Source organism: Catharus ustulatus, chromosome 2 (genome assembly GCF_009819885.2).
Source record: "Catharus ustulatus isolate bCatUst1 chromosome 2, bCatUst1.pri.v2, whole genome shotgun sequence".
Lineage (NCBI taxonomy): Eukaryota > Metazoa > Chordata > Aves > Passeriformes > Turdidae > Catharus > Catharus ustulatus.
In genome coordinates, this window is record NC_046222.1 from 49,575,903 (window position 1) to 50,111,956 (window position 536,054).

General features: G+C 40.4%; 7 protein-coding genes and 1 long non-coding RNA gene across 12 annotated transcripts; 2 read left to right on the forward strand and 6 right to left on the reverse strand.

Moving 5' to 3' along the window:
* Positions 1–46,414: 46,414 nt before the first annotated feature.
* On the forward strand, positions 46,415–104,076 carry LOC116992888 (tumor necrosis factor receptor superfamily member 19-like). 4 transcript variants are annotated; one of them, XM_033052988.2, is made up of 11 exons: positions 46,415–46,668; positions 46,820–46,905; positions 59,150–59,234; positions 59,777–59,887; positions 69,076–69,254; positions 71,903–71,988; positions 95,343–95,507; positions 96,762–96,887; positions 97,643–97,745; positions 99,658–100,058; positions 101,830–104,076. In XM_033052988.2, exons 3-10 carry the CDS (start codon positions 59,169–59,171, stop codon positions 100,049–100,051), a joined length of 1,230 nt encoding a protein of 409 aa, XP_032908879.1. In that variant the 5' UTR covers positions 46,415–46,668; positions 46,820–46,905; positions 59,150–59,168; the 3' UTR covers positions 100,052–100,058; positions 101,830–104,076. The 4 variants fall into 4 exon arrangements, with proteins under 4 accessions (XP_032908879.1, XP_032908880.1, XP_032908883.1 ...); XM_033052992.2 differs by lacking the exons at positions 46,415–46,668; positions 46,820–46,905 and adding exons at positions 51,890–52,056; positions 54,552–54,636; XM_033052989.2 differs by lacking the exons at positions 46,415–46,668; positions 46,820–46,905 and adding an exon at positions 51,516–51,575.
* A 16,618-nt stretch (positions 104,077–120,694) lies between these two features.
* On the reverse strand, positions 120,695–189,666 carry LOC116992958 (mitochondrial intermediate peptidase-like). The gene is made up of 19 exons (XM_033053124.2): positions 189,490–189,666; positions 186,363–186,536; positions 184,482–184,570; positions 182,396–182,482; positions 181,353–181,416; positions 179,513–179,695; positions 176,839–176,995; positions 176,384–176,432; positions 175,854–175,914; positions 174,286–174,338; positions 159,511–159,664; positions 158,548–158,625; positions 157,489–157,693; positions 154,825–154,934; positions 149,042–149,116; positions 142,429–142,548; positions 128,524–128,645; positions 127,664–127,737; positions 120,695–120,922 (listed from the first exon to the last, which is right to left on the reverse strand). Exons 1-19 carry the CDS (start codon positions 189,664–189,666, stop codon positions 120,828–120,830), a joined length of 2,127 nt encoding a protein of 708 aa, XP_032909015.1. The 3' UTR covers positions 120,695–120,827.
* Positions 189,667–191,759: 2,093 nt separating this feature from the next.
* On the reverse strand, positions 191,760–195,553 carry LOC116992797 (complement C1q and tumor necrosis factor-related protein 9A-like). Its single transcript, XM_033052765.1, has 3 exons — positions 195,388–195,553; positions 193,467–193,529; positions 191,760–192,565 (listed from the first exon to the last, which is right to left on the reverse strand). The coding sequence occupies exons 1-3, from the start codon at positions 195,551–195,553 to the stop codon at positions 191,760–191,762; spliced, it is 1,035 nt and encodes a 344-aa protein (XP_032908656.1).
* Positions 195,554–203,623: 8,070 nt separating this feature from the next.
* On the reverse strand, positions 203,624–433,563 carry LOC116992882. The gene is given in 16 exon segments (XM_033052980.2): positions 203,624–204,809; positions 206,011–206,085; positions 209,849–210,221; positions 210,783–210,912; positions 213,298–213,530; positions 214,165–214,344; positions 216,397–216,582; positions 217,620–217,799; positions 218,376–218,512; positions 227,142–227,286; positions 230,456–230,818; positions 245,337–246,908; positions 246,910–247,131; positions 382,531–382,710; positions 383,595–383,648; positions 433,426–433,563. Coding segments are annotated over 16 exon segments (4,350 nt in total). The 3' UTR covers positions 203,624–204,627.
* Positions 421,668–426,028, reverse strand: LOC116992884. Its single transcript, XR_004417128.1, has 3 exons — positions 423,785–426,028; positions 423,356–423,492; positions 421,668–423,272 (listed from the first exon to the last, which is right to left on the reverse strand). It is a non-coding gene; the product is annotated as an uncharacterized LOC116992884 (long non-coding RNA).
* Positions 433,564–433,614: 51 nt separating the features above from the next.
* Positions 433,615–438,302, reverse strand: AMER2 (APC membrane recruitment protein 2). The gene is made up of 2 exons (XM_033052981.2): positions 437,408–438,302; positions 433,615–437,233 (listed from the first exon to the last, which is right to left on the reverse strand). Exons 1-2 carry the CDS (start codon positions 438,210–438,212, stop codon positions 436,356–436,358), a joined length of 1,683 nt encoding a protein of 560 aa, XP_032908872.1. The 5' UTR covers positions 438,213–438,302; the 3' UTR covers positions 433,615–436,355.
* A 30,279-nt stretch (positions 438,303–468,581) lies between these two features.
* On the reverse strand, positions 468,582–497,533 carry MTMR6 (myotubularin related protein 6). Its single transcript, XM_033051594.1, has 14 exons — positions 497,458–497,533; positions 493,535–493,651; positions 491,513–491,675; positions 490,452–490,609; positions 489,607–489,735; positions 488,428–488,562; positions 487,167–487,299; positions 480,451–480,560; positions 479,255–479,380; positions 478,012–478,061; positions 477,019–477,219; positions 476,334–476,468; positions 476,121–476,247; positions 468,582–474,307 (listed from the first exon to the last, which is right to left on the reverse strand). The coding sequence occupies exons 1-14, from the start codon at positions 497,479–497,481 to the stop codon at positions 474,047–474,049; spliced, it is 1,869 nt and encodes a 622-aa protein (XP_032907485.1). The 5' UTR covers positions 497,482–497,533; the 3' UTR covers positions 468,582–474,046.
* A 1,616-nt stretch (positions 497,534–499,149) lies between these two features.
* On the forward strand, positions 499,150–535,726 carry NUP58 (nucleoporin 58). Of its 2 annotated transcripts, none has more exons than XM_033052121.2 (16): positions 499,150–499,358; positions 502,921–503,060; positions 504,385–504,420; positions 505,842–505,994; positions 507,017–507,151; positions 507,679–507,789; positions 510,471–510,495; positions 510,941–511,006; positions 511,774–511,948; positions 514,122–514,201; positions 514,837–514,955; positions 517,058–517,140; positions 519,926–520,127; positions 525,987–526,085; positions 528,880–528,975; positions 533,745–535,726. In XM_033052121.2, the coding sequence occupies exons 1-16, from the start codon at positions 499,252–499,254 to the stop codon at positions 533,912–533,914; spliced, it is 1,797 nt and encodes a 598-aa protein (XP_032908012.1). In that variant the 5' UTR covers positions 499,150–499,251; the 3' UTR covers positions 533,915–535,726. The 2 variants fall into 2 exon arrangements, with proteins under 2 accessions (XP_032908012.1, XP_032908011.1); XM_033052120.1 differs by having other exon boundaries at positions 499,151–499,358; positions 504,382–504,420.
* The last annotated feature ends 328 nt before the right edge of the window (positions 535,727–536,054 follow it).

A 536,054-nucleotide genomic window follows, 5' to 3' on the forward strand; every position in this document is an offset into this window, starting at 1 on the left:
GCCTGACTGACCCCATTTGCCCAGGGCAGTGGATGCATTAACCACTGCAGTGCAGTGCAGCCCTCTCTGCATCTCAAGCTGGGTGCAGAACATGTGGGTGGGTCCCTGGGGAGAGTTGTCTTTGACACCAAGTGTTCAAATTCAGGAGATTGGTTTTTCTGTGATAAATACTGGCAACACCAATAAGGGGCAAAATTCAACATTAAGGGCAAAAATGTCATGGCAGAGACCTTGGCTTAGGCTGCCAGGAAAAGTGGGGCCATGAAGAACCACCTTTGTGGAAGCAGATACCTACAGAAGGCTGAAGCCGTGTCACGGTAGATTGTTGGGCTGTAGCACTCAGACCATCAGTGTTCAACTCAGAATTGCACCTACACTGCATCTTAGGATCTGTGTGGCATTTGTATATATGTATATCTATATGCACACTCTGTACTCTCTATATAATCATATATGCACATCGACCATTTACTACAACTTTTAATTTTGTATTATTTAATCAACTCTCCAGATATCCATGCAGTCTTATTCTGTGACCACTCTGAAAGCCTAAAAAAACCTTCATCAGTGGATTCAAATGCCTTAGGAACTCTAGGTAGACAGGATTTCCTGTAACCCCTTATGCTGTTCCTCTCAGTTTAAGTGGGTAGTGAGGTGTGATTTGCCCTCACAAAATTCATGTTGACTTTCTCACAGAGTCATAGTTATCCATGTACCCTCTAATTTTATTCTTTATTTTAAATCTTGTGGAAGTGTCCTGTATGAACATAACAGTCTGTCGTTCCTCAGATCCCTGTTGGAACCCTTTTTGAAAAATGGTCCTATCAATTGTTTTCCAGTGCTGTGAGAGCCAAAGGGTTTTGAAGGGGAAGTTGCAAGCATGGACAACCATTCAAGTATTTCCTTTAAGAGTTGTTAAATGAGCTGATTTTTGAAAGTGTCTAGGTCCTAGCAATTTGTTATTCTTCATTTTCTCTACTGTTCTATGTATGTTTCAGTCCAAGGCAGCAACTCTGCGTAGCTTCCGTCTGGAAGGATGCCAGCGTGGAGATTGTCCTGTGTTTTATTGTGGTGAACAAAGATACAAATAACTGAATCAGCTTTTTCTGTGATGGGCTTATTTGTTTTGTTTACCATGGAAGAGTTTGAAAAACTAGGTAGAATTACTTTTGCACTTTTGCAGGCTGTTCATCAGCAATCAGCTCAGAGCTGTGTCACTTCCAGTCTCGGTTTATTTATTAATTCACCTCTCCTACATGAGATGTTTCACCTAAGCACTGGTAGCTAGTACCTTCTTCAACATGATGTCACAGGGAGTGTAAGGTTGGCATGAGCTAGCAGGAACCACTGTGTTGAACAGCCAGGCAAAGCTATTCTTAACATATTATTTTCCACAATTCAAATTTACCAAAGAAATTTACTCAAGAGAGGAAGATGAAGACCCATACATAACCATTTGCAGACCCCCAATGAAAAAGCTTTGGAAAATGTTTTAGGCATCTCTCATCTTTCTCTCTTGTACCTGCTCACCAGACATCATGACAGGACAGAAAAGCAGGCTGTGTGAAATGAGAGGTATCATGAGTCAGATTGCAGTATCAACACCCTGCACCCTGCCTCCATTCAGCAGACAGAGAAAATATTGCTAATTATAGCAGTAAATAATAGTAAAATTACTATACAAAATTGTCCTAGTTTGGAGGACAGGCGTCTGCTAAGAAAGGCAGGAGCTTCTCTTTGAAATGGAGAATGTAAACCCCCTCCCTCCAAAGTATAATTTTGAAATCAAACAGTTCTCAGGCAAAGATATGGGAATTAGGAATAACAGTTCTTTACTAGGGAAATTAAAATAGAAATACAGTACTACAAAGAAACAAACTCCAAACCCTGACAAAGTCAGAGTACAACCTGACACCCCGTCAGGCAGGGTGTTGGTAGCAGTCCCATTCCATGGTGGCTGCATTCTCCTGCAGTGTCAGATGTGGTTCAGTTGGAGCAGTGCTCCTGCAGAAGGTGCAGTTTCCCTCTAAAGGTCCAGTGGTGTTGTAGAGAAATCCGGTTTTCCTCTGGAGTCCAGTGGAGAAAGGGGTTCCCTTAGTGTCCCAAAACCTCTGTTTTTATTTTGGTAAGAAATGTTGGGCTCTTCCCCCTGGCTGGAGCAACTTCCAATGGGATGAAGTAATTTAATCAGTCACACAGTGGACTCAATGGGCCATTAGCAGAAAATGACTCGCTGGAGGAAGGATGGGTTGTGAAAAGATAAAGAACAATGCCCTGCCTGGTTTCAATGGATGGCCCATTAGCAGAATATCTGCTGTTGAGATAAGGATCACTGCCCCCACCCTCAACAGATGGCAATAGAATAGACCTTTTATCACACTCTGTATTGTAACCCAAGACAAAAATACAGATGTCTTATATTTTTAGTGTATATTCAATAGATAAATACAATGGAATTTAATGTATTTATTTATAAATAAGTTTCTTTCCAAAAACTACAAACCAATTTGATAATCTTAATAATTATTATAAAAGTGTTGATAACTATTATCTGCTGGCATAGTGCAGCCATGACAAAGGAAAGTGTGATCTACAGGGGACAAAAAAAGGTAAGTTTCTATGAATGAGAGCTAATTACAAGATTCTATCAGATTCTGATTTAGTCACAGTTAAGAAGGATGACAAGAAGACATTGAGAGCAGGTTCAGGGAAGCCCTAGCAATGCAGTTAGAGAACCAATATTCACCTTAAAGAGATTAAACCTGCTTAATTTGTTTATCAAAAGAAGGTGAAAAAAATATGACTAATCACCAGCAAAAGTCATCGATAGCCAGGAAGCAGAATGTGTTTTGATGTTTTGAACCTACTGGACAGTATTAATTTCTTATGCACAAATTCTCTTATTGTCTCCTCATTTTTTCATACTTTTTTTCCTCTTTTTTTTTTTTTTTTTGTGTGGCTGTTCCACATTTCACAGTTATAAGCAAAACTTTAGATTAGATAATGGGAAGAAATTCTTTGCTGTGGCAGTGGTGAGACACTGGAACAGGTTGCCCAGAGAAGTTGTGGATGTCCTGCCCTCGGAAGTGTTCTTCAAGAAGCGTTAGATAAGGGCTTGTGAGCAAGGTGATCCTGCCCACAGCACAAGTGTTGGAACTGAATGATCTTTAAGGTCCCTTCCAACCCAAACCATTCTGCGATTCTATGAGAATTGTTCCAGTGAGTCATACCAAGCTCATGAGCCCCTGTCAGTGCAGGGACATTTGGTCAGAGCCCTAGGTTACATTCCTGGCTCTCTCAGGCACAGGTCCCAAAACACTTGGCACCTCCATGATGAGCCTAGAGAAAACAGATCCTCTGCACCATTCAGTGTAGTGGCACCAAGTGTCTGCTGGCAAGAGAAACTGAGCTGCTGTTAACAGTGTTGATACTCACAAGGCTTTTAGTTACCTGCAAGAAGAAAGTCTTGAGTCCCGAAAATCAAGAAACCTGCTTACAACAGCAGCACAATAGTTCAGATTTCTTTTTTTTTTTTGTCTCTGTCAAAACAAATTTCATTTGCCTTTTTGTGCTTTCTGAAGGAATTGTTTGACAGTGACAGCTGGCTAGCAGGTCTTTAAATGGTGCATAGGATCTTAGGGGGCAAAACTGGAGAGTATAGCAAATGAACCACATCACTGCATCAATCAATTCAGAATCTGCATGGTAGAGTAATGGCTTCTGAGAATTCAGGACACTAAAATAGAGCAAATACCGACTATTTAGCTGTGATTAGCATAATCTTGATCCCAAGATATTACACTCTGCTGAAAGGCAATGTATATTATCTTAGGATGGATGCCACATAAACACTTGGAGCAGGAAAAGAGTGAGCAGATGCTGGTCTACAAAAAATGGTGTAATCATATCGTTTGCCTGCATGCATGGACCTACTTCTAATCAAATTTTGCAGATGACACCAATTTGGGGGTAAATTAGTGAATGCACTTGAGTACAGGCCATTCAGAAGGATGGAAGAATGGTTCAACCTTGTGAAATTCGAGGACAAATGCAAAGTCTTGCTTCTGGAAAGGAGGAGCCTCTGGCACCTATGCAGGCAGATCCTGCCTGGCTAGTGACAGCTCTGTGGAGAAGCAAGTGAGCAGCAAGATGTGTGAGCCAGCAGTGCCCTGGCACCAGAGAAGGCTAACAGATACTGTGCTGGGGCAGAGCCAGAGATCAAAGGAAGAGATTATTCCCCTGCACTCTGCAGTTATTATATTACTGCCAGACCCCAAATACAGGAGAAGCATTGGCTGTAACTGGATCAAGTTCATCAGAGGCACCGCTTTGGTGGGGGCTGAAGCCCTGGTCCCATAAGGAAATTCTGGAGGAGTGGGATTGCTCAGCCTGAGCCAAGACGGCTTCAGGAGATCTAACAGCTACTGGAGGCAACAGGAAAGTCACTGAGGGGGAGCCGGATTCTTCACAGCAAAAGACAGGAAGATGGGAACCAGTAGGTATAATTTGAAATAATAAAAGTTTAAAATGTTGGGCTGGTTTGGCCTGGAATAGAGTTAATTTTCTTCACAGTAGTTGGTAGGGGCTGTGTTTTGGACTTGTGCTGGAAACAGTGTTGATAGCACAGAGATGTTCTCCTTACTGCTGAGCAGGGCTTGCACAGGGTCAGTCTTTTCTTCCTCTCACCACACCCCACCATCATGGAGGCAGAGGGTGCACAAGGAGTTGGGAAGGGACACAGCGAGAATATCTGACTTCAACAGGCCAAAGGAATATTCCAGACCATAGAGCATCATGCTCAGCAATAAAACTGTGAATGGAGGTTGGCAGGGAGGCAGCTGCTCAGGGACTTGACTGTGCATTGCTCGATGAATGATGAGCAACTGTTTTCATTTTCATACATAATTTTGTGTGTGTGAGCGCTTTATTTTGTTCTTGGTGTTTGGGGTTTTTTTTCCCTTACAATTAAAAAAGCAAAACAACTTTTGAAATATTGAACAGGTTTTATCTCAATACCTTAGCTTCTTTCCCACCTTTACCCTTCAGATTCTTTCCCCCATCCCACTGCAGGGGAGGGAGCAAGCAAATGTGCAGTGCTTTATTGCTGGCTGGGGTTAAACCACAGCAACTGGATAGAAGTTTGTCCCTGTGAGGACATCCAAGCAGAGGCACGGGTTGTCCAGAGAGGTGATGCACTCTCCATCTTTGAGGGTTTTCAAGCCCTGACTGAATGAAGCCCTTTTCAGCCTGGTCTGACCTTAGAGCTGACTGCTGGGAGAGAAAGTTGGACCAGAGGCCTCCTGTGGTACCCACTGCTTTTACTGCAATCCTATGATCCCATGATCCTTTGAATCCATCCTCTTGAAAATGTGTCCCTCCAGTCCATTAAAATTCTGGGCAGACATCACAGCAACAGCTCCACTTCTATCCTGGAAGCAAGTGCACAGCCACCTCTTGCTGTACCTTACCTTATACTTGCCTGAGGTCTGATCTCAGCAGTGCAGCTGCACTTCGGCAAGTTGGCTGAGACAGATTTCTTAGGACACGGAGTGGGAGAAGCTTATTCATCCTTCCTTACAGTAGTTCTTGGTTTTAAAAATCCTGAACAAATAAAGAAAAAAACAAAACACTGCACCTTTATCTTACTTTCATATATGCAAACAGGAAAAAATGATTGATGAGAGCCCCCTTATCTCTCCGTTAAGAAGCTTAAATGGGAGTCTGGGCTATCTGCCTTGAAGACACTCATGTGGGTTCATTTCCATTAGATGCTCCAGAAGGTAATAAAAAACTCACTTGTGAGCAGTATGTGAGTTTACATTTGTATCTGATTCTGTTCTCAGTTTGTCTCATGCATAGTTCAGGTCATGGCTAAAGAGTTTTATTCCCAGACCAAATGCATTGTTCATAATTTTTTATGAAACTAGAACATTCAAATTTCTTCAAATTCATAGTTTAGGTATTTTTGATTGAAAAAAATCCAAAATGCATTAAAAAACCAAGAAATACTGGATTATATAAATTGTACACTGACATTTCTTTAGCTCCACAAAACTAATCCTGCTGGAATAGATAAAAAATTGCAATGTTAGTGCCAGAGGAAGGATGAAACCGTGTCCCTCAAACTGGGATAAAAAAACTCTTGTGTTGACACTGTAATTGAAACTTACATCTGCACAATGAATATAGGCACTAATTACTCAGAAAACTGTGGATTTTCATGCTGTATGTTTTTAAAATATAGGTAGATGCTCATGTTTACACCAGCACTGGCACTGAGTAATAGTCCTAAGATCATATACACAGAATCATAGTCATAGAAAGTCAATCTTACCCTGGGCTGCATCAGAAGAAGTGTGGTAGCAGATTAAGGGAGATGATTCTGCCTCTACTCCTCTCTCATAAGATCTCACCTTAAGTGCTGTGTCCAGGCCTGTGACTCTTAATATGAAAAGGATGTAGACCACTTGGAGTAAGGAGGGCCAGAAGATGATTAAAGGGCTGGAGCACCTCTCTTGTGAAGACAGGCTGAGAGAGTTGGGTTTGTTCAGTCTAGTTGCTCTGGTTGCTCTTAGAGCAAACCTCAAGTACCTAAAGGGAGCCTACAGGGAAGTCAGGGTGGGACTGCTTATTGGGGAGTGTAGTGATAGAATAAATTGAGCGGTTTTAAACCAAAAAAGAGTTTATCTAGATTAGAATTAGGGAGAAATTCTTCTACTGGTGAGGCAAAGAAGTTGTTACCCATCCCTAGAAATGTTCAAGGCTATGTTGGATGAGGCTTTGACCAGCCTATCTTTCCTCATGACAGAGGGTTTGGAATTAAATGGACATTAAGGTATCTTCCAACCCAAAGTATTCTATGGTTCTATGAAAATCATAAAATCATGAAATTGCTAGATTGGAAAAGATCATTATGTCCAAACTTCAGCCAAGTCCACTAGAAAAGAAATTCCTAAGTGCAACATCCACAAATTTTTTGAACACTTCTGGGGAAAGTGATTTCACCATATCTCTGGCCAGCCTCTTCCAATGCATGACCATCCTTTCTGTAATGAAATTTTTCCTAATATCCAAGCTAAACCTTCCCTGATGCAACTTGAGGCCATTTCCTCTCATCCTGTCACTTGTTACTTCGGGGAAGAGATCAACTTCCACATGGCTACAACCTCCTTTCAGGCAATTGCAGAAAGAAGGCCAATGCAATTGCATGGTCCTTTCTCCAGGCTGAGGAACCCAGCTCCATCAGCTGCTCCCCATGGGAGCTGTGCTCCAGACACTGCACACTCCAACCCCTCAGTGTCTTGCTGTCACAGCGCTGTTTAATTCCTTCTTGTCAATTTGCACTTGCATTCCCTTTTTCGCTTCCAGTCGGCTTCCCTGGGGAGCGCAGCTTTGCCGTGGGTGTCCGGGAGCAGAGGAACCAGGGCTGCTCCCTGCGTTGCCACCACGAGAGGTCCCCCCAGCCCCGCCAGCCGGGAATGCTCTGCGGGATGCGCCTGGAGCCCGGCGGCGTCTTGAGAAACGCACTCAGTCAGACTTGGGCGCCTGAAGTGAAGCACCTGGATACGACATTTACTTATGGGGTTTTTTCCTCCCCCACAATGGATGTATCTGTATTGGGAATAAGAACAGGAAAGCAAGATGCAGCAGAGAGCAGTCTGCTCATAGCTTATCCACCCAAGTGTGCGATGGTGTTTGTGGTTCTTTTACCTAAGAATGTATTTTAAATAATGGTATTTGCAAATTCCTGCCTCGTAGCCTCACCTTTGCACTTATATGTGATTGAAAGGCTGCAGTTACATGTGGCGCTCTTTTAATACAGTAAGTTAGAAAAAAAAGAACAAAACAAAATAATAAAAGTAGAGCTAGGAGGTGAAAAAAAACATTGACTAAATATTCTGAATAATTTAGAGAAATATTCTGTCGCTGGTAAGCCCTCAAATAAACCCAATTATTTTCTCTTCTCTCCAAAGTTACTTTGCAAGTTGTAATGGGTGTGCAAACATTTTGCTGCCAAGTATGGGCCCCTAGTGAATGGATGCGCATTAAAATTTTCATACAGCACTTGTCACTGAATCCTATTTGGAGCTGCATTTTGGTAGGCATCGAGATGACTTCAGGCAGGGGTGTGCTCCAGCTGAATTATGAATGTGAATAAAGGTCTGTGGTAGCGAAAGTGACACATACCTCTGCAATATTCATCAACATGAAAGGCAGGTGCAGACAGCAGCAAATTAGCCATCCTGTTAGGTTTGGTCAAGCTGCATCTCAATGGTTGTCACTCTTTTTTTTTTTTTAATTAATTTAAAATCGTGTGAGAGACCAATTCGTTGCAAATTAATTGTGATTGCAAAAGGTAATGGGCGAGGAACAGACTGACCTAGTTGTACAATTAGAACCAGGGGCTAAATTTGGTGAGATTGTGCCCTAGCCTTAATCCAACAAAGCATGCATTTAAGTTTGTAAACAATTCATGATTATTCTCATGTTCGAAACTATGCACCTGTAAAAATGCCACGCAGGATTGGACCTCTCCCTTCAATACTTCAGAGTGTTCACACAATAGTGCTCTTTGTAGTGTCTGAAAATCTGGTTCCTCAGCTTCCTTTGCCTGCAGTGATACTGCCTCATCAGAGAAACAGGTCATTTTGGGCCCAGTCCTGCCATGAGCTCCCCTTAGGCAGATGTCAAAATCACTAAGAGTTTCTATAGCCCAAACCTCTTAAAACCTGTTCGCACTAACTGCAGTGATGAATCCAGGTGCCTGTTGCATTCTTGCTCCATCAAACTGAGTTTGGAAATATGGCAAAAGGACTTGAGGTAATTCAAGATCGTTGCTGCATCAGGGGAACTGCATTAGCTTGCGTAAAAATTAGGCAGTGCCTTGTCTTGGCAAAACACCCTGTTCACTTACAGCCTCAAAATTCTGTAAGTGACTTATGATTAGGACACTGTAAGAATACAGTCCAGTGGACTTAAATGTTTGTTTACCTAAGCTGCCTAAAATTCTTGCTTAATTCCCAGATAAAAATGTTCAGTAAGTATACAGCACTGTTACCAAGTAAAACTGGGGAATGAGGCTGTGCAGGGATGTGTGGTGCCTCTGTAACAAGTCTCAGAGGTACTGCACCACTCAAAGCACAAAACACAAAACACACGTGTGTGTTTGCATGCACTAGCCAGAAACACTTCAGCTTTAGCACTGGATGAGACAGGGGAAAATGAAGTAACCTTGTAAGGGGCTGATTAGAAGGGGAAAATGTAGTCCTGTCATTAAAGAGTGAAGAGAGGAATAAATTTCCAATCTGAAGACATGAGCTGAAAGAATTTGAATTCCTCTCTGATGCTAAGTATATCAGGCATTTGGACAGTGGCCATCACTGCAAAACTCCTGTGTGGTGAGCCAGGAGTCAAGTTCACCACGGAGCTGTCACCATGGAGGAGTGGGTGAGGGGTGCCCTTCCCAAAAGGCACTGGCACACCGGCATGGGTTTGTGTTGGAACTCGGTCATGCAGCGAGTTAAGAAGTGCCTTACAGTAGTGCCTTCAGCCACGGCACCAGCTTTTTGTTTGGATATCAGAGACAGGGAAAATATTTGTGTGCATCTGTATTCCTACAGGCATTATATTCCTCTCAGAGAAAATAGAACCTGACCCTTTAAAGGGGCTGCTGCAGAGATTAGAGCAGCAATTTTCAGAAGCAGTTGCCTTCAGTCTGCCAGCTTTGTACTTTAACAATTTAAGGTTCTGAAATTTGTGTTTAGTGAATATTTCTAACTTGAATGGAAAGTGCAAGAGAGGGCTTATATCCAAACACAGACTGGGGTTCTGAAGCCAACTGTCTTCTAAAAATCTTAGCAATTGTGTAGAAAGAACTTGAACAAACCCATATGTTTCCACCAGCTTTGAAGAAAGCATATGAAAAGCTTCTTCTTAGGGCACACATTTCTATGTGCTATTAAACTATGATCACATGTATTTGTATATAAGGGCTTTTTCCTTTTTTTTTTTTCATACACTTTATGGTGGTTGGTACCAGAATTACTACACAAATGGGGAAACTATATCATATAAAGTGTATATATCAGCAAAAATTCATGCATGGAAGCACATGAAATATGTAAATAGGTATAGAGGGTATGAGTAAAGTCTCAGTAGAAGAGTGCGTGTTACACAGTTATCACCACTGCAGATGCTCCTGGGTGTCATGTTTTTCCCCAGCACTTCATTTCCTCTTTCTATTTTTTTTTTTAATTTTTTCTTCTCTTACATAACATGGAAACAGTGGTTCCAGGATGCAGTTGTTGCCATGGAGTGCAGAAAGTGCATTCTGTCCTTTCTCTTCACCTTCTGCACAACTTCGACTTTACATTAGGGCGTGACCCTCCTGCTGCTTTATGAGCTGAAGCATAGGAGTGATTTCTCCAAAACAAGTTTCTAGAAATGCCCTATTATCTGCACAAACCCCAAGTCCCTGAATATGTTTCTTCATGTCTTGATATTAATTCAAATCTCATCACTGCAGTACAAATTACAGCTGAATTTGGCCTTTGCTGGCTTTAAAGCAATAAGGGAAAACATGTGTGTAATCATTAACATCTGTGAATTTGCACATTTTGAAGTTGGTTTTTAAATTAAAGGAATGTGCTCTCTGAAGGTCTTATTAGTTGAGCAGGCATAAATCCTACAGCTATATTGAAGTCTGAGGTGCAAATAACAGTAAAGCTTTGTCTTCAAATGCTCACAAGACTTTTCATTAAATATTCTACATTGGGCAGTAGCTTTATCATAAAAACTTTCAGAAAAAACTCAGACCATTGTGCTGGAAGTAGGACAGATCAGAAATAAACACATAAAGACAGTGTTTTTAGGAAAAGGTAATAAAGACCATATTTGGATAATATAGACCATAATACCTCTATTCATATTCTTCATCTTGCTTATGTCCTTAAATGGTCACTGCTACTGTAGCACTAGACGCTGCCCAGAGGCAGGATTCTGAGTTTGAAGTGCCCCTTCATTTTTTTTTCTTTAATACATTCAAAAAGTTTTAACATATCTAGGAGTTCACCAGTAACCCACCTGTGATGTAGCAGATATTTTATTTTTAAATAATCATCACACATTTGAAATTGCCTAATCAATCTGCTCTGTGCTGCTGCTCATTGAAAATGTGACTGCACAGAAGTGTTGTTCCCAGAATCCAGCAAATGGCTCCACACAATAGTGGAAATATTCCCACCATTTCCCCATCACCCCATCATTAAAACTGTACCCACACACAGAGAACCATATAAACATTTTAATCCTGTTGAATGTTTGGGCCCATAGAGGAAAAATTTGCACCTAAGTACTGAAGTTACCTTTGTAAAGTTTGGAGGGGTTTATTTTTATTTTTTGTGGCTCTGCCTGAAGCACAACTAGTTGCCAATGTGCTCCACCATCTGCATCCAGCTCCCTGACTGACCAGGCATCTCTTGGAGTTCACTGTAGCTTTAGCCTGGCTAGGACATCCCCAGATGTCCCTCCTATGAAAACCAGGTATTTGAGGTGGGATGGCTGGCATGCACATGGGTTTACCTCGAAATGTGATCCAGACATGGCCTTTGTTCACATTCTGGGTCAGAAACTCAGATGTTTCCTGGGTTATGGTGTCTAGACATAGGCTTAATGCTTCTGGGACAATAATTTCCATTTTCCTGCACATAGGTTTCTCATCTGCATAGTGGAGGTAAAATGGTGCTGTCCATGTTGCTTGCTGTTGGGGATAAGAACAGTCTCCTGAGCTCTTTGTTGAGAGTTAAGACATGCACACTCTAATTTCTGTTTATGTCTCTAGCTAGTGCTATAATTAACACATGCCAAATAACTTGTTGCAAAGTGTTATAGCATCTATATAGAGCTTATCATACTTCATACTATGAGAAATCGAAAGGGCAGATTCAACTGAAGTTTGATCTCTCAAGGATATGTAATGTGTGCTTCTCTGCTGCAGTCTGACTGTGGAGATGCCACATACCACATAAATGCAGAATGCTTATAGAAAAAAGTATGTCACACCACCTGTTCTCATCCAGCTTTTCTTTTTTTAACTAAAGCAACTGCAAGTGAAACGCAGACTTTCAGGCCAAAGAAACACTTCAGCCAGCATCCAATTTCAAAGGGTTCATATTAAAATTGTATGAAGAGAAATCCAACAGGAATAACTCTGGGAATTCAAAAGCACAAAAACTGGCAGTTTCAAATTCCATTCTGGAAGATGACCTATTTTTAGAGACAAATGAAAAGTTCTGCTTCACTTTAAAACTGTTCTATTTCTGGAACTCCAGCCAGCTGCCTTCTCAATAAAAACGAGTAATAATAATAACTACAACACATGAACATTGGCCTTCTCACAAGGGCTTGCAACTTTGAAAAGAAGCATTGCTGACAGTCACTGCAGCGATTGCATCCATGGCCACACTCACCATAAATGAAGGTAACTGCAAACTTTTGGCAGCAAATTTTGTCAGGAATTATTCTTGGTAAATAAATGCAATGCAAGCTGTCAGGAAAAGTGTGCATCTGGACACCTGTTTTTCATTTATAACATTGGATAAAGTTCATCTCATCCTGGAGTCAGGAAAAGCATCATCTGAATTCATCTGTGAGAAACTGAGTAAATGATAACTTATGCAAGAATGCAGAAATTCCCTTTCAACTAGAAGTTAACAAAATGGGTCAGTGGTAATTAAATTATTGATTAACTTGGCCTACCACCCATTCCACAATGTTAACTGATTTTTATGCGTTTAGACAACACATCTCAGCACACTTTTGAGCATAGGAGCCCTGACTATTTAAACAGGTAGTTACCTCCCAGTTAATATATGAATATTGTTTTTAAAGCTCAGTACTTTCCAGAAGGAAAAAGAACAAAAAATGGTGAGTTTTATTTGTGTAAACAGAGGGACCCTGTGTCTATCTAAAGTCTTTTCTACCAGTAAATTTTCTAACCCAACTCCTTTGGCTCCACATTCAGAAGGGCTTTATTGCAGCTGTATCAGTGATACACACAAAAAACAAGATCCAAGTGTGGAGGCCAGGCTGCTACATACACGTGTGACAATTTCTCATCCTTCTCTATATATGAATATGCCATGGCTGTTGCCTTCAGCTAGCATGCATGATGTTCCTAATTTGTGGCTGATGAATGTGCCTTCAAACAGTGAGTTTGTCAAAATAAGTAAATACACATATAAATACAGTAATTTCACGACTATAAGGTGCACCCTTTTGACTAAAATTTTTCCCAGAACCCGGAAGTGCACCTTATAGTTCGGTGCGCCTTATCTGATGGACAAAGTTCGGAAATTTGCGAACCCGGAAGTGAGAGCTGCGAGCCGCGAGGGGAGCCGGCAGGCCCACGGCTGCCAGGTGGAGGCAGGGCTGCGCCCCAGCAGGCATAGCCCAGCCCTGTGGAGGCGGCACGGAGGGGCAGCAGCCACAGCCCGGCCCCGTGGAGGCGGCATGGAGCAATGTCGGGCATGCCCTGGCCCTGCCAGGTGGAGGCAGGCCCGGTGGCCAATGGTTGCCGGGTTGAGGCAGGGCCTCTGCTAGAAACTGCGTGGGGGGAGCTGGGGGCAGAGCCTCGCTGCAAAAAAAAGTGCGCCTTATAGTCCATTGCGCCTTATCTGATCTACAAAGTTGCAAATTTTGCCGACTCCCAGGGCGTGCGCCTTATAGGCCGGTGCGCCTTATGGTCATGAAATTACTGTAATTCCAAATTAGAATCAGTTTTGCCCAGAAGTTAATAAATTACATTCTTGCAACAGTGAAGAAATAGAATATCACAATTGCTGCATCATTTGAATGATTTTTTCAGCAAATGGTTACAACTCTCAAGTGAAAAGTCATTGTTGTGAAAGATTACACAATTGTCTCAAAAAAAAAAAAAAGGCCAATCCAGATTTTTGCAATTAAATATGTATTTTCTTAAAAGTTGCACTTGTGAAGAAGACATTCATTCTTGTTGCAGACGGAAATAGTCTCAAATAAACAAAAAGGATTGATTCCCAAATTAACTCTATCTCAGCCAAAATCAGGACAGCCTCTGTTTCAGTGTGTTTGCACCTAAACTAGTCCTTTTTTCCCTCACTAGTTCCTGTATTGTTAGTTGCCAGTACAGCAACTCATTTTCATTGCAGAAATCTAAACTGTGAAACAAGAGCAATATAATAGTTAATCGAATACTATACAAATAGAAGCATTTGTATCATGGCCTTAAGGGCATTGGCTGATTTTAGATTCGAGTTTTATCTTGCACATCATATCATCTAGTGTAAAATTTGAATATAAATATGAGTGAAGATATTTAGGCAAGCAATACCAAAAGCAACTTCAGCAGCATCTCCAGTGTCTTGATTTTGCAAAACAGCTGCGTGTAAGACTACTTTTTTCTTTCTTTCTTTATTCATTATACCCTAATGTTACCTAGGCTTACCCATTTTGAGGGGCTTGTTCCAATTCCTTTTTAGGGAACATATCAAGGTGAGAAGCCAAATACAGCTTCTGACAAGAATAATTCAGCAAGACTGTTGTCAGACAGAGACCCTTAGATAGGTTCATTATTTCATCCTAAGCAAAATTTGCAGCTGTTACTTGCTGACTGAAGACCTTCCAAATTTTTCCTTTTTGTTGTGGATCTTTAGATATCATTAGTTTTGTATATGTCTGCCCAACATGTCTTGACAGCTACTTGATCTCTTATTATCTGATAAGAAAATGTAGAATAATTTACTGTTATTAATTATAAACTCTCTTAAGTGCTACTTTGCAAACGCAGAAGCAAAGCGTACTCACATAAAATGAGCAACATGTGAGTATGCCCTGACAAGTTTTGCCTTTATTCCCAGCAAAACCTCTTTTCCTTATGACTTCACTCAGCTGGTTCTGGGGAAGGAAAGATGAAAGGGTGCTGGGCTTTGCTGCACATGCTCTGCTCAGCCATAGGCAACGCTCTGAGCTCCCTCAAGCCATGCAGGCAGCCCAGCTGTCGAGATGCTGAAGGCATTCTCTGCCTCTTGGTGTCATGCTTCCCAGCACCCACAGGGCTGGGAGCATCCTGGTCTAGGAATACAGCTGCAATAATGAAAGGGTTGGAATAAAATTTAAAATAAAAGTATCTGTGTAAAAATCAGAAGAAATCCAAGTTTGCCACTCTTTCTACAGCTGCACAGAGGCTTGTGAGCATGTCTCTATACTTTGCTACCAATGGTTGCACACCTGCCAAACCCATCTCCCAAGCCTGGCAGACCTTCAAGGCATCTGTATTAACGGAGTCCTGAGTTTAAGGGAATGAGTTTTTCTGAGAAGTAATAAGTATCTCATACTACACTAGTGTGTTTGCATGGATGTCTGTCCTGAGCTGGTCCTTGTCTGGCAGGTTCAAAATGCAAGCGCCCACGCCTGCCCATACAGACAAAGGGTCTGTATTTTTCTGCTCTCCATATATATTTTTTCTGCTCTCCATATGTATACATATCTACATATGCAGATAAATTCCTTCCCAGTCCCTCAGAATTATTTTTTCCAATGAATTTAACATCACTAGCTCTAAGATAAAGCCTTCACTTTTTTCTTTTTCATTAAACCAAATTCTCTCATGATGAATATGGATATAAACCTGCAAACCATTATTTCTTTCTCTAGTCTTTATGAATGAAATTCAGCTCTGGCACAGATGGCTGTATATATCATCTTGTCCTAGATGAAAAGATTGCAGAAAAAGGGACTGCAGGATTTTCTATCCAAAGTAGCTCAAACTCTTAGGAGAAAGGTCTCAGCTCCACTGCTTAGGTTACTGCATGGTGCTACAGCCTCCAGCAGCGACTTTGGGAGTGTGTTGCTGTGAAGTTCCACAGCTATGCAGTTTGCCTGGCAGTAAGACATGAAGGTCTAAGTCTGCAAATGCTAAACCACAGGCTGCTCTCTCTTAAGCTCTCTGTTCTGTACTTCTATTACTGCTGCAGGAATATTTGTGATCTATCCGTTCCTGGCACATTGTTCCTTAGCCTTCGGTAACAGGGCTCACAGAAGCCTGTACAAAACAAAAAAAATCTAGTTGTCAAGAGCTTTTATGATATAATATTCCAATCTCTTAATGGATTGAGCTAACTAAATGGAAATAAAAAGTGGTTTTGCTGCAATGCCAGTTCAGCTATGAGGTACCTGCAATTCAGCATGAAGGGGGTTTATCAAATCTCCTCTTGATACAGTACAGTACTGAGTCCCAAACTAAGACTGATGGAATGAAATAGCTTTTGATTATGAAGCAGACTTTCAAATGAAGCCATAAGTGCCTAATTCTTTGCCTTGAGATTATATCTGAACATTTTTTTACAGATTGCAATCCCTCTGAACTTTAAAACTTTACAATAGCATAATTGATTTTAATCTTTCCTAAGCACTTATCTGATATATAAAACTAGATACTTTATATTGTGATTCAGCCCCAAGCTTTAAAATTTGTAGATACAGTTACTATGAAAAATAAAATGTAAAATCAAAAATTATATCTCTAATGACAGTGTTAGATTTCTCAGTTTATGGTTTTAATACTGTGATTAACATGCAGCCCCTGTGCTTGACGTAAAAGGAGCCCATAGTTGTGAGATCTTTTGTCCAGTGTAGAACAAACCATTATTAATAATTGACTTCACAGAAACGTATTGTCAAGGACACTAGCTCAGCTATGCAGGAGTGTTTAGAATACAGGATTAACAAGATAATATTTAGGATCTTCAGCACTTCTGCCATGACTGTGTCATTTTAATGCCCAGCAATGTCGAACTCCACAGACAAGTTAAATGCTTGGAGCACTGCAGTGGAGTGAGGCACGTGAACATCTAGGTGATGGGGCAAAAATCAAATTCATAAGCAAAATTAGATATTGAAGTGTCCACACTACCTGGCAGAGTCTGAAACATCTACAAATGGGATATTTATGGGAGAGCACACTGACTGGGTAGCCAAACACATGAAAGTAGAAAATGGGGAGAGAAGGGTAGATCCCAGTGTCTTTCTGTGGGCCTGAGGGTGCAGCACCTTGCTGCCAGATCTGGCTTGCAGCCACTCCTACCAATAATGTGTATGGATGCCTTTTGACTAAAAAATAGTTGTTAGGATTGCATAAGAATTTTGGATTAGATTATCCCATCTTTCAAACAGACAGATTACATGATGTAATGGTTATATTCAGACAGACTCAGTTTCATCTACCATCAGTGAAGCAGAGCAGGACCCTTTGGGAAACTACTTGCAGCATTTGGATTGTCTACGTAAATTTAGCCTACTTAGACTTGCCCTCACGAGAGAACAACCATCACTCATGAGATCCTCTACAATGTCAGGGATGGCTATGAGGAGGGCAGAAGTGGGATGGAAAGCAAGAGACTTAACCCTTTCATCAGTCTTTATACAGTGGAGGAATATTAAGGAGTTTTCACCAAATACAGCTGCTCCACTCATGCAGGAATTGCGAATGCAGTTGGGGTAGTCAGGTGAATCCCTCCAGGGTTCCCTTGGCCAATGCTGGCACAAGTAGATGTAATTTTGATCTCACAGGTCAGCAGAGGAGAAGTGGTGAATGGGTGTCTCTCCTGCTTTTAGGGCAGGAAAATCATAAATTATAAACTGAATGTAATGTCTACAAAAAGCTAGCTCAGGTATCTTCATGAAGTGGGGCCTGCCCGCCTCAACCCTGAGATGGTGTTGGCAAAGTGGTTAAAGAAATAATAAAGGAACAGGAATGACTAAAGTTATTATAACTGGAAGTTTTAATACAAGGAGAAAAAAAAGGGGGTGCACAAGGGCGCAACACAAAACATAACCCGAGATGCCAGCTCACAGCTACCTCTGAGAAGCAAAGTCCTTGCTCCCTAGAAGTACGATGTTCACAGGTCTGTGTAGCTTCTTTAGAAATGAGCCCCTGCTATGGGGTTCAGCTCACACTTATATAGACCATGGGGGAATGTTCTAGAAAGCTTCCAGCCAATCACAGACTGTTGTATAATCCCTATTTGCATGGTCCCTCCCAGTCATTCCCATAATCTTTTTCTTCTCCTTTACTTCTCACCGTAGCTTCACTGGATGATATGTATCTTGGCTTCTCAGTGTCCAGGCTCCAGTGTTGTTACCTGCTGTGTGGTTGGTTCACAGCCTGTCCCTTCCAGGATGGACTGCTACATCTTCACATAATTTGCATATTTCAGACCTTAAAATTGTGCTTTAATGCTGATTGAAAGTGGACATGATTCATGCTTCATCAGAAAGCAATGGGAGCCAAACCTAGAAAATACATCAAAACATTTATTTGTTTTCTCCATGTTTTTCTTTTTTCCTAAATTACTCACTTTATGGCAACACCGCCAGGTGCCAGTCCAGAGTGGGATAAAAGGATACAAAAATAAAGCTGCAGGTGCATTTGAGAACCCAGGTGCCTCCCTAACATGAGGGGTTGTACTTTGACTACAAAGCATCTCACAGGGTTTAGGACACAGAAAATAAACAGGACCAAGCACAAACACTACAAAGACTAATTTTAGCCGTTAGTCTCTTATTTCACTGTCTTGAACTGGAACAGAAGCTGCAGAAAAAGAATTCCTGAGAGCTAAATCTCCATCTTGGATACATGGATATTTCTCTATGTTATATGACACTCTCCAACCTGTCATGTTCTGCTAGGACTCAAAACCATTCATAACTTGTTAACAAGGTGGTGAAAGGGAGCTGGATATTTTTCCAGAATGGTATTTACACATTTTAATAAAGATAAATATCTTGATCATTTTAAGGCTACATAGACTAGTGCAGAAAAGTAGCCTTCATTGACAACTGGAAACAAGTTCATTTGCTAGGAGGTGCTAAAATTTCATGCACAAATTGCTTTAATCAAAACTAGACTGACCATTGACAGGATCAAAACACATACCACAGATTTCTTGATAACTTCATAGCTATTATTAATAAATTAGTAATAATAATGTAGGACAAACTCTGTGAAAGCTAGAGAAAACTCAGGTTGGAGAAGAATGAACCATTGTGGTCTTGATGCAGATTTCTTTAAGAAACATGCATTGCTGAAATTCTGAAGGCAAATTAATTTATTATTTTTACAATATTCACATATTTTCATAGTGCTTTTGGGAAACTGCCCCAAATATATATAATGTGAGTGACTGAAGAAAGTAAATTTGGTATGTCTTGGTGAATTAATGCAGATCTAAGTCCTGTCACCATGTATAAAATCCTAAGAAAGATGTAATTAATATAAAATCTGTGAAATATAGCGAGAAAAATACAAGGTTAAATGAAAAATGTAATAAATGTTAACTTCTTCTCTGAAGTCCAGGTAAGAAAATATAATCATCTCTAAGAACTTAACAATGCATCTATAACAGACTCAATCCTGAAGCCCTGAATTAGAAGAAACTTTGCATCTGTGCCAGCATCTGCTGAATCAAAGTTCACATTGAAATGAGCTTTCCCTCTTTCAAATTTTCAGTTTTCTTTGTTTCTTTCAGCCTTGCTTTCCCCTGAACCCACCACCACACAGCCTCTTTTTTCTTTGTTTGTTGCCAGAATGCAGAAAAGTTCTTTAAGCATTTTTCCCAGCGCCATCTGAAGAAAAACATCAAACTAAGTGAGATGCAAATAAAAATGCCATCTGTTTTCACATCTTTTAAAGTGTCTGACTTTTTTGTTTATAATTTTATAAATTACTTAATTTTAAAACCTCAGACTTTAAATGATATCTTCATTATGCCATGGAAACTAGCAAAAGAGCAAAGAATTAAGAAAGCAGGTTTTTTTATGAACCTTTTCTTTTTCCCTGAGAAGCTTTAAGAGAAGCAGCTGCAAGGGTGAAATAGTTAATTAGCTGTATGATATTTAACCCTTTGGTTGCCAACTTTAATCTACATTTTTAAAGGGAATCAACATGTTTTGTGCACTTGCTCCACTTACCTCCCAAGTTAAGCTTTTGGGATAAGTGAATTCTCCTCTCCTTAGCTGACAACCAAAATGAAAGCTCCGTGCTTTACTTTTACATGTGTTTTGCTACTAGTTACACTGTTGTCCTGCAAGTATAACTGAGAGAAGTTACGACCATTGAGTCGCTAGCACTCCTGTGCCCAAAAATGCAGTCTTTGTGAGAAAATAAGTTGCTGAGATACTGCCTGCAGGCACAACTGAGAGCTATGATAAATAAATAAAGAAAAAATTACCAAAAAAAAAAACCAAACAAGCAAAAAATACCTCAAGGTTTTGTGGGTTGTGTCTTTAACATTCCCTGAAGTACAATCCTGAGATAATGTGTGTCTGTAAGTGTATAAAACTAGGCTGTACGATGATCACATTTGGTGGAGAGCAGATACAGGTGTAGAAAACAAGTATCAGCCACTTTTCCATTTCCTTTATCCCAGGCTTCTTGATGGCCAAACCAACCCCCAGTATCACGTGTGAGTAAATCTAATTCTACAGAGCAAAACCGCAATGGGAGGTGGTGCTCAGGCTGTCCCATGTCCTTGGGATCCCTGTCACAATGGACACACATTTCTTCATGCTGTGAAGGTCCCCAGACAGTTGTTTGTTTGTTGGGTTTTTTTGAGCACCACGTGCAGCTTGCTAACACACAAAGGCTGAAGTAAAGACTGAAGGAATTGACCTGATCACTCAGGCTCCCATCTGATTTCTTCAGGAGAAGGAAACTGCAGGTGCCTCGAGGCAGAGCAGGGCTGGGGCACAAAGAAGAAAGTGGCAGTGGCAAGCAGCCACAAGCCTCCCCAGGTGCCACCTCCTTGCAGAGTGCCACAGGCTGCTCTCAGATCTCCAGCCACTGCTGCTGCATGTGGCTCTCACAAAAAAAAAAAAAAAAAAAAAAAAAAAACAACCACCCACCCTTAGTTAACAGGCATCCAAGAGGCATCCAGGTCCTATCCTGGGGCTATACTTCCTGCTGCAGTGGGGTGCGACCTGCAGGACTGCCCGTCATCCAGAGACATAATTTGTTCCTCTTTGCAAAGCAGAAGTGCCTAAGATCCACAGCCTGGATTAAAATTCAACTTTTAAGGTTTTCTAAATGGTGATTAATTAAAAACTTTCCTATAAATTAATTTAATTTGTTGAGACCTAACAATTATCCTAGAAAAAGGATTTCCAAGCTCCGTAGCTGTGTTGCTGCGACCTTCTTTCACAGAAGTTGGATTGGAGTAGGATATCTTTTCTAAACTCCAAATATAGTATCCCCCATCCACATTTTACCTTGGGACATCTCAGGTAAGTCCCAAGACACAAGCTGAAAGTTATTTCCCCAGATGAATCCACCCCCCTCAGAAGTGGGGTCAGATGGAAATGTGGATGGCAGCATCAGTTCCAGCACACAGGCCTGATGTCAGTGAGATGGGCTAATCCCTCTCCTCCATGAGCATCAAATATAGCCCAGGGTCCCACACAGCTCTTTTACACAACAAGGAATTAGCCAATTGTATAGGAAATGTGATCCTTTGCACTACTTTGGAGTACTGGTTTTTGGGGTGCTTTTGGCAGTCTTTTTGGTTAAAGACATTAAAAGTAGATTAGGCTGCCCGATTTTGTTACTGGCACTATATACCCTTGTTGGCCAAAAACTGCTACATTAATGGTGATCACTGGGAAGCAACCTGCCAAATCAGAATAAGGTCATTGCAATTTACACCCAATAAAAAAGAAAATGTATTAAAATGCATTCCCAGGAAAACACATCATCCAATGGATGGCACACAAAATAATTCAAGGGTTGCATAACCTCACAATCTAGCCAAGTACACATGCATTAAAAAAGTATTTGCTGACCATCTAAGGAACCATTTGGGAATTTTAGCAGCTTTTTAAAGCATGTTACTTTATCTCTTAGTCCTCTGTAAACACCATTTGCAACATTTTATATACATCAGTGACTTGTGCCAAGCAAAAGATCACTGCCTCTCCAATATGTGTCGTTCAGTACTTTTATGAGTTTCAACACTAGTGAAACTAATTTTCACTTTATTCAGGCAGGAGCTGTGACTCAGATTAATGTGCTGATTTCTTCCCCACTGACACATTACATAAACAACCTCTGACCATGCTATCCTCTATATCCATTTATCCTCTTCCTTCCACTCATTTCATATAAGCATGTAGGAAAGCATGTTGGGTGGTTTGGGGTTTCTTTTTTTGTTTGTTTGTTTTCAGGGAAGGGGGGGAGGATTGTTGGCATTTTTGTTGTTGTTGTTGCTTGGTTGTTGTTGTTGTTGTTTTTCTTTTTTCCAGAAGATAAATGCTTTTTATTGTTTTCCATTTTCATTATATTTGTTTGGCTTTTTTTTTTTTCTACTCTGGTTCCTTTTACATCTTTAGCTGTTTGTCTTCCAAGATCCCTATCCATCTGCCCAACTCATGCTCCATCTCTGAGGCTACCTTTTTTTCTGAAATAGTTTGTAATGCTCTATTTGTTTCAGATTGTAGCTAATTCTCCTGATTCTATGTAGACAAAGTAGGGTTTGTTAGATTAATATTTAACCAGGCCAGGACCGACTGAGATCATCTAACCTAACTCTCTGAATAACACTGGCCACAGAACTGCCTTGAATTAACTTCCCTCTCAACTGGAGGAGACCTCTAGAAACACATATGAACTTGATTTAAATTATTCCAGTGATGGTAAATCCACCACAACCCGTGATAAACTGTTCCAGAGTTTAATTAACATCTGTATTAAAAATGTGTGCTTTATTTGTAGTTTACATTTATCTGCTTCATCTTGCACCAACTGGAGGCTATTAAAGCCTAGTTTGTTTTAGAGTTCAAAAAGTCTTTTCATGGTGAGTTTCTGGTTTTGATATAGGTACGTAAGCATTCATTGAATCTCACCCTGAGGCAAGTTTTTTAAGACTCTGGTCATTACTACAGCCCTTCACCTTCTTGACATGCAGACATAAGACCCTGTCACTCTGTTTGTTCTCTAAGTTCCGTGACCATCTAAAGCCACAAACAGTATTTCAGGTAAAATTTTCAGTTTATAATCCACTATTTTCACATCCGAGTAAAGAAAATGCATTTTTCAACAAAGCATCATATTCTGATGACAATTGTCTTGAAAATTTCCTGCACAGGAGACTGAGACAGGGAGAGAAACATCGCAGCCAACATATAACAGGACACCATTTATGAATTAAAGTGTTACTACTGATAGCATCAAGCTGTTCTTACTAACAGCAGGTAATGGTACACTCAAGTACTGAGACAGAAATGATCCTGCATTTGCAACCTGTCTTTTTCATATTTAATTCTTCCCCAAGCATCTCAACATCAAAACAAACTTTCATATAAGAACACTGAGAATCCTTTTACATTGTCTTTCACACAGATCATCTTGACAGGAATATTAAAATATGTACGTGTGTTTCAGTATTTAAAGAATATTTTTTTTTTATATTAAATGTTCTTCCTTCCCCCAGAAGAACTTGAAGTGAGCTTTACATATTCTGAATACATTACAGATATTTAATCACCATATATCTTCATCTACTAAGATAATCATGAGTGGAAAATAAATCACATTTTTGTACAACTCCTTGGAACTCCCAGAAACTTTGACATTTGAAATATATCAAAACTGTCTTTAAACTGTATATCATGGGTTTCTGAACTGAAAAATATCACTTGCTCATAAAGTGCTCCATAAAATATTTTAGATTTTATTCTTTCATAGCTGTATATCAAAGCAATATTAAATTTAGAAACAATAACATAAATATCCCCAGCCACAATTTTCTGCTGCCTCCATGAATTGTAAACATTTTAGACAGGAACAAGTTAAGACAAACTTATCACAGATCCTCAGAGTCTGCTGAAATCAGCAATAGAACTACCCCTGACCTCAGTGTCTATGAGCCAGTCCCTTAACACTAGGATTGGAATGCTTCATTCACAGGGTTTGGGGAAAAAAATTAAATTATTGCAAAAAGTCATTCACTGTTGTACAAAATAGCTAGTTTTCCTGATGATCAAAATTTATTAGTTTTAAAAAATAATTAAGTAAACCAAAACAAAACCCAAAACAGAACAGCTGAGCTTGGGAAATAGAGAATATTCTCTTAGAGAATGCAGACTCCCTAACCCACAGATCAGAATTGATCTAACAAATCTCTACTGCTCACCTTACTACACTAAACTTTCTTTATATAACTTCTCCCATATGTGCACATGTTTAAAATCAAACTATTTACTTCACTGAGGTGGAAGAGAATTTATTAATATTTCTGGAGCAATGTGATGCCAATATAATAGAAATTCTACATCCTGAGGCACTCTGTTGAACTGAGCAATGTTTCTTCTGATTGCCCCTGTAGGATTGAGTCACCTTTACGAAGAAAGGTTCACATGTGAGTGTGTGTAGGACATAAGGTTCTTATAGAGAGCTGTAGCAGTTTGGGTTTGAAAGTGTGTGTAGTTTTACCCAGTAAGACAATCTTCCTAGCAAGACCTCAAGCATGATGTGCAGCCTCTTTTGGAGCTTTTGTGTGCTCTGGAGAAAGCTGGGCATTTTTTTAATCAGGAAAGATCCCAAACTTTGCAGTACATGAGGGAAAATATCCAGAAGTCTATGACTTCAAGGACCCTGGATTTTTTTAACTTTTCAAGCATTTTCAAGTTTTAATCTGATGATGAAGCATCCATTCTATAATCCTGCTTCTGTGCTATCTGATAGTGGGTTGTTTTTATTTCGTCTTTCAGTCTACAATTCATCTTTACTACACTGTGGACTTGCCTTTTTAAGTTTAAACAAGCCTGGTGCAGGGCAGACCTCATCTCTCAACTCTATTATTTCTGGCTTTCTCTGTGACTTCAGGAAGGCAATTCTATTTCCATACAACCATACAAATAAACTCACATACTTTCTCAAACTTCAGGGCCAGAAACATTTTAAAACTAGGGCTGGGAGTTTCTCTGGAAATTTACCAACTTATTTTGGAATAATTACTGCAATAAATTCCAGTAGCTTCACAAGTGTGGGCACACCCTCAAAATGGAGACAACAATTCTGCAGTAAAGGGTAAATTCCACAACAAATCCTTTCCATAAATTACTGCCTCAGCAAGGATATAACAATTCCTCTACATCTACACATCTGGTCTTGTTTTTAATATCTGCCAAAAGATTTTGAATGGATATTTTTGATATTAGTTGATTTTGTCCTCTTTTGTTGTTGTTATGGTAACAATTCTGACCAGTTCCTTTTTAAAATTGAGAATCTTGACCTAGAAGGGCTCACCAATTCAACACATCATTATCATAATTACTCTTGTATTAACGGAAAAAATTATTTGCTGTTTTCATGACAGTAAGAACAAATTGGCTCTCTTTGCTATTTTTACATCAATAATGTACCCTTGTTCTACAGTAATCATTTTGGTTTTCAACACTTCTAATACTTTGGAAATAGTTCAGCTGTCTTTTGTGTAACTGGTTGCATTCTACGCCCAGGATGCCCACCTACCATAGCATTAATTGCTGGACTCCTTCTTGATGGTTTCTAAGTCTTTTCAGCAGATAAATGATGTTGAAAAATACACATCTTTTTTATTCTTGTAATTGTTGCAAACATATTTAAACATAACAATGTGACAAGTATGTAGTGAAATAAATGATAGCAAAATTTTGCCACGTGGTATCTGTCTGCAAGCATGCACATATCTGTATGTGCACATGTATTTGCCAGTGTAAACATGGCAAATAAACACTGGCAGTTATGACATTTTACTACCCCAAAGCCACAAACGTTAGTTTTAAGGAAGTTGCACACTGAATGTCTCAAGAACATTTTCCTTTGATCAAAGTTGATATTTCAGTCAACCATTGAACCAAATAAAAACCATTTACACACAGGATGACTTAGATCAGTGAAAAAAGTGAAAGATGTTGTTATTAAAACACGAACGAAAGGGAGATGTAGTGCATTTAAAGAAGACAAGGTGAGATTTGTTTTAATTTCTTTACCTAAAAGTATTTTAGAGATTTGTCATCAGGGTGCCCATTCTTCTCCTGTAAGCATTGAAAATCTTCACAGGAGCAAAGGCCAAATGTCCCACACTATATATCCTGAGAGCTGAAGGACATGGGAAACTCCAAGCATATTTCAGAGGATGAGGGTGACAGCAGTGCAGTGGGAATTCATCTATCTTGCTGTAATTTGGGGAAGAGCAGAGCATGGGGCTTGGTGTTACATTCCCTGCTGATATTGGGTCCCCCCTCTCCTGCTTGTTCTCCTCCTCCTGCAGCCAGAAGCTACAGCACTGCTGGCAGCCTTCTGCTGAAGCCTTATCATGAGAACTGCATCTGAATGAACTGCAAGTCACAGCTGAAAGGCTACGTGCTTCCTCACCCCAGGCTATGAGATATGTGGAAGTGTTTAAACAGAGCTGATTTCAAAGGCCAGAGTCATTTTTGGTCCTGATCCTTTTGGCCTTAGTGCAACTCCAGAGAGCTGAGTAGTCACAAAGCACAAGTGGTATAATGCACTTTGTATATCTTATCCAGTTTTACCACTTAAAGCAGTAGAATTAAAAAGCAATCAAACAAAAAGTAGTTCTTAATCACTACTCCTTGGTAGGGTGGGAACGAGCAAGAGGAATGAAACCACTGTGAATATCAAACTAGCCAAGATCTCGTTAAGTGAGTATGATCTTCTGCGATGCTTATGCTACTGGCCCACCTTAGTGCCTTCAGGGAACTCCTCACATGTGGCCCTCATCACACCCCCAAATCACTCCCTGCCTCCTCTGCAAAAAGAGACATTGGAGGGTGTGTCTGCCAGCAAAACCCCTCTCAGGTACCCCCAGGAGAGCCTGTCACAGGTGGCAGAAGGCAGGGCTTGCACAGTAAAAGTCAAGGCTGTGAATCACGTAGGGCTTCCTCCACAGGCCCAGGAGCATTCCCCAAAAGAGATGCAGTAGAGCTGTGGGTCATTCTCCTTTCCATAGAGCTGAGAGCACTCAGAGGACAGTACACCACCAGACTGCAGACTGACAGGTGAAATGGAAATAACCTGTCTTGCTTACAGATAACTTCTTTGAACCCCAATAGCAACACAAGGTGACAGTGCTAAGTCCAGGATAATTTGTTCTTCACCGTGCTGTTCATTCAAACTACTTCTCACCCTTCAGTTAGCCACACATTTCTGCAGTCACCTTAGGATGAGCACTCGGCTGGACCCTGGAATAAACACAAGTGGTAGGGACTGTCATGACTCTCAATGAACCAAGGAGGATACAGGATATCTGCCCAGACTGAGAGGGCTCTGGGCTTAAAGAATACTTGAAAGTATTATTTCCCTTGAAAGACCTTTAGGAGATTTTCACACACATTTCCTAACCAAGAGTATATCACATAGGTTTTACCACGGGAAGGGGAATCCCGGGGCATTTTGATAACCCAGAAAAACCTGTTTAAAACTTCTGAGCTTAGGGCATCTGCATATAAAATAAGGTGGGTGTATGCATGGAACAACTACATCAGATTATACACACTTCCACCTCCTACAAAATTACATATGCAAAAGAAGGAGGCTACATGTAAAAGAGAGAACTACAGTTGTCTGTATCAAGATAGACACAAGTTTCAGGAAATTATTTTGGCACGAGACATGGAATACTAAATAGAAATATAGTGATAAGGCATAGAACCATGACACATCTTCAGTTTAGATAAGGCTGCACAGCATAAAAACATAGATCACTGTTTTTACTCCATGGCAGGTGGCTACAGATTCCTGCCAGACAAATGACAGCTAAGAGACAGCAACACTTAGAGAACATAAATCACACTAACCAATTGTAATATTCAGAAATTCTAACTAGTAAGAGCTCAAGTTACTCTATGGGTGGGCAGAATGAAACAGGCTTTGAAATCCATCAGGAAGTACTAGAGTTAAAATATGGGAACAGGGCTGATTTTTCATACTAATTGAAGAGTCCTCTAATTCTGCTCATGGTATCTTCTATCTTGCCCTCCTACTGAAAGCAGCATCTGCTTACTGGGAAACATGTGAAAACGTGCTTCAGTATACTGTACACATGATGCTTTGAAGTCAAAATTTACATTAGGAAGTCTTCAATTTAAAGCAGATAAATTAAAAATTTCTTTCTAGTAAAGTGAATAGTTCTATTTACTTCAAGAAAAAAAAAATTTCCACCTTTTGTAACTTAAATACTTTCAAATGTCCTAAGTAACTAAATTTTAAACACTTACATATTTTATTTTCCAACTCTGTGTTGCTTGTTCAGTGATAACATTTTGTCACCTATGTCATAGACAGAAGCATTTTCATTTTGTTTTGTTGTCAGTCTATGTCCCTCATGCAGGAAGAGAAGCTTATGAGCCAAATAAGAATTTAATGCTTTTTAAATAATTTTAATACGTTTTCTGGAGAAAGAAAAAGGAAATACTGAATTGTATGCAGGAATCACAATTAATTCAGAATTTACAGCATACTGTATCTTTTGCTTGGGCAAACACATTTGTGCAATAGAAGCCCCAGACATAATCCTTGCATTTAATGAAAATATGTAGAGATTCTACCTTAGAAAGAACCCACTTCTTTATGTATGGACTATGAAACTGTTAGGATGTCAAGCACAAGTCAACTTGTGGCTTTCAGGAATTTTTGTGAAGATTTTATGTGCTGGGACTTTTTCCACTAAGATCTGTTACGTGAATTCGTGTCTTCTTTTGAAGCATCTTTTGAGGCTTTGGGCTATGCCACCTTGGTAGGACTTTTTTTAAAATCAGGGCATATGAAGAGCAATTCAATGAGAAAGGATTACTAAAGTCGGATTTGGGCTTGCTCTGGTTATCCTCGTTTACACTCCCTGAATAGTGAGAAGTCAGAGAAAGGAATTCTGAAGAAAACTCAGCAGTTCTATCACTGCGAGGACTGTGGGAGACCTCACAGTGTGATTTGTAGGAAATATGGAAGAAATAAGACCTCCAGCAAAATCAAACAAAACTTTTATTTATTTTTGCAAGTAATGGAATTTTCAAGTAAAAAGGTCAAAAAGGACAGTAGGGCAAATTTAGGAACTATTTTTTGAAATTACAGTAGTTTCACGAATACAAGCCGCACGGATTATAAGCCGCACCCCTGGTGCCTCGACAATGTTGCTGTCTTTGTCAATAGATAAGCCGCACCCCGAATATTAGCCGCACTTTCGTTCGTAGCGAGAATCCGTGCGCAGCTTTCACAAATTGGCCAATTAGTAACAGGATCGCGGCATAGCGGGCTTTACTGGCTCGGGGCGGGGCCAGGCAGGCTCGGCCCGCTCATGGTTGCTGACGGGGCCGGCCGGGTGGTGCTGCAGCCGCCGCCGGGCTCACTGGCCCCCCTCTCCCATCAGCACCGCCCCGCCGCTGCGTTTACGTACTCGCCCTGCCGGCAGGCCAGCCACTGCCGCCGCTGGCAGGCATGCCGGCCACCTCGCCGCTGCGTTCACGTACTCGCCCTGCCGGCGGGCCAGCCGCTGCCGCCGCTGCCAGGCTCGCCGGCCGCCCCCTCCCGTCTGCACTGCCGCCGCGTTTCCTCGCCCTGGCCGGCACTGCAGGCCCCCGCACCGCCGGGCTCCCCCACGCTGCTGGCCCCGATTCTGCTGGGCTTCCCCCGCTGCCAGGCAGCCCCACCCGCCGGCCTTCCTGCTTCTGCCATGCTCCCCTGCACTGCTAGCCCCAGTTCTCCCGGGCTCCCCCGCCCTGCTGGCCCGGGCTCTGCCGCACCCCTGCCCTGCCCTGCTGGCTCAGGCTCTGCCGCCCGCCCCCACACTGCTGGACCCGCCTCTGCCAGGCTTTCCCACCTCAGCCGGGGCCGGCCGGGCTCCAGCTTGGCTTGGGGCTGCCGCGGGCTCTCACTTCCTTGTTGGCAGCTTTTAGAATTTTGTTAATGTATTAGCCGCCCCGGAATATTGGCCGCACTTCCGGGTTTCCACCAAAATTTTGGTCAAATTGGTGCGGCTTGTATTCGTGAAATTACTGTAATTATCCTTTATATAACTTCTTATACTTCTTAACGTCTCCACCTTCTATGCTATTTGTAAAAAATACCAAAATCTTTGCCAAAACATTTTCCAGATATCAACAAAGGAACATATTTCATATTAGTATCAACATAAAATTTTTACATATTTCCATACCTACTAGCTAGTTTTGACAGTTGTATATTTCTGTGGGCTAAAAGATTTATTAAGTGGAACTGAGTATTTCGTTGACACAAAAATCAGGCAATGTCTCAGTTCCCTGGCATAGCATATTTCAAGCAATGCGAAGAAGAGCTGCAAATTCTGCACCAGTTAGCCCTTAACCCAAAAGTTTTTTTACAACATCTTTTTATTCAGTGCTGGACCACAGTAGCCTTTATTGTTTTCTGACTTTCTGCTGCTTATTTTAGAGTTTCTTCAGTATTTCTATTGTAGTGGTCATCAGAACAGACATCCTCCTCATACTGACAAACATCTGTAAGATGTTTCTGATTCTTTCAGACAATCAACTCAAAAAAGTTTATTTTTCTCTTCTATTTACCCTGAAAGAAGAATCTCATTGCACTAGGGGCTGAGCAAGGAGAGAAGCTGCTGTGTCTCAGCCAAGCTGTGGTAGCTGCTTATTCCTGTTCTAAATACGAACTTCAACAGAACAAAATCATCTAAGTCAAAGTGTGTAATTATGCTATAACCTAGCAGCATATACAGGGAAAATTATTCTGTTTCAAGTGTTGGTATAACAAGATGAAAAGTTCAAGCTCCTGGCTTCAAATGGATTTAACCCATTACAGATACTGTAGTGGCCACTGCTACATCAACTGCAGCAGCATCACCATGAAATGTGATTGACAATTACCAAGTATTCATAACAGTTACCAGTAACAGTTACCAATATATTTGGAATTATTTGGAGGAAATGCCACAAGCATTAAATAGAAATACTGGTACTTTGCACAGGAGACGTTGTGACAATTAAAGCCAGTCCCAGCCTCTTCAGGTCTGCTCGCAGCAGTTCCTGTCCATGGGCTGAAATCCTTCAGGTGGGTAGGTATGGAAAGCCCTTGTGAGCTGCATGCTTCTGATATTTTAAGGCACTTCTGTCCATTGCAGCAGTTCCCTGAGATACACATAAGGCTCTTTGCAACTTCCGGAAAGGGAAGAGATGGGTTTTTGTTTCAGACCTCAGCGAGACACCATTGACTGACAGCACCACCCAAGGCCAGCACAGACATCAAAGTCTGTCAGCTAAATGACAGTCACCTCACCATGCCCACACATACTGTCATCACACCTCCCAGTGGCAATGTGTGGATAACCTCACATGTTCTGTTATTAAAGACCCTTTTATTTTGTAAAAGGACTTTTACAAAAGGGGTTGCCACTGCCTATAGTAGTAGTAACTTACTTGTCACTACTTAGGGTGAAGTCTGCCTGTTCTGAGGATGGGCAGAGCAATGGTGTGGTCTCACAGGAATATCCAAAATCCTTCTAGCTGATTCTGCTGTGGCAAACCCACATCAAGGGAGAGGCCTTGGTCTTTTCAGAGAAAGTGTTATTTAAGTCTCTTTGACCTCTCTAATCCCTCTAGCATGCAATTGTACTTTTTTATTACTTGCATTAAACAAACTTAAAGAATGTAGGGAATTATGACTAATAGCCCCACTTCCCCTGCCTGAAAGCATTCACAAAGGCACATCTGTCATAAATGTTTGAAAATCAAGCCAGACAATATTACAAATACGAATTTAAATGCAATCTCAGCTGTAAACTTCATTGCTTTCTAAAATAGCTGTAGATAAAACATTACAGTAACACAGTTTTTAAAGATTCTCAATGTCTCACAAAGCATATTTTACAATTTTTTTACAAAATAAACTATCAAGTCTTCCAAACTCAATGAGAGTTATTCAGTCTTCAGTCCATCCCACAAGTTCAGCAAGCGACATTTAGCCCATTCTTTACGTCCATTCTTTACAGCTGAGTTAAGGACTTTCTTTTCTTTCATTCTTGTGTTGACTCCTACATATATCAGCATACTTCACAGGAAAAAAGAACTCCTTAGAGACGGATTAACTCCCACGGGAGAATATCACTAATATATACACATATGAAGCATGAAAGAGATGAAATAGCAGCAAATTTAAAAATGCTAGTTCAGATTTATCCTCCTCTAGCTAGGTAGGGAAGGAAAGTCATCCCCCATAAAGTGTTTTATGGGCAGGAATTTAAAACCTCCAAAGGTACATCAGGTAAGTACATTGCCAAACATTCATAGTTTGAAACAACAGGAACGACCAAGGTAATTTTTTCATTTATATGGTAGTAGAATATATTGAATTTTCAAATAGTGATACCTAGTTGTGAAAGAGTGGCCCTGACTCTCACTATTTCTTCCCTTTGATAAAGACACAATTAGCACAGATGAAGGAAAATTTCATTATGCCTGAATATCAGATGTAAAACAATCTTTTCAATAAATATTCAACCTTGACAAAATACAAAATAATTTCACATACACATTTGTTTATAATAGATATTGTTTTTAATCATGAGGTTGCAAAGATGTCATTCACCACCACCCCTTTCTGCTTAAGAGTGCTGACAAAGTGCTTTTGGTGTACATTGCCCTGGTGGCTCAGCAAAACTGGGAGCTCCCATTGTCTGTTCCACTTCTTTGAAAGAAGAGTCCTTCAAGGAGGATCTAAAACAAAGTCTCTGCCACTTTTGTGCCAAGTCTAGCATTTTGATAACCCATTTTTATGCATAGCTTAAATTAAGTGCAAGAAACTGTGTCAGGAGAGGTTTAGGTTGGATATTAGAAAAGATTCTTCACCCAGAGGGTGTTTGGGCACTGGAACAGTCTCCACAGGGAAGTGGTCACAGCACCAGCCTGACAGAGCTCAAGATGTGATTGCACAATGTTCTCAGGCACATGGTGCTGCTCTTGAGCTGTCCTGTGCAGGGATCCCTGTGGGTCCCTTCCAACTCACGATGTTCTATGATTCTGTGCTTCTGGACAGAAGCCCCTGATGCGCTGGTCCTGCTGTCTCCATTGGAAGAACACAAACAGTTATCTTGGAATGGTGTGGTGACCTCTTGGAGGTGGGTCTCAAGATCTGTGTGGTTTTCGGTGCTACCTCTCTTCCCTTGTATCCAGTGAGTCTTCAACTTTTACCAACTTACTTTATTTTGCTCACATACCAAATTTCCTAGGAGTTATTATCTTTGTTCTTCATACCAGAAGAGAGAGGTGAAAAAAGAACCTTTGGCTAATTTTGCTACCATCCTTTCTAGAACTCCTTGGTCATGAAATATTTAAACTTCTTTCCCACGAGGTATCAAACAACGTTATCATTATCTTTAATTACAAACTAACCTGATGTATTTTTATAATTAAAGGGAAGTAAATAAGATTTAGAGTTTAACTGTGAGCTTCTGAGGATGGTAGTGCTTAAGTTAAATCACTTATTGGAAATACAAAACACTATTCACAAAAGAGGAAGGTGAAATGGACATAACGACAGACAAACGTGAATCATATCCACAGTACCTTCTATTTCAGCAGAAGTTTCTGTATGGTTTCAGCATGAAGATGAAGAGCCTAGCTCTAAGAAGTATTTGGGGCAACCATATCATGACACTAAAATACAGCTTTGAACAGAACTACATTTCTTGTGAAACAGGAATGAAAACTACTGTTGGCATATCCTTAATTAAAAGGTAGCTATCAAAGCCTTTTAAACCAGAGAGATTACCAGCTTCCAAAATGTAAAGCTTACATTCTCCTCCTTCTATACAGTCTTCTAACATGCATTTCTGTTTTCTAAGTGTGTGTGCTGAGGAAGAGGGACATGAAAGCTGTGGATATCAAAATGCCAATACATATTTAGCATTAATGTGATTTCCAAAAGATTAAAAATCCAGTAAATAATATGATTATTGATTCTGTCCGTTTTGAAGTGGTGTGACATGCTGCTCCCTACATCCCAGGCAGAATGAATCAAGCAGCACACCACGTGCTGCACGCTACCTTTCCCACAGGATGGCAGGCAGCATCTGCTCCCTGGCTCAGAGTGGATCACTGTCCCACCAGACAGCCCAGCCAAAGGCAGCCAGACCTCAGTGACCAGCGCCCCAGGGCAGCATCTGTCCATGCCCCAGGGAGCCTGCACAGGCTGTGGCTTGGGACGGAAGGGCTTTCTGCTGAACAGATATGCAGGCAAGCTCTTTTTCAACAACAGAGTCAACACCCCCACAAAACCTTTGTGTGGTCTGAGCCAGGCAACAGTGAGCTTTGGCCAGGCTGAACCAGCAGGGCTGAAGGAAGAGCAGATGTGCAGAGCTAATCTACACAGCGTGTTGGTACAGCCCCAAACTGCTGGCAATTAAGTCACTTTCCCATAGCTGGCTGAAAGATAAGCTTTTAACAGTGTTAAAATGTTGTAGTAAATCATAGTGCCAATAACATACACAAACATATTTACGGCACTAAGGATCATAAAAGGTTCTTACATCAGAACCTTTCATTTTATGTTGCAAAAGATAGGGTCTTTATTATAGCACTTGCTATTTGTAATTCTGTCTTGGAGTTATTGCAACATTATGCAAGGTCCCATACTTTTCAAAGTTGCTCTGTTCTAAGTCTTGCATGAAAATATAGCACTAATCTGTAAATCTCTGTGCATTTTCATAAATACTGCAGCAAACCTCTTAATTACTGATTATCGTGTTCATGCAAATTATAACACATTTTCATCTGTGTTCACCTGCCACTCTGCCCACTGGCTTTCTCTGTGTTAGAGATCTTTTCCAGTGATTTAGCATCTTCCACTGGCATTCATTCTTGAAGTGATGTGTGGGCCATCATCAGGAAAAGAAAACTTTCATGAAGCTGAACTCTCTATGTAATGGGATTTGACCTGTGTCCACACACTCCTATCAACATAATGAGTCTAGGAAATAAGTGCATTTGAAATCACACAACAGTGCCTCAAATGACTCGTATATGATACATCCGGATAGCAGTGCTGTTCTGAGGGCTCCTGAAACCACACCTGTCATCAAGTATATCCTGAACCCACTGCTGGCTGAAGTTTTTTCCTGGCAGCAGAAATGGCATGAACAGTACTGGGCACTTCACTATTCAGACAGGTTTACAGAACAAAAGCCTCTTGTTTTCTAACACCATCAAGCACCAAGTCTTTAGGTAATTATATCTTCCTCCAGGTACAGTGTACAGCTTTGTGATGCAGGGCACTAGAAGCAGGTTGGGCTCTCTGAATGAACAATGAGCAGTTGTCCTGTACATTTATTGGGAGGTAGTAAGATCCCCCGTTGTCCCTTAGATATTTGAGTCTCAGAGATATTGGATGTCCCATCATTGCCTCCTTACCAGTGTTTGTTCATTCTTTTTTCTGCAGCCAATGAAGAGGTATAAAAAGAAATAATACTTTTTCTTTATTTTTGAATTATTTATGTATATATGCCCAGTAGAGATAGGAAGTGAAATGAAGAGCACACATATAAAATGGGTTGTTCTAGCTGTTCCCCTGTCCCAGTAAGGTGCTTGTTCATCAACACTGCTCATGCAGCTTGGATAAATAGCAGGAATAATTGCCTCACAAATGCCCAGCAACACAAATTTTCTTTCTCCAACCAGAGTATCTCCAGGTAACAATTGACAGAAGAGCTTGCTGTTCAGCATGACAGAACTGAATGGCTGCCTGCACGTAGCCTGACAATGTAGTATCAGCCAACCTGCTTCTGATCACTGTTTAACTCAGAAGATGACACAGCTATTAAAATCAGCACCTGGTGTCGATATAATGCCAAGTTTGTAGGCAAATCTGCATTTTCTCCCACCAGCCCCTCACTGAATCCTCCAGAGGGTGAGCCAAAACTCTTGATATTGATGGCCCTTCTGCCTCCTACGGAAGGACACACTGCAAGAAAGTGCTGCTCTTTGGCTATGGCTGTACCTCAGGTCATAGAGTGAAGTAAGACTGGGCATTGCCTTATGGGCTTTATTGAATTTAAGTTGCTGGCATGTTGCAAACACTTTCCAGCATGTGAAAGGGAAGAGCAAACAGGTTCTTCCATTTAGACTCTCTGTAAAGAAATTTGAATACTGGCACAATTTTGCTTGGCACAAAAGATACCTCTGTAGCCCAGTGACTAACCAAGGCTGGAGAAGTCAGTGTAGCTGCAGTTTACCAGAATGTGAGTGCAGCACAGCTGTACAGAACAATGCTTACAGCTGATTTGAATGATTTATTTTTCCTTATCTGAACAAATAGTATACTGGGGACAGACATACAGAAGCTGATGAAATGACAAGTTTTATTCACTTTAAGTAAGCAAATACAGCCAAGATCATCAAAGATCAAGAAATAAGAGCAAGACGTTCTCAGAAATCCTTTCAGACATGTTTTTCCTGCAGTAGTGATGAGTGATACTTTGTGAACTTTTCACTGATACCAGTACCAAATAAGTATCATGAAGTCATAAGTGTTTTAGTCTTGCTACAATCTTTCACAGAAACAGTCAATGCCATTCCAGAGCTGTCACTTTTGTACCGTGGAGGATACAGGACATCTTCTTCTAAAACACTGCACTCTGTTTTCATCCCCACTACACAAAAAAGAGATGTGAACAGGTTGGAGAAGGGCCACAAAGATGATCAAAGGACTGGGAAACCTGCCATTTGAGGAAAGACTGAGAGAACAGGGCTTGTTCAGCCTTGAGTAAAGAAGGCTTAGGGGAGACCTTATCATCATGTTCCAGTATTTAAAGTGTAGCTACAAAGAAAATGGAGACTGCCTTTTTACAAGGAGTCAAATGGAAAAGATAAGAGGTAATGGGCACAAGTTACTCCTGGGGAGATTCTGATTGGACACAAGAAGAACGTTTTCACAATGAGGAAAATGAATCACTGGAATAATAGCTCCAGGGAAGTGGTGGATCACCCAGCATTGGACAATTTCATGATTTGGCTGAACAGGATTCCGTGTCATGCTTTTGCAAAGAAAGGTTGGACCACATGATCCTTGAGGTCCCTTCTAACCTGGTATTTTTTGATTGACTATGACTGGAAATTATTGCTGACAGTGAGTGCCACTGCAGGCTGGTTCTCAGAGCCTGAGGTGTCCTCTGTGTTCACCTCTCCTGTCTCACAAGACCCATTTTGTCATCCTCTTCCTCTTTAGGACATACAGATTCCCTACTGAATACTCCAGTCTGCTCTGAGAAGAAGCAGGTGTTTCAAAAGACAAGAGAACGGGATGTGAAAACACAGACAGTTTCAAGGTTCTGATCCTTCTTCTACTATAGAGGGGACCCTCTCCAAGTAGCATCTGTTCTGGCTTGCAGAAGAAAGGCAGGGGCAGTGTAGGGCCAGATGCTGCAGGTTCACAAGGAACAGAATAGAAGATCTGTGTTGTGATGGTTGCAAACTGTTAACACTGACATAGCAGCAGCATCTAAAATTTCTGAAAACACTTGCTGTTGATGATGGTGGCATCAGTATATAATCCAGAATTACCCTATAGATCTATTCCCACTCTGCAGCTTCTTGTAGGCTGCGTCTTCACACAGTTCCTGCTTACAAAAGGAGTCCAACAGGGCAGAGGGTTTATTCTAGACATTTGCTGTGATTTTAGGGAACACATAGGAAGCCAATACCTCATAGATCATGGCACCCTTCAATAGCTGGTTATTACTGCTAAAACTTCAAACAAAATTGCAAGTGTTGGTATGGAAGAAATTTCCCCTGTTTACTTCAGTATGATAATTTGTGGGTATAAAATAAAACAAGTCACGAGGCCCAGAATAAACAAAAGAAAGAATTGCTTCATCCAACATGATGTTAAGTTGCAGAAAAATGGGGACATTATCATGTTACTGATGGTTTTGGCCATGTTATGAAGTTCAGTTCATTCCTTGATAAAATCTGTATTTAGAAACAAATACATAGACTAGGTCAGACGATGGGATATATCACATAAATAATGGATCCACATTTCTACAGCTCAATGTTTTTGAGAGAGAGCAAGTACGTCACTCAGAAATAAATCAAGAAATAAAACACTTCATCATGCAAGGACATGTTCCACAGAATAAATGGGCTTCCAATAAATTACTTTTCTGTGGAAATTCAGTAAGGAATCTAAAAAAAGCTGTCCTGTCCTCACTTATAATATGACTTTGAAGATATTATTAGAACTTATGACTCCTTTTCTTGAGTCATCTTCACTTAGTCTTTATAGTCTCTTGTTTTTTCCATTGTTTTCTACTATTTTTTTCATAGCTCATTGATTTTTAGAAGAGTACAAAGAGATTTAAGGCGAGGAAGAGTGCAAAAATGTATCTAGGGAAAATATACTGAAACATTGCAAATCATAAGCTAGGAAATGCATGTTAAAGTAGATACAGAGCTCCAGACTAAAAACAGATGAATGTCAGAAGAAGAACATTTGCTTTGATCAGCCAAGCCTGATCTCTTATATAACCTCTGCTTTTTGTTTATATTTTTCCTATTTGTTTATATTTTTCCTATTTTTGTTTATATTTTCGTTTGGTATTTTTATGGCTCTCACTAATATGGAAGATTTCTTAAGGACAGTAGGACAAAGCTGTGAATGTTTCACACAGGAAAGGTATAGTTTATCATCTATAACCAGGAAGCGGGGGAAAAAAAGAAAAAGAGCTAATCTCTCAACTCTTTCAAAGCAGAATAAGTGAAAAAAAAGATGTATTGCAACTGGGACTGCAGACAATTGCTTAGGGATTAGATATATGCATTTATTTATATCCTATTGACTGTCTCCTACTTAAAGATATGGGCATATAAGCTCTTTGCTATATGGATATATAGATGGAATTAAAGAAATCTCAAGTCTCTCCCCCTTTTGACTTCTGACTATAAGCTTTTGAATGACTAAGATTAGACTCTTGACTGCAGAGGGAGTAAGTGCCTACAGTTTGCAGTCATTACATAAAGAACTTGAATTGCTCAGCAAAGAAACTTGGAATTTTGCTTGCAGTATGTGTACAGTAATTTCACGAATACAAGCCGCACCATTTTGACTTAGATTTTGCTCTCAAACCGGAAATGCGGCGGGAGCGGTCTGCTCTCTCCATGCCCAGCCGGGGCCGCGGCGGGTGCGGGGTGTGCTCTCCGTGCCCGGCCGGCACCGCGGCGGGAGCGAGGCCGGGGCGAGCGAACCCAGAGGCGGTGGCCAGCCCCGAGCGGCACCACCGAGCTGAGCCACCTGGCCCTGTCAGCAGCCCCTAGCGGGCCGAGCCTGCACAGCCTTAGTTGAGCCAGTAAACCCCCTGCCATGCCGCGGTTCTGTTACTATTTGGCAACTTTGTTGCACGCGGATCCTCGCTGCGAACGACAGAGCGGCTTATATTCAGGTGCAGCTTATTTATGGACAAAGAACGAAATATTTGCCAACACCCATAGATGCGGCTTATACTCAGTGCGGCTTGTATTCGTGAATTTATTGTACTTTGGAATATAGGATTTGATATAGGCAGTCCATGATTTTTCATTTGAACTACTAAACTGAACTCCCAGAGGCCAAAGTAATGACAAACAAGGAAAACTAGAATTATATTGTTAAGGTCTGTGCTAACATAATTCACAGGAAACTACAACTATTATTTTAGCATTTTGAATACTGCATTCCTACAGGTTCATGCTTTACTTAAATAGGTACTGAATCAAAGCTCTGGTATAAAAGAGTGTTTTAGAAAACAGTTTTAAGTAAAGCACTGACCAAAAAAATTCAAACAAAACACTAACCAACACTTGTTCTCAGTTTGTTCTTGATTAATTGTGGGGAAAATAAAGATTGGGAGAAAGGACCAGTTCTGCTTAAGAAATAAGGGAAGGGAGTATTACAAAATCTGTGAAATAGACTGAGAGTGTTTTATTTAAATGGGGAAAATTCTGAACTGTGAAGTGAGAATAAAGGGCAAAAGTGAACAAATGCTTGAAGATAGAAGTGTGGTGATGTGATTGCAGTGTCTCTATGATGAGACACATGTATTTATAAACATTTTGGCTAAAATAAGAACATTCTTTTTAGCCACAACTCACTTCATGATCTTTTAGAAATTACAGTAATTTCACGAATACAAGCCGCACCATTTTGACTTAGATTTTGCTCTCAAACCGGAAATGCGGCCAATAATCAGGAGCGGCTAATATGTGAATAATTTTCTGACATTTACAACCCCAGAAGTGCCAGCCAGGGTGCCGAGCCGAGTGCCTGCCAGTAAAACCCAGGATTTTGTGATTGTTACAAATTGGATACTGTGTTGTGCGTCGGGTGGGGCCAGCTCAGCGCCGGCAGCGTTGGGGGAGGGAGGGAGGGAGGCAGGGGAGTTCCCTACTTCAGGCGGGGAAGAGGCAGGGGGCTCTGTGCTGACATCCCCACAGCTCGGGGAGGAGGCGGGGGGCTCCGCCCCCGCTCTCCGCCGCGGCGCCGGGAGCAGGGGGCACTCTGTGCTCGCCTGCCGCCGCCGCGCCGGGGCCAGGCACCCGCCACCGGGAGCGGGGCGTGCTCCATACTCGCCCGCTGCGCCAGGAGCGGGGTGTGCTCTCCGTGCCTGGCCAGCGCAGCGGCAGGAGCGGGCCGCTCTCTCTGTGCCCGACCGGCGCCGCAGCGGGAGCGGGGTGTGCTCTCCGTGCCTGACCGGCACCGCGGCGGGAGCGGGGCTGCGGCGAGCGAACCCAGAGACGGCGGCCATCCCCGAGCGGCACCACCGAGCTGAGCCACCTGGCCCTGTCAGCAGCCCCTAGCGGGCCGAGCCTGCACAGCCTTAGTTGAGCCAGTAAACCCCCCGCCATGCCGCGGTTCTGTTAGTATTTGGCAACTTTGTTGCACGCGGATCCTCGCTGCGAACGACAGAGCAGCTTATATTCAGGTGCAGCTTATTTATGGACAAAGAACGAAATATTTGCCAATACCCAGAGATGCGGCTTATACTCAGTGCGGCTTGTATTCGTGAATTTACTGTATTTTGCTAGTTTCCTTAAGGGAATGCTTCTGAAACTCTGTGTTTTGATAATAACTAGGCAGGCGACCATCTATGATCTCTGCTTCGGATCACTGATTTGCACATCTCAGATTTGTTTCTACATTCCCTTTCTTTCCACTTAGCCTGATTTAATTGCATCTTCTATTGCACATTTAGAATTGGATTTGGAGTTTTTTTGGGGTTTAAATTGTTTTCTGCAAAACATGACAGCTCACGGGTAAAACCTCAGTATGCTTTAAGAGTAAAGGTTGGATAATAAAGTGCTTTGAAGAAAAGGGTATGCTTCAAGGTACGCAATTTTTCTTTAAAGTAGGATGAGAACACAGTGCTTCAAAAACAACCACTGGCTCCTGAAATACAAATTATAAAATCATTGAATTTCCCATTTCAGCTGCATGAGCAATATTTCTAATCAAGCTTCAGCAGCCTTGGGAAAGTCAATTCACTGACACAGCTCCACCAGCACCTCTGGAAAGAGTGCTAGGTTATTAAAGTTTGCAGGTTGGTGCAGAACTTCAGCAATCCTATTGGGCAGAAAATCACAGCCGACCATTTCAATACAAGTGAAAAACTCAATGTAGAAGAGGAAAGAAACTTTGTGTTTTCATTTAATGAAACAATGAAGAATGAAGACACGACAGAAGCTTCTTTCTTCATTTCTTGGATGTGCGTGAGGACGGGTAAGGGCTGTGAAACTTCAGTGAAATACACTATTGCCCTAGGGATGCTTGTTACTCTTATTAATCTTCAAGAACACTTTCAATACAGAAACTTTTGACGTTTCAGATCCAGATTATTTTGGTTTGGAATTCATGAAGAATTGCTTTGCATTATTTCAGGTAAGGTATTACAAACAATTATTGTTACATTATTCCAAAGGGATAGGAAAATGTACTGAGGGGAACTGAATGGCCATAGAGCATAAACTGACATTATTCCTTTGATTCCATTTTACCTTAAACTTACACAACTGAGAATCTACTACTGAGAAAAAGTAACTTGCCTCAAGTCATAGCCGTGTAATAGAACCAGGAATAAAACCACAATTTCTGACTCCCAATCACAGGTAAATTAGTTATTACTTCCTACAGCATGCATCTACATTATCCTTGAGGACAACCTCAAAGCCAAATTCCCAACCTACCACGTTATCTAGATGTGGCAATGCCCTTGAGGCTTCTCTTAGAGTGATCCACCTGGTGAGCCAAGAACTAAAAATCTCCATCATGCTTAGATCTTAAGGTACTCATAAGGGAACAAGTCAATGCTGTCTCCTATGAAGACCCACGGGGGGAAAACCCACAGGCAAACTGCAATAAAAAATGAGGACCAAAGACAAGCAAAACAAAGCTGTTTTCTCCACCCAAGTCACGAGGTCAGAGACCTGCTATTGCAGAACACATAAATGACAGACAGAATTTTTCTCCCTGAAAGTAAAAAACTAATAGAACTACGTCCAAAGCTAGTATTAACTAGAGCAAGTTGCACTGCAATTGACTGTACAGAGTGTTGCAGATTAGGGTGAGTCTGATGACACACTAGGTGATAACAGTGAGCCAGTTTTTCAGGAAATGCCAAAGGATCTTGATTTTTCTGCCTAAAGGTCCTGTATCTGAAGTTCTTAAGCATTATGACTCTCAAGGAGCTTGCAAGTGCTGAAGCAGGAAGTGGGAGCGGGTATCAGCAACACCTGGACTAACAACACCCATGTGATAGAGCAGAAACAGGATGTTGGCTTTTATTGGGGTGGCAATGCAGATAATGCAGGAGCTTGGATTTGGGTATTCTAAAGCATCTCCTGACCACAGGAGTGACTTGCCTCACAGAACAATATCCCCCTAAATGCTTTAGGAGAGCAATGATCAGCACTTCTGACATCAACTGGGACCAGGATAGATAAGCATTACTACAGAGATAGCTCTGATCTGCCATAAAAGGTTCTGGAAATGGTCTTTCACCTCTGTAAATCAGCATCTCACCACTTTTCATCAGGAAACAGCAGCCACAGTAGATATGCATGATGAAAGCCTGTAATTGCAACAATCAGTTGTTTGCTCTGTGATATTTATAATAGGATATCCAGCATTTATGCCACACTTAGAAAGGCTGCAGCTGGCACAAACAATGGCTGCATGGCCAGTGAGTGGGCTGCAGCACTGGCACTGCCTTTTCTGTGATGATTCCGCCTCTCTGAAAGTCTGTTGGAGCACCTATGTACTGAGGGAGAGCAAAGGGAAGAGGTGCAGCAAAGAGGTGCAGACAACACGTGTAAAGCAATATGATAAATCATTTGATGTATATGATACAAGTATATAAGGCTTAGTTTGAACACTAGATATGTTAAGAGTGGAGCAGGGGTACAAACCCCTTTGTTTGGTTTGATTGTTTCTTCCACAAATAATTTTTCCCAAGATTTAGTTATACTTAAGAAACGCCTCCAGAAAGTTTTCATTTCTATCAACTGACTATCTTTTATGGCTTTGATCCAGTTAAGCATTGGCACTTTTTTCTGTTTCCCTAAAAATCCTTAAAGAGGAATCTAAGAGCCTGAGATCCTCATGTGGTAAAAAGAGAAGGACAAACCCACTAAACGTTTCTCAAGGAAGATTCTGTCTAAATTTAGAAAAATTTAAGCAATTAATTGGGAAGAGAGCATCTCCCTCTGCAGGACTTCGAAGACACCTCTCTGGTTTCACCCAGGAATCAAAAATGCTTCTTCCAGAAAAGCTTTTTAGATACTTAGAGAGTGAGTAAAAGTTGGGTCCTCAGTTTTAGTGATCTCTGTTCATACCCCAGAAATTTCAGTGATTAGAATCAAGTATCTAGAGAGGAACCTAAAGGATTTCAGACCACTTGTACTTGAATGCCTCGCTAGGTTAATGACTACAAGAGAAAGCATGAGCTGATGATCAAAAAGTGTAAAAGTAAAGTGTCATCTTAGGTAGGTTCTGTTTCTGGCTCAGGTCTGTTCTGTGCTTTATACAAATCACAATATTAACTTCATCTTTATCGGCTTTGGGAAAAATATTGAACTACAGAGAAAACTGTTGTTAGCATTACACACATCTGGCCAAATTTTGAGGAGCCATAGAATAGGAATTAGCAGATCATTCAGGCTGACATGCTCCACAGTGAAAAATAGTGTCATAAATGTAAAAAAGTGTAAAATGTAATGCTTAAGCTTCAGAAGGTTAAATTGGCAATAATTAACCTTACTTTTTCATATGTATGAAAGAAAGATCAAAGACCTGTAATAAACCATCAGGAGTTGTTTTCACTTAAAATCCAGAGGAAAAAGAGGTGCCTTCTGTAAAGAACATTGTTCTTAAAGCACCATTGAAATGAAAGGGCCTGTTTTAGTTCTGCACAGTCCACCCATAGATTTTATTTCAATACAAGCATTTCCAGTTTTACCACAAAAGCTACAAATGTAGTCTTAACTTTCTGGTGATAGAGGGCTGTGTGTCATAAGAGTGCAAATTAATGTTGAAAGAGAAGTAAGCAGCCTGGATAACTTTATTTATTTATAATAGATGGAAATGGAAATTAGAAAAAGAGAGAAATCTATAGTTTGTTCACATTTTTCCCAAGTAATGTATACCTGAAAGTCAGATTCATGACCTGCACCATACTCCTTTGTACGTGCATCATCTCTTCTCCCTCTCAGTTACCAGAACATCCCTCAAAGGCCTGCCTGGGCAGGTGACTCAAACCAATATTTAAACTTCGTCCAGCTAGGAATAAAATTACTTTCTGCAGCACCCTTTGTGATGTTCTCGAGTCTTTGTGGAAGTGTTCCTTGCCATCTCCCGGAAGCAGAGCACTCCTTGCCGACCCACTGCTGCCCACAGTGCTCCATCCCGCCAGCAGAAGGCTCCCTATCCCACCGAGTGCGGCGGGACCGTCATCCCCGGGCAGCAGGAGAGGGAGCAGGAACCGGAGCGGGATGCGAGATGCGGGGTGCGGGATGCGAGATGCGGGGTGCGGGATGCGGGGTGCGGGATGCGGGATGCGGGATGCGCAAGGCGAGGAGCGGGGGGCGAGCGGGGAGAGCGGGGTGGCTGCAGCGCACACACGGGGAGCAGAACAAGGGATCGCCACCGGGCACTCCATCGCTCCCAGCTCGGCTATCCAGTGCCCATTATCCGCCGATTGTTTGCTTTTGTTTCGACGCTCAAGGCAACTGGGTTTAGTGTATTGTCTCTTTTTACTTTTGCCTTTTAAATGAATTCTCGGTTACTCGGTGTGCAAATATTTGCGTGCCTCTAGCAGTTGACAGGCTCGTATCGCTTTCATCTGCACATGTGGTGTGCTCAAAGTATGGGGTGTGCTCGGATGGGAGCTTCAGTGACATCTTCAATACGGCTGATCATCCTAAAATCCATCCTGCACGATAGTTGTATGTTTTATTAACAGCTGAAGTACAGAGGGGTGAATTTATCTCTGTGCCAAAAACTAGCTTAGCCTCAGATCGCAGAATAGGAAATACAGTAGTACATTTCTTCTGCTTTTCCTCTGCACTGCAAGAAAGTCACAGCAGCCTTGAGGATTCCCCTGCTCTCCAGGGTTACACGGGACCCTTCAGCAATCCTGGGGACCATGGCCTGCAGCAGCACAGAGAATGTCTGTCCATACACTTTCATGACTCCAAAAGCCTTCCACTTCAAAACTGCTCTAGCTAAAAAATGTCTTTGCGCTGAAAAACACTTCTGTGAGTTACTTATGGCAGCTTCACAGCTCATTTGCGTAAAGGAATCATGAGCCACAGATGAATCAGGCTCAAATAAAATGATTTGCAATAGCCCACACAGTAAGCAGCAGGGAGGACGTGAGCCAGGGACTAAGAGCATGCTCTATTGTGCTTGGTTTTGCCAGTGCAAAAATCCAATGCCAGCCTGCAAAATACAGCATTTTCTATGCTACAAATCTCGACAAAGAGATGAACAAAAGCAGTTTTCTCTTGTGTCTTCCAGCTGCCTAGCAAACCGACCTTCATGTCTGACTTTCAGAACTTTATGGAAGATTGTAACTTCCTTTTGCAGACAAAATTATAAGGCATCTTTTAAAGAAACTTTATAAGCTACACTATTCTCCCTCCTCGGGAGGAAACGTAAATGTAGTGAAGACTTTGAAGTGAGCCTTGGGTTTGTTACAATGGACTAACCTGATTAGAAATCATGCAAACTCTTGCTGCTCTTTAGCTGCATTCCCCCACAGGCTGTATTACAGCTCTCTAACCAGTCCCACAGCATTGAATGATGTCATGGGATCTGCAGCTCAGCGAGATGAAAGGGATAAAGCGGAACCCGCTGGCACTGGGGAAAGCTTCCAACACACAATCCACAACACAGCTTGGGAACTCAAAAGCTACAGATCCAGCCACTCAACCCCAAGCATTTCAGAACCGTGTGCATTCTCCCAGCACAAGGAACGAAAGGGGGGAGAGAGCTAGTGCAGAGCACTGAAAGGCAGAATTGGAGTGCAGCTACCTGCTGGAAAAGGAGCTCTTTTTCCTCGCCAAAGCACTGCCTTTGATGTACGGCAACTGATCACTGATCAGATTACAGGCATTTGGTCTCAGTGCTCGTCTGCCTTTGATCTGCATGGTTAATTTTATTTTCCCGGATTTGGAGTTTCGTCTGGGCTTGTGCCGACATACTTTTTTTTTTTTTTTTTTTTTTTTTTAGGTAAAAGCATTTAATACAGAAGCTCCGGCGGTGTGAAATTAAGCTGCAGAAACTCTCTGGCACTGGAAAACTTCATCAGATAACAGGTACTGAATTTCGGGGTCTTTTCAGTTTTGTGTTGCAAGATTTTAAGAAATTATAAAGTTCACATAACCAATAATACTACACATCACTGTGTGTACAAAGTTCAAAAGATTGTTTGTAATTTATGCAGCATTTTGTTTGCAGCTCTTGGGTATATTGAGAACAGATATCAATAGATAGAAAAGTGAAGCAAACACAGTATTTTTCAATGAGTTGGGGGTATGTAAAATTTTGGGTTGCACTGCTCATTCATACCATCTATAGGCTTGTAAATTTATATTTGAATACATGTATTACATGATTAAGGGGAGTACTTATTTTCTAAGGAAAGACCAACCATATCTCCTACACACTGTAATACTTTGTTTGCTCTCAGTGTGTTTATTAAACTGTGTCTTCTTCAAACAACACTTTTAAGCCTAATAGTTCCATGCTTGTGATGAAAAAAAGTCTCCACTTCCAGAAGTTATTAGAACTACATTTATAAACATAACATCCTTATACACAAAAGGAAATGGTTTTATTTTAAGATTGAAGAGATAATAGTTCAGCTGTACCATATGAAATCTTGAAATAAAAGTAATCTTTTAACCTGATGATAGAAGTTTCCCCTAAGACATTTTAATAAATATATTAAAGAAATCTTAGGTTTGTCTACAGCCAACAACTAGTTTTGTTGAACTCTGTATAAGTTTTGCTGCATTTTAGTGATGCAATTTCCATTCACAGTGTTTTGTATGCTGTTCCTCAAAATCATATTTATGAAAAGTATTGTGTTGAAGAGATTTTAAGACATCTATTCCAGAAATTCATTATAAGGGAACAGTCTTTTGAAGAATTATTCACACATTTGCAGTTTTAAAGGGCCAGATCTTTTTGTGAGTTTGGGCCAAACCCATGAGTATTCTGTGCCTGCAGCTGGAGTCAGATTGTTAAAATAAGACTCAAACTCCTTCTGTACTATTTAAATATAATTTAGATTTTCAGAGGAACTTAGAACCCATAATTGGGACCAGACTTGCAAACATTCCAGACACTGAGGTCTTTGAAGACCTAGTCTTAATGGTGGATAGTAATACTGACTTACATATTCTTAAGTCTAAATTTAAGTGTTTATAAATATGTTTAAATATGCTTATTAACAAATTGCAACTAAAAGTCAGCATAAATTATAGAAGTTAAGCATCACTTGAAAACTATTCTTTGAGAGGTCTACCAGGCCACAGGACCTTCAAGATGTTCATATTTCAGTATGCACCATAGTGCAACATGCAAACCCAAATTTTAACAGTCTGCTTGCATCTGAGTAAGATCGAGTTATCAACACTTACAGATAAATGTAGTTAGCTTTCATTAGTCAGTCGGCAAAATTTGTTTCTTCTAATTAAAGCTGTATTTGTGTATATAAAACTTCCATTTACTGAATATCAAGAGATAATACACCAGACACAGATTAACTAGGCCTGACTTGGTATCATTTTGTTTTCTGTGCCACCAATTAATTCATATTCTTACTTAACAAGTCAATTATATTATAAGGAAAGTAATTAGCACTGTATGAATAATATGTGCATAGCTGTAAAGGAAGAATATCATTTAAGGCCTAGCCAAAGCAAACTTTAGCATTTCTCACTAAGTAACAATGATGTACTAAAACATGTTCCTGTAACCCTGAAAAGATGGCTTTATTTATTAATTCTATGCTTCACTCATGAGCTTCTCTGCCTTTCCAGTCCCCTCTTTCTTGTTGCTTGTTTTCCAATATGTACATTTATTTTCTGAGAAAAATTATTTCTAAACCTTACCTCTGCTTGGTGTAAAGTAGCAAGGGAAGCAAATTTTTAAAAATAGCGCAAGGAGTCCTTTTCCTCAGAAGTCAAAATAGCTCTACAAGTCTAATACAATGAAACTATCACTACAAGGATCTGACCTATCACACAAATGGGTGAAGTTGCACACAGAAGGAACTCTGGTTAATCAGATAGATTACACTGTTGAGTAGGATTTGCATAGATAATTATTTACAACAGTTGGGCCCTGAAAATGCATTTAAGAAACAAAGTTTTTTTTCATTTTGTAAAAAGTCCCTAGGATTTTAGGTAATCTCCCCAGATATTTAAACAAAGATGGGCGTCAACTTAATTAAACTGAAAAACTCTTTGCTTGTCTGTATGTAAGTGAGGCTGAAATGAAAGTGCACTTGAACACATTCAAGCATGGTGGGAAGAGGATTTTCAGCATTTTTGTTGTTTTAAATAGCAGTGCTCTGACAGTTTAGCCTGTCATTGATCTGACTTTTAAAGATTAAATAGTAATAATTCTTGGCACTAGTAACTTTGCTTTTACTAAGAGCTGTATAAACATTAATTAATCCTCAGGCTTAAGCCTTCAGAAACAAAAAGTTCACAATGCTTTTTCAAGCAAATCTGACTAGGAAACTCACAAGTATATGATTTATTTATAAAAATAGCTTGAGCAATTTCTGATTATAAATGGAACCATTTCCAAACAGTGTGCCTTAGATAACATCGTAAACATATTTTAAGGTTTGTAATAGTTCAGATTATCAAAAGACATTGCACAGTTGTACTGACATCAGTTTCCAACAGCTGTCATAACAAGAGTAGATCTATCTCACAGTTGACTGGGGGAACTGTGTTAGCATTTGAGATATGGAGATAACAACTTCCTATTGCTGTACAATTTCTGCTTCCACATCAGATATGTCACGCAACTTAGTCTTATCAAAGGGGTCAGCTGAAACTGCTTTCCAAATATTTCTTTTTTGCTTTCTCTGTTGTAGTGAGAATCTCTGTACTAGTTCTAATCTTCAATTTCCTGAGAAGCATCATGATTTAAAACAAAGTGAACACTACAATCTTCAACATCTTTCAGTGATGAATGGAACTAATTCATCCATTTTACATTCAGAGGAAAGATTTTGCATGCTACAACAAGGACTTACAAACTTTTAAGTTTCACGTTGCTCTGAGTTCATTAGCATAGTAACCCACTCTCTGATGAAAGTCTTAATGTTTTTTTATATGGTAATCCTGAATGTTTAGTCAACACCTCAAGAACTCTGAGATATTTTAATACCTCTGTCTAACTATACTACTTTAAAACAAGTATCTGAAACATACATGATGATTCTACTAAGAAAAACTCACACAATAGTTTCACTGGTGGCTTCAGAAAACAGATAATATACAAAAGATTGTCTGCAAATAGTGAGGCTGTGTACAATGCTCAGTGCTGTGCAGCAGCTGCTATTCACAACAGATGCGCTGCTGTTGCGCTGCAGTATGCCATTCCTCACTGAAATTCCAGCCTCTTGCAGAGCTCCTCCTGGCAAGGGTCCTGAAGCAAAGCTCTTCTTTGAAGGCCCTTTAGAAGATGATTACATGAAAACCCCTGTACATTCTGAGTTGTTTGGGTTTCATAATTGAAAACAACTAATTTCACAGCAATCATTTCTCTCTTTGCATGCAACTTGCTGGATTTCAATAAGCACTCCTCATTTTCAGAGACGCCCATGTGGCCGGTGGTCTTCAAAATTTTGTCTGTGAGGAGCTCCAAAAATTCTGTTTATTTGAAAATGCTTTGCCTCACAGTATAAGCATTTGTTCATATTTTCAGAGCCTAAGCCTGTTCCTTGTGTGTCTGTACAGTTGTCTAGACTGTAAGTGGATCATTAACCTTTTCATTAGAAGTGAAACTAATGACCTGAAATCCCTGCAGCAGCAGTTGTTTTACCAAGGTCTCCAAGACTCGTTTCACCAATGTTGGAGCGTCATTAACTTCAGAACAGATCCTAATTTGTGTCACAATAAGTAGCAGTAACATCCAACCTAGCAATGGCGAAAATTTTACTATCTGTGAAGGGCTGGATTTCTCCATTTCTTCATGGATATTTGCATTTGGTATCTACACTGTGCTTACAGCTGGGTAACTTATTACCTGCAAAAATGGGTATTTCAGGCTCTGAGCTAGCAGGAAAAAAAAGCTACTCAAGTACTTTGGGAAGGAGAGCTTGCAGAAAGGAGAATTTGCAGTGTGTTGTCTGAAAGCCTCTGTCATGATTTTTGTGTGAGAGAGGTGGAAAGGGCTTTCTTGAGTTACAAAAACTCATTCTGCAGAGGCCAAGGGCCAGTCCGTTTAGAACAGCCCAGCAACCATAAGCCTGAGCTCCCTCTGAGGGGGATCAGCAATGGCAAGGCTGCAGTCCCAAAGCTGGGCAGGGTCTGGAGGCAAGAGTGGGCACAGGAGTGCCCTGTTATCCTGTCCTCCTGGTGGAATAAAAGGGACACCAGCGCCTCACTTGTGATTCACCCTCGCTTTGAACCACTGGTACGAGGCACACACCCACTCATACCCTCGCAGCGCGGACACACAGTGCCATCCATCCATCCATCCATCCATCCATCCATCCATCCATCCATCCATCCATCCATCCATCCATCCATCCATCCATCCATCCATCCATCCATCCATCCACCCATCCATCCCTGCATTGGCTGCCCGCGCTCGGTGACGCTCCCGGGGCGGGGCGGGCGGCGTTGCCGCGGTGACGGGGCCGGGCAGGCGGGATCGGGATCGGGATCGGGATCGGGGGCGGTGCGGGGCGAGCGCTCCTGGGCCGGCCGGGGCGGCCGCAGCCGCGGCGTGGCAGGTGGGTGCGAGCGACAGCCGGGCGGGCGGAGCGCGGTGGCCCCGGGGCGAGCAGCGGCTGCTCCGGCACCGGCGGGACACCGCGGGCTGGCCGGGCACCGCCGCCCCGCCTGGCACCGACCCGCGCTGCCCGCCCCGGGGCCGCGGTGGGCGGCGGGGCAGTGATGGTACCGAGCTCCCGGGCTGGCCGGGCCCTCCCCCGCTCCCTCCCCGGTCCCTCCCCCCGCGCTCCGGCCGTGCCGCTCGGAGCCCCCCGGGTGCCGGGCACGGCGCGGCTCCGCGGGCGCGTCCTGCAGGTCCCGACAGCCCTGGAGCGGCCGCTCCACGCCCCGGAGCGCGGCGAACAAAAAGCCCTTGAAAGCTGGGCTTTCATGTTCACCAGCGCTTCTCGTGTCTGCTGCATAAATAAGCTGCTGTTTGCTTCAAACAATTCTAGAGCTGGAGTTGAAGGAATAGGAGCTCCTAACTTATTCTTTGGGCCGGTAAGAGGCTTAAAAGCCCCTGTTACAGTTCGGTTTATTGAAAAGGTTTTGATTGTTTAAATTCCTTTCGTGAAAAGTCTAAATACTTATTTGCCACCTTTATGTTTACAACTACTTTAGATGGATGCTTTTACTAAGTTTATGAAGTGGTGCAGTAGGATTTCATATGAGTAAGTGGCAAATTGATTCAATCTGTAGGTAGGTTTCTTAACTGCTGCATAATCTCTTTCAAGCACGCCTTCACCATCAGGTGAAGTAAAGCAAGTGACTTAGGTATGTTACCTGGGAGCTTGTTGCCATAAGAGAAAAGGTTGGGTTTTTGGGTTGGTTTTTGTTGTTGTTTTTGGTTGGTTGGTTTGTTGGGGTTTTTTGTTTGTTTCTTTTAGACCTAGAAGTAAGCTTCTTCATTAGTTTACTAGTAAGATGCTTAAAATGTCAGTTAAGGAGGCAATAAGTCTCTCACTTTCCCCAACTTCCAATTCTAATAAAAGAGAGTGGTATCAACGAAAGTAAACTCATGCCTATGGTTTTGAAGATATTGCATGCCATTCAAAACTGCGCAAGCCTGGCTGGATAAACGTAGCATACTGGCATTGCACCATTGCAAGGTGTATTAACCAGCCCAATGCTTTATAACTCATGATCCCTAAAAATTACTTTGAAAAATAACTTTTAGTATATTTTGGTGTAAATGAAGTATGACTATGGTACTGGCATTCTCAGTGTATTACTTATTCACATATCTAAGTACCAAAGTACAAGTGCATCCTGACATTGAGTTTTCATCAAGCAAACCAGTGCCTCCTAGAATTTGAGATGGGTGAGATGTATTAAACAGAGGGAGCAACATTTTTTCTTACCTCAGTTTTGATGTTGTATGAGTAGGCACATCAGCTTTGGTGAGAGTGGGAGTTCTTGTGTGAATCACAGGCTCTGATCCTCTAAAACGCTTTGTTTATGTGTAGGAAAAATGTTGCCACATTGCACCTTTGTTACAATATTTTACTCTAATGTCTAGTTAATGATAAGCTGGGTATGTTGAAGAACACAAATGATAAACTGCTTTATCACCATTATTCCTGTAAAGACAAGTACTTCAATTAATGTAACTTGAAGCGTGTGGTGCTCAGAAGGACCACAAGTATTTCCTGGCTGTGTCTTATGGCCCTGTCTTCTTCTCATCTCCCTCAGCCCCTAAAATACATCTAAGTGTTCCAACAAGGTTCTAACTTTAATCTGCTACCTTTGTCTGTACAAAATTAGGAGTAACTCCATAGCTGCTTAATGTCATACAATTTCACATATGGTAGGTTCGTAAAATACAGATCTTTATAACGTGCGATGAATTTTATTATTTTAATGTGATGAACGTGCCTTAGCTGACGGTATGGAGTTTTTCCTCCCACGTTTCTCGGAGAAGTTGGAGCAAATGTGGTCAGACAAGACCTCATTTACTTCACAAAGGGGATGACTACAAGGGTTGTGGGCAGGGTGTGAAGGGAAGGTGCTCTAGACCTGTGAGACAGAAATAATAATGTGCAGTGCTGTAGTGGAAGTTCTTGTCCCTAACTTGCTCCCTTTCTTTGTCTTTGCCATTGCAGCAGCATAATCACTTTCCCTTCTCTTGTTTCTTGCCCCTGGGGCACTGACTCTGCTAAAGCCATCTGCCACTCCTTGTTTTATTGCCTGCAGTTGACAGCTGCGGGTGGGAAGTAGGTGGTTAGAAAGGAGCTGAGACCCTGTTTGTTGGATACCAGAGACCTCTGTTGGCAAGATAAGACGATTGTATTTCCATCCCTCTTTCTTACCCAGAGCTTCTCAGAGTACTCTGCCAGTGTTATAGAGCATGTGAAAAGTGGTTGTCAAGTAAAAATATCAAATCAAATATGGGACGTTTCTAAGACCTGGTGGTGAATTAACTGGGAATTCACAACTTCAGGTTAAGTGAATGAGAAGCTGGGACTCTTCACCATTTCTAAAGTTTCCCTTAGAAGATGGGTGATGTTGACTTCAAAGTTTTGATGCCTCCGTATCTGAGAAACCTGCCAGTGAGCCATAATTTAGTCATGCTGCTTTGATTCTTGAGGTGGTGTGTCTTTCAGGGTGGAGCTTTAAGTTTTTTGAGAGAAAAAAAGAAATATTTTTCTGACATGGACTTTGAAATAAAATGATGAGTACTATTCAAGCAAGCTGGTAAATGTAAGAGTAAATTTTAGAGGGCAATGGATTCTAGAATCCTAAAAGGCTGGAAGTTCTTACTTCCACCATGTTTCTAATTTATTTTTGATATTACCCTCTTCATGCATATGCATAGTGAGCCCCAAATGACCTTAAAAGTATGCAACCACATTTCCTAATGCAAGTTCTCTATTCTGAGTTCAGTACATTACCAATAATGATTGCTTTTCCCTGAGTATTTTAGGCAAGCATATTACTGTTAACCTAATAAGATGTATTTGGAATGATTTAGTGACCTCAAAAAACTCTGTCCACAGGTTTCTTTCTTCTAATAAAATTGAGTATAACTGAACTTGGCATTTTAAATATCAGAATCTGGACAAGAGCAAATAGTCTTTAAAGGTATGGAACCACTGTTTACTCACACGTGTTTTAGAGGGCAAAATCTTCTAATAACTTCTCACTTGAAAGCATGAGGTGAATGGCTGGTGTCCAACAGACATCAGTATAATGCCACTTGATATGAAAGAGGGAAAAAACTTGCCCAATGGCAACCTATTATTAAGTGCTGCAGTCTCTGCTTTTTACACAGGACTTTTGACCAAGCTGGAGATTGAAACAGGAAAACACGCAGCTGAGAGTTCTCTCTCCTTTGGGGCTTGCATTAAATACAATAAGTTATTAGTGTGCCCTAGCGATTAAGGTGCCTTTCAATTATATTAATGAAAATGTTGTCATGAAAGAAACATCTTATTTTATTTGTTCTCTTAACAAGGGTTTTTTCTTGTACACTGGGTCATTTCTTCCTCACATGTTAGTCTGTATAAAGTTTGATGTTGTTTTGGTAGGAGTGGTGACAATGGGCACAGTGATGGCATGATAGAGTACCACAGGTATTCATACACTGCTGAAATTACTTAAATGTGTTTTGGTGATGCTGAAGTGCTCTGAAGTTTAAGGTCCACAGAATTGCAACCTTCTTTTGGAATTTTTGTTGATGATAGAAGACATATCATATAGAAGATACCTCATATCCTAGGCCTAAAGCCATAAAATCTCATGAAACTTGTAACAATCAGCCAAAAAAATGAAGCTTATTTAAGTGTAGGATAAGTTGGAGAAGTGCTTGATAGTTTGATGTCCCTTATAAAACACTTGATTTTGAAAATTTACTCTGGGTTGTGGAATTCCTGATGATTAGACTTGCCGAGACTGTTACAAAGGCAGTAGATTTTCTTTTAGATGGACAATATTTCACAGCTGCAATCAAATTTCACACCTAAGTGAAAACAAAATATATTGTGGCGCTGGATGGTTTACCACGTGCTTTTTGTGTTCTAAAAGTCTTTCAGGTACTTGCCATAAGAAGATCATCTTATAACAGATAGGGCAATTTCAAAACTGAAATACAACCTGTCAGCATGACCAGCAGAATTTTTGATATTGCTTTTTGTTCTGTACTGGCATTTGATTTTTATTCCAGTATTAAAAATTCAAGTCATTGTGTATTGGAGAAAAGGTGTAGGGTTAATATACCTGAATTACATTAAGCCAGTATATTTCTATTGCAACTAATTGCAACAATTAGTCTGCAGGGCAGTTAATTGGGCTGTTCTTAATTTTCTTTATTTTTTGCACACTTCAGGTGACTTGCACAGAGAAAATAGACTTCTTAGATTGTGTTACAGCTCTGTATTTTAGATCATTAGGCTTAGTACAGCTCACCAGTATTTTTTTGTATGGAAAATTTTATGTGAAACTTGACAAAAAGTATACAATTATTACACTCTTGAGTTTCTTTTTGATATGTTACACATCTCTTTTCAGAAGCAAAAGTAGTTTTGAAACTTAAAATAAAATTTACTTTTAACTTTTGAAAGAATCTTGGTTTTGAAGTTTTGGTAGTATTCTATAGATGGTCATAATTACAGTAATTTCACGAATACAAGCCGCACCAATTTGACTAAGATTTTGCTCCTAAACCGGAAATGCGGCTAATAATCAGGAGCGGCTAATACAACCTCAGAAGTGCCTGCCAGAGTGCTGAGCCGAGCAGCTGCAAAGTCGGCATTTTGCGATTGTTACAAATCGCTACTTTGTTGCACCACGGGTGGAGCCTGGCTCCCTGTAGGCAGCACGGGGGGCGGGGAGAGAGGCGGGAGAGCTCTCTTTCCTCCTCTGCCACAGCCCAGGGGAGAGACGGGGGGGGCCCGGCGCCGCCATTGCCGCGGCCCGGGGAGGAGAGGGGGGACCCGGGCAGCCCCTACCGCGGCCCGGGGAGGGGGGGGGAAGCCCGCACCACCATTGCTGCGGCCCAGGGAGGGGGGGGGGGAAGCCGGCGCCGCCATTGCTGCGGCCCGGGGAGGGGGGGGGAAGCCCGCGCCGCCATTGCTGCAGCCCGGGGAGGGGGGGGGAAGCCGGCGCCGCCATTGCTGCGGCCCGGGGAGGGGGGGGGAAGCCGGCGCCGCCATTGCTGTGGCCCGGGGAGGGGGGGGAAGCGCGCGCCGCCATTGCTGCGGCTCGGGGAGCCGACAGGAGCCCCGCGCCGCCATTGCTGCGGCCCGGGGAGCCGACGGGAGCCCCGCGCAGCCATTGCCGCGGCTCGGGGAGCCGACGGGGTGCTTTGTCCCCGCCCGCCGCCGCCCCGGCAGGAGCGGGGAAACCCCGTCCCTGCCCGCCGCCGGCGCCACGGGCGCGGGAAAGCTCCGTCCCCGCCCGCCGCCGCTGCCGTAGGAGCAGGGGAAGCTCCGTCCCTGCCTGCCACCGCAGGGCAGCGCCGACCCGGGGTGACCGAGCCCAGGGGCAGCGGCGGCCGGCCCCGAGCTGCAGCACCGGGCTGGGCCACCTGGCCCCGTCAGCGGCCCCTAGCGGGCCGAGCCTGCACAGCCTTAGCTCAGCCAGTAAACCCCGCCCTCCCGCGGTTCTGTTACTAATTGCACGCAGGTCCTCGCTGCGAACGACAAAGCGGCTTATATTCGTGTGCGGCTTATCTATGGACAAAAACCAAAATATTTGCCAACACCCAGAGATGCGGCTTATAGTCAGTGCGGCTTGTATTCGTGAATTTACTGTACATTAGAACTGTACTATGATTTAGCAGGTTTTTTAATTTTTAAGGAATATATATGACTTGGAGTAATGACTTGACATTCAAATCTAAGAAATTCAATTTTATTTACGACTTTATTTCCCTTGAACATTTCCATAAAGTTTTAGCTCCTATAGCAATTAAGAAAGCACATGAAATATTTATTTTTCCACTAAACAGTATTACATGAAATCAAAAAGTTAATGGAGATTTTTCTCCCAAATCCCATTAATTTCAGCATGATTCTTTGAATCAATATTTAATCAGTTTATTTCATTTAACTCTTAGACTTTTTGCTTTAGTGTCTTGTCTTCTCTTAATCAAGTAAAGTCAAGCTTGTTTTACAGGACTGCTTTTCTGTAATGCAGAGTTGTTTATTGTATTACGATTCTTAGTTATTTTTTAATTTCTTCATATATTACTCTTGAATTTCTGTAGCATTCCAAAGGAAATGAACAGCAAATTGAACAGGATCAAAATTAAGTCTTTCTTGATACTTATTTCAAGGTTACTGATGTGCAAAGTCTCACAGTTTGTCTCTTATCTAATCTGGGTTTACTTAGAAGATATTCAGTTACTTTTTGGCCAGAAGATGCAATGTCTGGTGTGTGTATTTGCTCATTTTGTATGTTTCAAAAAGCAGAAGGTAAATGTTTCTTGAAATTTCTGAGTTCCCTTAACAGTGTTTTTACTGTCTCTGTCCACTGTTTGCTCTTTGCTATTACTAGAAATTATTTTGTTTGTACATACCTATTTTTTTTAGCATTAGAATTGTTGGCTTCTCATAATTTCAATACTTTTAAAATTTGTTGACTATCCTTTTCCATTTCTCTAGTTGTTCTACAGTACTTTTTACATGAAGCTGTGTTTTGGTCATCCTGAATTATTTCTGAGATTTTTCCATTTTCCTTAATTTTTCCCCCTCAGACCTAAAAAAGAAACTTATGTCAAATACTGTATCTGTATGTATTCATATTCCTTGAGACGATGTCTTCCTTTTTCACCCATGTTGACATGCATTTAATCTGGTAATTGTCATTGGCCCATGCACCATTACCATCACAAAGTGATAAATAACCATAAAAATGTCATCTTGACTTTTCCATGGAGTCTGACACATCTTTACCTGCTCTGTTCTTTCTAGTCGACTTTTGCTCTTTTTGCACTTCAAAATACAGCTTGCCTTTTAAAATATCAATAGTAACACTGAAGTATTCATTCTTCTTATTGATTAGAATTCATTAGCTAATGTATTCATGCAGTAAAATGTGGAATTGTGTGTTAATTATAGTTTATGTTAATTTCGGTTGTATATTTTTGAAAGCATATTGTACTTGCAGTAGTTCCATATTGAAAAGAATTTTGCAACTATTCAATGTTTTTTTCTCTTATTTTCCTTTTGTTTTGGGTTCCATCCTTTCATTTTTCAGTCTCTACTCTTAAATGTTAAAAACTACCTGGCGTATTTGAAGAAATTTATTTTTGTCTGTTGATCATGTACTTAGCTGAGAGTTTAACAAGCAAGAAACATATGTTAGGGATGTTAGATTAATAAATGTTGAGGTTCTCTACTCTAGACTGATTGCCATTTCTTAAGATTCAAAATTACAGAAACTTTGTGTTTATTGTCTTGTTTTCAAAAGGCATATGATTTTTAAAGCATATGTTTGTTGTTTAGCAGCTTCCAGGAATCTGAAAATGTTAATGGCATTGACAGATTGTACTTTGACATGCCACGTGTCATGAAGTACAATGGATATGTGACTTCTACAATTTAAACAGTGTAAATATAATGATTTTCTCTTTGTTTCTTTTATCTTTTTCTAGGGAGATTTAACCACAAGAAATGGATGCTAAAGGATTACAAGGAGATGATAAACTGAAGGTGTTTGTCATTTTGCTAGCATATTTGGTAAGTTAAAGATCAACATTTTTCCTCCATGTTGAAAACAATGTACCAAACACAGAAACTGTCTTTTGTTTTACACATTACTGCTAACACCAAAGGTCTTCAGATGCTGCGTGCAGACAATTGCTTACACATCTTATTGATTTGAGCTTGAGCTTGGTCATACAATTTTTGGCTGCTCCTCACACACAGTTGCAAAATTTTACCTTGTGTGAGCCTCTTCACGGACAAAAGAGTGGCCTAGGACAGAAAATATAGGTGAATATAGTGCTATGGAGGTGCTACTGCATCACTTCAGAGGTGGCCATCTCTCTCTCCAGTGTGCTGTACACATAGTTCAGGTGTTCAGAGTATTCAGTTTATGGACAGAATCTGGCATAGCACACATTGCCTGCTCGGTGTACTTGGCTCTGGCTTGCTGTAGAACTAAGGGTAATTAATAATTCAGAAAGTTATTTTTAAGATAAAAACATGGGCTTATTTCTCAGATTTATCTTGATGAATTTACCCTTTTTTTGGTTTTGTTGTTGGTTTGTGTGTTTTAGCTGAGTAAGGTAATTTGTGAGACTGGAGACTGCAGAGAACAAGAATTTAAGGACCAGACTGGAAACTGTGTCCTCTGCAAACAATGTGGGCCTGGAATGGAGCTCTCAAAGGTAAAGGAATTATTTTTTATTGAATTTACTTTATTTCTGATAAGAGCATTTATCTATGTGATCTAAAATAATGGATATCTGTACTTACATGAAAGTATTTACTGTTTTTCAAGAACCATGTTTCATTTTATATAAAACGGTCCATTCAGAAAATGTTGATGCCACTAATAAAGTAGGGAGTACCAACTGGATGGGCTCTCAAATTGTTGTTTTAAAGCTGAGTTAGTGCAACATAAGAGGGAAGAAACTACAAAGGGGGAAAAAAAACTGCAGGGAGTTAAGACTGTAGTTAAATAACAGTTAAATAAACAGTTAAATAAAGGTTAAATAACCTTACTCTGCAGAAGACAATGTGAAAAATTAATTTCAAACCAGTGATTGGCACAGATTGATGATGTGGAGGGACTTAATTTTTACACTGCTGACATTCACAATGTTCTGGGTGTTAGATGGCAAAGTTTAAATATTTTATATATGACCTCTTGTCTTGACAGAATGGCTTACAATGTAAAGGTCGTAAGTACATAAATACAGAATAAGATTCAAATGAGAGCAAATATATTTCCTTAGAACAGGAGGAAGCTGTGTTGTGTTTTCACTAAATCTGTGGTTGGAGCACCTTAAGAAGCCAGATTCAAGTCAGGCTCAATTTCTTTGTTTTACAGGTCATTAAAAGTGCTATAAGCCTAATTCTTCTCTTTATGCCATGTAAAGTAATTGAAAAAGTTGAGGCCAGAAAAATGCATGATAATATTTAGAAAGCACATAAGAAGTTCTTGTTAATATCATGGAGAAAAAGATTCACAATAGTATTTCATGTAATTGTATTTTGCTTTTATAACAATTGCATCTCTTCCAAAAGAAAATCCCCATAAAAGTTTCTTAATTACTAGGTTTTTAGGACAGTGGAAATGAATCAGTGGAGATGAATGGGGATTATGGGCTGGGAATCAGTAGAATGAGAAAATTCACTTGGCAAAATTTTCAGCAATATTCCAAGTCTGAATGCAAGTCATGTTGTTTTAGTTGTTTTCAGTTCAGAGAAAGTAGGTGCTGTGCATGAATAGGGGTAGAGAACAGTGAAGGAAGACATAGCTGAAGGAAGGAGACAGGGCTATGTTGTGATTCACTAACTCAGTTACTGGAGGGGAAGGAGAACAAAATTAGTTGTGTGTCTTGGGAGACTCGATGTCTTGAGAGAGCAAGTGTGTCCTGCCAGAGACATGTGGATGGTAAGGCAAAAAAGAGTGCAGAGTGGTGCCAGGAAGGGTGAGCAGACCTATCCACACTCATGCATATGTAAAACTTTCTTCCGTGTGCAGCTCTAAACCCACATCTTGCCCCTCGTTGGAGTGTGAAGCTGTGACCCTGACATTACTGTGCAGTCAGATCCATACCTGAAAGGTGGGGCCAAAAAGAGCATGGCCTTTGCATGCAGAAGGGCAAACTCTGTCTTGTACTTCTCCTGAGAGTGTAAAAAGGATGGTGAAGCTGGATTTGGGGTGTTTAGGGGAATTGGAAATGTTTCTTTTGAAAAACTTGTAACATAAACCATTACTAAGTTTGGTGGGCATGTGTGTTCAAACTGCAGCGGGAAAAAGAAGCTTTTAGTTTATGGCTCTGTAGCTCCTGCTATGTTCATCTCTGAAAAAAACCACAAGTATTGTGGCTTGTGTGTGATTTGAAGGGATTTACTGATATTGAGTGACACATTTTCTCCATCTCGTGACCCTCTGTGGTGAGTGTTCAGTGCATTAGCAGAAATATTTGGTTTCACACTTTAGTGGGAGTCTCTTTTTATGTTGGGCAGTATTAGTTAAGGTTTAGTACAAACCATGCTGTTAAAGCAGAGATTTGGACATGACTTAGGACATGGTTGTGGTTTAGTTTGGATTTTTTCAGATTGGCTTTAAATTAGGTTCTAGGGATGTTTAATTTATAAAGACACTTGTAAATGTGGCACTTCATAATGGTGGGCCAGTACTATGTGCATTTATATAGCCAGGAAATATACTTATCTAACTGGCAAATAAAACCCAAAAGCTATAAAAACTAAGGCCCTCACTGATTACATTCAATTTAATAAAGAATCACTAAACTAAAACAGCAAGGTTATAGTTCGCAATAGTACTATTCAAGTTATGGTTTTGCTTCACCTATTTGTGTTTATAGTCTGATAGTCCTTATTATTAGGACTAGTTTGGTGGTTTTGAAAATATGAATGCTTGATTCATTTCACTATGTAAGCAATTACTTCTCATAGACAGTAACAGACTTTCAAAAATATTTTTTCTTCTATACTAGAAATGAAATAACAGATTTTGCTCAAACCTAAATGAGTGGAATCATCATTTGCTCCATAAATAGAGGTACCACTTTCTGTGAATCATAGTGAAGGATGTGATGCTGTGGCTGTAACTGAAATGTGGTTGAAAGTAGTCATGTAGAACTACAGCTTGAAGCAACAAATACGTGAAGTCAAAGGTCAGAATGCAAAGGGAAGAGGCGTTTAATGATACACTTGAAGTAATTTGCAGCCCGGGAGAAGTTTTGTTTGCTTGATTTTTTTACATATGGGAAAGCAATGGTACAATAGTTTAATAACAGTTTCTTAACACTAAATAATGTGTCAGTTTTGCTATTAAATATTTACTGCTCCTGGATAAAACTAAATATACTGATGGATGTGTGAGCGTGATTGTGTGTCTAAATGTAGAGTAAAATACAATGTTAGTGGTGGGGATTTTGATTCAGCTCCCCCTGAGTGTTTTAAGCAATTGACAGATAGGTCAACTAACAAATGTAACAGAACACATCAGCCTATGTTGGTGAATGCAAAAGTCCAGCTTTTATCATCTTGTGCATGAGAAATTATCTCAGTTACAACCTAAATATGTAGTTTTCCCTCTTTTCATGACTGACTTCACAGAAATACACATGAGAAACTCAGCTGTACAGAGCGCATATATGTGTGTGTAGATGCTTATTTTTACAACTATTATTTACAACTTCAGTTTTACATATATATATATATATTTTTTTTTTTGGCTATACTATATGAACATTTCACCTTTCTAAAATTAGGTAAATGCTGCTGTCCTTTCTCAATTTATGCATGAGACACTAACAGAAATAACTTACCCATGGTAACGCAGGAATTTTTTGGTAGAACAGAGTAGACAGAGGCCATAGAGTGAAACAGAAACTTTCTCTTCACAAGGCACTGTATGGACAAGACAAAGAGTGATGGGCACAAATTGTACCAGGGGAATTTCTTTTTTACAGTGAGAGCATTCATTCCCTGAAACAATCTTCCTAGAGTCCGTATCACTGGGAGCTTTTAGGATGCAACTGGACAGGGTGCTAGATCAGCTCAAGTCACTACTCATGAAAGTTTAAATCAGATGTTCTTTCAAGGTTCCTTCTAACCTGGCTGTTCTGTGATTCCGTGGTGAGTGTTTTAATTTTGTTTGCAAACCAGTGGTCAGCCTATTGGATTGACCTTCCTGTACAGGTAAACAACTTCAGAAATGAAACCTTTGATAGCATGAAAAAAAACAAAGCCAGCAAAAACCCAACCTTATTTCATGTAATTAATTCTGAATCTACACTATTCTTTTCAGCTTTTGCTGTCACAGTTTAATGAGACTCTCTTTTTGAAAAACGTTTTCAAAGTAACTTTTTCTTCCATGAAGTAAGAAAGAAAATAGTACCATTTTCAACTTTTCCCTTCTGCTTGCCTATATACTGTTCTAATAACTATACTGCAATGTTATATTAGCTTAGAAATAAAATCCATTGATGACTTATGTTAACTGCATTTTTATTAAGTACTTTTAACATATTGCCATCAGAAGAAAGGAAACTTTGTTATTGTACCAGTAGAATTGATGGGGAAGGGACTGAAAGCTGCTTCCCATGTTTTTTTGCTTCTATTTGTTAATTTTAAAAAAATCTCTGTATAGCCTTTTCTTCTCACGAACATGTGTCTTTGGTAATGTTTGTGAAGCCTTTGAATTAGCTTAGTTTTCAGTGTGTGCAGTCTTTGTTTCAGGTTGGTTATTTTTTTTTGGGGAGTTTTTGTTAGGTTTTTTTGTGTTATTTCTTTTCTGTTAAGCAGTGCTTTCTTCTGGGTGGGAGACTGAAATGGTTGTGTTGATTCAGAAGGAAGTGTTTGCTTCATGTATCTCAGCATTATTGCATTTCTCATTGATTTAGTAGATAGCAAAGCTCATGTAGTGAAGCATGAATCATTTACTATCTTTCATTCTTTAGGTGGCTTCAGTTTGCCAGTGCCTGAACAGTCCTTGGTTTGGCTTGATAGTAACAACCTTTCATCCTATCTTATATGTTTCTGAAATAAATCAATCCTTGCATATTACTGAAATTTATACAAATCACAATCAATGCAGGAAAAAAAATAAATCCATGATGTAGTTTGTGTTTCAGTCTTTTTCTTAAAAATGTTCAAGTACAGAAATAACAGTCCTTCCAGTCCTTTCACCATCATTTTTATCAGCTGAGCCACTATACTTAGGACAATATATGAAAAGGAAGGAATAGAAAGGAATGCAAGGTGAAGGAATAGAAAGAGAGGCACCACCAAGAGGTGAGAGTGCCTGAAGCCAGCACTGCCGTCAAGTAAGCCATGATAAATACTGTCGCTGTCACCGAGAGACAACTGCTGTACAGAGAGGCAGCCTGATGGTTGCTAAGGTGGGGCTGTGTACCACAGCTTGCTTCCTTGTACCAGGTATATGATGAAGAAAGGGGAGACCTGCACGTTGTGCCAGAAAAGGGAATTGTGTATTAAACAGGGAGGTACTGTTTGAAGCTACTCCTGGCTATGGCAGTCCTCACAAGAACATCAGAGCGCTGTGCTGTGTTGTCACAGTGAAGCCACCAAGAGCAGCTGCTGCCAAGTTCAGCAGCCACTCTTAACTTTCCAAAGCAAGAGAACTGCTTGTGAGGAAGCCTGCCAGATCTCAGCTCAGGAGAGGCCAACATGTTTTTGGAAGCTGGAGCAGCTGCATGTAGGGATGTCAAATCATCTTCACTGGGAATGAAACTTTTCTGACCCTAGCTGTGCACTTTGACACAGCAGCTAAGTCTGATATTTGCAGCATGCTGTTGCAGCCTGTCCTGCTCAGAAACTTCTGCTGATAGATCCAGCTCATTTTTGGATTCTAGATGAGGCTGACCCACACCCTGAGGTGTTTTAGGAAACTAAAACTGTGTGCTATTTAAGGCCATGTGCTCAAAGGTAATAGGAAAAGCTTCATTTCCCAGTACCAGCGTAGTGCCACAACCTGTTACATGACCCGACAGCAATTAGAAGTGTCTTAATGCCTGGAAGACTTTTTTCTTGGGAATACCCAAATATTCTTGTAATCATCATGGCATAAGTGGAACTGTTCTGGTTGTGTTGTCTAGGGACTCACATAGGTTGTGGGTAATCAGTGCAACTAGGAACAATTCTGAAATGTACTTGCAGATTATGATCTTAATGATGCCTGAAAGCATTTTTAAATGAAACTTGAGGTTATTTTAATTGAAATAATGTTTAAAATCTAATTCACTGTTCTTTTGCTGTCTGTGTTGGATTCAACTTTTAGGGAAAAACCATACCACTTAACTCTAGTACCCTTTATAGTCTGCTAGACTTATGGTTGTTCTGTCTGGATCAGTGTTTGTGTAGTACATAGTGAAAGAAAATGTTAACAGTGGCCTTGTAATTCGTGAAGAGATATCTGCATTATTCTGTGCATTTAATATTTTTAACCAGAAACAAAATGATGCATTTGGTTAACTAGTTTGCTACAGATTCCTAGGCAGCCTTGACCAGTCACCTCACTGGATACCTCAGTGAAACACTTCTGAACAGAACTGTTCTGGAGATACTTAAGCTAAAGGTGAAGAGATGGAACATTACTGTGATTGTGAAAGCTGTATAGATATCAAGAATATTGAGGTGCATTTGAATTTTGAAGATTCTTTGTAACTAGCTTGAATTCAGTTTTCTAAAGCAGTGTTTCAGTTTTTGTGGCTTGCACTGTGTATCTTTTGAGAGAGAAAGTTCTCATTAATTGAAAAGGGAAAGTGGAAAGGGAGGAGTGTGCTAAGTGTTCTTCACAGAAAGCTTTGCAACAGCAAAGATACAGTATATATTTGTGCTCTTTTTTATTATGGCACAAAAGTAAAAAATACTTTTTTGAAATCTAGCTAATTGATATTACAAATTTTCTATTTTCTGCAGTCCTAAGGTCAATTGCTAGAGGAGATGAGCTATCTTTAAACGTTGAGAGTGGGAGCGTGGAAAGGGTGAGGAGGAGTTGGGAACTATTCAGTTCTCATCAGCCATATAACTTGACAGCTTTGTAAATAGAACACTGAGAAAACTGGTGCACATCAGTTTTGCACATGTACTGATAAAAGATGAACAGTCAATTGTTTGTATCTTTGCTGGACTGCTAAATTATAAAGTCCAAGATTTCAAAGGGTTTGTATCCATCATCTAAATCATATCCTTCAGTTTGGGAATGTGGTTAATTATGAGTACAGATCTGTTTGAAGTTCTGCCTGGTTTAAAAGCTTAAATATTTATTTGCACCTGCCAGGCAGTTAACTACCTCAAATATTATGTGAACATAAAAAGCACATACATAAAGTTTCAGTTGTTATGAATTGGTATCTGTGGAATTCCTGGCAAGGGCTTAGAAGTCATCTTTGAAAAGATGGGAGACTGTAAATTCCTTGGGCAGAAGATTTCTTTATATTGCATCCACCATTTTTATAGCTTTAAAGTAAACCATTCCATGATGCAGAGGATCACTAGGATGTGTCCGTACATCCAGCTATAGCAGAGCAGATCTGATCTAGAAACAACTTTCTCAGCTTTGGTAGTTCAGACCAGTGAGGGAAAGCATTTGATTCTAACTTTTATTTCCTGCTTGGTTTTTTGATCCAAAGCTTCAAAGGTAGTCTGGAAAGGAAAACTTAATTATAAGTTAATTCAAGCCTTATATTTGAAAGTCTGATAGGACTTAGGAGGGACTGATTTCAAGTGATTTATCAAAAGATCCAAATATATATGGTTTAACTGGGTTGTATAATACATTCTATAACACTGGTATTTGGATAAGCTAACTAGAAAGGGTAGGTATTTAGAAAGAGTATGTTAGAGATTAATGACATTCAATGAAAAAGTTTATTTAGACTTAGGGAGAGCAAAATCTAACACAAGTTAGTCTAGTTCCAGTCTCCGGTGGTAATCATGTAGCTTCGTATGCAGTCTTACAATTACAGAAATGAAATGGAGTGTAAAAATTAATGCAGGAAGATACAGCTAAAACTGACATGGCTTTGGCATTGATTCCTGGTAGAAACTTGTCAATTTGAAATAAAATGGTATAAAATGTTCTACATATGAAGAAAGCAAAAAAAGAAAAATTTTTTTTTTCTATTTTTTAAAAACTTTTTGCCTACTATCTTTAATATGGTCCCAGTGTATCACAGGAGCACTATGCTGTGCAGTGTATGAAACTATAGGATGTTTTTTGTTGTTGTTATTAACTGCTGTGATTTGCATATCTGCTTCTTGATCTGAAAAATACTCAGTAGTAATAAACTACATTTCAGCTAAAAGAAAGCAAAGAAAACCAAAAATTGTTGTTTAAGTTCGTGGATCTCTAGACACAAGACAATTTTTGCAGTTGCTTTCATAAATTGTTCATTTTCTGCGTACTTGAGGGCTTGTTCTTCAGAGGAAGGTTCATTCTTAACATAAAGGAAAATTAAAAATTCTTAGAATGTCTTGTAAAATGCATCTGAAGTTGTTTATTGTTACTTTATCATTGAAGATTAGCGGCATTGTAATATGCATATTGGCCAGCTTGATCACAGAGGTTGTCCCAGCACAAAGCCTTGGAGAATCCAAGTGTGCTGGATCTTGGAGAATCTGAGTGTTTCTAAAGTTTAAAAACTTTCTTATTGCAGCAGATTTGGTTAGGTTGGTGACTGGGAAAAGTAGTTTATATGCATCAAACATGTGCTTCATACATGTTTATATGCATCAAACTGGTGCAAACCTTCTCTGAAGTTACCGTGGTTGAAGATTTCCTGCAGCTTTCCCACTGGGAAGATGCCCTACTCTTCCACTGAAAATACATGCTGGAGAACAAGGTCCCCACATTATGCCTTTCCTAATAAGCTCTTTCTGGCAATTTGTTGTATTTCCCTTGTGGTTTTGGGGTGTATCTCTAATGCATCAAATAGAACTCTGAAGTACTGAACAAAATTGACAGGATATTTGGATGATAAGAGGGAATAGCAGCTTCTAGTAAATTGGTAATTCCTAAGAAATTGATTGGTAGCTTTTGGTAATCAGTTCATAAGATTCAGTCCCCAAACCATTACATATGACTTGGTGTTTATCTTTGCAGCTTGTCCTGTTGTATTAGGCGTCCTTTTGCAAATGAATGGAAATAATGCCTTTAAACTGCTAAATTTGGGAGAAATAACCAAGCGTTACAATATTGCTTGTATAGTAAAATATTGTGCCTCCCTGTGATTTGCAGATCTATTAAACTTTTCCAGCAGTTTGAGAACTGTTAGAACTGTAGTGGCTTGAGTTTTCGAGATTCTTAGTGGCTAAGCAACATTTCATGCCTAGCTGATGGTCATTAACCAGCTCCAGTTTATTTGGTAACAGAAGTCCTAAGCTTTTGAAGATCAGTGCACTCTCTTTGGCAATTAACTTTGTTCACCTTAGCTATGAACCTTAATATCAAAGTGCTTCTTTGCTGTTTTTGTAACTGAGTAAGTGCCTTTATACTTCACTTGTCCCAGTTTCTTCGCTTTCACATGACTGACCTAATTAAAAAACAGACAGCTCAATAATTCTACCATAAGCTAGTAATAATGAAACTGTGGGAGTCCTTGAAGCCCTTTATCATTCAAATACACCGAGGTTTCATGAATAAAGTGGATGACTAAGTATTACTTATAGAAGTAAGGGAGATTATTAGCAGTGGAAGACACATTTGAACTTGCTGAAAGGATGGCTTTTGTCTCCAGAAAGACCTACTCTCAGTAATAATTACACTAGGTCTTCATTTTATCCCAGCATTCTCTTCTTGTTCACGCTTTCAGTGACTGAATAGCTCGCTGTTGCTTGTTAATCCCTACAGGAATGCGGCTTTGGATATGGGGAGGATGCACAGTGCATGACATGCAGGCCAAACAGATTCAAGGAAGACTGGGGCTTTCAGAAGTGCAAGCCTTGTCTGGATTGTGCCTTGGTTAACCGGTTTCAGAAGGCCAACTGTTCTGCCACCAGCAATGCACTATGTGGGGACTGTTTACCAGGGTAAGACCATTTCTGAAGATGAGACTTGAACAAATTCTAACCTAATTGACAGAAGAATTGCTTGTTCATATTTTGTGGATAAATGTTGGTACCCATTGTGTATGCATGAAAGAAAGTTCTATGTTCTAATCTTGGCCTTACTGTATTATCTGAACATGTAATTTCTGAATTGCTGTAGTAATTACCTACAAGAATGGTTTTATAATTACCTACTTGGTCTGTGAGAGTATTGTCTGTACAGCACCCGAGTAAAATACCTCAGTGTTACTGATGACTTACTTCATTGTTATAAAGAATTAAACATTTGGAAACATACACAGGTACCTTCTTCAAAAATGATCACATTCTTTGCTTGGATGTTTTCCCCTCCTTAAGTCAATGCCTAATAATTCTCATGCACATATATTCTTCAGTCAAAAGCAGTGGCTATGGTTTACTGCCTGAAATCTCCTTCACCCTTCCTTCTATAAAAATTCATAAAGCATGATCCTGGCTGAGAATCATAAATGAATCTGAAAGAATTGTTTGCTAAAACTGCTTTTGTAAATCAAGAGCAGTTCCTACTTTTTTGTCCTGTCATCCCAAACTTCCGTTGTTAATTTTATCTGTTTGTAGTGTTAAATCTTAAGATCTCTAAAAGGCTGTTCTTTACATGGTTTCCAAGTCCTAATATTATAAACACCTGCCATGAATTAGTAAAAAGTTATTTTTGTTGCTTTTTTGAACTGGTGATTTAATAGGGGTAGTGTATGAGAACTGATTTACAATTGTAACAGCCTTTTTATTTTCAGAGTGTATTTTCAAGCATGCTTAGAAGTTCATACATTTTTTTTAGTATCTATATTTCAGCTGGTTTATTTTATTTTTTTAAATTTTTTAAATACAAACTATCAAATACCTGAACACTGTTGAAGCTTCTGGCATTATTCCTTCTCAAGCCAGAGGTGAAATCTCTTCATTTAAAAGACTTAGCAAATGTTTGGTAACTAATCTTAGCCTAAGTCACTGCACAAGAAGATGCAGCCCCAGGCGTTATAGATGTTACTCAAAACCACTTTTGGTGCTGCTTGCAGCTATGTGGTGAATTGATTTATGCTCTTATGGCATATTAATTCATATGTATCGTAGGGCTTACTTGGCTGTCAGCAGGGAGATGATTTTCTTCTTCTATTAGCAAACAATATAAGCTGAATTTTTGAAGATGAGAAAGAAATGAAAAAGAAGCCACATTATGACATGAATTAAGGGTAAAGCTGAACTGGAAGGCCTGGGAATGCTTCTCAGTATTCTAGTCCAGAATGCATCCTAAATAGGTGTGTTGAGCAAGTTTTAAAATGAGAGTTGCTTCCTCAACCTGAGTTTTCTGGCAGCAAAGCTGAAACCAGGAGGAGGGAGGGAGTGATGGCCGTGGCAAGAGTAGTCATGGGACATCTGGTCTGGATGTTTTGGGAAGCAGAACCATAGAACACACCACCTCTCATACCTTTGGTTCTTTGGTTTAGATGCTGCCCAAGAGAATGGAGGATACAGCTACCTAATCAAATAGTTTAGCTGATGTTTTACCTCTGTTTATTTCTGTTTCGCTTGGGTTTCCAACATGCCATTCTCTATTGTTCAGCTTCAAAACACTACATTAAGCATGTCAGCTAAAAACAAATGCTAACACATTTTGTTCAGAGTGAATGATCACAGTGACCCCTTCGGTCTTGCAGCCTATGGATCTGTCTCTGTTCACATTGTTAAGGCATGAGTTTCTTGAGCAGTTGGAAAGCTGTTTGCTTTAGCTGATAAAAACTTCGTACTTTAACGGCATTTGCAGTGCTAGGAATATAACATCAGTAGAGTTAGTACCTTTTATTTAATGTGCCATTACTGCTACAGAAAACAATTCATGTACTCATCTTGAGCAGGCCACTGCTGCTGGTTCTCTCTTAGTACTAATGAATGGTTGAAAGACGGACAGACCTACTTGATTAGGAGCTGTAGGTAAATTCTTTAGAGGATGTCATACATAAAAATTTGAAATACAGCATTCTGAAGTTCTGGTCTTTCCTTTGGTGCTACTCTTGTTCCCTGATTGGGAATGTAGGGTTTTGCCAGTCACTGTAGTCAGGAGAAACATAAGCTCAGTAATAAAGTTCTTGAAGGGTCTTTAAATAAAATGTCACTGATATCCAGCCTGTTGTATATTTTTAGAGGTGATAATCACCTTGTAATATACAGATCACCTTGTAATATATAGATCAATCACTTCACTTTTACTTTTTTAGACATATAACTAAGCTTGCATAAGGTAGGTTCTTAATGTGTGTCATGAATGTTGTGGTCTGTGTGGAAAATGAGATATTGATTTCTGTGGGAAATCTCCAGAACTGTTTATTTCTTCTGTGAATATAAGATTATCAGGACTATGCATTTGGACTGACAGATCTACAAGTTTTCCTCAGTTTATTTTAGATCTGTCTTGCAATATTAGTAGCCACCATACTTTTGTTTACTTTTATTTTCTACTATTTACTGGTTGTTTGCATTGAGACACAGATTGGCAAAACTTGCAATTATAGACGATTTTGTTAAAACACCTTATTAATTTTGTGAGTAGTAACTGGTTTTCATTAACCATTTTTTCACATTCTTCTATCTTCTAGATTTTATAGGAAGACTAAGCTTGGGGGCTTTCAAGACATGGAATGTGTTCCTTGTGGGGATCCTCCTCCTCCCTATGAGCCTCACTGTAAGTTCTGGTTTTCCTTTAGAGTGTTTCTCTTTTAACTTTAAAGCCTGGCAAAAAAAAAAATCATTCTCACAGTTACAAACTCATTTTCAAACTCATTTTCTTGTCAGCAAATGATTTTGTTCATACACTTCAGCAGGTCCAGTACTATCATTGAGAAGTTCCCACAAACAGGCAGTCTCTTGCAAATAAACATTCTTGTCACACCACATTGTCAGGGAGTCTTGACTCCACTTCTGATCTTGTCTTATAAACTTTTAATTTCTGTGCTAATGCCAAAAGAAGGCAATCTTCCTAGACCCTCTGCCAACTGTCAGGTAGGGTAATATCTTTCCCTGACACCCAAAAAAGTATTCGTTGATACCTTTAAAAATAACTTTTATACTAAAGTTACAGTGAGAGAGAACAATATAGATAATAACTTTATATTCTTGTATACTGTTAAAAGGAAATAAGTAATTGGTTTCTCTATTTTTCTTTTACCAATGAGAGAATTAGAATCTCTTCAAAAGTAGAGAACCTCTTTATTCTGTAGCAGAAGCCTGGTTACCACTTCTTCCAAGACTGTTGGTGGTCTACATTGCATCATGTTTTTAGTTCAATGAAAAGAATGTGGGGTTTTTTGTTTATGGCTGTCTATTTCATAAAATGAAAAATACATACGATTCAAGATAATTATGTGGAAAATCTTGGGTTTACTTGTTTCTGTAACTGTTCAGTTTTTTTCCCCAGTTTAAACAGAAACATTTGCTTATAGAAGGAATAGATTGTCAGGTTCCTGAAATACTTTATGCTACTTTAATAAATACACACTGTTTCTCATAAATATCCTTTCTTTTTTTTTAAATTGTGTAAAAACAAAATAGAACCAAAAGTATACTATTGTGCATTAAACCCATACTTTTCAATAGTTTTATATTGTAGTAACTTCAATTAAATAATTATTCTTCTTCAGCATTTCATGTAGTGCTTAGATGGTCTTTTTCAAATAAACCAAACTTTCTTCTTTTGTTTCCAGCATAGTTTTAGTGCTTTTCGGATAATAAACTTATAAAACCAGATTTTCAAATGTTTTCCACATTTATAAAAACTTTTACTTTCAAAGAATGCAACATTCAAAGCCAGTAAATCAGGGAATAAGTCAAATAATTTCTAATGTTTGCAGCAGTAACTCATGCGCGTGTATAACATAAACTTAGAAAGTAAACTCAAAAATGTTTAACTTTTCTTGTAGTCTAGACAATATCTTAGAATGTTTAGAAAGAGTGTTCTTCATATCAAACAGTATTGGTTTTGATGCCAAGAATGAAATGCTGATCTCAACTTATTGCAGTAAATCACTTAAATTCAATAAGTTGCAGAAGTTATTTCTAGACAGAGTATGAACACAGAGAGACCATTTCATATATGCATGTATTTTAATTCCTTCAAGTGGCAAATTCAGTGTTTTCCCCTTCATCTGTTTTTACTATTTTTTTATCTGCAAAAAAAGTTAGTGAAATGTAAAGTGCAACAACCTTGTTCTAATGGAGGATCTCTAACTCATAAATTCATTTTATGTGTTTTTCCCTCTTTTCTTGTTTGTTCTCTTCCAAGGAAGTGCTCTCTTCAAATATGAATTCTGTTCTCTAGCATAATCGAAGGCAGGGATGAAGAAATTATCTTCCTTATCATTCCTCTTTGACTGTAATTAGTGACTTGTGTATTTCATATTTTTCAAAGTCACATATTATTTTGAAAAGGTGATGAAAGAACAGTTGCCAAGTCTTCTGAAATAACTCAGATTACTTAGTTTATAGTGAATTGGCTTTTGTAATTGAGCCTAAGCTTGGATCCTAAATTGAACCATTAGGAAGCTATTACTCATTTTAAGTGGACAACAGGCAACCCCATGGAAAAGAGCATTTTCTCTGGCACAAGCTGCAGTGGTAAATCCAGATTAGAGACTTTTTTTTCCCCCTACTCTCATGGCTGGCACAACACCTTTGCTTAAATAACAGAAGTGATAACAGCAAAGTTGTGAGAATTGGGAATTATTTCTAGCTTTTACAGGAGCAATAATAAAAGGTTTTAAGTCATTAAAATGTTTATTTGCATACTAACTGCCCATTAAAGTCCTAAAGAACAGAAATCCTACCATGAAGTGAGGTTGCCATATGTCACTGTGGTTTTCAGAAGGCTTTTGTTCAGAACTTGTGTGTGGGTTCTTCAGGTTCTAGCAGCAGCTGCCTCAGTTTTGGAAAGTGTACATGCCTTCCTCAAGCACCTTAGGAAGTTTTTCCTACAACAGTAGCTAAATGAACTGAAGTATTTTTTTGTTTTACTGAGTATCAAATAGGGGGAAATTTAAGTCCAAGTGAAAAACATGATTCTGTAAGGATACATAAATAATGGTGTGGAACATTTTCCATGTAATGCTGAAAATGCTAGTGGTCTATTTCAATAATGGATATATTTTGATAGTTAAGACTGCATTACTTGAAGCTGAGTGGAGACACACCATTAAGCGTGTGGGACAAGCTCTCAGTGATCAGAGAGCTAAGTTCTGGTTTCTCTGCCTTTCTTATCCTTCTCTCTTTCCACTGAAACAGAAAGTCAAATATTAGTGCAGCTAGCTCTTACGTTACAGATGAAAAGGAAAAGTTTAAATGTCCTGTTTCAAAGAATTAATTGTCCTCCAAGGTGTGTGGCAATCTTTTGTTTGCTTAGGAACATTACCATAAGGGCACAAAGGCTCACAGCCCCCTACCAGGACTACATGTTAAAGCTGAGACATGGATCAAATTCTTTCTAGTAGCAGTTGATTATTACCCAGTTAGCTATAAATCTAAATACTTGCTTTTATCTCCTTTCTGTAGACATTTTAAAACAGATCTGGTTTAAATATTTACTCATGAAAAAATGAGTTTGTGAATTGCTAGAGGCAAAGTTGAAAGGATTCTATAATGAACAAGTAAAGAGAATATTAGAGGCCAGGAGAATTGCTATCACCTTTGTGCAAACTTTAAAGGGGGACACAATGACTTATGTGTGTTTTTAAAATGTCAGAAAATTAAATACACAATGATATATTTTAATTAGTTTGTAAATAAACTGTAAATACCAATCTTATGTATAGGCTCAGCATCTAAACATTAGAAATGAAAGCATTTTTTTAAGATTGTGATTTATGCTCACTTTGTAAACTGAAGACATTTTTCTCACCTGAAGATAATTTTTTTTTCTCATCTGAATGACAGAATATGAATTCTTTGAACTGGGAATTAGAGTGGAATTAGAATTTATCAAAGATGTAAATTCTGAAATAGAAGGAATATACACTGTCCAAAAGTGTTGAAACAGTAACATTGATATTGTTCAGTGATTCTTGTTTCTTAGTACCAATTTAAATTTTTAGAGTTCACTCTCTTGTCTGTTCAGGCCACTGTTTTGCTTTTCCCATGGTTATGCTTAAACTGTTACTGAAGCAGCTCAGTGAACTAGATTATTAATCTGTCTGTGATAGAAAAAGAATTTCAATAATTCTTAATGTTATTTTTAAATCTAATGAGCTCATTGACCTTAAAACACTTCTGGTGACACAAGTTAAGGAGAGATGTGGGAATGGTTCAGGTAATGAGCAGGTTTTCTGAAGATACCATTGCTTTCTTGGAACAAGTATTATGTTTTCAGCTAGTCTGTCTTAGCAAATAAACAAAAAAACCCCCACCATTAGAAACCATACTTCTTTCAGCCATAAGAAGATGGCAGATTAAAATTGAAGAAAGAGAATTATTATGTCAGCTATTCTTACAAGTGGTTCCATTTGTATTGTTCAACTCAAAATGCAGAAAAGCCCCAGAGTCACAAGAATCCTTTAGTTTCTGGACAGGCTTTCTACTAAGTAGAAGAGCCTGTGACATGGAACTTTCTTGAGATGTGTTGCAAAAAACAGTTCCAGGAACTTCCACATTACTGTTCCTCTCTGTATCAATCTAAAATCAGTGGTGCTCCCCTTTTCTGTGCAAATTCAGTGTAGAATTTGGCTGTTCAAACAGTTAATTTTTAATAAATTGTGAGAGTCAAGGAAATGGGAAAATTAGCACCTAGGCACAAGAAAGTATTTTACAGCCAAATGGCCACCAAAAGAACAGACTTGTCCTTTTTTTCCCCCCTCTAGTAACCACACTGTTACATTTATAAAAATACTGATTTTTTACACCACGAAAAATTTCACAGGTTGTCCAGCCAAATGAATTCTTCCTACTCCAGGACTATTTCTGCTTGTCTTCATGGCATAGATCAAGGAGCATGGGAAGCTGTGGGGGGACAGGATGGGGGAGGGATCCCATTCTGTGTGGAGCTTGGGAAACTAGCCTCTGCATGTTCCAGGAAATAAACACATTCTTTGCTTCATTGAAGCAGAAATGGTTTGTTGAATAAGTCACAGCAGTAGACATATCTGAAGTTTGATTGTAACATCATGTGCATTTGAAATAAACTGGTACTCAGGTCTAAAATTGCTTTTCTTTTTTTTTTTTTTTTGCCATGAACCATATTGATTTCAATTATAAAGAATGTCTCAAAGTAGAAAATAAACAATTTTTACTAAAGTGAGGAATAAAAGTAGAGACTTGTTGAGACAAAATACATAAAGAAGATCATTAAATATGAAAACACTACATTTTTATGAGGCATCCATCTTACCTGCTTTAAATTTTGCTCCTTTAAGGAACTCCTATGACATTTTGACTGCCTTACCTAAGACTGATCGCAAAGCTTCCTTTACAGTTTTCTTGTGTAGATTTTTTTTTATTAGTTGCTTACTGTATGTTTACAGTATTATTTTTTTCTGGGAACTAAATATAAGCATCCTAGAACTGAGTCTCACTCTTCAAATCCACAAGGTATGTTATTTCACTAATGAAAAGTACTATTTAAGGGACGAAATCCAGTGTTATTTCCTTCTTCGTGGTGTTAAAAGTAGATGGTGTAGGAAAAGTAAGATTTCATATAAATCTACTTCTTTACATTAAAAAGATTAGGATCTGTGACTTTGTAAACTTTCATGTGATTGTAATGGGGGTATGCAAGGACTAAACACCAGAACAGATAGAAAGCTAGAAACTGCAGCCTGAAAGGTTATAACTTACATTGTTTTGTAAGGGGAGAGCTGGAAGCTTGCTGGCTACATGTGTATTCTGTAAAATACTTTGAATATTGGTAAAACAGAAAAAAACATCCCACTGTCTCAGCTTTGCTGAAGCTTTTTTTATTATTTCATTAAACATAAATACAGATTTTTAACTTGAGAGTAATTTTTGGATGACATTCAATTCCACATTAGTTCCACTGTTTATATAGTGGAATTTTAGTTTATTAGCGTCACTTTCTTCTTTCTGTTTACATAATTTTGTGATTTTAAAGCTGTTAGACTCCAGATAATGTTTTACCATCAATTAAGTTTTTCTGTAATTTTATTTAGTTGCTTTGTACAGTAAACTTCTTATTACTAATGCAAAGCAGCCTTTGAAGGAAGACTGCTTATATGCACAGGAGGCAACTGACATCTGAAAGTATATAACAAGTGAAATTATTCTTAATTATTTGGTTCTGTATCTCCTCTTTATTTCAGTATTTGTTCTGATTTGAGATTACCTAACAGCACCTCTCACATTCTTCTTTGCCATTTTGAACACTGATAGAAAGCAGCTGGAATATTGTATAAACCTTTCACAACATTCATAAGCAGTGACAGCTAATTTAAGTACAGATAATATCATCCTTGGCTTATAAATATCAGTACTGTTTTCTTACAGAGATACTGCCTTCCCATTATTTCAAAACCAAAATGTAGACTTCTGTAAAAATATAGAAGTCAGTCTGGTATTTTCTATATGTGACCTGATGGTAGAGTAACTTATCTTCAGGAAGTCTGAAACAAATTCCACAAAGTGTTTCAGAGAGATGAGAATTGTATTAATGTCTTAAAAAGCTTTATTACATTTTTTCATCATAGAGTTAACCTAGGAAATCTACATGCTTTCAATTCATTGTCCTAGATAATTGAGATGGGGATGCATGTATAACTTAAGAGTCAAACAGCTCCTTTTCTTACTGTTCTGAATTTACTTTATATGTTGGGTTCCTCTTCTAAAAAAAGTTGCAAAAAAAGAGAGGATGGATTTTTCTTTATTTTAGTAACAGAAGTATTACTGCTAAAATGAGTTAAAATAGTTCTGAAGCATTACTTAATGGAGAGGAAATTCAAATACATCGCAGTTTAATCATGTTCTAAAACTTCACCGACTCATCAACTTTCCTTGCATGTGCCTCTCGTTTCTATGCCCGTATGTATGGAAGGATTTTATTATGTAGCTTGTTACCACTACATATGTATCATGGTTAGTAGACAGAAATGATCAGAAGTGTTTCCTTCATTTCTATTTGCTATCCTGTCTCCTCCTTTTAAAACAACAACAACAACAACAAAAAAGCAAAAAAAAACCAAAACCAAAAAAAAAACCCCAAAAAAACAAACAACAAATCCAAGCCTAAGCAAACCAAGAAAATTCAGCTTATGAATTGAAATGACATTGCGAGGAGAGGCAGCTCCCAAACCCAACAGAATTTCTGTTAAGTAAGCCAGACACAACCAAGGAATCAAAATTTGGAAGCTGAAGCTCTCAGGGCATCCAATCAGTTTAAACCATTGAACTCCTGCCCACTTCACTGCACTATCCTTAAATGTTCTCTACCATTCTGTTTATTTTTTACAGTGAAATTTAGTTTTATCAGAAAGATTTCTAATCACATCTATTACAGCTTAATTCTGCAAAACTGTATGTGTGAGGGCTCTTCCAATTAATTGATCCACTTACTAGTAACCTCTGTAGAAGTACTCAGCATAGCTTGTCTGCCCTATTATGAAAGTCCACAGTAACCTCAAGTAATGAGTGTTTGAAATTTCTTGTTTTTTGAAGCTCTTACAATGACAATAAGCAGGGTCCTTATTTTGTGCCTGCTGCCTGAAGTCTAACTTAAGATTTCTTTACACAGTGAAATTTTATTTCACTGGTGTGTTTCAAGTAGCCCAATTTAAGCTGCAAACTGAAAGAACTAGTCTAATAATGAATGCTTTAGGGGTGTCTTAGTATAGGTTACATTAACCCTGTCAAGTATCTAGAGGTATGTAAGGTGTAAATATTCAAATCGACCGAGGATTCCAACACCACAATTGCATCAACAACTGTCCTGCTTGACAGCCACCTAACTGTGCAAGCATTTAAAAGCCAAAGGACCTACATTTCCTTTGGTCTTCAGGAGTATTCCACTAATTCTGGGTCCAGGTGTCTTGGACATGTTGCAGCTTTAGTTTAGGCCAAAAGGTTTGTAACTCACCTGTTTTGCCCTGATTGCCCTGGAAGGAAGTACATATGCCAGGACTGGGCAGGATGCTCTGAACAGGTGTGTCACTGGACAATACTGACCCCTTTCTCTATCACAGCTGACCCAAGAGGTAATGGAATTGGACTTTAAGGAGATACCTCCACATTTCTCTGTACCCTTCAGTGGTCATCTAAAGCTTTTTGCAACCCTGAGCAGTTACGTGTCAGAAGCCATCAGCATCTACAAGCCAATTGCTCTGTTGCTCGTCTCTGAACAGGGTTCTGTGGTGCCTTCTGATGCAAACTGCAGAGCAGGTTGGGATAATGTCTGGGAGTCCTTTTCTTGGTGACTTCTTGGAGTCTGGAATTCTTCCCTTGTCATGTGTACTGACTATGTGTTGGCTCCCTGTTGTTACTCTGGTTCATCCATCACAAGAGTGTTCCTGTGTTCCCTGAATGGGTTCCCAGCACTGAGATGCAGCCCAGGTGTTGCTGTGCTTGGCACTGCAGGGCCCAGGCTCATTTGTGATCCTGGTTTCATGCCTTCTCAAATTAGCAAGTTGCAATACAGCTCAATGGCTCTAAGATTGCTTTTTGAGATAATTACACTTTGTAATGTTCACATTCTGAGTGCAACCCAGTCATGGTTAAATAATAGAGTCTAATTTACTACTCACAGCTTTTCAAAATGAGGGGGAAAGCACATCTGCTGTTTCCTGTTTGGATATCCCAAAGAAAGTGTACCAGTAAGACTGTTCCTTTCTTGAATAGAAATTGTTCAAACAGTTAAGAATTTGAGTTGTGTTTTTGAAGTAAAGTTCAGACTATAAATTAGTGAATTTCCATTTAAATTATTATCTGACTAATCGACCCAACTCTATTCCCTCCTTTCTGCTTTACGTGTGTAAAGTACAGGTGACTGGGTCAGACTTTCTTTTTCAATTATTCTACTCTTTAATCTCAAATAATGGGTACTTCTCTGTTTTGGTTGTCACTACTTTTGTATTATCAGATGCATTGAGACTGACCAGCAAATCATAAAGGAGGTCTGTTGATAACATCCAATGGAAGCTTAAAAAGCTGAATATTTACCTCTTACTTGTATCTACTGTACAGGCTCTGCAAAGGTTTAATGCATTGCTTCATGCACTATAATGAGTAATCCTCTACATCAGAGAATATATCTACACAAAAGAATCAGTAGAAGACATTCTACTCTGTTAATTGGTGTGGGTTTAGCCCCTTTTAATTCAGAAAGGTATTGTCTTCTTGTCTTTCTTTCATTATAATTGTATTTACACTTCTGAAATGCAAATATTTTCTGTATAAAAAGACAAAATATCCTTGATATAAAAGAAAATATTTATGTGAAGTATGCAAGACCAGGATATGGTTCAGTAACAGAGTTTGCAATAGAAGTACTAAACCAAATACAATTTGGATTTTAATGCATATCTCTTGGTAGTATTGCTTTCTGGAGGCTTTAGAGAACTTGCTTTGAATCCCCCTTTTGTGTGTGTCATTTTCCAATGAAATTGTTAAACCTTTCCTTTAACTATATACTGCAATTAAAATATGTGGGGTTTTTTTTGACAAAACATGGTTTGTTAGATTGATTTCACACAGCTTTCTATAATTAGAGCTGTGGGAGATGGATTGTGACACATTCTTCTGGATCAAAATATACATTAAAAGTTCCATACTGAGGAGTTTTTATATATGAAGGAATGCTGTAGCTCTTGCAACAGAGTTAAAACACCAAACTGGGAAAGCCTAGTTCTTTCCTGCTGTTACTTTGTGCAGGTTTGTGAGGTGCCACAAATGGGATGCAGCCATAAGGTTTTCTCTTCCAGAATTGGAAGAGCTTGTGTCCCACACTTGTGATGATTGTCTCCCACATACATTCTGCAGCTATAAAAGGCTTTCTTGCTCACAGCCAAACATCTCCTATCATTCTACATCTCTCTCTTTTAAGTTCTGAGTTAAGAACTGAGTTGGCTTTGTTGATTGGACACCTATCAGAGGACTTGGTGGTTATTATGGAGGACATGGAGCATTTCTTTAATGCCTGCATCACACCAGTTTCTGGATCTGTACAAGAATTTTCCTTCCTGACAGTTTTGTATTCTTAGAGGGAAACTGCTTTTTCCTCCTTTGCCATTGAAGGCTAAATTTCTGAGAAAAGGGAATTTGCATTCCATTGCTTCTAACTATAATGTATTTGAAGTGTGGTGAGTGTTGCCAGTGGCCCATAGGTGTGACAGTTGTCATTTTTGGCTGCTAAAAATAATTTCAGAATTGTAAATTTAAGCGTTATTGTAAACTTTTTAAGATACATGATAAGAATAGAATTGTGGGGTTTTTCAGTTTGCTTTCCTAGGGGAACACAGCATATCCATACTATTGTCATTTATCCCTTTTTAATCCTTTTGACCATGGCAACTAATTTCTGTCTGTGCTGACAGAGTAACAGAGATCTTAGACAAAGAATTTTCAGATTTTACAAAAGCAATTCAGTTAGGGAAGAGAGAGCCACATTAGTGCACAGACTGAGATGAGAAGATTGTGGCATAAATTCCTACCACATTTGTTGATGACAGAAAACGTATAGAAAAGAAAATAATGGAAATCAAATTATAATTTCTGAACCTCTTGAAACTGTTCATTTATTATGATTGGGGAGAAAAAAATTTGAATACTAAAGTTTGAAACTTTAAGAAAATCATCTACTCTAATGTAAAATCTAGATTAGTATTAGCAGTCCCTACTTAGTAAGATGTTAGCAATATAAATATTAAGTTATTTCAGAGTGATCAGATAAAAGTGGTTCCATAATACAGATGGAAATCACAGAATAAATTAGGAACAGAAATGTCTTTTTTTAACAGTACTTATTCATAATCTCTAGAAATATAAAAAATATATGGCCATAATCCAGCAAAATTTAAAGTAGATTAAGTTGACGTGATGCTTGACCAAGATTAATTGCACAGAGAGGCCTTCGCCGTCCAGTTTCAGCATGAGAATTGCACTAATTATATGTAATGCATTTTTATCTCCTAAAGCATGTACTAATGTACAGTAATTTCACGAATACAAGTCGCAGCAATTTGACAAAAATTTTGGTGGAAACCCAGAAGTGCGGCTAATAGTCGGGGGCGGCTAATATGTGAATAATTTTCTGACATTACAACCCCAGATGTGCCAGCCAGGGCGCCGAGCCAAGCACCTGCCAGTAAAAGCCGGCATTTCGCGGTTGTTACAAAGTGTTACTCTGTTGCCCTGACTCCCTGCAGGCAGCACGGGGGGCGGGGAGAGAGGCGGGAGAGCTCTCTTCTTCCCTCCTCTGCCGCAGCCCGGGGGAGAGATGGGGGGACCCCATGCTACCAGTGCCGCAGCCCTGGGAGGAGGGGGGAGCCTGTGCCGCCATTGCCACAGCTCGGGGAGGAGGGAGGGAGCTCTGCCCCTGCCCTCTGCCGCCATGGCGGGAGCAGGGGGTGCTCCGTGCCCGGCCGGCACCGCGGCGCGAGCGGGGCAGGGGCGAGCAAACCCAGAGGCGGCGGCCAGCCCCGAGTGGCAGCGCCGGGCTGGGCCACCTGGCCCCGTCAGCAGCCCCTAGCGGGCCGAGCCTGCACAGCCTTAGTTGAGCCAGTAAACCCCCCGCCATGCCGTGGTTCTGTTACTAATTGGCAACTTTGTTGCACGCGGGTCCTCCCTGCGAACTACAGAGCAGTTTATATTCAGGTGCGGCTTATTTATGGACAAAGAATGAAATATTTGCCAATACCCAGAGACGCGGCTTATACTCAGTGCGGCTTGTATTCGTGAATTTACTGTATCTTGGAGAGAGCACAGTATTCCACAGTGTTCTTTGAAAATACATTCCATGCTCCTTGCTAGAATATGATGGAAAGTATATATCTTAAAATGAAATTTAAAAAGTCAACATGTGATTTTTAAAATAAATTCAATCAAATTTCATTCATGAATTCACATCACAAGCTCATGCAGCTGATAATAGGAGTTCACGGGAGCAGTGCCCATCTGGTGTTCAGAAGGTTTTATTTGATCACTTCATGACAACAAACAGGGCTTATTTGGTATCTTCGTTCTAACTCACAGCTGGCAGCTCTCTCTGTTAATCCCAGTGAAAGCTGCAGCTGGAAATGCAAAACTACTTTTGAACTTGCACATTCTTCCCCAGAGATGTCTGAAGCCTTGGAGATGTGTTTCTTTCATGATTCCTGTTAAATTAAGGAATGAAATGTTGCATTAAGAGTGAAGTCAAGCAATGAATCCTCAAATACCCACTGCAAGACCATGTTTTTTACAACAAAAGAAAGCTAAGAATGACCAAAAATACCTAATTTTGCATGTTTCATGTAATAAAAATTCACCATAGAGCTCACTTCATTATATCAAAAAAAATCCTTATTATAGAATGAAGTAATCACTGTATTCACTTCTAGCTTGTTCATGTAAAATATGAAGAAGCATTTTACAAGCATATTTAGTTTTGTTTTTTGACATTGTTAAGTCAGTTAAAACATTAAATTCCCAACTGCAGAGTATGAGAATTTCAATGTGTTTTTTCAAAGCAGCTTACCATACTTCAGTTTCTAGTAGTAACTTGTGCAACCTTTCATCTTATGAGTCAATCCTATAATTAGTATCCTTCTTTGCCAGAGGCATACTGAATGTTTGTTTTAGGTACAGAAAGTCTGCAAGAAATTTAACTTAATCATTACTTTTTAATGTAAGAGCTGGTTAGCTCAATTACACTAGATTAAAGTGAACTTGAAATTCCTGAGTTACAGAGAAGGGACTAATCTGTGACCTGTAGTGAATAAGTACTATTTCCTATGGTTTTTTCCTTATGTGCACTTACTAATGTGGGTAGCCTTTCAGCCCAGGCTTGCAGTGGCTATAAGCAATTATCTATTTTCTGTATGGAATGGATTTGCAAGGTTCCTATTTAACTTGACCATTAGGTTATTCAAAATTATTCCAGGACTGCATCCATTGCAGTAAAGTTGAAAAACTTTTTTTTTAAATAAACTTTTGCTTTATTGTTTTTAGAGGTAATCTGAAAAAAATAAGTGATGGTTACTGCTTTTTCAGTATTTTTAAAACAATTTCTAATTACAGAAGCATTAAGCTGTTTTAAATATATTAATGTAATAACGTGCTTTTAAGATGCATGCAGACTGAAAATACTGGTTCGAATTTAACTCTCATAATCACACAGGGAATGGTTCCATTAGCACCACTTCAGAAGCACTGAGTTTTGGTACCTCTGGTATAAATCCATGCTGACTACTGTGACTTGAGGTACAGAGTCCAATCTGTGACTGTGAATATAAAATACTGCCAAACAAGTGCACAGTAGTGTGTTGGGGATTTTATTCTCCTTAGTGCTGGTAGGTACTTATTGATTAAATCTTCAGGGTTTTTTTGGCTTCTAAGGATTCTATGATTCTAAGTTTCTAAGCTACAAAATTCTCTGGCTGTGTTCCACTTAAATTTCTTGGTTTTAAGAAAATAGAGTAGAAAATGTGGAATCCATCTAGGCTCAAACTTTCCATACTGCCGACTCTTTATTAAGAAAATCATTGTCAAGCAAAAGAGCACTGAAATGCCACACCAGAGGACTGGAATTACCTGGAGGACTGGAATGTATTGGAAGTAGGATAAAATGCAATACCTCATAACAAGACACAAGGACCTTAGCAGTAATGATTAATTATAAACCAACACCTTATGAGCTGGGAGCAGCTTTATAGAAGAAGGGCCTAATGTTCCTATAGATCACTTGTATTCTTGGAATTGTCCTCTACTTTGCTCACCTTTAATTTTTTGGGTGATAGACCTCACACATTCTCACTCTTACTGGTTCACTTGTGCTAAGGCAGTGTACTGCCAAACTCCTCTCTTACAAAGATCATAGAAAAATCTCACATGTTATTTTGGGCAGTGACATGTGCCTTTGAGGTACAATCTGTGACTGTTTCCTAAAAACATGAGCTCTTTGTTCGAGCTTTTTTAACTAAAGGGTTGTGTCCACCAGTTTTAGAAAAGTTTCATTTCAGTCCAGTGGTATGATTCTATGTGCCCATTACTGAATGTGATTTATAGTTACCCTGTCTACATGTGGAAATTTAAGATGGAATTAATGCACCCTAATTTGGGCATGTAAAGTTAATGCTTAGCACTGAAGTTGTCAAACTCCCAATCAGGGGTGAGAATTAGATACCTCAAGAGTTTAGGCAAGCCAGATAAGGTAAGCCTCAGTGACTAACACTAAGCATCCTTTCAAGCCTTTTCATAATAATTACTTCTCAGGAAATCCTATTCCTGGCTTTGCTTTAGAAAGAGAGCCTAAGGTGACTAGCTCTGGCTTTTTCTTCAGACCTTCAGACTTCTATAGTTTTGAATCTCACTTAGATGCTAATATGAGGTTAGACGAAAACTGCAATTCAACATTGAATGATGGTGTCTGACTCCCTAAAACTTGATCTTACTCTTTTTTCTTTTTAATTAATTTTAAAGAGGAAAATTACTTTTAAGATTGTATTTTTTTTCACTCCTGCTATATAAATAAAAACACAAATTAAAAAATTTAGAAAAATATTTCTCTTATTTTTGATAAAATGTCTCTTACAAACCAAAGCCCATATTCTAAGAGAACTTGCTAGAGTTAGAATATGCCAGAATCAAGGCCTGCAACTATAATGAGATTTCCTTGTGTATACTTACTCTAATCCAGAGTTATTTACATTGCTGCATATTGTTCCCCACTGGGCCTTCGTTCATTTAAAGCACAGGATAGGCAAAACCTGTAACTCTATAAGTCTCTCTTTATTTGCTACACACAATTTTATATCCTATGCAGAATGTGAGATATTAAATTCTGCCGGACTTTTCTGGGGTTCTGCCACCTGAACTTCTTTACCTTCTGTAAAGAAGTTGTTACAGATTTTGCAGTTGTGACTGACTTTTATCTCTCAATGGAAGTGGTGTAAAATGTTTAACATCTGTTAACAAACTGAAACTCACTTGCAGAGCATCACTTTTCAGAGATAGCCTTTCAGAATGTCTTCTGTTTTCTATGGCTAATTCTTACTGACTTCTGTTAAAGAGGGGAGATGCTATATTTCAGGTTAAGTAATATAACGAAGCAAGGATCTTGTATATAGCAGTCTTTTGTTCTGTGTAACTTGACTTTATCCCTGCAGCTTTAAGTGGTGAATTAATAACTGCTTTTCATAAGCTATTGTTATTTCCAATTTCAAAGCTACAGGTGTATCATTTGTAATACAGTTTGCATGTGCATGCACACTGATGCACTGTAGGTAACTTCTTTGCAGTAAATCACAACATTTATGATATCTGCAGTAATACAACAAGCTGGGGATGCATGGCCAATTTCTAAAGGTCTTAACCTTTATGATACAGAATTCTGAAAATTATATTTACTCCCATGTATTTCATATTACTTACCCCCCAAAAAAGTGTTTTAAAAGATCCTGAGATTGTAAACTTAAAAACTTAAAATATACTAATAGTGTTGGTTATGCAACTCTTAAACCTAATTCAGAATTGTAATTCAGCTCAGTGTAGTGTATTATGAAAATGTCTTAATTACATAAACATACTTTTTGTAGTCCCTAGTGCAGACTTATTTCTCCCCCCCAACATGTGCCTAGTGTGGAGAATTTAAGGTAACTTAGTGATATATAAACATAATTGTAAACATCAAAAACATAAGTGCTGAGCAAGCCTACGTCTAGTTTATTTAATTTTGTTCCAGTCTACATCACGTGACTGTCAGCTGTGCAAAGAGGAGTCCTTACTACTTCTGCCAAAACTTTACAACTGTGCAAATTCAACTGCAGCAAAGAAATAAGCTTTTACCAAGCTCAGTTTCTAGCCTGGTGGCTAAAACAATCTCCATGAAGGTGGTAGAAGAGTCTTCATTTTGTACTTCTTGGTAAAGAGCTCTTAATCTTTCTCAGAAGGCAGAAACCCCATCACTACCTCCTTTTTCAACAGGTGCATCTGAAAGACATTACAAGCAATGCTTGTGATTTGTCTATTAGTTTTAATATAAGAGCATAGATTTTTGTTCTCCACAGAGAACAAGCGAAGTGAAAGCTCATCTTGCCTCTGAGTAATTTAAGGGAAGAGCAAAGTACATTTTCCTTCTGTATCTATAGGCTGAGCTTGGTGACGTAAGGAAATGTGTTACTCACATGACAGGTATTTAGAATCTATTCTGTATTTAACCTTTTCTTCACTCTGTGTAGGAAATATGTGACCTAATACAGTCCCCTAGCTTTCCAGATAGAATTGGATTTTAAAATTACAAATTTTACAGCTTAACTTTTGCATACTTAAGTCTTGTCCCTTTGTCACTTTTCAAAACAGCTACTAAAATACAATGGCATCAATATTTTATGTGCATTGATTTTTAGATGACTGTGCATTATCTGCAACCTGAAAGTTGTGGGTTTTTTGTATTTTGTTTCTTGTATATTCTCTCAATTTGGAAATAACCTTTTCAAAATTTAATGTAATAAATTGTCCAGTGTTGAACACACATGCACACACACGTGCATTTCCAGATCTCTTTGAGTATTGATCTTTTATTAGTCATATCTAATAACTGGGCTCTTTCTGCATGGGATTTCTAATACTTGGAAGAATTTCTTTAGCATTTATATTTTTCATATTTGGTAACAAAAAATATTAGTCCATTACAGAGAGTTTGAAAAGTGAAGATGTTTCTAACTATCTGGATTTCATTTTCTTTTCCCAGTTATTTCAGATTTTAATTTTAGGCCAGGAGGCAACAAGGGAAAGGTACTGAAACTTTATTGAATTTTCTGGTAGCTGCTGGAACATCCAGCTGTCTGGGCTAGATAAGTTATTTGGCCAATTCAAGAAGTTGCTTTTTGAACAACATAAGGAAATTATTCTTAAACCTAATTTGATATTCAAATAGAGTAGTTTTTCTTAATGCACCACTTATCGATATATCTGGTTTTGAATATACAATCACTATTTTCTAAATGTTAGATAATTTATGAATGGAATTTATCACAGTAGACTCTGTTATTCTGATGACAGAGCAGCTTGCAAACAGAAGTGATGTAGCTGAGTGCTATTACCTTTACAAAGCTTTTTTATAGCAAGGACAAAAACCACAGCTCTTGAAAATGTATTGCATAGGCTATTTGTGATGTTTATGGAAATTTGTGTCAGAAAACTTAGGACACAGGCTTGCAATCATTATGAAATCTTTTGCTTTACTCCCTGGATGTTGCCACAGCTGAAACAGGATAAGGAGGGAAATATTTGGGATAGAAAGCGAAGTGCTAGAAAGTGAAGTGCTAGAAATTACTTCTTGTTGAATCAGAGAGGGACAAAAACTCTTTTATTTACTTTTCATTTCTTGCTTTACTGGGATTTTTACAAAAAAATACATGGAGATATATGTGGAAGGGCATATATATGTTCCCTGCCTAAAGGCAGGATTAGCTGCTCTACCAGCCCTCTGTCATGGTTACAGGACAGAGCTTTCCACACTGTCATATTTCAACCTACTCCAAACCAATCCATGCACCAGTCTGCAACCTCAACACACAACATCTATAAGAGCTTGTTTGAATCTTTTGGAACAGATCTGTAACCTGTATGCATGGGATTCACAATGTTTAATTGCAGTTTTGATTAATGAATGTGGGTTGCTCTCTGTTGAGAGAGAAAGAGACAAACTTCAGATATGCTTATTCTTCTATTTACCTGCATGCCATTGTCATTTAACTAGTGAATATTCAGGTAGATTCTGAAGGGCTCATGGCCCCCCTCTCCTCCCTTAGCAAATGGGTGATGGCAGCAGCTGCCCATGAACATGGCTTGCTTTTCAGCAAGGCAAACTCCTCCTCTGCCTATGTGGGCAGTGTCTTGTTGTAAGTGTTTTGGGACTGAGGGCAATAGAGAGTGTACTGCAAACTGAAGACTGAATAGAGGAGAAAACGGCATAAACAAACCAAATTGATTCAAATTATGTACAGGGACATTTTTGTTCTCTAACTGGGTAATCCTAGAGATTAAATGGGACTGCACACACAGAATACAAAGTACAATACAAAAAAATATTTCCTGCTTACATTTTCAGTTGAAAAGATGAAACAGTTTTCATAGCCTGTGTGGGATGGATGCATTCTCTGTTGGATTTCAACAAGAGAATAGCCTAAAACAGAATGTTCTTTTTCACAGAATATGTCTGGCAAAGAATGTGGTTAAAAGTACAAGTTGGAGGTGCTGTAAGAAAACTGATTTTTCTGCTGTATATAGCAATCTTATATGTTCTGATATAAGCTCTATGGGACATTGATTTAACACACAGAAACACCTAAAAAAGAAGTTGCATTTTCAAAAAAATAAGTGCTGCCCACCCTCAACTGTCAGAGATATAAAGTTGGCTTATAAAGCAAAAGTCAGAAAGGTGATTGTTGATAACGCCATCGTCACTAGCATCAACGTAGACTTGATGCCATGAGATCACACTGTGTATTTCCTGTTTATGGAGGAAAGATCTGTCTTTTCTTATTGATAACCAACTGGTTGGGGGGTAGAAGGTGTAGTTCAATGGTGACACAGATTTTATCCCACTTCCTCTGTTTTCTTTTCTTCTTCTTAGGTTTTTTCAGGTTATTTGAGGGTAGCAGTGATCTGAGCCATTACTCTCATGGCCTTCTATTTTCACATAGCTAGACAATTCTCCAAGTTGGAAGTTTTGTGTATGAAACAATGCTGCTTTTGTGCTCCTATAGTGGTTCAATTTAGATCACCATGGTAATACCAAGATTTTACATCTCTGAACTGCTAAAAGAAAAAATGTGTAGCAGAGATTGGCTATGCCTTACAGACATTGTGGTGTGTACCCAGTACTGTGGAGTTCATATATATTTTAAATTCACATACATAGTGCAATTGTTTTACCATTTTAAACATAAAAGGCTGTCAGCAGCTGGAGTTTGTGAAAATACACAGTGCAAGAGAAATGGTCTTGGAAATGAATAAATCAAATTTCAAAGATTTTAATTTATAAGCTTATTTCTCAGGATTTCCAAACAATGGACAAATACTTGAATAGTCATTTTCTCCCCTAGGGCTTTTTGGTACATTTATTTTTAAAATAACAAAACCAGCAAAATAAAACAAAAAAAAAAGAAAAAAAATTGTGGGCCATTAACTAAAGCCTTTATAGTCAGCACTTGGAGCACATTTGAAAAATGTGGTTTGACACAAAGAACTTTTGGGTGTAGGCCGTGCATGCAAAAGGCTTTTTACAGATGTCGGGAGACTCTGTCCCCACTGTTTACCACAGTCTCCAACAGTAATGTTTAATAAAGTTTCTTACCTCCTACTTGAAAGATCACGAGAAGGGAGACAATCTGCTGCTTTGTAAAGACTTAAAGATATATTAGGGGAAGCTTGCTTTTCATTTATATTAATGCTCAGTAGTGTATAAAACATATGTATTTTATCGATGTATACACATTTTACACATGTAATATATAATCTCTAAGGATATATAATACATCCTTTTGCTTATTTGGGGCTAGATAAACATACTGCCTTCCCATTTTTAAATTAATATAAACATCTTTACTTTTATTTCTTTTTTCTTTTTTTTTTCCCAAAATGAAGGAATTTCAAAGTGAGCCACATTGCCTTACACTGGCTTGTCTTGTCTGCGGATCAAGAGTGCACTTACAAATAGCCACTGCAGTTCAGCTGACAGGCAGTAACTTGTTAAATTACATAACTTGAGGGTATGTCTGAGCCTTTAATTCTTGTCAAATTAAGGTTGATACCACTGAGTTGGGCCATTCAACATAAAGGTAATGGGCAAACAATTTTTGTAATAAGCAAATATTCCTTTCCCCTGTCGACCAGGAATACCCATATTCCTGGAATTAACAACATTTTAACCTTTGCATCTTACTTCCAATCCTGATTTCAACAGATGGCACTCTGTCCAATGTTACCACGTTACTGCTTTTGAAGAGGAGTTTGGATTAGTTCAGTTACTTTGAGAAAACTCTCTCCAGGTTAGCATTTACTTGACACGTTAAGAAAGAAACCCAAACATAATATTCCACATTTTATTCCCCTCAACTTAACTAGCTAGTATATATTTCCTGTATCCTGTATCCATAGAAGAAACATAGTGTTCTAAGTTCTGTTTTCACATGGTTGATCTACCACAAAAAGCTTTCTTTTAGGTTTGCTGAGTCCAGTAGTGACTGTAATTAATCATGGTTCTTTAAAAAAAAAAAAAAAAAAAAAAAAGAGATAAAATAAATGAATAAACATTAAATCAGTGACAAAGGAAGTATTTTTACATTTTGCCCTGCCTCTTGTTGTTTGGTATAATAGGCTGAAAATTCAGCTATTCTGTTTATAGGCAGAAATTTTAGTGATACAGCTGGGATTCGTATGTTCCATATTAGCTGAGTTACTGCTGTTTAACTGTCTTGAATTAACAGAAACTTGCTTTTAAGGACCACACCTTTGCATATACTGCCATTATAATATAATATTGGTTAATTAAGGAAAGAATGTGTATTTAGGCTTACTGCTCAAAATTATGCAGGAGACAGTTTGAGTTTTTCAACATTAGAACATTTTCAGAATATGTTAGAACTAAGACTTATAAAAGAAAATCAGTTTCTTAAATAAAATATGGGTAATATGCACATGCTTTCCAGAATCAGAAAAAAGTGTGCACCTCCTCCCTCCTACTGAATGTATCTCATCTAGTTCACAAAGTGTTTAATTGCATATTTAAATTTAATCATGTAATCATCTAATAGATGTAAGTACAAGTTTAAATTTAAAATGCAACTCCTTGCTTTACTGAAGTGGGACCATTAAGTCTGTGAAAAGAAAGAGTTTATGAAAATGCATACATGTCTGAGTAACACTGAAAGCAGAGTTCAGCAATGCCCAACGGGCCACTACTACAATAGCAATCCACTTCTGAAATGTTGGTCTCTGCAGGGAAGATCACTATCATTATAATTAGAGCTAGACTACAATGGACTGCTCAGAGCAGCTATTCCAAAAAGTTCTTTGAAGGTGAAGATGAGTGGTAGGCATTCTCAGGAATAGAAAATTGCTTTCTCAAGTGAAAAAAAATCAACCAAATAAATCTTAAATAGCTAGATGGGTAAAAAAATTTTCAATGTTGCCATCCCTATTTAAAATGAAATCACTGTATTTCCAGTTTGAATATTGCTGATGGCCATTAAAGAAATAGATAATTTATATTTTCCTAGAATATGTAATATGTAACCATACATATAACTGTATTTTGTGAGCAAATGAAGAGGGAGCAAAATATAGAAGTTTCATCTCCGGTGCTCTATTTACTTTTTGCCCTCCAAAACTGACAATTCTTTTTTCTGCAAATTATGGAGACCTAATTACTAAGTACTGTTTAGTACTCTTATGTACATTAATACAAATAGGTATATTGATATGAAAAGTATTTGAAGATGTTGTAATCAGTTTTTTTATTGTCTGGTTTTTAAATACTTGTCCAGTCTCTCTCCAACCTTCTAAAGACTAGATCAGGCAGTTGACTAAAATTGAAAACCTGATACCAAAGCACAGTCTGATCTTCCCACCAAAGCCAGCACACATTGCTTTAGAGATAGGCTTTTATAGAGATTTACTGCTTCTCATAGATATCCTGGAACATCATGCAGAAATTTCTTCAGTCTGCTATAACTATAAACTTAAAACTTCAGCTACAAGAATCCTAGAAACTGAGTGAAAAGTTTTCTCTGTGGACGATTGAGGTGCTCCTATCAAGAGCATCCTAGTTATAACAAAATTATTGTGACACCGCATTTTCTTTGAAAGTAACATTGGAGATTTGCAAAAGACGCCATAGAACTTAGCTCTGTGAGTAGTAGGAATTAGAGGAACATGAGGAGAAGGGTAGGTAATAACTATGTAAGAGGAAATGAGTCTGTGACAGTGGTCAGTCAGTCTCAGAGTTATTAAAGTGTGTACTGATATTCAGAGGGTACCTCCTGTGTTTAGTTTGTGTCCATCACCTCTGGTCTGAGGAAAAAGCCAGGCTCTGTCCTCTCTGCACACTCCCTCCAAGGATTTATACAAATTGATGAGGTTTCCCTGAGCCTTCTTGAGCATGAGCCATCCCAGCTCTCTCAAACTTTGATCACATGAGAGAGAATCTCCAGTTTCTCAGTTATTTTTGTGGCTCTTTGTTGTACTTTCTCCAGTTGCTCCACTCGGTGCAATTTGGTGAGTTGAAAGCATGTGAAAAATATCTGCTGTGAATTTGCTCTTCAGATTTTGATGTGACAGTGGAACACAATAGTACAAATTGAAGGTAAATGGAAATATTTAAGCAGATGAAAAAGCAGTAACACTTTGTTTCTCTTCAGGAAATGAACAATTAAACTTACTTTCTTCTTAATAATGGCCATGATCTGGCCTTTTTATATTACCCTACTTACTAGCAACTACATGATGCTATAAACTGCAGAAACTGTTTCTATTTCATGGATTTGGTGGGTTATTTCTTTAATTTTCTGGAACCTTTATTTCACAGAATATAGTGTTTTCTTTGGCATTAAGTGGTCTAAAGTCTTAGAATTAAGTAGATTTTTCAAAGTGCCTAGGTTTTGTCAATCTCTATAGGCATTATAACAAAGCAATATGGTACCACAAATCCTTTGGTGCCCATATTTGATGTGTGTAAAGGAAATACCATAACTGTTGCAGAAAATTATTCCTGAGTAATATAATTCCACTGATTGCACTAACTAAGCTTGGAAGTTCTCTCCTGCCATTATGAAATTGCAGTAATGATATTGAACAATTGTATTTATGTACAATTTGATTAGAGGTTTTCATGTACTCTGGCAGACATCTCACAATTTAAACTTATGACTGCATGGACCATTTCTTTGGATATTATAGTCTTTAGGTTTTAGCCAAATGTCTTCTGGGGTAAATAGACACAGTAACTTATTTTTGTAAGTTAGTAAAATATGGTTTGTGGTTTCTTAAAATTTCACTGTCATTGAAGTACTCTATGTTTTATTCCTTTTTCTTATTGAATTTAGGAGGACTTTAAAGTAGATTGAAATAGGTGGTCTGTCAAAATTCATATGTTGTTTAAATATCATTTAATTTTAAAATATATAATTTAAGACAGTTTCAACAGTTTCAGTTAAAGTTTTGATCCTTTAAAAATATTTTTCACTTTCCACCTAAAGGTAAAAATATTTGTAGCTGGCAACATCGATTAAGTCTTCACTAATTTGGGTATAAAGTCAATCTTTTGAATATTGACTTATTATTGAGGTATTATCTAGTATTTAAAGAAAAAAAAATCCCTGAAGAAAAAGAGTTGACAGAGTTGAAATCCTGGATTTGATCTTGGAAATTACCATGGTGTCATGACATAAGCAACAAAGAAGGATCATAATTTTGACAGCATTTGAACTTCAGTGGGTGTCTCAGTGCCCAGAAAGTTTCCTTATTATGGGAAGTTCATGTATTTGTGACTCCCTCTAGTGGATCACTCTCTCAACTCTACACTAGGAAATGTTCTCCATATTAAATTCATGTAACATTAAACATTCAGATGTCTTTGTTTTCATGCTGAGATCTGATTCCATTCTCATGGACAGTCTGAATGTGTTTGTGTGCATCTCCGCTCATTCTGCAATGTATCTTTTCTAAAACTACTTTTTCTACTGAGGATGCTGATAATTATATCTGTCTATATGTGCGACTAACAAATACATTCTCTTTTTTCCTTTTATTTTTTCCTGTGCCACAAACCTCTTCTGTTTCCCAGACTTTCATTTACATGACTATATTCTGGAAATGTCTGCAGTTTGCCTTAATTATTATTTAATTATATTTCAGGTACCACCAAGGTAAATCTTGTGAAGATCCCTTCAACTGCTTCTAGCCCTCGAGACACTGCTCTGGCAGCTGTTATCTGCAGTGCACTTGCAACAGTGCTCTTGGCTCTTCTCATCCTTTGTGTTATCTATTGCAAGAGGCAGTTCATGGAGAAGAAACCAAGCTGTAAGTTTCCAGTTATTACTGTTTCTTGGTAATATTTATAGAGTGGTGTTAGTTTGGAAGATCTCTCTGTAGATAAAGAAGTGAAATGTCTACATCATTTGAGCAAGTTTAGCCTTGAGATGGTCAATGTAGCAGAGTCCAGGACCCCATCCAAGTTTGCCAGCTCAGTGTGGAAGTTTCAGCTGCTACTGAGAGAATGCTGTGTAAATGCAGAGAAATACTCCAATTGCATCCATTCCATGCCATACTCTACTAGATGCTGCACAAATACATTTGGACTATTCACAGTCTAAGATGGGACATTACAGAGTTGCAATGTCAATGTGGAAATATCAGTTTGAAACATCTGTGCATCAAATGGTATTGTGAAACACAGATTACGTCATCAAGATAATGAATGCGGCCAGTGTAGATGAGAGATTTGTCCTTTACAGTTTTGGTTTTATGGCCATATTCAAGAGGAATTAAATTACTATATTTGCAATTTTCTTTTAAATCCATAAAAGTTCATCAATGTAATTTGTTTATAATAAACATTTTTCTGCCTCTTAATTTAAATTAAGAAAGAATAAAATGAAAAGCACTCTAGTTCCATTTAAAGTTTCATAAAAATTTTGTTAAGATATGTTTGTAGCATCTAATGAACCCTGGATGCCAAACAAGAATACTGTCTAGGATGAATTGATGTTATTGCTGCTTTCAGCACAAGCAGAAATGGTTTACTGAGGCATTGTAAGAATTGTTCCTAATCTAGAATTTGCTTTACACAGGAGTTTCAAAAGATTCTGACACAGTGAATTCAGACTTCATTTAGTGAAGTGCAGTAACTTGTTTGCCTTTGCCTACAATTATAGAGATTAAAGGAAGTCTGCTGTTAATATAAAGCTCTTTAAGGCAATATAAATAAAATCCCAGTGGCTGAAAGCTGACTCTGGAAAATTTCAGATGGGAATCACTGAGAATCATTAAACACTGCAAAAATGTAACAGTGAATAAGATATACTCTCAAATCATCAAAATGAGAGCAGATGTCTTCCTAGAAGAGGCTATAGTTGAACCAGCTGTTCTAGGGTTTGTTGCAAAATCTGTGGTTTACGTTATTGGAAGCCACATGGTCACTTTGGATCTTTCAGTTGGGAAATGTATGGACATACTTTATAGCGTGACAATTACACATTCTGTGAAGAGAGAGGGTTCTTGGTAGGAGAAAGGGTAACTCTTACTGACATAGATTTTTATTCACTCTGTTTGAAGGGTCTCTGAGATCACAAGACATTCACTACAATGGCTCTGAGTTATCATGTTTTGATAGACCACGGCTAAGTGAATATGACCACAGAACGTGTTGCCAGTGCCAAAGAAGTACATCACAGACATGTGGTATGTTAGGTCTACTGAAAGGTGACTTTATTTTATCTAACACTTGAGTTGTGACAATTAAATTTAACTGCAGAGCTAACACTGTCAAACTACCCTTTGTCCTAGCGTAATTTCTTAATAAGCAGGAAGGGGTTTTAAGTAGCTATTTGGGGTTTTTTTTGTTGTTTTTTCCGGTATTCATTTCAGTGACTTCACTTGAAAAAAAAATGTTAAAATGTCTATCTCATTTATTTCTGATGAAAATAGAATAGCACTGCATCTGGCTTTGAGACTTACATTAGTGTGAAGGATTTACCAGAGAATATCTAAGAATGTGGTGTGAATACCAAAAGACATTAACAACCTGGACAATTCATACCATTGCCATTTTGTGAAGTCATATCAGAACAGATGCAGTTAGTACATTAAGAAATACATAATTTAACACAAAAGCACAGGTTTAAATATCATCCTGATAGTTTAACTCAAAATGCTTCCACCTAAGTGCATTTAACTGAGAAGAAAATTAATTTCAAACATAAGTACTCATGACTGGCTTCTCTATTACTCTTTGGGGAAAGACTTGGCTTTTATATATATTTCAATTTTAAAGGAATAAAGATGTTTTTTAAAAATGTTTTTACTGCAAGAAATCTCTTTCCTCAATCCATGTATAATAATGTCACTGGCAAACTCAAGTTTGAAAAAGAACAGAGACTAAGTTTGTACAGAGCTTTGACAGTTTTAACAGTATTAAATTAATTTTCATTCCTTAGGACCAGTTCACTTGATTCCCTCACTGTGCTGTGATGAAACCTGTAGCATGGAGCACAGCAGTCACAGTTGTGCTTTCCACTCACAGACCACACTCAATGAAAGGTAACTTACTTTTACAAATGTGTATTAAACATGAAGTATTTTTTATGCAGTCAAATCAATATTTATACAGAGACAACAGCTGCTTGAAGTGGAATGAGGGATTTTGATAAACTGTACCCATATCATCCCATGTTGAGCAAGAATAGTTTTAAGGTAAAAAAATCAAGTATTACTTAGTAAAAGCTGACTTGACCCATGGTTTCTCTGAAGAAGTGGCTTCTCTCACAAGCAGATAATGTTCCTTTTACTCTGTGGCACCTTAGAGGCTTTGGCCTCCCCCTCTTCTGCTAGAGATTAGCAAGCTGCTAAATAAACTCATGAATCTGGGGGGACTGGACTGAGGTATGGTTCACAAGTGATAGGAAAATTTATTTTTTTTAAGGAACTCTTTAGAACTTCAAGATTAGAAATATCTAATATTTCTGAATTTCTATCAGGTTTTAACCTTTATTTTCTCCCTATCAGCTGAGTATAAGTGCAGTAGTAGGGCAGTTATTTTTACAGCAGGGCCATGAGCTAAATATATAAAATTTACGGTGTCCTTCAGAGTTTCCTGGTTACAGATTTTAACACAGGATGTATTTATTTCTTTTAGCTAGAATAATTTTCCATATGAGGTTTAACTTGGCCTTCAGCTGTTTTGTTCTTATGGCCACATGTAACTAAAAATGTAGAAGCAGCTTCTTCATGAGTGTTGTTGTGCACGGTGACTTAGTGACCTAAGTACAAATATCTGAGATTCTCTAACAACTTGTTTAAATACTAACAAGCTCGAGTCATCTTTGTATCCCACCAAGGCTGACAAATAGAGAGTTGTGTACTTTTTGAGGAATCTTTTGGTTAAGGCTTTAAAAATAACTGTCATATCCATGCATGTGGACATCAAAGATCCTGTGGTTCCTTCCAGTAGAAATGGAGCTTGTGCCAATTTCCTTTGCCAGAATAATGTATTTCCTTCAATTGTGGTGCAATGTCCTGACTTTTGGCCTCATCTCTGAAAATGCTTTGTGTGTATACCAAAGCTATTAAAGCATCACGTTTTGGAAATGAGAAAGGCATGTAAATATGGGACAAGTTTTGTCACACTGCATATCAGACTTAATATAGCCCTTCCATTTTTAAAAATCTGCAGATAGCTTTTGGAAATAAAACATATAACTTGAGGTAGATAATACTGAGTTTCCACTTCTACTTTCTTCCATTTTCTGTAACATAAAAATAATTCTTGCTCTTCTTTATATTACGTCCTTTCCATGTAAAAAAGAATAGAAGAAAAACTCACATTTTGAAGACTAGACAGAACAAAATGAAAAATCTAAAATGAATGTGTTTTCAGGTTTAAAGCAACACAAAGTTTCAAGAAGCCTTGTTGCCTATTCCCAGTCTGAAGCCACTTTACTTCTTTTACTTCCATGAGATATTTGTCTATCTATAGTTTGGGGGAGAAAAAAACCCAAACCAACCAAACTCCCCTGGTGTTGAAGATTCTAGACTCTGCCCAAGCATCTTTGTTATTGCACTTTAAGCCTGTTACATCTTGTCTTAATACTCCACTCTCCATGCACTGAGAAAAAAAATTTCTTCTTCTTTGTGACAGTATTTATATCTGAATGCTACTACAGTATTTTTGTCATGTTTCTGACCCTAAACAACCCCAACTATAGTTCATGTTTTGTAGAATTCTGGATTCACTGTCTGAAGTAGTGCTCACCAGAGTTTTTGTCATTTCCAGCCAAGGAATAAACTGTATTCCTTCTCAATAGAATTAGTTTGTACAGGATGTCTCTAGAGTATTAATATAACACTGTTAAATCTTCTTGAAATACCTATAATTATAAATGACAAATAATTTAAATACTGATAATATTTTCTGGAATGCTTTGTAAACCATGTACCTTTAATCCTTCTGCAGAGCTTCTGATTCTGTTGGAGAAATGATTCCTGCTTTCCTTGGTTCTCTTTCACACTCTACCTGTGGAGACATTCCAGATGCTTGGCCTCTTATGCAAAACTCAGCTTGTTGTGACAGCATTTCTATCTGTGAATCATATTCAGAACTGGCTGGAGGATCTGCAAAATCCTGCAGACCTGAGACTGAAAATGCAGCTGCTGTTGAATTGGATAGTAACCAGGAACGAAGTGAAATACTTATTTCAGCTAAGTCTCTTGAGGGAAATGTTGCAAAGTCCTTTGAAATCTCCGAACAGAGAACGTGCACAGAAGCTTCATCACTTCAGAACTCGGTGACTCTTGAAAGCCAGCCAAAGACAAAGTGTAATGGAACAACAAATGACTCTACAGACTGATAAAGAGGTAAAAAACATAACTACAGAGGAATGAGAATGAGTGCTCCAGGCATGTAGAGCTAGATAAAAATAGAATTGTAAGAAGTTGTAGGGTTGTATTTCTCCATAGGTTACACCTAGCTATTGCTGAAATTAAACCTCTACAAGAGACCCAGCAGTTTCACATTTTTAAATCATTAACTGAATTTGAAAGGTGCAATTACGCAAACTGTGGTGTTGAAATAATATTAACCAGAATACAGGGGTAAGTCTGTGCACCAGTCAGCTTTTATCAAGGAATTTTTTCATTAAATTTCAAGAGAAAAATTCATTTTAATAGCCTTATGACCAAACCATTGTTTGAGGCTAGCCTTTGTTTATGAGTGAGAACTTCGCCTATTGCAAACAAAGCATAAAAGACGTACAAGTGTTCATCCAAAACGATTTACAAAGCCTTTCTGTGGAGTTATTGTAGTACTAGTAGAAACAAAAGAGAATCTCAAATGCCTTATAATGCCATTTATATTCCCATGTCATCAGATAAAACATAAGTTAGTCCATAAAATGCAACTTTGTCTATAAAAGCTCAGGGAAAATGCAGATTTGAGGTCAAAATGCAAAAAATGTGATAAACAATTGTCTCAACTATGTAACAGTGGAACTGTTGCAAAAAGTCACTCTGATACAGCTTCATCATTTTATCTTTTTGAATATTAGCTGCTCCATGTTTTTAAAATGGAACTCTCTACCTTTGGAAGTAATCTGGAGCCCCAAGTAACTAATCTGTGAAAGGATCCCAAATTATGGCCTGTGTGCTGATGGCAAGTTATTTCTCTGTGTGCCCAATATCATTTGGTGTCCGTCCTACTCTATAGCTGTGTGTAGGAAGGGACAGTGACATGGATACAACTTCACATCTCAACACTGCTAGTTCCCAGCAGTTCTTGATGTTTTGAGGGAATGCATTTCCACACTAACAAGATTTTAAAAATCAGAAGTTCTGTGGGTGTTTTCCCACCAAACCATGCATCAATTCCATAGGTATGTGATTAATATTATTTAAGAGTTTTCTTAGATCAAAAGAACTACAGAATTTCAAAATATGACTACAAAAATTAGCTTTTCTTTTACTAGACTTGTTACGGTGTATGAACTGTCAATTTTCTTATTGATTCCTATGTGTATGAAGACAGCTTTTCTAGCATCTCAAAATCGTGTAAGCTTTGTTAGTTTTCTCCTGTCCTCTATTTACTACTGAGATTTGTGTATAATTCTGAGTAATCAAGGTCATTAGGAGGATTAAGTTTTTCTTCAATTTTTTTCTTATAATAGACCCTACTAATTCATTTTGTACAATTTCTCCCCATTCAGCCTCTACAGTGTACCATCATGTGTGCATTTCTGGCTGAGAAATTTCAGTCATGTTCACGGGACAAGACCAGGACTAGGCTTACTAGAGATGTATTTTCAGGATGAACAGTGGCCAGCTGTATAATTCCAAGACAATTATTTAGTCTCAGTCTATAGCATTTTCCCCAGTTATTCTTCATCATTCATGTCTTTTTTGAAAAGTATTTTGAGGCAAGAATGTCTTCATACTGCATGTGGATGTATTACAGTCTTGCATCGGTCAATGTTTTATCATTATATTTCAAAAGAATAACAAAATCAGAATATAGCATATTTTTATATATTTACACACAAGTCTAAGCTTTTTAATGTGGGTTTTAATACTTTTAATAGAAGTACATACAGGTTTTTTATGAATTTATGTAACCACTCTTCTGTGTTTTTTTTAGGGACTGGAGCTATTTCTCTCAGTACTAAAGCTGAATGCTTCCCCTTACACTCCTCTGCTGATTCTCAACAAACATAGTCTGGTCTTCAGTGTTGCATGGTTTCCAACCAGCTGGGAAAAAATGGCATCATTTCACACCTTCTGAGCAATTGTGTCTGAGCTGTAACAGCTGTGAAATTAAACTTCAAGGAGCATCCTATGAGGACACTGAAAGTGGATTTTATGACCTTTTCAATCTCTCTTTTTATTTCCTCAGAGTCTCAAAACGTCTAATGGACTGAGCTTAATAGTTTATGTAACTACAGCAAGAAAAAAAAATACTTCTCTGTATTTAGGGGCTACAAATATGGCTACAGGTGTCAGAAGATGTGGGACAACATGGGGCCAGCTACTCTGCCTGCAGATTTGTGCATGCATTAGGATATTTTCTCTGCTGGTTCTAATTTTAAATAATATTCCTGCAATTGAAGGACATAAAATCCATTTCTGTTTATAAAAGGATCACCTATTAATAAACTGAAGCTTTTACTGTGTATTACATTATAGTCAATAAGCTAGTTTGGGAAGTTAGAGAATTAGCATGTTACAGTATGTGTGGTTGAAGTCCCCTCCATCCAATTATTACATTTTTGGGAGGTGGCATTGCTCTGTTAAGTGTAGCAGCAGATTAGCTGTAAATTAGATTTAGTTTAATGAAGGTCAGAATATAGATAAGGACATTGTGTTTAGTAGTCTCAGTATTGGAATACAGCAATTCTTGTTATAGCATATAATTTTGAATGTTGAAATAATTGTAATCAACTGTCAGATCAAAATGTCAGATTACAGCAGGTGTGCCATGAAAGTATTTATACAGTGAGACTGTTACCAAGGTTTTTTATTGATGTATTATTTTTAAGGGTCAAGCTCTGTTGGTGAACTAATTCATCCATTTAGGAGTCCCTTTCATTCAGGACACTCTGCCCCTTTCACTGTAATACTGTGTCAATTCAAATTTTCCCCACAAAATATAAAAAGTGGTTTGCTTTATCACCATCCCTTAATATTATTTTTTTCCAGCCATTTTCATCCCTAAAATATTGTTTGCTTCTGTGGATAATCCCAGTAACCTCTACTGATTCATTACGCTCAACAGGCTCACACTTGTCTGTGATGAACTCTAGCAATTATTCCTTAAAGTACCCAATGTGCCTTGACTAAAGCAAAGCAATCAGTGAAACACATGCAAATTGGCAATAAGTATTACTCATCTTTCCACAGATGTGTGGCAATGGAAATGTTGAGACAGTATTCAGAATCCATTATGGAAAAAGACTTTTGGTTTGGAGCACACTGAAGAAGGTTGCACCTGCACAAGAATAGCTAAAAACATTTCAGGCAGCCATGGCAGAGAGACGTTCCAGCTCTTCACCACTGAGATTATTCATTTGTGCAAAAGCACAGTTCCCAAATTCAAAACAAAGTGAACAAGTTACCCAAGTGATTTTTTGCTGTTGTTTGGTTTGGTGTTTTAAGTAGTGGATATCACCTTTTGGTCACTGATGGAATAATAAGCAGTTATACAGTACAATTACTCGGATAAATACTTTCACATATATATTTAAATATTAGTAGTTTTAAATAATTTCTTTGTATACTTTCATACATTTAAGAAGTTACAAAACATTTTTCACTATGTGTGCATGAAGAGATGTGTGCTTCTTTGTATATACTTTGTAAATAGAAAAAAATCCAACGTGCATTTCAGTATATGGCAAAATATTTTTAGAACATACAGAGATTTAGCTTTTCACTAATAACAGTACTTGAAAAGCAATGTTCAAAAATTTTGCCAGCATCTGCCACAGTATGTTTTCTCATTGGAATTTCAACTTTGTATAATTATTTTTATCCAGCAGCCCTGGAGAAAGATGATCTTTTTGGGGTTCTTTTGGGGTTTTTGTTTTTCGGCTTTTTTTTAATGAGTGAAAGCTTGAGAGCAAATTGGGAGGAAAAACTTAAGAGAGTGTTTTTAAAATATATGTGTATATTTTATGTGTATATACTTTTTTTCTTAATTTAACCAAATTGGTCTTTTCTATATTGCCTGTGGCAAGCAATGTTGTACATGCCAATAGAAAGCATCCACTATCACTGCATTTAGACTGCCCACATGTCATGTCTAGGGACTTACAGTGCTATTTTAAATATTCCTTTAGCAAATGTAAATTAAAATCTTGTATAAATTGTTTTGTAATACTTTTTCTACTTGTGAATAAAATGTTACATGAACAAGTCTTGGTTTGTTGACCTCAAATGAATAATAGCTTTCTGTACAAACTTAATGATGAATTCTTTTAATTCTTTTAGAATTCCATGATAGTGTAATCATATCAAGCTTATGGTAGAATTTGGTACATCTCTGTCTTGAGATGTTTGTGGTTTAGCAGTAACATCATTCTTCAAGCAGGAGGACCCTAAAGAAGCAGTAAGTTAACATCAATACTTAAAATCATAAGTGTTTCAAAACTATTTAAAAATTCTGTTCTCAAAAAAGGAGAGGGGAAAAGCTGGGAGAAAAAAGACAGATTGCTGTCTTTACAAAGTCTTGGAAAAGAGAACCTGGTGCTCCACACCACTAGGGTTGTTTCAGACACGACAGATAAGCAAATAATGAGAGGATATGTATTTTTGAAGCAGGATTGGAGTCATGGCCCCAATTTAAATGATTAAGAAAGGAGTGGCACAGTCTGACGGACAAGAGTAGAAGATTGAGAAGAAAGAGTAATTTGATAATTGCATAAAATTGGTCCATTTGATAAAGCCATAAGCAGTGACTAGAAACTGAATCCAGATAGAGATTGCAGATAACATAAAGCCAGAGCGCTTCTGCTGGAGTGTGATAGCACTCCTTGACTTTTGGGTGGAAAGTTCGGGACACATTCAAAAGCTGCTGTGTCCCTGTCTCTGGTTTAGTTGAGGAAATTTCACATTGGCTCTTGGTGTAATGCTGCTATTTCTACATTCTTTGACATACACAATTCAGAGCTTAACTGGGGATCACCTTCCCAGAATAGCAAGGACTCCTTATACCCATGTGTCCATGTGCTGCACTCCTGAGCACTCTTCTACTTGTTTTCTACTGTGACTGTCACAAATGGCCGCAGTTCACATGCCCAGCCCACCTGAGTGTCCTTGGAGATCACTTGGAGGTCTGCAAGTCTGCACAACAGCACGTGGAATGTTTGGGAAGCCTCTTTGTGCCAAAACAGGAATCTTCGTGACTCTCAGCACTGCCAGGATTGCAATGAAGCACCCCGACAAAAATTTTAAAAAATGTAATCAATAAACAAACAGAAATTTAAAAACTGTTATTTATCTGGAAACTAAGTACAATTCAGAACACATGACATACATGACCACTAAATTTGCATTGACAATTGCTCACATCAATTACTATATAAATGTCATTAACAAGGCTGCAGTTTTCCATCCAAGCTTTCCAGAAGGTCTCCAAAAATCCCACCCACCCCAAAATCTTTTCCCTGCTTGCACTGATATTCAGTACAACTGTATTTCCTGCCTTTTCTATAAGGTAGACCAAGCCCTTAATCCAGCGCTCCTCATCCTACCAGGAGTTTGAGATCACATGGCTTTTCCCTTTGTTGTGGTCTCTTTGAGGGCCTTTGGTTTGCATTCCTATGAAGTCCCTCCAAGCAACAACCTCCATGCATTAAATTAATCCTCTCACTGTCTTTGGTGATGGAGGTTTAGATTGCTACCTGCAGCACATTCCAGCGCAGACACTGCTGCTTTGTTTTGCCCTTTTAAGAAAGGGGGATTGAAGGAGGGTGCAGTGTTTTATCAGGCATGGAGAAAGCTGAGGCTGGGCACTGCAGAGCAGAGCCACACAATGCACACTTTGTGCTGGCAGGGAGCAATTTAATCCATATTTAGTTTTGGCCTGAGTGATGGTAAAGCCCACTTGCTCTTCACACAGCAGCACATGAGCCATTTCGATTATGTCCAATAAGGTAGCGCCTTCAATGGGATAAGAACAAGCGTGGGTGGATTTGCTGGGGAGCCTGCTGCTTTCCACAACAGCAGTGAATGATGGGATTAGAGGAAATGTTTTCTAATAGCCTACTGACTGAGAGGGTGGCAGATTGGGGGCACACTGCGGCTTCTACACAGCACCACAGCTTCAACAGCAGGGTCAGCTGAGTAGGGCTGAGGGGGTTTTCCCATAATATGATTTTCTAAATCCTTATCACAGTTGGATTTTATTTTTTTTTTTTTGGTTGATCTGACAAAAGGAGATTCGGCATGTTCAAAAGCTTATAAATGACATCTTTTCTAAAGCATTAGTGGAAGAGCAGACAAAAAGAGAAGGCAGCTTTTAGAAAGTACTTCCCCTGAGCCTCAATCTTTGTGGAGTTTTCCACTTCTTTTGCCCAGTCTCAGTTTATGGAGGGACAATTCACCTGCTATTTAGTATGCAAAAATTCCCCTAAATATCGCAGCTAATATATCAAAATCTGGCTGTAACAAACAGTTTAAGGGAGAGCACTGATTTACAGTTTAGAAAAATTAATAAACCTTTGGATTTCCAGAGATCATTTTGATTTGACCTAGATCTGTATCACACAGTTCATTGGAACATAACGATAAACATATATAAATACAGAATGTGTACAAAATAATAAACTTGTCACCTTGATCATGACCTGAGGCAGGGCATTGTCCAGGTCAGTTAGTAATTTTATTGCTAAGTCCTAAACTTGAGGAAATTACAGAACACTGTGGACCAGTTCAGGGGAGACCTGTACACCACCCAAGCACTTATTCTGCATGTGGCAGAGATTACAGAATGAACTGAGAACATAAAAAAAACCCAAACAACTAAAGGTTCTGCATCAATTTTTTAAAATGCCTTTCAGATCAAGCATTCAAGTGCCCTAGACATTTCATAGACCAATATGGGAGCTTTGGGGGGGTAAAAAGTTTCACAAAATGGGTGTTCCACCAATACTGAACAAAATGGCAGCAGCAGAGGTTATTTGTTATCAAAGCAAGAATGAGAAAAGGATAGCTGGCTTTTCGTGCACCAAAAAAAAAAAAAAAAAAAAAAAAAAAAAAGAGCAAAGGAGGCCATTACATTGCAAAACATACTTTAAAAGCCAAAGTAAAGCACTAGTCTACAGCCACCTTATTTCTCTACCTTCATGTTTACCTAAACACACATAAATCTGCACCAGCCCAAAGCAAAATGAGGAAGATCTGGAATCAGGAGAGTAACAGCATTTACCATGCCAGTTTTGTCCATACCTTACAAATGTGCTTTCTTGCATATTGGTGTTGATTCCAGCAACATCAGGTAGCTGAGTTTAACTTGAAGTGATTCAGCAGCAAGTATCAGCTTGGCCATTTGTTGTCTCTCTGTTGCAAGAGAAAAAAGAAAATTTTTTACCAACCTGGTGCTGGTTTATGTTGTTAGATACAACAGTTGTAGTGTTCCTTTATCAGTTTCAGCTTCATTAAACCTTATCCCTGAGGATGCTCAACAATTGAAGGAGACACTGCACCAGTGCAAGAGAGAGAATATCATTCTGACTGCAATATCAAAACAGACCCAGAATATTCCAGCAAATAACACTTGAATTTTGCCAAAATACATCACACTTTTTGATGTTTTGAGACTATAAAGAGACAAAAAACCTTTATCAAAAAAATTTATATACCTAGACAAAATGTGAAAATTCACATAAGGAAGTTTTTTCTGGGAAGGTTTGTGCAGATACTCTTCATGTTAAACCTTCAATCTAATGAAATCTTCAACTTAAATATTTCTTTAAATATACTTCAGATTTTGAAGGATCTCTTGCTTACTCAACGAGGACTAATCAACTTTTTATGGGCAAGGACTACCACAAAGTTATCTTCACTCACTGTTTTCTTAACTGGCAGAACAGATGGACTGAGGCAGAAGAGACTTCAAATCCTTTAGGTGATAAAATGCCTGTTGTATTGACGGGTTAATAGAAGCAAGCCCTGTGGGTTCAGCCTTCTCACTAATACAATGAGAGAAGCAGGGAAGAGCTCAAGAATGCCATAAATTACATCTCCTGTGACTTTCAATAGCAAATAGATAGTGTTGGAGTTTACTCAAGGTGTTGGCAAGTGCTGTAGTAGACATTCCTGAAAAGTATCAGATGATGTTTCCTAATGTACAGAGTGTCACTGAGGAGGGCTTGTGGCATTTATGGCCTGGATGCTTTCTTTTCCTAGAGAAGAAATCTTTTTGTTGCCTTTCTGCAGCAAGTAGACTCTGGACAGCAGGGGCAGCAGCAACAGCTGCAGGAGGCAGGGGAGAGCAGGGAGCAGGGCTGGTACTTCCAGCACACACTGCTGCCTGCCTCTTGCAGCTGATTTCCCTCTGCAAGCCTAGAGGTGCAGTCATAAGCTGTAAAAGTGCTCAGAAGCCTAAAAATCCCCAAAGATGCAAAATTGTGCCTTCTGCGGATGCATCAGTGTTGTAACTGCAGCAGCTGTGAGAGGTAAGTAAATAGAAATTATTACTAGCTCTTAGCTGAGGGGGTGACCCAAAAACAACTAAAAATTTTGGACTCAAAGCTTCCTTGGATCTGCTTTCTAATGTTTGCTTCTCATCCAGTCCAAGGTCTACAGCTGCTGCAGCTCCTTTGTGGATACTCCTGCAGTTCTTACCTGATCGTAGGGAAGAGAAGTTGGGTTTTGGTTTGGCCTTGTCACACTCCATGCTGCAAGAGCTGGGGGTTTAAATGCTTGACAATCTCTGTTCTTTTGCTAATTACTTCAGGTTTTGGACAAAACAAAATTAAAAAAAAGAGATTGTATTCGGATTTGGCTTAACTTGCATTACATTTTCTCATGGAAAAAAAAAAGGCAGACATATGGCCACCCAGAAGATGGCCCTGGAATCAGCTACTGCTTCATGCTGTTACTGCTGCTCTGTCCTCTGGCCCAGTAACCAAGCCAGGAAAAAAAAACAAAAACCACATCTTTGACCAGATCAACCCCAACCCACACCAACAACCCATTCTTTAAAAGTCTGCTATTGGATCACTGCCTATGGGTAGTTCAAACAAAAGAAAACAAAAAAAGGAGTGGAAAGAGACAGAAGAAAAAAACTGCATAAAAGTTGTACTGGAGAATCATTCAGCAAAATTCCCACTTGTGTATTAAAGGCTTAGCTGAATAACCCTGGGCTGCATGGAAAAACAAGTAGGAAAGAAAACTCTTCTATTCTCTAGAATTACCCTGCCCCTCAAGCACACCAGGCATTTTATCTTTATAGTCTTCATAAAAAATCCGTTTTGTGAAGAAGACATGCTGCATTTACTCCTTTTTCTTGACACAGAAGGATTTGTCCTCCCCATCCCCTGCCCCATGTCAGAAATAGTATCACACTGAAGACTTTCCACTCAGGAAAGGAATGTCTCTTATCCCCACTCCTCCTGTTTTATGGCTCTTTCCTACCCATCTGCCTGATTTATCACAGCTGCAATTGTCAGGTATTTATCACTGCTGCAATTGTCTGTGATTCCCATTCTCCTCAACTGCCTGGTCTGATCCCCCATTGCCACTGGAAAACAGAATTGAGGGGTTAATTTCAATAATTTGGAAGATATAAGACATGCACAAGGTAAAACTTGCTTTTAAAAAGGCAGAGACATTCAAAGCCAAATCACCCAGGGATTACTTTGGTTGGCTTCCTATCTATGGACAGCTGCTCCTGAAAAGGAAGATAATGGTGAAGTGTTTAAAATGGTGACTTAAGCACATGCCCTGATCAGAATTATTCTGCAAGGGCCCTCCATGAAAACTAGGGACAAGAACTGGCCACAGCAGCAAGACAGAGCTACCTATGACAGTATGTAAAAATTGCTGGTAACGGGACTTACCCTTAGGTGCTGCAAAAAGATTAGACAGGTCAGTTGGGAAGCATGATGGCTTAAACCGTCTGGGAACACAAAGCTGTCCTCTTTTTTGGCCGGAAAGAGTCACTTTCTCTTCCCTGAGATAATCTTATCATGAAATACTACAGCAAAACAAATAATCCTTCGTATCAGATCTACTTTGCACACCTGGTATTCAACGCAATTTCCTAAATGGGTGAGTCAAAGCAGGCTGGGCTGACATGTTAGTTAAGACACAGCAGGGCATTCCTTCCTGTGCTCTTAAGCTGGTGGAAAACAGCACCAAAGAGCAAAGGAGTTACAGCAGAAAGGATGACACAGTTAAATTAATCTCCTGCTTAGTTAATTTAATCTCCTGCTTAGAACTGCTAATTATAAATCAGCCCAAATCACATACAAGTTATTTGGTTATACTCAGTTCAACAGAAATTATTTTAACACTAACATCTTAAAACACTTCAAAAACTTAAGAACAGTGAGATGGAAGAAGTGGAACAAAGAACCCAATCTTATTTTGGCCAAAACAGTCCCCATGGGCACTGGGAGGAGATGCCTGGAAAGGGAACACCCACTGCCTGCAGGCTCATTGGCAGCACCCCACTCTGACCTCAAACCCTCTTCTCTTCAACCTCACCAGCTCTTGCTGGTGAACAGGTCCAGTGTATACTATAGAATTATATATTTTTACATTATGCTGTTACAATCTTTACACTTCTACAGGTAAGAAAGCCACAGGAGCCTAAAATGGGAGCTTTCAAGAGTCCCTTCAGCTGCTAATCAGGGCTGGGCTCTGGCTGACCCAGTCCCTCTGCAGCTCCTCACCTGCCCAGTGAAGGCAGAAGTGATGCCCTGGCCATGGCTCACAGCAGCTCCCTCTATCCCTGCAGCAGGAGCAATCATGTGTTATCCTGGCATCTGCCCCTCCCTTGGGTTTTGCAAAGTGCTTTGCTGGTGTTTGCTCAAAGTCCTCAGTGGGTGAATGGCTTTTACACAGGAAATGTGTGCACCATTGCAATGTCCTGCTGTGCTGTGACATGCGGCCACAAAGGAGGTTTACACTTGGTCTGCTTGTCTCTGGCTCTTCATTAGGTGATGGAGTGGGAAATTGCAAACTGGCGTCCATGAATGAGCCCTTTTCTTAGCAATACTCATGGACCTCCAGCAGCTGAAGAATGTACTTCTGTCTGAATTAATCCATCAGTTGGTGGTGTATGGAAGCCCAGATTCAGGACTGTCTGAAAATGTTGCCACTACCATGTGCAAGCTCTTCCAGTATTCTTCTGGGTGAGGATTTTTTGCTCCTCTTATGCTTTAATTAAGCAAAAGTGAAGTCTCAGGCCAACCTGAGACTCCCTGACAGGGAGGGGGACTCCAAACAGCACAGAGAGCTGGTGTAGCTGGCAGCCAACTCAGTGCAGCACTGAGGAGTAGAAGCCATGGGAAAGTGAAACATATTCATCAGCAGTGCCAAAGGGGAAGAAAAGACAAGATGGAAAGCAGGATGTATAAAACAGATCCTAAAAAAGACTAAAATTTTTATCATGAGATCTGGGTCTGTATGAAGACAGTGACAGTTGTCTCTATATAAACACTTCTGAAAGTAGATTTTAAGTACAGTAATTTCACGATTATTAGCCGCACTGACTATAAGCCGCATCTCCGAGTGCCAGCAACTTTTCGTTCTTTGTCCATACATAAACCGCACCTGATTATAAGCCGCACGTTACAATACAGAGTGTGATAAAAGGTATCTATTCTATCACCATCTGTTGAGGGTGGGGGCAGTGATCCTTATCTCAACGGCAGATATTCTGCTAATGGGCCATCCACTGAAACCAGGTGGGGCATTGTTCTTTATCTTTTCACAACCCATCCTTCCTCCAGCGAATCATTTTCTGCTAATGGCCCATTGAGTCCCACTGTGTGACTGATAAAATTACTGCATCCCATTGGAAGTTGGTCCAGCTGGAGGAAAGAGCCCAACATTTCTTACCAATGGGACACTAAGGTAGCCCCTTTTTCCACTGGACTCCAGAGGAAAACCGGATTTCTCCACATCACCACCGGACCTTTAGAGGGAAACTGCACCTTCTACAGGAGCACTGCTCCAACTGAATCACATCTGTCACTGCAGGAGGATGCAGCCACCATTTAATGGGACTGCTACCAACACCCTGCCTGACGGGGTGTCAGGTTGTACTCTGACTCTGTCAGGGTTTGGAGTTTGTTTCTTTGTAGTACTGTATTTCTATTTTAATTTCCCTAGTAAAGCACTGTTATTCCTAATTCCCATATCTTTGCCTGAAAGCCCCTTGATTTCAGAATTATAATAATTTGGAGGGAGGGGGTTTACATCCTCCATTTCAAAGAGAAGTTCCTGCCTTTCTCAGCAAACACCTGTCCTCCAAACTAAAACAGCAACTATTCGTTCTTTGTCCATATATAAGCCACACCTGATTATAAGCCACACTTCAGGTTTGGACCAAAATTTTAGTCAAAATGGTGCGGCTTATAATCGTGAAATTACTGTAAGCCTGAATAAGGTATTCATGTGATTTACATGCTTCCAGTCAAAACAAAAGATCGCCATTTTCTCGATGCACCTCATCAAGGATTAATTCCCTCTTTAGAGCTTTGTGAATTCCTTTTTGAATGAGCACAGCTGTGCTGTACACATTTCAGTTCAAACCAACCTGTAAGAACACACTTCCTGATCGCTGAGTTCAGCAAGGCAGCTGAGGATGTCACTTGAGTGTCTGCCTGCAGCAGCTTCACCAGGACCACTAGGACCATTATGCCTCCCTTGGGACCGGCTTGCTGTAATGGCCCTTTAATTACCTTCTCCTTTGCTAGCTGATCCCACCTCACGGAGTGTGTACCTGGAGCTGTAGTTTAAATACTGTAAACTTCCAGCTGAGCCAGCCAACAACTATTGTCACTTCAGCATCCCTTTTCTGGGAGAGAGAGAAGAGACATGCTAGACTCGGACCAACAGAAAAAGCCATTGAAGGCATAAACACTCTTGGGACATTGACACTGTGGCTGTGCTGATAAAGAGCAAGAGCAGGCCCAGTCTCCACTGGCACAGTCCTCTTACAGAATCTCCTCAGTGTCACCAGTGCCCAGATTTTTGTGGACATCTTCCAGTCCCTGCAGGAGAGACGGCAATTCAGCAGCCTCCCTGATAATGATCCTGAAAGTGGAGTGAGATGAGGAGGCTGCTGGCAAACACCTCAGCACTCCTGAAGAGTAAAAAATTACCAGTTTGGCTCCCATGGGCCCTGCCAAGAGATGTTACAAGCCCCAGATGACCTCTGGGCATATTAACACCTACTCTTTTCCAACCAGCGGTCATGCTGAATCCATGGCTTCCTTCCACTTCGAGCTGGGTTATTCATATTTAAATTGCTTAGAGCAGTAATAATGGAGAAGTTACAGACAGAACACCCCTGTCAGAGACACTTGCCTGCCTTATGCAGAAAATAAAAGCTCTTCATCTACCCCATCATTTTCCCCAACATTCAGGGAGAAATAAAATAGAATTCTAGGATGTCAGCCAAACCACCAGCTCAAACTTCCTATTACAATTTCCATGTTCATACTGTGACTGTGGTTCCAGGTTTTGATAAACTATCCAGGAGCTCACCTTTAACAAAGCCTCTCAACAATCACAGAAGCCCCATGCTGACTTTGGCCCTTAAACACTGTTTCAGAGGTCCAGAGCTAATGCAGCATTCACACACATGTCCTTTGGTAGACTGAGACCACTGATGGATCTTCTACCTACAGCTGGAGGACCAGAGGGGCCTTTGGGTAAGCAAAGTGTGAGCTGAGGGTCACCTTCCCAAGTCCAGATGTTGATAAGTGGTGCACAGCCCCTCTGCTCCAGCCTAAAACGCAAGTGGATAATGGAAAAGGAAGAGCAAAGCTCAAGGGTCCTGTTTGCTTCAGCAAGTTCTGCACTTCTGAAGAGGTTACCCTAAAGTGACTTTTTCCATAAGATGTGGTGACTGGGATCTGAAGTGTTCTCAGCTGGCACAAAGGCTCCCAACAGAGAACCAGTTCTAAAAAGGAGCTTTTACTGACCTGCTTTAATTCACTTTTTTTTTTTTTTCTCCAAATAAAGCAGAGAAAGCTGGAGATGCAAGATGGAATGAGAAAAAAAAAAACCTGAATCAGGGAAGAAGAAAAAAAATACAGGCTATAGTCAGAGAGGCACAGATGCCAGACCAGCTGACAGACACTTCTGACAGACCAAGGGAAAGGCATGGAAAATGGGATAGCACACAAAGGAAGAAAATGAATATCAAATGAGCTATTTCCCTGTACTGAGCCAGCCTACATCAGTTTTTCATGTACATTTGAGACTGTCAGAAACAACAACAAAAATAAATAAAAGCTGATTTTCTTGGAAAACAGAGATTACAAGCTGAACAGACTATTAAAACTACTTTGTCTTGGGAATTTGGCTTAAACACCAGATTAAATCAAAGATAGCTAATTTGATTAAGTAGAACAAGTTATCTAAATCCCTACTTAGGGAAAACACCGCCAGCAATTCGCACTGTTTTGCAAAAGACCTTCAATGTTAAATAGTTTAAGCAAGAGCAACACTTACAGACATATGGCACTTCTCCATGCATGAGGGACATGTTTGCTGGGCAGGCTTCAGGGCAAGACAACAAATTAATCTTACAGGAGACAAGAGAAAAAATTGCCACGATGGTGAGGAATCAGGTGTGATCAGAACTTACCTTGTCACCATCAGCTGAGGCTACAGACCCCAGTGGCACTGCCTCTTTCTTGCAATGGCACCTCCAGTTCTTGGGGGATTCCTTCCCCAAACTCCCTGTGACAGCACAGGGAGAAAAAGCAATATATTTGTGCAAATGTTAAGAGACAAGGAACTGTCACTTCATCTCTCACCCATAATGAGTAGGATTTACTCTGGCTAGCATGAATCATTTTGATAACATATATAATTAGTTTTATAGACGTTTTAGTATATTATAAAAGCTGCTCTATCACTTGTGTTCCCCCAGGGCTCTCTTATAAAATGATTTTGTTACAACTGTATTCTCCTTGGAAGTGAAGTGCAGGCAACTGAGCACATCTGTATGTCAGAAGCATTGTAAGCCAAGGCATTCAAGGCAATTTTAATGCCTTTTTTATTTCTAAAATCCATGTGAAGAAAAGCAGGCACTTGTGGGCTCCAGCCCTATCAGCTGCCCAAAGCTGAGACACCCTCTGCTCCCAGGCTGTAGCTCAGCTGCCTCCACACAGCCACTGGCTGCCCACAGCAGATGCTGCAGTTCAGCAACCCAGGAGCTGGGATGCTGTCAAATGACCTTGGGGAAAAACACTCAACAGGTATAAATAACACAAGTCTTTAATAACTTAATCTGAGCTACAGGAAAGTAGGTTGGATGAGGATTTGCCTCTGTGCAGGGAGCCACAAAGTGAGTTAACTGGATTCCATCTTTGTGAAGAAGGAAAGTGGGGCTGGTAGGAGAGTGCACCAAGTGAAACCAGCCAGCCCTTCTGGTCTTATATACATTTTTTTTCATATGTATTTTAAATACTGAAAGTAGGCTATGATTGAGCCTTGGGGCTACTTCTGAAGAGCACCACTAATAAACAGACTATTTTTGACAATTACCCTGCTAATCTTCTGTGAGTATGCCAGAGGAGCTTGATGAGGTTAAGGGCTGCTGCAAACATCAGCCAAACACTGCCTTCTGACCATGTTCAAAGGACAAGCACCCTCAAACACCTACCTGATAAATTATTCATGAGGAGCAGCTGCTTCCTGTGGCCTGTAACTTAAAGGGGCTCATCCATCCCTACTTGGCCCATCTTGGCAATGCTTCACCTCCTTAGTGGATCACATTCAGGGCATTCCCCCAAGGCCCAGCTTTCCCACAGCACAGGGAAGGCAGATGAGAAATGCTGTCTCAGCATGATACAAACTCCAGGCCAAATGGGCACCAGCAGCAACAGCTGTGGACAGGATGGGAAGAACCTGCCATGCTGCCATTTTGCTTTTCCTCTGACGTGATCACAATGCCTAGGTCTGTCACAGTCCAGAGCGTCTCTCTCCTCCTCCTACCCCCTGGGTCATGTCTTAGTGCAGCTGTAACAGCAGGTGGAGAGGGAGGCATTTAGAGGTGTCTAAGGACTGAAATGAAAGGGTCTTATGGAGTCAGAGGAACAATGGCCAAAAGGCATTTCACAGTACCCAAGATGTCCTGAAGATTAATTAAGAGCATCTTCTGCAGCCATTTTAATATTGTACTACATGATGCTTCAATGGTGCATTAACTCAGTCATGTACGACAGGCAGCAAAAGTAAACAACAGTGGTATTTGACAATTGAAAATTTGTAATGTTAAAAAAAAAAGTTCAGTGCTTTGAAGTGTTCTGAACAGAAACCAGGGTTCCTGACACTTCTATTCCAGCCATCTGTGCTCTCTCCCTATTTACTGGAGCAACAAAAGGCACATAAAAGGGCTGGTTCATCCCCATCCTTAGACCGGTAGGACACACCCCATTTTGAAGTTGTCTGTTTGGCAAGTTTTAGTCACTTACAAGCTGCCTTAGAAGCTATTGGCTCTTTAGCAACTGCTGGCAAGAGGTATCCCACTCCCTTCCCTCTGTGCTTTTAAATCTACACAGCAGCAGAGCACCAACCAGTCATTCTGTCAGATCTGTATTGCCACTTTGCTTCGGGTTTAAGTAGTTTGTCTCCAAGAGATTTTTTGGATACTTCCTCCAAACAAGAAGTCATAATGATTTCCTACACCCGTGCAACTCTGCATGCCAGCTGTTGAGGACTTGAAAATAAACAAATCTCAGCCCGGGGAAGATCAGAAGGGCCGACAGACAGCCCTACTGGTGCTGATTTATACTTCCTTATCTTTTATCTCCTTCCCTCTCCTCCCGAGCACACTAGCTGTTCTCCCACGGTCCTTCTCCCAGGGAAATCTGTGTGCTTGCCTTCTGCTATCATGCATCTTCAATTCTCAAGTTCTTTAACTCTTGAATTCTTTCTAATTTTAATGTAATAGTCCCTTTTTGGTACACTGCAAACCTGCTGGGATAAAGCGCTGATTTGAATTTGTTCCCAACAGCACACAAATCCCTGGCTCTGAGAACACAAAATCTCCAATACTTTGCCCAGAAGCAATCTGAAAGAGCAGACACACAGTGCCTCCCACTTCACAGCAAGCAGAGGAGGTGCTTTGGCTGACACTGCTTTTCCAGCTCTCCACAGCAGACAGGGGGAAGCCGCCAGGAGGACAGTTATCCAGCAAGCACAGACTTGCTATCCTCGTGGAAAAACCTCCTTCCAAAGACACTCTCCTCATTCACAGCTTGTTGGACCACAAAAGGTGGCTCTGCCTTGGTTTAACTGAGGCTACAGGGCTTCTCTGAATTAATCTGACTTAGAGCAGGTTTTTCAGAAAACAGTCCAGTTCTGATGTACATTTCTGGTGCTGATCAGTCAACCCCAGCTCTTCGCATATGTTGCCCCTGTTGTCCCCTGCATATAAACTAAAAATCAGGTGCAACTTTGTAGAATTCCAGCTACCAGCTCTTGTTAAACATTTTCAGATCAATGTTCAATCTTTCAAATTTGTGCTTCTGTGTCAACATTACGTTACTCTTCTAATAGACTAAGATGCATGCTCCCTGAGCCATCAATATTGCTGCTACAATCATCTCTTCATTTCCATCTTAGTGTCATCTATGATACTAAGCTCTTACTTTGATATAAATTAATTTTTTCTTTTTGCACACTGTTTTAGATTTTGACTTATTGTACAAGAAACTATTTAACATCTGTAGAAAAGCTTTTATCAGCATATGATATGAATTCTTCCATCTGGCATTCCACTGAACACAAAGCAGAAACATTTTTGAACACCTCTGCCTCTTCTGTTACTAGCAGTGCTGTAATTTCCATTTGGAAAGAAAGACCTCTTTTACTCTGCGCAAGCTTTTAACTCAAGAGGTTTTTTTGCTTCTTTATCAACCCATTACCATGCCTGGTTTCTAATCTATATTCAATTCTTCCCTACTTGATTTCCCTTCTCTTCCCTGCCTTCTTAACTGCTGCCTTTCCTCCTGTTATCTTTGGTGTTTAGAGAACTTCATCCAGCACCAGCTGTATTCATGTCACCTGAAAGTAACTATTACATAACATTTCAGTCTATCTTAAGTGAATCAGAAAAATAATCACACCAAACATTAAAAAAAAAAAAAGCAGCAAAGTTCACACCTCAGACTTGCAAACGTAATCCATCTGTCCTTTTCTGATGTGTTGTAATTATGTGCTATTATTTCAGGATTGCATAAGGGTATAATTTCTTCTGAAAATGTTCACTACTTATTTTCCATAGCAGCTAAAATCCAAAACATTGTAAAATTTCAGATTAAAAGCATGATGCTGAGTTACAGTATTATAAACCAAACTTTTGGATAGCTGGTTCAGCAGCCCCAGTGGGAAAGTACGGAATGCTGGAAAAGGATTACAGTGGTTTTTACATTTATGAAGAGTTACACTGCTGGTCACAAGAGAGGTCTCACGTTACTGAGAGTACACATTATTTGCTGGAAAATAAGTCTCTTGAAAAGCATCAGACATTTGAACAGCTGGAAGCATTTTTAGCAACTATCAAAAAAAGAGAAAAAATTTAGAATAATATTTCCCCTTCTGTAGTAAGCTGTGGTGGTGGTATAATATGTTCCCTGGAGGCTTAATCATGTCTACTGTTCAATCCTCAAAGGTTATCAAAGGTTATTTAATTTAAAAAGAATCAATGGAGTCAACAGAGTTTCTTCATAAAAGAATGTGAACCCATCATTCTGAGATGTATTTATTTATCTACTAGCACCCATCTTTGTCAGACGTCGCACAAGTTATAAATCTGAGCAATAATCCGCAATCCACCATGCTCTGGCAAAAGGCAAGATTTTCTTCCTTTCTTTGCTGGTATCTGATTTCATATTAGGAAGATATTATTTGATGCCACTCTGATAAAACCTTGAAAAGACTGTTGTTTGCAGAAGGATCAAATGAGATGGTGAATTAAGGAGCCATGAGCATAAAGCTATGTAACTACTACCTATAGTTTGAAAAGGTATCTGTACACTAAATCCAGTATCACTTGAATTTCTTTCAAATTAAAATGTAGGGGCAATCTCTTAATTGTAAATGCTCTGCTTATTCCGCCAATTATGATGCTTTATTTTCTTTACCACAGTGCTTCCAGAGCCGTGTCAGCACGAGGATTTCCGTTTGCTAAGTTCTTTTTGTCACAATGAATCTTTCAACATGTGCCAGCTCCAGATAAACATAATCGTTAGTTTGTTCCAGTACAAAGCCCAGGCAACAAACAATGCAGGCTCCCTTAGCAACACCCTTGAATTCCCTTTGAAATGTTCTTCCATTAAATACCCCACTATGGGTTGTTAAATTTACATTCATCAGCTATTGTATACTTTACAGGCCTTCCTATCTTCACAATGGGGTCTTACTCACACCTAAACTGACACTTACTTTGTGGGGTTTTTTAATGACTTTACTTACAGAAAAATGCCCACCTAGTTTGTTAAGCAAAGCCATTCACTGTTCTCTCTCAGGGAACCACAGTGGAGTCAGTCAGTGGTACAAACCAGAAGCCTGGTTGTGGTACATGTCTGAAAATGTATCTACTATGGTTTAATCAAAGCATCTAAAAAGGTCTAAACTCAGCTCTACCAGAATGACAGTGCTACTCACACAAGGCAACTTCCACCTTGCAAAAACAGGCAGTGAAAAAAACCACGGTAAAATATCAAACAACACTTTTGCACAGATTCTGCTAAAAAAAAAAAAAAAAAAGGGAAAATCGTCCAATCAGCTTTCACTCTTGTTTATCCCTTCCCAAACATCCACATTTTCTGGCCGGGTTCTTTTGCCTTTACTTGCTTCTCTCTGTTATTTGCCCTCATTTCTCAGATTTGTTTCTCTTCCTCTCTTGCTTCTTTCACTGCATTTCTGCTGAGCAGAACACTTAAAACTTAGAATACCTTTTACAGCAACCTACAGAGGACCTCTAAGCAAGGCTATTCCTACAAAAAAAAAAATGACCAGTTTTCTTCCTTTTTTATTTTTTCCCCAAAACCCCCTCAAATACCATTTCATAATTTACTTAGAAGGAAAAACAAAAACCCACTAATAACATTCACTTTGTTCATCATCCACTATATAATGTGTGACCATACCAAACAGCTCCAGTCTATCCTGGGAAAAAAAATTTGTTTTGAATTCTTTTGTTTCCCCTCCAAAACCCACCCTCCTGTACTTAAAACAGTTCTCCAAACTTGTCCACTCATCATTAAAAGGAAACTCCATGTGAACAAACATGCAGGTACCAGATCATCTGTAGGGTACCTATTTTACTCCTTTGTCTCTCTTACATGTTGAAACATATCTCCTTCTTCCTTACCTAAAATTTTCCATTACAGACCAGTAAGACTACAGATTTACTTCCCCCATCTTTCTCTTCCCCATCTCAAATACAGCTCCTAGTTTGTCACTTCTTTATTTCCAATTTTCCCTTTGTTTCAAACACAATTTCCCGAGTGCAGGACTCCTACAAGAAATATGGTTGAACAAAGAAAATCCATGAGCACATGAGAAAGACCTGTATGAACAGTTCTGGGCCATAACATCAAGAGGTAAACCCTAATAGTGAATCAATGCAACCAAAAGACATTTCATACCCTCCAGTCACTCTAAGGATGAGTTCAATTCCCATTTACTCTCTTCCAAAGATCAAATTTTCTAACAGTACATGCTAGAGGATTTGTCCTCTCAAATTCCATCATGCTTAAGCTCCTATGCAATGGAAAACAGTCATCTCCATAAATAAAACCACGTGATCCAATGAAAGGATTTATTACCGTTTCACCAACCTGAACAGTCAAACTCTAAAAGCAAAACCAGTCACAACAATATTTTATCCACAATTATGAAGACATACACAATCTTCCATAAAAGAAATTCATTCTGTTGTTATGAGTCCATGATAAATGTTTCAAAGTCATGGTCTAAGTCTGAAACAAGGGCATCCACAAAATCTTCAACTGAAGGGGATTTCTGAAGCATACCTACAAAAAAGCAAGACAAGAGACTCTTCATCAGGATGCTGTCACCTTGACAGTTTCACCAGTGGTAACACTTAATGCTAACTTTTAAGGTCACTATACAACAGAAACAGCTATCAGATTTCTTTGCCAAGAAAAAAGTGTAGTGTAGAGGGATTATTTAATTTCTTCAAGATAGCTGTTACACATTTTCACAGAATTGACAGGTTTCAAGACTGTTAACTGATTTTTGTCATTACGATCTTGTTTAAGCAGGGAATTATACCTGTTTTAAAGCAAGTAACTGCAGACTCAGTCATTCCTAAATGACTGAAATAAATTAGTGACTGAGCAGGAATATAAATCCTTATCTACTAAGTCTTAGTTCTGACCAAGGCAGAAAAAAATATATTTTCTCAAAGCATTACACATGTTAGAACGATTTAATTTAGTATTTAAATTTCAGCTGTAGCTGAAATTTTTGACAAGGTACAAAACATAAACAAAAGCATTTTCAATATTTTGCAGTTTTAGTTTTACTTTATTTACAGTACTAGGACTTACCTTTTCTTAAGAATTTAAATTACTGCATCTGTTAGCTGTAGCACTTGGCTACATGACAACAGACAAGAAAATTAGTATAATGAATTAGTATTAGAATCATGCCCATGCACTTTGTCAGGTAATTCTATAAAAAGAGAAGCTAAAAATTTCACCTCTTCTTCTCCAGAATCCCAATTTTTAGACAGCATGAGAATATATCCTTTAAATTATTTTCAGATTTTTCTTTGCATTTAACATCATATACAATTGGTCTTTTCACTGTTACTAAAATTTTCAAGATTACACATGAAAATTTACGGCGTAACTTATACCAGAAAAAAAAAAAATAGAACCCCAACCAAAAAAACAACAGTACAACTGCCAAATAATGTAAAATTTAATCTTTGTATTTCTTTGAAGTGATCTCTTCTTTCTGACATCTGCCAATGTAAATATAACCTTGTTCTACCCTTTCTGATCAGTGCACCTACTGAACATAAATTTATATTCTTTCACATCCTCAACAATATTTGCTTTTGGTGGAAATTATAATTGCATGCTGCCAAAAGACTATAATCTTTTACTATAACACAATTATTCAAAGCCCATCAGGAAACAGACCAGCTCAAAGTAAATTGGTGTGAGCAACCAAAAAGAATTTTCTTGCTAAGACCTTACAGAATTCCATTTCAATCTGATTTAAAGACATGTTACAAGTGTCAACACAAACTGCCATGGCCCAGTAGATTAATAGCATGCACTAAAAGGAAAACAAATCTCTCACTATATATAGATTGACTGAAATGATGTTAAATGAAGTTTGCATCAAGCTATTTTCAAAATGAAAGAGAACAGAATTAATATTTCCAAGTACTTGGTAAACATGTCATCTACTCTAATGCTGGAAAAATCACGGTGGAATTACTTGTAGTTCACAGTGAAAAATGGCTTGCTATGTGCTGGGCTGAGAAACAGATGTGTGCAGATACCCAGCTACTGATCTGAGCTCCCCAGAGAGCCGTGGCCTCTTGCAGACTCCTTCTCTTGGGTTCCTGGCTGGGGAACACGCATATTTGCTCCCTAACAGCCTTGGAAAAATTCCAGTTAAACACATATTTTCCTGCAGTTTTCACAGAAAAGAGTGCCTTAAGAAGGTGACAGGGATGGCAACCCACTGGAACATGTACAGTCATTCCTTTTTCACCAGATACCAGTATGGAGAGATGACTAAAATGCTGCACAGATGGAACATAAAGATGGTCATAACAGACATAACCACCACCCCCTGAGCCCCATTATACAAAACTCCCCTTCCAATACTGACTTACAAAGAACAGCCAGTCTGGATGATGTACAGTCAATCCTTTGACACACTAACAATTATTCTGCCAATTATCAATACATTGCAAAAAAAGATCCCATAGTATAATGATAGGCAGAAGAGAAGAAACTGAAGCTGGGATTATCTTCAAGGAGATTTAACTTCCCCTCTTACATAAAAATGGCAAATCGTAACAAAAACATTCCAACCCTGGATATTACAAAATGAATAAGAGAAATATAATTAACTACAGTACACTTGGATGCATTTTAGTGCAGTTGAATACAGTCTTATCAAATATCACTCAAAACTTGTTACAAATTATATTTATTTATTAAAACCAGGTTTGCTTTAAATATGTAGGAGATTCCAAAATCCTTCTGGCAATGATGATGTCAAATGACCTCCTATCCAGTAGTTCCATCTTTTGATATAAAAACAGATTTCAGATTTCTTGCATTAGCGGTTTGTTGCATTCTCATTTTCCCAACATTGACATCAAAAGCAGATACCAACAGACTTCACTTTTGCAAAGAAGGGACAAAGAGTAACTGAGGTCATTGCTAAAGAACTCCTACTGTAGTGAAATGATGATGCTCTCATTAAATAAATAACTACAGATTTTAGAGTAGACAGCTCCAAAAGAAACAGGCAATGATGGTATTTCTGTGTTTTAACTTCATACTCTACGCTGATGTGCTAAAAAGTGGTCATGTCTCTCTTCAAACCCCATTAAAATATATCAAAGCAAGATCAGCTTTGATATATTGTAAGTACTCAGCACTTCAGTCTAAATGATTTAGTAAGATGTCCACAAGGTCTGATGGTTGCAGTTTTCAAATTTAGGAGTGTATTTTAATACGTTCAGCCCAACTCCTATTTCAGCTCAGTCTCTCCCAAGCCTAAGGCAACTGCATAGCTTATCTTCGCTGCTTTGAAGTTTCTTTCACATTACAGCACTGTGGTTAACCACACCCTTTTGAGAGATGGTTAGCTATAACCTACAATCACTGAAAATTGAGAGAAGAATAAAGCCTGTGGCAAAATTTGGCCTCTGCCCCCCTGGAACACTAATTATTTTTGGTCCATGTAGTTTGAGCTAACATATGTTGCCATTCACATCATCATTCTAGGATTTATGGATCTTTTTTACACTTTCAAAGAGATGTACAATCATTATCTGAAGATTTTTGCAGCCTCTTCAAATTATAATTACCCCATGAAGTACAGTCTGAGGCATGGAAAATTTTCAAACAGCACTGGAGCAAATGGGTGTTTATTTACACAGCCAGTTGGTTTGGTTACCATGTAGGCACAGAGCTGAGTATGACTGTGTGCAATGTAATACGGCATCAACAAAGCAAGAACACAACCTCATGCATTTTGCACAAGGATTTCTTCAGAAGCCCCACGGGCAATGTGACTGCACCAAGGCTGCAGGAGAAGTGCACTCCAGGATATGTTCCATGCTCTCAGTTCCCAAAACATCCAACCCAGCAGTTTTCACACTGCAATTCACTTTCTGCCTATGCACCTGGGTTTCTTTCCAGCTAGCAAGTGCCAAGGGAGGGAGGGAAGAATGGTGCACACCTGAATCTTGTTCAGACCTGCAACCAGCGCACAACTGGACCTGGAAGGGACACCTGGGTTATATAACTTCAAAGGAATTTGGAATCCCTAATGCCATGTAGTCCTAGGAAGGAGAAAATCTGCAAGAGCCATGTAGTCAACACAAAATGACAGAGGAACCAAGTTCTTCTCAAGATGTATTTTTTCTCTAAGGAAAAATTAAAAGATAATAAGCCTCTTGGACAAAACATTGTCCACCCATTTTCAATTGCTCTTGATATCCATAATTGTGACTATTTCTGTGTTTCATTGACTATGAAGGGGGTAAGATAAAAAGAGTCACTTCAGAAAGTGTTTTAAAAATTTTCAAAAAACCTCTATTATTTTGGCTCTTTTAAAGGAAACAAATACCAAGAGAATCAAACGCAAACAACAACAACAACAAAAAAGTATGTTGTGTTTCCTAATTAAAGACTAGTTCAAACAGGAACCTTGTCAGTAACTCCACAGGTCAGATCCTTTATCTTTCCTAATCAGTACATCTATGGAATCACATTGGAGAAAGATGAAAAGCTAGGTCATATCCAAACACAAAAGAAAAACAATAGATAGCTTCTGAGAAGAAAATCATAACAAAGAAACTGCATAAATGAAATGTGCTCATGAAGTAACCTGCTATCAAACAGCCAATGAACATGGCTAACTTCCTAATGAGATATGGAAGCACTTCAAGGGTGAGGCTGCAGATGTGCATCCGAAAGCCAGACGTGCAAGCCCATATAAAAAAAACCACCTGCAATAACAACCTAAAGAACTTTTTGAAATAGGGCATTAGTGAGCGAAAATGTTTCTCTGAAGAGGAGTAAAACAACAACCTTTAAAGTTTGGTGGAATCTGTCTTTAATCAGGTATGTTTTGTTATTTGCTATGGGAGCACAGTTTTGCAACTGATGGAAACCAACAGGAGATAGAAATCAAGTAGTCTGGAATATCGATAAAGAAAAAAAAAAGCAGCAAGAAGAATCAGAAACACATGGAATCTAAACAAACTGAATTGTTCCTACTTTTCTCCTTAAATTCTCTTTTTTTTTTTCAATAAATACAGACCAATCAAGTACAAATATAACTTTTTTTCATCAGGTGTAATCTATGATTCAGCTTTCAATAATCCCAAATCAGCAATCAAGTTATTGTCTTGTCAAAACACCTGAGTCACCCTGATTTAATTCTTCAGGGAGTCGTTCAAGCATGTTTGTTAAATTTTTTACTTAACTACTTCTACTGAGTACAAATGACCATCATGATATGCACAAAGAATCTGCTGATGAACACCAGTTATTTTTATGATCTTGAATATCAGTTAGGATTTCTGTATGAGAGTGTAAAAGTGAAATTCAGAATACAAAAGTGGCCAGAGAGAGAATCTGAAGCAAGTAAGATGTACCTTTGATGGAAGAGGATCAGATCATGGCACACTTAAGAAAACTGGGTATAAACAAGCCTACAAGCTTGGTGGAATGCACTTCTGAGTGCTAACAGAGGTGGCAGATGGCATTACAACTCTCAATAATCCGTTAAAATAGGAGATGTACCAAAAGACTAGAAAAAAGCAAAAGTCACAGCTATCTTCATGAGGAGCAAGCAGCAGAACCCAAGGAACTGAGGTGACCAGTCTCACCTCAGTCCCTAGGAAGGTGCTGGACCAGCTAATCCTGGAAACCATTTTCAGACTCATAAGCAGCAAAAAAATCAGGAATAGTCACCATGGATTCACCAAAGGCATGCTATGCTTAAATAACTCGATAACCTTATAGGATGAAATAACTGGCCTGGAAGAAAAGGGGAAAGCAGTACAAGCTTTCAGTGAGCCCTTTGACAATCTTTCTCATAAGATCCTATCACATGTAATGGGGAAAGCCAGTTTTACTTCTATAGATTTCCTGTAAGACCATCCATAGATGAATTTTGTAACTTCATTCAAATAGTTGATTCATTCAAGGAAGCACACTGCCAACAACTTCAACATAGTCTCTAGGACATTGCAGGAAAATTCCATGTTCAGTAAAATAAAGAATATATCCCAGAAAGAGATCATAAGCATATCTGGTGTTTAAAAACATTTTTTCTTTCTCCACTATATGACTTACAATGCAAAAATTGGGTATGCTTGTAAAGATGCACATTCTTGTCTTGAAACTTCTTAATCCACAGTTCTGGGCTAGAGTTTTTCAAGGTTACAAACACAAACTTTTCAAGAACAGTACAGAGAAGTAAGTTTGGGAAGTCATACTGAATGAAAAGTAACCCTATAGATCAGAAATGCAAATAGATAACCTAAAAAATATATAGTTGCTTAATATATGATGAGTCTAAGGAGAGCAGAGGTCATGACCTCAAATATAAACAGATGGGTCAAAGAACTGAAATGTTCCAGACATGAAACTGTGCCAATCTCATGATGAAACACAGACACGTTTACCACTGTCTTCTTTATCTGTAGAAAAAAGTCCCACAAGTTCCAATCTGCTAAAATGAAGTGAACAGAGGCCAGTGAATTCATATTAATTCTTAATATGAAGAACTTCAGAGAAATATGAAAGATGTGCCAGGACTTAGCAAATGCTCATCTTAGGAACAGCAAAAGTAAAGTTTGGTTTGAATTCTGCAACACTACACAGGAAAGTCTTTACCCTGATTTCATAGATTTGAGATAAAGTCAGCAATTTCTCAAACCCATTTCATTCTCCTAGCATTGTTTTTTAAAGGATGAACACAGACAGTATTTTTGTAATGGGTATGAATGAATTTTAGAAGTTATTTTCCAGATTCAAAAGGCAAATATGGTTGTGAAATGAATAATGAACTGTGTTTTTTTAATGACAGTTGTCAGAGCTGCATTTCATGAAAATGTACACTCGAAGTACTGAGACAGCCAAAGATACTTCGATGACACTGAAATGGTGTGGCCAAAACAAGTTCAATTCCTCCAATACAAAATAATCAGAGATGTTACGAATTCCTTGTATAGAAAAGTTACTACTTTATTGTATCCAAGAAATGACTCAATCTATCTTCCTTCCTTTATTCAGAATTCTTTAGACAGCTTTGTAATACAAACCTTTCCATCACTTCAGCCCAGCTGTGTGTACTCCACAGACCATAATGATTTCTACTGACCATGATACAAAGGTGATGACCAGTCCACTTAGATTTTTCTTTCACAAATCCAGTGAACACCATAATTAGACTAAAAAGACCAAGTTGGGAAATGCAGTTAAGTTGAAGTTTGTTCCTTTCACAGGGGAACAAAACAGTTACAATTTATTTCCTACCTTGCACCATCAGCATGGGCTCCTTTCCACCACCGTGTGCCAGCATCTCTCTACGATAGCGCTCCCCCATTGCCCTGGAGAAACACAGGTGTTAGAGCCATCTGCAAACACAACCTGTCCAGCCTTCACTCGGGTTTGCTTCTAGGATCTCTACAGAACTCACAGACAGAGACCAAATGAAATTTTCCACCCCAAAACAATGCCATATTGACTCCTCAAATTCAAATTACATTTAAAATCCCACTATGAGGAGCTGAACTAGACATTTTATACATATGAGTGTGTGTTGGTGCTTACAGAAGTTAATTTGTGAACATTTCAGGTTTCATTGTGCCAAAGGAAAAGCTGCTCTGTTATAATGTCCTGAACATTCAGCAAAGGTATAAGAATGCTTACAATTTGTGACCTCAAAATTTGCTTTTTAATTTCGCAAAGCAAAATGAGTAGGATAGTTACACTGAGCTTTGAAGTTGGTGACATGAAGCTAGTTTAATACCCACAGTAGCTTTGATTTCAATAGAAAATTACAAGCAATTAGGCATCTATAAATTTCAAGCTCTCTAATTACATCTAAATAGGGATTTCAGTGCCTCTCAACAGACACACCTGTATTTTAAAACATTGGCACAATTTTTTTGCACCAATAAGCATGTCCCAAAGTGTATATATACATACATACATATATATACACACACACACATATATACGTATCTCCATGGTTATTTCCTGCTTTGTAGTCCTCTTAAAATCAAGAAAAATGCTAAAACTAATTTGCATTAAAAAGTCCTACAACCTAATTTGTTTCATGTTTTCCAGAAGCAACTAACATTTAATTCTACTTAACATTTCTGTGTTTTTACCTATCAAAGGGATTCTGAGCAAAACACTGTTTCCACACCATAGAGGCAACAGCCCTGGACATGAGGTAGGAGTAGTATTTGGCACCGTAGCCCACAAGGTGACTGAATCGCAGATGCCAGGCCTGTAAGAAGGAAAAAAACCCAAACTTCATATTTATCTTTTAAATTCTTTATATTGTTCAACATTTTCTTATGATGATGGAAGAAATCTGTCGCTTTATTAATGGTAAACAAAAAATTAAAAATTAAAAAAAGATAGCCACCAGAAATAAATCCCACAATGAACAATCCTTTATCAGAAGAAGCATTTTTCAATCTAAATTCTGTATATCCAATAGGCTGATCATCAGGATTGAAACTGTATATAGAAGGGGAGAAAATCAAGCAGTAAAATAAATTACTCATATTTGATAATAGCTGTGTAGTTCTACTGGTCTTGAACAAAACCCACAATTACCTTGTTACAAGTAACACAATATTTTATAATTTTCCATGTAGGGTAAGTGCAGTATCACACTCAGAAAAGTTCAATTTATAACTTTTGTCAGAAACAAAACGGTAATAGTGACTTGTATTCAATGCCATTAAAAATACAGTTATCCATGTGGCGACAATCTTAGAGATACACAATTCCCTCCACATGCAACGCCATAAGTCACAGATTTGTCTGCACATTTTTAAATGTGTATATATATACCAGATTATAATGCACAATTGTTTTGCTATTCATTTATGTATTACTTTGCCTAGTGACTCATTCAAGTGATGATAGACTTATTTTTTAATTCTGCTTAGTGTTGACTGTTTCCTTATGTTTTCTTAGCAAAGAAAATTAGAACTATCAGCTTTATCTTAATAGAAATCAAAATAATTTTTCATTCTTATTTCCCTGACTGCAACAGAATAATTTAAATTATGACAGATTTCCAAAAGTCATGTGGTCCAATGCTGACTCAAAGCAAAGCCAGCTTTGAAGAGATTTCTCAGGGCTCTGTCTAAATTCTCCTGGGATGAAGATTTCATCACCTCTCCAGTGTGATGTGTAAAGGCAAGTAGGTCCAAACTGAAATGTTGCTTCCCAACAGATTCAGGCAGAGTTTTTGAAATGAGAATGGATGTATAAAGGAAGGAGTATGAAACTTCCTTTGCCCTTCTGGTTCTCAGGAAGCTCCAGAGAAAAAGCAAGTGCCCTGTGTTATTTGTCATCCTATCCAAAGTCAAAACACTTAACATTCTTGTGATATGTCTGTTGTCATGGTTTTTGCAGGTGCTATAAAAAACAGAGTTTCAAAGAGGAACTGAAAGATAAACATTGATGTAGCATGACAGATGTTTTAAATTTAAATCCATGGGCTATGAGATGCTTGTTCTTATCCTACAGTCAATGGCTGAAATTCTGATAAAGCCAAACAAAAAAGTGAAAGGACATATGTAACTTTCCAAAACTATTTGTCTCTGCAATTCTTTAGAAGACTGTAATTAACTGTTTTTTACAGCTGAAATAAATTGTGCTTCTTCATTCAATAGTCCTGATTATTATCTTATTCTCCATATGTATATGTATTCTAAAAAAAAAAAAAAAAGACCAACTGAAAGGGTGGAAAAAGCAAGTATTTGGCTTTTACTTAGTCCTTTTTCCTTAAAAGAAAATGGGAGAAATGGTCCCTCATAATCCAAATTACTTTGAACAGCTGATGAGAAACAAGTTGCTAGTTACGTTACCTTTCCTAAGCAACACCTACAAATAAAGTTTTCAAAGCCGTAGTTCAACCATTCAAAAGCTACTTTTTACAAGATGGCTACCTCCACCCTAAGACAGGTGACCAAAACAATAAGTTGCCATGGGTGAGAAATTGAGCTTGTACTGGAGACCGACACAACTAAAGTAGGAGTAGCAATGTTAAATAAAATAAAGAAAGATCTCTAGTCTTTGCTTTTCCTATGGGTCTTGATGCATGGTACAAATTCTTTAAAATTATTAACTTTTTTCCTCTATTTTTAAGGTAAAGCATGGTACTGTACCTCATTGTAATGCAAGTGTGTTACAACATCCAGTTTGGACACAGAATCTCTGCTCTGCTTTGAACGGTATTTTGGCTGCCATGTTTATACTTTATAGCTATAGTTTTTCTAACCAGTCCCTTAATTATAACCACAACCATTAAACTAAAAGCACATTTTGAAACAGAGCGGAGAGACTACATTTTAGAAGACTGAGCAGGAAAACATGTCAGTTTCTCTTATGATAAGTTTTTAAAGTCATGATTAGAAGTTTCTACTCTCTCTGGAATGTGGAAAACTTTACTGATGAATTGGTTTCACATACTCAGAAATGGTTTTTAGGCTACAAACAAAAATAATTTCCAGGTGTTTGGCATGGTGAAAGATATTTCTACCTCTCCCATCAGAAAGGAATTACTTTGATAATCATATAAGCTGTAACTAAGACAGTATGTCTTCCTTGAAATCTCAGATTACATTGTTCACTCAAATGCTCTTGGCATTTAATGGTCTGCATCTAAATCAGCTCATCTGGACTTCCAGGTTGATCAACTATTCCATTTATTCAGTTTCTTGAAACTCTGCATCACAATTAAGCAAGGAGAGAAGAAAAACTTCTCAGCAATCTGTCTAACACCAAAAGCTTGATTTCAAAGTCTGCACCTAAACAGATCTCAGTACCCTCTGCTCAACTTTGTTTGACCTTGTCTTTGCTACTAAGCTTTACTAACAAATTCCACATTGTTTCCTTTTAAAAGACAAAAGGAAAGGATACAGACAAAAAAGAAAAGGAAAGGATACAGAAAGACCAAGGAATGACACTGCTCATCTCCCTCCCTGCATCTGGGGAAGCTTGCAAATATGACAAAGTGGAAAATTCAAAACTTTATTTGGAACAAGACAATACCTAAATCAAGAAACACAAATGGAGGATGAGTCAAAATGCAACTAAGATTGTTTTCCCATTGCAAACAGCAGTAAAGGAAAACCAAAAACAAACAGTGCTATTCCCTCCTGAAATTTGAAGCCTATATTTAATAATTTTTTATTAATTAGTACAGATTTTCCCCACTCTAGAGCATGAATAACACTAGCTTGCCATCATTTCCTGTGACTACTTTTGTCCCACTCCTCACACAAAGTTCCTGATCAGGAACTCCCTATCTTCAATATTACCCAGAACCCATTACATAATTCAAGTACATTTTCTGATTCTATGCTGTCCTAACAATTAACTTTTCAAGACTGGACTTAGCTACCTATAAAAATATATTTAAACATTAAAACACTCATCCTCTACCCTAATTCACATGGAGCTACCTGCCCACATAAAGAAAATCTCTTCCTCTCCTCCTACTTCATACAGAGGAGATTATGACCTAGGCAATAATATGTTCAAAAAACACAAGAATATATGGGCTACTGTTCCATTAAAAAGTTCTATGATGAATAAAAAGACACCTCCCATCACTGTAAACATATTTAAAACTCAATGATTGACCTTGTAGCATAAAACTCCCTTTCTCCAGTTTAATAAATTCAGCTATAAGATGACTTGATTTCTTGTGTTATTTCCAACACGGAGTCATTTCTTCATTAAAAATAAAAAAATGACATATCAAATTCCCTTTTGGACAGAGTAAAAGCTAGACACACAGAACTAGGGCAGTCTCCTTATTAAACGTTATATTTTGGTAAGCAGCTAGAAAGTTAATGAAGACTCTGAGTAATCGCTTACTTCAAAAAGTTCCATGAACCCATTCCAGGAGTTTATAAAACAGCGCATTTTACAGCATAGCCCATGGGTTATGATAATATGCCATCCACAGGTCATGTTCATGCCTGCTTTTTATTCTGCACAACAGGCTGCAATAAAGGTGTGTGACTGATCCACTGCTGTTATTAAACAGGCTTTTTTTCCACCAACATTATCAATCTTTTCTTGTAACCATGTCTGAAGCATTTCCAAAATTCCATGTGCAATGTCTCTCCACCCCATCACGTGAAAACAAAAATACCTTACTGATACTTTTGTATTCTCACATCTTATCAGGACATTTTTTTTAAGTCCTTGTAGAATACATTCTTAGGGTAAGATTCAGTTCACTTTACTTTAGTTACATTGAACTATGTGTCTTGCCCAAACTAGTCACATAGGCCTCCTTTATAGTAGAGGACAGAAATATTTATCCTGTTATCTTTTGAGAGGATAGGATTACTGCTTTAGGAGAAATCTGAATAATTTACTACACCTTCCATCTTCTATTCAAAAGTTAAGTCCCTTCATTCATTTTACAACATGGTAGGATCAGTTAAACAAAAGTATTTTGCAGGCTACATTCGTTTAGGCTTCTATTATTAGAACTTTAAATTTAGAACTGTTAACACTGTCACAAAAATAATCTGATACAAAAATTTATATGTGATAGTAAAAAGACAAAGTTGAAAGAAAATCCGTAGGTAGCTTAGTATATACTAAGTTAGCTTTTGCTTGAATGTAGATAAACATTGTTCCGGGGGACTCCGCTAATATCATCAGGAATCAGTGCTGGAAAATCCTACTACATCTTTTGAAAAGAAATCCTACAGAAATTCTGGACTATTGCTAGGACTTTTCAAAACCTTCTTTCAACAGTTTCTGCTGCAACTTTAGGTACATTGAAGTATATTTTATGTCCATTTTGTTTTGCATCTTAAGACAAAAACACAAGTGAGAACCTGAAAAGACCCAATACTAAATTAAGGGAAGTATTTTTGTCATTTAAGACTTCTAATTACAAAATGTATGCTACAGTAATTATGTCAATGAGCAAGTTGTTGAATTGTTTCCATGAAGAACAATATTTGATGGAGATGATATCAGGTGCCCTCCCCCTTCTTAATTAAAATCTTATTCTGGCAGGAAACCCAACAAAGGAGCAGCCAGTTTATCTCCTTCAGGGGCTACTGGGTGGAGAACCCCTTGCGTCTGGCACTAACTGGATACTATTGCTCCTAATGCCCTTGAATTTAGCTATCAGCAGGGGTGGAAAACTCCTGAGAGTCAAGAGGAAGCAGCAGGCTCTGGTTCCTTGGAGCCAGGGGAGAAGGGCGATTAGCATGGGAATCAGCACAGGCTATTTCCCTCTGCTGAGGCCAAAGTTTATCCAGTGCCACTGGAAATCAAGGACAACGCTGCTCTGCCATGCAGACAAGCACACTTTGGCCAGTGCTTTGAAGACGTCCTCGACTCATTCTCACTCAAAGAAATGGTTTGATGAGTATCAGAGTGGAGAGTTTGCAAACTGTTTGCACCAGTAGCTGCCTTTGGGGAAAAGCTGGAGCACTCCTTAACTGCAGAAACAACTCTCTCCATAGGTGTGCAGCAGCTTTCTGAGGCAACTTATATTCTGGATTTTTGACCTCAACTCCTCTAAATTTTAGAGAATTACATCATCATTCTTCTGGAATCTCACAATAATAACAACTGCAATAAAGAACCACTTTCTTTCCTGCAGTTTCTAATCTTGCTTAGAATAACAGAAAATTAATTTCAAGAAACCTCACCTCATGCTGCGCCTCTAACTCAGTACTCTTGAGTTTTCCAGTGCTGTGCATTTCTGTGTTAGGCATAGAGAGAACACAAAGTAAACCAAACCAGAGACGCTGCTGACATTTCAGAAAGTGACTCAAGCAAGAGATTAAGATTTCAATTTATAACACTTCCCTCTTTTTATTATAAAATGATAAATAAATCCAGCAAGGCAGGAAATGTAAATATTTTTGCAGTTGTTTACACTAAGGGAAAGGAAAGGAATTTAACATGCAATTAACCACTTAGGTGATTCTAGATATGTACCATATGGTCTTTGAATTGCTTAAAGAAAAATCTTTCATTTTTATTTATAAACTATTCATGAATTTGAGCTGCTTATAGCAAAATAATTTCGAACTATTTACTCTATATCCTCTTATCCCCAGAAACGGACTGACGGAAGGGGATGTGGGTGATAATAAAGAACACTGACATCAAAAATCTGTATGCATGATTTGTATTGATTCATAATCTTTAAAAGACACAGAGATATGAAAATGGATTTTTATTGTGCCCTTTAAGTGATCATACTTGGTCAAGTTAAGAGACAGTGCTACTTGTAAAGTTACTTGTAAACATTATAACTAGTCTTTAAAGTAACATATAAGAAATTTGCAAACATATGATTTTCAAACATGTCATACCATGCCATACTACACAGATATCCATACACATGCAGTATCTCCTCCTCAATTACAATTAGTAATTTTTAATATTGCCTAAGTTTTAAATTCATAAGCCTGAGATAAGTAGAATCAGGTCACTCTTTCCTTTGGGTACAGACTTGCACTGAAGCCCAAATTTTTTATAGTACTTTTCCAATTAAACCTAATTTTAAATATTGACCCATTATCTTAAAATAAACATAATGAACATTGCTTAAGGTAAGCCCTTACAAAATCCAAGAAATACCTTAAGCAACAGGGTAACTGCAAAATATATTTGCAAATACAACTTAATGAAGTCCAGTATCTGAACAAACACTGGAAGATGAAATCACTAGGTTTTTACAGCACTATTTACTACCTTTTATTAGAGTCATTCTAGAAATAGATTTAAGGGATCATGACTCTAATACTTAATCTGCACAACTGCAGTGTGAATTTAAAGAAATTACATTCACCCCACCTCAGTCACCTTCTGTGAAGCAAGGGCGCTAATACTTCTCTGTCTTGTTCTTTCCTGTTTTCACTTTTCATAGAAAGGACAGTCTCCCACTGCACCTGAAGAGTATTTCATTTCAGACTCTCCAGGCTGTATTCAATTTTATCTATCACTGTCAAATGCAGCTTCAGTACTGCAGTCTCAGGGGGAAAAGGACATGTGAGCCATGAAAATAGAACAATATCAAATTAGATTCAGCTGTGTTTTCATATATATGTACAATATTTCTAAATATATTCAAAATGTTAACAGGAGATGTATGCAACTACTTGCACTATTCCTTAAAATACCACATGGTACATATGGTAAATACTATCACTAAAGTATGTTTGAGTTTCATGGGGCTAACACTTCGAAAAAGAATTTCCTTAAAAGTGCTTCATATCTCATGATATCTGTAAACACTCTACTGCTGTAGATAGTTGCCCAGTGAATAGTGTCATATAACCACTGGAAAACAAATCTTCACAGTATTTGCTATCAGCATTTTCTTTATCATAAAGTGAACTTAACTCCACAAAGATAGAAACCTAAACAAACCTTGAAAGGGGACTTTAAAAGCTTTTGAAAGTCCCAGCACCTACTGTAATACTGATCTCAGCAGGGCACCAATCTTTTTGAAATGGCTTTTAGCTATTAATTATTTATAGAACTATCGCTTCCCCAGAGTTCACTGTGCACTCCTTTATTAATCTTTTCCTCAGACTTAGACTCTTCAACTTGATTTTATAGTTTACTTTTAAGAAGGCTCATATGAAAACTAATCCAGCGACTTAGACTCTGTATAAACAACTTTAGTTTCCAACATGGCAAGGTAAAAAATTACCTTGAAGGGGTTACACAAACTTCAAGAGGTTAAGTAGTAACATATGACTTCATCTCTCTTCATAACTCAAAAAAGTGCAATATGAGCAACACTTGTACCTCTCAAGTAACTGCAGATGGCGAAAAAGTGGAAAAGCCATCCTCTATGAAGGTTCTCTGGCTTTACTATGAAACTTATGTCTCTGTGGTCTGCAACAGCGGTTTCTTTAAAACTGCTTATAGGAGAGATTCAAGACATACTGGATACCTGCTTCCCTCTTCAACAAGTGAGGGAAAAATTAGCAATACTTTAAAAGATTAGATAACACCCATAGTCACATCTGCTATAAATTGTATAATTTTCCCCCTCCTACTCTTTGCTCATTATTAAGAAACAAATAATCACAGCCTCAATTCCAAATAATTTTTTCATAAAGGTTTTCAATACCATTCATGTGTGCACATATAAATTTCTCTCTGCCAGCCAAATATTGTATTTCCTTAACTTTCCTCGTAGTTCATGTTTCCAATCTGGACAGATTCCTGGTGATGTACACTTAAAATGTCCCTGTCTGAAACTAAGCTTTCACCTGCTTTGTCGGCATGTTTTCTGTGTGTTGACTCAGACACAAATCTACAGTTTGGTTGTACAATTATGACTTGCAAGTGTCAGAAAGCTTGCTAAGCATAGAGTTATGCTATCAATTACTTACATCCTATTTCCGAGATCAATAAATGTCTTGGGAAGAAGTGGATTTTTTCCATCTTAGGCAATTCTTAACAAAACTGGGGTTACTTTGCTCACTTGATTGTTCTCAAGGTACTTATGAGCTGCTTAATAATTGCTTCTCCTACTTGTTGAGTGACCAAGTCTGAACAATTAGTTTACAGTTCCCAAGTTGTTCTCCCTTTATATGAGCAGTTGTCATAACACTACTACTTCATGAGTTTGTGAGTGGTAATTCTTTCAAGTCACTGACTGTTTTGACAAGTTTAAATATTCTGACAATCTGACTACATCTAATCTAGTTATTCTCTCTATTTTATTCCATAATCTCAGTACTGTTTCAATCCATCTCAAAAATTGCATGTATTACTTACCGAATAAAAATTCACTTATTGTTCAAAAAATGCTGAGGCAGAATAGGATATCACTGCTTTCTCTGACACTTATTGTTCTTTCTCTCACTTCTTGCTTCTTGAGTAATTATGGAATTCTATTACCTTCTCTACTTGCAATTTGAAACTCAGCATTTCTAGCCCTTTTTATTCTGAATTCTTGCATTCTTTTAATAATTAGCTCTAGTCATATTATAATTTCTACTTTTTATTATCTTAATAAAGTCTTAAAGGGCTTGGTCTTTTACTGCCAAATCGTTTTTGCATCAGGATGGTTTGTATCCTTGGTTCAGTCTCTTGGATAACTACATAATGTCTTTTGAATCATCATACTCAGCTATGTTCCAGTTCCAGCAAATATCTGGCAAGCTTCTTCTTTCTGATGCATTGTTTTCAATCGTTATTGCTGTGTTTGTTTTCTAAGATGCTTGAAACTTCCATAGTTTTACTTGTGGCTCATTAGAACTTACCCTGTATTCTGTTTTTCGCACTTTTATATGGTTTTTACTTTTCTAATAACCTCCCTTTCTCAGACAGTCAGATATACAGGCCTTTTCTCCCACTGAGTTCTTTTTAGCCCCTTATTGATTAGCATCATAAATTTTATTCCTTCATCGGCCACCCAGAATTTTTTTTTGAAAGCTCTTTTTCAATAGCATCCATTCTATCTTTTAATTTTTTTTTTACATTTCCTTTAATCTGGCTTTCAGTTTTGCTTAGGTTCTAAGCTAACATCATAGCTTAGCCTAATAAACCTAAAACAAATTTTGGTAGGTTTTAGACAGAATAAATATGAAGTGAAATTACAGTTTAAAATTTAATAGGCAGCCACTACTCAGCCTTCCTTGCCAATAATTTAAAGATTTATGTTCACCACTTGAGTTTTCAGAATTCAAAACCACTTTTACCATCAGAGGTTAAAGGCTATCACTCCTTTACTTTAAGCCAGCTTCCTCACTGCTTGCTCAGTCTATTTATTCCTTTTATATTACTGATTACTGATATTCACGTGAAATTTTACACAGAAACAGAGTTACATATAACTTCACATTAGTCATCACTCCAAAAACCTAACAGGAAATCCTAAGACAACAGATGCCACAAAGATACAGATAGCAGATTCTATAACAAGATACTTCATCCAAACTGCTAGCCAGCCCTCAGCAAGGTGAGGAATAAACTTGTTGAAACTACTCTTGCACACAGGTTTTCTTCAACAACAACGAAATAGGAGGCTTTGGCTCATGGCAACCATGTGTGATGCAAAAACTATTTTCTCTCTGTAGAGAAGCCAGTTCTATTGACATCAACTCCTCATCAGCTGACCAATCACCCATGCCTCTGCATGTTCCCTGTTAATGAAAAGCTTGCTGTTTTCAGCACCCATGGCAAGCCACATCTTCCCACAGTGCCTGACAGCCTCCCTGAGCAAGCACTCCAAATGTTAGGTTGCATCTCATCCATTGATTTCCTTTGTCAGGAACATGACAGACATAGCCATAGCAAGTTAAGACAAGGACCTAGGTGGAGCCTTCCAAGGTCAGGATCCCTGTCTGGGCAGAGTCCTCCCAGCTGCAGGAAGACAGACTAACAACCACATTGGTGATACACCATTTTCATACACGTCTTTGCTCTAGGGTATCTCTTACAATACCTGCCTTGTCTTCTGCTGGCAAACTTGGCTGGCTAACATTTTTGGTCTCCACAGGTGTTTTGGTCTTTCCAAACACTAGCAACCATAGGTCATGATGCCAAAGAAACTTGCACTCTGGACAAAACTATATAACCATAATTGAACCTGTAACCTGATGCACACTTTAGGGCACCAGTAAAAGTGGTCCTCCTGAAGTAATGTGTACTTTGAATATGTTAAAACAAAAAGGCATATAGCAAATTATTCAGTGTTCCAAAAAATATCAAAAGCACCCTACATACCAACATGTTGCCTCCTATCAAATGTAATTATAATGATGTGTGTGGGTTAATTCCATGATTGCACTTTGTATTCAAGTATCACACAAGAAATTCAGCTGTTTCTGGAAGAAAAGCCTACCAGAAGACCATGTAATTTTGAAAAATACAAAAAAGACTATTTGGCAATGATCTAAAAAAGAACCCAGATTCCTTGTGCCTCATTCTTCAAATCCCTTTTTTCCTCATAGTCACAGTCAAACTATTTCCCGCCAAAATGCCCGATTAGAAAAGGTTAATACAATGGGCAGACAATTAATACGTAAGTCCACAATTTTCTGAAAGTAAGAAGCAATAACTCAAACTACTTCACAAAGAAAATACAGGTATGATGATCTGGGCAGTTGGTGTTTATTGTACAACCACTTCATTATTGAAAGCTCTTTCCTGTAACTGCAGGAGGCTGCAAACTCCACTATCATTGCAAAACCTGTTTACTCCATGTGTCATTTTCTGTTACAATATTGAACAAGCCCCCAGCAGGAGATAGGAATTATTATGCTTGGCGAAGGACTAACAATGGCGTATCATAAAGGTTTGATGACTGCCTCAAAGGAAAGTAATTTTCAAGTCTGAACTTGGGGGACTGGAGGGGACTAAGCAAGAGATTATGGGGAGAAACTTTGATCATGTCTCAGATTGATCAAAGGGTCACCCGATACATTTTCAAAAGCCTCTCTGGGCATCCTGGGGACATATGTAGAAGAGACCAGGGGAGACACTCTAAAAGCAGACAGTATCATCAACTGCAAGGCAGGCCATAATAAATGAAAACTGACTTCACAAGAGATAAGCTATGGTTTGAAGAAAAGTTTGGAGCAAAAGCAGACTACTGAATTCCCCACAGTGCACAGATTTTGACACAATGTACATTCAGGAAGAAATGGCTGGAGTAGTATGGTCATTACTATTTTGTTTATCTTGCTTTCCTAGAAGAATCAAAAGCAAGACTGGCTGCTTTTTAAAGGTATCACGAGGACTCAAGAATCCAGTCTGTGCAAAATTGCTATTCATTTTCCAAATTCAGTAACACTAATCTCCTCTGGCAACAAAAACTGCCAGACGCTACAAAAACAGGCAGATACATTTCCTTGCCCCCTGCCTGGCAATCATCAGCTTCTGGATTCAGTAACAGAGCAATCAAACCCCAGTGGAATTTCATCCTCCAGGAGCCAGCTGTAAACTCTGTATACTTTTGAACAGATAAGCCAGAACAGGCCAGCCAGAAATTGAGATTTGCAATATTCAGACAAACAAAGTCTAGTGGGGTGCTGTTTCTCTATGCTTCCTTCCGACTTCCCTTCTGCCTTGCATGTGGCACCAGCTCCTGCACCCGTCTGCATCAACACAGCCAATGCAAACACTGCTGTGTGCAATGCCTGCTGCCCCAGTGCCTGCAAAACCTGCTTGAATGGCAAATACAGACCTCAACAGGACTTAGATTGCACTATCCCTCAATAGGGCTTTTTTTACCCTATCCCTCCTACTGTTGGCACGTAACACATGATGCCTAGGGTTACCTTAAACAGGTATACCCCATAGGTGCAGCAGCATTTACTTACTAGGTATAGTCTACATGCCTCATTTTGAAAGCACTGTAACAAAAAGACACATACAAATCGTCCTATTATCTGAGCTGTGCCTGAGAATGACAGAAATTCACCTGCTGAAGACATATGCTATGGTTCTACTTCAGAGAATAAGTATGCACAGTAAGACTGAAGCCCAACCAAGTACATTCACAGGATATTTACTAAATTTACATGATTCTCAAAAGCACAAAAGGGAACTAGGGTTCATCAGGAAGAGATAATAATGGATGTTTGCAGTCCTGACAGACAATGCTGTGACAAAAAAATCACATTTATGCAGTGAAGATCTTCACTAAGGAAGAAATACTCTTATCCAACACCACTAACTTAAGAAATAGATGCCTGACTTAACAATACATATCGGAATCTAAATGAACAGAGAACAAATAAATTCAAATAATCAAAACACTTTGTTTTCTCTGCCAGCCCTATAAGTACCTAGTCAAATAACAGACAAAACAAAAACTGGTCCCTACTACTGTATTTTAATGTCTAGCTCTGAAATCAAAAGAAAGGAAGAAATATATTCTCTTCACTTAAAAACCCCAACCTTTACTTTCAAGGCTTTTTTTTTTTTTTTAATCTGGACTACAAATCAAACGTGAACATGTCTCAAATTTGGAAGGAGGAACAGCAAAGGACAGCAAGACAAACTGCAGACATTAAATACTCTACAAAGTACTGTTATTCTAACAGTTTTTCACAATGTTTTACTGAAATTTAAACTTACAGTTCTTGACACTAATTTTACATTCCATAAATGTAAACATAGACTTTCTGACTATTCAGAAGTTCACGGTATATTTTGCTCGGATTAAGTTCCAGGCCAAAATTTGCTGTCCCACTTCAAAATGATCATAGCCTCACTACAAGATGTTACACTCTTCTGAAGGTGTGAGCAGTGGCAGTACAGTTTTGACAAGGAAATGTATCTCCCAACAGCATTCTCAGAGAAGGAAAGATGTGTTTTGCTAAGGAAAAAAGTACATTTTCTGAGAAGCAGAAAAAGGATTTGGGCATTCTGACCACAGTGTCAAACAGTGACTGGGGGAGCCAGGCTCCAGGTGGGAATTCAGCTTCACACAGACCAGGAAATCCCGTGACTGCTGTCTATGCAAACTACACCTTTGGCTGGCTGTCACACGAAGTACAGAACAAATGCATGTCGTGATGAAGTTCAAAATTAGATTGCTCAGTAGAACTCAAGGTTTTTACACTTTCAGAAACACATAAAAGGATAAATGCCATGATGAAGGTCACAGGAATACAGTGAGAAAAACACACTTCTGTTTCCTGCTTCATACTTTCTCTCATGCTGACAGCACACAAACACCAATGTGCTGCATAGTGTTTTGCTGCCTTTTATAAGCAGCCTTTGAAAATAAAATAAACCCTCTTTCCAATGTATTGTTTCCAGTGCCTTCTGTTTCCAATATATTGTTTCCAGTGCCTTCTTTACTAAGAAAATAAAGGCCAGGTAATGAAGTTCATCATTAAAAGACTAATACAAAAAAGTCCCTACTCTCTGGATAAAGGGAGTGAAAGAAGGAAAACTCTTTCAATATAACAATACAGCAGTAAACAAAAGAGTGTGCAGGGCAAGGGTCAGGGAGAGGGAGGGGTATTATTACGCTATCAAAGAAAAGGTGCAGTTTATACAGTTATTCTGTTGCTACTCACGGTATTGGGTACATAAGGCAGTCCATAAACTTTCTCCTGTGTTTCCTTTAAAATTTCTGTGGTTGACTTTTTTAGAGGATGTTTACCATGGTAGATTTGGTCCAAGACAGCATAAAATACCTGAAGAGAAAAAATACATTTGTCTTTGGCACATGTTATTGGCATTTGAAAAACCAAGTAAGACACAAAGAAAAGAACATGAGAGATGGAGTAGAGAGAATGAATAGTTTAAATACATATGGCTTGGAAATCTATCATCAGTGTAACACACTAATGTTACACAAGGAAAGAAACAGGTTTTTGGAGTACACCAACCACAATCACCATCATGACCTTCCATAAATCCATGTTTATGTCACTTAGCACACTGGGAGTACTAAACTGTCTGCATTTTTAAAATAAAGATCAGTCCCTAAGGCCCTCCAGCAATTCCCCTTTTTGAGAAAAGTATTTTTAAATAGACTTAATAAAAACCCCCTATTTTTAAGTTATTTATTGTAAAGTTATTTAAGTAGACACTGCAAAAAAAAGCTATTTCGAGATGCGTACATGCAGCCATGAGAACACTTCACCCCTGCAGGGGCAAGTTATGGCTTAGGCAGTGAATATAAGAACTATGTTAACAATATTACCGAATCAATGAGGTTGGAAAAGACCTCCAAGATTATCAAGTCCAACCTTTGACCTAAAAGCACTGTGCCCACTATACAGAGCTGCTGATGCTACTGAGTTTTTGCTAGAGCCATACAACAATGTAGTACTAAAGCAGATTTTTCCTTTACTTTAGCTCTCACCATCAGAGCAATAAAGTGCTGAAGAGTAAGCGCAGTTCAAAATACACTGCACCAAGGGGGTATTTTGCCAGAAGTAAGAGTGCTCCATAAGCCTTTTTATGAATGTGAACTACAGCAGAACACAGCTGCATGACCAAATTACTGAGATATTTGGAGAGTGGGAAAATGGCACTATTAAAAAGACTTTCCTAGCAAAGACAGCAAAGCAGAGTCTCTGGCACTGTAACAAAAGACATGAAACAGGCATGGACAAAAGAAATTATTGCAGCCTATTTTTTTTTAGTGTGAAGATTTCCTATTTTGTGTGCATGGAAGACAGGACACCCACTGCTGAGCAACACAAGATATTTTTGAGAAGTTTGAAGGATCCAGATGTTTAAGGGAAGAAGTCAGGTCATCCTGTGGTAGGCACATTTCATAGGAAAGTTGACAATAAGGAGTCTCAAAAAGCTCTTTTGCTTTTTGAGAATGAAAAGGAATTAAGCAAATAATTTGGCTAGAGATTCAGACCCAGTCACACTCCCAGTGTGCAATACCATCCCCAATGACATAAACACACTGTTCCAAGAACTATAACCACAAAATTTTATGGAGAAAAGGTTGTTTGGATGTTTTATGTTGTCTAAATAATACAACTCCCTGAATCTCTGAAAAGATTCTTTATTATGAAATTTTAGTACAAATCACTCTGAACTCTTTAATAATTCATCAGAATTCAGCATCTTTTTGTTTGTTCTGGATACAACATGTAGTTTCACCAAAACTGTGACTGTTTCTAAAGGAGTATGTTCCTTCTGTTTGAATAAGCTGTCTTCTAACATAGAAAATTCTGATAAACCCTTTAATAGTCTCTCTTGACAAATAACAAATGTGCACATTGATTTTTTTCCAAGAAAAACTGAGGGTTATAAGCAGTGGGGTGAATAAACCATGACTTGTAGGAGCTACTCCTAGATTTCCTGCTTGCTTCCTACATGGCTAATGAGAAGAGAGGTCTGTAAGACTCCACTTGCAAAATCACCCATTAATGACATTGCAAGTGTTGTGTCCCAGGTAGCAACACTGGAAAAGACATGTAAGCACTCAACATTGTCCATCTACAGACAGAGAGTAGACAGCAAGCATGTGTTCTGACTAAAAATATAAAGAGAAACATACACTATACCACAAAAACTACAATACTTTTTTACTCTTATGTATCTAGGAAGAGAAAGAGACTTTAAAATGGCTTTGCATTCCTAGCCACTGCAATCTCACTCTGTTTTTTTTTTTTTTACACAGTTTAACAAAAGCTATAGGTTTATGGTAGCAAGGGTGACTGAGAGTATGACCCAGAGTAAGTACCATGAATAGACCTGAAAATTACCTGATGTAATAGTCCTAAAGAGCTCACTCCTGTCACCTTAGACCTTTTTAACTCTGCAGTAGTCACTTCACAATAACCTCCCCTCTCCTCTCTACAAAACCCAAATCAAACACAAGAAACCAGCATCTGACAACTGACTTCAGCTTCAACCTTCAGTACAACCTTGATCCTCTTTTTTCTACCTCCCATCTTTGTTTGGACCAGTCTGCAGTTGTTCCTCAGTGTTCCTCACAACATGGGGGAACAGCATCTGCACTGCAGGGGACCTACTCTAAAGTGAAATTTGGAGTGAAGTAGTTTGTAGTCAAGGAGCAAAAGCTCAACTCACAGCTAGGAAGTGGGGAAATGTCAACTGAAGGCCGGTTCTATATTCTGCCTAAGAAACAATGTGGTGACAGGGAAATGAGTCACTGAAGTTCAGCTTTAAGCTCTCCCTTGATCCTGGCACATGTACAGTGTGGGAAGAAAGCTATGAGCCAGGCCACCTGGACAGCATGGTTAAAAAAACCATTCCTGAAAATAAACTTGGATGAACTTTATACCCATATGCATTTCCATCTACAAACCACAGTTCTGTGTGTTTACACAGGCCTTTGAAATGGGAAAGGGAAACACATCCCAGGACCACAGGATTTTAGGTGATACTGCTGAGGAGCAAGCTAACACTTAATATCAAGCAGTAGCTAGAAGATGATTTCTAATTTCAGTAAAACACATTTCTCAAAAGACTTAAAAATATGAAAACACCATCAAATAGTTGTGTATCTTCATCCTGCCTCTCTATTTTGCACTCATTAGTTTCACTTGATTCCAGCTCTTTCTAGTTCCTTGTCTGCTTAATAGCATTAATATGCACACACTTAGGCATTTTCCAGTGAAGTTACTACTGACTAAAAGAGTCTGAGATTCAATCTGCCTGACAAAAGCCTTAGGAGAAGATGTCTGGACTCTCCTATGTTTCCTTCTGAGTAACTGATTACAAAACCTAAAAGAAAATTCAGAGGCATTATAGTTGTGAAAAAGAAGCAATATTTCTTACTTTCACCTGCCAATAGACTTATTTTCTGAACAGACCACAGAAGAACCTCCAGGTGTTTTCCACACTGCTGGAATATTTATCAGCATTTTTTCCTCTTTGAAAGGTCAAATATAGCTAACATAGCATCTAGCCATCAATACAGAATATAGTCTTTGCAAAGACTGGAGGAACGGTATTAAAATCATCATGCACAGTTTTCTCGGGCATACAGTTAGCAGCACATATATACTTTGGCATGTGCAAATTAAAATATATTTTGCTTCAACTGATTATTACACCTTTTAATCTGCATGAGTAACAACATGCACTTCTAAACTTGAATGCATTAGCTTTATATTTGCCATTTAGTCAACTTCTCTGGGACTTCCTTTCTGAACTATTCAACAGAACAGCTCTGCCAATCTATCTCTTTGAAATGAGTGCACACTTCTGCAGGTTTTACACCTGCCATCTCCAACTAGGAAATGAATAGTATTTTTCAGTATGTCATTGTGGTCATTTGGCACAGGTTGAAACTAGCTGAACTTAATTTACACAAGCATAATTTGATGGCAAGCAGCCTCTAATTCACTGCATCACTGCAGCCCCAGTCAATCATTAGGCACCCATGGGAACTTGGGCCACCAGAAGTGGGTGTTCTTGAGCCATGGGGTGTGGAGCAACTCCAAGGCAGACAGAGGCCCAACAGGGCAGCAGGGGCATTGCACAGCCCCAGCACAAGCAACTGATGCAATGACTTCTCCTTTTGGAATACTTCCCTGCACCACAGAACAAAGAGGCCATGTCACTTGTGAATGCATTTGTGACTTACACTGCTCAATGTCCAAGCCCATTTAGCTTTCACAATGCCAACTTGGTCTCAAACCTTGACAAGATCATAGCAAATGCATATAAAAAGTTGAAAAAAATCTGTTAAATTGATACATAGTTGCTATGGACAAAGACACCAGAAAAGAATGGGTGCAAGTGAAAGGACTTTATCAACACTTTGGTGGTTACTAATCTGTACAGGTGTTGTGCCCTTGTGAATAAAGGTCCATGATTAAGGATTCACAGTATAAATTTAATTTCAGTCCATATTTTTTTCCAATAAAAACCTCTTGCATTAATTATTTATATTATTGCCCACATTCTTTCTGGATTATTAGACCTCTTTATAAGAATCTTTCAAATCCAGCAGTGTGCATTGCAAAATCAGAGCAGCAGAGATGGTGCAGGTTTTTTGTTTTCATGTCACTGAGGTATAGCCACAGGTAGCACCTGCCCAGTCAGCACTGGCTTCTGACAGCCAGCACTGCACTGAAAGCACAGTTCAAAACTCCATTAAGTTTAACCAATGAAAAATACATATATACACTGAAAACAGTGTTCAGTCTGGCTTTGACTAGTGTAAATGACATGTATACGACTTACATGTCCACATTCCAGACTTATGATGAGTTTAAAGTCTTTTATGTAACTGCACAGAAAAACTGCCAATATTTAAGTTTCTCTTTCAGATCAACCTCAGTTAACCAGCCTAACTCATGTTTGTAGATAGGGCTGTGATCATATGGACACTTGTCAAAGGAAGAAATACCAAAGATCTGTACATTTGTTTCCTTCCACATCTCAGTAACTAACCTTCACTAAGGTACTAGCAGAGTTATCTTACCTAAACACCAAGTTAATTGTAGAAGGAAAAACTACATGCTTCAGGCTTAAGGCAAAACAAAGAGGAAAACAAAATCACAAAAATCACACAGCAAAACCTTGTAGCACACTAAATGCAGCCAATGTTAGATGCTAATGCTACTGTACACATCTGAGAACTGCTGTTGCAGGACTGAAAAAGGTCAAATATCATTTTAGATAGAAGTCTAATTTCCTTTACTTCCTTTGAAGAACAGCATCACTGACTGTTTACAGAAATGACTGATCAATCACACCTACCCACAGAAAATAAAGGTTTATGAATTTAGTTACTTCTGCTAACACTGAGAGAGAAGTCTTACATCCTTACAGCTCAGTCAGCAATTTAAATGTGACAAGTGGCTCCTTTCATCTGGAGATGCAGAAGACAAGGAGCTCAAATCACATTCTAGCAAATAAACGTGCTGGTTTGATCTTACTATGGTAGCCTGTATCTCTCAGTCATACTATATTTTATTAAACCAAGGTACACAATACTTCCTCTACTTCAAGTTCTCCTTAAACGATTCCATTAACTCAAGAATTCATTCTTAAACTATGTTTGGTAATTTTGATAATGCAACCATTTTCAAAAGCTGTAGTTTTCATGATGTTTTCCTACAGATAAAATCATTTAGGTTTAAGCAGACAACATAGAATATTTCAGAAAAACAAACACAATTAATATAAATTTTAATTACAGTAATTTCACACCATTATGACTAAAATTTTGGTCCAAACCCGAAGCGCGGCTAATAATCAGGTGTGGCTTATATATGGACAAAGAACAAAAAGTTGCTGTTTTAGTTTGGAGGACAGGTGTCTGCTGAGAAAGGCAGGAACTTCTCTTTGAAATGGAGAATGTAAACCCCCTCCCTCCAAATTATTAGAATTTTGAAATCAAGGGGCTTTCAGGCAAAAATATGGGAATTAGGAATAACAGTTCTTTTCTAGGGAAATTAAAATAGAAATACAGTACTACAAAGAAACAAACTCCAAACCCTGACAAAGTCAGAGTACAACCTGACACCCCGTCAGCCAAGGTGTTGGTAGCAGTCCCATTAAATGGTGGCTGCATCCTCCTGCAGTGACAGATGTGATTCAGTTGGAGCAGTGCTCCTGCAGAAGGTGCAGTTTCCCTCTGGAGGTCCAGTGGTGATGTGGAGAAATCCGGTTTTGCTCTGGAGTCCAGTGGAGAAAGAGGCTCCCTTAGTGTCCCAAAACCTCTGTTTTTATCTTGGTAAAAAATGTTGGGCTCTTCCCCCTGGCTGGAACAACTTCCAATGGGATGCAGTAATTTTATCAGTCCCACAGTGGGACTCAATGGGCCATTAACAGAAAATGACTTGCTGGAGGAAGGATGGGTTGTGAAAAGATAAAGAACAATGCCCCGCCTGGTTTCAATGGATGGCCCATTAGCAGAATATCTGCTGTTGAGATAAGGATCACTGCCCCCACCCTCAACAGATGGTGATAGAACAGATACCTTTTATCACACTCTGTATTGTAACGTGCGGTTTATAATCAGGTGCGGCTTAGGTATGGACAAAGAACGAAAAGTTGCTGACACCCGGAAGTGCGGCTTATACTCAGTGCGGCTTATAATCGTGAAATTACCGTAATTAATTTGCATATACTTAGATAACACATCTACATTTTAAAAACTTGGGTCAAATTAGAAGAACTAAAATATGCTTTTTAAGTGTTGAAGAGAGACTAAAAAGTACAAAGCAAAACACATACCTGCAGTTGCATATCAGCTGCAGCACACACCTTTTTGGACTCACATAGTCTTGACACCATGTTTTTTGGTAGCGGCTTGAAAAAAATAAAATCAGATAATATTTAAACTTATAGTTAATTTGTAAATTGTTTTTAAATAGCTAGAAGAGGCTGAAGATAAAAAACAAAAAACAAACAAACAAAAAAACCTGGTGGTAATACAACATATTTGAAGTGTTTTGCATTAAGGAAGGAAATATTTGCTGAGCAAAGCATTAAATGACCAGTTAAGACATCAGCATTAATCCACATAGCAATAGAGAAATCACTGTGTGAAATCTGTTTGTTTTTCTATAAACTGATTCCATATTCCTTTATATGCCTGTTAAAAAGGTTATTACTATTTTTAGACATAAAGAACAGACTGGGCAGTTAAAGTCCTCCCACATCATATAACTCATAATACTGAGCTTAATAATACTGGGTTTTCATAACTTCAACTGAGACAGCATCAGGCCTTCTGCCCTAACCCACATAAAAATATTTAGTTGTACTGACAGTAAATATCAACCCTTTGAAATTTTTAACAAAGTTAAATTTATTCCACATCTACAGCAATAAAATTATCCATGCCACCACAGACTGAAAAGTCAGAAACACTTTTCAAGTCATTAAATAAACTTCTTGACTTTCCATCCAGATGTCTGCAAATACATCCAAAGACTTTTTAATGCAAGATTTTTAAGAATGTCTGTCTGGAATGCTTGACCTTACACTTCTTCCACCACTTGTTGAAGCTTTTCAATAGATATTTTTCCTAACAAACATTTTCCTTTTTTTGCTAGCAGTTTCCTTAGTCAAACAAATGAAATATGGTTAAAATAACTGCATTCTTTCTAAAATATTAAGAAAGGTACTACAAGCTGTACAATGCTATAGAAATGCTAGGTATTAAACTTGATTCTAAAATCATACTTATGCCTTTTATAGTGTGTTGAAGCATTCAAGAAATAATCCAAGAAAGTCTATAGATATGGCAGAGCCATAAGTTTAGCTTCTCTGCAAATTATATGAATTCAAGACGAACAATGTTCACAGAATAAAAACCCAGTTCTAGAGAAGTTACACCTAAGTAAAGAAAATTTTATCAATTGACTCTAGAATCTCAAGGTCAAGAAGTAGGAAAAATTCTCTGGTTGCACAGCAGCTTTATGCAGCACTTGCTAAGGCTTGCAACCTCTTCTCCAAATCAGAAGTTAGCTAGGTCAAGCGTGGTATAGAACAAGAGAATCTAATAAGGCAGAAAGTAAAGTAGAAGAAAAGTTGTAATTCGTTAAAGTAGTTCGGTTGGACAATTACTGTCCCTGGTCTATGAATGTCTCTGTCTCATCCTCTTACACCAGTATGGTACACCCTTCAATGCCCCTTCAGTTTGGAACTAAAGTACATCTGGGTTTGTAATAACATGGTTTCAACAAAGAAACCTATAGAGTTTTGAACAGATTTTGTTAAGCACAAAACCCATCAGTAAGTTTTGGCAGTTTTTTGAAGGTTTTTTTTCCTAGTGAACTAGTACAACATGGATTTAAACAAAACTGATTTCTTCCAGGGACATCTGTATGTAGGATACAGCAAAGTATGAGAAAACTGGATGGAAATTCATAAACAGTAATTTGTCCATGTTTAACGACCTGAACAACTAAAAGCTTAGCAACAGCAAACATGTATATTTTACAAAGTTATCATTTAAGAGTGTTAAAGTCAGGAGCTCTCCTTCCAGTAAGATCAAACCAACTCTTTGAACATCATGGTATTTCAATTTCATATTTCTTCTATATTAAATGATGGCAAGAAGAAGTTCTAGAGACCCAAGTAAAATTTTACCAAGAGTCTCCAAGAAAATTCTGTTAACTATTTTTGTAGTCATATGAATGCCAATCAAACAAACATTGTCAATCTACTGTGCATTGAAGAGCAATCTCTACTGTTTGAGCAGATAAAAATGAACAAGAAAGTACAAGTCATTCTTATGACTACACTGTTGACAAAAGGCAAAGGAGGAAAAAACATTTATGTCTTTCTTAAATCTATCAGTGTTACTAACCTGGCTCAAAGGTTGTGTTGTGATCATAACTCACAAGCCAAACAGAATTTGGCACCAGAAAAGAACTGTCAAAATTAGATTAAATTGAAAGACGAATTTAAATTGATAAAGAAATCACTTATTTTTCCCAAAACACCTTTGAGATCTTAATACTTCAGATTTCAGGGAAGGAAAATTTGATTCCAGAGGGTTTTTTCAAAGATCACAACTCCACTCCAAGGTATGTTTCTGTGAATGTCATGCACACAGCTATGCTGAGGTCTTGAACTGGAGTATGTACTGTTTCAGGCAATGGAAACTATTGCTCCTTGCTCCATTACAATCTCACAAAGCAACTGAATTAATTTTAAAAAAAGCATCAGTATTCTTACTTCACTTCTCCTGAAAGATGAACTCTCTGATAAAACCAGATTGAGACTCTCATCTTCCTTCTAAAAGAAAGACTTCACAGAGCTTTGGCTAAAACTATGTCATTGAATAACCATTCCATTTTTAAAATTTAAATGCCACATGCTTTACTTTGAGGTCCGCTTTTCTATCCTTCTCCATTAAATAACTTTAAGATCTTGGAATGAATTTTTCATCATCTTTTTCATGGTGGCTAAAAGAGCAGAATTCCCTGTGTCTCAAAGCATGCTTAACTCCCTACCTTTGCACAGTAACTGCAACACATTACAACTGTTTACTATCTATGGGCTTATTCTTATAATCGTGTTAATACAATACTGTCTTTGTAATTCCATCTCTGTGAAAAATGAACTCAGTTCAAATTTGAACAGCTGAAACACTGGCCTTTGTTCAAGAGAGCCTCCAAAGACACACAAGCTTAAAATCGTTTAGCTCAGACCTATCACATATCTCTGCACTTTACAAATGAAATTAAACAATCACAGTGATGTAGAATGGCACCCATGCACCAGATTGTCTGCTTTAGTACTGTAATGCCCTCATTTTTATATGGCTTGGCTTCATGAGTTTATCTGACTTACTCAATTTTAGTAACTAATTATTACAGTCCTCTCTTTTTATTCATTTAATTGCAAGAATTCTTTTTTTTTGTTTGTTTGAGTCATCTTTCAGACGAACGGAAAACTAGGTTTGCTATTTTCTTGAAACAGATTTGTAATGGTCAGCTTTTTCAACTAAGTTGAAAAGACTTGCTCCTTTTGACAGAAGAGCTTGCAAGCTTTGTCACTCCTCAACATTCAACAGCACAACCTTTCAAAAGGGACAGAAGGCAGAGACAAGCTTTCTATGAACTTCAAGATATTTTGGACCAGAACTTCATGATCTACATCTAAATGAACTCTCATCTTTGAAGATCTGCCCATCAATTTCTTTTTCTGCAATGTTACTGAAATACAATTTTCAACAGTGCACATGTTTTAATAATCAAAACACCTCTTTCCCCTCCTCTTCTCACAAGCATAAGCACTGATTGTAAGTGCAGATTCTCAAAGATGAGTCCTTCTACAAGTGACTTTTATAGCAATGGCTAATATGAGATTACAATGACAAGTTTTTCTGATGCAATTATGTTCAATAGGAATATTAAAAGCCACACCACCGGAAGTCTGCATGCAAAAAATAGATCATAGATGCAGTAACAACAAAAGAAGGATGCTTTGGCAAATTATCTGCATTGCCCCTGACACAAACTGTGTCAGTAGCAAGTCCTCCTTCTGCCAACATCCAGCAGCATCCATCCACTCTGTTAGTGTAGTTGTTGCAGAAAAGATCCTTCTGGCACAGAAAAGCTCTCATAAGAAGAAAACTAATGGAAGTTTTCATACAGAACAACATATTGATTAAACGGTTTCAAAATTTTCACATTTTAACTTTTTCATCCACCTTCCTTACTTCCCCTTGAAAAGAAGGACTCTTTTTTTTTCCTTTCAAATAAATCAAAAACTGGAGAAACAAAAAAAATTCATTTCCTATTTGCACAATAAAATAACTAATCAGAGAACAAGCAGAGAAAAGATCTTTGTGAAGTAGAAAATTAAGAGAGATGGGATTTTCAAGTCAAAGTACTTCATAACATATACACAACAGAAAAGATTACTTCAATCTATTTGTATTTAAATGACGAACATAGAAATCTGGTATCAGATTCTTAAAATCAGTTTAGATGAACAAACACAAGCAAAAGCAGATTTATATATGCTGGATAATAGCTTAAAAATGCATTCTAAAATTTTAAAAAAGCACTTAAAAGGAAGCCATCTAAAGCTCTCAAGAGCCACAGAGCAGTTTCAAGCTCTTCTTCTCATCTTTCAGCATAATCCATTCTTGCCCCCTCCAAGACTGGATTTCTACATCAAACCTCTCTCAATTGCTCTCTGAAAGGGGAAGATTTCACCACCAATAAACAGAAGTAGTTTATGGAAATGCCAAATGGGACACAGTGTCTGGTTCTTAGCTTTTGCACTGAAACTAAACATGGTTTAGATTTGTCAAGTGATTTTGAAAATACAAAGCCATAAATAATGTCCTACAAATCTCTTTCAGATGTTTTAGTGAAGTTCATTCTCTGAACTCATATGCAATCAGATTAACTCCATGCTGTTTAAACACTACATGAATTTTATAGAGAACATTAGAAAGCCCTATTTCTGTATGTGGATTCAAACAGGTAAATGATCAACACTCTTGAACTGAGTTTAACTCCCAGGTTTCAAAGAGGCCTTTCTCTGCGCAATCAATTCTGCAGAAACGATCACTCTGTTGCAAAAAAAAACAAAAACAAAAACAAAAACAAAAAACAAAACAAAACAAAACAAAACGAAAAAAAACCCAAAAACAAAACCAGAGCAAATTTCTCAGACAATATCTATTAAAATAGAAGTTAAGCAACATATTTGCCTAACTGTTCAATGGAGGCAAACATAATTCTACTTCCATAATACTGAAATACACTGAATGCTTAGTGTTGGATAAAGAACTCCAACGAAGTATTGGAGCTACACAACTTAGGAGGAATTTTTGAAACGTCTGTATAAATAGAAATAATTTTCTATTGCCATGTCTTAAAGTGGCCACCAAAAGTCACATTGTTCCAAAGAGCACTGTTTAGCAAATTCCCCACAGAATGCAGATACTTGCAATAGACTGATTACAAATAATTTAATGTAAGAACAGTACCAGAGTTTTAATGCAGAAATTCATGACTGACAGAATCTAGCTAATTGTAATATAATCATAAATAAAGCAGTATATTTTTCATCACAAAAATATTTCAATCACTGCCCTATATTGTGCTAAAAATGGAAATTCTGAAACACAGCAGATCATTTCCATTTACATCCATGATTGACTACCTGAGCTTCATTTTAAGAAAGACTTTAGAGAGTTCAATGATAAATCCTATTTTTGTCATAACTTACCTGTAATTAAATTAAACCATTCCAAACAACTTGATTCACACGGAAGTTGTTCAACTACTACATTTTGTAGTAAAAAAAGGCTGGAAGTTTTAAATATTTAATTGGAACCTTAGCTATAAGAACCTAGTATTCTTCCACAGATTACATTTATCTTTTTGGCAATGACAATATTAACATTTTTTCTGAATAACTGAAATTGTAATATTAAAATAATTTTATTCATTTCTACTTGAAACATTATTAATCAACAACACATGTAAGTATTATTATTTTCCTACATACATTTATCCATATTTTACAATTTTTTTCCCTACCTGTCCTGTTTTATAATGCCTTGCAAATTGGTTAACCACTCGATAGTCATTTGCAAAGTACTCCATCAGAATTGAGGGAACTTCAGCAAAATCAGTAGCACATCTGGTTCCTAGAGGTAGAATAATTGTATGTATTAGCATTTGCTATTTCCACTAACACAAATAGTTAACTCTTCCCAAAAGGTTTTGCAACTTTCAGTTTGGACTTTTGGTGAACTTTAATGTTCTTTCATTTTTTAAGTCAATATTTTATTTCCATTATTGTACATACCGCCAGAAAACCTTCATTATGATCCTACACATTTTACTATAAATCACAAAGTAAAACAAAATATTTGAACAGCTGGGTGAGGCACCTTATAAAGCTCTGAATCACACCCTTTTTAAACTAAACCAGACTGTAGCCAAACGGGCCCTATGTGAAACACCAAATCTATTTAAGTGTCCTAAACCTAAATTAAACTACAATGTAAATAAAACTCTGCCTTAATCCCATTCACAGTTACAAGTCTTAGCTTCCATCTGTTTGCTGAGCTTACTTATGCTTTATATTAACCTCACTTCATAATACCAAGCCATTCATTCAAGAAACACTCTTGCAGATTGAAGATATGTTCTATGTAAGTGAAACGTGGTAATATCTCAGCTGTTACTATTTTCAAAAAGCACTTTCCCAAAAGCCTTATTTATTCTAATCTTTATCAGCATCTTACCCAATGGAAGTTATTAAAAAGTGTAACACATTGCCAAATCAAAGCTGAATTTCTGATTTCTATATTAAAATTAGCAATGTAAAAGTTGTTGCTTTCAGAGTGGACCCACTGGGTCATCAACTCTATCCCTTTCTGCCAGAGACAATGTCAACATTCAAAATTAGTCTTAAATCCCATTATGATTTTGCTATTTTTTAAATCACTCTGACCTCTAAAACCTTTCTATAATTTTTAATCTTAACTTATAATCTCTTTACTCTCAATTACTCAGACTCATACTGCTCTTTAATATAAATAGCATTTATCCCACTGGTTTTTACCTACTAAATTGAAACTACATTCTGTCTGAGCCATCATTATCCAAAGGCAAGATTAAGTCTAAGAAATCATGCATTCTAGTTCTTTGTACCTGCTGCAGTTTGAGTTCACCCTCAGACTAGACACACAAAACGAATACACCCAAACACTGCATGAGGTTTCACCTTTACCATTCTAATACTGCTTTTAGATACAACTCCGATGTAATTTCAAATCACATTGGACCTTTTCACAGACACATTAGCTATATGTACTTCTGCATTGACACATAAAACTGGTTCTGTTTGTCCACCACTGCTGAAAAATCCATTTGATAGCAAAAATTCTCCTTATATTCTGAAAATGTATGATCTGCACTGTGTAGTTCTGAATTAAAGAAAATTAAAGCAAGGGAGAGCAGGAAAGATGTCAAATTACTCAGCTCATCTCAACTAGAATGCCAAATATTTTGTTCTCACAATAGCCTGTAGTCATCTTGTTTCCATCCTTTACTACCCTCGAGTTCCATGAGAGCAGACAGCACCTAACAGACATCCCTATGACAAGCCCTTTGATTGTTACACATTCCAAATCCATTAAAAAAGGATTCCCTACAGAAACAACACCACTGACCTCCAACCTGCAATGCTGCTTTTGCAATGCTAGATCTGGAGTGAAATCCTCAGGGATACAGGACTGCCTGGAGCTACGGCAACACAGAAACCATACACAGGGACTCTTGGAAAGTCTTAGCCTCAAAACAAGCCATTTCCTGCCCCTTCAAGATTTTGACATGCAGACACTCATGATTCAGCACAAGAGAAGAACTTGCACCAAAGTAGTTATTTTGGGCATATAACTATTCCTGTAGCTCAAGATGAGCAAGACTACCTGAGTGGAAGGACTGGGGGAGAGTCCTTAGCTGTCCCAAAGACCATACAGAGCTTATGTGGAAGGAATTACGCAGTGTTCTAGTAACCTACTTATAGAGGTGTAAGTAGGTTATAGAACAGTTCAATCAATTTTAATTTTAAACGGATGACTTAAAAAGAGAGTATTTTGTCACTGGGTGCAAAGGCATCCTTGATAAAACATTAACATGGACACCTCTTTGTATCACTAGCATAAAAATGGTAAAACATATTAAAAAAAACAATTCATCACACAAAAGAGTTAACAGTCTCATCTGTTTGGTTATTTGTTTTGTTGGGGTTTTTTTTAAATTTTCCTTCATTCATTTTCCTAAGTAATTTCCAACCCAGGATACATTGTGGTTCTACATTAGGTACAACATACTTCCCAACCTCCAACTATTCAAATGATTATAAAATCTACAAAGGACAAACTTGCAAGAGTGGATGCCACCAATAGAATAAAGATCAACAGTACATAAAGAAGAGATATAAACACGTAATTCTTATTAGAAAAAAGAATATTCAAGTTGTTTGGTTGAGGTTTACATAATATCTAAGGATCTGATAATGTATTCTCAAATCATCAAGAGTATAGAACTATTAACATGACAACCATTTTTGGTTCATACTCTTTTTATCCTTTGGTTTTGCTCTATTTTTATTTTTTTTACCTGTACTCATTTATTCTCAAAATTAAACATTTGACTAAACCAAAAAAATCACTATGATAACTTCCTTACCAGTGACATGCTGGTACCGAGTTCTTCCCAGCATAGAATGCATAGCATGCCCCATTTCATGGAAGAGATTCTCCATCATGCCAGGACTTAGTAGCGTTGGTGCACCCCTTGCTGAATTGGGAAGACTCAGCATAAGAACAACTACAGGTAGCTGATACTCTCCATTTTCCTTTAGCCTGCCTCCTCGGACTGTAAAGTGACAGTCCTTTTCAAGATAAAAGCAAACATGGACAGTCAATGTCATTATATGAATGATATTAAAACAATTATTAAATTAAACTAAATTGTTTAATAAAATCTAAACATATACTCAGTTACACAAGTAGAACTCAATGATCATTAACAGTGTTGTTCAATAGCAGCACTGTTTCTCCATCCTTATTATATGCTTCAAATTCACAAGGAAATGACTTTATTCCATAAAGGAAAGACTATGATGCTTTTAGAAAATAAAATTATTTCTTTATGTTTTAGAATTATCAAAACCATTCAAATTTTCTAACAGGTATTGGTAGTGCCAAGATATTTACTGATGTATCAAATCCATAACAAACAGATTGTTCTCTCCTCAGCCTTCAGCAGTAACTTCTTTATAAAATACACCACACAGCACTACTAGTATATTGTGAAATACTAAAAAGTAAGAGTTATATATTAAACTAATGTAAAGTTTGCCCACTCATCACCTCACTAAAGGTGAATAAAAATTAGTTGAGTGCAAAGATTAGAAAGTGTAAATGTCAAATTGTTTCTACTTGTAAACAGTAGGCCAGAAAACAAGTGTTTAAATATCTACCATTTGTCTAAACAGAGTTCTATGACATTTCATAATGCCTGTTACTCTGTACCGTAGTCTGAGTTCAGCCTATTGGGTGATGTCTTTTTAAATGAAAGCTTGCTCTAAAAAATATTTTACCTAAACCCACACATGAAGTTACAGACCTTCCCTGTTTAAATTTATTTTTAAATGAAGCAAGTTTCACTAAATTTACATTGAATGCAAATGGCACTAATGCTACACTTATGAAACCCAAGCTGAAGTCAGATCATAAATGTTACCTGATGTGGTTTATCAGGCCGCTGGAAGAAGTCACAATAGATGTATCCTAGCAAACCTTCAGTTTCGTGAACAACAGCCTGAAGAAAAAAAGAGTATCATTTCCATAGCAAAAGCATTGATAACGTGTAAATTGAAGACCTAATATTTAAATGTCAAGACTTACAATGAATAAATAACAAACAAAAAATTCACATCTTGTGTCTCAAACTACAGACATTTCTGCATTTACTCAAAACCAGGTAGTCACAGATCAGTATTGGAAGTACTTTCTGTATTAAAAAAGCACTATTTGTAGCCCCCAAATGACAAACAGAAGCTGATTTACCATGGAAATACAAATAGAAAGAGTAAGGAGTAACTACAAATTGACCCACGGTATATAAAGAACAGAATCTCTTGCTGGAGGCTGAGGATAGAAGAGCAGTGGAGATCTGGCAGTGAATAAATGTAGGAAGACAACAGAGGAACTTGGGAACCTCATGAGTAAGTTGCTGCCCAAGTTTTTATTTCCACCCTCCCCTAAAAAGAGGGCAGGAAAATAAAATTAAAAATCAATCTCAAAGTAAAGATGACTTACAGAGTAAAAAAATTGAGGTAAAGACACACACTGCTAGGACACACACCTACAGCATTCTAGTCGTGTGCGGTCACCTGCAAATTGAAACTAAATAAACTGACAGGACTCATTCAGAAAGGTGTAAGAATAATCTCCAAACACAGAAACTGTTTCTGATTCAGGCATCCTTGACACTGAGCTATTGATAAGGTGATAACACCAAACATCCAAAAGGCACTTAAAAAGATGATAATGCTCTTGAGATCTAACTTCAACTAAAATTAGACAACTAGTTTGTGCTTTTGATAGGTATCCAAGTAATTTTTTTAAAAGTTTGATTTACAGCTCGCAGGAACACACTAACTTGTTTATCTTCCCTTTGGTTTCAGATGCTGGGAACACTTACCAACTTTCTAACATCTTCAGACCAAATCTCTCCTCTCTTTGTCTGTTCAGCATACAGAGAGATCCCTAAGAGCTGACTGAATAGAGTGTTCAAACCTTCCATGCATGCCCCAAGAGAGAAAAATGGACAGTACAAGCCAGGATCAATGTTGTACCTAAGGGAATACAAGAATCCCAAACCAGTCAGTTAACAGAGCTACATAAAGTACAGTACTCACCTTCAAGCCACAGGATGTCACAAAATACACCAGTTCAGCCCAAAGGCCCTCAGTGAACATGTTTGGCTTTATTTTTCAAATATTGAAACCAAGTTACAGGCACAGTGCTTTGCAGTACCTCAATTTTCCCTATATTCAAATCTGGATATCAAATTCAATAGATGTTAACTATGATTTTCAGAAATGTGGTGAACATGTAGCCCAAAGAGACTATGGCAACATGATGGGTGGCCAAGCAGTGGCTTTCGATACCCAAGAGGCCACTGGCACTCAAGTGCCTTTCCCATGCCAAGGCTGCATCATGTGACTGATCAGAAAAACAAGCTGGCTTTGGCTGTGGTGTAAGCCAAATCCTCAGCTAGGGCAGGAAACCAGCTGATAAGCACTGCTGACTCTGCAGTCTTGCCTTTCACAGCAGCAACAGAAACACCAAGTAGACACGATCACCTCCCACACAAAAATCACACCTCAAGCTCTGGGGACACCCTTGAACCACACAGAAAATATCTTACAGCTGTGAGCCACCAGAATATTCTAGCATGTGACATGGATTTCAAACATGGCCAACATAGCTTCCTGAGCCTAACCTCAACCAACTGTGTTCAAGATGCTGTAGCACAGAAGATACTCATCGGAAGGAAGACATCATTCATCTGCATGCAGTCATATAAACTGAGAATGAACAAAAAATTCAGAAAGTAGTTCAGAGATGCACTCTGTAAAAGGGTTTACACTCCCTTAGACTCTGACTCTAAAAAGTAAACACAGGTGTATCAAACAAATAAATGCTTTGCAAAATTACACCTTTCACAAGCTGACCAGCACCACAAAACACTTTTGAGACAACAGCAAAATCAGAACTGGAATCTGTTTGTAGTTGTGTATGCACCCCAAACATCAAAAAATATTCTTGCCTCATTTCACATGCAAAGCCCAAATGTTATTGTATACTATTTTCTAGGGTCTCAGGGTAAAGACTGCTTAACTCTAGACAAGCTAGACTACAATAGCTGGACACCAAAGATGCAAACCGTGCTGTTTTAAAACTTGTGATCAAAAGGCTTAGTTACAGACCAGTTGTGAAAGAACCAGCTAGTCCCTACCCACACACCAACCTTTCCTTCCTTCCCACCCCCACAGAGAAGACCTGAAAAAGAAGCCCACTGGGGATACTTCATTTGCCACAGTGCTGTTTACAATTGCAGCTCTGAATCACTGATGGGCATCACTGACCTGTGAGGTACAGTAGGGTGGGGTTACCCCTCTAAGCCAGGATACGGTGAGGTACAAGATTTTGCTTATTTTCACAAATATAAAAAGCTAACACCAGTGTATTCCATTATATTTTAAACTATACTAGAACACAGAAAATAAAGCAGATTTTGCCTCTACCATACTGACACACTTTTTCAAGAACTTCGCGCTTAAATTCACACGCCACACTCTTCCATATGCACGTTTTCCTTCTTACTCAAAAAGTCATTACATCCAAGGAAATAAGCATTATATAAATCACTTTAGATCAACTTAAAGATTGAAAGTAAGTCTCTAAAAGAAAGCAGAAGAGATGAGGTAATTTTCATATAAGCCACAGAAATTTGGAGTACAAAGGACACTGACTGACACACAGAGCTCCCCTTCCACCTCCAAGTACAGAATTACAGGGTATGTGTTAAATATTCCCAGAATTTTTAAATCAGTAATTCCTAAGAATTGCAATGTTTTCAACAGTGGAGTTTTTTGGAAAGCTTTGGCAGGTAAATCTCAGGTGTCTCCACACTTCAATAGAATTACCCAGTGATTGCCTTCTGCCCAGACTGTTACCACAAAACTTAAACGCAACACTAAGTGCTTCAGACCTCCTGACTCTGCTCTGAAGCTCTCCCTGCATACAGACTATAAGATCTGCTAAAATGACCCTTCTTTTGGCAGCAAATCATAACAACCTCCCTAACAGTTTAGAACTGTTTTTTGTCATCTCACTTTAAAATCGGGTACTATCATCCTACATGCCACTATGAATAGTAAGCTGAGTTTTTAATTTGCAATTCAAAGAATTGCTTCTTTAACTAATATCTGGGTACAAAAGTACTGTCTCAATACACACCACAGGCAAGCTCAAGTGGTTTCATTGCACAAGGGCTCTTTGCAGGGCTTTTTTGCTGAGTGTGTTTCAATCAGTCCTGCCAAAGCTACACTTTAGTGCAAAGCCTGCACATTCTCCTCCCCGCAGAAATCCAGTGTCATCTTTTGCCATTTCCTCCCTGCCCAGTCAGAGAAGGGAGATAGGGTATGAGGTGTTTCAAGAAAGAACCCATGTGCTACAGTACTACAAACATACTTCAGTAAATCAAAATTTAACACTACCAACAGCTCACATTGATAAAAAACATCCGATTTTCACAGTTACAGGAAATTAAAACCTGTAACTCCCAACAGTGAATTCAGCTGCAGGATAAGAGAACATGAAAACATGAAAATTACAGCCCCCTTGACAACATTTCATGAAATTAGATAACTTTTACACAAGAAGTAAGAAAATCAAAAGATATGTAGAGACCGCTCAAAATTTTCTAAGGAGCAGAATTTTTTTTGACGGACCACCTAAGCCTGGAAACAATTTCCAAGTACATGAAAGACAAGAAAGTCACCAGGAGCATCAACATAGATTCACCAAAGGCAAGTCGTGCTTAAATAACCTGACAACCTTATATGATGAAATAACTGGCTGGCAGAAAAGGGAAGAGCAGTGCACGTCTCATCCCCTTGGACTTCAGTGAGCCCTTTGACACTGTCTCCCATAAGATCCTCACAGAGAAGCTGGCAATATATGGGCTGGATGAGCAGACAGAAAACTGAATGGCAGGGTCCAGAGGGACCCATCAGCACCACAATGGTTGCTTGGAGGCCAAGAACCAGCAGTGTGCTCCAGAGGTCAATACTGGGTCCAGTCCTGTCCAGTCGTTGGCAGATAATAACCAAATTGACATCCAATCTGGGAGGAGTGGCTGATATGTCAGAGGGTCTTGCTTCCATCCACTGGGACCTTTACAGTTTTACGATAAATGGGCAGACAGGAATTCAAGAAGTTCAAGAAGTCCTCCCCTGAACCTGGGAGAACAACCCCAGGCACCAATATGTGCTGGGGGACATCCAGACCCATCAAGAAAGGTGTTTTGCAGACAGGGGCCTGGGGGTCCTGGTGGACACCAAGTTAAACATGAGCCAGTGAGGGACCTTGCCACAAAGGTGGTGAATGGCGTCCTGGGTGCATTAGGAAAAGCATGGCCAGCAGACTGAGGAAGGTGATCCTTCTGCTCTACTCAGCACTGTGTCCAGTGTTAAAGTGCTGTGTCCAGTGCCTGGCTCATCAGGAAAAGAGAGATATGGCCACACTGTTCAGCCTGGAAAGAGAAGGTTCAGAGGGATCTTACAAAGGAGTATAAATTCCTGAAGGGAGGGTGCAAAGAGGACAGAGCCAGGCCCTTCTCAGTGCTGCCCAGTGACAGGACCAGAGCCAAGTGGCACAGAATAGAACATGACATGTTGCATCTTAACATCAGGAAACATTTTTTTTCCCAGTGACAATTAGCAAGCAGTGGCACAGGTTACCCTTAGAGGCTACAAAGTCTTGCAATTTGGAGATACTGAAAGCTGCCTGGACGTGATCCTGGACACTCAGCTCTAAGGGACCTTGCTTTACCAGGGGGTTGTAAGAGATGACCTCCAAAGAAAATTCCCAACCTCAACTATTTTGTGAAGATGTCATATGGAGCCTAGGACCAAGAGCACACAAGCTACAACATGAGATAGATTCCAGCTTTATCAGAGAAAGACAGTGTTTTATACTAATTGCAAAGGATTACCACATTCAGTTGAAATACTGGATTAATGTGTTTGCTGGAGGCAGGGAAAAAAACAACCTCTGAAACGAAGTTTAATTTCATTTCAGTCAAAAACACAGATAGGTACCAGCAGGAGAAAGCAATGGTATTTCTTAATGGATAGAACAGCTGACATTAATATATTGCAGGGAGGACACCAATGCCTACTTCTCATTCTCAGCACTCCTAGAACATGCACAATGTCCCCATGACCCTACCCTAAGATGAAAAGGATGGGAAGAAGGCTTTCTGATAAATACTTTGTAGTATACTGTCATTGTCCAAAGTGGACAGAGTGGGTGGGGTGGTGGCAGGAAGTCATTCTGTAATAGTTTTGTCCTTTGAAAAAAGCATGATACTTATCCACCCTCCCAGAAAAACAGCAGTAACAGACTAATGCCTTAAGGCAGACTCCCCAGAGGAACTAGCCCCCTACTCTGGCTAATGTTTGAAGATGTCACAATCTTGACATTTTGAGTACAATGAGGTCCTGACTAAACAATCACTTTAATAGAAACTACACAAAGTTAAGGTCAGTCCCTTCTGGTAGAACATTGCCAGGATCAAACCTCTCCCACATTTAATGAAAGATGTGTGCTAATGTTCTTCTTTCCAATGGAAAATTGAAAAAAGTTTTGAAAAACAACATTTTTTTATGCACAAGGCCAAAACAAAAATGTTTCTGCTTCTGATCTCAATTGTCCATTTCTGCCTTGCCTATTACACCAGTGTGTAAAAAAAAAAAAAAAAAAAAAAAATCAAAGCTGAAGATACTGAAAAATCCTCAAATACCACTTAGTGTCTTATGCCACAGACCCAATACTTAACTTACTTTTGGACACACATGGAAGCAGTCAGCAGAGATTATTACACCTTGAGTTATCTGGCATCCATTGTTTGCTAGCCAGTGCAATGTCCTAGGAGTTATGGAGAAAGGGGTTAAAACCCATGGCATAGTGCAATTATCACAATTAGATGATAATACCAATAATACTCCAAAATGAGTACTGGGTACTGAAAAAGAAAAAGCTGCTCCACCAAAAAGTGTGTAATACATCTTCAAAAATCTTTGTCTAAATAGCAGTCTATACCCTCTAAGCAGTAATCATTCCAGACACCAAAACACAGATTCAATGCCCAAGTTTTGAATTTGGTCCTACCTCATACATGAACTCTATTTTCACAAATTAAGTACAACCAACTATAAGTGAAGAAAACCTAACCCCAAACATGCACTGAATCCAGGAAAACTTTCTCTTTGGGCTTACTTAAGAACAGCAATTAGTCAAAACCTCAGCTATCTGAAACTGATGTTCTAAAACCAAAACCTCAGTTCCTGGAATTATTATTGATAGATTATCTTGCCTTTCAGTGGCAAGAGCAAGCATATGACTGACTCTCTTCTGAGCCCCCACCTTCAAGATTTAATACTACTCACTGAAAAATAAAAGATGTAACACTAGGTAAGATTAGATGACAATGGAGAAAAGAGAAGAAATGAAAAGATTTGAATCTTCCTCAAAAATATAAATACTCAATGAACAGAACAAGAAATGCTGAAATCTCTACTAGATCTCTAAAACTTAAATCTGGCATATGGGTGTGGGTAGAAACATATTTGGAACTGTTTACAAAGTAGATGTACCCTTGATGAAGATTCTTGTTTGATTTCAGACACTCAAATGGTAGCAGTCATTAGCAATTTCATTGTTTCCAGATGAAAAGGAAAAAAGCATCTGTTGGCTAGCAAATGATTACCCAATCTCAGTTAATGACAGTTCATCACGTTAGTGGAACTGCAAGAACACATTTCCCAGGCACAGTATTTTGGCATTCAAATTCATACCAATCTAAAAACATGATAGCTCAACTTTTTGGCACCAATGGGGACTGTGATTGTGACAGCAATCCAAACTTCTCTTCCCTCAGTCCTTTCAACAAAATTCTCATGCTTTTAAAGGATCTCAGGTTGTATCTTCAAAACACACTCTGACCCAGGCCAGATTTTGTAAAAGACCACATAAAACTTAAGAAGACTTCTCTCAATACACTCCTTTATACCATTTTTAATTGCCCATTAACAAAGACATAACTTGTCTGTGTAGGATGCAGAGCCTTTTTGAGGGCTGATCCAAGACTGTAAAATTAATTTCTCCTGAAGCTAAAGGGAAAACTCAAAGTTCCCCATCTTCTATCCCAGGTGTATGGTGCTTCTTTGATCCCCTTGTTTCAAACATGAAACCAAGTGTATTTGTAAATGCAGACCAAAGCTTCCCAACAAAACCCTATGAAAACCAAGGCATTCCTGCCTTGGCAAGGGGTTGGACAAGATTATCTCCAGAGGTCTCTTTCAACTCCAACGATTTTGTGATTCTGGGATTCCACAGCACATTACTTTTCAATCAACAGAATGAAAGGACAACGATTTCAATAAATTAGCTGATACTGACTGATACATAAAAAGGAGAAGAATTTCCAAAGTGCTTTAGCTTAGTCTGCCCTTGAAACGCTCACTAGTCAGAGCGAAGCTAACTTCATAATCTACATGTTAATAAATGCTGATGACCCTACTGTGCATATAATTATTTTTATTATACGTGTTAAAGCAGCAACCATTCTAAGAATGACTTTATGCACAATTTTCAAGCTGTTATCAATTGTGAGCTTGAACAGCTGTACAGCTTTGTGCCTTCTATTTAAAACAAATAATAAAAAATTGAAATAAAATTTCAAGAAGCAGTTGCTTTATTATGAGCACACTCCTTGGCAAGCTGCCTCCGCGTTTATTCAGACAAGTTACGATTTTATCTATAACAGGAAGTGCACTCAAGTATTTTTGGGAAAAGAAATCAGAAAGGAAATTATCATGACCCACATTGAACTACAGTAACAGGCACTCTGCTACCAGTAAAATTTCTGCTAAGAATTACTGATACTAGGAAGAAAGGTTAATGTTCTGGAGACAGACAGCATTTAGTGACAATAACTACTGCAAAAAAGAGCTGAAAGACAGGTTTTCTTGAATGTTGTAATTTGCAGCACCAGAAGAGCAGACAGACTCTTCAGCAAGGAGGATGATGCACGTGGCAGAGTAACACCACCACCAAAACATTGTACTGCTGTCTCCAAAGGCAGCAAACACATGGAAATGTAGTTATGGCATTTCCTAAGGAAGAAAACGGATTCAGAGCAGCTAAGCAAGCCAGGGCAAGAACAACCACCCTGCCTGGATTCCTTTTTGCTTAAAATGTGAGTTCTGGGCCTTAGGATGCCTATGTCACCAGAGAAGAGCAGATACAAATATTACACTTTCAAGCTTCATAAGGTACCAATTAGAGGTAACTAGCACAAATCTAGAGCTCAGGTATGAGCTCTTGCTTCTTTCTGGAATTCAGGCTTCCCTGACTGGGATGCTGCATAGTTGAATCTCAGAAAGACGAAGAGCACAGTATTTTCTATGGGAATATGCCTTTGAAAATGTAGGCAAAAGAGATGGATCTCAGATGGTGTTAACTTGGCAGAGAACTATATACTCCAGTCAAAAAGATTTCTTACCATGTAACATTTCTTCTAGTGTATCTCAGGTAAAAATTACTGCGGGTATGGGTTAATTTTTGGTATTTGCAATTAGCACTGCTACAAAAAGATTTTCCCAACTACCCTTGTACTTGAGCACAAAAATTTTCTTAAGCCATTATATGAAACTTTAAGGATCTGAATATAATTCTGGAAGAACAGGAAAAGGAAATATCAAAACTTCTATCCATTACAGACATAACCACACCCATCAGAAAACACAATGATTAATCTAAAAGAAGACTTCCTGAAATCAAGGATTTTGTACATGCTTTGATATTATTTTTTTAAGGTTGCTTTTAGTTTTGATGTAGGAAATATTGCATTTATGTTAAAAAAAAGTGGACACCAACACACACTCACCCTGCACAAATCAGTAGCAGCATCAACAAATATATACATGAGCTCCTCTGCAGTGGAAAAGAATATTTTCCTGTGTGCCAAACTTTCAGTTAAGCTGCTTTGACTTATAAAAGACAAAAATCAAGACTCAAAGAAGTCCCTTTTATTTGTTTCTCCTGTAGAAACTCTCATGCCTACATGTCAAAAACCGTAAAAGACTGAGACACAAACTTGAACATAATAGGTTTGCTCTGTATTCATTTTGCATATTCCAGTAACTTAATTCCCTCTGAACATCTGATTTCAAATACCAAAGCATTTGTATTTATAATAAAGCCCAGGAAAGAATGAAAATTTTCTCATATACTCTACGTCAGAATTTGAGCTCAGTAATTTCATGAAGAGAAATCTCAGTACCCTCCTAACAAAAGTAGACATATCAAAGAAAGCTGCAGTTCCTTTAATGTAAATTCCTGCTTTTTATTAAAGGATAAACTACATTTAAGAAATCCAGACACTTTACTTTCACAGTTTGCAGCACAGTAGTATTTTTAAGAGAAGCAAAGTAGCCAAACCCATTAAAAGAGCTATTATAAAAAAAGTTAACTGACACAATGAGGTTTGGTTATTCTTCAAGAACAGCAGGCTTCAAACAAAAAGGCTGTGCCCTTGTGAGAAACAAAGATGTAGTATGTGATTACAAATAATTATTTCTAAGCTTGTATGACTTCACTGAGTCTAAATAAAATGCAGACTCAAAATCACTTTAATTTTAAGCTGTATCTATGGAACAAGGCTAAGACTGTTTTGTGCAACATGACTTTTATCAATTCTATTAAGAATGCTTTTTATAAAATCGAACATTAGGGATATCTGTTCTTCACAACACAAGCATTCAGACTTTTTACAATTGCAAATTAGCTGCCAGGCAAAAATTCTTATCGGTGGCTCTTAAATGTAGTCCCTGCTATATCCTGACTTCTTTTGGGGTTTTTGTGAGAAAAATTATTATCCTGTTGACATTCACAAAAATACAGCAGATGAAGTTAACTATCTCTAATAAAACAGATCCTGTCAAAACTTTCAAAGAAACTTGAAAAGATCTTGTTAGTGAAGATAAAATGAGATGAACCCCTCAGGTTAACTTGAAGAGATCAAGACAAGGAAAACCCCTTCCAATTTTCATTACATGTCAGACTATGAAACTTAATTCTTTACCTAAAGGGAGACTCTTAACCATGATTTATAGAAGACTCTGAATTTCTTAAAAATAATAACAATAATAATAATTGAAAGCCTTTGTACTCTCATCAACCATAAAGTAGCACCTGTATTTCACATTTATTTTTTCTTTCTGCTAATTGTACTTCCTAGAATATTTTGGAGGAGGTCAAGGGGTAATTTGGAATATTGGTTTCAACACTGCATGCAATTTTCAGATTTGACTTTGTTTTCAAATCAACAATCTATTTGTTCTTCCACAATGTCTTGAATAATGAAATAATTCTTTAGAATTCTTGAAAGTTGAATTCTGCTTCACAGCAATTCTTTTCAATAACTTTCAGGTTTCCCTCCAACAAGCTTAATTCACCAGCTTTAGTGACTGGTGAGTTGGAGTGGGCTTTCTATACCTACAATAGTTGATTTAACAGAAGGCATGCCCTCCCTTTCTTATAGTTTGTTACAGGACGTTCTTCTCTCTAAGAACTTTGCTTGAAAGATTTCCTAGTTACATTCTGCATTACTTTTCCACTTCAGCTTTCAAACTGAGCAGTGACAGTTTTCTCACATGTTCTGCAAACAGTCTGGGCTACTCTTCCACATGGCATTCCCTAGAGAGAACAGTCTTTCATAAAACTAAAAATAATTTTAGAAAAAGCAGCCATAAACAAGTTTTTTTACTAGTAACTTGCAAACCTCAATATTAGTTGCAGCTTTTAGGAACTTGAGAAACATCCAGTCACATTTTCATACCTTGCTGCTGAACTGGGGAAAAAACACAGAAGTGGTGTCCACCTGAAGCCAGCAACCCATGTACAGTCCCAACAAGAAAGGAGGTGATTTATTCCTAGTTTCTGCTAAGATGGTAGCCCAAGATTCTGCATCTGCCATGGTAGTTTCATTTTCCTACTCATCATGAAACTTATTTTTGCATTGATCTGTCATCCTCAAGGCTGATCTGACTTCCCTCTGCAGCCCTAAAGAAAGGGACTAGCACAGAGTCAGTACTCTACAAGCACATCACAGCTTCAAGTTGAATAAAATCTGGGACATTTTGGCAAAAGTCCTAACAGTGAATTATAGCCAGTAAAGTCAACCCAGCCTGGCAAGAATCATAGGTTAAGGAAACAAGAGTCAATACCAAATACACAAAGCTCACTGCTGATGGTTCTCAAGAACAGTTCTGCACCTCTGTCAGAAGTGAGAAAGCCCTGCCAATCCCATCTTCAAGGCAAATGGCTGACCTCAAAAAGTCTCTCACAGCCTTTTGGAGTGATTTTCTGTTGTTTTTTCTCTGATCCGGAAGAAGTCAGCAGGACTACCACATCTTTGCATGACGAGGGCCTTGAGAATTACAGAAGTAATGCAATTTAATTAATACTGGGGTACTTGTCTGCACTAAAATGCAACATTATTATTTTTATAATATACATATTAGACATCTTCTTACTTGTTAGATGCTGAAGCATGTTCTAGCATTCACTGGTTTATTACCCTGAGTCTGCCAAAATTTTTGAGGTTCTCCTAATTACTCTATCTTCTTTTAAGATACTACTACCATGAATTTCAGACTTATGTCTCCTGTTGCTCTTAAAAGTACATTTATACTGACATGTATTTTCCTTACCTCTTAAACTATAGCTACAAAAACATTACACAGTCTTCAGTGTAGGCTTAAAGCCAGAGAGGCTACATAACATAGTCTGGGAAAAAAAAAAAAAAAGAGAAAAGTAAAATATCCTGTTCCCATCAATGGGAGGCTTACACTTTTGAAGTAGGATCAAGTTTCCAGGGAAAGGACTTGGTGAAAGCTGACAGAAACAAAATTGTTGCGGCCGGGCTTAGGCAGCACAACCGCAACTCTGTGGCTTGAGTCTGGAGCGCCTCCTGCTGTTCAAGTGACCGAACAGCAGCAAAGGTCCGTAACGCCGTGGAAAGCAGCGACAAAACCCAACCCGTGCGACAGCACTCAGCATCAAAACGCTACTGTCCAAACGCAGGAGGGCATCCTGCATCCTGCAGAAGTAAATATCTACCTCTTAAAACTAGTTATTAGAAATTTAGTGAAGGATTTGTTTCCTTAATCCTGTTACAGTAAAGACTAAATGTGTATTTAAAGACAAAATATAGAAATACATTTAAAATACTACAGCATGCTACAAATATAAAATAGACACATTAAAAATATGTCATGAGTTTCAGTGTCATTTGAGATGTAGCTGGTCAAAATCTGGAGGACTAAAGAGAATGGTTGAATAGGCCAAACTAAGAAACAGTAAACATTTTCCAGCAGACACGCTGTCCCATCTAATATTTCTTGCACCCCCTAGTGCTGAGTGACTTAATCAAGAACTAAATCCCTGCCGTCTCTTTCTTTATACCTACATTTTTAAAGGTAATCTGCATTTTATGTACCTGACAATACCTGGGAAACTATGGGTGTGTACTTCAGCTGGAGCCACGGTGACAACAGCAGTCCAAAAGGAATACCCAAAAGCATACATTTGCTTCCCTTTCAACAAAAATGTTTCACCAAGCAGAAGAAAAGAGAAAATTCTAATATAAAAATCCACCATGCAAACTACTACTGAGTCCCAAAACATGAGAGACAAATACATAAGCCATGCTCTGTGCACAGCACTACTACAAATATAACCATGGCATTTCTGTTAAAGACCTAAAGCTAAAAGTAAATTTCTTCCAAAAGAAAGAAATCCTTGGAGAACAAAAAAAAATAATAGACTAAACAAAGAACAAGAGAAATGCATGACAGTTAAGTGCATCTTCTTTGAAAACATATTTTGTAATTCCAAGATGAAAAAATGCCAAATAAAATAGAAGTAGAAAATAACTTATTGAGCTTATAAATAAAAAAATATTTTAAAAAATTATTTCAAACATTTTCCCATTAAAAAAAACAACCAACCAAGGAAAACAACATCACTTTTCCTTAGATGAATAATTTAATATTAGAAGATAATTGTCTCAGTTAGGAAGAGAATAACAACAAATAGCCAAAAGTCAAACTCCAGCCAAGCACAAAGGTTTGTGTGACAGATACAGTTCTCATCTTCCAGTTACCAAAGTCCTGACCCGAACATACCATACCACCCACAGAGCATTCAAGAAGGGATGTGGTCAAACAAGGTAAGTACAAATACAAGATAAAGGATAGGAGAATCCCATTTGGGTAACAGGGCATTTAGGGCACAGATATGACAAGGTACAGTCCCATCCCCTGGTTGTTATATGAGTACAGTAATTTCACGATTACAAGCTGCACTGAGTATAAGCCGCACTTCGGGGTGTCGGCAACGTTAAGGTCTTTGTCCATATATAAGACGCACCAGACTGTAAGTTGCACTTTTGCTCGCAGTGAGGATTCGTGTGCAACTTTCACAAAGTTGCCAAATAATAACAGAATCGCGGGAACACAGGGTTTACTGGCTCGGTCCTGCTCAGGGTGACCACCAGGGAGCGGCCCCAGCCCCGCTCGCTGCTGCCGCCAGGAAGCGGGAGAGCGGCGTGTCCGGCCGGTGCCGCCGGGAAGAGGGAGAGGGGTGTGCCCAGCTGCTGCCGCTGGGAGGAGGGAGAGGGGCGTCCCTGACTGCTGCCACTGGGAGGAGGGAGAGGGGCTTGCCTGGTCAGTGCCGCCAGGAGGAGCGGAAGAGGTGCGTCCCTGGCCAGTGCTGCTGGGAGAAGGGAGAGGGGCATGCCTGGCCAGTGCCACTGCCGTGCCTCCCGGGGCCAGGCAGTGCTGTCGCTGTGCCGCCACTACCCCACTGCCCGGGGCCGCTGCTGGCTCGGGCTTCCAGGTTGGGAAATTTCCAAAATTTGTTCATATATAAGCCGCTCCTGAATGTACGCCGCACTTCCGGTTTGGGAGTAAAATTTTAGTCAAAATGGTGCGGCTTATAATCGTGAAATTACTGTACTCTGACTCCTGCCCAGTTTCACTCATAAAGCACAGTCCTTGACACTATGCAGGGGAGAAGTGAGTTTTAATTTTCAGAGCTGATTACCCACTATCCAGTACCCTGTTAAAACACCCACAATATGAGTAGAACAAATGTAAAGCCTTGTTCAGTCAGTCAGATCAAACACTTTTTCCAAAGACAACTATCCAGAAAACAGGACTGTGAAAGATCCACACTCTTGTGTTAAAGCAAAGCAGCTCTCCAACACAATGGAGAACTACTCTTTTTTCCCCAGTCTTGTATGTGCTCGTATACCTGCCAGAAACAAATAGTCCTGCCCAAGCTGGAGGGAGATAAACATTGGGCCCCAATCCTGCATTGTAATCAGGGAGGCCCTACATAGACTCAGGAGACTCTTCAAGATACAACTTCAAGACTTGGTGCCTGAATACAAAAAAATAGTAAAGATACACTGCCAATGTGTATGTCTGTTTACCTGCAGCTCTCCTTCACAATGCCACCATGTAATCCTTAAAATAACTTAACTGGGTCTCTTACAAACTCCCCCAAGGAGAGGAAAAACTTTTTTTCAAATGCCAAAAAGAGCAAAATAATCTACTTGTGAGCATCAGCAACTCAATTATGAGATTGTTAGCTTCACGAGAAGATCTAAGAAGGACAGTAAGACTAAGGACAATCAGCATCAGAAGACACTCCTCCAAGAGAAGTAACAACCACAGTGCCTTCTACACCTAATGCTCTGAATTAGTGCTATGGCACACACCAATGCTGAAAACAACCAGGCCAGCTGCTGGCAATCTTTCTATGCCATGTCTATACTACTACAGCTTTCTGATCCAGAGTAAACTACAATTTTAATCAGATACATCCAGTCTATTTGTTTAAAAACAAAAAAAACCTGTAAATCTGTAGTGAAGAAAGATTTTTTTTCTAAACCCCCTTGTGAGAGCAGCACAACTTTCAATTATCTTTTCCAACAGAAACCTAAAACGTTTCACTGCTGCTGATCTAATAAAGGCAACATGCAGGGCTTACATCTTTCAGAGCTGACATCTCATTATGTGCAAAGGCCCCATGAACTATTTAAGTCTGTGTAAAGGATTTATTTCACAGCCTTTGCAAGAGAGATAAGAATGAATTCTATCTATAAGCAGTAAAGATTCAGTGAAGAAGTTTCTATTTCAAGTCTGCAGAATAGGATGAAGTTGCACATTTGGTAAGAAGCACAATGAAGTTAAAATATGAAGAGCAGTCGAACTGTGTTCCATATTCAAAATTTTTTTTTTAAACAGTACTACAGCCCAGCTAAGAACTAAAACCAATGCAGGAAATCTTCTATCTGTTCTGAAACTGCTTCATCCTCTTTTATCTTCAAAGAGGGCCAATACTCTGCAAAACAACACAGGAGCAAAAAACTTCTACAGGCATTCCATCAGTAACTAAAAAACGTTGCAAACAATGCTCCCACCAGATAATATTTTTTTTTCATATTGAGGTATATCTTCAAAGAAAGAAATCCTGTTTACATTGAGGACTTGCTTTGTCTTTATTGCAAGGACACTCATTTACATTACAATCAGGAACATAAGGAGCTTACCTCTCAGCACGAAGAACTCCACTGTAGTAGGGGTGATCCCATGGCATCAGCATCTGAAAAAGAATTCCAGCTTATAATTACAATAATGGACAACAAGTGAATCCAAAGTAAAAGTTTGTTTCATTTGAGTATTTCAGCAGTTTCAGCAAGTCACAGAATTTTAAAACATAATGGGAAATAGTTCAGGCTCAAACCAAAAAAAGCATCATACATCATAACCTGAAAACATTTTTAGCATTTCTTGAAGATTGGTCTTCTTATTCAATTATATGATAGGAGTTCATACCAGATTTCAAGAAATACACTCAGTTCAAATAAAAAGATAAACCTAGATATGTACAGCATTAAGATACATCCAATGTAGTATACAAACTGGACTTGAATCTAACCTAAAGTACAGTCTTTATTTTTCAAGAGAGTCAATTAATTCAAAGCAAAGTGATACTCCCTTCTGCTACTTTATGTTTTGGTCAGCTCTCTCAAACTCAATATTTGGTTTTGAAACAGCAGCTTAGTAGCCAGAAAGCATTTGAAGCCAGAAGAGAGACTGTTTCTAGTTCTACAACATCTTGTACACTAAAGTACTAGTAATTTCACGATTATAAGCCACACTGAGTATAAGCCGCACTTCTGGGTGCCAGCAACTTTTCGTTCTTTGTCCATACATAAGCCGTACCTGATTATAAGCCGCACGTTACAATACAGAGTGTGATAAAAGGTATCTATTCTATCACCATCTGTTGAGGGTGGGAGCAGTGATCCTTATCTCCACAGGAGATGTTCTGCTGATGGCCATCCATTGAAACCAGGCAGGTCACTGTTCTATCTTTTCACAACACATCCTTCCTCCAGTGAGTCATTTTCTGCTAATGGCCCATTGAGTCCCACTGTGGGACTGATAAAATTACTTCATCCCATTGGAAGTTGCTCCAGCCAGGGGGAAGAGCCCAACATTTCGTACCAAGATAAAACAGAGGGTTTGGGACACTAAGGGAGCCCCTTTCTCCACTGCACTCCAGAGGAAAACCAGATTTTTCCACATCACCACTGGACCTCCGGAGGGAAACTGCACCTTCTGCAGGAGCACTGCTCCAACTGAATCACATCTGTCACTGCAGGAGGATGTAGCCACCATTTAATGGGACTGCTACCAACACCCTGCCTGACGGGGTGTCAGGTTGTACTCTGACTTTGTCAGGGTTTGGAGTTTGTTTCCTTGTAGTACTGTATTTCTATTTTAATTTCCCTAGAAAAGAACAGTTATTCCTAACTCCCATATCTTTGCCTGAAAGCCCCTTGATTTCAAAATTATAATAATTTGGAAATAGGGGGTTTACATTCTCCATTTCAAAGAGAAGTTCCTGCCTTTCTCAGCAGACACCTGTCCTCCAAACTAAAACAGCAACTTTCCGTTCTTTGTCCATATGAAATCTGTGCCTGATTATAAGCCATACTTCTGGGTTCGGACCAAAATTTTACTCAAAATGGTGCAGCTCATAATTGTGAAATTACTATAACTGTAGAACATTACCTTATACTATATTTTTAAAAGAAACAAAACAACTTACTGAATTGTGGGGGTTGAGCTTCGTTTTCATCTTTGTCATCATTTCAAAGTCTTTTTGAGTTCTGAAAAATATTTTTATTACGAAAATGTTAATGAAAGGTTTTTCAGCAGTGAAATACAGCACATGATAATATTCCATCCTAATAAAATGTCCATCATCAGAGATTTATAGCTCTATATTAAATGACCATATAAAATGGCAGGTCCACATGCAACAGCAGAAAAACAAACAGGGAAATTCGTTTACAGATGCAAATTATACAGAGTTTTGCATATGGCAAGAAGACTAGGAGAGGTGTTCTACACTTCAACTTGGTCTTCTTTCTTGTATTCAGTCCGGGGTGTTCTCTGATCACAAACACCGATTTTACTCTAAGCAAATAGCCTTCTCTCAAAATTTTGGGGAAGTCTTGGTTTTTGTTTCATCAGAGCACATAATAAGCAGCACTGACTCACTTATTAGCACACAAGTACTTCTATTCTTGAAATAAAGAGTATGGTTAAAAAATAAACTTAGTGAAAAAGACATACCTTTTAGACAGCTGCTCAGAAAGCTTCTCCAGAAATTCTCTTACTGTTTCTAGAAGGAAGAAAAAAATATTAAAATTATTTTTCCCTAATGGATGTCAAATTTACATGAGAACATTCCCAATAAAAATTCCTTTGGATTTTTTAACAAACTACTCCATTGACATTATTTCAAGAGAATTTAGTACTACATTTAGTTCGTTATGTGCTGAGATAATGACACCTTCACAACCTAAGGTGCGAGTATGAGTTCTGAACCAAAACAACACACCCTCCTCAGTGAGTACTGTTATTTACAGTGAGCACTGAGTATGGCATACAGCAAAATGTAACTGCAAAAAACACTTCACTGGAAGAAGATTGTGTAAACTTAGGTAAAGAAACTAACAACCTTTGACCTCATCCATCTGATTTACACATCTGATTTCTTAACATGTCCTTCCATACATGCCTTATACCTGGATTTTTGGCCATAGTTCCCTGAAGAGCCCTGTGGGCAAAGGTGTCGTAGCCAACCAACTGTGCCAGGCTGTTTCGGCTCGCAAGCAATTCTTCCAATCGAGCCAACTGCTGAGAGTTTGAGTGGAGAAAAATCTTGTAAGCAGCTTCTCGCACCTAATGCAAGGAAAAAAGTCACATTGCAACAGAGTAATTTTTAACAGAAACAAGTGATGCAACTGAAGATCTGGCATAACAGTTGTATTTCACTGATATTGGTGGGAAAAGGCCCAAAGCCTTTCAACAATAGCAATTACAACTGCCTGACAATTACAGCTCTTTTACGCATTAAAAAGTGGAATGAGGAAATGCAATGAGGCAATCTAACAGATCAAGACTGCCAAAAAGGGTCCAGTTCTCTACTCCTGTCAACAGTCTCTCATCACCTCCCTCCTTCTGCCAACATCTGTGCTTTTCAGACCACTCTGTGGGCTGTCTTAGCTCATTAAAACTTCTGAAAATAAACCCAAATTGTTCTCTGCATACCAGTTAAGTTTGCTTACAGAAGGATCTGACAAGAAAAAGAGACAGGGTCAGGGGAGAGAAAAGCCTTATTTATTTTGTAGTAGAAAACTATTAGTCTGCCCATCTGCTCACAAACTTTCTCCTTTTCTCGTATTTTTTAGTTAGTTTGGGTCTTCTCATAACTCTGAAAAAACTTACCTCATAGAATTTGATAAAATGCTTTTACGTTTCACAAACCAATCACAAATTTTATTTTCTAGATATGGAATAAGCTCAAGAAATCCAGCAACAACTTATATTTGCCTTCATCTGAACCAAGCTTCTCTCTACATAGTAAAAGTGAAGAAAGAACCCTAGAGTGTTTTAATATGTTCCTGATCCTAGAATTGTATCTAAAAGTCTAGGGAGCCACTGCCACATTTCAATTACTCTAAATTAATTTTAAATTACTAACTCTAAATTATTTCTTTTTTAGAAAAACAACATTAACAATAACTAATATTTTTTTTCAGGATAAGTCAGATTGGATGGGACTCCATGAGGTCTCTAATCCAACCTCCTGCACAAAGCAGAGACAGCTACAAGCTAAGACCAAGTCACACAAAGCTTTCTCCAGTCTGGTCCTGAAACCCTGCACACATGGGAGAGACGGCATGATCTCACTATTTCACTGTACAGGAAAAACTCCAACTGCCATATCTCAACTCAACCTCTGCCTTCTGACACTTGCTCTCCTGTCATATACCACGCTGAAGAGCCTGGCCCTATTCTCTCCATGTCATCCTTGTAGGTACTGGCAGGGTGCTGGCAGGGTCCCCCACAAACCACCTCTACTACAGGGTGAACAAGTCCAAATCCCTCTTCCCCTCCTCATAGTGCAAGCACTCCAGTTACTGCCCATCTTGGGCTCTGTTGAAGACAGTCCTGAAGAGCAGGGTGATAATCCAGTCCAGTCCAGATGCTGTTGGCCCCTTTGCTGCCAGGGTCACTGCAGGTTCATGCTCAGTTTGCTGTCCATCAAGACTGTGGGCCTTTGCCACAGACCAGACCCAGCCAGGCAGTCCCAGCCTGCCCTGTAACCAGGAATTCTCCATTTCCAGGTGTATGATCTTGCTCTTGTCCTTTTTGAATTACATAACACTGCCACTGAACCATTATCCCAGCTTTTAGGCCACTCTGAGTGTCAGCCTTGACCTTCATATGCATTGATTGCTCCTCCCTATCTGCTCTCTTCTGCACATCTGGTAGGCAAACCCTCTGCCACTTCCTTCATGTAACTGATAAAAGGTTAAACAGGGGACCCAGGACAGACCCTTGCAAGAGTTCTTCCACTACCAGTCTTCCTATAGGGTGCATTTCAACCAGTACTCTCTGAGTCTGATCATTAAATTAGGTTTTCAACCTATCTTGTTGTCCACCAATCCAGACTGTAATCTCCAACCTTGGACTAAAGTCACTGATGAACATTGAGGAAAAAGAAATTGATGAGCATCTCAGCCTTATCTGTCTGCTGCCACTGTCACTCATCTTACTCAACACTGAGTCCATGTTTTCCTTGCTCAGGTTTTTAGTCCAATGCAGCAGAAATTGCTTTTGCTGCTTCCAAGTCACAGCTACAGTTGAGCTTTGACCTTCCCAACATCATCCCTACACACACAGGCAATGTTTCTACATTCCTCCCCCAGATCTCGTACCTACTTCCCCTCCATGTATGCTATCTTATGGAAATGAAGCTTTGTTAAGAGCTGTCTGCTTGTCGAGCCTAGCTCCTGATACATCTGCTTGGCTTTCTAAGGATCAGAATGCACTCATACTGAATAACTCAATACTCTCACACACTTGGAGGATGCTGCCTTTAGAGAACTACCTGCTTTCGTGAGCTCCTTTACCCTGCAGAATTGCATTTCATGAGATCCCGCCTCTGAATAAACTGAAGTGTGCTAGCCTATTGCCTCTCTTCTTCCTCCAGTCATTCAGGATCTGCACAGCCATTATTTCATATCTGTTACTATCAAGTATGCCATTGATTATTACATTCTACAAGAGTTTTTTATTTTTAGTAATAACAGCATAATCACAAACCACATGCATTTGCCTTACTAACAAGTCAAATAACTGATATGCACTTCTGGTATAAAGGATGCCAAAGTAAAGTCAGGGAATACAAACCAGATCATCAGGACAATCAGCATGTAGACCAGCAACTCGTAAGTAATTGCCTTCAGCTGTAAAATTATACCGAATATGCTCTGGCAAAACATGTTTGTCAATCTTGTTGGGAATGTGAGTTCCTATCAGAAATTCATTACATAAATCCAATATTCTGACGTTGAGATCAACTGCCTTTTTACGCTGTAAGAAAAATAAAGCACAAAACAATATCTTCAGACACAGTATAAGCAGAACTCAAAGTTTTTAAACCTTAGAGGACTCTTTCAAAAATGAAGCACAAAGCACAACACTTATGATTATACCCACGGAATCAACAAAGTCATAATACAGGGCAAGTCAACAGGATCAGATGCTCATAAAGCATTGAAATTTCAAAGAAAATGCCCATATTTCTGCAGTAAGAAAACGTGGAGTTCAAGTAGGATTTATATAAGCTTTGCTAGCTTGTATCTAATTGCTATATAAAACATTGAATAAAAAAAAGCATCTTCGAGAGAGATAGCCTAAAATATATACAGAATTAAAGTTCTCTTTTTCCTGTTTGTATTGTGCTGTTTCCTGGAGACTGTAAACTATTAACAGTATTTCAATCCCTCTCTTTGGAGTTTGTGATTTAGTTTTACCATCATCACAGTATTTCATATACTTAATCATGCAATATGAGCTTCAGTGAACTTGCTCACATTAGTAGAATATGGTCTCAATTGTCTGTGGGTTCATAGCTCAAAAAAACAAAACCTGAGAGTACAGATACAATTTAACTTGTGAAGTCCAAAGAATGACATAATGTGATCTCTGTCCTCCCATTCCCACCCTTTCTCTTGAAAACATCTCTTTCAGTTTTTCAAAAAGCAGAAATTCTTTGTAGCAGAAGTAAACTTCAACTTACAACAGGGAAGGGTTTCTAAAGTCTTAAATGAGAATTGGAAAGATATACTGAGCAGCAAGCAAGAGAAGTGGGATAGGCAGGGGAGGAAGATAAAACCATGCAAAAATAAGTGAAATTATAACTGAAAGAGATGAAGCACCATAAAACCAATAGTCAAATCAAATAGTCAACCCCAGTGCTGAAGTCTCAGTGTTTTTCTTTAGACAAAGTAATTGTAAAAATTATATTCAAGAACCATTTTTTACGTCACAAAACACCATGAAACAGAGTAACTCTATAGCATCAATCTGGTAGAAGAGTTTTTGTACAGATCTTTTTGGAGGGGATGACTCAAATAAACATGGAATTAACTTTATATGTGACATGAACTATGAACAGATAGGGCATCCATACCACAAAGCATGGTGTAAGCTGCTGGGTTTGGAAAATCCATCACTAACTACTGCAAAAGTATGTAAAAGCTCCAAGGCAGGTAATCAGACCATGCCCAGATATTCAATTTTGAAAAAGATTTACAACTTCCAGTTATGTGAGCACCCCAGGAATGCCTGGACACACACCTGACCCCTTCTAACACACCCCACTTGTTTAACCTACCATCAAGGTGCATGAAGTGCTGCTTTTCCCTTTCTGTAAATATGTTGTTCTGACAGCTGAGTAGCTATTTTAAAAATCTGATGCAGACACCAAAGAAAGAAAATAGGATCGCAGGACTTGCTTATAACTCCTCAGAACAGAAAGGAATGACGAAGACCAAACTAGGGAGAACAACCATCTAAAAACTGTCTTTAGAAGTGATTTAAAATAGACAAAATTCATCACTTCTAAGGTGACAAATTTCCTCACAGGACAAACAGACCCAGAATCATGTGATTTCATGTCCCACATGTTTCATTATCTGGTCTTTTGTAGACAAATTTCTGTTCATACATTATAACCAGAAATTACCTTTTCTTCATCCAAATGAATGCCACTGATCTCAAAATCAAACATAAAAAGTTCTGCCACTCGCCTAAAAATACAGTAAATCCCTGTTAAAACAGCCTCATTTGATAGTAAGCATAATTTCTTAACAGATTTTGCCTTGAGTAGTTATTTATGTTTCATGTCTTTCACAGAGAATAATGCCACAGTTACATGAATGTTTTTATTAGGGACAAAGATTTCCTAAGTTTTAAATCCTTAACAATTTACTAGTGAGAAACAATTTGTCCTTTGTTTTTAGTTCAGTCATCTGCTTTGAAAATATCCTTCAAAGTAATTCCAGTACCTTAATCTAGATGTTCAACCAATTTGTGCAAATAACCATTCTAATTTCTTTTCACACTTCATTTATCCTAACATCAGAAAAATACCTTTCCAAATCTAACATCCTTGATCTTGGTGAAAGAAGGAAGAAGAAAATAACTTATACATTAAGCTTGTCTAACCATGTCAGTGAATAAATAATTCAAACCTATAACTGCATAAACAGATAATAAAACCTATTACAGCAATCATAGAATAAGCTTTTAATAAATATACTGCTAATCCAATTTTGAAAAATATAAATAAACTTCTATAAAGTGTAATCAAGTTATACAGTCTATTCCCTAATTTTACTACTAAAAACTTTATATGCACACCACAGTACAGTATATAATTTTAATCAAAAGAATATTATTGAAGAAAATCTTAAGTTTCCATTTTTTTGTCCTCACAAGATCTCACTTATTCAGCATAAATATATCTTGTGCTCTACAGTTACAGACATTCTCCAAGATTACATAAGTACAAACTTCCTAACTCCTGTGCAGGTAATTTGGTGGCGACTAATAAATTAATAACGGAGATATGGATTGTTTTTCCAAAAGTTGCATTTTTTAATGTAAGAAAACACAAAATGTAAGTACAATAAGTACTTACATTGGTAAGTATAAATACCATCTAAGAATCTAAATCTACAAGATTCTATTTATAATCTATAAAGATCTCAAAGCATTAATAAGTACCTGGTTTCTGGATCTAAGGAATTCATTACAGTTTCATCAGCTAGCAGACGTCTCAGACTCTGACACAGTTCAACATCTGTATTTAATCTGAAAAGATAAAAAGAATCACACATTAGCAACAGACTAATATTTCAGTTTCTTTGTATTACTCATTCAAAGGCAGTTTTTAGTGAAACATCATTAAGAGCCAAGGACTGTATTTCCAAATGCTTTCTGGTTCACAATCACAGTTAAAAAACAGAAAATTTCTGTAGAGCATGTGTGGAAAAACCAGTATGGAAACAGGTCTTATGCATCTGAAGAAAAATACTTTTGGAGGGTATTTTGTGGCAATATGAGCAAATCTAACACTGACTGCTTCTTTTTTTACAAAGATAATCATGGTGAGAGCATATAGGTAGGAGAATGGTTTTCTAATCCTTACTTTGAAAGGACTCAGTTAAAGGAAAATACCTGTGCTCAAGTTTGCCGTCAGATAAGTGTGCTGCTGACTGCCACTGGAATAGACTAAGAGCTTACTACCCCCACAACATTTCCACACACCAAGCACTGTTCCCATGCAGGTAACACTGTGTCCATTGGATTTGCTGGCACGTTATCCTGCACTCCCAGGTGGGATACAGGGAAACACATGCACACAGTAGTTTATGAGCCTCTCAAGATAATATGCGAATAATTTCTTCTTTCTATAGATTTATTATCTGAAGTGGTATTCAGATATTAAAGTCATATTGTTATACATGGTGTGCTTAATCAAAGTGTGCTTAACCAAAGTCCTGATAAATCCACTTTCAAGCATTTTGTACATAAACTTCACAACCACTAGAGAATTGACACAAGTCCTAGAAAAATGTCACTTCAGCCTTTGATGGGCTTCAGTGACAGGGAGTCATAAACTGCAACTAAAATAGAAAAACCTTTCATGAAATACTGCAACAAAACGAAACCCTTAAATATCTGTAACAGAACACTGACACTTTGTTCCCATGCACAAATACAGTAAATTCACGAATACAAGCCGCACTGACTATAAGCCGCATCTCTGGGTGTTGGTAAATATTTCGGTTTTTGTCCATAAATAAGCCGCACCCGAATATAAGCCGCTCTGTCGTTCGCAGCAAGGACCCGCGTGCAATCAGTAACAGAACCGCAGCAGGGCGGGGTTTACTGGCTGAGCTAAGGCTGTGCAGGCTCGGCCCGCTAGGGGCTGCTGACGGGGCCAGGTGGCCCAGCCCGGTGCTGCCGCTCGGGGCCGGCCGCCGCTGCCACTGGGCTCGGTCACCCCGGGTCGGCGCTGCCCCGCGGTGGCAGGCAGGGACGGAGCTTCCCCCGCTCCTACGGCAGCGGTGGCGGGCGGGGACGGAGCTTTCCCGCGCCCGTGGCGCTGGCGGCGGGCGCGGACAAAGCACCCTGCCTCCTCCCCGAGTCGCGGCAATGGCTGCGCGGGGCTCCCATCGGCTCCCCAAACCGCGGCAATGGCGGCGCGCACTTCCCCCCCCCCCCTCCCCGGGCCACAGCAATGGCTGTGCAGGGCCCCCGTCAGCTCCCGGAGCCGTGGCAACGGCGGCGCCCCCCCCCACCGTCGGCTCCCCGAGCCGCGGCAATGGCGGCGCCCCCCCCGCGTCCTCCCCGAGCCGCGGCAATGGCGGCGCCCCCCCCGCGTCCTCCCCGGGCCGCGGCAATGACGGCGCCCCCCCCCTTCTCCCCTAGGCTGTGGTAGAGGAGGAAAGAGAGCTCTCCCGCCTCTCTCCCCGCCCCCCGTGCTGCCTGCAGGGAGCCAGGGCAACACGGTAACACTGTAACAATTGCGAAATGCCGGCTTTTACTGGCCGGTGCTTGGTTCGGCACTCTGGCTGGCACGTCTGGGGTTGTAAATGTCAGAAAATTATTCACATATTAGCTGCCCCCGACTATTAGCCGCACTTCCGGGTTTCCACCAAAATTTTTGTCAAATTGCTGCGGCTTGTATTCGTGAAATTACTGTACTTTTTGTCGATGGTTGCTTTCAGAGATGATCATACAGTAATTTTCAAAGCTGTATATGCAAATAGAAAAAAGAAAAAAAGAAAAAAAGAAGAAAACATACTTCTCTACCACGGTACCAATGTTCCTGCAAGCTTCCTCAGCAGCCTCTCTGAATGCAAAGTCAGGGTGGGCAACTTTTACGAAATCAGCCTGACACAGTAGAAGAAGAAAACAGTGAGGCAAAAAGACCAAAAAAATCCTGGCTTATAAATAAATTGCATTTAAGTAGCTCCATTTATATTAACATTTATTTCTATAGTTCTATGCAATAATTTTGTAGAATTTGCCTTTTTCTGTCTAAAACATAAAGCTGATTGGAAAAGTTTGCTTACAATTATTAAAGCACACAGTGCCTGTGTCTTTCCAATACACATCATTAATTCACACATTTCTTAAAACATTTTAAGTAGTGTATATCTTAGAGTGCTTGAAAGAGGACAGAGCTACTCCAACACATGAAAGATTTTTAAAACTAAATGTTCTAGTTAAGAAGAAAGCACACCACCAAATGTGCATATTTCCTAATAGGAAGAAATACTGATTTTTTATAAATCTGCAAATACTTCAGGGGGTTCATCAAGCTAGAAGGATGCTAAAAGGGGCTGGGGAGCTAGGGGCTTCCAAGACTGCTGTCATGAATTCAGGGCGGCTTTAGCATTGAAATTATGGACTTTAAAGATTAGGAATAGATTTAAAGTCTAGGAATATACTGAAGACATTAAGCACAATTTTACAGAAAGTACATGCTGACAGTATAAAGCTGATAGTACATATTGCAGTTTGATTAAAAAGTTAGCCTTAGAAATGTTACACAACTAAAATTTTTACTTCTTAGAATTCCTTTTCAAAATCCTGCATAACACTGACAGAAGAAGTGTTGAATGACAGATATCAAAATTCCTAACAACAGATAACAATCACCAAATAACTTCCAGACAGCTCTGTAAGCTATCTGTGAACATAAAAAGCCTGAATATAGTACAAAGGACATAATTTTAACTCAGCAAACTGATACAAAACTAGGGCCATCGAATTCTGAAATTCATGTTTTACTTAGGTATTGATTGATTAAGCAGAATTAGGCATAGTCTATACAAAACATAAGAACTAGTGACTTGACAGAGCTTGTAAGTACTTTCAGAAGGAAAAAGTGCCTGGCACAAAAGATGTCCTAAATCTACAAAAGAATAAGAAACAAGATTGGAGAACCGAAAACACACAGAGACATCTAAATGTGAAAACCCAAGTGACCTCAAAAAACTCAGTCATCTATTCACTAAGAACTGATTTCAGTATGAAGGCTGGTTCTGCTTCCTTCAACCAAAGAATGATACTTTGGTGAAAGATATACTTTGGGCAAACTTCCAGGGAGCAATATGAAATACTCCTAAATGTAAAATTTTTTGATGCAGAATATCAGACCAAGTACTCTAAATCTGCGGATCACAAAAACTATAATCTAAGAAATTGCCGCCTTTTTCTTGTGTTAATAAAAAAGTGATGCTGCCTTTACTCTGAAAGTTCTTTGTGGACCTTCATCTATAAATGATCATAACTTAAAACATGTGCATTGCCACCACAACTTTAACTCTGAAATCAAAACCCTCTTTTCCATAACATAAGTGACACTGGAGAGTTTATGTATTAATATTGCAGCAGAAACACAAGTATGATTTTACTGTTGTTTTTCTTGTTGTAGCTTCTGTACTATTTTTGCATCTGTCTTAAAAATAACTAGACAGTTTGACAGGATTTGTACTTAGTTATCATTTGGTAAAAGTCTTTGTAATTCACTTTCAATCAATTTAATTTTCTGCTTTAATACAAAGTTTAATGGAGCTGATCTGCTATTTACTGTAGTGCAGAAAATCACAAAATGGAAAATGGTGTAAGTTCAGTCAGTTTAAAAGAATTTATGTAAAAATTTTAAAAAGCAACATACCAAGTCTGCTACTCTGCACAGGCTATCTGAAAGCTGATCAAATATCATTACAGTCTCTGGCCCAGGTGGTGTTGAACATGCCTTCTGGACTAGCTGTTCCGATTCTTGCAATGCTTTGTTCTGTGCTTCTTGAAATCCTTCTGGACAGCTCAGTTCTGGAACACCAAACAGACCCTACAGAGCAGAACACAATGAAAACACATCATTATTGCCCTCTCTGATTTCTGCACTTTTGTTTCAAGACTGAATTATCACTACAGAATTTTACCAAAATGACCCTAGCTAGCATATTGCAGCATTTCACTGGCCAGCAGCACCAGTACCAAGAGATCGCAGACAATAGTAGGACAGTTGTCTCAGGCTCACTAAATTAGCCCCCAATACTGGAAGCAGATCTTCAAGAACAACTAAAACTGTTTGTGGAATGAACACTTTAATTCCTGAAGTTCCTATCAAGCCTGGCCCTGTCCCACAGAGCAAGGTAAACACACTTCTTTGTGCAGGGTAAATGCAGATGGCACTTGTGTTCTGCATTTGTGGAAGAGACTTAGAGAGGTTCTACCACTGATCAAACAAAATTACTAATGCTAGCAGATAGAGAAGTTCCACAGTGCAGACATACAACAGGAAAAATATTTCACAGAATCCCCTGAGTTGGAAGTGATGCCTAAATATTTTTGGTTTTTATGTATTCTTCATGTATTTGTAGATTTTGTAGACTTTTAATACATAGTCAAACTTCTGGTACTTTTTCAGCTCCCTTTCTCACAGTTAACAAACTCCTATTGTTGAATTCTTGAAATTCTGTTTAGTCTTGCCTGTTAGTTTAGCAAGGCCACTTTATCTTGCACCACGTATCATAGACAAAATAAAATGTGGAGTTAGAAGATGGGGGGTGCTCCAATGGGTTTGAACCCAGGGGGGAAATTATTTAACCCAGCTACCCTTCTAATTGGACAATATTGATAGGTATATTAACCTACTAACCTTGTAAAAATTATAGAGCTACTGTATCACGTATACGTATCACCATGTTTTGCACCTTGAAGGCTTTCAATTAAAGATTTGCTTTTATATTATCATTTTAACATTGTTTGGAAAAGTTTTACCTTTTATTCCATGTGACAGAAGGGACCCACAAGGACCAGCGAAGTCCAGTTCCTGGCCCTGCACTGGACCATCCCCAAGAGTCACACCATGTGCCTGAGAGCATTGTCCAAACACTTCTTGAACTCTGTCAGGCTGGTGCTGTGACCACTTCCCTGGGGAGCCTGTTCCAGTGCCAACCACCCCCTGGGTGAAAAACCTTATCCTAGAAATTCCTTAATTTCACTTAAGTTAAAGCAACATCTCTTCAAGCAATACAATCCCTTTGCAACTGCCCAACTACAACATGAGCATCTCCTCACCCCCTGACTACAGCACTGAACAGTGAAAGGTACGTGACTTCATATCACATCTCTCCTTCCCGAATTCATCCTCAGTATCTAAAAATCACAATCTGGATTTTCAAATCTGCAGTCCAATCAGTTTATAATCCACTTTCTGCAAACTCTTTGTATTATAGCAGTCAGCTGCAGGTTTCCATATAGCTTGCTAGTATTTATCCAAATAAAACAAAAAGCTACCAATTGACAGCTCATCTGTACAAGCATACATTCTGAAGCAAAAGCAACTCTTCAAGTATGCATCTGGAACATTTTGCGCTGCTTTTTCTGTAACTGTTGCTTTTCTGCTAAAGAAAGAAAACCTTTCCTCACACTATGTTTTAATTTATTATTTGGGAACAGGAACTGGACTGAAGTGAACACTGAAAAAGGTATTTTTGTATCTATACATGTATGCACACAAACATAAATATACTTGTATCACAGCACTCTTGAATAATGTTTCTAGTGTAAGACGCTCAAGACTGCCTCTTCACTCAGATCCTCAGCCAGAGGATGCAGTATCCTGCAATATCCCTGAGAACTCCAGGTCTTCCTGCTGCCATACATCATCACCCAAGCAAGCTCTTCCTGCACATGTAGTGCTCTGTGACCAGGATGTATCTCCTCTTAGAGATAAATTAGCCATGAAACTCCTCTTACGTATGATATCAAGTTTAACATAAAGATTTATAATTATGAAAAGTCTGGTGCAGTTCTCTCTGTTCTTTAATGGGATTGGCTGCATGGCTGAGACACTTCTGTCTTTGCTTGGTCTTAGTATTTACATCCTACCTGGAACAGCCTCTTTGTGGGCCTGAAACACAGACCTCTATTCCAAAAGAACTGTGGGCCAAGTGAATAACGTGGAACACATGCCCTAGACCAGGCCAAATGGACAATATTTGCATGGATTATTTCCTGAAGCAAGACTTAAACCAGTGCATGCAGAGGCATGAGAACCTGAAGAAAGGTTTCCCAAGCAAGTGCCAGATTATAAAAAGAGGTCAGATTTGTCCTCTCTAAAACCCAAAGTTCAACAGCTCCAGCAGGCTGGGCACCATGGCAGGGATAGCTGAGTCAGCAGGCAAACACCTGGATTTTACAGCTGCACCTCTTCTGTGTGCACTGTGCCATCTTACCCTCTCCGGGAGCCTGCTGATTCCCTGGACACACATTAACAAACAACCCCCACTCACCCTAAAAAGATACGCACCAGAAAACCCAACCCTCACCAAAGCAGCCAAGAAATCCATTTTATTTTTGCCACAGGCAAGGCATCAAGAATAACGCCCAGGCAAGAGGATGTGAGTAGCGTGGCTGCTGCGGAAGCACTGTCCCAGTGCAGTGGCACCGACACGTGAACGACGGCACAGCCCGGGGAGCGCTGGCAGGGAAGGGGCAATGGACAGGGAAATCTCACTTCAGGGACATATGGGCACCACTGAGATCAAAGCGTTCCCACGCACAAGGCCATCACTGTCAAACGCTTCTGCTTCCAAAATCCACAACGTTTGGGTCTGCTAGAACCAATATAAACTCTTACTTTAAAAAAAAAAAAAAAAACACACACAAAAGAAAAATTATCCCCCAAAATACTCCCTTAAAACGGTTCAGGGAAGCAGAGCAGAGCACGAGGCTGCCAGCAGCCAGGGCCGCCTCCTGCCGAGCAGGCCCGGCCCTCCCGTCCCGGCGCTCACCGTGTCCCTGCCCGCCGCGCCGCCGCGCAGCGGCTGCTGCTGCTGCTGCTTCACATCGAAGGCAGTGCCCACGGGGCACCAGCTGGTGCTGACGGCCCGGCCGCCCTGCCCTGCTGCCCGGCCCCGCAGCGCCCGGCCCAGCGCCGCGGGCAGCGCCCGCCGGCAGCCGCCCAGCATGGCACAGCACGGCACGGCACGGCACGGCACGGCACGGCGGAACGGAGCGGAGCAGGCCCGGCACAGCCGCCCGCACGGCCGCGACCTCCGCGCGTCCGCGCCGAGGGGAGGAGCGGCAGCGGGAGGCGGAGCGAGGCCGAGTTCCGGGCTCCCGGGCGCCCGCAGCCGCTGGGCACCTCTGCCCGGGCTGTCTGCTCTGCCCCGGCCTGTGCCGCTTCCCGCCGGGCACCTCTGCCCCGGCTCTCAGCACTGCCCCGGCTCTCAGCGCTGCCCCGGCTCTCAGCACTGCCCCGGCTCTCAGCACTGCCCCGGCTCTGAGCACTGCCCCGGCTCTCAGCGCTGCCCCGGCTCTGAGCACTGCCCGGGCTCTCAGCGCTGCCCCGGCTCTCAGCACTGCCCCGGCTCTGAGCACTGCCCGGGCTCTCAGCGCTGCCCCGGCTCTCAGCGCTGCCCCGGTTCTCAGCACTGCCCCGGCTCTCAGCGCTGCCCCGGCTCTCAGCACTGTCCCGGCTCTCAGCACTGTCCCGGCTCTCAGCACTGCCCCGGCTCTCAGCGCTGCCCCGGCTCTGAGCACTGCCCGGGCTCTCAGCGCTGCCCCGGCTCTCACTCTGCCCCGGCTCTCACTCTGCCCCGGCTCTCAGCACTGCCCCGGCTCTCAGCACTGCCCCGGCTCTGAGCACTGCCCCGGCTCTCACTCTGCCCCGGCTCTCAGCACTGCCCCGGCTCTCAGCGCTGCCCCGGCTCTCAGCACTGCCCCGGCTCTCAGTACTGCCCCGGCCTGCGCCGCTTCCCGGCTCGCAGCGCCCGGCCCGGCCGCACCGGGGGCTCTGCCGGCTGATACCTGTCCTAGTACCTGTCCTACACCTTCTCCAGTCAAACCTAAGGCCCTTTAAAAACTTGTTTTCAGTCTGGATGTTTCTGTGATTTATACAAACTTGCGGCGTGTGGCTTACGGGAAAGAACTTCAGTCTTGCAGTCTTGCCGAAAGACTGATACAGCCCTTTCCTCTGCTGTTCCCCCCCGCGAACCCACCGTGCCCTTTCCGTTCGGGCTCTGTGATCCACACTCACGGTTCAGCTACTGTGGGAACATGCCCACGTTCCCCTGGTACCCTGAGGTGTGATGGGAAGCCAGGCCTTATGCTCCCATCACTGCATTTGCACTGAATTTCGTGCACTGAATTTTCGTGCTGACCCATCTCCGTTGGCATCTCTACTTTATTCTCTTCCAAGAGAAGTGAATGAGACTTCCCAATTTTTTTTTAAATATTTTTGAGTTTTAGAAGAAGGGGTGGGGGTGGGAGGGGAGAGGGGAAGAAAATTCGGGGGAAAAAAATGACAGAACTAATGTTTCATGGCACAGGAATATTTCTTGATCAGTTCTCTGGCATGGCTGCTTCAGTGTTGATTAAATATTATTTTTAACCTGGGAGAATTTGTTTTGCAACAGTTAATTCCGAAGTACAGCAGCTTTATGCTGTGTTTTTGCACTGGCCTTGATTACCTGCCCACATCAGAGAATCCACATGGCACTTCCTCCTATTTTGTTTCATTTCAGACCTGTGACTACATAGAGAGCAAAGAACCATATTTAATAGCTATAAATGAAACAATGAAACTTGCTTGTACCGCACAACAAGAAGCTTCTGTAGAGGCATCAAACTACACTAATTTCAAGTTTGAAAATTATTTTAAAGTGGTTGGATGCAAACTAACCAAGTTTCAAGTTCATCTACACATGCTGCACTGGAATATGTAAACTGGCTTGGAAGTAACTGCTGCTTCTTGTTAATACAAAATGTCCCACACGACATAATTCTGGAACTTTTACCTTTTATTTAATCCCACTTTGCTTTAAAATTTGTTCTTCAGAACTGTGGTACACACCCCTGTGAATGCCTACATTTAGTCACCAAACCACAAATGCATTAAGCCCAGCACTGTAGATTCTGGAGACTTGTCCTCTCTGGTGCAGAAGCTGTTCCTGACACCAACCATTTTCTGTTGAATCCAGCAGAAGTCGTCCAGCAGATAACAGCTTACTTAGGGAGGGCGGAAGGGCACAGGCATGCAGCATTCAGGGGTAGCGCGCAGTTACGGGGTGGGCGGCAGCAGCGGCTCCAGCGGGTCAGCGGTGCCGAACAGGAGGAACCCAGAGAAGGTGGTATCGTCATCTCCGTCTGCATACAGCCCATTGAAAGCCTCTCCCTGGTGGGCCTGCAGCCACACCTCGTCTCCTCCCTGCAGCTCGAGGATGGCGGCTCCCGAGGCCTGGTCCTCTCCGCTTTGGTACCTGTCCACCGTGTGCAGCATCTTGATGCCGTTCTTAACGAGAGCTACTCGCACGTTCCTTGAGTAGACAGTGATGTGGTAGGTGAAATAGTAAACACCAGGGTGCTTGCAGGTGAACTTGCCAGTGGCTGAGTTGAAGTCATTCAGGCTGTTATACAGCACCTTGTCAAACTTGATCGGGCGATTCGGAGGGGGAAACTTGGTGTTGGCTGTAAGGCCAACACTGAAAGCACTCCTTGGCAGGACTCCTGGGGCACCTACATTGCCCTTGTCTCCTCTGTCTCCTTTCAAGCCTCTTTCCCCCTGAACTCCTGGATTTCCCTGTGGCCCTATACTTCCAGTATTACCTTTAGGACCTGGATTACCAATCGGGCCAATTGGGCCTGGGAATCCAACTCTTCCAGGATGGCCAATTTCACCCTTTGTCCCTTTTGGACCTATGGGTCCAATGTCTCCTTTTAACCCCTTCGGTCCTTGCAGTCCCAGCTCTCCCTTCTGACCTTTGTAACCCACTGATCCTGTAAATCCTTTTGGTCCCAGTTTGCCAGGTGGTCCTCTTTCTCCTTTATCTCCTTTGTTCCCCTTCTCTTCAACAGTCCCATTGGTCCCTAAAGGGAAAAAAACACAAAACCAAAACCAAATAATAATAAAAACTAAACAAAACAGCTGCACAACTTTCTTGTGATCCTCCACTGGAAGGTACAAATTGAATTTCATCATGAGGAGATATATATATGCGTGTCCACTGTGCTCGTGTACAGAGTTTCTCATACATTTAAGTGCAGGATAAGCATATTGCCTGAAGAGCCTGCTATTTTGTTAGAAAACAGGTGCTCTGACTGGCAGCAGCAAGAATAAACTCAAAGAAAGGAAGGTTGTCTATGGGCTGATGATAACACTGACAGCTCATATAATCTCATACAAAACCAGCATCTGTCCACACTTTTTAACAGTATTTGGTGTGTAAAATGGGGGAGAGGGTTCACAATTTAATCAGAGGAAGAGGAAAGGGTTTTTTTTACGACACCCTGAACTTGCTTCCCACATGTTTCTATAATTTCTACATGATGTTTCTATAATTTCTACGGTTATAATTTCTTGGGTTACATAGATTGCTACTGCGGCACAACTAAAGGCTTTTTGTCCCGGCTACTTGCCATCCTATGCTTTATTTATCCTTCATCTACCATTGATCTGAAGATCAAAGCCTTCAAAATTACTCTGATTGTTGCACAAGGTTTTGAAGCTGAAGATCTCATGATGTGAAAGGCACTTTAGCAGTTGATAGACAAAAGACACCATAAAGAACATACGCTCAACACATCAGGAAAAGAAGCTGATCAATTCTGTTCAGCAGCCTTTGGCTTCTCATGTTAGGAATAATGCTGCTTGTACAGTTTGTTGTTCTCAATATAGAAATGAGAGAATTTAAAATAGATAAGATAGATATGATGAGTTCACAAAGGCAACAGTTCACAGATAAATATTAAGTTGAAACACTTCTCTGACCTCGTTCACCTTTCTGTCCATTGACTCCATCTTTTCCTGGTCTGCCAGGTACTCCTGGTTCGCCTAGTACAGAAACAAAAACCCAGATTTTCATTAAACAAATTGCCAGAAAATTTGGGAAGAGTCCTTCTTTAATCCTTCCTCTTCAAGCCTGGCCAAACAGTAATGTAAAGCATACCCTTATTCCCGACTTTTAGTCTTTGCACTGCTGGTACTTTTATCTTATAGAGAGATTGACAAACAGCAGAGAAACTCTGCTTGAGGATGGTGCTTTTTGGGTGCAGAAAGAATCCTTGGCATAAAGAGGTGAGTTATTGAGACATGTACAGTTGTTATAACCTGGTGAGGATCACCAATGTGAAAACTTCTCTTGTGGCCTCCATCCATGGAAGTTGAGCAAAAAGCATTGTTGGGGCAGGAAGCCTAGCAGTGAAACAAGGACATGGTTTAGTGGTGGGCCTGGTGGTGCTGAGTTAATGGTTGGACTAGATCACCTTAAAGGCGTTTTCCAGCTGTAATGATTCTGTGAGTCTATGGATGGTGAACTCCCGCCCCAAGAAGAGACATGTGCAGGAGTTTGACGGATGGCAGTGGATCATTACAGTGGAATAATATTGCCTATAAAGCTGAGGAAGGCATTCACACTCCTGATCCCTGAACCTAGCATAATATAGACTTTCCACTGCTCTACAGAGAGCAATTACAGAAATTATTTTTCTAGTACAGAGGTAGTACAGAAGACCAAGAGGTCCGTGATCAAATAACTGGATACATCCTGAGTGCGGCAACAGAATCAAAACAGAGTAGGCAGTTTGGTTGTAATCATACTCCAAGAGTAGCTCTTCAGCCATATGGACCAGGCAACAGTTCTTTAGCAGTTTCCTGCACAATGGGTGCATCCCAGCATCTGCTGAAATTTCTTTGACTTGGTAAGAAACAAAATTAATTCTCATGTATTAAACCACAAAGATGTATCTACATACAGTATAAAGAATAGTGCATTCACCCTACTTTGTTGAAACAAAGAATAGTCAGTATAGTCATCATAACAGATGAACTTAGGAAAAAAGTTGGGGAGTTTATCAGAATCCAAGAGAAGACCTTTAGAAAATAAATGAAAATAAGAAAGCTTTAGGGTTTTTTTTTATTTTTCAGACCTTTCTGGAACCCTGCATACAGAAAAAGAGGGAAATTAAATGTATGTACCTATTAAGAGGTTCATGAAAATCTTTTTTCTTTCTATATTTTAAAAGGTGATGAAGTGTTATATGTCCACATGCCTGCGCATTTATCACTTTGTGCAACCCTGGCCTTGATATTCCAGCATGGATACAAGGGCCATCATTAACCTAAGGCTTAAGGTATTATGGGGTGATTAGCTTGAGCATGCTGAGATTATCTCTGGCTTTGATATCTCACAAAAATCTCTATTGTAGACTGCTGGAGTAGACATAAATCACACATTGATGTTCAATAGTCTCCATTTCTGAACTTACTCTAGTGAGTCTTGAGTTACAGCAAGTAGGCATGCACAGAATCAAGTCCTATAAATATATAATTTAGATAAGAAAGATAAATCTTACCACTGCATACTTCCTACTACACCAAACAAGGTATCAGCTGTTGCTTTTTTTATTTAGTGCGCTTGAAGGTCTTTGCAGAAATATAGTTTCTGTCTTAGAGGAGTAGGAGAAGGATGGCAGGCTTTAAAATTTTCAAATAGACTTGAAAATATTCCCATGATAGAAGGTATAGCCTTTTTTTTAATATTTTCTTCTTCAAACAGGTAAATGACAAATGTCTGAAATGTCTTCTGAGGGCTAGGCAGAATAATCCCATTCACGCAGAGTAACTGTAGACAAATTTGTGAGTAAGTGGCCTTGCATTTGATATTTTAAATCATTCATTCTGAATGTAGTACCTGTATCTCCCTTGTCTCCTTTTGACCCATCACGTCCATCACGACCAGGTATGCCATTGTGCCCAGGATTGCCAGGGATGCCAGGATACCCTTGGGTGCAGATGTCCTGGTTTTGTGTTTCTGCTGTGCTGACTACAATTGCCAGCAGTACAATCCAGCTTTTCATTCTTTAGGTAGATTATATCACTTTGGCTGAAATGTTTAAGGAAAAAATACATCTGCCTGTGTCTACCTTAGAAAGGAAAGCAGGGTAGTGGAGGGAGAAAAATAAGGAAATGGGTTTTCACCATGTTATTCTTTTGTTTTATTTATAAGTCTCTATATAGCAATAATTACAGTCCTGGAGACTACTAAGTACTACTTTAAATAATTATTTAATGGAGATATCAGTTATAACATCATTCTACATTTAAAATATTAGCTTTACACAATTCTCCATCCACATTTTTCCCTACACTTACTTATGACTGCATGGCTGTACCTTTTATCTCCCAGGAAGGAGATGGTGCCATGGGAGGTGAGCTAAGGCCATACAACCCCCTCATTCAGCACAAAGCAAACACTTTTAAATTTAATTTTGTTTTTTATTATTATTCACTTGAATTAGTCCCCTACTGGGTTAATAAGTTGAATGACCTCAGAGGAGGGGTTAGAGCTGGGGCAGAGTGAGATGAGGGCAAAGGTGTGAGGGATCAAGTATGAGAGTTTTTTGGCAAAAACAAGTCTTTAGCTGGGTGCTCCAAATTCATGTAACTTTGCTACTAAAAGTTCAGCTTATATATATCTTTTCACTAGAGAGTCTCTCCTATATAATGTCTTTTAATATAGGCCCATTGGAATTCATTAAGACTTAATCCTGGACACAGCTGGTTTAATTGAGTGTAAGAGCAATCGTTGAGATTAGATTGAGGAATAAAAAGCAAATAGCAACAAAATTAATACGTGTTTTGTTTGGAATTAATATCCATAAATGTCTAACGCACAGAAGCTTCAGCTGTATAGGTTGAGTACTTAAACAGGTACAAGTGACTATTAGTATGAGTAAATTTTACACAATTGGCTTTGAAATTGGTTCTTTTATTGATGAGGAGTAAGATCAGTATTTCTTTTGCAATATTAACTAGCATTAACTAAAAATTGATGTCTTCTCTTTAATCTCTTTACCACAATTTCTCACTCTCATGAAACAATGTACAGAAGTACCATGTAGAGAGACAGCAGTATGTCCTCAATAAGAATAATTACACCCTTAACCTAATTTATAGAGTAAGACTTTAGCTTTGGGACAAGTTCCTTAATCTTTTTATTCTGTATGCAGAAAAGTTCCCCATTTTGGAGCCATTACTAGAAATGATTTATGGTCTCTGCCATTGGATTTACTCAGAGATGTTTGATTGCCAACCAAAAAATCCCACTTTGCCTGCTGCTGCTGGTTGGCACTAAAGAAAGGTGAAAATAGATAAAATATTTGCTCCTCCTGAAGTATATAAATATTTGCTGCCTTAGTCAAAGGACTCCAGAAGAGTGCAAAAGGAAGAAGTGCTCTGTATGACACTGTTAGGATATGATGCATCCTATGGAGAAGTCCTTGTCCACCTACAGAGAACCCCATTCCCAGTTGTCTAGGAAGTGTTTCTTGCCTAAAGAATACACAGTGTAGTCCCCATAACTCCTAACCTCAACCCGACATCAGTATTATCATAATCACATATATAGGACCTTACTTCTTACCTCATTCACTTGGTACTTGCAATGTTCTTGGGCATCTTTGAACAGAGTGTAAAAGCTTCATGCAAAGGAATGCACACTCTGATATGTGCCTTCAGGACAAGCACTTGTTTGGTCACTAAATTCTCAAAGGTCAGTGATTTAATTTTAAGAGCTGTTCAATAATTAAAACAGAGATTTAAAGTGGAATCTTTGTATATATTCCAATATTAAGCAGAAGTGCTCTGTGCTTTGACTTTTATCACTGTTAGATAAAAGAAAAATGTTAAAATGGATCAATAAGGCTTTGATTTCCCTGTTCCTTTGTAAAAATGCATCACACAAATGTTAGCCTCTGAAGCTTGGCTGATTTGTGCGATAGAAGGTGTGTCACACTATTATTGTGCTGCTAAAATATGTAATGAAGTTCATTTCTGAATCAGTAATTTACAATGGAGTTAGGGACAAGGACTATGGAAATTAAAACTAAAAATGCTGAGAATGTGGCACTACAATTACTAGGAGATTATGGAAAAGAAGTAAGAAGATTGAATTAAAGTAAATAAATAGAATTACAAGGTTTTTCATGTGTAATAACAGGCTCCCTATCTAGCTGTTCAAGCAACAGTCAAAGCTATTGGGCTACTAAATTATATATTATTGGTAAATAATTTGAAAAAGCCATAATTCAATTCTTAACCCTGTCTTATTGCAACAACTGAAAGTAGTTCCTGCTGCTAAGGATTAGTGGAAGTCAACTGAGCTTATCATCAACTCCCTAAATGCTGATCATCAGCAGCAAAGGATAAAACCGTGAGTTAATGTGTTAGAGGAAGTGGCCTTAATTCACCCTTCTTGGTCAAGTGATTGCAAACAGTGTCTGAAGGTGTCACCATGCTGCAAAGATGTGACACGTGTGTTCTTCACATAGCAAAGAAAGTTTTCTGTAAGATCTTCACCACCACCCTGTGGCGACACCAAAATATTGCAAGAGTTGAGTTGCCCTGGCTTGAACCTGGGACATCGTGTCCACCGTGCTCTGAGGAAAAGGAAGGACCATGTGCAGCAATTCCCTGCTCTACTTGAATGAACTTCTGTAGCCAAATTAACCTCGCTGCTCTGATGAGAAGAAACAAGAGCCACAATGAACAATCCTTTCCTCTTTACCCATTAAGCATCTGAAATTTTCTAAGCCTGCTGAGCCTCAGCCTCCCTTCTCAATTAAAAGTTTGAGTCATTAAAAAACAGCTCATCCTGCCAGTTAGAATTAATGTCATACATTAGTTACCAATACTTTGATGGAGTCTGCAGTTAGTCTGGTTTGATGCATTTTTTACAGACAACCAAGAAAACTGCTGTAGAAATAGCCTTAAAGACAAATGTTTCCCTCAGCTGCTTTTTAGTGCCTTGTCTCATCCCAGAATAATGATTTGAAAATCATTACATGGGAGCAAGAGTTCATCATTTGCTCTTAAAAAACATTGCATGTGGAAGGCAGGAGATGCAGGGGTTTTCAGACTGTGCTAATTACCTTTGTTAGGAGATGAATATGACAGCAATGAGCACGATGGTTAATTAGACATACCTGACCTTACTAGCAGAGCAGTTTCTAAACACTTTTTCAGTATCTCTAAAGTCTGGGTGTGCTTATAGGAAAGGGCCGTGATGTACCTGGGGCTCCCCCTTTCTTCCTAAGCAGTTTCAGCTTTCCTGAAAAAACATCCCTGTGAGAAACAGTTGATAAATCCTACATCACCTTGTGTTTGGAGAGAAACTCAGTCCTCGAAGAGCAGTGGTACTCCTTCCTCTGCTGACCTCTGCCCTGTCAGATCTGCCCTTCTGAACTTCACTGACATGGCTCCAGTGATGTGGATGGACACCTTGAAACCCCTTCTTGCCGCAGAGTGGTTTGGCTGCCATTGCAGGTGTCCCACTCTGAATGCTTAGAACATTAAAATGACTCAGATGAATGTTGTCCAGGTGTCAATCACACACACCCCCCCACCCCAAGATGCACAACAGAAATGTAGGATGTAATGATGTAGTGTAAACAGAGGGAAGGTGTGATGGATACGGGTCACTTGTGTGGCGCAACCTGCCGTAGGTGTCCGCAGAGACATTTGGGGGTGCCACATGGAGTTCATAAAGGAGATGTAGGTGTAAACACATGTGCATACACACACACGTATCTGTTTTTCAAAACCAGAGTTTAAATACCTAATAGTGGCAGTAGGTGAGTTCTCAGCTCCAGGCCCTGGACAAGTTCTGACTGCAGTGACTTAAGATTAACAAAAAAAAGTGTAATGCTGGCAGCTTATACTGTTTTGTCATATTCTCACAATTACACATCCTCTAAATAGTTACAGTAACCAGATTTTGTAAAGCATTTAGAAACACATTGATTTGTGTAGGGAGTATTTGTGAGCTTTCCTTACAAGCAACATGGTGTGCTGTTTTTCACTGCTGAGTTTTTAATTTCTCCTTTGGTTCTGGAACATGAAAAGGCCCAAGTCCTTGTCTCTGTTACCAAGCACAGATCATTATGCAGCCTTTGGAAAAAACCTAAGCAAACAACAACAACAACAACAACAAAAGAATCTAATACAAGCAGTGCTATTTCTGTGCAAACTAAAAGCACCATCTGATAAATCAGCTCTCAAGGAACTTAAAAGTTGATAGTACAGAACGGTTTACAGGATTTAGCCTGACTGTCCAAGCATGAAATAAAATGCACAAATGGGCTCATTCTGGCCAGATGAACCAGAGGGTCCTTATAAAGCCTATTGATTGCTACGTCCTACTCCAGTGTCTGCTTAGGGTATGTTTTTATGTCATCCAATCTATCTCACTAAGTGCCTTTCACTTTAATGTTGGAGCACTCAGCACACATCCCACTGCAGCAACAGCCACCTTGGGAGGCAGAAACTCTCTTCTTTGAGATGAACCAAAAAATATAAAAGCCTGGATGCAGGAAAGAGTGGTAAAGAATTAGCAAACTAACTATTGTGCTAGCATTTGAACTCATCAAAACATTTCTGATAAAAAGATTTCAGCAACGTATGTTATTTTGTTAAAGCTGGCGAGTCTCAGCAAAAGATCATTTTTGGCACAGCCTGGAGCAGGAAGGACACAAGCACACTTTTCAGATGTAGCCCTCTGCCTTGTCAGAATAATGAGATACAAAAAACTTCGCCAAATCAGAGAAGTTGAATCCCCAGCTGTGTTGCCCATTGCTCTATTAAGCAGAGAGGTAAGCCTGTTCACACATATGTGCAGAACACGCCTTTTGGGTGAACCCCTTTAAATGGTTTTGCTTTTGTTCCAAAGAAATCAAAATGTAATCCTCCTTACCTGCACTGCAGTACTTAACTCACCATCCTGTGTTAGCAGGAACTTTATTAGCACAGAAGCTGCACCTGCATGCAAGGGGTACTGTCCTCTGCCAGGACAAGGTAAAGCACACTAACCACAGGCTGAGACAGCAACGAGTATGGGCTTTGCTTGAACAATGAAGACTTCAATACCAGAACCAGGCGTAGGCATTGTTAAAATGAACTTGTGCTGGGAAGTACTGAAGCTTTTACTGGGAAACCAAGAGAAGATGGTGTGACTTTTTTCTTTAAAATACCAGAAGAAATATGGCAGTTGATACATTTCTGCATCAAAAAGGAAATTCTGTAGACAATTTAAAAAAACCACAACAATTTTAAAACTGCACAATAAAGTTTTATAAGACAGAGATGAGGAATTTTAGCTTTGTATATTATTTAATTCCAATATGTACAATAAGAGAAAAATAATAGGAATGTAAGTTCGTACTTATTTCCAGAAAATAGATTCATTTGACAAACAATGTTTGAAGAGTAAATAAACCTTGCAATGCAGTTACTCCAGAACAAATGCACATCAAACTACTGCAGTCCTGCACATTGTACTTCAGCCGTCAACAGCCAATTCCTCTGCTCTGCAGCCAGGACACTTCATTTACAACATGTGTAACAGCACACACACCGGGTGAGATGCACAAAGCAATGTACGAAGGTACAATGTTACAAAACACCAAAATAAAATACATATGCAAGTTATCCCTATTTACAACAAAGAGTTTTAAATTAGAGATAGTTCAGAAGGCATCTCCTACGTACAAATGCCACACATATAGAAAAAAAAAACCAGAAAGGCAGTCAGAGAAAGGTACTATGTTAGTTATGGCTAAAGACCTTTGGCTCCAAAATTGTGATATAATTATTTCCAAAAGACAACTAAAATGTGGAACATTTGAAAAGTCTGTCTTTGAACTCAGTTCTTACACTGACCACTAAAATTTAATGTGAAATTTAGCATGGCAAGAGCCACTTGTAAAACAATCTTATTATTTTATACATCAAATGCTCTGAGTTGGATGCAATTATGGTTTGGCATTTTCCTAACTCAGTGGAAACACATTTGAGGACAATTATATTTTACTGCATCTCATGCAAAAAGTCTGAGGTTATCTGCACAGCAGGTCATCAGGCAGGCTCTGGCTGGGCTTTATCTAAATGAGGCACAAATGTTCTTAGTACTTGCTCTAGAATTTTTTATAGTAACTTAAAGCATGCAAGTGGAAAAGAACAGATGTTGCTGTTGCCATCACAGCTTTCTGATTATATATATATATATATATATATAAAATAAGTTTTGTCACCAGAAGAAGAATTGCTAGAATTCAAACTTCCACATTTTAGCTGCAACTTCTTCCCACAGACTCTGAAGTGAGGCTAACTCCCAAGTAAATATTTGTCTTAATTGCTGAATAATAAAATGGTGTGTTTTCATTTCACTATAATTTGTTTAAAAGACTATGGCATAGTATAAATTTGGCCTGTCTTACTATATTTGAACTTAAATCTGTTGCAAGGTCATGTTGCAAAGAAATACAACCATGTCTATTCAAAGGGTACTATATGTAGAACTGTCCTGAGTAATCTGCACCATATTTTTTTTTAGCTCTTTGAAATTCACTTTTTGAGAAAAAAACCTGCTGCATTCAAAACCATATGCAAAGATTTCTGTTCATTTTTCGGGTTAAGGCACCAGCACTAATACATGGGAAGAGCCTTCATGGGCACTGACATGTTAAAAGAAAGATCCCCAAGCCTTTTTTTTCTAGCACCCCACAGAACCAAGTGCTGGAAGGAAGCAGGTTTCAGCAAAGAAACATATGTAAGTGTAGATCTCATAATATCTTCAGGTCCAGCTGGCAAAGTTTCTGGGTGAGCACCGCAATCCAATTTCTGCCTTCTTTTGCACTTAGAACAAGTATTTCAAAATGTGATTATGAAAAACATCATCTTCACTCACACCGTACATCCATCTCGTTGGTTTACGGGCCTGAACACGGCAAGCACCCACAAAAATGGGTATGTTAAGAAACACAAAAGGCTTACTCATTTGAGGGGAAGGGGATGCATCCATGCCTGCATTTGGAAGTCTGCTCCTTGTGTTTAAGTTGAGCATTTAGAATTACCTGTTTAAAAAATTCTGAGCAGCAATGGCTGGCTTAAACGTCAAGAGAAATATACAAGCAGCTTTTCCCACTGACTTCCCCATGCATTTTCTTTCAGCTGGATCATTACAGATGTCAGTGTGCACTTCCAGCTCTTAACTAGTTTAGGTCATCTCCCATTGCTATGGGAAAGCACAAGCAATGAAGTTCACTATGCAGGGCACGATTTGGCTGAGCATAGCACACTTTGCCTTACTGCTGAGCTATATACACAAGGCATTTGAAATGTCAAAAGATGTAATTTAAAATTAAAACCACAAACCTGGGCTTTGCAGAAGTGGCCACAAAGTTATGAAATCACAAAACCTAGTTACTAGTGGGCTTCACAACACTGATGATAAATAAAAATATGGAGGTAACAATAGTAGTAGGAACAAATACATCCTTAAAAGAAGGCTTTTTTACATTGTTGTTAAAATGCCTAGTGTTTAGCCCCTTGTTTGTTTTTCATATATTACAGATCCATGACAAAGCTTGTGCCCATTGTCAAAGAATATCCTTGGATCTATCCTAATCATCAGGTAATGCCCCTAATCAGCAGCACAGGATAAAGTATTGTAAAGACATTCATAGCAAATCAGTTCTGAAACATACTGAGTCTTTATTTCCTTCCATATACCCAGCAGTCTTGTCATCCTTGATGAGAGCAAGCAAGCAGAAATTATCAGTGCTACAAACATCAGGATCATCTTTCTTCGGGTGGTTTTTAAAAAGTTATTCTCCCAGATCAGCTTCATTCCACAGATGAATTGAAGTAATGCAAATCATGGATTGCATATGCTGGTCAGAGCTGACCTTAATCAAGTCAGATTCTTCCCCTTCTAGTGGGGACTGATGACATGAAGACAAAAATCCATCTCTGGTCCACACAATATCTTTATCCCTTCCAGCAAGGATTTCTCTTTCTTTTTGAAGAAGTTATTGGTCAAAACCCATTGTCAACTGACTGTGTACAAGAAGCATGGATCCAGACCGCTTCAATATATTTACATTACTATTTATTAATTTTCTAAGTCCAGCTATATGAATAAAAAGCATGAGACCTATGTAACACAGCCAGCAGTCACCATGTACTGTCTCAACTCTAATTTTGTACATTCACATTATCTCTGTGCGAAAATAAAAATGTATTTTTTACACAGAGAAATAAGCATATTGGAAATACAAAGGAGAGTCTTCCAGGTGAAGAAATGTGTGAAAAAGCAATACAAAAGCTCTACATTGAAGAGCATACATGCATGCAATATATTGCTCTGACTGAAATTAATCAATCTGAGATGCCCTGGGCTCCTCTTGTTTCCACTTGTGTGCAATAAATGCACATATCTTTACAGTCCATTTCATACTCTGTTCGTGTTTGTATAGGACAGAATAAAATTTCCCTGTTCCAATCTGGAACATGGTAAGGCCTTGCGGGATGTTGTCCTGCCATTTGGCAATGTAATAGAAAAAAAAGACAGGAAGGATTAGGGTCCACTATATTTGCAATAGCTGGTTAATCACATGGGATATCTGCACGATTTTAATGGGTGGTCTGTGCTCAGTGCTCCAGAAGGAAGGAGAAAATTCTCCTTGCTGACACATCCTGAACAAAAAATTCCTCCCTATCCAAAATTTGGCCATCAATATAAGGTTAAGAAAAATGAAATGTTACAATGACCTGCATGATTCCATTACTACTTCAAACATAACCAAGAAACAGAGGTCGAATACTGCTGTTCCTGACTAACAGCAAGTTGTCTTTGTCAGAAGAGAGACTGCTCTTCATCAGCAATGCTGACACTTGGCAACATGGACTTCAGAGCAGCCTTGACAAACTTCTTTCTTATCCAAGTCAAAGGCTGTATTCCTGGCTCAAGGGAACCCAAGGTTCTGCCTCCGAAACGGGAGATTCGCTGAGCTCAAGTAAGCTTGACTGTATCTCCAAGGTCCTCCTCTGGAGTGAGTCTCCCTCTGTGCTGATGTCCTTCCAGGTCCTTGGCCCCTCACTTTTTAAAGGGAGTGAGTTTGTTGAAGGTATGCCAGAAGAGGGACGGCTTCCTCTTGGGCTCTGCCAGGGCAAAGACCTGCTGCTGCGGGATGCTGGTAGGCACGGTGATGTGTCGCTGGTGAAGGGGATGCAGGGTTTGGTGTGGAGGAGGCATGGGACACCCATTATAGCTCACACCTGCAGAAGAACAGTTGGACAAAGCACTGAGTCAGCCAGGGATATTTAAGCACAGAGCCAGGGGACATGATCAATTTTGCCATGATCTTGAATGGCAGAACTACTAAGGGTCACTTTTTCTGATGCTTGACTTTTTAATTGCTGCACTGATTTGGGTTAAGAAGACAGCAGTACTGGTAAAAACAATAATAGAATTACCAAAAACAAGCAGCAGTTTCACACAGTTGGACTATATTGTTTGCATAAGTAAATACTGGTATTTCAAAGGAATGACTCCAAACAGCAGATACTAGTACTTCAGTCCACTCTCAGAATAAGACTGGTTAAAATACTGCTACCAACAAAAATGTTGCTTCTTCCATTTGAAATATATTTTTCTGGGTTAATGTTGTTAAGACTTTGAGCTTTGCACATTCAGAACAGAATCTCCTAATCACAAACTTAAGCCACTTCCCTGAAAATTCAGACAGTTTCTAGGGGTATCTATTGCTTGATAAAGAGAAAATGCTTTAAGAATATTAATCCCAGGGAACAGAAGACAATCTAACATCAACTCCTTCACTCCCAAACTTGGACTTAAATCTTGTTCCCCTTCTCTCTCAGCACACTAAAGATTTACCCGAGTTTGACTTTCAAATGGACAAAATCTGTTCTGATTTGTTTCTGTTGTGATTATTTTCTGAGAGAGGAAATGAATAAAAAAGCCATTTCCAGATAAAGAAGCTTCTGGTCCATCCTTCCTTCCAGAGGAATCCCAGAAGAAGCCATTTTGACTGTTATTGCAAATAATATAACAATGTGACTTGCAAAAAGAATTTTAGGACATTTTAAAGAAGAATTGGTAAAGAAGAACAAGCTCTTTGAGTAAAAGCAAAGGAAGGAATTGTAACACTCATCTCTAATTTAACCTGTGCATTCAATTCCTCACAACCTTGCCTTACCTTTTGAGTTTTTTTCTCTAATATACAGAATACTGACTTGTCTGTTTGAAGAAGCTCAAGGAGCTGACAGATTTAGCAGTTTACAGAGATACTGGAATTTAATATTAAAATACAGATTAATGGCAATTATTGAGCTCCATGTAAACTACAAAAAATGTTTTTAAAAGACTGAAGAACTCAGCCACAGTCAGACTGTGCTATCTTCTAACGAGAAGAACAATGGAACACAGTAAGAAGGTAACACAATTCTGAACACCCACCTTTCATTTTTCCTTGCCTTGACTTACGGGCATTCTGCATGGCTTGTTTCTTCTGGTTTTCTGAGATTTCCATACCTACATCAAAGTGTAAATTAGGACACTAGTACAAAATTACCGTATCTAATACCTGATTACATTAAATGAAAACAAATAAGTAAACTGTGTCCTAAACAATTTTTAGTAAATCTTAGTAGCAATACACCTGAAGCTTTTAGAAGTATATTTTATACTGTCATATGAATTTAAAGAGGGTTTTCCACTGGGATAATGATAGATAAGTCCAGATAACAAGAGGTGTAAAAAAAAAAAAAAAGTAAATTAACATTTCTGAAATCTACAAGTCATCAAGTGATAGATCACAAATGCAGAATCCCTTTATTTTTCACTCGCTCTGAGCTAACCTGGGTAACAAACTGGAGTCACTGCTGTTTCAGTAATACAAATTTTGGTATCTTTCCCTTCACTCAGAGGAGAGTATCACAAAATCTGGCAGGTGCTGAAGAAGGCTATGATGGGGTTTTGGCTGCATCATTCTTGGGCTGGATCCCTCGCTTAGGTTTCTCATATGCCTGTTGACATACTTGTGTGACTTACATGAAGCACATGGGTACTACTATGCTATTTACTGTCGTGTGACAGGTGTATGGCTGAGCTGTGGTGAGTAGAGATGACAGACATCTGCTAGAAGGTGGCACCAGAGACTGGTGCTGTCTGGAGCCCGGGTAGAGGCATTCCAGTTTCCTCTCCCTGTGCACAACACAGCTGAGATACATGGAAATGTCACATTTGCACAAAGTGACAACAGGGTGCACATGCTGTTTCATTTCATGCTGTGCATAAGGCTGCACTCATTTCACACATAAGCACAGAGAGAGCACAGAAGTTGTGGCTCAAAGCCAGAATGAAATGTCTGCTTCGGTTCCATTTTGCATCTTCCCTCACTTCTCTATACTTGTAAAACTCCCTTTGTTTTTCCTCCTGAACTTATGAAGAAGTTATTACAAATCAGCCTCTTAACTTAAAACATCCATAATTTCTGGGTAGCAGAAGTTTTGTTTTATTTTATTCTGCAGGGTGGTTCTTTTTTTTTTCTTTTTTTTCCTTTATAGAAACAAGGAAACAGATTTTAGAAAACGAAAGCAATTTCATCAAGAGAGATCACTCCACTTTCTTAGGGTTACTATTAGTGGTTTGGAGAAGGATTTTCTGGCTGTGGCCTTTTCTCTCATATATTCATAAAAGCTAAGAAAAGCTAGATATGGTTTGGGAGACAATGACTCACACCAAAGTGTCTTTGAAAATAGAAGTAAAATGCCATTTGCAGTTTTGAACTGAAAGTGTATTATTTGTTCTCTGAGTGGTCAGATTAGAGGCTTTGTGTATAGTCCAGCAAGATAGCTTACACAATCAACAAGATAAATTTAAACCTGAGGTTGAGAATAGTGGTGTTTTTCCACTGGTTTTGGCTAAAGGAAATATTCAATTATACAAAAAAAAAGAAGAAATTTTAGAAAAGAAACAGTCTTCTAGTTAATGGAGAAAACATTCATGCCACTGTGACTCACAAGACCAATGGACATTAGGTATTACAACTCAACTATCTTTCCTCTGGTTCATCATACCTGTCCCAAAACAGGAACATCAGAATAGTGAGTTCGAACACTTGAAAAGCAACTTTACAGAAGGTTGAATGTTACATGGGTAGAAAAGAATGCATGTGCCTATGGGCCATTATCAAACACACAGTTTCTCTTCTAACTGGTTTGGGTTTTTTCCCCCCACTACATTGCACTGTGCCTGAAGACCTTATGAAATTCTTGTACTGAGCAACCATGAGAATTTGTGACCCAGCCCCAAAATAAGGGTTAGTGCTATTATGACAAATCTCACTGCCAGTGCCACTAGTGTTGAATGGTTAGTCTTTTGAATATCATATGTTGATTTTCATGAGGTCCCAGCAGAAGAAATAGTTTGCAGTTTCCTCATGCTTGGGGATTTCTGCAGCAGTGTCACTTAGGAGGAATGGTAACACCAAGACAGACCTGTGGCTGCCCAGGGCAGAGCCTCAAGCGCTTCCTGAGAAATAGCATTTAACTTGCTCAACATACTTTCCCAGCGCTCCATGAAGTAACCACCCAGGAGGCAGTGCAGAGCTCAAGAATGCTTCTTCTTAGAAAGGATGGAAATGGAAGTGTTCATTTGTTCACTTTTTATCTTCTTTATCTCAGTCCTGCTCACAAAAGTGCAGGAGCTGTGATTTACTCAGTAGCATCCTTCTTTCTTCTTGCCACTGTATTATGGTTCTCATTGTACACTGGACTGGAGTTGTTCTGTAACTTTGTTGTAAGAGGGGCTCTGTGGACAATTATGATCCAATCCTCAGCTCTATTACCCTCTGCTCACCTTCACCCTTTTGCACTATTTTCGAGTTCTGTTTAGGTGAATTAGGGAAAGAAGCTGCCTCCCATCCCCATGAGCACAAGGTGACAGAGCAAGCTCCACACAGAGCAAGGCATGCAAGTCATCAGTATTGTCCCACAAACACCGACTGTAATGTCACATTCAGTGTGACATTCAGCACTGGAGAAGAGTCAGGTTTGCATAGTCTGAGAGAAGTTTAGCTGTGGCTCCCTCACTGTTTACTCTAAACTCAAGATGATTGGGATTAATTGCAACAGTTGGTGCAATGCGGAAGGCTTAAAACTGGTTTTTAAATTGAGAATGAATTGGCAAACTTTGAAGAATTTTCTTCTGCTTATGGATTATCTAAAATACATATGGAAGGGGCCTTATTTTCATCATAGTTACAACAGTATCAAATGAGAGAGAGCCACTAAGATCAAAAAGGTTACATTTGTAATGTAAGGGTTATTCCTGTCTTCCTACTATTCTGATCAAGTGTTTTACATGAACATGACTTGGCATCTTGTTTTAAGTTTTAATAATTTCTGAATTGTATCATCCACTTTACTGCACTTCCAGTGTTAACCAGATGTCAATCCAAAGCCTTAGCCTCAAGAGTGTTGCAAAGAAGTTCTCATGCAGCTGACAGACACAGATGCACTATTATGACTTTTCAGAAATAGTAAAAAGAGTTTTCATTTTTAATTAGTGTTGCTATTTTCTTTGTATATGTTTTGTGAATGGAATTTTCCTGGAGCTTTTGTCACTGATCTTAAAGGAAGCATGAAACTATAGAAAACAAAAAAAAGCAATCCTAACTATACATCGACACAGAAGACACACTGACCTTAGAGTGCCCCACAGGCTGCAGGTCTAAAATCAGTTCTAGGATTTACTACCTTTTTTCCTGCCCACTCAAGGTTTAGCTTCATTTCTCTGTGCCAGTGCCAGAGCAGTCACTGCCCCAGTGATGCTGTTGCTGGGTCTCTAGTTAATGACACCATACAACTGCATAGGCCTCCTGGACACAGGAAGTGCTACAATACGACACAGACATTATAAATCTACAATTACTGCTGCTTGGCTTTGTACAAAAAGTGTCCTTTATAAATAGATATTTTTGACCAATCGTTCCTGCAAAAGTGCTAGGATTTTAGATGGATTTTTACTATTGGTTGGTCTTTGTGAATTGCATCTTGTTGTATCTCATCTCTCATTCTGCTCCATAATGCACCAGAATCATATGAGTGACACTACCTGCCATGGACCTTTGGCCCACAGTGACAGGGCAAACACACCTGAATAGGCTTCACTTACACAGCTAAACATTGTGTCAGGGACACCAGCTCAAGAAGACAGAGTGCATGTCTGTACAAAACAAAGAACTGCAAAAGCAAGTTTGTTTTAACCACTGTTCAGAAATTGTTCCGCTCACCCATTTCTTTGTCTTCTCGAACTCGTCTCCTTTCACTTTCACATGCCTCCATCCATCTCTTTTTATCCTCCTGTTTTTTTGCACAGAACAAATGAATCTCTTCTGTTGTTCTGTTTATTATCTTAAAAGCATTCTTGACATTGATGTTAAAATCTTTGTCTTTGCCATCTTCGGTGTCCACAATTTCCATCTCATCCATGTCAATACGATCCTTGTAGTACAAGATGTCCCTTCTCAGCAAGTCCTTCTTACAGAAGACAAGCTGATGATCAAAAAGGAAGAAAGTCCTCTGCTGGCTTTTGCCTTGTTTTGATATTTTGGTCAGTTCTCCAGAGTGGATCAGTTCTGAGCTCCTGGCTAGCACATCTGGTCCCTAGGAAAGCAGATATAGAGATACAGAGATATGTAGTAAGTAAATAATATTTTAAGATCTCACTGTGTGTCTACCCAATCTCACTATGCAATCAAGTCATAAGTTCACTCACTTTTCTTGTATTTTTATTATTAGATTTGAAATGTCACACAATGTAAATAATATCATAGAGGTAAATTCAATCAATGTGGTTCTGCCCTACTTTATTTCTGCATAAACAGAAGGAAAGATTTAAGTCAATGAAACAGGCTCCTGTTCTGACAGAACTACCAAGATTCCAAATGAGATTCAACAGGCCTAGCATTTTTAAAAGCTCCATTTTTTCATCTCATCTCAAAGGCAAGTGTCCATGTTAATACATGCTGCTCTCCCTGAACTATAAACAAGGTTAATCAGTAACAGAAACATTGCAAATGAAGCAACTGGACTTTTAACTGAGCAACGACCACTTGAAAAGTAGACACCATAAACAACCACCTACGCAGAAGGGCATACCCTGCAGGGGACATCAAGTATTGTACACAGGTCCTTTGCCCAGGAAAGGCACAGGCTGACACTCACCTCCCAGTCTACGATAGAAACTTGCCAACGTGCAATCTTGTCTATGCTTTCTAGTCTCCGTTTTCGCTCGTTGATGAGGCATGCCACGTTCTTCATGGCCTCATATGCAGCTTTTATGTTGCTATAATCACTGGGAAATGTAAGCACATTTCAAGGGTCACTTATACAATGGACATGATGCAATCACAAACCATGGAAATGATGCAACCACAGTGCCTGCAGTATTAGCCCACATTATCCACTTATCCCTCTACTAAGGTACTTAAATAAGAGAAACCTAATTCCCACTATTCCAAACCCCACACAGCAGCCTGTACAATTCAGTGCTGCTGTACTGCTGGGTTCATCCAGGAGCAAATTATTAGACTGGTGGAAGGATGCAGAAGAGGTAGATTAATGAACTGCAACACTGTGTCTACTGAAAACAATGGTAGAATGCTCACTGACCTCAGTGATAGCTGTATTTCACCAAAGATCTGTGTTTTTAAGCAAGATTTTAGTGGGATTTTTTGGGAAAGGCGTTCTTTTAATCATATTTAACAGTTGTATTTTCTCCTTCTTGTTCCCAATGACTGGGTCAATGAACATAAATGGAGAATGCTAGGTGGACAGGAAAATAAACCAAAAGCAACTCCACACAGGGTGAGAGAGGAACTTAAGAACAGGAGCAGCAGAGAGAGGAATTAAAGGAGACAATATGAAGAAAGCATCCCATTTCCACGGGACAAATGTGTTAGAGCCATGATGGCCATCTTTCTCTTCCTGCTTTGGGATTAATGTAATCAACTCAGGCCAATCCTCCTGTCCTCCTTCCAATGCCCTGCTCCCCTCCTTCTTTCCTGAGCTGCCAACATGCTTATGAATCTCCCCAAGCTTGAAGGTAGGTAGGCTTTTTTTCTCCTCTGAATAGCATCCATCACTCCTTCACCTTCTTCAAATGGAGTCTCTCACAAAAGAGGAGGGAAGAGACATATTTCTTGCCTAAGGAGTCCCAGCAGAGGAGCTGTTTTTCCTCCTTTATCAGAAGGCCTCTTGCAGAAAAGGGAGTCAAAGGAGAAAACAGCATGAACCAGAAATAAATCCTGCTAAGGGGTTAGCACTGCTGTCCTTTTTATCTGCTTCTGTCTCAGCTCCAATTTTCATTGGCTGCTGCTGATGGATGTACTTTCCTTCTTAATGTGTGCATTCTCTCCTCTCTTTATTTATATCTGTGGAAACTCTATTCTGTCACACTGAATACAGAAAGTGAGACTAACAATAACAAGATCCTACTATGGTCAGAGAGAGGTCCCACAGGTTGACCACATGATATCCATACTGCTACACTTGCCCTTCCTTATCTCAGTTCCTTTTTTCTCTGTTGGCATTTATTACACACTTGCTACACAACTTGTGGCCTTCACAGTAGGCTGTGCATATTGGAACTTCAAGTTTTTTACAGAAACAAAATGCAACCAAAACCCCCCAGCTGGCTGGAGCTTTCCCAAGGCTCCATGTGTAGGTCTGCCTGTTTGTGAGCATCTCTGAACAGTGGGTGCCTCTCTGTGCTTGAAGGCACTTGTGGATCCTGTGCCACACAAGAGGAAAACAGGTACTATGGGTGGAAGGTGGCAAGACCTCGCTGTCACTTTATCTGCACGTTTAATAGCTCACAGAATAATCTTTCTAAAATTAGCAGCAGTGAAAGAGAAAGTCTTTCTAGTAATTGTTATTGCAACACTTCCCAGGTAGTCACAGAACTGAATAGAGGCATTTCACCTCTAAACTTCAGTACTTGACACACCTCGTATTTTGCCCCTGGAAAAAATCCAGTGGTCTCCAAGGGGAGTTTTCTCAAGGTTAAAGTACTGACTTTGACCAAGGAAGCATTGCCTCAGGCTTCATGTGGACTTTGAGCACAGGGGTCACAATGGAATATTTTCTTGTAATTATACAAGATAAAAAGACAGACACTTACAGATAAAATCTTAATTTAGTCAAAGATGTAATCAGCGCAGGGGTATACCAGAAATGTTAATAATCTGCAATTTCAATTTTTATTTATGCCAGCTGGAAATCTAATATCTGGATTTTACTGCAAACTAAGGTAATGTTAATTACTAAGTTTCTAAAACAAATTACCTCAGGTTGTATTTTTTTTCCAAGGCACCCACAACTTTTATGGGCCTTCCCCTCTTCTTCTTTGGATTTCCCTCTCCTTGATTTTTTTGGCCCACTGGCCTTTTTTTCACTCTAAATTACACATCCCTCTCTGCATCTTATTTAAATACCATCTCCTTTTCCTTCTCCCTCTTTGACTTAGTCCTCATTGTGTCTTGCATCCTCTCAGTCCCCTCTGCTGCATTTTCAGATACTGTTTTTGTGGCTGACTGTGATGGTTCCAAGATGCCCTGTTTATCGTGGTCCATGGCAGTTTTATTCCTGATCTCAAAAGCTTCAATGTTGTGTCACCCAGAAAACTTGATCAATTAGGTGTTAACGGCTGTTACAGAATTTGTTATTTTAGTCCTCTCACCTGTGCTCCTGAGTGGTGTATTTGAGCAACTCTGCAAGCTGCAGAGGATATTTGCAGATTTTCTGAACAGGCGTGAGAAGAAAACCATCAATAGCAATGTCAATCATCTGCTGCAGCAAGCGACAGGCCTCAAAGAAGTGGCGGTATTTGCCCTGCTTCATCAGTTTGGAGAGCTCAATGCAGGCACTGGGATGATTGTTGCAATACTCTGAATAAATAGCAAAGCCTTCTTGCTATTTAAAAAAAAAAAGTTTACAACTTTAGTAAAGTATTTGTCTATAAAGGAGAAAAGCTATTTTTGTGACATCTATTATATGTAATTAGATTAAGTAATCCATTTTTTCTATATTGCTTCTAGTCTGATCAGCCTTGAAACTATGCAGAAATCTACTTTGTAGCTGTCCTCAAACTACGTACCCTTCTTTGTCAGAACACAGAAATAAAGGTTTTTTCTTGAGGTAGGACAATCAAACCCACTTTAAGAAGAATTTTTCTTTGGGGAAGACAGCTACAGGCTTTGCACATCTCTGTCAAGAACTCCCAGCCTATTTCCCCACTACCTACTTTCCTTAATGTCTTTATGAAGATTTTGCATGCTGAATATGAGGTCACTGCAAGTAATCCAGCTCATCTGTGATCATTACAGTTTTGACAAGGCAACTTACAATTGTTTATAAAATGACATAAAGATGAGGAGAAATCTAAAACAAATATTTAATTAATTGCAAGTTACTTTACATTCTAAAATGCTGACAGTTTTGTATGTAAGAAGCACTTGTTAGTAAAATCTCCCCCTAATATGGTAACTTGGCTTTTTATTATGATATTTTGCTAATTTCATAAATAAAATCAACTTTTTCAACCTACGTGTTGAAGAAAACATGACCCTATTTCACTTAGATGAGGTTCCTCTTTGTTGTACTGTTTCTCAAGATCCTTCAGAAACTTCCTTTGGAACTTGTAAATATCTTCAATATTTCCAAAAATGGTGCTTAACTGAGCGGTGGTGAACATTCCTGTATGTTTGCGACACTGCCGAATGTAACCCTGAAATGAAATAAAAGCACTCCTTAGGCTCAGGATGTGAGGCAGTCCTACCCTGAACAAAATCATTTGAGCTGGCAAGACCCCTGAGGTCTCCAGGCAAGGGAGTGGTTTCCCAGCCACACACACATAAAAGCACAAGTTCAGATCTGAGCCTGAGATGTTCACATGTGGATTCCTGGGGTCCTGTCTTGGGGTACCCCAAATGAACCAGGGAACCTCCCGAGTGCAAAGGCCACTCACATCTCCCTGTTAGGAATACATTGCAGGGACTGACCTCCAGGAACAGCTGCTGTGCTCACAGTGTCACAGCAGTTGTGGCACCAGGGCTCAGAGAGTGCAAAGGTTAACTGATGTGATAGGGGCTATCTGCCAGGCTCCTCGATTTGGCTGCTGTCAGGCAGCTTTGGGAGCTCCTGCAAACAGTGTTGGGAGCAAACAGCTGAAATACCCTTGAAGTTGCTCTGGTGAGGTTTACCAGGAAGCAACACTGACTGTTGCTGGCACTGTTAGGAATATTCCTGTCTCCTCCACAGCCATCTGCTCTGAGAGCTGCGCAGTGGCTATGCTGCAAGCCAGCTACCGCATTTCCTACTGCACAACAAGGAGAGCTAATTCCTGTGCAGCTCCTGTAATGTGGCCTGCAGACACTTCTTGAATGTAGAACATGTTTTATGGCTATACTCTAGCTTCACGATCCTGGCCAGCCTGAGTGATTCATTCTAGGGCTGAGCTTGCAAATTTGGGTTACTATCTGTGTAGCTTTTCTGGCTTAGTCTTACTTGAGTGTATTTTCAGCCTCATGTTTTACTTGCACCACCCTACAGATTCACTCTGAGGACAGCAGACTATCTCTGCCTCACATCTTGAGCATGGTCCATTGCTTGCTTCTCTTCTTGGGAAATGTGTGCTTGCTCTCTTGTACTAAACTCAGAGGCTTGCCAGATATTAAAAAACAGGTATAGGATATATGTATTAGAGAAAATCAATTAATTAATATATGCCTAATTCTTAACAGGTCAGTAAAATATGAGTATCATGTCCTAGAACTCAGCTAACCATGGCAGCAGCATAGCAGAGCATACAAATTCTTCCCTGATCTTTCATGCACACAATCAATTTTACCAGTTTAAGTAAATAATGAACATAAATGACAAAATTTACATTTAATGTTTTAAAATTAGCCAGTTAGCAACCAGTTTTTGTCCCTTCTCTCCCTTTTTTCTCTCTTCAAGGCCTGATCTAAAAATAAAAAAAATCAAAACCTACTGCTGCCTTGTCTACTTTGCTGTGAATGAAACAATGTACTGGTAAGTGGTGGATGAAAGGATGGCAGCATGACAAATACAAGGACAGACCTAGCAAACTAAGGCTAACAAAGAATATTTTTGTAGGTTGCTTAGCACCATTCCAGATGCAAACCACAGACAAGTCAAATACAGGTCAAATGCATCACAACTCATGTCAGAAGAGGCAAACTTCAGTGAAAAATATTAAGAAGCTTCTTGCCCAAGTGTAAGCCTTCAACAAATACTGAGAAAAAAAGCAGAAAACCACCCCCATTTTATGATTCAAACCAGCAAGGTAGATCTAAAATGCACTTAGATTTCTTCATAACTCCTAAGTATCCAGTAAAAAGTTCCTCACTTGAGGAAACAGGGAAAAAAAACATTTAGCAAATACTCTTTCCAAGTTACTTCCACAAAGTTTTGTCACTTAACTGTAAATTATTTTACTACAGTTACTCAAAGTTTTCTATACAGGGGCAAAAAACCTCTAAATAAACTAGACTTCCTTCTCTCATTTATTATGGAAATAGCAGTCAGAGAGGTACTTTTTTGCTGTCAAAAATGGAAGTTTTTTAAAAGAAAGGAAGCAATGGCTCATGGCAGTCATCAGAGAGGAAAGCCGTAAGAGGAAACGAAAAATCTGACTGACAGCATCAGAAGAGCAATTGGGAGTATTTTGATGTGAGAAACCACCGTGGTTTTCAACTTATATGGAATGACTTGCTCTCATTAGGTCAGCAGAATGTCCTCAGGTTAAAGCACGTACCTCACAGATGTCCTTGAGATGCTTGATATAGACTCGTTCTGTTTTCATAATTTCCTGTATAACGTTGGTTCTCATCTGATCCCTGTTTTCAGCTATTTTCTGGCGATGCTTGCTAATATCTGAATCTTGCTCTTCGTCCTGGATATTACTACCATTTTCTGGCACTTCTTCCTGATTAACTCGCAGCTGCAGCCAGAACAAACAAAGCAATTAGAGTGAAGCAGAAAGTTTTATGAAGTGTGGTAAAACTGTTACAAACTTCTCATACCTAAAAGAAGAGTGGATACAGACATGTTTTCATTCTTATCTTACAGAGAGGGCTTCACAACAGGATTTATCTCATTGTACTCATCGTATATTCAAATGTTGAGATTTGTCTGGTTAAATACGTGACTTTCTTGTCACAGTATTTGAGAGAGACCATGTTGTACTGTCCATGTACTTTTCAGGTTAAGCTTATTTCTGACTCTTACTAATAGTTAATGTGTTTGGCCAAGTTAGCATAGGGGTAAAAATTACAAAAGTAGGCAATCAACCACTTTTAAATAGTTTCCCTGTGCCCCATCTCTATGATGTAGATAGCAGCACCTCCTTTTTTGACTTCTGTCTGATTGCTCATGTTGTCTAGAGATCTAGGAAGCGGAAAGGGAGGAACCACCTGCTGCACTTTGTGTATGTAGTACTTCATACAGTGTGGCCCAAGTTTCGCTACAGGTTCTCAAAACGTAGTTTAAATTATTTTCTAAAACATATTTCAGTTTTTTACCATCTGAGAATTACAGTGTCATTAATCTGGGTGAGTTCTGACCGCAGAGTTCAGACTGTGAACCAGATTTCTACACAATGTCATTGATGATAAATTAAACCCTATTTTACCAAGAAATCCCTGCAGCACAGCTCTCCCCAGTCCTTACAAGAACAGTTGTGTCCCCTCTGACTTTCTGGTTGAGCTTTCTGCTCTTGCAATCTCTGCTTGAGAAATTCCTTTGGTTACAAAGGGATCAAATGAAGAAGACAGAGTGAAAGTTGTTAGAGGAGCAAAGGGATCTTAGGGTGTCATTCTCCACTGCTTTTTCCCTTGTGAACTCCTCAAGGGTTACACCACTGATGTTCAGCTATAAACATGCTGAGGATCAGGTATGAAATGTAATGCTATGACAACTGTTGCACTCAGCTAGGAATCTTGCAATGGTGCAAAAGCAAGAAGCAGAAGAGTTACTCACCCTGACAAAGCTAGCTGGAAACCAGGCTTCCTTGTCCTCATTCCTTCCCCACCACCAGTCTTTGTTGGAAGCTTCCAGAACTCTAATGACATCTCCAGCTTTGAAGCCCAGCTCTTGATCATCCATAGTGACATGGTCCCAGAGAGCCTCTGCATAGACGATGGTGCCATCACTTATCAGCTACGACAGGAAGCAAATGAGATTGTGGAGAACAGAAGATAAACTACGAAGTGTTTATAAACTACAAAGAGATCAACATAGCTCACTAGATTGCTTATTATTACTCCTGTTGCAGGATAAAACTAACATTTCAGATTTTCAGAAATCTATGCATATACTCATTAGTGAAAACAATTAGAATCCTGCCCCAGAGCAGTTACATAGGGTGACAGTTCAGTCTGTGATGATTTAAAACCCAGAAGTAAAATTAAACCTGCTTTAACTGTCCCCTTTCCCCCACTCCCTCCCAATAGTGGAGGAAACACTAGCAGAGGTTATAGAAGGAATCACAATTCACTGAAAAACTGCAATAACCACAACAATGCTAGTAAAAGAGTGTCCAAAAGAAAGTTTTACCCATAAAAAGGTATTCACCACTGATCAAACAAACATGCCTCGCAAAGAAACTAGCTACTGCCATTTGAGTTTCTTATAATTATGAAATGTCAGACTGTGGAAAACATCTCTCTGCATTTCCCATCCCTGTCCTGCCATCCCTGTCCCATCATTCCAGCAAGGCAAAGCCCCGGACATTACCTCATTAATTGCTAGCTGTTCCCCTCCAGGCTGCAGGTACCTGGGAGCAGCTTGGCACAGCTCCTCGTAGCTGTAATCTTCCTCACTGCCATTGTCATCTACTAAGGCTGAAGATTCAGTCCCACCATCTGCAGCAACTAAAACAAAAGTGCAACAGCTGTTTGCTTCATCATTTTTATGATTCAAAGAAAGACAACAATGCAAGAGGAATTGCTGAGAAATTGCCTTTGTTGTCATGAATAAAACAATAACAGCAGAAGTGGAGGACAGCAGGGCTCTCAGGAAAACTACCTTTCCGTCATTAAATACATTTTACTCTTCTTTAGAATTTTCTCATTTAGCAGCTGATAAAACGGAGAAACTTTTGTATACAAAAAAACCCAGATCTAAAACAACTCCTTACTTATTTTTTACCAGAGGAAACCATAAATGACCTCTATCAGAAGGAAGCCCCTGATGCCATTTCCCAGGCAGCAGATGAGAGAGCCCCAGCAGCCCCCAGTAGTCAGTGGAGACACTGTCATGCCCAGGCCAGGTGCCCTCACACTGTCACATCCCCTACAGGGACATAGGATCCCAGAGGTTCCCTGGGAGCAGCGGACAGCCTATGCACAGCCCCAGCTCTGTGCCGGCTGCTGCCACCTCTCCCATGCATGGGGAGGCTCTGGCAGCAGCAAGGCTCAAGGAGACGGGGAGTCCAGACTGGACATGGTGGAATGGCTCTACAAAAAACCAGTTCTTATTGTCCCAAATCACAATTTCTTGGTTTGACAACTGTACATTTTCAGACCAAAGAAGCAGCTTTGTATAGAAAGAGAGGTCAGGACTAAATTGAGCTTTGTCTTATTATAAGTCAGGAGAAACACTGTTACTGTATAAACTGTAAAACTCATTTGGGGTACATCCCTGGGTGACAAATCCTTTTGGCAATCACCTCTCCACTGGCAGAGGAAGAGGACTGGGGGCTGCCCTCAGGAACAAGTCTGACTGACCCCCTCTGCTCAGTGCTGGACCCTGTCCAACTGGGTTTGCCTTTGAAAGCTGCCTGTAATATTCAAACCACCCAGGATCAAGAAGCATTCATGACCAGTGGCCCCGTGCTTGAGTGCACTCTCTGGTTGTTAATTTATTCCTAAAGATTTATTCTTATGGCAAGTCCAAGCTGTGAACTAGAGACTCTGAAGATCGCACAATGCTCAAAAACATATTAAAAAGCTAAAAGTCAAATTCGGGATAGGTTGCTAGCACTGAACTTCTTTGCTAAAGGCTGGTGTGTGCCAGGTAAGTTGCCACACAGTCAACAGAGCAGCTCTTACTCCTGAGTGCCTGGGAAGGGACATTTAACCAGAATTATTGAACCTGCCAATTCCAACAAGCAGCAAGGCTGAGCAGCAGGATCCTGACACTGATTTTCTACTCTGCTTCAGACCTGATACTGCTGCCTGTCTGCTGAGCTTTGGGCTCTGGATGGGTGAGAGTTGCAAAGAGATGACTTGGCTTTACTCCATGCACCTACTATCACCAGGCACTCTGCTGCCATCTGCTATTTACCTTATAGGGAGAAATATTCAACCCCCTCCTCAGGGCACACATACCATCACCAGCATCTTCACTCATCTGAGCATTACTTTGCCAGAGAGATCAAAGCAGATCATCACATAGATTCACTAAAAAACCTGCAAGATTTTTCTTTCAATTAAAAATGGAAAAAGATGGCATAGTCTTGATACAAAAGAACACGGCTATTTAACCATTCTGTTCTACTCCCTAGCGTTTTAAATATATATTCTCATTAACAGTATAATCTGCCTAATCAGGAAGGATGCAGAACCCCTATTTTAAAAAATCAAGATTTTTTTCCCTACAAACTCATTAATCTGAGCACTGATAAACTTTTAAAATACATCTTGAGAAACTTACTGAAAACACTGTATTTTAAAAATCTGCAAATAAATATTTCATTAAATCAATTTTTGTTTTATAAAGCAACATCCAAAAAAATTAATCCCAGTGATCCTTTATACATTTCCACTGTACTATCCATACTGCCTGTGGGGTTGTTCCAAGTGATAATGGCACATCAAAATAACCTAATTCATTTGACTCCAGACAAAAAATAACTACAATTTTAGGACAGCAAGCTATTTGTTACTCTGTACCAAATCAACAAGCTTACACTGACTTTCTAGGGTAGAATCAAGTAAAATCTTGCATTCTGCATCTCTTCCTCTATTGTATAGAGACAGAAAAAGCACTTCTGTGTGCACACACAAAGGGAGGGGTGTGCTTTCCCGGTTGTACCAGTGGGATGCAAAAAACTTAAAAGAGAGCCTGGGATTGATGCAAATCTCCCAGTAGCTTTTCACCAATACTGCAGGTTCCCATGGATGACACAGAGTAAGTGTCATCAGAGTCAGGCCCCCTGGCTGCCACTGTTTCCCAGTTCAATCCAAAAACACTGCAAAAAAAAGCAAGAGCGAGCATGTTCTACTCACACATACCCATCTGAAGGCTTTCCAGACTCCAAAAATGTGCCATTGCCCCCCTGGCTACCATGCTGCCGTCAGACCTCTAACAGGTGACGATGCTCAGTCCTGCAGGGCTGGTGCAGGATCACAGGAGGCTCTGAGCTGCCCAGAGCTCGGAGAACAGGCTGTCAGCTGCCTTCAGCTCCGGCGGTGCCTCCGAGGCCGAGCCCGGCTGGGAAGTGCCAGCAGTGCGCTCAGGCGCTCAGCCGAGCTCCCGGCTCTCTGACATCATGGGGTGCCCTTAGGGAGGAAGTTCCAGAAAAGAAACAAAAACCTGGCTGCCTGGCCCTGGCCGCGCTGCGCCTGTAGCCGCCCAGACCGCTCCCGCAGAGCCTGAACATCGAGAACACAGCAAGCCAGGGAGTGCATTTGTTTTTCATTAGAGCAGCTAAATGCGATTTCAATCTACATTCAAATGACTGCAATCCAGAGGGAGAGACGATTTGGATGGGAGCTGGGAGTTCCTTGTATTACAACACTCTTCAGAGTATCGGTCTTTGTCATACTATACCAGTTAAAATTCCAGTAGAAGTAAACAATTAAGGTATTTTTTGCACAATTTCTCTTGCTTCACGGGCAAACGCTGTATCATTTTTTAGGGCACAAGCAGCACAAGCATTAAGGATGCAGCAGACTGCTCCTAAGAAAACAGGGGAGGAGGCAGACATTTTCTCCCTGAAACGACAAACTTAATTCAGCTGCTCTATGAAATAGGGAATGAAGCAGGGAAGCACTCAAACCATCCACCTTTCTCTGGGTCTGACCCAGCCAGAGCACAGCCTCATTCATTCACCATGGGCCAGCATTCACCATTGCATCTCCTCCTGCAGTGAAGCTGGATCAGTCTGCGTACTGGAAGCAAAGGCAGAAGCTGTACCCATCAGGAGAGTGCAAAGCCTGCTGCAACCTATGTCTGTACACAGCACTACACCTACAGTTCAGAAAGCCCCAAAAACGTACTGGCTTCTTCTTTACCTGAAAACTGTTGCTCAGCTGAGCCTGTCCTGCAACTAGGGACTGCCTCCTCCAGGGATGTGTTCACAAAACCCTGGAGGCATTTCTACACACAGCAACTTCTCAACACCCACTAAAATCACATGGTTTTCCCCAGCACTGCCTCAGACAGAGAAGGAAAGGCCAAACATTGCCCTAGAATATTAATGCCATCTTCCAGCAAAAATCCTATTTGTGCTGTGCTGCACAGGAGATTGACAGAAAATATCTTCTGAATCTCTCAAAGTTCCCTATTATTTCTTGCTGCAAGGACTCCAGTTGGATAGCACAATAAAAACAAGGTACTATATAAGATGTTCATGCACAGCATTTTTCACGGCATAAACCATTTTAAAAAAGCAAGCTGGCAAACAGAAGTGACACTGATGGCACTTCAGTGCTGATGATCCTGGGACTTGCAAGTGAAAATTTCACACTTTTAATCAGCCAGAGCACAAGCTTTTTGCTATGTCAAGCCCCTGCCCACTAGGGAAAACCAGTTCAACTGCCAAAGGAAAACCAGATCAAATTCCATACAGCTCTTTTACAAGACACTTTAAAAACAACCTCTGAAAAACCTGAAACTTCGATGTGATTTTTGCAGAAAGGAACAGACTGTGTGCTTTTGCCCAATGACTAACCCAATGCCACTGTGGGATGCTGCTCAGATGGAGGGGGGTGTGCTCTCCCTCTCCACATGGGCACATCTGGCAAACTGAACCACCACGTAAGTACTCATTTGGGGTGATGTGGTAGTGGCTTCGTTTCCTTGTAGATCAGCCAAGGATAGAGGAGGCACAGGCTGTCCTTTGTAGTGGCAGTCCACAGTGACCTTGTCCAAATGCATGCTGAGTTGGCTTAGCCACTGCACAGGGCATTCTGAAAAGACTGTGGGTAGCACTTACTAAAACACTAAAAACTAGTTTATCCACCTCAAGAAAATTCAGTTCTAGAAACACTCTGGTATCATAGAACCCTCCATCCTGGGGCAGACCACAGGTCACCCCCAACCATTTCTCTGACAGCAGCCAATAGCAACTGCCCAGGGAGGAACATAAAAATAGATGAGGCATGTGATGGCATTTTTCTTGATGTACTTTTCTAAAATCCAGTTATCTGCAGATCAGTCAGATCTCTCCTGGGGCAGAAATTGTATCTTTGTGTTTAATGAACTGGATTTTTCAAACCACCTTCTAAATTTTTTTAAACTGTTGGGATGTGAAATATAATGTGCAACAATTAGTTTTATAGTTTAATTTTATAGACTGTGAAAACTCTCATTTTGAGCTTGCTCTCTGGTGATTTCATTTGGTACCCTTTAGTTCTTAAATTACTGGAAACAGTAACGATTATCTGTTCATTTTTCCTATGCCAAACAAACTTTTATTCTCCTACTGTCCTTTTCTTCCATGCTGTAGAGCCCAAGCCACATCAATCACTCCTCCCAGAGACACACATAGAGTCGATTTTCTTGTCCTTCTGCTTTTCTCTGTATTGTCCCCTGTAAAAAATGCCTTTTGGGATGGAAAGGAACAGGGAGATGGCCCCCACACACACCAGTAGCACAATTGGGCCTTCTGTTCTGTTCTCTATTCAATTCCTACAAACTCCTGCCCTTTTATTTACTGTTTTGACTGTTACCATGCACTGCACTGACTCTGTAAATGTCTGTTAAGATTGCAATATCTCTTCCAATGGCAATATCCAGTTCAAAGTCCATCCTTCTGTAAGCACATCAGGCTCTTTTCCTCCTCCACACGCATTACCTAGGTTTTATCAACACCTGATGCCAGTGCAGTGCCTCATGTCTACTTTTACTACTGTGAATAATTCAGCACACCAGCAAGAATTACCACTTCACTTTATACCTCCCTACCCACATCATTTGTACAAGACACTGAACATCTGATTCCATTAATGAGCTTTCTCTTTAAGAAAACCAACCAGTCTCCTGAGTCATTCCTGAGTTGTGCTCCACACAGGCCAAATTCTAGTCCCACAGAAAAACATGCAAAAAAAAATAGTTTTTAAGATGCTTATAAAAATTTCTCTGCAGGGACAAATAGGCAACCTGTTTAATATAATTGAAAACATGCAATCCTTCAAGCACAAGAGTAGCAATGTAAGTCGCAAGGGCAGTTTCCCTTGTGTTGTCTGATTCTTACTCTTTTTCCTACAGATGATGATTCGCTGTCTTGTAACACCTGTTTTTCTAAAAATTTACATCTTCATTTTTATCTGCCATTGTTATAAGAAGAAAGCGTGTAACATATTAGGTTTTAGCAAGTAACTAAAATAAAATACCATAGGTTTTCAGTGCTTGGGTTTAGAATTACTTTTTATAATAAAGGGCTTTTGTCCTATCAAATTTCACTGGGCATGAGCAAACAAAAAACTCTCACATGTTCAAAGACAAGGAAGTGCCTTGTGATTTAAGAGAAGAAAGGAAAGAGATCAGTATGTGTGACATTAGTCACTTTAATATTTTCTTCTGGAGCTACTTAACAGATCTTTGCAACTGCTTTCAAAATGTGAAGTCCATGATATTCCCCACTTGCCTTCAGAGTTTTGATTTCAGAAACTTTTCCTGCTCCACTTCTGTGTTTATTGTAAAGTCTCATAAAAGTCACATCCAACATAATCAAGGTTGCTTTGGTTTCATTGTCCTGAAAAGTGGCAGAAATCTTGGTTTGTGTACTTGTCATACTGATACTTATGTTTAGGAGACCAGTTATGCGAAACCTAAATACGTGGAGAGATATTGCTCTCAGGCAGTCGTCTAGGTAACTAATACTATTTCATGTGGTTTCCAAACGTGAATTGGAAAGGATAACTAAAAACAGAAAAAATCATTCTTAGTCTGTCACAATAAAATAAACATTTTTTTCCACAAACTGTGTTATGGCAGACCTGTTATTCTGTGAGTGGTCCTTCTGGAATCAGGGACTGAGACACCACATAATCTCAGCAAGAGCCACAGCATTCAAGGTCTAATTTACCTCAGTGCCTAATCAGGATCATTAAGTGTACTAAGAAGCATATGGCAGAAGACACTCCAGACACAGATTTTAAAGTAGTTCCCAACATTTTACTACAATATAAATTAAAATAAAAATACAAATGGAGTATATATAATTGCCTTGGTTAGAGAGAAGAGGTGGTGAAGCTTTTAGCGCTTTTTATTCCATACCACCCACATCATCACTGGGGGTGTGGTTTCAGTAGGAGCAGCCAGACACTGGAAATTGAAGTTTGCCATCTTGTTGGATCTCTCCAGGGAGAAGATATTGGGATCAGCCAAATGGACCCAGCCCCTCTCCGTCACTGTCAGCCCCTTTCCCATTCCCTCAGGTTGCAGTTTTAAGACACGTTGCTGAAGGACAGCAACAACAAGTCTTAGATGCCACTCCAAGGGAACAAAAAGCAAGACAGGCAGCAGCACAGAGCCAAGCCCAGCCCAGCTACACAGAGCCCAAGCTCCAGAAGACCCCAACTGGAGCAGCATTGGTGTTGGAGACAGCTGTATGGGACTGAGCCAAGCTGGGTGGAGCAGCATCAGTGCCACGGGCAGCTGTGCAGAATTGAACCAGCAAAGCGGAGTGGTCTGAGGCAGCAGTGTCACAACTCAACGATCAAGGTTCCAAGGGGTTTGCTTGCCCTACTCCTTTATTGTTTTCCAGCTGGAGTGAGGGTGAACATTAAGCAGTGGAAGCTCTCCTTGACATACTGCCTTTGTGTCCCAAATGCCACGTGGCCCAGACGCAGAACAGTAATTATGCTACCTTTGTGTGGAGACCACAGTAGGCACTGTCTTCAGGAAATGCTGTAGTTTTTTTCCACAGTGGTAAATGCCCTTTTTTGTAGATAGGACACCTTCTTTTTGCATATTTTTTGCTATTGCTGTTGTCATTTTTAGTAAATTGTTATAATTTCTCCTTATTGTCCCTCCATTACTGGAAGGGGCAGTGGGGAAGAGAGTGGCTTATTTGGAGTTTAGTTCCCTAAGCCTGCTGTCTAAACCAGCACAATAATGTATCTCAGAATCACTTCCTTCTGAGTCGGAGGGACCCACTAAGATCATCAAGTCCAACCCTTAAGTGAATGGCCCATACGGGGATCAAATCCACAACCTAGGCATTATCAACACCATGCTCCAACCAAGAGAGCTCATCTCAGTGGTGAAGTCTCTCTTATTGCCATAGCTGGAAATTCTCAAGTCTGCTTCTTGAAGTGCACCTCCTGAAAAAAACCTGTCATGTTCTATTCAAAACAGGAGAATTCAGTTTTAACATGTTCTTACATAAACTAATTTGTAGTTAAAGCATTTTTGGCAGAATTTGGATATCAATGCAGCTAAAACTTAGGTAAGAACCATAGAAGCTAAGTACCAACTTGTAAACATACACATAATTTTAATAAACATTGAAAATGCTATTTCCTATGTTTCCTACTTCAATCATGGGAAGCCTTGATACAGAAGGTTCAGGGTGAAGGTTCTCAACAGTGCTTTGTTCACTATTAACAGTGAAAGATACAAAGTGAGAATTTTGCTTTTATTTCCAACTCTTGCCAGTGTCTGAAGGAACACAAATAATGTTAACACAGGTTCTTTTGGTCCCACCTGTGAAGAAATGTCCCACTACTATTGGACTAGTTAATAGACTACTTCTGTTAACTCCAGATAGCATTGCATGCTAAGAATGAAAAATTACAGCAAAATTACACAGCACACATCAGTGAGCCTGTTAAAGCATAGTGCTTCCAAAGAGGCAAATTTACCAAGAACCTGTCCCTCATGTACCAGAGATCTGGTTGGGCTACACTCACCAGCAAGTCATTTAATTATTTAAGGTTTGCCTATCTAAGTAAAGCCGAATGCATGGCAAACAGAAAATCAAAAATACATGTGTGGTGTGGTTTGGGCTCAGGTACGAACCCAAGCATATTAGAACTTGTTTCCTTCATAATCTATTGACTTCAGGCAAGTATATGAACAAGACAGTGGAGAATACAGGCATGTAAGTGTTTCCGAACAATAAACCATACCAATGTCAAAGAGTAGATGTGAAAAAAAAAAAGTTTTACATGAGAACAGCAGTTACTGGTAAGAAACTCACAAAACGAAACAACTTAGCTGGGTATGACTGTCACTGAATTGGTTGCACCCTTTTGTCCTCCATACTATAATTCTTGCTTAGCCTGGGCTCTGGCTTTCTGATCTACAAAGTTAAAACACTCATCTTACCATTAGATGTTCTCATCTGCCGCCTCCGTCCCACCCGGTCCAGGCCGATGGGGGTACTTTGTGAGAAGGTGAGTGGCCGGAACCTGGCTGAAACAGCCTTGTACGGGGGCACCTTGTGTGCTGGAACGGGTGGCCGTGTCACAGGCTACCAAGGAAACAGGAAAATCCAGTATTAGTAAAGCCACTGGCAAGTCCAACTGAGCAAATTTCAGCTATGCAGTAAGGTTTCTCCAGATAGCCCAGGTAATTACACGGGCAGTAAAATCCCCTATGTTGAAGCGACATTGCTTAAACACTGCATACCATGTCCACCAGCATCACAGAACAAGTTTTATTACATTACAGTTCTTTGTTACATTAAAAACTCCCTAGCCTTCTGTTGTGGTCAGACATGCTCTGTAATTTTCATCTTGTACACTTTTTTTTGAAGACAATCAGAAGGCGGGGACACCTCTCCTATGAAGACTGGGTTGAGAGAGCTGGGGTTGTTCAGCCTGGAGAAGAGAAGGCTCCAGGGAGATCTCACTATGACCTTTCAGTACCAAAGGGGGCCTACAAGAAAGCTGGAGAGGGACTTTTTAAATAGCATGTAGTGATAGGACATGAGGGAATAGCTTTCAACTGAAGAAAGGTCAATTTAGATTAATGAAAAGGCTTTCTAAGATGAAGATGGTAAAACACTGGAACAGGTTTTCCACAGAGGTGGTGGATTTCTGCTTTCATCAATTAAATGTATTGCTTATCAGTAAATAAACAGGACAATAATAATTGTCTAAATGATGCTCTGTTTTGAGTTGCCAAGAGTCTCCCAAGAAAGAGGCAATACTAAGTTTATTGCAACTTTATCTCAAAGCTATTTTCTTTGGATAAATCATTCATTTGTTAAATTATGATTGGAAAATCTACCCCTGTTTTATTTGCAAATTGACTCTGATTTTATGTCATCCCTGAACAACTCCACATTAGCCAGGCTGAATGATCTTGCATAAGCATTCAACATTCAATAGGCAGCACATGAACTTCAGATAAACTCATCTTTAGATCTGCTCTTATTGTTCAGTTGTTACTGTTCCTCTATCAAGTAATCTGAAACATCAGGGATGGTTTTTTAATGAACTATCTCTTGACACTCTGTTATGAAACCCATGACAGTATTGTTTGAAAATGTTTTCTCACACCTAAGCTGTCAGACCAAAACGAAATACAGCAACAAAGGAATTAGCTTTGTACTTTTCAAATATTCCCATGGGGTTTCAAAGCTTCAAAGAAAAGAAATCACCAGTGTGAAGAGCAGTCTTTGATAGTCCCACATAAACTACTTCTAGTGCATATACTTCTAGCTTAATTATTCATTTTTCACATTCCAGCTAAAAGTTTATTTTTTATTACAACTGCCAAAAACTCCAATGTGTACGGAATACAATTCATCCACAACCTCTTTAAACCTCATTTCCTAAGTGCTTTATCAGTATACCAGGATTCTTCAACAAAAAACGTCTGATTTGTTGTATCAAATAGGTAATAGAAGTAATGGCAACTATTACATGCAAATAACTGGCTGAGTAAGCAAAACAGGTTATTTATTTCTGGGAAACTAAAATTTTCTTGTAAGGCTTCAGTCCAAATCCTTTCCCTGGACAGACATGGATGTGCTTGTACTCAGTGGCAGTCCTGGGAAGGCCATAATTTGGTTTAATAATATGCCCTTGTTAGGAATGATCCATAGATTTGGTCTTGACCACAGTGATTCAGCAGTGTGCTAATTCAACCCCAGCCAAGCTCTCACGGCAGCACTGGAGCATGGAAAGAGTCAACTCAAACAGCTGCCTTGATGTATGTTCTTTCACCATTAAACTGATGCAAACAAGGTTGGAAAAGAGATCAATTTGATTTCAACACTAAATGAAGGGCCTGGAGAGTGTTTAATCCCTTACAGAGTACAGCAATTTGCCAGTACTTACTATCCCGTGAAATCCATCTGTTATTCTCGAGTAAGATGGCCTAGAATTTATAACAGTGATTTTCCTCTTTTTTTTTCCTTCCAAGTTAAGAGACAGAATTAATTTTAAAATATCTTAATTGCATAGGATTTGAATCAAAGGCCTTTGCCTGGGTAAAAGGTTCACTGCCTTCAGTTGGGTTTTTATATCAAGATGCATTTTTTCATCAGGGACTTATAAAGAAAAAGTATGCAATACACAGTAACAGTGTTCATGTTACAAAATGTTTTTCACAGGAAACTGAAAATCCTGCCATTGTTTCAGCACTTTTCCATCACTAAACTTCCCAGAAGGAGATGAAGTGGCTTGAGAAAAGACTAACAGGACTCAAATTTAATTAATAACCACCAGAATCAAATTTTTTGAGAATGCAAATGCTAATTCTTTTTTCTGTTGCATGATCAGCTTGACAATTGTTTTAAGTAGAACTCCTCCAGCTTTCCTGGAAAGTAGAAAATACCTGATGAGTGCAGCCTTACAAAAGCCTGTGAGCCCAAAGCTCTGCAGCCAAGTGCAAGATGGGGCCACAACCACCAACACAACAATAAGTTCCCCTACGCATTGTACTTGCTCAGCACTACCTCCAGAGAAAAAAATTTACCTTCCAGAAGTTTTAAATTTCTCACTCTTTTACTTTAACCAACAGAGATGGCAAATATAGGTACTACTTGAGTACACACTGCTTGCATATAGGTTTCCTACCTTCGTTTCATCTTCATTTCAATTTAGTAGTACATGGACAGACATTGTATTCATATTGTTAGTTTTCTCAAATTCTTAATTTCATTAATTTCTCAATTTATTACCAACTTTATCAAGCAATGTCATCATTAGTTTTAAGTATCTTTGCCATGCCAAAACCAAGATTTTGAATACTACTTTTAATGCCACATTTTTGAACAGGTCTGCTTTTGGATAATTCAAAATTATCAATAAATAATGTGTTATCATTATGTTTGATTGCGCTACTCTGTTCCTCAGACCCAACACTGTATAAGGAGACTAAACACACATCTGTCTTACGCACAAATAGACCAACATGACACATAATGACCATGCCAAGAAAGAAATCAGATTAATTTACAATACAGAAAAGAATATCCCAAAGTCAGTATCAGATTTGTTCCATGCTGTATTCTTAGCAAGAAGACAAAGTTATTAGTGACCAGGAAAGCAGTATTCTAAGTACACGATGTCAGCTTGACAAAAGGGAAGGAAGAGAAGGAAGGATCCATTCTATTTTCTAGGCTGAAGACAAAGACAAGGAAGTGAAAAGGTCTTTTGCAGTTGGCAGAGCACATCTGTTTATCTTACTTGTGTCAGCAGATTTTCTCTCTCTTCCACTTGATCATCTCCATAGAAATTGACCCCACCTATTACAGAGATGGGTCTCCTTTTCCTCCCTCTGTGGTAGCCCACAGTATTGCTTTGGATCACAGACCCAACGGATGCCAGTCCTGGCTGATTTTCTCCATCTGTGCAGTCTATCCTCTGAGACTCCACTGCAACTGAGTCTTCTGGTATAGAGAAACTTCGAACTGACATTTGGCCATAGTCTGAGAGAGGTCTGGGCCGGGATCTTCTTCCAGAGCCCCATTTCCTGGGTGTGACTTTCTGTGAGTCTGCCTTTTCTTCATCCTGGGACACGGACTTCTTCCAGTGGTCATCAGAAACAACCTTTTTAAATGTGAACAAGTCAAATAAGCCACAGAATTTTCTGACAGTTAATCATTTTTGAGTTTGTCTTATGGCAGATCAACTTAACATGTCTAAAACAGAAGGAGTTACCATAAATACAACAAATGCAATTGACAATTCAGGAAGAGATAACTTTGCAAAGCAGAGACATCATGATGCTTGTGATAATTAAGGTAAACAGCGAACAATCAGTGCCTCTTTGGCAAACACTAAAAACTCACCTATTACAGTAATTTCACGACCATAAGGCGCACCGGACTATAAGGCGCACCCCCCGGGAGCCGGCACATTTTGCAACTTTGTAGATCAGATAAGGCGCACCGGTCTATAAGGCGCACCGGGCTTTTTTTTGCAGCGAGGCTCCGCCCCCAGCTCCTCCCGCACGCTTGCTGGCCGAGGCCCCGCCTCAATCCGGCAGCCATTGGCTCCCGGGCCTGCCTGTACCCGGCAGGGCCGGGCTATGCCCACCGCCGCTCCGTGCAGCATCCCCAGGGCCCCGCTGTTCCGGGAGTTCCCTGGCGCTCCGGGTGACCCAATGCCGGCAGGCTTGCCCCGTGCCGCCGCTGCCCCGATTCCAGCTGCTTGCCCCCTCCCCGCGTGGCAGCCGCTCCGATTCTGGCGGTTTTCCCCCTCTCCGCATGGCGGCCGCCGTGCTTCTGGGGGTTTTCGCCCCCCCCGCGCGGCGGCCGCCGTGATTCCGGGGGCTTTCGCCCCCCCCCGCGCAGCGGCCGCCGTGCTTCTGGGGGTTTTCGCCCCGCCCGCGCGGCGGCCGCCGTGATTCCGGGGGCTTTCGCCCCGCCCGCGCGGCGACCGCCGTGATTCCGGGGGCTTTCGCCCCCCCCGCGCGGCGGCCGCCGTGATTCCGGGGGCTTTCGCCCCCCCCGCGCGGCGGCCGCCGTGATTCCGGGGGCTTTCGCCCCACCCGCGCGGCGGCCGCCGTGATTCCGGGGGCTTTCGCCCCCCCCCGCGCGGCGGCCGCCGTGATTCCGGGGGCTTTCGCCCCACCCGCGCGGCGGCCGCCGTGTTTCCGGGGGCTTTCGCCCCCCCCGCGCGGCGGCCGCCGTGATTCCGGGGGCTTTCGCCCCGCCCGCGCGGCGGCCGCCGTGATTCCGGGGGCTTTCGCCCCCCCCGCGCGGCGGCCGCCGTGATTCCGGGGGCTTTCGCCCCCCCCCGCGCAGCGGCCGCCGTGATTCCGGGGGCTTTCGCCCCACCCGCGCGGCGACCGCCGTGTTTCCGGGGGCTTTCGCCCACCCCGCGCGGCGGCCGCCGTGATTCCGGGGGCTTTCGCCCCACCCGCGCGGCGACCGCCGTGTTTCCGGGGGCTTTCGCCCCGCCCGCGCAGCAGCCGATCCGATCCCTGCGGCTTTCGCCCCCCCCCGCGCAGCAGCCGATCCGATCCCTGCGGCTTTCGCCCCCCCCGCGCAGCAGCCGATCCGATTCCTGCGGCTTTAACACCCCCCGCAAGGGAGCCGTCCCAATGTCGGCGGGCCGGCCCCGCGCGGGGGCGGCCCCGAAGCCGGCGGGGAGGCCCCGATACCGGCGGGTCCGCCCCGCGCGGGGGCGGCCCCGATGCCGGCGGGGGCGGCCCCGATACCGGCGGGTCCGCCCCGCGCGGGGGCGGCCCCGAAGCCGGCGGGTCCGCCCCGCGCGGGGGCGGCCCCGAAGCCGGCGGGGAGGCCCCGATACCGGCGGGTCCGCCCCGCGCGGGGGCGGCCCCGATGCCGGCGGGGGCGGCCCCGATACCGGCGGGTCCGCCCCGCGCGGGGGCGGCCCCGATGCCGGCGGGGGCGGCCCCGATACCGGCGGGTCCGCCCCGCGCGGGGGCGGCCCCGATGCCGGCGGGGGCGGCCCCGATACCGGCGGGTCCGCCCCGCGCGGGGGCGGCCCCGATGCCGGCGGGGGCGGCCCCGATACCGGCGGGTCCGCCCCGCGCGGGGGCGGCCCCGATGCCGGCGGGGGCGGCCCCGATACCGGCGGGTCCGCCCCGCGCGGGGGCGGCCCCGAAGCCGGCGGGTCCGCCCCGCGCGGGGGCGGCCCCGATGCCGACGGGCTCTCACTTCCGGGGTGGCAAATGTTGCAACTTTGTAGATCAGATAAGGCGCACCGGACTATAAGGCGCACTTCCGGTTTTGGGGGGAGATTTTAGTCAAAAGGGTGCGCCTTATAGTCGTGAAATTACTGTACCTCAGCAGTTCCAATCACAAACACTTAATTCATGGAATAGCATCTTGGAAAGATTGCCCTGTGCTCACAGGACTTATTTCTATGAACAAGTTGGATATTACAGGTAACACCAGTAAAAGTAACAGAACTGTGGTTTTGAACCTTTTACCAAGGCTTGTAGCAACAGGACAAGGGCAACAATTTTAAACTGAAAGAAGTGGGTTTAGATTACGTATTATGAAGACATCCTTGACCATGAGGGTGATGAGGCACCAGAACAGGTTGCCTAGGGAAACTGTGGATGTTTCAACCCTGGTATTGTTCAAGGTCAAGTTGGATGGGGCTCTGGACAACGTGGTCGAGTCCCTGTCCATGACTGGTGGGTTGGAACTGGATGATCTTTAAGGTCCCTTCCAAGCCAACTTATTTAATGATATTTCTCTGTTTCACCTCTGTTCAGTGATGAAAACGAACAGCAAGGCTGCACTTTGACTGCTTGCAGATCCATGTAACTGTAAGCTGACACCAGACTGCGCAGTCACACTCCCTCCTACCACTCACTCCCACAATCCCACTTGGTCAGATCTAGAGATTCTGCAACCAGAAGTGAATTAGGTGAGCAAGCTCGTCCAGTTTGAAAGGGAGAAGCTCACTTCCCATATGCACTGGGTTAAAGTCATACAGATTATATCGGAGATATATCATAGCACAAACATAGGAAAAAGTGATGGGTTTAGATAGGAAGCTTGGAAAATGAGCATGTTGTTCCTATTTAACAGCACATCTGGCTCACAGAGGTTAATATCTTCAAATATCACAACTACAGTGGTATTACAGGTTTGGAAGTAAAATAACCTCAGCTGAAACACTTGGCAGAGGGAACATTTTTAAGCATGTCAATGCATTTGAAGTAATACTGTTGCAATTTTTTCTAGCAAAACCCTTGTAATTTTTCAGAAAAAAAAATCTGCACACAAAAATTTATGTTCACTTCCCCTCAAGTTTCTGATTTCTTGGTGTTTTGTGGCTTTTCCCAGCTCCTTTATAAAAATAGAAAAGAAAGAGTGAAAGCTTGTAAGTATTCCAAAAAAAGAAAAGCATCATTTTGTCTCTCTCTAACTGTATTTTGTTCATCTGTTCCAGACCACATGAAGGCATTCCAGATATTGCATAACCAAAGCAAACATGCAGTGCAGAAGCAGCCTTTTACCATGATATCTGTGACAGAGGATTTCTCTTCTGTCACCTTTTGTCCACCTGCCATTTTCAGCAAGGCCACTACAAATCCAATGAGTCTTTTTTAAGCCACATGATACAGTGGGCAGATGTTGCTTTTTGTTTGAAAGACAGCTTAAGATTAATTCCATGGTATGAAAATGCTTCATTCGATAAGGAGAGTTACCAAACAGTCAATATTTTAACATGATTACTGCAATTATGAAAAAAAACATCATACATTTCTCTACATTCAATTATTTATTTCACTTACAGCATTAAATTTATTCTAAATAGAGTACTTGAAAAAAAAATGGTTTCTATGGCATGACATCTGTCACTCAAGCAAGAACTTCAGGATCTCTACAGATTTGTGTTCAGGATCTTTAACAGTCCATTTAAATAAGTAGAGAGTCACTGCCCAGCTGGTGCATTAACACAGCTTCAGCAAAGCTGTCCCTTAAGCACAGCCCCTCCAAGTCTGAGCAGCAAAGTCACAAGTTAAATAAGGTTCTTACCTCAGAATCAGACACAGGTAAAGTGTCTCCACATATGCAGTGACTGAGAAAGGAGCTCATGAGAGTCATTTTATGTTTTTGTTTCGCAAAGTCTTGTCCCTAAGAGCTACAAATGTGAGCGCAGTCTCTGCATAACCAGTCAGGCAAAGTTCATACCATGATCCTGTACTTTTAGACTGAGGGAAGGACACGTCACACGTCATCTCATAATCTGCTGCTTACACCCTTATCTTGAGCAATAACATTTGCAGAGGACTGCTTTCGTTCTGCAGAACTCCACCTACAGTAGCGATCCAAGCGACAGTCAGATTAATCTTCTGTACAACAAACAATGCTGAAGGATGTGGGGTTTTAGTCTTAGACCTGTAAACTGCACTGAATACTACTAAAAGAGAAAACATAATCCTGTCACTACAAAAACCAGAGGAAACCAGACTGATAATCTCACATTCCTCTAAGGGGCCTGCTCAAGCAGGACCTGATCAAGTGACCACTTACAGCAGGAATAAAAATATCCAGTACACAACTCATAGGCTCCAGTACTGCAGTCACTTAAGCATAAGTGTGATTCTTGACATCAAGGAAAAAATTCTGAGGAAACCATTGTATTACACCTGTGACTGGCTTTATACTGGTGCACCGCTGCTGACCTCAAATTACCTTCTCCTAATGAACCTTTTGTAAGTGAAAGCATATTTAGCTATATAATTATTACTGGGAACATCTACAGATGTGTAGAGATATACATGGCACTTCACATAGGATGAAAATCAAAATCTCATACACTGGTTCATGCACTGTAAGTGCTGGTCAAAAATTTAAAGCCATTTTGATACTTCTGAGAGGTTAAGGTCTAAGATTAATTCACATTGGATTTTCTGAAATTCTTGCTAGTATAGCACAGGATCACCAATACTAGCAAACAAGATTATTAATCTTGCCTTTTAGGTTGTAACCTCAGGTTTCTTCTGAGACTGCAAATGTAAACAGCTCTGCTTGTTTGTGCTGATGCAAATGAATTAATTTTACCAGGATAACTAAATTCCTACAACAGCAAATTAGTTAAGCCATTGTATTTCAACTGCTTTTCTTATTCCTGACAGCAGTGTACCTCCAAATACAACCATTTAAAATGAACATTTACCTCAATCCAGGTTACACTTTTTTGCTATTGTTCTCTTCCATTACATCACTCTTAGCTGCAGATTTCCGCATTTAAATTTCAATTCTGCATAGGAGCTGCCTGTACATTATCTAGATAATAAAACTGTCATCATAGCCAGGAGAAATCTAGAATAAAATTTTATTGCCTGAAGATAAGCACCCAGAGCCATTTCAAATGTCCAAAGGAATCAAAGATATCTCCACGTGCCATGTATCAGGCATGTATGACACAAGGACCTATGGGAGGCCTGGGCCATCTAGAAGCATCCCCTGGGGACAAAGGGAAGCCTGTCAGGACATCTCCAGCAATGTTGGGTCTTTTTTATTCCAAGAATCAAGTTGAGCCCCTAAACAAGAGCATGAGCCAAGCCTACTGAGTGACCAGCCAGGCAGCACTACAGGCAGGAGCTTGGGGTTAATCTGGATTGCAGGTAGGTTTGGATGGAGCTACAACCATGTTCCCCAGTGCTGTCATCCCCATCTCCTGCTCCAGAAATGTGCAGTTTCACCACGAGGTGTTTTCCAGCTGTGTGCAGCTGTCTTTGACAGTTCACTTCACTTGACAGCTATTTTTAGCTGGGCTCAACTCCAGGTGCCAAGTTCAGGTGTGCTGTTAATGCTGTGCTCCCCAGGACCCTCTGACCACACCCAAGAGGCTGCAGCAGAACTCTCCCAGGTAAACAACTACACCACAGAGTCTGTGCTCAGCCAGACCAAACCCCTCCCGTGTCTGGGCCCAGACTGATTACCCAATCCAGGCACAGCAACTTCAAGGACTTGATCATGATCTCACTCAGCTCGGCTCTGATCCAGCCCTGTTCCTTTTAATGGCACATGACTGCTATTGGCATTCTCTGTACCCGTTAATAACCAAGGTGAGCAATATCATCATCGAGTGTTTAATCACTGAAATCTTAGCTTAGTCTTTAGAGCCCAATTCTCCAGCTATTACTCAGATCACCGTGTACCTTTGATAAATTCAGCACACGGAACGGATTTCAGTGAAGTGCTGCCCAAGGAGCACAAGATTTGATTTGTACAGTACTGATAAAGTGTTGCTTATGTGGATGCAACTTTTATCAGTGATATGGCAAAGAAATTGCATGACAGGACTTTTGCTGGCGCCGTTACACCAACCATACATAACCTTTCATCCTCTATACCTGACCCCATTCTCGGCTGCAGAGAAAGCCCAAACTGACCCAAGAGAACCTGCTGGTTCAGCTTCCTGCTGTTGGGACACTTCTGAGGGTTGACCATGGTCAACGCGTTTAGCCAATAAACTCAGTAATTAAAATCCCCACTTCATAAACGTCTTGATCATTCTGTACATTGCTGAGGCTCCCTGACCACTAATCTGCATTTCCAACCCCCACTGTTACCTACTTGGATATTTAAAATTTTATATTTATGTTCCAAATGCAATACTGTTTCATAGCATGCACATACAGACAAGTACAAAGGTATAAGGGGACACTTCTCTCTGGAAAGGTTTTCACTGCCTGGTAATCTGCTAGGAAGTCACAAGTAGATGCCTCTTGAACAAAGACCCCCAGTCTTCCTCTTCTCCGGGGAAAAGAGCATCCTGACTCCACTTCTGTTATCTCTGTATGTTGGAACTGCCTGGCTAAAATGTAATTTTTCTAACTGCTGCTGCCTTTTTCTAATCCAGAGAAAACAGAGAGTCAAAATCTAATAATGTCTTTACAAAAATGCATATTGATTTCCAAATGCAATTTATTAAAAGGTGTGATAAATTAAACAGATGATGATTCTCACTGAAAATCAGTTAAGAGGAAAACCTGAGTAGGCTGAGAAGTTTCAGAACAACATATTCTCAGTGAAAAATTTTGATGGGTAAACAGTCATGTTCTTCTGTAAATGACAAGGCTTGAAACTATCAAAATACTTGTGCTAGGTCATGTAGGTGTCTTTACATTTGATCAAGATACATGTCTGCATATATTTAGGGGTCTATACAAAAATGTACAAATTTCTTGCATTAGCAATGACAGCTATAAAGCATATTATAATTGGTGGCTATTAAACTGCTATTATTTCTGTATTAGACAGTAACTACCAAATCTTAGGAACTTAGTAGTAATATTAGAATTGGCTTTTCAGTTTATACAAGCCATAAAACATAAAAAGGGCCAAGGGTTTGTGACCTAGTAGCTACAAATTATTTTACCACCTTGACCTAACAGAGTAAAAGTCTGGACATGTCTCCACCCAGGTACATGATAAAAGGTTAACCACTGCACTTCTTCTTGATAAAAAGCAGTTGGGAGAGCCTTAGTTGAAGTTCATTTACCATCAATACTAAATGAGGCCAAAAGCTTGTTTTATGTTCCATGGGCATGACCAATACTTCGTTTTTTTTTTGAAAACTATTGTGACAGACACAGGGATTATGAAACTCTGGATAAATAAAACATACCACAGAAAATTTATTTTTTGCTTTCTTACTAGATTTTAATAAAAAGATTCTGAGGTCTTAAGAGAGCCCAGTTATCCCCTATTGATCCAATAGTGACAATTTCCAACAGTAATAACACAGCAATAGCTACCATGGAAATGACTGCTTGTAGAAAAAAGCATGTTTTCAGTAACAGCATCTTCAATCACAAACAAACCAGAATTATTAAACCAGTCCAATTCAAGAAACTTTCCATCTATTCCTTTATAATTAAATGCAAATTGCACTATATTATTTTTCTTTACATGCCTCTACCTCCTCTGCCACTAACATCTTTTCTTTTTAATTGGCCTTTGAGAAGATCCCACATAAATTCATTGATTATCTACCCCTAGAATACCAAGGGCAATTTGACTAGTGGTCTGCAAGACACCAAAATACAGTCCATGAAACAACTGCAAAACAAACCTGTTAAATTACACCTACACAGACAAGCAAACCAGAATCAACCAAAGGATTACAATCATGACCAACATTTAACATAAGTTTTAGCTGCTTGGAGAATAATCTGCCTTTTATTTTCCCCTTCCCCCCAAAAAATTGTGTGGAGCCACAGTTTGAAAAATTACCAAGCACTGCTTCTGAGGGGCACTCCCTTAAGGAATACCACTGCACTACACCAGTATAAGCTCACGGAACAGATGCAAGAAAAATGATATTACTGTGCCCTGTGGCACAGCAAAAGCAACCCCCATTAGCAACACAAATTGCTGTGGTAAAACAATCACTTTAGAAGTTTTAGAAATCAGGAAAAAATATTTATATAATTCTCCTCTTGGGATCTGTGGACACTAAAGCAACTGTGGTGTTATAACTAACAAATACACCTATAAAACCACATTAGGAGATCAGGCTATATAGATATAAAGAAAATTCAGCCACCTATTTTCTAATGCCTGTTAATACAGGTTTGCTTCATTTAACCTGATCCTCGAAAGTCTGCTTATCACAATCAACAATAAAGCATAAAGCTTTCCCTCTCAGCAATATGCCTCACCAAGATTAGAGAGTTCACCTTGGTAATATCCTTGTTTCACAGATAAAGACCAGATACAAAGCAGTTAAGTCATGCAGAAGCATAGGGCAGGACTGGAAATGACAAGCAGATCTCGTGATTTTCAAATCTGATCTTCAGCCTCGAGGATTTCCTTCCTCCTCTCCTCTAGTTCATTTCCAAAACCAAACCAGCTAACATATTTTCGAATGGCAGAGGGGAGGAGTTTGCAGGAAAATGTACTTCCTTTGCAGAAATAATCTTATCATCCATATAAAAATGTAGATGTGCTAAAACCAGAAACCTGTTTCCTCTAGTTTTCTGGTGACTTCATACCTGGGGATGGCTGGATGACGCTCCCATACTGTCCCTTCTTTCCTTCAATATCTGAATTGGAACAGCAAGTATGTAGTATATAGTAAAGGAGTATTAATATTGTCTGCTTCTTTTAGATGTATAGATATTAATAAATCCTAAATAAATCCCCAAGTATTTTCTGAATTGACTCAGAACACCCCAGAACAAGTAACAAGTCTAAAAAAAAATAAAATAGTAATTTCCCTTTATTTGGCAAAATGAGAAACTTTTTTCTTCTTTCAGGCTCTTTTCGTAATATCCACGGGAAAATCTCAAAAGCCAGATGATAACCACAAGCTGGAAGTGGAACTTTATGCTAACAAAGCAAAACATAAAAAGCTATAAGCCTCTGCCTCTCTTCAGAGTCTCTCCAAAATGAGGTCCTTTGCTTCCTCACTCTCTCCACCCTTCCAGAGCAAAGCCTAATCGTCCCTGCCCAAACTCTGCCCTCAGCAAGTCCCAGCAGCAGCCACAAACCCCAGCCTGTAAGGAGTGGAGTTGCCTTGGGCAACTCTACCTCTGCCAACTAGCACTTCCTAGAGCATGGGGTGGGAGAAAGGCTGCTTCTTCCAGCACTTGGCTGGTCTCCCAGCCTACCACAATATCCTGGCACCACAAGCAACACAGCACCCTCCAGGTGCCAGAAAGGGAAAATGCAGGTGGCTCAGGGGGAACTCTGCAGCTGTTTCTGTTCACTTTGGAAATCTCAACCACCTAGCATTGAGACGGATTATCAGTGCCAACAACTCAACACTGCACTTGCTGTAAGAAACCAAATCACATGGCCAGAGGTGCTGTTCCACTTTCTGGGGTACTATTTATTACTCCTGATCCCAGGGTGAGCAACACCTGGGTATAACTTGGTGCCACTGGACAGTTACAGCAGAGTCAAACATGAGATGCTCTGGAAAGGCAGAGGTGCACAAATGCAATAAAGAAAGGGTGAAGCTTAACCCAGGCTAACTGCAGTGAAGTCCATCTGAGCTCTCCCTGTCACAATCCAAAGCAGTAACTCCTATATTATCCTACCATTTTCAATAATGGTCAATTTTATTAAGAAGTGCAGAGTTACTTGGTCTAAAATTCAACCCGATCCAGAATTCAGATTACTTGTTTTTCTTCCCCCAAATAGCAGATACAGCAACAAATGATTACGGGCTGCACCAAATCGATGATATCTCTGCTGCTGAGAGGTGAAAGGGGTCTTGCTGGGACAGGAAGATATTCCTGTCATTTGAGGACTCCCTGATGCATTATTGCAGCAATGGATTCTGCAATTTAGGTTTGTAGCAATGTGCAAGTGGTTTCTAGTTTAGCTCTGGGCAAATGCACCTGGAAGTCACTCACTGAGTGACTGTGGGGACATTGTGTGAATGCATCTTGACGTGTGCAGAGCAGCTCAGAGTTTAGTGCAAATCCAGGGTTGCTTGGTCTAACTGAAACCTCAGTTTTCTATAGGATGCTATTGAGAGCCTGTGATGGGGTTTTGCTGCTCTGTGGTCAGCAAGACCAGAGAGCCTCCAGAGTGATGAGCCCTCACTCCAAATTACAAGCCCCTTAGGAGTAAAACCAGTTTAAGAAATTCCCCCCTCTACTTCGACTAATTATCCTTCACAGTTTATCACATTTACAGTTATACACGTTAGGTTGATTAAGCTACACTCCAAATTGCATGTGGATGAACCAGGGCTGAGTAAATCCAAAGGGAAGAGTTCAGAGAGCTGAAAGCAGCTAGCTCCCAGCAGGTGTGCTCATGCCCAGCCCCACAGCACTCTGGAACTTGAAGCAGGTACTACAGATGAGCACCCTCAGATCCTGCCTGCAGCTTGCTCCTTGTGGGCACTGAACATGACCACATCCAGCTACCACCCTTTGGTCCTTCACTGTGAGGACACTTTTAGAAGCTAGAAATGGTAAGGATAAACAATGAGGACATATCTGAGTCCTGTATACCACCCATAAAGGTCTTCTTCCTCTTCATCTTTATAACCTGTCCTCCAAGTTAAGCCCTGTGTGCTCAATAGTCAGAGCCCAGAGATCTGTCCAGGACAAACCAGCTCAACTCTGCCAATCTGAGCACAAGCGACTTTATGATGTGGACTAGCTGGGACCAGCGACTTTTGTATGGCATGAACATGAGTTGACAGACAGGTCTTAGAACATTTAAAATATTGTCTGCAAATAAACTGTGACTCAACCATAATTACAGCAGAGTTACCTCTTCACTGTAATTTATCATTCACTTATGGTCATGCAGATAAGGTACTCAAGTAATAAAAAGTCTGGTGTACTGTGAAGCCAGATGCCAGCAAGGCAACCTAAATACCAGATGACCTTAGAGTTTGTGAAAGAGTAAGTGAAATGCAAAGTAACTTGATTTTTACTTTTTTGTAACAAATTCAGAAGAGTGTTTTGTTCAGGCAGCCTTAGTGGCTGACACATGCCAGTCCAAAACAAACTAGGTTTTTTTTATTGCAGTGACATGAGGCTCTTCCTTCATGAAAGCAAAGACTATGTGAAACACTCCAAGCAAGTACAGGCTTGTACTTAATCATCTCTTCACGCTATTTAAAAGCAACATACTGAATATAAATGACAGTAGCATGAAGCACACAGTGGCAAAGCATGGGATGTCACAGGTGAGCTTTGGTGACTCACACCTCTGTAGCTTCAGAAGTGCTGAGGCACGGATCCAGGATGCACTTCATTAACTCTTCCCAGGGAAGCAACCTCTGTAAGCACCAAAACCCAAGAAATGTCCCCTGCTCCAGTCCAAATCTTGCATTTTGGTGAAACCAACAAAGTAACAAAAGTGACAGGATCTCAAGACTCAATCACATAATAAAAAAACAACAAACCCAAAACATCAATTCTGATGAACGATTAGATATCCTTGCATAAATACTGCAAAATCAGCTTTACAGTGTGTTTCCCCACAAAGTAGAAATATTTAATTTGCATATTGGGGAAAATATACAGAAATGATCCAAATTCCAGAGACTTCATTTCTGATGACTAGATGAGTGAGTAAGGGAATAAACTACACTTGCTTCCAGCTACAACAGCCAGTCCTGAAAAGAGAGCCTGGCTGGTTAGAACCTTCTAGGCTTTGTACTGAAACATGTCTTCAAGCTTTAGTGGCTGTACTGGAATACATACTAGCTTATACTTCTAATCTGTACAGAAAGGCAGACCCATGAAACGTGGAAACAATGCAGACTTGTCCATCAAGACAGTATATTTAAGGTTCAGACAAAATTTTGAAAATGTGTTATGTCCATGGCTCCACACTACATCTCAAATGATTGTTGAGAGCGAACTAAGCACCCAGCCATCACAGAACAACTTGCTGGGCAGGTACAGGTCTGTAACGCAGAAGGTGTAAGGTAAAAATGAATTGTAGTCAAAAGTTCAAACCCCAGTGACCTCATTGTGTGAGTATGTGGCATTTATAAAAGTGCCTACAGGCTGAATAAACTCCAATTAAAAAATAACCTGGCATAAGTATCTTTGGTGCCAAGCTAGCTCCATACTGAGGGAAGCATGCTGTAAAGCAGGAAATTAAATCCTTCAAAGAAACGGTAGGAAGAAACCATACCACTCTACCTGTTTTGCAGTCACTGAGTGCCACAGCTTTAGGGCAATGTATGAGATGAGAAGCAGGCAGGGAAAAGAGAAACAGACTTTATATCCCTTGCATAGTAAGATAAAAGCAGACCTTGTCCTGCACAGCTCCTGCTTCCAACTCACAGCTACCATCTCCAAAAACTTTGTTTTCTTCCATCAGAAGAGAGGTCTGTCTGGATGCAGCAACACCATGTGAGTGGCCACAGCTGTTTTCACGAAGCACGGGGGCTCCAGGCAGTGGCACAGCAGAGTGAGGGCTTACAGCCAAGGGTCTTGTTCCCTGGTCACCACTTCCTCCATCTTCTGCCAGGATCCATCCCATATTGCCTGCCTGCCCACTACACAAACCCAGAGCTGCCACCAGTGCACACTCTGTATTTTAGACAACAGAAGCAAGCACTAAAAGACACTCACAATTACCCTGAAATATGTTATAATATAAAGAGAAAGCTTAAATTACATGTTAGATAATAACAGAACGTGGTGTTAAAACTAAAAACTGCAGTAGCTTTCATCCACCCAATGTACACACATTCATATAAAAACTGTACTGGTTTGTTGGGAGCCAAGGGGAAGGACCAGATTAATTTCTTCAGGGTCATGATGGCAGCTCACCACTAGATGGTAGATGAGTAGCATTAATTCCACCTCTCATTCTATTCCTGAGAAATACAACTGGCATCCATCCACACTACAACTCTCACCTCTTCTGGCAGTATGAAAGCTTCTCCTTGCATGTGAGTTTTGGAAAATATAGATGGTTGGAGCAGTTATAGAGCTCCAGAAGGGGAATAACCTCCGAGCCCAGACATTTATACACAATGAGTTTAGTTTTTCTCTCTTACCATTGCTGCACACAGAGCAGTAAACAAAATTGCTTTTCTCCAGCAGAAGGACAATACTGATAAGCTCTGCAACCATTTACAGTTACTTTGCAAAAACTGTGCCAAGCTTTTAAAAGTAGGACAGCTTCATAGACATTTTAAAACTTCACAGCATTAGAGGCTGAAGCTTGTGCAGCTGAAACATTGCCTTGCCTATCTCATACCAAGGTCTAAGATACTTTAGTCAAACTGAGGCGGCTTAAAAGATATGTCAGCTTTATTTTGTGAATGACCTGCATATTTATACAGATCCAGATGGATTTTTGCCCCAGTGAGCTGGGGCTGAGATAAGCCTCACTGCTTTAGACAGGTGCAGGGTATGTCTGACAGCTCTTCACCAAGGCTGCCAAATCATTGCAACTTCTCTGGCGTCAACTCACACCATATGTGAATTTACCTCAGAGGTGCTGCAATACATCTATCTACCCATTCACTGAGAGTATAAAGTCACTCACTAGGTGCAGTGCAAACAACAATGTCTTCACCAAAACAACAGTAGCAACACTCTCAGCCCAGCATCTAAAGTACTGCTGTCTGCAGTTGGCAAGCAAAAGAATAAGCAACCCTCAGCATGGTCATCATTGTACAAGGAAAACATTGGATTCAACTGAATGCTTAAACTTCTGTACTGTGTCTTTCACGCCACACTGCTCTACAAATATTACCATGTTCTGCAAAGTTACCACAGGCAAAGGGTTTTACAGTAAGTCAACACTACTTCAGAATACACTGACTCTTTAAAAAAAGTCCTTTCAGTTGTGCAGGAAACACAGTCAGACCCTGCTCACGCTGGTAAAATCTGACACGGCAACGTGACAAAGTGGTGTATCTTCAGGGTGAAATGAGTTGCCCTTGAAAACATACATGAATAGTTTTGCTGCCAAAACTTCCTTTGATATTAATGTGTAAAGAAAAAATAATTGTATATTAGCATCCAAAGAGAATATTTAAAGGAAATAATTGCTGTCAGCATATTTTAGCAATAACAAGCTGCAGCAGCTATTACTTTGCATTGTTTGCATTGTTTTGCATCAATAAAGACAAAACCCAATAGGAAATATACATTGTTTCTGAAGGATTTTGCTTTCTTTCTTACCTCTTCCTTTTTTTCTTCAGTACCAGAGGCTAAATTGAGGCTTAGCTGAGAGTGGCTGCTTATGCCACTGTCTTCATTTCCATCATCATAGTAGACAGTTTGCACAGAGTCCTGGAAGCAAACAGGATTCCTGCCCAGCTTCAGCCCTGGTACCTCAACTCTCTCCTCGCTCTCTGATGAGCTCAGTGACAACGTGCTGTGATGGTTTGGACACTGGAAATTCATACTGCACTTGACCTTCCCTGCAGCTGGACTTTGAGGCTTTGGAGTAGTTGGCCTGACTGGAACATGAAGGTTTTCGGCTTCATCCACACACTGCTGGGTAGCTTTTGGCTCATCCGAGTCTGAATAGAAGACTTCATTGGAAAATGGACTAATGTCATTCAGAGTAGGTGAAAAGCTATCAGAATCAGGGATACCTGATGATGTCCTGACGCTTTTATCTTCAGTGACAGCTACATTCATTTCAGCCTCTTTATCCGGAGCAATCACAGGGCTTTGCAGGCAAGGTGTTCCTGGCAAGGAAGAGTCTGGACTGGATATCGAGGAGGTGCATCTCTTCCTATCGTGATCTGTGCTGCTGGAAACCCTGCGGGAGTAGTCATCATGCAGCCTGTTTGACCTTGTTCTCTGGGACAGCTCACTGGTAGAAGGAGCTGTGCTCTTGGGGCCATCCTTCTTCCTTGCAACATCTGTAACGTTACTGACAAGTTTCAAAACTCGGTCAAAATCCTTTGCTCTGATAGGGCTCTTCCATCGCTTGGATCTCCTCTCAGGGTTTCCACCGCTTTTGTCGGAGTCGGCAGAAGCAACACTCACAGTCCTTGCTGGCACCTGTTTTTCATTTGCAACCTTCAGATCAGCAAGGTTTGAGGTGGACTTCCGCTTGAATGAGCTTTTTTTCAGAAAGTTTAAATTATCTGAACTTCTGCTTCTCCAATAAATGATCCTGTTGTTTTCAGAGTCCTTCACCAAAATCTCACAGATCTTTGGCTCTGGAATGACAGGTGATGCTGGCCTAACACAGTTGTGGCGACTCTGAACTTTATCTGTGTCTAGCAAGTTTATGCGGCCAGCACCGTAAGCTCGCCTGATGCTGCGTGAGCGGTGAGTGTTCCTCAGGAAGGACTCATCACTCTCCTCCACATCAGAGCAGTCAGAAGCCAAACCATCCATTGCACTCTGGAAATCATGTAGAGACCCTGAATAGGAATACCTGTTAGTCTGAACTCGCACCACTGCTCCATTTGAACCATGTTTGCCTATGCTGTTCTCATTTAAGATGTCTGAGCATTCGCTTGTTTGAATTCCTTGTTGAACTGAAGATTTCAACTTCTTGAAGGATCCCATCTTTCTGATGGAAGAAAAGGCATTCCACGTAGATGAGTTGCCCATCAAAACCAGAGAACGAGGCCTGTCAGAGCTGGAATTTGCCCGTTTCCGAGGGGTGGTGAAAAAGCGCATGATTTTGGAAGGGCTGAGCTTATCCTCTTGAACTTCCTCCTCAAGACTGTTGCTGGTGCTGTGTTCCCCATTATGAGTGGCACAGGTAGTCTGGTTTTGGGGGCTCTTTATTATCCATAACTATACAAGTAACGGTGGTGCCATTTCCACAGCCATTCGGAAATGTTGTCATGCTCTCGACGCTGTAGGCATGGAGGCGGAGGCTGGGGTAGCTCAAAGCGACACTGCTGTCTCCACCAGCTGACCTTGCTGCCTCCCCTTCATCTGCTGCACCTTGGTTTGCCTTGCCTTCACATTGACTGGGTGAGCTGAGCTCCTCAGGCGGCGCTGCCTGCATCAGGAAAACAAAAGCCACCATTAAAAAAAATTTTCTTACAAAGTTCCCAACTAAAAGAAGTTTCAGCTATGTTGTAGGAAATAAAGACACACACAAAATGAAGGAGTTCTGTGGTGAACAAAGGTGTGTGGCAGGGGTGCAGAGAAGGCATTTGTAACTCCCTCAGAGTATAATTGCATTCAGTTAGCAATTTAAGAAACCAGAATAATTTCAATATGCACTTGTTTCTCTAATGCTAATTAGCTAATAAATTCAGTATGACTAGCACAGCTACCTTACAATAGTAAATACAATCCTCATACGCAACAGAAAGAAATTCCCAGTAACAGCAATCCAGTCTTCCTTCTCAGGTGCTCAGCACTAAGCCCCAACACACATGGGAGGTTTTTATCTAAAACATGTTCACCAAATGACACCCAATTTTCAAGTAGGAGTCAAGGAAGAGGAAAATGGCATAATTTTTCCTTGACTTGCTTCTGTTGGAAGGCTGTGGGACACTTGACTGACTTGTCTGTCCCCTGGCACAAAGAATCCAAAAAAATTACATCAAGTGCACAGCAAAGTCTTTTTGCTACAAAGAAAGAAAACAAGAACTAAAAGCAGTACACCCAGAAGCCACCCTTTGCTGTGGTGACAGCAAGATGAAAACTTAAATTTGAAAGTGACTGGAGTGTTTGGGACATGCTATAAGGGATCTCCTCCTCGGTTGCGCCTGAGAGATCCAGCAGACCGTTTGGAGATCCACAAACTCCAGTGCCTGGGAAAGATGGGGGGGGACTACTGCCCATGTGTCTCCTGCCCCAGCCTGAGGTCTTTGCCAGGCAGGCAGGCATCTTCCCCACCACGGTAAACAATGTCCCAAAACCCACTGGGATGCCCAGTCTGAAGTGGCTCCGCCTTAAAAACAAAGCTCAAGACACGATTCTTCCAGCAAGGGGCAATGGGATCTTCGAAAACTTGCCACTGTCGGCGGGGTTATGGGGGATTTCCCCCTCGCCCCGAAACAAGGAGAGAACGGATACAGCTGTGCTTTGGGGAAGGCGGCAGCCCCGGACCCTTCTTTGTCTCTTTGCCATCGCAAGGGCCGCGGGGGCTCGGAGGGCAGCGGGGACGGGGAGTTTGGGCGAGGCGGAGGCGCAGCGGCAGGAGGTGCAGGAGCCGGCCGGGGGTTCCATCGCGGGCACATCCAGCCCCCACCTCCACGTGAAACGCGGCAGCTGCGGAGCCCGTCCGTGCCCGCTGGCTTCCAGGCTGCTCCCTCCTGAGCGCACTCTGAAAGTTTTGCGAGCCTCTGCTCCGCCGCGGATAAAAGGATTTGCTTGCGCTTCAGCGAGACGCCTGGAACATCCCCCGCCGCAGTTTTTAATCCCCGCTATTGACGGGGCCGCGGCGGAGGCAGCCGGGCAGCGGGGCAGGGCAGAGCCGGGCCGAGCCCCGCCGCGGCACCGGGCCGGACAAAAGCCCGGGGCACCTAGCCCCGGGCCAGCCCTCGCGCCCTGGGACCGCTCGCAACTTTCCACGCGGAAAGAAAACACGGAACCATAAACGAGCACAAGACACTGCTCTCGGCAGGGAAGTTCCCATAGAAAGCGGCTCTGAGAGAAACTGCACCTGAGCGGGCAGAAGGGGCACGGCGGGGGGAGGACACGCGGGAGAACAAACGCAGCGAGATGAGATTAAAAACACAGCTCGCAGCGTGGAGCCTGCACCAGTTTCCCCGGGAGGCGGCCCCGGAGCAGCGCCCTTACCTGGGGAGAGCCGGGGCTCCCCGCCGCCGCCGCGCGTCCCGGCCGGTGCCCGCTCCGGCATCGCTATGGCAGCGGCGCCCGGCGCGGCGCGGCGGGGCGGGGCGGGGCGCGCACCCCCGGCTACCCCCGGCTATCCCCGCCGGGGTCCGACCCGACCCGACCCGCTCCGCCCGCACCAGTGGCCCCCGCCGGGTCCCGCTCGCGGAAGGAGCCTGCCTGCCCTCCTTCCTTCCCCCCGCCGGAGGAACAAACGGCCGCGCGGGGATGGTCACGTTTAGGACCTTAAAAGTCTCCTCGATGGTGCCCCGCCCCGCCTCTCCTGGGTCTGCATGCCCTGCTCACGAGTGCAGTTTGCACGGCCCATTGACCAAACCGACGCTTGGTTCCCAGGGTCTCTTTCTGTCCAAAACCTGGACAACTTTTTGGCTTGCTGCTATTCCTCAGACTTAACAGCAGGGACAACATTTTATGCACAATCTGAACAAAGTTCATATGCTACAAGGAAAATTTTGTGAGACAGTGTCTTAAAGCCCTGTGTCATGGCTGCTGGCAAAGACCTGTATGAACTGGTAGTCCTTGCTCAGAAAGTTTATTGTCCAAAAAATATTTCTACACTTGGACTGGAACTGTAGATATCATTTCAATAGTTTTACTGTAGCTCAGATAAGATACAAAAAGAAATTGGGCAAGACAAACTGCATGGCAGAGCAGATGCCCTAAAGGACTAGCAAAGGCCATCAGCCCCACTGCCTCTCCTCCGAGACTGGTGTGACTGCACTTGCAGTGTAATTACTTCTCTGGAGAGCAGTACAGACACACTCTCAAATGCAAGGTGTAGTTAGGGGATGAGGCAAACAAATGGGCTTAAGGGATGCAGGTCAAATGAGGTAGCAAATAACTGGGAGTGACCACAGAACTCTCCAGCAGTCAGCAGCAGCAGGCACAGCCTGCCACCAGCCCTGCTCTTGCAGGAAGAGCACCCCATGGAAGCAGTGAGTTTGGAATAACGACTCAAGTGAGGGGGCAAAGTGGTTGCTTTACAGTGCTAAGCATGGGAAGCAAAGGAGAAATAAATGCAGATTGAGACTGGAAATGCTGACACTGTATGGAGAGGGTCCATATGGACCGTGGTTGGTGATCTGTGTTAGCTTGGGACTGGCCTGGTGAAGTTCCAATGTCTGTAGTATCTTCTTCAGACTTTGGGAAAGGGGTGTTTCTGAAAGGGAACTCAGTGAAGTTGATTAAAAGGCAAGAGAAGCACCTTAGTGGCAACATTATGAGGAAAATTTAATTTATATGAGACAAGCAGTGTGTCAGTAGTTAAAAGCCACTTTGAACAGGTCTTACAGACTTATCTCATAGCCTCTCTGGTATCTATAAGGGTTTGTGCTGGTCACTTAGAGACTTCTAACAGTATTATTCAGCTCTGAGTTTCAATGAATTTGTGTTCCTATGTTCCTTTACGTTCCTTTCCAGAGATATCCCTGGTACATGCATCGCATTCCTTTTGAGTATACTTTTTAATCCTGCTCAGAGAAGGGAACCTTCAGTTCCTCACGTGTCCTCTATCTACCAGCTGGACAAAAAGACAAAGCAGAGAAAACTGCTGAGCTGAATTGTTCCACTAATTTGGGTCTTTCCTTTATGCAGCCAACAGTGTTTCTGAAACTTAAGAAATCCTGATAACTGAGATCTGAAACCATCTTTTAAATGTATTTGAAGTTCATCAACAGATTAAACAGGCTTGGAGAGCTAGAAATGATCAATTGGCAGATTAACAAAGTGCTCATAAAAACTTAATTTTCTTAGAAAGCCAGGCTAAAATCTACTTTAGATAATAAGGTAAGAAATTACATTGCATGTCAAATGTTGCTACATTTAAGGAAGAAAATACCTAGAAAATTGCAGTTGCAGATATAATAGTATCTAGTCAATTAGAATCGATAATTTATCAAGTTTCTAGAACTGAATAGTTTTAATCTTCCAGACTTGTTCATCATAGCTTTTGTGCTGGTAGTGCAGTAAAACCCTCTTCTAAATCTTGCAGGTTCACTGATTCAGTCAGCCCTTCCATATGTGCTTACTATTCAGAGAAGCTTGGATGCAGAACGCTAAAGAGTGCATCTGAGAACAGGATTAACTTCCTGTACTGGAGATCAATAACTGACAAAAATCTTTCCTTAATCTGAATTTTTTTTTTTTGAAAGCTGATAAATGTATATAGTATTCAGGTGCCATCACACTGAGGTCTAGTAAAATGATGCAAAACAGAATTAATCAACAGAACTGCCATGAGAAAAAAGGCAAACCCCTTTTCCAGCTGTAAACTTATACCCCTTTTAGTTTCATACAAGATGTAGTGTTTCCTCAAAGCTACAAACCAAAGTTTTAGGAGATGAGTCCTTCCTACATTAAGGTTTTTCTACAATTCTAAAAAAGCAAGATGAAAGTACTATTACCATTTGCCACTGAAAACCCTTGCTAATGCAAATGAGCACTTGCATGGGTATTTCTGGAAGACTGAGCTATGTACTCTGTTATTTACAGTCTAATATTTTGCCTCCAGATGAACAACAAAAGCTGCAGTGAACAGAGGGGCAGTGCCAGCAGTACATGTTATGGATGACCAAGTACAGCAATTTATGAGGGAAGGAACTTCCAGAAGAAATTCCAGATTGGCACATGCGTGAGATTTCTAATAGTGATTTGACATCACAGCACAACAAAAATGAAATGCTTGTTTTAGAAGCTCTAAGTCTGTTCTTTAAAAGAGGTTTAATGCACATGTGACAAGGAGTGAGAAGGATTATTCCAAGTGTAATACAGGTGGGAAAGGATTACAAAAAATGTGACATGGGAGAATGAATATAGAGTTTTGAAGATAAAGGAACAACCTTCCCCCAGCTTTTAGTTGGTAGTGATACATCTCTTAGATTTTTCAGAATAGCAAAGGGCACATTTATATAATGAAGTCGCACACACAAATCTGAAAAGTCTGAATAGGAATGATTCTATCTACTTAGTTTAGAAACCCTCTTTTCCACTCCTGCAACAGTTTTCTTTCATGTTTCTTTTATAAATATTTTCTAAAAGTCTACTTCAAGGTAGTGATTTTTTTTTAAAAGGACTCTTGAAAGAGAGTGAAGACAAAAAAAGCCAAAAGGAATAATTTCAGTAAAATACAAAAGCACTTGCCCTACTTCCACATCTGCTGGGCAAGATGGCAAAGGAAATGCCTCTCTAAGACATACCCTAAATTAATGAATGACCCAATTTAATTTTTAAGATGCAGGATTACTGAGAAAAAGGGATCATATTGCTTTAAATGACAGTGTCTTTTCCAGGCTACAGTACAAAGCTATGGCTCCAGTTGTGCAACTTGCACCTTCTTTGTAGATCCCAGGCAAAGTCTCTTCTGCAAGCAATTAACCTCCAAAGAAACTTTACATAGTAGCAAGTCCCACAGGGGGAATTAAGGTGAGTCATGCATCTATTGAAGTTAAAGGCAACTCCCCCACCAACTTCACTGGGAGAAGGATCAAGATCTCAATTTTTTTAGTTCAGAAATGAGTGAAGAGTGGTATGTTTGTGCATACAAGCTCAAAGTAACATAGGTGGCTAATTATTTTCATCTTGAGTTTCTTATATAAACTACGTAAAATTAGTGTAGGATTTTCCCATTTTTGTTTATCTGCAAGCAAATTAATAATAATAAATTGAATCGGATTTTCCAAAACCAAGACCTTTGTCGACTTGGCACTGAAAAAGTCCAAGATGACAAAATGAATCACATTGCTAAAAAAAACACTGAAAGGACAGCCTGAGTTAAATTGCTGTATTAACTTCCTGATTTGACCGGTGAAACTCCCATTCCTCACATGCAGGAGGCTGGTGTGCAGCTTCCTAAAGGCCCTTCCTCTTGCATTTACTTTGCTGCTGATAAAAGCAATTACTGACCCAAGCGAGAAAAGTTTTTCACAGTTTGGTATAAATCACAACGCGCAACAAACTGTTTTCCCCTCTAATCTTCTTTTAAATGTGCTTTGCCCAGGCCGAGCTTGCTCAGCTCTCTAAACACAGGGACCTAATTTAGGGAGAGCACAATAGCCCAGTGGAGTGACGCCATCAATGAAAAATGACCCTTGTGTACCAGGTTACCATTATCCCATCTCCGAGTTGCTCTTACTCACCCACCTACACCACTACAGCTGCATGCAACTTAATGATGGCTTCAGCCTTTCAGGCTACTAGAATGCTATTTATAAACCCACGGGGTCTGACTGCGATGCTATTCTTCTTCCCCATCCTCAAGAGGCATTATTCAGACAGCATGACATGGAGAGATGGCTGGTACTACAGAAGAGCAGTTTCCAATAAACAGATCATTGTGTTTTAACATAAAGAAGACTTCCAGTTACCAATTAGGAAGGCTGAATTCCACCTTTATTTTGTGTCTCACAAAGTATAAGAAGTAGGAAGAGAAAGGACTGTGGAGATGAAATAGAAATAGGAAGGAAAAGAAATTAGTCAATAATTTATTTCTTCTTTTTTTTTTCTGCACTATATATTTTTAATTTTCTTCTTATCTTGAAAAATGTTTGATTTTCTGTTAGATGGATATACATTAAAGTGATATGGACTAGTTGGGAAGAACGAGGAAGATGTCAGAGTTGGAGTTGTCCCACTCTACAGCCTTCTGCTTTCTCTTTCTGCTCTGCTCTAGCTGCTGTCTTTTGTCCTTTCCCATGTCACACTCACTGCAGAGTCTGATGGCCCTACGGCCATTCTGTACTTGTTTTCCTTGCTCAAAATAATAGCATGTAAATGTGACTATTAGCAGCTCCTCTTTATCAACCTTCTTCCCCACCCGTTTAATTACCCTGCCATCCCCTCTTCTCTATTCAAAACTGTTCTTCCAGAATTACCTGAGGATATGAGGGCACCTTGTTATGCGATGCGACCAGGGGCGAGGGTGGGGGGGGGGGCAGGAAAAGGGATGGAAAAATAATATACGTGGAGAAAGGATCTTAAGGAGTCGATGGCTGAGGACCATCTTCAGACCATCTTCAGTGGGTGATTGAATGATTCAGATCAGGGGCTGGAGTGAGAGGAAGGAGCATTTTATGTGTAAGTGATAGCAAGGGCCCCGTGCATGGATTTATTTGATTTTGGAGAGATTATGGCTGGGCTCAGGGAGGAATCACAAGCAGCACTCAGTGCTCACTTAAATCATTGAGCTCTGCTGAAGGGAGGGCAGGTACAGTAGCTCTGCAGAGACACGGTGTCATCAGATACTAGAAAAGTGAAGCAGGTAGTGGACTGTGTTGAATGATGCATCATCAGTAGAAATTATGCAAAGATACATAAGAGCATCTTGCTTCTGATGTTTATTATAACAAAATAACAGGTCAGCAGAATGATTGGCCAGTGTGACACTACAGAAATACCTACCTGAGTACAGTGTGGTTGCTGACTTTGGGTACCTTCCTGCTGGCCAGAGCAAAAATCCCTGAACATTTACAGCTTTTGATACACTCATGAGAGCAGAACAGTGAATATTTCAGAAAAATTAAGAAAAAAAGAAACAGATTGCACTTGGTGGGAAGGATTGTGGCATCCTGTTATTAGGAGCTTCCTAGGTGGTATTGATTCATGGCCTTCAAGAACCACACAGTGCTTGGAGTTTATTTCTCGTTTAGTACCAGTACTTTACTTTCTTTAGTCTCTCTCTACAATGACTAACTTGTTATTTTTGTTACAGTCTGAAGTAAATTAACATTCATGGCCATATTTCTTATGCCAGATGATTGAATATCTCCACCGTGTTTCTCTTTCAGACAAAAAAAAATCATCTTGCTAATTCTACCTTTAGTTTGTAATTTTCTACTTTTTGTTTGAATTTAGTCTATCAAGAATGCCTTGTATCAGAAAATATAGGAAATAATAATCCAAGAAAAGCAGGTGACAAGGCTACAACAACATTTATGTGCTAGGTATTTTCAATAACATTTGTTCTCTGAATTTAACCTGCCAGAAAACTTCAAAGCAATTATAAACCTCAATTTTATACAGTAGTTTCACGAATACAAGCCGCACGGATTATAAGCCGCACCCCCGGTGCCTCAACAATGTTGCTGTCTTTGTCAATAGATAAGCCGCACCCCGAATATTAGCCGCAATTTCGTTCGTCGCGAGAATCCGTGCGCAGCTTTCACAAATTGGCCAATTAGTAACAGGATTGCGGCATAGCGGGCTTTACTGGCTCGGGGCGGGGCCAGGAAGGCTCGGCCCGCTCATGGTTGCCGACGGGGCCGGGTGGCCCAGCTCAGCGCCACGGCTCGGCGGGGCTGGCCGGGTGGTGCTGCCGCCGCCGCCGGGCTCGCTGGCCCCCCTCTCCCGTCAGCACCGCCCCGCTGCCGCGTTCGCTCGCCCGGCTGGCAGGGCTGCCGCCGCCGAGCTCGCCGCTCGCCCCGCTGCCGCTTTCGCTCGCCCCGCTGCCGCTTTCGCTCGCCCTGCGCCGCGCCTCGCGAGCACCGCGCCCGCCCCGCGCCGCGCCCGCCCCGCCCCGCGGCGCTTTCGCGAGCGGCGCTTCTTTCGCGAGCGGCGCTTCGGCTCGCCGAGCGGCGCTTCTTTCACGAGCGGCGCTTCTTTCGCGAGCGGCGCTTCGGCTCGCCGAGCGGCGCTTCTTTCGCGAGCGGCGCTTCTTTCGCGAGCGGCGCTTCGGCTCGCCGAGCGGCGCTTCTTTCGCGAGCGGCGCTTCTTTCGCGAGCGGCGCTTCGGCTCGCCGAGCGGCGCTTCTTTCGCGAGCGCCGCTTTCGCTCGCCGAGCGGCGCTTCTTTCGCGAGCGCCGCTTTCGCTCGCCCTGCCGGCAGGGCTGCCGCCGCCGCCACCAGGCTCGCCGGCCGCCCCCTCCCGTCTGCACCGCCGCCGCGTTTCCTCGCCCTGGCCGGCACTGCAGGCCCCCGCACCGCCGGGCTCCCCCACGCTGCTGGCCCCGATTCTGCTGGGCTTCCCCCGCTGCCAGGCAGCCCCACCCGCCGGCCTTCCTGCTTCTGCCATGCTCCCCTGCACTGCTAGCCCCAGTTCTCCCGGGCTCCCCCGCCATGCTGGCTCAGGCTCTGCCGCCCTCCCTGCCCCGCCCTGCTGGCTCAGGCTCAGCCGCCCGCCCCCCACACTGCTGGCCCCGCCTCTGCCAGGCTTTCCCACCTCTGCCGGGGCCGGCCGGGCTCCAGCTTGGCTTGGGGCTGCCGCGGGCTCTCACTTCCGTGTTGGCAGCTTTTAGAATTTTGTTAATAGATTAGCCGCCCCGGAATATTAGCCGCACTTCCGGGTTTCCACCAAAATTTTGGTCAAATTGGTGCGGCTTGTATTCGTGAAATTACTGTAGTTATCATTCTGTTTTTCTGCTGTTGTAGTAACTAATTATTTCCTTCATTATTAATATTAAACTCAAAAATATTTTTAAAGCATGGATGATCACATTAAGCAAGCTATTTATTTATTCAGAAAAGAAGTTACCTAATTTTGAAGACACAGAAAACACACGATGTCACTCACTTGAAAATTTGCCTGGACAGGGAATCAGACACAAATCTATAAATTTTGGACTAGCTTACTTGTCCTGTTTTAAAAAAACCCATGTATATTAAACTTTTATCTGCATTATACTCAAGGAGATCTCTTGTAGTCTTATGTTTTTTGTAATATTTTGGTTGTTTCTAGGAATCAATGCAAATAACACATATTGACTGCCTCTCTAAGATATGACAGCTGCACAAGTGAGTCACATTTTGATGGGAAATCAAAATTATTTCAAGCATTTCAGTCAAAATCAAGGTTATTATTTTTAATATCAGAACACTGTAATCATGCAACTGTCTTCCTATCAGAACAGCAAGGAAGAAATTCTAGCTTTAGTAGCCTGAGATGGAGTTAGTTATGTATATCTATGGTACCAAATTACATAACTGCCTGAAGTGGGGGAAGTGGAACCAGTGCTCCAAGAGACTTTTATGGTCATTGACTCAGACACCCATATTCCTATAACTAGTGGTAAAACAACTCTGATTCTTCTACCACCAAAAATAATGGTAAATTATCTGAAAAAAAGGAAACACCCATTTCAGGCAGAAGAGATATCTTTATGACATCTTCCTTCCCTTGGGCTGGAGAAGACAGATTCTGGATTTTGTTTCTCTCTGACCTTGGCAGTTCAGCATACTTTTCTCAGCTTAAGTGCCATATGTGTAAAATATGTGATGATAGGAGTAGTGCCTTATAACCCATGGGTCTGCAAGGACCAATCCATCAATGCTCCTCTGGCACTTTGATGCTTACAGTGATGATAGCTATAAAAAGTGTACAATAAGAAAAATAATCCATTATCCACCCTTGCAGAGGACAAACCCTAAATTTCATTTTTTGAAAGGAGTTCAGATTCAAGTGCCTGTTTCAAGATTCAATTGACTATTTTGATGATGGTCCATTAATCTTCTAAACTGGAGTTTGCAGATTTGGCTAGTAATTGATGTAAGAGCACAGGATAGCTCTGAACCTGAAAGATTGCCTTTAGCCTTACTAAAAAAGTCAATTTATGTTGATGAGCTGTCTTTGCTTTGGTTTCCGTCAGTGACACTGTCCTTTTTAAAAAGACCTTACACTTCAGGTTCAGAAAATAAATTGAGGAAAACCTTACTAGCCATTCCCTTAACATGCTGGGCACATAATTAAACTACTAAGTTTGAAATATGAACCATGTTTCTAGTTCCAGTATGCAGCTTGCACAAATTCTGTCCTAGGGTCTGTGTTTTATCTAAGCAATACTGAATACCTGAGCCGGATCTCTTCCCACCTCTTGCCTTCCATTACATAATTCAGCAAACTTTGTTTCTATGCCAGGAGAGGAATTTTTGTCTTGTTACCCCACACTGACCCAGAGATGCTGTTCTCCCCATAGATCACTTGATCCTGTCCCCATCATCTCCTTTCATCTACTTGGCTTCTAATGATGAATTGGTGGCTCCTGCCAATCTAAGAGCATGCTACCACCTAAAGGGAGAGATGCTGGACAAGCCTTCTGCTTTTCCCACCAGGCTGTGAGCTGAAGCAGCTCCCCTGGCTGCACCCGAGCTGTTGCTGGGCAGGAGGTGGAAGGAAGCATCCAAGGACGGGGGGGAAGCTCAGGACTGAGAGTGGAAATGCTTTCCACAAGCAACAGGACTCCTGAAATGGGTCCAGGGGTCCAGACTTGAATTTTTTCTCACGAGCTGCTTAAGAGTGCTGTGAATTGGAAAGGACTGGGGAAATATGCAGTTGCCCTCAGCAATTCCCCACGTGCTGTGTTTCTGCCACAGGGTGCCAGAATGTGTGGGTGGGAGGTGGGAGTGTGAGTGGTGGTGCTGGGTGGGTGCTTGTAGCAAACTCACACAGACAAAAATAATCGAATTCTGTGGCAGCATCGCAAACAGGAAATATTTTTCACTGTGTTCTCTGGAAAAGCAGAGAAATACTTTCTCCAGAAAACAGTTAATTTAATTTTTTATAATGCACTGTTGTGTCAGACTCAGAGATTATAATCAATCATTAAGGTAAATAGAGATTTTAACCTGCTTTGCATTCAGTCTCTAGGTCTGTTTCAATTCCAGCCTCACCACAAAATAGTACAAATATAATCATAATGCACAGCAATCAGGATTGCTGTGTACCTCAAAACAGCCATTTGTAGAATAACTCCGTAAGGATGCTGTCTAACTCTTTTTTTATGCAGCAAAAATCTTGGCCAGCCAATTTATACTCAAGTAGTTTATTCAGTCTCATTGGTAGGATGAAAAGATGAACACTGCATAGAGGCTAACATTTAGAATTGTGCTGGAATCAGTTGGTTTAAAGCCTGTTTTCACCAGTCTCTGCAGCAGCAGGGAACAGGGCCTCCCTGTCTGTGCCTGCAGCCAAACCATATGCAGCATATGTTCAGCTGAGGCACTGCTGACACCCCCTGTCAGCATCTGGTAATTTTCCTAGCAGCGACAAGACTTACATGAAAGTTTTAACTCTGAAAGTCCTGAAGAGCCACAGACAGTACATTCCAGAATAATTGTTTTAACCGAAGAGCCAGAGGTGCGCCTTTGTAACCAGCCAATTTCAGCAGGCTGTAGTATCATCTTTATACTTCACTGTACCAGGTCAAGAGAAGATGCTTCATTTGTGAGAAATCCTGCTATTGTTCAGCTCATAAGCAGCTCCTGTTCAATATTCAGCCCTAAAAGTCACAGATACTGCTGCCTGAGAAGCACTGAAATAAGTCATCCTGCTCCATGCACAATATTCTGTCTTGATTTTCCAACACTTAATCAAAATACATCATACAAATAAACACTTGAAAATTATTCAAAATTGACTATTCCATCTTTCACTGTTCTTAAGGCTAAGAAACCCTTCCTAAAGTTTACAGTAAGACACCATGACTTCTACTAGATCATTCAGTATTCCAATGAAGCATATTCTCTTTTCTCTCTTCAGAGTCTTGCTTCTCTCATTCCCTAGAGCACCAAAGCTATACCACTGTTACCAGTAGAAACCAACAAGCAATTTTCAGCCAAATCTCATTTTACTGGAACCTCTAAGCTTTTGAGAGCTTATTAGTTCAGATTTAACTTGGTATTAAATGAGAGAGAGTGAAATCCAGGCTTTATAGCAAGTATTAAACAGCTTTGCTAACACATAGTAATGAAAAGCAATTAGCATACGACCAAGTACAGGCTCATTTCACCTAAACCAGGAACTGTTTTCCCAGGGAGGATATCGGGCACTTGTGACTACTTTCTGCTGCAGTATTCTTACATGGAATCATGTGGTGCTTTCATCCTATGCAGAGAGTTTTGGAAAATACTTCACTGGCATCAGCAACCCACTTTTGTTCCCATAAACTTCTACCTATTTCCTGACTTCCCTTAATGGGTAAACAACTCTTTAACTTTTAAGTTGTTAGCTTAGCTAATTATGCTTAAAGTTACAGAGAACCGTCTCTAATTTACCAAAGACTCCTAAAAGTTCAGTTTTGTTTGGGGTTTTTGCTTATTCCCCAGAAAAGCACAGCAGCTAACTTGACAGCCGTTACTCCAAGAAAACTGGCAGTCAGCAAGTTGCTTAATCCTCAGTTTACTTGCATGCTGATTTCATACCACAAGTTCAGTTAGAGTGCATTGCTAGAGCTGTGATCTTACAAACATTTTAAGTAGGTGAGTCTCTGCTGTTGCACGCTTAAAATCACACTGATCTCAAGAGATAATCTACAATAAATGTGTGTGCACCTGATCATTAAACTGGGGTACTAAGGGCAAAGGCCAACAGTGTGATTGCTAATTTCAAAGGATACATTTAGTAACACACAGGTGTATTTGAATTAAAGTGAGACTGCTTCAACAGTTCCCGGAGCAGAACTGTGCCTTGGGCTTTGGTCAGCCTTAAGTATAAGTCTGAAAGCAAAATTTAGGTTTAATTTGTAGTTCTGAATTACCACCGTTTGTAGGTGATACTAGGACCAAAATCAAAGAGTATCTCCTTCCCTGCCAGTAGGAAAGGCAGGAGCTGCCATTTTGGAAGTAATTTTCCTTGTTTGTAGATAGAGTTAAACCACATTACTTTAAGTTTTCATGTCCTGTCTTTTTCCTTGCAAACAATTGAGGATTATGGTTTTCATCTGCATACAAAACAGTGAGAAAGCTTTTTAGAAACAGTATGTTACTTTTTCAATGCCAAATACATTACACAGACCAGTGTACTGTCTTCTCCTGAAAAATGTTTCATAGAAAGAGTAAAAATTAATACTGCAGTTTGCACAGGCTACTCCATATCTCTCTTGGCTTCCCAAAATATAAGCAACAAATCAATTTAGTACCCTTCAGCAATGTCTACCTTTCAAAATTTCTGAGTGTCAGTGGAGGACAGCACTCCAGCCCAGTGCCATCAGTGATGACACACTGATACACACAGCCACCAGTGGCTCAGCTCTGGAAGGTGGGTCCAGGAAGCTGGACTAATGCCTGGGAATTTGCCCCCCCACCAGTGCTGCTGCCAGTGGGATCCCCTTGAAGTCACAGACTACAAGCAGCCAGTTGCATGGTCCGTGAGCTCTGCAGTAAATAATGCCCAAATGGCTTTGGTAGATGAACTGCACAGATTATCGGCAACTCTAAAAACCATATACACATTAACAGAGGAACAAACCATACTGCAGTCAACATACAAAACTTTAGATATTTTGATATTGGTCTCAGTAATTTCTGTTACACTTAACTGGAAAAGCTAATAAAACTGTAATTATAAAAAGTGATTAATTACTGCCATATATACCTAAATGGTTATGTCTTCCAGCAGCCACTAACTACAAGGTCTACTCTTCTGGATAATATTTAATCTGAATGTATGAAAATCCATTGCACAAAATATTGTCCAGTTACAGTACAAACCTTGTTCCAGGAAACCTGCTTGGTTTTTGAAAGAGCCTGTTGTTGCCTGGATTCTGGGCTCAGTTCTGCTGAGCCCCCTGTAAGCCCTTAAACGCCTCTGGGAGGAAAACGGACTCAGCATGATCCAGACACAGTCAGTACTGTGTGGGATTGAGCCTTAAGTTAATGTATAACCTATGGCTGCACAGCAGTGTGTGAAATCAGCAAGTTAAACATACACTTGGAATAACTGTAACACAGAAGGAAGAATATTTACAGACCATTTAATTAAAATCTTTGTCTTGAAGAGTCTCGTATGCATCACTCCTAAATATTTACCAATCAAAAGGAAAAGTTTGGGAGTGTGCTGGTGAAAGTAAAATTAAGTAGTTGAGGCAGAAATAATCTAAAGTTGCAACCAAAGCCTTCTAATTAAATATCATGCAGACTGTGATCTGGTTATTATCAGCTGGAATCTAGCCTGAGCTGCACCTGACAGTGAGGACAAAATGGATGACCCAGAATAGTACACGCTGAATACACATGCATGAAAGTGAAAATAACAAGGAACCTCAAAACTTTATCACCCAGCTCTTGTGCTGGCAGGTGTCAGCAGCAGACCAAATGCCAAAATCATACCTGGTGGAACTGAAGCAGATGAAAGAGGCAGAACACAGAAGTACGATTTTGTCTTTGAGAGCTGCGAAGTGGCACAGGAAGGCAACCAACTGTGCAGCAAACACTGCTGGTGGGGAGCAGAGTTATCCCAGTGGCAGAACAATGTGGAACACCAGATAGATGCCTGCCAGAAATGCGCCACGGGCATGCGCCTCCCTGCTTTTCCTGCCCGCTGTTCAGTGGGGGTGCAGCTGCACTTTCCCAGAGATCCACAGGTATCCCGAGAGCCAGGGATCACAATCAGAAATACAGAGTGCCCCTGGCTTTATGCTCTCCAGTCAGAAGGACCTGTACAGCTCTCTTCTGTATATCCCTGTATAGAAGACACTATTCTATATTACAGAAGATCTGCTGGAATGTGATTCAATCTTCCATTTTCCTCCACTGAAGATATAATTGACTTAAAATTTCATATTTTTCTGAGTTAGAAAGATGTGAAGAATAACTGCAATTGTGAATGCAGGAGAACACTAATTCAAAGAGAAATTAATTTCTGTCTTACAGTTCTCATAGTTATTCCATGAATAATCAAAATGAGAATCTTTAATGGCAATATATTAATTTCTTAAAAGTGGAAATGCCAACAGATTTCCTTAATAATAGGTTTACATATCCAACATAATTTTCAAAACCTAATTAATAATTTATAATGAAGTACGAGGCTCCATATTATGTCTCATGCAATATTCTAAAACTCATACATTATGGAATTCCCTATTATTAGTTAAATTCATTTTAGCTGAATGCTCTGCTGGGATCCCCGTACCAAGAAAGTTAACTGTATGAGAGGATAAATGTAGAACTACAACTCCACGTCTGACTTATGCGCAAGGCCTTCACCAAAAAAGGAGGAAGCAAACTTCACCTTTTAGAGGAGAAAACTTAGAGCCATTGATATTCTCATGCAAGACTGGGCTTTTACAATTTTAAGCCTTCTGAGTCAGACACAAGGTCCACAAAAGTTAAGGGGACTTTCCTCTGCTTCTATAAATATTTAAGTAAAGATTCTCAAAAGGGCTACGTCCAAGCAATTTTCTTGGTCTCAGGTCACTGACCAGGGTTTTCCTCTAGAGTGTTTCCATGTAAATATTCATTTTGGTTATGGTGCTGGAAGGGGAGGAAAAGAAGAAAATACTAAATATTTCTTTGTGGTTTGAAATTTTTGGAGAAACTGAAATGCAAATAGTACTACATGCTCAAATTGATCTCCATTCAATCTGCAACTCACAGAATAGCAGGTTGGGTTGAGGTTGGAAGACACCTCTGGATGCCATCCAGTCCGGCCCTCCTCACAGAAGGGTGGAGGTTGGAAGACACCTGTGGAGGTCACATTGGTCTAACCCCCCCGGCTCAAAGCTGCTCTGTCAGCTAGAGCAGGCAAGCAGAGCTGCGTCCTGTTAAGTTTTAAATACAGTACAGTAATTTCACAATTACAAGCCGCACCGTTTTGACCAAAATTTTGCTCCCAGACCGGAAATGCGGCTTACACTAAGGAGCGGCCAATATGTGAATAATTTTCTGACATTTCCAACCGCAGAAGTGCAAACCGAGTCAGTGCAAACTGCCAAGTAGAGCACCTGCCAGTAAAACTCGGCATTTACGCGATTGTTACAAATTGGTTACTCTGTTGCACGGCGGGTGGACCTGCTCTGTGCAGGCAGCACAGCGGGGGGGAGAGGCAGGGGGCTCCCTCCTGCTGGCCTCACAGCTCAGGGGGAGGCGGGGGGCTCTCGTCCCTGCGTGCCACCGCCGCGGGAGCGGGGGGGCTCCATCCCCACCTCCCACCACCGCCGCGGGTGCCGGCAGGCTCCATGCCCCCCTGCCACCGCGGCGCAGCGCCGGGCCGTGGTGACCGAGCCCAGTGGCAGCGGCGGCGGCCGGCCCTGAGCGGCCCCACCGAGTGGCAGCGCTGAGCTGGGCCACCTGGCCCCGTTGGAAGCCCCGAGCCCTCATGGCCCGAGCCAAGCCAGTAAACCCTGCCCTGCTGCGATTCTGTTACTATTTGGCAACTTTGTTGCATGCGGGTCCTCGCTGTGAACGACAGAGAGGCTTATAATTGGGTGCAGCTTGTGTATTGACAAAGAACGAAATGTTTGCCAACACCCAGAGATGCGGCTTATAGTCAGTGCGGCTTGTAATTGTGAAATTACTGTAATTTCACGATTATAAGCCTCACCTGATTATAAGCCGCACTTCAGGGTGTTGGCAACTTTTTGTTCTTTGTCCATATATAAGACACACCTGATTATAAGCTGCACTTTGGGTTCGGACCAAAATTTTAGTCAAAATGGTGCGGCTTATAATAATGAAATTACTGTAATACTTTGAAGTCTACAAGGATGGAAATTCCAGAACATCTGTGGGCAGCCCGTTCCAGTATTTCAGCAATTTCAGAAATTTCCTGTATTTCAGTTTGTGCAGATTGTCTCTTGCCCTTTCACAGGACAATGAGATGAGTCTGGCTCTGTTCTCATTATCCTCTTTACTGCTTCACTCCCATCAGGTATTTATGCACATTGATAAGACCCTCTCAGCATCTTCTTCTCCAGGATGAGTGATCCCAGCTGTCTCAGCCTCTCATCATGTGTCAGATGCTCTAGTTAGTGTAACAGGTACTACTCCTACTTTTGTATCCCTGCAAATATGCTGAGAGTGCACTGTCCAATCAAGAATGGAGGTGTTAACCAGTACTGGCCACAGCACTGGTGTCTGAGGCACAGCACTAATGCCTGGCTTCCAGATGGACTTCATGCCATTGATCTCATATCTTAGAACCCAGTGGTTCTCCCAGTTTTACATCCCCTGACTATCTGCTTGCCTAGTCCAGGCCTCATAAGTTTGCCTGGAAGCATTTTACCAGAAACAGTGTCAAAAGTCTTGCTAAGACCCACTGCTCCCCCCTTGTCCTTGGAGCTGGTCATTTTGTTGCTGGGAGTCTATCAGCTTGACCAGGCATGATTTCCCTTTTGCAAATCCACGCTGACTACTCCAAATAATTTTCAATTTCTTCCATAAATGGCTTCCAGGAAGATTTGATCCAACTCCTTCCCAGGGACTGAGCTGAGGCTGTTTAGCTTATACTTTCCCAGTTCCAGGCTGTTTAGCTTATACTTTCCCAGTTCCTCACTCCTATTCACAGAGGCCACCCTGTAGCCCCCATAGACCAAACTCTGCCATGTAAACTCACTACACTCTTGTATTTTTCTGTCTGATGTTTAAGTTATCAGGAGCTCCTTGTTCATCCATGCAGGGCTCCTGCCCTCCTTGCTTGATTTCCTGCTTGCAGGGCTGGAGCATTCAAGAGGTGATTCTTGCAAGTCAGCTACCTATCTTCACTCCAAGATTTTATACCAAAGAAATCTTCCAAGGATATTCCTTAAGAGGGCAAAGCCTCCTGCCTTGAACCCCACGGCTGTGATTCTGCTATTTGTTTCCTCCTTCTCCTCCTTCCTCTGTTTGTTTACTCATCACTGTGGGTCACTGCAGCTAAAGCTGCTTCCAGCTTTCACATGCTCAGCCATGTATTTCTTGTTTGTAAGCTCAGGGAGGTCCAGCAGAGTGCTGTTTCTCACTGGCCTCTCAGTCACCAGGGTTAGGAGGTTGTTCTCAAAGCACTCCAGAAACCTCCTGGATTGCTTGCACCCTGCAGTGTTGTCTCTCTGGCAAATTGGGAATGGTGTAAGTTGCCCCTGACAACCAGGATTTCCATCATGAGATGATAGTTCAACTGAGGCTAGTCCTGCACTCTCATAATTTGCAGAGCTAGCCTGAGGTGATATCATGTAGAACAGGATAAGATATACAGAGGCTCTTTTTCCCATGGTTTTCCTCAGTTTATTTCTTCATAGCTTCCAGGGGATAAAGAGGAAGCTCCTCAAAGTCTGGGGTCTTTTCTAGGGTCAGGAAAAGGGGAGGAGAAACTTTGGCTTCTTGCCAATAGGCTAGCTGAGGGTCAGTCCATAGGTTTTACAGGGGTTACAGGAACATACCATTCTTAAAGTATCTGGGTGCAGGGTTACAGCAATGAGATGGTTTAGCATCTGGTAATATTCATGAGGCTGCAGAATTTCTGTCTTTGATTGCTCCTGGTCAGAAATCTGTTACATTTTCACAGGACCATTTCCTCTCTGGAAACTACCATTGCATTTTACAACCACTGCCAGTAGTCTCAACCAAAGCTAAGAAGTCTTAAGAAGGCTTGGACACTAAACACACAGTAATATTTTCATACTGGTGACCTGAGTTTGTCCATGTTAATAAAACAACATAACTTTCTCATGCTGTATATGCTCCGCGAGTACAAGAGGTGTCTTTCAGGACTTTTGTCCTCTACTTTTTGCTGTCTCAAAGCCCAGTTGAAAAATGTGGAAACATGGAATATACAGTAAACCTACCAATAGTTCATGCCAAATCTACTATAGTCAGAACACAGAAAAACAGCAACAAAATAAATTAAAAAAAAAAAAAAAGACAAAAGTAGGCATGTCTGCATGTTGCTATATCAGTTACATTAAGGCTTCTCAATCTTAACAGCCCCACACAATACAAAGCAGGCCCTGAAAGAAGGGCAATTCGCCCTGCAAATATTTAGGTTAGCAACTGCAAAGTAATCCAGGCACAGCACTATTCATAAGACCAATTCATCACCAGGTCATACAAGGCAATTAGGCTTGGACCCTAGATGCAGAGGGGAGCAGATTAACAACCACCAAGATGTTTTAAGTGATCCTGGTTTATTTTTAACAATATTTTAAAGCCTCTGAGAAGATTAATTCCTCAGCCCAAGCCTCAGCATTCTCTTGCTGCTGCCAAGGTAAAATGATGTACTAATTGAGTTGTCAGCTCAGGAATTTTCTTAGTAGGACTTGGGAGTAACACTGTCTTGATCCTGCTAATGTCGGTTCACAAGAAACACTGCTTTCTTCTGCCCTGAAAGTCTGACTTCTTTGCAACAGGATGAAAAAGTTCCTACAATCTTCTCTCTTCCTCCATCCCTTTTTCATGCCCTCATGTAGAAAGGACACAATAGATTACATCCATAAAAGCAAAACCTGCTCATGTGTGTTCTTCAATCATGAAACCCTGTTTCATCGGGAAGATTGTAAAACCTTCAACAAGTACATTATCTCTTCAGTATTAAAGGATAATACCAAAACAAGACAGTTTCTAACACTGAGGATAAAATCCATCTGATAGTATAAAATACGATAAATATATCTATTGAGAAACATAGCAGATAAGATGTCAACATTTAAAATTAAAATAAAAAGATACATTGGAAATAAATAATGAAATATCCAGGGCAAAATCTTAAGCCATATTTCTGAATCTCATTCTCAATATAAAGTTCTTAGGAAGGACCTGCTGCACTAAATTGAACCAAAGGCCATCTAATTAACTCTCTTTCTCCAAGCGGCTTAAGGAGGAGAAAGAAACAAGATGAACACAGGAAAATTTTCGCTTTCCCATCTTCTGGGAGTCTATAGTTTAGAGTCCTCCTAAATCACAGGTTGCATTCAGAATACATTGTTTTCTAGTCCTCTTGGGGCAGTTTTCCAAAAATTGTTTTGCTTCCTCTCTATTTGCATTAATTCTTTGGATTTTATATCCTCATATGTCACTGAGTTAATCATAATTAGTTGCCATAATTAATTGGTACCCCAAGTGAAACATATTCCTTTGGGTTTGATTTTAATCTCCTGCCCAGATGATGTTGTGTCTATCCGAAAACCTAGCTGTGCTGCAGAGTGCTGAGATCTGGGTGCCTCCAGCCTCCCAAATATGGGTGTTGAAAGAGGTGAAATAACAAACAGGAAGGATGGGTCTCCAGGAGAAAATGAGAAAAGGGAGCACAGCTGGCAAGACAACATATAGGCAGATATGCAAGTTAGGTTGCTGGACTATTGCCTAAATATTTAAATGGTGGTCATACTTGCTTCTTGTACCATTAGGAGGGGATTCCTGGTTTTTAAAATCTCAGTGACTGTAATACACAAATCATTAAAAAAAAAATTAATTCCTTAAAAACATGATGTTCTCAATCTTTTGTTTTCTAGCTTCTCTACATGTTGCTTGTATTTTATGCTGTCGTTCAGGTTTCAAAGTAAAATATTTAACTCAGTTTTTTTACAAGATGAAAAGTCAAAGCCCTACTGTTCCCCAAAATTTGCTTGTTCTCTCTCAACAACCAGTGCACCAGGAAGTGTAAATTCCGTGTTAACCTTTCCTCCAGTGTGTTCCACAAGTGTGTGACAATGAGGTATTTAGCAAACTTGACCATTTTCTTCCTGGATAGCTAAGCTGTTCCATCAGCAACATAAAAATATTTTAACAGCACAGCAACAAGCCATGCAATGTGCCAAGGAGCCACAGAGCCCTTGGTTCATTGTTGGGAGGTTACTTTTAATTACAAGGTCCTGATTAACACACTGGAACAAGGCAATAGCTTACTTCAAACAGTTCCAAATCATTGTACTTAAAAATGCTGACCCTTGTCATAAGCAAGGACGAGTGACGAAAACAAAAGAAAAACTGTTTTGGCTCTGAGTGGATTCCAAGTTCCACGACAGAACTTTGCAGAAACCCAGTAATCTATAAAAGCCATCTTTCAAACATTAATTTTGTAGTACCATAAACAGCCAAACTCTTCCCATTAGTAGCCCATATCTCAAACTGACAGTATCATTCAGAACTTATTTTTAAACAAGGTTTCTGTACAGGATTTTCCTTTTTAAATCTTGCATTGACTATTTCTAGTTGGTGCAACTTGGCATAATTTCATCCTCTTTCTCCTCCTCCTCCTCATTATCATTATCATATCATTATTATTATTATTTAAACCCAGTCTTTTTAGTTTGTTAATAGACTAAAGCATTTTACTCATACATTTTGCCCAGAGGCAGCATTATCTGTTTCTTAGAAAACATATTCTGGGTGTAATTCAGTCTCTGCAGTAATATTAATGCAGGGGCAGATCCTGGCTTCATTTGAAGCTCTTAGCTCTTAGTTCTTCCATATGGAAGCAAGACATGGCATTACCATAATTAAGACCTAGTTGAAAATACAAGAGAATAAGGAAGTGCACTCCCCATCATAACAATGTTAGGCATTGTAGAAATGAATCCAGAAGCTTTTGTAGAGGAGTTTCCTTCCTTAGAAAGAAGGAAACAACTGACAAAATGTGGGCTAATCTGAGCAACTTCTGCACTGCTGCCTCAAGAGGGTACCTAGGTGAGTTGCTGAACATCTGAACTTTGAACATTACAACAGACTCTTATTTTCTGCTGCTGCACGTGCATGAAAGACTCCTTTATTTTCTCATCCCAGGAAACGGAAGCCATATGAAAGAGAACACCTTCAGAATACGTAAGCTGTGCTGGCAAGTTTAATCTAGAGCCATAGAATACAAATGAAATAGAAACCACTGGGATGATTAATTTGTGAAAATTTCTACCCCTTAATTTAATAGGAAAACAGATTATAAATCTGGCCAAGATAAATGATCAATTACTTATTAAAGCTAACAGGGTGCAGCTGATAGGGCCTAGTAGATAAGTCAAAGTCACTTTTAGCTGGACTACAATGGGTGAGTCCAAATAGGATGGTTTGGGTGAATGAAAGAAATGAGTTGGTTTTAAGTAAGACAGCTGGTTCTTGCACACCAAATTAACTCTTACTTGATGTTACCTGTGCAGTGGGAAGTTGGCCTCCCAATGGCAGTGCTGGTAGCCAGGAGCAAATACAGAAAAAAAACCCAAAAACAGACCAAAAAACCCACCCAAAACCAAACAAATAATAAAAAACACACCCCCCACCAAAAAAAAACAAAAAAACAACAAAAAAAATACCCAACCAAAACAAAACAAAAAAATGGAAATGCCAAATATGGTGTTCTGACTGTCTAACAAAAGTTCCAGATGAGATCAATGAGCCTTGCCTTGGAGCCAAGCAGCAATGGTCCCTGCACTCTGACTGCAGGTCAGGCACTTCCAGCTGAGTCAGGTACAAAGGACAGATGTGACACAGAGACAAACATCTCAGACTTAAGTGATACTGTTCAAGTGCTAACACACAGCTTGGAGGAAGCTGTGTGTATTAGTAGGGATTGAATTTGCCCCTGGTTGGACCCAGGATAAAGAAGCTGCTTAGACAGTAGATACCAGCCTTTCCCTGCAGTTCTTGTGTGCTGAGTACCCCTCAACTCTCCTGCTGAACCTCAGGCTCAATGAAGCTGTTAGACCAAAGAACTAATCAAACCAAGCTCTTCATTACTATTGTCTTCATTTATGGTCAACCTACTTAAGATTCAAAATATTCTCATAAAACATGCATAAATTTAATCAAATTCAAAATCAAAAGTTGCTATGGAACATGTGGTGAAAGCAATACTGAGAAAGTTGATTGTTTCAAGGATTAAGTGTCCTGAACAGAGATCTTAGAACAAAGATGGATTTTGAGAAAGATTTTGCTTTTCATTAGCAAGAAGCATAACATTCTTCTTCTCTTCCATTTCCCCTCCAGGATGACAAAGAAGGGAAAGAGACATGATGTAATGCCTCAGACATAAAATTCTTCGTAATGATATAGCTGCTTGCTTTGTTAACTGGTCACTCTGTGCCAACAGTATAAGTACATAGAGATTTAGGAGGTTCTCTCTGTTCAACAGACTGGCTGCTGAAACTCGCAGTGCACTTGGAGTTAGCTTAAATTGTGTGACAAGTAACTCTTCTTATCACAGTAATGTGTATTATTATCTTTGTCATGGCTTCAAGTAATGACACTTTGGATAGAAAAAGTAAGCCATATTTTGTGTTCCTATTGAATCACTGCATTTGACTAATTCAGACTCATAAACAATTTTCCTTCTGTTTAAAATAAACAACTTCTCCAGAACTACATACCTACATATAATGTTAATACTTTGAGAACAATAGCAAAATCAAATTATCAAAAGACAAATAATACAAAGGATGTCTCTCTCCCAGAACAGAGTACTAACCAAATAAGGCATTAGCAAGGATGGTTAAATACAGACTGATAACTGTATGACTACAGAACAGAAAATGTGATACTTGTATTTGCAAAGGAGAAGGTTTGCCTGGGAAATTAACTGACTCTTTAGTCTGACTCTGAACTTTTTAAGATTTTACAGTCAAATCAGAAGGCGGGATCTCCTGAGATGTGGGGAGCTCTATTCTAAGTGAAGAGGAATCGTGTACCATAAAGAAGTTGATGACAGTAGAAAGGAGTGGAAGCTGTGCACAGTGAAAAGAAGAAGTTTAGGCAATTTGAGGGATCAGTCAGGGAACTAGGAACAGGAAAAAGTGATGTGATGGTCCTTATGAATGTGGCAGTCAGGGTAAACAACACTGAGGCCCAGAGAGATCATTCACTGAGCCTATAATTAAAGCAGCCCTTTGCCTCTACAGGGATGCAGAACTGTCATTCCCTGATCGACAATGGCCCTTTCTCCCGGTCTTGAAGTTCCGACAGGTCTGTTCTGTATGGAGCTACAGACCAGGAATCACTGACAGAAAACACAGTTATTGTAGAGTAACAAGTTTTTGCAGAGAAATAAACATTGTAGAGATAATGAATTCTGCATCACAGACAGTTTTTCTCCCTGCTTCTTCCTGATACAGACTGTTCCCTGATGGGGAGAACTCAGCAGCTTTCTCTTGATTTTTTCCTCCATGGGCTTTTTCCTTCTGTGATTCTTAGTCATTCATCATCACCTTTTCTCTAGAGAAAGGCTTGTAATTTTCCTCAGCCTGATAGATTCTCATCCTGGCATTTTCATCCGAAATGAGACCCTCAAAGCTTAATTATTTGCTTCTGATTTTTGTTTTTGTTTTTAGAGGAAGGGCAAAAAGTATTTGGGCTTTTTACCTCTTGGATTCCTTTATACAAGATCAGTATGTATGGCCCAAAGGATGTTTGGTCTGCTTTTTCCCCAAAATTCACAGGCAAAGGATACAAATACAGCTGCAAAGATCTTCCAGTCTCTGCCTCACCCATCACAGAGCTGCTCAAATGGACACTCTTAAAGCTGTGAGATCCGAAGTCACACCTCTCCTCACGCATGTAGGGTTTAACACGTAGGAGCTATTTAAAGTCTTCCAGGAAGGTCAAAGGGAAGACTTACAATCAATATAACATAATACCCTTCATGTTCTCATTACCTACCTACCACATCTGGTACCAGTGTTTTGTCGTGAAGATCGTATGTGTGTGTTTGTCCTTGTGTGTACATGGTAATCTATCAGAGCATTCTTAGATTAATGCAGTGTAAGAAGACCCTGACATGAGCCAGGTTCACTCCTTGACTACACACTTGTCTCAGCATTTCACAATTCTACAATGTGCTAGGGAAGAACAATTTCATGCAGGAAAAAATCTCTCTATTCTTTTAATAAGTGGTTCCAGACACAAAATCTCTATATAGAATGGTAAACCTGTCACAACTAGAAAAAAAATCTCTTAATCATCAGATTCAAACTTGTGTGCTTTTTCTTTTTGCTTCGCTTTTCTAATTGGTCAGTTGTGCCAGATAATTTGCTTAAATCTAAAACAGACCAGAAACCATTTCAATGGCTAGTCTGTGCAATTTGAGTTACTAGTTTTACATGATGGGGATTTACATTGTCTTGGCTAGTCTTTGAATATTGGCTTATAAAACTAGAGATCTCTCTCTATCTGTTGTGCAAAATACAAACTGATTTCCTTGAAGATGGGGTTGCTTTTGACAGTTGCAGAAAAGGGTATTGAGCCTGCCCCCTACTAAATCAATTCATTACACGACTGCCATTCAAAAGCTGTCCACGCTTCACGAAACATACGAGGATTGCTGCTGCTGCTCTATACTGCCACAGGAGCTCAGCTACAGCTGTAATTCTCATCTAGTTGGGAAGCTTGTTAAAATCCTCTAATTAAAACCCTCCATGGCCTTATTCAAGTCTTTCTCGCAGCCCTTGACCTTTTCCCCTCAGCTGGGACACATACAGGTATGGCAGTCTGCTATATCACAGCAGTCAGGAAAAGCATTATGTTGTCCATCTCCTAGATTTTCCCATCAATACTTATGTCTTCCACACTTACTGTTGTGTTGAATAGATTACAATGACACTGTACCATGAAACGTAAAACTTCTGGATCACCTATCTGCTGATCTATTTTTACATGGTTATTATTTTCTTTAAGAAAAAGAAAAGTTCCAGTATTTTAAATTATTAATTGGGCAGGGAATAGACAAAATACTGCATCACAAATCAGAAATATTTCTGATACAGTCACATTAAAAGGTTCAAATGATCATAAATAATTTCCCTTTATCCCCTTCCCTTTAAGTATTGGGTATAAAAAACCATCATGCAACTCATTAAGAGGTACCAACTTCTTTCTGACTAACAGCCTTAGTTTATCAGAGCTCCTTCATGAATTCTTGGAAATTAATTCTGCTTATGTTCTTCTAGGACTCTGAAAACTCTGAAAACAGAATATGCAGAGATAGAAGCATCAAGGACTGGCAAACCACTCTGTTCCTTTTGTGTTGGAATCTAAAGGACAGTTATATTTAAAAGACAAAAACTGCAGGAGAAACAGTGACTGAAACAGATACAGTAAATAGACAATGTTCTTTTCAAACCTCGTGGGACAACATGTTGGTATTCTATGAGAGGAAAAACAAAAACGTGTAATTAAATATGTGATTGTCTCGGAAGATTTATAACCCCTCAGAGAACAGATGACATGTAATGCCACCATCAGGAATGACATTGCAGACTGGAAGAAAGGCAACAAGTCACTCACAACTTTGGCATATTTGATTGTTATTCATTCAAGATTTGCTTGCTGATTGTACTAATCAACAAGAAGGACAAAGGAAAGGATTTATAATGTCTACAAGGAAATCTTCATTTCCCTGAGAAGTGTATCAAATTGGTGCTCCATGTCTTCAGGAATTATGCCCACCAATTTGTTTCACCTAAGGGCATGAAAGAAGATGTCAAGGAAAAACTAACTTGGTTTTACACTCCTTTATGAGCCTTACCTGCTCAAACAATACATGCTTCCATCCAGAAATGTGGTCTGGTTAGAAAAGGAGGAATTAGACCATTTGCCAAGGATTTCTGCATAACCCATGACTGAGCCCACCAGAAGCTGCAGTGAGCCAGTGAGATTCTCAGGCATGCTGCTGCCATGCATGTGCACATCCTGTACATAGGATGTGGGGACCCCATCATGTCCACGAGGCAAAATCCCTGTCCATAGGCAGGAACACATGGACAAGCTCCAAGAGCTTCCCGGGATTCCCATATCTCCAATGAGGAATTTAGTTCAGAGCGTGGCAAGTGTCTACACCACACAGTGCAGTCATGATTTTATATCTACCACATCATTGTCCTGGAGAAACTGGCTGTTCATGGCATGGCCACGTGCTCTGTTTACTGGGTAGAAGCTAGATGGCTGAGGCCAGAGTGTGGTGGTGAGTGTGTATCCATCTGGCAGGTGGTTAACAGCAGTGTTTCCAAGGGCTCCCTATTGGGGCCAGGTCTGTTTAATATCTTCATTGGCTGTTTGGATGAAGGGATACTCAGGGTTTATCTTAGAAGAACTTTATACTAATTTCAGGCAGCATCAAAGAACTCAATCCCAGAGCTCTTATCTATGTTATTAACTGCAGTGAGGCAAACTGGAAGCCTGCCAAGGTGAGCGGGAATTCAGAGAGCTTTGGATGAGATCCCATAAGAGCAAAAGGAGTGGCACTCAAAGTAGACCACTGGCCATGACAGTAAAGTGAGCCAGGCTCACTCTACTACTAATACTGTTGTAGTAACATAACACACAAGGTGTACCTCTTTGCTGGAGTGCACACTTCCATGCGATGATTTAGGGGACGAACAGCTGGGGGAGGAAATGTCTGGAGGGACTGACAGCCGTGGCACATAGCATGGAGCAAGCACTGCATCTGAGGGGAATGTAGGGTCTCACCCAGTGCTTCCAATCGCCTTGCAAATCCCCACAGGTTGAAGAGCTTTAAGGTAGTACCGTAACTCTACTGTTATGTTTTCACATGTATTCAAACCCCTACACAACACAAATTATTCTAATTTTAGGATTTAGCTTTATAACCATTTAGAAAAATTAATTTGTTTCTCAATCACACCTCAAGGCCCAAGCTCAGAGGCACACAGCTGTCAAAAATATTCAAGAGGAAATGTGAAGGGGAAGGGAAGAAAAGCAACCCTTCTCATGTTAAACTCTGTACAGGCAGGGGAATCATTGAGCACTTCTACAGCCACTTGCGCGGAGTAAATATACTCGGAGCTCTGCATGAATTCTGCACACTGTGCCTGGCAGTTCTTTCTCCTTTGCAGGACATCATTGTGGAACCTGTGGCATTCCTTAGGAAACTAGTTGTGACAGGGTGCTCTCAGGTAAGTCTTGGGGAAAACAACAGTTGCCAAAGTGGTGATAGAGCTGGAAGGAGGTGGCACAGACTGGCCAATATGAGCATGAAATCAGAAGCAGGATCCAGGTAGGAGAGCAGGAGTGGGCAGGGGTGGACCATCACATCCTGAGTGGCTGAGGAGAGCAAGCGGTGGGGAGGAGAGCTCTGCAAAGACCGACAGAGTGGCCTCCAAGTGGTGATCTGGAGAGGCAAGAGAGAGCCATCAAGGAGAAGCTGGGCCTTCCCAAATGATTCCTGTTCCTATTCCTATTCCTATTCCTATTCCTATTCCTATTCCTATTCCTATTCCTATTCCTATTCCTATTCCTATTCCTATTCCTATTCCTATTCCTCTCTCTTGGCAGTGAAGGAAAACTTAGGGAAATATGCAGATTAAACAAAGGAGTGAAGAGCTACAGTAGCAAAGAGCTACAGCAATGTGAAAAGACGGGTAGAAAAAAAAAAAATTCATTGAAACAGATTATCCTTTTTTTTTTAAGAGTGAAAAAACCAAAGCAGCCCCAGAAACTTTCAGCTTACAGGACCAGCCAGCACATACACAGCTCACCTGAGGTCTGTGGCCTTGGCAGCATTGTTTTATTTTCACTGACATAAACCATTCATGAACCATTTCTCCAACATATTAAGCATAAACAAGCTTTCCTTTCTCATAGGTATTTCTTCGTGCCAGTGTGATTTCATCTCCTAAACCAAATATTTTTATGCATGGAACCACTGAAGGAAAACAAGTCTGAGACTTCCCACTAATTACTGCATTTCCCAGGAGTTCTCCTGCAGTGTCTGGAGCCAGGGTCCCCTGCCACACGTTTTGTTTTGTGCAGTCTTTCCATTTTACGACTTTGGAAGCAACTGGTGGTGTTTATTGATCTTTCCACACAGCTGTTCTTTTCCTACAGGAGCTCTGAGATGATTATTCTTTGGTCTGATACATGAGGCCCCATTTTCTCTTTCAGGGAATTGAGGAGGCAGAAGCTTTTTAAGACAGAGTTTGTGGGTGTAAAGGAAGCAGACAATGCTAACACAGGCTTCACTTTCACAGTAAAAAATGTGCTTGTGTGATGAATTTCAAAATCCCGTGAGCTAACTATCCCAAATGAGACTAGCTGTGATACATAAGGATAGGACAGGGGTATTGCCAGAGATCTGTGCCGGAAAAGGAGGTGTGAGCCATGGGCAGCTCTACAGGGGAAGGACGATGGAGCATCTACACAAAACAACTCCAGCTACACATGGGCGGCTTCCAGCACATCTCCTCATGTCCCAGACAACACTTGAATCCCCCTCAGCAATTTACACTATTCCTCAGCCATCCTAACTAATTTCTAGCATTGGGAGATCAGACATGAACAGGAATGACCTGACTCATGCAATGACAAAAACCACAAGCGCTCACGTCCCCCAGATAACCCCAAACAGGGGATAGCATCGCTCGAGCGTGGATTACATTTCAGACTTTCTCGCGGACCGCAGTTCCGTGGGACACGGAGCCGCAGAGCCCCACGGCTGCGGCCGAGGCTCTCCTGCCGGGGGTGTGCCTGGCAGAGCCCCCGCTCCCATCTGGGTGTCCCCAGAGCCATCCCCGGGACACGGTCACTCTCGGAGCACCGGGATGCTGGTGAGCACTCGTAACCCGGCGAGGGAGCGGGGAAAGAGCACGAAAGGGAACTCGTGGGAGCAAATACCTGCCTTACCGCTCGGCCGACTCCCCAGAAAGCGCAGCAGACGCTTGCACGCACAAAGCCTTCCCAAAAATCGCACCAGGATCTCCGCTCAGCCCGAAGAAAAGCAGGGGAGCTCTCATCCTCTCCGGCCCGCCCCTGCGAGCAGCCGGGTCTCCCTCGGCGAGGATTCCCAGCCCTCCAAGCGCCCCGGGATTCCCGAAGGCGCCGCCGCTCCCGGAGCCCTTCCCCTGCCTGCTCCGCTCTGCTCGGGGGGAGGAGCAGCTGAGAGGGTGTCCGCACAACACGCTCCATAAATTTTCCCCCAGTCTTCTGCAGACCTAAGTCCTGGAGAAGAATGCCTAAATCCCGTCGTTTGTTGACATAGTAACCACATTTAAGTTTTTGCCCCCCTCAGAAGCCCTCCGCATAAAACAATTCACTATGTGAAAAATATATCCAGCGTTCAGCGGGCTGGTTTGTGTGGTTTTATTTGTCCGAGGAAGAAATAAAGAGACTGGACGTTTATATACTTGACTTCCCACCCAGACCAAGGGGTTGCTTCGTTACAGCAGATGGTATTAAGGACTTCCACGAGTCTTTGAAGGAAATGTAATACCAAGTATAAGGGGGAAAAAAATTATTTAGATAAACAGCTCATTTCTAATACGTAAGTGAAAGAAAATTTTAGGAGCTTTTCAGGAAGTCACAAAATGTTTTGTATTCTCCCTTTAACTTGTTCACATATATTTATCCGATTTCTCCAAAGATGCTTAAAACATTGCAAAAGTTCCCAACTAAATTTGCAAATCCATAACAGATACTGTGAGAAAGAGCAGAGGGTCAGAAACAAGTAAAGCCTGTGGAAGACTTTGCTTTCCCAGTTCTATGGAGATGAGCCCTATGGAGATGAGCTCTTTAGTCTCCGGGCAGTGGAGAGAAGAAAGATAAAAGAGAATTGTGCTGCAGGGATCACGTGGGGTTTAATGGGTTTTAATGCATCCCCTCATCCAAACTACTACCACCCTACACAGACCTGCATGCAGATTTCTAGCCCTTTTACTGGTAATTTAGGCTATAGGAGCAGCCCGGCAGGCTTGTGCAAACCATGCTACCCTGCAGGGCTTTTTTGACCCCAGTTGCAAAAGGATGGGGGTGGGGGTGAAATAACAAAACCCGAACCTCGGTAGCTGGAGTTGAAAAGAGTCTTACAAGCAACGCTTCAGCGTTTTAACTCAATGATGCCTTAAAAACTACCTAATTTACAAATATCTTTCGGGGTCTAATTGTGTATTATTTACTACAGACAACTTTCTCTCTGGTCAGGGTTAAATGTGTGCTTAAACTCGCAAGCAGCAGAGCACATAAAAAGTGAGAGAGTGAGCATTTTCCTCCAGCCTTGGAATTCATTACAAGTGACCATAACCTTTCCCTCAACACCCGGGCAGCTTCATTTTCTTCACATCACGTTCATTCTCTTCTTTATTCCTCCCCTCCAAAAACAAAACAAAACAAACAAAATATTAAAAGAAACAAAAAATATCAGAAAAGTTCTTAATCTACATCTTTTTACTGTGCTGTAGTTGAGAATAATTTCCTGAGCTGTCATTTAAATAAGAAAAGGGAAGAGAGAAAGAAAGGAGAAGCTTAGATGTGCATTCACAGCTTTGGAAGTCACACCCTTTGATGACGTTTCATTACGCTTCTTAAGAATAGATTCTGAAATACAGTCTCAGCATCAGTACGTATTTCTCAAATTATCACCAGCTCATGTCCTGACCCCATACCAACTATATAGGTGCTATTTTAAATGTTTTATATGTTTTAAGGAACTGGTGGGTATTATGAAGCTTGTAAAGCTCTGGCACAAATTCCATGCTGCTGTGTATTTCACTGTGCATGCAAAGACAAAATATTTTCAGTAGACAAGGTTTGTTAAAGTTTTTAATATATTTCGAAGCAGGTCTAAATGGATCAACCAATAGCCCGGTACTCTGGCTCCATGGATGATTCAGTGAAACCCCTGGAACTACTGGAAGTTTTGTAGCTCTGGTGGTTCTAAGGTGGTGTGAGGGAGCTACACTTCTGGCCAGATCTTCTTTGGGCTTGCTGTTGAGCTCAATTTGCACATGAGCAGCTGGTGACCATGAGCTGTAAGGCTCATCTTTTCCTTGCATCCCTTGCCCCAGTCTGTGTTTACCTTGCACTGCAACTGTGCTGGGGCAACTGAGGCAGCCGTTTCAGTGGACTGATCCACTTGAAAACTAATGCACCCAAAAGCCATCATTTTCCATTTCATCAGCTTGTTAGGCTGACCTGGCTACAGTTGTACAGCTGCTGGATGCAGTCCGGGCAGATGGGTGGGCAGTGCAGTGGGACAGCAGAACAGCAGTCCCCAGTTGCTCTAGGTTATATGTATTATTAAAATCCCATCTAAGCTTGTTTGTGCCTGTACTCTCCCAGTCTAACAGGATAACACTCTTTCCTTGTCCTACAGGTTGTAAACCACTGGGTATAGAAAATCAGAGTTTTCACAAACTCAAAAACTCAACTTCGAATAATGTATCATCATCTAGCAAAAACCGATAAAATATACAAGAAGTGATTTATTTGGGTACATTGTGCATACAAAACAGATATTCCAATGTTAGCAAAATTATAAGTACTAAAATCACTCTTCTTTTTGTAAACTGAACCCAGATCCACGAAATAAGCTATTAACTGGGGTTAAGGGTGGGGTGTGAAGTCGTGTATATTCCATATTATTTTTCAATATCGTTTGTACCAAGTCTGTTTAGCTTTGTTTTTCTGAATTTTTTTTAACCAAAATGTGAAAATAACCTGCTTTACTTTTTACTTTAAAAATTTATAGTAATTAGATTGCCTTACCACACGTAGATAGCCAAGAATTGTAGCAATTTGACATCATCCACAGGATTTCATACGATAACAGAAAGTTGCACAAGCGCGCTTACTAGACCTGCTATTGAAGAGGAACCTCTACACTGATGAGATGGCAGAAAAGTCCTACAACCTTTAGTAAGGGTGTTTTAGAAAGCGAAGGAGTGAATGAATCCAAGAAATGGGCTCTGGCCCAGAGCAATGAACACAAAGCATTAGCAGCTGCTTAGTGCTATGTTTGCAAATGCTCTGGTTCCTGTAGAAACACCTAATCCTTCCTGAATTCTGGCCAGCATTTATGGTTAAGTGCAGACAGTAAAAGGCTGTTCTCATTACCTCCTTCTTATCTGTATGGTCCGTTTTGTGTGACAATGGATTTTCGGCTAGAATTTTAAAGCTTAATTATTCTGGCCACGAAATTGGCTTCTATTTACATTGCAATGTGTGCCTAAAACCTATTTGCTGGGGGATGCATGGTGGAGTGGGAAGTTTGGGTATTGCCTTAGCCATAGTGAACAAGACAATACAAGGAAAGCCCAGGAACCCACAAAGCCCTTCATGCAAATCATAAACTTTCTATAGGCATTCTTGAAATATCCTATAGAACGTGATACTGATTTATGTCCAGCAATGGAAGTCTCAAATATCCTTTCAACAGTATCTGGAGGGATTAGCAGATTGTCATAGCTGGGGCTGAGAACTCTCTCCCATTTTAGGATTGACCTCCTAGGTGCTCCGACCATAAACAGAGTTTCACAGAATCATTTCCTTGGAGTCCCACTCAGTCCAGCAAGACAGCCCACAAAAAGCCACAAAATACTGAGGCAAACAGAAAAGACCAAACCCAGAATAAAAGAATGCGGGAAATAAACAAGGTTTGTGGTCCCCTCTTTAAAAAGCTAAAGATTAAATTAATGTTTTTTGAAGGGTTGCCCCTTACCCAAAGCAGATCAATGAACTGAGTTCATTTTGCGGCTGTTTCACTTGCTCAAACTTTCTAAACTGTGCATGTACCCCTGTTCAATATGGTGTTCTGGAAAGTATCTCAGCATTATCTTATTTTTGATCTTTATTGAATGTGGGCCCTAAATACCACAGTTGTGGATATATCAGCTACAGCAAACAGACCATGGCTGACAAGGTAGGCATCCTATATTCAAATGGAGATGCAAGTGCTATGTGTTTGCTGCCTAGAGTTCTTGATGATGAAGCTGTGCCACTCACAGCAGCAGCTGGTGATGAACCAGCTGTCCTCTTTATACTGGACCTGGGCTTGGTCTGACTTCACCATTACCTGATCTATCTCACTCAATGAGCAGCAAAATCTGAATTTTCTTCCTGTGGGATGCTGTAATACAAAAGCAAAGCTCTGTATTAACTCCTTTACCAGCTTACCACTGATTCAAGACGAGCATCAGAGACGCTCCAAGGGAAACATCAAGAGTGCACCCAAGTGGAAAAGGAAGAGGGGTTGCCTAGCACTTTTTGCCAGTAGTTATCTTTCAGCCTAGTTCAAATAAACTGCCTCACTGTACCCTTGGGACACAACTAGAGATGTTGTCCAGGCCAGAGATTAACAGGGTAAAGAGGTTATTTCTTTATCCCTCTCGCACTTCCATGAAGATTACTGCCTCCTCAAACCTGCCAACAGGGTGGCACCTTTTGTATCCCCTCAGTCTCAACATGATCTGGAAAACAAAAATCTCCTGTGAAAATCCCGGAGGCTAGTAGAGATCATTTTCTCAGAACTGTGCCAGGGAGTGATGAAATGAGCAATTATATCACTGCATCAGAGGGTAAGGTTTCACCAGGTGCATGCTTCAGTTAATGCCTTATTACCACTGAAACAGGGCAGAGTCTCCTCTCTCCCTTCTGGGCAGTTGTCTTTGCACCGACCTCATGCCAACTCCACTGTTCCTCTGACAATTTGATGAACCAGTTCAGTTCACTTAATTGTAAGAAAATGCTTTTATTTTCACTGTTTTTTATAGCCTGTGAGATGAACCAGCTCACACAGGAGTGACAGAGCATTCAGAGCATGCAGTCAGGAACCAGGACTGTGCTTGGGCTGGAGTGCATTTTGATGGGAAGGAAGGGGAAGAAGGGCTCAGTGTAAAATAACATCTTCACATGGGTCAGCTGCAGCGTCCCCTTTAATAGCTGTTATTGCTATTTCCTAGCTGAGCCTGAGATCTGTCCCAGCACATACTTTACAAGCCTTGGTGAGGATAGATGGATGGTTTGCATAATGCTGAAGACCTTTCATCTCCTCTCAAGGAAAAGCTCTTTCTTGACACAAGAAAGTGTTAATTTGTTTAAAGCTGCTGTGCAGCTCCTTTGCCCTTCAGGACCCTGGGAGCATTGAGTCACCAAGCCATCCATTCAGATGATGCAATACTTGTACCTGGACACACTGCCAGAGGACAGTAGGAGAAAAGTCAGGAAAACCAGTGGAAGATTAAATGCTCTCTTTCCATCGGGCCTTGTTACATTAATTTGAATTCCTGCCTTCTGATTTACCAAGTTACCTTGGTGATTCTTGACTGCTTTGCTTGCAAGCCTACACCAGCTCCACTCCAGCCCAGGTACAGATGCTGACATCATCTTCCCCCTCCCGCTGGCACTTGCCTGCTAATGAAATACAACTGCACAGAGGAGGAAGGAAATTCAAGGAGTGTCAAATGCCAGCCTGAGTGCCAGCATACCATAGCAGGCTGGTGCAGTCACCCCTGACTTTGCTTCAGAAGGATTTGGAGAATGTCGCTTCTTTTTGTGTTATATTTTGTAGCAAATACTTGTAGGGTGACATTCTGCCTCCTCCCCTGCTGGCTTTTGTGCTGTGCAGGTTTCTGTAGCTGGTCATGTTTCAAACAGGGCTGAACACTTGTGGGAGTGATTTCAAATTACTTTATAAATGTTCTGCAGGAAGGCATGCCATTTTGAAGAGGTAACTTGCCTTCTAAAAAGGAAAATTATTTTTAAAGTCTCCCAGCAATTGTGTTCAAATCTCTTGCAATAGCAAGTTGAAAGACCTGCATCCTACCTTGACTGACAATTTTGGATTTCCTCTTCTAGCCATGAATCTTCTGGATAAGAAATGCTCAGAGAAGCAGGACTAGGAAGCTGTATGCTTTCCCAAGCACAGCCTTCTTCTGACACACCATCAATCAATCAATCAATATTGGAACATTGTTTTTAAATGGGCAATATATCTGACTGTAGCCCAAGCTGTGATACCAACTCCCCCAGTAACCTCTGATCACTGAATGAAGTTAAAATCTGGCTGCCACAGAAAGAAGGCCTTTGCTATGCTCCTCACCGATTTCCCTCTCTTTCCATCCCCATTTCCACAATCTTCCCTCTCCCTATTTACTTGTCCTGACTTAATTCTCTGCCATTCTTGTGAGTTGAATTGGTTTATTCTTATTCTGTTACTGGAGCAGTGCCAGAGCTGGCAACAAAGCAAGCAGCAAAGATACTTGGTGAAGAAAAGTGAGAGAAAGAATGGGTGAAGAAACTGGATTTCACTCTTGCCCAAAATGCAGTCTAGTCAACAGCCTGAAGGCAGGGCAGGGCTTGATACAGTGCAGGTAGCAAATTGTGCTGTGCCTGTGTCTGCAGAGGATGCTGCAGTCTGAGGTGCTCCCAGAGAGTCACTGTTTTCCCAGCCTGGTTATATACAGGTTCAAACCAATGTGAGAGCAAAGAGCTGACCATCGTCCACTTCCATGTTCTAGGCAGTTTTGGCATGAGCTTCAGCACTTTCCAGTCATGCTGCACTGAGTGTTCAAGTAACCACAGGAGGAAAAGGTGGTGTGTGGCTGTGGGAAGCATATCTAATTTGTCCATTTAAGTCCCCTTAAAGAAGTCCTCTCTTCTACAAATCTAGTTGCACTTCTTGGCAAAGCACGTGGATAAGCCTGGCTTCTCAGGCCCCTGGGAATACTAGTCAGGAAAGCAAACCCTCACAGAACCTGCAGCTCCTGTGGACCTCAGCTGGTGGCTACTGTCATGCTTCCCAGAACTTGCCACATGACCTGCTTGACTTGGAATTTCCAGTTAGCTGTACTATCTCATACTGGAGGGCTGATTAGCTCATCTTCTTGCTACAGTGGTCCCATCCCAAAACAAGGACTGAGGAAAGTGACTCCCAAGTACAGAGAGTTGGCCCTTTCCCCGGTGCCATATGGGAATATACAGAAAGCCTTTGAGGAGCCAGCTCAAAAGACCTTGCGGCGTCTGTGCTGAGGTCCTGACAAGATGACTTCATATTTCCTGCCCCAAGGCTTTTTGAGCAATATGTATGTAAAAGCTGAAGCTGAGCATATTTTAAAACTCATTACTCCTATATGTAATCAGTGCATTATTAGATTTCCAGCAATGCAAAGGGACTAATAGTTAATTTGGAAGCTACCTGGAAGCAACTTTTTCTTTTATGTTCACCAGTGTTTTTCCATGTTGCTCCATGTAACTAAATTAAGTGTTCTGATAACAGTGCTAAGAGCAGTGGAAAAGCCAACATATTAAATAAACTTGGCCACCTGTAATATTTTACATGCCCTCTCTTGCTCACAGCCTATGGGTTTAAATGCCTGGCAGCTGAAGCTATGGCACCGAGTGGAGAGTCCTTGGAATTCACTCTTCCTTGCTTCATCTGAATCTGAATTTATCGACCTTTACTCTTGTCTGTTCACCAGGGAAAGAAACACAGAGCTTTTTGTACAGCTGATTTGCAGCCCAGATGGTTGGAAGCCTATTGGGACCAAAGGAGAAGAGTTGTTTAGAACTACCCTGAAAAATCTTTGAACCTCAGGACTGCAGGAAGACTTCAGTACAACAGCAGGGTACTGCCACCATCCAGTCCAGCCACTACACTGCTAGAATGGCAAGAAAATCAGGAGAATTTTTGGGGTTTTGGTTTCTTTGGTTTTGCGGAGGGGGGTGGGTTTTGATTTTGTTTGGTTTGGTGGTGTTTTTTTTTTTTTTTTTGTTTTTTTTTTTTTTTTTGTTGCCAGGACAACATTATTCTGAACATATCTTCTTCAGTGATAGATATTATGGAGTTATAGCCATGTTTTCTTCTCCAGCCCCAGCTGTCAGTCTGTCAACTGGAGATGAGAAGGTGGCTTCCCAAAATGTTTGTTCCTGGAGCCTAGCAAAGCAAGGCAACATCTGTGACCAGATAACCCAGAATAGGGCCACAATTCATCTGCTGGCACTTAAGGGCAGGAGCAGGTATGGGGAACAAAGTGGTTCTTTGTTCAGAACAGAAATGTGTTTACTCTGACATGTGTGACACACTGTGGGTGTTGTATTTACCATTTGTTCCTGTACTGACATCCCACTGCATGAGTGTACTCAGCAAGTCCAAAATCAAATTAAACAGACTGTGTTATTTAGAAACATTTACTCCTACGTGGAGGTACTTGATTACTTTGTTGACAAGTGCTGTGGAAATGTAAGTCTATTAAGGAAGGTGAGCAGAACCGCTTAGAGATCGTAAAGGTTTAGTAGAGGGGTTAACCTCTGCAGTGTTTGGTAACATCACCGATGTGAAGACACTATTGCTGTCCTGGTCCTCTGGAAATTCACCCTCTGTAGCTCCCTAATGTCAGCAAAGCCACTGTGATCTGTAGAGCATATCCCATCAGGGTTTTATCTTCTACTCCCCTGTGAGTGGTTCACACTGCCTGCTTATCCCTGCTCACAAAAACATGGTTCAGCCTACCCTCCACAAAGCTTGCTTCAGACTTTTGCTGGAATAGTTCTCTGAGCTTCAGGGGCCCCAGTGACCCTTGCACCCTGTTCTGCTAAGTAAAAGTCATGGCTCCTGCAGTCGATCACATTGGGCTTCAAATTTAGTTGTCAGTGAGTCAAATACAGTGGCTGTTGGATCATAATCACACTGGTGCTACAACCAGCAGCCAAATGTCACTTAACACAAGACTTGAACCTCCTACAAGCATGATTTCCTCTATTTGTAGAAGGGTAAAGAGCTCAGCATGTACTCTATAAAAAGTCACAGGAAGCTATACAGAAAACAGTGGTTTTATGGAGAACATGCTACTGTCAGAGGGAAAAACAGCATGATTTTTGGAAGAACATTTTTAAAAACCCTAAACTTAGTGCCATTTACTTTGGCTTTCTTGGCATACCTTGGGGTGTTTACCAGTGGGGACGAGAATTTGCACTGTTCAGATGTCTCAGAGAAGTGGCTGCATTAATCAAACCACCAAAGTGTGATTACAGCAATAGCTGCCCCAGAGACTTGTGTTTTGGTTTTGATTTTAAGTAAACAAATAGCCATCCAAGTAGGAGGAGGATGACTCAGTTAAAATCACACAGATCTGTTATATATAGCAAACATTAAATATGCTTAAGATTAATCTGATACTTTAAACAGGATAGTTTAAATTATCACCTTCATAGGTTCTAATTTAACAACTACAATAAAGCTAATGTATATATTTTTAGAAGTACCCCTGCTTCTTTTAAACTAGGCCAAATGGCCGATTTCAAAATAAAATATTATTACTTTAGTCACAAATAGCCTGGATTTCTTACTAATATTTGCTTATTTCAGAAAATTTAATATTTGCTTATACCTAGAAAATAAAAGAGTGCAGAATTCGCCAGCTAAAATCCTTCCTGTTTGTACAGGAACTCCAGTCCTCTGAGCTATATTGGATCACTAGGCTTTTCTGTGGGATGAAGGATTTCTGACAATGCCTAGTCTTCAGACATATGCAAACTATTCTTCAGGCACAGAGTAACCCATTCTTGAAATGTGCTTTTTCCTCACCTACCCTTACTCACAGGGCAGTGTAGTTGGTCAAAGCATACAACAGCTCAAAGAAAGGACAGTCATGGAGTAATTTCCTTTTGCTAAGAATTTCACATAAGACTCTTTCTCACTATTTTACATCAGTGCATAGGCACATGTTTCAAGTCTGGTTATTTACACCAACAAATGACAGAAACAGAGTGATGTGCATTGGAATACACTTCTGCAATCATGACTACATTTCCAGAAACTGAACTTCACCAGCAGTTCCCTAGGAAATAAGAGGCAAAGCACACTGAAACTTTGTTCCTTCTACCTGTCCTAGCCTGCTTCATGCTTTCCTTAGTTTGTTCCCTCTGCAGTGTTTCAGGGGGACGGAGGGACATTTGCAAGGAGCAGAAGTTACACTTCTTTGCTCTTGCCTCCATCAGTGCTGCAGGCACCATTTGCACAGTGAACCAAGGGAGTGCTTGGGGCTCAGAGGACAGCTGTGTTTGCCCTCTTTCCCTTCCTTATGCAGGCATATAGTCACCTCTATGCAAAAAGCATCCTCAGAGTCTTCAGGAACATACAGTCAGCTAAGCTGGAGAGAAAATAGCAGGGAAGGAAAACAAGGCTTGCCTCAGACAGGGACGAACACCAGTGCCACCTCAGTCACAGGGAGACATTAATTCCCAAATGCAGGTTTCCTTTCCCAAATGCTGGGAGAGGGCCCCTGGACAAATGAGGTCAAGCCTGGGGCAGTGAAAGGAGGATATAGGTCTTTTAATGTGTAATGAGGCAGAACCTAAAAATCTACTGAAGACAAAGGAAAAGCAACAGGTCAATGGGAAGTGTCAGATGCAGCCCTGAATCTGTAGATACTATGAAAGGGACAAAGTACGTTCAAGACCCAGACATACCAGGGACTCCATTAGCTGAATCCCAGTTTTCTTTGCAATTTAGCAGAATTCCAAACCATAGTGTACTGCGTCACTCTGGACATAGGGTCAAGAGAAGCACCCCACTTGTCTGTGAGTCTCTTTTTGTACTATGGTCCTGGAGGTAGAAGAGGTGTTCAAAACTGCCTTGGATAAGAGGGAAGGCTTTGGTCTTCCTCCTGAGCTCTCAGATCACACCCATTCCCGCCTGGGTGTCACCTGTGCCCTCAGTGCTGACTGGGACAGCAGTCAGAAGAGGGTAGGGGCAAGTGAGTGAGGATTAACAATTCTTTGGCATTTCTGATAAATCCAGGTCTGCCTAATTATGATGTAAGACATTAGAGGTGGAAAACCTACATCTAGATGGTAGCATGCTGAAAGACCATGACTGGCTCAGGAGAGGAATTTGAACTGGAAATCACCTGGGAGATCAGAACCAAAACCCACAGTTGCCTTGCAGCCTTCTCCAGAGTCTGGAGCTAGGCAGAAGCTGACTTCAGCATTAGTAAAATAAGTGTAGATAGTTATTTACTGCTTCATTGGCGATTTACATATTATTTTCTGATCCAAAATAAGTTAATAGAGCTGGTATGGTTCTTTGGTATCCCATTATAAATCCAGACAATTAATGTTATAAATGGAAAAGGTAAGTGACATCAGTCCTTTCATCTTTGCTTCACATCATCTTTTAATTCTCACTAACAAAAAACCCTGTTTTCTATTTTGTCATATTTCTTAGAGAATCAATAAAGACAGGGGTGTCAGAATTCATCAAAATGCTGGGCACAAAGCCAGCTTTTCACAAACAATAAGCAACAGCAATAAATAATGATTGAATATAGCACTTGTGAGAAGTATCAGACTTGGTTGTGCCAGAAAATCAAATTCTTTATCTTAGAAAGCAAAGATAATACAAGTAGTTGCAGCTCAAATATCTTCCTGCTATCTCAGAGTGGCATCCATTGGGCAAATCATCCATTGGGCATCCAGTGGGCAAATCATTACAGCTGCCTGCAAGGTATGATGTGGAATGAGAACAAACTGTTATTTCTGACATCTGCAGGTCAGACAGCTTTTCATGTGGTCTTGATTACAAAGTGGCTTGGAAAGGCCCCTTCTAAGCTCAGTGACACTGAGAGGACGTGCTGATATGGTCACTGGCCTGTCACTGATGAGTGGACATCTTTCTGAAGTGATCCACTGCTCACATTTCCACCTCACCTGCTGAAGTGCAACCAGCCATTGCACACTGCAAGCCTACACCCCAGGGATGTGATGTTCATCTTGTGTCACCTCCAGCAAACACTCCAAGAAACCCATGCGAAATCCAGCAACAATTGGAAAAAGATTAAAGAGAAGGATTGAAAGGCATTCCCTCATCTTTTCCTTTGTCCTGGAGCCAGGTGACGGTATGAAAAGGGCTGTTGCTCAGGCTGCTGTGGCTTGAGCCAGCCAGTCCCGTAACACTGAGTTATTTTAATTATCCAGTTCTTTGTGGATTGTTTTAGATTTTTAGTCTTATTACTCCTACTGATGTAGGAAGTTCTGAGGAAAGGGTGAAAACACTCTCTGTAATGCAGTCTATCTGATTCTCAGCCCCTGGAGACATAAATTTTGGGGAACACCTGCAATATCTCAGCCAGAACAAGCTGTCCTAGAAGTGAACTTAGGAGCTGCCAGAGGGGACTGAGAATCCCAGCTGAGTAAGCCAGGCAGAAAACATTCATATGTGGAACAGCCCTTCCAGGGCCAGGATAGATACAAACCACACATCTCTTCCTAATAGCCAGGTGCCAAAAATACTTGCACTCCTCACATTTACTGGCAAATCATGATCCTGCTTAATATTGGCACCTAATGATAATGTACCACAGCTATTTGTGACACTCCAAAACCACATTGGGTCTCTGCTTCTGTCTGCAACTGCTGCATCTGTTAGATGTGAAGATATAAGAGGAAACATAAAAATACTTTCTTCTTCTTCTCCTTAAAACAGTTTTTATTACACCCCACATTTCCAGAGGGAATGTGGCTACAGAGAAACACAACATCAAAGTCCTACGGGGATTGTAGACAGCTAGCATATGGAGAGTTGGCTTTCTTACTCTGAATAGAAAATAGCTTAAATTAACTAATCAATTAAAGATGCTTTGGTTAGACATAGTAGCTCAGATATCAAAAGTAATAAAGATCTTCTTGCCTGTGCTCAGGAGGGATGATATTCTAAATGTCTAATTCTAAGTTGAGTGAAATTACCTGATTATACACAGTGCAGCAGCAGACTTCTGGGCAAATCATTACAGCTGCCGACAAGGTATGATGTGGAATGAGAACAAACTGTTATTTCTGACATCTGCAGGTCAGACAGCTTTTCATGTGGTCTTGATTACAAAGGAGCAGATTCCCCCCTTGCATACTTAGCATTAGGTAACAGACAATAATGAGAGCTTTGCACCCCTGTGCCCTAGCCTTCCTCAGAACAAGCTGTACAGGATGAGAGATTAGTATACTGCAAAAAGCTTGCCTTTTTGGAGCAGGCATGGGTAGCAATATGGTTGCAATTTTGTTTCAGGAGATAGTCTATTACACATGCAGCAATATTTCAAATGCAGACAGCTCTGCAGCTCGGGTCTTCTGAACTGCCTCTGAGACAGCATTGTGACATGGACTACATAATTACTATAATTTCAAGAGAAAACAAAATGTGAAACCTCTATCTTACTATTGCTGAGCTTCCCCAATGCAGTTTGACTTTTCACATTTCTCAAGCAAGTGGAAAAAATGCTTATGGCCTCAGAAAGTCAGAACACACCAGTATAAGCTCCCTGCTAAAACTGTGAAGGTGGGATCATGGGAAGCTGGTCACAGAGCAGCCTGGAGCCTGCAGATTGTGTCTTCAAGCTGCAGTCCATTCACCACGGCACCTGGCTCAGGGGCAGATCCCAAAGTGTGGCAGAGCTCAGCAGCTTCTCTGCTGCTCACTGCTTCTGACCCAAGAGGCAGCAGGCTGCTGGACCACAGATCATCTGTATCTGGCATACAGGACCAGAGGATAGGAGAGGCTGCAGTGGAGCTATAAATGCATGGATTCAGCAGTGGGAAAGCAGCGACAGTTGCATGTGCCTCACAGTTAGCACATAGTATTCAGCAAATCCTCTGAGGTCTTTTATAGTCCTGTAAGTCCACAGTAAAAGGCACAATAGAAAAAATGTGATGTTAAAATGTGTTATGCAAACTGATGACAAACATACCAAGAGACTGGGACTGCAACTCCAAAGGATGCCTACTTGACCAGAAGTGGGATTATATAGGTGGGGAAGGGAAACACATCTTCCTGTACACCAGTACAAAGAGCAAGTGCAGTCTGGCTTTCTGCGAAAAACACAAACCCATTGCACAGAAGTCAAGGAGAAGGAGTTAAATGTTCTGATGTGAGGGTCTCTGACACTACCTTTGCTGCTAAACTCTGGCACTTCAGACCCTTCAGTGAATCTTTAATTCTGAAATTACCTGACTTTTATTGAGACATCTCATGGTTATGGGATGCAGACTTCAAAGCTTACAGTGAGCTGTTCAAGTCTTGGAGAAGAAAAAACTATGAAATCCAGCATTGTCAAATCAGCTATTCTAAAAACAACCAAGATACTAAGTGCATATTTGTCCGTAGGAAAAGTTGATTTTTTCAAGGCAATATATATTTAGTGCATACAGTTTGCTTTCCCCAGGTTGACTTTATGCACTTATAATTTTTTTTATTTTTTTTTTTTTTTTTTTTTGAGACCCTGGAGAGTTCCCTCAGGCATTAAGATAGTACAGAATGGGCAGCTGAGATCTTTCTTTGGGATTCTAGGAATCTAAATGATATGGACTCTGCATGACACACATCTCTGTGAGATTTACCTCTGGGATATTTCAAGAACTCAGAGGACTGGCTCTAAAGCAACCATGATGCTCTCCAAGGCTAACTAGGGGCTACTGCAGCCCTGGTGAAACTCAATTCTTCACCATCTGCAGGGATAGAAGATAGAACAGTGATGCCCCTTTACACCTGTGGCACAGCTTTTTACTACCCTAAATCTTGTCTGTCAACTACGTTTATTTAGGATCCACCATCAGCTTCTTCCCTTGTGCCTTCTGAACAGTTTTCTGATTTATTGAGTCATTGAGAGTTTGTATCAGGGGTTAAGTACTGAGGTCTGTGTTCCAAGTGTTTGTTTCACAGGGATTAATTTAAAATGCAGTGCACTGACAGGTGTTTTTGGATTCCCTCCTTGGATAAGATTTAAATGGTAGTTTGGGAAAGGTGTGTACCTCCAGGCAGCTCAAAGCAATTGTTATTTTGTCTTGAAGCAAAACATCCTATCACCTCAAGTCATGTGTGCATTAAACAAGGAGCCATTTAATAATATCTCTGGGTGAACCGGATATCCCTGTCTGAAGTCTACCTGGCTGGATATACAACAGTTGAAAGGGGAGAAATTCCCTGTGCTGCCAGAACTACAGCACCTAGATGAGGGGAGTAACATCTAAAACTAAAGACGCCTCTTTGTCCTTTTCACACAGACAGCAGGCTGTTACCAAAACACAGTGGATGGAAAAAATCTGATACCAGATATCTGATGGAGTCACAGGTGCTAAACAGGTGCATAATGTAGCAGCTTGTGCAGACAGCAAGGGAAGGGAATGGACGCAGCCAAAGGTGTCACCACACAGCCAAGACGTGGCCAGGGAGAGGGGCCCACTGGGGGACACTGGAAACTGGGGTTATGCCCTCCAGACATGCTCACAGCCTGCGGGGAAAATTTGTCTTCATACAGGAGGGACAGCTCCAAAGATCCCAAAGCAGAAATGTGAGGACAGCCAGGGAGCTCTGTGCATCTTTCATTGATCAGTGAGTCCCTTTCTGCTCTCCTCTCTTCACACCATCACAGCCTCCCTCTCATTACATCTAGAGCTGCTCTCTCCTCTGCTGGACCCCTCCATGCTATTCCTGCTTCACTTATCTCTCTAGTATCATGTCCCCTAAGTAAGGCAACTTGGGTATTTTTTTGCTTCAAATTCATTGTGATCTGCGCCCTTTAATACTGCCTCTCTTGCTCATGGCATGAGCTTCATTTCAGGTAGCATCTGATGTTCCCTGTCAATAGGGAGAAAAAGACATTTCTAGGAGGAAATTCTTTTTTATGATATCCAGCAGACATCCGGTTGCCTTTGGTTTTCTAAACCCATGAGGCTGAGCATTCTCAGTTTGCATGCCTAGAGCAGAAGAACCCTTCAAGTTTACTGTTTCATTAGTCTCATGACAAATATGCTTAATAACACAGTTCTGTTACACAGCAGTGTGCGAAACTTTAACTAGACTTCCTTTTTTCCAAAGCACTATTGCAAGCACTTCAACCCACCAGTCCTTATGGTGGTCAGTTACCTCTGTCCCTAGCAGGGCCATTGCACAGACATGCAGTGATGAAAAGCGTCACAAAGCCACAGAGAGAGAGCAAAAGGAAGAAATCTGACTGCACATCTTAATGACTCCACAGTTTCCAAGTCTCTGCTCCCAGTACTGATACATTTTTACTCAATGATTTTTCCATGCAGACTTTGTAATGGAAAAGAATCCCAGAGCCCAGGTTCCTCACTTTTTCTTCCTTTTCTCAGGGTTTCTGAAGTCTTCAGTCTTTTCTACACAATACCAGAACTGGGCAGAATTTCTTAATCTTTCTATTTTGTGCGGTACAGCTACAGAGGATAATTTGTACTTCTTCAACCACAGTAATTTCACGATTATAAGCTGCACCATTTTGGCTAAAATTTTGGTCCGAACCCAAAGTGCGGCTTATAATCAGGTGTGGCTTATATATGGACAAAGAATGAAAAGTTGCTGTTTTAGTTTGGAGGACAGGTGTCTGCTGAGAAAGGCAGGAACTTCTCCTTGAAATGGAGAATGTAAACCCCCTCCCTCCAAATTATTAGAATTTTGAAATCAAGGGGCTTTCAGGCAAAAATATGGGAATTAGGAATAACAGTTCTTTTCTAGGGAAGTTAAAATAGAAATACAGTACTACAAAGAAACAAACTCCAAACCCTGACAAAGTCAGAGTACAACCTGACACCCCGTCAGGCAGGGTGTTGGTAGCAGTCCCATTTAATGGTGGCTGCATCCTCCTGCAGTGACAGATGTGATTCAGTTGGAGCAGTGCTCCTGCAGAAGGTGCAGTTTCCCTCCAGAGGTCCAGTGGTGATGTGGAGAAATCTGGTTTTCGTCTGGAGTCCAGTGGAGAAAGGGGCTCCCTTAGTGTCCCAAAACCTCTGTTTTTATTTTGGTAAGAAATGTTGGGCTCTTCCTGCTGGCTGGAGCAACTTCCAATGGGTTGCAGTAATTTTATCAGTCCCACAGTGGGACTCAATGGGCCATTAGCAGAAAATGACTCTCTGGAGGAAGGATGGGTTGTGAAAAGATAAAGAACAATACCACGCCAGGTTTCAATGGCTGGCCCATTAGCAGAATATCTGCCGTTGAGATAAGGATCACTGCCCCCACCCTCAACAGATGGTGATAGAATAGATACCTTTTATCACACTCTGTATTGTAACATGCGGCTTATAATCAGGTGCGGCTTATAATCGTGAAATTACTGTACCTATGGGGGACTGCAGAGAAGGCAGGGACAGATTATTCTCAAACATACACAGTAGAAGCAAAACAAATGCATACAATTTGCAGTGTACATTCTGACTCAATGTAGAAAAAAATGTTTTTTATGAGGATTTGGGTTGCACAGAAGCGGCAGAACCTCCACATTTGAAGACTTCCAAAAGCTGACAGGACAAGGCACTGAATAACCTGCTTTTATGGGAGGTGCTTCAAGCAGGAGGCTGGGTTATGGACCTCCGGATGTCCCAGAGGTCACTTCCAGCTTTCCTGATTCTTTAGAAATACTCCTGTTCATACTCCCATTCCCATTCAGGAGGAACGTTTCCCAGAAGACTCTCAGTGAGAAGTTCCAGCGGCTGTGGGAGTATCTGTGTTATGCAAACAGGGTAGGACAGATGCCTTCAAATTAAGTGCTCAGAAGCCACACCAGGTACCAGGAACCATTTAATTGTGGGACTGTAACACCGGCTAATTTGCATTGCTTCTTTTTAAATACTGCTGCTCAGCTGGCTTCTTTTTTTCCCTTCTGGTAGCAAGCACAAACTACATCAGTACCAGAGTGGTTTACAGCATGAAGTCAACTACTTTACAGTGATCATGTATTACTGATAAAAGGCATAGGAGTAAATCTAGAACCTGTAGGCCAGTCAATCTAAGCTCTCCTGCTTTTTGGGAAGATGCTGTATTTATGACAAGACTGAAACTAGTTGTTTCTTGCCTCAGAGACAACTTCAGTTCTTTGTAGATTTTGAATTAACCAGAAAATATCTATGATCATTGCTAGAAGCCCATTTCATTCCACCTCTCCTGCTGAGCTTGCCACCCCTGGCCTCAAGCAAGGCTACCTGAGAATCATAGGAGCTCACTAGAAGATGCTATTAGAGAGATTTCTCTATACTACTGTCATGTGTCAAACAGCCAGTTAGGACTATTTTACAGCTCTAACATTGCTTGCACTTCTTTACTGCCAAGTATCAAAGTAAAAATTAGAGAGGGAAGCAATGGCAAATTAGTCTACATAGGGTTCTTTCTAATTCTCGTTGTTTAAGTGTGGTTTCTTCAAAAAACAAGCACAGTCAGATTTCTGAGGATAATTCATGCTGGCCTTGCTTATTTAAATTGATTAGAAGAGAAATATTGTCGTTATCTTCAATGGAAGGTAAAACTAAACAGCCTTGGAAATCCCACCTGTAACAAAAGTAGACCCAGCAGATTTGTTAATTTATGACTGGGCCAGAGCAGAACTGAGAGAAGAGTTTCTGTGTATAGTTACTGGGTAAGTATGTCAAGAAACGTATTTGCACTAATTAGATTTACTCAATTATGTTTTTATATTTAGGCAGACTTTTATGTCAGAAAATTATGTATGCATCTTAAATTGGATATTATTTGTTTCTTTTCACTATGACTTTCACATTGTCTAGGTATTAGGCATCAGACATAAGTCTTCATGTCATTTGTGTGATATTTACTGTGAGATTTTCCTGAGCTAAGTGTGTTGCATCCTGGAGCAGTACAGGGAATAACAGCAGTAAACAATGAAATGTTTATAAATATTCTAGATGGACTAATTGATGATTGTATTAATTTGATGAAGGTTGGACAACTGCAGGCAGACAAAAAAGCTGGGTTGATACTCTATGAACATTGCAATTTTTCTTACACTTGTAGACAGGAGGTTTGAATCTATTACTGGTTATCAGCTTATAATTAATTTTTTATTAGTTTCATTAATTAGTACTGAATTCATCCAATATACTACTGAAATGAGATAATTCACAAGTCTGGAAGGAAAACAGCTTGGTATTTTTTAACTAGCAACTGAGAGATAAATTTAATTGTATGTATTACAGATACTCTACTAATTCCATGAACAAACTTGCAGAATTGAATCATCTCCACAGGGAAGCTATCACCAGTGCATCAGATATAGTTCAGAATTACCTTCTTTTGTGAAGAAAACTGCTACAAAATTCCCTCCTGCAAAGCCTTTGTGAAAAGTTATGTAAAAAATGCAATTATGTAGGCCCTCTCCCTTCACCAGGAGCTTCACCCTATTCATTTTAGAATATGCATCCTGCTAAGAGTTTCAGCAAGGCTTGAAGTTGTGTCTCTGCTCCATGTATTTGTGTGTTCCCCATTGGATCTGTATCTGAATTTTGTTTCAAGTACTTTTAAGGGTATTTATGTTTTTCCCTTCAAACTAATATAAAAAACTGCCAAAAAATGTCTTAAGAAAGGTTGAGATGCAAGATTTAGTTCTGTTCAAAGTATTTCATGTCAAGGAATAATTTCACTGTTTCTTACCCTCCAAACTGTATTCTTCAAAGAATTATCTATGGATTATTAAAGTGGGATCAATCCTGCACAGAAAAATGAATTATAAAAAGTACTTCTCAATCCCTATCCTTATTCTTGCTAAATGTGACAGCTCTCCACATGTCAATTTAGCTCAAGAAGTATTAAAATAATGATTTTCTACTTTTATAGATTCCCTAAATCTCTTGGTATTTGTTCTGAAAACAATGCACTTCCATGTGTCAGAATGGCATTGGCATCCTTTCACACATAACGGGGTTACAAATAGGATCAGTAAATACATGAGTGCTGTAAATAAGTCAATGCTGTTTTGGTAAGAAGTCAGTCATGGGATCTACAATATTTACTTTCTATGCACGAAACTCTGGTGTGCACAGCCTCTCGTTGGTTCAGCCCAGAATATAAAGGAATTTATGTTTTACGTTGCTTAACAAGAAGTTATAATAATGACAAGTAAGAATGAAGAAAATCCTTTAGCCTGAGCTCACTCAGAGTCAATCAGATATGTAAGACAACAAATGGGACAATGTCAAAGCTTTATGACAAAATATAATATTTACAAAATTTCAGGCTGTTTTGGGTTCCATCTGGGTGGCATTTGGCAGTGTAACTCAGATCAGTCAGTACTTTGCCAATATATTGCCAAAACCCATTTACTGAGTAAAGTGGTTATCACAAGCAATTATCACCTTCTTAAACCCTTGAAAGGAGAGTTCCAGCCACAATTTGAAGATCTTTCCATGTAATTAAAGACTTATGCATATTCTTTCAGTGCAGGCAGTAATTAATATCCCAAATTAAGCAGTGTTTAGATATGTATTACATGCAAGTGAGCTAGCTGATAATCCGATTAGTTAAGCAGTGGTTTTCCTCTGTGGTTTACAGATCCCTAAGGATCAAGGATCTACTTCTAAAGAATTTGGAAAGGACAGCTGTGGGAGCATCTCATATTACACTAAACCAATACAATTCCAAAGCAATTACTGCAATGAGCTTCCTGACTGTTGCCTCTGTGAGCTCTGCTGCTTTTCAGGTGACAGAAGCAGACAAGCAGCTGGGGAGCTGTAGGGCACATCAATTCAGTTCCCTTTCCCACCTGGAAAGAAAATTAACTTTCCAATGGAAACAACTTCTCTATATGACTAAAAAAAAACCAAACCAAAAAACAACAGCAAAAAAAAACCTAAAATAAAACAAACAAGAAAAAAAAGACAAAAAACCAACCAACAAACCAACAACAGCAACAACAGCAATAAAAAAAAAACCTCAAAAAACCACTCAAACACTAGGAAATAGAGCTAGAGAAAAAGAAAAGTGGGATTTGGTTAGACTCTTAAGAAAAAAGTCTGTACTTACTGCAGGTTAGATGTAATTAAGGTGAAATTATACCCATGCTACTCTTAACAGACATATGTGTTCCCTAAAGAAGATTTTGCTCTGCTCTGTGGAAAATTTTGATATTCTCCAAGACAGAATAGTTACAAAGCACTTTGTACCGAGCCTTCTCCTGTCTCAGGTGGTCTGTAACAATTAAAAAATCAGAAAACTAGGAGAACTAGAATAACTAGTGTGTTATTACTATAGTAATTTTACTACAAAAATACTTAGCAAAAATGCAAAATGTGCCTTTGACTGCCACAAAAATACGTTTTTCTCATCATCTCCTTGGAGGTATACCAGTGCTTTGCAAGGTCACATGCCCAGTTCTGAGCAACAATATCCTGCAAAGCAATTTAGCACTGCAGAACCTGAAAGCACATCAGAGATTCATCAGACTGCAAGGCCAACCATTCTGCCAAATAAGCTTTATCCCAGGTGAACAAACAGCACATATCGCAGCAAAGAGCAAATGATGATAATCAAAGGCCTGAATAAAACCTTTCCACCCTTCACAAAATTTATTGTAAGCATTTGTTGTAAGAGGAAATATAGACCAAATACTAAGACTTTGCAAGACTTTAGTTTAAATACTAGAAATCTGTATCCAGTGGCACACTGGATAAAATCTTGTTATTTCATAATGACGCTTGTGAAAGCCCACTTGTACTAACAAAGAACAAATTATGAATACTTGAAATGGGAGTCTTAAACATCAATGGAGTCTCAAACAATGGGAGTGTGAGATGCAAATTCTTAAATCTCAGATATTTGTTTATACACTTTGGAGAGATGGGTGGAAATGTTCACCAACCCACATACAGAATTTTTGGAGATATTTTTGGAGACCTTGGATAGAGTGTAGTTTCTCATTCAAAAAGAGCTTTTCACTTCTAGAAAATTTCAGACTCTTGGGCCTCCTTTTGTATACATAGGAAAACAACAGTGGTTTGGTAGGAAACTGAAAATCTTGTTTGCCACTCAAGTGACCTTCAGGTTAGAATGAGTTGTGGGGGCTTGAGCTGCATCCTGTTCTTCATACAGTCAAAGAAGTTTGTAATGGAATTGGTCATCCTTTGCTTTGATTCCTCCTTTTTATGCTGAATTTGGGTCACTGTAATGCTGTATGACAGAAAAGTTCTGAATGACTGAATAAGAGACATGTTTGTTAACAACTTTGCCACAAATTCAAATTTGCACAAGGAGAAAGGATCAAACATGGGAAAGTCAGGGTTACAGTGCAAATGCACAGATGAGAAGGCCAGTGTCCCTCTCTTTTCCTCCCACACATGACAAATCTCTCACTTTGTTCTTCAGACACCGACTGACCCCTCCACTTCTTGTTCTTTAACATGTTCCCATTAGGGGTATCCCCTCATCTTTGAAGTTTTAATTTGTTCTTTCTTTTCAAACTGTATTCTTCTTACACAATGTGGTAGTATTGTATCCTGTGGAAGTTGTGGAATTTATGCACTTGAACACACGTGGGGCTTTAACTATCATTTACAAGAATAGTCTTTTGCACCATAATTTATTCCAGCTTCCAGACTGCCTTTCATTGGCATTGGAGCTGCTTGAAGGCCTTTCCATCACTAAAGTTGTGTAAAAAGTCTTTTCTATAAATAATTATTAGCTCTTCTGTTTCCTTGCTGTCCCTCCATCCAATTCTAAATGACATCTCTTGAAAACTCAGTTCCTGGAGAAGACTGGTCTATATCATTGTTAAACATAAGGGTTATAAAACTACGTATATTAAAACAAAAACTTACATTCTGAAAAACACCACAGACATGCTGATATGTGCTAAAAACACAAAATTACTTGTGTGAATAAACCAATATATATATTCCTGGAACTGATACCTTGCTGCTACCATTCCTTGAGGGTCAAAGGTTTAATATAATGCAATAGAAAGTTTTACCTGTTTGCTATGAAAGAGCACCTGAAGCGTGTTCAGACTATGTGCTTCTACTTGATCATGACTATATTCATAAAAACTCATTTACTCATGAAGGGAAGGTTTATGTAGGGAACAACTATTGAATTCAGTACTTCTGAGATAGTAAATGTAACTATTCTCTGCCTTTGGCTACTCTGTGAGCTGTTATAACTCAGGTTGCAGCTCCTTTTTCCCCTTAGATGTTTCCCCTCTCCCTTCCCCCTTTCCCCATATGTATTTTAAGCTGAGATTGGTGAGCACTCCAGTGGTATCGTAATGCCATGATGATGTAAGCACTTGTTATCCTTGTTCTCTCCCATCCTTGCTGGGACATACCTAGATTTATGATAGCCATGTCTTTGCCTACAAAACCAAGTCAGCTGGGAAGCATTCAAGCAGCCCATGGCAATACTCCTGTTACTGCACTGCTGTGCAGAAGATGGCTTTTAAAGGCAGCAAAGGCAGCATGAAAAATTGGTTATTGCTGTAATGTTGGACCTTGGCAGAAATGAAAGTCCTAACCAAAATGACATTCCCCATCACCAGGGAATTCTCTAAGTAGCAAAACCAAAACACCTTAGTAATGCACAACTTATACACCAAAGAGTCAAGTACACCTTCACCCTCCATAGACATCTTTTTACAGACACCATTAGTCCCTATGTACCACAAATATTCAAGGACTACTGGTTTACTGAGATCATGTCTTGAAATGTAGAGTTAGGAAGCTTGAAATCAAAGTATGATATTGTTTACGTCCAGAAATTATGTGTTGTTGATGATGTTTTATTATATACATTTAAAATAAATCACTTTTAAAAATCAAATTTCTGTAAAAACCACCAATTGCTGAATCAGTTTGATTTAATGGAGGAGAAAATAGCACCCTTTTTTCCATGGATTCCAGCTTCACATCACCTCCATTATCTAAATTTTCTAGATTAGTCTGCATAATCTTCTAGTAGGCAAATTCACACAGCCCCCAAGCACTGGAGTGAGATGAGCACTTCCTGGCTCCACAGGGAGAAGAGAGAAGAAAGATAGTTGAGGATAGAATGGGAGAGATACTTTGCTGTTCCTACACATCTTAAAAACAGCAGCAGCTGTCTCAGGAAAATGGCACAAGGGATCCAGCCATAGAGAATCAAGTGAATAAAAAAAGACCCTAAAATCCAAACACACTAAGTGAGAATTGCCAGCTACAGACATTTGGTGAGAAACTTGGAGTAAAAAAAGGTTTCTCCATTGTTTCCTAGGAACAGTTACTGGCTTTGTGCACAGTGTTTGTGTGTGACCTTAAAGATCAGCAGGCTTTGGGACTGCAAGGAACATGCCCAAGACCAGAATATACAAATGTTTCCCAGAACCTTAAGCACAGAAAGAGCTATAAGATAATCAGATCTATTGGAGAATTCCAGTCTTCTAAGGAGCTACCCAGAAATCCATCTAGAGGGTATTCAGATGAACTTATCCCAGAGTACCTCCTCATCATTCTCAGAAGACAGGCAGGTTCAAACGAAACATGACCCAAGCAGAAATGCACTACATTTAAATATGAAAAATCAACAATTATTTCCTTCCTTGCAGTGTGTCAGACTGAAAGATTTTGTCTGCTCCCCTTGGAAAGGAGCCTGCAAAATTCTCCAAAAAGAATGTTCTTGATAATAATCCATATTTAATGAAACTGTACAGTGGTTACATAACCAATGCTTATTTCATAAAGAATCTAATTTAGACTTCATAAAGTACATAGTGCTTTTGTTGGAAAAGCTTGAACATGTTTTACTAGGTCTGAACCAATAGTCTTATTGGCAAGAGATAAATGCTTCAGACAATTTGGTGCTAATATTTCAAGTCTCTATAGAAAAAAAGAAAACCAAATGTACCAAGAGAAATACTGAACAAAATTAATCTTGGATGTTCTTCTCCTTTGGATAGTTCTGAACAGTAGATTAATTCAATATTTTAATCACTCAACTCTGTACATTTGTTTCAGACAGTAAATCAGTCAACATAGATCACTAGTGGACTCATTTTTTAAAAAGACAAACAGTACTGGATAAGCAATCAAAATCAACCTTTTACTGCATATAATTCATGTTCCACAAAGGTGGGCTAAATTCTCATCAACCAGGAGCTAACCAGGAGAAAAATAGTAAAAGGAAACACTACTACAGAACCACAAATATTTCACAATATATTACATAGAAAAGATATTTTTGGCTGTGAGCCAATGCTCAGAGAGGATATGTGGAGGTCGCTAGTCACTATATCTTGGAAATTAATTTTTCTTGTTCCACATGGCTGGCTGTCTTGCAGAGCTGGTTTTTAGATGCTTACTGCTTGGATGAATATCTGAGATAGAGTCAGAATTTATCATTTGTGGAGCTAGCTGTAAATAAAGTAAATAAAGGTCACACTGTGTGTAGTCAGATATGCAGCCAAATGAGATATGGCTAAGTCTAGGGAAGACCTATATGAGCACAGAATCAGGTGCTGAGATCAGCCTAGCATAATTTATGCCAGTCAGTAAGTCTTCCATCTAAAAGTATCTGGTTTGGATTTTCAGCACATAAACACTGCAAGTTTAGAGTGCCTTGATTTAGTGGGCCACTAAGAGCTACAAACCTAAATCAAGTCTCACAACATACCAATCCCAACTGAGTCAGAGATTCCTGTATTGTCCCCCTCACCTGGCAAAAACATATCTATGATTTAGCATGGAGACAAAAAATCAGGGCCTCACATGGATATGGACATGTGTGGCTTTCATCTGAGTTCAGGATAATGCACAGAAAACAATCTGTAATGATCAAACTCATGTTGTGGTGGCATTAGGGAAGTGCCATAGCAGGCAGTGCTGCAGCACATCGTGTGCAGGCTGCAGAGAGGGCACTTCCTTATCTCTGTCATTTATCAGCAAAGAAGTTATACAGATTATATGTACACAATTAAAGTCACACTTACAGCGAGTTACAGCTCAGCAGAACAAGAACAGAAGTGCTGCTGGCAAGTGGGGAAGCATAAGCAGACCAGTGAAGTTCCCTTGCATTGAAGATATGCAGCCACAATCAGTAAGCCATCCTGCAGGTTGGATCTCCTGGAGAGGATTTTTGCAGAAGCTAAACTCTCCCAAAGCCTCTCCCACCACCCCAGGGGTAGGGAAACTTCTTTTGCATCTCAGTAGCCACCTCCAGCTCTACTAATACCAATAGATCTCAAAATTTTTGTAAGCCCCAGTTTATCATCTTGAAACACAGAAGACTAAGAGGGCATGAGAAAAGAGCAGCGTTGTTTAGATAGTGAAAAAGACTGAGAGACTGGAAGACTTAACCATTTTGTGTAATGGTTTTAGTGGAAGAAAATACCAAGAAGTAGTGCACCTGTGCATCTCCTGAATGCATAAGTATGAGAACCAACACTTTTGCTTTATGGATTTTGCACCTGGAATGTCAGGACACTGTAATCATCCTCCAGAAATGGGATCCTGTCTGTGTTGTAAAGCTTTGTGGCTATGCTTTCAGTTTTTTTCCAAATGCAGACATTTGCATGCAAATACATGAATCACCAGATTGAACAGATATCTGTATGATGTCATGACTGATGTAATTTTTCATTTTATTTAATAGCTATATTTTTATTGTTAAATAAAAAGACTGTGAAAAATACTTTGGTTTTACCAAGAACAAGCAACAAAATATAAAATGCTAATTTCCATACAGTTTTAATCCTACAGGCATATGTATAATTTTGACTAACTGAATTTTCCATACTCAGAAGTGTCTCCCAAAAATATATTTAAAAACAGCTTCCAGGCAACACCTGAAAAATCATTATGCATTTGAACTGCATATGCAGTTGTGTCTTCCAGTGCCAGATCCTCCCTGTGAAGCAAACATTTTTTCAGACTGTTATTTTGCTTCTGGATTGCTCATATGTACTGAAGTATGGGGACAAAAAGACTTTGCATATGTTTGATAGGAAAACATTATAAATTTAGACTAGTGCCTTGTCAGTCACAGGGTAACATGTTGCCCCAGGGATGGACTGGGGTTTTGTTGCATTTTTAATGAACAACAAAATAATTTACAAATGTCCTGGGAAGACTTGGGATGAAAATTATATTGAATTAGAAAAACCACAAAAAATAAGCTCAAAACCATTGGAGAAAATGCCTTGCAGTAAGTGACTCAAAAAGATCAAATTATTTAGTTTATTGGAAAGGAGTTAGAGCCTTTATTTAGCAGCAGAAGCATAAGAATCAATGTCTCAAAGCTGAGACTAGGCAAATGCAAAATAAGATTATTTTGATGTCTAAAATAGGATGCAACAAAATTTAAGTACGTAAGACAAAAAAAAAAAAAGTTTCTGCATCTTTGAGCTTCCTGCTCAACCTAAAATTTTTCCAGATGTCATTGGTGGCCTATCTGCAGCTGCTGGATTTGCCAGAAATGGAAATGTGGGATTTAGTTGTGGGCCTAATCCATTGGTCCACTGTTGTTGAAAGGGAAGTTCTCACCTGCTTTCCAGATTAAAGTGCTCCTTTCCACCCCTTCAATTTCTCAGACATTTCTACCAGACAATTTAATTAATTTCTACAGTAAGAAGTTATTTGGGGTGTCTCATCTCATCTCATCTCATCTCATCTCATCTCATCTCATCTCATCTCATCTCATCTCATCTCATCTCATCTCATCTCATCTCACCTCATGGATTAGTGAGTTTATGGGTCTACAATCTGCCCAATAAGTGGTGGGTTTGTTATGAAGTCAGTAATGGAAGCAAGTGATCTTCTGCCTCTCTGTGATATTCATCTATTAGATCATGTAACCTGTCTCCTGAAACTCTTCTCACCTTAATTGTTTAAGACAGCTAATTGCATCCCTTGGCCAAGTAGAATTCACATTCATATATTGTACCTCTTGTACAATCCTCATTACCACAAGGTTGCAGAAGAGAGAGGTAGGGAGATCCTCCTAATGCAGCTAGGCTGCTGTTCCAGGACCTCAGGAGCTGTGGGATGTGAGAGGAGCAGCCTGAGGGTATCTAATTCTCTGATTCCAGAAACTTGGTTCCCTCACTTGAGATGGGCTATGAGTTACTTTGGATGCTCAAAGTATAAAACCACAAATAATCTGGAGGGTAGAGAAAGGGAACCCCAAACCCCTTCCTGAGGTAAGCACTGTAGCTGTTGGACTGCCAAGACATGCTCCTTCACGCTCGTTTTCTTTCTGCCCCAGGTCTCAGGTACACACAGAGGCTTTGGTATCAGGATTTCCTATCGGAAGAAAATTTCAGGCCTGTAAAATTCAGGGACTGCATGCCTCAGCTTAGCACTGCTAACAGTGCAGTTGCACTGCCTATAAAGCTGCTCAGACACGTCTAAGCCAGCTTAAAATGTACTCACGCAGGTGCTGGCAAAGCTCTGCTGCCAGCACGGCACTCAGGGCATGCTCGTTTGCCTTGCTGAGACCACTCTGCTGTGCTCCTGCACACTCCTTGCACACAGTCGATGTTTCTTGCATTCCTCCAAAACCCTTCTGTGCCAGCCTTGCATTCTTCCAAGTAGCATTCTCTGCTGAGAGAATAGGCAGAGACACAGCGGGCAGGAGGCAGGCTTGTTACCCTAGTACATGGTGCTTCTTATTTCTCTGATTTCTGTACACCCACCAATGTAGACTGTTAAAGAAATTGAAATTGTGTTTCCAGTTTTCAGAGGACCTTCTTTTTTTCTACTTTTCTTGAAAATCAGCTGTACTGTGCACCTCACTGCCTAGCACTTTCCCTCAAAAGCTAGATTAACCAGCCACTGTGTGCAAGAGCTACACATTATAAACAAGGTAGATAGAGGAAAATACCACCAAAAGGGCTCTGCAGCTTCACTGGGTTTGGCTGGAGAGTTTCTCTCTGCTACACTGAGCAGGAAGAGCAGACGCTTTGCATGTCAGGAGGGATCTGAAAAGGCTGTTTGGGCTCTGAGAAGAATCCCAACATAGTCCTTGCTTCTGCTCTGCTACTGTGCTATGATACTAACAGGATCAGAGAACCCAAATCTGCAATCTTGGAATCTGGATTCTTGCTGCACTATTCTGTTCTTTCTCTCCTGTCACCAGAGATTATCGTCCTGCTCTTACTCCTATTGAACTGATCTCAGCTGTGACACATGATTCTCATTGTCACTTCCTCTTTTTAGAACTGAATCTTATAAGCAGTAATGTTTTATATTGAACGGAATATTTTATTTTACATTGAAATAATTTTTAAAACAGAAGAGTGCACCACTTTGGCGGATATACTTTTATTGTGAGGAAAACAAAAATTTGGATCTGAGAATATTGGCAGGATTGATTTAGCTTTTTATTTTCATATTTCCTATTAATCTTGTTCTTGTCTTTAATCTTTCGTTAAATCTGGTAACATGCACTGAAGGCTGTTTGTACAGAAGCCTTCTCCTTGTAAATCATGCCTATCTTAGGGTTTTTACTGGAGGCAAAGATAATAAAAACAACATACAAAAATGCTGAGGGACAATTTCCTCAAAGTGGGAGGGAAGCATATTTCCTTGGCATTTTCCAGAATGTTCCAACATATGAGACTATTTATGACAAAGTAAACAAAAAAGCCAATCTTGTGAAGAATGCAGAATCATCCTTAATTAATTTAACTCCTACAGTGAGTTCATAAAAGTCAGGATGTTGAATTGCTGTATGTTAATAGAGACTGATTGGTTTTATTATTTTTTCCAGGGGAGTAAAGTAAGGTTTCTGAAATTTACAGCAGCAGCAAATTACAAACATGCTGGGAAGAAATGATATGGAACGTGAAGCAAGACACTAGTCACTACCTCGGAACTCAGTGGATGTGATAGATCTGTCTAAGCCTTGCTTTGCCAGGACATAGATATGAAGGAAGAAAGGGACACTGAGGGCTCAGAGTTGGGTCCTCGTGCCTCCGCATATGGCTATGATGGGAAGGGCCATCGTCCTGTCCCACACCACAAAGCCATGGTTGTCCATAGGATGATTCCCTCAGCAGTTGTTTGGGATGTAGGTCCCAGACCTTTCATAGCCCATGACCAAGCAGGAGAACACTTCACCCAAAGCCAGTGGAAGTTTTCCTCAAAACAGTGAAGGGGCAGGCAGGTTTGCAGGACAAACACATGCACACCCAAGCAAATCTCTGAAGAATTCAGTTTATGCTGATGCATGTGCTGGAATACCACAAGACTTAGCCTTAGTGGTCTGGCAGCCCTGAAAATTCTCAGGTTCCTAAGGAGCAGAAAGACTATACTGAGACACAATGATTTCTTCTATCTTTTCATCTGTAGGGAAGACATTTGCAATTTCAGCTGGCACATCTTCTAGTAGGGAACAGAGCTGGAATCTAGAAAGCTCAGTTCTCAGGAAATAAGTAGAAACAGTTCTAATTATACTTACTGCCTATTCCCTGAACCACAGATCTATAGGAAGAAAGCAGTCTTGGCAAAACCCCTGGAGCAATACATTAGGCTACCATAAGAGATGTGCCTGAGGGAGCGCGAGTGAAACAATCCCCATCCATGCCCTGCCAGAACCAGCCCTGCTGGCACATCACCGTCTGTGCCTCTGCAGGGTGGAAGGCAGCAGGCTCGCCACACCTCTGAGGATCGCTGCAGGACTCCCAGTGATTATGCTGTAAGGGAAGAAAGCCAAAGCCCGGCTCCTTCTTCCTCCTGTGAAGCTCAACGGCACTTGAATAAATGTGAGGGAATGTTACCCTTGTTTAGCTAGTGTGGCAAGCACTTGTTCATCGAGCACACTGCAGGTATCAGCGCTGGGAGTCTCTCTGTTTCCATGAACAGTGTTTCCAGGGGCATGTAGTCAGAAGATGGTTCCCCATGTCCTCCCTCCCTTATGACCCTACAGCACAGAGCTGCACAGACGCTGTACACAGCAGTGGCTGTGCTTTAGTATTAGCCCTTCTGTAATGTCAAGATTAAATTATCAGTGTTTCAAGAACTCCTCTGGGAATGATTTTATCTCCTGCACTTTACAGGCTGAGTCAAATAAGATTATTCAATTTAATCCACCCAGTTCACCAAAGTTGCTCCCAAATAGCGTTTTGGACAGTATAATTTTACCTAGAGTGCTTCATTAGTCCACTCCAATGTAAGGCCAAAGAAAGTTGTGCTGGTTCAGTGGTTAGCCCTGGAGCAGAAATGAGCACCCAGGAAGGCAAGAAGGGACCATTTCTTTCATCTGACAGTGATAGGTTTCAGTAGTTCAAAGTTCTCTTGACAACTGCACAAAACCCAAAGAGTCAGCATTGCATAGAATCTGTAAATTTAAATTCCTTTATGGTAGTGGTGCTGTGAGAATAGTGTGGCACATGAATGCTGCACATCTGAGTACTGCCTTATCCAATACGACAATAAACTAAAGCTCAGCTGACACCAAAATGAATCTTTATGACATAATTTTTGATGCTGATTCCTTGTGGAATCTTATGTTGACTTATTTTGCGAACAGACTGACACCATGTAATTTTCAAACACATCATTAAGGTACTTTTTGTAACACTACTATATCCTTATAACTACAAAGCAGAACTGGCAGATAGCCTGCAAAAATCCCACAGAAGTAAAACCCAAGCTCCTAAAAATATCCAAAAATTGTGTAACTGCAAAACTCCCCAAAAACCCCAATCAAACCTCCTAAAATGTAATACAAAGCTTACATAACTGGAACTCAAATTATCTCCTTAGCAATTTACTGTCAATATAAAAAGAGAGAACTTAAACAAAGACATGTAAACTTAGAAATGCTGTAGGTGAGCAATATCATTTCTCTTTCAAGAGAAGATGATTAAGGCTGCATGAAAGATGAAGTATGAAAAATGCATTGGAATGCCTGTTAAAAGAGGCTGTCAGAAAATCTGGTGTGTCTTGGATTATGTTCACTCAAGAACTGTCAAGGGCAAGAACTTTAATGGCATAAAAGCACTTAGAAAAAAAGCAGAAGTTCTGGGCTTTGAGAGCAAAATACTCCACCAGGGTGTCTATTAGCACTGGGTGGGGCTCAAAGGGTTTGTCTCATCCCTCCAAATATGATTGCATAAAGAACAGCTTAATCGCTGAATATTCTTCCACAATGCATTTTAAAGCAGCATTTACACTCCTGAGGTTTTTCTATTGTTGTTTACTATCTATATATACAAATTTTAAAATTAGAATTTTTAAAATGCCGTTATTAAAGTGATTAATGATTGAACTATAGCTAGCTGCTGGAGGAAGCCTTCATCATACACGAGTGAAACTCAAGGCTCAAAACAATTCTCCTAGAGTTCAAATAGTCTGGCACTTTTTCAGTGGAAGTGAGATACTTGTATTTTCCTGTAGTGTTGCTATAACATGCGGAAAGACACTCTCACCTGTACCATAATCATATTTTAGTGCCCCAGCTGTAACTATCAGGAATTGCTTACAAGTATAATAGCATGTGAGGAAAGTATCATCACCTGCAAGTCCTCAAATGGTCTTTCATCCTTCCTAAATTGAAGAAACACTTCTGATTTTATGAATCATTAAAACTGATTAAATTAGTTAACTACATTAAAACTAATTTTCCTTCATGTAGTTTGCTTTAAAAAATCTTATTTGCTTATATTTCTTAATATTTTCAATTTTTTTTCCCATGGAAGTTTACTTGGAAAAAAAAAGATTAACTATCCTAAGATTATAACTGAGTTCACTTCTTGGTGAAAGTTACTGTCACATTCATGAAATACTAACTTAAAGGGGCAGGAACCCAAAATGTGACGTTTGTTTCCCTACAATGTACAGCCAATGTATGTTAATGGTCATTATTTTACTTTTCCACTGAAGCAATCTATAATAACAATACTCAATACAAGTCCATCATCTTGGGCACATGTTTTCAGTTATCTGCAGAAAGAGCAGATAGACATTCACCTCTTGATCTTGCAGCTATGCTAGCCCTTTTCCATTAAAACTTTCCAGAGCTCCTGCCAAAAGCAATTGTGCAGTTGAAGGTGAACAGAGTTTATCACTTTTACTTGGGTAATAGAAATTATATACATTTTTCACAGCCTGGGAAACAAAACCTGGGAGTTTATCTACCTTTCTATGAACTGTTAAGATACCAGTTTCCCCCCAGTATATCCTCACCACCCCTAGCAATAGTGAAAAGTTGAAGTGGACCATGTATATTTTAGCAATTGTCTTTGTGAATACTGGGTTTCCCAACCTGCCTTAGTACACATCAGTAACTAAACTACCAGTGGACCACTTGTAGTATCTGCGACATTTAATAAGTAAACACTGGACAGAAAATATCTTACCAAATTTTGAGTTCTTTCTGAAGTGATGGAGGACATATTTTTCCAACTCTTGAGTCAAAATTAAACGTTCTTTTTTCTGTGGGAAACTCACACTCAGATTCTCTCCTGCTCCTCAAACTCATGAAGAGCACAATTCTAATACATCAATTGTATGAAAAGTCAAACTTTGTCATGGAAAAGGAATGAAATTTTGTATTTCTATTACGAATGATCCTTGACTGTCTAGGTTTAGCTTTGAGACAGACTGAGAAGCTGCTTCACAGTGGGATCCTCTTGTGCCAGCTTTCCTCCAGGAACTCTGCCCATCCACTGTGCTTGCCCTTCCTGTTGTGTCACTGGCAGCAAGATCCACCAGGCCCACAGCAAATACTCTTCAGTGATGCTCTGGAAAGTAGGGAGGGTGGAACCTTCAGGATATAAGTTTCATTTGCTTTAGGGGGAGCATAACAGAAAAGATAATTGGTTTGTTCTCTGACTTACACTGTGTCAGCCAGGAATTGGTAACACTGGGTCATCTCGTAATATTTTCTGCAGTATTTCAAAGATTCAGTGGGTTCAAATGGGATTCATATGTGTCCATCAGCAATTAAGTGAGGGGAAAAAAGTGTCTTGATGAGGAATTCAATCCCATCACTTATGAGTGTTTCTTCTGAAAACTTGTGAAGCTCCTCAGGCAAGACTGCCTTTGGGAGATTGATATCCTTTGATGGACGTAGATTTTGAAATTTGGGTATCATTCAAATTCCAGATTTGGTAATCTGGAATTGTGTTTTCCTGGGGTAGACATTAACAAATGTTGTTCTTGAAAATGTTCCTCTCATTTCACTATGTTGTTTCCAGTACATTATAAAAGAACTTTTACATTCTGGATTAACTATAGAGCAATTTAACACTGTTCTTCAGTGTGAAAATTATGTGTTTGGTTCTATAGGACTGCCTGAGCTATGAAAGGAAACTTGCATGGAATGTGTATGATATGTATCATGCTCTGTGAACTGTAACAGTCTGGGTATTTAAAGAGCTTGCCTTCTGCAAATTAAAAAAAAAAAAAGAAAGAATGAAAGAAACACAACAAAGTTCTGAACTTTCAAACAATGTGGAGTTTCCTGAAACAAGTTAAAGTTGCTCTACTCTATTTTGTATGACAATTTCATTAAAAGAAGAGCAATTATAGTGTTTTTGCCACCATTGATTAATTATCAGAGAAAAAATAAAAGGAAACATATATGAAATATACCAGTCATGTCAAAGACAAAGAGATATGCAAATTCTATCTTTTCTGTAGGAAGCACTGAAAACTATATTAAACAGAAGAAAATTAAAGTTAAGACATTCTTCTCAGTACAAAATAATTTATTTAAAATCAGTTATTTTTATCCTATGTTACACTATGCAAAATTGCCATCTCTCCCTCTGTATTACTAGTTCCTAGAAATATCTCATCAATTGTAGTATCCATTTCTCCCTTATTTTAATTCCCTTCTTAAATATTCATGCAGCCATAGTCCCATAACATTTTTCTAAGAAGATTCTTGTATGCCTGCCTGTCGTTATCAAAAGGGAACAACACTGAGATACAAAGTTTTTCTAGCTCCTTCAGAAGTTCTCTCTACCATTTTAATTTATTATAGCCTTCTGGTGTCTATTTTTACATGCATGGCTGAAAACGTACCATGGTAAATCTGACAGGCTACTATCAACACACTGTGTTACAAGCAAATCTTCTTCATCATTTAATCCAAGTGATCTAATATTGCTCTGAGGAAAGGAATAAATAAAATAAAATAGTGATGAACAGTATGAAAGTCCTTAAAATTAAATCCAACAACATCATTAAAAACTGTCTTAGACCCTAGGACTGGGCTGGGATTCCAAATCTCATCACAACAGCGTCTTTCTTAGTGTCAGAGCTTGTTTTCCAACTCATCACATTGTTGATTGTTGTCAGAGAATATATTACCTCCTTACATATTTCTCCCTGTATGGGCCATTTAACAGAGCAACATGCTCATTCACCGAAGAAAATGATTAAAACAAGGCTGATGGCTCATTCTTTCTGCAGAGGAGTAATTAAAAAGGTTCAGACCCTTCCTAAATTTATGCAGCCAGAGCAGCTATTAGAGATCTTCCAAAGTACCTGGAAATAACCCCACTTCCTCTGGGGCTACAGGCCCAATCCAAAGCATATATCAATTTGGCCTTTGAGACTGGTAACAAACATAACTGGCATTGGAGATAAATGTGTTTCAAACAGTAAGCAAGTGAAATGCTAAAATACTGAGCCAGGTTTTTCACTGCTCTCAAGAATCTAATTTTCTTCTTTGCTAACTCAGATGAGCAAGTCTAGGCTCTACTTCTGCAAGTGTCTTTCTTACAGGTTTATTTTGCATGCACTTCATATAAAACCCATAACCTTAATGGTATTTTTTCAGCATCTGACATTAGATTTTCCATGCTGGTAAGAATTTAACATGTTACGGAAAGGTAATAAGACCTGTGGTCTACAAATATACTTATTCCTGTAATAAGAATATTATTTTTTTTATTTATTGGAAAGCATGAATATTCATAAGCATAAATATTACTCAATATGACCTTAGAGGCAGTGGCCTCTAAGAATGTATTTTTTGCGTACAGCAAAATGGCAGAATTTAGTCTCTTGCCAAAGTGGCATGATTTGGCCAATCCACACCAGGGCCTCAATCCACACTGCCTGGGCACAGAGCAAGTGCTGGTTGGTCTGTCCCTGACCCACACAGGGGAACATCCTAATGGGCTGGCACAACTGGGACCCTGTGTGTAAGCCCATGACTCTTCCCTGCTTGACACAGCCTGTGTGTAAGTTTACTAGGAGGTACTTTACTGCGGTATATATTTCCATTTACACCACTTGAATTACCCAGGCAAATAAACCCATATCATGCCATAAAAGTTTTTAGAATTATGACCTATGTGCATCTTATAAACAGATGGTAGATTATTAGCAGTTACTTTCCAGTGCCTCCCAGTGTGGGGAAAACATTGTGCACTTTGGTTTTGTCAGTCCTCTTGAATTCTTTGCTGAAGAAAATGTAAATGGAAAAAATCATATAAAAAGAAATAGATAAAGGATATCTTAAAAGAAACTTAAGAGGAGAGAAAAACCATCTGGGAGGCTGACTAATCAGGGACTTCACATTAAACAGTCAGGCAATCAATCACTGGATAAAATTCATGAGGTTGGTAATCCTTTTCTATATAACCACCAAACAGCATAATTCATTAATATAGTGTAAGTACCATCCCCAGCTATTAATAAATGCAATACCTGAACTCAGCTTGCACATTATCCTGTAAAAAACTATTCAGTAATTTTTACTTACGCATAAACAGGTTAGAACTGTGTTTTCTCATTATGTTGTGTTTCTACAGGTCTTATAGCAATTGCTGTGACCACTACTCTAATACTTATACTGTGGTTGCCCTTAGAAATTCCTATTCAGATTTGGCTCAGTGGTATTAGTAAGCAGAAAGAAAGCAAGAGACAATCCCCAAACCATAAAAACTTTATAAGTCAAGGAGATGTGCCAGGCAAAGGCAAGAAGCATGGAATCACTATTTTAAAATGAGTACCTAACTTTCAAGAAGAAGAAATGACATCCCTACCAGTCACAAACAAAATAAATTCAAATGTCTAGGTCCCAAAAATAGCTACATAGGCAGCCATGGAATTAGTGCGAACAATTATATTGCAGTCAATATTCTGGATTTGTGCAGAGAACACATTTCAGACAGTGCTTTATAGGAGCAGTAGAAGAGGTAGGTACTTTAAACCACTCTGAACCAGAATGTACCCCTTACTCACTCAGTCCCTCCATACACAGGCACACTGGACCCTCAGCACGGAGCACCCGCTGAAAGTTGCATCCAGGAAGGGAGAAGGAGGGAGCCTGAGCCTCCCCCTGCACCCGAGGGTGGGAAGCACAGAGGCCCCAGTACTGTTGTCAGACTCCCTTCAGGTAATAGCAAAGGGGCAGAGAGTGACACAAGACAGCAAAAAGAAGTGCTGCCAGATGGTTTATGGTACAAACCTCCCCCTTCTTTCATCTCCCAGGCTTACAGAGTTGCTGGGAATGGAGGGGGCAGGGAAGAAGATGAGACTGTGGGTGGGAGGCTCACTCAGAAGAGTCTGGGAGCCACTGACGCAATGAATTCTTCTGAGTAACAAAGCATAAATAAAGGGTTATCTTCAGAAATCACTAAGTAAATAAATCATAAATTGAGAATAATTATAATAAATCCATAGACAATTCAACAGTAAGGGGAAAACATTTGTCATTTTTTTCCCTCATCGATAATTTTTCTGGATTTGTTCAATACAGATACTTCTGCAAATAGCATCATATTTAGTCAGCAAGATAAATCACAATGCCTTTGTCTTTTAAGATGGGCCCTACAAATTCCTCTAATTTGCAAGTATTTGAAGACATCTTAATTCTTTATTATTAAAGCAAGCCAAAGGTCCTGTACTATACTTTTTGAACTATGAGGGCTGATTCTTCCTATCAGAGGAATAATTTAAGCAAAAAAATTTACACATCCTGCTGTTGTTCTTACCTTTCATTTGACAACAGAAATGAGAAATGTGAGTGTGCCCCTTTGAAATCTCTCCTTAAAAATTGAGGTTACAAAGAAAGTGAGGGTCTCTGCATTAAATTATACTTTCTTGTCCTTTTAAAGTCAGATTTTGAACCCTCTAAAATAAGAGATGGGCTGCTTTCCTGCCTGGGTAGGGATGGATGTGAAGTTGTGCATGCAGAAACACACACAGTCTCAATTTTGTTCATTTTCCTGCAAGACGATCTACAGCAGCAGAGGCTCCCTCTCCCTGTGCTCTGCATCATCATGTTCAGTGTAAGGGAGCCCCTGTTGCTCCTGCCTTCAGCCTTAGGTTCAACCCTGAAATCCTTCCTGCAATAACAGAGGAATATTATTAAGTTTTTTTTCATGAAAAATGCATTTTGCAAAAAACACTGAAAAAACTTCATATTTGCTTCAGTTAAAGCCTCAGACAGGAAGATTTTCAGAACCCAAACAGGAGCTCTGGTACAAAGAAGCCAGCTTGCTTAGTGACTGGTAAGTCTGGTCCAAATCCCTGATGGTGAGCAAGGCTGGAGGAGACATCACAACCCACTCACCATGCAAGTGAATTCATGGAGTTCCTCAGCTCTGCTTGTCTGTATCCTATGAGCTGTGGGAAGCTCTTAAGCCCATTCCCTGTCATTGGAGCCATCATTTTTCGAAAACTGGACAAAACACTTGTTTGAGGCAGATGAGCCAGGCTGTCACATGCTGCATTTCCTCACAGTTTCTCATCCAAGCGGTTATGGAGTGGTTTGTTTGGTTAAAATTAGGAGCCATATAGTCAAGTGCCAGGACTTTTTAAAACACTACTTCTATTTCCAGAGAAGTAAACAAGAAATGCTCTCTTCAGTACCTCAGCTTGTTGGAACTGCAGTAAGTGACATGCAGCAAAAGCCTGGGCAAATACAGAAATGTCTTTTCAGATTTGAAGAGTCCAAAGTGTTTACTGTTCTTTTATGAGGATAAATATTAAAATCAAGAAGCTGATAAATCACTTCTGAAGGAGACATGCAGTGTTCCTGAAAGTGCTGTGGTGTCATTTCAGTGTCATTTCAGTGTCATTTTTCTCCTACTCAAGTGGTTTATTTATTAAAAGGCACCACCAAAGCTACACCAATGATTTATTTACCAGTTCATGCATTGACCAAGATCCTTTGTTGAATTGCACTTCATCCTTTCAGCACTGGCAATAGACTTTAGCATGTTTGTGCTGTATCTGTCCATAGAAAACATCCCAGTTAAGTCCTCACTTTTCATAAAGACTACTTGGAACATGACTGTTCAATCAGCTTCCCAGGCACAGATTGGCAGGATCCTGAAAGGCTATTTTGTGTATTACTAAAAATGCTGAAAAATCTGTAACATAGACATTATGGGCAGCCCTCTGAAATAATGAATTTTATGTATTTTTATATGCATATATAAGTAATGTAAGTATACATATAAATATTATAATATTTATTTATGTATCTGCAAACCTTGGGCTGTAACAGGATGGCTGACATTTCAACAACCACTGAACTTTATTACAGGCTGTCAACTGTGAAACTTTTGGGCATCTAGGAGGCTGCTCTAGAAAGTATCAATGCTACCTTTCTCTGTTCCTCCTCTCCTCCCTGAGACCTCTCTGTGCTGGATGAAGAGTATTAATCCAAGTGAATCTTCACAAATCCGTGGTGAACCTACAGCACACACACATGTGGGTGAAACAGAAGCTGGCAGAGCTCTCCTGTGTCCTCTTACATTCTCTTTTTCCCATTCTCATCAGCATAGCTGCCTGTGCCAATTTCTTTCTACCAGACTTCAAGCCTGCATGGATAGTAGTCTTTAATCTATATCCTTAGGCAGTCAAGTGCTTTTACAAATTCTAGCCCAAATTATTTCCATAGCACATGCAAAAACATGGCAGCAGAGTAGAGAAATAAACCACTTCTTCCTTGACCCAGAGATCTCCAGAGTCCCTTGCATATCCTTCCACACTCAGAACTATGCTTCAGGCTTTTGTGAATGGTCCCTTCTAAAATTTCGTGTATGCCTGCTATACTTAAAAATACCTTGAAGTGAGGGAATTTCCTATTTAACCGACAATCCCCCAGGTTCCTCTGGGATCAAAAATGGATTCTCTTTCAAAAAATGTAACCTAGAAAAGGAATGCAGTTCCCTATAGCATGCAGCAGCATCAGAAAAACATTAACTCCAAAGAGCATTTGTCTGCTCAGCACTCAATGCTTCCTGGTCCAGTGCCATAAGAGCAAAGGCCTTTCAGACAGGCTCAGTACAGAATTCTGCCCTGCTTCACTGGGACTAGCAGGAACACACCTAAATCAGAGTTCTGTGGATCCTGTGCTGTTTCAGAGTTCAGGGTTGCCTACAAAGCCCACCCTAAGCAGGGGGCATCTTCCTTTTGAGTACTTTGCTGGCACAGCAACCCAAGCAGCAGCAATGGAAGTCACTCTTTTTTGGAGTCAGACCACTTACACAAGTTATAATCTCAGCAGCCACCTCAACATCAACGTGCATTTTGGGGTTAGCACTGCCCAAAGTTGGAGTGTGCTATTTTTCCCTTCCATACACCTCTGTGGGGAAGGTTAAAAGTCATCCCTGTCAAGAGGTAGTCTTCTCTTCAAAATAATTTTGACTCACTGACTCATGCCTTCCTTGGATGATTCAGACTCAGAGCAGGGAAAATAAAATATATCCATTAAAATCCACTATTTTTGAAGTGCAGAAAATGGAGACTCCAGTCCCACAAAAACAGACTGATTTTTTAATTTTTCTTGAACTATTCATGAATGTCCAAAGGAAGGATCAGACTGAATGCCCAGGAAACGGAAGCAATTCTTTTTCTGTATACAATGAGCTGCTGCATGACAGTAAAAGGGGCTTTAGTACTTAGCTTGCAAGTAAATAGGACCTGATTAGATACAAAATCTGGTCCAGATGAAGCTGGGAGTGCCTCTACTGTTTTATTCCTGCCATTCCTACAATCAGACATTGGATCACTGATTCTGTATTCTGGTGCAAAGGTGTAGAAAAAAGATACGGTTTGTAAAGTGTCAGTTACAGAGGACAATTGTTCATCTTGATATTACAGGCTGATTTTCAGAAAAGATTTGAAAGGGATAACATATGCACATGGGATGCCTCAGACAGGGGAATCTCTAAGTACTGAACAATTGTTCAGAGAAACAATTCCAGGAATGATCTGACTCACCCACCCTGTTTGGCACAATGGAAATATTTTTTAGGTTTAGTGATGCAGCACAGCCCAGTTGGTAGGAAATTGTCCATTGCTTCACATGAGGATGTGAATCTCGTGCTGAAGTTAGGGTCGTTGGATTAAAAATCTCAGGGTCAATGTCTGCCAGCCACCTTGCTCACACTCCCTACTCACAGGGAAGGGTGCAGATCAGGTGAGTTAATGTGACAAAATCATGCCATAAGTTAACTTCTGATGTACTAGAATATTCCAGTGTGAATGAAAGTCTTCCAAGGACTCTGACTTGGGCTACATAGAGACTATTCCTAAATGCAATAACCAGTAGTAGAGATGTGTATTTTGGCATTCTTGAAAGCTGATGCTTGAATTTGTCTCCAAAGCTTGTGTAGCTGGAAGTTCAGGTTTTTTTCAAAGCAAAACAACTTTTTAATCACCCTGTGTAGGATTGTTCACAGTCCTTTTCCTTGCCTCCCACATGATATATTCCTACGTGCAGATCCTACTTGGATGGAGATGATTAAAGCAAACAAACCATCTCCTGTGTTTCTTGAGTGCCACATAGATTTCACACTTCCTCCCAAATCAGAATATGTGAGTCAAATTCTGTCTTTGCATGCAAAGATGCAATTGAAGGAGTCACAGCAAAACAAGTAAGCAGCTTTTCCATGAAGTTTAAAGTAGACATTATTCATTAGAAAAATTAAAATAGTAATTCAGTTGTTAAAAGCTATGTCATTTTCTGCTATTCATTTAAATGAACCAAGACCTTACACAGTCTTAGTCATACAGCATAAGTATCTGATTCTCCCTGGTCAAAATCTGCCTTTTACACAAGTGTGATTTCACTAGAAGACCTGAGGATGCTCCAGGCTTCCCAACAGCACTGCCTGGGACAGCACTTCAAGTCTCATGCCATGCCCACCTAGCTGTGCTGTCCCATTCCCTCCTTCCCCATGTGTGCTCCACACTGAGGCTTCAGAGGTTTTAGATTGCAAGTTAATTCAGGTTATGGAAGAATACCTGTACTGGGACAAGAAGAAGTTTTATTTAGTTCAACAACTGGCTCTAGCCAAAAATTGCAAATGTTTGGCAAATTGCAAAAATTCCAGCAAACACATGGTGGTAATTCATCAGAACACTTTCCAGCCTCCGGTGACTTCATCAGACAGAAGTGGTGTCCTCATAGGTAATTGCTCTTCATGGACTTCTCTTGAATTGTTTGAATTATTTTTCGGAAACTTGAAATATCTGGAACATCCTATGACAGAACTACTACCACAGGTTAAACTAATCTTGGTGACAAATCACCCCTTTATTCTAAACCTATCATGTTAGATTAATTGATCATATTAAATGCTAGTTAAACTTAGTATTTATTTGTTTATAGATTTTTGTTCTATTTTCCCTTCTTTTGCTTGGGGTTTTTTGTGGACTGAAGAATCCTAACTTATTTGCTCTTTGCATGGAAGCCATGGCATAATTTTGACCATTCTCGTCACTTGCCTCTGGATCATTTCCAATGGCATTGCATATTTCTGAGCTGGGAAGAGCAGACTTCTGCAGACTATAAGCATGAATTTTTTTTTATACTATGGTATCACAATATTTTGCTATTTTCTCCTTTCTTATCAATTATTATTATTTTATTGGAGGGTTTATTTAATTGGTTGGTTGGGTTTTTGATTAGTACTGAGCATCAAGCTGACTTTTTCACACAACTATATACAACAGCCCCAAGAACTTCTACAAGACTGTTTTAATGACAGTATATGGTAATGACCACAGTGAGATGCTGGGGGTCTAGGGTTTCTGTGGGTCTCTCAAATACAAATTAGTGGTTTCCACTCAGCAGTGACATACACATGACTATAGTAGATGTGGGATGTTACATAAAGTAGAAAAGAATCTGAAGAGATACACATTTGTCTCACTTTGCCTCTGAAAATCATCATATATATATACTGTATAGGTAGCTTATGCATTCATTCTTCTTCAAGCAAAAAACTAGCCTGAGACATTTTGTACTTTTTCCAAGTTCCACAGACATTGCAGATTTCTGGATTTGGAAGAAAACATTTTTACTCTTGTCAAATATGTTGCTATGTAGCAAATTCAAATACACTATCTGAAATAGATTTTTAAGGCAAGAAAATTATTGGATTATAAAATACCACAATTCTACATGGAATCTGCTTTTTCTTTCCTTAGAAGAAGAAAAATACTTTTCAAAGTAGCCAGGAAAACATTCTTGTTTAAAATGAGTGCATGCAGCTATAATATAGATAGCAATGCATTTGTTCCTAATGGATTGGATAGCCTCTGTGGTAGTCCATTACCCATCATTACTGAACACTTAAAATCAAGACGCAGTCTAAGATTTCAAATGGATCATTAAACTCCTCCAACAGAAGCACCTGAAAGCGTCAAATAATTACTTATCTGATTATTGTATTACAACAGAGGAGATAGGACATGTTATCAAACACTGAAGTGCTTTCATACACAATGCAGTTAGCATGTCATTCCAATAAATGTTTGGCTCACTACAATATTTCAAAGCAGAGGACACAGTCTTCTGGTTTTGTGGATCACAGGCGCTCTTTGATGTCCCACAGCTACTCTTGCAGGGCAGTTCAGAAACTGTTCCTTTTTAATCCGTTCTGATTAATGCCACCAAATGAGTTTTCCTGACACTGGTAATTTTGCTCTGCTGGGGAATGATTGAAGAGGATGGGCTTTCATCCCGGCACAGCAAATCACTTGCAGCCCACTGCAACAAAGAGTCAACCACCTTCTTCAGCAAATGAGATGAAACTGTAACTTGTTTTCTTTTAATTAACTCCTCACTAGATTGCTCCAGGCCCTCCTGGCACCCCTCAGCTCTGAGACAATAGCAGTGCTCCCAGCTAGGGTAAGCTTTTGGAGCAATCGAGTTTCCTGGGAGTAGCCCATGCTCTGCGTGAGTCAGGTCACGCTTTTCTCACGCTGCCTGAGAACGCTTTTGGAGGGGTTGATTGTGGGCACAAGGCAAGTTGAAGGTATCAGCAGCCTTTTAGACAGACTCAGCATGCTGGTGAGCCAGGTTGGCTGGCAAAGATAACATATCAGCAGCCCACGGACTCTTCCTCTGGGTTTTGCTTTCCACTGCTTACTTTCTTGGTTTCTGAGTTTAGCGTTACTGCCTTAGGGCTCTGGATTCTGTTTGTTTATGTCCCTGTGTGACTTTGGTTGCTCTTTTCCACTCAGTGTACTCCTAGGCAGTGGTGCAAACTGCAGGGCTCATGGATGAGCCTTTAATGCCCAAGGCTGCCCTATTCCTGTCTCCATGCACAACCAAAGGAGCATAGCAGTGGTGCCAGGAGTTGGGTCCAGACAGTCCTATGGTCAGGACTTCAGCAGGTCAGGCTGCTGCTGGGGAGGTGTTGTACACATGGGATCACTGTGCACAACCAGAGCCTTCTGTACACAGTATACAGGAGGTTAATGCAGACAGGGAGCTGCTTCCTGGGAACAGACACCAGCACACATTGAACAAAATTGCATGAGGGATCTTCAGGAAGGAAGTGAATCTAGGTACCAGAGTAGAATATGTGTGTCCCTAGCAAACTTACAAAAAGCGTGGAAAATGTGCTTTTACGGATTTAAATTTATAGAAGAACTCTTAAAGAACCTTTACCCTTCGTCAGGAGGTAAAGTATGCTAATACTTAATTTGGGCTGGATCTGCCATTCAGTGCAGATAAAAGATTGAGCAGGCAGTCTGTTGGGACATGCACCACCACAAGTGAACAAATCAGATTTTGGACAAAGTTTTAATCATTAGTTTATAGTCGTTCAAACTCATCTCCCTCTGTCTCTGAGGGGACACTGTTAAAGATTAAACAAAAACAGATGCCTAAATGAAAGGACAATGTAGATCTTGTTCAAGTAAGAAAATGTACAGTTCATTTTAGATGAGTGAAACATAAGCTAGTGTGATGAATTCTTCCCACAGATATAGATTCACGTGTCTGAATCTGCTTCTGGAGGTGCATTTCTCCTCATATTGATGAGAAGGAGAACCCAGAAAATCAGCTTATGCTATTCATTTCAGTGTCTAATTAATTTCAGACTTCTTTATTTAGGTGAGATCCTTTCCACAGAATACAAGTTAATGTTTATTTTCCCTGGGCTTTAGAGCATCAAATAGAAACCATTGTAATGGCTAAAATCTTACTGTCATATGTGAAGCATGGACTTCCAGGGAATCAATGTGCAATTATTAGAACAGCACAACAATTTCAGAGCAACACATTTTTGGTAACTGATGCAAAACACATAGTCTACCAGAATGTGTTACTGTTGTATTCAGGTGACAGAGCGGTTCATTCTCAAAACACTCGCTAAAATCACACCTGCAAATTAGGATACATATTCTAAATAGAATGCAGGATGATGTGACAAGTGATGAAGACTATGAGCTTGATATCAGTGGCAATATCAAGATTGTATTAAAGTGTAATAGTTCTTACATTCAAGCTGCTCACACATAATAGGAAAAAATAACATTGTCATAATTATGCTATCTTTGGAACGCCAACACATGAATATTAATTTCTTAGTTTCAACAACAGCTAAGGCAGCAATTAGAAAAGGATCAGAGAAGAACATCGGTCTCTTCTATAGGCAGTGAAAAGCCAGGCAGGAACATGGTGCTTATGTACATCCAGTGGCCCTCCATACAATTTAGTATCTTTCCTGGAATCCCAGTGCATTTGCCTCAGTCCAAATTGAGACATGTCCTGTCAGTCAAATGGGCTTGTCAAGTCAAATCTGTACCACAAAATGTCTATTTAGCAGATTGAAAAAAAGAAATTTAGCCTACATGGGTATAGCAAAACACATCAGCGAACATGTGCATGGAGAACATTTTTTCAAATTGTCTGCTGAGAATCTTCTAAGATATGCCCAGCTTTACAAAGGAAGAGGTAGAGTTGGGGTGGTCAAGCACTGGTTGAGGAAGACATTTTGAATTTTAAAGATTTAAATCAAAGTTAGGACAAAAGGGGTTTTTTTTGTCATTTAGCATCTGTGTTTCTGTAGCACAGATGGCTTAAAAAAATAAGGAAATTTATCGGAGTGAAATGAAACTTAAATTAGATAATCAAGTTCTACATTCCCAGTATTGATTTGTAAGAACTTGAATATGCACAGATATGTGAGTTGCTTGAATGAGACTGCAGGATTCAAAAACTGGAATCAGTCTACCATTTTGAAAACTGGCAGTCTAAAAGACTAGTTTTATTTTGGATTGTTTGCTCTTCTCAGTTTGGTGAAGAATTATGTACTATCTTTTAAGTTCCTGCTCAACAGCTTATCAGGGGCAAAAAAAGGAGAAGACCCTGAAGTAAGGTATGTATCAGCACTGAACCATAGGAAAATTTAACTGGGAAGGGAAATATGGAGAGCTCACTTCCAACTTCCTACTCAAAGCTGAACTAACTCAGGCACTCAACTGGTTTCCTTGGGGTCTTTTACAGTCACATTCTGAAAAGCTCTGAGGAGGAAAATTCTGGAGTCTCTGTAACCTATTACAATACTTTTATTCTCTCTCTCTCTTTAAATAGTGTACACATTTTCTTCCTGCATATCTAAGTAAAAATTACCTTGCTACAGCTTTCTGCCATGGCATCTTGTCCCTTCACTGTGTACCTCTAAGAGAAGAATGTCTCTGTCTTCTCCATACCTTCCCTTAAGTTCTTCCTGTTCTGCTGAAGAAGATCTTCCATCTTCAGAAAGTGATCCTGAGTTAGAGCTGGCTTGAACCAGGAAGATTATCTTCAGAGAACAAACAATGTTCTTCTTTCTCTTTCTTTATATCGTTTTTTATATGGGTCATTGTAAAACCAAAAACTATAGAATATCTTCATTCTGGAAGTATGTAACTACTGCTGAGCATACCAGACTCAAAGGGTAACTCTGTGCTACAGGTCTAACCAGATCAAAAATTAGAGAGGTTCCAATAGGCATCTTGTTCAGGGAAAGTATGAAATCATAGAGAAGACTATAAAATTAATCATCAGCTACTGCTGCACAGGCAGCTCTGCAAAACCCACAAGGGGCTTGTTGCAGCTGAAATCTGTGGCCCCAGGGTTCAGCCATCTATTATACCAAGTATGGCTTGATAGAGCCAGGCTGTATGACCTCAGTTTAATTTTATTGGTAAAATAGTTGTTAAGGATTTAAAAAGTACATGAGCTAAAGCTTAAAAACAGAACCCAACAATCACAAGGTGAAAACACAGAGAGAGATGTAAATGTTGAATAATAATTGGTAAGAGTCAGCAACTCAAGCATGTGAGAGAAAAAATAGGGAGCCAACACAAAACCCAAAGGAAAGAAAACGGAGCACTGGCAGATGGCAACTGAGCAAGGAGCAGACAGTTCCGAAGTGCAACATGGGCTAACTTCTACACTTCACTAATGACTGATTGGCTGATAAATAGTTAATTAAGATTCTTTAGCAATGTATGTCCAGCCTGCAAAATGTCTTTGTGCATGAGAAAAATATCTGTACAAACCTACAGTAAAAAGGTTGCATGGATAGTTGATTGATACTAAGAAGCTTCAGAAGCATTTTCATTCAGCAAAAAATATTAAAAATTAAAAATCGCCTCAAACTCAGGTATTTACTTTTCACCTGGGCCAATAGCAAAAATAAATGTGTGCATATAATGCCAGTGTCCATAGAATCTTCACAGACGATTTCAAAGATTTTGTTTTGTTTAAGGTTTGAGGGGTGGTTGGGAGCTCAGGGTTGTTACTCACTGTCTTCTTCGACTGATCACCTGTGAGCCAGGAAAGCTCTCCTTAATCTGGTAGGTGATCAAGGAAATGCAGTGGATGTTCTGAGACATGAACACACAAGGTTGTGGAAGAGCCTTGCCTTGCCATGGCACGCGTAGGGCTACTCTGCAGTCAGAAGGTGACCTAAGCCAGGCCTCCTGCCCAGCCAGCACTGAGACATCTCCTGGGCACAGGGTTGCTGCCAGCTCCTTCTAGTGCCCTAATACCTCCTTGCTGCCAAGAGCTGAGACAACTTATCTCTGTTTATGGAACAGAGTTCATGCCTAAGCAACAACAAAACATTTGTACAGCTCAATTCAACAGGCCATCTCAAAGATGTCTAAGCACTTCCTCAGGGAGTGTAGTTCTGCTGGTGATAGGTGTTTCTGCTTCTTTCATTCTTCATCGTTAGAGCAATCAATTGGAAAGAAAAGGATTTTCTTTTAATCATATGAATACTAATTAGAAAATTGTCGCCATTCAGTGATGAGTTTTGGCATTTTTTATAATAGCTGAATGTGATCAATTTCCCTACTTTAAAATGTTGCAAATTTCTAAGCTGTTTTGGGGTTTAACCTCAAAAACACCTGTGTCTCTTGTGGGAATGCATCAACCTCACATTTTTCATATCAGTTTAGCTTTATAATGGGCTATGTGCATAATTTACATGAATAAAGACATGCATTTGAGTATTACTGACTCAGTGAAATGCAATATTTTCTTGAGTGAATATAGTAGAGAGCAATTTTTTAGCAATATATTTAATAACCTTCCAAAACAAAAAAAAAGTAGGCATGTAAGCTGGTATTTTGCCAGGTCAAGACTAATAATCATTACTGTTATTCCAAGTACTGTAAGTGCATTAATGAGCATGACTTGCCATTCACTTGATTTTCCTGCAGTTCCCTCATCATAAAATTATTTTTCAATCTGCAGAGAGTTTGCTGCCTCACATATAACTCTCCTAGATGTGAAACAGAAGATTTCCCCAACAAAAGTGTTTGTCAGCTCACACTCAGTGCCTCCAGCACAGTGTTTGTTGTTTTATTGATTCCTGTCCAAAGCTGCATCACTTTTCTGACAGACCTCTGGTGTGCTCCCACTTTCCAAAAAAGAGGTAGCAAGACCAGAGCTAATACCTACTTAGCTAGAGTCACTCTCTGTGATGTAGAAACCTCTAGTTTTGGTGCTCCTTGCCCACACTGTCTTCTGGAGGGCTTTAAGGACAAGTTCACAAGGCAGGGTTTATGCCCCCCCTAAAAATGGGCTGAACAGGAGGGTGCAATGAAACTTGTTAATAGCAAGACTAAATGAAACAGCAGGACACTGTGGAGCTTTTTAATGCCCAGAAGAGCAGTGTGTGAATGTCTATCTGACTAGCCTCGAAAATAAAGTCAGTCATAAGCAGCTTTCTCTTTGCTTACCAAGAAATGGGTTTAGAAGGTCTGTGTTTCTCTTTTGCTGGCTGTCAACAAAACAGAGAGTCCTCTGGCAGGTGACACACTAAATGTCAAAATCTTTCACTTGGTTGAGAACAAACTGGAGTGACCTTCATCAGTCTTCTTAGCAGCCCCAGTTCCAGGTGCAAATGGTGCCAGAGGGGAGCACACTGTCCCTGGTCAATCAACAACAGGCCAGTTCCCAGCAGACCCAGCACCCTGCCACACACATTCTCCTTTTTCCTGACTGATTTCTGCACATGGTGTTTGGAAAAAAACTAAGAAAAATAAGGAGATCAATAGAGAGACATTATAGGGACAGTTGAGAAAACAGACAGTGCCCAAGGAGATGCAGTTTCCATTTTCATTTATCGATGAACAAATGCACTAAACCAGAAGGAAGGGTGAAACAGCTGTACAAGAATCAGCAGTTTCAGTTCTTCTAGGTCTGAGTAAACAGATTTCATTTTTTGGCTTCACAATGGTATGAGACCTTTGAGCTCCACTTTGAGATCACCATTTAAAGCAAGCCAGAAGCTCAGAATTAATCTCAGCTGGAATCAATGACTCTTCTGAGCTTCTCAACACACTTGGTATTACTCAACACACAACCTAATTGGGCAATCCTTCTTCAGAGAAGGAAGAGACATTTTATATAGTATTTCTTTTCAAACAACATTTCAGGCCATGTTGTCATTTAACTGTACCAATAGAATTTTCATTGGAATCTTAAATAAATCCAATCCTTGCAACCAAATGGTCCCTAGAAAACCAAGGACAAACAGGAATCTAACACTGGAGACCTGAGTTTTCAACAACATTGTATGAATTATTATTTTATACACTTTTAAACATCTTCTTCATTATGGACTGCTTTTCCCTTGACATTTTATACATTTTGTTTCTCAAAATTTGCAGTTCACTCCTTAAATGTATACATTTAGGAGAGAGAGAAGGGTGTATGTTGTTTCAGCATAATGAGAGCAAAATGACAATTAAACTAATTGAAATATTAAATGTGGGGATTTTTTTCATATAAAAGGACATCTGACTGTAAATATTTTGTGAAGATTCATACCCACTATACCAAAATACAACAGTACAAATAGATAATTCAGTAAATGACAGACCTATCAAAACTGTACATATCTTAGACATGTTTTTGTGCCTAACTTTGCAATTGCTTATTGTGTTCTCATTTCAGGGTTTTATTGAAGATACAAAACCACATTTGGGGATTCTGGGATTTTTAATCTCTTTCAAATAGGCAGTCAGGAAAGATGATATATTTACATAAGCCCAGTTTATCACTTTTATATAGGTTTTTAATATACTACAGAGGCCTTGGAACAACTCATTGTAGCACTTACTTACATGCTCTAAGAGAAAGAGACTGACTTAAAAATTAAAAATACTTTATTTCTATTTAAAACTGGATCAAGCAAAGAGAAAAGGAACCAAAGAGAAGATAACCCTTCAAGTACTAGGAGAATTCAAACCCTCTCACAATGTTCCCTTCAGGCATTTCTCAAAAATCCTGCATTTGTACAGCCCTTACCCAGATTCTACAGTCTCCAGTTGCTAAAGTTATCTTACAATATGCCTTAAAGATCTGCAGACTTGATTTAGATGCTGATGTCCCTGCCCATGCAGGGGGTTTGCTACTAAATTATCCAAAGGTCCCTTTCAAACCCTCTCTGATTTTTGATCAAGACTCACAGAGAGAATTTGATTCTGCAGTCAAATAGACAATGAAAGACATCAATACATCTATAATATCCTCTTTAAAATAACAAGCAAAAAATCATGAGTGTGGTCTCTGGTATTGAGATTTTTCAAGCCCTTGCTGGAATTATTGTTCACATTAAACCAAACATATCCATAATATCTATCTCCAAGGTAGGTACAACAAGATGAGATGCACTTTCAAGAATGTTTGCATCCCAAATACTCTTCTAATTCTCTTACTACTACAATGTTCCATGCAGCAGTGATCTGTGTTCATCATTAAAACTATTCTGAACACAGGCAAGAGAAGATCAGAAATTTCATTAATTCTTTCCTTTCAGTATTGAATCTCAGTGGAATGGTTACACCAGTTTGGTAATAGTTGAACTTTTGACAAAACCCCTTACTGAGTTGAGAAGAAAACTTTTTAAGAACTGAGTTGAAGAGAACTAATAAAATTTTTTTTTTCATGCACACTGTAAATTATTCCTTTATTTTAAAATGTATTATTCCCATATCCCCCTGAAGGGCTTACTAGTTATTCGTATCATCATCAATAACACTGTGCATCTGGTTACAAATTATCGTGCTTTGGGAATACAAATCTTATGTAAGAAATTTTGCTCAGGAAACCTTGCCTGTGCTATTAAAAATTAATTCATAATGTTGACATATTGCTAATCATTTATGATTAGTGCTTTCTTGTTTATCTCATTAGGTTCTGCAGTTATATTACTCAGATATACTTGCGTGCTTTTTCAGAAATAATTTGTTCCTTCTAGTTAGTAATTGTCTATTTAAATGAAATATGCAAATTTAAGTTAGCTAATTGTATTGGATTTACCTTAGATAAGGAAAACTGACTTGGCTCTGTTCTTTGTGGTACCTCTAGTATAACTATAGATTTTCGGTAAATAGCATGTGTGTCAATTCCAGATCTTAGCAATCTTCACCTCAAATGTATGATCTTTCAATATTGATCCTTCTTTGTGGTTGTTTTGCCCATTGCTTTCTGTCACAATCTCTAGTCATGTCACAGAAGGTAATTTTCAGAACCATTTGCCTAACGAGATAAATTCAATGAAGTCATCCGAGAATTCAAATATAATTTGAAAGGACAGGTTTTCAGAGCAGGAAAATGCCTTCACTGCAAATGTGAAGACCACTGAGTGTCATTTAGGGGCTATTTGAAGTGCTCAGCTCTTTAAATCTAAGCTTTTAAATACATTGGTAGGGCAAAGTGGAGATGAGTCTCACTCACTCCAAGCGGAATCTTATAAATTTTATAAGTGATATTATAGATTTTTAAAATAAGTTTAAACTGTATTTAATGCAATAACTGAACAAAAAAGCTTCTCTTCATCCTAGATAAATTAATTACTGTGCTCTAAAGTGACAATAACACTGTTATTAATAACCAGCGCCTGTAACTTACAACTCCTGTTCGTTCTGTGGGTGTTTTGAGAGCTGATATGCAAAGACCCTGGCAAAAAATCTGATCAGAGGAAACTGGTGTTTAGCCCTTCTAAGTTTGCAGCTGTCTGCATGCCAGCATCAAAGCATTGCTTTAACCAGGGAAAAAAGGACAACAGGTCTGAGTGGCAGGGTGTGCTCTTCCCAGCCCTGTGAGCAGAGAGCCTGCGATGAAAAGCGCTATTATGGGGCACTTTCAAGCCAGCATTTGTAATGTAACTCTGCTAAGTGAGTCATGTTCTCCCTTCAAATACAGAAGAACATTTTAAAAGTAACCTTACCCAAAATGCCAAAAACTTGTAGTCTGTTTACTGTTCTGCTTATTGGTTTCTAATGAAGCCAGAGGGCAAGATACGTTTCCTAACTACCGAAGCTGGCATGTCCTGTGAGTCACTTACACAAAGTGCAACTTTTGCTGAGAATGTCAGGGTGAAAGGCCACGGTCCCATCTAACCATGTGCTGTGCTGGGAAAATGCATCATCTTTTTTCCTTCCAACAATGAATACTGCTTTAGCACTACTGCTGTGTGGTCAGATGCAGTGTGCCCTCACAAACCTGTTCTGCACCTCCTGGGGGAAATTTGGTCCCTTAGTCTGAATGATTCAACACAGCAGCACTTTTCTTTACTGACACCTTGTCTGTCAGCTTGGCTACTTGGGCAAAGTCTTTAATTAGTAAATTTTGTACCACAGGCAGAGACTCTTTGCTAAGTCTCACCTTGGAGAGGCAGGGCCTGGTTTATTAGGTTTTGTTCAAACAACAGTGGGCAAACAGCCCTTTTTCCCACTCTTCCAAAACCAGGGGCCCAGAAGGAAGCAATGCTGGCAGTAGTAGGGTAACGATGGGGTCAGTTGGAAGAACCAGACTACTGCCGTCTGCAGTACTGGTAGAAAACTTCTATTTCTTCACTACCTGAATGGAAATATCTTCTTGTGTGAAGCACAGTCTCTAGTGACTCCCAGCAACAGTAACATGCCTCCATCTGATTTCTAGGAAATGCCAAAATCAGTTCCTCTGTAGTATAGGACATCTGTATAATATCCCAAACTGTTCATAGAACTATTAGGCAACATAATTTGATAAAATTGTATGTACAGTAATTTCACGATTATAAGCCGCACTGATTATAAGCCGCACTTCCAGGTGCCAGCAACTTTTTGTTCTTTGTCCATACATAAGCCGCACCTGATTATAAACCGCACGTTACAATACAGAGTGTGATAAAAGGTATCTATTCTATCACCATCTGTTGAGGGTGGGGGCAGTGATCCTTATCTCCGCGGGAGATATTCTGCTAATGGGCCATGCATTGAAACCAGGCAGGCCATTGTTCTTTATCATTTCGCAACCCATCCTTCCTCCAGCCAGTCATTTTCTGCTAATGGCCCATTGAGTCCCACTGTGGGACTGATAAAATTACTTCATCCCATTGGAAGTTACTCCAGCCAGGGGAAAGAGCCCAACATTTCTTACCAAGATAAAAACAGAGGTTTTGGGACAATAAGGGAGCCCCTTTCTCCACTGGACTCCAGAGGAAAACTGGATTTCTCCACATCACCACTGGACCTCTGGAGGGAAACTGCACCTTCTGCAGGAGCACTGCTCCAACTGAATCACATCTGTCACTGCAGGAGGATGCAGCCACCATTTAATGGGACTGCTACCAACACCCTGCCTGACAGGGTGTCAGGTTGTACTCTGACTTTGTCAGGGTTTGGAGTTTTTTTCTTTGTAGTACTGTATTTCTACTTTAATTTCCCTAGAAAAATACTGTTATTCCTAATTCCCATATCTTTGCCTGAAAGCTGCTTGATTTCAAAATTATAATAATTTAGAGGGAGGGTCTTTACATTCTCCATTTCAAAGAGAAGCTCCTGCCTTTCTCAGCAGACACCTGTCCTCCAAACTAAAACAGCAACTTTTCGTTCTTTGTCCATATGTAAGCTGCACCTGATTATAAGCTGCACTTTGGGTTCGGACCAAAATTTTAGTCAAAATGGTGCGGCTTATAATCATGAAATTACTGTACCTTTACATAAGAAACATTTCTGGTCAGCTTCTAAGGTTCTAGCTATGCATAATCTTGGTGAAAACAATAAAACAAGAACTTAAGAAATGCACAGAACATGTTTTCTCATCCTCCAGCTCTAGCAAATATATGGACACTGCTTACCACAGACCAGACCTGAATATCGATCAGAAGTCTGTCTCCTAGAAATGTCTACTTTCTTGAATCAATTTACCAAGCATTCCTCAAATTTCCTTTTGCTGGCCCATTCACTTGTCCCCACATGCAGGCGTCTGAAGTTCTGTGACACGCTTGGAGGGCTGCTGTGATAAGGAGCTGTGAAAATCCAGCAGAATCAGAGCTGCAAAATGTGACTGCAAACTTACAGTGGAGATAGTGGTGGGAGATAATTGGTTACCCAAGCGAAGGAACAGCACATTAATGCTGCAACACCACACAAAATTTTTTTGCTTCTGTTATTTTGGAATAAAAGTGTGTGTCATAATGATGATCTTCATGAATGGATTTTACTGCTTCAGTATCTTAGGTTAGTGCTTTAATATCCTTTTCACTCATCAGACATAGAGCTGGAACTCAGTGGCATAGCAGTGCTAATAAACAGCTTCTGGCCTAGAGATAACATTAACCCTTATTTAATAACATTAACCTTATTGGTACATCTAGAAAGAACTACAGATTCACACACATACAATACTTTTGCATATCAAATTCAAAACTAAACTCTGAGCAGTGTTTCTTCTCTAACAAGTAAAATAATATTATTTTCCCACATTAATAAATGGTAATTTCTTCCGAAATTCTCTGAGCTTTAGATACTAAAACAAAAAAAAAAAAAAAAACCCACAAAAAAACCCAACAAAAAACCCAGCTTAAACCATCTGATGTAGGAATTTTTAAAAGTCCAGTATTACATTCTACTTCCTGAAAAAAATTGTTAACCCTGAATTTAAAGGGTGACATTTACAATATTTGACTATGGATGTTAAGAGCTGCATTCAACCTAGATTTAATAATTGCTATATTACAAATAACCAATTTTCTGAACAGAAAAATGAAAACTTTCAAAAAAATATGTTAAACTGGAAGCATTTTTTGAAATCCAGGTGATGGGATAAAAAACATTTTATGGCATGGCTGCTGGACATAACAGATTTCCTTAATTTTTCCATACATATATAATTTATAAGCAAATATAAGAATAATTAATATTTCCAAGCACTCCATCTTCATGTTATTCCACAAATACATAAATTCTTTTCTAGCAGGACATTCAAACAATACTTTACTCTGGCTAAAATATTGAATAACACAAGAGTGATGAGGCCTGCACTAATCATGAAAAGAAGACAAATTATTATCTCTTTTACATTTTATTGATAGAACTTTTACTTGAAATAATTATCTACAGGAACATGATAATTTTGTGTTGGAGTGGATGTGATCAATTAAATTCATCATGTCTTGATATTATTCTATTAAATTTGAGACAGCAAAGTACTTTTATCAAAAAACTGACAGAACACATTCTCGGTATCAAAATATACTCAATTACAGACATTTTCCTCAAAGGAGCTTGTAGTTGAACTGAAGGCAAAGTCTAATCAAAAGATTGATAGTAACTAATACGATAATGTATTTGGGCCCTGTTAAGCATGGCAAAATCTCTGTAATGATCTTTGGAGAGCCTAATGAATTTAACTCATGAAGAGTACATAGGCAGAAAATGTCTTTCTCCTGCAGATGCACATCTAGAAGTTGCAAGCACTATGAAATAAACCAGACTGTGGCTGCTAATTTCTGATCAATGTAAAATCATCATGCCACACCAAATTTTTACGGTAAACTTCTAAAATGAAAGGTCCCCCACTTCCCCACAATAAGATAGCTTAACCAAGATTAAAGTCTACACATGCACATAAGGGCACTCTACCTCCTCTAGCTTGTTGAGGTTACAGGGCCTCCAGTACCATCTCCTGTCCAGGAAGAGGACAGAAACAGAGGATGTCCTTCTTCCCAATGTACTACGTTGCTCTCTGTACCTCATCTTCTTCTAGAGACTGTCCCTTTCCCTTCTTGATTTGCACCTACTTCTGCCCAACTTTTTTCACCAAAAACCCCTCTCCATTTCAGATTACCTCCTCATCCTTCTCTCTTCAATTATATTCTCACATAACACTCTAGCTCTCTGCTTACTCATCCTTGGACCCTTCCTAGCTCCTAACATTTCCTACCTCCCCAGTCTCCCTAAACTCCTTTAAACCTCTCCCCAGGCTTCCTTTTGCCCCATTCCTACTCTTCTGTACTGTTGATATGGTTCATTTGCACCTACAGAAATACCTATCCAGTCACTTGAGCATTTAGGCAGGCAAGCAGATTCCACCCTTTTAATGGAATATAACAAGGGCAAGAGAAGCCAGAACACACTATATCCAGAACTATTCTGATAGTTTATATCATATTTATGAGTTTACTTTGATCGAATATCAGTTTCCTCTGACATTCTGGCAGCAGATGACAAAATAACTGAGAGATTTTAATGGGAGTGAAAAGTAGCGCAGAGCAATTCAAACCCTGAACACAAGGAAGAATAAGATAAAAGAGCTCAACTCTGCATCAGATTAATGAAATCATCCAGCTACCAAAGGTCAAGGAACAAGAGCTTAGCCATCCAGATGCTTCATGGAGTCCAGACCTCCAGGTTATCAAAATAAATCTCTTTAGCTGAAGAAGAATTAGGGTGACTTGATTCAGTGTCATTCTTCAGTTGTTCTTGCAGGAATGTTGGCATAAAATGGAAGCTTGCCAACATAAAGATGGATGACAGCAAGAGTTACTGTGGGCAGCAGGTCACATCCAAAGCAGACTTCAGCATAGTGCAGGATATTGGTGCAGACACTGAGAAACAGAGTCTGGCAGAACTTGGGAAACTCACTAGTGTTATTTGAAAAGTAGGTCACAAGTTACACATCTCAGGGGAGACAGCTCATGCACATAATAGGACACATACATTTTTAATCAGAACATGATCCATGGAAATATTTTGAGAAACAGAAACCTCTTTAGTTCTCCACATTTGAAAAACATCAATAGGAGACCTGTCAAAGACAATTCTTGTGATCCACATCACAAACTTTCTATAGAAACTGTATGGACAAGAAATAAAAAACTGATAGGTGGTGAAGTTCTTACCAGTGAAAAATTTATTAGGTGTTGCTGCTGGCGTTTTCTCCAAATCAGTGTGCAAAAAAACCCATTGGACCACCAAAATGTATGTTTTAAATCTACTGCTAATAAGACAACACCAAAGCTTTAGCACACAAGTGTCCACTAGTTTGTGAGAGTAAAGATTGAAAACCCTGAAAGATATAGTAAGATAAGGTTACCCTGAGCAAAAAGATACTCTCATGAATTCTACATTTCTACACCATTCACAACTAATTTGTCTGCAAAATTATCAGGTAGATTTCATGGACAACTTGGATGTGGTGCCATCCAAGTCTCAGGCAAAAACTGTCTGTGTTCAGATCAGAGACTGTTCAGCAAGCCCTTCTCATAAAAGTAATAAAAACATAATCATAGAGAACGGAATGAGATACTGTTTAATGTTTTCAAAACCTAATTCAACTGAACCTCTGAATGACCATCTGGAAATGGGAAGGAGAGGTAATTTCACAAGGTCCTTTGAGGACAGGAAATCACTGATCAAAAGAAACATGTTGCATCTGTTCACCATCGCTCTGGATTAGGGTGAAAGAAGAACAAATAACGCAGACAGTGTAGCTACTCTGGCTTTGAATTTGAAACATCACCTTTACAGGGACCGTTATTATATCCAACTGAAAAATGCATGTGGATCCTACTGTCAGCATTAGTAGAAGCTAATTTTTTCAAATGTAGTCAAAAGTTTGATGGAAAATACAAGGCTCAGTCTTAAGAGGTTGTCTAAAAGTACAAACTCTGAAGGGGAGTCGCATAAAATAAATGAAGTCCTCTAAGTGCAGAGGAAAAATTGCAAAGAGAAGTAGAAATGTCATTCAGTTGATTTACTGATAATCTAAATAATTTCAGAATGCTTTTAAAATGTACTACTACTTCTAAAGCGAATTTTACAGATTTATCACTTCCAAATATATGCTAAATGAAGGGACCAGAAACAGATCTTCAGGACTTCAGAGAGTACCAAAACCCTGACCTTTATAAACACAAAAACCTCATGTCCTGGCTATGCACAAATTAAAAGTTGTACTACATTATAGCACATGATCGGCAGAATATTTGTTATATTTGTCCTTGTTCTTCAGGGTTTTGTGTTGATTCATAGCCTGAAGTCTTTTGTGCTGGTAAATAGATTCAGAGAAAGGATTCAACAGAGGCATTTATCTTTTGAAAGAGCCTTTCACTAGGTTATTTCTGAAAACAAAGGGAAGATAATGATACCCCTGGTGTCCACAGGATACCATGCTACTTTTTTCCCTTCTGTCTTCCTATTGTTTCAACTTGACTTTACAACATGTGGCATGAAGGAAAAAATAAAATTGTGATCAGTACAATTATCCAATACCAGAATTACGTAAACTAATAGGATTCATATTTTGTATTCTTTCAAAAACACGAGGGGAAAAGTTGTTATTGTTCTGACATTTTCTAATGTCTTAGAAGCATAATTCCAGGAATGCTTCAGTGAGTCAATGTGACTCATTGACTCTTCTTTGAGAAGCTAAACAAGAGAAGAACTTCATGAAGAATTCATACCATTAATGTCAGCAAGACAAAAGAAACCTGGTTTAGAGGTTCTGGAACGAGCCCAGGTTTCACACACAGAGCACGCAGGTCTGCCTGTGGGCCGAGGGCAGGAGGAGAAGCAGGGCAGCGCTCTGGCCGTGCCGGTGCGGAGCGCTGCCCCCGCTCGCCGTCCAGCGGCGCTCCCGCTCCTGCGGCCCGGGGGGCGCACCCGGGGCAAACTCGCTCCTGCCGGGAATTCCGGGATCGCGCGTGTGCAGCGCGGGGCGAGTCAACAACTTCACCTGCACTAGATTAAGGATTAAATGGGTGTTTGACTGGAGAGTGTGATGCAGCCTGGTACAAAGAGAAAGGTCATTCACAAACCCTTCATCAGATGAGTTTTCAACTCCCCCACAATGACCAGGGTCACGGTGATCTGTGCGTTTGATTTGTGCCTATCCCTGCTCCGGGGAAGATGACAGTTTAACAGGCTCGAGAGAGCACCCTTGAATTAATCTGTCTTAAAAGACCATTTGCAACTTGATTTGAAACTGGTATTTTTACGGTGTGGCAAAAGGGAAGGGTTTATATACCCAGTCTGTTTAACCTTCAGTCTCCTCCACACTTTCTAGTTTTATTAAAGAACAAATGCAGAAGCATCAAAATACCTCAAAAATAAAATGTGTGTTTATTCTTTGTTACATTAGAAACAAAACTCCTACAGAGCACCTGTTCACGAAAACATCCAAACATTTCCTAAGGGTAAATATTCCAAAGACACAGTACTCTGTGTAAGGACTCTGCTGCACCATGGGGCTGCAACAACTCTCACCCCACTGAGTCCAAATCACCCACACTACAGTGATAGCTCCAGTTCACAAATACTGAACCAGCATGTCACATAGTCCACTGCATAAGGACAGACAAAAGCAGAGTATGCCAAAATGTATTTCTGTGACAGGAGCTGAGCCATCCCAGTTTGGTGGAAAACTTGCATGTTGTAAGTTCATAGAATGATACCTTTGTTGTAATGGGCCCTAAGTCTTATTAAAAGAAATCTCTGTTTCCAGAGTTCATAAAACATAATGCTAGGACATTCCAAAGCAAGCAATATTCAAAGTAAGCTCTCAAAGTACATTTGCAAAGAGTATCAACACATCTGGTAGTAAAATACGTCGGTACTGGAAGTCAAGTAAGCTGTCCCTTGATCATTGCTAATGCTGTTCTGCACAATCTATGGTGTATTGAATAATTGAATAATTTAGGTGTCAGCTTGTTCTAAAGATCATAGGAAAAAAAACCAAAAAACCAAACCCTAGCATAATATTCCTTACAAAGATAAAATTCTGGACTGATTCAACTCATGAGCAGTTAGTACTCATTTTAATAGTTTCAGGAGTCAAAATCTGTTCATAAATCTATTTTTCAAGTTTGAAAACAAACTGCAGAAAAAGGTGCTTTAGGATTTCACATCCAGGTAGTTCTTAGTATAGACAATGATAAAGCTCAGTAAAGGAAAAAATACATCAAATAGCAAAAGAATTTCCTAAGAACCAAGACTGAGGGATTTAAAAGAAAATAAAAAATCCCTGACACTAAGACCATTTAAAATTACTCACATTGCAATTTCCCACTCCTCACTATAGAAAATATCTTTGTGGCTCTAAACTAAATGAATTTGCTGCTGACTTGGATAGCAAGGGTGAAACACGATGATGCAGTCTGGCTTCCACAAGAGTTCCCTTTGTCATCTAGTGGAGCTCTGCTAACAGGAACACAGGCACCAGCCCTCCAAGCTCCTGAACTTCCAGCCCAGGTGAAACAAACCTTGGTCACTGGGAAATAAATATATTGAGCAGCTATCAGACAAACTGCTCAGCAGTTTGTTTAAGCTCAGGAAATTCCTTTCCCAGCATATCTGAAAATATAGGAGTCAGTACAGATTATAAGCAGGAAACAGACTTCGAAAGGCTTTGCTTGCTAAATAACTTCTGTTTAAACTGTACTAGAATTATTGGTTTATAATTTTTTAGGGCAAAAACTCTTCCCATCTACATAGATAACATCTAATAGAATGCACCTCCGTTATGAACGTGTTTCATGAACATAAAACACTACAATGGTAAGTAAATATTAAAACATCCCTATGCATAGATTTGTCAGAATGCACCAAATGCTAGAATGGTCCGCATTTTTGCCCACTTGTTTTTCCCCCAATACTGTTTTTTCTGCGACTCATAGCAATTCAGTCTGCAACTCTGAAGCAAGAGGTGAGTGCAGTAGTGGATCTATCCCTCTCCCTACACAAGCGTACAACACTTGCCAAATTTGATAGGTTTCTTTCATTGAAATATGTAACATTACAGCTAGTTTAGCCTTCAAATCAAGTAATGCTGTAAGTAAACAAGGTGAGTTTCCTTTTGCTTTCTTCTTCCCTATTCAATGGGCATTTGTTTGAAGTTTAAAACACAAAATGTGTTTTAAAAACAGGAAGTTTTAAGATAGCAGACGACCCAGCCCCCTATACCAAAACAGCATCATCATTCTTGCCTACTTGTGGTGCTATCAAACCTCTCATATACATGGTCTTTACCTAGGGGGAAAACAGGACTTCCAACATTGCAATTTACTCTTGTAGGTAAGTAGAGTAAGAGCAGCACCAGGGAATGGTTCATTAAGCTCAAGGGGGTTGCACTGATACAGCTACATTATAAAAAGCAAAGGTCTTCAGTGTAGATGCACTGTAGGTTTCTACATCTCCTGTCTCGTTACTAGCTCTGTAATTTCTGCTTCTTATTAAGGTCTTATTCCACAGATTTCTAAATGTCCCATGACAGTCAGATTTAGAAGCACAAATGGTCCTACCTAGGCCTCCTAAGGCTGAAGACCATCCCTTTATCTGGAAGAAGAGAATGGCCAAGAGATAAATTTCTAATCCCTTATGAAGCTTGTAAACATATATGTTAAAATCAACTTCAGAGCAAAGGGTTTAAAATTGCATTGCAGTTACTATGTAACTTAAGAGGCTGGATCTGTGCTTCTTGTCTGACCTTACTGTCAGTAAATCAAGGAATACCGTGATCATAGCAATTTTAACATACTGTGGTCATAATCATTTTAAGAGTATGTATCTTCATGCCCATTCCGATTCTTTGGACATTAGATATTATCTCAAGGCTTCTGAAATCAATCTTCTCCCTTTTTGCTTACCTAAAAGAATACAGAAGCTCCTTTGTTATCTGCCTATACCAGTGGTTTTGTTTAGGAAATGGATCCAGCTTGACTTGATACTGAATTAGACCTTAGAAGAGTGATCCAAAGCCTGGAAAGCTTCTCCCTCAATTTATAAGGCTTTATATTAAATCACAAACGTATGGAGCACAGTATCCTTTCACCAGCTGAGATATTCAATCCTGTACCCATCAGGTGCTGCATAAGTTAATGTCAGGTTAACTATCTGCTTCAGAATTAAACTTTCAATATACAACACTTTGCCAATGAATCTAATACAACTGTTGAGATAAAAACTATCTTTTGGAATATATGAGAAATGCAGCCACACTTCTGAGCTTTTTGAAAGCCACATTAATAGTGGTCACATGCTATGCAGTGTATGTCAGACCAACAGACAACTTTCAACACTTTTTGTTTTTGCAATAACTCTAATTGCCTTGGTGAAAACCTAATGAGTTGCCTATTAAGTTCTCCAAAGTTTTCTTTTAGTGTAATATTTGCATTACTTTGGCAGAAGTAAATAATATCTTTGTAAGGATGAGTTTTCATGTGTCAAGATAGACTTTCAAGTGAATTTCTTTAAAAATATTTGAAATTACTTCTTTCTGCCTACACCATGAAAAAATATGAGAACAGAGGTACTGAAAACCCTGAAACAAACACTGAAAAAAGTCGGGCTTTCACAGCAAATTTTCATACTTCATGATAGATTCACTAAACATGAACAGGCTGCAGTAAATTGTTCTGCTGACAAAACTACAAAAGCATAAAGAGAGGAACAATCTGAACTGCTCACAACACAAGGACAGCTGTAAGATCTCTAATTGGGGAAAATTAATTCATCAGGAAAATTCAGTCTGCAATCTTGGATTCAGAGTTTACAGCTGAAATTCCAAGTGATTCAGGTCATGTTACTGAATTGTATTCATGGTGCTTTATGTCTGAATTCTTCTAAATTATGAATTGGGTATATTATAAATTATCCCTTCCATTTAAGGTAAGAGTTATCTTGCAGTGTGTGCAGTGCAACTGAGAGGAGACCAGCTTTCAAAATCAGATGAATGTTTTTCTGTACCCTGGCTAAAATCAGGCTTTTGTCTTATTACTTTAATGCTTTCACTCTGTTATTTCTTTACTTCAGCATGGCATAAATGATTCCCTCTTGCTGGTGAGCTTTGGATATAGAACTGGGCAGAGTCTCAAAGTCTGGAGATCATTTACTAAATCTACATCTTTTCAGACTGGCTAAACATTGGCACAAACAAGAACATTAGTCACCCTCATGACTAATGTTCGTTAGTAACATTTTTAGGTTCAGAAACACAGTAGCTCAGATTATCCATCATTTGAGACAACCAGTCCTTCCGTTTCTAGACAAATGAATGGTGCATTGCTTACAGATAGAAATGTCATTCTTCTGCTTTATAAATCTGATATTTGACAATAACTAACCAGGAATCTGGGAATCTTTCCCACTCTTGCACCAAGGTCCATTCTGTGTATGCCTAGTGAATATTTGTTGAGATAAGACTCAAACATATACATATCATTGCCCCTCCAGGCCTTGAACTATCACGCTTCTTTCGCTGGTAAAATATGATTAGCTGGGATGCACTGCCTCCCTATAAAGATGATGGAGGGATCAGGGGGTTTGGGCCACCTGCAGAGCATGTCATAATTTAGAAACAGCAAAGACTCTGTCTAGCAAGAGAAGGCTAAGCACACAGACAGGCCTTCCCAGCCTTCCTGCAGGAGTGAAAATACTGTGTCTCCTAACCTAGACAGTTGGTCCTTATGGATCCTCTTTAATGAGACCCTTCAGCCATTAAAGCCTGTAATTAGTGCCCACTTACCCCTTTCCTGAAAAACACTGAGAGAAAATTGCAAAGATCTTTTATGTCTTATGAAAAATCAGTGGATATTTCAACGATTCGGTAACCAAACAGAATGTTGCATAATCAGTTTCCAGACAGTTAATGTTTTCTCTAATTGAGGGACAAATCCTGGTCCAAAATCCTTTGAGTAGTGGGCACTGGACCCACTGAGTGCTCTAGTTTCTTCAGAATACAGAGATTCATTGTGTTGAAGCGTTACTAGTTAATGGTTATAATAGTGTACAATAATTGTGTTACTGGAACAGCTAATCCGAGTTTGTAGAAGGCAAACAACTCCTGCAAACAGCTGAGCTAGCTGCTGCTTTCTAATACAGTGATAAAGGTCAAAATGGCAGCTTTAAATAGTGAAGAAGTGCTTGGTTTAATGTTGAACCAAAGAAAGTATCAAGCTCTATATATCTTAATACTCTTTAACAAAGCCAAACTTGCAGACTACACACAGACACATTATTGATCTTCTAAAACACAGCTTCAGAGCCCTGGAAGAAGGAAATAGCAGCCATAGTGTTAAATGCCAATGCAATGCCTTTGCTTTCAGAGAGAAGTAAAAATTTGGCACTCAAAAGAGAACTTTTCTGCAAAGGACAGTTTATGTAACTTTTGCGCTACATAAATCTCCTGTTAATGCATTAAGACCTTAAAGAGGTTTAAACAGCGAAAGCCTCTCAGCTTATCTTTGAGCTTACCTGGAGTTACAGTGTTCTTCCAGAGCTTGGTAATATTATTGCCCAAAGGGTGGCAAGACAGAGAAGAGGTCATAAGAAGTCTGTCACACCACATACTCTATACTCTGAGTTATGAACAGCTCACTGTTTCATTCATTTTATCATTCAATTTGGCAACTTTATATAGAAAACTTTCTGCTTACTCCAGTTCCCTCTTTCAAGCATAGCCTTTTTTCTTTCCAGAACCATTTTACTGAAAGATGCGTCATGTGAGCAGGGCCAGCAGAACCCCTGCCTGCTACAGGGCCCACATAGCACTAGTACAGCATCCCTTAGTTTAGTTCAACCAGAAAACGAGACAACAGATAATGACAGAGAGATGAAATGCCCCAACTTTAGACTGGGAAATAAGGAAAACAAGCTAAATGAGTTTATAGTGGAGAATGTTTGCTAAAAATTCTGCCTCATTTGTGGACAGGTTCAGCACTGCCTGCGATCCTCTTCCACCACCTGGTTGTGGGAGACAGAGCCTACAAAGCTGGCACAAGCCAAGCCCGAGGCTGGCCAGTGGAAGCAGTGTGCTGCTGGATAATGTTCAGAGCCACTAATTAATTAAATTCCATAGAAAGTTAAACAATGGGACTTTGAGAGCATTTAGACAAATGTGTTGGACCCCTGCATTGGTTTAGTCTCATCACACAGTTTGGGTGCTGGAAATCAGAGCCAAAGGAGGTGTAGTGGCCATCAGGATGATCCAATCTAACATCCTTCTAGAGCTGCTTGTTGATCACTGTACGATGCAAATCTCCCTTCATGAACATTAAGCAAATACCCACTGCCACCATCAATACTACCCTCTGAAATCCTCCCTTGGAAAGTGCTAGGTGTTAGAATGTTGATTTGATCACATTTAAATCAGAGACTTAGAAGACTGCCTGGACAAAGAGGACAGAGGGAGGGATGCTTAAATGCGTGAAAGGAAGCAAATGGCATGGTTCTTCCTTAGAGTTAGATGTGCCTGTGTGTCACTTCTGTTCCTGGACCCGAAGTGCCTGTCTAAGGAAGCTGTTTCACCCCTCCTCTCTGACCACAAAGAGATTCCACGGCCAGTAGGAAGGACACATTCTGGTCTTGGTGATGACAGTTAGACTTGAGGAAATCCATGCAGTATCCTTTCTTTCCTAACCCTCAGGATCAGTAAAAGCAGTGGTACCAGCACAATATGATCCATGATCACACAGATAATCTGGCCAGTTTCTTTGGGAAGGAGATTAATCTTGCGTTACAGAACCTCAGACAGTGCCAGAAGCTCAATAAGGCTCACTAAGGACTACTTTTAATTTACAGTTGTAAATAAAGATTTTCAAGCTACAGTTTTCTGTCTGATCCTCAGAGAGGAGGTGTTGCCAGGAAATATTTTTTATGAGAAGTGCTGTTATCATCAATGCAGCAGACATCACTAAACATTCCCTGCAGCTGAGTCCAGTTTTGCAAAGACCACTGGGGTTTTTACTAGTCTGATTAGAATTTGCTGGCCTTATAAGAAACTTGAACAGAGTATAGCTCAGGAAATATCTCTACTGCATTTTATGGCCATATTGGGAGTTAAAGGATGTATGCAATATGTGTTTTCTCAGCTTCCCACCCCCAAGCACTTGGAGGTGCCTACCCCTGCTGCAGGGGTTGCAGAAGTTCTTCTAAAGCAGCTGGTAAATCACTCTGATTTACAGTATGGTATATTAAGATAAATTGACACTTATTTCTTTAATGCCCCAAGTTGTGATGTGACTCACAAGAACTCTTATCAAAAGTAAAAAATGAAGCTGTCATCAGTCAGAACTCTTTGAGAGCCAGTTAATGTCATAGAACAATTGTGTCTGAAAAGAGTTATACTAACCTCAAAAAGGAGAGGGGGGATGGACACAATTTAATGCTTAGATTGTATAAACATCACACAAGAGTGCTCTTTCTACAGGAACTCTGGGTCTCACTCATCCCTGCACCATCTCACTCATTTCTCACATGTCTTCTGTCATGTCTGAACTAAAGCAGAAAGCACTTTAGGCCAGTACCATGTCTTTTTGTATTTTGTAAATTACTTAGGATGCTTTTAATTGTGCTAAGGCAATGAATACTCTATAAAGAGGAATGAATATTTCTATGTGCTGCCCTAAGTTTGCAACTGCTCATTTGTAACAGTAATAGTGAGAAGACCTTCACATATTGTTAAATAAGACACAAAGTGGCTAAGTGAGTTACAATATCCCAGCACTACTATGACTACCAAGAGCTAAACATCTGCACTGAAACAGAAACCAAATCCCATGGGCAAAACACATAGCTACTCTATTGTTTCATAATGTATACTCATCAAATCAGTGTTTCACATAAAGTTTATTCTTTTTGGTCAGAATCCAAAACTTCTACAAGAGAAATCCCAAACTTCCCCCATACACCATGCCTCTTTGTTTTGGTGCTGTGCCATCATATTTTCCAGTCTCCATAGAGCTCTAAGCAACCCTTCTTCATGTTTAAAAAGAACCTTGAAATTCCCATTTGCAGTTTACTGGGTTTCAAGTCATCCTCTCCAGTTCACATTTGTTCTTTCCCTCATTTTTCTTACGCAGATTCATCCTACGAGACCTCCTTTCCTAACACGCCATCAGCCCCATACAGGATGACTGAAGGTAGAGTTGATGTTAACTAGTAAATACAGACGTTTTGAGTGTAATATTTGAAATAGTGCATGCCCACCTTTATGTGTATTGGGAATGCAAATGTGGTCAAGCAGAGATGTGACAGTTTTGACACCAGTTCCCTCTATGGCTGCATTTGGGCTGTGGTTCCATGATGGCATATCTATGGACCACCAACAGTATAAAATGGATTTGATCAGAATCACTGCAGTTCAGACAGATTAAACACACTACACAGGAGAGAGTTTAAGCTCTGTAATGGTTTCATCCCTCTATGGAGGCTTTACGATGGCTGTGGGAGGCAGATGTTCATTGATCTAAACATAAAAATGGAAATGTACTGACGGATTGTACCTGATTGGGCATAAAACCTGGCAGTACAAAATAGATCCATCAGTGGTTTTGAACAAATTTGAAAGAGCAGTGAGTTTATGTTAAATCAAAGCTTGTCTTCAGATGTCCATGGCATTTCTGATGAAACGTGAGGATACCTGAAGGCAGATTTACCATACTGCAAACCATGACATTCAAAATACTGTCACATGCCCTCTTCCAGTTCTACCTCTGTCAAACTAGGTTGTGAGGTCAACTAATGTCCAGGCCTTTCCCAGCATATCTCCTTGCCAAGGGATATGAGCAAAAAACTCCAAAGCAAAAATTTGTGTGATGATTGCTCATCACCTCTGTCAAGAGCACAGCTCTGGGAGACAAGTGTCACACTGGGAGGACTTTGTACCCTGCACATGAAGCTCAACACAGTATAACACCACTGACTCCTGCCAATGGAGCTAGAAGGACTCAGGCCAGTTATACCTGCCAAGGGCACAGAAGTATTCAGGTATTTCTGGTAGTCACAAGATAATAGGAGGATTTGAGACCAAAGGAGAATCCTGACAGCTTCAGCTGTAATCCTCAGGTATGGGCATAAGCATTGACAGAGGTGCCAGTCCCATTTGTGTTCTGTGATATTTCCAGATCAAGTCATTCTGTGAAAGGAGCAGCACAACACAGTAACTGATTTCCCTCCTTCTTTTCTCTTTTTATTCTAAAAGCTTAACTAATAAAAGTTTACTGGCCCAAGATATGGTAAGCACTGGAGAAGGAATAATTTTTATACCTGTAAAAAGCCATTGTGTTCTTTTAAATTATATTTAATTTTTGTTTTTAATTTCCAGTAAATAAACATAGAAATCAATTTCCGCACTCACTCAGGCAACTCTTAGGATTTTCACCATCAAACACTTATTAACAGAGAAATGAGCACAAAGGAAATTCTTCCCAGAAACTGTTTGTGGAATTAAACACTGTTTGAATGAAGAAGTCAAAGAATTTCAAATCTTGAGTAAGGTAGTTGAAAGTAGATGCGTTATAATTGAAAACAATATAGGCAAAAATATATCCAATGATTTGCCACAAATAGTTTGCCCAGATCTATGCTGTGCTGTCTTCTAAGTGAAGAGACATTTCCTTATGGGAATTCCACCACAGTTTAACACCTTATACTTTATCCTGTCCCTCTCTCCTTTCTATGTCTCTCATTTCAGTTGTTGTCATTCTAGGCTGCTGTTGGGAAAAAGAAGCTGAGAAGTTGCTGCCATAACAAGCCATTTGAATGAGAAGCATACAGAGGAGACTGAGAGAAAGTGGTAATCAGCAGCCCATATCAAATAAAAAAGAACTAGAGTGGTACAGCTCAGAATAAAACCAAATAAATGGCTAGAAACTGCAGTAAGGCAGTTGCCTTCCTGAATTTTCCATGTCTTCAGTACAAAGGGTCAACATACACGGGCAGAGCTGACCCAGAGCAGTTTCAATTTTATCATGATTCCCAGAATGTTGCTCATTTGCTACGTTGGAAATAATGGTCCCTTTTTGTCACCACGAGAACAACAGTGACACCAAAATGCTTCTCATGCCATTCAGAGCAAGTCACTGCAGTGAATTTGTTCCGACCTCTACTTAGTTGTTCTGTCCCTAATGCAGCAATATGTCCAGGGTTTCCGTGGTTATCCTCCTTGTTCCGAGTTGCACAACTACTTTGTTTACAGCTTATTTCTTCTAGCTGGAAACATATGACTCCGATGAGGCACCCCAGCCCTTTCTCAGTCACTGAAGCCCAGGCGCAGCTCGCAAGGAAGGCGATGTTTGCTACCATCTGCTGGTGAGCTAGAGCTGGGGACCAAAGGAGCATCACAGGCTCGATTTTATTAACTACTTGAACCCTTAACAAGAACCTGCTGATCCGTTTGAGTAATATTGATAAAAGGGTTTGGTAGGGGGCTAGAAAAATAGTGATATTTTTGCTGACGAGCAAAAGCTAGCGAAGGAGGGTGGGCTATACACTGTGAAAAATAGAGAGAGGGAGAAAGGGATTTAAGATCTCTAAAGGTATGCAAATCTATGCTAGCAAGAACTTTGAGGAGACATGTGGAGCTAGAGAATTCCCAGAAGTATGATGGCAGGAAGGAAATCTTGATCTATCATCATGGCTCAAGGTAATAAAGCTCTGAGGCTGTTGCTGGAAATAATAGTAAGTCTTCACTTCAAAAAGTACTTGCTCCTATGGCAGTAGCTCCCAAATTAGTCATCATAATCCCAGAGGTGGTTGTGTGATTGTGTTACTCTGAAGTGGTGCTCAGCATTACTGAGACAAGTATTTGGGGTCATAGAATGTTACAGGACTCTGAATACTGTATAGAAGGAAGAGACTTTTTCAAACTCCTGTGGGGTGCATCCAAAAGTGCCAAATATACAAGATGTGAGTCCGCACTCACAAGCAGGAAAAACAGACACGTCACACATGCTTGTGAGCCTTCAATGAAGTTCATAGAAGCTGATACACAGGTATCTGGTGAATATACCTGAATATTTTTTAAAATCAAAGTAAAAACAGAAACCTTTTAAAATGAAGACTGAGAACAATAGAAGTTTCTGAATGTTTTTTGGTTTTGTTTTTTTTTTTTAGGGAAGTTAGACTTGGAAGTATTTAGCAGCTCTATATTTAACAGTTAAAAAGAGTGGTTACTGTTCAAGGAGAAGTGTACTTTCCAAGCAAAGAACAAGCTGAAATTCTTCCCCAAAAGCTCTGAGCCTCCTCATCTCCACCACCTCCACAGCTTTAATGGGATGTGGGGATCAAACCAGCTTCTTGGACCATTGCAAGACCTTGCAGTGAATTCAACCCCAAATAATCCATTATAGTGTGTGCTACATTCATACTGTCCTCCTGTTGCACTGCTCTTTCAGGTGCCATCACATAAGGATGACATTTGATACCATGTTACAGTCTTTCTGCTCACAGTCTGGTCCTCTGTTTTCATCCACTAAATCCATAGATCAGCCTGTTTCTGTTTGTACTGTATTTACTGTGGTGGTTTTCGATGCTGGGGGTGTTATGTAGGAACTATGACAACAAAATAATAACAGACAGTCAGTAACGTGCACTTACTCTTGCTAAACAGAGCAGACAGCTGTAGCTCTGTGCAAGTCTAACTGAGGTTTCCAAAGCAGCAACAGGGGAGGTTAATCTGAGCCAGAAAAGCTATGTGCTCTGCCCACTTCCCACGCTTCCAATCCTACCTCCGCACCAGTCCTTTCCACGCTGACATACTGTGTTCAACTTGCTGCAGAGAGAAAATGAGCACTAAGCCCCCAGTTTTTCTGGTTTCCCTATCACAGATATTGCCCACTTTGTAAGATTTGAACATTGTTCCCGCATCCTTAGGGAGGAGTTGACATCATTATTTCTTAACAGCCTTGCAGGCGGCAGGTCCCTGCCCCAACGGCTGTAACTGCCAGGGAGACAGAGCCATTGTGCAGCTTTCCAAAGTTGGCAACAATACGCGTTTGGGTCAGGCTCCAACTGACTGCAAAGCCCTCCCCAGCTCATTTATCTGCCCATGTCAGGGAGATAAAGTGCAGCATCATTTGGCAAGAAAACCCCGAGTTAGGTTGATCCTCATCAAGTGAATTTCCTGGCCTTGAATAGAAAGCTACAAACAAGCAGTTTTTGCTGCTTTCTCCCATACAGTTCAGAGGGGATTCAACAAAGCCGAACCACCAACAGTAAGAGAAAATCAATAGGATTTGAGTATAGCTAAGCCTCCATGAACAAATACATTCTGTAACTAAATCTGCTGGTACCCTGTGGATTTGAATTGTATTTATCTAAGCAGCATGTTGTCTGTTCATGGGTTAGGAAATGAGTGGTAGGAGTTTGTAGGTATATCAATAGCTGCACGATTTTGTTATCTGCTTTTAAAGCCAGATATAGGACACAAAGAGGCACAACACAAGACTCCCCAAAATATTAGCAGCAACTGAAGGAAAATGCAACAGCAATCCAAGTGAGCAAAACCTGAAAAGCCCTTTGAAGAGGGATTCTGGCCAAGCTGATACTGGCTGATTTTTGTAACCCACTCACATCTCAGATTACTCAGCTCTTTGCTCTGCTGGCCAGCTACACACCTGTCGACAGATCGAGAAGTACCAGCAGACTCTTCTCTAAGGAGCAGGGAAATGAGATGAGGCAGTGACACAGACAGGTGAGAAAGAGCATCCCAGTCCCTTCCCTCAGGCTTTATAATAAAGATGCTCACAGTTTGTAGTAGAGATTCTTCTTGCCTTGACTTTCAGGCATTGGTGCCTGTGTGAACGACCATGTTCAGTTCTGAGCCTTTTGCACTTGTTAACTTGAGCCCTTTTCAGCTGTCACTTCCCTCTAGTTGTCCCATGTCCATACCCTCCCCCACTTCTAATTAAACTAGTTTTTCAAAACAATGTCTTGCAAAAGCAGTGGGGTTTATGCCCTACAGACTGAAACGTCTGGAGAAGGAGTACTGCCTTTTTTTTTCATTAAAATATCATAGAAATGAGTATTTTACAGATAATTTAAACGGGGTGAAATACTTTTCACCAATATTTCTAATCAAAAATTAATTTTTAAGGGAAACAAACACTGCCACTGCATAGCATAGGGTAGAAAGGTAACAGTTTGGGACAGAACTTGTTCTGTTCCTCCTAGCCCTAAGACACCTGCTACAGAGCTGCCACAGCATCCTTGTCCCACCATATCGCACAAGACTCATCTGCTGGTCATGCTGTGCTATGTAGAAAAGCAGACGATGTCAGCGTAAACTGTGGACTGGGTAATTTACTCTGGAAGAAGAAGACTTAGCAGTCTGAAAGTAGGCATCTCCATCCTCCCTCCTCCAGCAGTGATGTGACCTCTTTCAGCTTTAAAGGATTTAAATTAACTTGCAATACCAGTGCTGTTCTGCCTGACACATGGACATAAGCAAAGTAAGGTCGTGGGGAAACAGTCTCTCATTAGCCTCTTACTGTCAAAATGGAAGGCTTGTACACCTGAAACCATGTCAGATTTTTTCCAGCTGTAGTAACTGGCAATAAATATACTTCCTCCCTCCATGAAGATTTCCCTAAGTTAACTTTGCATTACTTATGTAAGTTCTACTGCAAAAACCTCTTTTCTACTGGCTTGGCATCCCATCTTGGTTTTTTTCATATAATTGTGCCCACTTTCTTACCTATTTTTTATTTAGTTCATCAATAAATGTACTATATTTTACAAAGTTATACTGTACTACGGGGTTTTTTTAGCTTTTACTTTTAAACATTTACTTACATTTGCACATTACACATATGAAATAATTCAAATTATTCAAATAGAAGAAGAGCTGGAGTAATGAAAAGCTATGCTAGGGTGCACTTTTCAGCACTTGCCAGTTTCTTCCAGGGGCATTTACTACAATATACTCATGTCTAACACAAACAATCACTGAAATGCAACACGCAGCTGGGTTATATTTGCATCCCTGTTTGCTGTTCTAAGAGTCCATGAGGCAGGTAAGAACCAGGATCCTTTCCCATTTTAATTCCCTCTTTCGAGTTCCCTGCAATCTAAAGGTAGAGAGTTCTAAGTCCTGATATAAAGGAAGAAAAATCATTTACACACAATTAGCAAGCATTAGTAAAGCCATTTTATGTTGTGTTGAAATGATCTTTTCATTGCTAGCTAATAAACACACATTTGGGAAAGCAAGTTTTCCCAATAAACAGGGAAACTGAAGTTATATTACTGTAAACCCTCCCTTAGAGAGAAAGTACCTGGTTAAATTCATTTCACGTGAATTTTACTTGAAACACACTTTGTCCTGGTTGACAGGTTTTTATTTAGTGCATGGTACTACATATAGCACAGGTCTGGCTGGGGCCACACTGTACCAGCACCTTTAAAGACCTTCTAATAACAGCTGCTGGGCAGTGTCTAAATCACAAGTCAAGAGAAAAGACAGGCCCAAGACTGAGAAAATTGTATAGCAAAGAGATATGACAACTACTTACACCACAAAATGAATCATGGACAGCTAAAGCAAGAGCAATTACACTGGCACTGTATCTAGATATTTATAATTGTCCCATATCTGAAAGGCATAATAACAGAGGTGAGGTTCTTACAGTAACTGCTCTGTAAGTAACAAATTCTAGAAGGAAGCTTTTAAAGCAGCACTTCAGAAGATAGTGTCTGTCTTCTCAGCTACATTACAGTGAAAGCACACACTCCCAGAAGAGAAAGGCAAACCAAGGAACCTGTTCCCATCTCATCCCAATCATGCCAGTCTCTTTAAGACCAGGTAAGAACATTTGTCTCAAGGAAGTGAAGATGTGAACTGAATTGATGAATGGAGAAGAAGCTGATGTGCAAAGTACTTCTGACTTCTGCCAAATTTTACCACAACCCCAGTCCAAGTGTTACCACGCATCTAAGGGTTTTTTTTTCTTTCAGTCCCTTATCATAGAGTCACATTGTGCTCTAATTTATCATACCATGGTACACTTTTCACAAATCCTTGGAACTCCAAAATTATCCAGGAAGCTCCTCAAACAGTGTCCCTTTCTTACAGAAATGAGTAGCTTATGTTTATGTATCTCTCTAGATTTGCTGTTAATATAAATAGTGACATTTCCAGAGCAGAATAAGGAGAATGGCTATGAATTTGGCTGTTTTAAAAGTCAAATGAGAACAGCTTTGAAATGCAACAAGTAAGTTGTTCGCTATAACCAGACCCATTTAGTCTAATTCCAACCAGTTGTGCATATGCTGCATTGCAGTGCAATTCCCTTAAAACATTATTGCTCCCCTTAAAACATCTCAAACATGGCTTTAGGTTGAAAAAAATGTTTAGAAGAACATTTTACGGTGCCATCAACCTTTTAAATTTAGGCATATCTGAGCTTACCTTCCATGTGGCGGAGGGGCAGGCTGCCAAGGTGAAGGTTACTTTCTCTGTCACTACATTGAAGGTGACACGAAACATGGTTTATATTCCAGTGGCCTCAGACCCAGAACAGAAATCTTCAGTGACGGTCACACTGCTCACTTGTGTGCATGCTGCGGGGTTCTGTCACACAGCACTATGCATTCAGCTACCCCATAATGTTATGATCGAAGCTGAAGCCCGAAACAGCTGTAAGGGTCCAGCTTTTCCCAGCAGCCTTGCTCCTGTGTGTCAGGACTAATCAGATTAGCAGGTCTTACTTGTCTGAGTTGGGACTAACAGGTTAGCAGAACAGTTTGAGTGGGGGAAGGGAGCAGAAAATAAATCAAATTAGGGCATTTACTAAGCAGCTGAGATTTCCTTCCTGCTTGCCTTTGTCTCTTTACAGGACTCACACAGAGCCAGGACAATGCACCACAAAAATGCAGCTTTGTTTTAGAGTAGCTCTTTGTATAGGAGAATTTCTCTAACTTTGCCTTGATTTGATTTGTTTTTGATTGTCAGCAATCACCAAGAGGAGAGCTCTCCCAGAGCAGCCTGGGTGTCAAGCAGATAAACAAGTCTCAGACAGAAAAGGCATGTATTGTGCTTTTTTCATCCCACACAACCCACCAAGGCAACACAGTGGCTGTGCCAGGAGATCACTCTGTTCTGCACAGTGCTAGATAACAAGATTCACAGATGGTCTAATCTGAAGACTAGGGCAAAAGGGTGAAAGGGCCAAAACAGGACAGGACAGGACAAGACAGGACAGAAAAGGTATGACCTTAGGATTCTCAGCCTGCTTCAGAGTACTTTTTCCATGTCTTTTCCCGTGACAGATTTAGCCTCATTATTAAAAAAAAAAAAAAAAAAGGAATAAGAGAAGCTACATATGATATCCACAATTAACAGTATTTGACTGTGTGCATAGGCTGTGCTACAGGATGTGGGAGATGCTACACAAGGGAGACACTTCCCTCGTGGGAACAGCACCTGCAGTCATCTCTCACTGACACCATCACATCATAGCACCAGCATGTGAAAAACAGACTTAGTTTGGGTAATTTGTCTCTTATCTACATTTATATTTTCAAAAATAGTTCTCTAGCTCATTAGTCACCTAATTTTCTCCCCTGCCAATAGAGAAACATAAGTGTGATCAACTGCCTTAAACTGCCTCTGAAACTACCTCTTTCTCAGCATTACTTGAAGGAGAGAGTGTATGTACTGACATTTTAGTATGCTGATGTGACTTGAGATTAACATTGAAAACTTCTACTGAGTGTTGAGACCAAGTTCAAAGATGCATTGACCTTCTCCTACTTGCTCTGTGAGTCCGGTCTGTGACTCCAGACAGATGTTTGCTACTGTAGGAGGAGGCCATCAAAATGTCCTGAATATGTTTCCTTCCACTAGTCAGTACTGTACCATGAGTAACAATTTTGCGATATTGGAAAGACATCAGACTTTAAACCCTTTGTTCTTGCCAACAAACACCTATTTATACAAAAGTTGCACTGACATTGGACAGATTAGACTCACTAAGAGGAGTCATAAGTATATCGACAATCTGACTAGGTAAAAATTCATTAAATCCAATAATCTAAGACCTGTGGCCAGAAGAAGCCAAGCACTATGTGAGAGTCAAGGAATACTCCAAACCTGTAGACCACAGTATATGGCTGAATTCCTCTAAATTAGTGGCAGAAATTAAGCCCACGGTGTTTAGAGCCATGAAAGCCACATCACAAAACCTTTATTTGAAATCCTAACAAAGCAACCCCATGGCTCAAATCCCAGTACCAGGATTCTTTCCAAGAAGTTCAACAAACCAAGCAGCCAGTGTCCAATTATTCTCAACCTGAATAAGATAGTAAAAGTAGAATTTTGTAGGAACATACATAAGAATACAGATTGATCTTACATTTTTAAAGGAGAGAACAATATATGCTGTAACTTCAGCCAGATTTAACTGGACAGACAGAAGTAATCTGTTTCTTGTGATTAGGCCATAAGGGAGTTTTGTTATTTTCATTTAGCTAAAATAAGATTAATGTCCCTGTAAATAATAAACTGATAGTAATATATTTGTGTATTTCTAAAGAGACTCATGCACAGTGGAAGGTGTTTCTTTTCACAACTGGCTTCTCACTGTCTGCTTTCATTTACTTGTCTATTTAGGTTCTTTTAGGACTATTCAAGCATCAGTTGATGTAGAACAGGCAAAATAATATGAAGTATTTTCTTGCTCTAGTTTAGTAAAAGCTATTTTTTTCTTTAAGGTGGAGGTTTATGGAGAATCTAATGGAGAAAGGTTTTTTTGTGAGGAAAGATAGTTTCCAAGACAAGAAACTTTTTGCTGTGCTAATGATGCTGTTGTGCCTATGAGATGTAGTTGTTGAAGAAAGTCAGGCTCAGGTTGAGACAAGTCCTCTGGTGTTTTGTGCCACAATGACAGAGGCTCTGGGGATGAAAATCCATAGCATGACGACATATTTTTTTGGCTGATATGGTCTTAGTGCCCAACGTGTTGCTGAGCACAGATTGGTGGTTGTTTCTGATTTTAATCAAAGCAACAGCCCCATAACTCCAGAAAATTGTCAATAGTCAGGACATAAGGTTGTTTCAGACGCATATCTAACTAGTTCCTACTTCTGAAGAAAAAGAACACAGGGCATGTTAAGCTGTTTTTTTGGAAGAAGAAATCTCTGTGAGATACTGTTAAAAAGAAAAAATAAGTATTTATAAATTTATAGAGCTTTGACACATAACTCATTGACTATAGTACTTATTTTTGTAATAATTTTCCAACTATCTTTTCCTAGATCTCAATCACACAGATTAAAGCTCAGACAGGAACCACCTTCAATTTCCACCTTTGAACAGCAAAATATCTATCCCAAGCTCATCACTTCTGCAAAAGGTCACTGGACATTTTCATGGTACAAAAAACAAAGAGCAAGCCCTATGTATGAAACCTCCAAAATATATATGTCCAGTCAATAGACCTTTTCTTCCTTTCCAAACCATTATCCTTCCATTCTTCCCTGCTCCTTGCTCTCCTATTACTTTATTATATAAAATTTTCATTTCTATTTACCATTTGCACTATAAGCTTCCCAGAGCAATATTTGATTTATTGTACATACACACCCAAACTTATGCCTGAGTACTAACAGAGTGTCATGAGAACAAGTACATTATAAAGTAAGAAAGTCAACATAAAGAAAAGCCAGTGCTGAGATCAATCACCCTGAACTACTGCCTGAAGGTATTTAGCAAAAGTTATTCCTCAGCCATGTTTTCACTGTATGTGAATCCAAAGACATGCACAATTCATGTGCTTAAAACAAATATTCTTTTAATATGCTGGAAACACTGACTTAGCAAATTGTATAGCACATTCCAGTTTGAAGCTTAGTGACAAATGCTATTTTATTAATTAAAAATAAATTAAATAATTTAAACGTTCATTCAAAGCTACTCACATACACTCACACTGAATGCAACACCTTCAGACAATCATCACAAATTTTCAGGCTGCTGTCAGACAAAATAAAGTGCAAATGAAAGACAGGCCAAAACAAAATAATATTTTTTCTGGTAGTGTAAGGGGTCTTGGTCAAATATAAAGGGCAAACTCATAGAAGGTAGGTTATAAATGTCATGCTGCATTTTATGAATCTGATAATGAGACACAGTAAATAATTGCACCATGGCCAATGCGTTTTGATTGCCAGTCAGCATGGATAAGATAAACTTCAGGTTTTGTTTATCCTTATGGACACCACCATTAGCTATCAAGTGTTTTGCAGGTCTGTTAGCCTAATGCCTCAGAGCTGTGACCTAATGGAAAATGGCAGGTTCCACACTCCCTGTAGAAAAATGTATGGGTTAACTTGCCTCAATAGATTTCCCATCTCTTTGGATCTTAAACCATGTAAAATCAGTTTTGATTCTACAATACAGTGAATTGGAAAAAGATGCAGATCGTAAATAAGAATCTGCTTTTGGCTTGACTTCCAAGGAAGACAGTGTGTCTGCTCTATTATTCTTCTGGTTGCCCTGCTGTATTAGGAGCTCCTGCTTTGAAGGAAAGGCTTTTTGAATTCAATAGCTCCTTCTGGTGGTCTGAAAGAAAATGCTTTGTTACAGTCAGCTTACAGTAATGTGGGATCAATGCACCATTCACTGAGTAAATTATATGTATCAGCAACAGCTAGAAGTTATGCCGTGAGTAAAACAAACATTGAAGTTCTGATTCAAGAAATATGCCAAGTATATTCTCCATTACTATTGTAAAGGAGACAAGGTTTCTAGAAAATCCTTCTTTCCTCCCATTCCATCACAATATTGCTGCAAATTTTCTTCCATATGGTAACTAAGGAAACATGAAGAAGGGTGATTGAATGCAGAGTGGTGGAAGTCACAATTCTGGGCTACTTGCTCAGCAAGTTTAAGAGAACTCCCTTATTAAGTATTTGGCAAGGCACACCTCAGAGCCAGTGGTTCTGATTTTGAACCAATGATCAACTTTAAAGAGAGGGATTTGATCCAAACCCTATTGCTTGAGCAATAGGAATGTGCGTGTGGTTAGGCTCAAGGACACCACCTTCAAGAGGGGAAAAATGCATAGCAAAGTCTCTGATCAACAGACTTTGAGATGCTCAAGAGCTTTTCAGTGTTTTTTTCCCCTTCAGATTGTCTTCAGAGCTCACCTCCTAAAGAGTAACAGTCAGAGAACATTAACAAGGAATGGTGTTCTGTCCTAGCCAATCTCAGTAACATTGCGTCATTCCCCAGCTGTACAAACAAAACATTGTCTTGGGAGTCAAAGCAGCAGTCCCAGCCTTGGGTCTAAACGATGCATTGTTCTTAATTAACAAAATTCACTGGCAGGGTGCTACAATGTATTTCCTATCTGATGGTCCTTTTAAGGCTTATCTGGTGAGACATTCATGGCTGCTGTCAGAGAAGATCTTTCACATCCTACCTTCAGCAGGATACTCTGGATAACTCCACCCGTGTTGCCTTAGAGTCTACTTAAGTGAAACACTAAGCAGACCTTTCAGTTCAACCAACTTTATTCAAAAACGTAACTGAGTTACCAATTGCCCACTCTTTCACCAAATTTTATACTTGGCAATATCCAAGATTTTACAAAAATAGCAAGACGGGTGTTTAAATGAACTTTAAAACCACAACGCATATCTTTCTAATACAATTTCATGTAAAATATTTATAATCCAGATTTCATTCAAAGCTAACAGAGTATAAACTGAAGTGAAACCAATCTATTTTTGCCCAAATATATATACATAGTTAAAAATGGTACTAATGGCAAAAAGAAAACCCAAAAATCAAAATCTAAACAATAAAATCAATATTTCTAATCGATATATCTTTCTAGTCAACAGCCATCATTTATGTCACTGTGGATTTTAGAAAATGGCCTGATTGCTACCATCACTGAGTTACCAAAGGAAACCTAATCTCACACATTTAAAAAGTTATTATATTTTAGTTTGATGTTTGGTCTAGAGTCTACTCAGAACACTGGGGGGAAATTGATTTGGAGTTGATGGCTGATGCTCTACTACCAAGTGATTCAAACTCTTTCTGAAGGTTTTATCATTAGCTGTTATTCACCACAAAGGGCACTCCACGTTGTAAAATCAGCAGGGATGTTCCTGAACTGGGGCACTAGAAAGAAATAAACAGAGAATCCATCTCTGGGAAAGCCAGGGAACGGTTCTATGCCAGCATGTACCTTCTCCCTTCCTTGATGGCACACCAACTGCAAGGTTTGTATCTCTGGGACACTGTATCTCTGAAGACACATGAGGGAGGTTTTGAAGGAAAAACCTTGCAAGCAGAGTGCCTTGTGCTAGTTAGTACTTACTTTTGTGGACAGTGAAGAACTGTGCGGCTCTAAGTGAGAGCCTTGTGGAAGTGGAAGAGTTAAAGGAAGGAAAAAATGTGTCAGGATTTCATGTAAATAACTGCAGAGCTTTAGCTGAGAGATGAGCATGTCAAACTAGATTCTCTGTTTACTGTGCACATTTTCGATTGGCTCTTGCCTAACTTTTAATTACAATGTGTATGAAAGTAGCACATGAAGCCCTGGGGAACAATTAGGGACCCATCCCTCTCCATTAGAGACATCCACAGAGCAAGAGAAATCTCTGTCTCCAGCAGCCTTCAGTGAATAAACACATAAAACCAAAACCAAACGGAATACCAAAGGTCTGAGTCTGCAGTAACTGTAAGAACACAGAAACAGACACTGGAGATCAAACAAAAGGTCTTCCTAGCCAGCCTTTAGATTTTTAGGATAGCCTTTGCTGGGCACTTTGGAAAAAGCAAAGATGTGGGCAAATTTACCATCGTTTTTTCACACATTACTCTGGATATCAGCAATCTTTGCACAGGGACTTCCAAAGCCAAAGTGTCTTTGTATTTAGTAATATTGGATGGACCTTCTTCTGACTTTGCCTACTTTGTAAAGCCATTGACATTTGTGAGTGCTACAGTGCTTGTGTAATAACTAGTCCTATAATTGAATTATGGGACTGTATAATAAAGTAGTCAGCCTTGCTTATTTTCTTGTCTGTATACCTGGTAATTTCATTGGATGCTAAATCACATTTATTCCACCTCCACATGACATTCATAATTCCATACATTACTGTCACACCCTCACTCTGTTTATTAATTTCCAGTCTAAAGAGAAAAATAAGTTGAGCTCATTTTTCTCATAGAGGCACTTCTCTGTCCTAGTGCACATCTTAGAACCCAGAGGTCTGAAGCTACAGGGCGATTCAGTAGGCCATTTCTTTGGTAAGGTGAGAGATTATTTGCTCTCTCCTGAATATTCCAAACTATTCCAAGAGCAGTGGCCAAGTCTGAGACCACTGGTTTTTGTTGTCCCCACTGGGACACCCTTTCAGTTTGTCATTTAGAGATAATCATTGATCAATTAGGTAATAAATCCAGATTATAGTTACCTCTCTATCACGAAAACTGACCATTTATTCATAACTCTTCGATTCCTTAACCAGTTATTTAACCACTTAGATCCTTAAAGAGCTTGTGGTAAGACAGGAAAATACCAATTGACTTTTGGAAAGGTATGTTTAACTAACCAAATCTTGTTTTTTCGTGCAGTCATTGACTCCAGTACCATGCTGTATTTATGAAGTCTGATTTCCCATTATGAATCCACTACAGCACTTTTCTCCTGCCCTGAATTTACTTGTCTATCCACCAAAGGCACACCAGAGTGCAAGGGTAAAAAGAAAAATTCTGTTTATGAAGATCATACAAAACCAGTCATCTAGATAAAATACAAATGTGTGTGACAATTCAAACGAGAAGGAACAAGCCATACATACTGGGAAGCTGTTAAAGTGAGCTCAGTGACAGGCATCACAGACTAGGGTTTTACTCCTCACCCTACTGCAGACCTGGTAGAGGAGCTAAAATATGTCACTTTGCAACTTTGTGTTTCCCTCCCACTTCTTTCTGGAACCTTTTTAGAGGTCAGGATTCTTCCTTGTACAATGCCTTTCTGCTGTGGTGCTAGATGTTTAACTCCAGGCCATGAGCTTCAACAGACTGAGCAGAAAGTCTGTTTGTGCATATCCAAAAGAAGATCCATGAGCTATGCTGTCATGTTGCTGAAGAGAGAGAGACCCACTGGGAAAAAAGGAGGTGTAGACTTGTGCTTTTTAATAGAACAATTTGCCTGTGGCTATAGAGGAAGGTTGTGGCAGCTATAGGAGGGGAACTCAGACACCTTCCACAGCTCAGTTCCTTGCCTGAAAGGCTTTATTCCTTCCCTCCACAGCATATGCAAGACGGAACCTGTGTGTCAAAACAGCTCTAGTCTGAAACCAGACATCTGGTGTAATGTTGTTAGAAGGTTAATAGTGCCACTAGCAGCTGAATTAAATTAATGACAGTGTATATGTTAAAAAGATGACTGCGACCCTATGGAGAATGAATATGTCAAAGCACATTTATTTCATATCAGTTGAACTATAATCAACAGAAATGTTAACTCTTATTTGAGCAAATTATTACTTGGGAAAAGGTTTTTATCCTGTTTGTTCTAACATCACTTTTTTCTACTGCCACTGGTAGAAAAGAGTCTGTAGAAACAGTTTTCAGTCAAAAAACCATTAAGAATTCTAAATTCCTCTAATAAAGAAATAAACTAAATTTTAAAATGTAGTTTCCTAAAATCTGATAACGTTTTAAATGTATTATCAGGCACTGGCCCCTGGCATATGACTATGGTTTGTTTCAGCTCAAGGTCTAAGTCCAGGGTTCACAATTGTTTATTACAATGGTGTTAAAACTGGCACTAGGCACAGGAAGCTTGTATTTAGAGTTACCAAAACTGTGCAACTGAATGGCTTGGGATTGTTAACTGATAAGCAGACAGGTAATGAACTAATGATCAAGTTGTCTGAAGGCCATCAAAGACCTATCAGAAGTTTACACAAGATACCTTTAGTGCGGCTTATCTCATCCATGAAAGTGTAAGTATGATAAGGGTAACGGTCAGAAAACGTATTAGAGTTCCAGCGCATAGTTAGTACATGGATAAAAATGTACCACTACAAATGTACAACAAACATATGTGATCAAGTAAATGAAGATCTATCTAAATATTTACAAAGAAGAAATCTGCCTCAGGGTTGTCCAGATGACCCTGGGAACAGTTTGATCAGCAAAAGAAAGTTGTTTTTGTTACTTACAGGCTGAATAAAAGAACCTGAGAGGTTGCATCAATCCCCAAACTACTACAAATTTTGAGACAGAGATGCAAGTATAAATGATTCTGGTATCAAATTATTGCCCATTCCTAGTGTAAAACCCGTTTGCTGGAAATGCTGAAATGCCTGGAGTAGCCTGAACTACCCCCAAAACTCCAAAGATTGGGAAGGAAAACCAGTCGTTATAGTTTCAACTTCACTGCCCTCACCAGATATTTGATACCTGGAAATGGAGAATTGATGTGGTTTTCTGCAAGAGCTGCTGTGTGTTTTGTTCAAAGTTATGCACAATGTCCTCCATGTTAGAAATGTGTCGGTGGGACAACATTTATTGGTGTGTAATAAGATAGTGGCTGTTGTGGAAGGGTTCACTGCCCAGATATTCACATAAGCAACATGCAAATCATACTGAATTTTATTTCTAATTTCCTATTCATTTCTCAGCCCAGTACAGCCCAAATTTCTTCCATCTTGCCTCACCTTTCCTGTGCTGTTCTTTGCTGATGTACACTGGGTCATCTCTCTAGGCTTCATTTATACTCCCAGCTAATTTTCCTCATGTCCCATCCTGCAACCCGTTTTTCTGTCTGTTTCTTCCAACTTCTCATTTTTCTTTTCTGCACACATTTTTCAGCATCAGCATGATGCTGGAAGGATCTCATCCTCGCTTTTCTTATAAGCCAGAACTCCTCTCTGCCAGCTCAACTCACATTTTATCCTCATCAGAAACATTTCTTGTCTTGTGCCTCTTGCCATTCCTGCAGTAGTTGCATAACTATTCTTACTAGATACAAGAAGACAGGGTTTGACTTAAAGATGATGTCCTAAATACAGCTGCACCAAACATGCATACACATGCTATTTTCATCCCCACTGTGCAGCTCAGCTGGTAGTGACAGTCTCACTAGGCAAAAACATAAATACACTCTCAACGTTAAAGATCCTCTGATACTCTTTGCTGCTGCTACACTTGCTCTCACCAACTGTGCATAGCAGTCATCTCTAGATCTCTCTCTTGTACTGTGTAATTCCACATATATCAGTACCTTTCCTGCCTCTCACTGCCAGGCACAAAATCTCACATGTACCACTGCTGTGATGAAGTAAAATCACGTGCTGGTACTTTGAAGTTTCAGGCAGGGCAAGACACAATAATGACAAAACTCATATGGCTTACAGTTTGGCCAAATTAATTTTGGAAGATGTTACTCTGCAGTGTTACACAAAGAAAGTCACTGAGCTGGTGAAAGAATTCCTGTCACAGAACCTAACTATGTGAAGACATTCCTGGTACAAGACAGTGAAACTATTTATCTGCTGGATGTGGGAGACATCCACTTCCCTCCATCCATAGATGTTTTCTACTGTTGTTTCCCAGAGCTTGTCTAAGTCATCATTACAGACATATGATGTCTGTAGTGCTACCAACCACTGTGTTCTTTGTCTTCATTACAAGAGGCAGGCTTAAAAAAGAAATGTGGTAGAAAAGTTTATTATAATCCTATAGAGACAGAGAGCATAATTCCCAAACCTGCTTGAGCCGTTCCTTGTATGATTTCAATCAGACTGATTTATCTTCTTCTTGGTTTTGTAATTCTTCAAAGACCATAACAAAGATGCTGAGAGCACTTTGGCAGTCTGTAGCCTGCTCTGAATCAGGCCTGGAATTTCCCCTGCTGTTGCCCACTATTGTAACTTTCCCAGAAATTTTCACACCTCTATTTCTTTGCAAAGGCAAATCAGCTGCAATACAACTTTCCACTCTGCCATCAGCCTGTAAGAATACCCTGTTTGTCTTTATGTCAATACACAGTTCTTGGAACCTCCTTGTCGTGATAACAAAGCAATATATTCATGACCAACAAGTCAACCTTGAAAACTTGTAAGTAAGGCCTGTGAACTGCCCTGTGAGAATGCTGAACAGCCCAGCAAGAGCCAGCCCTTCAGCATCATGGCTCCTCCTGCTTCCACCTGCAGGACAGACAAAGAATCCTTCAGACATTCCTATTACTGTAAAGACATGACATCCTGGGTTTCTTGAACCACATCGTAGGACAGAAACATAACGACCTCTGTCGAGTGATTTCCATGCCTGTTGGAAGCATTGAATACAACACCATATCTCTCAGCTCATTTACTTTTCTATCAACCACATTTTCCCTTCAAGTGAACTAAAAAAAAAGTACAGTAATTTCACGATTACAAGCTGCACTGACTATAAGCCACATCTCCGGGTGTTGGCAACATTTCGTTCTTTGTCCGCACATAAGCCGCACCCAATTATAAGCCCCTCTGTTGTTCGCATCGAGGACCTGCGTGCAACAAAGTTGCCAATTAGTAACAGAATCGCGGGATGGTGGGGTTTACTGGCTCGGCTCGGGCCGTGTGGGCTCAGCCCACTCAGGGCTGCTGAGGGGGCCGGGTGGCCCAGCTCGGCTCTGCCGCTCAGTGGAGCCGCTTGGGGCCGGCTGCCACTGCCTCCAGGCTCACTCATCTCAGCCCGGTTCTGCCCTGCGCGGCAGGTGGGCATGGTGCCCCCCGCCTGCTTCCGCTCCCACAGCACCGGTGGGAGGTAGGCATGGAGCCCCCCAGGCCGTGGGGCCAGCAAGAGGGAGCCCCCGCCTCCCCCTCCGCGCAACACAGTAACCAATTTGTAACAATCGCGCAATCCTGGGTTTTACTGGCAGGTGCTCAGCTCGGCACCTTGGCTTCCACTTTCGGGGTTGGAAATTTCTGAACGTTTTTTACATATTAGCTGCTCCTGAGTGTAAGCCACATTTCCGGGGTGGGAGCGAAATTTTAGTCAAAATGGTGCAGCTTATAATCGTGAAATTACTGTACTGTTTCACATGCAGTGATCTGAACATGCGCTATCTAGAAGATGAACTTTCTCTAACTGAAGAGCTATTACTTGTTCAGGAAACATCCCCCCCAACTTCTATAGAAATATATTTATTTACAACCCTACAGCTTAAAAAGCAAACACTAGCTGCAGGATTTTGAGGTGTTGGTTAGGTTGTCAATTTGTTTGTATGAGAATTTATTGATTCAAAAATCCTGTTATCTGAAAAATCTCAAACTTGGATTGCACCATAGCTTCCTAGTAATTTGGATCACTGTGTAATACTGCAGTTTTGCAGTGTGAGAAACACCATTTCAGTTTCTAGCTGATCTACAATGAATTAATTTTTAAAGTTGTTGAATTATGCTAACAAAATGACAATAATTAACAGAGTGTCAGGGGCAAGTGGATAGAGTCGGGAGTTGGCTCTGCCATTCCTGTGAGAGAAAAGATTTGTGCTTCCTCTTGAGTTACTCTAAGCTAGAATACAAATCCTCAGAGCTCACATTAATGCAAGCCTGACTGACAACCTACCATTCAAAGCAACCATCTCAGATTTCTGCAATTAGCATGTACTCTAAAATTTCTGATTCTTTAAGCTTGGTCTCTAATTTACATTTTGAAAAGGCTCTTCAGAATGAAGATGCCAAGACTGAGCAAATTCACTGCTCTTGAGACACATTCTGCATATCTGCAAGCTCAGTAAAAGTGTGTTTCTGTTAAAATCAATAGGATAAGTATCACATGGGAAAAAATTACTCTTCTTACCAAGTAGAGAGAAGGCTTTCATGGATAAACTCTGGTAAGAGACAAAAGAAACTAGTCAATGTACTGAAATAGGGACAGTGTATTAAATAATGCAGAAAGTTGGAGGCAGCACTTGCTAATCCCTGAAAATCTTCATGGCCTTAATAGCAGCTTTTTATATGGAAAACTGTATATTCAAGAGGTCTACATACAACTCAATCACAGAAAAAAGAGAAAGTAGGGATATATTAGACATATCATTCCATCTGCTGCCAGTGACTGATTTTTCTCTTTGTCAAGACCCAAAAAATCAGATTATTTAATACTTATCCAAAGACACCATTTCACATTTTAAGAATGTTTTCCTGAAAATAGGAGGCCTGAAAATCAATGAGGTATAATCTGTAAGCATCAGTGCCTGAATAGGTCCCATATTGGAATGCTGAAGCCAGCAGACAATGGGTAAAACAATATTGCTGAGATCAGTTACTGACATTTTCATCAAGGATTAGACAAATGTCACACACTTGAAGTTTCAGCAATTGCGCCCTTCTTTGCCTGGATCAAAGATACAATTTGTGTTAGGTCAGGTTCCCAACAAATAAAGACAAATTTTCTAGGCCATTTATAATGATACCTTCATTGTGCAAGTTTAGGTCATACATTCAACTATTTTAAACTATCAATTTATGCAGGATGACTTGGGGGTTTTGGGAGTTTTTTGGAAAATGAATGAAAAATTTAAAAAGACCTATTTAGGTAGATTTTTGCTAAACAATGACATTACCTGTTCCCTTACTTCCAACTCAAAAGCCATCAAGAATTAAACTATGTCTGAGTAAATAACATTTGATAGTGTATAGCTGTTCACTACACAGACATTTGCTTTGCTGTATCTGATAATAAATTAAAATGCTGGCATTTATTATTAGACTGGATGAATGCATTAAAAGGATAGCATTTTCCCCATTCTGAAAATCATCTGAAATATTTACATTTATTTTTTTCTTCTTCCTCCTCTTCTATGCAAGAAGCTTACATTAAAGCACCTTTGAAACTGCACTGGCATGCACAGCACCAGCAAGTTAAGGGGCATGATTTTGGTCTAAGATGGCTGCTACTCTCACCACACCAAGTGGAGACAGCAGAGGAATAATGCCTGATAAGCACTGTGGATGAAGATGCCCAGGCTTGGGAAGGTGGCTGGAGAGCTTAGCTGCAGGAATGCAAGTTGAGTCTCACTAGTTGCCCTGCAGACAGGGAGCCTTGTACTATTCCATTCACTGGTACAGATGTTGCCATCAGACCAATAAACCCTGAGTTATGAGCAGCACCTCTCCGCTTTACACTTGTGCTAACTGAAGAACCAAAGCAGGATTTTTACCTCCAGGCTTTAACTCGGCACTATGCAAATTAACATAGATTTTTATCCCACGTAGTGAAAATTAAGAAAATAACCTAAGAATATCAAATATACCTTGGAGCTTTAATGAAGAAGACAGGAAAGTCTTCTGATACATCTAAATACCGCTTCTGCAGTTCAGGGAATGTCTCATTGAATACAGTAGCTAGTCAGCCACTGTATTTTTGCAGTTTTAATTTAGATATTAACACTGCATTTCTTTACGATTAAGGACTAGATAAATGTTACATAAGGTTTAGAATTATAACTACAGAAAATCTCAATCTAAAATTACAATTTCACTGTAGCTGCTGAATCTTCTTTAGGTTAAAACTATCACAGAGATCACTGAACATTAAAACCAATGAACAGTTTTTATTCTTTTGTATCACTATAATTAATTTCTAGTAAAGGGACAACAGCAGAGCTGTTCTTCACCCTCTATCTATGGCTCCCTGTCTGTGATCCAGCAGCCCAGCTTATCTGTACCAGTCACAGGCAGACTGGACTGTAACAGACACCAATAAACAATGGAACCAGCAAAGACAGGGGAAGACAGAAGGAGAAAGAGAGAAAGCAATGATCAGTTTTTGTTAAGCCACTCATGAGTTTGAATAATTAAGGTTAATTCACCACAAGCCAGACTTGATGCTCTCTGCACTGCAATCTCCCAGCTGCCATATCAGGTCTACATACAAGCTACTTTCTGGTATTTAAGCAGAAATAAAGCTACTGAAACAAGACTCAGAGCAGAAGTGTGGTCTCATTAATTTCAGTTGGCATACACCATTTTTTTGACCCAATGATGCTTTGTATTTGCAATGCAATCTTCTTGTAGTTTACAATGGTCCAAGGATATAAACAAGACTGTATATAAATGCAACTCTGATTGACAAAGCTGAAAAAAACTTAGGAATTCTCAAGCACATAAGCCCTTTTTCAGCTCTAAATCTCCAAGCAAAACCAAGAGCATGAATCCTTGCAGTGACTTTAGTGTAATTGAATTAGTACTTTTCAAGGAAAGGGACAGTTGGTAGCAAGGGAGCTGAAGAGAACATTAGCACAAACATAGTGATAATATTTTATGCTCTGTGGGAACAGAAATCAGTAATTACTGTTTACAGAACAGTGAGCTCTTAATAGAGGATGTTGAATGGAGGAAATAAAACCAATTAGTTTTTCTACTGAGTCCATGAGTTTTACTATACACTAAAATTGTGAATTTCCCCTGCTAATTTCTCAAGGCATTTTTCACATCCCACTTAAGTTTGAGAGATCAAACTGGATTTTCTGGAAATATATATATATTTCCATACATTTCACTGGAGATTTCTGGGGCTTTTTTGTCAATTAGCTACATGAATTAATTCTGTTTCTTATTTCTTGTTTCATTTAATTTGTACGGTCTTAGTTTGGCACTCTGGATAAGGTATATTATCATATACTGGGACAGAAGATCCATATTCCAAGAGAGTTGGTGGGAAGCTCTGTTGCAAGGTACAGTCTTCTTCCAAGGGAGTGTTGGCTTACAGTAAGATGGGATGTCAGCCTGTACATAGTACTATCTAATGATCCCAGGTTCAGATCTCTTATTGCAGTGAGAAGGTAATCGTTTTCATACACAGCATACTTAATAATCTACCAATGAGCTGAAAGAATTAGAGTTATTGTAGCAGTGCTAATCGATTTCCACAGTAATGCTGAAGTTGATCTGACAGGATCCAGAACCAGGCAAGCATGCACTTGCTTTATTAGCCTTTAAAAATTTGAATTCAACACTCTTGTGAGCCTTTCTGAAATGAAAAGTACTTTAGTCACAAGAAGGGAGATAGGAAAGTGCTAACAAATTTAAAGAATGCCATTTAAAATTTACCAGCTTGTATTTGTACAAGGTGCATGAGCTGTGAAAAAGAGAACCACCACCCCTCTTAGTACATTCTTTTTTATAAAATCAAAATTCCTAAAAGCAAGTGATTGTGACACTCCACATTATGCCCTACAGGTTTCTTCACTGACAGCGGGTGTGGTGTGTCTAGGTAATGCTGCATGCTCCCATTCCTGCAATGGATTTTTCTTTTGCAAGCTATATCTGTTTCAGAGTGGGCAGAGAGGGGGCAGAACAAATGTCACATGAACTCTGGTCACATCTACTCACATCAGACTGCTTGCACGACCTTGATTGACCTTGATGGGCTCTGCATGCAAGAGAACATTTACGTAACAAGCTGAGCAGGCAGTCCACCATTAATAACACGTTAAATAAATCACTAAGTGCTTTGCAGCACTATGCATATTTCCAAGCTAAAATATAGCTAGATCCAGCTTTTAAAAGACAAGCAGTTTTCCTGAATGTCCTAAGACACGGCATGCCCATCTCCTCCCTGGAGAAGGATGAGGAATTTACTGCCTTTTCCCCAAGCCACCCGGCATGGATATCTGTCAGGTCCCTTCCTGAGGTGAGGGTAAGGAGGATGCAGCTCCAGGCTTCGAAGGAGTGGGGTCAGAGGCAGTTGGGCCCCTGCTCCCACCCCTATCACCCTGAGCCTGTGTGCCAGTGGTGTGCTGGCTCTGGAGAAGAGCTCAACACCCCTCTGCTCATCCCTATGCCTGTGAGAAGCATGACACTGAGCAGAAAATATGCCAAAACAACTTGTGTTAAGGTTTTAAAAAACAAAAGCCTTGAAGAAGGCATGTCTTAATCTAAACTAATTTTATTCAACCAATTGTAAGTCCAGTATTGCATGCCAAATTTGTATTTCAAATTAGCCAGGATGCTAGAGATTGGATGAGAAACCTCTAGTGCTGGAGCACACCTCTCTGGTATTCAATACAGAATATGTAGATGATACAAAACCTCCATTCAGGGCAACACCTGCGGATTATACAAAAACAAAGTGGAAGAAAAACCCATTAATGCAATCCAGAAGTGTGTGCATGAACTAGCACCACTCAGTGGTGCTCATGGCATTGAAAATTCTTCTGGGGCAGCATGGGAACAAACAAAACATGTTTAACTGTTCAGGTATAAACTTGATGGTTTGGAGATGATTAGTGCATGAGAGTAACAGCTTCTATAAACATACGTTACTCCGTGTTAAGTGTTTAAAACCCTTGAGAAAATGACAATCAGATTTTAGTCAGGTAAAAATGAACATTATTTATCTGAATTTCCCTCTTTCACCCCCTTAAAAATATTTCCAAAATGATTTTTTTCCTAAAGGTTTTTTAATTAAGATTACTTAGAAATCTGCTTCTATCTCTGTAATAAACTGATAAAATACCTTTCAGTTACTTGCTATTGAAACTTCAGCACTAAAACAGTTCAACTTTTTTCCCTAACATTTCAATACAGATTCAAATGGTAAAACCATAGCTGAACACATAATCTGAAAATTGTTTATGATCTGCCCCAAAGGTTTAAATCTTCATATCTATATAAACAGTTGAGAGCAAAGGAGTTGTCACCAGGTAAATGAAAATAATAACTGGTTTTTCAAGTATTTATAGTGGAAAGAAATCTTGCATTTGTCTCTGGTTAGTGTAGTGTGTAATCACTACCCATGATAAACCAGGAGAAATCAAAGAAAATTATTCCAATTTTATTTGCAAGAAAAACCTCCAGTGCAGTTGTTTTTGTCCACTTGGTTAATTCTAAGTCACTTCTGTATCACGCACAAAAGTGAAAGAAAGAAAAGCATGTAATGTTAATCTCCAAGAAGTGAGTGCAAACATCACCTGACTTTCACCCTACCTGCAATCAGAACAAAAAAGCCACTCTTAGTTTTCTCCACTTTCTTTGAAATTCAGGAAAGTTACACAAACAGTTACACAAAAGGGAAATGGAAACCAAAGTTTTCATTGCTTTATCAAAGAATTACTGCAAAATAAATTTTTCCAGCCAAATGAAAAGAGATAGAAGGCAGTAAATACTCATGATTATTCTCTGGATTTGCAGAAATCAGCACCAAAACATCCATTGATTCATGCACCCATGATTTCACTAGGAAGGAAAGGAATGTAGAGTTGGAGGAGGAGCTTTCTCCTTTTGAATTTTCGCTAGATAATTAGTTAAGCTTCAACAATTTTCAATACAGCTCATAATTGCTTCAAAGTGCTACACTCACGTGATCAGTGTCTTTTGCAGAGAGTGTTGCACCACAGGGAATAGCCAACATAATTATGTGGCACAGTTTGGGTTAAATTAATAGTTCTGAGAGTTCAGGTTAAGAGAGATTAGATTTCCAAATTGTCTAAACCAGGTGCCTAGAAATGCCGCTTTTTGTCTTAGCCCTTTGTAAAACAAAATGATGACCCATAAAATTACTTTTGCTTCTAAGAGGGCTGCACACTTCCCAGCACTGCTTGGAGTTAAGTGTTCTCTGACTAACACTGCTCAGAGACATTTCAATTCGAGTAGCAAAGGCCAGAGGAGTTCCCACATGAACATCCTTTACCCTCCAGAAATTTCCTCCACTTGGCAGCACCCGTTGGAGCAGCAGGAAGAATACTTTTAACCATAGGCAAGAGCAATGAAGCTGACAGCTAGAACTGATGTCTATGATACTGCCTATCCTGGGAGGCTGCTTCCAAGGCTTCAGTATCAGACGGTCAGCTGCTGAGGCAGAGAGCTCCCACACAGAGGCCTGTCTTCAGCTGAAATTTTTGGTGGGAAGTTTTAATCAAAACAGTTCACCTTTTTTTTTTCCAAACTGAGACCATGAAAAATGTTACAGTATTCTCGTGAAGACTTCTCTTGTTAAGAATGTCTAGGAGCTTTTTTTTTTGGGACATAGATTTGAAATTTGTGGGTTTTTGATTGTCTGGCTCCAGGAATAGGATTTCGTGATTGTACAGAAGTGAGGACATGCTCTCCTGTATTCTTACAACTCATCTTTATTGGGGAACTGGGAAAAGCTGGATTTGAGCATAGAGTGATGAGAAAAGGAAGGAGTTACAGGAACAGAATAAAATAATTGGGTGAAGGTGGCAGAGGGAGTCAAACATCCAAAGAATAAAAGGGCCTATTTGCCCAGAGTGGAAAGATTTAAGAAGGGGAAAAAAAAATAGGAGAGAACTCAAGGTGAAAAAAATCCGTAAAACCAGAAAGCTCCAAATTATAGGACTTGGGGTTGATACTGGATTTCCTTACCAGTAGTACAACTGTTTTAGACATTAATAAGCATTAATAAGTATCTCATGTTTTAAAAGCTATTCAACAAGAGGTGGCAACGTACTACCAGTATCATTTGCTCCATAGACTTCGCATATGGAGGACTGTGCTGCACATGCTTTCAGAATCGAAGTTTAAACCACAAATCTAACTCAAGAGAATATCACTACATCTCTGAAGGATAAATTACAAAAAAAAAAAAACCCAAAAATCAAAACCAAAACAAAACAAAACAAGACAAAAAAAGCCTCCCCAAAAAACCTCCCCACAAAACAACAACAACAAAAAGAAAAAAATACATCCATGCACCCCCTCTGGATGTCTGAGTTCCTGTCTTAAAGAGTAGAAATATAGCAATGAGAGAAATTTTTAAAGTTGAGAAATGAGGAATCAAATAGTAACCATGCAACCTTGTTCTGGCACAACAGACTCCTGAGCTGTATTGCTAACACAGAGGAAGGGAAGCCCAAGCCCAGCATCTGGATTGGATTCTTTCTACTACGCTAACATCACTGACGCAACTCCTCAGTCTTCTTTCCCTGAGCTGAAGACTTTCATTTGTGTATTTTACTGCAGAAACTAGGGAACTTTCTGTAAGGCTTCTTTCCTTTCTTTTCTGCCTATTATGTATTTAGGGCTATCAGTTCAAATTTTAGGCATCAGTTAAGTTTTCAAAGCCATTTCCTCTCAGATATTATCCATTCCCTGCTGCTCTTTGAGGTACCTAGTTTTCCTAGCAGCCCTCATTTTTGTTGATAAAATCACCATGTCACTGGCACATCTGTTGCCAAATATGTACCGTATGCTTCTCTTTCTCTCCAAGCAAAACAGTTACCTGAGTTTAAGCTGTGAAGTTGCACAGTGCAGTATAATTTCATGAGTCTTTTGCATCAGGAAAGTGTTGCTAACAACTGCTTTCCTTACAGAATCTAGTAATTACCCTAATAGGCCCGTTTCTATCAGTAAATTAAGTCCAGTGAAAACATACAACACATGCATGACTAGAGAGCTCTTAATTAATTTTCAGATAATTAAACTCCTTTCAGATGATTAACCCAATTTTGGGATTCATATGGACAGTGTAACAAAATATGCCAGAAGGTAACAAAAACATTATGAATATTCATTCTTAAACTGTTCACCACAGAATACTACAGAGGCCAGGAGACATCCCACACTGTAAGTCTTTTGTGGGGACTTGTATTATCAAGCTTGCTGAAAAGATACCTTTTAGACAATACCAAAATCAAGAGCCTTTTATAGGGGAAAGAAAATTTTGTTAATATTCATATCAGTTTCCAGTTTCTTATACTGAAGCTTTTCTTATTTTAAATGTGTATATTTTTCTAAATTTATTAAATCTAATTCAGTTCTGATGCCATCCCCCAGCCAACCAGCACACTGCAATTAGTGAGAATAATTTTTATAAGAGATATTGTAATAGATGTTACCCTCAGGATCTCTACTTTGAAACAGACAAAATTATTTAATTAAAGTGCAATTTCATTCAAAATAACCCAGCCCTGGCATAATAAATCTTATTCTTGAATGGGAAGTTGATGAATGGGACATACATGTCACCAATAGTATTTCAACATCTCTACTGCAATTGGTTTTAAAATCTTATATCTGAAGTAAACCAAATGTGAGTATTTCACCAAGATACACGTCCTCTCCATAAGATAAAAAACACATGAAAATATATTCAGTTCTACTCAGGATCCACAATAGAGGCTAATGAAATTCAGTCCAATAATAGGGTCACTAATGCAAGCAACCTCCTTGCCTGCAGCCTCTGTGTCTACTCAAAACACAATTCTGTCATCCCTGAATAGGGCACATGAATAGAGAAAATATGAGAAAAAGACTGATAAAGTCAGGTTTCAGTTGCCTCTGGAATAATTTTTTTCAATTCCCACCATGTCTTTTTTAGTGCATTTTTTTAAAAATTAACAACATTGAAACAAGCAAGCACTAAAATCACTGACGTTCTCGTACAGTTCTCCATCTCAGGAGGGATAAATTTCCTGATCTGATGGACTGAAAACATCCCAGATGTAAACTAATTTCAAATCAGTGAGGAAGTTACTGCTGTTACCAGGGAAAAACAATGAGGCATGAGCTCTCTACAGCACAACAAAGTTACTGTAAGAGGCAGCAGAAGCAGAACTCAAGTACAGATCTTGCAGTACTACTGAAGCAAGGTATACCAACACTCTTCCCAAACAAATAGAGCAGTTTGGTTAATTAGTTAATAGGAAAACTCTGCGAATGTGTAATGGGAATAACTTTTCACAAGAAACCTTGTCTAAGTCAGTACCAGGTAGCTAAGAAGCTGGATGTACAAGATTTCCTTTGGCCAGAAACAATGTATTTTGACATATGAGATCTTCCTAGGGAAGTCCAAGTGATTTTAACTTCCCTACCTTCTCTAAAAAAACCAAAAAAACACCACCAAAAAAATATGCTAAGAAATTCTCTCAAAAGGAACTCCAGGATACTATTAGTACCATGTTTAATTGCTGTCCAAGCAATACTTCAGCAACTGTTGACTAGCAGCATAAAACCAACTGTAGTTTGGCAATTACAGAGACATGGTTATCCAAGAGTTAGTCAGCTATCCTTAAGTAACTGCGCTGTTCTTTTCCACACAGGAGTGCTCCTTCCCAGCACATTGCCAGATAGTGTGGGAAAGCTCCCTCTTTGTTTCCAGCAAACTCTCTTCTTCTGACAAGTGGAAGACAGTTCCAGCATTTCCAATTTGAGCACTGAATTGTCTTCACCTTATTTGAACCTGATTTTCTTTTTGTTTCAATATTATTTTCACTGCTTGCTTCCTCTGAGGATCAGTTTGCCTAGAAAGATCCATATGTCCATATGCCAGGGTTTAACAGCTAAATGGAGTGAGAAAATCTTCAATTAGCTGAAAGTGATTTCAGCTGGGCAGGCTGAGAAATGTCTACTGGCTGAAAAGCTGCAAAAGCTAATGTATCAGTCATTATATTTTCTAATTATTAAATTCAAGCTGAACATCAAATATTTTGAACCATTAATTTAAAAATAACAGACAACAAAACAACCAACCCAAAAACAAAAAACAGCAAACTAAGAGTAATAAAGGCAATTATTCAAATAATGAAATTGTTTTGGATAATAGAAGCCCCAGTCTTGTAAAGACAGTGGTAATGAATCACTGCACTAAATCAAACAAGCCATCCATCTTTCAGTTTTAAATAACTGCTTGCATTTTGGGTGTATTAAAAGAAGTATTCTTATTCTCAGTGATCACTTACAAGCAGTCTCACAAGCAGCCTTTGCAAACTTATCTTGACATTATTAGAAAAATGACAAAGGACAGAGAAGGGAATTTTAAATATCTTTAAATTAACAATTAACTGATAGCCTTTTCCAAAACACAAATAATCCTTCCCAGTATGGTTTATAATTATTTCTACTGCAGTATTGTTTAGAGATTTAGTCATAGCATAGATTCCCTTTGTGCCAGATGCTGTAGAGGAACAGAAATACAATTCTTGTCTTAGAGAACTTACAGGCAAGCATGTGGTTATTTGCTAGACAATGCATTTTAGACTATAATTGCCTCATTTGTTTCAATCCTGATCATCTCTCATCTCACTTAATGGATTCAAGGTATTGACATAACAGTTACCGGGTACAGAGTATGGATTTATATGCAATCATATGCACAGTTATAATGAGAGGGCTGCAGTTATTGTTGAATTCCTTATTTAGAAAGCACATTATTTCTTTGATATACTAAGCAGTAACTGCTTTTCTCTAAAAATATTTAATGGACAAAGCTAATTCAGCTTTGCTGGCCATGAGCTTCTGTGCATTAAGCCATCTGCTCTTATGGGGGAATGAGAGAAGAAAGAAAAGATGTCGGTTTTCAGTAGATAGAAGTTAAATAAGACTCAGTTTGATTAAGTAGAATGCCAAAATATGAGTTAATTAGGACTAAAGTAAATTAAAATCAGTGCCTACTGTCACTTCTGAAACATTATGGCTTATCATTTATGCACACCACATTTGTGTAAGAGTACCCTCAATCCCTGCTTGCAATAGCTGCACATCGTAATTTTTATTATTGCCTCAGGGGTTTGCTAAAACTCGTCCTTGGCAAAGCAGCAGAATTTCAGCAAAATTACATCTAATCGCATTTCTTAACCTCAAAGATTAATTTGTCCTGTTCTGTTTCTCATTGCAGAAGATACAAATTTCATCTCTTAATTGTGCTTTCTTTTGTTCTCTCCACTGATTCCAGAAGCAAATTACATTCTTCTCTTAAACAGAATTGAAAACCTTTGTTTCCATGTAGTCAAGATAAGTTGTTAAATCAGTTTCACAGAAGTCAAAATTTTTTCACAAGCTTCAAATATGACCAACTTGTGGTGAAATCTTTGATTTTCTCTAAATCAATTTATTCTAATTTTTTTTCCCCCTAAATTCTTTACAGTTCATGATGAGTTATGTTTCAACCAATCTTAGTTACAGAGAGTACATATTTTCACGAGTTGATGTCATCTCTCAGGATATTTTTAATTCTCCCTTTTGTCAGTACAGAAATTACTACTCACCACTGCTCATCTTCTGCTTTACTCCATTCTTCATCAAATCACACACTCAAATGGGAGTACTGGCACCCTCCTGAGTAATCCTTCACCTCTTGTCCTTAAAATTCTCTACTCTTGCATTTAACTGTGGAGGAGAATAAGGTCACGGTAACTTAGTTTTTATGTTGTAACAGTTGAAAAAAAAGGAAAATAAAAGAAGAACAAAACCTACAACAACAGTCTACACTGCTAGACTTCTAAGTCAGTTTCTGTAAGAAAAAAATCTGCTCTTTTATTGGCTTTGCAGAGGAATTAGCATGCAATTGAACGTCATCATCTTTGCAAAGCAAATAGCTGTAGATATAAATTAAACACTCCTAAGTCTCTTCAATCCCATTTAGTCTCCACCTGTCTCTCAAACTGAGTATCCCATTCAGGCAGAAGCAGAAATACTATACTGAGTATAGAGAGAGTACAAACCTGTGTATTTCAAACACCTGGCTGTTCTCATACTATGCATGAAGAGTACAAAGGAGAGTCAAGAGATGGCAAAACATACACCAGTCAAACACGATGACATTTAGCTTAAAAAATTAAATGGTATTAATATGTTTTCCACAAGTTGTCTTGCTTTTATAGCCTCAACCATATGTACAAAGCAGAGGTTGATTGGTTATGAATATAAGTAATTATACGTATTCTTGTGCATATTTCACAGTATATACATATATATGCTGCTGCATCCCAGACAACTTTAAGAGCAGAAAAACACAATGTTCAGTACCCAGTGTGGTGTTGATCTTCTTTTGAGTCAGAAGTGGGTAATGAATCTGTCACTTGTCAGAGATATATTCTCAAACAACCGTGATGCATTTGCTGCTTGTACGAGAAATATTCTACCTGAACAACAGAAGACAGAATAACAGCAGTGGGATTGCTCATAAAATAGCTTGTCATTTTAGAGAAATTTTACCCCTCAACCCATATTTTCTCACATATTTTCATGCTGCAAAATATATCTGAACACCTAGCTGCTAGAAAGATCTTCCTGAAACATGTTCCTCAGAATAACTTAAAGTCATGAAAATCAACACTGCAGGCAGCAGCCAAAGACCATGGTTTTCCTCCTGTTCCCTGGGCCTTGCAGACAGACCCAGCCATGCTGCCAAGTTATTTTCAGGCCTCCATCCCTGTGCCAGCCTCACCAGGACAACGCAGTGCCAAGAATTCCCCTTCTTCTCCCCACTGACACACAGCACTACTTTTCCAGTGCTGAAGGTAATGGACCTAATTAATGGAGACCTCCATTGCCAGCACTCCTTCCGCCTTTGTTTTTCGCCTAACCAACAGATGCTACGCCTTCAACAACACCCTGTTTCGAAAGATTCATGATTTTAAAAAAAGAAACGTGATATAAAATAAAGACTACTTACCAAACACCAACAAAAAATGCTGCTCTTTGTGGCCAGTTGCTTACTTTATGCTGGGGTTACATAAAGGTGACAGGGAGCCTGTGAGTACCAACACGCCCTGTGACTACCCCAACCACTTCCCACCCACCGGCATTGCCGGGACCAGGAGTCCATCCCCCTCAGAGATGTGCAGTGCTCTGCACTGGGGAAGAGCTGCCGAGCGCCACCAAGACCACCATGGCCGCTTCCCATCCACCCACATTCCCGGAGCCAGGAGTCCATTTCCTCAGACATGTGCTGCTCCAGTTGGGGCTGTGGGAGAGCTGCCAGGCCCTGTGGGACACCGTGGCCATTTCCCACCCACCGACATTCCCGGGGCCAGGAGTCCATTCCCTCAGACGTGTGAGGGGCTCTGGCCTGCGCTGTGCAAGAGCCGCCAGGCCCTGCCCTGCCGCCCTGGGGGCCTCTGGACCCCACCATGCCCTGAAGGTTTCCTACAACTACAACTTTTATAAAAACATGACCTACACATCTCAGAGTTGTAACTTTGCCGTGCTTTCAGAATTTGTCTTCTCATCAATGAATTCTTTCATCAATTTGCTGCTGTGCTGCCCCAGTGATGGCTGTCGCAAGGTGTTGAAAATAAGTACATAGAGGGACTCCTTGTTCCTCAAAGTCTGAAGACAAAGAAGGCATCTCCCAGCAATTGCTATGGATTTGCACAGAGACCCCCACTCCAGAATGCACATCAATCTCCTGAGCAAGGAACTTATCAACATTTTTTGCCTCATTATTGGGAGTTACAGAAAGAAGCACTTCACTTGCACAAAATTTAAACATTTAGTACAACATCTCTGGCAGGAACACCTATTCTATCTTTCTTTTACTCTGCGACAGCTAAGGTCAGCTAAGGAATGTTTCTTGACACCTTTTTTTCCACACTGCAAAAGTGTTAGCTAATTTTAGTGTTACTTTGCATTTCCCTTTTATCCCACAGATCACACTGCTTCCTATCAGCAAAGAGGTGAGGATAAAAGAAAACAAAATATCCTTAGTTAGTTATGCCTAAACTGCAGAGCATTTAGTGACTTTCAAAATTATTTTACCATAATCAGGTGGTTCCTTATCAGTTTTCAAAATACAAGCATCTCACAAAAGTACAAAGTTTTTGATGTTTGAGTAATTTCAGATATCAAGGTTTCTACTTTTTTTTTTTAATAAAGAATTATATAAAATGAATTACATATATTTTCAGACAGAGTGATGACTCCGTATTTTCTGTCGAACAATCTTTTAAATAACCACATTTCTCAGAAATACAGTCAGAGGTTGTTATTATCATTACTGCTGGGTTTGGCACATCTCTTCCTACTACAGCAATATTTATTAATAGTTTATATGCTATTTTTCTAAATCTTGTAACATCTCTCACAGGCATTAGAATAAATGCATTTACTGCATTGACAGCATTGCACAAATTATATTTTGATTGTTATAGTCAATTTTTCATCTTTTACTGTAATAAAATTAAAATTTAATCCGAGTGTCAAGATTTAAAGTAGCCCTGGCAAGAACTTGTTCTACAGAAGTCTCATTAATAAGCAACAGAATACCATACCTTTGACAATTACAGGGGCTTGGGGGGTTTTTTTGCTTTTAAAAAAGACAACTCTGCTTCATTATTTTTAAAAGCCTTTGTTGTGGCAAGTAATGAAAATTACATTGTTCCTTTGACTTGTCTTGTAGATGGAAGTGTCTTTGATCTTCTAAGTATCACGAATTCCCATATCAATATTTTACCTTTCCTATCCACGGTCCCAAAGGACAAACAATTGCCATAGGAGAATAAGAGTGACATTTTAGCTTAAGGAGACAATCAGATATTGGTCCTTAAGGGCAGTTTTCCTAAAAAAGAATGCAGGAAAAAAATTAAATATCTGTGACATGAGTTATAGTGAAACCATTTGTACAAAGGAAAGACAATCCCTTTGTAAATTCTAAGCCTCTCAGCAAATGGATTTTCTACTTTCCCAGGGGTAAGACAATGCTTAGGAACATACTGATTTTGTAAAAATGGAAGACTCTGCTTCAGTTAGAAGTCTTCACTATTTCATTAAAGCCAAAAGTAATAATCCAATGCAAGATTGGAAAGCAGTACCCCAGCCTTATGTCTCTGCTCACTCTTCTCAAAATTTTCTGTTTTCCTGGACAACGTATGGCGGGATTCACCCAAACTGACTTTGAGATTTCTAAATGTTACTGCCAAAACCTAAGTTAGTCATGTAGAGTCCTAGAATCCTTGAATCCTAAAACATCTCAGGTTGAAAGGGACCCGTAAAGATCATAAAGTCCAATGCCCTGCTGCTTGCAGGACTATCTGAATCAAACTCATGCCTCTAAGGTGTCATCCAGACACTTCAGGTACTCTGACAGCATTGGTGCCATGCTCACTTCTCTGGAGAGCCTGTTCCAGTGACTGACCACGGTCTCAGTGACTTCTCTGATAGTTAATGGAGAAAAATGGAAAAATCACATCTTCTATTTTTATTATTTATTTTGCTCAGCTTCCACACTTACATGACTAATTACAGCTAGCCATCCTTATCAACAGGACAATCATCAGAAACATCTATAAAGAGGAAAAACTCAAGAAAGGAACTAATCCTATTTTTTTTTTCACTAAAATACAGCAGATCCCTTCTGAGCAGCTAAAGATAGGAAAGATGACATTCATTCCTTAAGTCCATTTGCTGACTTTTACTTTAGAATGTGATATGAGGATGTTTCATCCCAAATTTTCATTGCCTCAGTCCTCTTTAAAAGAGTTGATTCAGAACCTAGTCTCTTATGTGATGACAAACAAAGGGAAGGACCAAAAGATCCTAAATACAGGATAAAAAGCAGTGTTTTTATTTTATTTTATTTTATGTAATATATAGGGATGTGTGTAATGAGGTGAAAGGTTTCATGTAGGGGACCAAGTGTCCCTTTCCCACTCTTTAAATTACTTGTTTCAGGAAAAAAAGACCTCATTATTCATTGCATATGATGTTGTAAGCAATAGTCAAAAGCTGCAGGGATTATGGATAAAACCTGAAGCTGCTGATTGGGAACTGCTACAGCAGGGTATACCAGGCTAGTCAGAATTCATAAAGAGTATCAGAGGAAGAGCTTTAGCATTCAAAAAGGCTCTTAGAAGTAGACTCTTCATTTTAAGTATCTATTAAATTAAGAACTACCCTCATCTCCAGTAAGATGATGAATGTACAAAAACCAAGTCTTTGCTTAGAAAAAAATGAAAGGGTTTTTGCAAATCAGTCACATTAATATTTATATCCACAAGAGACAGCCATTTTCCAATTACCATGTAGGTAGAACAGCAGTTGATATTGAATTTCAGAATGAAAATGCACACCATGCAATTTCTCTAGCTCCTCTTTCTATATGGCTAGTAGAAAACCAGGTGGAAAATTGCTCATTGAAGCTAATTAGCCTTTAGTTATCACCAGTTACATTTCCAGCTGTTCTATTTCATCCTAGACTTCTTAATTTATTCAGCTGGCATATTCAGGTCTGTTTCCTCCATATGCTATGCTCATAACAAGAAAAAGGGAGAAATCCTGTTTCTGGGGAATTAGTCCCTCATCTGTCAGATTCCTAATTGCAACTTCATCAGTAATTGAGTGTTTGCAAGCATGTGTTTGATGGTAAACATATTTCTTTCTGTTTAGGGATATATAATTCATAGAACTCATGAAAATGAACCCGTATCATTTGGGAAATCTAAGGTATACATTCTTACTATTTCTTATACAATGGAGGTCAGAGTAACTCTGATACACTCTGAGGCTGTAAAATTAAGTTCTTAAGTAAAAGACTAAGAGCCTACTAGTCTGTACCATAAGCATATTAATTAAGAGAATACTACTCACAGCCCTTTGCAGCAAAAGAAAAGAAAAAAATAAAGCTTGTTTTTTTTCTTTTATATTGCATGTAAGGGTACACCCTGTCTTTAAAAAAATCAGAAGAGAAAATTAAGTAGTCCTCTTACATTATGAAATGTACCCAAATAATACTAACTTTCTCAAATATAAGAACTATTTTAGCTTGCCCTGTGCATATGATTTTAACTTTTTCCTGATCTTAAATATTGAAAATTTCAATAATATTTTTTCCATGCAATTGATTACATAAGATTTTTTTCTGTTTCTTAATTGGATGTCAATTTAATCATCCATTTAAGTGCAAATTCAGAATAAGGGCTTGTGACACACTACTTATTTGCATGATTAAAATCAACTTTCTGTGAATGTTTGTGCAAAGAAAACCCTACGGCTCAGATGTCACACAAAAATGAACATAAGAACAGCACATTATGAGGAATGATATGTAAATGATATGAATACTGCTGCATTTGTCAGTAGCTGCACCCACTGCCCAAAGGTAAATCCCCACACAGCCCTTCTTTCTTCATGCTGCATGCACAGTATGATTGCCAGAGGCTCTGGCATTACTTTTTTACTTTTTACTGAAGGAAGATGGAGGTCAGCCTGTTATACCACTTCATTCCCACAGTTCCTCCTGGGCAAACTGGCAAGAAACAGACTGGATGGGTGGTCTGCAAGCTGGGTAGGAAACTGGCTCCGAGAGAGCTTGGAGGGCATTGATCAATGTTTCCTACTTAGGCTGGCAGCCTGTCACACGTGGGATTGATCCTCCAGTGACTGGTACAAGGCCACACACAAAGCTCAACATCTTGCATGCGAACTCCCACTCTGCAGCCTCTGCTGTGCTTTGTTGAGTTGATTTGAATGAATTACCAATACGTTTTTGCACGTGTTATTTAGAATTTTCATGTGGAAGAATTGGAATATATATCTATAGATATGCAGTATAGTCAAACATGTACTTTCCCATTCTAAACATGCAATACTTGACTAACCTTTAAGTGGTAATTACATTTCTAAATCAAGATGCCTGAGTCTTTTTCCCTCCTTCTTATCTGAGTATATGGAACTTAAGTAATCCAATTTTCAGCATTGTTATTGTGCTAATAATCAGAAGTGGCTTTCTGGGATGTGCACCAGTCATACTGGGTGACAGCTTGGCGCCTCTCCTGACACCCAAAACTGTGACAAACTGCCTGCCATCTGGTTTGTGGGAGCTTGGCATCCTCTTGGATTTTGTGTGCGCTATGACTCGTGCCCCCTTTTGCCAGTATCATTGCTCTGCAAATGGTGAAGAAGCTGCAAGAAACTTACATGGCCAAGTCTCCAAAGAGTTCTAGAGGAGGACATGTAGCTGCTCCATAAAGGAAGAGAAAGGGAAGTAACAGACCAAGACCCACCCCTCTTTCCAAAAGAAGCATAAAGAAGCAGTGAAGGTGAAAAGTCGGAATACAGACCAGTTTTGCCTTCTGTTGTATGAGAGCTTGCTCTTGATCCACCTCAGAGATTTCCAAAAAGAAATGAGAGGTGTATTTACAACTTCTGCTTATGTGAGGAAGGTGAGGGAGACAGATTTTTTTCCTCCATTTGCCTTCATATCCCATGAGAGTTACAGCCTTGCAGGTGTCTCTCTGAAGCTAAGGGGGATGGTGGAGAAGGATAATGTTACATTCCCAAAGGAAAGACAACATCTGCAGATGCCATAATACAAAACATGTGACTTTGTCTAAATAAAGGAAGTAATTACATTAAGGAAGATTCGCAAAATGTAGCCAGAATAAGAAAGGGGAGTGCATGTGATAAAGTTAGTTGAGGGCATCCACGAGTTTGATCCTAAATATTAGTGGATATCAAAATTGCAGAAGTGAGCTAGATCAGAATCTTCTAGTTCTACCCATGGATGGATTAGACACATCAAAGCCAGCTATCCTTAAGTCCAGAATGGCTAACTAAATAATTGAGTAACACAGTACCAGTCAGTGATTCTTAGCTGTGTCTGGTATGAATAGCAATCATCTAAGAAAAGATTCCATATATTTTATGTGAATATATTTGAAATTTATTCAGTTTTGTTTTGATTGCTTCACACTAAACCGATCACATTGCACTAACATTGACATATTAAGATATGGAGTAAAAAGAGTGTGTAGTAATGAGGAATGAGGGACTGAAAATCATTAGCAGTATTACATGATACACATGAGCAGAAAACCAAATAATTGTGCTTGCTAGAGAAGCAGAGATGTCTCATAATGATCTGCATTCATACATTATAATCAAACCAATGTTAATATATTCCAAGGTAAAAGGATTATAGACATCTCATCAGAGAACTCTGTCATTCAGACTTACGAATCCTATTTACACCTGGCTTGCAGAAATTAAAATTTGTAACAAAAATGGTGTGAACATTTGCTCGTTTAATTAAAATTAGATATATAGTCTGTGCTCAAAGCTACCTGACATGGACATTATAAAACTGAAAAAAGAAAACTGAATTCTTAAGCTAGCAGCAACTGACCTGGTTGTTGTAGGTCAGATTCTGATCCCACTGGCTGAATATCTCTTCTGTCATCTGTGCAGATACAGAGATCAAGGAAAATGTTAATTAATGCTTATTTTCAAAAGAATGCTAAAGATCAAGAGTTAAGCATATAATTATGTCACATTTTTCTTGAAAATTTCTATATTAAATATGCTGTATTAAAATACTGCATTATATTGAGTAAAATGTATTAATTTTATCAGTGTATTTTAAACTGCCATATATTTAATTTATAGATTATGTATTTAATAAAAAGGATGTTAAACAATCACATTCATAACAACTAAGCAGCTACCTAGAAGGCAATAAAATTATTACTGTCCTGGTAGACACACCATTTTAACTGCCTTCCTTAAAAGGTAGTTTGCTTAAGTAAATAAGAAAAAAGCAGAAGTCTCTAAAACTACAGTAAGACTATAAACTTCTTCATATTCCTAAACAGAGTCTTTCTGATATGATCTGAAATTTTCTTCCTATAACTATAGATGCCAAAGGTTCCCTCTTGTTAGAAGAAAAACTGAGGTTTTCCACTACTGCTTTGGCTGAGCAGTGGTCCTGCTATCCTATCCAATGGTTAGAACAGATCAGCTGGGCTCCAGGTGCTCCTGGGCAAAAGGGGCCGAAGTCATAGCTCCTTATTCCCAGCAGCAGCTTGCCCCCGGCTCCTACCTTTCCCATGGATTAAAGATATGCTATGAAGCCAGAGCACCATCAAACCGAAACCTGTGTAGGTAATACTGCAGCTCAGCCCTTCCCTCTCTGAAGAGGTATCAGCATGTTCACGTTATAACTGGTACTGAGCAGTATAGTACAAAGAGATAGTTTAAAAAGTCTGTACTGGACAGACTAATCTACTTTTCTGCATTGTCCCATGTTATTTCAATATCATATTTCTCATTAGTGTTTTGCATCAAAGATGTTTTGCAATCCCATGACAAACTAGGGCATTGTAATAACAGCATATCTGACAAGAGGTCTGATGACACATGGTTTGTGTGTTCCTGTAACATCCATCACCATGAAACCAGGAAAAGGGCACTGGCACCTCCAGAGAAGGAGTAGAACCAGGAGAGCTGAAGCCTGTGTTTAGTACTGCAAAACACTTTGGGCTAATCAAATTGATTCTGTCACCCCTCTCTAAAACTGAACACTCTTCAGTACCTCTCATCAATGTGCTGTGAAGAGTGAGCACAGCAGAAAACCCTGTGGGAGAATGAGTAAGGACGGGTTCTGCTGATGCCATTATGTGTTTCTGCCAATAGTATGTGTCAAATGCGGTTAGAATTGTTAGGATGCTCTCTGTTGTTGTACGACACAAAAATGAGACCCAACGAAATTAATAGAAAAAAAGTGTTCCTCTTCACAATAGCTTCTCAATCAGAAACTCAGGTAAGAGGAACTAATGAACTTTTCTATTTTTAATTTTGAATTTAAAAATGTAGAATGTTACAGATCACTACCTATTAACACCACTGCATTTCTCCTTTGCTAATAGGAACACTCCTCACTGAATCCAGGATTAATTGGTATAGTTAAGTAAGAAATATAAAGTAGCTAATTTACTTCTTATATTTAATTAACTTTGCATGAGTTATTTCTGAGTAAAAGGTAAATGCAACTATTGGCAATTTCTGTGTACTGCTCTAGCATGACCTCTATGAAGAGCCAGAGCTGGTTTTTGTCTACTTGTACTGGCTACAATTACATGAGAAAATCTGATTTTTACAAAGGCATTATTCTATTATCATCTCTCTGTCTTCTGCAGTATTTGCGAATGTAAATTAATTTATCACTACATATTCTAATTGTGCAGATTCACCCTGAACCTTTACATCAACTATTGTGCAAATCGTTTGATAAGAAATGGGCTGTCAATACACAGAAGTCCCTCTCTCTACATCATTCAGTCTGCAGAAAAATTAAAATGCATTGGAAGCCCCAGTTCTGTCAAAGGACAATTTTTTCTTGAGTAACTTGTTTGATTTTGAATTCTCTTTAATGCCAGGTGATGAGAGATTCATAGAAGTGATTTAGAATGAAATAAAATACAGGTTCTATTAAATGACAATTAGAATGATGTCTCTGTGATGCCAGCCTACTAAAAAGGCCAATGAGACAACATGTTCTCAGAAAATGGCAACAGAAAAGCTTTGTTTCAGAGAATTCCTGTGCTTGCTTTCAAGTTTATTTTTGAAATAACTGCCTCTGGCATTCATCCCATGTTAATTAAGTATTTGTTACTCCTGAGAGCTATCACGCTTTAATTCAGAGGGAAACTTTCCCTTCCAAACGTCTTCACAGATTTAATTCCTCCTAAGAATGACATTTTAATCAGCTAAAAAAGATACTTTTGGTTTTATTCTGGAAAACTATGTACTGAGCACCTTTGGCATTACAGTTCTTTTTCCCAAGAATTAATAATAAATAAGGAGTTGTTTTATTGTGTGCCTGACAAATGCTGTAAATTCTAATAGAGTACAGTATTTCTTGCAGTAATCTGCAAAAGCTTCTACTCTTTGGTTTATTAACATTTACCTTACACTTATATTTAAAAAACAGTGATTACGCGTTAATCCTTGATTCAAAACCTTGCATTATAAAATTATATATATTACTATAAATTGCAAGCATGGAAGAGATACTTCTGTCAAAGTCATCTAAGAAACTTGCAAAAGCTTAAGTTAAACAGATAAGGTAAGTGGTGACAGGATCTTCTCATTTCAAAAGTCAGAGGTTCTCCAGACAGTGACAGATCAGAAAGTTGTTCTCTGGTCACAGATTGTACTAATGGCTTAAGAGAATGCAAAAAAACCTCACCCCAACCCGACTTCCTCCTTGATTATTTTAACCCCAGTCCACATACCTTAGTGCTTTGTAGCCCTGAGATGTAATCGTGAAGATCCTTATTTAAGCGTTCATGGTGAGAATGAAAGTTCACCTGACTCAGTAAACCTTCTCAGCCAGGGTTGAACAAATTTCTGTCCCTTCCTTTGCAGTATGAGGGATGTTACATTGATGTCACCCCCATTCCTAAGGGTCAGTGCTGCATTGTGTAGTGGTGGAAGCCAAGGTAAATCCTTGAATTTAGTGCTGACAACTGGATCTTATGCTGCGTGCCTACAACTTCTTTCCTTTTTGCCAAGCACTTGCTGAGGGCACTTTAACTCTTCCATGATTTGACTTTAGTTTAATATTTTTAAATATTTTGAAAACAATGGGGAAATTCCTGCTCATTTCTGTAGCAGTAGAATTAGGACCTATGGGTCAACTAATAAGAAACCTATAGGAAAAAAAAGACATAGTATGTATTTACACATGTTTTTCCAGGGAAAAACAGTCCTCACATAATAGTATGTGCAGCTGTGACACCATGCCTCTGCATGAAAACATTTACATCAGTCAAGACAGTGCTTAACGTGATGTTTCCATCTTAAAACTTCAATCAGATATTTTTGCAGTAATTTCAGACACAAAGTATGCTGAAGTGAAAGATTCGAACTGAAGCCATACTGTTATTAAGGAATTGGAATAGGTGCAATGCACTAGGAATGTACAGACCTGCGTGTAATGAGACTGGAATTTCGTTACTTATCGGGTGAATCATCTAAGGCTGGGTCATCTCATTTCAATTCTCTGTATCTGTTTAATCTTCTGCACTTTACCTGCACAGATCTGTTGGTCTTAGGAACAGGGACCAGCTACAAACTGTCTCCCATGCAGTACCTTTGAGCACAAGAAGACGCTAACAGAGTTCATTTTTTTCTGAGGCCTTTAAAAGCCACAACACAAATATGTAATAATTACATGGTTCATAACAGGAATACCAGTTTATTTAAAAAACTGGTGGATACTTTAAATTATATTAAAATGAGGTTATTTTAGCATGTTTTCAGTAGTGGGAAAAGGTTGATTTAGTTGGGATCTGGTCTTGGTTAGCCAAATGCTGAACTGATTCTCTAGATTTGACATCCTTTCCTGGTGTAGGAATAAATAAGGATGACAAGATTCATTTTTGATCACTGAAACTCACACTAATTGTGCAGAATGAAACTACCAGTTCTGTTCTGTTTGCGGGAAAAAAAGATCTAAAACAGAACAGCATCACCCAAGGACATAAAAATAATTATTTTCTGAAATTGTTGTCCTCAAAGAAACAAAAGAAAGAAGATAAAAACAGATTAAAAGACTGGAATAAGGAGAGCAGAACTGATATTAACAGTGGTGCTTGAAGAGGTAGAGATCTGGATTTATATCCAGTCCTTAATATGTCATTCAAAATCAAAGTAAGGTAGAACAAGCTAAGGAGTTTGGAAGAGTGTGGGTATATAAAAGACAGTCTCTTATTTTAAGGGTTCTGCTACCCACTTGAGAAGCAGGCTGACCTCCATCCATGACAGAGAGGTGGTCTTCATCCTTTGCTTTTCTAGCAGGTGTTTCAACACCTCACAGACTGCAGACTTACAATTTTTTATATTATACTGGATTCCTTAAAATCCAGGTTTATGCTTTACTCTTCATAATAAACACCGTCTCAAAAATCCTTCTGATTTCAAAGGTTTTTTTAAGATTGTGAAAACAAAGGCAAATTAATTCCACTTTGTCAAGCTTCAGTTATTCTAAGCAGTTTAACAAGTCTTTTTAAGGAGAATAAATATCCCAGTTTCACAGAGGAGCATGGCAGCTTTCCCCTGGGTCTTTTGGTGCTCAGAGAGCTGCCTGTTAACTATTAATATTTACTGCAGGACATGCAGCCTGTGCCAGAGGAACACCGGCCAAGAGAAGCCCTTCCCCCTCCTCCCTCAGGATCCCTTTAGTGTTTCCTCATTAGCACCCTGGAAAGGAGTTGGATATTTTAAACCCAAGGTCAAAGGAAACTCTGTTAACTCAGAAAATCTCTCGGCTGCTTTGGGGCATTTCCTCAGGCAGATCAAGCCATGCATCAAGGGGTCAGCCTGGGGCTCCCGGCAGGCTTGGTGCCTCCCCCTCACTGCTGCTCACCAGTAACCCCAGCACCTCACTGCTGGGTCCCACTGATGGGCTAGGGTTTCTGGCTCTCTGGCTGGCAGCCCTGCTGAAGAGTTTTCAGGGCCACCATCTCCACTGCGGGGCTCCTGGAGGAGCCTTTGTGCTGTAGGATGGGCAGGGTAGCCTCTCTCTCCCTGTGCACCTGCCACCCAGCACCTTGTTATGGGCTCTCTCCCCACCTGTGCCCCAAAACCTCTGCCCCTGCATGCACACAGGTACCTATTTCTCCAACCCCTTTTGTTTTGAGGTTTTTTTTTTTTCCTTCCCCTTTCAACAGTTTTTTAAAATTCTGTTTAAGAGGAGTAACCAAGATCTTGTCTTTCTCAGCATTTCCAGGCTGCAAGGCTAGTTCCTGGAGCTGCCACAAAGAGTTAAAAAATACTGCCCCCAGCAAGGGAGCAAACCAAACATCAAAAGGTACTGTCTCCTGCTTGAAGCAAACCCTTTAGAGTTTTGTGGACATTCCCCTGTGGATAGGTGGAACCCCAGTCCTTGCCAGTAGGGTGAGAGGAGGGATGCAGAGGGCACTGTCCCCACAGCTGTGCCCCTCCAAGCACCAGCATCCCCAGAATCCAACTGCCAGCCTCTGCTTGAAGTGGACACACAGGAAAGGCGTTCCACAATGGGCAGCTGCCACATGCCCATAGTCAAGGGGACTCACCAGAACTACGCAGAGACAGGTTAAAAGCCTGATCTTTCACCCTTTCCCTATTTCCAGGGCTGATGTGTAATGCACTGAAGTGTGGAGTCAAGCTTCATCCTGATTAATCCTTTAGGGATGGGAAATCAGAGATTATTTTTGAATTGGAAATAATTGCAACAGTATTTTGAGGAGTCAGTCTATCCCAACCAAACACATGGAAGGGGATTTTTTTTTCTGTACTGCCAAGGGCCTACTCTCAAGGAGATTTAATTTTAGCTGTGCTTCATTTATAAAATTACAGTTTTGAGTGGAATATATTGTTTCAAAATATGTATATGGCAAAAGAAGCCAAATTTGATTTGTGTTTCATACAAAGGAGAACTAGCTCCATGTACAGTAATTTCATGATTATAAGCCTCACATCCGGTTGTTGGCATCTGTCTTGGGTTACAATACAGAGTGTGATAAAAGGTATCTATTCTATCACCATCTGCTGAGGGTGGGGGCAGTGATCCTTATCTCAACGGCAGATATTCTGCTAATGGACCATCCATTGAAACCAGGCAGGGCATTGTTCTTTATCTTTTCACAACCCATCCTTCCTCCAGTGAGTCATTTTCTGCTAATGGTCCATTGAGTCCCACTGTGGAACTGATAAAATTACTTCATCCCATTGGAAGTTGCTCCAGCCAGGGGGAAGAGCCCAACATTTCTTACCAAGATAAAAACAGAGGTTTTGGGACACTAAAGTAGCCCCTTTCTCCACTGGACTCCAGAGGAAAACCGGATTTCTCCACATCACCACTGGACCTCCAGAGGGAAACTGCACCTTCTACAGGAGCACTGCTCCAACTGAATCACATCTGTCACTGCAGGAGGATGCAAGAACCATGGAATGGGACTGCTACCAACACCCTGCCTGATGGTGTCAGGTTGTACTCTGACTTTGTCAGGGTTTGGAGTTTGTTTCTTTGTAGTACTGTATTTCTATTTTAATTTCCCTAGAAAAGAACTGTTATTCCTAATTCCCATATCTTTGCCTGAAAGCCCTTTGATTTCAGAATTATAATAATTTGGAGGGAGGGGGTTTATATTCTCCATTTAAAAGAGAAACTCCTGCCTTTCTCAGCAGACACCTGTCCTCCAAACTAAAACAGCGACTTTTTGTTCTTTGCCCGTATATAAGCCGCACCTGATTATAAGCCGCACTTCGGGTTCGGGCCAAAATTTTAGTCAAAATGGTGCGGCTTATAATCATGAAATTACTGTAACCTCTCCAGCTAGCAGTACTTTTTCAATACTACTTACTATTTAAGTCATGCTGAGACCCATGAAAATTTGCCAGTTTATTCCAAATTTTGTCAAAACCTGTTCCCTCATTTCTAAGTACAGTAATTTCACGACTATAAGGCGTACCCTTTTGACTAAAATTTTCCCTGGAACCCGGAAGTGCACCTTATAGTCCAGTGCGCCTTATCTGATGGACAAAGTTCAAAAAAATTGCCTACCCGGAAGTGAGAGCTGCGAGCCACGGGGGGAGCCGGCAGGGCCATGGCTGCCAGGTGGAGGTGGGGCGGAGCAGGGGCGGGCACGCCCCGGCCCTGTGAAGGCGGAGCCGCCCCTCCAGAGGCACACCCCGGCCCTGTGGAGGCGGAGCCGCCCCTCCAGAGGCACGCCCCGGCCCCGTGCAAGAAGGATGGCCCCTCTAGAAGCACCCCCCGGCCGCGTGGAGGTGGAGCCGCCCCTCCACAGGCACCCCCCGGCCCCGTGGAGGCAGAGCCGCCCCTCCACAGGCACCCTCCAGCCCCGTGGAGGCGGAGCCGCCCCTCCACAGGCACCCCCTGGCCCCGTGCAGGCAGCACGGCCCCTACAGAGGCACGCCCGGGCCTCGTGGAGGCAGCACGGAGGGGCGGCGGCCATAGCCCGGCCCCGGAGAGGCGGCACGGAGGGGCGGCGGCCATAGCCCGGCCCCGGAGAGGCGGCAAGGAGGGGCGGCGGCCATAGCCCGGCCCCGGAGAGGCGGCACGGAGGGGCGGCGGCCATAGCCCGGCCCCGGAGAGGCGGCACGGAGGGGTGGCGGCCATAGCCCGGCCCCGGAGAGGCGGCACGGAGGGGTGGCGGCCATGCCCCGGCCCCGCCGGATGCAGGCGGGCCTGGGGCCCCGCGGCACCGCCCTTGCCAGGTACAGGCGGGCCCGGGGGCCAATGACTGCCGGGTTGAGGCGGGGCCTCGGCCAGCAACCGCGTGGAGGGAGCTGGGGGCGGAGCCTCGCTGCAAAAAAAAAGTGCGCCCTATAGTCCGGTGCGCCTTATCTGATCTACAAAGTTGCGAATTTTGCCAACTCCCGGCGGGTGCGCCTTATAGTCCGGTGCACCTTATGGTTGTGAAATTACTGTATATGTGGCCCCAGACTTGCAAACCACTCTTTCAGCATACAGCACAGATCTGCGCAAGCAGCTTGCAGGTTCAAAGCTCAAACTGGAAATCTGTTGCCACAAGGTGAACTGAATGATAAGACTGACAGACTTAAAAGTGTATTTTTCATTGTCAGTGCTGTTATTACTGAAGAATGCTCACACTGAGCGCCATTTTACAAATAAGCAGTAGCACCTGCCCTGGGGATTTGAACTCAAGCTTTTGTCTGTATAGTAGCTTTCATTCTGGGAAGTCACTTGTTTAAACATTCACTAATTTCCTCTTGCACTCACAAATGCATAGACGAGGAAATTGAGTCACAGAGAATTGAGGCATTTTCCACAGACATCGTAGAAGAGCTCTGAAAGACTGCCTTTAGGAAACTTGGTGCGCAGATGCTGCTACTGCTCAGGAGGAACAGGGTCCAGCATGTTAGAGGCACACACCACAACTCTACATCACTGCCATGGAGAGGAGACCAGGGTCCTGGTCAGTGGTAACCTGAACATGCAATGCCCTGGCAGCCAGGAGGGCCAGCCCTGTCCTGGGGGGCATCAGGCGCAGCATCACAGCTGGGCAAGGGAGGGGATTGTCCTGCTGTGCTCCGAGCTGGGGCAGCCTCACCTCCAGTGCTGGGGGCAGCTTTGGGTGCCACAGTATAAAAAGATAGAAAGCTATTAGAGAGTATCAAAGGAGGGCCAGAAGGACAGCAAAGGGTCTGGAGGGGAAGCCATACATGGAGGGGCTGAGGTCATTTGGCTTGTTTAGCCTGCAGAAGATGAGACTGACAGAAGACCTCATGGCAGTCTACAACTTCCTCAAAATGAGAAGCAGAGGAGAAGGTACAGATTTCTCCCCTCTGCTGACAGGACCTTTGGAAATGGCATGAAGATGAGTCAAGGGAGGTTTAGACTGGATATCAAGAAAAGGTATTCCACCCAGAGGGTGGTTGGCCGCAGGAACAGGTTTCCCAGGGAAGTGGTCACAGCACCAAGTCTGTCAGAACTTAAGAATTCTGCTGTTGGGCACATGGTGTGAATTTTGGGGATGATGCTGCTCAGGAGCTGTACTTCATTAATCCTTGTGGGTCCCTTCCAACTCAGGATATTTTGTGATTCTATCAGTGTGCTGAGATCCCAGGGTATGGGACAGCAAACACTGCCTTTCACACACTGTTCAGGCTGGGAAGCACGGTACTTCCTCCCTGCCACTCTCAAAAGACCTGCGGATCCTGCACATCTTGGCTGCCCTGGACAATTTTAGTGTCCAGAATTCTTCTGTAAGCTATGTAAAAAGTCACACTTTTTTGAGAACAACCTTTATCATGTTCAGATTTTGCACATCTGAAATACATTCCTAGGCATTTTCCATTTGGTGTAAGTGGCAAGGTTTTAGTAGCAGGAAAGCTACAGGGATGACTTCTGTGATAAGACACCAAAAGCTGTCCCCATGATGGACAGAACCAGTGGCATCAGGCCCCAAGATAGACCCACTGCTGGCAAAAGCTGAGTCCATCAGCAGCACTTTGATAATATATTTAAGACAAAGTTAAAAATGCTGCGTAGGAGCTGTGTGAGAAAAGTGAGAGAAAAATGTGCGAAAAATGTGAGAGAAACAAGCCTGCAGACACTTAGATGGGTGAAGAAGGAGGAGGTGCATCAGGTACCAAAGTAGATTGCCCTGCAGGCTGTGGAGAAGACCCTGGTGACACAGGCAGTACCCCTGCAGCCCATGGAGGACCATGGTGATGAAGATACTCACACTGCAGTCCACAGAGACCCCATGCTGCAACAGGCTCCTGACAGGACCCGCGGCTCCACAGTGGGACCCATGCTGGAGCAGCCCATTCCTGAAGGACTGTGACCTTTGGAAAGGACATATGCTATACCAGTCTTGAAGAGCTGCTTTTTCCGAAGGTGCTCCCATGCTGTTTCCCTATCATACAATGCAAACAGAATAATGAGCACTATATAAATAAATCTATCTACACTGGAGCTTCTGAACTGTGAAAAAATTTGTGGGTGGTGTGTGAGTGTGCTCCTGAGAGAAAACCTTTGCATACAATGCACATCAAAAGTGGAAGATTTTTATTTGATTCTTGAGAAGGGCACAAAAGCCTTTGCTATCTTCCCGCTGGCATTTCAACACCTACATAAGGCCAGGAGCATAGGTCACTGTGATGGGCAGTAACTCAGCGTTGAGTTACTCTCTGCCTTTTCCAAACCTGCCTCTATGCATCAGACACTCTTTTTACTCTCTCTGGGAGAGAAACATATCAATTCTTACAAGATGGGCTGGAACCTACAACTCCCTGGATCTATGTTGTGTTAAAACTGCCACTTTCTAAAGTGGTCTTACATTTCCCATGAAATCTCCTCACTTTACCACCTCAGCAAACAAGCAAGATCTGGGAACTTTCATCTGGTAGCCTTGCTCCAAAAAGAAGTTACTATCAAAACTCTCTGAACAAGTTTCACAAGTTTAAGCTATTTATAAGATTTCTCACTGTGATCTTAACAAGCAAAAAGAAAGAACATCTATAAACTTTCCCTGAAGGAAAGCACAGTGTCTCTGCAAGATGTTCCTGAAGAGAACAGCATGCAGCGACTTCTGACTGCAGCCTTGTGAGAAGACAAAGGTGAAGGTCATGGGCACCAGTCATTCAGATTAAGAAACTCACAGGGATCATGCAATGACTACATAGACTCATTCTGCATTTGCAGGCACAGGCTTAAAGGGAACTGCTGAGAACCATGTCTAGTTCTCAGTTGCCACAGAAAATCATGACAGTGTGAGACTTTCTCATGAAGTTTAGTCTTAGAATTTGTTTGGGTTTTTGCCCTCGTGACTTCTAGAAGAAAGTTCCTCTACAGTCAGACTGCTCTGGCATATAAAAGTCTTCTTATAATTTCCTGCAGTTAATATTCTCATGCGTTTCTGCCAGCATTATCCCTCAGGTCAGATAGCTCTACTGTCAGTTTTTAAGAAAGCAATTATATCTTGTTGCAGTTCAAGAGGAAGCTGCTTCTCTGCCCTCCACCTTCTACTGCTCCACCTCCAGCAGTGAATGCAGAACAGAGACAGAAAAAGTTGAGGCCACAAGAAAAATCCCATCTTCTTTCCTCTCACAGATTTATCACAAACATTTGGCACATACAGTAGGCAGAAGCTTACTCTGCAGAGAGACCAACCAGCTTCCCTGAGGAAATGACAGCCATCCTAGGGTCAGCTGAATATCACCACACTGAGCAGATGTTTGCTAGCAAAATATGGAAAAGGAGCCAACTACCGACAACTAAATGGCATGGAAAATCACAGAGCTCAAGCCAGTTTCTAGGCCCTCTTGAATTCACTAAACCAGACAACTCTTGGGAATAAGAGGAAGCCCATGCCTTAAAATAAACTATCTTTCTTGGGATGTTGTTCTTTATTAACAGTAATGTGTTTTTATAAGAATTGCAAAGGGCACATTTCCTGCATCATGGCTATTCCATCTCTCACTACTTTCCAGAGCAATGGAGGCATTCCCTGCTTACTCATGATTGCAGCAAAAGATCTCTTGGAATGAGTGAGAGAAGGCTCTGCTTGCAGATTGGAGCGATGGATGGATGTGTGGGACTGCAGCAGTGTGCAGATCAAAGACTCCTAAGAGAAAGCTGCACCATCTGACTCCCTGCTTTTTGGCTTGAAAAATCTAAGCCCATGACCAGGGGTGCTGATGGGTACATTCATTATTTTAATTAGTAGTGGAAGCTGCTACAGCTCATGTGAGTGGGTTGATGTTTTGTGCCTAAAAGGTGAAAAATATTGTTTTAAATATTGTTAATTTTTTTTTTAAGTTATTGAATAAAAATATTATGTTTATAGTATTTTGGCATGCATGGTGTTTTTTCTTTTATTTAATCCTTATAAAAGAAAGAGGTTGACAACCAGGGAAAGATATCTATTCTCTTCATTTGCAGACCAGGTATGTTGGGAGCATCTGGCTTTTGAAGATGACTATCCACTTTGAAGTTTGTCTTTTCTGTCAATGAAGCCAGTAGTTTACCATTTCTGTCAGTGAAAACCATAAGGTACTTTGAAGTTTTCTTCTTCTGACATTTTTAGCAGCACTTTAAATCTACATATTATAAAGCACACTTTTTTTAAACAATCTTGTGATTCTCTATGAGAATATTCAGTTTGGATGTTTATTTTATTTTTGTTTCTCAGAGTAAGGTCCATTAAAAACATGGTCTGAAAGATAGATGCCTTAAAAGCAGTTTTGAGTTTCACCCATTGGAATGCAAATACCCCTTTAAATCTATGTAGGAGCCCAATAAAGTAATCAATAATAACATCTACAACACTTAGCAAGGGAATAAAAGAAACATGGACTAATATTAAAATTATAAGTAAATAGAACATCTTACCATGTATTTTTAAACATAACATACCATGATAATTGAGAGAATGGTGTTGTATAAGTGCACTGGTCTAAATAAGAGAAAAGAGAGAGTCATGTTTATGGTTAAACCTGAGGTATCATGGCAGAAACTGATTTGACTGCAGTACATCAGATTACTTCCATATATTCAAATTTAGCAGGGATGTCTTGAGGACAGGAAAACACATACTTCTCTTGACCTCTAGTGACATTTAGAAGATTGACAAAATTCAGGCTAAGTCAAAGGGAAAGACATTTGTCTAAGAAAAAATAGTTTGTGTAAGAGATGAGAGATTAAGAATACAGGAAATTTCATTTTAACACACAAAACCTTCTTTTTTTTGGTGTAGAGCAGCTAAACACTAAAATTGGTTGCCCAGAGAAGTCCCCATTCTTGAAGATATTCAAAACCCTGGGTAATGGTGTGTCTAGCAGCATGCACTGTTACTGAAAAGGTCTGGACTGCTTCTTTCTTGGCACATCTACCCAAAGAGCTGAGAACCATGGCCCTACTCTGTGGGAAAATCCATATTGCAAAAGTGAATTAAAAGCTTGCATGATGAACTATAGAGAGATGGTATTTAGACTATAGATTATACGTAGGCCACAGACAGTCTTTGTATCTTTAAGACAGCAAACCTCTGAGGCTGCTGCAGGCTGAGAGCAGAGTTTGTCTGAAAACACATGTGATCGCATTACGGTGTGCTCCATTTCAAAAGCTCTGACTGCTGTTACCAGATCACATTTGCTTTGTGTTATGGATTACACACAAGAGCAACCCAAGGATATTACAGGGTGTTGATCTGTCTGTGGAGGAGAAAAATGGGATGACCAGTAGTTCCAAGACATGAATAAAAATGGAAGGAGTAGTTCAGTGTATAGGTACCCAAATTTAATGGCATATCAGGGTCACTGAAATTCTCTAGATAAGATCAGAGCAGGAAATGAATGCAAGGCTTATGCCTGCACAAAGAGGCCATTCTTTGCAGAGATACAAGTATTACACAAAGTGAGTGGGCAAAGTTTGCCTCCCACATTTCTTTCATTACTCATACCTAACACCTGCTAGTTAACTAATATTCATTTTTCATACTGGGTTGCTACAGTTCCACTGAACATTAATGTTAGTAAAACAATCTCTCACTTCATGTTACCCTGCACAGATATAAACGATAGTGCTGCCAAATTCATGTAACCTGAATTTAGAGGTACTTAACAAGTTTTGAAGAAGGATATAACCTATTCTCAACCCCTGATGGGAGATCACTGCATTGGAAGCAAATAGACCTTCAAATAGGCAGAGTGGCAATTTTCCAGTTTGGGATCTAAGTAGAGCACCAGATTTCATTAGCATTACACTTCCTCATGGAACAGTTATGCTAAATGCAAAACCAGTTTTGTGTCTTGCCTGGAAAACCTACAGCACCTGAGCATATATCAACACTGAAATCACCCTTGATAGATCAGTAATCCAGAGGGATTGTTGTCTGGTTAATTATCATCACCAGAATCTACAGGAGAAAAGTATTACCAAAATCACTGGCACAATTATTTCATCAGTTTGCAACACCTTGGCAGATTATGGCATAACCACATGTGGCTTTGGTCTGGAAACCTCACACTCTAAATCAAACATTACCCTGATGATTTCAGGGAGCTTGCAGTCATTTATGTTGCCTGAGAGTATAAACATATCAATCTAGAGAGACAGGAAGTAGACTGATTTCTATATATTCTGTTTTATGGCGTGGCATCATATACTATATACATCAGAAAGGAAATTGCTGATGAGGAATAGAAAAGAATTTTATACATATCTGCATCTGCTGAATAGAAAAACTGGAGGATACCCTCATAACCTTTGCTTTCTAGTGTGGCCAAACAAAATGTGGTTAGACACATTTATTCTGTAGTTTCTAACCACAGTGACAAGACTCTGATGAATGAGAATTGCCCCAAGCACAATATTCTCTTTTTTTCATTGTCAGTGACTCTCCACATAAGCTGTCTTTCATGCCCTAATTCTTTATGCAGGCCTGTGTGCGTTGTGGGCTGTGGTGCTTTGACATGCTAATGAATTTTGCTCTGTTGTTAATAACTCAAAGCTACAGGACACCCGATGATATCATCATTACCAGCCTGTGTATGGTTGTTTGTCTTCTTGCCAAATTTTAGTCTAGCATTTTCATCTGGGAAAAAATAACATGCCTATCTGAGAGGACAGGTAAGGAATATCTGGCATGGTCCCTACGTTATACTGACCTACATTGCTTCTGAAAACTGAGGTCACTGACCTGTATGTTTGGAGCACAAGTTTAACAAGCATTCACTTCCAGAGAAGTGATTTCCTTTTAACTATTTTCTATTGCTTTCCAAATGAACTTTGTGCTGTGTGAAAGGGAGCGGGAAAAAACGTGTTTGCCAAATGTGAGTAGTGCAGGCACATTTAGCACAAATATTTCCAGGTAGCAACATCACCAGCCTACCCCTAGCCTGGCAGTGCCAAAGGAATAGGGCGGCTTTATTGACAGCCTATGTCCTTCCTTCACAAACTGCCAATGACCTCTGGGCAAGTTTTTATTGTTCCACTTCAGCAGTGAGACCGAGAGCATGATTTCATTTCACCTGTACCTAGAGCCCCATATCAGTACTTTAATGGCAAGAACTTTCAAAACGGTGTATAATCATTAACATCATACCCTACAGCTACTGACTGAGATGCTATTACTACTGTTTTCCATTAGGAAGGACATGCGAGAGACTCAGCCCAGTGCCACACAATCACTTTGGCAGTCACACCTCTTCTTAATCTATTAATTTTATGGCTGACTCTGACACTGGAGTAATGTACAACACATTATGCACAAAGGCCTTGAGAAAACTCAATGAAATGTTTTGCCTTTTCTTTGATCATTATGATTCCCACATAGCTTTCTGATGGAGGTGGACACTTTTCTGTTCATTACAGGGATAGGTAAAAAGAAGCACTTGAAGAGGAAGGGATTTTCCCACCCACATCCAGGAACTCAATGGCCATATGGAGTGCATCCAGGTCTCAGGGGGTGCCATTCAGCTCACTTTCTCAGGTCTCATGTTGCTTTGTACTAGCAGCCTCACTAGCTTCCCTTAGTACTGCAAGACTGTGGCACACTGAGGTGCCTCCTAAGATCCACAACCCCAGAAAAGTTTGTGATATTCAACATCACACAGACTTAAGCAATTAGCTGTAGATTGGGAGTTTGTCTGCGTTTGCTCTTCAGGTTACTTGTAAAGAGTATGAAAGACTCTCCCTGAATTTCCTACAGAGCAAAGAGCCAGTCCAAGGTTCCTTAGCTGTACAGCCAAAAGTTACTTTAATCTGTGTGAAGTACTAGATCAAAATAACTCCCTAAAATTTCCTTCCTCTTCTCATATCTCTCATAGTTACCTATCACGCCCAGGCATCCCAGCCCCATGCCATCTCACAAGTTCCCATGAGAAGAATCATCCCTTCCCTCGCTGGTAAGTGGTCCCTAATTTCCTTCCACCTTTGCTGTCCCATGAGTGGAGAGGAGCAAAGGAAGAAACCCAAGTTCAGGCCAGATCTTATTTGTAGGAGACTGTAGGAGGCTGTAGGCGGTGGGCTGAAGGGTTGGGACAGATGGAGAGATCTCTATTGCCAGGTCTTGGAACTTATGGTTTATTGCAAAAGGGCATGGCTGAAAAGGCCCTGCTTGGAGCTGCTAGCTGCAGCTCGAAGCAGGGCAGTAAGAGTGTGGGGTAAGAGAAAGAGGTAAGAGGGTGGTAAAAGAGAGAGAGCTAAGAGAGCTCTGAGTACCGAGTTCTAAGAGAGTAACAGTACAGAGTTCTAAGAGAGTAAGAGAGTGAAGTTCCCGTTACAATACAATACAATAAATCTTCTTCTGGGTTGAATGTTCTAATTTCCACTAACCAATCTAATACAAGATGCAAATCCTATAGAATCTACATACAGCCTGTAAGAATCATTACATTACCATACTGTGTTACACTTTAAACCCTAAAAACTACTCTTTGGACCCCTTCTGCCAAGCTAGCAGAGTCTTCTTTGATCTTTGTACCTGCTTGTAAGCAAAGGGATTGTTCAATCAAGAGGGGATTACTTTCAGCCGGTCATTCTATTGTTTTCTAGTTATTTAGTAACTAAGGTTTGGTATCTCAAAGATGGCTTTCATTTCAATCTCACCTATGGTTTCCATATTCTCAAAACCTTTTGCCAGGCAATCATATTTATAAGGTTTTCCTGATTCATCTTACCCAACACTTATTCTTGTTTCTGATGCTGTCCCATCAGAGAATGAGAAGCCAGAACAGAGTTGGCAGCGGAGGGATGGTGGCTGCTCCTCCTATTGTCTTGGGGGATGCTCAAGACACTGTCACTGTGCATATTGCTCCTAACCATCACGATAACCTTCTTTCACATCTTCTTCTTCTCCTCCAGGGATGGCAGCCACACAGTAGGAAGAAGGATGTGGATAACTGACTCAGTTCCTCAGCCACCACACAGTCCCAGGAAGCTCATTTGGACCTTTTCCAGTGCAGGCAGTGGGAAGCTGGCTGGTGCCAACCACTGTGCCCCTCAGGCAGCAGACGATGTTATGGCTGGCCTTTACTGGGACAAGTACTGAAGCTTTCATTCCTTGCTTCTCTATCCTTACCTTACTTTTTGTGTTGTGTATTAGTAGTAGACCAGACATATCAAGTAGACACTATTTGTAGAACCCATGCTCTTAGCTTACTCAAATCTCTTGAATAAAATTCATGAAGAAAAATAAAAATCTTATGCCATTTTATACTCATTTTCTATCCTTCACAAACATGTTTTTCTGTTTTTCCTTAACTGCATTATTGCACCACTGCTGATTATTTAAAATACAAGGTATCATGCTAGTTGAGACAAAAGAGTAAGAGGACACAACAATATGAAAGCACTCACCTTTCCTAACACTGTGACTTTAAAAAGCGCCTGATTTTGACTACTGTAAAAAGCCAGTGGTTTGCTCTTGTAAACCTGAAGAGTGCCAAAACAGAGGGTAAATTAATGCTTCTTCTTATCAGTTACCTAGCAGGCATCTGTGGCATTTAGGTGCCAAAATCTGGATTTGGCCAGCCAACCAGCTGCTACTGTGGTCTCTATTTGCTCAGTATTTCCTATAACAGGACACAATTTCTTCTGATTTCCAATGGGTTTGCAGCTATAAAGGTCACACTGCTGACTATGTCACTTTTATTTTTCATTTTTCTTTATGAATTACCACATAGGCTGAGGAGGAGGAGAGCTTTTGTGAGCTGAAGATAACTTTTAGATGTTATTTTTCTTGGGACTATACCACAGTATTACTTCTAGGCTGCATGAAGTCCCTGCCCCGAAATATGTACACAGTGAGATCCAACAGCTGAAGGCTCTGGATGACAGCAACCTAAGGAGTCACAGCCATTGTCATGCCTTGTCCTGGCATCACAGCTGAAAGGTGCTGCAAATATGATCAGATATTTTCTTAAATACATATTTTAGATGCTTCTAGAATCTCTGTTGATTTTACCTTTTTAATAGGAAAATTGATATTGAGGGTTACAGATCAAAAAAAAAAGGAAGAACATTGCACTTACAAATTTAAAATTGAAAGACTGATTAAGGCATGTTCTGAAAAGCTGGAGAAAAATAATTCTACTACTGATTCAGTGCTTCAACAGTTGTCCTTGGCTCCATATTACTTTTCAGTTCCAGGCAAAGAGGCCTTTGAGGGTTTTTTTACATTAGTGAAAACAGCATGTTTTCAAAAAAAAAAATTTTAATTATGTAAGGTGTTGTTTTATCGCTTCCATTATAATAAGGATAGCAACAGTAAAAAGTTAATTACACCATTGAAACATACCAGTAAGTCTATCAGCTCACATTAAAGATTCAGCTAGCTCATGGCAGTCAGTGTTTAAGGAAGAGTGTAAGAATAGGACATACATTGCACCTCCTACGTTTCAGCAGTCCAGATTTGAAGCTCCTCATCAAGAAGTTGAAGTAAACAGTCATTTCAGCTGTCAGAGGTTTTATCTTCCACAGACTCGTGGAGAGAACTCATCATTCAGCATCCTAAGTACTCTGTAGCATATGTTCCACTGTTTGGCTGTATACTATAGGGAAAGTACATCCTTTTGAATGCTTGGAGTTGAACCATGTTGAACATAACAAGTTCATTTTGTATGTATGATTTCTGAATTATGAGAAATGGTGAATAACACTCCATGCTTAATTTTTTATTCTCACTCAGACTTTGTAGACCCACATGACAGCATCCCCACCCCCAAGCTGCTTCACTTCTACTTTGAAGACACTTGGATAGTATATTCATCCGTAATAGAGGTGCCATTCCTTTGATCTCTTCTGCCTCTATTCTTTGACTCTTTCATAGTCTTGCTGTGACAGAGTGGTTTGAAGAGACGACAGTGTTGAAGGTGTAGGTCCATTGTGAATTCTTTTGGTAATGTAATGATGTTTTTTGTGTTGTCTTCTATCTCATTCCTAAGAATCTCCAGTTCAAAATAGCTCATTTGCTTCCTGTAAAAGGAAAATGGCTGCATTACAGGAGTCTCCAGGAAGTCTGCCATGGTGAACACTGACACAAATGATCCATTACATTAATACTGTCTTGATGGATGGTGGGATGATGTGCTGTCTGAACTAATGATTAGAAGAGTTGCATTTCCCAGTTTAATGAGACACAATGATGTAAGCAGATCTGACAGTTGTTTCCTGAGAGGCTGCCTGCCCCTTGTTGAAAGCCTTCCTTGCCTAATGTTTTAGAAGAGAGAGACGTCATTTATGTGGGTGTTTTCTTGCTCTGCAGGCAGCCAATTACTGCCCATCACATCTCACACAGCTGCTATTTTGCACACACAAACCCAGGCAGATGTCATATCCTATTTTCACAGCTCCAACTAATGAATTGAGGCAAATGTGGAAAATGCAATATTCCAGGCCTTGCAGGAGGGGTCTCCATTGTCACCAATTACAGTATTCTCCCCTGTGTTCTGGAAAAGCCTAACTATTAATGTAAGCACGTGGCTAATGTCCTACTGAGTGCCTAGGTGAGGATTACACGTGCAAATTCTTATCACTTTGAAGCTGTAGACATATGTGGGGAATTTGTATTTATTTCCAAATACTCAATGTAGAAATTGGCTCAGAAGAATATTTTAAATTATTCATAGGGCTTAAAATGTACAGACTAAGGTTTTTGATCTGGGAGTACCTTGGTTTGTAACAACCATACTGCGCTCTGTAATCAAGTGCCTGACACAGATACTTTCTTAAGGCCTTGATTATATGTCAGCTACTCTCCGGCTTTGACTGTGGGTGGTGAAGTTGTTCCCATGCGCGCAATGCCAATAAATAACATTTCTGCAACAGTATCTCTCAGTATGAAAGGCCATTTTCTCAAATAGTGCAGAAATACCAAGCCAGGGACACTACTGATAGTCTGCAACAATTGTCTGATAATTGACATGAATTTCAAATGCCTTTCTTTTCCAGAGTCGCTAGCTGAACCCGAAACGAATACCAAAAGCTCAGCTTTTATTTCCAGGCTTCCTAAGCAGTTCTTTGAGGGTTTTCCTAGCTCAGCATTTCTGTGGATGGGAGCTGATCCCACAAAGACAGCCCTTGCCTCACTGGACCCACAGCTGAACGAAGGTTTGCAGGTGTTTCCATGGATAGCACCCCCTCTGGAATGGGTAGTGACATGTTCTGTGGAACAGAAGGAGCTGGGGATGTCAACATAGCAGCCTCCTGCAATCTCCTGTCCCTCACAGTCAGACAGGGAAGGGAGCTGGAGGGATCAAGGCCTTACAGGCTGATTGTGCACACGTTGAGAAGCCAATTGGTCCACAAATTTGAACTTCTGATCACTCCACAGGGAAAATTAGAAATAAGGGTGGTTTAATCTGTTGTAATACACCCCAGCTTCTACTGAATAAAGGACTTTGTCTGGAGGGCACATTCAATATATGGGAACATCTGCCCTACCTCAGACAGAGTAGTTAAACAATTTTCTATTTTGAACCTCAATGGAAGTACAACCACATGTAGCAAAGAAAACCACTTTCTGATTAGATGCATAAGAAAAATCCATTAATAGAGTCGTGACTGACTGAGGGTTCTCTCAGGCAATACTAAACAAGTTTCTATGAAAATTTTTACAGACATTTTTATAGATAATCTTCACATATTCTGGTTTAATCAGAATATGAAAGTTGGCAAAATGATGGATTTTTAGGCACTATCAAGATAGCATCAGTGTGCAGGGATTTTACTTCATTTTTTCCAAAAATATATTCTTTCTGTGCAGGGATTTTGTCAAGTAATATCAATGATTCCCGTGGCAAAATTAAATTAAAAGGGGGACAGATTATTTTATTGTCTGGCCCCACTGACTGAGGGACATAAAGAAAACATTAGTTCGATTGTTATTACTGATAACAATCATGTATTACATAAAAGCTTTCTCTACTGAGAGGATGTGATTAAAATTTTGTTTTTAAACACAGCACAACAGGGAAGATCACTCAGTCTAACCTGTAGGCACGTGCAGAACCAATGTATCTAAGGAAGATGTGTGACTGAATGGTATTTGGGGTGCTGTCTACTCTGATTTCAAAAATTATCTACTCAGTTTACAAAAACTCCATCCTCCCCAGTTCTAAGGGAATATGTCCATTCATTACCTTTGGATGTTTTTGTTCTAAGAAAATTTATAGTACCAGATTATAGCACTTAGGTTTGTAAAATAAGTCCTGTAGAAAATACAGTCTCCATATGGCTGACCAGACTTGTTTTTTTCATTATAAACTTTTTTTTTTCTTAAATACTAGGTCGGGGTACCTCTAAAAATCATTTGGAAATCCAATTGCTTCTCAGGACATAGGATGGTACCAGCTTTTGAACAGCCTGTTTTCCCTCTCTTGCATGGTCAATGTATTAGTCAAACCACACTGGTAATTTTATATCTTATGTCATCACAATCTATTGCATCTTTATTAAGGCAAACAATAAGCAGAGGTGTGTAAAATTAGTTGAATCACATGGTCTGAACTCTGGAGTGGTTCAGTGATGGATCAGGTTACACGTCTGTGTTACCCAGGAGGAATAAATGCACAGCAGGGACTGGTAGCTGCCCTCTGAAGCACCTGTGTGCTGTGGGAAGGTGCAACTCTCATCATTAGGAGCCCCAAGCCTGGGACAGGCAGAAGAATCACAGCTATTCTTCTCCCTTTCTGACAGCTGATGCACAAATTATTATTTTGACTCGGTTACTTAGGTCTTACACGGATTACTGGAGGTATACAGGGTAAAACCATATTAGCTGTGGTTATTGCACAGCTAATCACATGGGATTTGATCTTCAACTGATGTCAGCCTGCTCAGGCTCATTGAGGAAGTTTAAAAATGCTCACTGGTAGCAGCTGAGCAGCAGAAGGGTGCCGCACAAGAGAAACAACTTCTTGTAGAAAATGCTATGTGAATATCCCAAGCTGTTTCCATGTCCCAGCAGTGAATGTAGTTGAAAGAAATCAATGTTTTAAAATAAAGGCAACACTGGCATGTTGTGCATTATGTATGTCTTTTATATCCAGTGAAAACCAGAAATTGCTTGGACTCCTGACCCTGTTAACTGAAGACATATGAATCCTGTCTGTCAGACTACAGCATATAGCTTAGCCCAAGGAGGAGAAACTGCAGAATTCATCATTCTCAAGGGAAGCGCGCACTGCAATGACACATTGCACAGCCAGAACACTTGAGGAGCTCTGCCTAGAAAAAGGCACCTGGTTCTTCAGTAGTAGCTACAGAAAGTTGTCCCAGGGGAAGTCATCCTCATTGAAGGGAAGAGTGTGAGGTACATGGCTGATGGGGAAAGCACTGTCATCTACAGACATATTGCAGTGGTTTTATACCACAGACAGTATCACACACTGTCAAAAACAGCATCTGGTTTGCTTCACGCAGGAGTGCTCCCAGAATTGTCCCCTTAAAGTGACAGAAAAGAGTAGATAGAATTGCTTCAAATCTCTCTCAAGTGAGAGTGAAATGCAATGACATTTGCAAGGATCCAGCAAAGTAAGGCAACTAGTAAGGTCAGAACTTGAAGAAGGGCAGGCCTTGTCATGCCAAGGCTCAACGAGCTTATTGACAGCCATGTCAGAGAGTAAACCTCTAGAATATGGTCCAGTAACCATGTTAAGTTATTGTTGCAGAAGGGGACACACACTCAGTGACAGTGCCTCGTTTCTTGGCTTTTCTGCCTTTGATAACAACCTCAATCAAGCATGCTGTCTCTTGGCATCGCTGTGTCCTTTGATAGCTGACACCTTGCTGAACTATGGGTGACAGACTCACAGCCAAAGACTTAGAGAATATTTCCACTGCAAACTCTTTCTGCTTTTCCTAAGCTTTAAAGAAATGGGAGAAATGCTTGCAATATGAATAGGGTTTTTTAATTTAAAAAAGGAGAATCCTTGAATTTCAGTAAATGTTCACTCATTTGCTTAACGATATGTAAATGAATATTTACAGAAATATGGGGGAGATGTTATGGTTAGGATGAAACATTATTTTTCTGAAGAAATTGCGGTAACATGATTTTTCTAAAGGCACATTATAACATATATTCTACACTTGATTCTGGTTTCCATCCAGATGAAAGGCAGTCATGGATTCTCCTCTATGGGAAGGATGCCTCTCATTCTTGATGGCACTGTTAAAAATCACACCTTTTTAAAAAATCTGCCGTATTTTGGAACAAAAACATGGTTTGAAACAAAGGCCTGGGGACAAAAAGGCGCTAACCATGCTTTACTGCTGCCATCTTCCGACTTACAGGCTAAATTGCAGGGGTTTGAGAAACTAACTCAGACTCTTTTTTTCCTAACGTGCTTCCCAGTAAATGTCATTACATCAATGATAAAATATCACAGGATTACAAATACGTGGCTTTGGCTTACAAAGGGACCATGGCTGCACAAAGTACACTCGGATGCTCCAGAGACTCCACGACAGGAAAGGCAGAACTTGAATTTCATTCTGAATCTTGTTGGTCAGAGGTACTCCAATAGGAGCATGAAGCTACAAGGAAAGAGGGAGTCATATGCCCTCTTTTATAATTCTTTTTTTAAATAATTATCATCTAAAGTTACCTTCTTGGTCATATTTCTTAAACAAGCTGTGAATTCTAGTTGCTGATCATCCACCCCCAGTGGGAGCCTAACTACACAGTAAAATCAGCTCATTCAACAGAAGGAAGGATTTAAAATAAAAACCTGAAAAACTGAAGCCCTCATACCACAAGAAGAGGAAAAGTCCATGGACTAACTAACACCTATGTGCTAGAGTTTCCAAGTAGTATTGACTGTGTAGAGGGCTCAGATACTCTCATAAGAGATGATAGGAAATCTTGACATGGGAATAGTTGGTGTGAATTTCATATGAGTGGCATTACCTTGAAGTGTCTGTCACAATGAGATGATGCAGTGACACAGATGGAGGCTTTCACAGTACTCACTTCCCATACCCTACTCAGACATTTGGACTCCTAATATCTAGACTCTAAGAAGATGTCAGGTGATGAATTCAGCAAAACTCTGGGCCAGAGGCTGTGGCCAGATTACTCTCACCCCAAAATACTCATTCCCCTTCTCAGGCAATGCTTGACTTGCAGCCACTTTGTATATGCCTGCCTTGCAGCAAGCTCAGTTAATTCACAGTTCAATGCAGTCTGCACTAATACTTTCCTTTGAACCGTTTGTGCTGGAGCTTTGGAGGAAAGAGTGGCTTGGGATTAATCTGTGCTTCTTAGTAAAGCAAAGCCCAAGGCACATTCCACCATAACTGTGACCAAAAACCTATATAGAGAAGCTGGTTTGCTAAATAACCTCTAAAACATAATGTTTGCCTTGGAGATAAAAGAGGATGGTTCAGTTTTCATTTTAAAAATAATTACTTCAGATACATTGTCAATAAAGTTGAACCAGCCTCAGTAATGAGACAAGGCAGCACATCAGACATCCAGCAGACTCCAGTCAGAGACAGTCAGTACTGGTCCATTTCTAATTGTTTTTCAGTCCTGTTCTCCATGGCAAAATCCAGTCTTCCCACTGATTCAATGCTGTTAGTTATCAGTACATGTTTACTGGTGTTTTGCACAAATTTATTTCTCAGAGGATGTTGTTAAACATCTGTTGTCCTATGGCACCAGCTACAAGCTGTGGCTGGTTTCTGGAAAGTGGTCCAGACTGAAGCCTCCCAGGGAATGTGGTTAGAGGAGGATGCTTCATCTGGACACCTGACTACAGCAACCACTGTTTCTGCATCATTCATCATACCCATCAGCCAGGTTATTTTAAGGACTGTTCTGACACTTCTGCTCCACTGTGTTTTTAAGGCTCTCTTTCATATCCTATTTTTCTACCATGTGTTCCTTCCTCCTCACCTCTTCTGCCTTTCTCCTCTAACATGCCAAATGCCTGCTCTTCTTTGTGTTCACATGCAACATCTGTATAAACAGAAAAGGAAATTTTGTAGATAAGAAATCTATTCACATTTGATTATTTCCTTTCCTTTGTATGTTATTCTATATGTATGCCATGGAGAAAAATAATCCCTTATGGAATGGTGCAGCCCTTGACAGCCCCCTGTTTGGAAGCAGTGGATTTAGATCTTCATACATTGTTAATTTCACATTGAAGAACTGTGTAGAGATTTTCAAGGATTAGGGCTTAGTTTTGCTGGAGATTCCTCTTAACTCCTTTGTTTAGCAGAAATCAGTTCCTACTTTCTTTTCTTTCTGCACCAGTAAAATCTCTAGTGAAGTAATAATCCCACGTGATTTACTGGTACTTTGGACTGATGCCAGCTTTGTTTTAATCCCAGCTGCTGTTTTATCTTCCGGGTATTTCAGTTCATAGAAAAGTGCACAGCACAGTCCCCAGAATCTCGTGCGCACAGAGATTTTATTATTTTTATTTAATCCCTTTGCTTTGTCCCTATGGCAGAGCTCTGCTGGTCCTCAAACTTGACCAATTTGATTATATTTAAACTATCTTTAAACAGATGCATCCCCTGGGTGAAACTTCTTCCCTGATTAGTCTGGATGGAAAGCATCTGTTTTCCCTCTGGTAAAGAGAGTTCCTAAAATCAGAGCACAACAACAGGCACTGGTCATGTCTCATGGCATTGGCTGAAGTCCAGCAGGCATGTGGTGCAGCAGGGAAACTTGAATTTGGGCAGGTTGACCCAAAGAGAATAGCACAACCATCCTAAAAATGAAAAAAAGCCCAGGGGTGCACCTACACAGTGATCTCAAGGCACTGCAATGCTTTTGGCCTTGGTGATGGTGTTTGTATCAACACTATGGTAAATGTCACAATCCAAAGCACATAAAATGTCTAACCCCAGAAGTATTATTAGTTGCAAGCTACTGCCACTGTATGTAGAGCAGTGCTGTATGTAGAGCACTGTATGTAGAGCAGTGCTGTGTTCCCTTCTATTCCCTTGCCTGCCTGGGGCGTGGGGAAGGCCCCACTCCCTTCCCTTCTAGTGCTGAAATGTGCCACAGTGGAAATGGGCAGGGGATGCAGCCACTCATCTCTTCCTGCCCACCCTGTGCACTGCAGGACTCCTTGGCACTCCTCCAAGGAAAGGTGAAAGCAGGGAAGAGGTGATTTGTGACCTGGAGCCATTGGAAAAATGGGAAGGGGAGACTTGGGCATGTTCTGCCCTCCAAGAAGGGAACAGAAGATCCTGATGCACAGTACAGCCCTCTGCTAGGTTTGCCACCACGAGGTGATATTGCCCAGGGGCAGGTCTTCCGAGGGAAATGGATGAGTCCAGCCAACCCTTGGGGTGGGTTTCACCTTGGAGGGAGCTAGCTGACTTATTCTGGAGATGCATCTGGAATTATAATCCCATCATGTATCATGTGAACCCTCTGTCACGGGGCTGTGCAGATATAATTGTGCACCTAAAACCTACACAATCCACTGAAGAAGGCACTGAGCTGTAAACACTTCTTCTGATTCCAGCCTGTCCTTTCAAAATCACTTTTTCTCTTCACCTCTGGAAATAGGCCAATCTTCTCTCTTGCAGTGACACTGTGACCCACAAAATTGGTTCTTTGCTCCTCAAATTCTCCTGCTGTCAAGAGTGCACCTTCTCCCTGACAATTACCCCCAAATCAGCCCAGTTGGATGATGTGCTGGTGTGTTGCAAGCTGATGGGCACGGCGGGGGATGGAGGGTGGTGGCCCTGCTGCTGTGCACCAGAACCTGTGCTGCTTATGAGGCACCTGAGATCATCAGTGCATGAGCAGACTGACATCTTGATGGCCCAGGGACATCCTAGGGACATGGACCCATGTGGCCTCATGTACACAGCTGAGGTATTGTGAGCAAGGGTCTGGAGGGGCCTAAGATACATTTCCCTCTCACCAAGGAAAAATTCAAAGATGTATGGATAATTAAGTCTTGCAAGCTACAGGCTTGATTACAAACCAAATCCCTTGCTGGTTCTTGTAGCTAGGAAACTGTGAGTTGGGGATTCTCCAGAGCACATGGCTCCAAGGGTTGATTTCTCTCAGGAGAGATAGGCATCATGAGAAGAACACACACACACAGATGAAATTTCACCTGCTTTTCATTTTTCTTAATAGCAAGGTGTGTTTCATATTTGTTACTTACTTCATGCAGATCTATTCCCACTTTTGTGTGATCCCTCAGAGGCGTTTTTCACTTGCAAACTATTATTGCCTGGTGTTTGTCTCCTATGCTAGTTCTTTTGGTCTCCTTTGCATCCATTTCCCTCCAGTGCTGAAGTAGTGAAGAGACAAGGTTAGCATAGACCTCAGAGAGGTGCAAATCTGGGAACCAACCAGTAATGCCTGCTGTGGTGGGAGAGCGAGCTGCAAGGAAATTTTCAACACAAAATGATCACTTCAACATCACAGAACCATTCCAGAGTGTCTCCAGAGCAAGGAGTTCAAAACTTTTTCAGTGAGGCAGCATCATACTCACTTGAGGGAGAAAGTCTGGGAGCAATGAGGCAAGATGTTAGTACTCCTTTGCTGCAGAACTTGGCCCTGGGGTCCTCCCCATTCTCTCAAAACACGAGACTGCGAAATTCTATGTGTGGTGGAAATGCACTGCAGTGGAGACAAACAATTTTTTTAAAAGAAACATGTTTTGTCCTCACTGAAAGAAAGAGTTTTAAAGCAGCAGCAACTGCAAAAAAATTATAAAGGGAAGCAAAAATAGTTTCAGGCAACTTATAAGTGAACGCATCCTCTTTCTTTTTGTCTGGATTGCTTTTCACAGAGTACCCTTGTGGGCTACATATTAGCAGGGAAAGCCTTAATGCTGTCCGACGGGCATAATTTTGCCAGGAAATTGTGCATGTTTTCCTAGTATCCTATAACATGCTGGGTGCTCTCATGTTTTTCTACTTGTCCTCAGCCTTATGTCCCCCTATAGGTCTTCCCACCTGAATGCAAACATCCAAAAATCAAAAATCTTTACATTAGAAAAAAATAATCCAGCAGCATCACGCTCTGAGGAGCATGGGGAGAGTTTCCATAGTACAAACTCATCCATGGACATATAAACTGTAAGTGTCTGATTAAATGCCTGCCACAATTAACCCAGAGCCAGATGTTGCTGTGGTGGTGATGGGGCATGTCAGGTCCTCTAGGCCAATTGGATCCGTTACCACAGATCTTTGTACATTCAAATAAATCAAGATTATTTGGGAGAAAAACATGACAAAGTGTACGTAAAAAAGGCCACATCACAAAGATTGGTTTGTCTGGTATTTGAGGTCTGATGGGGAAATCTGAGTGCAAAGTCAGCTGTGAACCAGAGTAAATCTGGAGGCTGCCAGTGCTCCTGTGGCAGGTAACAGAGGGCTGGATCCAGGAAGGCTGTGTTAGAACTGGATTGCTTGGACCCCTCCCCACAGCATCCCAACAAGCAGGACAGTCTCCCTTGGAGGTTTCCCTGTCTGAGCTGATGGCTGCCTCTTGTTTAGCTTTTGCTGAATTCCTCAGGGTGGAAAGGCCTGGAGGATTGAGGATTGGCACCCATGGGTCAAAGCCTACTCCACGCTGAGCGGCAGAGGCGCTGCGTGTAGTTTCTGACCGCACCAAGGAATTATCACACTGCTTCTGATGAGATCCTGGAATGAACCAAGCACCTGTAATTCCATTTACTGATACCCATCATGTCTCTGAAACAGGCGCCAGGGCTGAGAAGATGCACATTAAAGAGACACCCATTACATGACTCACACACAGAATCACATCAATGTAATCAGATGCTGAGAAAAAAAAAGCGCCAGAAATTATGCAGAGTTATTGTCCATGCCTTTCTGAGCAGCTCACTGAGCTCATGCTCCCTGGCACCTGGGGCTCTTGAATTGGGGGACAGATGGATTTTGTAGATGAGAACAAATCACATGCCGTGTAGCTGCAGGAAGACACAGACAGAATTTTCCCTGGAGCTGTTAGAATTAATAGACCACTGACAACCATCATGGAAAATGCACCAAGCAAGATTTTGAGCTGAGAGATTCCAAAATATTTAGGGAAAACAGCATAGGACTGCAGGCATGTGACCTGTTACTGGGATATAGCCCCTGCATTTGAAATTATTGTGGTTCCTTAAAATCAGCTTCCCTTTCATGGCTCTAAAATATTATTCAGACACTGAGTACATGATGACTTGTAGAAACCTCTCTGCAAGTACGTGTTTGAATATGTATTTACCTTCATGTGAGGGTGAATCACTAAAGTGTGAATATCTTCTGAAATGTTCTTCAAGGCTGCTGCCCTGGATCAGGAATTTGGAAAGAAGAGGTAGCAGTGCTTATACAAAAAGGAATGTGGATCTCCATGATACTCTAGTAGGAATGAATGTTTACATGTAATCTTTGACAGATGGGGATGTTAATGCTTTCATTTTATGGATAAAGAAGAGAGATATTAAATCATTGCTGTGTATTACAGAGTAGTAAAAGCTCTGTGATGAGGATAAAATTCTGGTCCTCCAGGGAGGAAATCTGTTTTCTCACATTCAAGAGTAGAGCCTTTGTGAAATGGATGATTTGCAGAAGGGAGGCAATAGCAACACTGGCAACACTTACTTTTGAGGAAGAACTCAAGAATGAGATACAGGAAGAGTATACAGAAACAGAGAGAGCAGGTAAAAAAATACTGATATTTTAGCGGGAGTCATGATTTTAAAAAAAAACCACAAAACACTGGGTTTAGAGACAAGGGTTAGCAAGAGCAGTAAGACTTCATATACATCCCAAAACTACCTGAGATTGCTTTCTGTGGTGCAATAAAATTCACACACAAGGTGTTAAATTAATCACCGTAATGGTCTACGCCCTGATCATCCATCCTGCTTCCTCTTTCACCATCATTCATCACTTCCTATCTGAATACAGCTTGCTTTATATTTAAATCACAAACTCCACAAAAAAAATATATAGAAATGCCAGGGGATTTTACAGCCAGGATGTTTATGACTGTTGTCAATGTCAATTTATTTGCCTATTCCTACCTTCTCTTCTGGAGTAATCGATCCTGTAAAAATGACTGACAAGTGGGACTGACAACAAGCCCCACTGTGGGGGAAATAAGGCGAATTTGCAGTGTCTACAGCAAAAAAGGAAACCAGTTCCAGCAGCTTTTAAAAGAACATAAATTCCCTTTGAAATAATATGCAGAAATGTGCAGAAGAGAAAACTAACACTGGGGAAGGTCACTGCTGGAGGCACTAAAGGTACATATGAGGGTTGGAAAGAGGAAATTTATGAAAATGCAAAGAGGGAAAGAGAAGGAGAAAAGGTGTTTCTGGAAGTCACTGCTCACATAAAGCAATTATTAATGCCATGGTCAACACATCAGCAATCTCGGGAAGTTTATAGGATTTGATGCTGCTGTTCCAGAGTAATGAAATATTCTTGAAAGCACTGCCAGTGGCTGATCAGTTTGCTGATGCTTCTCCTGCCCCTGTGGTAGTCCCAGCTGAGATAACCAAAGGCAAACCAGTCTCTGAAACCAGCTTTGTCAACCTGGTTTTATTTGTGTGCTTTGAAAAGATTCCAAAGCAGGTCACAATTCAGTAGCAGTTGCTGGGACTTTAAAAAAATGCTCTGTTAGCATGACCTACCAAGAAAAACAAACAAAAAAATTGGCTTGTGTTCTTGCTTGTGCTTTTATTTCTAATCAAATACAAGTCATAAGAAGATTGGGACTGCTTCTTACAGCTCTAAAATAAATATATATTTAAAATATCAACTTTGGCTTTTACTCTTTTTGCTGAAGAATTTGCAGGATGTCTCATATAGTGCTTGCCCATCTCCTAGCTGGGCTGGATGGCAGAATTATCTACCCATTTAGCATGAATATATTTCCTCCTACATATTTGAAGGCATTTCAACGAAACAGAATGAAAGTCCCCAAAGGACATGAGTAGTCTTAATGAAAAACTGTTACTCCTCTCAGCAAAGCAGTTTTCATATGTATCTCTATTATGCCAGTTATCCAGTGAGTCTATTAGGACAAGCCTTGGAGTTATTATAAAAAGAAAGCGAGGGGATATTATTGGATAAAGAAGGAGAAAACTCTTAGGCCTGCTTCATGCAGCATAAACAAGGGAAGAAAGCAAACATAATTCTTGTTTCCCCTTGACAGGACACCCTTAGATGGAGCTCAAGACATTTACTAAAGATGAGATATAGGGGAAAAAGTGGGTCAGAGCCTGAGAAGGAAAATAAAAAGAGTGCAATTTCCATTGTGGTCTGAATTTAGACCTCTGTTGTCTTCACTTTTAAACATGACTGGCAAAAAAAAGATCCTATGGCCTATTTGCAGCTATTGTTAAAACAAGATGTGGAGCCACAGCTGATGCACCAAGGTTGCCCAGAGTTAAATTCAACAGGATGTTGATCTTGCTGACAAATGGCAAGTAAAGCTGAATATTAAATGAAACGTTCATTAAAAAACTCCCAAAGCAAACAATAAATGCTCTATGCATCTAGGCTGAATGTGATCAGAGCATGACAGCTGAAAGGCCACTGCACAAAAGACAGGCTGTAAAATGGTGTGTATCAACTGACTGACAAAAGCTCAAATGCAGAAGGCACAAAAGAAGAGAATTCATAGGAAATCATTGATTTTAGTGTAAAATCTCTGTTCATGGATTTTAATGCAGAGAATTACATTTCAAAACATGAAATTAATGCACTTACCCTGATGGAACTACTTTCATGGCTTTCCTGCACCTCCTGTGCCAGGACACAGAGGGCCAAATTCTGCCTGTGGGTACAGGACTAGGTTACATCACTGAAATACCGCAAGTTCTATGGTGTTCCTTTATAATGGAAATCAACAGATAATGGCCAGGCTACCCTCATTTCTCCAGGTTTTTGTTTTTCAGGCAAGTTTACAGCCTCTGAGTACAGCACAGGGCAGTCTGTCTGCAGCAGGCTCACTGCAGCAGGATCATTGAAGCACTCCACAGCTCTAAAACCAGATAAGCCAGGACATGAGGGGCAAAAGTAAAATCCCAGACAAGATCAGCACTTCTTGAAATACTGTCGAGATTATGGGGGAAAGGAAAATAAGTGGTCTGAGAATTAATTGGACAAGAATTGACCTAAGCTGAGAGAAGAATTTGGCCCAGCACAGATATTAAGTAAAATCCACGCTCCTGCATGCCAAGAAGGGTCTGGCAGTGCCTGGGGTACCACCAGAGAGCTGCAGTCTTCTGGATTTTCATTACAATTGATTTCTAAGCATAACCCACTGATTCAAGCAGGTTCTTCTTGGACTGACATAGCACCTAGGCAGACTTACTAGCAGAGGTAAATAGCTGTATTTCCTCCACCCAACGGCACTCCCTTGTGCTCCTGCACTGCACCCCTGGCAATACAGAAGGTTGCCTGTGTCTTGCCTGGGAGTTTCCCTCCAGCAAGCTGCGGAGAAGCCACAGAACAACCAGGCAGAGCAGTCATCACATCGGGGCCCACCACGCAGCCACCCTTGCAAACCACCGCAGCAAAGCCTCTCCCACCCACAAGGTGTTCTTGTCGGGGGCAGCATGACATGGGAGCTGCCCCCAGGAAGGGGTTTAATCCCCTCTGTGCACCTGGAGTGCCAATTCCTCTGCATGGCTTGCAAAGCACAAACAGCCAGGCAGGATCATGGCAAATCATCCCATCCTCTCCAGGTTGGACATCGTAAGGGACAACTGGAGAGTGTCACCACTCATTCCAGACTCTTCCTCACCAGCTGCTGGAAGATAATGGCGAGAGCTGCAGTAATTGAAAAAACAAGTGAGAAGATTCAGCTTGAAAGACTCAGTGTGCTCCCAGCCACACGTTCAATACTGATACTAAACACAAAACACACTGTACGGGACTGGTACCTGTAGGAGTGGGAATTGAGCCACCACACTTCCCTCTGCACCTCTGCCCGAGCAGCCTCTGAACTCCCCACCCTCTGAAGATTTCTTCCCTGCCTGCACCCCTGGGAGATATGCAGGCATGGGCATGGGTTTGTGCCCTTGTCTGCCATCCCTCCTGCCGTGCCCAGAGTCAGCTCCCAGGGTCTGGCTCCTGCCTGCAGGGAGGAAGTAAAAGCTGCCAAAACCTTTCCCTGGCACTTCCTCCTGGGCTGTGGGTGCTGCCTCCACTCTGCAGGGACACTTTTTAATAAGTGTTCAGCGCTTGAGCGCACTTAGTAAATCAGCTACAAGTCAAAATAATTTTATATGAAAAGGTTTTTTTCTGCCTTTGACAAGGAGACACGGTGCCATGTGTGCTGTTCCTGCTCAGCTCAGAAACAGCAGCGGGAGCAGAGCTGATGCTGGCAGCATGGCAGGGCAGCAGCGTGTCTCAATAACACGGCATTGATTAATTCTGTGTGAAATTCTCTCAAAAGTGCACTTGAAATGGATCAAGACTTAAAAAGAGACCGGACCACCAGCAGACAGTTGCGTAGACGGAGGAATAATGTAGGATGTAGGACAAACTGGAGTTGTGTAGGTGCCAGTCTAAGGGTTACCACTCCTAGCTCTTACACAGGGCACAGTTATATCAGGAGCTACTGAGTCACCTCCCTCAGGTTCTCTGGGGTGGAAGCTCCTATGGCCACAGGTCACCTCCAGCCAGATTCCTAATGCTGGCCAAGTTACTTTGTCACACAACCTGAGTTTCAGTAGACTTTATATCTAACGCAATTGCACTTCAACGGCTTGTAAGCTGGGGGACCACAGACTCAAAAAAAACCCCAATTTTGTTCCATGGAAATGAGAAATTGAATAGCTGGCAAGTCAAACAGTGGATACCACAATTGCCTGGGTCTCTGGTGGAGCAGGTTACATGGGGAGATGCATTTTTGCATCAACTTTTTTGTCCCAGGGCAAGTAGATTTTCCCAAATGATATTTTCCTAATCTCCCACATCTTTTGTGGAGGGTTTCTGGAGTGTTCAGGAGAACTAAGACCTGTCACAAAAATAAGTGTGATGTCTCAGGTGACATTTGTGATTTGCTTTACAGGTGATCAGTCACTAGATGAGAGAAAAATATTTAGACTGAGTCCTGCTGTGGTCCTTGGTTGGCTACTGGCAGCTGCCTTGCAGCAGGCAGCCCGTCTGCTAGGAGCTGCTCAGACAGACAGTGCCACTGTAAAACCAGCAGTGAAGCCCTTAGGCCAAGCTGCCTTACACCAGCCATAGCCCTGAACAAAAAGCGGGTTTGTACAAAGGCCAAAGGATAACGCATGTGGCAGGAGGGTGCTGAAAGCACCTCTGACCTGGCTGAGTAGTAACTTCTGTGGTATTAGGGGTGCCAAAGATGGGTGACTGATTGATTGTTTGGCCATGAAGAGAGGTCTCTGGAGAGGTATGGCAATGTTTCACATCATTACAGCTGGCACTAATGTTAAAGAGCAGACCTATCAGAGAATACTTCCCAAACCAGTGCAATGATTCCTCTTTAGTCCTCTTACAGAATGATTGCAGAGCTCTCGGGCACAGGGGAATGGCTCACATCTCTCAAACCTAATTCAGTTTCAAACTTTAATTTGCAGCAGAAGCTGTCCAGGTTTTCCTCATTTGTGGGGCTTTTAGCTGCGAGTGTCATTAATGTATTATGTCCCTGCACGTATTTACCCAAACCACCTGTGAGGGATGAGAGCAAAGTGAGACATCAGAGGGGATGCTGGTCGGTGTGGACTGCCCAGCTGCTTCCTTACGGATGAGTTGACCCATGACAGCGGCACGAGCTGACAGGAGAGCACAGCACTGGAGATTAATTGCTTCTAATGAGAACCACTGCAGCCCACAGAGAAGGATGAACGCAGGACTGCCTCAGAAACCACAGCACTTTAACCCTCTGTGGTGTGAGACCCCACATCAGAGCTTTTTGGGCACCACATTGACAGCCTGAAAAGCAGAGAGGGTTTCTGCATGCTCTGTTGCCCACTGCAAGTGAAAAGGAGGGATCCCAGATCAGCTTGCTCAGCCACAGCACTGTGCAAAACACTGGTCCTGCCAAAAGCTTCTAAACCCAGCATGAATTTGTTTAAATCTCCCCTTTCAGGACAGACTTATTTTCTAATCTTGCTGCAGCCTCCCTGTTCCCTCATCATTCATCCAGCTCTACTGCAGCAGTTCTGCCAGCTAGGACCGCTCAAACTCCAGTGAAAATTAAGGGTAACTCCATGCAACTTTAGAAGTGCACACTGTATTTACAACTCTGAGAAGGAGCCTGGGCTTGGATATCTGTCATCTATCTGGAAGAGCTCTATGAAGTGACTCTCTCTCCCACTCCCCTCCCTGCCCTGCTTTTTTGCTTCTCCCTTTCTGTAGTGCTTTCTTTGTCAGTACATCTTTTAATAAAAAATTTAAAAACAAAACCCAGAAATAGAGCATTCCCGCCTTCAGGCAGCTATCCAGGGCAGCCATGAAAATAGCAGCAACCACTGGGTAGCTCAGGGTTTACATCAGGTCAGCAGCTCAAGGTCAGCTACCAGTTCTCTTTTAGGCAATTTCCACAAGGTTCATCAAGTTTGCCATGGGGTCTCTCCGGGTTCATCAGGTCAATGCACAGAAGCACACAAACTATTGCTGTGCTACCATCCCATCGAAAAATCTCCTCTAAACTTCCAGTGGAAGCAGTGAGAGGAGACAGCATGGCTTCATACAGGAGGAAAGTTGTCAATCAGCAGGTATCAGATCCATTTGCAGTGCCCATGTCCCAGCACGTGTGTCCAGGCTGGGCTTGGTTGCCCAGGAGCTGGCACCCTACTGCTGTGCTGACTGGAGCAGGGGAAGAGCCCTGCTGGGACAAAAGTGCCTGGGCTGGGACAGCCCTCTCAGTGGCTGTCCATCCACACTGACATGAAATAGAGGGAGAGAAACAAATGAGCTGTAGGTTTCCCCAAAATGACTATTTTCAGCTTCAGGGGGCAGAGGGAAAAACAAGCAACTTTGATCAGTCTTAGCTAGAAAAAGAAACTATGTAAGAAAAAATCGGTCAGTGACTTGTGACAGTTTGGTGGAAAATCACTAAGGCTTTGCCAGGTTGTTTTCATGTCAGAACTGACCTAGTTTTTAAAATGCTAAAGAGGTGGGGGCGTATGAGCTACAGAAAAACCAAACTATCCTAGACCAAGCAGAAACATAAGTTAGGGGAGATTTCTTTAGTCAGTCCAGACTGAATTTTTTGGGAAGCTGTAGCTTCCAGCTGTAGCTGATGGATCTTGTTTTGTCTTCAGGGACGTGGGCATAAGATTTTTCTGGAGAGTAGAAATGGGTGATGATCAGGAGCCCTAGGGAGAGAGAGGCTGGGCACTGCATGAGCCACCCGACAGCTGGTTGTGGGCAGATGTAGGTCACTTAGAGGCTGGTGAAAACTGAGCCCACTAATTAGGGCACCAAATCACTCACTAACCACAGAAAAGAGATCAATCTGCTTGGTGACATGAAAAAACCTGAAGGCTTGTGCTCTGCTGTTTATTGGGGCACATTCACCATCTCGATGATCAAAGACACGAGGGTAAGAAATGCTTTTCTAGAAACCCTCAAGGTACAACTGTTTCAAATAACTTCACACAATTCAACAATTGCGCCATAAATCTTTTCTAAGGATTTTCATCTTGGAAAAGAGACTTGGTATTGTTATTAATGTTTTTCTGAAAACGGGAGAGGATGCTTTATTCCACCTGGCTGCTTTTGTACTCAGGGACCATGTTTCATGGAATGACAGGAACTGCAGTTTAGCTATTCTTTAAGGATTTCTACTGAACATACCCTAAACCACATAAGCTAAGAAAGTATTCCATTTGGAACATTTATTTTGAGAATCATTTAAATTGCATTTAAATAATGAAACAAGCAAAAATAAATATTTTACTTATTTTATATACAGTAATTTCACGAATACAAGCCGCACCAATTTGACTAAGATTTTGCTCCTAAACCGGAAATGCGGCTAATAATCAGGAGCGGCTAATACAACCTCAGAAGTGCCTGCCAGAGTGCTGAGCCGAGCAGCTGCAAAGTCGGCATTTTGCGATTGTTACAAATCGCTACTCTGTTGCACCGCAGGTGGAGCCTGGCTCCCTGTAGGCAGCACGGGGGGCGGGGAGAGAGGCGGGAGAGCTCTCTTTCCTCCTCTGCCACAGCCCAGGGGAGAAACGGGGGAGGCCCGGCGCCGCCATTGCTGCGGCCCGGGGAGGAGAGGGGGGACCCGGGCCGCCCCTACCGTGGCCCAGGGAGGGGGGGGGAAGCCCGCGCCGCCATTGCTGCGGCCCGGGGAGGGGGGGGAAGCGCGCGCCGCCATTGCTGTGGCCCGGGGAGCCGACGGGAGCCCCGCGCAGCCATTGCCGCGGCTCGGGGACCCAACGGGGTGCTTTGTCCCCGCCCGCCGCCGCCGCGGCAGGAGCGGGGAAACTCCGTCCCTGCCCGCCGCCGGCGCCACGGGCGCGGGAAAGCTCCGTCCCCGCCCGCCGCCGCTGCCGTAGGAGCAGGGGAAAGCTCCGTCCCTGCCTGCCACCGCAGGGCAGCGCCGACCCGGGGTGACCGAGCCCAGTGGCAGCGGTGGCCGGCCCCGAGCTGCAGCACCGTGCTGGCCCACCTGGTCCCGTCAGCGGCCCCTAGCGGGCCGAGCCTGCACAGCCTTAGCTCAGCCAGTAAACCCCGCCCTCCCGCCGTTCTGTTACTAATTGCACGCGGGTCCTCGCTGCGAACGACAGAGCGGCTTATATTCGGGTGCGGCTTATCTATGGACAAAAACTGAAATGTTTGCCAACACCCAGAGATGCGGCTTATAATCAGTGCGGCTTGTATTCGTGAATTTACTGTACTTTTTTACAAATATAGGAATCATGTTCACACATGGATAAGAACAATATTTTAATCATTTCAATGTTTTATTTTTGAAGTAATTCAACTTCAAGCTGTAAGATATATTCTAATAAGTAATATAGAATTATTTTTTACTCTAAATTATGTATAAAACTAGTATTTTGAAATAGTTGAAGTCCTTCCTCTAGTGATAAAATTTGCATATTTTCAGGTCAGTTTACAGAATGTTGTCCTTTTTTGCAAGAAACTGCTGCTCTAAAGCATCCTAAGCTCATTCTTATTGTAGAAGGTGGTAGTAAAAACAAAACATACTATTGCATACCATAGATGTAATTTTAAAATACATCTTATAATACACTTTCCAAGGGAAAAATAGCACATGAAAATGTTACTTGTGAGAAGAGCTATGTAACAGAGGTTGTTTTGGTTTGGATTTTTTTTCCCCATGTATGACTGATAAAGACTGTGCTTTTAAGAAACTACCAGGCTAACGTGTGGACACGGGAAAATGTCCTCCTACAACAAACAAGAATTCTCTCATTAGCAAACTGCTTTAGTGTTACTATAAGTCTTTAGTGCAGCTGGCACAGTTCCTAAGAATAGAATTATTCATTGCCATGGTTACCCATGCTGGAAATATTACCCTTTGCAATCATTGTAAACAAAGATCCTTTCACAACTGTGTAAAAATTACAGCTCTTCAAGAAATTAAAGGAAATTATAAATTGTACAGTGGTTGAAGTTATGCCTCGTAAGCACTGTAGCTTTCTAACACACAAGGGGTTCAAAACTCTCTGCAGAGATCTGATTCTCTCCCAGCCTGAGCAACTGGTGAGGATCTCACCCATTACCACTGAGAGCAGGGTCAGAGCCTGAGAGCCAGAGCCTGTGCAGCAGTCTGCGTGTCACAGGTCCTCAGTGGAAGTGTGCTGTAAAAGCCACTCAAAAGGGCTGGTCAGGGGAAGGCAGCAGGTAGGAACTCATCACATGTGTCACTCATGAAGCTCTCCAGATGAAGGGTATCATGGAGATAACTTGGGCCAAACCTTCAAGTCATGGAGGAGAGCAATCCCTGGAGCTGGCACAAGCTTGGGCAGAAACAGCAAGCACAAACTGGGCTAATCTCCTGCACCATGCTTGAATAGCTGGAGAAGAAGATATTCCAGCAAATGACACTTGCACTGTGCAAATGCCCAGCAAGGAGGTGAGCTGGTTCACACACAAGCAGGCAGCAGGGGAGTGGAGAAGCAGGACTAAAATTCAGGCATTCTTTGGTCCTGCAAGTGCCTTTTCCACCTGGACACATTTCATGAGGGTGGGCTTGGTCTCTCCAGATGCCCATGCCTTCCTTCTGTCTGGTCTGTTGGCACTGTGGGGCTGTGGCTCCAGCACACACAACCTGGAAAGGCTCTCATCCCACTGACAGTTCACAGCAGAGTATGAAGACATCCTAAATAAAACACTTGCAGTAGTGGAAAATTTGAAGAATTTGACCATATGAAACCATTTTTACTGGAAGGCTGGCAATCCCCATTTAGAGGTGGAAAAAAACAAAGGGGTGTAGCTCTGCACTGAAGGTTACAGGAGGACATCTGTAAAAGGATATCACAGCCTGACTCCAATTCTCTGCTGTGTTCTGTGGCCATTCCTCTTCCTGAGCCGTGTTAAACAGTGCCAGTGAGCCTGGAGAAGCCCTGTAGAAAAGCCCTAGGGAGGAAAGAGTGAGTTCAGTGATGCAGAAGAAGACAAGGGAACAGGCAGCCTGCAAACCTCAGCAAAGTGGTCCTCACCTCTGCTGGGCAGCTGAGGCACAGCAGAGCATCAGTGACCCTCGCTGCTCGGGAGCATTTCTGCAGCAGGGAGGTCTGACAGGCCATGGGAACTGCAGGTTGGTAACCTCTGGAGGAAGCTCCTGCGCATCATCCAACTGGAAAAAACCAGATGTGACAAGATAACATTGGAACAGAATCCCAAGGGGGGAAGAGAAATTGGGGAGCTTGTTAAGAACCCTGCTGCCATCTGGGAGGCAGGAAGAGGCAGGCATCTGTGAGAAAGTGGCATCTCGGGGGGAGTCTGGGTGCTCGCAGCTGGCACTGCATGATGAAAGGATGGGGAGAAGCTGATGGGCCTGCCCTGCCCTGGAAATCTGAGGGTGAAAGGAAGGCTGGTTTTCATTTTCCCAAGACTTCAGGGTATGTAGCAGAATCTAAAATAATCACCTCGTGCTGATTGTTGTCCTTGGCAGGAGCAGTAACTTTGTGGCCCAAAGGGTTTAATTGAAGATACAAGGGGGGAAATGGGAACACATTGGGCTCTTGATTTGCTAATAGGAGTCTTTTGTGCTGTTTATTGGTTCGGAGCCATCTCCTAGGTCTTAACCCTTTACTCCTTAGTTGCCATGAAAACATGAGGTCTTCCTCGACTATGCTTTTTTTTTTTTTTTCCTCCAGAGGTAAGAATCGTTCTTTTTGAGCTTTCTCTAAACTCCCATCATTGGTGCTAAATCTGGGGCATGGAGAGAGAAGAGAAGGCCTATGCCATGGTAACAGATGCCTTTGAATTAGTAACTGGTTTTCTAGTAACTGATATTTTCTGTAATTCAGCCCAATGAACACCAGCTTAACACTGGCCTTCTCTTATGGAAATTAAGGACAAAAGGCTTTTGCTTTTGGTTAGTCATGTAAATCCTCCGATGAAGCCTATTCTACCAGAAGGGTAGTAAAAAGCTGTGCTATAAATAGTGCTGTGTGTTTGTCTTCGCTGAGGCAGAAATGTAAGGTTTCATAGCTCGGACTGAGGACCCCGGTCATTTCAGAGCCAGGGGCTGACCTTTGCCTTTGTGCTTGTGCTCTGATGCCTGTTTAGTTTTCTGATACAGACATTTATTTTAAATTGGTCTGAATACGTTACATCTTGAGAAAGAATTAAGATCTGGCATAGACAAGTTAACTTGTCTCTCTAATCTCGTCCAACTGTTTTTCCATAAAACATGCGGATTTATGGTGTTTTCTATCAGACCCCAGGAAAAAAACACAGGCAAGTTTAACAGCATGTAGTGATGATAGACACAACTATGTTAAGCCCCTGAGAAAGTAGCAGTAGGCAGCTCAGCAGAGGACTAAGCACCATTTCTGCAGTTGGTGCATAGGGGCATTTCTTACTGATTTGAATGAAGCTGTTCAGACGCAGCAGCTGCATAATCAGACACTAAAGCTGGTATGATAATGACTGGATGTGGTCTAATTGGGAGGATCAAAAACTTAATTAGTTAACGGGGGAAAAAAGACATCTATAAGAAAAAGAGTAGCAGGGGTGATTTCTTCACCATAAGTGCTGCATTTTTGTGTAATTTGTTATCTGTCAGTAAACAAAATCTATTGGTGCAGAATGTGAAAGGTAAAAAGTCAGAGAAAGGTATGTGTAGATTTAATATATCCCAATTGTAAAGATAGACCGAACCTAGCCAAATCCTTATCTGTCTCTATTTTTCCTTTTGATTGCTTTCAGTGTTCTTCTGATCCTCTACATTACTTCAGTAGAGCAGATGATTTTTTTCACATCCACTTGAGATTGTGATCTGTATCTTCACAACCATAATCAAAAGGAGGTTTTTCCCTACTAATACTTACTAAGACATATTTGCCTTCATTTATTCAAATGTATTTCCTTGCAAAATGAGGCTGTATTTTTGTCTTTACAGGTGAACAAATGAAGCCGAGCAGGAATGAAACGGATTTGTTTTACATGACATACATAATTTCTGTCCTTAAAATGCTGTTTGGTCATGGGATTTTTGCTTTCTTTGCATACTGCATGTTACCCTGCATGTTCCCAGCTCCATACAAGGAGCTCAGCACCATTTGTTCCCACACTAGCCTACAACTGAATATGCTCTTGAAGCACGTCGAGCCACATTGGTGCCCTGAGGCAATCATCTCCCTGTGAAGCAAAAGAGGACACTGCTGCCTGCCAGGCTTCTGGCTGCCCCAAGTTTACTGCCTCAACCTCTCCCATCACCTCCATGATTCTACCCAGGCAACCTCTGCTCATTCAAGACCCCAGAGAATCTTTATTCAAGTCTCTTCTCTGTCCAAGGGACTTAAGAGTTTCAAGTGACACCAGCAGAAGGCTGATGAGGCCAGAGGAAGAGCCCTTCTGTGACTCCTGGGAGAGCACACACGGCCATGCCATGCTTTTGAGCCTGCCCAGTGTAAGCACTTAAGTGATAGTGAAATTTGATGATAAAACTTTGGACCACAGGTTCTAAGCAGCAACACCAAGGAGTGCAGCTGATTTAGTGGATGCAGCTTTAAAATGTGGCTCCTGCAGACTTCTGTAAGTTGGGAAAGGAAGCAATGGAAAAAGGACTCAGACCTCCCTGGTCCAGGACAGCACTCCATCAGAAGGCACAAGCCCTCCCTCCCCTCTCTGGTGGCACCCTTTGCTCAAGGTCACCTTTCCCCTGGAATTCACCTGGGAGTGCTGCACAGAGGCACTTTGTGAAGGGACTTTGCATAAGGATGAAGCATCAACATGGGTCATTTGTTAGTCTTTTCAGTAGCTGCAGGGAGTTGTACTTCAGAGACCCACTGCATTTGTCCTAAGCTGGAAAATATACATATAATGATCAAGGACAAGTCCCCTTCATTAGTCAGAACAGGAGACCTCCTGTTCCCAAGGTCTAAGTGAATACCTGATCCAAGTGCTAAGGGTCTTTGCAGAGCATAAACAGTGATGTCATTAGAGATGAAGCAGTTCCTTGGTCCCCAGATGCCATAGGAGCATCCATGATTGCTGAAATAACCCTTTGAAGAACATTGGAGCCTCCTCCCCATCGTCCTCAGGGCACTGTGGAATGGTTTTAATTGGAAGCAGATGTACAATGTGGTAGGTAGGAGCAGGCGTCTGCTCAATGTGAGCTCCCGATAAACAACTCCTGTACAATGACTCTGAAAGGGAAAAATACCATGATTCAAGAGAAAGGTTTTAAAATTAGACTAGTACTCACTCATGGTCAGTTGACTGGTCCATTAGACATGCCAACACTCCTTACCAATTATTCAGAGTCAAGAATACTATCTTCTCTTTATTGTTTGATAGATTTTGGATGGAGCATTCACCTTCAATGCATGGGTCACAGAGAGATTTCCAGGTCATCACTCCCATTGCAAACACTTTTCCAGTAAGATGGCCTTGAAAGTTGTAGAGATTTACTGTTAGGAATGATCGATTTTGGTTTGAATCAGGAAGGGGCTTTTAGCTCAATACTAGAAACTTCATTTTGATTTCAAAAAGAAAATTTGTGCCAAGTCTTGTTTCAGGAGATTTTTCAATTTTTTTTCTATCACAGTAGATCTGCCAGGTTACTGTCATCCAGGTTTGTGGAAGGTGTTAGCAGCTGCATCACACAGATCTACTTTGTCCCCCAATATCCCAGTAGCTATACTTGGACAAAAGCAAGGTAATTGCTAGTCAGTCTGTGTGGCAGTGAATTTAAAGTGTTCTGCTTTCAGATGCATAGGATAAAAGACAGGAACATGCAATAGGGCACACAGACTGAGAAGGCCTGAATGTAAAACTGTTTGTGCACTAAATCACTGGGAAAAGCTCAGCCTCGTTCCAACTATTGGAAAGAGGAGTTAGGCTTTTGTGAGCAGAGGATCAATTGTGTCACTGTCTCCTGCTCCTTACTAGTACTAACGAGCTTTTCATGCCTTTTGCTTTTTTTTCCTTGAAAACTATTGAGAAGATTTTATTCCAGTTCTTACTCTGGCTGGCTCAGTATATTCCATGGGAGAGCCTTGAGCAAGGTAGTGCTACTTAGCAAAGTAAATAAACCTAAGGACCAAAACTTAACTGATCCAAATGCTTTATGCATGTTCAAAATCCAAGAAATTCAGAGAAAGTTACAAACCAGAGGTTCTAATAAATGTAATTTAATAGCCATAGGAAGGAAGAGACATTTTAAAGGTAGGAAATGTAGCTTAGGCAGACTGCATTGTCTAACTGTCACACCAAAACTTCAACCCCCAAATCAGGTTGAACAAGCCGAAGGAAAAAGCTTCCCTGCTTGCTTCTCAATAAGAAGAATCAAACAAAGTTGATTTGAAAAACAAAATAAAAGCTCAGCCCCCATTTCATTGTGTAAGTGTTTTAAAGGGGAAAAAAAAAATCCAAAGCAAAACCCACATGAAACAGAAGACCAGAAGACCAAAATTTTCATTTCTGAAAGTCCTCCTTTAAGGAGCAAATTCAGTTTAGCTATTCTATGATGTTATTAGTAAAACTGCTAAAGGCATTTCTACATAAAAATGAAATTGCGCACATGGCCAAGTATTCTTTTTATGCTATTTTGGTGACATAGCTCCCTAATGCCTTGCTTTGAAAAGCCTAGTATTTTCTAGGGCACTTGACAGATTGGCTCTAACTTGAACAGCAAAAAGTAACCTTCACATTCATCAATGAAAAGTGACAACTGATTTTATTGACTGTTTTCATTATAACACATGACAGTGGGAATATTTTTCACTGTTAAGATTTTTGAATGGAAGAAAAGTGCAGTTAGTCTGAGTTCCTTACATTCATTAGAAGCAAGACTATTGAAACCATCAACATTTACAATGACACATAAGCAAACACCAGAATCAGTGCCAATAAATACACAGAGTACCAAAATAAATATTTACAGAATTAAAAATATAACAAACACTGATTAGTATATCCTTGTGAACTGCCAGGGAAGAAAGACACCTATTGCTATCAGTTAGGTTGCAAATACATTAAGAATACAGTGATTCAAAGAGACATGTACTCATCAAACTTTGTAGAGGTGGAAAGGAGCAGAGTGTGTCTAACAGTCTGTTGTAAAAACAGCCCCCTGGAATGTTGTGAGCTTTCATTAAGAAAAAGTTGGTGCACACAGACCCACCAGATTATTACCAAACTTTTTAGATGAGAAGAGCAGGGAGTTCTGGCTTTACTGACTCATTATCTCAAATAGGTCGTACGCTACCTTACAGGAGGTGGCTGACACAAAAAAATACACGGAAATATTGTAATTAACAGTGATCTGTCAGCTGTATCATGTCTCATAGAAACAGGTTGAGTGACCTCCAACAGGACACACGTCCCCTTCAGCACATAGGAAACACGAGAGCATTGGTTTGTCTGATGCAGTCCCTGCTACCCTTTCTCAGGCACATCATGATGTTTAGGCAGAGTTGGACTGTCATAAAAGACTAAAGCCTTGTTGTGTTTTCTAGGTTTATTGTATTTTCCATCATCCACATTCATACCTCATCTCCCCTTTTGACAGCACCACAACACCAGGCTTCAACACCAGAACTTTTCTGAGAGAGTCTATTAACAAACAGAGCAGGGAAAATTCAGATGGAACCCACTTATGGGATCTTCACTCAATAAAAACCGACAGCACTTACAGATCCACTGATTTCAGAGAGAATACTGGTGGAATGAGACATTGTCTAGCTGTTACAATTTCACCCATGGTAGAGGACTGATTTCAATTTCACAAAAAAGCAACAGCTTTAGTCTTGTTTTCCGTTTAGAAAAGGAGGATAACGTTGCTTAGTACATGGTGCTGCTGCACAGTGCATCTCACATTCCCTCCCCACTTGTCCTTGGGCTGCAAGGGCGCAGCCAGAGCTCACCAGTCTGCCTAGGGCTTGGGTCTTCGCATCTTCCTGGCAAAATGAGGGTGGAAGAGCAGTGAGATGCCATAGACCACTGCTGGGCTACAGGGGATTTGTGGATGTTTCTGTGCTGAAACTGCCCTTAGAAAGTAAGACACTGGGCACTGCTCAGGTGTGGGTGAGAGCAGTCACACAGTAGTCCCCTGCAGGAGCACGGGCTTCAGCACACCCACACTCACACTGGCTCCTCACCCAGTGCAACACAGCAACCCGAGCACCAGTGCAAGGAAGAAAGGATACAGGGTATTTTTAGGCATATGTGTAACTCTTTTCCCACAAGGACAAGAGGGCCAGGCCTCACTTTGAGCCCATCTCCCAGATGCCCTCTCAGCCCTCCCTTTTCCTGCTGCTGCTTGGGGCTGACGGCAACACCTTGCACCCCTCTGCTGGCACTACATGGTCAGACAGCAAATTCTGCCAGTAATTTGGGTTGCCTTGCTCCCCCAGTCCAAAGGCTGCAGGTGGGTTGGGACACACCTTCCCCTCTGCTCCCATTAACAAAGAATTACATTTTAAGGTCAGCCTTAATTCAAAACAGATATAACCAATTTTCTTTTACAAGCCCATTATGTTCAAAGCTTCCAATGCTTCTGCATAAAAAACCCATGGAAATAACCTGATACTAATTTAGCAACTGTTTTGATGCAACATCATCCGAAATAATAAAAGTCTGTTAAAGATCTTACCATTAAGTCCCCACATACCTTCTCCCTAATGACACATTTAAAATGTGGCTGTGCAATAATCAAAGGGAGGCTTCATTAGTTACCATATCGAAAACATGAACAATGACAAAATAAGCAGGGGGTTTAGAGCTCTGGAAAGAATGTGGTCCTGGTTTTGCCATCAAGAGTTAAATTAAGGGAGGCAGTGATTGTGTTAGCTGTAATTTAAACATGTTGAGCACTGGAGTTATGTGCAGGAGTGCAGCTTGTTAAGATGAAAAACAATTGAAAGACATGCTCTGCATTCAGATCAGTCAAAACACTTCCACAGTAATATAAAAGACTGCACGAACACCTGAATAATGTTAATCTTAAAAAAAAAAAAAGAAAGAAAGATAAAAGGAAGACTTGTTTAAGAAACAGTTTCTATTTCCTTAAGACTAAGAGATTAAGGACTTCTGCCAGTTCTTAGTGGAGTCAGTGGAAGCTTTGCCACAGCAGAACTGGACCCTGGAAGGAGATTGTCCTGTTGGCAAATGCCAGTCTCCTAACTTTGTGGCCATAGTTGGATTAGCTTTTATTGCAGAGCATTGCTTGGATGTGATGTCAAAGTAGGCAAAGCAATCTTCTTTTAGCCATTGCTACAAGAAGTCTTTCGGTCTGGCAGTTTAAATTCCTTGCCCTGTGAGGTGCATAACCTTTTCCTCTCTATACTACAACTTTGGCTCTATTTATTTAAGTATGTGCAGAAAGGAAAAAGGAAAGCAAAGATAAAATCTGGGCACAGTCTCCATAGCAAACAGCTTCTGGGCGTTCCTACAAGAGTGACCTGCTTCCCTGCTACATTTACTAAACTGTCCACAACAGGAAAGTGGAGGAATGTATTCCATGCTATGCAAAACATCACTCAGCATCCTCACCCATGTGTATGAGATCACACAACAGATATCGCCATTTTAAATATCTTTGCCACTTACTGTGAGGGAGTGTAATTTTTTCAAGACCAAGAAGCAGAAGCAAAGACCTCCTTAACAGGAAGCACAGAGACAGCAGCTCCTCTTTTCTAGTGCTGGAAGGCTAGATCAAAAATCTGTTTCCCAAGCAACTGCAGTATGGCTGAGAAGGAATGAGAGACATGGGAGGGGAAGCATTCTAGGCAATAGTACTCACTGTTGGGTGGAGAAGCCTTCTAAGGCAAGAAGAGTTTTAACCTGCTTTTGCAGGAATCAAGGCCCCATGATGTGGCTCCAGTGGTTATAGCTATCATTCCTTTGCATATGACAAGTTCTTTCATTTCTCTGTACATGAAATGGACCTAGGAAACGCCAAATCATTGCTGAATGTTCCTACCCAAGATGCTCACATGGAAGACAATATATTAATTAATGTTGAATAAAAAATCCATGTGAGTTAAATTAAAAATAAATTGTCCCCTGAAAATAAACAGCAAGACAGACTGAGATGCCTCCTGCTAACAGTAAACAGCACATGGACTCAGGACAAGGGAATCCTATCATCCCATCCCTCCCATCCCTCTGTGGAAGAGAGGGATGTTCAGCAGGAACCAGTCCCAGGCTACTGGGGACAGCTGACAGTGTATTCTTAGCACTGAATCTCAGAAGAGTCAGCTGTTGTGCAGTTCTGCTCGGACACGTGGGGTTATGTCACCATAATAAAAAGATAAACAAAGGGGGGAAAAAAGAAAAGACAAAATGAAAAGCAAAAACAAACCCCGCAGAAGCTATCATGTGTGAACTCTGCCAAGACTCATTTCTGCATTGTCTTTGAGTTGGTGTCAATTTGTTTTTCCAAGACAGAAGCCCCAGCCTTTCATATCAGTAACTATGAAAATACATTTTCAGGCCACCTTGCCTAGAATCCCCTGTTGCGGCTGTTGGATAACCATCTGTCTTGTAAGTGGCTATTGTTACTGTGATCTGTCCCTTTCATACTATTATCTTCCTGAAAAGCCTTTTCTGAAAGTAGTCCATTAGAGCAGGGGAAGAAAAACCTTGGTGCATGGCCACACAGCAGAATCAATGGCTCCCTTTGATCTGCAAGCTCAGTCAGTACTACAAATTTAGGAAACAGCAAGGTTTTGCTTCGCTAAGCAAAGCCTGTTAATTTGGCTCATCTGCACTCATAGCATCTTACTGAAAATGCCATCTGTATCAGATGTTTCAAGACTTTGGTGCAATATTCGCTTAGCTTAGATAAATAATTTAGTAAGATTCATTAAAAAATAATCAGTGAATTAATTTTCATAGTGTACATCTATGCACGAAATTTTTAAAATTCAGTCCTCTGCTGCTCTGAATGGTGGTGAGGATATTCACAGTGGATGAAGAAAATGCTGGTTATTGACGGAATAAGACTGAAGATAGTTTTTTCTTATTCTAGTCATGGAATTTCCTCTGAAATCTACTACAAATGTTTGAGTCCTGTTACTGGCAAGAGCAAAATGCATATGCACTACATGGAAAATAAGACCTTTTATGTCTGTTGCAGGCCACACATTTAGTACAGGAAACTTAGCTCCTATCGTGACAAAACAAGTCCACAAAAGCATAATTTCATGCTACTGAAAGGAAATCTTTTGTTCTGATATAAAGGACTGGAGTGTATACCACTGAAATCACTGTAGATAGCTATAAAACACTATGCAATATATAGAAAAACTCTAAGAACATACAAAATTTACCAGTAGGGACCTGAAAGTGCAAAGAGTACACAGAACTAAATTTCAAGCCCTGATCTATAAAATCCTTTATGAACGACATACAGCTGATAATTACAAAGCATCATTCAGACCACCAAACAACAAATGAAACAAATAAAGAAAAATATACTTTAAGGAAATCAAAACAATGACACCATTGGGAATGTTATCTTTGGGACTCAGAACATCATTTCTACCTCAATATCTACCAAAGCCAAGGAAAATATATGCTTGAACAGGATAACATAAATAAGAATGCAGGCTACCATAAAATGCCTCAGGACTATTACCTCTTTATGTCTCAGCCTTTAAATCCAGCAAGCTGTTAACTGTTTGTTCTTAGGCATCTGACAGTATTTTACAGGGATCTTTCAGGAATTATATATAGGTCTAAAGAAAGCCTTTGAACCTCCTTTCAATGATTGTTTTAGGTATTGTGTGGAATTATACAAATATATTTGTATGAAAATTGAAAGCCCTAGTAAACATTAGATCTTCTATTACCTTTCGAAATAAAAAACATAGATGGCTTAAAGACAAAAGTGAATTTTAGAAGCACAAAGTTAATTTGAACATTAAATTGTATCTTTACTCTCACACAACCATTACCCTGAATCAACGTCAGCATGTCGCAATGATTCGAAATACCAACACCCTACTAACAGCTACTTTCCCATTTTCCTTTTAAGGATATGATTGTCCTTAAAATATGTACATAGCAAGCAGCCAAACAAACTGCCAAGAGATTTGCACAGAGTACTTACAGTGGGTATGTGACAGAAAGCTTGAGGGAGTGGCTGCAGAGCACCTGGCTGGGCAGCTGTGCTCCAGCCACGCTCCACGGCAGCCCAGGGCTCCTCACTCCAGGGGTTAGCACCAAGGAGGAGGCTGCCCGCCACCATGCACAGGATGGAGGGAAAAACATGGCAGAAAACAAAGGAGAGAGAGAAGAATGAAGGGAAGCCAAAGCATTTTAATGGTGATTCGTGTTAGTGGTTACGTGAGAGGGAGTTAGTCTAGCGTCACACTTGGTTTCTCAATACAGACATGCCACAATGCAAACAAAACACCTATGATGTATAGTTTGACACACACAAGTCCTGTAGAGATGGCAGCTGGCATCTCCTAGTGGGTTTAAAGATGCACTACTCCTACTGCCTGTACTCAGTGCTTCCAGTTGTTATGGTACTACCACTACATCCTCCCTCCCTCTCAACTTCCAGTACCCTATAGAACCTCTCAGCACAATTTGTCCTTAGAACAAAATGGGGAATTATGATCTTTCTGCAGAGTTGTCATGTAAGGAAAGATGCACCCCTTACAGTCAAACAAAAACAAAAGAAGGGGAAAAGGAATGTCATGTTTAGGGCCGAGGAGCAGGATAATATTCTGTGTTCTGTACATACAACCTTTTGAGGTGTTTCAGCTTTGACTTTCAAAAATGCACAAGTGGAGTCAGACCAAATGCAAATCCCTTTCTCAGGCAAAGGAAACCATGGTGTTTGGAGGCAGATGTGGAGCACAGCCCCCAGACTGTGCGTGGGAGGGCTCACACGAGTGTGAGTATGCGCGGGGAGCACCTTGGCTGGCGCAGGGACCCTGCCAGGAGCTGCGTGCTCGCTGCCCATGCATATGTACAACACATTGGTGTGAGTGGGCACATGGGGAAACACACATGTACATGTCAGGAAGGAAACATAAAATAATCCTCTTTGAAGTGTATTAAGGTTCTTAAACCATGAAAAATAGGGGCTGGTCAGGGAAACTAACACTTTCACTGGGATGCTGCAACTCGGTATTAAATTCTGCAGCAATTTCAAAACTGGATGCCAATTTGACCTTCATGACTTTAAAGGTCATTTCCCCAGTGAACCATGAATCATGCATATACATATATACAATTCTTATTATGGTATTTCCTGGTTTTTTATGGTTTGCCTACAACCTTAATATCCTTCAAATGTATATTCTGTATATTTATTTTCCTTTTTTTTTTCCTTTTGATTTAAGAGACAATAAAACCAACTGCTATATAAGATCAGACCCATTAGTTTCAGTGATGTGAATTTAGGATTCTCTGCATAATATAGACATGTATATTTTTAAAATGTAAATTATTCTTTAGATACACTGGAGCATATATTTTATATTAACTGTGGTCTGATGATTAAATACTTATATCAAAATATTTTGTAAATACATAACATTTACCTTTAGACTTCAGTGATTTTTAGAGCTTTTTCAGTGTATCATAAAAATATGTCCTCAGGCACATTAAACCCCTATTATATTTCTTTGAAATGTTGCCAATGCCCATGTACAGTAGCCACTATTCAAAAATGTCATGGCCATTAATATATTTCTCCTAAGATCCAAGCTCATCAGACCATTTTATGTACCACTAGCTTACCATATTTTTTTCTCTCTTAAAGTAAAATTATTCTGACATTATTGAGAATGAAAATAAAAAGCAATGAGAACCCAAACTTTCTTTAAATAGTCAAAAACTAATTTTATATATTTTAAAAAATAATACTTAAAAAACACGTTTCTTTGCTGGGTTCCTTCTCGGTAAGGTTTAAGCCCAGAGCAACTTTGTCTAAACCCCTGAAAATAGAGGTTTGCAGTGGCAGTGCAGTCAGAACATCAGCTCTGAGCCATGGAATGTGCCACTGGAATAAAATCAGCACTTCAGACTTACTTATCTGGGGATGCATGAGCCCATACAAACCAGAGTTTTTCTCTAATTTAAGGTACTTACACAAAGTTCTATCCTTTTAGAACTGTAAAATTATCTACCTATAAAAACTAACTCTTGCTTAAACTCTAGATAATAAGGACAGGTGTTGGTTTTTTTTTATAAAAAATCTGCTAAAACACATATATATTTACACATGGCGAGCAAGTTATTGTATAAATGTGGACAGTGTGTATATATTGGCATTTAGTAAAATGTTTCCCTGAACCTGATTGTAGCATTATCGGACAAGTATTGATGTAAACATCTGAACCTATGTCAGGTGTCTCTGTTACCCATTTACATTAGACCAGATCAAAACCAACCAGACAGACAGACAAACGAAAATATGTTTTCCTGTTAGACGAGTCCACCTAACTCCTTAGTTTTATCTCCCGCACACAAGTCAATCAAGTCTGCTGCTGAGCAGTGTTCTCGTTCCTACAGCAGGTAAAATACCTGTTAGGTGGGTCGTTTTCTGCTTGGCATTTTTTCCAACATCTTGTGGAGCAAACATCATTTCCACAGCCAGCCAGGCACCCAGCCTCTACTCCTTCCCGAGAAATGATTAGAAGATAAGTGTATTGGAGAACCTCTCATGTCGCTCCTTTTGTAGCTCTGTTCCCTTGAAGAACTCATGACACTGCTTTGCACGAGGAAGGATGGTCATAATCCAAGTCCTGTTTCCAGAAAGGCATGTAAAAATGAACCTCCCCAGTGTTTAGCGTTGCAGAAAAAAGATACAAATGTAAAAAAAAGTGCTCAAAAAGAAGTTGACTTTTTCTATTCAGCTGTACAGTCTAGTAAGAAGAGACTCAGAAGTGCAGGCCCACGGAGTACAGTAAAGGAAGCCTACTAGGTGACTTTCTTCAGGTGATGCAAAATGAATTCCTTATCTGTGGCCTCCTATGCAGACTCCCACATGAACTTCGCTCTTTGTCTCCACCTCTTACCCAACTACTTTTTGGCACTGTCCTGGTGCATGGCAGTTTTCACTGTTGTCCCTGCTACGCCCCTGTTACTGACGCGGCGTACCAGGACTTTGGAGACAGGGATTTTTGTTCTGTGCATCTCACTTTTGGCCAGGTGATGGTGTGCGACATGGTGGCTGTTACTGGCATCTGCTCCATGGCTGGTGGGATGCGAGGAAAGGTGTTTAATGCTGATGGGTATCTTGGAGTCCTTCGCTGTGCTTGAGGGTGTTTTCAGTGAGCTCACGGTCGTTATCGGAGACACGGGCTTGGAGCGTGGCACACTGGGGACTTCCTCGTTTATAGGCCCTGCTGGTGGGTTCTCATCTGGCTCAGCATAAAGGTCATAGAGAGCATCCCCACTGTAGCTATCCCTGGGAAGGGTTTCCTTCTGGATGCTTGTGGAACTATCTTCCTCGGGTCCAGGGGTGGTGGAATCCCAGTAGCCCTCATCGCTGTTTGGGACACCCTCGTGCTGCTCCTTTTCCCTGCTCTTCTGCTCCTCTTTGTGGTTCAGGTGAATGGCAATCTGGTGGAGGCCACCACGTTTCACCACTACCCTATTCTGGGCCCCCTCAGTACCTCGGGTTTCCTTCAGCCCCTCGGGCTTCTTTGTCCCTCCTCCGCTTCCTCCCGCTTGTGTCTGAGTCTCGTCTGTCTGTGACAGCATATCCCAGAACTCCTGCAGGCAGGTGTCATCCACCTGGTCGGGGCTGGCCATCTCCTCCCCTCCTCCCTGGTAGGCCACCATGGTGGGGTGCTTCTTGGTGGCACCCAGCTTGCTGGGCCCGGGGGTGCTCTTCTCGCAGACGCCACTCCCGCCGCCCACATCCTCCTCATGGTCCGCAATAATATCTCCGCAGCCTGTAAGAGAGTCAAAGCTTTTCAGTGAAGTCACGTCAGCAAACATCAAACAAATACGATCAATCGATTGCTCTGAGGGTGGATCAACAGAGGAAGGGTCAGGGGCGGCTGCCGTCTCTTGACCGCTATCACAGTGAGGTTCAACAGGGGGGATAGTCGTTATTGGAATGTCACCTGTTATCGCCGCATCCTTCGCAGTCCCAACCTCTCGGGCGGCCGGCTCCGGTCGCTCTCGGCTGAGCTCCTCGGGCGGCCGCACGGCGGCGGGCGGCTCCTCCCGGGCCGGGGGGCTGCTGGCCCGCGGCTCCGCGCCGCCCGCTCCGGGCTCCCCGGCCGCGGCGGGCGCCTCGCCGCTGCGCTTCTCCCGCGGCGGCTCCGGCCCGGCGTCTCCCGCGCCGCTCGGGCTCTCAGACAAAGGTTTCGGCGCCTCCTCCTTGATGCACTCCAGGCTGGCGGTCAGGGACCCCGGCATGATAAGGCCGGACGGGATGTCCGAGGTTTCCCCCCTCTCCTCCTTGCCGTTTTTGTCCTTTTTGTGCCACCGCATGCTGCTGAAGATCCCCTTCAGCCCCCTCTTTTGTCTGCCGCCGGCCCGCGGCTCGGCGCCCTCCGCCTGCCTGCCGTTCCTCCTCAGCAGCGAGAAGAAGCTGTGCGACTTGGCCACGGCGCTGCCGGCGGGGCCGCCGAGGCTGCCGGCCGCCCGCTCCTGCGCCTCGCGGCTCTGCGGCTCGCCGCCGCCCGGTTCCTCCTTCTTGCTGCTCTCCAGCACGGCGTCGGCCAAGCCGTCGTGCGTCCGGCTCCGCACCATCCCCGGCTTGCCGGCGCCCTTCCCCTCCCCGCCTCTGCTCCGCACCCCGAAGATGCTCGGCATGGTTGCCCCGGCCTTCCTCCTCCTGAAAAGCTTGAAGGCGGTTTTATTAATCCTCCCCGACGGCTGCTCGGCGGCCGGGGGCTCGGCACAGTCGCAGTGCGAGTCCATTTCTGCCTCTGCCGCTGCTGCCGCGGCCGCCGCGGCTTCCCCTGCGCCGCGGAGCGCGGTGCGATCCCTCAGTGACAGCCCCGCCGCCGCCCGCCCGTCTCCATGGCAACCCGGCGGAGCAGGGAAGGAGGGGGATAAGCCGCTTTCTCCCCGCCGCCGCCACCGCCGCCGCCGCCCGTTCCGAGCCGCCCCGCGCCGCCGCAGCGCCGCCCGCCCCGCGGCCCTTACATAACGCGGCCCCTGCCCGCCGCCCGCGCCCCGCGCCCACGCACGGCCGCGCTCTGCGTGCCCGGCAGGGCGCCGCGCCCGGGCGGCCCGAGCCCGGCTTTTACTCCTGACAGCCTTTGCATCGCCGCCGTGTCCCGCCGGCGCGGTCGCGGCGCGCTCTGGACCGCGGGCATCGCGTGGTTGAAGCCCTGGGCTGGGGGATGCGGCGAAGGGCTCGCAGCGCCGACAGAAAGCGGGGCCGGGGTCGCTGGGGGTGGTGGCGGACTGCAGGTGCAAGTACGCCACACGGCAGGGACAGACGGGTGGGAAAATGGGACACACGGACCGAACCCGGTACGTAAATACTCCCGGGGGCAGAGGAAAAGATGCTAAATTCTTCCCCCTCTCCCGGGGGGAGAATTCCCATCTCCCATCTCACCAGGACAACTCGCACCGTCCCCGTGTCCCTCTTTCTCCGCAGTTCCTGTAGCCACGTGTGCCCACTGTCGAGGATCAGGGGGAAGCAGCTGGGGCAGAGCCCCAGGCCAGTCGCCTCTCTTGCCATGGAGGGGGAGCACGGTGGCAGCCCCCACACAAAGCTTTTCCCGGTCCCTGCATCCACTGTGCAGTCATGGCCCCCGAATCATGTCCACGTCGAATTGCCACCGTGGATGATGGCCAGCCGTCCAGTCACATCAGGGTGGCTTGTGTGACCCTGACCACGAAACTCCTAGCTGGCTGTAAATCTATCCCAGGCGAGAATAGAACAGAATAGAAGAGAGCAGAGCACTTGAGAGGAACCTACAGCGATTATCCGGCCCAACTGCCTGACTAACAGCTCAAAGCAAGATGTTAGGGGTATTGTCCAAATGCCTCTTAAACAGCAGCCACTGATGGTGGGCATCAACCACCTCTTTATAAGGCCTGTTTTAGTGTTTACCACCCTCTCAGTAGAGAAATGCTTCCTAATGTCCAGTCTGAACCTTCCCTGGTGCTGCTTTGAATCATTCCCATGCATCCTGTCACTGGATACTAGGAAAAAGAGCTCAACACCTCTCCACTTCTCAGGATGCTGTGGAGAACGGAGAGGTCATCTCTCAGTCTCATTTTCTCTAAACTAGACAACCATGGCCAAAATAACCAGCCCTGGCAGACTCACTAAACTCCCATGTCAGTGATTTCAGCTTGGGGCAGTGGCTCTGCACCAGTGCTGCAGAGCACACCTGCTTTCACCTAGAGCTACAACAGTGCCTGTGCCCTGGCAGCCCAGTTGTGCTATACAGCACTAGTCTGGGCTCCTCAAAATAGAAGCACTTGTCTGGGTTTAAACTCCAAATGCAAGAGAGTGCCACTAAAGAGAAGTCATGTATGGGCCCACTGGCATGGAGCTCCTTTTGAAGTCAGTAAAAGGCTTTGCCATTGACTTCACTGGCTGGAAGAATTAGTTGTGGGTTTGGGTGTTTTTTTAACATCATCAGACATTCATCGCACTCTCCCATGAGAGCAGGTTGAATTATCTGTTGTGAATAATTTATCCAGTGAATTTAGTCCTGTTCATGTATAAAAGTGCCATTTGCATGCAGAATTAGAAGTGCTCAATAAGAGCAATATGAGTGAGCACATCATTCAACTTACAGGTCTCTTCTGCCTTCTGCCAGAGACAGAGGAAAGGACAGATGAGGCAGAAGACAAGATACTGGTTGGAGGAGGAAGAATGAGTTCCATTTTACAGAGTACAGTTTGTAAACGTGCCTAGCACCCAGAAGCCACAGAGACAGGAGGCAGACCAGAACTTTGACCCAGAGGTGCAACTTCTTCACCTTGAATGTGAATCCATCAATTGTACCATGTCATGAGTTTCCCCATTACTTGGTCATATTTCTGTCCTTTACATAGATGAAGGAAACTTGATAAAAGAGAGAGAATACCAAATATTCTTGAGAAAATGCAAATACAAATAGCCAGGCATACTTTTGAAATTTGAAAGAACAAACTCTGCTCGTTTATCTTAGTCAAAAAATGGGTAAAAATGCTAACAAGTAAGACTTGGCCACCTGACTCAAATTCTCAGTCTTTGCACTTTCATCCTGATGCTTTGCTACGTTTCACCAATCCTCCATATTTCACCCGTTCTTCTTTAAAACATTGGATCCAATGGAAGGAGACAGAGATACAAAGGGCAGAGGAGAGGTGACTTAATGCTTCACAGCTGTATGGAACAAACAACTTATTGTGTCTTCTTTCTTTTTGTGTCAATATTTGTGACTATGACAGAAAGAGTGGACTTTCAGCTTGTTTTTCAGCCAGCTTAAAAACCACTGTTAGTGGAGGAAAGTGACTTGAAGTCAACCTGAAATTACTACTTGGGAAAGGTTTTGACAAATTGAATTTTTTTCCTATAAATTTGGTTTTGATACTTTTTGCACCTTAAAAAACATTATTTAAATAATTTTTAAGTACCTCTGGAAATGGATAGTCATTCCAAAAAGAAAATAGTAAAGCACTGAATTTTGAAGATGACAAAAGAAATACTCCTATTTTTTCCTTTTATCTTTTTGTTTTAACCTGAAGACATCTACAGATTCATCATGACCTTATGACATGCTTTTCAGTCCCCTGAATTATGGCAGGGATTTCTTTATGGCATCCCTTCATCTCTGTAGGTCTGAAATGGAAGTCTGCTTCTGACAGTGAAAAATGACGTAACTCTGCATGCTTAGCAAGAGGAAAGAACGACTGACAGACACCTTGCAAAGTGAAAACAAATGAGGAGCTCTAATTTAAAAGCTCAGAGAGACTGGGAGCCAGCAGGGAGCTCCTGATGACATGCAGAAGAGGGGCAGATGAGCCACCCTTGATGGGAGAGCTGTTCCTACTGCATTCCCCCAGACCTGGCTTAGCCTGAGGGGCGTCTGATGTGGTGGAAGAGCTCCCATGCTGAGCTGCGTGGCATGGCCACACCAGCAGGTTTTATTCTAGCTGAAGGGGATAGCAAAGAGGGTCTGTTCTCCAAGATGGATTTTTTTCATGTTTAGATTGAGTAGGAATGAAGAAAACCAGACAAGAAACACTATATTAAAAATTATTTAAGAAAGGGTAATATAAAAATGTAGCATTTGTACATACACATTTTTTAATAGCGATTAAAGACTGTCATGAAGGCTATCCTCTCCTTGCTTCCTGGACATACCCTACAGCTATTTTGGGCTGCTAATTAAAGGTTACTGTCACAGACTGCTGGTCCAGCTCTCATCCGTGGCTCCACCACTGACCTGTGCTGTGATCCTCAGGAAGCCAGGGCTTTGCTTGTTTCCGACCGTGGTGCCTTGTCCAGTGACCCACGGGTGTCACCATCCTGCCCCAGCCTTTATCCCTATGGAGCGGTGGAGCCGCAGGGGCACTCCCACAGCTGGAGCCATCAGGTGGAACAGCAGGATGGGAGGTAATTACAAACCAGCTGCAGAGCCTCACCCTGCTTTCTCCCCATTCATTACACCAGGCAGATGCCCTCAGTTGCCCCAAAGACTGCGGTCTGTGGCACAGAATGAATACTGAAAAACGTCCTAGGTTTCATCGTGTGTGAATTAGTGATGGGAGTGACAGGTAGCAAACCATCTTGTACCTCATTTTGACAGAAGCCCCAGGTTTTGGTATTTCAAGGCTGTCTCATGTGCTGAATGGGACCACTGGGCACAAGGTGACAGGACAGAGTGTTGAACATCTCTGCAGGAGTTTTTCACTTCGTGCTTCATTCCTGTGCAGCTTCAGTGACTCCAGAGAGCAGCCCTTCCAACATAAGCAGGATATTCTCAGTTTTAAGCCAGAAAATTGCCTGTTTTTTGCTGAATTTCTTTACCTTTTTTTTTTGGTTAGCATTCCCTACAGTTGTATTTCACCCTTCACATATGCTGTAGGCTCATAGAATTGCTCAGATCAGAAAAGACCTTTAAGACCATTGAGTACCACTGTTAATTGTGCATATGCATATATAATTCATGGGTGCTCAAAGATGCTACATCAGTCTAAAACTTGTAGGTCTTCTTAATGATAAGCAGTGAATCTAAATATCAGAATGTGAATTGTAAGACTTTGGCTGGCACAGTGCCTGCATCTAGGCCCCAGCTGGTAATGGGAGGAAGTCAGCAGGCTTTTAGAAAGCAATAGACAATTAGCTCGCCAGGATCTAGAGTTTAAGGATGAGTGCAGGGAGGCCCAGAGCAATAACATGTCCACAGGGAAAATAGGCCCACTACCTGAAAAGTTACTTTGAACACCGCACTTTCTTTTTTACATGATGAGGTGTGTTACTGCACTGTTAAACTCTTCAGTGCATTATAGTAGCAGGAAATGGGAGAGATGCTGTTTGCTGGATTACTAAATCAATGGGCTCATTAAGGGAGACATAAGTAGTGTCAGATCTCTACTGATACCTTAGAATCTGCTTAGGGAGTCACTGGGAGGTAGAAAAAGAGAACAGTTGAAACCAGCAAAAAATACAGAAAAATAAATGGGGAATTAATGAATCCCTCTTATTTTCCATGTGAGCATTCTTGCTGTAACACATACCAGTGGCAAGTGCCTGCTCATACAGGTAAAGGGGAGAAGTGTCTGGGTTTCTAACATTTACCACTTATTTGCCTTTGTCTCTCAATGGATCAATATCCTCTAATCACCACCTATTTCCTTCCTCCCTCTCCAGGCCATTCAGCAGTAGCTAACACCTCTTCGGGACCATTTGCTTTGTAACTTCTACCTCAGTGTTCCCAGGCCAGACCATTTTCCATATCCTTTCCTCAAACCAAACTTTCCTCAGCTGCAGAGACATAAAGACCAGAGGTGCACAGTTCAGCAAGGCCAGAGCCTGGCTGACTCTTGGTCACAGGCAGCTCAAATTTGGGGACATGTCAGGGAAAAAGTTCGGAACGGAATCTAAAAAATACAGTATATGGAAGGAAGACTAAAGAGTGCCATGTAGAAGATGAGGGATAAAGCGAGTAAACTCTATCAGACTGTCATCTCCACACAGGCACACCAGAAAATGCCTGAATAATGCATGGAAAACTGTCACCAACAAAATCTGGTATCAGTACAATGTACAGATAGCAAAGTTCATCATGACTAGGAGATGTGCATGTCCCTGTACAGTATATCTCCAGTCTCCAGGGAGATAATAAACTGTCATTACTGTGTTTTATTGGCTGAAGAGCTGCAGTACTGGGAAGTGTTCAGTGAGCAGAGCAAGACCTGCTTCTCAAAATAGAGACCTGGACTCTATTTTCAGAAAACTACGTCGAAACTCCACAAATGTATAGAATTTGAAAGTACCCACTGCAAAGCTGTGCAATTTAAGTAAACCAGAATGTCCTCTAAATCTCCAAGAAAACACACCAAAAAGAGTCAGGGTACAGAATCTTGAACAGGTAACAACTATGCCCTTCCACAGCATAAATGTGGAGGAAAGAAAAAAAAGAAAAAAAAGCCACTAGCTTTTCACGTGTTTAAACACTGGCCCAGTCTAGGCAAAATGGGAAGAAGTCTCATTTCATGAGCCTGTGTGTTAGACCTAGTGAGGACCTAATGAGTAGTAGTATTTGTCCTCACTGGTAACACCCTTGCAGCAAAGGCTAACAACTTATCTGCATTTGATAGGAATCCTGCAGCCACTGTGAGTTTTTCTTTTATTACTGTCAGCCCCAACATCCCTTCTGGGTGCAGCTTCAGAGAGAAAAAAAAGTTCAGCAAGAAATGGATATTCAGGTTGAACAAAACAATCTTGGGGTTTCTGAAATCAAGTAAACCATCTGAACAGAGAAAGGAGGAGGATACAGTAGCACATCCAAGGTTTTTGTGGAGTTTTTGTTGTCAAAAGAACATTTCTGTATAAATGGCTTATATTTTGCTGTTTTAAAGAGAAAAATAGGAAAATAATAATAACCCTCCCAAAATGAAGCAAAACATGATCTAGACCCAAAGAAATTTATTGAATATTTTTCAGTTCAGTCAACAGACTGAAAAAAAGAAATTGTCTGCTATCTCTGTGTTATCCAACTGTTCTTCTCAGTGCAAAACAAAAGGATTACAGTGAAATAAGGAAACAACTGAGAAACTGAAAGAGGGGAAATATCCATAATTTGTCTTAAAGCTAAATACAAATTAAAAATTAAGGCAGCACATGCAGGTTCCCCAAGGGACAGATTTACTTCTAATTAATAATATGTTGGTGCCCTAGTCCTCTGCATTAAAAACTCAAACGTTTTAATCCTGCTGGAACAGTATAGCTAGAACCTCTAAGAATTAACCCAGTCCAATCCCAGATTTACTTGCACTGTAATTACTGGAAATATTTAGAGTTTATTTTCTTCCATATACTGAACTGAAAAGAGGAAGGTTAAAAAAATTGCATAAATATGGTTTTTCTTTATATGGACATGCTGCCATTTTTCTTTGGGTATTTACAGTATCTGAGACATAATAAAAACTTAAATTTTATTTTTACTTCTGCTAGTTAAGTGTTTCTACATCAAAAATAAATGAAAATAAAATCTTGGCCATGCAGACTAACCCGATCCAACAGACAATAGTACCACAGGAGGGATGGGTCTGCCCCACTATCTTTAATTAAAAGCCCAAACAGGAGTGTAAGCAGATTAGGAAGACCATGGGGAATACTGGGTCAGAATATGTTTTTCAAACAGTTGAGGTGCAGCTGAGCGTGATTTTTGAGACACTTTTATTGAGAGGTAAGCATTTAGAAAACTTTAATCACTTTGGGGATGCCTGAGGTTTTTCCTTACCTTTGTACTATCTCTGACCTTTCCATTGACTTCAGCAGAAATACTTCTGATTAGTGTCAGCAGGTGTAAGTCAGAATCAGGAACTTAATTAAAGATTCAGCCTCCCTAAATAGGATACTCAGATAGATGCGATCTATCTTCTTCTTTTTTAAAAGTAAGAAATTCTTACCCAATTTGCTAACAAGGTTTTTCTGAGACTCAGCCGACACAGATAAACTTTTAAAAAGTCCTTCCATTACAGGTATTGATAGATTCACTATTAGTTTGATTTCAGGAGTTCTCTGTCTTACTTTCTTCCTCTTCCTTCATTTCACTTTGTATAAAGCAACCAAGGCCCTGGGCAGAATGTGGGTCAGAGTAGTCAGGTGCCAACACCATGGTAAAATGTGGAAGTCTTTGGGCTCAGATGAAAGGACTCAGAGGCTAAATGTGAAAGAGGAGAAAGACACCTGAGCACGTGTGAAATACTCAGGCTGCAAGGGAATTACTGGAAAGCTTTGGGACAAATCTGTGTCTTGGGACATGGTGGGAAAGGAGAGAAAGAATTGTGATTTCTCTTACAACAGATTTTTTTTTCTTTGCAAACCTGTAGGAACCATTGGCTTCCATCTGTCTCAAACGAAAAGATAGGTTTTGTCTCCCCAAGCTTTAACCAGCTGCAGAGTAAATAGCTGCATCTCAGCTAGTTAGCTTGAATCTCCCTTCTTTAATGTGGCAAAAGGCAGGTGTTCTTAGAGTGCAGTTTATTTGACATGTTTTATAGGCCAGCTTATGGGCGGATGGGGTAAACCTTATTCTAAAACCTCTGAGCGTGAGTTAAATGTTCAGAAAAAAAACCCTAAGTTTGCTTAAACCAGCCTGTCTCTAAATGTTTTGATATTTGTGATGGTTTTAGTTACTTCCTCACTTTCCCAAAAATATCAACCAACATTTTTCAGATTTTCTGTTTGGGATAAACATTGTTACACAGAAATAAAACATTTTCCATCATCTCTAAAGCAAACATGTGCATTGCTCAGTGTATATGCACATGGCAGTGCCTTCTCCTTGCACTGGAGGAGCTGCTAAGATGGTCACGAGTTTGCAGGACCAGGACTCTGTGAAAGTTACACCATGAGAAAGGGTTGGTGCAGCCTGGATTTTGGTTGTGTTGGTCCCTCAGAGCTGTGAGGGTTTCTAAAGAAATCTGACCCCTCTTGTTCTTTCTAGAAACTCTGCCTTGATGGGTGAGCTCCTTGGCTGGAGGCAGTGGATCATGATGGTGGATCATGGAGCAGCACACGAGTGATTTCATGCACAACATTTTCCACTGATCCTGTTTCGGTGCCCGTCCCTGCCATGCTGCTCTCACCAAGGAGCGCTGTGTGGGACACGTGACACCAATAACACCAGAGGTTTTTTTCCATGGGGCTATTTTTGACAAGTGCTTTTGCTTTGACAGCAGATCAATTCTAACTGAATGTCAGCTAAAGGACGACTTTTCAGTTATCTCTTTTTGCTTTTTTTTTTTTTTAACCACTAAGAAAAACGAAGCAGTGGGTGTTGATTTATGACAGTTTTACTGAAATATCTAAGGAGTACAGTGAAGTTTAAGAATAGATTAGTGCCAAGAAGAATAGTCACTGGGGCTTCCACTCCTACTCTTTTATTTTGCTCGGACAGGTTTCCAGAGATGCACCATTCGAACATGAACCATGAGAGTAACATAGGATTAGGCCCTCTGAGTTGGCTGGTAGGGTACCTGGAAGGCAGAGCAAACATCCACCAGCCTCTTGGAATGTGAAAGCCTCTCCTCAGTGGTTTTTCCACACACAGTAGCTGGATTCAGCATCTACCAAGGATGGTAACGGCAAAACTCCCACCAAACTCCACAGTCCTGGATCAGGGCCAGGGACAAGTAAACTGGAAACCAGCAGCACCAGTCTGCCCATTGTCTCTGGCTGACTGGGAAAAGCCCATCTTTCTTGATTCCTGGCCAGGGTACATCATCTGCTTCCAGCAAAACCCAATTGGAAAATTATACACCAATCCAAAAGGTGTTACATCTATCAAATGGAACAGTCAAGATCATCCACTCATTTTTGTGGAGTTTTTCCATGGAGATTCACAAAAACAGGCTGACAGGTGGTCACAGAGCCTTGCCTGAACTCATGGATTACCAGGACAGAAGGAAGCATCCTGTTAGATCTGCAGACTTGGAAGAAACAAACTGGAGAAAATGACCTGATTTTTTTTTTTTTGAATACATGACTATGGCCTGTCTTTCTTCTGACTTTCTTGCTTCATAACATACATGTGCATGCACAGATATATGCATATCTAAACACACAGAAGTCTCAGAGCATTTTTTCAGACAGATTCCTCTCCTTTTCATGCTGGTCTTAAACATACCTAAGAGTTTTCTCTCTCTCAAAGTAACTCTTGGTATTAGTTTTTTTATCTGTAATTGTATCTATGAAATAGTAAAGGCGATAAACAGACAACAATCTGCATCCTTCGCTAACAGTTATCTCAGATCAATTGATAATCCCTTGTTGAGCTGATTGCTGTCAAAACCAGGACAAGCAAAGGCATTTTTCATTCCCACCATTGCAGCTGTTGTCTTTTTCTGTTAGCCCAATTAAGCAAAGCAAAAAGGAATATAGCACCGTATCAGAGCCAGTTTGCCTTAGGGTATAAATTGTCGTCTTTTATTTGTTCATAGCCAATGCTGTAAGAATAACAAAGCCATGCCATAAAACTCAACCACTGTGCTGAAAACACAAAGAAGCCATTTTTTCCCCTCCAACTCTTGATGGCATCCAGCCATGCTGCCCCATGGCAGCCTGGCTGGTGGCAGGGCTGTGCACAGCCTCCCTGTGCTGTCTGTGGCCAGCCCCATGTCCCTGCTGCTGGGCACCAGGGCTCAGCCTCCGTCAGCCTGAGCCCAGCACAGCTGGGCTTCCCCCACCACTCAGAGCCAAGGGGTTTTGCTGGGTGCCTCCATGAAAGCTGTTTCCCCTCCTCCACTGCTCCTCTACATTTGGCAGGAGAGAGCCCTATACCTTTCATCTTGGAAAGCAAGAGGGAGCCAGAAATTTTGTCTGGCGCTGTTAGCCAAAGCCCTCCTGCGAAGTAGCTGACGCTGTTATTGTAGAAGTGGAGCTGACTTATAGCAACAAATGCCAAAGAAGTACATCACCCTTGTGGCTTGTTGTCTGCATGGTAGGACACCCTGTTGTGTGCTGGATTGTCACATGTAATCTATGCAAATGCAGTCAATAGCTTTAGCAGATGTTTTGTTTTGATTATGCTGTTTCAAAACTGAAAAGGAGATCAGCAGGCATTTTTGTTTTCTTACCTAGATTTTGAGGAACAGAATAAATTGCAGTGGCCTGTTGCTTAAGTAAATGCACCCTTCCTGATACGTAATGCTCTGTACTTACTTCCACTCTATATAAGAACATTTTAATTACTGCTTTTCACTTTCTTGATCTAATTTTCAACAAGAATCCTCGTAGCAGCTTTACGAAAGTAGGTTTGTGTTTAGTGCCTGCCTGTGGCACAGGGAGAAAAACAGATAACGTAACAAGGTATCAAAGCAGCAAATTTAAGTTCTTCATTCGTGGTGTTTGCTGCCAGGCAGTGCCCCTCATCCCAGAATACTTTTTGCTCTCCTTGGGCTCGTGGATCTCCATTAGGTGCCTCTGACAGCTACCAGAGCAGCAGCCAAGGTAGTTTGGATACAACCACCGGGTCTGAGGGGCAAGATGGTTTAGTGGCATGAATGCAGGCTGTTTTGTGCCTGGTGTGTCACTACCAGACAGAATCCTGTGCAGAGAGCAGATACAGCCCCAATGTCCCATCCTTAAGCTCTGGTCGGGCCATAAGAGCACAACCACAGTCTGACCGTGAGAGCTCGCAGCGGGAATTGGGACTGGAGTGGGGACCAAAGCAAGACGGACATCAAAGAGGCAAGAAAGAGGGTGAAGCTGAACTAAGAGGATTTGCTGGGGGCTGTGCCAGGAAGCCCCTGGAGCAGCCATATGGCTGCAGGCAGTGCCGGGCACCACCAGCCTCCATCACTCCTGTGACCATACAAGCAGCTCCTCCTCAGCAGCAGGGCAGTGCCGTGCTGGGGTGGCCCTGGGCTCCCTGCCCGCCTTCCCTACGCTCTGCAGCTGCTCGCCCGCGGCCACCGGGCTCACCAGGGTGTGGGGAGAGGGCAGAGAGGGCTCGGGAGTGTGGGTGAGTGAAGCTGGGAGTGGAGGGCTGGAGCAGCCCAGCAGAGCTCTGGTCCCCACAGTGCTCCCCAGCACCCCCAGCCTGAGCCCACCCCTGGGCACAGAAGAGAGCATTAGGCTGTGCTGAGGTAATTAATGTGGATAGTGCATGTATCTCCTGGATATTTAAATGTGAACCAGTTTAACTGAGGTTTAATTAAAGCTGTTGTGAGTCGGCTTAAATCTGCGCTCCTTCAGTTCTCTGGGAAGATTTTAGCTGCAGAGGTGGGATGCTATCTCCCAGCGGCAGGAGGGTTTGAGCTGCTTAATTGTTAGACGTGTGAAAACCTAACTCTGCTCACCCAAATGCAGCTCTCAGAAAGGGCTCAACTCGGTGTCCTTGGAAATCACTGAGCCCATTTGCTCTGGGAATGGACTGGAGACAATCAGCCTTTCCCCTCTCAGGCCCAAAGACAAGGTACACTTTCTCTCTCTGTTCTTGCCAATAGAAATAGGTTTGTGTATCCTAAAGAAAACCAGCCCTACCAAAATACTCAGCTGCACCAATAAAAGGGAAAAGGTAAGAAAAAGACCAAACACAAATCAGATCCCTTACTAAACAGTTGGACAGCACTTACTGATAAGAAGGCATATAGAATAAAAATAATAAAAAAATAATTATTAATAAACTGATCACAGTAGCACAGAGCCCTAATGTAAATTTGCTGTGACTCCAGCATCGGACTTGCCTTTTGCACTTCAAAATGGTCAAGCATTTAAAGAGAATTATGGTTTTCTATTAATCATTTATAGTATCAATTACTTCTTTAAAGAGTCTTTTTTTTTTTCGTAAACCGAGCTTTATGGATGTTCAATTATATTAAAGCATTGCAAACAATTTGCTTCTAACTAAGGAAAAAGATTTTCAGAGAAGTTTCTCTTAACATCAGAAGTGAAAAGTCATTTCCACAAAGGAAATACATTAACCTGCTAGCAGTTAAGAGAGTATAGTAGTCTCAAAAGGTCCTCGAAAATTCTAAGTAGCATCAGATGATAAATTATTATCTTGTAGGGCAGTAGTTGTGCATGGTTGGTTGTGTTACTTTTAATAATAATTGAAAAGAATGACAGAGGACACTCCTAAAATGGCAGGAAGCAATAATCAAACACTTTTATCCACCTTCATTTCACATTGGTAACACGTTTTTCTCTCCTTTTCTTTGAAAGAGAGAGTACTACAACATGCCACCACAAATCTCTATCCAGTGTGTTGCTCTTTACTGGTTGTATCCTAATACAAGCCTTAGCTGGACAATCAGACTACCAGGCTAAATTACAAAGGCAGGGCTCCAAAATGTAGTTATTTTTATACCACAGCTGTAACACCAGGATCAAGCAGAACCCTGGTAGTGTAAGTCAGTGCTATCAGAGATGTAGAAAGCTGCATTTGCCAGTAATTTACATGAACACATTTCCAAGTGAGAAGTACAGACCTAGACAGTGTATAAAGCATAACCTGAGTGCCTACATTTACATTTAAGTATCTTAATGCACAGGTAAATTAAAGTACCAAAAATCAAAGTTGTAATGCAAGAATAGCAGCTGACTTAACTCAGAGCTCAGCCAGACTCTGCAAAACCAGAGCCAAAGACCAAGCAGAGTAGTGAGGTTCCAGGTTTAGGTGTGAGGATGCTGGAGAGGGCAGCTGGATGCACTGGGGCCAGTAAGGAGATGGTTTCCAAAATACAGTTTCCTTGCTGCTCCCATTCCCTGGGTATGGAGACACCTGAGGAACAGCAAGGAGATTCCTCTTGCACAGAGTCAGGGAAATTTGGGGTTGGAACTGTCACACAGAACCAAAGAGGGTTTCCCTTTCCTGTAGGTCTCATGAGGACTGCAGGAGAAGAGAAAGCTTCTAATTCCAACTCCTCAGACCTCTCCAAGGGGAGAGGAGCACCTCTTGGGGAAGCAGTCATGGGAAGAGGAGAAATGAGGACAGGATGGAGAGCAATGCCAAGTGCATCCTTCCTAGTAAGGCACACTGTGTCCAAGTTACACACAATGCCTCCAGGAGCCTCCCCGGCCAAGGTTGTTACACCTCACACTCATCAATTTTGGATCTTCACCCCACGCTGATACTATGTGTAGTAACAAGGGTGAAGAATAGGTTTGTCTCACACATAAAAAAAGGTTGGATATTACTGAATTGTAGAAAGGACTGATCTTGCATGTATCACAACGTTTTTTCTCTTAATGTATGTAAAGACATCACTATTAGAGATATACAGGCTCCATACAGTAGACAGTAATTGTCAAAAAGTTTTTTTTCCTGTCCCTGTGCTCATTTAAGCAATTTTCTGTAAAATTCAACTGGGAATTTCCTAAAGATACTAAATCTACCAGTTTAATCCCTTCTAGCTTTATCTGAGTTTCTAAGTCTCAGAATGATTTAATTAGTAACCAGCATTAGAGCATATGTGAATTACAGTCCTATCAAGAAAAAAATATTTTTAGCGGGATTTAAAAAAAAATTGCAAATCTGCACTTTCCCCAGTCCCTGTTCAGCTGGACAAATGGGAGCTCATGTGTTTGTGAAACAGTTTTGGTTTTGAGCACATTTCTTGAGTTTTTGCAACAGGGAACTGCAGACTTTTGAAGTTCCTTCTGTGGCTCCTCTGGAACACGAAGTGTATTGTGGAATCACAGTTATCAAAATAGAAATGGCTATGCAGGGCCAGGAGTTGGATTTGATGATCCTTGTGGGCCCTTTCTAACTCAGCTTATTCTTTGACTCTGTGATTCTGTGATTTTTTTAGTTTTCCATAGAAATGGAAACAACTTTCTTGAAACCTGGGGTGGACAATAATCTCTCCTGACATCTTGTAAAGCAGAAGAGGCTGGTACATGCTGGGGTTGGTCCATGTGAGTGGACACAGCCCCCACACTCCAGAGAGCAGCTGGGCTAAGGAATGGAAAATTGTTTAAAAAGCACCAAGAGATGAGGACAGAAAATTTTTAAGACCATGCCATATAGAAAATACAGCATACAGACCTTGTGTTCTAACATGTAACAGAGACCAGTTCAGCTGGGAAATACCTGGGGCTGCTGCAGCACAAGCTGACATAAGCTGACACATGTGGAAACAACGCCCAGGAGCAGATCCCAGGCACCAGCAGATCCCAGTGCTGGCATTTCTGTGATGGCGTCAGAGTATCAGCTGCACTGAAAAGCAAGCTGCTGAAAAGCAAAGCTGGAGACATGGCTGAAGGGCAGGCAATGCTGGCTGGCAGAGCAGCCAGCAGTCCAACACTTTGTTTTGAGGGCAGGAACAGCCTTGAGTGCTGAAATAGAAAGTCAGCCCCAAATCTGGCTGCTCTGGGGCTGCATCACCACAACTGACCCAGGTGGGACCCGTGGGGCAGACAAGGAGTGAATGACCACAGATGGTCACACAGGAACCTCCTGGCTGCAGATACTGCCCATCCTCTGCTGCTTTCCAGACAGAGGAGCCACCTGCTGTATGGCTGGGGAAGAGGGCCCTTCAGGCTGCTTTTTCTTGTGGGAAGTGACTGAGACTCCACACTCATTTCCATGCATGGCTGAAAACCAAGGAAATGAAATATCCCTGAATTTGCAGACGTGTTGCATAGAGACAAGAGGAAGGAAAAAAACACACTTGCCTATCTCTTTTGTCCTTTCCAGGCAAGGGCAAACAAATCTGGTCAAGATAGTAGCTTTGGAACTGAAATAAACTCGAGAAATATACAGTAATTTCACGAATACAAGCCGCAGCAATTTGACAAAAATTTTGGTGGAAACCCGGAAGTGTGGCTAATACTCGGGGGTGGCTAATATGTGAATAATTTTCTGACGTTTACAACCCTAGACGTGCCAGCCAGGGCGCCGAGCCAAGCACCTGCCAGTAAAAGCCGGCATTTCGCGATTGTTACAAAGTGTTACTGTGTTGCCCTGGCTCCCTGCAGGCAGCACGGGGGGCGGGGAGAGAGGCGGGAGAGCTCTCTTCTTCCCTCCTCTGCCGCAGCCCAGGGGAGGACGGGGGGGCCCCGCGCCGCCATTGCCGCGGCTCGGGGAGGAGCGGGGGGGCTCTGCCCCTGCCCTCCACCACCGTGGCGGGAGCAGGGGGTGCTCCGTGCCCGGCCGGCGCCGCGGCGTGAGCGGGGCCGGGGCGAGCGAACCCAGATGCGGCGGCCAGCCCCGAGTGGCACCACCAAGCTGGGCCACCTGGCCCCGTCAGCAGCCCCTAGCGGGCCGAGCCTGCACAGCCTTAGTTGAGCCAGTAAACCCCGCCATGCCGCGGTTCTGTTAGTATTTGGCAACTTTGTTGCACGCGGATCCTCGCTGCGAACGACAGAGCGGCTTATATTCAGGTGCGGCTTATTTATGGACAAAGAACGAAATATTTGCCAACACCCAGAGATGCGGCTTATACTCAGTGCAGCTTGTATTCGTGAATTTACTGTACTTACTTTTGCATGAACTGAGATTATCTGAGCTCTCTAACACATGAAAGGTTGCTGGGTTTGCCTGCCATGAGCCAAATTCCAGCCGGCTGGCGTCCTTTTTGACATGTCTGACCACAAAGGCATCATTACTGGTGTGAGTTCAACTCAAGAGTCACTGATCTTCCGGCCCTTCCAGATCTTCATCACATGGTTTCCTCTCACTGTTAAAGAGCAACACCCTCAAGAGAGGAATGTGGCACTGTGGGAAATGGCTGAACTTCACAAGAAGTTCCAGGCAAAACCCCTTAATCTGATTTCTGTTTCTGATCCCTTATTTCCAGCCATTTCTCAGCTGTGTGCTTTAAAATTCCTTGAGGGAAACATACACCCCATGGAATTGGAGTTGTCCTTGATACCTTCAAAAATTGAATGTTACACAGGTGATTTGTTCTTTTCTTCCCATGCATGCAGATGAGAGACATTGTGTTCAACAGTACTTTCAAACAAATGCTCCATATTCTCCTCTTCAAAAGCAGCACACACATTCAGTTCTTTATTGCTTTGAGGCAGTAAAGAGAAAGCAGGAAAGGACAAGGCTTTTTGAGGACCACTTCCAGGAGCAGAGGATAAAATACAGTGCCCAAAATGGGTCAGTTATAAAAAAGAAACAAGAGGAAGGAAAAACCAGGAGTAACAAATGAAGGACAGGGGAGAACAAGCTGGTATGCAACAGAAGCCTGACTAGAGTTCTTGCTGGGCCTGATGAAAGGCACACAAAACAGAGAGACTGGAAAGCCAAGGAGAGGCCAAAACATCCGCTCTGCAGTGCTGTATCCTGAGATGTGCCCCGGTGCTGGGGCCGCTCAAAGGAGAGGAGCCAGGATGTCTGCAGCCCAAGCCAGCACACACACTCACGGAGAAGCCACCAGCACCACCATGTCCACACTGCAGAGACAGCAATACCAGAACTCTCTGGTGCTGAAAAGGGCATCAAAGCCCCTCTGAAAAGAAACTGCTCACCTGTGACACACAAAGATTCACAGATTTGTCTACCTCTCTTGCTTAAGGGGACCATTGATTAAATGGATGTGTGTGGTTCGAGTAACCGCAGAATTCAGAGAATCAAACTGATGTGTCTGTGACAGACAATTTCATTAAGAAAAAAAAAAAACACCCATAAAGCAGAATTGGCAGTTTTTCTAAGTGGCAAAGACTTGGAGAGACTACAGGGGATTCACAAGAGTTCAGTGAAAAATGAACCCTCAAACCCAAGAGCTGCCAGCTGACAAGAGCAGCCTGGAATTATTTGTCTCAATTAGTTAAATCTGTGATTTCACTTCCTTCAGGGTGGAGCTTTTCTGTTTGTTTACAAATAAATTCCTTAAATCCTTAAATCTTGACACAACAGATGAATGTCAAGACTCAGAATTTACATTACCTTTTCTTTCACTAGTTTTGTGGAAGAATACAGGCACATACTTTTAGCAATTAGGTTTCTGTTTCTCCAGCTATTCAACAGATTAGTAATATGGTGAAATAATGTTTTAATGTTAACTTAGATTCCTTAAATTTTTGACACTGTGCAGGTGGAAAATAATTAGTATGAGACCTCCTAGTATCTACAGAACTTACTGCAATTGTGCTTGTAGAATGTCATTAATGTTTCTTCAATATAAAATTAGTCAATTAATGTATCAAGACTTTTTTTGTGCTGTTATTGTTTTTACCTATGTGAGAATTGTAAGAGGCTGTGGCAGTTTCTTGCTTTCCAAGTACAGAAATTCAGTCTGTTCCAGCAGAATTTTGATATTTCTGTTAGTTGGTGTAAAGCTGTGCCTATTTGCCCTTGATTTCATGTTTAATTAGGTCTACAATATTCCATAATTAATCTCTTAAACAAGATCTGAAATGGAGATTAGCTCTTGTTAAAATTCTCAGCTTAGTCATCTCTTTTTGCTACATGAAAAAGCCAAAGCATTTGTCTCAAACACTATGTTAACTCTTCATGCTGTTGCTCTGGTCCAAATATTCCAACACTTCCAACCAAAATGTACAAAAAAAGAGAAAAAAGCAAACATTCTGTGATGGGTTGGCTTTTCTCTCTAGCCAGGCTCCCACCTATAAAATTTCTTCCACCAGCAGGTCTCCTGCCTGCCATTCACTCCCACTGACGCAAAAGTAAAGCCAGCCTGCATGACTGCTCTAGTGCAAAGTTTCCCTCTTTCCACCCCAGCTCCCAGCCTGAATGTGCTTTGTCTGAGCTGCTGCTTTGATGTTGCATCAGGCAGTTTTGGAACAATAACTTGAAGACAGCATTAAAGCCAGCCAAGGGTAAAACATCCAGCCACTACTGTGCAATTGTGCAGATAATATGCTGTGGCTTTGCAGGAAACCTGGTGATGGGCACAGATGTCCCCAAATTTGAGATCAGGGGTTGACTGGCTGCCTCTCACAAGGAACTCCACAAAAGCCAGGCCAGAGCAAAGCTCCCTCCTCCCATTTTGAACTGGTCACCACTTCGAGTGCAAACAGGATGGACACAGCCTTGCCAGAGCTATTGTCTTGTGTCGGTTTTGAACAATGGAGAATTGAGAGGGGGGAAAAATAAGTTGTTTGTGTGTGTGTGTACATCTGTCAATAAGGGAGCTTAAGTTGGGGATGAGAGACGAGTGCTGGAGAGGTACTTAGAGAGATTAAGTGCAGCAGATTTATAGGTGAAATCTGGTTAGTGTTGATGTGAAAGGTTGTGGGGGAGATTTTCAAAAGCACATGTGGGAGGAGACTGCTTGCATACTATTGATTTTCTATTCTGGTGCCTAGCTCTCATCACTGTATGACAGTCTTGTGAGGCACCGGAGCTTCTGGAGACACTGGAAGAGGTCTGCAAAGCAAGCAGGTGATGAGTCAACCCTGACACCATCACCCACTACAGAAAGGGAGGGAGGAAACCACGTGAAAGAGACTCCCTTCTCCCATATTGCAAAGTGAAAGCAGTGCAATGGTCGCTATTCCCCATGTTTTCCAAATAGCTGGTGGCACAGCAGAGGTCAGAGAGCAGGAGCACGATACACAGCACACATTCATGAGCTGTGGGCATGTCTCCAGCTTTGTGAGCAGCAGTCATCGCTGCACAGAGGGGACTGCAGCCCATGAGTCCACTCTCCCTGTAATTAACCCATCCTCATGTGGAGACAATCCCTTCTGGTTTGTCCAGATCTGAGTGACAGCATCCCAGCACCACACACAGGGAGCAGGAGAGGGGGAGGTGGAAACAGGAATGGGTTTAGTGAAGCTCTGAATCAGGGGCACTACAGCTCTTCACTGGCTGTCAGGAAACAGCAGCTGCTGCTCCACCACGTGCACTTTGTTTTTCCTCTGAAGGCAGAAAATAAAGTAGGTCACTATTTTATTTTCCAGAAGCCGAGATTAAGGATATTAGGAAAGGGCACAGCATAGCATAAGCTGCTGATGAAAACACCAGAGACTCGAGCTGCATCTGTTTATACACGACATGAATGAGAAACTCAGTTGTTAACATGAAAAACACAGATCATGTGTTGTAGATACTACATAAAGAAGAGATGTAAGGTGCATTAATTAGAGGCTATTATGGCAAAAATGTAAGGTTTCTGGCTCTTGAAAAAGAACAGGAGACAAAGTAGAAAAAATATTATCTGTCATAAATTGAAGAGTGATAGTCAAGTACATGTTTATTTTCCTTAAGAAGGCTCAGTTTTTGTAGGTGTGCTGTGTTTTACAGCCTCTCCAAACCACTGTGGGTAACCAACAGTGTTTAAGATGATTAAACTGGTGCTGGGAGCAACAGGACATCAGCTGTAGGACCACAGTTATAAATTCATAGCCATTAGGCACAAGCATTCCCACACGTGAAGAACTTGGGTGTTTTTCCATTAAATCTTGCACCCTTGAGACAATAATTGTTCACACTCCCGATTTAGGCGTGTTCCCTTCAGCAAGAAACAGGGAACAGGATATGTAAGACAAGTCCAATTACAAACAATTGGTAAATTCTAGGAAAGTGAGAGAACAAATAAACATTTTATTGTTTTTTAATTAAGAAAAATAATGAAGACATTCAGTGAAGAACTACAGGAGCTCATCCACAGAAATACAATGCAACAAGAATTTGTACACAATTCTTACAACTGTGAATTATACATTTCAGTGAAGTGTGCAGTTTGAAACTTCAAAGTTCTCTGTTCTCACAGAAGTTCTCACAGACCCCTCTCTTGAGACTCTGCCCACACAGATGTGTCCTTACACAAGCAAGGAGGCAGTAGTCCTTGTTAAAAGCAGTAAAGGTTTTAAGAAACACCCCCTCCAGCCCAGCATGTCACAACTGGGACCTCTCCTGAACAAGCAGGACACAGAGGAACTGAAGTTTTTGCAAGTGGTCAAAAGGCAGCAAGACTGCAACACTCACTTCTATGTGCGATAAAGCAAGAATTTTAAGGTTAGACATTATTATAATATATATTGCCTTGGAAACAGGCAACATCTGAAAGGAAGGGAGAGCAGAGACTGTACAGATTTATCCATAAATCATTATATGAGATTAGCTCAGTTGCTTAGAGCATGGTGCTAATAATGCCAGGGCTGTGGATTTAATCCCTGTATGGGCCATTCACTTCGGAGCTGGTTTAGATGATCCTTGTGGGTCTCTTCCAATTCAGAATATTCTGTGGTTTCTTCCCTTTTAAAAATTCATTTATTTATTTATTTATTTATTTATTTATAAATCCCCTTTCTTTCATTATATGAGGAAGGGGTCCTGAAAAACTCTAGCAGTGAAGATGCAAGCCTGCATCCCTGTGTATGTTTCTGCCTAAACCTTTCCAGTACAGATAAAGGTTTATTTGTCATATAAACCCAAACCAGGGCTTTCACAGTGTTCAGGACTCAGCCCCATTCCCCAAAGCTGACAATCCCCTTGGCCTTTCCCACAAAGAGGCAGGGAGTCCCAGGCCATGGCAGTAGCGGCAGGCTGAGGATGCCCTTGCAGGAAAAGCAAAGGGGGAATTACTGAGCTGGTCAGTCAAGGCAGGTGTCAGCCCAAGCCACAGCCTGGACACGAACTTTGTGCTGCTTCTGTGTCACAGCAGAAGATCCTGGAGCTGGTCTAGCTGCTGGGGATCCACTAGTGCCACACTTATCCTACAGAGGAGAACAAAAGTTATTTTAGACACAATTCATCCTTCCCAATCAGGTGAGAGAAACCCAGAGTCAGAAGTCTAAAACAGGATGTGTGGATGGCTACCTAGAAACATCTTTCTCTCCATTGTCTCTAATGGAGTCCAGAAGAGTTTCAAATCCTGTCACTTAACACCTGGACATGAGCACTCAGACTCTGCAGCCTTGTCCCAGCTCCTTTGGGAAGCTCAGAGTGAGGGGCTCAGCCCACAAGGAGGAGCTGGCAGCTCTCATGAGCAGGGCTGTCAGAATTCAGAGGTTTGGACCTGCTTCACCAAAGACAAAGAAATCTGGATCCTTGATGTTATTTACCTGATTCTGAACAGCTTTATGGAAATATTTTTGTTATTAACTTCATTAACTATTGCTTAATTCTGTACTTCCCAGTTTCTCAAGGCCTGTAGATGCAACAATTTCAATTCTTCTCTTTACAGAGGAAAGCTAAAGCATTCAAACAAGTCACTCCAGGCTTTTATTTTGCATGTTATTCTTATTCTTGCTCAGTTTTGCCTCACAAGCTAATGGAAAAGAAAGATTTACTGACTTCATTTTCACTGGTACTTATCTTTAGCACCTTTTCTTGCCCAATAGATCTGTTGCAACTGGTAATAAGGGGAATTGCTACTGACTTCTGCAGAGCTTACTTTTTCTCCTTTACAAGCTTTTATGACATTATGTAAATACCAGCCATCTTAGATTAAGAACAGCACTTTAGCATAAAATATTCAGACTGTGCCAACACTGGGGATCTTCCCATGGCAGCTTGATGCTGTTGTTCCAGTCATCTAGATATAATATTGCCATTCTGCAATTTGATAAAAGTTTTAAGAATTTTGGGAGGAATTGTTATTCAGTGTGATTTTATTGGATTAATAGATTAACTGTAGATATTTTCCAGATAACACTATTAGAAAATAGATTTATCTGTAGATCCAGCCTCAGGGCCCTCAGTGAAATTGGTCCATATAAATACGATAAGGCTAAATCTTTGACCTGAATTGATTGCAATCTAAGCAAACCAAAGAGAGAACTGATGAAAAGAGGATATTATCATGGTTTTCCACAGGCAAACAGGAGCCACTCTGAGATTAAATTACTTATCTGAGGTCAGAGATAGCCTGCAGCAGACCCTACCATTCAATTCATGTCTCTTAGAGATCCACATTTACTATGAAGCCATCTTCCTACTCTCATCTACTCATACAAGATAATTTAAAAAGTTGGATAATTAAATCTTGGTTTATTACTGTCTGGAAATTATTACAATATCTCTAAGAGAAATAAAATTTCTTTCTTTGCATCATGTATCTGTTAGTAATTAGGTGTTTTTCCTAAGAGCAAAGGTAAAAAAAATATAGTTTTTTGCTTGTTCCACCTAAAAAATCAGGCATATGAAAATATTTACAAATTATCTAAGATGCCTTGGTAAAAGCAGGTTGCATAATTCACATCATCTATTTTGTTAGATTTGCCACATGGAAAGGAAATACCTCTTTCTGTAGCAATTGCTACATTATTTCCCACTTACCTTGAAGTGAATCTCCTTCAGAGAGACCAAAACTGGGAGTTAACCAATTAATATCTTCACTGTACAGCACAATTGCTGACCACCACATGGATGAGAATTTATATCTTGTGTTTCGAACTCTGCATTTTCAGAGAGAAGAGAGAGTAGAATTTCTTACATGTCCAAAGGAATAAAAGCCTCTATACAACACCTGGGGCTTCATCCCCAGTGAGGAACACCTCACTTTATTCTGCACTACAGATCCAGCTCTTCTTCCACTTCAATGTGTTCAGCTGTTGGCATCATCTTCCCACTGTGGTACACCCATGGTATCGTGACACACCCAGAACATACCTTGGAAATAAGGAGGAAACAGCATGAGTGCCACTGAGCCCTCTGGAAAGTACAGGGGGAGAGCAATATTCCTTGGGGACATCCCAGTTTAATCACACAAAGTACAGTAATTTCACGATTACAAGCCTCACCAATTATAAGCCGCACTTCCGGGATGTTGGCAACATTTCGTTTTTCCTCCATATACAAGCTGCACCGGATTGTAAGCCGCACTTTCATTTGCAGCGAGGATCCGCATGCAGCTTTCACAAAGTGGCCAAATAGTAACAGAATTGTGGGAATGCAGGGTTTACTGGCTCGGGGCCGTGCAGGCTTGGCCCAGCTTCCCCCGCTGCCGCCGTGGAGCTGCCCCGGCCCGGCATGGCTCCCTCTCCCACGCCAGGGAATGGCCCCGACCCAGCTCAGCTCCTGCCTCCCCTGCCATGGAGCTGCCCTAGCCCAGCACGGCTCCCCCCTCCCCGACCGGCCCCGGCCCCACTCCCCACAGCCACGGGGGGCAGCCCTGGCCCTGCTCGGGGCCACGCAGGCTCAGTTCGGCTTGGGGCTGCTGTGTGCTCGCATTTCCCATTGGAAAATTTCTGAACATTGTTCATGTATTAGCCACTCTGGAATACAAGCCTCACTTCCGGGTACGGAGCAAAACTTTAGTCAAAATGGTGCGGTTTGTAATCGTGAAATTACTGTACATCTCCTTTCAGCAGTGCAAAGGTCTTCAGAAACCTGATTTTTTTTGGTTCTAGGCTGGCTTTCCCAGCATCCTATTTACAGCCCAGACCACTTCAGACATTCTCCCTCTCAGAGCTGACTAGTCTATTTAAAAGTCTCCTCTGGCCCATTAGGCTCAAATCTTCCTACCTGGGACAGGGACTCCGGTTCAAAGCCTTCTCCTTATCCAAGTTGTTCTCATGGTAAGTTCTGAGCACCAAGGAGGCCCAGAGCACTTGGCCATGAGATGAAGACCAGGGTTACAGTGACGTTAGAGGAGTACATACAGAGTTGTAGTCCTTCTTACCCCTCTTTCCTTCTCTTTAATTCGTGTATCTTGGTTAGTTACCTGCCTTGCTTCCCCGGGGGCTCAAAAGCCCTCTGGCGCTCCATGGAAGGCTTTAGTCATCCCAGAGAGGCCGCAGGAGAGACCAAAGATGAGAGGGGGATGCTCTCTCAGGGCTTCTGCTGCACTGCAACCCTGCTCAGCCCAGCATGCAGCCCAGGAGCCAGGACAGCCATGAGTGAGAGGCGTCTGCCTGAACCCTCCCAGGTATGTCAAAAAGTGAACCAGAGGCTCTCCTTTCCTGTGCAACTCTTAACCACTTCATTAATAGCTAAAATGCAGCAGAGCAGTGGGAGGATTTGGGACCTGACCTCCCTGCCTCTTTCACCAAGCACCAGCATCCCTTGCTGGCAGTCTCTTAACCAGACCCTGCTCTTCACCATCAGTGTTTTGAATCGTATTCTTCAGCGTCCCTTGCCAGGCAGGCAAATCCATCTCTGGGCTGCAGCCCAAGCTTTACTACTGGTGGGATGAGACTCCAGGCTCTGGTGTCTATAAAAAGCATCGTATGAGTCTCTCAACTCCCCACAAACAGCACGAGATGCCTTGCAATGCTCCCCAGTGCTGCTCTGGAGGCCACTGCCAGGAATGCTCCATCCAATAAGCACTGCAGTGTTGAACCTCCAGGCACTTTGCTCCTCCATCAGCCCTTACTTTCCCGGGTACGTTTCTGAGCTACTCCAAATTCCAGCCCTTTAACCTGTAAAAGCAGCAGGGGTGTGACTCACAGTGCCTCGCCTGGCACGACTGAGGGGGTCACCCAGGGCTCCCTGCAGTGAAATGATAGAAACAGGCATTTGCACCATGTGGTTCCTGTGACCCATTTCAGAGGTGCACCGTCCCCAGGGCAGCTGTGCACCAGAACCATCTGTTGCTCTGTGCAGGAAGCCAAGGGTGGCCAGCTCAGAGGACATGTCAGACAGAAGTGGGCACATAAAGCTGGGGGTGAATCCCACAGGGTGCCACTGGGACCTGGGTACACAAACAGCAGTTTGTGATTCCTCCTTCAGGCCTACTGGGAAGAGTGCCCAAGGATTTTGATAATTTACTTGGATACTGGCTGAAGTGGGCAGAGTAATTTCATCTCTCCATTGCTTGTGCATGATTTACAGCTCTGACGTGTATTTCTGCATTGCTCCTGTTTTATTAAATTAGTGCTAGGATCTCTTGAGGCAACTTTTAAATAATTTGCACAGCTTACCTAATATCACTTGCTTGCTCAGGGTCTCATATGAAATTCACTTGCATTCAACCCAACTCCTCCAAACAGCTAAATGTATTATTCCAGAAACAACTGAGAATTCCAGGATTGATTAATTGTTCAGCAACCTCATCATTATTCTGCAAGTTTTCGTTCCTATTTGTACTCTTAGACAACTTGATAAAAGCAGTAATAGTAAGTATCTTCCCTGGGAAGTTATACAGATGTCTTTCCCTGCTAAATTTATGGCTTTCAATTTTAAATAAAATCTGTTTTTCAAAAGTCGAACTTTTCCAACTAAGCAGTCTGATAAAATATAACCAACTACCTATCAATGTCTACAAAAAATGGCAGCAAGAAAGAGGGCAGTTGCTATTATCTTTGTAGTACAGAGAGGAGAAGAATAATGCTTAAAGGAGCAATAAATCAAATTACAGCTGAAAATGATAATGTCACAGCAACATAACTGCATTACGTAAGTAGCCTCAGGCTCTTTCCATAGTTTTAACTCAGCCTGGATGGCACATAAAAGCTCATCGGACAAGGCTGGCAGTAACTGTGTGGCTCCAGCCACACTGTCATTAGAATGGCAGGAAAAAACAAGGAACCAAACAGCATGGAAAGCTCTCAAACCCAGACTGACTGCAGCTAATATTTCAATTTTCAAGTCACCATAAGGACTGGTTCCAGGTATTTTATGTTCTAATAACAAGGTATACTTAGCTTTGACAGACTTTTTTCTGAAGAAGCTGCTTCTCTCCCCAACTCCCTTGCCCTGGTTCTGTTTAACTTTATGTCCAGAGAGTCAAGGTTCCTAAAGCAGAGCAAGCAGCTGGATGAGGATGTCAAGAATGCATTTCTGTGCTGAGTCCTTCACCCCTAATGGGGGTTTAAAAATTAAAAAAGGCTTTGCTTAGCTTGTCAATATGAACTGGAGTACAAGGCTTGACAGCTCCCTCACCTAAACATCAGTGTATTTGAATACTAACATTCCAGAATGGGCAATTAAAGCATTGTGGAATACGTGTCATCATTATCGGATGGATGTTAATAAAATATTCCACAAAGTAAAAAATATTTGGAAAAAGATAGAGACTGTGAACACATCATTTCCTTCATCCAAAACAAGTCAGTGCCTCCACAGAATATTTGACGAGAAACATCCTCAAGACAATGGATCACTTAGAAACATTCCTTGCATGCAGGAAAACATCCTATTCCTAACAAAGTTAGGAAAATATTGAGGAAATGTGGTTAACAAATGTTGAAACCACAGTGCTCAAGATATTGCCTTCAGAGAAATTTTACTTACCACTTCAGAGAGTGTGAATCCATTACACAGAAAATATGCTCAGTATTATTTTCAGAATTAAGCCGAAAGGTATCTTCATTGTTTTGTTTTTTCCTTTCTTAAAACTATGTGGATTAAAAAATGTTTTAGACAAAATCTCACCAGCTTTAAATTACTACTTTTAATTGGAAAACTATTAAACAGACACAGGAACATGCTGGATATTTTTTTCCTCCTATAAAGTATACTGTAATTTTTGGCCAAATAAAAATAAAATTTGTCATCTAAAGTGAAAAACTCACTTTTAGCCTAAGCTCTGTCAGAGAGCTGTGAGGGCAGCTTTTCTTTCATTTAGAAGCAGTAGACACTCACTCAGAGGTGTGTCTCTAGTTCTATTTAATGGACCAAATGCTGCTAGAAGATCAAGTTCCCTTGACCTGGTAAGACCTGAGGATCCTTAGCCCCTTCTAGGCTGTCATTACCAATTCTCACCACCTTGCCAGGGACAGAGCACATCCTCAGCATACACACTGCCTGCTTAGCCAGCACTAAAGGCACCCCCATTATCTCTTACACTAATAAGCCTACAAAGCCACAGACCGAGCATGAGCAGCACAATTTCAGAACGCCTTTTAATTGCAGGAAATCAGAGCAGCTCTCTCTAATCCTCACAATGAAAGAGCACCACGCTCTTCAGATCCTCAAGTGCTGCTCAGAAGTGCTGTTCTTGCAGTACTTGCCTAATGGTCCTTTTCAGAATGGGGTCAGGCCATTAGGAAATCTGCAGGCCTGCAGATACCAATACCAAATTACTGTGCTGTGCTGCAGCTCAGACCCACTGTGGTGTATTGTTGCTAGAAATCCCCAATGGTGGTTTTCCACCTTGCTGACTTGGATAGCTTCTACCAAGAGGAGCAGCTCAGTAGTAAAACACTGTCCCTTGGCTGACCTCTGCAGCTACATGTGAACAGCTCTCCTCAGCCCCACTTGCCTTGGAGTCTGACTGCATAGACACAGAGAAAGGAAAAGCAAGAGAATAGCAGAAATCACCAGAAACTGAATAGCCATAAGGGCACTTAATTACAACAGAGCATAGAGGACTCAATGCAAATCTGCAGATAAGAGAGCAGTCTCTGCCAAGTTTTGCTCTTTAAATAAACTTTTGGCAGGACTTTAGGACAGCAAAGCAGAATTTTACATATGGACTCTCTTCCTAAAATAGAACAAGTCAAACAGAGATCCAGGAATTTGAACTTTTTGAGCTATATATAACTCAGCTTTAGGGTAACATGAATAGCTCAATTGCTCTATGCATTATAATAATTCAGATATCAATAAGTTAATGTCAATAAGTTACTGCTAACCCTAATCCCTTCCCTACTGCCCCACTCCAGCTGACCAGTCTTTCTCCTGCAAAAGTCCAAATAGAAGTTCATCCTTTGATAATCACGTGACCCACTTTTGGTATGCAATCTCTTCCACATGATCACTGCTTGGGAAGCAGCTCTTCTTTCCTTTTCTTGCATGGTATCAGGAAATTGCCAGATTCCAGTTATCTCTCTTCTCACAGGCTGTCTTTTGGCAGCATGGATGGGCCTGTGTGGTATGGGATATAAGCAGTAGCAAAGGAATAACTGAGGATTAGTGCAGTTCAACCTCAAATATTTTTACAGCTACCAAAACCTCAGTGCTCTCCTCCGCCCCGCATTTCCCAAAATTCATAGTGATGCTTACATTCAGCTGTGCTCCATGTTCCCCATTTACATTTTCCTGCCCCAAAATGCATTCACAATTCAAAGTCAACTCACCATAATGTTAAAAAGACCCTTAGATTAGTATTTACAAAGCTGTCCTGATAAAGCACCAGGCACTAAAAGTTCTTATGCATCTCTTTTGAGACTACTGCCCGTGCACCTCTATCATTCTTGATGCATTTACACTGGAATTTAAATCACTTATGAAGTAGCATTTCCAAAACAAACCCCTCCTTAAATGTAGAGTTACCATATGCATAAGCATTAATCCACTAACCATTCCTGTCAATATATGCCATAATAGCTGTAGGTAAGTCTCCTCTGTCATTTCCTGAACCCACAATGAGCATTTAAAAGCCATTCAGATAAATAATGTAATAGCAATTAGAACCATTTTTCCTGTTAGCGTGGTGTCTTTATTACATTCAAGGAAAAAAGTAATCGAAGTTATTATTCTATCTTGGCAGACACACTTTAATCTCTTGAATACATTGTGGACTAATGGGACATGTCTCCAGATAAACCAGGAAGCCAATGTACATGCAAAGTCCAGCGACCAAGCAAAAATCATTTGGTTTATCAAGAATCATTTCCTCCACCAGTATACTACTGAGAACAAGTTTACTAAAAGCTTAAAGTGGGATTAGAAGATAAAGAGGGATCCAATCACTGACAGCATTTTCCCCTCTAAAGCATTCTCACATGAATCTTAGAGCACTAAGCTGCAGCAGTCTTGTGCTTTCATAGAGGGATTCAGCTTGAGCAGTGTCAAAGCCAAGGAACACATCTGAACATCCACGCTGCTGAATATTCAGAGAACAGCTCTGCCCTCTGCCAAGGCATACTCTTGCAAGAAAGCAACCATCTTAATGTGTGTGACCCAGGGCAGCTTCAGGGATGGAAAAGCAAACACAAAGACGACAGTATTTTTAGGATCACTCAATGTTTTGTCAGATTCTGGAACTAACTCAGTCAGCATGGAAGCTCTCACGTCGTGGCCATATCAGCCCTTTCTCCTCCCACAGCCCAGTGTGGCCACCATAAAGATGTAGAAGGACATATCCATGTCTGTTTAGCCTTTATACCCTTTTTACGCCCCACTTGCTTCACATCAGTCATTCTGCACAGTAGGCAGCCATTTCTCACACGTGTTGTCAGCCCTCAGTCCAAACACACACTCTACAAGTAACGCATGAACTCAGGCAGGCTGCAGTTCCACACAAGTGAGGCAACGGATGTTCCCTGGACTAAGTCAGTGAAATAAATCAGCCAGCCTCCTGGTTATCCTCAGAGCAAGTTAAGCTTAGCTTTTCCCCCCACCCGGGAATGCACATCCAGAACCAGTGTTTCCACCACAGCCGGCAGCATCCACGCTCAGGAGATGCGGATGAACACGCTCGTGCCCTTCGTGTGCTGTGCCACCACAGAACCAGCTGACAGATGCTATCATTGTTGTGGCATATGCTTCAATCATACTGCTCTGACTTATGCAGGAGTTTTGGCATTTTCTTCTAATGGTACTAGCCAGACTCTCCCAGAACGTATTCTGACCACCCAGCCTGCCTTACCTGAAAGGAAGCCATTGAATAAAACAGATTGAGGAGAGCCTTTTAAGTTTCATCTACCTACAGAAGGAGGGTCCCATTCTGTAATAAAGATCACAAGGACTAAAAAATGCACTCTCCAATGCTCCAGTGCATGAGTTGCCACATGTACTATGCATAAAAACCATGGTCTCAGCACAGATCACGATGAAGTTGGATGTGGCTTAAGCAAATATGAGTTGTTGGAAGAAGCCTGAGCACTCTGTAGCAAGTAGTAGTTAATGGGAGCTTTAGCAATCATTTTTGTCATAGTACTATCTTTACTAAATTAGGAATACAGCTGTAGAGACCCTAAGAAGCCTCAGAATTATGAGTTAAAGAATACAGTTCATAATAGTTAACGGAAAAGTCACAGAAAAGAGAAGCTGGCATTTTCAGAAAATTTCCTAACCAAATTTAGTGTTGCTGTTGAAAACACTTACCTGGATAACCAAGTATACAGTAATGGGAACAATAAGTAAAAACAGTACTCTTTCCCTGACACTAAAGTCATAAATTAAACACAGAACAGCCCCTGTAATTAACAGGCTGGCAGTCAAGAGTCAGTAACACAAAGCTGAGCCAGTCTCCCCAGTCTAAAAGCTACAGAACCATGCAAGAACTTAGTAAATAGGTCAACTCATTTCTGTACTCTGTACCATGTATGATTCATCCATTAAATGAAAATTTTAATGTTCACACAGTTATTATAAATGTTTATATATGTTATTATAAATATTTAATGTCCAGTTAGATTGGCAATATTAAGATCATTTTATTTTAAGCCTTATGGATTTTGAAAACACATACAAATAAAATACTTGTTACAAAATTACATTTGCTAAAGTTTCTTCAGGAATATACATCAAGCATGATCCCAGCACACAGATAAATGACTTTTACAGAAAGCATTACATAGAGCAATAAATGTTAGTGAAACAGCCAGTCTTTCCAGATATTTTACAATGAAAAATTCTCTTTCTCTTTGCCTCATCTAATATTTGACTAAGTTTTAAATTTATTTTAAATAGCCATGTCTGAATTTAAAATGTGTAACCAAACCAACTGTGGAAGTCAACGGGCACTCAGAAGCCCCAAAGGGGAGAGTAAGCACTATTTTTCAAGTTCCCTAGTTCAGGGGTAAAAATCCCTGAGAGACAGAAAAACACTGAACCCATTTTCTTTGATGGAAAGATGCTTGTCAAGGGACATTGTCAGCAGACAGCTGTAAAGATAAACTGTGAGGCTGAAGAGCAATACTAAGACAGAGCAAGGAAAGCGATCTGTAACGCTAGGTAATGAGGAGTGCTTGGTGGAGCAGCATCATGGGACTTCACCAAGGCTGCCTGCTTGCAAGAAAAGTATTCAGCAGAAATAAATGCAGAGATACAAAGCACAAGATATGTACGTGCTTGTCATTAACACGGAAAACTGTGTGCCAAAACTATAATCCCACTTTGTTATAAACAGTATGCAACCGACCTCAAGAGTTAAAATACAAACAAGAACAAACAAGATATTGTGCTCTAATTTCAACGCCACCATCAGGACATTTATTACGTGAAGCCAGTAGATTAAGAAACACAGATCCATATATATTTTCTGCTTCTCGATGTCAGTACAGAACTGCTCAGCAATAAGTGTTTAACAGACCAGGTCACTGAATTCTCTGGGACCTGGAAACTGATCTCAGAAGCAGTATGCCTCTGACCTTCCACCTCAAATCCCTGAGTTGCTCCTGGACATCAAAACAGCTTTCCTGCTTCTACTTTATGAGTCATACCCCTGCAGTGTCCTGTTCCTTGCTACATGCTGTGACACGGGTCCCCAGCCACATCCCCTTCCTTAAGCCTATTGTGCGTACAGAAGCTGCACCGCTGAATGATGATGCCGTGCTGAATTTCAGCGTTATTGAATATGCAGGCTGGTCAAGCTAGCTAGATCAAGCATGAGTTCACTCACACTGTTCTTCACTAAGGCTGATGTGAGCCTTCAGAGCAGTGGAAGAAAGTCACAGTACTCTCAGGTTATTGAAACATCCAGAGCATTAAGAAGCCCTTTATATCTGACAGACATCAAGTACCACAATAAGCAACGCTAGGAGGAAAGTGTGGCATAAATGGTGAAAGCAAGTCCAAGCAGACTTCAATCCTAAAGGTCAATATAGGTTTCACAGTCAGTACACTTAGCTTATGATCAGCCACAGGTTTAAAACTATTAGCAAATAAACAGGAGTTCTAAGAGCAACCTTTAGGTTCTGACCTAAAGATCTATAAATACCACTAGGGGGGATGATCTAGTTTGAAATCAGATTATCTTTAAACTAACTAGCAAGGAATCATGCTTACGAGAGGCCCTTATGCCAGTCACAGTTGCTCCAGAACAGGGCAGCACTCTAAAGAACAGATGTTGACAGCATGTGCCCTGTACTATTTTAACATCAAGTTTCCTTATATTATTTTTATCACTTCCTTAAGAGGACAGTAGTTAAGCCAAACTACTCCAGCCCCACTTCAGCCACACCGCGCAACCAGTTTTGTGCTCAGAAATGTTACCAGAATGGGAGGAGCAAGTTCTTGGAGAATTGCGGATGTGTTACTTTATCAAAAGGCCTCAGGAAAACAGCAACTAGAGAGGAAGAATGTATCACCTTTCCCAGCAAAGCATTCTGCACTGTGCTCCCTGAGGAGGAGACACACCAAACTGCCGCAGTTGGATTTGTGCTAGCTTTCCCTCTGCAAAACCATTATATTAGGGCATTTGTTCCACACAGGGATGTGCAGTTTTATGGAAGGATTACTGTTCCAGTTATCTAAAAGGACTCTCCAGACTTCAGGCTTCTGCCCTAGATTTAGGTCACTAGTAATTGGACATGTGTAGAAAATGCACAGGCTCAGTTCAGTGTTGCCTAATTAATTTCTTAGTCTGTTGATTTGGCAGTCGCCCTACAAAACAGAACAGTTGGATACTTAAACTTGTATTGAAGAATATCATATGCATGACACTAGCAAGCCTCCCAAAAAATAAACCAAACTCTTTCAGTACTAATGAAATAAATATTTTAAATTGCCTGGAGGACAAAAGTGAAATCAGTTTTTACAGGTGAGACTATCAGCATGGTTCACTAAAAAGAAAAAAGCTCAAGCACAGCACAGAATGTAGAAACCCAAAAACTTCACCTAAGGAGACCTCCTTAAGATGAAGCACAGAACTGACAGGTACTTAAATCTGACAACCTATGGAGCAGAATCAAATGTACCAAATTTCTGTATGGGACATTATATTCCCAAGCAATTGGTGAGCATACCAGCCACAAACTAATGTCACAGCCTGAAAGAGAGGGTTCTGTGTATTATTTTGATCTGTATGAGGTGCCTTTCAGTATGTAACTACTCTTGGAGCAGCATATTCATGATAAAGAAAAACTCATCCACTGAAATTAGAATTTAAATTCTTTCTGTTTCTAGGCTTCTGTCGCAATTTTTTAGTCAACTTGCCTGATTTTTTTAAAAAATCCCTCTTGAAGGACACAGAACAGCCCCACTGTGCTGAGTTGTGGCTATCCTGCCAATCTTTCTGTTGGAGTTCACTTGACTACCATCTATTCACTTCACCACAGGTCCCATGTGTTTTAGGTAGTTTTGGCTTAGGCCTAAACAGCAAATGAGAAGAGACAGATGCCTCTCTGCAGGAACTTTCCTCACTGGCGACCCTGGGGGTTGAGTTGGCAGAGCTACCTGAACCTTACAAGGTGGCTGCTATACAAAACAGCCTTATAAAATCTATTCACATATTAACTGGAGTAAAATATTTACTTCAGATCAGGAAGTACTGTATTTTTTGATCGAGAAACAAGCTCAGTGCTGGAGCAGACAGTTTTATGGCACTTTAAAGGTGACCTAACATGCCTAACTTGATTTAAAATAAAAACACATTCCAGTTCCTTTCCCTAAGAAGTGAACTCTGCCAATAAAAAGGACCTGAAGACTGAAATAACTCACTGTAACAGTACTGAAATGGAACAGATCTTCTCTCCAAAAGCCTTATATACAGGGGCACTCAGATGGCTGCTGAAGTAAAAACAACATACAACGATATTTGCAAAACAGCTTAATATAATCTTTTGAGTCTATAAACTCTAAACAATAAATAGGAAAAGTGTACATGGCACACCAGAGCAGCTAAATATTAAAACAAATACAAATTGGTAACACTCACCTATATTGTCAGCAATAAGTTTGTTTCACTACTGTGATATAATACAAGCTTAATATACAAGATGTCTTTACAAAGGAAAACCACAGAACAAAGTTAATACAGAAGGTGAGGGAGAAGGGGAGACAATAAATAACAAGGCACAAAAACCTCTCTTGCTGCAACCCTGTAAGGCACCACTTGTGCAAACATGAAACTATCAAAACCTGTAGTGAAGACATTCTAAATGTGTTTAGGTAACTGGATAATGTATTTTAAATATGACACTATGCTTATATCTTTGAAAATAAAAATGCTTATGTTTCAAAATTCAAATTAGTGAAATGGGTGAATTAATAGCCAAATACAAAAGTCACAGGTGGTTTCTCCCAGACAGCTCCACAAGTGCACCTTGATCTTGACTTATACTGGCCTTGCTAAGAATCTTGGCTCCAATATGGTGCAGAGTGAGATGCTGCCAAATTATGTCAAATTGTGCACACCAGTAGTTGTGACAAAAGACACTTCAGGGATTAGGATAGACAGAAATTACTTTCATTTGAAACCAAAAATTATTGAAATCAAGGCATAAAAGGTCAGTAGCATTAATCTAACATAATTAGGGATCTTAATATCCAAAGTTATAATTTATACCTCTATTTAAGAGCTGGGCACTAACGTTTTTCCTCCTTATTATTCTACCTGCTCAGAAAATCTATAATGAGACACACTTCAGAAAAATGTTCTCCCTTACTAGAAGATTACAGATACATAGTTAAGCACACAAACTGTAAGTTTCCCCCTTTTTTCTTATGTTCAGTGATCTCTACTGCATTTTGCTAGAAGAAGTTTTTGTCCTCTCTCCAAATACATAAAAATCTCCAGATACTAAAATTACTTCAAACATGCATAGGTTGGACAAGTTTTTACAAGATGAGAAGGGTTTTCATGAATAACCAAAGTTTTCTTCTAATGAAACATTCAGGAAGCACCGAGTTTCTCATGAGCTTCAGACATGTGACTTTTTTTTTTAAACTTGGGAACATCAGTAGACTACATTTCCAAAAGTTTTTGCTTGCATTCTTGCACCTTGAACAACTGCACTGCACACAGTAAACAGTCTGAATGAACCTGATTATTCAGTTATTGGCTAATTTTGTTTTCTTACATGACATGTCTTATTTTACACTTAAATACCTTGCCATAAATCAAAACACTTAAGGTCAGACAACCTGCAGCTTTAATGATGCTCAATCTGCTGAGCTGCCAGAGAGGAAAATCAGGTCAATCTATATTATTTTAAGCAACAGAACAAATGGAATAAAAAACAGTCTCAAGTGATAAATTAACATTCATATAGCTATTTGCTGAAAGGCTGTGCCAGCTTAGGCATGCTTCATTCTTTATATTCAGTCCTGTTTTAAGGATATTAAAATTTGAGCATATACAATGTAAACAGAGCCAGGTAGACTGCAGTAGTAAAGGACAAAGTCATTGATGTGACAGGTTTAAGGCCAACTATTTATGATTTGAAATGTGTCATACTTTTCCATGGCACTTAATACAGTGAAAGTTAGTACTGGGTGACACTAAGCAAGGGAATATGTATCCATATGAGATATATACAAGTAGCTTCAACTCCTAAAATTGAAAGTTCAAGTTTCCTTGTCCAAATAAAATCAATTTGTGAAAGACCACCTGTGGTTTCCTATACTGAATAAAGTAAAATTACTATTTAAATCAATTTAGTGCAAACTGACCTAAGTCCAAAGACATAACATTCCTTGATTTTCAGTCACTACTTACCAACTGCCCCTATTTCTTTCAAAAAGACAACTACATCTTTTTTTCCCCCCCTTAAAAGAACAGCAAACACTTGACAACTAGCATGCTGTTCTAGTCTACATTAACAACACTTGCTGATACACAAACCGTGTTTTGGTCATGCAGCACAGACCCATCCTGAAAATGACCCATCTCTCCATTTAATCAGTCTAGAAGAACACAGTGCCAGATGTCAATTAGCAGGTCATCCTGGCCACTCCGTACTCCAAGCTGACAACGGCAGGCTCAGCTTTGGAGAACTCGGACACGAGTTCGCTGTAGCGGTTGTCTGCTGTGTTGCTGCCCTCTATGGTTCGCACGGCGTCGTTCACTGGCAGCGGCGGCTGCTCCTTCTGGAAGCACGGAGGGGATTTCAGGGCCACGGGGGCAGGATGAGCCGTCTGCTCCTGTTCCTTCTCAAGGACCACATCTGACTGCCCGTTTCTCCGCTTTATTTTCTGAAATACAAAGAACAGTTACTAACAGCAGGTATACAGTTAGTACTGATGATACTGTGCTTTTGAAGGAAATGTATCCCCTTCTTTTGCTGGCCAACTCAGTGTCTGCAGAACTCTGTTACATACCCTAGCTTAGATACGCAACAGTATTGCTAAACCTTGGGTCATTCCTCATGACATTGTTCCCTGCAGTTTACAGGGACGCTACAAAAAATGTTTGCTTAAAATCTGCAGAATGGCAGAAGTCAAAGAATGCCTACCAATAACCCTAGAGAAGGAGAGGCTCTTCCAGGCTTGCCCCTTGTTTGGTTGCTATCAAGATGGAAATACTTTCTGGAGTAGAAGCAGAGGAAGACAGACCTTGGTACTGTAGCAAGCAGGGATCTTGCAGTCTCTTAAAGACCATGAGTTTCTTAATGACAAAGGAGCTTGAGATCTAAAGCCCTTCTGTCCTTCCTGAAAACCCTCTAAAAGACTTTTCCTTTTAGATCCAGAAAATGCCAATACAGTCTGTTCAAATGCATGAATAGCCTAAAAAACTTTAACTAAAAAACAGGAAAGGAAGTATCCTCCCAGCATGAGCAAGAGAATAGGAAAGATCAGGATTAAGGCATTTTTCAGTTACATGGTCTGGATTGTCTGCTTGTTTCATTTTCATTTTTAATTCAAACTCGCTCACCCAGTAACTGGGAGGTTGCACTAGTTAACTGAACAGATTTGTTTGTTGTTGTGTTTGGATGTTATTAGAACTGAGACTAAAACCAGAAGATTGGTGTCCCTTGGCATCAATTTTTTATAGATGGAAACAACAGTAGCAAAGACCTCATCAGTATTTGAAACAACTACATCGCATCATTGTCAAAGTGAGAATTGTAGGTTCAGGTGAAGTTAACATCTTGGAATGAGGTCCTAGAAAATTCAAAGCTGAGATTTCACTTTCCCTCTTACTTATTCTTTAGATTACTTTTTGAGTTTTCTTCACCTTGCTGCTTCAACTGTATAAAATTTTTTAAATATAAAATCAAGATTTGAAATGGTATTAGATTAAATGACCTGCATTCATTACCTTACAGTAGGATCAGTCTAATAAAATCTTTCCTCCTAGAAAAGCAGTACTTCCCCCCTCTCCCCCCCAACATAATATAGAGTACTTGTGTTACCATTTCTGTCCACACACAAGTATTAAGACTGACAATCAGAAGACTTCTGCATTCTTTAAAAGGTATTATTCGGAAGTTTCAGCACCTTAACTGACTCTAACAGAAGTATCAATCAGCCTTTCCTGGCCCTTTACTGCAGCACCTAGAAGCCAATTACAGACATCTGATCTCTGGATTAAGCCCTGTCTTCATAAAAACATTACAATGTACATGATCCATAATTATGATGGCTTACAACAACATGCACCTGTATATGAAGTAAAAAGAAGGACAATACTTACTGCTTCCATTTCAGTAGCTATAATAGAAATAAAACATTTTCAGTCTCCTTAGTTTAGCAACACAGCTGTAGCTACATGGATACCTGGTTATCCAAGGTAGCATAATGGAGGTGAAGTTACTGTGAAACTTACCTTCAGTAAGGCTTCGTTAGTAGCACTTTTACCTAACAGAGCTCATTAAAAAGCAGAATAAATAGTGCCTTAGAGCACTCATCACAGAAGCAAGAAATGAAAGTTCAAGCCACCGTTAATTACACAGAGTAAGTGCTAGGCCATAAATCAGTGACATTCATGTCGAACTACAGCAGCACTATAACAAATATAATCTGAAGAACAGGTCACAAGTACAAACACTTATTTGGTAATACTTACAGTTTCCAGTTCTTTAATGTCTTCCTCCAGCTGTTTATTTTGCTCACTTGTATTCATGATAAGGTTGAACACAGATTGCCTGGGATGCATACTTCGATCAAACTGATGGTACATATTTCTCCAAAACCTGCAGAAAACAGACAGTTTCTGTAATTAACTATGCAATATAATGACAGAGCTGAAGAAAATATATTGAATCTTATTTAAACTTACTTAAAATTGAATGATACTGTATTAGGCTCCAAAAGAGTTAGTTCTGGAGAAAAGTCTGGATTATACAGAGGATTCTGATATTTCTTCTGATCAGCCAAAAGGAAGGGCCACAAGGAATAGGTCTTCTCTTTAAGTCTTAAAGCAAAAACAGAAAGAGGTCAACACACTGACTGCAAGCAAACAAGCAGAAGATACTGCTTATGGGATGCAAGTTTTGCCTACTTGCAAAAAAACCAAATACTTCTAAAATACAATGCAAGAGGAACTGATAAAAATTTCACAGAAGTTTTTCAGCTAAACACATTCAGGATATCCTACTAATACTTCTAAATGCTTGAGCAGGCATGAATGTTAAAATTACCTAAAGAGAGATTGGGAGAGGAAATGACATGATATTTCCAAACTTAAGCTTACCTACTTTTAGAGAGGAGAAAAACCAAAAAGCAGAAGAGCAGGAAAACCTTAACTATCCCTATGAAAAAGAAGATGTGATTTTCTACCAGAATTAGAAAGACTATCCTCAGCATGCAAAAGTACAAGAAGCTCTACTGTTCCCTGATGCTGTTCAACATAGCTTTCAGTACCACCAATCCTTCCTCTATTCAGAGCCTAAAATGAAGAAGATTCACGGAAGTTCTTACTCTGCCAGAATAAACAAAAGACACATCACAATGTGCCTGCTTACTTCAGCTCTTCTCGTTCTTTCTGACAGTTTCCAAGGAAGTTACCAAACTGGCATGAATGGACATGTTCATGGATTTGAAGGAGGAAAGCTTCATTGTACTCAAAGGCTTGTGGAAACTGCTCAGTCAGATTCCACACACTTTCTAAAAACTGGGTGAACACCGGTGAGATCTCTTTCGGATCACCATCCAACTGACAGCATCTGAAAAAGATTCCACAAACAGATTGAAACTGGTTTAAGTTAGAAATTGAGAACATCTTAGCTGCAATTGTTTTTAAATGACAGCACCTTTCTTTGACACTAGCTTTGATTTGGAAATTGAGCACCTAACTTCAAGAACTGGGGCAATTTTTGAATAAAAATAAGTCTATATTTAACCTGTTTTTCTGACTTATAAGCAATCATACATCTATATTAAGTACAAAATAGCAACATAAGACAGTTAAGTTCCTTTGTGTCTAATACTGTCACAGTCAATACGTGGAGTTATTAATAAGCAGTAAATAGCAGCAAGGCTATTGTCATAGGTGGTGACAGGCAGATCAAGGGAAAAAACAGAACTCATAACATACAGGATTTCTAAAACTAGGCATGACTTCATCATCAAAGTAAACATAAATGCAAACTTATCTTTAAATATACCAAAACTATGTGTTTCATATTGCCTATACAGCTGGGATGTAGCTTTAGATTAGCTTTTCACTGCCTATACATCAGTGCAGACCTTGCTGCAGTCATCAACTTCTGTGAGCAAGGCACCAGTAGCACTAAAACTTTATGTCTGCAATATAAATCAAGTATCCAACAGGTATTTGAATAAACTGCAATACACTGCAGACAGCTAGAGAAGTGCCTTGTCTACTGAAAAGAGCTTACTCATTGCTGAACGGGCGCAGTGTGGCTAGAAATGCAACATCTACAAGCTGCCTTTTGTTTATGAATGCTTAGCTCAGTTTGCTGCACACACTTTAGTGTATCAGAGGAGTGAACTACCTGTCAGAGAATTTGTGCCCAAAGGAGATCCAATCTTTCTCTATCAAGACCTAGAGGATAAAAAAAACAAAATCTCGTGTAAAAGATGACTCAATCTTACACCTACAGTATTAACCCCACAGGCTATCGATACATTATACTTTAAATCTGAGTCCAATAAGTTCCAGTAGAAACAACTATTTATCACTTTGTAGCTTCTTTATTTTCCTGGAAGTTTTGCATGAGATTCTCAAAGTACATGAATAGAAAACTAGTAAAAAAAGTTAAGCAACTTGCTATTCAGGTAACTTATAATTTCAAGAAAAATGTTGCATGACTTACTAGTAGATTATTAATTTTCTATGCCAAAGAATAAGAAAAATGTTAGTACTGCATGCCTGTCATCATAGTTTACATAAAGCCACATAATATATTCTTTCTAACATTTATAAGTTTGTTCATATTAATGCTATCTTGTTTTATCACTTCGGTCACACTACCAAGCACCAAAAAGAACACAGGACTTTCACAGAAATTCAACTGAAAGCAAGGATTAATCAAAATCCAAAAAGATGAAATTACTTCCCTAAAGATTACACACATTCTCACTATTCCCAACAAATTAATCCTCTTTAATTACTCCTCAATTTCACTTTCAGTGCTTGTAATATTTATGGCAGTTAGTTCTAAACAATACACCGAACTAGTTTTATGTACTATCCCATAGGAGTTCCCATAACACCTTGCCTTGTCATTGCAGAACACTGTTGATTTTCCTAGTCTAAAACTTGGAATAACCGAAATTATTCTCTCTACATAAAAAGGTGAAGAAACTTAAGATTGCTTAGACATCTTTACGTCTCTATCACTGGGGGAATTGCCATTTTTAGATTTTAAAAATGTCGTTTTGGAGACAGACAAAAATGTTTTGCAGCAGCACAGAGTTGCTGTAATTTAGTACGTGTGCTACCTCACAAAAGCACTTTGGAATCCTTCTATGTCCTAGATAAGGGACTTGCTGGCATGCAAAAGGCAATCATTACAACATTTCTGCAGGGTGACTACAGCAATCTGCTACTTGTATTACAATTTTTTAGATTTTAAATAATTTTTTCAAGTAGCAAAGCATTTCTACATGAAATATTTATCAATACACAGCAAACTTTTAACTAAATAAAAAAAATCAGTATGTTTGATCCCTTTCAAAACATTTTACACCCTTTCTTTGCCAAGGAACAACTCAACATTGCAATGGTCCGCTTACCATGAATCCTTTGATTGTTCTGTAATAGGAATCTAGCAAGAGAGCTCCAAGGGAACAAACTTGGGAAGTCCTATCCCAGCCATCTGAACAGTGCACCAATACACTCGCACTCTCAACCGCTATTGCCTGCAAAACACATTTGTTTCTTAATCAATGTTCTTCTCTAGACAGAAGTCAAAAACGAGTAAATAAAAAGAAAAACCTAAATTTATTTCCAACTCATAGCATAGGTCATCTTATTTCACAGACCTAGAAAAACGTTTACTATGAGGAAAAGACTTAATAGTATCAGAAAGTAGCGACTTGTCTTCATGGAAGTATAGAAAACTCCTTGAAAAGAAAAGAAATTCCACTACCACTCCCTTTGCATAAGCTAACCTCTACAGGGGTTCCTAGTTCTCACTCTCTCCCTTATAAAACTAAATTTACAAGAAAACCTAACAATAATTAGATTACACATTACTGAGTACAGATTAAAAAAAAACAATGTCAACACATTTTAAATCATTAAAGATACCACTTGTTCACCATTATGCCACATAAAAGTAAACGCCTAGGAAATGCTTATTAGCTTCAGCTGAGAAATCAGCTCCTGTTGGCTCAGACATTTTTGAGGGTCATCTTTAGGACAATCACCCACTTTAACTGAGATAACTCCTTGTTATTCCAGCTAGCAAAAACAGAGATCCAGGTTTTTTCTTTATCCAGAACCATCAGATCAAGCTCTTGGCTTCCTAAGTGCTTGGCAAAGGCAATTGTTCCTCTGAATTATTCACAGAATCCAATTTCCTTGCCAAATGAAGTCAGCATGATCACCTTGGTTGCTCTACAGTTACTGCCCCAGTTCTGTTTTTCAGAGTACACTAAATAATAGTTTGTTCCATCCACCACCAAACTGGTTACACTTCTCAAAAATGTGTAGAGAACCAGGAAGCATAAGAATCCCTTTGTGTCCCAATGAGATGACCAAACAGCATTCAAAAATACCCAAGAATATTGGCTGGAATGTTTAATATCTCCAGTAATAAAGTAACACATAATACTTTAACCAGTATATTAGATGTACCAGTATATATACTAAACACCTGTCTCCAAAAAGGTTAATTGAAGAATTTTACACATTATATAACATTAAGCGTAATTTTTCTGGTAGGAAGTCAACTTCCCATCAAATAAAGAAGCAGTATGCAGCTTACCTTGGCTAGAAAGACAGCAGCATCCAGCACAGCTTTGATGTGACGCAGCCATCCAGAATTCTCCAGACCAGACAAGAAGTCATTGACAGACAAACCCCTTGTGCCACTGACTGAAAGAAACCAAGAGTTAAAAAGACTGAAACAGCTATAGCTACCTACACCCTGCAATGTAGAAAGAAGAATAATTGCAAGTTGTATCTAACCCTCTATGTTCTAAATTGAGTGGTGGTTTCCTGAAATATTTCTAAACAAGTGGTTAAGAGATGGGCTCTACAAAATGTTCTCCAGTCAGAATTCAACTCTGTAGAACTATATAATCATGAGCGGCAAGAGTAAGATCTTTGTGTCCTTCTGACAAAATAACATTCCAAGTAAATACACTGGTTATCCCCACCAGGAGGCCTTGCTCTTGTCTCACCAAGGAAGGCAATGCAAATGCCAAAGGCTCACTGCTTAATTAGTACTAGTAGTAGGGAAGTAGCTGCATCCAGACAATACACACAGTTCAGAGAAGTCACACTCCCAGAGTTTTGTCACCTCCATCCTGCTCAGGAGAATAAAATGCCGTACAAGAACACATGGATGAATGAAATCCACCAAAATTTTGTCTACCTTCACACTAGATACACCATTTCTGACTGATCTCTACCATTCTTCCCTAATATACTTGAATCTTGTAACAATAATGTTAAACCAGAGAGCAAGGAAGAACTCAAAGGAAAGATGCTTTGCAGTGGAGCAGCAGAGATACAGAGGTAGATTGAAAGATTCTCACACAGAACCAATTCACATGTAAGACAGGTAACCTGGTTCTTTTTTTTTTTTTAATTTTGAATAGGTACAATTTTGAATAGTAACTCACATAGTTACATTACTGTCCAAACACGACCAGCTTCTGGCAATTAAAAAAAAAAATCTGCTGGCTAACATAACTTCAGCTATGTGTAATTCTAAGAGAAGACACCCAAGGTTGGTAGTTACAAAAATACCTGCCTCTTCCACAGTGGAAGCCTTCTTTCTACTAAGCTTAATAGCTAGACTTGATGACCTTAGATTCTTTTTCAACATAAATTATTTTATGATTCTAAAGCATTGGGCCCCAGATGAAAATAAAAAGGTTCTGTAAATGAAAGTGAGCAGTAGGGACACAACAGCTGCAAAATCATCTTTATCTCTGGCCATGGAAGGAAGTGAGTCAGCAGCAAAAGTAGAGAACAAAATTCACCAAATCATTCTGTGATTCATATTCAATCAAGTTCCCTGATGTAATGAGTGCTACAAATTCAAATCACTGCCTCCAAGAGGTTTCCTCTATCTGCACTAGATGCTTCTCAGCTTTCAGTCAAATAAGTTTTGGTACATTGCCCATTGCTCAGGAAGAGTCATAGCGCTAGGGGCTGCTGAATACTAGAAGAATGACAGGCTTCCCAGTACGTACTGCAGCACCTTTTCTTAAACCCACAAATCTTCTTTAATGACAAAACTACCTAGCAAACCACAACACAATGAGGTAACAGAACATCAAGAAACCTCAGGATGCAAGAACTACTTTTAAAGGTTCGTCTGTAAATACCAGTAAAGAAGTAAAAGCAAGCTAGCTTTCCCCTGACTTCGAAAGGCATCATTAGGCAAGAGTTCTGCTTCCAAAAGATCTGGCACATGGAGGAAATCAGATGAGAATGTGAGCTAGCTGAAAGGATCAAGTCATTCTCCATACCAGTGGTTCCACACACTCAATCAGTCACAACACTACACGAACACATCCACCACTCTATGGTAAAGGAAAGAAACTGAAAGTAGTCACATATCTGGAAATAAAGATCTGCAGAGAAGGAACTGGACAGACAAAAGTATTGTTCATGGCATCACACCTACATATTTCTGTAACCTCTGATTTAAAGCACGAGCTTTCCAGCCCTCAGTTCCTTTTCACCAGATACTGCTGTCCTAATCTGCTTCTGATCACAATTTTCAGTTTGGCAGAAGCATTTCACCACTGGTATTTCCCCTTTCTAGCTAGATTTCTGTATTTCTATAAATGAAGGCAGAGATAGGAACACATATGTTGAACCCCAAGAGTCACTTTCCATTTCTGTGAATTAACGCAGGCATTTTTATACTAGTTGGTGATGAGATCAATTGCATTGATACTGTTCCAACTCTTATATGCCGAAAAAATTTATTTTCCAGTTCCTTATGGTCTTTTAAAAGATCAGAGATGATTATGGTGCCATTTATAGTACCTCTAAGATAATTCATCTCCTTCATAATAAATAGGATTCAAGATAGTTCTGCCTATATAGATCCCACCATAAAAAACACAAGCCCTACATGCACATGAGCCCCAAAACTTTGATGTTCCCTTGTTTGATTGTCCTTATTCACACTATTAGCAAAGCCTCAGGCAGCAGTTCAGGAGGAGAGTAGCCTGCAGAGTGAAGCACAGCATGTTGCAGGCAGGGTTTTTTTCTTTAACAAATAAAAAAACCCTATATAATCCCTTGCCCCATACAGAAAACTACATAACTCACAACCCCCCCTCAGTTAACACACTTCCACCATCAAAAATATATGCAACAGATTGCAACACCTATTGAGCCTTTTCCCCAAACATTTTCTGCAGAAATGCTCCCTCTTGACATACCCAAAACCCTTTTTGCCTATTGGAGTTCAATTCTTTCTGTTATGCAATATTGTAATTGACATATATAAAAACTGAACTTTGTACTTAATGTCACAGCTACAAATTTAGTCTGTGTTAAGTTTTTCCCATGAATGTTGTAGTCTGCTCATTGCTAGTCACTATGTTCAGGGTGAAGAAAACTATTTGAGAAAAGTTTTGAACCACGGCATGCAAGACATTTAAGTAACAGATCAATCAAAAATGAATACATTGTAAATTCCCCTAGCATGTTCCATGGTCTAGTCCCATTACAAAAGTATGTTGGGAAGGATTTTGGCCCACATTTGGCTTACCAATGGAATCTTTAGATTCTGAAGGAAATGAGACAGACACAGACACAAGGAGCAGGACACACACCAAACAATGAATAACTGTTGTTTTGTCATAAAAAGCCCAAACAACTGAGGGCAGTCCCAGTTACAGTGGTGCTTCAACAAGCAGCGTCACTGGTATCATGCGCTGATTTGTGAACATTCAGTTCAGCACACTCAGGGGAAGCGAGTACACAGAACCTAAATGTCAATTTTCCTCATTTTAAGTTATGAACCATTTTCATAGCATTTTCTTCCTGATCATCCCACTGATGGCACATTTCTACAGGGGTTGAAGAGTAAATTATTGCATATATCCCTAAATTTTAAGGGTCTTTCCCACCTCTGAAGATGCTCCTACTTCTAAAGTGGCATTCAGCAAAACTCCAGTGAATCATACAGACTGAACAGATGTAAAACAACTGTGTTCATTTACCAAAAAAACTTACGTGGAAAACAAGCAATAGCAATCACTTATGATTTTGTTCAATAGTGTTCAAACAAACCAATTCTCCACACAAAATATATTCCATCCTTAAAGAAAGTTACAGACACATATTTAGTAAGCATTGCTGGTGAGATGTCAATTCAAATGGAAGGAATATGAAGCCTGTGACAATAACTGTGTGTTAATGCATACACTTCTGCATCAGGCATTATTACAAAGGAACAGGCCTCTTAAAAAAATTAAAACAACCATCAAGTTTCATTAGCTAGTTTCCTAGAACGGAACATATTACTACAAGAAAGGAAGGAGGGTTATGAAAAACCTAAAAACTCAAGCTTTTCATCTTTCCTTTAGGAAAAACACATGCAGGAATAACCGGAAAGCTCCATATTATCAAAGCTCAGTAGAAGTCTGTGCACAGCCTGAAGACTAGGTTAGCAGTACATCCAGGAACAATGAAAATGAAGACTACACCACTAGCCTACAAGATTTCTTGATCAATGTAACATAATGTCTTCATCAAAACAGGCTTCCATGCAATTGTAAACCTTCTCTGTCTCTGGAAATACTTGCATAATTCCGGAAGTCAAGCACTTACACATGTATTGTCTGTCAGGTGTGGAAGCCTCACTCCTGCCACTGTATTCTAATCTCAGAATCCACAAAATGTCCTAGATTTTCTCTCAGCTGTCTACCTAAACAAAACATTAACAGAATTATGAACACACTTCTGCCTCTCCATTTTCACCACCAGGAGGCAGGCAGTGGTATGGTGAAGTGGCTCACATTTCCCTCTACCCCTTCTCTACAAATACCTACAAAGCACACAAGTGGCTCACCAAGCCAAAGAGCTCAAATTTTGTGCAGACCATATGCTTATTGTGAATTCTGTGTAACAAAGCATTCCTTGGAGAACTGATGTTTTATAAATGAAATGTATTTACAGACACACACTTGGAAAACATAGGGGTCTTTCTCACTGACATACTAACAAAGCTCATTAAAGACACATGGACCATTCAATTTTCTTCAAAATAATTTCATTCAGGTGGGTTTACAGTTTGAATGTCCACATTTAAGGTACAGTAATTTCACGAATACAAGCCGCACCAATTTGACCAAAATTTTGGTGGAAACCCGGAAGTGCGGCTAATATTCCGGGGCGGCTAATCTATTAACAAAATTCTAAAAGCTGCCAACACGGAAGTGAGAGCCCGCGGCAGCCCCAAGCCAAGCTGGAGCCCGGCCGGCCCCGGCAGAGGTGGGAAAGCCTGGCAGAGGCGGGGCCAGCAGTGTCGGGGGCGGGCGGCAGAGCCTGAGCCAGCAGGGCGGGGGAGCCCGGGAGAACTGGGGCTAGCAGCGCAGGGGAGCATGGCAGAAGCAGGAAGGCCGGCGGGTGGGGCTGCCTGGCAGCGGGGGAAGCCCAGCATAATCGGGGCCAGCAGCGTGGGGGAGCCCGGCGGTGCGGGGGCCTGCAGTGCCGGCCAGGGCGAGGAAACGCGGCGGCGGTGCAGACGGGAGGGGGCGGCCGGCGAGCCTGGTGGCGGCGGCGGCAGCCCTGCCGGCGGGGCAAGCAAAAGCGGCGCTCGCGAAAGCGCCGCCGCGAGCCGCGAGCCGCGAACCGCGAGCCGCGAACCGCGAGCCGCGAGCCGCGAGCCGCGAGCCGCGAGCCGCGAGCCGCGAACCGCGAGCCGCGAACCGCGAGCCGCGAACCGCGAAAGCGCCGCCGCGAGCCGCGAACCGCGAGCCGCGAAAGCGCCGCCGCGAACCGCGAGCCGCGAGCCGCGAGCCGCGAACCGCGAGCCGCGAACCGCGAGCCGCGAACCGCGAAAGCGCCGCCGCGAGCCGCGAACCGCGAGCCGCGAGCCGCGAGCCGCGAACCGCGAGCCGCGAACCGCGAGCCGCGAAAGCGCCGCCGCGAACCGCGAGCCGCGAACCGCGAGCCGCGAGCCGCGAACCGCGAGCCGCGAAAGCGCCGCCGCGAACCGCGAGCCGCGAACCGCGAAAGCGCCGCCGCGAGCCGCGAACCGCGAGCCGCGAGCCGCGAGCCGCGAGCCGCGAGCCGCGAACCGCGAGCCGCGAACCGCGAGCCGCGAACCGCGAGCCGCGAAAGCGCCGCCGCGAACCGCGAGCCGCGAGCCGCGAGCCGCGAACCGCGAGCCGCGAGCCGCGAGCCGCGAGCCGCGAGCCGCGAGCCGCGAGCCGCGAGCCGCGAGCCGCGAACCGCGAGCCGCGAACCGCGAGCCGCGAAAGCGCCGCCGCGAACCGCGAGCCGCGAACCGCGAGCCGCGAACCGCGAGCCGCGAACCGCGAAAGCGCCGCCGCGAGCCGCGAACCGCGAGCCGCGAGCCGCGAGCCGCGAGCCGCGAGCCGCGAACCGCGAGCCGCGAACCGCGAGCCGCGAAAGCGCCGCCGCGAACCGCGAGCCGCGAGCCGCGAGCCGCGAGCCGCGAGCCGCGAGCCGCGAACCGCGAGCCGCGAGCCGCGAACCGCGAGCCGCGAACCGCGAGCCGCGAACCGCGAGCCGCGAGCCGCGAACCGCGAGCCGCGAACCGCGAACCGCGAAAGCGCCGCCGCGAGCCGCGAGCCGCGAACCGCGAGCCGCGAACCGCGAGCCGCGAGCCGCGAGCCGCGAAAGCGCCGCCGCGAGCCGCGAAAGCGCCGCGGGGCGGGCGCGGCGCTCGCGAGGCGCGGCGCGGGGCGAGCGAAAGCGGCAGCGGGGCGGACGGCGAGCCCGGCGGCGGCAGCCCTGCCAGCCGGGCGAGCGAACGCGGCAGCGGGGCGGTGCTGACGGGAGAGGGGGGCCAGCGAGCCCGGCGGCGGCGGCAGCACCACCCGGCCAGCCCCGCCGAGCCGTGGCGCTGAGCTGGGCCACCCGGCCCCGTCGGCAACCATGAGCGGGCCGAGCCTGCCTGGCCCCGCCCCGAGCCAGTAAAGCCCGCTATGCCGCGATCCTCTTACTAATTGGCCAATTTGTGAAAGCTGCGCACGGATTCTCGCTGCGAACGAAAGTGCGGCTAATATTCGGGGTGCGGCTTATCTATTGACAAAGACAGCAACATTGTCGAGGCACCGGGGGTGCGGCTTATAATCCGTGCGGCTTGTATTCGTGAAACTACTGTAATTCATTACCACAAAGCACATCAAACTGGTACTAAACACAGAGCTGGAATAAACCATAGAAATGTCAATGCAGTTTGTGTAACCTATTATTAAAGACTTCAGACAAACACCCCGTTTTCAAATACACTATTTTAGTAGAGTTAAAACATACCTTCCAGGAGTTTTTGCAAGCTAGATCTCATTACATGAATATTTTCAATGCCAACAAACTGGAACCTAATGTTTGAGTAGTTGTCTTCGTTCTCATAGCCCTTCCCAGCAGCTCTGTTTGCCATGGCATTAAGCTTAAAAGAGGAAAATAAAAATACTGAAAAACATTATTGGAATAAAAATATCAAATTAAGAAACAAAAGCCAAGCAATTTCAATTTAATACATTGGGGAAAAAAATCCACAAGAGCACATATTATAAAACAGATTCTAATACAGTTTGGGGCAAATTAGCTTGAAAGCACTGAAGTGTAAGAAAAGGACAGTATATGCATATAAAAAAAAAGAAAAAAGAAGTAGTCTATATTTAGAACAGACCTATATGAATAATGCATTTAGTAATTCTTATTCTCTTCTCAATATTCCTAACTAATAAGCTTTTACTTGTGTCCAAATGTTTCTGAGTAAAGACACTACAAACATCTCATCTACAAAGGAAAGAGTAAGACCCAGACATTTTCAGCTCCTGTGTTCAGACACTTGAGTGAAATTAATACTAACTGAAATGAAGATGGGTCTAAAGAGTGAGAATTAGCCACACATTGTAACACAGGTCATAACATAATTCAACTTAATAAAATAACAGAATTCAATTTAATTAGTGATGAACTAAGTATGATGGTGAGGCACTGGAAAACAATGCCCATAGAAGTTGTGATCCTGGAAGTGTTCAAAGCCGGATTGGATAGAGCTCTGCACAACCCTGGCAGAGAGGTTGGAGATGACGTTTAAGACTTCTTCTAACTCAAGCCATTCTATGATGACCTCAAAATGCCAGAACAGAATTTCCTCCACTTCCTCCTTTCTGAGACAGTTTGTACAGATCATTTACACATAACATAGTATTCTCTCCCATTCCAAAAGAAACCCCTTCACAGTTCGCTATTTCATGAATTTAATTTCAAACAGCTAGAATTATCTGGATCCCACTCAACTGTTGACATCCTAACTACAACTTAAGTATATTTTTAAATACCCCTCTTGAAGTTCAGCAGCATATTCAGAGAATTCTAGCTGAGTACTGGGACAGGTTCAACTTCAAGAAAGCAAGTAATTAAAACACCTGAATAGAGAGGCCTAACCTTATCTTTACAACATTTTCCATATGATGGACTGATATTTGGCTCCAAATTTTTCAGAATTACATTGTATCCCTGCACTCTGATATTCAGGAGGAGAGGCTTGTCTGTAGCAAATACCTACCTTGGGCCTGGTGTCCATGACATACATGTAGCGATTTGAAGGATTTGCTTTACTGATGGCTTGCAACATGTGCTCATCTTCCAGGCACCTGGCACTGAAACCTGAGAGAGGTTGACTGCATCTGCAAATTGCAGCCTACCAGAGACAACAAAGAACAAATCAGCATCAGTTTAATACCGATAGTTGAAGTGCTTTGCAAAATCTCAAAAAACACTGAAACAAATTGTTTCATTCAGCAGACAGTACCAGCAAACTGAATAAAGTTCAGGTGTTTCAACTCTTTAAGCACATGCCTTAGAAACCCTGAAACACGGTATCTAAACTTAAATCTAAAGATTCTTCAAAATAGTTTTTCAAGTTCATCTTCATGGGCAAGGTATCGGTTTACATAATTGACATAAAACCTCTCAAAAGTACAGGCCGGAAAAATTGCACTTTAGGAAAGCAACCTACTCCCTTAATATGGAATGAATTATGTGTGGTTTTATTAATGCAGGCATGATTTTATTATTGCAAGTGCAATTTGTTATCATCTAATGCAATTTTTGCAATGTAATTTTTAATGATATTTTGTATTTCAGGTATTAGGTACATCTTCCAATATTCAAATAATAATGTAATTATGCTCAAATCCATCCAGATGCACATTCATCAGACAAACTCTTTAACTCAGCAAGGTGACAGTACTCCTCTCCTTCCACAGCTGAGACAAGTACATGCTGCTTTACACCATACTCTGAAAAATCTTATTTCCTACCCTGTAGTGCTTTTTTTACCTTGTCAGTAACTCCTTGAAGTAACATTTCTATTATTTTGTTGGTTCATCTGTTTGGTTTTTTTTCCCTACCATTTTGACCCAACAGATTTTATTCCTGATATATGAAGAAAAGCAGATCCCTTAAGAGAAAGGTATCCTCAGTTACCTTAATGTTAGTTTCTGCAAACTTTAGTAGATTCAACTGATTATCATCTGATTACTTAAGAATTTCTTTTAAACTGGTTAGGCTTACTCAGCATCCTGTTAGGCACCACTCCTGTCAGCTGTATTCAGGGTTATCCTGAGTCACAGCCTTGCTATACAAGTCATGTACTTGAACCTCCTCACCAACCCTTGAACGACTGCCAAGCGTTGAGAAATACTTTTCAGCATGTTTACAGTAGAAGGAAGTCACACTATACCTCTTTATTTTTATGATAATATGACAACACTGGGAATCTTCCTTTGCTTCTGAACTTGGAGCTACCAACAATTATCGGCTTGCTTGCAGTTCTGGGAACATAAAGTTCTCTAGGATAAGTTTCACAAATCTGAAAGACACAGATAGACAAAAGGATTTTATAGGCAAAACACAAAGCCTAACCTAGTTTTATTGTATTAAATTTGAAAGATGTAAGGTGAATTAAGGCAAAAGAAAAAAAAAAGATAAACACTACCATGATACCATGTATCATTATACAAATGTAAACAACTTAAAGGAGACAAGCCATGGATGAAAGCAGTACAAACTAGTATCCAAGTTACACAAGCAAGCATCACCATACCAGTATTCACTCTCAAGAATGTTCAACTCTGCAGTAGAAATGCTAGGAATATGTTTAAAAAAAATACTGAAATTATTTCCCTAACTTTAATACAAAGCAAGATGAAATCTAATCTCAGAATCAGCCACACCACCACAACCAGCACTGCAAAATGCTAAGGCAGAATCCTGCTCAGTTAAGAGAGACATAACAAAGCTGCAGAGCACCAGAACCACTGGTGCTGGGCTTCAAACAGATAAGCATCTCTCAAAACAACTCCAAAGAACTCACGCATCCATGTAAACACGGTCTCTCAATGAGGTCTTGGGAAAAACTTCAATTAGGAAGTTGTGAGACTGCACACTGATTAAGGAGTTAACTCTCTCTACCTTCAAGTTTTGGCTTATATTGCAAGCCAAGTGATTTCATGGCATTAAGCTGTTTTCTACAGGCCTGATCAGAAACAGATGCAGAGCAGAATGTGTTTCCATTACAACACTTACCTTGTAATCACGATTTGCATCAGACAACTGCCAGTAATCATTTGGCACTCCCATTCTCTTATATTCTTCTGCTAGATCAATAAGTTGCCAACCTTTGACTTGCTCGGATTCATTTTGTTTTGGATTATAAGAAAAGGCATAGAGTTCTTCATATTTCGCTAAAAGGTAAAGAATATGTAATGGAGAAAAAGTCTCAGGCTTTAAGATTCACAGAAACAAGACTAAATAATAGATACTTGACACGCCTGAAGTATCTATTCTGCAATTATCCTACATTTAACCAACACAATTATAGATACTTAGAAATAGGTTATGAAAGTTTTCCTGGGTGTGCTTGACCTATCTCAGAAGAGACATTTGTAAAGCCATAAGGGTCACAAAATGAAGACTGACAAACTTAAGGCAAAAGGCAGAATTATTAGAAGATGTCACAGGATATGAAAGAACAAATTATTTCGGGAGGCAAGAACTGAAATTTACATCTACTGACCTTAAAAAATAAAGTTTTAAAGTTTCCCCTAGAACAGCTTTCAAAAACTAGTTTTTCCTAGTATGCTATTTACTTATGACAGATGACATTTTGCCCTGTTCTAAACACAAGCAGAAAATGCAAAAGACCACAGTGACAAAGGTCTCTTGTAAAGCTGAATTGGTAATGTTATTCTAGCATCAAAATCTCAGATTTATTTTTGAAACTGCATGAAATTAGTAACAAGTGATTTGATCAGTGGGTTTTTAATCTATGGAACCCACAATTAAGAGAGACTATACACATTTATAGTCACAATTTCAGGAACAACACTACAAATGCAAAAAAACCACAAAGGGATCTCTCATTCTGTTAAGGAAAAGCAGTGACATAGAAAAGCCAGACAATGCAGCTTCTGAATTTTTATGCAATTATTATTTAACAAAAAAACCTATTTATATAGCAAACTCATTTGATACTTTACGCAACATGTGCTTAAAGAAACATAAATAAAACATACATGGTTTACACATCCCCCACAACTTGTTATCCATACATATACTGTGAAGTCTTTTACAGCTACAAGTTTTACCTGTTCTTGAGAGCTGAAGCAAAGAATTATAAATGTCATGACAATCTCTCTCTCTGGGTACAACAAAGTGAACTATCCTGAAGTTCTTGCACTGGATGACAAGGGGGCAGCCAGAAGTAGTCAAAGGAAGTTTTTCCACTGCAGCAATGTGATGATGTAGTATCTGTGACATACAAAAACTCAGAGTAAGCATGGTCAGGAAAAACAAGAAGAGCATACTATTTAAAACAGCATATGTAAGACAACAGACCAAGCAATGCTGAATATGGATTTTGACTAATTTTGTCAATCAGTTATAAAAAGCAATATATTTAAAAGCACAAATGCAAGAATGCCACTTTAATCAGGACACTAAAATGTATAAAACTTTAGTTATTCTCTTCTGTCATTTTGAAGTGCCCTTCTAAATGCAAAATTGAGAAGCAAAACTCCACTGTAGTTGTTCGGTTTTCTTTTCACTTTGTTAACTGAAAGGCTTGTATCTCATTAGGCAGTATCCAGACAGGCTATCTATGTTTTTAAGGATCTACAAAAACATACTTCAGAATTTTCAGACAAAATAAAGGAAGTGAAGGAAAAGAATTCAATGTATGAAAGACAAATCCTGAAGATTTCAGAATTCCAGTATTTAACAGGTACAGACAGGAGATAAGAAAAACATCTCCTATATTACCTACTGTATTAGATAAACATGACAGCTTCTCAGCTAAATGTTTATGACCACTTTAACAGCGCTGTCACAGCAATGGACATACAAAAGCCCTCCACAGAGTATCTGTGTAGCAAATCTACACAAGATTTAGGTAAATACATAGAAAGTAACAGCTATTCAACTGTAGGAAGAAGGGCACAGACACACTACCTCAACTGAACAAGAGGTTCTTGACAGAATTTCAATTACCTCATGAAGCAATCAAATCCTCTTAAACATTGATCAGAATTTGACAGGCATCTGAAAACTGTGCTACCAAATATGCATTTACAAAGAGACTATCTTGGAGACATTATGGTAATTACACTTGCATTATCATCAGAAATGCTGTACTTGGAGTATAGGTTCAATTTCCCCAAAATGAAACTTTTTAATGTAGTGCATAGGGAGACGCAAGCAAGTAATGCTTCTGAATCATGTTCTCCCAAAAACCCATTTTGTATGACAGGATAACAGTTTGGTTTGTACAGAGGTGTACATTGTATCCAAGAACAAATAACAGAAAAATCAATTTTCTTGAAAGCACCATGAGGCACTTAGTCAGATAACCAGGATAGATGATTACAGCTAATCAAGGAAAATACACCTACAGAAAAAAAAAATAACAACAGCCAGGGAGATGATACTTCATCCTGGAGGATGGAAGACTTAAGGCACTAACTCAGGTCAGGCAGCTGGTTTCCAGTGGGAGCCACAGCTTGATGTCCGTATGTGTGCCACCAGGGCACTGAGTATAAAAACTAATGGGAAATACTTATACCAGCCAGCTTTGCTTGCACAACACTGGTACTGGTTAACAAGAAGCTGTAGCCCCATCTGAAACCCTTTATTCCAGAGATGAATACTTGTGAAGAAACCGCTGTTTACTGCTCTAAAAAAGCACATAGTATCTTCAATATTCCCCAAACCTGAGATCTTAGGATTTTTGCTCCCATTTAACCTAGACAGAATCTAATTACAAGGTAAGTTAACTCTGAAATTTTAAACCTGATGCTAACCTATGTATCAGTCTCCCACTCCTGTCTCAGAATTACCACCACACATGCCTTCAGAAATGCAAGTGAAGGCTACAGAAGAAATTACAGCATCTTGAGGAAAAGCCAAAATTTTCAACATGACCTGATTTCAACTGCAGCAGTGTCACGCAACAGCATAACCTGTGAATTATTAACTTATTACAATACAATGAAGGAGGAGAGTAGAAAGAACAGCTAAGAACATTTTAGTGAACAAATTCAACCTTAGATCAGGAAGAAGAAATGGATCTGGAGAACCTATGGCTTTGAGCCACAAGCATTCATTATCCTTACCCACGTCTCTCTCTGGCTTGAATCTATGAATAACAGATGAGTTGCTGTAAGGTACAGAGTTCCCGTCAGTGACTTATTGCTCGTGCTGAACCTATCCAGTAATTTCACTTGCTCTACCTGTAACAAAAAAGGGGAAGGGGGAATAAAACTTAAATTTCAAATTTCTGCAGAAATTTAAATTCTAATTTAGCAAAGGCTTTGTCAGTTTGTGCAGTAATTTAGAAAATGGGAGAAAACATAACACAGCACACACAAAGCTATTCAGCTTTGAGACCAACTAGTTCAAATATCCTCTTTCAATACAAAATTGAGCTTTTTTTAGTTTCAATTTTTTTAAAGTAAGAATTATTAATGACTAAGCTTTTAGGTTGCTTCCCCAAAACACAGCAAACGCACACTAACAATTTCCTGGTATCTAGATGCCAGCACTGAATTAACAGCTGATCTCAGCAATGTGCTTTATTGGCTGTCTGAACACTCAAAGCCATAAAGATTGTGCTCTCCTGACTTCCATTTTAGCTATGTACTATCTTTTATAAATTGCCCAACTGCAAAAATCTGTACTATTATAACCTTGCCTCATAGTCAAAATACATTCTTAATGAAATATAAACATTATACTAATAATTACAAAAACCTCCTAGAAATTCAAGGACTGTGCTGGCATTTGAAGCAGATAATTCAGGTTTGAGCCTCACAAGGGCAAACGACTCCTTCTGGCATTCTATCACCATTGTTATCTCAATCCTATGGAAAATATTTCAAAAGAAAAAATATTTCTAGATAGCCTGCTTTTTATCTGCTCCTCCTAACTCTGGGTCCCACAGAGTGCTCTATTTGAAACAAGCAATACATGATTTGTGTGTAAGAAAAGGAAAGGAGTGTGGCAAATGGCTTATTTCCATGCATTCCTCTATTTCTTGGCAGCACTGTCTCATCAATGCCAAGTTAAAGCTCTGTGCTGCCATGACATGCATGGCAGAACTCCCAAAATTTCCACACTAGCAAGACCAGCACCCAGAGGAGGCAACAAGGAGAGCCCACATATACTGTTCTGATGTTAAGCCATTTTTAATTCCTATGTACCAATGTATTTACCTACTAAAAGCACATACAAAACAGAAGAAAAATTCAGGTATTTCTTATGATCTACAAAGGTCTAATTTTGATTTTGAAAGTTAAAAAAACAACTTAATGAATTCAAAACAGAATGAAGGAAATGCAAATATATATTAGAACTCAGCACTATGATAATATTCTAGATTTCAGTTTAGAAAGCAAAAAAATTGGAAACTACATGCATCAGTACATCAAAATACATTATGCTGAATCTACCAAGTCCTCAAGTATAGAGTAGCATAAGTGAATACACCACAGCCAAAACACAGAATTCATACTGGGCAGATCTGCAGCAATAATTGCTCAGGCACCTGGCACTGCAACTCCCCAGCAAATTAAGAAGTTCACAGAAACTGCTCCAGTAATACAACCCACAAAATCCTGGCATGTGAGGTTTCCTTCTCCCCCATGTAACAAGGCAGTTTTCTCAAAGTTCTATTTCTACATTAGACGAGGACAGGCATTAGTGCTCCAACTTCCACGTACCTAGCTAAAGTTTTCAAGAATTCTGAAAGTGAAATCATAGATAAACTTTTCTTAAAGACAACTGAAATGTTAGTTAGATTCAGCCTCCATAGATGAGAGATTTATTCAAACTTGACTCAAACCAGCTCACTATACACTTTTTTCTTTTGCTGTTCAATTTGATTTAGCAGTCAAACTAAGCAAAACTTTCCATCTCCAGGAGAAAAATCTGGCAGTATTTTCACTAATAGAGATTTGATTTCAAATATGCAAGCAGGTTTGACAGAAGAATTTTCAGTCTTTTCTACCTACACTTTCCTATAAAGTATTCTTATGGATACTATCAAGATTCACTGCAAAACCAAATATTCTTTATTGTACCACCACATTTAATAAACTGAGTTTGATCATTTGATGCTAATTAAATATAAAACTCTCAGAAGTGATTTTTAAGTTGACCTTATTTCCGTATTCAACATAGTTGGACAGTTGAATGTCACAAAAAAGCTACACTCAATTTCAGGTAGCTGCGCTGACAGTTCTAAGGAAATGTTAACTTCAACATTCCCAGCAAACTAGAGTTGGAGGAGGTAGAAAACCTATCCCATCACCTTCTCCAGGGGTTAACAGCTGCTCTGCACAGCAGTTAATTTATGCAAGACTGCACTGTTATTTCAAGTTTATGTCACTATGACTTAACTAAACTGAAAAAACAGGAATGCCATCAGATCAGAAAAAGCAGGGATGTATCAGAACAGTTGGCATGAGATCCAATTTGAACCTACACAGACTGAACCTTCAAGGCCCACAGTGGAGGTTGTACTTTACTTTTCTTGCTTCCTATACCTGTAATGCTCGCCTGTATGAATTTTAATCCATCTTACAAAAAGCCAAGCAACAGAGTTGTAACAAAAGAAATATCACATTATGTCTTACCGTGACACTGATTTTTTAGAATTATTTTGGGTATGAATTATAAAAATAATCACTTCAAGTAATAAGTCTTGTAACTTACAAATTGTGTTCAGAGCTCATTTCTCTCTTCGGTTATATTGCTACATTAAGTATTTTTCCCCAGCAGGGCCCCAAAAACACAATGCAGAAATATAATCAGCTGCAGATGCAAAGAAGTCAGCAACCTGCAGCCTTTCTACTCTCAATTTCAGGTCTGAAACTTAAAGAAATACTCTGATCATCAAGACGCATTGGCTTTAGTCGAGCTTTCATTTTGGAACCAGTTACTGACTGTAACAATACAATATTAAGTTTCCAAACAAGGACTTTCATGTTTATAAACAAATAGGCTGATAAAGAAACTTTATCTCCAATCTGTCAGCGTGATGCAAGACTAATAAAGTGTCACTAGTAATAGTTTCATCAAGGCCTTCCTTCTGTTTCACATATACACAGCTATATGAAAAATAAAAGCAGCTATATGCATTTCTATAAAAGTTATGTAAGATGCTACTAAAAAAAAAATGCAATTATGTTCCTTTATGTAATTATTGGTTACAAATCTACTACTTGGACACGAACTATTAATGCTCCTTTTTTAAACATATCTATAAATCTACTTTGAGGTCAGACTGCGGGGTTCAGGAATTAACCACAACCTCCAGGACCCAACACACAGGGGGAGTCCCTTCAGCAACCTCTGCGGTCAGGGATGATGAGCAAGGGGAGAAAAAGTATTGTTAGAAATTTCACTAAATAGAAGCTGCGACTTAAAACTTACTTAAAAAATAGTCACAACAAGAAGAGAGACCTTCCATTTGCACTTTCATTATACAAAGACTAACACACTAATAATAGGAAATAAAAGTCAGAGAAGTCAAAAAGGTCAACTACAGCTTAGCTGACACGTTTTTTAAAAGCCTAACACACTACACTTGCACTGACGGCCGGCGTATTTAACACACACTGGAGTCTTCAAAAAGGAGAAAACAAATCGGCTGTTTTCACGATCTGCCTCCAGAACTAGAAAAAGCTGCACGGAACCATATCCAGAGCACAGGAAACAACCGCAATCCCCTCCCAGCTGGCTTCTCCTGTTCCCCACTCCCCCACAAAAACCCCTACATGAGGATTTTTAGTGTCTTCCCTTTATTACAGACACGGGGCCGCAGTGGAGCAGCACGCCCAGAGCCCTCCACCCCTTCCAGCGGCACGGGCCGCTCCAGAGCCGCTCGCGGGGAGGCACCGGCCACGAACAGCAGGAGGCAGGGAAAACAACAACGCCCTCTCCCGCAGCGGACGCGCCGGGCGGGATGGGCCCTCCCGGCCCACAGCTACCCCGGTTGCCCTGCCGCCCCTCTCCCGTGCCGCAGCACCAGGAGTACCTTGGTGGTGCGGATGTGCTCCATGGCGGTGCCCGCTCGGCCGCAGCCGCCCGCCGCCACAGCCACCGAGCCGCGCCGGCGGCCGCCCGGGCTGCGCTTCCGGGGCGGGGCCGCGCCGCCAACGGGGCGGGGCCAGCGCCACGCAGCGCCCCCGCGCGGCGGGCGGCGGGAATGGCTGAGGGGCGGGAATGGCTGGAGGCGGGAATGGCTGGAGGGTGAGAAAAGGACGAAGGATAAAGAGGTAACTGCGAGGAAGTTGTAAGTGGGAACGCGGTCGGCGCACCCGACATCCCATACACAGTAACAACCTGAGGGGGACTCAGCAGAGGGGACGCCCCGCGGCCAGGCCTCATTGAAACCCTTGCAGAGGTAGGAGTTCGGTGGTGCTTTCCACTTTGTAAGCCGCACAGCAGCTGAAAACCAAGGGAGATAAAGGAAGATGTGCTGTTGTTAAATCAGCAGCCATGGTGAAATCACTCTCCTTGGACTGATGCGTGGTTCCCATCACCAGGTTGTTTCAGATACTCTCCTGAGACACCTGCCTGCCACGGTGCAACCAGCCCTCACTGACTACGATGTGTGACTAAAGTCACTCAGTGTCCACCTAGACACCATAAAGAAACTATGTATGGGTGAGTGAAGAATGAGGAGAAGTTAGGGAAGACTGTGATAACTTCTGGGATGGGTTGATGGGCTGAACCAGTCTTCTCCCCCCTGGGGATGCCTAAGAACCGTACCCATGGGTCCCATGATGGTGAAAGGAGTAAGATGAAAAATGACGTGACAAAGACAGATTTACAAAGAGACCACAGGAATCTGCTTGTAGATAGGGCTACGAACTTACAGATAGGAAAGTAACAGAAGAAAATATTAGTTCTAGAAAATGTTACTACTGATCAACTGTTGCTCAGCCAAGGCCATGTGAAATTCTTGAGTCTAGGAAAGAAGAACCAAGACTTAATAGAATTATGAATGGTTTCTTTTTCTTTGTTTATATAACAAATGAGGGGTGCGTATTGAACAAGGGCATAGAGTAGGTGTTTTGGGAAGTCTGTACCTTCTGAGTACTTCAGCCAGTGGGGAAAAGGAAGAGGGTGATGTGGTTGGGAACTTATGATTAAAAGGGGCTGTGTCCCCCAACAATTTTGGGAAGTTGGATTATCTCCCTAACAACGGAGTGACAGTAGGTGTGTGGGAAATGAGCCATTCCCTGGTTACCCAGGCCCCTGCGTCAGTCTGTGAGTCTTGCACATGGGGATTCCCAAAAAATGACTCCTCGTCTCTGGAGGTGCCTAGTAAGCAGGGCCACTCAGAGCCACTTGCCCAATACTATGTCCAGGCAGCTTTTAAAAATCATTGACAATGGAGCCCCCACCCACCAGTTATTTGGGCAATCTGGTAAGTGCTCGGTGCCTCTAGCAGCGTTTCCTGATGTTGAGATGGCACCGCTCCTATTTCAGTCTGTGCCGCGCTCCAGTCGCCGTGCTGGGGCACAGGTCGGACGCCGCCATCCCGAGGGTCTCTCCCAGCGCAGCTCCCGTCCCGCGCGTTGCTGTCGCTTTAAGGGCCGCCGGGCCGTCCCGTGGTGCACCGCGGCGGGCGCGCGGAGGGGAGCGTGGCCGGCGTCCGTCCGCGCGCTCGGTGCCGCCGCTCGCTCCGCAGGTGGCGGCGGGCGCCATGCGGGGCTGAGGGGCCGCGACCCCAGCACCGACCCGCTCCCCCACCCACCCGGCCCTCGCCGCCGGCTCCCGGCTCCGCTTTCCTCCTGTTCCCGCCGCTCCCGCCACCGCCGCCATGTCTGCGGGCTTCTCTTTCGGCGCGGGCACCCTGGGCTCCACGGCGACCGCTGGCGCAGGAGGAGGAGCAGTCGGGGGTTTTTCCTTCGGAACCGCCACGCCGAGGTAACGCGGCGCCCCCTCCCTGGGTTCGGCCATGCCGGCACCCCCCGCGGCCTTAGGCTGCCGCGCGGGCCCGGGCCCAGCCTGAACCCGGGCCCCCGTGGTGCGGAGGGCCGGGGCGGCCCGTGCGTGTGGGAGTGAGCGAGTCACTGCCCCGGGCTCGGGGCTCGGCTCCTCGCCTTCTCCCCGAGGGGCTCCGGCAGTCCCGGCCGCACGGCCCTTGGTGCGCGGGCGAGATGACTGCACCGTGTCTGCCCCGGTTCCTTTGCCTTGTCTTCTTCCCGGCCTGCGCCTTTAGCAGAGACCGTCTGTTCAGCAGCTAATAATTAAGGGAGTTGCACTTCTTACTGTGCTTTGATTTGGCTTTGGATGCCTCCCTTTTCGGTTCACCCTGCCGCTCTGAACGCAGGATGTGAATCAGATGTGCATCTGGGTTTATCTCAAAAGTCAGCCCGCGTTTGTGTCCGCGGCGTGGGGCACGTTGATGCCAGAGCTCGTATGTTTAGTATGCAAAAGTGATGTTCTGTGTATGTTTTAGAAGTTAAGTTCGATCTAACCCTTGCAACAAAAATCACCTCGTTTTTGGTGTATCTTGGAGGTAAAGGAGAACTTTGTGCATGTGATTTACAGCAGGCTCTGTACTCCAAGCGTTATGGTTCCTCAGAATAACACCTGAGTCTTTTTTGTTGGTGGGGGTTTTTCCCTCCCCGTTTTCTGTTTCTTCGCACACAACTGGATTAGCAGAGCCTGATTATTCGGACCCGCTTGCTGTTGTACCTCTGTTGAAGATCGAGGCTTTTGTGGGACTTTGTTTCAGAGACTTTCCCAAACGTGATCAGAATTGAGCACTGTAGTGTAAACTAAATGGACAGGGGTGGTTACTCAAGGGAGCATCGCTTAAGGTGTTACACTTGGAAATAGCTGTTAAAAACGTCAGGAAACAGCATTGTAAGATGGAGAGAACAGAACGTTTGGATTTGATGGGCATCCGTTTAATTCTTGGATTTAGTGACAGTATAGCTTCATTGGAAGCCCACAGGAGAGGGAATAAGATTTCTGAGTTTGTTGTAATAATGTAATTGTGATAGATTGATGACATTCTTGTGTTAATTCTGCTTAGTTTTGGAGGGGGAGATTGTTTGGAGGTTTTGAGTTTTCTTGTGGTGTTTTTTTGTTCTGTTTGCTTGGGTTTTTTTTAACTTTTACAGTAAAGCTTACATAGACATTATAAAGTTTTTGCTCTTTTGCTTCATGCCTTCTTAATGCAAGTTTCCTCTGTTCAAATGAGCAAGTTAAAATAATATTTGTTAATTCAAAACCATTCTTCTAAATATACTGAAGTAAGGGAAACTCTTGTCTTGTTGATCTGCATTTTTAAAAACTGCCTATTGAACTTAAATATTTTTGTTTGGGGAGGGATTTAACTTCTATCTGGCTTTTTTCCCTCTTAAAAGTTTAATAGATGCTAAGTAATGGCAGCATGGTGCTCTGTATTTTAATTTATTTATTTTTACAAGCAGGACCGGTCTTCAGGGCTGTTGGTCAAGGAATATTATACAGGAAGGGGCCTTTTTACTGCTTCTTGAGCATCCCTGTGGGATGACTTGCTTGAGGACATATTTAAGACTAAGAAGAAGCTGTTGTTCTTAGCTGGGTCTAAGATGATATTGCCAGGTGTTGGAAGAAAAAGAATTTGATGGTCTGGTCCAAGCATAAATGACCAAAGATTATATTCTGGTGGCTGAAAGCCTCTGTGACGTGCCAACCTATCTAATTCCTGCTTTGTACCAGCAACCTTTCAGGTGATTGCACTTTTTTTAGTTGGTGTTCTCTTATCATATGCTTTAGCCAGGTGCAGTGCTTAATTCTAGTTCTAGAATTAGAGTTCAGACCTGGCTTCAGTGACCTGAGCTTCTCTTCCTTGCATCTGTGTCCTTCTGGCCCATGCTTTCTCCTGCTGGTGAGAATGCTGCCATTACTTCGTTCCTACATTTTGGGTTCTTTCTACCTTGAAAAAAGTCCCTTTCATTTTATTTATGTTGGTTTGGGATTTTTTTGTCCTCCTGTAGTGGCAAATACCATAGTTTGTATGTTAGCTTTCTTCTACGGGAGTGCTGTAACGTGAAAAAACTTTCACAGAAGAATCATCTACTGGAAAAACAATGAGACACATGAGCTCTTAACTAGTGAGAGAAGCTCATGTTATAAGTTTAAGTTTGCAAGTAGTTAGGTCATGCTGCTACAGTTTGGTATGTTGACATTTTGGGAGTAAAGACAGCTCAAAGGCTCTGGGTGCTGTGGGACTTGTTCAAAACTGGATGCCATGATCAGTTTTATTGATAGTTTGAAAACTTGTAATTTAAGAGCTAATTGTACCTTTTTTTGTAAGGATTTACTTTTGGGTTTGACTTACTATTTTAGAGACTGCTCTCATACAAAAAGAGAGAGGAGATAAGGGAGCAATGAGAGAATACTGAACATCTCATCTGAAAGATAAAACTTCTTGGTGAAGTCTAATTTTGTTTCAGCGTTGCTGTTGAGCTTAAGCAAAATGTGTTTGTGAAAACTGAACCTTGCTTCTAAAAAGACTCACAAATGGGACCAGGAAGTTACTACAAATTATTCATCTGATAAATTATTCATCTGATCTTTCATCAATTAATAACAAAATTTTTAAAACCATAGACTCATCTGGATACTAGTATCTGTAATTTCATTGGCTGGAGATAACCATGATTATTGTATTCTGTGTTCTGTGCTGATTGTAAAGCTTGTTCTTTATTTGGCATGAAATCTCTAAAATGTGTAGTTACCTGAAAGAAATATTAAAGCCTTCATTTTCCTAGTGATGACTGATTGGACCCTTTCTGTTCTTTCTCTTCCCCTTCATCAGTAAAAGTAGATCTGGAGGTTGTTTTTCTGTAACTTTCTGACAGGTAGACAGTGTGAAGAAATTCAGTAGGTATGTGGTTGGAACCTGCGCATTTTGGTTAGAAAATTAATTCATGCTTCAGTGTTTTGATAGTAAGATAGGGTGAAACTGTGCTGTTGATGTGAATGATTCTGTGTCTCTTCTTATCACTTAAGAATGTAAGAAAGCAACACTGGTTGAAGTTTCCAGTCAGAGATAACTAATTGGATTTGTAACCTGCTTAGAAAAGATCTTCATACAGATTTGTTATTATCTTAATGCTTGTTTAGTGTTTGTTCTCTCATTTCAGTAGCACGGGGAGAACAATTAGGGAGAATGAATGAGATGATCTAACAGAGAATGTTTAAATTTCCAAGTGGTCTAGTAAGATCTGTCAGCTGAGCAGTGGCTGAACAAATGCTGGAGTTAGTGTCAGGGAAGCAATAGGAGTTACAGAGTTGTGGGAGCAAAGCGGGAAATGGGCTCCCTCTTTCTGTTCAGTGACCATGAGCTTGGGCTCTGTGTTGCCCAGTTGGGTTGTTTATGATGAGTGATGTTTATGGGAAAGTGAATGATTGCATTGGAAAGAATTTAAGGGGGGCAGCGTTTTCATTTTGAAATAGAATTACTGCTAATAGTCTTATTTTGTAATAGCTCAACAGGAGGACTTAATTTTGGAACTCTGGGCTCTTCCACTGCTACAGCAACTACATCGGCTCCGTCATTGGGCTTCGGGAGTGGACTTTTCGGATCAAAATCAACCACTGGCTTTACACTAGGAAGCACCAGTACAGGTAGAAAATAATTCTTGTACTAAAGGTTTTGGATTCAGCAGGGAAGATATAAATTATATGTACTCAAAAAACCTGGGTCATACTAAAATGTTTACTCTTCTACAGTTGTTCTGTAGGTCAGAGTATTACTTACACAGTTTGATAAAACCGCTTCGTTGAGTAGTTTGGAAGATCGTTCATTGAGAATTAAGTGATACCAGTGCAGCAGAAACACAACTGCAATTACCAGAAGGCTTCCTGGGCTACGTGTAAATTGTTCTGTAGTTTGAATCCTGATGTATTTTAGAAATCTTAACTCTTTGTCCAGGATGCTCAAAATTTACTTAAGATTGAGGTATATTTAGATTTTAAAAGTATTTTAAACTTTGTGAGATTGTTTTCATTTTTTATGCAACACTTGTAATTCTGCAGTAGTGAACGTTTCTCAGTTTGTTCATTGAGGATATTCAATGCAATACGCCTGAAAAAATTGAATATTTTCTTGGGTCTCTAATTCAGCCTATGAACACACAGTTTCTTATAGGAGTAGTGAAGTACAAAAGAGTAAAACTTTTCTGACAGGGTGGTTTTTTTCAGCCATCAAGCAGACATAAAAATAAATTTTACTTTGCTGCAATATTGCTAGATAAAATGGTCTTTTTCTTTTTGCATGCTTGTATGAGTAGATGAGGAAAGTTCTAAGAACCAAGCTACTAAAAATAAAATCAGCAGTAGACTGAAAGCTTGTATTATTGTCGTTAGCTACATTGGAATGATTTTATTTCAGTGATTCTTTTGATAATCTAATCAATGGTTTTTAAAATGTGAAATGGCCTAACACTGTGTCCAGAATAGTCTCTTTAAATGGGGCAGAAACCCTAAACAAAGAGGATTTTACAAGTACTTTGGACTCTATAATCTTCGTTATACTTGGGTTTTGCATGCATGAAGTGTGTTGGTTTGCCTGCTAATGCTATGTACTACCATGTGGCTGAAAAAAATTTGTGATAGAATTACTAGTTTTCATCTCTTTGGCCTTACTTCATTTGAAATTTCAGATAATGCACTGCTGTGTTAACATTAGCTTTGCTGTTAGCTGCTTCTTACAAACATAAGTTAGTTTTTGCAGTTGTGCTTTAATTTCTGCTGCTGATGTTTACCAATACTATTTTCTGTATTGATGTTTTATTTTTCAATACAATACAGGAAAAAAACCTTTTATAATAGTTGTCTCATAATGTTGCATTATTTCAGGATTTTATTTCATGTTTTTTACTGTCACAGCGTCTCTGTGGCCTTCTATTACTGTTCTTACCCTGTTTATTTGTTCTCATTCTTAAAGCAGGAACAGCAACAACTATTGCTACAGGACTGACATTAGGTAAGGACCTAATTTGGATTTTAGTGTTACACAAACAAAAAACATCAAGAGATGGATCTTTCTTGTAATGTACAGAGCTAGTGATCAGATGTGAGCTTTTTCCCCATTACTAATTGCTGTTTTCTTTGCAGCCCAAATGTTAAGGCTGTAAATCAGAATGGAGCCCTTAAGTTCTAGGCACTGTTACTTGTTAGAGGATTATTTGATTCCTGTACAACAGTGACAGTCAAAAGTTGGACTTTGTATTTATGTTCCCGTAATAAGTTTCATCCTTCAGCAGAGGGAAGGGTGATACGTTATCAAAGAATTACTCATACAGCTTTTCTTGGTCTAGTGAATGTCTGGTAGGCAATTATCTCTTTTAGAAGAATAAAGAGGGTTGAACTGGGAACCGACTTTGGGAATATTTTTTGTTTCTCTGATCAGTCTGTGGTGACTGTTCTGCAGTTGCCATTAGAAATACAGGAGTACGTGGGTTGTTGTTGACTTGGTTTTGATTTTTTTTTTTTCTTTTTAAACAGCAGCTGAGGTCTGAGGGGTAACTGAGTATCGCAAATGTTAGGGGTGGAGGTGCTACAAAGTACACTGCATTCAAAGAATTTAGGAAACCATACTATAAATAAATACGAAAAAATAGTGTTGAATAAAGAAACAAATCAAAGGGACAGAAGGGAGAAGCAGCAGCTAACCCAGAAGAGACTGTGTGATACATAACCGTATGTGGAAGTCAGTACTATGCAGATGAACATTAGTTATTTTCACTAGCTGGATGAAATGATGTCTTCCAAAACAGCAGTCACTGAGAATATAAAGTATGTGTTTGCTGTTGTGCTTTGTGTATGTATGTGCACACTGCTTTACTTTGGAATGGGGATTCTAGAATGTGAAATGTGTTCTTACCATGAAAACAGCAGGAAGTAGAAATTATTTGTTTTACTTCAAAAATGTTTAAAAGCAAACTTTGAGGAACTAACATCTCAACATATTTTTCTTGCTTACAGATTGAAAGGATATGTGCATTCATTTTGGTGTGCACATCTAATAGAGAATTTGTAGTCTGTATTTTGGGCACTATTGTTTATAGCTCCATTTACCAATGGTTTTACCATCTACTAGATGTTTGTGGTGGAAGTTGGGGGTTTTTTTAATACAGTTTTAAGACTACTAGTAGATATAATTGTCAGTCCAGAATCAAAGTCCACTGGATCCATAGGAATTCTGGAATGAAAATACTTGTGCAATTGATGTAAACCACTGAAATTCATTTGAAAGTTGTGTGGGAATATTTTACTTGATGCAAATGATCTTTTGTGCTGTGTCACCCATGATGGTTAAATGAGATGCAGAAGAGGTGGGGAATTAAACTTTCATTCTCAAACAAAATGTTCCAAGAGTGATAATTTGTTTTGGATTTCTTGTAGGCACACCTGCCACCACATCAGCAGGTACCACAGGCTTTAGTTTAGGTTTCAACAAACCTGCAGGTTCAGCCACGCCATTTGCTTTACCTGTTACTTCTACCTCAGCGGGTGGCCTGTCATTATCATCTGCTCTTACTTCAACTCCTGCAGCAGGTAGGAAAATGTTTAGGGGTTTGGGGCTATTTTTTGTTTGCTTGTTAACAATAAAACTTGATTGTATAACAGTTCTACACCTGTTTCTCTATTATTTAAGTAATCTTGTGGTACATGAATAAAGGGGTTCGTTGGAGTTCATGAGTTCTAAATTTGGGTACTAGAATTATGGTCAGAGAACTAGTGATATAGACAACATATAATCCAAGTCATTAGAAGTGTAGCAAGAGTTGATTCGTCATGTAAGATTATTTTTCTTATTGTTAACTTTGCTGAAGATTGAAAGCTTCCTACCTGTGCAGCTGCAGAGTTTGGGAAATGTCTGCCTATTGCACATGGTGTGAAATGGTTAACTAGCAGTGGAAATTATGTTTTTAAATGTTAATGTTTTTAAACGTTTTAAATTGCTTCTCATATTGTCATACACCTGCCATCATATTTAACTCCGCTAAACTGCACCATGCATGATGGTAATTGAAGCACTTTTCTTAACTTTCGGAGTCTGCATTTGAGCTCAGCTCTCTTTACCCTCTGTTTACTGTCCCTTTATGCCTTTGGTCTTTTTCTACTCAATTCTTCCCTTTATTACTAAAAGTCGGGATGCTTAATTCCAGAAGGCAGCTCAAACCACCATGGAAATGTTATTGTATAATTTGTCTTATGTAAATATTTTAATGTTAAACATTGAAATTTCAGCATGTTTAATATAAAAATCAGTGTCACTTACTAGTTCAATTATGCTGTAAAATAAATTATGTGCTAGGTTCTAGCATCTGTAGTGTTCTGGGGGACTGCCAGAGTTTTTGTATAGTTGCAGGTAAATATGGACTAATTAGAGTTATGAGGTTTTAAAGCAAAATATCATAATGCAAAAGGCTATGGCTGTGTGTGAAAACTGCAGGAAATAAAAGCATTTATCCAATTAAGATAAAGGTGCTGTTCAGAACTTTCAGTTATTTCAGATTGACTATGGATATATTTGAAGGCAGTGTCTGCATGAAACTGTTTTCCTTTCTCTGCAGGAACTACTGGGTTTACATTAAATTTGGGTGGCACAACTGCTCCGACTACAACTGCTTCCACAGGCCTTTCCTTAGGAGGAGCCTTAGCAGGCTTAGGAGGTTCACTCTTCCAGAATACAAGCACAGCAGCAACAGGTGAAAGTTACTTTAGTCTTTTCCTCCTGTCTCAAAATAATTGCATTTAACGTGTGATTGTATAATGTAAGATTCCATTTATACAGAGTGTTAACACTCTGGAAGTGGAGTTTTGAACAGTGTTACAATTAAGAACAGTGTTGCTATCAATGGGCAGTAAAAATGAAGCTGAAAAAATTGGCTCCTTTCATATTCTTAAATTCATTTTTATTGAACACTTTTTAAAACATGAAAATACACCGAAATCATTCATTCCCATAATTGGCTCAAGGAAGTTGATCATATATGGTGAGAGAGCAATGATGCATAACTGTCTGCAGAGAAATGGAAAGCTTATTTTTGGTGAGTTTTGGTCTCAATAAAGTATTTCACTCTAGTGTTGTCATTTCACAGCTTCCTTTTTCAGCCCTAGAGGAAGAATGGGGTTGTGTTGTAGCACAGTACAGAATTAGAACAGTAACCCCCATGCTGTGTTGTAGTCTTGATAACACTGCAAAATGCAGAAATGCTGTTTGGATTTGTTGTAGGACTTGGGCAGAATGCTTTGGGTTTGTCTCTGGGGACAACTGCGGCTCCTTCAACTACTGCCAGTGAAGGTCTTGGTGGCATTGATTTTAGTAGTTCTTCAGACAAAAAGAGTAAGTTTTTTTTTATTTTAAATTGAGAATTATAAGAACACTGCAGCAAAGACTATTTTATTGGGTTAGGAGTGTGAAATTGAAGTTGACAGCTTTAACTTCTTACCTCTTTCAAAAGCATTTCAGTTGATTTCATTCTTAGCTACTGTGCTTGTACAGAAGAACAAGATTGTGTTTGCAAATGCAATGTATTAATTAAAAAATAAATAGAAGCTTGAGAACCAGTATCTAAATCCTTGAGCTCTTTGGGAGTGAAGACTCAGGGCTGCTTGCTGAGATGTCATTGCAGGTTTCTGCTCTATTCTCTCAGATTGTCACTAGAGGGGGTAGCAGAGCTATGTTTAAGTAGTGTGTCTTGCAAGTATGAAGAGCCCTGGTTTGAAACTGCTGTTATCCAGCTGTAATAGATCTTAAACTTGTTTTTTTCTTTTGAATGCCTGCACAACTCAAGTGTCCTAATTTTAGATGTCACTCTTCAAAACTGTTTCTGGTGCTGTTTAGGTCTATATGATATGTTCTTTCAAATTGTTAAAACCAATTGCAAAATCTTTACTTGTGTGATAGCTTTAAAGTACTTAAGGGACTATTGAGCATTGACACGTGGACGCATGTTAATTTGCCTTGCTTTTACTGGGGAATCTGTTAATTTAATCACTTGATTTCATTCAGGGCTGAAATTTTGAATTTGGTATGCCTATAGATAAAGATAAGAAAATATGTAAGCTCTATGAAGCTGGCTTTAGAAGGTAGCATAATATGCAGAGAGAGTTCCTACTTGTGAAAGAGAGGACATATTGGCTATCAAAACTGGAGTGCTCTGCATGGTGTTGATTTTTATTTTTTTTAATTTATTACTGAAACTTGGGGTAATGAAAAGACTCTTGGGGGATTTCCATTACTATAATATTAGGTTATCACAACACTTTCATAACATACAAGTATCATAAGGACCAGAGGACCACAGAATCAAAATCGACTTTGGTAGCTGCATTTTGTTCACCTCTTAGAGTGGAAACTTAAATGAGTAACCTGGATTCCCCTGTATGTTGTATAGTGAAACTAGGTGAGTTGGACTGTTACTATCAGAATGAGGTCCCTTAGCTAAGCAGTGGGAAATGTCACAGGAGGCTGGTTTTTGAGGTTTTAATTCAGAAGTGTTTCCCTTAATGGCTAGTGCTGGCTTAAGCAGCCCTGGTAAATATCCCTACCTGTGTGCTGCTACTTAGTTTTGTCAGTTCAGTTGTTTTTACTACTATATGAGGAACTGCTTTAATGTTTGAGAGTGGTGACTCCATGGTTTTGAGGGTTTTATTTCCCTTCTCCTCATGAAGAAAAAGGAGGTGATAAGGCTATGAAAGTAAAGTGCCCTAGGAATCCCAGTACAGATAGGGACTAACCTGTGTTCTCTCTTCTGGAACTGGTTATGAAAGTTTTTGCTTCTGACCATCTAGTATTTCTTTAAAACATGGCTGCAGGGAATAAAAACCTGTTCTAATATGTATTTTCTTCTTGTATTGCTAAGAGAATGTTAAAAAAATGTAAAATCTGAACCCCTCACTTGCCTAGAAAGTAGCAAAATCTGATGTCAAATTTGTATCTTCTAAGTACAGCAACAACTTCAGCAAAAAATAACTGGCTGGAGTGCAAAAGCAAAGTATATGTAGCTTTCTGCCTATTTTTTAGATTATCAGAAGACAAAGAAGTCCTAAATTCTGGTGTTTATCCCTCATGCTTTTTTCTCCTAATTTTGTGTAGTTTTTCCCTGTTAGCAGGGGAGGCATAGGGAATGGTAGTGAGTGCAGTCTGTCTGAAGTAGTGGGTGACAGAGTCTGCCAACAGTTTAAATAGATGTTGCTTCTGAAAGTAGTAGCTTCTGCTGGCAGGAGCACTGACTTGTGCAGCTTCAGATGTCTGTGGTACTAGCATTAGCTGTGTAGCTGCTTTCTGCCTTTGTGGCACTGACAGGATGTGAATTAGATTCAGCTGAAGAAGATGAAGCTTTTTTTCTTGGACCGAGTGTGTGCTCTTCCTAGCAGATTGCTGTGGATGGAATGCAATTACTGCCACAGCCATACTAGAAATAGGTGTGCCCTGTGTTGTGCATGATGCTGTTTTCAGCTCTGTTCTGTCACTCAGAGGCATTTGGCATCTTGATCCACAGATGTGTAGTTTAGAGTGTGTAAATGGCAGGGAAGCAGTAACATTTTCAGTTCTCTAAAATCTCAGTAATTTATTGACCTAATGCAATAGCAGAATTCCTTGAGGAAGCTCAGTGGGCAAATGTTTTGCTTTTGTATCTGAGAGGAGACTGCCATTGCTGAATTTAAACACTTGAATGTTTTGTGGGTACAGGTCGAAGTGAGTTGAGGTTGTATAAGCAGAAACAGATTTCTTATGCAACTGCAGTTGTTCATGCATTTGTAGTGACTTGTGTAGTGACAAAGAAGTTGTTACTCCATGTGTCAAGAAGATAGCACCTCAACTATTGAACCATTGTTCCTGAAAAGATAGTTATCTCTGAAGGGGTTGTAAATTAAAACTCACTTTCTGTTACAGCTAGCCTAGTCTGTTCCACTTACCATGAGAAATCAAGCAGATTCTAGTCATTAGTTCTTCCTTAAAATCTCGTTAGGATTGTTTTATTTGTTCTTCAAAGCTTTATGACCTTTTTTATTTTCTAGGTGACAAAACAGGAACAAGACCAGAGTAAGTGTCAGATTTTCTTTGCGTTCCATGTTTTAATAAAAAACAGCTAAACAAGTATTTTAACTTTTCTGCTGATTTGATATTGAAAAAAGATCTGCATAACCAATATTTGCAATGTAGGTAATTTAGTAATGTTTAGTCATGATTTTAAGCACTGCAATTCTTCCTTCACATGCAATACCTACAGCTTATCTGGTATCTGCTATAGACTGATCATCTGGTCTGAAAAGTGGTTTCTGCAAACTTGTACAGTGCTTACACCACAGGCTTGAACCCTAATATAGAATCTGTGTCCATTAATCCAATTCACTCCTAGTTGCAACATTCATGCAATGGGTACAAAACTGTGTAATCACTCACCTGAATGTTTCAGTGATATTTACTAGTCATGCAAAAATGTTTGGCAGTATTGAAGGACCACCTAAACATTCATTGTCTCTCGCAGAGATAGCAAAGCACTGAAGGATGAAAATCTACCTCCAGTAATATGTCAAGATGTAGAAAATCTACAGTGAGTAGTGGTTTTTATTTATGATAGTTGTTTAGCTAAAATATTGTATACTGTTGATGCTCTGTGACAAGAACATGTTCCTGCAGGCTGCATGAAGGATGCTATTAGCTTGAGGCCTCTCAGCAGCTCAGCTTTGGGAACAGAATGGATGGATAGTTCTAGTAGCTGAAGTCTTAGTATGGTTTTTTTTTTTAGTCTCACTTTTGTATGCATTTATGCAAATGGATCTGCCCAGCAATAATATGATCTTACCTGTCTCTCTCTTGGAGTATTAAGCCTGTTGCACATGAATAGTGAATATTGAACCTTATGTCTGTATTGCATGTGTATCATAGATCTTCTATGGAATAGAGAATTATAAAAGTCTTCCCTTGGGCAGGAAAAAAATGGTTTGTAGACTGGGCTGCATGCATTGTATTTGTGAGTTTAAAGTGATAATTACTTTTACATAGATGCTTATATGTTACTGTATAGGTAAAATGTTCTGTGTATCTTAGTTTGTCAGGGGTCATAACATTTTTCAACACTTGCTATTTAAAGTTGAGGAGTTTGGGGGAGGAGAGTTGTTTTTGGTTTGGTTATTTGCAGTGTTAACATGCTAAGAGTTAAGATAGTACTATGCCATACAATAATTTTACTGTTCAGTACTTGGTTTTGGAAAAATAAATTTAATGGCTATTTAAATAATGTGACCAAGAGGTGAGCACTTCAAGTTCATTATATTGTGTTTCTTCCCTCCCCACCCCTATTTTTTTTACCTTCCCCAGGAAATTTGTGAAAGAACAAAAGCAAGTTCAGGAAGAAATTAGTAGAATGTCCTCTAAAGCAATGCTTAAAGTACAAGAAGACATTAAAGCTTTGAAACAGCTTCTCTCTGTAGTTGCCAGTGGATTACAGAGAAACATTCTTAACATTGACAAGCTGAAAGTTGAAACTGCACAGGTATAATTAAATATAATCTTGGTTATGTGGAGTTTGTATGTTGGTTATTTCATATAGGACAGCTAGCCTTCTGTATCAGTCAAATTAACACAGGTCCTAACCAGACAACCTGTAAATAGAATGAAAAATTGAATCATTTCTGTTCTCTTTGAAGTTACTGGGAGAAACTGAAATCTGTGATGTCAATATTTTCAGATAAGTAAAACAGCAGTAAAATTACTTCTTTTCAGAAAAGCATTCCTACGTAGCAAAGGCAATAGAAGGGAAATGTTCAGTTCAGTAATCTATTCAGCTGCTAGTGGAGACACATTTGTAACAACATGGACTCTGAAGCAGCAAAAATACAAAGATGTGTTCTTCTGATGCTTTGGAGGAAAAAAAATAACAAATTACCCCATAATGTTTCAGGGACCAAAATTTCTTGATTAGCACTAGCTTTCATTTAGGTAACATGAGTCACATCTCTATCTGCCAGTCTGTGTCTGAATTGTGCGGACAGCTTGAGCTCAAGTTTTGATGCAGAGGCTTTTCAAGTTCTTTACCATGTTTTATTTCATCTAGCATGTCAAGGCTGATTGCTATATAAATAAGGGATAATTTATTCTCAAGTCAAAAATTTGATTTTTTCACTTCTTTTTCTCTGTAGTTGTACCTTGTCATCATTTTTCTGTGAAAACAAAAACTTCTTAATGATATTTTTATATTTCTGTACATTATATAGTTGAGTATAATCACAGAACCAGGCACTGGGAAATTCTTAATGATAGTTATTAGCAAGTATTAAGCAGAAGTGTATGCTGTAATTGCCATGTATAACAGGATGATTTTCTTAGAGAGGCATTTTTCTAAAGTAGTTTATATTTTTAAAAGGTCAAAATAATTTTTTTTTTCTAAGTACAGTAATTTCACGATTATAAGCCGCACCATTTTGACTAAAATTTTGGTCCGAACCCAAAGTGCGGCTTATAATCAGGTGCGGCTTATATATGGACAAAGAATGAAAAGTTGCTGTTCTAGTTTGGAGGACAGGTGTCTGCTGAGAAAGGCAGGAACTTCTCTTTGAAATGGAGAATGTAAACCCCCTCTCTCCAAATTATTATAATTTGGAAATCAAGGGGCTTTCAGGCAAAAATATAGGAATTAGGAATAACAGTTATTTTCTAGGGAAATCAAAATAGAAATACAGCACTACAAAGAAACAAACTCCAAACCCTGACAAAGTCAGAGTACAACCTGACACCCCGTCAGGCAGGGTGTTGGTAGCAGTCCCATTAAATGGTGGCTGCATCCTCCTGCAGTGACAGATGTGGTTCAGTTGGAGCAGTGCTCCTGTAGAAGGTGCAGTTTCCCTCTGGAGGCCCAGTGGTGATGTGGAGAAATCCGGTTTTCCACTGGAGTCCAGTGGAGAAAGGGGCTACCTTAGTGTCCCAAAGCCTCTGTTTTTATCTTGGTAAGAAATGTTGGGCTCTTCCCTCTGGCTGGAGCAACTTCCAATGGGATGCAGTAATTTTATCAGTCACACAGTGGGACTCAATGGGCCATTAGCAGACAGTGACTCGCTGGAGGAAGGATGGGTTGTAAAAATATAAAGAACAATGCCCCACCTGGTTTCAATGGATGGCCCATTAGCAGATTATCTGCCATTGAGATAAGGATCACTGTCCCTACCCTCAACAGATGGTGATAGAACAGATACCTTTTATCACACTCTATATTGTAACATGCGGCTTATATATCGACAAAAAAACAAAAAGTTGCTGAAACCCAGAAGTGCGGCTTATACTCAGTGCGGCTTATAATCGTGAAATTACTGTATGTTACTTCCTTGTACTTAACTGATGCGTTTTCCCCTCTACCCCTCAATAATTATAATATTTCTGAAGTATAATAGAAGAATTGTCTCAGAGTTTAGTGCAGTATTTTCTCAACTTCTGAGCACTTAATGTGCTTTCAGTATGTGCTATCTTTTGTTCCGTTCCCCAACTCCTGTTGGTATTTGCAATTCTCCAACTTTCTGATAGTCAGTTCTTTGGAGAAATTCTGATCAAATTCTATCAGTGTTAAATACATGAAGAAAATATTTTATGTGAGTGAAGAATAGAATCCTAGCATTTCTATTTTTGAACACTTCATACAGAACTTTGTATTTTATTAATTTTCACTGTTTATCTAGGAGCTAAAGAATGCAGAAATAGCATTGCGAACACAGAAAACTCCTCCTGGTCTTCAGCATGAAAATACAGCCCCAGCAGAGTAAGTTACTGTTATACATAAAAAATAGCTAATAATACACATTGGAGATGAGGAAAATTGAGAAGACCTTATTCCAGCCTTTCAGTACTTAACAGGGGCTTGTACAAAAGGCAGGGACAGAGTTTTTATTGTAGGGCCTATTATGATGGGGGCGATGATTTTTAAACTGAAGAGGGCAGATTCAAACTAGATGCAAGCAAGAAACTTTTCCTGTGAGCTTAGTCAAAGTGGAAGAAGTTGCCTGGTGACATGTTGGGTGCCCCATCCCTGTAAACATTCAAAGTCAGGATGTCCCTACTTTTGGCAGGGGATTTGGAAGGGACCTTTCAAGGTCATCTAGTCCAACCCAACTGTTTAAAGATTCTGTGAACTTCACAGTACAATTTTTCCCCTGCTTGTGACATTTATATGGAGTGCTTCATAGAATCAGTGGTTTACTTCTTCACTTAAACTCCTTATCTTTGACATGAAAAATAATATTCACTCTTGTTCCAGTTGTAGTGACATCAAGAATGATATACAACCTAACTATGCAATTAATTGAATGAAAATTGGCAGCTAATAGAGATCAGGTAAAAAAATTCAGACAAACTAGTAGTATTTAATCATACAATTTCATTGTATTACTCATCTAGCTACTTCAGGATCTTGGTCGAACAGTTTGAAGTACAGCTGCAGCAATACAGGCAACAAATTGAAGAACTAGAAAATCATCTTGCTACTCAAGCAAATAATTCACACATAACTCCACAAGGTAAATGTTTCAGTTCTAATCTTTTGTACATAAAGAATTTAGCAAACTTATAACGAAAACTTAGTAATTAATCGTTCTCCTCTTTTGTTATTGTTGGGTTTTCTCATTTAATGTGCTGAACAAATTAGTGTTCAGATAAATTCTGTAGTTGTTCAATGGAAAGATTTGGAAGTAAAGATTCCATTCATAAGGGTTCTTGAGCTATTTAACATGGATCCATTTCCTGAGTTGTGATTTTTAAGCCTCATTCATTTTTACATCTGCATCTCCCTCCCTTCACATCTAGCTGATGTCTGGCACCTTTTGTCTTGCACTGGGCCTTCTGACCAAACAAATATGGGGGCCTGCTCTGTTAGCACCAGATCAAAATGAGAACTTCCCTGTAGTTTGGAGCCTGTTGGTATTACCTTCAGCTCTGACCAACTGAGAAAATAGTCTTGTTTCCTGCCATATCAATCAATCTTGAGAAAATCTCTCTTGTCAAAGAATGCTCACCTCTGGACAGTAATCTTCTGGTTGGTTACCATTCCTGTGGTCATAGACAGTTTTGTCTTCTGGGCCATTTTAGGTATGGGTCCTGCAACAAGTTTTAAGTGCTTGTCTTTTTGTGCTAAATGGTACTTGAACATCTTGCCATCACAGGATGGTGCACAGACTTCTGGACCTTGTATGTCGAAAAGCAAGAGGACTGTCTAGACCTAGCTTCTGTAGTGAAAGATCTGCTGTATCCTGAGGGTCCTCTATCTTTGTGTGACCTTCTTGTCTGTCCAAGAGTATGAGAAGGATGCCTTCACAGATGGTCCTAAGATTTTCAGCAGTTTCTGCTGTAATCAAAAGGTTCCTTGCTTGTGTAGGCAAGGTTCAATCTGTTGTGCCAGTATGAGCATACTGTCATCAGTATCTGGTGATCCAGTCAACACTCTATTGCATATGTAGCCTTTACCATACAGAAAAACTTCCTTTGCCATGCAGGTTTCCATGACTCTGAATGTCCTGAAAACTTTGAAATATCTAGTTGTCAGTATCAATAAATTCCCCCCCAGACTAATTGGAAACTTGCAACCAGTCTTCCTAGATAGTACTTCTTCCACAACCCTGTGGGCTGGCATGAGATGGATTCTATAGCTTTTCTGTTTTTCAAGGGAGAAATTCCCCAGTGGAGGGGCAAACATTTTCAGTTCGAGAATCATTGCTAGACCTATGCATCTTCAAGAACTTGATAGCCACTACATACATTTCAGTGTGTATATATATATATTTGTATTCAGGCTATGTGCATCATTCAGAGGAAATACAGAAACTGATCTTTTCACAATGAAAGAACTGCTTCAGCACTTTTCTGTCCTCCACTTTGGTACATTGTTTCAGTGCTTCTATGAGAACAGCATTTTTTCATGAGCAGATGCCTAATTCTGCCAAAACCTTTGAGATTTTTCCCTTTGGTACTAAGGTTTTGCCTTCATGTTGGGTCAATGCCCTAAAAATACTTTTATATTTGTGTGGGAAAAGGGATATCCTAAATATAAGGCAAGAAGCTCCCTGTTGTATTTATCTGATTATGATATTCTTGTGGGTAGAGCCAGATTAAGAGATTCTGTGATGCTTATTAATTATGTCTTTAAAATGTAAATAAAGCTTCCATTCTACTGCTATTGCTGACAAAATCAACTGAACACTTAACTATGTTTTAAGTCAGAAAAAGTGGAAAATATGTACAGGCACAGGTAAATCTGATTTACCTGTATCTAAGTAAAAACCAGTGAGGCAAAAAATATTACTATGTAATTAGGTAAAATTACTTTAAGTCTTACTTTTTGACTTTGTTAGATAATAGAATCACAAGAAACTCTTTACCATGTAAATAAAAATAAATCTGAGAAAACAGTACCTCTCAAAATAAAGTTTGAAGCCTTGTGAAAAAGTAGTCCTTGGATGATTTGTGACACCCAATTGCTGGATCAAATCTTGTATGTCATGCAATTATTTTTGTGTTTTGTGGGCTGTATGGGTTTTAGTTGAACTTCTTACTTTGGTACAAACACTAAATCTTTTCTTCTGATAAAGACATTGTTACTTACCAATATTTTGTATGCATCTTACAGATTTGTCTATGGCTATGCAGAAAATCTATCAAACATTTGTAGCTTTAGCTGCACAACTTCAGTCAATACATGAAAATGTAAAGGTATGTTTTGTTGTGTTCCTGTGTATTTCCTGTATGACTGTAAAGAGTCATTTTCAAGTTTTCTGGGGTTTTTTTTGTCCTTCTGTTAAACTGACTGCTTTTAAAATTTTTCACACTGTCCTGGAGAAGTGCTTTGATTTAAGAAGTAGCTTCTGTGCAACTGAAGTTGCACTTAAAGTATTTACTAATAGGGATGACAGCAAATGACAGCAATCATTTGAGTTACAAAATGCTTTTCATCTAACTGCTTTCCTTCTAATTGTTGATCAGTCTTTACAATGTCTGTTTTCAAGTTTATGCTTGTATATTTTGATTTTTGCCCAATGGCCTCTTGATCTCAAGCAAAGATGATTTAAATCTGCTCTTGCTCAAATAGGTAACAGGAGGAAAAAAAGTGAGTTTCCATATGTAAGATTTTTCAGCATATCAAAGAATGTTGGTTAAAGTTGTGTTCTGTTATTTTATTGTTTTTAAACCTGGCTTTCATGGTAAGTAATATTTGTAGAAGGAAAAAGAAAAGACTATGTATCAAGGCTTAGGTATCAAGGGTACTAATTAGGCCTGTATTTTCCATCACAGACTGTCATTCATTCCATTTCCATTTTCCCATTTACGCTTTTGGATATGTTGACAAAATGTCACTGTCCACTAATCCATGATTTTTCTTGAAAATGTCAGAATCCTTCTTGGCTACAAAAAACAAAACTAACCAACTTGAAGAAGAGTGCAAGTGTTTGAAATAGTTTCTGCTAAGTGACTTCCTTATGGAAAAAACTCTCTTAAATCTTCTACTGGTTTCCTTCTCTAAACTTTCTCTGCACAGCATTGCTAGTTCTCCAAACATCTGAAACTTTTTGCATTTTCTGAGTAAAGTTCAGAAATACTGAGGATCTTGTATGATCTTGGTTCCTTGCATTGCATTGCTTCTGTCAGCATTGATACTTGTTTGTTTACAAATAACTGCCATCAGATATTTGTGCCACTCCTAGTTAATTCAGTTTTGCTGCCAGGTGTAGAATGTATCAGCTCCTCTATGTTTTCAGCAGAATTACCCAAAAGGTTTCAGAGATAATTTCAGGCCTCATGGCTTCTGAGATCTGAGTGAAACCTGAATTTGTGCAGTGGTCTTTGTGATGACATTTTTGTTCTTGAGTATGAACAGCTGGATTAGTGTATTATTAGGTATAAACCATACCATTTTCAGTACCTTGTCGGTGCAACTGAATAGGAAAGACCTTTCTTCAGTTTAGAGTAGAATTCTGTTGCCCAAAATTAAGGGGATGGTTTGAGGATTTTTCTCCTGAGAAAGTTTTTTGAGATTTAATCTAGTACATACATATGGATGCTGATATTTTGGAAGGCATTTTATAAATAAAACTTCAAAAAACAGAAAGATGAGTGTACTGCTTAAGTGAATCAGTCATGACCATCTGTTTTACTTTATCAGATACAAGATGCTAGAGGAGGAGAGCAGTTTTGAAACTGTGGTCACTGCCTAATCTGATGGTTGTGATATGGTTTGTGGAAGGCAGAGCTGTGATCACAGTTCATTTCTTTGCCTGGTGAAAACTAAAAGTGTACTTTGGCACAATTTGAGTAGGTAATGTTTTTAAATCAGTCAGCATAGCATAGTCTTAAGAACTGCTTTATGATTTCTAATGGCTTTTGTCAACTCTTAGGGAAGTCAGTATGGCATTGTATTAAATCCTATCAGAACTCTATAAATGTCTTTTCTCTCTAAAGACAGCACTTCTGATGTGATAATGGGGGCATTCTTTGTGTGGTTCCTGCTGTTGCTGGTAGATCTGGGATTACAGTTGTTCAAGTCCTGAGTCAGAATTTTTGGACTGCAAACTCCTCTTTGAGAAAACAAGCACAAGCTTAGCCAGGAACACAGGACTATAGTATGCCTTCCATAAACAGAAAACTGTTGTCCTTTAATAAATCTATTTAATTTAAAGATTTTCTGTTATGAGATGGAAATAATTGCAAGATGGAAATAATTATCAGTTATCTAGTTAAGGCTTTGTATTATTTTCTTATTATGCAAGATATCCATAGTTTCCTCATCTGTGGCAGACAGAAATTGCTCATGATGAACAAGCCAAGTTGGGCTATTGCTACAGAAGGTGGTGGAGTTTTAAGGGGGGAAAAGGCAGAGGTAAGGGAAGACGTGTATCATGACACAACAGATTTGGGCTACTTGCTACCCTAAGGTAGAATGACTTGTTGCATTTGGATGTGTTATATGCTAATGAAATGCATCAGAAACATGTGAATTCTAAAATTTTGATAGCTTCTTTAGCTTTGTGGTAAGAAGAAATGCAAGAGTGAAAGGAAGGGAAGAAATGCAGGTGAAGGTGATAAGGGAGCAAAAGCAGACTCCATGAAGAAACACTGAAGAAAAGTGTGTTATTTTATAAGCTGGCAATGTGGCTTTATTTTTCCTCTTGGATCAGCTAATGCAGTGATACAAATTGAATTGTAGTGATTTGCTCCAACATTGCAAGACTTAGGCTGGCATACTGAGTTACGCTCAATGGCTTTGCATAATTTAAGTATGGAACATATTCTGGCTGTAGCTGTTGCAAAACAATTCTTTCTGTCGCATAGCCTGACAAGTTTTTTTTTTGCTTTTGGAGGGAGCTTCTCATTTGTTTTGGTGGTGGGTTTTTCTTTGTTCTTTTAGGAAATGTTATTTGTAACTCAGTGTCCCTTTCTGTATTAAGTTAAGCGTTTATGTCCGATACATGGAACTAAAATGGCTTCCTCCCATCCCCTTCAGATGCTCAAAGACCAATACCTTGGCTACAGGAAAAGCTTTCTGGGAGATGCCATGGATGTGTTTGAGGCAAGACGAACAGAAGCTAAGAAGTGGCAGAGCGCGCCACGCGTTACCACTGGACCAACCCCTTTCAGCAACATACCAAATGCAGCAGCCGTTGCAATGGCTGCAACACTTACTCAGCAGCAACAGCCTGCTACAGGTCTGAGTGCATTCAAGTTATAGATTATTAGTGTTACAACAGTAGTAAATTCATGTACCATTTTCTATGAGGTCTTCCTTTGTGTTAGACTAAAAATCTAAACGTTGTGATGAGCGAAGTTATTGATACATAACCAATAGAAAAATGCAGGGTAGACTTAGCAATAATTATACAACAGATACTCAATCTTGTGAATTTACTTGTATTAGTGATACTTACTGTATTGTTCTAACTTACCCCTTGGAATGTGAGTCTTCCCTCTTGCGTAATTTCTCTGAATACACGTAGTATAACTTCTTTCCAGAAATTCTATCATTATAGTAAATTATTTTAAATTGGAGAGGAGAGAATACCTAAATGCATACTATCTTTTCCTTATGTAAAATTAATAATGCATTTTTATATAGCTTTTGGAACTGTAAAATGAAAAAGGCTATAGGACAGGAAGGGTAGTGAAGCAAATCTCTGTATAACAGGAAGTCAAATGCCTGGCTTATTTTGTAGCCAGCTGTTTTGTTGGTATGACATTGGAACATTTTGCTGACCATTCTGCTATTGTGAATAATTAGTAGAGAAAGTAGAGTGGGTCAGTGGTTCTGCCTGTGCATGTGAGTAAGAGGAAGAGCAAAACGGAGGAAATTCATGACCCACTGCAAATAAAGAATGGATACATAGGGCAAAGGAAATATTTCAAGGCACCTTAATTGATGTTGTTATGCTAACCAACCCTCTCAGAGAGATTTCAGAATACAGACAACTGAATTTTTGTGTCATCAGGAACAGAAATAAGGTTAATTCCATTTAATTTTATTTGAACAGGGATATATATCTATGTCAGCATATTATGAAAAGTATAGGTAGCTTTATTCTACCTTTAATTTTCTAAAATGTTATTCACATAGGTGTACTGAAAGTGGTAGTGCTTTCTCTGGTCTTGTAACAGCAGTGATAGTTTGAATTATGCTAATTAGAGATGTATGCAGTAACCATGTTAAGTTTGACACATTATTAGACTGTCCTTGCCTTTTCATAAGAGAAATACAATATGCTACCAGCCCTTGCCCTTCTGAACAGCAGGGAGGTGGGTTTAAATTACAAGTGTGCCAAACCACTTCGAACAGAAGCCAAAATCTTTCTTGAAATACTACTTTTTGGAATTTCAGTCATAGACCATAGTCTTTCTGTTGTTGCTGTGTTAATCTATGGACATTTTGTTGAAGTGGCATCTTCAAAAGAGTTTGGTTTTAAACAGAAAACATGAATTAATGTAACGTTACTCTTCGGAGGTTTCAATACAGATGGTAGTATTGTTGCACACTGCTTGTGCAGCCTAATGTTGCCAAAGTAATTTGCTCTTCATCCTTTTCCTTATCTTATATTTTTAAAGACTCTCCATGGTCATTACAGTTGTTTATGAAAGTCATACACTCGGGATGTCATGGCATTTTCATGAATTGAGGTGTGGGATTGGAAGTTCCTGAACTTTCTAGTCCAGGTTCAAGAGAACTGCTAATAACTTCAGTAAACTTATGGCATGAGTTTGTGAATATTTCTTAGTAAAAGGAGTGAAGAGAGGAGGGGGGGAAAAAATAACTTGTAGAATTGGCCTGTACCTACACAACTGAGGTAACCTGACTCTATACCTTGAGATATTTTATAACATCTCGTAGTGAAAGGAACAAATGGGAGTACATGAAGGTTGGTTTGGGGTTTTGTCTCTTTATTTTTTTTTTTTTTTTTTTTTTTTTGGTGGCTGTTTTGATAAAGTATTTCAAAACCCAAAATTGTGCCAACTACAAACATGATGCAGATAGAACAAAGCCATTAACTTATATCAACCATGCCAACAGAGGTAGACAACAATCTTTTCACTACTTACTCAGTTGGAATACTTTTATCCTCTGTGCAACTCACTGGAAGACCTGAAGAAATAGAAATAGATTGGTGTTCTGAGGGGCACTTTACAAATACTTGAAGCTCTTTAGGGTTAGATGAATGAAAAAGGTACTTGGAATTCTCTCTAGATCAACAGTAGAATTTAGTCAGGCCTAAACTATTTCAAAGATATGTTGAAGTCCTAAAAACTTGTTAGATGGGAACATTTCTTTGCTTTTCCAAATAACTGATTTCAGTGCTTGACTTTTTCCTAGTTTCAGATTAAGGCTGCCACTTTTTGTTTTGGAGAAGAAGAATCTGTTCTTTCAGTTTTGCAGGAATCTTTAATGGCTGCTTCCTCTTCATTTCCTTTTCGTTTGAGTTTTCAGATGGCCATTTGCTGCAGTAATGCAAATACTGCATGTTTTAGTTTTGTATTATGTTGTTATGAATTGGATATACTATCTGCTAGAAGTTAAAATCACACATATTTCTTTGCAAGGTCTGGATCCTGAAGGGTGGGAGAGATGAGGGATGGTGAAAGGTTCTGAGAAAAAAAGCTATGAAAAGAGGTGTATGTAAATGGAGGGTAAGGGATGTCTGTGTAATAACTGATCTGTTGTTGCTGTTTTTGAAAATGAGAATTAAACAAGAAAACTAGTCTGGCCTTTATGAAGTTTTTGATGAAAAATGTAATATAAAGTATTGAGGGATCAGGATGTTTAGTGTCTTTTTAAAAATATTTGATGTTTACATGGTTAAGTATTTAGTAAGATTAACTTAAAGTTAGTTACTATTCTTTCTCTGGAAAAGATAAATAATAATTTATTTTACATTTATTTTCAGAAGTCAAAAGTTTAGTAGCTACAGCTAAGCTGTGGGATCAGGGAATGTTTCCCCAGTACCTGGGTGTAGATATGCACCCTATGTTCTCTCTGTGTGCCAAGACCTTTCTGGCTTCTATTGAAATAAATAAAACCAGTGAGTCCTGGCCATATGGTAGGAAGGGAACAAAAATGCACTCCACTGCTCACCTGGAATGGATAATCACGACATCAGGACTATGGTGTGCACATTAAAGCACAGTTTTGTGCAGGTTTTTTTTGTTTTTTTTAAAAAAGCTAGAATTACTGAAATTATGCTTAAGTTTTGGCTGTACACAACCTTTCTCCCTAGCTTGGCACTTTCGTTCTGAGCACAGCTCTTTTGGTAGCAGTGAGCTGGTCTGCAGACCTGAGGCTTTTCTGCAGTGGCAGATAGGAGTTTTAAACACTGCCTCATCTGCACCCTCCCTGAGCAGTCTTGAACAGCGTGGAAGTTAAAATGGTGGTGGCCAATCTACCTATTATTATTAATGGGATCACATTATAAGATTTCAAAGGAAATTAAAGCCTAGTGCACTGAGACCTGTAAATGCATGAGGTTGCAACTGATGTTTTTTGGGTAAGATTAAATTGTCTTTAAAAATGCTTTTCTTTAAGCTTACCTTTTCTTACATAGAAATAACCCCCTAAGAAACTCATTCTGTCCTTAACTGGTGAAGTACAAAGTTAGTCAAAGATGTTAGCGTGCTTTGTTTTGACTTAACTCAGTATGAGATTGAAATTCTAGTAGGAAAGGATACCGAAATCTTATAGCACTTAAAATTTTTGTGTGGTTTGATACTGACCTTGGTTAAAATTAACCAATTTGTCAGAATCAGATCTAAATTGTGATGCTAAATTTACTCACTGTTTGGACCAGCTGTAATTTTAAAAATTGCAGAACATCAGTAGGAAATCTGTCTGACCTGTCTAGCTCTCTGTAATGGGTCCTGTTCATTAAACTGAAGTGCTCTACAGGGCAAATACATCAAGTTTCGAAATGTTAAAATACTTGTTATAAAGAATTTGTCTCATACCTGTAATAGCCAAAAGTGCCGTTTTTTTTCTTGATAATACTCTCGGCATCAAAGAGTCTTACTAGTCTTTTGCTATTGAAGATTATGTTTACTTACAAAAGCTATAAGCAGTGATGATACCTTCAGAACATTATGGTACAAAATCAACAAATATCATGTGCTGTTGCTCAGTTAAAAGTTTGTTAGCCTAAGGCATAAGATCCTCTTTTTATATGATCTGAGGTGTTTTAGTATAATGTTTTATACTGGCTCTAAAAAAGCATGTTGCATTTGATAAAAAGCTTGGCCTGGAGGACTGTAGTGTTTTGTTTATAAGGTCTTCCACTAACAGTGCCTCCTACTGAGATAAAAACCTGTGTACTTGAGAAGGAACTGGATATGTGTTTTTGGATTCTTTTAGTTTATTAGCTCACTGACTTGTGTAGGGGGTTTTGGTTTTTTTATTGTTAATTTTTTCTCTTATTATTTAAGAGCTGCTAGGTAGATGTATCAGTATTTAAACTGGATGTAAACAACTTCCGTTTTGAAATTTGTGGAAATTTATAATTGCAACATCTGATATACTTTTTATTAAGGGGAAGAAATAGCTTGGGTTTTCCAGCTATTCCCTGCTAAGCAGAAACTGAAGGCTAACAGCTTTAATTGCCCTTAAACTTTAGTTTTAACACTACTTGGAGTATACAGATGTTATTCAGCTTGGATCACATAAGAATTTTGTGTTCCTAGCAAAAGATGTTACTTTTCAACATACAGTGCCTTTCACTTGATTCAAAATGATTTTCCATTTAAATCTTCAAATACTGAAATTATTTTAAGAGCATGTTTTAAAAATCTATCTAAATATTAGTAACAGGAAATTTTGAATGAAAATAGCCCAGATGTGATAATAGTTTAGGAAAAAGGTCAAAATCATCTGAGCTTTATAGTAATATTTGAATAAATCATCACTTTCACAGATATAGGATGTCAAATATGTTCAAAGATGGAGAAGGCCGTCTTGAGCAGAGGTGCAGATGTCTGTGGATTAAGAGTTTGGCACTGTATTTTATCTTTAATGGTTAAACTTTTAAAATAGTGCACTGAAAACTGTTTAAAAAAGACAGGAATAGAAGATTGTACTGTGAAAACTGTCAAAATATATTATTTATCAGAATTAATTATTTTAAAATGTGTTAGCGATGGGCTAGCAAGTTGATTCTTTATTCCCCAAGGTTAAGATTAAAAAAGGAACTGAGACTGTAAATTTCATCTTGGCAGACTGAAATTGTTTTTTGACAGTCCTGCATCTTAAAGTGAATATGCAGGGAAAGTGCTGTCAACTTTTTAAAATTATGGAACAAACTCTGAAATTTTGAATGTATCTAATTCATTAAGGTACACAGAGCTGTGCCTTTTGTAAATGGTTATTTAAACAGGTGGTTTGACTAGTTTACCTTATTGAATGGTGTTATGTAGCAGAACTTAACAGAACTCAGTTATCACTTGTGTGGAAAAAACAAATGAATTGTCATGTTACTGTGTAATTGACTTGCTTAAAAATGAACAATAAATTTAATAAAATAAAGTCATTGTCTTGTTTTTTATCTTAGTGTTCTGTTTAAATTTATGGAATACTTCAGTAGTTTTGAAGAATCCTATTTATTAAATTAATTTTAGGTAATACATTTTTAGTTACATTAGTGTCAGTTCTTATGCTTTTTATTTGAAACTTCTCCCTTATTCTGATTCCGTTAACGCAGGTAGCAAAATATTGTTACCTAACCTATGAGTTCTCTGAAGGTTTTGATTAACATTTTAAAGTTTAAGGTGAGACTGGTTAACTTTTAAAAATACTAAATTATGTTCTTAGGTTATTAGTTTTGGTTAGTTTCACCTTACTACAATCAGTATTTTCTTAGGTTTTTCCCAACTCAGTGTAGAGGCAGACAGATAAGTGAGAAATTTTGATGAGGTAAAATCTGGGATCTTAATGGGATTTGTTGAAAGCAATGATGTTCACATTGTCAAATACTTGAATAAGTAAATAAAGGATCTCTTTACTATCAAAGAGTAAGGCAAGTTTGTTTTCATTTTTTTTGTACCAGGGCCACAGCCATCTCTGGGAGTTAGTTTTGGAACGCCATTCGGCTCAGGTATTGGCACTGGCTTGCAATCAAGTGGCTTAGGTTCTTCAAGCCTTGGAGGTACACTTTAACTTTTCTAATCTTTCATTTAATTATTATACCGCACAGCTGAATCTCTTGCAAACCTTTAACTCCACTAAGAGGATGATCTGTTTCAGGGAAAGACCTTACAATTTGGCACGTCTGTGCTTTCCAGGCTTCTTTCTGCCTTGCAGGAGGAGTTGCTAGGGCTAAGACATTGTAGTGAAACCCCAAGATGAACAGGATTAGGTAATCACAAAGATGTTGTGCTCTAAAAGCTGGGGAGGAACATCAAGTGTGTTGGAGCTATAACTTGAGAGAATTTTACCTATATGAAAGTTAGGTACCTGAGACATTAGATCACACCATGGGTAACGTGGAAATTTTTCACCTTTTAGCTATAGGGACCCATGTCTATTTGTATTAAGATAAGAATAAATGTTTAAAAGTTACTGCAGTTCTGTGATCCTGAAATCTATTTGCTTTAGCAGTCACTCCATGCCTCAGTGCTTAGGTGGGGAAAAAAATCTCTCCCCCAGCTGAAAAAGCAACATGTGAAAGTGAGGGAAAAATATATCAAAATGTTAATAGTGCTGGTGGGCACTGTATTCCAGGAGGACACATGTCTGAAAAACCAGGTGATACAAAAAAAAATAATAAAAATTAATGTAGACATTTTAAATGTAATGTGTTCTCAGTATTGAGGTACAGATAAAATTTAAGTGAAATGTAGAATCTAATCGGCATGTACATTTCCTGTCTATGTAGGTTGGGGTTCCTACAGATACTAATGTCTTCTGAAGCTTTTATAAGATCTGCAAAGAAAATTGTTACATCTGCTGAGCACAAACATAACGTGGTTTTTCTTGTTACATCCTCCCTTCTGTGCAGCCTCAGTCCCCATTCCTGCATTTTACCTATGATCTGTCTGGACATATGGTTCAGTGTTGTAATGTATTTAAAATCATTAGGTGTCACTCAATATTGGGAAGATGATGTAACCTGAACATTACATGAGTTTTACCTTAAATAATCACCTTGAAAATACCTTAAAATCTACCAGTGTCCCTTCTCATCAGATTTTAAGTGTTTTCAGTTAAAAGAAAATCTATATACCTAAACAAGGAAAAAAGTGAAAATAATGGACTAAAAGGAAATTACTTTGGAATTTTCAGTTTTTCCTGAAGTGTTTTAAATGCCTTAAGAAAAAAACAAACCATAAAATTCTTCCATTTCTGCTGAAAAGGTTGTAAACTAAAGGTTGTTTATCAGTCTTACCAATGTAAATAAATGAACATTCCAACTGCTTTTAGTTTTGTCCAAAAAACCTGACTTGTATTCTCTTTTTTTTCCTAGCTCTCTGCCTAGGAAGGTATTTGCTTGCATTATTAATTTGCAAAATGTCTTTTAACAAATCCATAAGACTATCTGATAGAAGCAAATATAGAAGAATAAATACATACCTGCAAAATAGCATGTAGGTGTGTTTTTGGAAACAAATTGGCTGAATAATTACTTAAGTTTGTTTCGGTTTTTAATCTTAGGGATTTGGGTTTTTGAACAGGGCAGTTTGTGGTATGTGCTCTGGAAGTGCCATATTAATTGGGGAAATTTGCTCTTTTTTCTTGATTAATGTTCTGTGTACTTTGTCAGTGATAAACAGAGGCTTTTGCATTTAAGTATATAAATTATTAGCATAGATTCTATGCTTTATTAGATATTTACAGACACCTTGCCTGATCATTGGTTATGAGTAACCTAGATAGGATAAAAGAGTGTGTCATTTAAATGAACTGTCTTACAGAGAAATGATACTTGCCATTACCTACCCTTAATATCCCTTTTATTTAAAAATCTCAGAAAACTGGAGAGCACTACTCCAGATGGTGCATTCAGTCCCTACTGGTTTTAAAATCTCAAAAATATTTCTGTAAAGACCTGGCAAAGGCTCAGTTTGCAGTAAATAAAAGAGTTTTTCCTGACACTTGAAGCTTAAGATTGGGAGCATGATTTCCTCAAACTTAAATACAAATTGTGTTTTCTTTTTGAAAACCTGAGACAACCAAAATCAGAGTATATAGTTTTCTTACAGTTCCTGTTTTCTGGCCTCTATTTCAAACTGCAAGTATCAATTTACTTTTCCCTATGAAGTGACCTCATATTAATAACACCATTTGAAACTTTAAAAATTTGTATAACAAAATTATGAATGTCAATTACAAAATGAACAGAATTAAAATTTGTGACAGCTATACATTTATGGCTGCCCTTCTATGATGATTTTTCACATTAAGTATTATGAAATGCTTCTATTTTCTATTTAATCTATATTGTAGTTTCCTAGATAAAGCTGATCCCTAATAACCTGGGAAGAGAATGGCTCTAAAATAAGCCAAGTGTAAACTGAAGAAAATGCTTACTCTTTTTTAAGCATAATTCTTTTTTCGGGAGTTGTAGATGAAGATTGTGACTTGTATCTGAAGTTTCTTAGTTTTAGCTCATTTCATTACCAATTCCTGCCAATTTAACAGCAATTCAATAGAAATTTCTTAAACTCTTAATAGTTCACACCACCTGTTTTTATAATTTTTCTTTTTTGGATTTTGAAGGTAGTATTTTTCTCAGTGCTTTCCAGTTTGTCCTGTTTTCTTAACACAATGCTGTATCAAGAATAAATACTCTTCAGGCAATAATCTTATTAATATTTGTTTACCAAATAATGCTTAGAATTCTGTTTGGGTTTAGAATACTCACCTAAAACCTGTGTGTCTTTAATTGCTGTGTCTGTAATTTTTTTTTTTTTTGTTGTATGTCTTTACTATTATTGTACTAGGATTTGGAAGTAGCTCTGCCTTTGGAAGTAGTGCCACAGGAGCGTCATCATTTGGGTTTGGAACTACAAGTAAACCATCAGGAAGTCTGAGTGCAGGTTGGTTTGTTTGTTTTGAATTCAAAAATCAATTTTATTTTAAAGCAAGTCTTATAATTAAACTGCTGTGCTCACTCAAAGAAATTGATTGTTTCAAGTTTCATGTGTGTATCACTATTAACATAACTACTTGCTAGAGACACATTTTCAGGTAAGTTTTTGGGTTCGGTTAAAGGTCTCCTATGTAGACAGTATTGAGCGAGCATTAATGTTTCCCATTTCGTGATGTCTGTCTAGTTAGGAGTGGAAGCAGGAGACAGATGCAGCCTCATACACAGAAGAGCAGTTGTCATTTGAATACATTGGTACCAGTTACTGATTTAAGTTAGTGTATAAATTAGTGACAGATATACTGATCATTTGACTTACTGTATTTACAAATAAAATTATTTTCTGGAAACTCAGAGATTTCCTTAAAAACGTATAGATGCTTACTGTATTTGAAAATAAAGTTATATGTATCGAATTTCTGAATACATTCAAAATTCTTTATATTAACTACTTTGAAAACATTTCTGTGGCAATTGAATTACACAGTACTCATTTAGCTATTTTGGATTCATTTTTGGGGGTGGCAATAAAATTAAAATATGGATGCCATTGCACCTTAACTCAAAAGTCTGAAATACAGCTGACATCTCTGTTTACTTTTTGAATAGAAATAATAGCTTACTAAGCTATTACTAAGCAAATAGCTTCTATAGTCTGTCTTGCAGTCTTTTTTCAGTGTCACATTGAAGGAGGATCATGTCTCAAGATAAATGTTTGATCAACTGCTATTAAAAGAAAACGGCATTTTGCTGGTATTTACTGGGAAGCACTATGATTTTTATTCTGGATTCTCCTTGGTTAGTGATGAGTTTTTTGGCCTGTAAAGTACATTAAGCTTTGCATTATAAGGTGGAAATGGCTCACTAAGTTGTCTGTAATGTTCATGAATGTTAACAACTTAGTGAGTTCTTGATGGAACTCTTCATAGTGTCTGGTATCTAAGCATCACCTTCTTTTAATTATCTCTTAATATGAGAAACAATTGGAAGGCTTACACTGCTTATGTTTTTATCTTGTGGCCTATTGTTTCAAAGTATATCTTAAATAATATGCAGCATTTAAAACTGCCAAATTACAAAATTAATAATTTCATTTTTAACATATTAAAAATATAATTAGAAAACTACTTGTATGGATCAGTTGTCTGTCACTAATGAAGTATCAAGCCAAAGTAAATAACAAGTTTGTCTTCGCTATGTTGGTGGTATGCAGAAGCAATTTAAATACCATTTCCCTCAAACTAGGCTTTGTCATGGAGTCAGTGCCATCAGTCTCTTTTGCAAATAAAGGGATTGCACCCAATAAAATAGAGATTGTCAATTATCTAAAAAGAGCCTCAGCTACAGAAAGTAGCTGAATAAAAGCAGATTAAATGTATTTCCTGTCATTTTGCGCTTAGAAAATCAAGTAGTCATAAAATCCTTATCTAGACCGGGATTATGGTAATAGAAACCACTATTAAAAATTTGGTAGCCCAGAAACACACTTTTACCTTTTATATCCAAAACCTTATGGCATATAGCATCTGGATTGCGTGTGCTCTGTAATTGAGGGTGTATAAATGGGTTTGAATGATTCCTGAGGCTAGCTAGGTTATATATACTTTTTTAAAATGTATTGTGTTCTGTTTCTTAGATATTGTGTACCTAAGATCCTGAAAAAAGATTTTTTTTCAAGCAAAAGAATATGCTTTTCAGGATCCTGAAAGCATATTATGGTTTATGTTATGGTATAATGGTTGCATCTTGTTTCTGAATCTATTTATTTGGAAAAGCTAGGAAAGTGGAGTGAATATGGGTTATGAAATTCACTGTTGTTTCTGCTTGGGTTTAGACATGAGCAATTAAGTATTTTCCCAGACTAATGTGTCTGGAAACACGAGATAAGCATGTCTTCCAACACACACTGTCCCAGGCTGCTTAGGCTACCCCAGCTCTACTCCACAGATTTTCCATCAGTTTGGAAATCTTAATTTATCTTAAAACTAAAATTATAGAACCCAAAATTGGTTCTGTCAAGTGTTTGATTTTTTATAAATGAGGTTTAATTGCTTTAAAAGATGTGTGAGTGTCTGTAGTGGCATTACTGCTCTTCTCAGTTTCAGTTTGTGTGAGGAGAAAATTTTGAGTCCTCTGATAGTCTTTGAGCACCTTCTAATAATAAATTTGGCTTGGTCCGGGAATGGTTGTTGTGTTCATCAGTAGATGAAAAGCAGAGCAGCTTCAGTCTCCTTGCAGTTTCTTTAGTGGATGTGAGAGATGAAAGCAGGAATGGATTGCAATCTGATGAACTGCTGTTCTGCTGAACCCTGTAGTATTAAAATTACTCAAAAAATGCTGTTATGGGGAGGTATGTACTCACCTTTGGCTTACCAAGCTAGAGGCTGACAGAAGCAGGGATGCACAAGCCCAGTGAATGAAGTATGATCATAATACTGTTCAGGGAGATGTGAGGCTGTGTCCTTGAAGGGCAGGTTGTCATTTACTTCCTGAAAATGACTGTTCACACATAAATAATACTAATTTCAGCAAGAACATTGTTGATCACATTGTACCTATGGTTGAAGACTGTGAGTCTTTCATCTAAACTGAGCTATTCTGTGACTAATTGTCTTTTCCTGCAACAGGAATATGACTCAATGTATACCTTGTTTAAGTTTTTCATCTTGAAGACTTTTCATTGGAATGTTCAGCTTTAGGGTTCAGTTTACTTCTAATGTAACTTGGTAATTTGCCTTGTTATGCTGCCATGACAGGAGAAAACCATATAGATGAATTTCACATCTACCTTTCTATACTTTTATGACTGCCCCTAATGTCTCTTCCAACATAACAGTTGTTACTTTCCAAGTTGTATCGAAATTAACAAGCATGTTCTCAGTCTTCTATTCCATAGTTTGTGCATCTCTTACTGTAATATTACTCAAATGTAGGCTGCCTTCCCTGCATCTAGAAGCAGCAAGGTGGAGGTAATTTATAAATGCTTTACTCTTGCCTACTGAGCTCCTGGCACTATAAGTCATAGGCAGCTTTATTATAAATGGCATTCATGATGTTTTCTATGGGAAGCAATGCTTGCCTGTTATCTCACATATATGAATTAAAAAGGTAATGGTTTTAATTCATGAGACTCCCTGCTACATCTTAGTTAGGATTCAGAGTTACCAGGGAAATGGAGTAACACTTGCATGTGTTTCACCTCTTACATCCTAGGATGAGAGACACATTAGCCCACAAAATTTAGACAAGACCCAAATGAACACTATCAGTCACTGTCATCAGTCACGCTAGATCTGCACAACCATTACACCGACAATGAGTTCTTTGCAGGCAACTGCGTACTGTAGGACTGTGAGTTACTGGAATGTTGATAAGGAATTTTCTTGACAAGATGATGTGTGTAACCCAAGTCCAGACATTGCAGGAGGAAGAGTTTCATGTTATGTTTTGAAGTAGTTCTTAATGCAGCGTGTCACAAATAAGTGAGAGAACAGAAGACATCAGGCTTGTGAGAGCTACTTAAGGATTCTGATGAGACAACCAGTTGGGCTTTTATTTCTGTACTCTAAAAATATTTTAGGCGTTGAGTTGAAGTATGGACGTGACCAAAGGATTGCTTCAGCTGTCTGCTAGAGAACTAATGAAGCAATATAAATAATGCATATTGAGAATATAGTCTTCCTTGATTGTGAACCAGCCCCATTTTTCTTATTATCTTAATTGTTTGCAGGTTTTTATATTTAATTTGTATGAAGCTCTTTGTTAGAATCTGAACTTGCTTGTGTATTACTTACTATTTTGTGGTCTCTTGAGACAACAAAAAGTGAAGTTATGAAGTTCTGCTTCTTATTAAGTAATCGTTGAGAAATTTCTAGCGTTCTCTAATAGTTACAATTATTATCTAAGTTGATTACACATAACTGATATAAATTTATAAAAGAAAGGGAAATTAGTTAATGTTAGTGGAAACTGTAGGGAGACTTTTTTGAACTGATCTTGTTTCACAGCTGCACTAAATATTCAGTTTGTTTACCTTTATAGAAGAGGGTGGAAGAGTTAAAATAGCACAATTTGCTCAGCCAGTCACACAGTTTTTCCAAAACTTTGTTTCCAACACTGTTTTATGGTTTGCGGTAAAGGATGTTTTTAAATCCGAACAGTCTGACAAGGATTTTTTGAGCCTTTTCTGCCTCACGTTTAAGGTGTAGTCTATGCCACCTTTGTTGTAAAGGTGGGCCAAGGTAGCCAAGTCTGTAGGAAGAAGGCTGAGCACTCCAACTCCAGCTTTCTCATTTCTCTTCTGTGAATGAAGTGAATGGCCAGTCCATGGTTCACCTGTATCTGCTGCCTTCCCTCCCACCTTAGCGGGGAGTGCATTGCATGTTTATGCTGAGAACTTGAGGAACTATGGTTTTTCTATTGTACAATTTCAATGGGACTTTTGTGTGCTACTCTTGTGTGGGTAATGGTATAATAGACTTGTGATTTAGGATATAATTGTTTGTACTCACTGAGGTAGTCTCTGTTAATGCTGCATTATCCAAGTTGCCGTGGCAAGTCCAAGTGCTCCAGCAATGTGATCTACCATTGTTGCTCCAGATTGGTATAAAGTGTTACAACTTCTGGTAATAAAGTGGCTGGTGGTAAAAACTTCAAAGAGAACAAATTTACAATCCTGATATAACTGATATTTTAAAATATTTTTCCCTCCCCCATAAGGCTTTGGGAGCTCGACTACATCTGGGTTTAACTTCAGCAATCCTGGCATCACAGCATCAGCTGGCCTGACGTTCGGGGTGTCTAATCCTGCATCTGCAGGCTTTGGGACAGGAGGGCAACTTCTTCAGCTGAAGAAACCTCCAGCTGGAAACAAGCGAGGGAAAAGATAGGCACCCCTTTTAGGGAGGGGGAAGCGCATCAACTTTCTTCAACTGAAAAGTCTATTTTTCTAGATTGATACATTAACTAAATTACATCCCAGGAGATTTATAAAAATTTTGCTACTTTTCCCTAGTGATATCATATTGAACAGCTATTTTCTTGTGAATAGAAACTCGTTTATGTATTTTTATTTTGGGCCCTAGTTTTAGAAATGTTCTATACTGCATTATTATTAAAGAATCTTGTAAAATCATCTATTTAACCTAATGTTAGTAGCAGAATATTTTTTGTTAATAAGCTTTATACCATATGAATATATGCATATTTGTTTCTTTTGTACAGATAAAATATATTCTAGTACAAATACTAGAGTTCATATCTTCTGTTCCTGGATATGGCCTTTAAATCTACTTCAGGGTGTTTTTGTGTATATGGATGTAAATATATACAGTACAGTGCACACATCTGTGTGTATGTATGTGTATATATATATGTATAAAACACAGATGTGCATACCTTACCCCATAGACAGATCTCCTTTTCCTTGTGTGTTCTGTTTCTCCATGTTACCCTGTGGTCCCGTTTCTTGATGTTCCTAGGAATTTCAAATAGCGGGTCCCAGGCTGTGTCATCATTGCTTCTGTGTTTTGTTGTTTAAAACTAGCTGAAATACAGTGTTTAATATTTCATAAAGTTTGGTAGATAGTGGTTAGCAGCTGTTTTGGTTTTGTTTTGGTTTTTTTAACCTTTTTCTTGGCCCATTTAGCGGCCAACTCTAAAGAAGAATCTGAGATTTCGACACAGACATTAATAGGTAATGTTTCCCAAACTGTTTGATTTTTTTATTTTTTCTTTTTCTCCTGAGCTGAAGAGTAGGGCACTGCAGGATTTCAGCTGAAAGCTCAGGATGCAACAAGGTCTGTATGCAAACAGGAGTTGACAGGCTGGATGAGCTTTTCCCTGCATTTGAGGGAGACAGGATGCACTGTCCTAATAAAAACCCAAATTAAGTATTACAAACCCAAGCTGATTAATGAACTTCTCACAGCACTACCTTAAAAGCAGTTGGGTGTCTACTTTCAAACAAGGTGTAGTACAGTAACTTGCTGCTCAAGAACAGAGGAGAAAAATGATGTAAATTGAAGGTTAAGGTGTTGCAGCAGTAGTTTATGAATCTTACATACCACAATATTATAGCTTGTTGTTTCGCATCCACAATTTGGTGTGCACTAGGAATATCCAGGAAAATATCTTAAGGAAATAATAGATCAATTGATTCTTTGCAAATAATGATACCAGACTGATGTGTGAGCATGAAACTTTGGAGCCAAGTTGATTTTATGTAGAGGTTTTGTCATTTGCTTTCTATTGTTAAAGTGTTACTACCATTTTGTATGTTTTGGAAGTGTCTGCATTCAGCAGTGATTGCTCTTTGACAAATGTTTGATTTGTCACTTAATCTGATAAAATTAAGGGAAACTGAGCACAGAATTCTTCACTTTTGTACTTGTATGTTATTGCATCTTTGTGAGCAGTCTCTTAGGAAGGGATATGTGTTTTTTTTAATGTCACAGAAAAATAAAGCTTACGGTTTATTTTGATTTCAACCTGTTTTTAAATTTTTATTGGGCTGCAGTCAAAACTGTAATGTTTGTATTCCTTTGTTATTGCTTTTTTTAATAGTTAATATGTTAAACCACTGGACTCTTATAATGTATTAATTTGTGAATCTAGTTCTAAATGTGTACTGTTTGTCCATATGTGCAACTTACCATTGTGCAAACAATAAAACAATAATGCTGTGATCCTTGTAATACATATTTGCCTATCTGAGAGATCATTTCCTGTCATTCTCCTACATTACAGGAGAAACAAAAGCCTCATTGGCTAATATGTAGAACTGTTGTTCCTAGAATTCATATAGTGCAGAATTGTTCTTGCTGAAGTTAGGGCTGTGATCCTGGATTGGAAGTGTGGAGGGAGAAGGTGTAAAAGGAGGTGTATTGCGGTAGAATTTCTTCACAGTGCATGATATAAACCTGGCTCATGGTGTAATGTAACACAGCTCCAGGAATGGCTTTGTAAATTGGGAAACAATCTGAGCCTCCTGGGTACCTGTGTTGTGTTTCTTTTCTGATTAAACAGCAA

What these genes read in the sequence shown, in the direction of transcription:
- NUP58 (XM_033052120.1), top strand. Translation starts at nt 499,252, where the DNA reads ATGTCTGCGGGCTTCTCTTTCGGCGCGGGCACCCTGGGCTCCACGGCG. An exon ending in CAAGATGTAGAAAATCTACA is followed by an intron (nt 511,007 to 511,773) that starts GTGAGTAGTGGT and finishes TACCTTCCCCAG; the next exon opens with GAAATTTGTGAAAGAACAAA. An exon ending in GAAAATACAGCCCCAGCAGA is followed by an intron (nt 514,202 to 514,836) that starts GTAAGTTACTGT and finishes TTACTCATCTAG; the next exon opens with CTACTTCAGGATCTTGGTCG.
- LOC116992888 (XM_033052988.2), top strand. Translation starts at nt 59,169, where the DNA reads ATGGATGCTAAAGGATTACAAGGAGATGATAAACTGAAGGTGTTTGTC. An exon ending in TCCTCCCTATGAGCCTCACT is followed by an intron (nt 71,989 to 95,342) that starts GTAAGTTCTGGT and finishes ATTATATTTCAG; the next exon opens with GTACCACCAAGGTAAATCTT. An exon ending in CATGGAGAAGAAACCAAGCT is followed by an intron (nt 95,508 to 96,761) that starts GTAAGTTTCCAG and finishes CTCTGTTTGAAG; the next exon opens with GGTCTCTGAGATCACAAGAC.
- LOC116992958 (XM_033053124.2), bottom strand. Translation starts at nt 189,666, where the DNA reads ATGCTGGGCGGCTGCCGGCGGGCGCTGCCCGCGGCGCTGGGCCGGGCG. An exon ending in TCCTTAGATCCAGAAACCAG is followed by an intron (nt 181,417 to 182,395) that starts GTACTTATTAAT and finishes CTGTATTTTTAG; the next exon opens with GCGAGTGGCAGAACTTTTTA. An exon ending in GCCCATGCTGATGGTGCAAG is followed by an intron (nt 120,923 to 127,663) that starts GTAGGAAATAAA and finishes GCTTTTTTGTAG; the next exon opens with GTATGCTTCAGAAATCCCCT.
- AMER2 (XM_033052981.2), bottom strand. Translation starts at nt 438,212, where the DNA reads ATGGACTCGCACTGCGACTGTGCCGAGCCCCCGGCCGCCGAGCAGCCG. An exon ending in GAAGGATGCGGCGATAACAG is followed by an intron (nt 437,234 to 437,407) that starts GTGACATTCCAA and finishes ACTCTCTTACAG; the next exon opens with GCTGCGGAGATATTATTGCG.
- MTMR6 (XM_033051594.1), bottom strand. Translation starts at nt 497,481, where the DNA reads ATGGAGCACATCCGCACCACCAAG. An exon ending in ATGCAAATCGTGATTACAAG is followed by an intron (nt 489,736 to 490,451) that starts GTAAGTGTTGTA and finishes TGTGTCTTTCAG; the next exon opens with ATTTGTGAAACTTATCCTAG. An exon ending in CTTGCAAAAACTCCTGGAAG is followed by an intron (nt 480,561 to 487,166) that starts GTATGTTTTAAC and finishes GGTTTCTTTCAG; the next exon opens with TCAGTGGCACAAGGGGTTTG.
- LOC116992797 (XM_033052765.1), bottom strand. Translation starts at nt 195,553, where the DNA reads ATGAAAAGCTGGATTGTACTGCTGGCAATTGTAGTCAGCACAGCAGAA. An exon ending in AGGAGACAAGGGAGATACAG is followed by an intron (nt 193,530 to 195,387) that starts GTACTACATTCA and finishes TTTCTGTACTAG; the next exon opens with GCGAACCAGGAGTACCTGGC. An exon ending in TGGACAGAAAGGTGAACGAG is followed by an intron (nt 192,566 to 193,466) that starts GTCAGAGAAGTG and finishes TTTTCCCTTTAG; the next exon opens with GGACCAATGGGACTGTTGAA.